This window comes from Giraffa tippelskirchi, chromosome 4 (genome assembly GCF_054371585.1).
Source record: "Giraffa tippelskirchi isolate mGirTip1 chromosome 4, T2T-mGirTip1v1.2.pri, whole genome shotgun sequence".
Taxonomy (NCBI): domain Eukaryota; kingdom Metazoa; phylum Chordata; class Mammalia; order Artiodactyla; family Giraffidae; genus Giraffa; species Giraffa tippelskirchi.
Window position 1 is genome coordinate 4,782,685 of NC_137278.1, and position 502,295 is coordinate 5,284,979.

General features: G+C 49.0%; 2 protein-coding genes, 6 long non-coding RNA genes and 2 other non-coding genes across 41 annotated transcripts; 4 read left to right on the forward strand and 6 right to left on the reverse strand.

Moving 5' to 3' along the window:
* Positions 1-15,175: 15,175 nt before the first annotated feature.
* On the forward strand, positions 15,176-235,255 carry MED27 (mediator complex subunit 27). Of its 3 annotated transcripts, XM_081594703.1 has the most exons (8): positions 15,176-15,396; positions 18,268-18,412; positions 85,674-85,804; positions 160,683-160,776; positions 205,752-205,859; positions 215,286-215,327; positions 232,652-232,729; positions 234,713-235,255. In XM_081594703.1, the coding sequence occupies exons 1-8, from the start codon at positions 15,194-15,196 to the stop codon at positions 234,845-234,847; spliced, it is 936 nt and encodes a 311-aa protein (XP_081450829.1). In that variant the 5' UTR covers positions 15,176-15,193; the 3' UTR covers positions 234,848-235,255. The 3 variants fall into 3 exon arrangements, with proteins under 3 accessions (XP_081450829.1, XP_081450830.1, XP_081450831.1); XM_081594704.1 differs by lacking the exon at positions 205,752-205,859; XM_081594705.1 differs by lacking the exons at positions 85,674-85,804; positions 160,683-160,776; positions 205,752-205,859; ... (1 more) ...; positions 232,652-232,729; positions 234,713-235,255 and adding an exon at positions 22,739-22,747.
* On the reverse strand, positions 54,708-56,897 carry LOC145546785 (uncharacterized). The gene is made up of 4 exons (XR_014083269.1): positions 56,757-56,897; positions 55,933-56,186; positions 55,383-55,717; positions 54,708-55,068 (listed from the first exon to the last, which is right to left on the reverse strand). It is a non-coding gene; the product is annotated as an uncharacterized LOC145546785 (long non-coding RNA).
* On the reverse strand, positions 130,549-143,294 carry LOC145546783 (uncharacterized). Its single transcript, XR_014083267.1, has 4 exons — positions 143,249-143,294; positions 131,194-131,308; positions 131,009-131,084; positions 130,549-130,697 (listed from the first exon to the last, which is right to left on the reverse strand). It is a non-coding gene; the product is annotated as an uncharacterized LOC145546783 (long non-coding RNA).
* Positions 215,744-218,297, reverse strand: LOC145546782 (uncharacterized). The gene is made up of 4 exons (XR_014083266.1): positions 218,238-218,297; positions 218,051-218,146; positions 217,099-217,221; positions 215,744-216,500 (listed from the first exon to the last, which is right to left on the reverse strand). It is a non-coding gene; the product is annotated as an uncharacterized LOC145546782 (long non-coding RNA).
* TRNAC-GCA (transfer RNA cysteine (anticodon GCA)) lies at positions 217,191-217,262 on the forward strand. The gene has a single exon. It is a non-coding gene; the product is annotated as a tRNA-Cys (tRNA).
* On the reverse strand, positions 219,086-228,173 carry LOC145546784 (uncharacterized). Its single transcript, XR_014083268.1, has 4 exons — positions 228,070-228,173; positions 220,641-220,817; positions 220,352-220,464; positions 219,086-219,551 (listed from the first exon to the last, which is right to left on the reverse strand). It is a non-coding gene; the product is annotated as an uncharacterized LOC145546784 (long non-coding RNA).
* Positions 235,256-239,656: 4,401 nt separating the features above from the next.
* Positions 239,657-485,352, forward strand: RAPGEF1 (Rap guanine nucleotide exchange factor 1). 30 transcript variants are annotated; one of them, XM_081594634.1, is made up of 28 exons: positions 342,657-342,924; positions 343,742-343,920; positions 414,412-414,551; positions 415,122-415,235; positions 419,575-419,753; positions 424,948-425,104; positions 442,412-442,500; positions 443,167-443,319; positions 443,766-443,889; positions 444,299-444,482; positions 445,594-446,094; positions 449,783-449,985; positions 452,030-452,188; positions 463,675-463,947; positions 465,126-465,206; positions 466,810-466,898; positions 470,519-470,627; positions 472,119-472,194; positions 474,928-475,012; positions 477,185-477,277; positions 478,116-478,301; positions 478,870-478,954; positions 479,091-479,185; positions 480,394-480,472; positions 480,552-480,653; positions 481,524-481,621; positions 482,650-482,778; positions 482,941-485,352. In XM_081594634.1, exons 3-28 carry the CDS (start codon positions 414,444-414,446, stop codon positions 483,089-483,091), a joined length of 3,702 nt encoding a protein of 1,233 aa, XP_081450760.1. In that variant the 5' UTR covers positions 342,657-342,924; positions 343,742-343,920; positions 414,412-414,443; the 3' UTR covers positions 483,092-485,352. The 30 variants fall into 30 exon arrangements, with proteins under 30 accessions (XP_081450786.1, XP_081450760.1, XP_081450757.1 ...); XM_081594631.1 differs by lacking the exon at positions 343,742-343,920; XM_081594632.1 differs by lacking the exon at positions 343,742-343,920 and having other exon boundaries at positions 452,033-452,188.
* LOC145546786 (uncharacterized) lies at positions 275,501-278,386 on the reverse strand. The gene is made up of 2 exons (XR_014083270.1): positions 277,874-278,386; positions 275,501-276,575 (listed from the first exon to the last, which is right to left on the reverse strand). It is a non-coding gene; the product is annotated as an uncharacterized LOC145546786 (long non-coding RNA).
* On the reverse strand, positions 279,361-279,433 carry TRNAE-UUC (transfer RNA glutamic acid (anticodon UUC)). Its single transcript has one exon. It is a non-coding gene; the product is annotated as a tRNA-Glu (tRNA).
* LOC145546787 (uncharacterized) lies at positions 457,078-459,128 on the forward strand. The gene is made up of 2 exons (XR_014083271.1): positions 457,078-457,172; positions 457,860-459,128. It is a non-coding gene; the product is annotated as an uncharacterized LOC145546787 (long non-coding RNA).
* Positions 485,353-502,295: the final 16,943 nt, after the last annotated feature.

Genomic DNA, 502,295 nt, shown 5'->3' on the forward strand with positions numbered 1-502,295 from the left:
GCAGGAGTCTTCCCTGTGGTTGACACAAAGGTGAGTTGGAGGTCACCATCACGACTGTCCACCGGCTCTCATCTGCTCTGCTCCAAATAAAGCACACCCAGCTCCTCTAAGGAAAGAATGAGATGACTTGGGTGGGTTCAGTGATAAAGATCACAATTTTTTAGGAACCTGTCTATAAAGGAGAGGACAAAGAGACAAAGGAGAAGATGTCTTGAACCTCTGTGAAATCAAATTTGGCCAATAATTTATTTCATTTGAATCCCAAACCTTCTATTTCTTCTACAGCCTCTATGTACGGTCTCTTCAGAGGTAAGAACTTGGCTGAAAACCAAATCCTTATTAGTACAGAGGTTCTCAATTTGTTCTTCATTCACTAAGTCATGTCTGACTCTTTGCAATCCCATGGACCACAGGAAGCCAGGCTCCCCTGGCCTCCACTATCTCCCAGAGTTTGCTCAGATTCGAGTCCGTTGAGTCAGTGATGCCATCCAACCATCTCATCCTCTGCCACCCTCTTCTCCTTTTGCCTTCAATCTTTCCCAGCATCAAGGTCTTTTCCAGTGAGTCGGCTCTTCACATCAGGTGGCCAGAGTATTGAGCTTCAGCTTTAGCATCAGTCCTTCCAATGACTGGTTTGATCTCCTTGCAGTCCAAGGGACTCTCAAGAGTCAAAAGACCCCCCACACCTTCTATTTCTATGGTTCTCACTCATCTTCCACAAGAAAACAAACTTGTCAGAATTAAGGTGAGGTGATGGAGATGACTGAAACAAAGACTTGATGGGATGTATCAGCCTGCCATTTATGTGTGGTCCAAGGTCTACTTCATTCCATAACAGATGTTTGCATGAAAGACCCCATGTGATCTTCAGTTCAGTTGCTTAGTTGTGTCCAACTCTTTCTGACCCCATGGACTGCAGCACGCCAGGCCTCCCTGTCCATCATCAACTCCTGGAGCTTCCTCAAACTCAAGTCCATTGGGTCGGTGATGCCATCCAAACATCTCATCCTCTGTCATCCCCTTCTCCTCCCGCCTTCAATCTTTCCCATCATCAGGGTCTCTTCAAATGAGTCAGCTCTTTGCATCAGGTGGCCAAAGTATTGGAGTTTCAGCTTCAACATCAGTCCTTCCAGTGAATATTCAGGACTGATTTCCTTTAGGATGGACTGGTTGGCTGTGATCTTACCACCTATGAATTCTTCTTTGCCTTCTCTTCTGCAGGAATGTATTTTTAAAAGCTATCTTCCCAGCTCAATCCCTCACCTCATACGGTTACCACTCAAAGGTCTCTTTATCAGACTAACCTATCAGAATGATGGCCTCCTCGTCACTCTGTCCATTCATCCTGCTTTGTATTCCTTAACAGTCTTCACTACATGAAATATTACATATGTAGCTATTTTTTTTTTGCCACCTACTTCCCTTTACTAGAATGTAGGCTCTGCAAGGTAGGGACTTTATTTCACCATGTATCCTGTTGAATCCCCTGGGCTTATAATATTTGATTAATCAATATTTATTGAATAAATGTTTGAGGATCAATATGTAGATATTAGTCCATGGATATCAAACCCAGAATATCCTTCAGCCAGACTTGAGAAGGATGGGATTAGCCTGAATGCTACATCCTTCAGGAGCCCTTTTTGCCTCCCAGATAAAGTGACTCTCCCTTCCATAAGTTCTTCTCAAACTCAGGGGTCACCATTCATATGGCCTTAATCTTACAGCAGTTTAGATTTTAGTTGACTTGCATTTATATCTCCCCTGTTGGGAGCAACTCCTGGAGAGCAATCTCTTCAGCCAGATGCCAGCAGTTGCCCAGAAAATACAAGGTATAAAAAGGAATGGCATCCTCTTCCTCCCTCTGTTCTCTTTCATGGAAAGGTTTTGCGGGTATTTTAGTGATGGTAGCTAGTCATGATGAAAACTCATCATATCTAGTACAATCTGGGATGCTGGTTAACAGTTTGGATGAGGTATAGTATGGTGAATATCTCAAAGAACTTTTACTCTGTGCTCAGTTATGTCTGTTATAATGTCAGGTATCATTCAAGAATTAATTTGAAAAACCCTTTTAAAACACAACAATGAAAAGACAGAGTTAAAAATAGACAAAGGATCTGAATAGACACTTCTCCAAAGAAGATATACAAATGGCCAATAAGCCTAAGAAAAGATGCTCAACATCATTAGTCACCAGAGAAATGCAAATCAAAACTACAATGAGATTTCAGATCATACCTACTAGGATGGCTATCATCAAAAGGCAGACAATAAAAAGTGTTCATGAAGATGTGGAGAAATTATAACCCTCACACATTGTTGGTGGGAATGTAAAATGTTGTAGCCACTATGGAAAATTGGCAGTTTCTCAAAAAATGAGAGAGTTAACATTTGACCCAGCAAGAAAAAGCAAAAGAGTTCCAGAAAAACATCTACTTCTGCTTTATTGACTACGCCAAAGCCTTCGACTGTGTGGATCACAACAAACTGGGGAAATTTATTCAAGAGATGGGAATACCAGACCAAGACCTTACCTGCCTCTTGAATCAGACATGGAACAACAGACTGTTTCCAAATTGGGAAAGGAGTATGTCAAGGCTGTGTATTGTCGCCCTGGTTATTTAACTTATATGCAGAGTACATCATGCAAAATGCTGGGCTGGATGAAGCACAAGCTGGAATCAAGATTGCCAGGAGAAATATCAATATCAATAATCTCAGATATGCAGATGACACCACCCTCATGGCAGAAAGTGAAGAACTAAATAGCCTCTTGATGAAAGTGAAAGAAGAAAGTGAAAAGGGTGGCTTAAAACTCAACATTCAGAAAACTAAGATCATGGCATCTGGTCCTATCACTTCATGGCAAATAGATGGGGAAACAATGGAAACAGTGACAGACTTTATTGTTTAGGGTTCCAAAATCACTGCAGATGGTGACTGCAGCCATGAAATGAAAAGACGCTTGCTCCTTGGAAGAAAAGCTATGACCAACCTAGACAGCATATTCAAAAGCAGAGACATTACTTTGCCAACAAAGGTCTGTCTAGTCAAGGCTATGGTTCTTCCAGTAGTCATGTATGGATGTGAGAGTTGGATTATAAAGAAAGCTGAGCACCAAAGAACTGATGCTTTTGAACTGTGGTATTGGAGAAGACTCTTCAGAGTCCCCTGGACATCAAGGAGATCAAACCAGTCAATCCTAAAGGAGATCAGTCCTGAATATTCATTGGAAGGACTGATGCTGAAGCTGAAACTCCAATACTTTGACCACCTGATGGGAAGAAATGACTCACTGGAAAAGACCCTGATGCTGGGAAGGATTGAAGGCAGGAGGAGAAGGGGACGTCAGAGGATGTGATGGTTGGATGGCATCACCAACTTGATGGAGATGAGTTTGAGTAAACTCCGGGAGTTGGTGATGGACAGGGAAGCCTGGCATGCTGCAGTCCATGGGGTCGCAAAGAGTCAGACACAACTGAGCAACTGAACTGAACTTGACCCAGCAATTCCACTCCTAGATCCATATCCAAGAGTACTAAAGACATATACCGACACAATAACTTGTACACATATGTTTGCAGGAACATTATTCATTATAACCAAAAAGTGGGAACAACCCAAATGTCCATCAGCTGTTGAATGGACAAACAAATGTGGCATGCTCTTTTCTTTCAGCCATAAAAGAATGAAGTACTGATGCATGCTACAATGGGCTTCCCAGGTGACACAGTGGTAAAGAATCTGCCTACCAATGCAGGAGACACAAGAGATGTGGGTTCAATCCCTGGGTCAGGAAAATTCCCCTGGAGGAGGAAATGGCAACCCACTCCAGTATTTTTGTCTGGGAAATCCCATGGACAGAGGAGTCTGGCAGGCTACTGCCCATGGCGTTGCAAAGAGTCAGACACTACTGAGCGACTAACCACATGCTGCAACATAAGCAAGTCTTGAAAACACTATGCTGAGTGAAAGAAGCCAGACACAAAAGACAGTGTATCATATGATTCCATATATATGAAATTTTCAGAGTAGGCAAATCCCATAGAGACAGAAAGTAATTAGTGGCTTCCAGGGACTAAGAGGAGTGAAAAATGTTCTGGAATTAGATAGCAGTGATGGTTGTACAACTTTGTGAATATGCTAAAACCACTTTTTAAAGGTGAATTTTAAAGCATGTGCATTATATTTCAGTGACGCTGTTATTTAAAAAAAGAAAGCTTTCCTCGCCTTTCAGTAATTGAATACTCAGCAAAAGTGATTATTATAGTTAGCTCTTTTAAAGCAGTTGAATAGAGTCAATTACCATTTAGACAGCCTTCAACTCACATAAGATAACATAAGACAACATAACATCAGATAACATAAGACATCACCTTTTGAGTGGAGAGAAAACAGAAGTCTCTTTATTGGGGAGATTACGCAGAAGGAATAAAGTGACTGTTGGCCATACCAGGCCATACCAGGCTGTCTTCTTCCATTCCAGCAGTGCCCATCACAGTGGGCAGTGTGATGGCTGCTTCTGGTGTCCAAGAAGCCACTTAGATCATTTATTTCTACCAGGCTGTCACCAGAACCAACAAATTCTTAAAAAAACAAAAAGACCTAGACTCTAAAAACCGCAAGGCATGTTCAAAACACACATAATATCCTTTAAAAAAAACACTTTATTTTCATTATGGAAAATATCAAATAGTATAGTGAAACACACAAATTCATCACCAGCTTCAGTAATTATCAGCTGACAGTCAATCTTCTCTCACCCTTCTCCCCCACTTACTTCTGTCCCTCCATATTGAGAAGCGAAGCTCATAAATTATATCATCTTCCCCAGAAATATCTCAGTATGACCCTTTCAAAAAACCCACAAAATACATTCATATTTCCTTTGCTGTCTTACAAACATTTAAAGGAACAATTTGCATAATGTCCTTTTTAATTGTTATCTCCATTCTCCATGGATACATGAGAACATGAATAGCAATTACTACTATTTACAGGAGCAGCTATTGTGTGCCAGACAGTTTACTGGGGCTTTCTACATATCAATGAACATGATTCTTGCATCAATCACAAGGGACACCGCCCAAGTTCCATCCCCCAGCTCAGAGAGGTGAATGAACCCAACTGAAGGTCAAGTTGGCTGACCCATCCTCTGTCTCCCACTCATGGCTCTCTCTCGCCTGCCTCTCTTTAAGGGCTCTGCTGTCCAATACTATAACCCCTGGGCTCTGTCAGTCTTGTCCGACTCTTTGCAACCCCACGAACTGCAGCCCACCAGGCTCCTCTATCCATGGAATTTTCCAGACAAGAATATTGGAGTGGGTTGCCATTTCCTCCTCTAGGGGATCTTCCTGGTCCAGGGATCGAACCCACGTCTCCTGCATTACGGGTGGATTCTTTACCACTGAGTCACAAGGGAAGCCTCTAGTATAGCCACTGCTGCTAAGTCGCTTCAGTCGTGTCCGACTCTGTGTGACCCCATAGACGGCAGCCCACCAGGCTCCCCTATCCCTGGGATTCTCCAGGCAAGAACACTGGAGTGGGTTGCCATTTCCTTCTCCAGTAGCTGCATGCAAAGAATTTCAAAGATGTAGTAGGCAAAAAAGAATGCAAATGACCTCATTAGTAATGTTGATGTTAAACTGATCATACTTTGGGTGTACTAGGTTAAATAAAACATATTGCTGTACAACATCATATTTTGGGTGTATTGGGTTAAATAAAACCTATTGCTATACAACAATTGTTGCTGTACAACAATTTTATGTGATAAAATACACATAACATAAGGTTGACCATCTCGACCTTTTTAAAATGCACAGCAGTGTTAAGTGCATCCCCATTGTTGGGCAGCCATCAGTGCCATCCAGTTCCAGAACCCATATGTACTCCCAGACCACTTATGAAGCCCTCCTCTCTTTAAACTACCTTTAGCGTTCTCCGTAATTGTTAGTGGCAGCCAAACCTTCTCTAATGGGATCACTCGTAAGTGGTGTAGTGGGGACCAGAACACCTGTCTCTCTGTCTTGCAAAGCTTGTGCTCCCTCCACCTCCGCCCTGCCACTGCCTCCCAAGAATGGACTGGTGATGCCAGCGCAGTGGAAACTGGTCTCCTGGTTCTCCTCTGCGCCTATTCCCTAAGATCTTACAGAAAAACCCAAACGAACTTTTTGGCCAACCCAACATTATCCCCCAAACAGGGGAAGGAATTTGCAGCCAAATGGTGAACAAACATCAATTGCAAGGAGTGTGTGCACTTTACACACAAAAAATGACAAGTTGGGATGTCCACTGCTGTAGTGTTTCAGGTAGAAAAACCTAGATGGTCAACAACGAGGGATTCAATTGTTGTTGCTTAGTCACTAAGGTGTGTCTGACTCTTTGCCACCCCATGGACTGCAGCATGCCAGGCTCCTCAAAAAATTATGTTAAACCATCAAATGGGATTCTTGGCAATAATTAAAACATTTTTGAAGACTATTTTATGATAGGGAAAGATATTTAGGCTCTATTATGAAAAATGGTGGCTCAGATGGTAAAGAATCTTCCTGCAAAGCAAGAGATGTGGGTTTGATCCCTGGGTCAAAAAGATGCTCTGGAGAAAGGAATGGCAACCCACTCCAGTAAGTCTGCCTAGAGACTTATTTTGTAAAATAATGTGTGCGAATAATCAGAATGTTGAGTAGTGAAATTTTGCATAGCTTCATGTTCTTTTTTTTTGCTTCATGTTCTTATACAGGCTTTTTCTACCGTTTTCAAGATTTCAAAGTAAGTCTACATTTGTAAATAGGAAAAATAAAGCAATACATTAAAAAAAATGAGGCTTCATCACCTAGGTGAATGGATTGTTTCTTGGTCAGCAATCTGATGTGCTTTCTTGGTGTGGTCTTACATGAGGCTTACCAGGAGCTGGAGGCGGGGACAGCGAGCTGGAGGAGGGTGTGGGAAGGAGGAGGCGGGCTAAAGGAGAGTTGCTAAGACAGAGATTCTTGCGCTTCCGCGGCTGCCCCACACCTTGGCCTCCCCTGGAAGCCCACAAGCTTGGCACCTGCCCTCTGCCCTCAGGTTCTGGGTGAGGGTTCCGGGGTTGGTGGCTTCTGATGCTGGCCATCCACGATCCCTCTTAATTAAAATGCACCATCCACATAACGCAGTAATGGAATTAGAAGGCAGTTCCTCCCTCAGATGGGCTGCGGTCAAGGATGCACAAACAACTCATGTTTTGTTCCACTGTGATTCAGCCTAATGTGTTGGTAAAAGGGTCCATTCCCGAGATGTTTTGTACTTAATTACGTATGAATATGGCAGAAAGCAGAGGCCCTAACAACATGCTCGGTAGCTGACTAAGTGAGCATCTGAACGGGCAATCAATAATTTACTAAATTTTTTAAAACACCACCTGGCTTCCTGTGATGGAAAGAATATGGCTTGCTTGTGGTCCTTTGTTGGTTGTTCTACAGGTGGAGGTCCTCCTGGCTTCCTAGTCTCTCTGCCTCTAGCTTGGACACTTCTGCACCTAGAGTATGAACTTTCAGAAACACACAGATCTAATCACGTCACACCTCCGCTTTATCCACTGAACTCTCTTACCTTTATGCCTCCCCCACCCCAACTACACCTGGTCACCTGGGCAGGCTTGGCCCTCACTGCATTTCATGTCCCATCTGTGATTGTCTTCCTGCTAGGCTGTGAGCGAACGCCACGAGACAGGAACATGTTCTGTTTGGATCCTTACTGAATCCTTTTATTTGGTGGATGTCGCTGGGTAAATGAATGCAATGGCAGCACAGGAATTCTGGCGCAGTGGTTGTGATCAGCATTAAAAGCAAATGATACTCTCCAATTTCCCCCATCTTTAAAAAAAAAAACTTTAAAAAATACATTTACTTTATTTATTTCTATTTTTGGCTGTGCTGGGTCTTCATTGCTGCACGTGGGCTTTCTTTATTTGTGGCAAGTGGGGACTACTCTCAAGTTGTGGTGCTCAGGGTTCTCACTGAGGTGGCTTTTCTTGTCATGGAGCATGGATTCTAGGGCATGTGGGCTTCAACAGCTGTGGTCTATGCGCTTAGTTGTTCCAAGACATGTGGCATTTTTCCAGACCAGGGATCGAACCTGTGTCCTCTGTACTGGCAAGAGCACTAGACAAACACTAGACAACCAGGGAAGTTCTTGTTTTCCTCCTCTTGAATTAATAACAAATTCCTTTAATCTTAGGGCTTCCTAAGTGTGGCTCAGTGGTGAAGAATCTGCCTGCCAACACAGGAAACTCAAGAGACACAGGTTTGATCCCTGAGTCGGGAAGTTCCCCTGCAAGAGGAAACGGCAACCCACTCCAGTATTCTTGTCTGGGAAATCCCACGGACCAAGGAGCCTGGCAGGCTACAGTCCATGGGGTCACAAAGAGTTGGACACGACCGATCACGGACACATTGTACATTGTATCATTCTCTAATCTTACATTCCTGATGGTTAGTTCTGGGGGCCACCCCACTTCTTTATCCTCTGAATGCAAGAACTGAGGTTCAGAAGGGTTAACCCATTTGCCTGAGAGACCCCAGTGGGGCTGAGCCACCAGCCTGGGTTGACTTCCTGACCTTCAGGAATCTTCTTTGTCCCTGGGATCATTTTGGTCACCATCATCACTATCGTCATCACCATTATTGTGTCAAGGTTGTGAGAGGCAGGAAATAAGAGGAAAACAGGAGTGGGGATAGGTTCAGAAGAGATCAAAAGGGGATTCTTTACCATGCATGCTTAAATTGATCATAACAAACTTGGCTCCAAGCAATTTAAAAACTGATTGATGCCATGAGTCTTAAGCAGGTGAATAGGGAAGAACACATATTCCACTTGTGATATTTTCGGTGATATTTATCTGGCGACACTGGGCCTGGTTTTACCACTGGCTCCCCAGCTGTTTAGCAAAATGTCAAGTGCATTCAATGTCTATATTTGTTGAACGACTAACTTGAATGCCTACCACGTCCCCAGAACCGTGGGCTGTCTTAATGATTATTAAGGATTCTCAGGGCCACCCCCAAGGTCTTAAGCATTGTGCCATGTTGATTACAACAGGTGGCTCAGTTCCGAGGTGGCTTATCCAGGGCAAATTTGGATTTAAAGCTATCTGGTGACTTTCTGTGCACCCCTCCAATGCAGTGTTCTGTGTCCAGTGAATCCTTTGAATCCTTAATAATTATTAATTAATGAGCGTGCTTTCTCAGTCTGAATGCTTAACACATGCTCTCTGAATATGATGGGTGTTGCAGCATATTTTAATTAAATCCTGACAACTTTAATTCTGATTGCTCATCCTAATACTCTTGCTGCTAGCACCAAGCTAATGACTTGTTCATTTTGGAAGATGTTAGTAGCAGGGTGCTGCCTTTTAGCCAAACATAACATCATAATAATTAAAATCTGATATTTCTAGAAATGAACTCCTTTAAAGTGATTTCTATTCCACAAACACACACACAGATGCAAGCATATATGTGTCAACATGCTCAAGAATTTACAACACCTTAGAGAGGCTCTGTCCATTCCTTTCCAAAATGAAAAGTCTTTTGTTGATGTCATGATAGACTCCTTACAAGGTTCAGGGGAAATGTGTATTTCCACTCATCAATTTCTGAGTTTCCCAGAAGAGGGGAGCAGGAGAGAAATTCTGAAAACTAATGATGGTGGGAGCAGAGTGTATTTGTACTTTATTGCGCCAATCAGAGTCTAGACCACTGAATCAGAGAAAGAGACAAAGGAAAATCTAATTGTGCGGGAAAGGTGCCGGGAGGAGAGCTGAGCAGGTGGGAGAGGTGGTATCTGAGTACACAAAGAGATGAGATAATTTGCAGAGAGGATCCAGGAAGCAAATATAATATACTAGGTTAACTCATTGCTCTCACAGAGTGAACATCTCTTGTGCTCAAGGCATCAGAGAGCTGACAGTTACAAGTTAGCTGCCGGCCATACATTCATGGTGCTTGCCTTAGTGCATGATTCTAACCAGTGGTTCATTCTTGGGCTTTAGTGGGGACTGTGAAGCCCCTGAAATTATATGCAAAACTTTGTGTTTATGGGGACTTCCCTGGGAGTCTAGTGGTTAAGACACCACATTCCCAATGCAGGGAACAGGGTTTCCATCCTGCTCTGGGAACTAAGATCCCACAGACGACATGGTGCAGCCAACCCCCCCCATCCCAAACAAAAAACTGCGTGTTTATAGATACACATGAGTGTGGGCAGAAATGGAGTGGCACAGTTCTCAACCTCTCCTCCCCTCTGGGATAAAATATACAGCAAGGACCTCATTCTCAAAGACTTCAATTCAGTTCAATAGCTCAGTCTTGTCTGACTCTTTGCGACTGTATGGACTGCAGCACGCCAGGCTTTCTTGTCCATCACCAACTTCCAGAGCTTGCTCAAACTCATGTCCATTGAGTCGGTGATGCCATCCAACCATCTCATCCTCTGCCGTCCCCTTCTCCTCCTGCCTTCAATCTTTCCCAGCATCTTGGTCTTTTCCAATGAGTCAGTTCTTCACATCAGGTGGCCAAAGTATTGGAGTTTCAGCTTCAGCATCAGTCCTTTCAATGAACACCCAGGACTGATCTCCTTTAGGATGGACTGGTTGGATCTCCTTGCAGTCCAAGGGACTCTCAAGAGTCTTCTCCAGCACCACAGGTCAAAAGCATCAATTCTTTGGTGCTCAGCTTTCTTCATAATCCAACTCTCACATCCATATATGAGTACTGGAAAAACCATAGCTTTGACTAGATGGATCTTTGTTGGCAAAGTAATGTCTCTGCTTTTGAATATGTTGTCTAGGTTGGTCATTGCTTTTCTTCCAAGGAGTAAGCGTCTTTTAATTTCATGGCTGCAGTCAACATCTGTAGTGATTTTGGAGCCCCACCCCCCAAATAAAGTCTGTCACTGTTTCCATTGTTTCCCCATCTATTGGCCATGAAGTGATGCCATGATCTTAGTTTTCTGAATGTTGAGTTTTAAGCCAACTTTTTCACTCTCTTCTTTCACTTTCATCAAGAGGCTCTTTAGTTCTTCTTCACTTTCTGCCATAAGGGTGGTGTCATCTGCATGTCTGAGGTTATTGATATTTCCCCCAGCAATCTTGATTCCAGCCTGTGCTTCATCCAGCCTGGCATTTCTCATGATGTACTCTGCGTATAAGTTAAATAAGCAGAGTAACAATACACAGCCTTGACGTACTCCTTTCCTGATTTGGAACCAGTCTGTTGTTCCATGTCTGGTTCTAACTGTTGCTTCTTGACCTGCATACAGATTTCTCAGGAGGCAGGTAAGGTGGTCTGGTATTCCCAACTCTTAAAGAATTTTCCACAGTTTGTTGTGATCCACACAGTCAAAGACTTTGACATAGTCAGTAAGGCAAAGTAGGTGTTTTTTTCTGAAACTCTCTTGCTTTTTCTATGATCCAATGGATGTTGGCAATTTGATCTCTGATTCCTCTGCCTTTTCTAAATCCAGCTTGAACATCTGGAAGTTCACGGTTCATGTACTGTTGAAGCCTGGCTTGGAGAATTTTGAGCATTACTTTGCTAGCATGTGAGATGAGTGCAATTGTGAGGTAGTTTGAACATTCTTTGGCATTGCCTTTCTTTGACATTGTGTCAAAACTTGATATGGAGTTTGCTTTCTCTACTCTTCCCCTGGAAAGGATGAATAAACTGAAGCCATAACCAAAACCAGCCAACAGACACAGATATTTTTCTTCACTTTTGTAAAATTAAATAGTATCTTCTGCAAAAATCTTAAAAAACAAAAACAACTCCCCAAAGGAGATTTTTTAAAAGACCATTTAAAATAGCGAACTATAATAGGACACAGTTCATTGACAAGTTCTTGGCAATAGGGTGATGTCATTAGAGACAATTTGAATAGAACCCTTGCTGATCCTTGTTTGAGTCTATGCAAAGACTCCTCAAGTCATCGATGGAAGTGCAGGTCACAGCCCCATCAGCAACTTTCTCAGCACATCCTCCTAACAGTTAAGATCTTCTGAGTGTTTATCGTACGCTGAGCAATATTTCAAAAGCTTTGCCTACAAGGTATTATAAACCCCACAGCTATTTTATAAAGATAGGTATTATTACTAGGGGCCTCCCAGGTGGCATGAGTGGTAAAGAACCCACCTACCAAAGCAGGAGATGCAAGAGACCAAAGCAGGAGATGCAAGGAGATCAAACCCAAGGTTTGATCCCTGGGTCAGGAAGATCCCCTGGAGGAGGGCATGGCAACCCATACCAGTATTCTTGCCTGGAGAATCCCATGGACAAAGGAGTCTGATGGGCTACAGTCCATGGGGTTGCAGAGTCAGACATGACTGAAGCAACTTGGCATGCATGCATACATTATTACTAGACCTAATGTACAGATGAGAAAACTGAGGCTCAGTGAGACTCGATGAATTGTTTACAGTTCCACACCTAGATGTTTCCTGCTATCTCTACCCCTTTCCCTTAGGAAACACTATAAACGGCCACGCTAGAAGAGTAAGGTAGAAAATGAAATTCTATAAACCCCAGACAATAAAACACCTTTCTTTCTTATGGGTCTATTAACATCTCTGAGTTTGTCAGACGTCCTGAGCAGATTCAGGGTTTGCATTTTTTGGCAGGCACATCACAGAAGTCATGTTGTGTTCTGTGCCTCACATCAGGGGGTGAATTGTCCTACGCTGGTGATTTGACCTTGATCTCTGTTGGCATGGTGTCAGCCAGGTTTCTTCACTGCGAAGTTACTGCTCCCTACCCACCCCCTCACTGACATTATTGAATTAAAAAACTTCATGATAAAATATATATAACCTAAAATTACCATTTCAACCATTTGAAGTGTCCAGTTCTGTAGCATTAAGTTCATTCTCACTGTTGTGCCACTGTCACCACCATGCACAGAACTGTTTCATCTTCCCAAACTGAAACTATGTCCTCTGAACAACGATTTCCCCTTCCCCCTTCCACAGCTCCTGGCAGCCACCATCCTACTCTCTGTTTCTATGAATTTGACTCTTCTAGGTACTTCATATAAGTGGAATTGTATAGTATTTATTGGAGAAGGAAATGGCAACCCACTCCAGTATTCTTGCCTGGAGAATCCCAGGGACAGTGGAGCCTGATGGGCTTCCATCTATGGGGTCGCACAGAGTCGGACACGACTGAAGCGACTTAGCAGCATACAGTATTTATCGTTTTGTGTCTGACTCATTTCACTTAATATAACGTCTTTAAGCTTCACCCATGTTATGCGTCTGTGCGAGCTCAGTGGCTTCAGTCGTGTCCCATTCTTTGTGACCCTATGGACTGCAGCCCACCAGGCTCCTCTGTCCATGGGAAGAATACTGGAGTGGGTTGCCATGACTTCCTCCAGGGGATCTTCCCGACCCAGGGACCAAACCGGAGTCTCCTGTGTCTCCTGCATTGCAGGCGGATTCTTTACCACTGAGCCAGTGGGGATGCCCTCACCCACATTGTAGTATGTGTCAGAACCTCCTTCCTTTTTAAGACTGAATAAATGTTCCCTTGTGTGTATATTCAGTTCAGTTCAGTTTAGTCGCTCAGTCATGTCCGACTCTTTGTGACCCCATGAATCGCAGCACGCCAGGCCTCCCTATCCATCACCAACTTCTGGAGTTTACCCAAACCCATGTCCCTCAAGTCAGTGATGCCATCCAACTATCTCATCCTCTGTTGTCCCCTTCTCCTCCTGCCCCCAATCCTTCCCAGCATCAGGGTCTTTTCCAATGAGTCAACTGTTTGCATGAGGTGGCCAAAGTATTGGAGTTTCAGCTTCAACATCAGTCCTTCCAATGAACACCCAGCACTGATTTCCTTTAGGATGGATTGGTTGGATCTCTTTGCAGTCCAAGGGACTCTGAAGAGTCTTCTCCAACACCACAGCTCAAAAGCATCAATTCTTCGGTGCTCAGCTTTCTTCACCGTCCAACTCTCACATCCATACATGATCACTGGAAAAACCATAGCCTTGACTAGACGGACCTTTGTTGGCAGAGTAATGTCTCTGCTTTTAAATATGCTATCTAGGTTGGTCATAACCTTCCTTCCAAGGAGTAAGCGTCTTTTAATTTTATGGCTGCAATCACCATCAGCAGTGATTTTGGAGCCCCCAAAAATAAAGTCTGACACTGTTTCCACTGTTTCCCCATCTATTTCCCATGAAGTGATGGGACCAGATGCCATGATCTTAGTTTTCTGAATGTTGAGTTTTAAGCCAACTTTTTCACTCTTCTCTTTCACTTTCATGTGTGTATATGCCACATGTTAATGAACTCATCCCAGGATGGACACTTGGGTTGCTTCCACCTTTTGGCTCTTTTGGATAATGCCGCTACAAACTTGGGTGTACAAATAACAAATACCTTTTCCAGACCCTACTTTTCCTTCTTTTGATTATACAGCCAGAACTGAAACTGCTGGATTATTATTTTTTCCTCCTTAATTAGCAAGTTTCTTTTTTTTTTCTTTTTTAATAAATTTATTTATTTTAGTTGGGGGCTAATTACTTTACAATATTGTAGTAGTTTTTGCCATACATTGACATGAATCAGCCATGGGTTTTGCTAGCAAGTTTCTTGAGGGATGCTACGTTGAGACTGTATAACTATGCTCCTATTCCTCACCCTTTCACCCCCTAGCATCCTTCAGTTCCTATCTGAATCAATAATTAATCTAACAGTTGCCAACTAGTAATTTTCTTTCCATCACTCATTCTGCATTTATTAGCTGGCATTCTACAGTAGAGAAGAAATTTCCATTCTCCCCCATTGATTTACGAATATGGAAGGATTTTATTCAGTCCTTTACACCACGGACCCTTTTTTGCTCAGAGCAATTCATTTCCATACGACTCCCAAAAGTGCAAGTTTGGGGAAGTGAGGGAACTTTCTGTATTTCTTTGTTACCATGAAGGAAGCCGAGAGCGCAGCTCGACTTCCCTAAATTCAGGTGATCGCTTTCCTGCCGACGCATTCCTTTCAAGTGGAAATTCTCTCTCCCAGAGTGGCCTCACAAACCTCCCGGACGGCCCTGTCCCGCGAGAACTACATTTCCCAGAGTCCTTCGAGAGCTTGCGTCATCAGCGGGCGCGCCTTTTCGCTCGCCGGTTTTGAAGAGCCGGCTGTGGCGGCGGCAACATGGCGGACGCGCTAAGTTTTGGTGTTAACCTGGAGGCCTTTGGCCAGGCCATTAGTGCCATTCAGGCGCTGCGCTCTAGCGTGAGCAGGGTGTTCGACTGCCTGAAGGATGGCATGCGGAACAAAGAGACGCTGGAGGGCCGGGAGAAGGCCTTCATTGCGCACTTCCAGGACAACTTGCATTCGGTCAACCGGGACCTCAAGTAGGTACCGGCTGAAGGGGCCGGGGGTCGGGACCTCCTACCCTGCCCCACCCCGCGGGAGCCTCCTTAGTCACGGGCTGCTCTTTCTTTTCGTTGCCCCCCCTCTCCTCTCTAAGCCTACCTGCCCCTCAGGGCCTCCTCATCTTCCACCCCCGCTTTCTCGTCTCCCTAGTCTTGGCGTCCTGCTCTTGGCTGACTCCCGCCGCCCAGGACCTCGTCTGTGGTCCTTCCATTCCTCACGAGAGGAAGGCACTCTTCCCATGAACTCCCACTCGTCTTCGCGGCTCGTCAGGGTTCCCACGTGTGGGCCCTCCGGGCTCCACCACGTCTGATCAAATAGTACCAAAAGGACCTGCTCAACGCTGCCCCAGAGTCAAGTGTATTCCACCTAATTGGTCATAGGTTTTCGTCCCTGAACCTGGAACTCATCAGTTCCAGCCCCTGCTGCTGCTGCTGCTGCTGCTGCTGAGTCGCTTCAGTCGTGTCCGACTCTGTGCGACCCCATAGACGGCAGCCCACCAGGCTCCGCCGTCCCTGGGATTCTCCAGGCAAGAATACTGGAGTGGGTTGCCGGTTCCTTCTCCAGTGCATGAAAGGGAAAAGTGAAAGTGAAGTCGCTCAGTCGTGTCCGACTCTTAGCGACCCCATGGACTGTAGCCTACCAGGCTCCTCCGTCCATGGGATTTTCCAGGCAAGAGTACTGGAGTGGGGTGCCATTGCCTTCTCCGTCCCTACCCTACCCCAAAACATGATGAAACAGGCTTTGTTCTTTCTCTTTTCTCCTACCCCACCCCCTAACCACCTGATCACTACTTTCACTCCCATTCTCACTGCTTCTGTTAAGTTCCTGCCTCTAAAGAGACCTCATCACAGGCTTAACCAGCTTAATCACTTCTGCTTGAACACCTTATCCCCACCCCCCAACCCCGGGCCTCCCAGCAAATACTAATTTGTGGGCCTTCAGGGTTAAGGATTGTATATTTCTTTCTCTTTCTTAACAAGTCAACTTCTTCTACTTTATCAGTGAAATGAAGTGAAAGGATGCTTGTAAAATGCCTGGTACATAATAGGCAGTTTTTAATAGGTCCTGGTCATGTGCCCTCCCATCCTATGAGAGTCAGACTTTCTCAGGGAGGTTAGAATTGCAGGATTTTTGTCTTTTACTTCTCAAAACTGACCCTAGCAGGCGAAGACATTGGGTGAGCTACTCATCCTGTAATTTCTGGAGTGTCTGGAATAATTTTTTTTTGTTCAGTCTCCTCAACTTGGTCTCGTTAGTAACCAGATGGAAGGAGGAGGTAGAATGGAAGAGGAGGTGGTGACCAAATGATGGGAGCTTCTTTTTATTTATTTTTTTCCCCTCTAAGTAGTTGCCATTCTTGTTCTGGGGGAGAGCCAGGAGGTCACACCCCCTCCTCACTCCCACACTTACTTTCTGTTCTCTGGCAAAGTTCCAGTTAATACTTGCCCTGCCTGAGTCTGGGCGCTGGTGGTTCTTCCCTTTCTTCTCTTTGATGAGCTTTCCTTGGTAATGTGCAGGGTGTTGAAACCCGTCAGCATTGTAGAAAGTTTAATAAGAGTGTTGATCTCACCTCATTGTCTTCATAAATCTGTAGACAGCAGTGCGAAGAGAAAAGTAGCTGAAGAGTCCAAGATAAACGTGGCATGAGAAGCTGTTCCTATGGTCTTTTGTTGACACTCTGGGACTGGCCCCTCAGAACGTGCTCCTGAATGTGCTTTTGCTGTTGGCTCTCTTTCCCAAGCTGCTGTAGGGTTTTTTTTTTCCTGCTACATTGAAGCGTGTTTGTTTGACACAGCCCCCTCTGTGGTGTCTTCCCGTTTGTTTATTTTATCTCTTTTTTGTTTTGTTAAGTTTTACCATCTGTGAAGCACCATGTGCAAATCTATCTCTCTGTGAATGGTAAATAATCATCATTTATTCAGGTACTTGCTGTACTGCCAAATAGAATGATCTGTATGTGGATCTGAAATCTCTTAGTGAGAAGCAGTGTTATACCACATTTCGAAATTCTAGAAGGCCCTCCCCTCCCCCAGCCCTGCAAAGAATGATTTGAATTGTTCAATCCTGCTTTTAGGAGTCCTATTGATTTCATTGCTCTTAACCCTTGTTCTCCTCTGGAATGGTGCCAGAGAGCTCAGTTGTAAAATGGGATAAGCCCCCAGCACCCCACTCCAGTACTCTTGCCTGGAAAATCCCATGGACGGAGGAGTCTGGTAGGCTGCAGTCCATGGGGTCGCGAAGAGTCAGACACGACTGAGCAACTTCACTTTCACTTTTCACTTTCATGCATTGGAGGAGGAAATGGCAACCCACTCCAGTGTTCTTGCCTGGAGAGTCCCAGGGACAGAGGAGCCTGGTGGGCTGCCGTCTATGGGGTCGCACAGAGTCGGACACGACTGACGCAACTTAGCAGCAGCAGCAGCAGCAGGGGTTCTCTCAAGTTGCTCTGGTCATCTTCTTCTTTTTAATATTTATTTATTCACTTGGGATCTTTGTTCCATCGTGTGGGATCTTTCATTGCAGCACTTGGACCTTCCATTTGGTGCTCAGGCTCTGAGGCGCTCAGGCTCAGTTGTGTGTGGGTTTAATTGCTCCTCGGCATGTGGGATCTTAGTTCCCTGGCCAGGGATTGAACCCGTGTCCCCTGCATTGCAAGACAGATTCTTGAGCACTGGACCACTAGGGAAGTTCCTGGCCCTTGTCTTCTTAACCTTTCAGAAAGTATTTCTTCTTAAGGGACTTATATTTGTGATGAGCAGTTTGAAGAACAGTGTTTGACCAATGTAGCTGGCTAAGAACTGGAGTTTCAGTGGACTCAGGGTTATTTGCTGCATCTGTTTACTTTTCAGTGAGCTGGAACGTCTGAGCAACTTGGTGGGCAAGCCTTCTGAGAACCATCCTCTTCATAACAGCGGGCTGTTGAGTCTGGATCCCGTGCAGGACAAAACCCCTCTGTACAGTCAGCTACTCCAGGCATATAAATGGTCAAACAAGGTAAGGGGGATGTGTCAGAAATTAAGCTAATACAGGAAAAAGCAAGCTTCCTTACATTTCCTAAAGGCAGAAAGTGAGGATAAGTTTTTCTTTCCTTTTTTTATCTTGATTTGGCATGGGGTTACAGAATTGGAAGTTTTAGACTGTCCTTGGGAGAGATTATATAGTCCTCTGAAGCCTCAGAAATTGATCATTATGCTCAGGTAATAACATTTTTAAAAAAGTTCAAACTCAGATGTGTTTATCCTGGAAACTGGGTTAGGGAGCAGTTTTTATGAACCCCATGAAATCACATGCAAAGTGTTATGCTGTGCGTGTCTGTTTCTCTGGGAAGCACTTCCTAGCTTTCATCAGCTTCTCAAAGGGGTTCCTGACTCCCAGAGGTTGAAGGGCTGGTGGCCTGTGAGTGCAGCTGCTCACTTTGTTTTTGTTCCTTGGCCTGCCTTCCCCGTTGTTGATAGAACATCTCTAGAGGACTGTTTGGCAAATCATTCTTACTGTCCTGTTTTTGATCTATTTTTTAAAATTGAAGTATAGTTGATTTATTTATTAGTTTCAGGTGCGTACATACCTATCGATGTATATATTCTTCAGATTTTCTCACTCATAGGTTATTACAAACTACTGAAAATAGTTCTCTGTTCTATAGAGTAAGTCTTTGCTGATTATCTATTCTATATATAGTAGTGCGTGCTCGGTTGCCCAGTCGTCTGTGACTCTTGGCAACCCCATGAGCTGTAGCCTGCCAGGCTCCTCTGTCCACAGAATTCTCCAGGCAAGAATACCAGAGTCAGTTGCCATTTCCTACTCCATACATATAGTAGTGTGTTAATCCCAACCTCCTAATACTGTCTTCTCTAACTACTCTGCACCCGTCTGGTCTAAACGCTCTCTGTTGTTCAGTTGCTCAGTCATGTCTGACTCTTGCGACCCCGCGGAATGGAACACTCTCCATAGCATTTGCTATTTGTGGTAGCCCCATGGCGGAGACCCTGGGACAGCTGTGAAAGGAAAACTAAGCTGCAGTGTAAAAATACCAGGAACAATTAGGCTCATGAGTCTGGAAATAAGCCTGGAAATAATAAAAAGTTAGTTTGTTTACTCACAGGTGTCTCTTGATTGGGTGTGGGTTGTTGTGTTGCGCTGTGTTTTGTTTTCCGCTGCTGATGGAAAGCTAGAATATGCGTTTGGACCGATTTTGGAAGCTTTTCTCACTAGGCTGCTGCCTCCCTGGAGAGAATTGTTGTTACGGTTACTGATTGTGGGCCTCCCTTCCCCCTCCAGTTACCCATCACCCTTCTCTTTTCACTCTTGGGTCTCAGGTGACAGATGAGCCGTGGCACTGTTTCTGGTGTGTAGAATTATTCCTTTGAATTTGTCTGTGCGAGTATTTAACATTCTTCGGTTTGCAGAGGGACCCAGGCAGCTGCGTCTGAGACTCAGGGAGCAACGATTTATCGTGGGTCACTAAAGGAGGAGCTTGAACCTGGGAGGCATGCATTTAGCCTGTAAGGGTTGTCCTCCAGACTCAGGCTGCTGTGGACAGAAACCCACTTCAGTCCTGAGCATCAGGTGCCCAGGTGGTGTGGGGATCTGTCACTCTCCTGCCCTCTCTATGCCTGCTTCCCAGTGTTGGTCTGGTGTCTCCCAGTGGTGGAAAAGCCAGTCCAGCAGTTGTAGGTTTGTGTGGTCCTTCTACTGGGCGATCTCCAGGTGTCCACGCCAGATGCTGAAACTGGTGCGGGCCCTGTTTGGTAGGGGCCCCTGCCTACCCACACAGCTTGTTGAGCTCAGCGGGTGGGATTCTCTGACTGCCCAGCACAGATCAGCTGAAATGCAGGGGTTGGGGCTGCTTGGATAGAGGCAGGGGGGGGTGCAGGACAGACACAAAATTATGGCTGTCTGGGGCAGTTGCCAGGGCCAGACACCAGGCTGTTCAGGCCCCACACAGACAGTGCTACCCTCTGAGGCTGTCCTGTGTGAACTTCCTTGTTTCCCTAGGGGCTCGTGTGGGCATCTTAGCATAAGTTCACTTGGTGACTGGGATCTGGTGTGTAGGTGACTTATTTCTGGTTGGACGCCTGGTCTTGCCTTTTGGACATGGAAGCTGTGTTGACGTATTGCGTGGGTAATGTTCTCGAAATAGGCTCAAGTGGTGGAGACTTTTCAGTGGTGGGAAGATTTAGGCTGGTCTCTAAGCCATGAGTGCCCGAGACTCCAGTGGAAGTGGCTGGTTTTAAATCAAAGTGATGACACTTACCGTTTGAGTGAAGGTAGTTTTGTTTGCCCAGTTTAAGAGAATATTAAGATAGAAGTCCCTGTTCCTCCCCTCTCAGATGCAAAGGAGGATGTGTTAGGGGAAAGAAGCAGTATGTATGTGAAAATTCTTGTCCTGGAGATGCTGCAGGTTAAAACTAGATGTAGAAATGTGTCAGAGTGTAAGTCCCGCCCAAGTAGTGTGAGTAGGGTTGGGGTTTCAGTTGCGTCCTGGCCTGGTGCACGTTGTGAAGTCACTGTTCTTTCACCAGCTCTCTGTGCCTAGCAGGGAGGGCATTTTGGACCCCTGCACCATTACTCGGCAAAATAAAGAAAATGAGTCAGAGATGTTTAGCTTATCCCCTTATTTTATAGCCGAGCAGGTCAAGGCCCCATGAACCACCCTGCCCACAGCCTCACAGCTAGACAAGAGTTTGCCTCTCCTGACTTAGCCCAGTGTTCTTTACTCTAACACTTGATGCTGTAATCCCGTTTGGCTTAAGGTTTTGACTGTACTAAACATTTTCCCCTCCCTTTAATCTTCTTGTCAGGGGCAATTCAAGTGTTATATTTTATTCATGAATCTGTATCACGTCTTACTCATTTTTAGTGGTTTACTGAAGGGTGGAGATAGCAGAGACGTGGCCCATGGTCCCGGGCAGACAATGCCAATCACCCCGTGCATTCTTTCCTGCTGAGGCCCCTCTGGACTCACGGCTCTGTCATGGGGCTCAGCGGCCCCTGCCAATTATCCAGAGTGGGCCGCAGAGAAGATATGTTTTTTATTTCTGTTATGGTAGATAAGGTGCTGTTTGGCTATTGCTTATTTATACTGTCCTTACTCTAGAAGGGATTTGAAAGCTTTTATAAGAAAGCTGTACTTCAACCTTGAAAGAAAAGAGGAAACCAAGGGTAAGGATGCCTTATGTACATTTCTTTAATAAACTCAAGAAGTAGCTTCAAGAAATAAGCTAGTATTCTAATGTCCAGCTGGGATTATGGAAGCAGGAAGCAATGATAGGTGTTTATCTTGCCTCTCCTACACGTGAAAAGAGCTTTTTAATTGCAAATGCATTCATCATTCATCATTTTACTCTCCAAGAGTTTAAACCAGTAGGTGCATTAATTTGTTAAGTGGATCTTGGGGTAACTTGCCAGTGTCAGCTTTCTGCACTGTTGGCTAAGAATCGAAGAAAGTTTGGGAAAGGCTTTGATACCACCCATTATGTGATGAACTTTCTGTTTTATGTGCTGTTGGCCAAAGAGAAGTCTTGTTCACACTTACTGACTACTTGTTTTCTTTAGGGGATTTTGTAATTTTTGTAAAGTCAGTTGGAATATTAATTACTTGGTAGTTGGCATAATTGTTAGGATAACACATTTAAAAATTAATCTAATCTAATGAAATGATGTCAAATTGCTGTGAGCAGCACTTTTCCCGTGCTGAATTGGGGAAGGAATGTAGCTTTCAACTCTGATGTACCTATAGATAATTGTTGTGTAGAGGGATGACAAGCTCTCTTGACGAGGGCAAAAAATAATTGGCGTCAGTGCTGTCCTTGTAAGATAGCGGACGTGGACTTCCCATCACCGATTGCGCCCAGATATGCTGAGCGTTAGACTGAACTGACTCCTCTAAGACCCCTTTCCAAAGGTTCCCAGCGTTTCCTCACCAGGCTTTGATTTCTGGCCTTGACTGTCTTCATTTCTTGAAGACTTCAGCCCTTCCCTGGTGATGTTTGAAGCAGTGAAGACCCCAGAAGTGTCTCCTAGGGTTAGGAAGTAGGCCCTGGGGAAGGGGCTGCCGGCGCCTTTTTTTGTTTTTTGCACGCTTAATGGAGGAGCCTGGTAGGCTGCAGTCCATGGGGTCTCTAAGAGTCGGACACGACTGAGTGACTTCACTTTCACTTTTCATTTTCATGCATTGGAGAAGGAAATGGCAACCCACTCCAGTGTTCTTGCCTGGAGAATCCCAGGGACGGCGGAGCTTGGTGGGCTGCTGTCTACGGGGTCGCACAGAGTCGGACATGACTGAGGTGACTTAGCAGTAATTTTTCACTTTTATTAGAGAAAGACTGACTTTCTCTTCCAGGAGTATTCAGTTGGAAAGTCTACAGACGTTTCTCCCATTCTACCCTCCCGAGCTGTTCTCACTAGAATCTGGTTTCTCAGCAGCTTGAAGTTGCTGTAACATTGATGTCCCGCAGATCCAGCCTCGACAGTGCTCTTGACGTTTGGGCATCAGGGAGCTCACGGTGCTGGGATTGGTTCAAACTGCAACACGGAACCTTTTTCCTTGAACTCCATCGTCTCTTAAGTCCCAGGGGAGAGAGACTGCGTCCATCTCGTTCCCTGGGGAAAGTCCCACCCCAGTGCCCAGCAGGGCTCCTGATACTCAGCGCACATTCAATTATAATTCACTGAATGAATGAAAGAATAAATAAAGGCTTTTTCTGTTGAATTTTTAATTTACAACCCCTTTTGTGGTTTGTGTGCTTGTATTTTTGATGAAGTGTGATCAGGGCATTTCCATTTGGGGCCATTACTGGGAAACCTAGTTGTGCTACTTGTAGATGAGAGAAAATTCTGAGGTCCTGTGGTGGAGGCTAGGGCCAGGCTTCAGAAGAGTAATTTGACAGGAAAGGTGAGGTCAGTTGGTGAATTGACAGTAAGCTTTTTGAGGGCCAAGCCTGGCGTTTCATCTATGTCGCCTCTCACCCGGGGTGCCTTCCTGAGAGAGCGAGCTTGACAGCCAGTGCTCAGAAGGGGCTGGGCTTGGTAGGAGCCTTCTAGAGTCGATGGAATCACACTCATTTCAGCGACAGCACCCCATGTCCAGTGTTCTGTGGCAGCTGCTGTTCTAGCTAAAGTGCGGAAACTATCTGGGAGGAGGCAAGTCAACTCCATCAGCCCCTTAGGGTTTATCCCACTTGGTGTATTATCAATAACTAACTGCCCCGCTCGGTGGACTATCAATAACTAACTGCCCCGCTCGGTGGACTGTCAATAACTAACTGCCCCGCTCGGTGGACTGTCAATAACTAACTGCCCCGCTCGGTGGACTGTCAATAACTAACTGCCCCGCTCGGTGGACTGTCAATAACTAACTGCCCCGCTCGGTGGACTGTCAATAACTAACTGCCCCGCTCGGTGGACTGTCAATAACTAACTGCCCCGCTCGGTGGACTGTCAATAACTAACTGCCCCGCTCGGTGGACTGTCAATAACTAACTGCCCCGCTCGGTGGACTGTCAATAACTAACTGCCCCGCTCGGTGGACTGTCAATAACTAACTGCCCCGCTCGGTGGACTGTCAATAACTAACTGCCCCGCTCGGTGGACTGTCAATAACTAACTGCCCCGCTCGGTGGACTGTCCATAACTAACTGCCCCGCTCGGTGGACTGTCCATAACTAACTGCCCCGCTCGGTGGACTGTCCATAACTAACTGCCCCGCTCGGTGGACTGTCCATAACTAACTGCCCCGCTCGGTGGACTGTCCATAACTAACTGCCCCGCTCGGTGGACTGTCCATAACTAACTGCCCCGCTCGGTGGACTGTCCATAACTAACTGCCCCGCTCGGTGGACTGTCCATAACTAACTGCCCCGCTCGGTGGACTGTCCATAACTAACTGCCCCGCTCGGTGGACTGTCCATAACTAACTGCCCCGCTCGGTGGACTGTCCATAACTAACTGCCCCGCTCGGTGGACTGTCCATAACTAACTGCCCCGCTCGGTGGACTGTCCATAACTAACTGCCCCGCTCGGTGGACTGTCCATAACTAACTGCCCCGCTCGGTGGACTGTCCATAACTAACTGCCCCGCTCGGTGGACTGTCCATAACTAACTGCCCCGCTCGGTGGACTGTCCATAACTAACTGCCCCGCTCGGTGGACTGTCCATAACTAACTGCCCCGCTCGGTGGACTGTCCATAACTAACTGCCCCGCTCGGTGGACTGTCCATAACTAACTGCCCCGCTCGGTGGACTGTCCATAACTAACTGCCCCGCTCGGTGGACTGTCCATAACTAACTGCCCCGCTCGGTGGACTGTCCATAACTAACTGCCCCGCTCGGTGGACTGTCCATAACTAACTGCCCCGCTCGGTGGACTGTCCATAACTAACTGCCCCGCTCGGTGGACTGTCCATAACTAACTGCCCCGCTCGGTGGACTGTCCATAACTAACTGCCCCGCTCGGTGGACTGTCCATAACTAACTGCCCCGCTCGGTGGACTGTCCATAACTAACTGCCCCGCTCGGTGGACTGTCCATAACTAACTGCCCCGCTCGGTGGACTGTCCATAACTAACTGCCCCGCTCGGTGGACTGTCCATAACTAACTGCCCCGCTCGGTGGACTGTCCATAACTAACTGTCCCGCTCGGTGGACTGTCCATAACTAACTGTCCCGCTCGGTGGACTGTCAATAACTAACTGTCCCGCTCGGTGGACTGTCAATAACTAACTGTCCCGCTCGGTGGATTATCAATAACTAACTGTCCTGCTTGGTGTATTATCACTAAATAAATATCACACTGAGTGTATTTATTATCAGTAACTAATTTACGTTCCTAGTGTTTTTCTCTCCACCAGGCCCACCCTCAACTCACCCAGGGAATATGGATTCATTCAGAACATAATGAGAAAAGAAAATCACTAAAATATCCCCCAAACCTTAGTCATGACTTTGGATTAGGCACTGTTCCAGATTGTTTTGATTGTTAGCAGCGGTCCCCGGTACCATTCTTAGAGGTTTTCTTTCACCTCATGGCTCCTTGTCACTCAACACAAATTTGCCTAGTTTGACTAGAGTAGAGTCTTACCTGGTTGGCCTTGAACCTGCACCCCTTGCTGCCCTCCCCACCCCAAGCCCTGTGGGGGCATCATGAGAAGAACAAAGAGTAACAACCAAACAGAACAAAACCAGCCAAACAAAACCAGCCTCTTGGGTTTCTAGATACTGCTGGATTCAGAAGTGAAGGCAGATACAGCCAGAAACGTCGAGACTTAACTCTTGAGTTCTGGAGTTGGGCTCCCCAAGATGTGATCCACCTCTGCACTCACCCTGTGCCTTGAACACGGGACAGGCTTGTTCAAAACACCCGTTTCCTCAGCTGTGAAGTGGGAGCAGTGCAGCTCCTTGTGTCATAGTGTTACAGGGAAGATGAAAGGGCACGGGGCGTGTCGTGCCTTAGGGTGACTCACGTGTAGTAAGTGTGTACAAGTGCTAGTTACCATTCCTGGGCACGTGGGGAGAGTGAGTGTGTGTGCGTATGTGTTCATGCAGCGGCGGTGTTGCTCAGGGCTTCAGAGCTTAGGCTCCAGAGCTGGCCCCATCCCGGCTCTGCTACCTGACAACCATGAGGTGTCCCTCTCTGTGCCTCAGGTTGGTATTCTCCAAAATAGGGATGATAAATGTACCCACCACAGAGAAGTATTTTGAGACTGAATGAGGTAATATAAACACAGTACTTCCCTGGCACAGAGTAAGTAGTCTCTGGGGGCTGGTATTATGATCTTAAAAGACAGTGATGAGGACTGACTCTCGGGGCGTGCTGGCCTGTCTTCCAGTGTTTTCCGCTCTATTACCTGGCCTCCCAAACGTGACTTCAATATAATTCTGAAATTCTACAAATTAGAAGTTCTTTAAGTAATCAGAACCTTTTCCCCTTGAGGAAGCCTGGACATAGATATCAACAACTCACATGTTAGTACGAATTTGTGGAAAGGGGCTATTTTTCCTAAAACCTGGGGATGGGGTGAGGGTTTGGGAGCGTGGTGAGGAAGGCAGTTGGCCTTTTGGTGACCTTGTGGTGAGGAGCCAGGGGTGTGGATGGGACGTGGGAGTTGAGGGGCGGTAAAGGCAGCTTGAAGGGCCTGGAAAGAAGCCATAAGGAGGAAGGAGGGGACAGCAGAAAAGCTGGTGAGAAGGGTTGTCTCCAGCCGAAGGCAGACCATCGCTGTGAACTGAGGCTGAGTCCTCTCACTTAGGCCATCAAGGAGGCCTTGCTCCCAGAGCTCTGAGTTCAGGTTGGTCTGTGGTCTCTTATCTGGTGGGGAGAATGCTCTGGGCTAGTCAAGGATTTCTAGCATGATTTCTTTAGGAGAACATTTGCACACGTGAGCCTGTGTAAAACTAAGCACTTGGATTATATCTAGTTTGTGAATTGGGTGGTTGTGACCAGCGGGGCCCTGGGGTTCGACTCTGTTGGGTTTGAGGCCCCAGCTTTATGACCTGGGGCGAGTTGGACACCCTCCCTCTGTCTCAGCCTCCTGATCAGTCAAAAGTGGATGATAACACGCCCTCCTTACTGGACTGCTGTGAGGACTGATGAGAGTAACACACCTGGTACCCAGAGCAGTGCCCAGTGTGTAGTGGCGTGTGTGGTGTTAGCACCTCTTCTTATTCCCTTTGATAGTGTGGGTAAGGCTTTGTCGAGGCAGTGGTTGTCATGGGAACGTTGGACAGAGGTCTCGAGAGTCTGGGGTTTGGTTCTGGCTGTGCGTTGTCCAGCCGTGGGCCCCGGTGCTCGTGGCTTTGCTCCTCTGGGTTCTAGCTGCCTCGTTGGTCAAGTGAAGAGTGGGCTGGATGATGGCTGAGGTCATCTCTCACCTGGGAAAGAACGGTGGAATCGTTCATACATTTCCATGGTTCTGGAAATGAAAGTGTACCCCGGGAGTGGAGGAGAGGAAGTCTCGTCCGGTAAGGTCTTAAGCGCAACCATTGTGTGTCCTGCTATGCTCCCTACAGAGCATCTCAGACCAGGGTAGAGCACAGCTCCAGAGGCCCTTAGTGGAGGACTCCCTCTCAGAGGTCCTCTAGACAGCGTAGCCTCCTCTAACACAGGAGTGTAGACGTTAGTGAAAATCCCGTGAGGCCCCTGTGATTCTCAGTGGGTTCCACCCCAAGGCTTTGGCCTAATCCCACATCTCTGTGTTCTGCTTATTAGCTGTGGTTTCTGGAAACTCACTTTATTGTGGCCTGCAATCAGACTTGTGATTCCCGCCTCCTCCTTCTCTGAAGGAGCAGGAAGTCTGTTAAGAAGCCGCCCTGGGCAGGGGCAGAGGCTGCTGGGTGTGTGCCACACGTGCCCTCCAGGAGTCACTGTGTCCAGGGTGGGCGTTGGGGGGACTCAGTTTGAGTCCCGCTTTGGCTGTCTTACAGTAGCCTTTTCTGGGCTGATCAGGTTTGTGTGTTTTGCCGAACGCCTTCTGTGGATTGTAACCAGAGCTTGAAAAGGGCACTTTCTCTTTTCCAGGGATGTTAGTAGACAGGAAATGGCCCCGTATCATTTTTCCTCCAGGTAAGTTGCACATTGACGGTGGGGAAGGAGGCGCAGGGTTATCGGTGCGGAAGGAACCTGCTGTCCCGCCTGCCCACTTTCTCAGCTTCTTTTCCGGGTGGTGGGTTGAGCTGGGGCAGGGCTTTGAGGTACCTTGTGCTTCTCTCCTGTGAGCCAGGCCTGCTCTGGCCAGCTCATCTTTTCTGCCGCTTCACTTGCCAGCCGTGCCTGGATGATGCCATGCTCCAGGCCAGCCCTAGACTCTCTCCTGAGATGCTGACTCCTGCGTCAGAGAGCCTGCCGGATGTCTGCACTCTAAATATATGTCTTACACTTGTGTCCAAAGGGGAAAAAACAGGGTACTGACTTCCTTGCCACTGTTAACATAAGACCTGACACAACTGGACTGTCTGTGTCTTGAAAGAACTCTCCATGGATACTTGGTGATGTGGATTAATGACTGTGTAGCAAAGGGTGCTGCACATTTGTTATTCTGTTTGTGAATGGGGGTCTCTCTATTTTCTTTTGGCCACGCTGTGTGGCTTGTGGGATCTTAGTTCCCCTACCAGGGATCCAACCCAAGTGCCTGCAGTGAAAGCTCTAACTAGACTGCAGGGAATGTCCTGTGAATGGGTCTGTGTAAATTTCAGTACCTGGAGCCCTGATGGCCGATTTTGCCCGTAGGTGAGGTCAGCCCCGTGCACTGACCTCCCCAGGGGCGAGCTGGGGGCTGCTGGGTCTGCACCAAACCCATGACTGCCTGCCTGACTGTCTGTCTAACCATTTACCTAGCTCACCACACTCCAGGTTTCCTGGAGAAGGCGTTGATTCGAAATCCTCCCTTATCCCTGGTGTTTGTGATGAGAGTTAGAATCCCCCAAGTTTCAAGGTGAAATGAGTTCTCGGCCTCTCTTTCTTAGCAGAAGATGGCGAGGCAACCGCTGAAGAGGTTTGTGTAGTTATCAGGTGGAGGTGTGTTTTCTTCCCTTTGAAAAGCACTGCGATGATCTCTCTGTGTCATAGTTCCTCTCCACACTTCGTCCTCTTCACCTGCATAGTGAGTCTGAAGACGCTTCTCTCTGTGGGCTTCAGCGCAGGGCCAGCGCAGAGTAAGCCCTCGGTGGGTATGGGTTTTCTTTTAGTGCTGCACGTGCCCGTCCGCCGTGCCCTTCGCCCCTCAACACTTAACTTGAGCCGGTGGAGACGTGGCTGGTTAACTAGAGTGCCCTCAGCTTGGTTTGGATAGCAAAAGTGCTTGCCCTGGATGCCTTTAAAGTGTTCCAAGAAGCCACAGAGGATTCTAGAGGCCGAGGCTCTCCGATCTTTTTTTTTCCCAGTCTAAAGCAGAGCAGTCCGTGCTCATTTTGATTGCTTGGATGAGCTCAGGCATTGATATTTTAATGCATTTTCACAGTAGTTCAGACAGCGTCACCACATTATCCTGCTGGCAGTTCATCGGAATCCTTGGCCAAAACGCTGTGCTTGGGGACCTGGGCTTAGAAAACCAGAAGCGTGGTGATTTCCTCGCAAGATGTCTTGTGGGGAGTTCTGCCTTTCCCGGGGAGACTTCCTCTGAATCGTGCTGTCCTTCTCGGTCATGTAGTGATGGGCACATCTTGCTTTCGAGGAGGGTTTTCAGAGCTTTTGGTTTGCAGAGGCTGGAGCTGCTTTATTCTGATGAGTCACGAGATGGGAACGGGCCCTCGTAAGCCTCCAGTTTGTTTTTGGTCCTGAAGGCACACTGACAATATCTGCTCCCCGGTGGGGTCTGGAGGGCACTTCCTAACGCCTGCGCCTGCACCTCCCCCCCCCCCCCATGAGCTAGCAGGCCCGCCTCATAGGGAGGTGGCCCCTGGGAGCCAATGACCAGGGGAGAGCTGGGGACACTGCCCCTGGGGGGGGTTGATGAAAACCAGCAAAACCAACCAGGCCGCATCCCTGCCTCCTGGGTTTTACTCCCTCTGCACACCAGTGGCCCTGGACCCTCTCGCACGGGTGGTCGAATCATGGTTTCTGGTGCTTGGCACGTGCTTAGTAACTGTTGGTTGCTAAGCGGATGAGTGAACACCCCCACCCCTTCTCTCAGAGCCCGGGACATTTGCAGAAGTCTCCTCACTGGCCCCGCTGTCTCACCACCTCCTGTCTCTCCCTGCATAGCATCAGAGTGACCTTTAAATGTGCAAGTTTGATCTCACAAGTCTCCTGCTTAAAATATGTCGATGATTCCTTCTTCTGCTCGGGATGAAGACGGGTGCTATGGCGGAGCTGATAACAGTCCAGCTCACCGTCTGACTCCCGTGGTGCCCCAGCTCAGTCCTCAACCTGTGAGCCCTCCTGCTCTTTAAGCGGGCCCCACCCCTCTTGCTGTTTGGCTGATATTCTCTTGCTTTATTGGGAGACTCTTTTCTAGCTCCTCAGGTCAGGGTGAGGTAAGCCCTCTGTACTATCCTGCAGCACCCCTTGGCCTCATAGTGGTGTGATCCGAGTTGGCCTGTAAGTACCGATGGCTGGAGCTGGGGCCAGGGACACTGCCTGCCTGTTCACTAGTGTCTTTCCAGTATCCGGCAAGACCTGGCAGAAGACAGACCAACAAAACACCTTCAACTAAGTAGCTCCCTTGTCTTTGAAGTCAGTATTATAATTCTAATGACGCGTGTTTTTGGAGGGAGGAGGTAGGGGGTTAGGTAGGGCTCCGGGCCCCACTTCTCTTGGTGGGTGGGAGGTGAGTCTCAGCCACTGCATTTCCTGAGCACATGGCTGCCGAGGTGTCTTTACTTGGCTTGTGCATTCCACTCACGGCCTGACTTATTGAAGGATAATGCATATTAAGTTTGTTTTTTTTTTCCAGCTAGTTTGGGGATACAAACAGAAGGCAAATTATCCTGATTATTTTGAGGCAGATCTGAAAAGGGCAAAGAAAGGAGACAGTGAAAAGTTGCAGAAGTGTCTTGTGTTCATTTCAGCCCTTTATCATTTCTAAAATGTGAATGCGTTCATTATCTTCTCCAATCAGAGAGGCTGTGTAGCTTGTTATTAAAGATGGGAGCTCCGGGGCCTGCCTGGGTTCAAGTCCTGCTGCTTCTCTTTATTGGCTGTGACCTTGGGCAGTTTACTCCTGTTATCTGTAAGATGAGGTTGATGGTAGTCTCCCCCTCAGGGTGGTTGTGAAGATCAAAAGCCTTGAATATGTGAGGGGTTCAGAAGAGGGCTGATATGAGTTAGTCACCATTAACAGTATCATCACTGTCATCATCATTATCAATTCTCCAGTAGCCTTAGTTTACTTATTTTTATTCTCTAGTCTGCCTTTGCCGTCTCCAGGTAGGATCCAGCCCGGATCCAGGTAGCTGCTTGCTTTCTGTAGGACATGGTGGTGTCTTTATAAGGAAGACATTGTTAGAAAATGGCTCTTCTCTTAGGTAAAAATCTTTGAATAGAAACTTTCAAATGTTTATTAACTGTTGGAAGGGCTGAAACTGAAGCTCCAGTAGTTTGGCCACCTGATGCGAAGAGACGACTCATTGAAAAATATCTTGATGCTGGGAAAGATTGAGAGCAGGAGGAGAAGAGGGTGACAGAGGATGAGATGGTTGGATGGCCTCACTGGCTCAGTGGACATGAATTTGAGCCAACTCTGGGAGATAGTGAAGGACAAGGGAGCCTGGCAAGCTGCAGTCCATGGGGCCTCAAAGAGAGGGACCTGACTTAGCGACTGTGAAGTATAAGTCACAAAGGTCATTGTCTGTAGTCTTACTTGAAATACATATATGGGCTGGCAAAGGAGAATGTCTTGTGTGAATTGTAATTCCCTGGTTTAACTCTATTACATCATATTTTCAGGGTTTTGTTGTTGTTACTGTGTTTAAATTTGAGTCGCTAAAGCATAACTCAGCTCCCAAACCTTCAGAACCAGAGAAGTGATCTCTGGTCTTGATCATCACACAGTGCTCACCTGTCCCTCCGGCTTCTGCCAGCTCGTGGCCAAGACGTCAGACCATGTTACTTGCCGTGCCTGTTGATCGTCCACTCCCTGCCCGCCTGACTGCTGCTTGCCTGTTTTTGTTTGATAAAATATATATCTCATTTGAAAAGACCCTGATGCTGGGAAAGATTGAGGGCAAGAGAAGGGGACGACAGAGGATGAAATGGTTGGATGGCATCACCGACTCAATGGACATGGGTTTGGGTGGACTCCGGGAGTTGGTGATGGACAGGGAGGCCTGGCGTGCTGCAGTTCATGGGGTCGCGAAGAGTCAGACACGACTGAGTGACTGAACTGAACTGATATCAGCAAAGAGTAGCTTCTCAAAAGACAGAGGTCCTTCATTTGGGTCCGGAATATATGTTAGTCCCTTTTTCAGGAGACTAATCCTCAGCTTTCATCAAGATCCTTTCAGGGGTCTGTGGCCCTGAAAGTTCAAAAGCCACTGCCACAGAGAAAGAAGTATTACTCTTTTCTTTTAAATTTGTATACAAAGCATTTTATTAATAAAATTTATACCCTTCTTAACAATACAACAAATTTTGTAGTGATTGAGCATGCTGTACTTTGTAAAAACTTATCATAGAAAATTCAAGCTAAAACAAATAGTTTAAAAGTCTGCCACATCACCCTTCCTTTGTAACCTACCACCAGCGTAGGTATAAAAAGCAGTCTTGTAACAGACATCCAAATGTCTGTGCTGTGTCAGTCGTGTCCGACTCTTCGCAACTCCATCGACTGCAGCCCGCCAGGCTCCTCTGTCCAGGGGCTCTTTCAGGCAAGAATACTGGAGCAGATTGCCATTTCCTTACCAGGGGATCTTCCCAACTCGGGGATCAAATCTACATCTCCTGCATTGCAGGCAGATTCTTTACTGCTGAGCCATCGGGGAAGCCCTTCAGAATGTCTAGGAGTATTATTATTATTTTAGATATTTATTTGTTTGGCTGCGCCAGGTCTTAGATGTGACACTCAGGATCTTCAGTCTTTGTTGAGGCATGCCAGATCTAGTTCCCTGACTAGGAGTTGAACCCAGGCCTGCTGCATTGGGAGCTTGGAGTCTTAGCCACTAGACCACCAGGCGAGTCCCTGGGACAGTTTGTTTGAAAATTGAATTTGGAAGCTGAGTGGTGGAGTGTGATTGGTGGAAAGTGTGGAGCGTTTCCTGCAGAAGCTCAGAAAGGGAGACTCTGCTGAAGGTTTCAGAGAAACGTGACCGAGTGGGACTGGGCAGCAGTCCCCGTTGCGGGGCAGTGACAGACACTGTCCTGTGTGCTCGCTTCCCCACCAGCTGCAAAAGAAGACATGTGTCATTTGACCTGTGTAGAATTTGCTTTGTGACGTATCCATAGCTGATGGGCTGATGGAGCTGACCGCGGAAAGATCAAGAGTGGAGCTGTACTGCTTTTCTGTCGGCTCCCCTCCTGTGCTCCTTTGGCCCGCTTCTTCAGGCTGTGTCTGTCTGCCGGTGGCCAGGGGTTTGCTTTTCTGCCAGACTCTGTGTCACTGTTACTTCAGCTCATAGCAGGGGCCTGCTTTCTGATTTTGCAGGAATCTCTACACCTGGAATGATGTTCCTGCAAGTCAGTTCTTTTACAAGGAAATGGAAACAGTTTTCATTCATTTGTTAATATTTTTTTCTTCCTTGAACCTCCCCTTCTCCTCTGACAGTGTAGCTACATATCTAGATTGATCCTAGGCTGTGTGGTTTGTTGACTGTGTGACCTTGGGCAGGTCCCTTGGTCCTTGAGTCTCAGTTTCCACATCTTCAAATGGGAATAACAGCAGTTCTTCCCTTCTTGGGTTATCAGCATTAAGTAAAGAACTTTGCCTAAGGCTCAATAAATGTTAGGTCTTAGGAGTATGCTAATGAAATAGAGTAGCATTGATCCTCATATGTCGATGATAACCTGACTTCTAAGTAAGGGGGTTGGGGAAGAGGAGAGCATCCTGGTCACACATCTTGTTGGGCAAGTGATCTGGCTCGAGCTGTGTTGAGGGCGAGGCATATTAATGGCTGCTTCCCCTAGGTCTTGGCTTTCCCGAGGATTTATTTCCAACCGTGATGTGTAAACGGCCGTGGGTGTTCAGGCTGTAATGGATCTGGTGTTTAAGGCTTCCACTGTCACGGCTCAGCAGAGCCCGCCCCCTGCCCACCGCTCCGATTGCCACCCTGGCTTCCCTTCCCCCGGAGCGTGACTGCCTCTCTCCTGCCCCCGTCACCTGCCAGCTCCGATCTAGGGGCTGTGAATCGCAGCCCTGGTGCTGCTGCCAGCTTGGCCTTAGGAGAAGCCAGGCGCTGGAGCTTGCCAGCACAATTTGTACTTTGATTAATTTATTTAATCTAACTATCTTGTATCAACCTGCGAGGATAATTACGCACAAATTACTGTTTAACTTGAAGCTTGCCTCCCTTGAACTGAGTCCCACGCTGGTCCAGAGCTCTTCCCTGTAGTCATTGTGGGGTGATTCTGCTCCCTCCCACCCTCCCCGAGGTACGAGCCCCTCCCCGAAGTGAGTACTTGAGTTAGAAGCGTTTGAGAAAGGAGAAACACTTGCTTGGCTTCTGATCTTAGAGGTCTTGTTTGACTTGTGGAGAGCTGTTCTCTTTGATCGGTGGACAGGAGATTCGTTTCCTTTCTCTCTGATGTAGTGAGGACACCTAGCCCACCGCTGCTGCTTCCTCCTTTCAGATCAGCCGGGGTTTCCGGATGCGGCTGGAGTGAGTTTGTTAGTTCTTTTCAGGGATGGGAAGGTGGTGTGACTGGTGACGGGTGGCGCCTTCACCAAGTGGCCTTTGTTTTATTGACTGTAAGCTGCTGTTGATTGTAAGACGCATCATGAGTGTTTTGGACCGCTGAGAAAGAGGGCTGCTAGAGAGTATTTTCAGATGCATGTGATTTCAGAAGGTTTTAGAATAAGTGTGATGTGATATATTGATGATGGAGCTGGTTACCAAATCCTTAGCTTTTGATACATTTTCACTGAAGTTGTAGAGGTGTGGATCTGGAGGACCAAGATATTTTTGTCAGCGTCCTTCACGTGACCTTCTGGTTGCTTTAAAAAAGAAAATGGAGTGCACTTTGCCTCTCTGTGCAGTAGGAAGAGGGGACCAGAATCCTTACAATGCACATTATATCATGCTTTTTATGTATGACTTTCAAATGATCTCATACGGTCAAAATACTTTCATGCAGCCTAATACTAAGATTTTGCTTTCAAATTGGTGGCTAAGTCTCATAAAATTCTTCATGTAAAGAAAACCCCAAACAGTCACTTTTCATATTTTTTCCCTTGAGCACAGAATATCCCACTGTATTTGTTGCCTCACTGGGAGCCAGAGTGGTGACAGCTTCATCGCTGTTGTCAGGGAGGGGCTGAGGAAGTGAAGGCTGGGGACGTTGGTTATTCAGTGTCTTGAAGAAACATAAACTCAGTTCTCTGCCTTCAAGGGGCTTACAGGTCCTAAACTCAGGAGTCTTTTCACTTCGATGAGTAATACTTGGGACCACTTGCTAGAAAATCCAGATACAGGCAGAATTTTCTAGTCAGTAGCTGATTTAGTCTCTGAGAAGTTGAAATTTTGGCCTCCCGTTGGCTTTCCTGTGTGCTTACATTTTTTCCTAGAGAAAATGAAGCTCACTGAGGTCCCACCGAAGTTATTCCTGATTGTTTCAGGCAGAAGGAAAAGGGTGTCGGAAGCCGGAGAATATTTAAGTGCCCAGCTCTGTTCCCTAAGGCACTTTCATAGCCCTCTGGCTCTGTCCCCATGTGTGGTTCCTCCAGAGGAAACTGCTCACGGCAGACCCCAGCCAGTCCCCTCTGTGATCACATCTGGACCTCCCAGAGACTTGCGCATCAGGCTAGTTGAACGTGGTGGTCCCTGCTGGCTTGCTGGTGAGGACGCTGAACCCTGGAGAGCGCAGGCGCCTCGCCTGAAACCTGAGATGGCCCAGGATCCTTCTCCCGCCTTGCTCCCCTTAGAGGCGAGTGAGACCTCCACAAGCTCCAGCACTTGAAATAATTGTGCTTAATGGGCTTGTCTGGGGATTACCACAGGTGATAACAGGCTAGTGTTTACTTTTGCCTTTTCTGGGCTTTTTTGGTTTCAAGGAAGAGACTCATTTGTGTTCATATATGCAAAAATGGGGGCATTCCTTGGGTGTCTAATGGGATCAGTGGGCAGGAAATGTAGCGAGGCCTTCTAAGGGGCTGACGCTGAGAGCAGAAGGATGTCAGGAACCAGGGCAGTGCCTCTGTGGTCTCGACCCTCCAGGACTCATGGCCCCCTGTCCTGCCTCTCCGTGTCTCCATCAGGCATTTCTGTCTGTAGACAGGTGCGCTGGGCCGAGCCAAACAGCTTCATGGCCTCGGAGTTTACATCACCTCAGCTCAGGTGAACACTTAGACTGGGCGAAGACCCTTTCAGTTCCGCTTTCCACCAAGGAATTGGAAAAATCAGCCATCTGTTCTGGTCCAGTGAGCATGCCGTGGAGTTGGTGGCAGCTCTTAGAGGAAGGAGTGGTGCCCAGTCCGTCCAGGGGCCTCCTCTGCACATCATGGGTCCTCGGGTAGCATGGCAATACCTTTCTCTCTTTTACTCTTTCAGTCAGGAGGTTGCTTTTCTGACATGGCTCATGCCTACTTGGAAGCTGGTGATGTTTCACCTGGCAGTTCTGTTTGTTCTCCATCTGATGATTTGCCAGGGCACCCAGCTGATGAGGTGGAGGTCTGCCCCTCCTCTTCCCGGCCAGGATGGCCCTGACTAGGAATCTGTTCAGACGCAGGAAGATTAATCTTTATTTCTCACTGGAGTGGTGTGCGTTGTAGGACTAATAATGAGCTGTAAAAACTGCCAGTATTTGTCCTACTTAATGAACTTACTTAATGAAGGCATGAAATAAACAATATGCCATAGTTATTGTGGTGGAAATGGGAGCAAATGTGATGTCAATTACATTTGCGGGTAAAATTGCAAAGTTAGGTATGTGAATGTGACACGATGGCTAAGCCCCTGGGTTCTGTCTGATGCTAGGTTCCAGCCCTGCCTCTCCCTAGTCCTTCCTGGGTGTCCCGGGGGCAAGTGACAGCCCTCGTTACTTCCTTGTCTTTGAAGTGGGCCTGACCACAGCAGCTTTCCTCCCTGGGTGGTTGTGGATTAATACACCTATAGCACTTAGCATGGCATCTGGCGTAAAATAAGGGCTCAATAAATAGCAGTTTATTTTCTGCGAAGAAGAGCAGCAGGACTTGTACAATTGGTTGTGACAGAGGTCGGACTAAAGTGAGATCTCTGCCCTCTCTGTGGATGTAGTGGTCCCAGCTGCCCTGGGGGCTCCAGTGAGCGGATGGGTAATGAGGAGACCTCCCTCCTTTGGTCTCGGTCCACACCGCTTCCCTTCCCAACATGCCGTCTTGGAAGCAGGTTAGCGGTGAGTGAGTTCGTGCTGTGAGTGAGCGGAAGGCATCTTAGGGGTAGGTTTCAGTTGAGGTTTGGAGTCTGAGTTGACCCACATCTAAATCCTTCTTGATTTAATTGTCTTTGCTGTCCTGTTTGATTGGGTAAATATTAATTTTGTCTGGTTGTACATGTGATTTTCAGTGGTCCCAAGTTTAATTAGTGTGTTTTGTTTACAAAGTTCTCATAGAAGGTGAGGCAGTTTGTGAAGGACTTTAAAAAGCTCAGTCCTGGTTTAGGCCATCAGACTCGCAATAAAACTTGGAGCATTAGTGTAAAAAGAATTTCCAGTTTTTATAGGTGTGGCTCATGACCTTCCTTCTGCAGTCTTTTGTTTCAGGAAGTATTTGAAACAGAGCTGTTTTGTTGCTAAGTCATGTCTGACTATTTGGAACCCCATGGACTGTAACCCGCCAGGCTCCTCTGTCCATGGAATTCTCCAGGCAAGAATAAGGGAGTGGGTTGCCATTTCCTTCTCCAGGAGATCTTCCTGACCCAGGGATCGAACCCTGGTCTCTTGCATTGCAGGTGAATTCTTTACCGACGGAGCTACCAGGGAAGCGTTGATGACAGAAGTAATCTTTCTGCCGAGAATGCTCGGGGCAGACCCAGTGTGATCATTTAGGAAAGGTTTCTTGAGGGCCTCCTGTGTGCTGGACTGGGTGGGTCCGGGAGGAGACAAGGCCCTGCCTTGCCAAGGCTTCCAGTGCAGTGAGAGGTGAGCTGGGACATGGAACCACGTGGTACAGAGCAGAGGGTTATAACCCCACCAGAAAGGCACAGAGCGCCTCCGAGGGTCTTTTGGAGGCGGTGACCCGGTCATTACACCGTAAAGAAGACTATAGAGGAGGGCGTGCTGACCTGCCCCTGAAATACGTCTGGGCTTTTGACAGGCAGACATGGAGGGTGCGGAAGAAGGTGGGAAGAACATTCCAGGTAGAAAGGACAACGCGAGCAAATGTTTAAAAAATAAAGTGTTCACTGGATTTATGAAAAAATGAGATTCCCAAACCACCTTCTTCTTCTTATATCGTTTTTACTTTTGATTACTTGATACCTGTTATTAGCTTTTTTCCTTAATATATATTGGCTTTAAAAAAGAAACTTCGTGACTCCTTTATTTCTTATATATGGGTTTTCTAACAGACATTGTATTGCAGAGCTGCTGATATGAAAAGCTTCACCTGGGAACAGCCCAGGACTCACCTGGCAGACCCCAGCTTGCACACTTTGGTGAACTCCGTATTTGGCTAATGAGGCTCGACGGTTTTGCCTGGAACATAACATACACAAAGGAGAACAGTAGGAGAAGCAGGGCAGTAGCCTCAGGATTGTAGCACAGGTGTTTCCGTCCGGCATTCTGGAGCCTGGCCGTCTGGCTTCATAGCTTCTTTCTGCCGTTTCCTTCTGCCGTGTGCCTTCCGCCGTGTGGCTCAGTGTCTGAGTCCTCCGCTGCGCATTGTGGGCACAGTGCTGGTGGTCTTCTTGTTCAGATATGCCTGTGAGTTCCTCCGCACGGGGTTTAACACGTAGGAAGCACTCACTGGGATGTCCGTGTGTCTGTGTGTGTGTTGTAAGAAGTACGCCTTTTCTTCTAACCCTCCTGCCTATCTCCCCCACTCCCTCCAACCCCCTTTCTGTATTCAGGTCTTCGGTGTGTATCATAAAGAGATTGGCACTTCCTGCCCTGTGAGCTTCTTTCTTCTTACTGTGTTGTCCTTTATAGCCAGGCTTCCTAACAGGTTTCTGAGCCACCTTTCTGTGGAATTGTTAAAGGACTGATGCATGAAGAGCAGGATGGAGCAGTCATTTCACTTGACCTGGAGCGAGGTGTGGGGAATCGCACTGCTCCTGAGTGAGACTGGGTTTTGTTATGGAGAGCTTTTTTTTTTTTCTCATTGTGTGGGCATTTAAATCTTACCTTTGAAATGTTACTTCTGCGCAGAGTTGTTAGGCTTTATCCTGAGAGCCACTGTATTATTCTACAAAAACATACCCAGTGCATGACTACTAGATAGCCACTGTGTGGAATTAATCTGTTATTATGAAACTGCAAAATAGGGACCGTTTGCAGGTTAAATGTCAGCCCTTCTCCAAGATGTTTTGCTTGTGAAGTAAAGGTTTGTAGGCAGATAGCTGGCCCCTTTGAAAGGAATATAAAAGAATATAATTGTCTCAAGCCCACTCCCTCCTGGAGTCAAGAGATCGGGTACTTGCTGCTGCCAGTTTCCTCCTCGGTCCCTGTGCTGTGGGGGGTCCGTCTGCCCGTGAGAGCTCTGCTACGTGCAGCCTGCCTGTATCACGGCCAGGCTGACGCTTGGGTCGGATGGAATAAATCAGAAAGCGAATGGTAGCCTCATTATTCTCTCCTGTTGCCCTTTTTCCTAGACCACAGTTTGTTTTGTTTTATGGTTCCCCTTTTGTACGGTTGATCATTTGCTGAATGCCCTGTCGTGGCTAAGATGCCAAGGGAAAGGGCCTGCTCTGGTCCTTTAGCCTCCTCCATTGCAGTTCTTCTGGCCTCATTGTGGTACGTGACACACTCATTTCTGAATCCAGAGCCGGCCAGTAGAACTTTCTGTGATGATGGAAATATTCTCTAGGTTACTCAATATGGTAGTCATTAGTGGCTTGTAACTATTGGCATATAATAGGTATTATTGACATGTAACTTGGAATGTGGCTAGTGTAACTGTGAGGGACTACATTTTTAATTTGTAAAAATTAAATTTAAATTACATAGCCACATGTGGCCACTGACCACTGTATTGGATGACATGGATCTGGAGGCTGGACAGAACCCTGGGCTGTGTAGACCAGTACTATAGCCCCCTTTCTGTTTACTTGTGTGTATTTCCACAGTGTTGAGTCTGGCTCAGGGGTGTTGGCAGGAGATGCCACAGGTCTTGGAGCAGCATTGTAGTGGTGGAATGAGAAGGAAAGCAGACCCTCAGCTAGCGGGGGCCAGTCTGTGACTAAGCCAAGGCCTCTCTTTTCCCCAGCATTGTCAGATTTTAGAAAAAAAAGTGCAGGTGGCATTTGGGCTAATCCTTCCAGAAATCCACATCCCAGCTAGCTATAATGCTGCGTCTTTCTTTCCCACTCAAGAAGGCTTATTGAAATGCAAATGAGTGGCAGACGTGTTGGGGATAACCTTGAATCTGCTCTGATATGAGTAAATAATTCACAAGCTCCTGTGCTTTAACTGTTACTGGGAAACACGTTATTTGGGACACACCTCACCATTGATTATAAAAATAAAGACTACTGTCTTGACACTTTGGTTGAAAAAGGATAGATTGATTAGAGCATTGGCAGCAGAGTGTGCGTGTTGGATGGCGCATGTGTGTGGGGCAGTGTGTGTGTGAGTGTACGCACGTATGTATATGTAGGTCAGACGGAAAAGCGTCTGCCTACAATGCGGGAGACCCAGGTTTGATCCCTGGGTCAGGAAGGTCTCTGGAGAAGGAAATGGCAACCCACTCCGGTACTCTTGCCTGGAAAATTCCACAGATGGAGGAGCCTAGTGGGCTACAGTCCATGGGTCACAAGAGTCGGACACGACCAAGCGACTTCACTTTAGGTGTGTGTTGAATTAGGGTTCCCTGGATAAGTTAGGATTGAGAAACGCTGACTGAGGCCATCACTAAGTCTTTCCAGTTATTCATCCAGTAGGTGCTGAGTGCCTACTATGTGCTGAGATGTTGTCGATACGGTGGTAACAAAACCCTCAAGGCCCTTGCCCGTATGGAGCTTACATTCTTGGCAGAGGTGTGTGTGTGTTGGTTGCTCAGTCATGTCTGACTCTCTGAGATCCCGCCAGGCTCCGTTGTCCGTGGCATTCTCCAGGCAAGAATACTGGACTGGATTGTTATTCCCTTCTCCAGATAACTAAAAAATATAACTGATACCAGAGAGTAAGAAGTGCTTTAAAGACACAGTAAAGCAGGATGAAAGGCTGAGGGGAGACAAGGTGCGGGAGGCCGTGTGAGGTGGGGGAGAGGTCCAGCCTCGGAGTCCGTGAAGGCATTCTGCTCCAGGTATTGCTGTTGGCACCTTTTAAAAAATTTTTTTTTATTTGTTAATTTTTGGCTGTGCTGGGTCTTGGTTGCTGCGTATGGGCTCTCTCTAGTTGTGCTGAGCAGGGGGCTACTCTTCATTGTGGTGCACTGGCTTCTCACGCGCTGCTTCTCTTGTGGAGGTGCCAGGCTCGGGGCGCAGGCTCAGTAGCTGTGGTGCACAGGCTTAGTTGCCCCGTGGCATGTGGGTTCGTCCTAGACCAGGCACTGAACTCGTGTCCCCTGCGTTGGCAGATGGATGCTTCCCACGGGACCACCAGGGAGGTCCTGCTGTCAGTATCGTCTGCTGTCAAAAAAGATGCTCTCTGTCTGTAACATATATTGACTTAATTAAAAGACGCTTACTCCTTGGAAGGAAACTTATGACCAACCTAGACAGCATATTAAAAAGCAGAGACATTACTTTGCCAACAAAGGTCCGTCTAGTCAAGGCTGTGGTTTTTCCAGTAGTCATGTATGGATGTGAGAGTCAGACTAGAAAGAAAGCTGAGCACCGAAGAATTGATGCTTTTGAACTGTGGTATTGGAGAAGACTCTTGAGAGTCCCTTGGACTGCAAGGAGATCCAACCAGTCCATCCTAAAGGAGATCAGTCCTGAATATTCATTGGAAGGACCGATGCTGAAGCTGAAACTCCAATCCTTTGGCCACCTGATGCGAAGAGCTGACTCATTTGAAAAGACCCTGATGCTGGGAAAGATTGAAGGCAGGAGGAGAAGGGGACGACAGAGGATAAGATGGTTGGGTGGCATCACTGACTCATTGGTGGTGATGGGCAGGGAGGTGTGGAGTGCTGCACTCCATGGGGTCGCAAAGAGTCGGACACAACTGAGGACTGAATTGAACTGAGTGTTCTTTTCTCTGTGAATATATAGCAGGCCCTGGACCCTGTCTCTTACAGTGACTTGTTGGACATCTTCAGCCAAAATCAGGTTGTGAGTTGCCACTCACAGCCTGCCTTCTCCCCTTGCGGCCGCAGCTATGTCCTCGGTGGTGGTCCTCTTGACAGCTTCCGCCCTCCTTAGCCTGGCGTTCAGACCGTAGCCCCCCAGGTGCTTCCCCCCTCTGACGCCCTGCGTGCGTCCTGCAGTCAGAGTATCCGGTCTTCTGTCAGCTCGTGTTTTCCAGATCTCCCTTCTGCTGAGGTTGGACCTCTTCTGAAGCATCTTTCTCTCCTCAGTCCTTCCCAGATCCTCTCTATCCCTAAAGACCCACCTGCCCTCACTTCCTCTGGGACACTTTCCCATGTCACCTGCTTGTGACCGGATCGCTTCTTTCCTGATTTGTAGTTAAGTGCTGTTTGTATGACATCACAAATAATGTCCTAGTGTTTGTTGAGTTGGTGATAAATATGATCAGGCCTGTTCCACAGTGTAAGAAACATTTTATCCCTCCAGTTCCTTGGGCTTGAACCCAAGGACTCTTTGTGGTGTTAGGTTTAAGAGAAAGGAATAACTTTATTTTAAAATCGTGTAAAGCCTCTATGTACACACATTCCAATTCTGTTTTTTTGGTTTAAAGAATTTTACCTTTACTTGTTCTCTTTGGATTGCCTCCATTTCTTTCTGGCAGTGTTCTCAGTTTTCTGCTTTTCCTGAGGATTCAGTGTGTGGTTAGGGTAACGTAGGGTTCTGGGAACCAGCCTTGTCGGCAGTTGGTGGAGCAGAAGTTCAGAATCAGCTGCTGAGTGCTTGAATTGCTGTGTTTCTTTCTCAGCCTTTCTGATCATAAGGTCCTGTCCAAGTCTCCATGTTCTGTGATTGTATATATTTTCCTGGTTGAGCCGACCTGGTTCTCTGTGGAACATTGGACCAGATCTTGCCAACTTGTCACGAGAAGTGCAGGAGCAGTGAACCATTGACATGAGTGGCCTTCCAGCCCCTTGCACAGGGGCTCTCCCCACGGGACTCTAGAATCACCCCTTGGCTGCTGTTCTGGCCCCGAAGAAGAGCACGTGCGCACAGAATCTCATCTCAGGAACATTGAACTTTTTCCTTGATTTTTCCCACAGTCTGCAGAGCCTGATTTAGGGCCGCATCAGGATTAAGTAAGATTACCAGCATCTTTTCTCCGTCTCTCCTGTGTATCTTGTATGAATGTGTCCTAATAACTATTGATATCAAGTTCATCCCTCAAGAAGCCAAGACCGACCTTTAGTATCCTGCTGAGGTTGCAGTTTTATGATGTGTTGTTTTCCTTGCAAGTAAAATCAATTGAGATAAATCTCGGTAACTTTTTCTGCACGATGAGATGGTGAGGCCCTGCTGCCATGGTGGGTTCCCCCCTCTACAGGGCATGCTTCTGGGTCCCATGCAAGGTTTTGTTTCACCAAAATTGATTGTTGATCTGCTCCTCTTAAAGGTCATGCTTAATCACATTTCAGGGAGACTGAAGGAGATACCGAATTGCCCAGGTACCAGAGCTGACTCTGTGCCCTCCTTCAGTGTTATTTGCTTTTAGCAGCACATCTCTAATTAACTAAGCAGTTATACCAGTGCTCAAAGGGCAGAAACCCGTTGTGCATTTTTTGCCCTGAAAATTAGTCACAGTGAGTTGTGCTGTGGTTTTGGAATGGTCTGTTTTTCTCCTGGACATTGTAATGCCAGTGGACGAGACCCCAGCATGCTGCCAATCCCTACTCCCCACCCCCATAACCAGGGTGTCGGTTGAAGGACAGACCTCGGTCACAGAGTGGCCTGGCTTATCCATGTGGTTGATGGGCCAGGCTGACGGGCCCGGAGGGGTTTTGCTGTTAGCCTTTCATGTTAAGCCTGATACGATGGAACAGATGGAGGGGAAGGGGCCTTCTTGACGGTTTGGGAAGGTGGGGACCTTTAAGTTAGGGGGAATCAAAAGAACAGTTTAGTTATTAGTGGCGTCTGTGTGACAGCTTGACATTCTGTAATTGTCCACGGAGACCAGGCTGCTTTGGAATGGTGTTCTTGCAAATGTGTCCTATTAAAAATTTTTCCTAATAAGGAGGACTGGTCTGATTTGAGTAGTTCTGAGTAATTTCACATTACTTATTAACCATCAGCAGTAGGAATGTTTTTCCTTGCCAAGTGTTTGACTGGAGGGCTAGAAACAAGAGTAATTGAGGTTCCTGCATTCAAGAAACATTTTTTTCATTCCTGAGAGAAAATTTTTGATTGGAAAATCTGTTACATGACTTAGTATCTTGAGAGATAATGTTGAGAGTGCAAGATAGGGAACATTTTGAGGGAGGCAGGAAGTAGTTACTGTTTTCAAAGTAATATGCACTTATTATCCCAGTCTGAAAAACAGAAGCAGAAAGAAGAAAAAGGCATCTGTAATCTCTCTACTTAGTTTAGCACCGTTAACACTAATATTCTTTCCTTCTCATCTTTTTTCCTAGGTTAATGCTTTTGTGTTTAGCTTTGTTGTGTTCATTCTTTATATATAATCAAAGCTACCCTCACCCCCACTTCCCATTATGTCCCAAGAATTTTTAATGATATTGTAACATTATGTCCATAGTTCTTTAGGCACTCTGTCTGCCAGGTCTAATTCTTTGAATCTATTCATCACCTCCATTGTATAATCATAAGGGATTTGATTTAAGTCATACCTGAATGGTCTAGTTTTCCCTACTTTCTTCACTTTAAGCCCAGATTTTGCAATAAGGAACTCATGATCTGAGCCACAGTCAGCTCCAGGTCTTGTTTTTGCTAACTGTATAGATTGTTTCCATCTTCTGCTACAAAGAATATAATCAATCTGATTTCAGTATTGACTGTCTGGTGATGTCCATGTGTAGAGTCATCTCTTGTGTTGTTGGAAGGTGTTTGCTATCACCAGTGTGTTTTCTTGGTACAACTCTGTTAGCCTTTGCCCTGCTTCATTTTGTACTCCAAGCCGAATTCGCCTCTTACTCCAGGTATCTCTTGATGTGCTTTGCATTCCAATCCTCTATGATGAAAAGAACATCTTTTTTTTGGTGTTAGTTCTAGGTCTTATAGGTTTTCATCGAACCATTCAACTTCAGCTTCTTTGGCATTAGTGGTTGCAGCATAGATTTGGATTACTATGATGTTGAATGGTTTGCCTTGGAAATGAACCGAGATCATTCTGTCATTTTTGAGGTTGCACTCAAGTACTGCATTTCAGACTCATGTTGATTATGAGGGCTACTCCTTTTCTTTTAAGGAATTCTTGCCCACAGTAGGAGATATAGTGATCTGAGGAGGCTGTACAGATAGCTGAGAAAAGAGATGCAAAAAGCGAAGGAGAAAGGGAAAGATACACCAACTGAAGGCAGAGTTCCAGAGAATAGCAAGGAGTGATAAGAAAGTCTTCTTAAGTGAACAGTGCAAAGAAATAGAGGAAAACTATAATAGAATGGGAAAGACTAGAGAACATTTCATGCAAAGATGGGCACAACAAAGGACAGAAACATTATGGACCTAACAGAAGCAGAAGATGAAGAAGAGGTGGCAAGAATACACAGGAGAACTATACAAAAAAGGTCTTAATCACCCAGATACGGAGAAGGCAATGGCAGCCCACTCCAGTAGTCTTGCCTGGAGAATCCCATGGACGGAGGAGCCTGGTAGGCTGCAGTCCGTGGGGTCGCTAAGAGTCAGATACGACTGAGCGACTTCACTTTCACTTTTCCCTTTCATGCACTGGAGAAGGAAATGGCAACCCACTCCAGTATTCTTGCCTGGAGAATCCCAGGGACGGGGGAGCCTGCTGGGCTGCCGTCTGTGGGGTCTGACAGAGTCGGACACGACTGAAGCGACTTAGCAGCAGCAGCAGCAGCACCCAGATAACCATGATGGTGTGGTCACTTACCTAGAGCTAGACCTCCTGGATTGTGAAGTCAGGTGGGCCTTAGGAATCATTACTACAAACAAAGCTGGTGGAGCTGATGGAACTCCAAACTATTTGAAATCGTAAAAGGTGATGCTGTAAAAGTGCTGTACTGAATATGTCAGCAAATTTTGAAAACTCAACAGTGGCCACAAGACTGGAAAAGTCAGTTTTCTTTTTTTTATTATTTATTTATATTTATCTATTTATTTATTTGGATGCCTTGGGTCTTGTTGGTGGCAGGCAGGATCTTTGTTCTTTGTAGTGGCGTGTGAAATCTTTAGTTGTGGCATACAAACTCTTAGTTACAGCATGTGGGATATAGTTCCCTGGCCAGGAATTGAATTCTGGCCCCCTGCATTGGGAGCATAGAGTCTTAGCCACAGGACCACCAGAGAAGTCCCTGGAAAAGTTCAGTTTTCATTCCAATCCCAAAGAAAGGCAATGCCAAAGGTTGCTCAAACTACTGTACAGTTGCACTGATTTCACACGCTAGCAATGTAATGCTCAAAATCCTTCAAGCTAGGTTTCAACAGTATGGGAACCGAGAACTTCCAGATGTACAAGGTGGATTTAGAAAAGGCAGAGGAACCAGAGATCAAATTGCCAACATCCACTGGATCATAGAAAAAGCAAGAGAGTTCCAGAAAAACATCTACTTCTGTTTCTGAAGCCTTTGGCTGTGTGGATCACAACAAACTGTGGAAAATTCTTCAAGAGATGAGAATACCAGGCCACCTGACCTGCCTTCTAAGAAACACCTGTATTCAGGTCAAGAAGCAACAGTTAGAATCAGACACGGAACAACAGACTGGTTCCAAATAAGGAAAGGAGTACATCAAGACTGTATATTGTCACCCTGCCTGTTTAACTTATATGCAGAGTACATTATGTGAAGTGCTGGGCTGGATGAATCACAAGCTAGAATCAAGATTGCTGGGAGGAATATCAACAACTTCAGATATGTACATGATAGCACTCTAATGGCAGAAAGCGAAGAGGAGCTAAAGAGCCTGTTGTTGCGGGTGAAAGAGGTGAGTGAAAAAGCTGGCTTAAAACTCAACATTCAAAAAACTAAGATCATGGCATCTGGTCTTATCACTTCATGGCAAATAGATGGGAAAAAAGTGGAAACAGTGACGGATTTTATTTTCTTGGGCTGCAAAATTATTGCAGACAGTGACTGCAGCCATGAAATTAAAAGATACTTGCTCCTTGTAAGAAAAGCTATGACCAACCTAGACAGCATATTAAAAAGCAGAGACTTTACTTTGCTGGCAAAGGTCCATTTAGTCAAAGCTATGGTTTTTCCAGTAGTCATTCATGTATGGATGTGAGAGTTGGACCTCAAAGAAGGCTGAGTGCTGAAGAGTTGATGCTTTCTAATAGCAGTGCTGGAGAAGACTCTTGAGAGTCCCTTGGACAGTGAGGAGATCAAACCAGTCAATCCTAAAGGAAATCAACCCTGACTATTCATTGGAAGGACTGATGGTGAAACTGAAGCTCCATTACTTTGGCCAACTGATGCAAAGAGCCAACTCATTGGAAAAGACTGATGCTGGGAAAGATTGAAGTCAGGCGAAGGGGATGACAGAGGATGAGATGATTGAATGGGATCACTGACTCAATGGACATGAATTTGAGCAAACTCCAGGAGAGAGTGAAGGACAGGGAAGCCAGTTGTGTTGCAGTCCATGGGGTTGCAGAGTCGGACACAACTTAGTCTCTGAACACTAACCATATTATCATGTAGCATTCTGCAAATTAAAATTTTAAGAACTGTGTAATACTCTACTGAGGGCATGTACCATATTTTCCTATAGTATTTCCCTGTTAGCTTGTACATTTAGTTTACCGTTGTTACAAATATTGATGGAATCTTTGAGCACAGAGTTTTGTCTTCGCTTAGGAGTACTTTCTGAGGATAGAGCCCTACAAGTAGAATTACTGGGGCAAAGGGTAGTGATTTTTTTTTCCCCCAAGGATTTGGACAGGCTTTATTATAAAACCATAGGTTACCAGTTGAACTACTGCAAAGGTGCCGAGTGGTCTAAGGTGTGTGTGTGTGTTTCTGTTCTTAGCTTCTAAAAATTCCATTTAGCTCTTCCTTGTAACTTTCTTTGCTGAGACTGTCTGTTTTTCTGTTCATTTCAAGAGTGCTTTTCTTACTTGTTGGAGCATTTTTATGATAGCCATTTAATGCCTTTGTCAGAAAATTCCAACATCAGTGTCATCTTGTGGTATGTTTTACATCACCTATTTGAATTGAAATTTTCCTTATCATTTACATGCCAAGTAATGTTGGCTTGTATCCTAGACATTTTCATTATTATGAGGAAAACTCTGTTTAAATTCTGTGGAGAATGTGGATATTTTTGTTTTTAGCAAACCGTTGACCCTGTTGTGTTTTAGGCTGCAGGTTCAGGTCAGCCTTCTGAGGTGTGGTGTCATTGTGTTGTTTTCAAAGCCTTTGCACGTCTCTTCTAATCTGTCTCATGTTCATGCCATTCATATTTGTGACTTGGTGATCATCTATCCCATAATCAAGTTGTTGAGAATGTTCTTGATGCTTTTTAGGGGCAAACCTGTGCTTGTGCTGAAGTTAAAAAACAACTTTAGGAGTTTGCTTCCCGAAGCACACCGTTTTCTGTGATCTCTTACACTCTGGTTCTCTGGACATCTCCTTTCTGGTCCTTGGCTAGAAAGCTGGGGCTTTATTTGCACTGCTCTGCTGAGTACTTCTCCCTGTTGCCTTTGGGATGAAACAGTGGGAGGGCAGAGGGAGAATTAAAGGGTTGGAGCATATTTCTCCACTCCTTCAGGTCCATAGTGCCTCACATTGGAAAGGAAGTTGCCTACGCCCTCAAAATTTCTGGCCCTTTTGGGTTGCCATTGCGAGAAACACGCTCATTAGCCCAAACTCGAAAAATGGACTTGGAGACACAAAGTGCGGTGGGAAGTGAGGCTTTAATGACGGGCTGCAAGGTCAGGCGTCTGGTGGGCAGTCACACCCAGAGTCGCCACATGGGAGCAAGTTATCCCTAGCACGCAAGTCCTTCCCCCAGTTCCTCACTGGCTGAGTACTGTGGGGTGAACAGTCTTCCCGGATGATTTGTTCCCTCCCTCTTTATGGCTGGCCCCTCCCTGACATCTTGTGTCCTCCTTTCCTGCGCACCTGTTCCTGTTCTTAAGTTTTGAATTCACCAATAGGATGAACCCATGCAAAACCCTAATCCAGTTCTTGTGTTTTAAATTCACCAATAGAATGAACCTGTGTGAAAATCCTAGGCATTTCGCCCTCCCATTGTCTGCCCAGACTTTCTAGTTTTGTAACCCTTAATGGTCATTGGCTATTACATCAGCAAGCTGTCCCTCAAAGCTAGCTCTTCTTGAAGATGGACTGCTCTTAAGTTTGTTACACCATTGCAGCTACTAGTGCTGTTGTCACTGTCACTGCTACAATTGCAGAGGAGCTGGGAGAGGAGAGAAGGAAAAAATCCCAACAGGGGACAGTTTTGCCCATTCTCTGAACTGGGTGACCCTTTCCTGACTCTGAGCATAGACTGGAGAACTTTTCTGGATGTCTCAGTCTCCACTGATACACGCTTCCAGTTTCGGGCGGCATCGAGTTCAGGCTGGGGATGTTGGAAAATAAACAGATAGTTCCCTCATCGCTGGTTCAGTGGTACTTTGCATTCTGGTCTTCCTCCGTAATTCATCTGCTGCTGTCCACTTCTCAGAATCCTCAGATCATGGCCCCTTACGTGCTGTCTGGGTTTTGTAGCTGCTGTCAGTGGAGAGGCAGAGTAGAAGATGCTCACTCTTACCTGGGTCTGATTTGTGGTTTGGACTTTTAGGAACACCCTTGGTAAATATTGCCAAATGGCTTTCCAAAATGACTATACCATGTTACAATCGTGACAGTATCTGTTAGCCTATTTCAGTGTGTGAAAAGATGAATACTGGAAAAAATTGTCAAAATAAGACAAAAGTATTCCCATCTTTACTTAGTTGATAGATGAACTACAACAGCTTATCATGTTCATTTATCTCCTTAATTAGTAGTGAGATTGAACGTTCACCTTTATATTTTTTTCTTAGGTGTATTTCTTGTCTTTTCCTCATTTGTCAGTTCAGATCATTGCCTGTTAATTTGCTAAGTTTAGACGTATACATTTGTTTATATCAGGATCAGGTTTGGCTGTAAATATCATAGTCCTTTCAAAATATTCCATGGTTGATACGGGAGCTCTGTATTGTCAGGGACCAAGGTTCCATTTATCTTATTGCTTTGCCATGTGTAGTTTTCATTTCCAAGTTGTCTGGTATGGCTGCTGAAGCTCCAGCCATCATCTCATTCTCATTCCTAGCAGGTTTCCCAGAACCTGGCAAAACATTTTGTTTGTTGGTCAGAACTTAGACACTTGGCTATACCTAGCTGTAAGTCTTGTTGAGAAATAGTGTTTTGGCTGGGCAGCAGTGGGTCCTGTTTAAAAGCTTGAGCTTCTGTTTCTAAGAAAGTAAAGGAGAATGGATATTGACCAGCAGTTAGAGGTGGCTGTGAAACAAACACAGAGGTCTAAAAAGGAAAAAGTGAATGGCTAGGGTGGGGTTCCTGCCCACCCTTTCCCCCTGCCACTCAGATATAACCTTTTTTGTTTGTTTGTTTATAACCATTATTAACAGCTTGATGAATAGTTCTTTAGGACCTTTGTGTGTGTGTGTATAATTAACAGAAAAAACAAAAAAATATAGATCTAATTAAACATCATATAATTCTCTTTCATTCAGTAGTATACAGATCATATGTATGAACACCATACATTTGCTATTCCACTGTATGGATATAGCCTCTATATTTTACTTTTTCTTGTTGATGGACAGATTGCCTAGTTATTTTATAGTTAAAAATTATGCGGCAGGGAATATTCTTAAACACATATCTTGGCATACTTTATGCAAATATTTTTCATTGTTTTTCTTTAACACTATTAATACTAAGCTTTTTTGTTTTTGCATGTATCTTCCCAAATTGTTGTTTGCCTTAGATTTTTGTTATATTTTCTTTATTTAACCGACAGAGGTATTTATTTAGTCAAATCTGTTGATCTTTTTCTTTTTTGTCTCGTGTCTCTTTTAAATGAAGAAAGTAGTTGTGAAATGGTCATATCTTTTTTCTCCCATGTTTTTCTATGACTTGGTTCCATACTTTTAACTCTAGTCAACCTAGAATTATTTTCAGTGTATGATGTGAGATAATACTTTCGATTAGAACCTTTCCCTGTGTTAAATGCATGTCTACTGAATTAAATAAATTTTATTTTGCCTTGTTAATGGCATGCTCCTTATTAACTGAAAACTGGCCAGAAATGAAACAAAGTAAATGAATGTCTTCATTTGACTCAGTTCTACAGGTAATTTTCCAGCCATGGACTTTGTGGGTAAAATGTGCACTGTTTTTGATCTTAAATTTAAGCAGATACAGGATTGTCCTTCAGATGTGAGGTCAGCAGATCCAACTGCAAAGCAGATAATTAGAAACAAAGTTAGCTTGCAAACTAAAAATGTGGTGCAGTGGGCAGAAGGCTGCCAATAGACCAGCTGCCCCGGGGGAGAGAAAGCCTGCACGGTCCTCCCCGCTCTCTCCTTGCCCCTGAGGACAGACCTCCTGGGCACCAGCCCCCTCTCCCTTCGGGGTTTCTGGTGAAAGACCCCTGAAGAAGTGGCAGCCGTGAGAAGTAGGGGTAATAATAAAAAGAGCATTTGTTGTGCATTTGTAAAATCAACCCTGAATATTCATTGGAAGGACTGATGCTGAAGCTGAAGCTCCAATACTGTGGCCACCTGATGCAAAAAGCTGACTCATTGGAAAAGATCCTGATGCTGAGAAAGATTGAGGGCAGGAGGAGAAGGGGGCAACAGAAAATGAGATGGTTGGATGGCATTGCTGACTCAATGGACATGAGTTTGAGCAAACTTCAGGAGATAGTAGAGGACAGGAAAGCCTGGTGTTCTGCAGTCCATGGGATCGCAGAGTCGGACATGACTGAGCCACTGGATGACAACAGCAGACTCTCAGACTCTGTGCTAGGCACTGTATGTTATTTCTCAACCAAGAGCAACTCTGACAGATGCATTGTTGTCTCTCTTTCTTTTCATTCTTTCATTTAAAACAGTATTTTTATTTGGCTGCCCTGGGTCTTAGTCGCGGCATCCTCGATCTCCATTGTGGCATGCGGGCGCTCTGAGTGGCAGTGGGTGGGATCTGGCTCTGTGACCAAGGATTGAACCTGGGCCCCCTGCACTGGAGGCACACCATTTCACCCACTGGCCCGCCAGGGAAGGCCTTTGTTGTCCTTTCACGGAGGAGAAGACGGAGCCCGAGAGCTAGTGGCCTGTGCCAGACCCGTGGCTGCCGAGCCGGGGCCTCGGGTCCTCCTTGCCTTCTCCTTCCTTGTCTCCTCTCCGCTCTTCATCCATCCTTTGTCCTGTTCTCCTTTTTTTCTTTTCAGTAGCCTCATGAATCACTTACAAAATTACATTTTAAATGATGAAAGTAACAGATTTATTGTGGAAGTTTGGAAACAATAGCAGATGGGAAGAAGGGAAGTCCTGACTGACACCCTGGCCCTCAGTTTGTGTGGATGCCATTTCTCACGATTTTTGTCAGTCCTGGCTATCAATGGGAGAAGATCCCCGTCAGCTCCCCAGGAGAGACTGGTGGTTGTGTGTCTTCATTCACACTTTGCTCATTCATGCTTTGGCCCCCTTTTCACTTGGATGATTTCTCAGTTTTCTTATTGATATCCATCCACTGTGCTGTCCAGTGTTGGTTCTCTCATGCCAAGAACCTTCTTCCCGAGTCATAAATTATGCTGACCGTTAGAAGATGGTCATATTTTGCTGACCGTTAGAATTCCCTTTTACATCTCTTAACTTAAATTTTAAGTGAAGTCATCTGTTTACTCTTGTCTGATAGTGTATGTTTCCATTTGCTCTCCACATTGGGGCAATCAGTGGGGCTTCCCTGATAGCTCAGTTGGTAAAGAATCCGCCTGCAATGCGGGAGACCCCGGTTCAATTCCTGGGTTGGGAAGATCCACTGGAGAAGGGATAAGCTACCCCCTCTAGTATTCTGGCCTGGAGAATTCCATGGACTGTATAGTCCCTGGGGTCGCAAAGAGTCAGACACGACTGAGTGACTTTACTTTCACTTTAGGGCAGTCAGAAGGGTTTTTTCTTCTTTTTAAAATTATGCCAGATTTTGTATGCAAAATATGAATCTCTTCATATGCAAAATGCATAAATAATAGAAAAGTGAACATTTGTGCACCTACTGCTAGTTGAAGAGACCAAGTCAGTTCCTGCCCAGGTGCTTGTGAGCCCCTCCCACTCGAGCTCCCCCAGCACACCCTGGTATGCAGTGTGCTGGAGTTTGAGTTCCCTCCTCAATTTTTTGTTTTTAAATAAGATGGTAGATGGGGAAAATGGAGTCTTAAAGATTAAACAAGTTGCCCAGAGTCTGGCAGTAAAGATAACTGTGATACTAGCACCTAAATTTTGAGCTGCTAGTAGATCGTTATTTTTTTCTTTCTCTTTTGAAACATTGTACTTTCTGCTCACTTTCTTGGGAGCATGATGTCCTCCTGATCATCCTAATTTTATCTGTATAGATTTATGAAGAGTACTGTTCAAGTTGTTTGGAGATAGTGCTTTTATGACAGAGAGTTTTACCTTTGCCTACTTCATATGTTAGAAAACTTACCCTGACCCTCACAAAATAACCTGATGGTCCCCCTAATTTGTTTCCATATCGGGTTGCTTGAGGTAATGTCCACATGATTAATGGGAACACAGTCACCTCTTTTATATAGTCCATGCCGTGACTCCAAGTAAATAAGCATATCTTAGAAGATACTTAGCAAGCCTTTCAAAAAATCAAACGCTGGGGATTTTCCACTGCATCTAGTTCAGGTTTTGTTCATTTTTACAACTCACATCAGCATTCGGGTCACAGGTGTGGACTGAAGGTGGCGCCTAGTGGAACGAGGCCTGTCTGGCCGTCCTGCTGGGCGCAGCATAGTCCACTCCTGGAGCTGAGGTTCCAGGCGCTGAGTTGCTTAGTGCTCATCTCGGCTTTTGCTTCTGTGACCACTCGGAGCAAAGGCAGATTGTGGCCACTGGACTCTGGATGCTGGAGGGGTGGGAATTGCAGGGCTCTTCGTGGGCTCTTCAGTGACTGCCGGGCAGCATGGTACTGTGGCTACAAGTGCAGTCTCTGGGGTCACACACCTGTCTTGGCTTTCCCACTCTTAGCTGTATGATTTGGGCAAGTGACTTTACCTCTCTGAGCCCAGCTTGCTCAGCTGTAAAACGAGGACATTAGTACACATACTCTCGGACATAAGAAGTTTAAACAAGGTACAGAGAGGGTATAAATGAGGTTGTTTGTGTAAAGCTCTCCTCTCTCGTGCCAGGCACACAGCGTGCACTGAGAGTCTAGCTGCCTGTCAGGATTGCCAGTGTCACCGTCATCGCCATCTTTAAGCCAGCCCCCATTTTGTAGAGGAAGGAATCGAGTCCCGGATCTCCCGGCTGAGACAAGAGTCGCGTCTCTGGCCTCCCTGCCTGCGGTCCCGGTCCACGGCCACCTGCCCGTCTGCCCGCACGCCGCGGCCTTCACGCTGTCACTTCCACGGCTCTCAGCGGTGCCGCGCCAGCCCCTGCTCCTGAGCCGGTAGCTCTTAACGACAGATGGTGCTGTTTTGAATTAAAACAATTTAACTCGAGATCCATCAACTGCCAACATCAAACACCCTTAAAAGAAGGAAAGAAACTCATTATCAAGAGTCTTTAAGCAAAGTAGGTATTTAATCTATTGTAATCATTTGCATTCTTGAGAAGAAGAAAGTCGCTGGCAGCTGCCACCACCGGCCGGACCCCACCAGCGCGCCTGCATGTAATTGCTTCGGACTGAATTCTCCTCACTTTTCCTCTTGCCACAGAGGACTCATTTGGACTTTGGTCCTAAGTTTTTAAGCCACACTGAATATTTTAAAATTTAAAAACGTAACCTTTTTCTTTTTTTGGTCCACAAACCCTGTGACTGCGCGTTTTCCGGTAGCAGGGGTTCAGCTCCCAACTGCAGCTTTGTCAACACGCACAGGAGTGCTGCAGGCTGGCCGACTCCTCGGGGGGTGGTGCCCAGGGCCCTGGGTGAGGCTGCACGCTGTGGGCCCCGCGCTCAGGTCTCAGGACAGCCAGCGCCAGCGCCACGCTGGGTTCTCAGAAGCTAAGTGTCCTCTCGGTGCTGTGCCGCTCTGTTTTCTGCGCCTTGTCCTTTCCAGAGCCTAGTGTCCACGCGGTCGCAGTCGCCTCCGGATCACCACCTGATGGTGAAAGCTAGTGGCTGTGAGATGGAGGAAAGGACGCCCGCTCTGAGTACCTCTGTGTGTCCAGTTTGACCCACTCCCTCCCGGCTCCTCGTGACTGTCTCCCGTGCTGCTCTCTGCTCGTCCCCTCCCCCGCTCCCCCGTCAGCACTTCCCCCCTTTCTGCCCTGCTGGCCCCCCGCCCACAGCCCAGGCTGAGGGGTGCTGACACTGGCGGCCCTCACATGACCTGCCTTTTCTTCTTTGTGGTTTTCTTTCTCCGCCCCTCTTCTGCTTCATTTTGCCCTTTCTCCTTCCTCCCTTTTATCCTCTTCGGTGCCCCTGGTTTGGTCTGCCGAGTGATGCTGGCCCGGCCTTGTGCTGCTCCACGGACGAGTCGTGAGCGGCACCCCTGGGGTCATGCGGGAACCCCTGTGGCCCTGGGTCCTGGCTCCTGACCACGGGTACAGCCTGGCTCCAGGCTGCAGACCCTTCCCTCAGCCAGTCTCTGCAGGAAGAAAGAAGACTACGGTAGGCATCCGTTGTCTCTGAAACTGGCAAAACACGGGGGAAATAAAAATGTCGCTGGGGCTTCCTAGAAAATCCTGACGTGTGCTGTCGTCTGCCAGCGTGGGAGCGTGGAGGGGAGTGTCTGTGCAGGGATGCGCCGGCGGGAAGAAGTGAAAACTTGCTGCGTCAGTGGAATACTTCGTCACTTTTCATACTTCTCGTTGGGCCTTCGTGTCCTTGATCCGGATTTATCCTAATGGGCTACAGGGCCTGGGTGTCGTCAAGCTCTGCTGTCTGCCCCCTTCAGGACACGGCTCGAGGTAAACATGCTGCCTGAGGACTTGTTTGCCGCCTCACACTTCTGCCCAGTGTATAGATGTGCAGTCTTATTTATAGCTTTCCCGTAACATCCGCAGGGCAGCCTCCCATCAGGTGACACCCTCTCGGATGTGGAGCCACCCCAGCTCCCTCGCCCCATCCCTCGCGGCCCCGCCCCTCCATGCCAACCGTTCTATGTGTGTGTTTTATAAACGGCTGTTCTTAAGTCACCTGCCATGCAGGCTCTTACCATTGTGTGGTTTCAGCTGTCCTCCCATAAGGAAATAAAGCGAAAAGGGGGTGGCATGTGCTTTTCATCTCTTAATAATTCAGTTCCCCACCTCAGGGAAGAGAGTGAGGCTCCGAAGGCTTGAAAGGCCTGGTTTTGTTCAGTGTCAACGGGCCCACGTGTCAGGAGTGATGCTGAGCGGGATGCGTAATCAGTGTCTGTCTGACAGCATTGTGAAAAGTGCCGTGTAATAGTTGGTGTGGGTGTGGCAGCGTGCGTGAGACCTGTCATACCAGAAACTGTGCTGGGGGGTAATGCTTGTTGCCTGTTTTCTCTTCCTCGAATTATTGTACCTTTTTATCGATACTTTCCCCCTTTCTAAGGTCTTATGAAACAAACAAAACCAAAACAGAGAGCCATGACATTTTAGAGCCAGGAGAGAGGCCGCAGAGGCGGTAGTTTTATAAGGGACGGACCTGCAGTCCCAGAGGTAAAGGGCATCTGCTGGGTAAACGCCTTGAGGTGGAACCCAGTGTCGTGTGTCACGGTGCCCCCCTGGCCCGCACAGGGGGTGGTTCTGCTCTGGCAGACACCTGCTCCATGGTTCCTCTTCCTCATCCTTGGACAGTGGTGTCCTTGTTTGTTCGCTTGAAGGAGGCCTCCCTGCCAGGTCCCAGCCTGGCCTCTGATATCAGACAGCTCAGGCGGGATTCAGCTCCGTGTCCACAACCCTGAGAGCCCACCTCGTTCTGCTCCCTCAGTGCGGTGGCCTGGGCCTGTCTGAGGCCTGCACTGTGGCAGCTGATGATGACAGCAGCCAGCGTGTATTGAGCACTGGCACGTCCCAGGCAGCGGGCTAGGTTTTCTGTGAAGTAACACATGTAACCCCCACAGCAGCCCTAACTCATAGGTGCAGTCATTATTATTGTTCTCATTTTAGGGAGACTGAGCCTATCTTCAAAGTCTGGCCCTGGAGCCATGCCCTCCACTGGCCTCTGAGTCCTCCCACCTCTCAGCCAAGCACCTGACACATTGCACTCATGTAGTAAATGACAGGTTTGATGATAAAGCGTTTGCACAGCAAATCTGTTAATAGTTCTGTTTGTGTTCTTAGTTTTTCTGAAGCCTGAGAAGTTCTCTTCCCATCCAAAATTCATGACCTCTATATTCTGTGAGGAGTTATTTTGATCTATGATATTCTTTGCAGTTTAGAAGTCCATGTTGAAAGTAAGAGGACCAGAACATTACCACCGAATCTGAAGCCCTTGTTAAACCCGGTTGACCTTCATGTTCTTGTTCTGGACCTGCCATGGGCTTGGCGACTCCCCGCTTCTCTAGCCTAGTCTCAACCAGCGGTCAGGGTGTCCCTTAGCAAGGAGAGTCCAGACACATCGTGCCTCTACCTCAAGCCCTGCAGTGGCTCCCGTCTGTCCCAGGGTAAAGGCCCGGGTGCTCTCGGTAGCCCTCCACCCGTGCGATCTGCCCCCCACCCCCTCCCAGCTTCTCCTGTCTCCTTTGCTGTCTCTGTTCCAGCCGTTAGCCTCCTTCCTGATTCCAGGACACCGAGGTGTGCCCATCTCCCCCTCAGAGTCCCTGTGCTGACGGTTCTCCCTCTCAGTAGCCCACGTTCCTGTGTCCTCATGTTCACCTTTCTCAGTGCGTACCACACTTGACCTTGCAGCACCCCCACGTCCAGCCACCCTGCCCTACATGTGTCAAAACCATAGCATGTTTCATCTTCTCATACACCAGATAGTTTGCTTAAAAAAAAGAACTTATTGTCTGCCTTTCTCTTCTTGGAAATGTTGTTTATTTCATTGATGTTTCCCAAGGGCTTAGAAAATGCCTGGCACATTTTAGGAAGTAGCCCATAAATATTTGTTGAAGAAATGAATGAATGAAAGAAATGACTGAAGATGTCACCTTGGTGAAGCCGCTTCTCTTCGGACCTTTTTTTTTCCTTAAATACATAGCACGTGTCCTAGGTGAAAGGTCACATTCGTCCGACTGAACTTCTGCGGATTCTTTGCACCGTAGTTGTTGGTCACTCATCTGTCCTCCCCTCACCCAGCTTGAGGCGCGATTCAGCTGGTGCTGGGGAGGCAGGTGACATGTCACTGCTAATTGCAGAGAGCCTCGTTCTCCTCTTCCTGCGAGGGGACACGCTGTGTGTCGGCCAAAGCTTGTGTGCAGGAAACCTGCCTTTCCTGCCCGGGCCCACTTCCTCGGGAGAGCCCGGCCTGTTTTGCCTGTTGGCGTTTCGTGCTGTCCCCAGAGCCTCATGACTGCACCGCTGTCCTTCCCCTCATTGCCCGGCAGCTCCCATTCGCTCTCGTCCCCCGACGGCGGCCGAGCCCGTTGTTGCTGGGGATGTGTTTGCATATTGCACAGCCATCTGTTCTCGCCACCATCCAGGCTTCAGATTTTGAGATACAAATTACTACCGCTCCACGGATTTCAGTGGCTTGGTGTTTGTTTGCATGCCAGCAACTAGTCTTTCAACTGCTAGAACCTCTGTTCTCAAAGCCTACCTTACTCGTGTGTGTGTGTGTGTGTGTGTGTGTGTGTGTGTATGCCTGGGGTGATTTGCACTGAATGAGCTGCTTTCCCAGGTACAGAACCGGGAACCGGGCCATGGGCTTGAAAACCTCACGCAGCTGTTAACTGCTCATGCTTTCATTCCAGAGGTGACTCTCAATCAGAAAGTCATTTCAGAAAGTGACCAGAATATGGCCACCCCATACATGGTGAACCTGTAAATTAAGAGGACACTCATTTCAAGTCTCCTTATTTGCATTGTGACTCAGGCTTCCCGTTGTCCATGGTGTATGGAGTACTCTCTGCACACCATGGTCAGGGTGTGCCTCTTATCCAGCAGCGTCTGTTACACCGCTGCCCTCTGTGGAGGGCCCCCGGCTCCCAGCCCTGTCATTAAACATTTCACACATGCTTTCTCTTTCCACTTTCACAAGCTCCCCTTACTTCTGCTTTTTCACATGCTGTTCCTTCTGCTGGGAATGTCCTTCTGACCTAAGCTTTCAGCACTGGACCTTTTTATTGAGGTATTTGTCACAAAAGCTTGTAAGTTTTTAGTTTTGGGAGTTATCTATTTAATATCTAGCTATATTACAGACTCAGTGCCAAAGAATTGATGCTTTCGAACTGTGGTGCTGAAGAAGACTCTTGAGAGTCCCTTGGACGGCAAAGAGATCAAACCAGTCAATCCTAAAGGAAATCAACCCTGAACATTCATTAGAAGGACTGATGCTGAAGCTGAAACTCCAATACTTTGGGCAGCTGATGCGAAGGATCAAGTCATTGGAAAAGATCTTGATGCTGGGAAAGACTGAAGGCTAAAGGAGGAGGGGGCAACAGAGGATGAGACGGTTAGATAGCATCACCAACTCAATGGACGTGACTTTGAGCAAACTCCAGGAAACAGTGGAGGACAGAAGAGCCTGCTGTGCTGTAGTCCATGGGGTTGGACGCAGCTTAAGTGACTGAACAGCAATAACACTGAAAGGCTATGCGCTCCATGCGGCTCAAAGCCGCACCCCTGGTGCCCAGCACTGCACTTGGGAACAGAGTCAGCACTGTTTCTATGGCAAGTGGTGTGTCTCAGTGTCCACAGACGGCCCTGTGAGATTGTGTGTGTTATATGCTTCTGAAACGGGGGCTAAAAAAGAGGTCAGATCATGTGCCCTGAGATCCTTCAGGTCATAAAGGGCAGAGCCAAGATTTGAATCCAAACTGTTAACATCATGTTCATTCTTAACAACCAGGGAATGTTGGCCCTCCTGACATACGAATTACCAACACATTTAAAACACAGTTAACACATAAACCAAATGACCTGTATTCTGAGTGCATCTAGATGCTTGGGAAAATGAGGCATTCTTATTTATTAATTGTTAACTAGATAAAATTTTTTTCAGGTGTTTCCAAAACATCTCTTTTTCCTACTGTAATCCAGTACACAAATATAATATTTTCCTTTTTTCTTTTGAGGAGTCTGCAGGTCCTTCACAGCCATCAATTGATGTCCACTCTTGCTGGGTTGGACTGAGAAGATGGGTGGGCGGGAGGGCAGGCTGCATGGCCACTGACCCAGAACCTGAGTTGTAACTTACTCTGTTGCCTCTCAGGCTGGGTCAGGGGATTGCGTGCCAACTAGCTGACTGCAGCTTTGGGCCGGTTACTGCCACGCAGAGGTCTTCCACCGCCACCCCTTCTTAGCTGGCTTCGGCTACCCGCCTGGACACTGCGTCTCTTTGAAGAGGCCCCCGCTTGTCTGGGTGTTGTAATGCTTTCTGCTAGTGATGCTTGACTGTGGTCGTGACACTTCCCTTAAACGTTTTGCTTTGAAAATATTTCCAGCTTTCAGAAAAGTTATAAGGCATAATAGTGCATTAAACTCTGTATACTCAACTGGATTCACCACATTTACTCTTTGTCATTATGCATATTATCGTTACTTTATTTTATGCTAAAGCACTGAAGAGTGCATAGCCTGTATCCTGACCCTTTACTCCTCCAAGAATGAAGGGATCTTCATTTATGACCACTATTCATGTCAGATATGTTCTTCTGAAAGACCAGTATTTCATCCTCACTGCTCTCAATTCATCTTTTCTTAAACATCTGCTCATATAGAGTCTCCTCTGTGGAGGTACCACACCCAGCTCTCCGCAAAGGTACTGTAGGTTATTTCCAATCTTCACCACAGCAGGTGCCCTGGTATGTTAGTGCTTGCCCGGAGGTCCAGTAAGTTTCCAGGGGACTATGTTTACCATTTCCATAGACCCTGTCCACTTGCCCTTCAGGGTAGTTGTACCCGTTTACACTCTCCACCAACAGAGACCAGGTGCCTGGTTTTCCACCTCACACTCAATTTTATCTAGTCTTCCACTCTTTGTTAATCCAGTGGGCAAACAGAGGCGCATGACCACATCCTTACCCGCGTGTGCCCAAGTGTGGTTGGAGTGAGGGATGAGCAGTGTCAGAAGGAGCACTCCGTGTGTGGAATGAGTTTTGTCAAGTGGAGCTGGAGACGGAGGAGGACCAGGCTTAGGACCAGCCAGGGTCAGAGTCACGGGTGGTGATGGTGAGGCCAGAGACCTGCTCAGCACCCATGGGTGCCCGTGGGCCGGAAGCTGTGCAGGGAGTGATGTGCAGCTGTCCTGAGAAAGGCTCCCCCTGGAGCTCTTCCTGCCAGGGTGCCAGGCAGACTGCGTGTGTGTCTCCTTTTCTGTCCCAGTTCTCATGGCCACCTCAAAGATGCCTTGGTGCCCTTCAGGTCCTGGCTCAGGTGGCACCTTCTCAGAGGGGCCTTCCTAGCCCACCCTGTTTAGTGTTGCAGCCTCCGAGCTGCCCCTATCTGCTTCCCCGTGTTGTTTTTCTCCACGCTCATGATCACATTTATCACCCTGTGTGTTTTACTTACACCTTTTGTTCATTGTCTTTCTCACACCCCCTCTGGAATGTTCTCTCCATGAGCATAGGAGTTGGCTTCCATCATTGCTTTATTCCCAGCGTTGTACTAAACCAGTGCCAAGTGTACTGGATTCGCAGTACATATTTATTATTATCATTCAGTACTGAATGAGTGAAATTCTGTTTATCAAGGCAGTATAGCTTAGTAGTTAAACTTGCAGGGTTGGGTTCATTTGGACCTGAAATCAGCTATGTGACTTTAGGCAAGTGACTTTACTTTCCTTAGCTTATTTCCTTAAAGGTAAAGTGGGGTTTGTGAGAACACCTCCGTTGTTGAGTCATGAGGATTTAAATGTCTGGCATACACTGGACACTTGTTATTGTTTCATAAGTTGTATAGACTGGCCGTCTTTTTTTTGGAAACTTTTTGTTTTGAATTAGCTCAATAATGTGATAGTTTCAGGTGAACAGCCAAGGGACTCAGCCATAGATACACATGTATCTGCTGCTGCTAAGTCACTTCAGTCGTGTCCGACTCTGTGCGACCCCATAGACGGCAGCCCACCAGGCTCCACCGTCCCTGGGATTCTCCAGGCAGGAACACTGGAGTCGGTTGCCATTTCCTTCTCCAATGCATGAAAGTGAAAAGTGAAAGTGAAGTAGCTCAGTCGTGTCCGACTCTTAGCGACCCCATGGACTGCAGCCTACCAGGCTCTTCCGTCCATGGGATTTTCCAGGCAAGAGTACTGGAGTGGGGTGCCATTGCGGGATTCTCCCCCAAACTTCCCACCCATTCAGGCTGCCTCCTAACGTTGAGAGGAGCTCCCTGTGCGATACAGTAGGTCCTTGCTGGTTGTCCATTTTACATACAGCATTGTGTACATGTCCATCCCAAACTCCCTGACTATCCCTACTCCGCCTCATTCCCCCCAGCAACATAAATTCACTCTCTAAGTCTGTGATAGACTAGGAGTCTTTCTACGGGAGATTCTCCTGGGTGTTCCTCTGTCCTCACCTAATGAGGTGAGCTTTTTATTTATTTGTTAAATCTATTTTCCTTAGTTTTGGCTCTGCGGTGCGGCTTTCTCTAGTTGCGGCGAGCCGGGGCTCCTCTCCGTGGTGGTGTGTAGGTTTCTTATCGCGGTGGCTTCTCTTGTTGCAGAGCATGGGCTCTAGGTGCACAGGCTTCAGTAGTTGTGGCTCACAGGCTCGTAGTTCCTGCTCGCGGGCCCTAGAGTGCAGGGGCTCAAGGAGTTGCGGCCCATGGTCTTAGTTGCTCTGTAGCATGTGGAATCTTCCTGGCCCAGGGATCGAACCCGAGACCCCTGCATTGGCAGATGGATTCTTATCCACTGCGCCACCATGGAAGTCCACACTGGGAGTCTTGATTTGTCTTTTCTGTTTCCGTGATGCTCACTTGAGATAAGTGTGCATGTATGTGCACGCACTTGTGCGCTGTGGGGAATTTATCATGCTGTGAACAAACTAGGCCACCTTCACAGGTAGCTTTAAGAGCTGAAGGCTCAGCACAGAGAGTCCCCATTTTTTTGCTCACGGCAATTGGATGTTTTATAATAAAGGCATTGTAAATCAACTATATTTCAACAAAAAACTTAAAGAATGAAATGAAAAACCAAACCAAACCCTGTATGTAACATCCTCTACTTTGAGCCTCTTCCTCGTTGACCTGTGCTCACGGCTGGACAGGAGAAGGGTGACGGTCAGAGACAGCGCCCAGTCAGGGACTCTGCTTGAGTCCACTGCAGGCAAAGGGAGGAACCATCCCTAAGTGAACTTGTACGTGGGATTGTTGAGGAAGCGAGAAGGGTGCCAGTCAGTGTCTTCACGGTAAGATAGCAGAAACCCAGGCTTTTGTTCTGAGATTCTCTTCTCCACCGCTTGCTCATCTTTAGCCACCTTTGGACCTGGGAGTCAGGTATACCTTGGTTTCTTCTACAGACGTCTCTAGAGAACGTTTCCCCAGTTGCATCCTCGGACAGAGCACTGGGATGATATTGAAGTGAAGGGCAGGCTTTGTTAGGAAACTGGTTCTTGGCGAAGTGAGAACCGGGCTATGTTTTACTGTCATAATCATAATAGGTGACTTTGGTGACCTTAAATCCTTGAGTCTGATACCCTTTGATGAATTTATCATCTCGATTTGCCTATGAACACTTTAAAGCTCACCTTCCCTGTCTTCCTTGAATCTAATAAAGGTAATCTTTTGTTTTCTGTTTCAGATCTGTTTATATTTATGAGAGCTAACGATATGTTGTGCCTTTGGGAAAGAAAGGAAAAATTCTTCCTGATTCTCTAGCTGGGGAGGGCAGAGCAGTCAGCTGCAAGCTTTGTTCCCGTGTATTTAATCAGATTGCAGTGGTACTCAGGATTCCACGTCTGTTCAGACGGGGCTGTGTGCTGGTGCTGTGTTGCTGCTGCTGAGATTGGCACTGTTATATTATTAATAGTACTGATCACACATGCCTTGCATTTAATATAGAACATAAGAGGCTCACCTAGCATGAATGAAAAATCCCAAATTGAAAGTGTAGATGCTATAAAATTTTTAAAGAAGGGAATGTGTTACGATTGAACTTCTGAAATAAAAATAGTGTATTTTTAATCACCAAGTTATGGATGTCCTTGGATTCTTCAGTGGGGCAGGGGGGCCGGTGGGGGAAGGGGAAGAAGGTGTCTTCCTCTTACTTTTGGGCCACACAGAATCCAGAGACTTCCATGGAACACCGAGGGTCTTGGTTACACCAACAGAAATGAAGAGAAAATAAAAAGGAGTTTAGGGAGGCAGCCGTTCCATTATTAATTCATCCGGTTATGCCAGCGATGGTGGAGATCTCAGAACAGTTGGAGATTTATATACATAAATGTGTGTGCTGAAATACCACACTCTGATGACATTCGATGGAGGGGTAACCTTTGATGATGAATTTTCTTGCCCTTTTTAGGGGAGTGGAAGGGGAGGCGGGTGGTACTTCACAAGACTCTAAATTTACCAAAGTTGTTTAAATTTGAATCTTCTTGGAAAAAATGTCAAATGATTGTAGATCCAAAAATGCCTTTGTTGGCATTTTAATGGTGCCTTTGGAGCCCAGTATGGTGCGCAAGTGAAAGGAAAAAGCAGTTTCTTGATAATAATGGTATTGAATCTGAAATCCTGGACTAAACAATATCCCAGGAATCTTCATGATTTATATGTTGTATGTGATCTTTTCTTAAACGTTGTTAACCTGTGCCCTTTACAGACAATGCCAGGTCAGAAAATGTCAGAGAACCTTCAGCTTGCTATCATAAGCATGTAAAGAAAATTATAGTCCTCAAAATCCAGGAACTCTGACAGGCATTCTTAGTAGAGTGATACGTTTAGAGGGCCAGACGCCGTGCGTAAGACTGCTTTTGGCTGGTGGGGAATGAAACATATTTGAGTGATAGTTTACTTCTGCTCGGGACCCATTGTGAAGGAGAAAATGTGTGTTTGCTACCTTTCAGGCTGCTGTAGACACCTGTTTAATTTGTTGGGAAGGTGAATTCTCAAAGCAGGACGCCTTTTGAAATGCTTATTCACACTCAGACAGTTTATCACAGACTAGAAAAGATGGCTCAGCGTGGGCTGTAGTCCCAGGCACTGCCCATAGGAGAGGGGCTTGACCACAAGGCTTCGGGAGCAGGGGTGCGATGCCAGGAGGGAGGCTGGTGGGAAAGAGGCCTGTCCTGGAGCAAGTGGAACCAGGAAAATGAAGCTTGTGATGGGGGTGTTCGCCGTTCCTGCCGACCTGCTCTGCCTGACAGGCTGTCTTAGCTTCTCGCGGTATTAAGATCTGCAGTGGATGACTTGTTCTGTGCAAAATGCTATTTGCATAGGTAAAAACGAAGAAGTGTCTTCTTGTTCATCTTATCATTTGGGTCATTAAAAAAAAAAAAGGGTTTTAAGTGCAAGTGAGAAGAGACAGTTCTTTGGCAGAGCCAGAAGCGGTGTAACTATTTTCAACCCCGTGTTCTGAAGCAACGTTGGTTACTTCGGCTCAGCTCTTTCAGAAAGAAGAAGCAGCAAAAAATCAAACGTGTGGGCTTGAGAGGCGGTTTTGCCAAATCACAGTCCAGAGTTGAACTCAGAGTGCCACATCCTTTCTTTTCAAAAAGTTTACTTTCTTGGTAAACACGGAATGAGAACCTATAAAAAGGAGCATAAAAGCCATGATGCTGTTTCATGAGGCAGAGACTGTCTCTCACTCCCTTGCGTGTCTCTAGAATTTTTCCATTGCTTTTCCATCTTTCACAGTGGCTGCCCTTATGTTCTTTCTCTTGATTGGAGGCCGGGCGGGTCCTTGGGGCTAGTGGGCTGGGGCAGAGCAGCCTCGGGAGTCCAGTCGGCTCCGGCTTGCTGCTGACAGCCCAGTTATCGCCTCGCCCGCCACAGCCACCTTCTGAAGGCAGCGTTCACCAGTGGAGAAAAGCTTTCTGCACCTCATTAGTTCTGCAACCTGAGTGAATTTGCAAATTAATTGATGTGTGGGAGGGACGGCATCTGCTATTATAAAAACCTTTAACTGTCGCCATAAAACTTGAAATAAAATTAAGTGTTACTATAGTAAACTAATAGTGCCCAAGTGATGAAGCACATTTTGTAGTGTGCAGGGGCTTAACGTTTTCAGGACCTGCTTAACTGAGCCTCTGAGTTTGTTTTTTGTTTTTTTTCTATTATAATTTTTATTTTCATCAAAGGAATACAAGAAGGTGAATAAGTAAGCCTACAAGATTTATAGCATAAGCATTTGTCCTTTGTCTGCCTGTTCCACAAGCCAGTCCCTGGAGGGAACGCCTTTAAACTCTTTTAGTTGTTTCTTTGGGTCCCTGCCTGCATTTTTCTAAACAACTTGTCTGGACTACTGTCTTAGATGTCATCTGTTGACTTCAGTATGGATGATGAACATTTAACCCTCATATCCCACCTCCCTATCAGTTTGCTTTAATTAATATTCAGATTTTACACTGCTTCATGGCTATGAAATGTTCACAGCCGAGCCGTATAGTATACTACGATTGCTCTTGCTTTCTGTGCAGGCAGTGGGAGGGAGGCTTTCTGGCTATTCAAAGGGCAGGTCTGGTCCCCTGTTTTCAGTTGCCCTGGGGCAACCTCTCCTGAATTCTGATGGGAATAGTGGTCTATGTTTACAAAAGACTTAACAGTCCACCTTGTTTTTATTCCCACCCCACATCTGGCCTTCTACCATACTGAGTGCCTCCGCTTCCTTCAGTTCAGTTCAGTCGCTCAGTCGTGTCCGACTCTTTGTAACCCCATGAACTGCAGCACGCCAGGCCTCTCTGTCCATCACCAACTCCCGGAGTCTACCCAAACCCATGTCCATCGAGTCGGTGATGCCATCCAACCATCTCATCCTCTGTCGTCCCCTTCTCCTCCCGCCCCCAATCCTACCCAACATTAGGGTCTTTTCCAATGAGTCAACCCTTCGCATGAGGTGGCCAAAGTATTGGAGTTTCAGCTTCAACATCAGACCTTCCAATGAACACCCAGGATTGATCTCTTTTAGGATGGATTGATAGGATCTCCTTGCAGTCCAAGGGACTCTCAAGAGTCTTCTCCAACACCACAGTTCAAAAGCATCAATTCTTCGGCGCTCAGCTTTCTCCGCTTCCTTAGTCTTTGCAAATTCCTCAGTCCAATTCCCTTTGCTCTTTCTTGACTTCTTCTTCCCTCCTAACCTCCCTAGCCCTGTTTCCCTCATTCTCCCCACTGCCCGGCAGCCAGAGTAAGTTTCAACACACTGCTCTCGGCTGAGGTAGTTCTGGTCGGTGCTTTGTATCTTCTAAAATTTAGTTGACATCTTTTCTGTTGTCGTCTCCTTTCCTATTCTCTTTATCCTTGTGTGCTTACACTCTGCTGCCGTTTCTGTGGTTTGGGATGAGAGTGTAGTGAACATGACCGTTCAAGCTGCCATGTGCATCAGGAAGACCTCTGGCTCCTATAGGATACATTTTGCTTTCTGTTACACATGGGCTTCCAGCATCTTAACTTAGTATTTTAAAAGCACATTTTGATGCAGTGGACTTCTGTTTTCCATGAGGGGTCTCTTTTTTCATTGCATGCTTCTGAGAAATGTGCGCAGACGCTTGCACATGGCTGACTTGAAATAGAGTAGTATGTCTCTGCGTCCCTCACCTGCTTTCTGAGAGGATCTCTCTGATGCTAGCATTTCATTATGTAGCAGCAAAGAGAGATGATAAAACACCAAGTTCTTGAGAAGAAAAGACTGACCTTTTCCCCCTCTTTTACCTACAAGCTGGTTTTAAAACCTCTTTCTCAGCGGAGCTCTCTCATTATTTTGGCTCTCAGCAGTTAGCTTTTCCAGAGTGTACAGTTGAGGGCAGGAGTACATGGGGAATGACTGTAGTGTTAAAAGCTGAACTTTTCAAAGAGACTGTGACTCCATTAAATTAGAGCCACTCTTCTTGTGCTGGGACTGGGGAGGGCCTGCAGTGCTCTAGTGAGGGGGTGAGGGATGCTGTCCCCAAGAGGAAGCGTGGCTCTGGAGCCAGTGCACAGGGCCCTTCTTCTTGGAATACTGGTGAAGCGCCTGGCCAGGCCCTCACCAGGCCTGTGCCATTTTGAATAGACGGACCGCATTATGGACTGAATGTCTGTATCCCTGCTAGATGTCTTACGTTGAAGCCCTGACGTTAACCTCAGAACAATTGTATTTAGGAGGCAGGGCCTTTAAGATGCTTAAGTTAGATGAGGTCATGAGAGTCGGGCCCCCATAATGAGAGACAGAGGGACCCGAGTGCTGTGAGTACACCAAGAACAGGTCACATGAACCCATGGTGAGGTGGTGGCCAAGTACAGGCTGCAGAGAAGGCCCTCACTGGGAACCAAGTTTGCTGGTGCCTGGATCTTGGACTTCTCAACCTCGTGTGTGTGTGTGCATGCGCGTGCAGTCGTGTCTGACTCTTTGTGACCCCAGGAACTGTAGCCCACCAGGCTCCTCTGTCTATGGAATTTTCCAGGCAAGAATACTGGAGTGGGTTGTCATTTCCTACTCCAAGGGATCTTCCCAACCCAGGAATTGAACCCATGTCTCCTGCAGTGGGAGGCAGATTCTTTACCACTGAGCCACCTGGGAAGCCTCTCAACCTCCAGAAGTATGAGAAATAAGTGTCTGTTGATTAAGCCTCCCAGTCTATGGCATTTTGTTATGGTAAGCAGAGCTGATGAAGGCAGACAGGTAAAGCCTTTTACATCTCTTCCTGTCCTTGCAAATGAGGATGTAAGCCACTAGTTTTAGCATGCTGCCTTTGAGGGATCCTTGCATTTTCTGTCTGGGAATTAGAGCCCACGTAAATCCACCTTTCTTGACCTCTGCGCCACCTGTAGCAGCGGCTCGCACATAGTAGCCTGTGTACTTTGATCTACAACTTTTGCACACCTCACCTCCCCTTTTTTTTTGGCAAGGGTAATGCAAAATGCAGCTCACAGGCCTGTCTCACACCTTATTTAAACATCATTTCCCTTGCCTTGTTCCCAGATTTCTGTGCTTAATCATAGAAAGGCAGCTTGTTCAAATATACATTCCTCTTGTTTGGAAAGTGCTGTTGGCTTGTCTTCCTTCTCACCCTCCGTGCATATTTTGTAACCCTGCCTCATGGAGGCTGTTCTTATTAAATATCAAAATTTGCTCATTGGAAAGTTACTTGTAAACTTAATTAACTCTCTGTCAGTGGTTGAGTTAACTTTCTCCCTTTAATTTCAGCCTCCTTGGTCATGGTTTTCCCTACTCTGACCTGTGCCTGTTAAAGACTTGGTAAATAGTTTTGAAATGCCAGTTGGTGATATATGGGCCTCTTTAGCATTTCTTTGATTTATGTGCAGTGCTGTGGAAAAAGGCAAAGAAAGCAAATTATATGGCAAAAAATGTTGCCAATCTTCACTTTTTTACTCGTAGTTTTAAAAAGTACACTTATCAATCACGTCTGATGGATTTTCTTTTTTATAAAGATGGAAAATTTAACTATTTGAAGACTCTTGCAGTACAGGTTTTTTGTCTGCCTAATTAAGTGTGGTTTAGAGCCTAGGGTAGAGGCTCAGAATTCTCGAAGCTCTTTCTTTCAGTCTCTGCTGTGTGCCCTGCTAGGACACTCTTGGACACTCTTCAACACTATTTGCTGGAAACAGATTTTTTTTAATAGGTGTCGGAATCTTCTTGACAGCGGAAGCATTTTGCATCCATGTTTCAAACCCTGAATCTGCGCAGTGGGCCAACAAGAGTTGTGTGTTTAGAGTAGCTAATTGTGACTGGTGTGAGGTTTCCTTGTGTAGCATATTCATTGTGAGTTCCAGGTAGAGACTGACTTCTTCAATCAGTGAGTCAACAAATATTTTTGAGATTGTCCTATGAGTGGATTCAAATTCCAGTGTGTCTGAGCTATCTGGGTGGCTTCTTACAGTGTTCATTCCTGGGCTCCCTGGTAGAAATCCGAATCCAGCAGGCTTTAGGTGGGGCCATGGAGCCTGCATTTGGGGGCGTTCTGTAGGTGATTTGAACTTCCCAGGTGGTGCAGGTGGCGAAGAACCCACCTGCCTCTGCAGGAGACGCAAGAGATGCGGATTTGATCCCTGGGTTTGGAAAGAGTTCCCTCTAATATTCTTGCCTGGAGAATTCCATGAACAGAGGAGCCAGGTAGGCTACAGTCCATGGGGTCACAAAGAGTCGGGCACGACTGGAGCACCCTTAGCCCGCACACACTGTAGGTGGTTCTGATGCAGACGGTCTCAGGCTGTTTTGAAAAATGACTTGAGGACTCTAACGCCCTTTGCTTGTACCACTCCCAGGCCTGATGTCCTCAGTGGCACCCCTCCCCCAATCGTCTACCAAGTAAAGTCCGCAGAGGGTGTAAAAAATCCATACTGCTTGGGAGTGTATAGATTTTTAATTTGTGTAAGCCGGGTGTGTGGATCTGGCTGTGCACGGTTCCTGCGATGCCTCTGTGCCTCTTCTGAATGTTTTCTTATTTCTTCATTCATTCGTCAAGTACTTACGGAGCTACAACTATGTGCCAGGCACTGTCTGGGTGTTGGAGCCACAATGGTGATGAAGAGAGCCGGAGTCTGGGTTTCAGTGGAGCTTTTATATCTAGTTAGTGTGTGTTGTTGGCAGGTGAGGGGTAGAGCAGGGGACATATACACCAAACACAGAAAAAAACAGTATGTATCAAATACCTCTTTGGATTTACTGCTGTGATTAAGGTGAGACCGTGTGGTGTGATGAGATGACCTCCAAGAAGGTGAAGTTCAGGTTGAGACTTGAGTGACAGGAAGGCAGAAGTGCTGCCCAGCCCGCTCGCCGCCGCGTGTCCCAGGTCCACAGCTCCTTCTCCAGAGCTTTCACGTCTGTGTTTTGGATTTTGAATATTCTGGGTTATTGAAAGGTAGTGTGGTTCATATACCACGAAGTTCTCCATCAGGGTCTGGGGCAGTACCCTGTAACCAAATGTTGTGTAGCAAGACGTTTGACTGTTCACACTAAGTGAGATAAATTGAGATGTAAACAGACTCACATCAGTTCATGTCAATTTTTGCTGCCACAGGAATTTTGGCATCTATATTGATGAGAAAGCTTTTGACTTTCAGAAGTTTTTATACATTTTTATATTGCAAAAAAAAAAAAAATTGTGGCGCTGTAGTGCCAGCTCCTTGTCCACCCTCCGTTTCTCTGGTGTGAGAAGGCACTGCTTGGGTGCAGAGGTGGTGTGTGCACATCGCACCCTCACATGGCAGCAGCAGGGGCCTAGGTGAGACGCATTCCCGTCTGCTGAGGACCTGTCTGTGGGTTCATTGGCTCTCCGCTTCCCCAGGAGCCTCACAGCAAACCCGTATTAACTGAGTGACTGGGAAAGGCTGAGCTAGGGCAGAGGGGAGGCCATGGAGCCCCAGCATCCTCCCACTCTGCAGGGCCTTCTGCATGAAGGTGATTCAGAGTCCAGATTCCCTCCATACTCTGGCGTTTGGTTCACGTCTCCTGGAGCTGTCCCCTGCTACTTATGTATTCATCTATTCATTTACTTTAAAAAACACTTTGATTCAAGGGTTTGTTTAAAAAAAGAAAAGCAAAAAGGAAATAAAAATAAAGTTAAAAATCCTTCCGGAGAACATGCCAAGTTCTGGAGAAGCCATCGAATGTCATGGTTGCAGAGCAGGGACTCTAGGGCCAAGCTGTCCAGATTCCAGGCCTTACCTGCTCCATGACCTTGAGCAGGCTGCTTACCATCTGTGGCTCCATTTTCCTCATCTGTAAAATAGTACCTGCCTCATAAAGTGGTTGTACAGATTAATTGAGTTAAGTGAATTAGAATAAAACCTAGTTACAGTGAGCCCTGTGTACACGTGTGTGTGCTCAGTCGTTCAGTCACGTCTGACTCTTTGTGGCCCCCGTGGACTGTAGTCCACCAGGCTCCTCTGTCCATGGAATTCTCCAGGCAAGGATACTGGCATGGGTTGCCATTTCCTCCTCCAGGGGATCTTCCCCACCCAGGGTTCAAAACCACATCTCTTGCGTCTTCTGCACTGGCAGCCAGGTTCTTTACCACTAGCACCACCTGGGAAGCCCCATTGTGTACTTTGGTTCATGTTATTATTATTGTGATGCTGAGCATTGTTCTGGACACTGGGGACCTAGCAGTGAAGACTAGGGAGCTCTGTGGAGCTCTTAGCTGCTCTCATGGAGCTTATATTCTAGGCAAGTCTTGACCCTCTAAAAGCAGAGAACATTTCTTTTTACATCCATCCATGTCTAGCACTATACTCAGCATCCATCAAGTCATCCCATCCTCAGCAAGGATTTATTGAACATCTGTGTAGGCCCCTCTGCTAAGCCTGTGAGGCTTGTCAAACGATGTGAGACAGTCTGGCAACGAGAGATACACAGAAAACCATACTCTAGCGTTTAGTCGGAGAAGGCAGTGGCACCCCACTCCAGTACTCTTGCCTGGAAAATCCCATGGACGGAGGAGCCTGGTGGGCTGCAGTCCATGGGGTCGCTAAGAGTCGGACACGACTTGAGCGACTTCACTTTCACTTTTCACTTTCATGCACCCGAGAAGGAAATGGCAACCCACTCCAGTGTTCTTGCCTGGAGAATCCCAGGGACGGGGGAGCCTGGTGGGCTGCCGTCTATGGGGTCGCAGAGAGTCGGACATGACTGAAACGACTTAGTGGCAGCAGCAGCAGCGTTTAGCCATCAGCCCTGTAAAAGGTGCTTCAGAAAGACTTCTCGACTGGCTTGAACAAGCTTCAGCTCTTCTCAGCTCCTACCTGCCAAGTACTTAAGGGAAAAGGCACTGTATTTATCTGAGTAATCCTGTAACATAAGCAGACACTAGGTGTGGCACCGGCTGCTTCTTATTTTCCTGTCTCTGGTCCCAGTGGAAGCTGCTTCCTAACATCTGGTTGGATGTAGCTGATGGTAGATGTGTGTTACTGTTTCTTCTCGGACATTCCTGGCTGCCTGCTGCTGATCCCCATTTTGGCTGTTGGACTTGTTCTTCATAGCATGATTTGGAGTTTCAGTAGGGCTGCAAAGCATCAGAGAAGTAAATAAATAACTGGTCTATCAGAGTAACCCGTTTTGTATCAGAGGCTCAGCTCTCTTGTGGTCCTCCCATCCCTGTACACTCCCCAGCCCACATCCACCCAGAAACAGGCCTGTTTTTCACTGGCTCATCTTGAGGCTTTTCATCAGAGGCAGGGTCTTGCAGTCACTGGTCCAGTCAGCCCTCACACTCATGTGGCTCAGCAGCCTCAGCCGAGTCACAACCATAGCAAACATTCCTTGAGTCTGTATTGTGTGCCAGCCACTTTGCTCAATGTTTTACCTGCTTCATTTTCGCTGACTCCAAGAACCTGACTGTGATTTTGCTTCTTGAAACTCCAGATTGCTTCTAGGGTAGTCATGTGGTATCGAGTAGCAGTATTATCTGTGATAGAACAGAAGAGAACTGAGACTCGGGAAAGTTGAGTAACTCACCCAAGCTCACAGTTGGTGAGGTGGAGAGTTGATGGTTTATATTCAGGTAGTTGACTACGTACCTACACTCTTAATGGATTAAGAAACCGTGCCTCAGTCCTGTTGTTCAGTAGAAATAAACTGACCTGTCATTCATTTTAAACCAAAAACGTACCTATTGTATGTGTGATTTTTGCCTTTCTTTTTCCTTCCAAAAGAAAATATCTTTGTGCCACATTTGTCGTAAGAAAATCCTACATTGACTCCTGCTTTTACCTTTTCTCATATTTCCTCAGTCAGAACTTAAACCAACAGAAAACCGTCAGTAGGCCAATAAAGAAGGAAACAAGAACAGTCCAGTCGGCCTCTGTATCCATGGGTTCTGCCTCCTCAGATTCAACTAACTGCAGAGAGAAAAGATTTGCAAAAGAAAATTCCAGAAAGCTCCAAAAAGTAAAACTTGAATTTGCTGTCACTGGCAACTATTCACATAGCATCTACCTTGTTCTTATAACTATTTACATAACATGTACATTGTATTAGGTGTTATTATACAAGTAACCTAGAGATGGTTTAAAGTATCCTGGAGGATGTGTGTAGGTTATATGCAAATGCTGCACCATTTACGTAAGGGACTTAAGCGTCTGCGGAGTTTGGTACCCACCTCGGGTCCTAGATCCAGTCACCCAGATACCTAGGGACAGCTGTACTCAGGGAGTCTCGAGAGAGACTTTGATCTTCCTGTGCTGAGTTCTTTGTCAGCTGTCTGAGAAATACTCTGTAACTTTCTTGTTTAGTGCGTCAAGGTTGAGCCAAGTTTCTGGGCATTTTGATTGTTTGTCGCTTTAAAACTGGAGAAGGAAATGGCAACCAACTCCAATACTCTTGCCTGGAAACTCCCATGGACGGAGGAGCCTGGTAGGCTGCAGTCCATGGGGTCGCTAAGGGTCGGACACGACTGAGTGACTTCACTTTCACTTTTCACTTCCATGCATTGGAGAAGGAAATGGGAACCCACTCCAGTGTTCTTGCCTGGAGAATCCCAGGGACGGGGGAGTCTGGTGGGCTACCGTCTATGGGGTCACACAGAGTCGGACACGACTGAAGTGACTTAGCAGCAGCAGCAGCAGCTTTAAAACCAGTCTCCACAGTATCCTGGAAGGAGCTTCTGCATGGATCTTCTCACTGCCTTTGTGTGAAGTGCTTCCCGCGTTTCCACAGGCCCCGTACAGCTGTCCTGGGTTCTGTGGAGAGTTTTACACAGAGTCGACCATGAGGCATCACAGTGTGATAGATTCCTTTCCTTGTTTGTACAAGAAGAGCCAAGCTGGGGCACCTCCTCAGTATACCTGCTGGTTCAGAGCAGCCTGGAGGGGGGTATTTTTTCCTTTTTCCATTACACTTGCCAGTTTATTATCTAACATGCTTAGAGTGATGGTGTTTGATTAAAAGAAATGAAGTGAAAGTCACTCAGTCGTGTCTGACTCTTTGCGACCCCATGGACTATACAGTCCATGGAATTCTCCAGGCCAGAATACTGGAGTGGGTAGCCTTTCCCTTCTCCAGGGGGTCTTCCCAATCCAGGGATTGAACCAAGGTCTCCTGTATTGCAGGTGGATTCTTTACCAGCTGAGCCATCAGGGAAGCCCAAGAATACTGGAGTGGGTAGCCTATCCCTCCTCCAGTGGATCTTCCCCACCCAGAAGTTGAACTGGGGTCTCCTGCATTGCAGGTGGATTCTTTACCAACTGAGCTATGAGGGAAGCCCTCATTAAAAGGCAATACTTTTAATTAGTTGTGAACATTCTCATTCCTGGCATTGTTGGAAGAGGTGAATTTGGGGGCGTAGTCACTTCTGATAGTCACAAGACCAACTCTGTCTGTTCCGAGGGCGCTGGGCCCTGTGCTTAAGTCTTGCATGCGTCATATCACTTCATTCCTACCACCAAACCTTCCATTTCTTCATCTGTAAGAGGAGGCTGCCATTCCTCTCTCCATGGGGTTGTTGTGCGATAGGGAAAAAGCACTGTTAAAGTCTGCTTCAGGGAGTATGCTCAGGCAACAAGAGAACAGCCTTGTCCCTGTGAGAGAAAAAAAATCCCCCCCCCCCCGCCACCTCATTATTGGACTGAGGAAGGAACAGGCTCAGAGGGGAGAGAAAACACTCAGAGAGGCCCGGGATCACTTGTGCTGGAGCTGAGGTTTGAGCTCAGGGCCATCTGACTACAGAGCTCGTCCCCCTACCCGATGGCCACACTGCCTCTGGAGTTTCAACCTTTCTGCCAGAGTACAAAGGAAAGCACTTACCTCCTTAGACATATTGCCCCTTAAGCCACCTGATCTTGTTCCTCCTATTCCTGAAGGGAAAAGGCAGTTGTTAAAAATGATCAATAAAAAAATGCATCTTCCTGAATGTTTTCTTCTATTTCTCTTCTATGACTCCTGCTCTCACAGGCCTTTGACCTGAGCAGCGCACTGTTCCTTTCCTTCCACTCCTGTTATTCTCAGCTTGTCTGACATCATGATTATAATCTTTTAAAGTCAGTGATCCTATGGCCATTTCCCGTTCTTCCTCCTTCTGAGTCACCTCTGTGCTTCCTTTCCTTCTTCGCTACCTTCTGGCTTCATTTCCTGGGTAAGCGAAGGGTGGGGTGAGGCTGATCAGAGCCCTGGTTTGGAGCCAGTTGCCTCCCAGCCAATAACTGTTTGATGGAAGGAAGCAGAAGCTGATGGGGGCTGCTTTTGATAGTCATTGAAGTGATGCTTAAAACAGAAATGAGCATTTCATGACATGAGATAAAGGAAAGAGTTAAACTGTCCAACTACATCTAAGCCAACTTTGAGAACATAGGAATCATTTTTTTCTACCTATAAAAGAAGTTTATAATAATCTAATCGGAATTTTAAATTGATCAGATTGATCATTTTAAAAAAATCACGTTTACTAGTTTCTTGACTGAAGTCTTTTCAGTGATAACTCGGCAAAGGATTAGTGCTCAGAAGTCAGTGGCTAGAATCAAGATATGGAAGTGTCCGGTGGTTTTCACTTTACTCATTTCTCAGTTGAAAAAAAACCCCCGTTTTCTTTTAGGGGAGGAAGAGGAAAAAAGAAATAGCCAGGAACATAGCTATTATATGGAAGTATTCAATTCTTCACACAGACCTCACCTATGAATGTTTGGGGAGAATAACAAACTCGTGTTTGTCAACAGGCATGTGCTACTTGCTGGGCCTCCAGCATTGCACACTAGGTTTTATTTAGTGCAAAGAGCCGACTCATTGGAAAAGACCCTGATGCTGGGAAGGATTGATGGTAGGAGAAGGGGGCGACAGAGGATAAGATGGATGGCATCACTGGTTCAACAGACATGAGTTTGAGCAAACTTTGGGAGGTGGTGAAGGACAGGGAATCCTGGCGTGCTGCAGTCCAGGGGTTGCAAAGAGTCAGACACGGCTGAGTGACTAAACAACAACAGTAAGGTTTTACCTAACACCCGGCATCAGACATCACAGAGAGCCCTTTCCCCTCTTTAACTGCCTGTAGTGGAGACTTTTGGTGACTGGTACAGTGTCTGTGTTTCATAAACATACTTAAATTTCACCAATGCAAGTTCGGACTGCAGTTTCGTAGAGAAATACAACAACATAGAATTTCAGTGTTTGAAGGGACCTTAGGCATAATTCCAGCCATCTGTTTTAGACTGCTGACCCAGGCCTTAGGTATGCAATACACAGCTAGTGTTTGCCATTTCTGGTGGAAACGCAAAGCGAATTCCAGGACGTCCGCTTCTCCTCTGCTGCTTCTCTTTTGGTCAGTAACAGAGAAAGGTCTAGGACACATTTTATGTTTGTGGGATATAGTGTGGTATGTGAATGGATAGTGATTCTCGGGTGGTTCAAGCTTAATTACAGATGGCTCTTCTGACATGCTGGGAAAGATTGAGGGCAGGAGGAGAAGGGGACGACAGAGGATGAGATGGTTGGATGGCATCACCGACTCAATGGACATGGGTTTGGGTGGACTCTGGGAGTTGGTGATGGACAGGGAGGCCTGGCGTGCTGTGGTTCATGGGGTCAGAGAGAGTCGGACACGACTGAACGCCTGAACTGAGTTCTGACGTGGACCGCTTCCTCTAGTGGGAATGCAGGCGAACAAGACTGCCACCATGTTGCCCTCTTCAGAGCGTGTGTTCTCACCGTCACCATCCGTGAATAAGCTGTTAGGATGCCCTCATCAGTGCACTGTCAGATTTGCCTTGATCCTGTTTGTGTTTCCTGCCTACATCTTCCTAAGTGGCCCTGTGACCTTCCCCTAAGATCTTTGTGGGCTTGTGCGTTGCACTCAGGGACCACTCGGGTACAGAGGCTGAGAGCCTGGTATGAAATGTGAGGCGATTCACAGGAGATGGGCAACACCCTTTTCTGCTAGTGTTTGTAGCTCATCTTTCTTTTTTGGCTTTCTTTTGTCTGCCTTCTCTCTCCCTCTACAAATAGTCCCTGTGATGGTTGTTTCCTTCATTTTTAGCCACATTCACAGTTTACCGTTTAGTGAATCTGTTTGGATATCTGAGTGATAACTCTTCCGACTGATTGGCATCTTCTAAGTATGATAATGTGCATACAGCTGTAGTGTAAACAAAAGCAGTTGTGGAGAAAGGCCTATTAATAAAGGTGTGAGTTCTGAAACATTCCAGAGGAACAATTCTAAACAGGCCTAAACATTACAGATATTTAAGAAAGAAAAAGGCTGCTGTCCGTCCTCTCGGTTTACTTCTTTGACAGTTTTAAAGTCTGGACATTTGAGGATTCACATGCAGGAAGAAAGAAACCCAGACGGCCTTCGGGACGTAAATGATGCCACAGTTGAGCAGAAGCGGGTCCCTTGGTTTGGTGTCCTGCTTTCATGGTAATTGAAAGGCCTGAATCCAGCTTCCCAGTAGAGAACAAATGGGCAAATAAATTGGATGCTTCCTTCTTATGGTTTATTGATGCTGTTTTGCCCAAGTAAAAAGATCATTTACCCATAAAAGCTCAAATCTGAGGGTGTTTTTCTTTCTTTTTTTCATACTGGCTATTTGAAAGAAGCATTAGGAGATAAAAGGAGAAAAGAAGCTAATATCATTGTCTAATATTTAGATAAAAACCCAAGCAAAACTATTAGATTTATGGTATTTTTCTGTAGCTGTTTTCCTTGGCATGGATAATACCAGGCAACCTTGCTTATTTCTTTCCTTAGAGTTATGTTCAAAAGAAGAAACAGGGCTTTATTGTAATACATGGTTCTTTCTCATTAGCTGGGAACAAAACACATTTCAATAATGAGGGGCAAAGGTCTTTGCAACTCAGAAGTGGTGATGAAGCAGTCCTAGTTTTGCACAAATATTGGTTTTAGTTGAAAGCTTAATGGTTTAGGAGAAATATGACTGTATGAAAATCTTGCAGTAGCCTCCCCCACCCCCCAGTGCCGCATACGCATACGGCAGCTTCATGGCGTGGGGCTCCATCCAGGTGTTTGTGGCGTGAATTGATCCAGGTGTCATGTGTCCCTGGATTGGGGCTGTGAGCTTGGCATGCACTTTCGTCTCTTGGAAGGATTTTCAGTGCCCTTAGGCCCACCAGCTCTGGCTGTTCTGGTCAGTGCTCTGCAGGGGAAGTGGTCCTCCATGGCTAATGCCCTTGCCTGTTACTGTCATGATGTATTACACAAATTCTCAAAGAGAATCCTAAGTAAAAACAGATTATGCATGTGGCTGCTCCTGGACAATAAGATGATTTATAAAAACCCATGAAGCACTCCACAAGCACAGTTGCCCCATTAGAACACTGTCAAGGCTGCTAGGAAGGTCAGATGTGTTACTGCTGAGTCTAGAAACTAGGTTTTTGACAAACTTGAGGTGTCTATGGTTTCTCAATTCTTTTGTCTTTGAAGTTTTGATGCTAAATGGTATTAAAACCATAAAATGAGAGCATTTAGAACTTCCCCAAACTCCCCACCTTAGACATGACTGGGGTCAGTAGGAGGAAAAAGGCATGTGACATGTCAGTGCCTGAAAGGTGAGAATGAGGGAGAGGACAGGAGCCAGCAAATGCTGGCGACGCTCCGTCCTCCTTCCGTCAGCTCCGGTTCCTGGCCTGAGAAGAAGGGCTGCGTTTCATGGCCTGAGCAGTGATAACAAATGCCAGGTCCCGTGGTTAAGAAGATGCAACATGCGTAAAACAACAGGACAAAGTATGTGAGTTGAACCCTGAATGGCCTGTTTCTCTTTTATGGTGTGTGAGACCCTGGGCTGGTGACCTCTTTATGATCAGAGTCTCCTCTCCCATAAAGTGGGGTGGAGTGGAGATGGGGGGTGGCTTCTCCAACCCTCCTCTCTGATGTTAGAATTCTGTGATTTGAAGCAATCGGAGGGCAGTCTCTATGAAGGCCTTTTCCTGAGCTCAAGCCTCCAGAGGGGTTCAACATACCTGCTTTTCTACCATTTAGAATAAGAGGGAGTCAGGACTCTTTTGTGGCTCTGTCCTGACATTGAACATCTGCAAAGCTGAGAGAGAGTCTGCTTTTGTTAGAAACCAGCCTCAAGAGGGCTGTCTGATGGAGTCATTCTGTTCTCTAGGTTGGCTCCAGCCACAGGCCAGGCCCGGGCAATTTCACCAGTCGGTCAGCACACTTACCAGTTGACAGATTGATTAGCATCTCCTGTACTTAACGCACTACCCTGCACGCTGTAGAGAATACGGAGTTATCAGTAGTTACAAGGCTGTGTCCTCCTCATAGTATGTCTCCCTCGTGGCCAGCTTCACTCCTGGCCCAAGAAAGTACACCAGGCCCCCCTACCTGGATGCCACGTCCCAGAGACAGAGAGGAGCGCTGTGCAGGGAGGAGGGGTGGGGCTCTCCAGCCCTTGATCTCTTCTTCCCCTCCTGTGGGCCCGCTGCGCTCAGGCAGCCAGAATTTATCATAGCTTGGCTCTATCGCATTCTTCATCCAGAGGGTTTAGTTACTGGAAGTACCAATGTGTCTTCCTAGCATTCTTAGGAACCTATATGTAATTCTGTGTTAAGTGATTTTTTAAAAATGGAGTTGAAATGCCTTAAGGTTAAGGAGAACTCTGTTGTTGCTGTTTTTAACTTGCTCCCCCCTCCCCCAAAAAAGCCTTTGGTGGAAAAGAAAATAATGATTTTCATAGTAGGAAGAATCAAACCTTGATTGAGCTGGCTTATAAATTTTGAGGTTTTTGAATGTCAGTTTTCTTGAAGTGGGATTCAGGCCATACGGTACGGGGAAGATCACGTACATTGCTCATGAATAGATGCTGTACCCCGGACCCCATGGGGGTTCTAGCGAACACATCAGCTTTTAAGTTCTAGGCCTGATCGAATGCCAGTGGCTTAATTGATATATTGAATGTGATCAGTGTGATGAATTTCCTTCTGTTTTCTTCTCAAACTTCTGTCTATTGCAGAATATGGCCTTTATTTATTTTGGAGCAGGTAGAGCATTCAGAACAGTATGGAACATGGAAAACAAGTTGGAGGACTAACTAGGGGGACCATTGTTCACTTGATTTTCTGAACCTGAGATTTAAATCAGAAACTTTGCATTTGAGTTCTATTTTTTAAATAATTTCCTTTCATATTGTTTCCTTTCAGTCTGTTTTGTCATTTGTAAGTTGAAGCATATTAAAGCTAACCGGATTTGAGCCTCAATAACTTGGACTTTAAAAATAAAGACCTTAGGCTATCCAGAGGAAAAGGGTTTGCCGATGTATGAAATTGTAGGGACATTACTTCACCAGTTTTTGGTGAAGCCAAATACCCATGTGATGTCTTTAGAAGCCTAGAGCTTGGAATTAAACTTCAGAGCTTGGTGGGTCCGTGAAGAAAATATAATGCAAATGAGTCATGTAAGAGCGCACAGCTTTTATTAGTAGTAGGTCCAGCAGCATATTCTAGAGGCTCTTAGTCTGTACACTGGCGTTCACCAGGACCTGATCACATTCCACACTTGTGCATGTCTAATATTACTAAAACAGCATTTATTCAGTAAATCAAGGTTTTCCTGATTCAAAGTGGTGTTCTCCTCAGATCATTATGAGGTGTTGAAAATATCGCAGGCATAGAGCTAATTAGTAGGTATAATTGATTAGAAAAGGCTTTAGGTTGAGAACTGACCGAAAAATATGACGTTCGTAATAGAAAGTGGAAGTTTGACATGAATAGATAGGTTTCTCTTGGAACCGAGAAATTTGCTCTCAAAATTCAGAGAACACGGAAATAGCTAGGACTGCCAAGCAGCAGTCAATAAAGACCCCTTCCCCCCAGTTGGCACACAACACTCCCATTCCCCCAGCTGTGAGATGTGGAAGTTCAGAGAATGGACTGTTTTATTTCTCTCCCACTTTCACTTTACTCTTGCTGGTTAGTGGAGAAATGATCTTGGATAGAAAAATCACATTATAACCTTGATAAGGTGCCTTTTGAAATAGAATTGTTTCCATGCCACAGACATTTGGAGCGAAGTATGTTTATTGAAATATATTTTTATAGAAAATATTACCAAACCTGTAACTGAACACTTATGGCAGTATTTTGAGGAGTGATATGTTCTTAATGTTAATTTGTGGATTAGCTCTGAACTCCCTGCTGCTGTTTTTAAAACCATTGGCTGAATGAACATTTTCCAAGAGTCTTTGCAGATCTACGCAGTGTTTCATGGAATGGAGTATTTAGTGCTTAAATAATGTATAAATCCAGTTGGACAGGAGCTGCCTGTCAGTTTTATTAACTTTGACCTTTTCTCCCATTATAAAGATGCTTCGGTAAATATTTAATGGGCCCCTTATAGATCTTGACAGTCGGAGCTGTGTTCCTGGAAACTGGGAACCGTATATATGATTAACAAATATCACTTAATCACTGTGAGTCAGCTTTCAAGGGCAGATTTTGTTCTGGGGGAAGAAAACTCCTTCCGTCTCCACCTGCTCTTGGGTGTGGCGTACACCGAGAGCATCCAAGATGGTAGAAGTCCCATCGGAACCCTGGGAAAGACAGACAGCAGCTAGCATGCATTTCTGCTGTTTGGGGGGTTTTGTTTGTTTGAGCAAGTGATCAAAATGATGCCAGGTGGGCAAAATCACCCTGCCACTCTGCATAGTTAGCAGGACTCTTCCACTCAAAAGAGTCAGCAGGGCTGGAATGGCTGAGCTTGCATGGACCCTAATAAGATACGAAGGAGAAGGAGAGCCAGAAGGAGAGACGGTTCCTGGAGCCAGGAGGGGTCCCTGCCAAGCTGTCTTTCCCCTTAATTCCATAAAGCCCCATGCATATTGCACTCATTGCAGATTCTGGTGGGGAGGATCGAAACCCAAGTAGCTGACATTTTGAAACATTGTCTTTCAAACTTGTACTATCCCTTGCTTCCATTGATTTCCCATTTAAGAAATCTGTAGGAGAAAAATAAATTTGAGCAAAATTCATTGGTCTGCGATGAGTTGTTGGAGCCAAATTATGCCCCCCTTTTTCCACCTCGAGAAGAGCTCCGTTTTTATTATGAATGTGATATGTCTCTGTCTGGTATTGTGCAGCCATAAGGCTCCCACAGCAAATCGACCAAGTAAATCAAGAGCCTGTTAAAAAGCAATGTGGATGCTCCAAACACAGACATTTCAGTCTTTCCTGGGTCACTGGATATCTTCATTTTTATAGCCACTTTCAAGGAGCAGATCATTTCAGTTGGTTGTGTTTTCTTTCACTCTCTGTTTGTATGCAGCCCAGTGGCTTTACGGGAGGCCATTTATTTTTCAGGACGTTATTACCCTTTGCATCCAGGGCCCAACCCCTTTTATATGGTGGTCACCAATTTCATTACCATGAGCTGTAATGTAGCTGACTCTGCAAAGGAAATCTGTGCCATGGAAGAGCATTTTGAAAAGAAATTCAGAGCTACAGAATGAATTACTATTTGTATATTCAGTTAATTCTAAATAAATGTTTGAAAGACCTTGCTTAGTTTGAAGAGGGAAAAAGAAACATGTTGGATGTTATAAATGGTCTCAATCCAAGTTTCTTAGCTTGGCATTTTCACATTCAAATGTTTTATTTACATCTATTCAAAATTGGGATACCTTTCAAGGATAATTTTGTTATAGAGATGGATGACAACTCTTCACATCTGAAATACAAAAGTACGGGATTTAAAAAGGAAAACGGGTGTCACTGTCACATGTCAAATTGGAGATAAACTTCATTTGGTAACAAGCGAGAGTGATGAGCTGTATTGTAAATCAGAAGATCCAGACAATTGGAGTTGAGGGCGGGGGAGATTGCCTGCGTGGGGCACAGGGGAGCTTTCTGCAGTGATGGAGGTTGTCTCTGTCATGATGGGGGTGGCAGTGTCACAGGTGTATGTTATGAAGACATCACCACACTGGACACCTAAAATGTATGCATTTTATTTTGTATGAATTATAACTCAATAAAGGTTTTTTTTTTTTTTTTTTAAGTCCTGTTTGGATTAGAACTAGGCAGTATTATTTCTCTTTTCCAGTAGAGAAAGTCTAGAGAAGTAAAATGATCTGTCCTGAGTAACCTCGATGCTCAGCAGTTTGTCCAGAACAAAGCAAACGATGCTGGCTCTGAGCCTGCTTCGCGTCTGCCGTTTCCTCACTTGTATGGTTCCAATTGCATGTGCATGGAGTGGAATTAACTTCTCCAGCCAGTTCTCTTCAGTGAGCCTGTATCCATTTGTGTACATTGTCATGAGATATGTTTGTGTGGTTATTTTTGTGATCGATACTTGTATCTTAACCACTGGGAACAGCAGCCCAGCTGTATGTTTGAATCTGTTTATGATCAGCCTGTTGTGTTCCTGTTGACCACAGTGGACTGTGAGTTATATGTTTTTTATTACAAGCAAGATATGACAGTAGCAAAAGTTCCTAGAACTAATTTGTCTTTAAGGAAACCCACTGGATCCTCCTTTTAAAAAATGACATAAGCTTTAAAACCATTTACATAAAGCGGATGTGAACAGAAGTGAAAAAAGTAAACAAGTACCACAGTTCTACTTAGAAATACACTGTTAACCTTTTAGAGAGCATGTTTTAACTTCTAGAGAACGTTGTTAAGTGCCTCTTTGCTCACAATACCTTTTTTTTTTAATTCGATAAAGTGATGTTGTAAAGTTCTTCATGTATTTTACCAAATTTCCCTCTTATTGTTGGGCATTTTGATTGGTTCCAGTTCTTTATCGTTTTGTAATGCCATGATGAGCAGCCTTATTCATGTTTGTTTTCCTGTTTGTCTGATTATCTCCTATAAATACATTTCTTGAAGCAAGGTGTTAGCAGGTATATTTGAAATTGTTAAAAATGTTCCGAGCTGGTAAGATGTATCAAGTATTGATAGTTTAATAGCCCTTGTCTTGCTTTTACCAGATGTTATTTTTCTTCCCCTTTTGTTTGGTTTTCCTCTGCAGTTGCAGTACCACGCAGGTCTGGCATCTGGCCTTTTGAATCAACAGTCGTTGAAACGTTCCGCTAACCAGATGGGAGTGTCTGCTAAACGTAGACCAAAGGCTCAACCCACGACGCTCGTCTTACCGCCTCAGTGAGTGACGGGTTTGGAAAAGTTCTTTCGTCCTGGGTGGACTCTACTTTGTGCTTGTTTTTGGCTAATGGAAACTCATTTTGGCAAGATTGTTTCTTTCTTTTAAAAAGGTTTCTGTTAAGATTGGAGACCAAACATGTAGGTCACCTATTTTGCATAGGTCTTCAAAGAAGCAGTTATGATGCAATTCCTAGTTTACCTGGTCTGTGTGTCTCTAGCAGTTTAAGATACCTCATGGCTTATTCTTTGTTTCCTTTCACACTCCCAGAGTTGGCAGAGTGTGAGTGCCATTCTCCATATTTCACAGATGAGACCAGCAAGGAGCACGTTTGATGAACTGCAGGCCGTCTAGAATATCTGGTGGTGCTGGGATTAGAATCAGTGCTGGGCTCACTTGTTCCTTTTTAAAAGAGTAATATACATGCTCTTCCTTTTCCTAGTAGGAGAGAGAGCAGACACTGTAAAGTGTATGTTTGGATGGATGGTTTTCTCACGTGTCTACCTCTGTAGCTCCACCTAGATCACGCCACTGGCCACCACTTCCTGAAGAACTCCATGAGGGTTCTTCTCACATTCCCACCCTGTACCCAGGCCACCACCTCCCTAAGTTGACCACTGTCCTGACTTCTTTGAGCAATTAATTTGACCTGTTCTTGAACTTCATATAGGTGCAGTCACACAGTCTGTAATCTTTTCTATGAGCTGTCTTCACTCAGCGTAACAACTGTTAGATTGCTTGTTCTTTTTTGTGGCTGCATATTATTCCTTTGTATATGCCATAGTTGTTCCACCCATTGGGTTGGCCTTTACTCGAAACCTCAGGAGTTGAGAGCCACGGCTCAGTGATGTAGAATCAGAAATTGAACACACCAGTCTTTGCTGGAGGTTTTTCCATTCCACACACAGACTCCCCTGAAAGGGGTGCTGCCTCCCAAAAGCTTGACCTGATTTTTAAACACATTGCCCAGCTCAGCCTGTTTTCCTATTGTACCCTCTTTCCTTTATATCCTCAGTTACAAACTACATTTTAAAGTTTCCAGTCTGAAGAGGGTTTGCAGGGGAGATTCAGTTGTTTGCCTTTACAAAGGATCTCATTTATATTATGTTTGGTTAGCAAATATTTATTATACCTCCTGTCTGCCATGCACTATCCTCAGCTTTGGGGATACAGTCACAAGCAAGACAGACATGGTCCCATCTTCCCAAAGCTTTTGATTTACTGGGGAGAAAAGGCAAAAAGGAAGTACCCCTAAACAAATAAATGAACTAGTACAGTAATTTCTGGTTATGATAAGTACTTCTGAAGGGAACACATAGGATGGTAAGGAGGGGAGGCTGCTTAAAACAGGTGGTCAAAGAAGGCCTCTGCAAGGAGATGGTGCTGGGGAACACTTGAGAACAGGGAGGAGAAAGACCAGTGAGGAGCTGGGAAGACTACAGGGGATGATTCTGGGGGATCTCTTCTCTTGCCAGTGGATGCTTGTAGCCCACCATTTGTATGACTTTCAGGTTTTCTTCACCAGTAGCATTTGCTTCCAGGGTGAGATGAACATAACCAGCCAGCCTCTGGCAAGTTCCTTTTTGTCTGCCACACACACAGGCGCCATCCTTTCCAGAGACAGCAGGGCCAGCTTCCTCAAGTGATGCAGGATAGAGGGAGTTTTCACCATTTGGCAAAAAGCTTCTTCTGTCTGATGCTTCTCACATGTTGACTTGGCGACTCTGCACATCTCAACTTTTGGCTCTCAGAAGTCTAATGGGCCCTATAACTTTTCATCTTCCCTGCATGGCTTGTCTACTGAGGCAGGATGCATGGTGAGAAGTGAAAGACTTTCTAATGGTCCCATAAGATTGGAGCCAGAAGTGTTTGTTGCTAACTCTCTTCCGACAAAAGTCAGTTCTTAGTCCATCTGTTCACCATTTGTTAATTTGCATTGGCTTGAAACCTGTTTACAGGTGACATGCTATTATGAGGACACTAAGAAACTATTTTAAGCAGCAAGGCAATCAACAGACTCTGTTCTCATGCCAAGCAAAAAAAACGGGTGTTCACAACTGTCATTATAAATTTATAATAAATCACTCAAAATACTTAGTTTCAAAGAGAAAAGTGGTTACTGTGCCCTAAGAACGCAGTGTTGCAATGATTTCCTATACTTAGTAGCCTCTTTTACTGTGAGAATTGACTGCAGCCTTTTCATATCCTTGAGCTTTGTGGATTCACATTATCCTGACATCCCTTTTTAGAGCAGCTGTCCAGTTGGCAGGATCTATAATGAAAGGACATTCTGATCGCTTTTACTGAGCACCTACTATGTGCCACTTACTGTGTTAGTTGTCAGGAGTAGAGACATCAATATATGGCTTAGCTACTGACCTAATTGGATCATACATTGTAAAAAAAAAAAAAACTTTAGTAATATATACATATTTAGATTCTGAAAAAAATCAAAGGTTATTAAAAAAAATAATAATAATGCCATCACCCTGATAAAGTTATCGTTAAACTTTTGATGGCTGTTCTATTTTTTTTCCTATGCATGTGTAATATATAATTTTTAAAAACAAAAACCAGTCTTTAAGAATTGTCTTGTGTTACTGTTCTGTATCACATCCCAACATTTATTGTAGTTGTTAGGTTTTATGGTAGTATAATTTGACCCACGGAGTATTTAAAATTGCCTGTTAATCAGCCATGTTGTGGTTTTATCTATAGGACATTTCCTCATTACAGAATTCTTACTATAAGCATGGTATGACCATAAACTTTGTCTTTAAGGAAATCTCTTGAACTCCCTTATAAGATAGCACCTAAATGCTCCAAGGCTGCTGCATTTTCATCCATTGCTACAAAACAAATTGCCCCCAGACTTAGTGGGTTTAATGACAATAAACATAATCACCCATATTTTCTGTGCGTCGGGAGTCTGGGAGTAACCTGGTTCAGAGCCTCTCATAACATTGCCATCAGGTAGCAGCCAGGACCACAGTCATCTGAAAGTTGGACCAGAGTCCAAAGGCCACTTTCAAGGTGGCTCACTCACATGGCAGGCAATTTGATGTTGGCTGTTGGTGGGAGACCTCAGTTCCTCCCCACACATGCCTCTCCAGAGGGTGCCTGAGTGTCCTCTGGGCATGCGGGTGACTCTCCTAGAGCAGGCAGACTCAGAAAAGGCGAGCCGGGCAGAGCCTGTCCTTTTATGGCTTCACCTCAAGATATGTAGCATCAGTTCCACCTGTTCTGTGGATTAGAAATGAGCCACCAAGTCTGACTGACGTTCATGGGGAGGGGGTGAGGCGCCCTCTTCTGAAGGAAGGAGTGTCCAAATTTGCAGACATATTTTAAAACCACCATGATTGCAGAGAGGAGAGCCACTGCACAAAGAGCAGAGCGGTGGGGCCTGTGAGCCCCATTCTCTTGTTTATCCAGCAAATAGTTACTTGGGGCCTACGGGTGCTTGGTTCTGTGCTCTAGGCTGGGGATTTGGAGATAAATAAGATAGGATTTTGGCTTTGGCAATGCTCTGAGTAGAAACAGAGGAACAAGCGAGTAGCAAGGGATGACCATACTGCAGCATCATAGTCAAGTGTGCCAGGTCCTAAGGACCTGATCGTTACGTACCCGAGAAGGCCGTGGCAGCGCTAAGAAAGGCCACGCAGGGACCAGACTTCACCGAATCTCTCTGCTGCTGGCCAGGAGGGATGGAGGCTTCCTAGTGGAGAGCTAAGAGCTTCTTGCGTAGGTTTACAGAACTCTGAGGAAGGGTTTATTTCTAAACAGTAGAGGAGGCGGTTAAGGGCCGGGGGCTGGCCTCCTCACTCTCCCTCCCCTAGAACTGTGTGTCTGTTAGTGCGGCGGCGCTTCGGTTTCTGCATTGGCTTGTGTCAGCAGTTGGGTGGCGTGGAAGCTGCTGCCCCAAAGCCTCTTCCTGAGCGTGCTGAGACCACAGTCGTGGCAAGAATGCAGGAGATTTGTACCATCATTGATGTGTTTGTTTTTAAAATGCAGTTGGCTTTAAAAGCAATAGTCTTTGAAGACTCGGATTCCACGCCTCCCTGCTCCGCCCCCCCCAAGTTCCCAGAGGATTAGTGATTTGTGGGATTAACGATTCTTATCTTTCTCCCCCCTCCAAAGATGCTTGTAAGGAGACAAGATACTGTTCATGATGAAAGATCTCTGATCCTGTATTAGTGTTCAGAGGGCCCTGGTGAAACGACCTCACTCCCTGATTCCCGAATGTTCTTCTTAAGTCTTTTGCAGAAGGACAGACACTATCATTTTCATAAAGGAGGCTGTGTCCCCCATTGCTGGGTAAACATTGTTCGCCTTTGACCTTGTAGGACTGGGCTCAGTCTGGGAGGTGGCTGCGCACTTGACTGATCTCTAAGTTGCATCCTGAGGTCCCTGTGTGTCGGCTGGCGCCGTGTCTCCTCGTGCCGTCGTGGATGGCAGCTTCAGCTCTCCGAGCCCTCGCTCCATGAACTCTGGGCAGTGTGGGGTGTTGGGTTTAGTCAGTGTGGCCAGGTCACACACAATCAGTGTGACTCCTGGGTTTTTCATCAGAGGTGAAAAACCCTTGTGTGTTCTTATTTTGAACATGTAGATCTCATTCGGGTTTTTCTTTTAATACTTGTTTTTATTTATTTGGCTGCACCGGTGTGTGGGATCTAGTTTCCTGACCAGGGATTGAACTGGGCCACTGCATTGTGAGTTCGGAATCTTAGCCATTGGACCACCAGGGAAGTTCCAGGTTTCACTTAGGTTTGAGGGGAAAAAAAAGTCATTTGTTTTACGGAAATGTTATTTTTTTTTAATATAAATTTATTTAATTGGAGGCTAATTACTTTACAGTATTGTAGTGGTTTTGCCATACATTGACATGAATCAGCCACGGGTGTACATGTGTTCCCCATCCTGAACCCTCTTCCCACCTCCCTCCCCATCCCACCCCTCAGGGTCATCCCAGTGCACCAGCCCCAAGCACCCTGTCTCATGCATCGAACCTGGACTGGCGATCCATTTCACATATGATAATATACATGTTTCAATGCCATTCTCCCAAATCATCCCACCCTCACCCTCTCCCACAGAGTCCAAAAGAATGTTCTATACATCTGTGTCTCTCTTGCTGACTTGAATATAGGGTTGTCGTTACCATCTTTCTAGATTCCATATATATGTGTTAGTATACTGTATTGGTGTTATTTTTAAAAGTATTACCTGTCTCCCTCCCCCCGCTGGAGGTTGTGAGGCCAGGCAGTTCTTTTTACCACGTTATGGTTTGCGAAGAGGTCCTGCCTGTGAGATTCAGGGCAGTTCGTAGGCTGCCTTCTCTGTTGCTGGGGATGCGCCGGCCCTGCTCGCAGCCCAGAGCAGCCCTGCTGCTCATTCACTGGGTCCAGTGCCCCCTCACCTGCTCCCGAGCATTTCTCCAGGGGCCTCCTGTTTCTCTCCCACCCCGTCCGTGTTCCCTTTCCCCTGCGTCATTCTTGGTAGAATGGAAATGGGCGAACCCCAGAACCATCTCTTGGGAGAACACCGACTCCTAATACCCTCCTCCTTTCAGCTCCCCACCCATCTCCTCTCTACAGCACAACTCCTTGAAAGAGTTGACTGTACTTGTCCCCAGTTTGTCAACCACCCCAGGCAACAAGCATTCTGATTCTGATCCCCGTTCTCTAGTTTTGCCTCTTCCAGCACGCCACGTAAACGGAGTCACGCAGAACACAACGCTTTCTCCCTGGTTTCTTTTGCTCGACGTGCTGTTTTGGAGATTCATGTGTGGTGTGTGTGTCAGTGCCCTGTTCGATTTTATTGCTGACTAGGATTCCTAGGTATTCTCTGGAGCCCACCAGTGGCACTTCCTCACCGTTTGGCGTCTGCTTCAATATTGTCTCATACCTCTGAGAGTGCGGGGCATCGTCACTTCCTGCTTCTGCTCTTGGATGACCTACCTGAGGTTTGAGTAACGACAACACACAAAAGCCATGTGCTGGGACACGTGTTGCTGGGGAGAAATGCCACCGATGCGGGTGGTCACAGGCATAACGACACTGCTCACCCACTGAGGGTTTCCAGTGTTGGAACAGCAGATTGTCTCTGTATGGCCACTGATTGGGTTCTGGAATTTGAACTGCGAGAGGCTTATATTCTGCCACTGCCTTGCACACTAGTTCCTGAGAAGATCATGGACTTGAAATCACACACGGTGCTTGTATAGGTGACTGGATTCTCTCCAAGACACGTGGTAAGTGCTGCCTCTGCTCTTGAAAGGGAGTGGCTCCTGTTGTCTCTTGCTTAATGTGAAACTGCCAGGAGACCCGGAGAGCAAACCAGAGACGTGGATCCGTGCTGGGTGACAGTGATAATGAGGGGGACCCGCTCTTCGTGGTCATTGACGTTGAAACTGAGAAAGGCAAATATTTGCCAGGATGAGCGTATGAAACCTGGGTCTCTTCCTGTAGCTTCCTGGCCATTACATCATTCTCTCTCCTGTTGCTGATTTTTCCAGATGTTTTCTATGAGTTTTTTCTCAGCTGCACAGAGATGAAACTCCAGGTTTCTGTATTTGCTTTGTTATTACAGAAGCCCTGATTTAGCCGTTATTTGATAGTGACTGTGACCCTGCTTCCTTGCTGGGACCTAACCCTTCTCTTGATTACTTGGGCTTTGTTTTGCCTCCCGAGGATCTTGATATTTTGTTGAGGGCAGCATTTGGTTGTATGTTGATAGGTTTATATTAAGTGCTTTAATTCAGATGGTGAGAGGAGCCCTGAACAGGAATGTTTGGCATCTCTTTTCATGGGAGTTTAGTTTGTCTCTGAGCCAAGGCAGCTCAGGTGGTAAAGAATCTGCCTGCAATGCAGGAGACAGGGGTTTGATCCCTGGGTCGGGAAGATCCCCTGGAGGAAGACATGGCAGCCCACTCCAGTATTCTTGCCTGGAGAATCCCATGGACAGAGGAGCCTGGCGGGCTACAGTGTATGGGGTTACAAGGAGTCGGACACGACAGCAACTAAGGATTTCACTTTTTACTTTCAAAGCATCAGTTAATATACCACAAATGAGAAGCAAACCGATTCATTGCTGTGAGTTTTAGAAATACACAGTATCACCTCCTGTAATCCCCTCTTCCAGGTTCCTTATTTGCCAGGCCGACACTCTCTGGGCCTCGGCTGGTGAGCAGAGCCAGTGTGGTGTTGGCCATTCCGAGTGTCCCCGAAAGGAAACAGAGAACTTTGCAGCTTTTAAGTTTCCTTGAGGTTGGCAAAAAGTCATCAAAACTTAAGTAGAGATTCACAAAATTCCCCTTTCTCCCACTGGCAAGTATTAAGTAACAATATTCATTAGATACCACTGAGAGGTTGTGTAATAAAGAAATAATCCTAGGCCTTGGTGGCTCTCACTCTCCAGAAGAGTTGAAATTGAGAATATAATTAAAGATTAAAACATTGTTTGCATTCTAGAACATGGAGAAATCTTCCTCTCCATTGTGGGACCATATTAATAAGGAAGAGATCAGTTTCCAATAACCAAGACCACAGAAGCTCATTTATTAACATCAGTCATGTTGAAGCCGTCTGACTCGTTACTTCTTTGTCATTTTCCTACAAGACTGGAGCTGTGTCCACAAATAGTGAGGGATACCAGTCTTATCTCAAAAAAATAATTATCAAAATCTATGCAGCATCCTGAGTTTGGATGGGAGTGTTCATAGGGAAGGGGGCGGCGGAGGATGAGATGGTTAGATCACTGACTCAGTGGACATGAATTTGAGCAAACTCTGGGCGATAGTGGAGGACAGAGGAGCCTGGCAGTCCATGGGGTCAGAAAGAGTCAGACACGACTTAGAGACTGAACAACAGTCGTGTCCGACTCTTTGCAACCCCATGGGCTGCAGCACGCCAGGCCTCCCTGTCCATTACCAGCTCCTGGAGTTTACCCAAACTCATGTCACCATGAGTTGATGATGCCATCCAACCATCTCATCCTCTGTCATTCCCTTCTCCTCCCGCCTTCAGTCTTTCCCGGCATCAGGGTCTTTTCAAATGAGTCAGTTCTTCGCTCATTGGCCAAAGTATTGGAGTTTCAGCTTCAACATCAGTCCTTCCAATGAGTATTCAGGACTGATTTCCAATGAATATTCAGGACTGGTTGGATCTCCTTGCAGTCCAAGGGACTCTCAAGAGTCTTCTCCAACACCACAGTTCAAAAGCATCAATTCTTCGGCACTCAGCTTTCTTTATAGTCCAACTCTCACATCCATACATGACTACTGGAAAAACCATAGCCTTGACTAGACAGACATTTGTTGGCAAAGTCTGTGTTTTTTAATATGCTATCTAGGTTGGTCATAACTTTTCTTCCAAGGAGTAAGCATCTTTTAATTTCATGGCTGCAGTCACCATCTGCAGTGATTTTGGAGCCCCCAGAAATAAAGTCTGCCACTGTTTCCACTGTTTCCCCATCTCTTTGCCATGAAGTGATGGGACCGGATGCCATGATCTTAGTTTTCTGAATGTTGAGCTTTAAGCCAACTTTTTCACTCTCCTCTTTCACTTTCATCAAGAGGCTCTTTAGTTCTTCTTCAAACTGTGGCTTCAAACTTATGGCTTTCTGCCATAAGGGTGGTATCATCTGCATGTCTGAGGTTATTGATATTTCTCCCAGCAGTCTTGATTCCAGCTTGTGCTTCATCCAGCCCAGCATTTCTCATGATGTACTCTGCATATAAGTTAAATAAGCAGGGTGACAATATACAGCCTTGACATACTCCTTTTCTAATTTGGAACCAGTCTGTTGTTCCATGTCCAGTTCTAACTATTGCTTCCTGACCTGCATACAGATTTCTCAAGAGGCAGGTCAGGTGATCTGGTATTACCATCTCTTTCAGAATTTTCCACAGTTTGTTTTGAGACTCAACAACAGCAACCTCTATATGGCTCTTCAATTCTGTAATTCACTGTATTCCTCTATTTGTCAAAAAATAATTTTCGCACTGTTTGGTTCAGCCAGTTTTCTATGCAAAGAATAAAAGGTTGATAGGAACTGGTGTACCTACCTGTGTTGAGGTTGTTTCATTGAGGCTGGGAAAGAGGTGAGAACACCATAAAATGTTGCCAGACCATCTCGACACAGTGACAGAAAGAAACCTTGGTGGTCAGATACCTTGTACTCTGAGCTCCTTGCAGCCCACTGCACCGTGAACCTTGGAGTGGACTCAGAGAAGAGCCCAGGGCCTTGCCTAATTGGATTGTAAAAGTTTAACTGCACAAGCACCATTTCATTTTCTCTATCTGCTTTTTTGTTGCTGTTCACATTTGTTTGTTTTCCATTTGCCTCAAAATTGAATCAAGGCATTCAAGGCCGAGGGTGCAGGATAGTCTTCTCATGCATCCGGGCGCCGCTGTCACCTGTTCTTGTTCTGTAGAGTTTTTGAGGGCCCAGAGAAGACACTGTCAGTAATAGGTCTTGAAATGTCCTTTTTTATATTTATTTCTAGTGTTACTGGCAGGTGGAGGAGGAAAGTGTCTTTCTCTGTCTGCAGCATTGACTAGGAAAGGGAAAATGTGGTTCAGTGACCAGGCAGAAAGAAACTGTCTGCTCCCGGCTCTGTACTGCTTGCATTTAGCCAAATGCTGCTGGCTTTTCCACTCTCTGCCTTGTGTTTTGTTGAGACTGGAAACTCCTTGGGGACCAGGACTCCCTGCATCCCCTTCCTGCACAGTCTTGGCTCGCTTCCTGATGCCTGAGTGAACCAGCCCTGAAGGCTAGTTCCCCTCTCTGCCTCCTTCCCTGCTCCCCACCCAGCTACTGAGGCAAGAATGTCTTTTTACAAGATGTACTGGTCGTCATCCTTTGTACTGCTCATGGCTCTCAGTAAATTGGAAGCGTTGAGCATTGAGTATTTAAGTGGCTGGGAACCAGGACTTCTCCAGTGGTTAAGAGTCTGTCTGCCAGTGCAGGGGACACGGGTTTGATCCCTGGTCCGGGAAGATTGCATGTCCCTCAGGGCAGCTAAGCCTGCGCGCCACCGTGACTGGAGCCTGTGCTCCAGAGCCCACACAGGGCAGCCAGAGAGCAGTCCTTGTCACCATGCCTGGAGAAAGCCTGAGCACAGCAACGAAGACCGAGCACAGCCGGAAGTTAAATAAATCAGTGGCTGAGAACCAGGTGCAGGGGTGCCTGCAGGTGAGCATTTGAAGATGACTCTGCTGAGTGAGGGGCCAGGATTGGATCTACAGGCTCCCGCAGCAAGCAGGGCCCAAAAGGCAGGCGGAGGCCTCACAGCGGCCACTGCTGGGAGCAGCAGGCCCTGGGGGCTCATGAGCAGGGGCTGGGGTGTGCAAAGTGGTGTTTTAGGACAATTAATCAAGTGGAAGAGTGCAGATAAATAAGGTAGTCCCTTGTAGCTGTTAAAAAGATAATTGGTTCATGTTACTTATCTTTTATCCCTCTGTTTGGGCAGGAGAAAAATCTCCAGGAGAAATAAACGAGGAATCCCTCATAAATATTAATGTAGAAATCTGTCTATGGAGAATAAATATAGGGACATTTTGCTTTAAATGCTCTATGTCGTTGTGCTTCATTAGCATATGTGTTGTAAAAGATCCTCCTCTCCCCTTGAGAAAACCCTATTTAGTTCCGGCTAATAGCTGCCTGCTGAAAGCCGCAAGTTGTCAAGATCTTCGTACTTCAGACGGCCAGGAGAGCTGCTGTGCCCTCGCGTCAGCCAGCCGGTTTCCTGGGCTCACCGTCCCCCGTCTTCAGGAGTGCTGGCCCCCAGCAGGAAGCCAGCAAGTCCTGGATCCAGTCTCGTTTTCTGGACCCTTTTTCGGGACCCTTGCTTCATGCCTGGTTTCCTCGTGTGTCTGTGTGCACATGTGAGTGCACAGACACATGTACTTGTGTTTTGTACTCTTCAGTTTGCAAACATCCATCAAGCCTTCTCTGTAGGCTAGGTGTCTGCTTGATCCAGCTGGAACTGTAAGGTAGTCAAGTACTCGCCTGTCTGTATAAACAGATAGAAAAGAGAATGAGTTGCCCCTTGAAGCTGGTTAGGTTGGAGGCACCCACAGCCTTGGGAGAAATGATATGATGGACTTGCTTACACTCCATGCCTCCCACTTCTCAAAAGTGTTGGTTGTGGGAGGACTTCCCTGGGGGTCCATCCAAAAAGATGTCCTCTTCATTATAGGGGACTGGAATGCAAAAGTAAGAAGTCAAGAGCTACCTGGAGTAACAGGCAAATTTGGCCTCAGGGTACAAAACGAAGCAGGTCAAAGGCTAACAGTTAGCCAAGAGAACGCACTGGTTATAGCAAACACCCTCTTCCAACAACACAAGAGAAGACTCTACACGTGGACATCCCCAGATGGTCAATACTGAAATCAGATTGATTATATTCTTTGCAGCCAAAGGTAGAGAAGCTCTATACGGTCAGCAAAAACAAGACTGGGAGCTGACTGTGGCTCAGATCATGAACTCCTTATTGCCAAATTCAGACTTAAATTGAAGAAAGTAGGGAAAACCACTAGACCATTCAGGTATGACCTAAATCAAATCCCTTACAATTATACAGTGGAAGTGACAAATAGATTCAAGGGATTAGATCTGATAGAGTGTCTGAAGAACTATGGATGGAGGTTCATGACATTGTACAGAAGGCAGGGGCCAAGACCATCCCCAAGAAAAAGAAATTCAAAAAGGCAATTTCAAAATTTCAGAAATTCAAAAATTCAAAAAGGTTGTCTGACGGGGCCTTACAAATAGCTGAGAAGAAAAAAGACACGAAAGGCAAAGAAGAAAAGGAAGGATATACCCAAGTGGATGCAGAGTTCCAAAGAATAGCAAGGAGAGATGAGAAAGCCTTTCTCAGTGATCAATGCAAAGAAAAAGAGGAAAACAATAGAATGGGAAAGACGAGAGATCTCTTCAAGAAAATTGGAGATACCAAGGGAACATTTCATGCAAAGATGGGCACAGAAAAGGACAGAAACAGTGTGGACCTAACAGAAACAGAAGATATTAAGAAGAGGTTGCAAGAATACACAGAAGAACTATACAAAAAAGATCTTCATGACCCAGATAACCAGGATAGTGTCATCACTCACCTAGAACCAGACATCCTGGAATGTGAAGTCAAGTGGGCCTTAGGGAGCATCCCTACGAATAAAGCTAGTGGAGGTGATGAAATTCCAGTTGAGCTATTTCAAATCCTAAAAGATGATGCTGTGAAAGTGCTGCACTCAATATGCCAGCAAATTTGGAAAACTCAGCAATGGCCACAGGACTGGAAAAGGTCAGTTTTCATTCCAATCCCAAAGAAAGGCAATGCCAAAGAGTGTTCAAACTACCGCACAATTGCACTCATCAGGCTAGCAAAGTAATGCTCAAAATTCTCCAAGCCAGGCTTCAACAGTACTTGAACCGTGAACTTCCAGATGTTCAAGCTGGATTTAGAAAAGGCAGAGGAAACAGCAGTCAAATTGCCAACATCCGCTGGATCATTGAAAAAGCAAGAGAATTCCAGAAAAACATCTACTTTTGCTTTATTGACTATGCCAAAGCCTTTGACTGTGTGGATCACAGCCAACTGTGGAAAATCCTTAAAGAGATGGTAATACCAGACCTGCATCCTGAGCAATCTGTATGCAGGTCAAGAAGCAACAGTTAGAACCAGACATGGAACAGCAGGCTGGTTCCAAATTGGGAAAGGAGCACGTCAAGGGTGTATATTGTCACCCCGCTTATTTAACTTATATGAAGAGTACATCATGCAAAATGCCAGGCTGGATGAAGCACAAGGTGGAATCAAGATTCCCATGAGAAATATCTATAACCTCAGAAATGCAGATGGCACCACCCTTATGGCAGAAAGGGAAGAGGAACTAAAGAACCTCTTGATGAAAGTAAACAGGAGAGTGAAAAGGCTGGCTTAAAATTCAACATTCCAAAAACTAAGATCCTGGCATCTGGTCCCATCACTTCTTGGCAAATAGATGGGGAAACAGTGGAAACATTGGCAGGCTTTTACTTTTTTGGGCTCCAAAATCACTGCAGACGGTGACTGCAGCCATGAAATTAAAAAATGCTTGGTCCTTGAAAGAAAAGTTATGACCAACCTAGGCAGCATATTCAAAAGCAGAGACATTACTTTACCAACAAAGGTCTGTCTAGTCAAAGCTATGGATTTTCCAGTAGTCATGTATGGATGTGAGAATTGGACTATAAAGAAAGCTGAGCACGAAATAATTGATGCTATTGAACTGTGGTGTTGGAGAACGCTCTTGAGAGTCCCTTGGACTGCAAGGAGATCTAACCACTCCATCCTAAAGGAAATCAGTCCTGAATATTCATTGGAAGGACTGATGCTGAAGCTGAAACTCCAGTACTTTGGCCACCTTATGCGAAGAACTGACTCATTTGAAAAGACCCTGATGTTGGGAAAGATTGAAGGTGGGAGGAGAAGGGAATGACAGAGGATGAGATGGTTGGATGGCATCACTGATTCAATGGACATGAGTTTGAGCAAGCTTCGGGGTTGGCGATGGACATGGAAGCCTGGCGTGCTGCAGTCCATGGGATCGCAAAGAGTTGGACTTGACTGAGCGACTGAACTGAACTGAAGTGAACTGAACGGAAGTGAGCTTCCAATGCAGGAGATTTGGGTATGATCCCAGGTTGGGGAGCTAAGATCCCATATGCCTCGTGGCCGAAAAACCAAAACGGAGAACAGAAACAATATTGTAACAATTTAATAAAGACTTAAAAAAAAAGGTCCACATTAAAAAAAAAAGTATTGCGGAATATTGTTAAAAATAGTTGCTAATCGTAGACACTGGGTCATGATACCTTAATACTGTCAATGAACTCATTATAATATACTGTTTTTGTCTACTCATGTGTATATTTTAAATTTTTTCAGTTTTTTTTTTTTTAATTTAAATGTGGAGCTTGGGAGCTTGGATTCTTGTTGAAGAAGTGGAGTTTCAGTGTGGGGATGGTAGGAGAAGTCTTGGGAGTGGGTCGCATCTGCCAGGGGTGGTGGAGGGAGTGCCGAAGCGAGGGCACACAAGGAAGGTGCTGGCGAAGGACACTGTCGCCCTGCCCCGTCCTGCCCGCCAGGGCACCTCAGCTCTTTGCTGTCAGGTTCTGGCCCTAGCCTCACTCAGCTGATCTGTCCTATATTTATCTCAGGCCGTTTGTGACACAGACTAAAATTTAAGACTCCATGTCTTCCATAGATACTGAATCAAAGAGAAATTGCATAAAGTGGAAAACTATAATAAAGAACCTGGCCATTAAGCACCAAGTCGAATGTGGCAGCCTGCGAGATCAGTTTAAAATTATATTTCATTGCATCCTCTAATTGCATTTCTCCTTTACAAGGTGATTTTATCCAGGAAGACAGCTGTCTAGTGTGGTTATTACATCACTCTGCCCGGTCCTAGGCAAAGGAAGAAAAGAAATAGTGGTTGTATAGTACACTCATCAAATAGAAGTTGGGTCTTTTTTTTTTAATCCCTTTTTGCATAACAAAGAGAGTTTCAGTGTTGTTAATATTTCACAGGATGCCTTTCCTAATCCACAGTGGTTGTAAGTGAAACTTTTTTTTAATCTTTCTGTTCTTTCTTGGAATGGAAAGTAACTTCAGTGGTCTCTTGAAGTGTGTCTCTTTTTCTTTCTTTCTCTGCCATTGAGGCTATTAGTAACCCATAGATTTTGACCCAGAAAGTCCCTGTTTGGAGTCATAATGATCTCTGTTCATCTCTGCTGAAAACTGCTCTGTTAGCTCTGACCGGTACAGTGACCTCGGTAACATGGAAACACGAAATGGCTTTGTCTCTTAGTTTGAGTCTTTTAGGGCAGAATGGATTTTGATCTGGGGTACCAGTCACTTTGATAGTCCTCATTCATGGCAGGTACCCAGGAGGTTTTTTTTAATAATAAAACACGAAAAACAACCTGAAAAACCTTTTTTTGGCCCAGGTTAGACTTATTTCTAGCTTCCTGAGACTTGAGGTATATCATCTCCCTAAGTGTGCTTAGTGTGAAGGAATTGGTCATGGTCTTTCTGTTTGGAAAGTTTTTCTACCCAGATTCAGCTCTGAGCTCAGGGCCTGCTGGTCCTTAGGATGAGCTGTCAAAGTCAGTCCTCACTCTGGACATTCTGACAGCGGGGTAGTAGTGAACTGGAATGGGCTCCCGAGAAAAGGGACCCACGGGCCAGGTGTGGGGGCCAGCTCTTCCTCGGAGTGAGGGAGCCTTTGGAGCAGTGATTCCCACCCCAGATGTATGTTAGAATTTTACAGGGAGGTCTCTGTGGGGAGAGGCCCAGACACTCACATTCTTAAACAGCTCCCAGGGGGATCCCTGTTTGCACCTGAGATTCAGGACTCCTGCTCCACGAGAGGTGATGGGACACTCCAGGGACAGAGCTATCTTGTGAGAATGTCTGCAAGAGAAGGGGAATAACTGTTGTGGGGAAGAATTGGGTAGAGCCTGTTTGCTCAAGGCCACCAACAAGAACCTGCTGGAATTTAAAACTCAGAAAAAGGTGCATCCTGACTTGATTGCTCATCAGCACCCAGATGTATCCGGTGTCTCAATACCTGATTTCTCTGATCAGCTTCATTGAGCTTTGTGACTCTTTGGTCCACAGAATAAGGTAGTCTGGTGATACTTTGCTTTTTTCCTTTAAATGTATTTTTATATTAGTGGTTTGGTCCTTCAAATTAAATTGCAATCTACAACTAAGGATGTTGCATTGTCATTTTGTACACTTTTAAAGGTATTGCTATAAATTAGAAGTATACAGTTTAGTTTATTGTTAGTCTGATATATATAACTTTTCATTATAGCTTTTTTTTGAACAACTTCATTGGGGTGTACAAAAATACTGTAAATTGCATGTGTATAAAGTATGTAATTTTTGACACCCATGAAACCATCACCTTATCATAATCAAGATGGTGAACATATTCATCACCCCTACATTTCTTCACACCCCTTTGTAATCTTGCTCACCCTTTACCTCCATCCCTTCACAGCCTCTGAGCTGCGTTTAGTTGCTGTGGGTTAATTTGCATTTTCCAGAAGTTTATATAAATGTAATCATAGTATATACTCTTTTTTTTATTGTGGCAGTTTTTACTCAGCATTGTTTTGAGATTCATCTATGTTGTTGCATGTGTCAATCGATCATTTGTTTTTATTGCTGAATTGTATTCCACTGAATGGATACAATCCCAAAGAAAGGCAATGCCAAAGAATGCTCAAACTACTGCACAATTACACTCATCTCACATGCTAGTAAAGTAATGCTCAAAATTCTCCAAGCCAGGCTTCAGCAATACGTGAACCGTGAACTTCCAGATGTTCAAGCTGGTTTTAGAAAAGGCAGAGGAACCAGAGATCAAATTGCCAATATCTGCTGGATCATCGAAAAAGTAAGAGAGTTCCAGAAAAACATCTATTTCTGCTTTATTGACTATGCCAAAGCCTTTGACTGTGTGGATCACAATAAACTGTGGAAAATTCTGAAAGAGATGGGAATACCAGACCATCTGACCTGTCTCTTGAGAAACCTGTATGTGCAGGTCAAGAAACAACAGTTAGAACTGGACATGGAACAATAGACTGGTTCCAAATAGGAAAAGGAGTACGTCAAGGGTGTATGTTGTCACCCTGCTTATTTCACTTATATGCAGAGTACATCATGAGAAACACTGGGCTGGAAGAAACACAAGCTGGAATCAAGATTGCTGGGAGAAATATCAATAACCTCAGATATGCGGATGACACCACCCTTATGGCAGAGAGTGAAGAAGAACTAAAGAGCCTCTTGATGAAGGTGAAAGAGGAGAGTGAAAAAGTTGGCTTAAAGCTCAACGTTCAGAAAACTAAGATCATGGCATCTGGTCCCATCACTTCATGGGAAATAGATGGGGAAACAGTGGAAACAGTGTCAGACTTTATTTTTTTGGGCTCCAAAATCACTGCTGATGGTGATTGCAACCATGAAATTAAAAGACGCTTACTCCTTGGAAGGAAAGTTATGGCCAACCTAGATAGCATATTTAAAAGCAGAGACATTACTTTGCCAACAAAAGTCCGTCTAGTCAAGGCTGTGGTTTTTCCAGTGGTCATGTATGGATGTGAGAGTTGGACGGTGAAGAAAGCTGAGCGCCGCAGAATTGATGCTTTTGAACTGTGGTGTTGGAGAAGACTCTTGAGAGTCCCTTGGACTGCAAGGAGATCCAATCAATCCATCCTAAAGGAGATCAATCCTGGGTGTTCATTGGAAGGACTGATGTTGAAGCTGAAACTCCAGTACTTTGGCCACCTCATGCGAGGAGTTGACTCATTGGAAAAGACCCTGATGCTGGGAAGGATTGGGGGCAGGAGGAGAAGGGGACGACAGAGGATGAGATGGCTGAATGGCATCACCAACTCGATGGACATGGGTTTGGGTGGACTCTGGGAGTTGGTGATGGACAGGGAGGCCTGGCGTGCTGCAATTCATGGTGTCGCAAAGAGTCGGACACGACTGAGTGACTGAACTGAACTTAACTGAATGGATATACCACAATTCATTTATTCCTGTTGCTGAACATTTTCATTGTTTCCAGTTTTTGACTGCTGCAAATAGAACCAGTATAAACATTCATGCCCACGTCTCTGTATGGACATATGCTTTCATTTCCTCTTGGGCAAACACTTAAAGAGTACAACATCTAGGTCATATGGTAGGTGTATGTTTAACTTTTTAAGAAATTGCCTAACAGTTTTCCAAAGTGACTGTAGCATTTTACATTCCTGCCAGCAGGGTTTGAGAGTTCCAGTTGCTCCCTGTCCTCACCAACGCTTGGCATAATCAGTCTTTTTAATGTTAAACATTCTAATAGGTGTGCAGTGATATCTCATTGTGGTTTTAACATGCAAATTTCCTTATGACTAACGATGTTGAGCATCTTTCTTGTGCTTATTCACCATCTATGTATCTTCTTTGGTAAAGTACAAAAATTTGAGAAATGAAAGTTTCCTTTGATGGCTTTGAAGATGCCTTAATAAAGAGCTTATCATAGATAAGTTATTGTATATTGCTTGATTGGTGCGTATCTGTCAGGTACCTACTGTGTGCTCATCATGCTACTAGTTGCTGTGGGGAATTGAGAGGAAATAGTAGTCAGGGACTTTGGAGATCAAACACTGCAGGTTTTACTTGAACGTTTCATGGTGTTTCTTCACCTTGTCCATCTTCTTTCCTGTGCTTGTGTCATGGCTGTGGGTCTGGAGTTGATTGGTGCTGAAGAATAGGTATTTAATTCAGTTTGTGCTGACTTTTCTGGTAGGGGTACTGGTCTCTGAACCACTGCGGTCTAGACTCTTGCTGTCCTTTATCTTTAATTGGTATTTATTTATAGTCTCCTCTGCTTTTTGTTAATTTTAAAAATAAAATCTGACGTCCATAATGCCAGATGCCGGATATCCAGTGATGAATAAACCTTTCTTTAAAGAACTTACAGTGTCCTGAGGAGACAAGTGCAGAGGCTGTTAGAACTCAAAAGGACATGAAATCAACTCCAGGGAACCAGGAACTCTCTTTGGATGATATGGACTCAGAAAAGCAGAAATTCGCTATAAACAGACTTAAATATAATGTTGGTGGCTTGTATTAGAACAGCCTAAGACAGGCCCACTGGGCTTCCCAGGTGGCTCAGTGGATTAAAGAGTCTGCGTGCATTGCAGGAGATGCAGGTTCGATCCCTGGGTTGCGAAGATCCCCTGGAGAAGGGAGTAGCTACCCACTCTAGTATTCTTGCCTGGAGAATGCCATGGACAGAGGAGCCTGTAGGGTCCATGGGGTTACAAACAGTCAAAGAGTCAGACACAACTGAAGTGACTGGATGCAGACACAGCAAGACAGGTCCACTGCCCGTTACCTACTAAGAGGAAGGGGTAGAGGCAAGATTCTAGAAGTAGAAACTGCTGGATCGGACCACCCCTTCCACCTCTCACTCTTCTACCCTGCTCCTCTCCTAGAGCCCAGTTCCCGAAGTAGTGAAGAGAGGCGGATCCCTTCAGCTCTCCAGGAGACTTGCGTAGGGCCTAGAGCAGCTGCCTATGTCTCTGTGTCCTAGGGATGCCATCACCTGGGGCCTCGTGATTTGGAGATTGGCAGACTGCTGTGATGGTGGCCTGAGACCCAAGGCTCCTTTCTCTGGCTCTCTTTCTGAGGTGGTTGTTCTCCCTTCCCCCTAGCATCTTTGTTCCTAGAAACCTTGTGGGGTTTTTTTTCCCCCCACTGTTTAATAACCCTGGCAATGGACTTTGCCAGACTTAAGATCAAGCTTGCTTCAGAAGACCCCAGTCTCCCAAGTTTTGGTGGACACTCAACAGGACAGAGCCACCTTTCATGGTCCACTGGTGTGCTCTGACCACAGATCAACTGCGTTATGTATTGTTGAGCTGCATGTCCTCACGGCCCCGCCATCTCCCCTACCCTGCTGTATTTGGGGCTCAGGCACAGACATTCACAGGTACATCTTTCAAAGAAATGTTAATTCTTGGCTCTAGGAACTTTGTTACCCCAGTTCCCCACCTCCACCCCCCGAGTTAGATTTGCTGGGACTTAATGTCTCCAGAGAAGAAACCTAGGGGTTTTTAGCCATAGATTTAATAACCTGTCCCCTCTCCCATCCCAGCTCCACTCTTGTTTCCTGGGGTCCATTCCTTCCACTCATGTGCTCCTACTGTTACGTCTCAGTGCCCCAAAGAGAAGATCCTCGGCAGCCTTTCACAGTCTTAAATAAAATTTCATTTCCTTTTTATCATATCGTTAAGCCAGGGTAAATCCCAAGCACAGTAGCTCCAGAAAGGCGTTCTTTTCCTATCTGACACATAACAAAATAGATTTAAATTTTTGTTGTTCTTGTTGACTTGAGCACCTTGGGAAAAGTAAAATAACGGAAATTAAGTAAATAAAAGGCACCGAATCCCTTTTCCTTCTCTTGGCCTGAACTCTCGCCTTCTATTGTCAGTTAAAATGGACCCCCCACTCCAAACGTGTCTTGCACAGAGCCCAACTTCACAGGTCGGGTGTGGGGCCAGGGTGGGTTCTTACAAGTTAACTTCCCCTCTCCTTTAAAATATTTTTTGTTGTTGTTGCACTTTTTTAATTTTTAACAAAGGGCACTTAAATATTTAACGGTCTCCTAAGACCAATTAATTCAATACAGTTCATCCAGCAGACATTTGGACAGCATGTGGCATTGTCCTCCCCATTAAGGAAGCTCTGATGTTGAGGGACGTGTCTAGAATGTCATGAAAACCCAGACCCAGAAGAGCCAGGAGGCAGCTGCTTCCCCCGGCTCATTTCACTGTGAAGAAAGCCAAGGGTGCAGGTAGGGAGGTATTTCTCCTGAACAAGTCACAGTGATTCTTAACAGCAGAGCCAGGACTGGACTGTCTTGATTGTTCTGCTCCTCTAATGCTCCTGCTGATGTTCTACTGCTGTTTCCTGACTTGGTGGGTGGCGGCAGTGGAGGAGGAAGAGAGAGAGAGACCTCAGAAACAAGATATGAAAAAATTGTGGGAATTTCCCTGGCGGTCTAGAGAGTTGGACCGTGAAGAAGGCTGATCGTCAAAGAATTGATGCTTCTGAATTGTGGCACTGGAGAAGACTCTTGAGAGTCTCCTGGACAGCATGGAGATCAAACCAGTCAATCCTAAAGGAAATGAAGGTGGAAAGTGAAGTCGCTCAGTTGTGTCTGACTCTTTGCGACCCCATGGACTATAGCCTACCAGGCTGCCCTGTCCACAGGATTCTCCAGGCAAGAATACTGGAGTGGGTTGCCATTTCCTTCTCCAGGGGATCTTCCCGACCCAGGGATTGAATCCGGGTCACCCGCGTTGTGGGCAGACGCTTTACCATCTGAGCCACCAGGGAAGTCCTAAAGGAAATCAACCCTGACTATTCATTGGAAGGACTGATGGTGAAGCTGAAGCTCCCATACTTTGGCCACCTGATGCAAAGAGCTGACTCATTGGAAAAGACCATGATGTTGGGAGAGATTGAAAGCAGAAGGAGAAGGGGACAGCAGAGGATGAGATGATTAGATGGCATTGCTGACTCAATGGACGTGAATTTAAGCAAAGTCCGGGAGATAGTGAAGGACAGGGAATCTGGTGTGCTGCAATCCATGGGGCCTCAAAGAGTCAGACAGGACTTAGTGACTGAATAACAACAGCCAGTGTTTAAGGCTTGAACTTTCACTGCCATGGACCCATGTTAGATACCTGCTTGGGGAACTAAGTTCCCACAACCCCATGGTGCAGCTGGAAAAAAAAAAACAAAGCACCTTTTTTAGGTGATGTTTTTGGATGGTGTCATAGAATTGCCACACCTGTTTGCTGTTCTGAGATTTCCCACATGGGTTACTTTGCTGATTGCTTATTGAGTCTTGTGTATGTGCCTCACGGAGGCCATACAGCCCATTGCTTCTAGTTCTTTGCAAGAAGAAGGGGACAGTTGCAGCATTTGTGTGCTGAGAATTCCAGCTTTCTGCATCAGTGCTCCTTGTGGCCTTGGAGCTCTCCCTGTTAGCGCCGCTTTTTGGCAGAGAAACAATACTTTATCAGCCAGTACGAACAGATATTTCTGTTCTACAAATGAGCTCAGATTTATAGACTCAGGGTTGAAAGAAGGGAGATGAGAGATCACTAACCACAGCCGAATCTCCAGCGAGGGAAGAAATAGCATCAGGCTGGTTCATAATGAAAGCCAGTGCACAAGGCACCCGTTCAATTCTGGCATTTTTTCCTTTGAGAGGTACTGTCACCCTCCCTGCCTTTACCTTGTCCTGTGTCTCCCAGCTGGGTGGTGGTGGGACTGGGGCTCAGGCCTGGGCTCTGGGACTCTAGAACCCACACATCTGAGCTGCATTCACCGCTGTCATCGATCAGGTGTTTTGGGAGCAGATGCTGAGATGGAGTTTGGGGTGCAGTGTATGTATTAGGGATCAACGCCTGTCTGAGGAAGGGGGACAGAGCAGGATTGGGCAGGGGAAGATGGTAAACTGTGATGAGCCCTAACGGAGCCTGGTCCAGCCCGGGAGACCTCTGGAGCGCACACTGCCTCTAAGAGTCGTCCTGCATCGGCCAGAAGCCTCGGCCTTTCTCATCCTCCCTCGCTCAGCCGCCAGACGCAGGTTGGCTCCAGGAAGGCCAGGACTGTCTCTGGGTGAGCTGGCAGCCGGAAACCGAGTGCTGGCTGCACTCCCCTCGCCAGGCAACACGTTCCTCCTTGAAGAGGGAGCTGTCGCTGCGTGTCCTTGTCAGCCACGCCACCATCACTGTTGAGTTCAGCATTGGTCTCTGCTGCTGGAGTTTGGACATTTGTTGGCATCAGTAGCTATTAATATAGTGACTTTTCTAAGTGCAGGTCCATGCTGTTGGGCCACTTCTTCCATGGGTCCATCATGCTAACAGCGGTTGACTGATAATAACTGGTCAGGTCACATTATCCCCTTGGGTATTCAGTGCTCTTCCATGGTTGGTGATACAAGGATCTCCCACATTGCATGCCCACTCCCATCTGTTCATGCATGTCCACACCTTAGACTTTTTAAGAAAAGATATTTATTTAGGCCGTGCCAGGTCTTAGTTGCAGTGGGCGGGATCTTTAATTGTGGCATATCAACTCTTAGTTGTGGCGTGTGCGATCTAGTTCCTTGACCAGGGGTGGAACCCAGTCCCCCTGCATTGGGATTGAGGAGTCTTAGCCACTGGACACCAGGAACGTCCCTGCACCTTAGACTTTCTTGTCCTGACCTTCCAGTCTTTCCTTCTATATCCTTGACCATCTGACTGGACCACTCGTGACTGCCCATAAGCCCGTGGATTGGCTAACCTGCCCCTGGTTTTCCATACGCGGTCGACACCTTGCTACAACTGCTCAGCACCTTACCGAGAGGCCTGTCTCTCACTGCTGGCTTCTGTGCCCCTCCTGAACGAGTCTGTACTGTAGCTGCCGGGCACTTCTGGCTTGTACCCACAAAAGGCAGGCTTGGGCTTTTTCCCCCTCCTCTAGCTGATCCCATGGGAGGCCCTGTACAGACCAGTACAAGCTGCGGAAGGGAGACTGAGGGTGCCTAGAGCCAGAGGCCTGCAGTTCTGCCCGTGCTCCATCCAGGGTATACTGCTGCCCTCTCCGTGCTGGCGATGGCTGGGCCTGAGCAACCCGAGGACTGGGTGTGTCTGACAGCACCCAGCGAGCCCCTCCAGACGTGGTGCTTCTTTCCTTGTGATAAAAGATACAAAATGTAGTCGCTTGAGTTTTATTTTATATAGGTGTCAAGAGCTGTGAAAGGTCTGAGACTTTTACTAGTCTCTCCCCCCCAACCCCTTTTCAAGCTAAAATGTTAGCTTATCACAGTTAGGTAGATGCTGACAGAAGTCCCAGCAAAAGGAGTAGCCAGACTGTCGGCAGGGTCTTGTTGGGCCCCTTGAACCCCATGAGGGGTGATGTGGGTGTCCCCAGATGGATGCCTGCATTCACAGTGGGTTACATCACAGGAAGGGACACTGAGTCTAGGGAACTCACTGCCTTAGGGCGGCCTGTCAGCAGCTCACTGTTTATCTGTAAGGAGATGTTACCTTATCCCTTGAGGCTGCTCATTGCAAACAGGACCCTAAGAGACACCCCAGACCGAGAGTGCTCTGGGCCTCACTTCTTGGCGTACCGGTAGAAGTGTGGGGTGTGGGAAACCTGCAGAGGGTTGCTCTACAATAAGACGGCCTGCCATGCACCTGGCCTCTGGACCCCCAAACGTTTTCATGGGTGGGGAAGACAGCATGTGTTTCACCAAGGCCTCCAACGATTTGGCTGCCTCGTGTTCATCTGACTTGCTCAGCAGCGTGTCATTATGTGATCAGAGCAAAGCCCAGACATCCAGGTCTCTTCCTACTGTATTATGACAGAGGGCAGAAGTTTGCCCTCAGGCAGAACTGTGAATGTACACTGTTTTGTGGAATATGGACTGTTTCTGATCTTTTTTTTTGATTGATTGAAATAAATTGCATTCACTAAATCAGTGACTTTGTATAATCAGACAGCATGTTACTCTGTCCTAGAAAAGATGCTACATCTGACACAGTGGCTGTGGTCAGGGCTGTCTTCCTGGTTGACCTCTCAATAGTCTACAGTCTTCCTCTAGGACCCATCTGGTTTCTGCAGGAGTCAGACTGGCGAATTAAACCAGCCCAGATAGGATGGGAACCACTGCCCCTGCATCCAGTTTCTGCCATTGCCCTAGGATGCGGTGTTATTTTGATTTCCTGTCTTGGCTGGAAGACAGAGGAGGGGCAGCGCAGGGTGGTATCAACCTTGTACTTGGCCTTGTCCACTCTGGTAGGTCTTACCCACAGACCAAGGACCTAATGTCGTGGTTGTGTCAATTGCCAGTATGTTCATCTCAACTGTGAGCTCCGAGCTGGTCTGCAGACCCCATGGACAGACCCACTATAAACGGGGCCTGGGCTCGGGCTCCATCTACTTCCTTGCCCTCAAAAGCTTCCGTTTTTAACAGGGAGAGAACGATGAACTGTAGGTCTTTGGGAACTGGTGTTAACGCAGAACAGTGGCTCTCTGTAGCTGACACTGACCAGAATGAGTGGACTGCTGGAGGCTGCCTACTGATGCACTCCCACAGCCCGGCAGCTAGGCCTTCCCGAAGGGCAGCTGAGAGGTGTGGCTCCTGTCAGCTGTAATCTTCCTTAGCCATGAGACTGTTGCTGTATGGCCAGGACCCAGAATCTTCTTTGCACGAGCATACCTTGGAGATTTGGAGGTTTGGTTCCAGACAACCCCAATATAGTGAATATCACAATAGAGTAAGCCACATGTGTTTTTTGGTTTCCCAGTGCATATATAACTTACATTTACACGTAGTGTAGTCTGCTAAGTGTGCAATAACATTATGTCTAAAAAAACAATGTACATGCCTCAATTTAAAAATACTTTATGGAAATTCCCTGATGGTCCAGTGGTTAGGACTTGGTGCTTTCAGTACTGGAGCCTGGGTTTGATCCCTGGCTGAGTATCTAAGATCCTGCAAACTGCATGGCGCAGCCAAAACAAAAAACACCTGACTTTATTGTTAAAAAATGCTAACCATCATCTGACAACACTGGGTTGCCCCAAACCTTCAATTTGTGAAAATGCAGTATCTGCAAAGCTCAGTGAAGCAAAGTGCAGTAAAACGAGTCATTCCTGTATAACTTTTCAACATGGTAAATAAGGGTTTGCAAGGGGAAAGCTTGACTGTTTGTTTTGTTTTTTAATGAATACCAACCGATGTTAAACAGCATGTTAAAAAGCAGAGACATCACTTTGCCAACAAAGGTCCGTCTCGTCAAGGCTATGGTTTTTCCAGTGGTCATGTAGGGATGTGAGAGTTGGACTATAAAGAAAGCTGAGCGCCGAAGAATTGATGCTTTTGAAGTGTGGTGTTGGAGAAGACTCTTCAGAGTCCCTTGGATTGCAAGAAGATACAACCATCCCATCCTAAAGGAAATCAGTCCTGAATATTCATTGGAAGAACTGATGCTGAAGCTGAAACTCCAGTACTTTGGCCACCTGATGTGAAGAGCTGACTCATTTGAAAAGACCCCGATGCTGGGAAAGATTGAGAGCAGGAGGAGAAGGGGACGACAGAGGATGAGATGGCTGGATGGCATCACCGACTCAATGGACTTGGGTTTGGGTGGACTCAGGGAGTTGGTGATGGACAGGGAGGCCTGGCGTGCTGCAATTCATGGGGTCGCAAAGAGTCGGACACAGCTGAGCGACTGAACTGAACTGAAACTTACATAAGGCATGGTGGTAGACTCGGAACACAGAGAACCCTTGTTCTTAGATGTTTATAGCCAAGGGGATTTAGAACATAGTGTGTATGAAACATAAACTAGGAAGTACAGGCTGAAAAAAGTAGCTTCTGGAGTCCATCTGCTTGGGTTTGAACAAGCCTGTGTCTCCCATTAACTACCTGTGTGCCTCTCTCCCCGTTCGTTTTCTCATTGCTTAAGGGGGATAATACTAATGGGACAACAGGGCAGTATCGCTCTGTAAATGCTTGTTGCCTATTTACTGTGGTAAGTGTTGTGACTTAGATGCTAGTAGCACATATGGAATGACTATTATGGGCCAAGAGTTCTAGTGAGGGGCAGTGAAGAAGGCTTCATGGAGGAGATAGGCTCTGAAGAGTTAGCCTCGTAGGAATACATGCCTTTCTTATAAGAGACAGCAGTAGAAGAGATGCAGTATTAATATACTGGAATTTTGTAGAGTTTTATCCCTGTTTGCAAGCAGCCATTTTCCACATCCACGTCCTATGAGGTAAAGATTCCTGAAGCAAAAGAGTCTATCATCACTATTACTGGTGTTGGAAACAGAAACAGGTCTTCCTTTCCGGTTTCTCTCATCAGTTTAAACTCTATAAAATTATGTCTCTTTGTTGCTTTCCGTTGAGTGCAGACACACACACACACACACACACACACACACACACACACACACACACACACACACACACACACACACACACACACACACACACACACACACACACACACACACACACACACACTCCGGTTTCTCTCATCAGTTTAAACTCTATAAAATTATGTCTCTTTGTTGCTTTCCGTTGAGTGCAGACACACACACACACACACACACACACACACACACACACACACACACACTCCGGTTTCTCTCATCAGTTTAAACTCTATAAAATTATGTCTCTTTGTTGCTTTCCGTTGAGTGCAGACACACACACACACACACACACACACACACACACACACACACACACACACACACACACACACACACACACACACACACACACAGTATATGCAGAGGGACACTGCTTTCTTTCCAGATAATACCATAGGAATTGGGCAATGAAGAATAATAAAATGTCATAAGAGAGGTCACCAGAGGAACTTACCAAAAGCTCTGCTAACAGCTTTATTTCGTAAATGTCCTGATTTAAATTAATCCAAGACACTGAAAAGTGTGAGTTCCATTCTGAACCTACAGAGAAAAATTAAATTCTGTTTTATGTAGTTTGTGTTCTGTGTTTTATTTTGAAAATGATTGACTTATATTTAAGTGTCTTAGCAAACACCCTCTTCCAACAACACAAGAGAAGACTCTACACATAGACATCACCAGATGGTCAATGCCAAAATCAGATTGATTATATTCTTTGCAGCCGAAGATGGAGAAGCTCTATACAGTCAGCAAAAACAAGACCAGAGGCTGTCTGTGGCTCGATCATGAACTCCTTATTGCCAAATTCAGACTGAAATTGAAGAAAGTAGGGAAAAACAACTAGACCATTCAGGTATGACCTAAATCAAATCCCTTATGATTATACAGTGGAAGTGACAAATAGATTCAAGGGATTAGATCTGATAGACAGAGTGCCTGAAGAACTATGGATGGAGGTTCATGACATTGTACAGGAGGCAGGGATCAAGACCATCCCCAAGAAAAAGAAATGCAAAAAGGCAAAATGGCTGTCTGAGGAGGCCTTACAAATAGTTGAGAAAAGAAGAGAAGCCAAAAGCAAAGGAGAAAAGGAAATGTATACCCATTTGAATGCAGAGTTCCAAAGAATAGCAAGGAGAGGTAAGAAAGCCTTCCTCAGTGATCAATGCAAAGAAACAGAGGAAAACAATAGAATGGGAAAGACTAGAGATCTCTTCAAGAAAATGAGCAACACCAAGACAACATTTCACGCAAAGATGGGCACAATAAAGGACAGAAATGGTATGGACCTAACAGAAGCAGAAGATATTAAGAAGAAGTGGCAAGAATACACAGAAGAACTATACAAAAAAGATCTTCTTGACCCAGATAACCAGGATGGTGTGATCAGTCACCTAGAGCCAGACATCCTGGAATGTGAAGTCAAGTGGGCCTTAGGGAGCATCCCTATGAACAAAGCTAGTGGAGGTGATGGAATTCCAGTTGACCTATTACAAATCCTAAAAGATGATGCTGTGAAAGTGCTGCACTCAATGTGCCAGCAGATTTGGAAAACTCAGCAGTGGCCACAGGACTGGAAAAGGTCAGTGTTCATCCCAATCCCAAAGAAAGGCAATGCCAAAGAATGTTCAAACTACCGCACAATTGCACTTATCTCACATCCTAGCAAAGTAATGCTCAAAATTCTCCAAGCCAGACTTCAACAGTGAACTGAGAACTTCCAGATGTTCAGCTGGGTTTAGAAAAGGCAAAGGAACCAGAGATCAAATTGCCACCATCTGTTGGATCATTGAAAAAGCAAGAGAATTCCAGAAAAGCGTCTATTTCTGCTTTATTGACTATGCCAGAGCCTTTGACTGTGTAGATCACAACAAACTATGGAAAATTCTTCAAGAGATGTGAATACCAGACCGCCTGACCTGCCTCCTGAGAAATCTGTATGCAGGTCAAGAAGCAACAGTTAGAACCATACATGGAACAGCAGGTTGGTTCCAAATTGGGAAATGAGTACGTCAAGGCTGTATATTGTCACCCTGGTTATTTAATTTCTGCACAGAGTACATCATGTGAAATGCCAGGCTGGATAAAGCACAAGCTGGAATCAAGATTGCTGGGAGAAATACCAGTAACCTCAGATATGCAGATGACTCCACCCTTATGGCAGAAAGTGAAGAGGAACTGAAGAGCCTCTTGATGACAGTGAAAGAGGAGAGTGAAAAAGCTGGCTTAAAGCTCAACATTCTAAAAACTAAGATCATGGCATCCAGTCCCATCTGCTGCTGCTAAGTTGCTTCAGTCGTGTCTGACTCTGTGCGACCCCATAGACGGCAGCCCACCAGGCTCCCCCATCCCTGGGATTCTCCAGGCAAGAACACTGGAGTGGGTTGCCATTTCCTTCTCCAGTGCACGAACGTGAAAAGTGAAAGTGAAGTCGCTCAGTCGTGCCCAACTGTTAGCGACCCCATGGACTGCAGCCCACCAGGCTCCTCCATCCATGGGATTTTCCAGGCAAGAGTACTGGAGTGGGTTGCCATTGCCTTCTCCATCCAGTCCCATCACTTCATGGCAAATAGATGGAGAAACAATGGAAACAGTGACAGACTTTATTTTCTTGGGCTCCAAAATCACTACAGATGGTGACTCCAGCCATGAAATGAAAAGATGCTTGCTCCTTGGAAGAAAAGCTATGACCATCCTAGACAGCATATTAAAAAGCAGAGACATTACTTTGCCAACACAGTTCCCCTCTAGTCAAAGCTGTGGTTTTTCCAGTAATCATGTATTGATGCTTTTAAACTGTGGTGTTGGAGAGGACCCTTGAGAGTCCCTTGGACTGCAAGGAGATCAAACCAGTGACTCCTAAAGGAAATCAGTCCTGAATATTCATTGGAAGGACTGATGCTGAAGCTGAAACTCCAGTACTTTGGCCACCTGATGCAAAGAACTGACTCATTGGAAAAGACTCTGATGCTGGGAAAGATTGAAGGCAGGAGGAGAAGGGGATGACAGAGGATGACATGGTTGGATGGCATCACCAACTGGATGGACATGAGTTTGAGCAAGTTCTGGGAGTTGGTGATGGACAGAGAAGCCTGGTGTGCTGCAGTCCATGGGGTTGCGAAGAGTTGGACACGACTGAGTGACTGAACTGAACTGAATATTTAAGTGTGTTCTGGTAAAACAGGAAGTTAGGTCACTAGCACCTGGCTTTGTGAGAGGACAAATCATATGCAGAACTCAGTGGAGATTTTCCTGTTACTCTTATTGAGTTTGATTCACATCTTTGTGGGCTGTGGGCAGGGATAAGTCAAAGGTATTTGTCTTGCCTCCAGTAGGGAGTTAGATCGTTTTGGATTTCTGCAGCAACTGATAAAATTAGGTTGTTCCTATCTGTTTTGCAAGGGATTCCTGGCTGCGTTAGAGAATGTGGAATTAATAGCTCTGCTTTACGACGGCAGTTCTGAGCGGTGGTATCTGGTGGTATCTAAGCTCTCTCTCCACAGGTGCAGAGTTAGGTCTCTGATGGCACCTGCATTTTTTGAAATGCAACTGTACTTCTGGATAGCGAGCATCTGTTGTTTTGTGTGTCTGCCATAAAGATATTTGGGTATGTGAAAAACTGTCCCAAGTTGTCTTGGAAGGGAAAACAGGCTCTCCTTTTAGTGCCTCTGGGTTATGATTTGAAAGACAGCGCTCATGTTGCTCTACTCGTCAGCACACCTCCACATTTCCCGTCGTTCCCTGCCCCTGTAACGCCAGTGGCCTTGACTAATGTACTGACCACAACTGTTTCTGGATTTTCCACCCTGTGTCTGATGAGTGCACAGTATCATGTGCCCTTGCCTAAGAGGAGCTTGCAGTCGGATTGAAGGGCGAAATTATGTTCAGAGGCAGAGCAGAGAATATCATGATAGTCTCCGTCCCTGATAATTTGTACAGACAGTCCTTCAGGAGATTACTGTGAGCCGTGGTCCTCTGGGAGGTGAGCTTTGGCCAGGTCCCCTCCTCTAATGGAAATCCTCCCTGTAGTCAGAACCCGAGACCGAGGAAGGACTGGCTTTCAGACTGTAGCACATGCGGTTCAGGGTGACCCAGGAGACCACACCCTCTCAGAGGTCATGCTTAAACCAATGACCAGCTGGGCTGTATGACCAAGGCATGGATCCAAAAGGACTAGACTGGAGGGTCTGAACCTTTTTTTTGTATCGGAGACACTCCCCACCTTTGGAAAATGTATGGGATGCTTGGTAAACATTGATGGAATTGGGTACTGTTCTAGGCATGAGGGATCTGGGATGCCTAATCAGACAAGATCCCTGGTCTCATGGAAATTGTAGTCTTGTGAGCAATATAAATGTGCATGCAATTTCAGGACCCCAGGTCAGGAGCCTCAGGGTAGATCAGAAAGAGGCCCATGGACAAAGCAGAAGACACTCATCAGAGCAGGACGGTTCCAGAGGCCTTGACTCCTCGGAGCATCCCTGCGTTGTTGGAGATGAGCCATAGGTGCCCGTTACAATGTATCCATGGGCTGCAGTGAACCATGGGAAGGAGAGCACCCACTCAGGTACTTACAGAGAACGTGTGAGGAGGAAACGTGAGGTGGGTTGGAGAAGGACCGCCTTAGGAAAATTGGCGATGGGGCTGATTCTCTGGGAGCTGGAGAGATGGTGAACTGCCTGGTTTGTGGTCAGACCGGGGCCTGATAGGGTGCTGGTGAAGGTGGGTTTTAACTAACGGGTGGTCCATAACAGTATTTTGATTAGGAAGCTCCTGGTTCAATTACTTTAAAGATGAATATGTTGCTTCCTAGTGGTGAGTGTTAAAATACAACTCTGCCATACATACTGCAGTAGATTATAGGTGAACTGATAATGAATTTGTGTTACTCTATTTTAGTTTTTTTTTTAAAGTATGGTTATATGGAGTGTGGATAAGTAAAACAGGATGGGTAATTGCTAGAGCTGGCTGAGTTTGGTTTTCTCTTTTGGATATGTTCAAACATTTCCATAATAAAAAGTTAAGTTAAAAGTAATATAGCTGGCTGTACAACCTTATGCATATACTTAATGCCACCAAACTGTATACTTGGAAATGGTTAAGATGGTAAATTTGTGTTATGTATGTTTAACCACATTACCTACAAAGGAGTAATATCAGCTTGTGGCTAGCAGCCATAGGACCCACTGCTGAGGCCTCTGAAGACACATTTTTATGGGATGAAAGGTCAAGGGAAAAAATTCTGGGCTCCTTGTTCTTGTCCTGAGAGGGAAGTTCCCAGGTAAAATATTAGAACCACACCAATTTCTTTGCTTCATGATTTTGTTAAGAGGAAGCTCAATCTTAGTGAAGTCTAAATAAACGGGATGTTTTCAAAGTGTTATAAATCCTTTTTTCTGATGTTCACCAGCTACTTATATAATCACCGTAGCCTTGGTTTCTTACCCACAAAATAGGGATGATAACATTTGTTATCATTTGTCAGAATAGGGAGGATAATGTTCACAGTTGTTGTGAAGTTTGTTGTGAAGTTTGAATGAGATAATGAACATGAGGATACCCAGCACCATTCCCATCTCCCCTCATTTCTGAATATCCTCGTTCAGAACTAGAATGCAAAGTTAATAGCTTCTTTAATGGACAAATCTCAGTTGATCCATTAATGACTATTCCTGTGTAAACAAGCATATCCAACTGTCATTTTTTTTTAAATTAAAAAATCTGAGTAATCACTATGCTAGAGAATTTTTTAAAAAGGAAAAAGAGCTCATTTTTTCCCTTTAATACCATGATTTTGTTTTACTTTATGACTGTTTGTGTTTATGGAAATAATTTTCCTGGCTCATTTTTTTTTAAATGTAAATCTAAAAGTTAGCTGATTCAGTCCATGTCTTAAGAGATACAAACTCTGACATTTTCCAATATTTTTTTGCTGCCCAGGACATCAGCATGTACTCTCATGGTGTAACTGGGACCTCTGTCATTTACATAGGCTGAGTGTGGAGCCAGAGCTAATTCCACCACTCCCCACCCCCCACACACCCCAGTCCTGAATCCTAGCCGACTGCTTTCTCTGTTGTCTCAGCAGAATCCAGATGGCTCAGTCAGTAAAGATTCCTCCTGCAATGCAGGAGACCCTGGTTCAATCCCTGGGCCGGGAAGATCCCCTGGAGGAGAAAATGACAACCCACTCCCAATATTCTTGGCTGGAAAATCCCACGGGCTGGAGCTGTCCTTGGGGTCACAGAGAGTTGGGCAGGACTTAGCAGCTAAACTACCACTACTTCTGATACCTCTTCCAGTAGGAAGAGGACCAATTTCATGCATAATTCTTCACGACTGCCCAGAACAATTTTAATTGCTTGCTATTGTGTCAAAACACTGTCCTCCTGACAGTTGGGATAATGTAAACAGAAAGCAAGAGGAGATAGAAAATTGAGTAAATTTGCAAGAAAATAAGAATGCCTTTGAAATACCTAAAAGACTGACTTAATATCATCAGGAAAACATCTTGATCTAGTGCACTGTCGGGTGTGATTTGTGGGGGAGGTAGTGATTTCTGGGAGACAGGACCTGTTGAGAGTGATGGAAGAGCACTCTGGGCCCTGCCTGTGCACGCCCCTGCCTGTGCACGCCCCGCCGCGCCGCCTGCCCCGCTCCTAAACTGAGTGCCTTCCTCTGCTGGGCGAGTTCGGGACACGTGTGTCCTGTGTGACCGATGGGGTGCTCGTTCACACTTCTCTCTGCTCAGTCTCATCTCTATGCCTGTGCTTGTTCCCTGTTTCAAAAACTGCCTGAATTTCTGGTCGCTCCACCAGGCCTCTACTCATGACACTTAATGGAAGAAACAAACAAGAAGTTAAAACTAGCAAAAGATGCACCAGTCAATCCAAGGAATGGTCTTAACCCCCTTGAAAACTGGTGTCCAGGGAAGGTATCACACTTCACAGGAACCATTCTCTCAGGCTCTTGTCTAAAGCATTCATTCAATGCTAGGAGAGCGTACCACAGAATTTGGATGGAAAGTTTGACCCAAGAATTCAGCCAAGTGTTGTTATATAGAAGGACAGTACTGTTGGGACTTCCCTGGTGGTCCAGTGGCTAGGACTCTGTGCTCCCAATGCAGGGGGCCTGGATTTAATCCCTGGTTGGGGAACTAAGATCTCACATGCCTCAATAACTCCAGCACAGTCGAGTAAGTAAATAAAATAAATTTTTTTTTTTTAAAAAAAGGAAGTGGTATTAGCAGTGTTCTTTAAAAAAAAAAAAAAAGAAAGGAGAGGGAGTGCGGAATAAAGCATGAACTCTGGGAAAAGCCCATGAGCCTTTCTTTAAATACCTACTCAGTGACAACATGCAGTGAGTTGGGATCAACCAAGTCCATTCATTCAGCAAATGTGTATCAACTGCCTCTTGTGTTCAAGTGCTGTTCTAGGCACAGGGAGTATAAATGTTTACTTTCTGGTGAATAATGGCAAAATCATTGCTTGTCTCGAATGTATAATCAAGACCATATCATTGTCAAGACTAATTATATATCAGAAGGTAAATGTTACAAAACATGGAAATGTAAAAACATTCACAGAGCAAATAGAATCAAATTTGGTAGGCATATTTTCTCATCTTATTTGGGAGCCAGAAATATGTCTAAACATCAAAAAATAGAGGTTTAACTATATGATGTAAAATTAGAAAACCCTTGAGGGCAAAAAAAAAAAAGATGCAGTATAAACCCCCAAGACAACGAAAAGGCAATCCGTATGACAAGAGGTTTTTTTAAAAAACCCAAAACATTAATAGGTAAAAACACAAAATAAGATGGCCAGTTTTAGACTGCACATCTGTATTATCAGTAAATACCCAATAGAATAAACACCTATTAAAAAATCTCAGATTGTCCCCCAAACCAAAATCCTGCCATATATAGCATTCAAGGAATATTGGACAAAGATAGATCCTGCATTTCTAAGTAAGAGAAAAGTAGGTTTGTGATAGAAATACCAGAGAATTTGAGTTAAAGGCACATGGCCTAAATGGCTGCAGAGGGAAATGTTGTCACGACAGAGTGTACGCTCCAGAGTGAGGCCATACCACGTAAACCTGGGGCCCAAGTGCTGACCATAGGAAGGCAGGAAGTGCCCAGAGAAGCAGAGCCTGGGCGTAAGTGGGGGGCTGTGACTGCCCTAGCCCACGACATACTGGAAGACAGGAAGTCAAATTTGCATGTGCAAGAGTCTGTTCTCTCCTTTTTGTTCAGTTTTTTAGCTAAAATGTCACCTCCTCAGAGAGGCCTTCCCTGACTGCAGTCTAAAGTAGCTTCTCCCCTCATTCTCTGTCATACTAGCTTTTAATTATCTCTGTAGGACTCATGACCATCAGCTGTTCTCTTATTGGTGTATTACTTTAGATTTTCTTTTTAAATTTTTAATTATTGAGCCGAAATCTCTATGCAAGAGGGACCCTGTTTGTCTTGTTCACTGCTGTAGCCTAGAACAGTACCTAGCAGAGAAGCCATTCTTGATTAAACAGATATCTACTGAATGCCAGCTCTTGGGTTGGCCAACAAATTCGTTTGAGTTTTTCAGTAAGATCTTGCAAAAATCCAAGCAAACTTTTTGGCCAACCCAGTATATGCGCATGTGTGTAGATGTGTGTGTACATATGGTTCTAGGTGCTCAGAATACTTCCATCAACAAAACAGAGCTCATCATGAGTCTACATTCTAACAGAGAGAGTGTGGAAGAAAATAACTGTAGTAAATAAGGAACATATACAGTGTTAGAAGAGCTGAGAGAGCTGGCCTGAAGGGAATGGTGAGGGGAGATGGTTACATTCGAGCATGTGGGACAGGAGGGTTAGACCTGTGGAGGGGAAAGTGTTTCAGGCAGAGGAATACGAAAGAATGGGGAGCATCACTCTAAGGCTGTGAAGACAAGTGGGGACCTGGAACAGAACAGCAAGCGAAGATGACGGGTCTTTTTCATGAAATTTAGAGATAAAACCTGGCCCCCGTCAGATAGGGTGGAATCAGTTGGAGCAACATAAGGAATTTAAACTGATATGTGACCTTGAGCCAAGCTGCTGCTTGTGGGCAGTTTTGCCTTGGTGTAACATAAACATTCGTTCTTGTTTTATAAATCGTTTTGAGGGCTATAATATATGCTGATTTCAATTATTAAAATGTCCATTTAGAACATTTATTAGCACAAATGAATTCAATTATTTCAAATATAGAAGCAAAATATTGTACAGAGTGAAAATATACGATATAATTAGACTATTAATGAAAACACTTACATACCCTCCGTGATTGAAAATGAAAGCTTAACAGTCTCAAAAGGATGGTGCTAAATATTTACATATCTGTCTGAGATGCACATTTTTAGATGCTAAAAATATTCATTGTTAATGACTGGAAGGGAAGGCTAGGTTTAATGTAGTAATAAACTTCCGTATATTTGTCTCACACCAAAGTCAAAGCCAATTTTGTAAAGTAATGCAGGCAGTCTTTGAAATAGAAACTACAGCTAAAATAAAAGGAGAATCTTTACAGGCAGTTAACAGTAACTATTTAGTGAGGGGAATGTTTGCAGGATGATTAGGAAATGAGAAAGTTTACTTGGCAGGTTGGCTGTAATATCTAAATTCTGTATACACATCTTAAACTTTTCCTTCTAAAGTGTGACATTCTTAAGGTGGTAAGAGGAGACTGAGTTATACTGAAGTACAGCCACATTTTGTTGGCTGAAGCAAGTAACAGAATCATCTCAGACTTAAGGAGAAGCGACTGGCCAAAACAAGGGTGTAAATAACAGTGTTCCACTGGGGGCCATCAACTTAGCCAACTACTGCAGGTGGAAGGACATAGGAAGTGCAAAACACCACTGCTCCTACCGCTCCCAGCATGTGCGTGTCTAAGTGGGGTGGGGGCTTGGTCTAAGCGTGGTAAGCTCTTTTCTGCAAATGCTTTCCTCCTGATTGGAATCCCTTTTCTCACCTTCCCTACCACTTCAAAATCAAGTGGGAAGAAAACAGATCCATGGTCGGATGTGGTTGGAAATCAGAGGCCTGTTCTTGTCTGAAAGCCTGCTACTTCGTTGCCCGGCTTCGTGCCCTGCCTCTGAGCTCCCCTTGCTGCCTCCGGCTGGTAGGGCGGTGACCCTGGGCCCACAGGCTGACCGTAGCCCTCTTCATGCTCTAGCCCTACTGTGTGGTTGGGTCAAGATGGTGAATTGCCTTCCTGCCATTCTGTCCGCAGACCAGCCTTAGCTGCCCAGGTGGTTGTAAATCCTGCAAGCCCCCTCTGGTCCTCCTCTTTGGAACTAGTCATTTGTTCTCCTTGGAGGAGTCGATGGAAGAAGAGCTGTACTGCGTGCATGAGTTAGGCATGTTTCTCACAAATGGCCACATTTTAAAATAAACAGACTGGGGAGAAAGGCATTTGGGATCATCTGTGCATTTTCTTATGTGTTTGACTTCTTCATGATTGGAGATGGTATTTTCGTTTCATTTCAGCACATGGGCCCAGACTCCATGGAGCTCACGCTCGTCTTATTGCAGTTTTGAGGGAAAACGTCTTTAGCTATCACCCTGTGCAGAAACCAGAAGCATGTGATTTATTGTAATTTATCTAAAACAAATAGTGGTTTTCCTTAGAACTTGCAACAATTGCTGTGAATGAGCAAATGTTTATACAAGGTGTGAAATTAAGTTTCATATAGTCACAAAATGTGAGTCCTTGCCAACAGCTCTGAAATCATATTTATATTTTGGGTAACAATTTCAGTGGTGTTCTTTGTTGCAATTAGGAGCCCTGCTGCTTTGAGAAATGATACCACGTCCAGATTTAGCTCTTGATGAAGAAAGCTAGGCTAGAGCTTCTCCAATCTGGAGATTGGAGTCCCACCTTTGGGGCTGCCTTTCTGTGAGCATGAAAATCAGATTCCAAGGAGGGGGAACCCCTAAAATAATTCTGGCTTGCATTCTGAATTTGCCTGCTTTCCTGGAAGGCGTGTTGTAAGCAAAGGGTCTGACCTTGCCCAGACCATATGTGCAGAGCTCCAGGAGGCCTGGGACCAGGGCTCTCTTGTTGGGGACCAGGGTCGCCAGGATCAGGGCGGGGGGAACAGAGGTGGTGGATGCCCCCAGTGGTTCTCTGCTCCAGACAGGAGGGTGTGAGTCAAGGGTCTGCTGGTTTCATTTATTGAGAGGTCTCTCTGCAGGCAGGCGGCCAGAGCTGAGGGCCAGGGTTGGGGTAGGAGCCCAGCTGGGCTCGAGATGATGGTTCAAAGAAGGCAGTCAGGAGGTGGAGACAGGAAGGTTGGCGGGAGGGACAGAAGGCTTTGTAGAGGGAACTCACTGGAATTTGTGTGCGTATGTTACACTGGGAAGAACCGGGTTCAGTTAAGGGGGTTAGCTGGAGCACTGAGCTGAGCGTAAGCTCGGGTGTAAGAGGCGGTAGAACCTTGGGCAAGTCCCAGCTGCTTGATTTCTTCAGCAATTAAATCTGGATGAAAGTAAGTGTGGATTAGAGCAAGGGTCACTTGTTAATAGTAATTAGAGCTCGTAAACAAATTCAGCAAAGTCGCAGGGTATAAAATCAATACAAATCAGTTGTATTTCTATACACTAGCAATTAACAACCAGAAAACAAAACAATTCCATTTATAATAGCACCCCCCCCAAAAAAAAATAATAAGCTATGCTGACTTCTGGTGAAAACCTGGAATTTAATCCTTTAAAATGTGCAGATTCTGTCAAACAATTTAGGTGACTGAAACTTTTCCTCCAGGGTTTTATTTCCTAATATGCTCCATTGAACTGTTTCTCCCAGTAACAAGGAATTAAATTGTATCTTTGCTGAATGCTGTCTCCTGCCAAAAGTGTCAGAATTCACTGAACTAAGAAGGTTCTACTTAACAGCAGTGAACTAGTTAAAGCTCAGCATCTCTTATGCCTTTTTGAAACAATGGTACTAGGCAGGCTCATGTTTCTATACTGCTTTTCCACCAAACAGTCAAAACCCATTTTCAAGAGAGAGTTTCCAAGAAGAGCAAAGTTCACAAAATGATTGAATATTGTGCACTGATTTTTAGGAATTAATTGGGAAGCAGAACCGTCTCCTGTCAGTCTCTTCCTGATAAGTGAAGAGTGATGTATTATTTTGTACCCCGTACCTTTTTGCCCTAAGGTCCCATTTGTTTTATGGAAAGACACAGTGCCGACCCATGAAATAGCTTACTGTGTAACGGGAGCTGGTGCCTGCCAGGGTCTTTCCAGCTCTCGCAAACACTAAAATCTCTTAATCCGCGCAGTCTTCTGCTGATTGCAGTAGTCTGTGTTTGGGGGTCAAAATCAGGTGTGCCTCTGAATGAGAGGAAATTTTTGCCCGATCCGGCATTTGATATTTAATGAATTAGGTGGCTGGTTCATTTCAAAAGCAGTTTTGTGCTATGGCTCTTGTTAGGCAGCAGCTCGATTTCTCTCCTCTCCCCTCTGCCCACTTGTTAAAGGCCGTTTTGTACATCTGCCTCCCCGCAAGAAACAGCGATTTTCTTGTTAGTGATGTGTTTGTACTTTTGGCAATTTGCAGATCAAAAGTCATTTAAAGAAATAGTTATAGTTTGAGCTGGGATTCTGAAATGGAGATCCATATAGCTTTATTATGTTTTCAATAAAAAGTTGAAATGTCAATTTGGGCAGACCCAGTAGCTTAAGGTTCTGAGAAAAAGGATCCTAGAGAATCCTGTGGGTGGGGTAGATTTTATGGTCTGTCTATCCATTCTTCCGTCCCTCTGTCTTCTAGGGCCAGGTGTTACTCTGCAAGGAGGTAGGTAGCAGGGTCTAGCGCAGAGAACCCTGTTTGAAGGTGAGGAGTATTCTGGGATAAGGGGTTGGACCACTGAGGGAGGTGTGTTTCCCTGGGGGTGTCACTTGATAAGCAGGCTTTGCTTACCAAAGCTCCACTTCTTTCTTCCTTGAGTAACTACTGTGTCCCAGGCACTGGGCGGGGGTAGCAGATAGCAAGAAGCCCAGGGTTCCCTCAGTGATCTTGTTTCAATACTAAAATCCAGGATTTTTTAAAGAACAGTTTTTACATTTTAGTAGCAAGTAAGTAACTGGAGAAGGCAATGGCACCCCACTCCAGTACTCTTGCCTGGAAAATCCCATGAACGGAGGAGCCTGGTAAGCTGCAGTCCATGGGGTCGCTAAGAGTCGGATACGACTGAGCAACTTCACTTTCACTTTTCCCTTTCATGCACTGGAGAAGGAAATGGCAACCCACTCCAGTATTCTTGCCTGGAGAATCCCAGGGACGGTGGAGCCTGGTGGGCTGCCGTCTATGGGGTCGCACAGAGTCGGACACGACTGAAGCGACTTAGCAGCAGCAAGTAAGTAACACAGCTTAATTGAATAAACCAAGCATCTCCTCATATTATTGTATGCCTCTAATGCAGGAAGGAAAATACACAAGCATTTGTTAAACTTCCTAATCTGTTTAAAACCAGAGATTCCCAAGATGCCCTGGATCTTATCTGTCTTAATTCATTGGTTGGTCTGATGTCATTCTTTAAAACGACGGGGCCGAGAGGAAGGTGCTGGGTCCCTTTGTTTGACCTCGATCGGGTGTCCACAGCCTCCGGGGGCCGAGAGGAAGGTGCTGGGTCCCTTTGTTTGACCTTGATCGGGTGTCCACAGTCTCCAGGCCTCCGCCACCAGAGAGCCAGAGGACACCCAGGGGAGTGCCTGGGGCCCAAGGCCTGGGTGGGGAGGGAAACTGAACAAGCAAGAGACGCTGCTGACAGCCGTCACCTCTGCGGGCATCACTTTCCGTTCAGGCTCATGCCCCAGATTGTCGCCGCGTCGCTGTTGCTCAGCGATCCAGTGCATGTAGAGCTTGGGGTTGTAATTCATTTCTGTGTGTAGGGCTCTTTGATGTGATTTTTAGGGTTTTGTGATATAAACAATCCGTGCACACCACAAAGCCATAAATTTTAGGGTTTTGTGGTGTGCATGGATTGTGGGGGAAAGGGTAGATATGATCTAGTTATATTAAAAGCAATAGAATTTTCTTTGCTGAAAGTTCTTTATATATAAAACTGAAAGCTGAATGCTGGGCCCCCTTGAGGTGGCTCATCCAGACCTGTGATTGTTCTAAAGAGCAGCCCGTTTGAGCTCCAGTGCAGGCTAGTACTGTGGGTTCGGAGGGTCACGTGGAACCACGCCTGAAACAGTCTTTTATTATTATTATTATTTTAATCAACTTAATTTTCTCATAGCAGTGTTAGGTTCACAGCAAAACTGAGCAAGAAGTATAGAGAGTTCCCACATACTTCCTGTCCCCCTCCAGACAGGTACGTTTGTCAGAATGGAAGAAACTAGACTGACACCTCATTATCACCCCAAATCCATAGTTTATAAAGAGTTCAATCTTGGTGTTGTATATCCTGTGGGTTTTGACAAATGTATAATGACATGTGTCCACTATTATAGTATCACACGGAATAGTTTCACTGCCCTGAAAATTATCTGTCCTCTACCAATTCTTCCTCAATAATTTTGTTAGTGTTATTTAAAAAAAAAAAAAACTTTTTAATGGAGAATTTCAAACATACACAAAAGTAGAGGTAATTGTAATTAACTCAAGTGTGACCCCAGCAGCCTCGTATTATTTTGAAGCAATCTAAGACATATCATTTTCTCCATAGTGTATATCTTCAAAGTATAGAGATACATAAAGTCTTAAAAAAACAACAAACCTGTTGTCTTATTTAAAATAAAACTAAGAATAGTTCTGTAACTCCCAGCGTCCAGTGTCCAAATTTCCAGTTGTTTCATAAGTGTCACAGATTTTGTTGTTGTCATTTAACAATTCATCTGAATTGGGAGCCACATAAAATCCACAACTTGTGATTGGTTGATGTGTCTTTTGTGTGTGTGTGTTTCAGTCTGTAGTTCTTTCTCCATTCTCTCTCTCCTTCCTTTCTTCCTTCTCACAGTTTTGTTGCTGGTGTTGAAGAGACCAGGTTGTTTATCCTACGGTTTCCCGTGGTCTGGATTTTGCTGATTGCATCCCTGTGGTTTCCTTGATCATGTTTCTCTATCCTCTGTAAAATATCTGTATAGATAATATATGTATCTGTATCCTCTATGCACTGTATAGATTGGCAGTTGGATCAAGAACCTTGGTCAGCCGTGTTTGATTTGCTTGTTAAGGCTGCTTCATCTATGGCATTGTCTTCTGTCAGGAGGCACAAAATGTGTGGTTGTCTCTCTTTTTTGATGACGTTAGCAGCTGTTTGTGCTCCGTGTCCAGATTCATTAGGGCACAGAGTGGTGATATGTTAATACTCTCATTCCCTGTTCATCTGTTGGCTGGAATGCTTCTATAAAGACAACCTCTGCCGTATCAACTGTTTAGTTAGCCAGTGTGTTCACGTGTGCTCAGTTGCTCAGTCGTGTCTGACTCTCTGTGGCCCCATGAACCGCAGCCTGCCAGGCTCCTCTGTCCATGTAATTTTCCAGGCAAGAATACTGGAGTGGGTTGCCATTTCCTTCTCCAGGTGATTTTTCTGACTCTGAGATAGATTGGTGCAGGTTATATAAGAGGCAGAGTAAATGCTTGATTTCCATGTATTCATTTGTTTTCAAAATAAAGTTGATTCTCTAGCATCCTTCAATAATGACCAATTCACCTATTTTTCTAATTATTTTTAAATTAAAATTTAACATTTTTGGTTAGGAACATTCATTTTTGAGATGGCTTAGGTCCTTCCTGGAACAGCCCGTGACTCTTGGGGAGCTGAAGGGTGGAGTGGGTCCCAGAATGCCCACAGGAGACCAGTACGAAGCTCCCAGGGAGGGGGAGAGACTTTCTTCAGGGGCCAGCAGCAGAGCACGTTGGTCTGGTGTATGGGTGGGTTGGATAAATCACGTGGCCCTAATTGAGGTTTTTAAGGATTTGAAACAGGCCTTAGCAATTATCTGAACCAAATTACTATTTTTTTGATCTTTCTCTTTTTTAAGAATTGTGTTAAAATACACATAAACTAAAATTTATCTTCCTAACCAGTTTTAAGTGTACCGTTGATTGGTATTAAGTACATGTACATTATCATACAGCACTGTCCATCCCCATAACTGACCAACTCACTTTTACAGTCAAGGAAAATAAGACCCAGAAAGACTATGTAAGGCTACAGCAGTCAGGGCAAATGGAGACCACATTTTCCAGCTTTCAGTACAGTCCTTCCAAGAAGCCAGGCTTTGACCTGACTGCCTTGGGTCCTAGAGCTGTCGCTTCCTTACTGGACAGACTTACTCATTTGCCACCTGACTACTGTGTGATCCTCGCAGAGCAGAGACCCCTGTCAGAGGGTGTGTCACGTGAGAGACTTTCCTGCGAAGCAGCTTCTGAATGAATAAGGTCTAAGAAACCATGATGGAATAACGAGCGGCCTGAGGGTTAACAACCTTCCTGACTCTGGCTTGGCAGGGCCATAAAGAATTCTGCTGAAGTTCATCCTTGCAACTGACATCAAAGTAGTACAGCTGCTGCTAGAGTCCCAATTAGTGCTTTTCCTGTTTAAATGGAGCTCCTGCAAGTTGAATCTTGAAATGACTGTGTTGTGATTGGGGTTTGGGAGAGCAAAAAGGGGAAGGTCTCTCTTATAATTACAGTGTTCTTAAAGCATAATGATCTGTTTTCCAGTCTTTCCTGATTAGGTAATAGCATTGTGGATACATTCATAACCAGCTTAGTTTATTGCTGTGCTCATTTGTTATTTGGTTGGATGTCTTTTGGTAGCTATTTATATAATCACTGTAAAGTTTGTATTTACAGTTTTTTTTTTTTTTAAAGCAAGGGATGAGGCAAATTGGTCAAAACTTCAGCTTATCAAGGAAGAAAACAGACTTTGAAGGTATTTCTTTGCTCACTTGCCTAGATTGCCTTGTTTTTCCCAGCAGGATTGGTTTTAATTCATTGGCAAGGCTTGTCAGTAATGGGAGGTTGAATTAGTGATAACATTTGTTCACAGTTGGTTTCAGACTAGTATTCAGGAACCTGGGATTAATCCTGTCACTTATCCCAGTATTAAAATAACCTAATATCCCCCCCTGCCCAATGTCTATCTTCATTTTTGTCTTTTTTTTTCCTCTCTCTCTCTCTCGGTCTTTGATTTTAAGCTCATAACTTATCAACTGATTAGGATAATGGGGAAATAACTGAATCTGGCATCATAGCGTTTTAGAGCAGGGGTGTGTTACATTCCTAGGCTGAGTGAGAGCCCAGAAGCTGGTCCTTTCTGGGCTCTTTGAATTTAGCTGGTGACCTTGGGCCCACAAGACTTGAATTTACCCCCAATTCTTCACTTCTGACTAAGAGAAGTTGAACAAATACAGTTCTAAGATCTCTTTTAACTCGTCTCTATAATATAACTCAGGTCCTAATAGAACCTTCTGTCTCCTGGGTGAGACAGTTATTGCCTCCACCCATTGCTCAGCCCTCATGCCCCTTCCTAGAGGAGCTGCCAACCTCACACCTCACTCTTCCATCACAGACCCTGCTGAGTGGGGTGGTTGTTGGCCCTGAGACAGAGATGGAGCTGCTGCCTAGATCCTTAGCAGCCTCTCAGTTCCTAGGCCTTCTCACTTGGAGCACTGGCAGCTTTCCTGTTATTTGGGTGTCCTGCCAATGAATGCCCTATTTTCCTTTAGTTTTAGTGACTTCCTGTCCATTGCACCCAGTTGATTCCCAAGACACCTATATCCTCGTCGTGCCGCCGTGTTTCTTGTCTGTGTGATTCCTTATCCTGTCCGTTGTTCTGTGTCAGTGTTTCTCCTTGCCTCTCTATACTGTGAACTCTTTGAGGGCAGGAATTGCATCATGTTCACCTTTGTGCCCCCCGTGCTCGTAATTGTTCAGGATATGGTAAACGTTGGTTTAAAAATGAATGACTCTAGACACAGCTACTTTTAAACTGAAACCAAGACCCTCATACTGGGAAAGATGGAGGGCAGAGGGAGAAGGGAGTGACAGAGGATGAGATGGTTGGATGGCATCATCAACTCAATGAACACTGGGAGATAGTGAAGGACAGGGAAGCCTGGCGTGCTGCACCTATGGGGTCACAAAGAGTCAAACAGACTTAGTGACTGAACAACAATAACAAAGAAATATTTGCTCGAACTTTTAGCATCAGCAACTGGATGAGAACTCAGGATTTTTTTTATCAAGCTTGTACTTTCTTGTAGTCATTTTGGTTTCCTTTGTTCTCTTTCATTCTTTCCTCGGTGTTCTAGGGAGACAGGAAGTGGGCAGGACACAGCTATTGAGGACATGACATAAACTGGTTAGAATCAACTAGATCCAGGATGGCAGACAAATCCACTTCCACTAGACCTTGAGCCTCATTAATATGCTCGTTATAATACATTATCTTAGGCTAAATGACACACCCACAGGCACCATGACAGTTCCAAGGCTGTCAAAGATAAAAGGTCAGAAAGTGGGCAATGACCCAATTCCTGAAAATCTCCACCCTTTCCCCCAAATAGTTGGAATAATCCTCCCACTCATTAGCCTATGAAATCACCCAGCCATTGAGAGCTAACCACCCCATATTTCCGGATCTCTCACCTTCTGAGATGGCTCACAGTCTGTGGAGTGATTTTCCCAGGGCTGCTCTCACTTTCTGACACGTACCACATTCTGTCTGTGAAATGTACATTTCCCCAAATAAGCCTGGTTTCACTTTACTGTGGTTCTTTCTTTCTTATGCGAAGCCAGGAACCCACAGTTGGCAGCCCATCCCAGAGACTTGCCTGAGACCTGGGACACGACCACCTTCATGAGTCCCACTCTTTGCTGCAGCAATAGCATGTAGCAAAACTTGTCTTTGCTTCTGCCCACTGTCTGTTGGGATCCAATCAATCCATCCTAAAAGAGATCAATCCTGGGTGTTCATTGGAAGGTCTGATGTTGAAGCTGAAACTCCAATACTTTGGCCACCTCATGCGAAGGGTTGACTCATTGGAAAAGACCCTAATGCTGGGTAGGATTGAGGGCGGGAGGAGAAGGGGACGACAGAGGATGAGATGGTTGGATGGCATCACCGACTCGATGGACATGGGTTTAGGTAGACTCCGGGAGTTGGTGATGGACAGAGAGGCCTGGCGTGCTGCAATTCATGGGGTCGCAAAGAGTCGGACACGACTGAGCGACTGAACTGAACTGAACTGTCTGTTGGAGGAATTAATAAGCAACGGGGTTGACCAGCAAGCTTAAAGGAAAAGTGACGTGGTCTTGATGGGCCACTGACCACATTCCTATGTACTCTTTGTAACACAGAGGGGTGACTGCTTACAATACTAAAAATTAGGTGAACCTCTCATAGTAGAGGTGTGAAACTAACCTGCCATTTATTCAGTGATAAAATGGGGAACATGTTCCTTTTAAAAAATAGTGGCTCCAAGATACTACAAAAACTTACTTGAGTATTCAGCAAACCTTCTCCAGCTCACATATTTAAAGGATAAAAAATAAATAACAGTAACCAAAACAAGTTTTACAAATGACTGCAAAGTAATTAAGTTTCTTTTTATGGCTTTTTACATTGGCTTAAAGGTCAGCATGAAAATAGATGAGAGTTGAACTTAGAACCAAGCGTCTCAGACAGAAAATCACTTAGGTCCCACTGATCACCCCCTCTCCTCCAAGTTTCTATACCTGAATCTCACAGCTCTCCCTAGCTGGCCTTTAAAGAAATCTAGGTGCCCTTCTGAACTGATGGAAAACGGGCGAGATAGCAGGAAACCAGCCTCGAGGAAGCGACTATTGGAGGGACAAATGGAGGATGATCCTGGGAACACAGCTGACACGGTGAGAAGCCCGCAGTGCAGCAGTAGTGCCCGGGAGATGAGCTGGGACACGAATTTACAGTAAAACACTGCTTGGGTCAACCCCCATTCTTCTGCACTACACCTTTGGGCATGTGGGCACAGCAGGCCCCAGTGGGTGTGCCAGGCATCCTGGATCACAGTCAGGACTCTCAGATTCTGTCATTGACAGGCCCTGCGTCTTTGGACAGCTCACTTCCTTTTGGGCCCGAGTTTTCTCACTTTTTAAATGAGATAAGTAAATTCGACAATTTCTAAGGCCCCTCCTTACTGTAAAAAAAAAAAACAAAACCTTGTCTACATGGTTAGAGATAATCACACATCCTGATTGAATGGGGTGGTTAACAAGCTAGCCTAGTGGTAGTACAGGTGGAAAAGAATGGAAATCAGTGTATGGACTCGGTACCACCCAGGAGCCGCAGGTCATTCCTGTTTGATCTGTACCGTCAGCCCTCTGCATCTGCAGATTCAACCAACTGGGGACTGGAAATATTCAGAGGGGAAAAAAAAATCCTAGAAGGTTCCCTAAAGCAAACCTAACGTTTACATTGTATTTCCAACTATTTACATAGCATTTTTATTGTATTAGGTATTAAGTAATCTAGAGATGGTTTCAGGTACACAGGAGGATGCGAGGCGGTTGTCGGCATATACCACACCATTTTGCATCAGAGATTTGAACACCTGCAGATTTTGGTTTCTGAGGAGATCCTAAAACCAGCCCTCTGTGGCTACGAAGGGACAGTTGTACATCAGTTACACCTGGTACCTTCTCCACAAGTATCAGAAACCCTAGTGAACTAACCTAAGCAGTAGGACAGTCTGTTTATCAAAGGACAGTTCATTATAAAAGGTCCTAAGATGGAGTAGCTCTGGGCAGTGTACTGTGGCGTGTGTGCGTATTTGCTCATGTATTTGCGTGTCCGACTCTTTGCGGCCTCATGTACTGTAACCTGCCAGGCTACTCTGTCCATGGGATTTTCTAGGCAAAAATAGTGGAATGGGTTGCCATTTCCTCTTCCAGGGGATCTTCCCAACCCAGGGATCAAACCCAAATCTCTTGCATCTCCTGCATTGACAGGCGCCCCTTGGGGAGCCCACTTGTGGTGTACTGTATTTAATCAAATCTAGGATGTCACCAATGGTAAAATGTACCCTCATTTTACATTCCACTGAAAGACAATCATCTCTGCCAATTAAACTATGACATACTACTGAATAAAAGACATCTGGTTTGAGAGATAATTAAATGTGGGGGATTAAATTAAATGTGTGTATCTTGGAATCCAGTGAAACATAGTAATTCAGTAGCAGGTGGATATTATCCTTCCAGACTGCCTTCTCAGCCTGTTGACCTTGTCCATGGCTGTCTCCCTTCACGGGTGCAAGACAGCTGCAGACAAGGTGAAGGCACGATGGAGGTGGGCCTCCCTATTCTGGCACCTCCTGTTAGGAAAAAGGAGACCTTTCCCAGAAGCCCCGCAGCTGATTTCACCACAAGTCTCACTGGCCAAAAGGTCACAGGTCATACAAATGCCCCCTGGCATCTAGGTCACTGCCCAGGGACCTGGAACCTTACGTGGTTAGAGTCAGACCACTTAGGATTTACCCTCCCACGGGGAATGATGTCTGACATGAGAAAGAGAGAGGGAGTGAACAGATCATTATGGAAGCCCTGGTAGTGACAGTGCCAAGTCTGAACCACTGGGTCACCAGGGAACTCCCATGAAGGTTGTTGCTGATTCGTTAAATTGTTTCTGCAATAGTAATTACTTTCTGTGCATTTTAATATAGAAAAATATATCATCAGTTTTGGAAGAAAATTCTTAAATCTTTTTCTTTCCCTGTTTTATTGAGATGTAACTGACATACACCATTTTGTAAATTTAAGGTGTATAGCATAGTGATTTGACTTACCCACAACCATGAAATGATTATCATAGTAACTTTAGTGAACATCCATCATCGCATATAGATACAAAATTAAGGAAAGAGAAAAAAATTTTTTTCCTTGTGATGAGAACTCTCAAGATTTACTCTTTTAACTAGTTTCATATATATAACATACAGCCGTGTTAATTATGTTTATTATGTTCTACACTACATCCATAATATTTATCTTATAACTGGAAGTTCGTACCTTTTGACCACCTTCATCCAATTCTCTCTCCCCCAACCCCTGCTCTGGTAACCATAAATCTGATCTCTTTTTCTGTAAGTTTATTTTTTAAGTATGGTTGATCTATAGCACAATTAGTTCCTGTTACACAGCGTAGTGATTTGATATTTCTATACATTTCAAAATGATCACCACTATAGTTGTAGTTGCAGAATGTCACCATGAAAAGGTACTCTCCCCACTGTACATTTCACACCTGTGAGTCCATTGTTGCACAGCTGGAAGTTTGTGTGTCTTCATCTCCCTCGCCTATCTCTCCTCCTCCCACCACTTTCCCCTCTGGCAACTGCCTGTTTCTTCTCTGTATCTGTAACTCTTGTTTTTGTTTTTTGTTTGTCCATTTGTTTTGGTTTGTTGTTTTTTTAGAGTCTTCAGATAAGTGAAATCATTTAGCATAATACCCTCTAGGTCCATCCATGTTGTCCCAAATGGCAAGATTTCTTTTTCTTTTTTTTTTTCATGGCTAATACTCCTCTCTGTGTGTGTGCGTGTGTGCATGTATGTGTGTGTGTACATACCATATCCTTTTAATCCACTCATCTATTGATGAGCAGTTGCTTCCCTATTTTGGCTGTTAGCTATGCTGGAGCGAACATAGGAATACAAAAATCTTTTCTAATTAGTGTTTTTCATTTTCTTTGGCTCAATACCCAGGAGTGGCATTGCTGGATCATATGGTATTTCTATTTTTAGAATTTTGAGGACCCTCTGCACTGTTCCACAGTGGCTGCACCAATTTACATCCTCAGCAACAGCGTAACAAGGTTCCTTTTTCTCCACATCTTCATGAATACTTGTTATATGTTGTCTTTTTTATAATAGCCATTCTGATAGATGGTATCTTGTTATGGTTTTGATTTGCATTTCCCTAATGACACTGATGTTGAACATCTTTTCATGTGCCTCTTGGCCATCTGTATGTCTTCTTTGGGAAAACTTCCCAATTTTTTTAAGCCGTGAGGTTTGTTTCTAAATTCTTGCTGGTTGATTCTATTATGACATGCTGTTCTTAAAATTCCTTTACAGGTGAATACTAGATTACTCGTGTTTGAACATTCTTACTTCATACATTTAGGCTTAATTTTATCATTTTAAAATGCTTCACAACAATGAAGTACATGTTCTTAAGGTCCCCACATTTTATTCGCACTAAGGCAGTGGCAGCTGTTTACCCTTTTCCTGATAAAGATCTGGAAAATTTTAAGACACTGTGGCCCCCTTGCTTCTTGATAGGCTGGTATCCAGCTCATCCTCTTGGCCTTAACCTTTGTGCCCACGGTCCCTTTTTACTTAGTGACTGGGAGATGACCCACTTCTTTCACGTTCGTCCTGAAAAACTTGCCCTGATAGCATTATATGTTTCCTGCTTCTCGTTGTACGTTGGTGCTTAGTTGGTTCTTGATTTTCTGAGTAGAGTGGATGGCACAGGCTCAGCAGGGTGCCCAGTGTCAGGCTGTTGCTTCTGTGGTACACCAGTTCTGCCCGGTGTGTCACCCGGGCTTCTCTTGACCTGTACCCTCTGGAGCTTTGCTCCTAGTGGAGCCTCTCTACATTCAGCTCAGGGACTTGAAGCGTTCGGGGAGGAGGGCCGTTAGAGTCGAAGACCGCGCTTACTCATTTACGGAACCCTCCAGGGTTCCTGCCTGGAGAATCCCAGGGACGACGGAGCCTGGTGGGCTGCCGTCTGTGGGGTCGCACAGAGTCGGACACGACTGAAGCGACTTAGCAGCTGTGTCTGCAGCACCCAGTGCTGGGCACTGAGGAGGACTCAGCACAGAGGCGACATGGGTATGTCACCTTAGACTTTGGTGCCCTCAGGAGGAGGATTTGGCTTTGAGGAGCTTATTGCTGGAGTTCACTGTTCTTTGCTGCCTTGCGGGTATTTCTGTTCTTTCTCCCTTGAGTGCACAGGCATCCTTCCTTGACTTTCTCTCCTCTATTCTCAGTGCAGAATTTCTGAGAATCAGTGTATGACAGAGGAATGAGTTAATGCCTGTTCGATAGTGTTTTGTATTGAGGACTTGCTCTAACAAGAAAAAGGACAGATCGTTGTAGTATTCATTCCTCCAAAAGTATCTAAATAAGTATTCAGTGGTTCAGACCTCTTATATGTGAAGCCTCTAGGTCTGTGAACAATCCAAGTAGAAGTCATCTGTACTAGAACCAAACTGCTTGGGCAGAAGACAGCAATTGCCAATGTAGGGATTTTTTTTAAAGTGAGAGTGTGGAGGGCCTTGCAGTCTACTCTCTTTTGTCACAGACCTGGGTAGTCTGTTTCTGGTCTCATTCTTCATGTGTAAGGAGTGGCCTGAGCCAGGGTATGTGTAAGTCAGACTGCTGATGTTGATTTAAATCTGACAGTGCTTTTGAAAATTTCTTTTTGAGAAAGAGGGCCCTTGGCATGGAGCATCGTTTAGAGATAGCCAGAGAGAACTGGGAAATCTTCTTCTCATTTCTGGGGAAAGATTACAATCAGAGAGATCATTATGATGACCACAGTCCAGGAATGAACATGTCTTTTCTCCACCTCCTCTCCTTCTTTCCCCACACTCCAGTCCAATAGCAGTATCTCTAAATCATATTTTACACCCCACCCTTCTCTCTGTCACCACCGATGAGGTCCGAGTCACACCTGGAGTCCTGCAAACCCCTCACTAGTCTCCCTGCTTCCATTCTTGCCCCTACACAGAGCAGTGTTTTTCCAACATAAATTCAACTTTGTCCCTAATTAGTAGACCTTGCAGTGGCTTCCCATCACTTTAAGAATAAATTCCAGATGCCTCCTCTGGGTCGACAAAGGCCAGGCCTACATAATGTGGCCCCTGCTTCGTTCCGTAGCTTCAGCTCCATCCTCTTCCCCCTTGACCTCCCCCATGACCTCTCTCCTCTTACCTGCTGTACCCCCACCCCACCCCACCCCAGCTACAGGCTTTTTCCTTGTTTCTGGAAATCTCCAAGTTCATTTCTGCCTTGAGCCTCAGCACTGTTCCTTCTCCCTGCCTGCTCTGCCCTCCCTGATCAAGGGACACGTGCCCCCTCCCCCCATTAAAGTTTCAAATATATGTAAAAGAAGAGAATAGTAGGATGAACTCCATGGGACAGTCCCCTAAATCCAGAATCACCAATATTCAGCCATGCTCTCCTTATCCTTTTTTTCATTGTTTAAAATTGTTTCTGCTGTAGGGCTTCCCTGGTGGCTCAGTGGTAAAGAATCCGCCTGCCAGTGCTGGAGACATGGGTTCAATCCCTGATCCTGGAGGATCCCACATGCCTCGGAGCAGCTAAGCCCATGTTCACAGCTGTTGAACTTGTGCTCTAGGTCCCGTGCTCCACAATGAGCACAAGGCTTCTCTCCGCAATAAGAGAAGCCACCGCAGTGAAAAGCCCACATACTGCAACTAGAGAGGTGCCCCCGTTTTCCACAACTGGAGAAACAGCAACAAAGACCCAGCACAACCAAGAATAAATAAATAAAATTATTTTTCTAAAAATTGTTTCCAGTATAACTCTTGAAAGCAAATCTCTGACATGTCATCTTCCTCCTGAATACTTGTTTCTACAAAAGAAGGACATTTATTTTATAATCACAATGTCGTTATCACACTTAACAAAAGTAACAGTAATTCCCTCACACCATGTAACACTCAACCCATATTCACATTTCCCCAGTTGTCTTGAAAATGTCCTTTTACGGTTGGGTTTTTTTTTTTTTTTTTTTTAATCAGCATCCAGACAAGCTCCACACGATGCATTGGATTCTTGGATCCCTCACTTGTCTCCTTCTTGCCTCCATCCCTCTTACTGTGCTTTCTGTGATGTCTCTTTGCTCTGATGTTTCTTTCAATTTGGTCTGATTTCTAAAGAATATTTCTCACATTTCCCTGAAATTTGTTAGCTCTCATTATATATGCTCTTGTTGTCCAGCTGTCTCGCTCCTGAGAACTTGTGATTCGTGTTGTTCTTTCAAACTCTTAGTTGTATTCCCGTAATTTCTTTTAGCTCATTTTGAAATAGTTGGTTAGTTTTCATCTGCTTGTGGTCACTTTTTCATGGCTTAGTCTGTTCACTCTACCTTTTTTTTTCTTGCTGTATTGAGTGGAGCAGGATTGCATTTCTAATGTGTCCCTGTTGGGGGGGGGATGGGGGGGCGGACCTCCTGTTCTGGGGGGGCGTGGCAGCCAGGGTGGCCTCCCCATCTCATAAAGGACCCAGGCACTGGTCTGCCTCTCCGAGCTCCGTGCTGTGCAGGCCTTCAAGGGGGTGGCTGCCCGGCCTTTTGATGCTATTTGCCACTTGGCACTTGCTCTGGATGGCCCACCCGCCTACCTTTGGGGGCTTTGATTCCTGCTTCATGTGATGACCACTCCCAGCGCGTGCCCTCAGCAGGGGGACTGCCTTCTGAGTGCAGTGTTTGCCGGATGGCTCTGTGGACCAGGCAGCACTGGCCAACCCTCCTGAGCCCCTGAGGAGCCCCTGTGAGTGTTTGCGATCTTTCTTTCTCAGACACTGAGAGGATGCACTCAGTTTGCCAGCATTTCCTAGCCCCAGGTTGCAGGGCTCCGGCTCAGGTAGGGCCCCTGTTTTTGGAGGAGATGTTTCCCGGTGGTTTGGGAATCTGTGGCCCTGGGGCCACTCAGTTGTCCCTCTTCCCTCCCACCACCCAGCCTCACAGCTGTTGACCCTGTGCAGTCCTGCCCACCTGTATTCTGTGGTTCATGGGGAATTTTTAAAATCAAGTTTTATTGAAGATTTCATCTACTTCTCACTGTTCTAGTTACTCTGTCTAGTTTCCAGGAGGAAATTTAAAGAGATTCTAATAATTTTGCTGGCTCCATCTAGTTAAATGCTGCCTCAGAGGCCTTCCTGACCACCCTCGACACAGCCACCCCTGTACGCTGCCATCTCATCCACTTTGAGCTCTGTGCGCGATGCCCATTGCCACCAGAACGGAAGCTTCTCTTCCTTCTTTGGTCATTAGTCAGGGCTCTCTTGCTCGCTCCTGAATCCCCACTGCACTAGAATAGTGGCAGCCCCGTGACAGTAGATGGTGAATCGTGAGCACTTAAGGCCCCACCCCTCCCTGCTCACCCTAGAACTGTGAAAATTTCCCCAAAAGCTCTAACCCTTTTTACTATGATTATATTACCCTGAAGAATAACTAAAAGAAAAACATTTCTCTAAAATGTTTTGAAGGCACATAAACTAAAAAATAATCCAAGATATTAAAATAGTAATGTGATATACACTGACTTAAGTATCATCAAACATTTTAAAATCTAGTTTTACCGTGTCCCAGCAAAGAAGACTTTTCTGTTATAATTTCTATTATAGAGTCTCTCATTGCGCCGTGTATGTGGTGTGTGTGGTGTGTGTGTGTGTGTGTAGACATAGCATACTGCGGTTGAACACAGAATAGTAACTGGTGTCTAAGACAGTGCAAACTCTAGATTCACAGAATGCCTGCACTGGGGAGCTGAGAGTGGGAAGGAAGATGGCCTTGGAGCCAGAAGCAAAGCAAGATCCCTGCCCCAGCTCTGCCGCTAGTAATTACATGACCCCCGGTCTGCCGCTTCCTGTCACTAGATACCATCCGTCACTAAGGTACAGGGGTTGGCTTCCTTTCAGCTCTGAGTACAAGGATTCTTGTAATCATAAACACTTGTTGGCTGAAGACCCATTCCAACCTCCCAGTATAAGTCATGAGACTCAAGTGTTTTCTGAGTTGGAGTCTCCACTGTAAGTGTAACCTGATAATGAAAGCAGAAGTGATACCTTAAAAAAATATATATGCACTTCAGTTTAATTTTTCAATTATCCATCTGCAAATAACCATTGAACATATTTTTTGTTGATTCACAGCCGTGGTGTCATAGGGGATACGTTTAAGAGAGATTTCTTGTTGAAGTACAGTTCCAAAAATAGTAGTACTAAGCATTTCTGAAATTTTTGGATTAACAGCCACAAATTGGAATGGCCCAGGGTTTGTATCCTGAGTAAGTGTATGGCATATTGTTTATTCAGACACAAAGATTCTTGCACGAAGTAGAGAATGGTGTGAGCAAGGGTTCAGTTCCTGATACGATGATGCCGATCACTGTGCATATGGAGCACGTGTTATGTACCAGCACTCATTACACGCAGTGTGACTTAGCCACACTGTGAGGAAAATATTCTGCTTGTTTTACAGATGGAAAAACTGGGATGCGAGAAGGTGAGCCAGGGCCACACAGCTAGTGGAGAGTGAGCTGTGTCAAGTTCTGGCGAGCATTCATTCAGATACTCCACGCTTACTCTCTGGTCTTAGGATTCTGCATTTAATAAGCCATGTAATCCTTACAAGATCCCCGTGAAGCTGGTACTACCATGTTTCCTTAACACAGGAGGAAACTGAGGCACAGAGAGGTTAGATGACTCGGCCAAGGTCACACAGCTGTTTGGTGTCAGAGTGAGGCTTTGAACTAGGGCAGTCAGTGTCCAGAGTCCAGGTTCTTGTCTACTGTACAGTATTGCCTGGCAGCAGGATGGTGACTGACACAGAGACCCCACACTCTTGCTCTCAGCCGCGTCACTAGGAGTGGTACTAGAAGAGCAGAAAGAATCGTCAGAGATTGTAGAACTTGTCCTTGCTTACGTTAGGGACAGCGTTGTGTTTTTGGCCCTATTGCACATGACTTGAAATTCAAGAAAAATAAAACTTCCCCTTTCCCTAAAATGTGAAATTTGTGATTAGCAAGATTGCACTCTTCATCTCAGTTGTCAGAATCATATGCCCCTCTAGATAGACATGGTTACCAAGAATCATCAGATTCCCGAATCTCTGATTATCATCATGCTTGGTTACTCTGCGCTGGAGGGTTAGTGTTTGAAAGATGCTAATTTAAAAAGAGAATTCCTCTGGATTTGTGGGGAGGAGGGATGGTGATATCTAAAGTTATAGTGACATTTTTTATGAGAAATTTTAGAATACAAGTGAGGGTGGTCTAGGCTTTTAAATGGAATCCTTTGTAGTTTTTGTTGTTGTTGTTGTTGTTGTTATTTGGACTGTTTATTAACTTTGGGTTTGTGTTTAAGAAAAAGTGAGACCCAGCTGTACCTTTCGACGTAAGGTAGCCTGAGATTTTGGTGGACATGTAGACCCCGCAGAGACAAATTCAGGCTCTGTGTCTTGCTGGACTCTGCTCCAGTGCCGCCCATGAGCCAGAGCACTGAGCCGGGAACCGTAAATGACAGAGAAGGGCCGAGACCAGCAGGTCCAGTGTGACTGCCTCGCCCTCTGGCTATTGAGCTGATTGCTTGGAAAGTCTTGAGTGGTTTTTCAACTTGAAAAGAACAAATTTGAAATAAATAAATTGATCCATTAACCTGTTACAGGAAGGTTCCCACTGTGCTTAGGACCCAGACAAGGGTCATCTCAGACAAGGTTGACTAAGCCACACTGTGATAGATTTTCAGGATAATATGTGGACCATAAAGTGACCATTAACCAACTTGCTTTGTTTATGGGAGGCAGGCTCTTAATGCCACTGGCCTTGTGCTGCAAGCACGTTCCACTGTGGTCTGTTTCATCGCTGTGAAGTCATTGATCAGATGAAAATGACCAGTTAGCAAGTAAGTGTTTCCTGGGCGGCAGGCTTTATGAATAATGTGTTCTTCAGTTAAAAACAGCACTTTAAGCAATTGTTTAAACCTAACCATTTGGGAATGAGGCAGAGAGCTTCATGAATAATTTATTTTCAAAAGAAAAGATTAAGGGATCTGAATTTTTTTCACCTTCCCAAACCCTTTTTACATTAAGTGAAGATATCTATAAATGATAGCTAGATCCAGATAAATAAGATTCATAATGCATATATGATATCTGTAAGTTTATATGCTTTCACTTTTAAAAAACCTTTACTGAGAAAAGTACAGTCATGTAAATACAGTGAGTTTAAAATAAAAACTGAGAATGGAATTGCTGAAAGGGTTGTGGGATTTTAGGATGTAGCATTGAACATGCATTAGCATAGTGCTGTGGGAAAGCTTGAAATATAGTTAATATGTCCTTGTGTCGAAAAGGACTCCATCAAAGCAGACCAGTTTGATCCCTTGTGCTTAAACATTATGCTTTCCACTTTCTAAACCAGATCATCATCTTAGGAGAATTGCACATCCTTGCTGCAAGGTTCCAGTAAGAGAGGTTGAGGCGGGGTTGGGTACTAGCATCACAAGACCGAAATCTACCCCCTCATCCCCACCCTGTTCCCTCCCACCTCGCCAACTCCCCTCTTCTTCCTCCTGTTCTTAATATTATTAAAAATCCCCATGGTGTTTTGTTTGTGAGCCTGACAAATGACTTGCTTCAACGGATGAAATTTTCACCGACCATCTTGGCCTTGAAGGAATTAACAGAGGCACAGCGGGGCCTGGATACTGCCTCACCACTGTCATACCGCTGTCACTACGACAGGCAGCTGTTGGTTTTTTACTGATTACCTGGTTTCAGGCACCTTTCCAAGTACTTTACACCTTATTTAATCCTAACAACCTCCTGAGCTAAGTGCAACCATTACCCTCATTTGCAGTTGAGGAAACTGAGACAGTATTTACTTACTTGCCCAAGTTCACCAGAGCCCATGTGTTTATTCTTTTCAGCATCTCTGCTGCCTTCTCCATCACCTCACGGTTATACCCAAGGGACTCAGTGCCAGGTGGGTCACCAGCATCGTAGAAGGGCACCTTCGCTTAGTCATCGTTTGGTTTCTGACCCCGTAACAAATTGGAACACAGTCAAGAACCAGGAACCATGAGAGCAGGCCTCACCGGTACGGCTCTTGTCAGTTTCCCAGACGTCCCAGACCCTCGCACAGAGCCCGTTTTCTTTGGGTTGTCAGGGTAACGCGTTTGGCAACACACAGCACACATTCTAACAACAGCCAGGAGCCAATGCTTATATAACAGGAGAAGAAACAGGAGGAAAAAGAAAGAGAAGAAAACTATAAATATAAAGCACAGGGACTTGAGTTGGTGCCCACAACGTTAACTAAATAGATTGTTTTCTTATTAGGAATAATATATCTTTGTTTTCAGAAGATAGTCATAAAAGTGGATACAGTTAAGTTCAGGTATCAAGAGAGACAGGTGGGAGGCTTTGAAATCTTTGAGGGAGAGTCCCAGATGAGGGACAGCCTAACATCTGGCAGTGGTAGACGAGCTGGGCCCGGCCGCCGGCACCGAGTCCTGCCTCACCCAGCTGTTGGCATCAGAAATACTTTTGCCATGATATAAGAGTCTTGATTGTTCCCATCTTTTTCTGCTTGCTGCTTCTGGAGACTTTAAAATGTCCTGTGTAAGATGGCAGCCCTCCCCTGTTGAGCCAGTCACACTTGAAAAATATACCCTGAAATTATCCAAACTTAATTTCTGGCCATTTTGTTTCAGAAATACCAACCCCAGGGGTTCTGTGTTCTCTCCACTAAAACTTAATCTATTTGGAAAAATTCCATTTACTCTCTGTAGAAATCGACTGGACACGGCTCCTGTGAATGATACGGTTGCTATTATCCCTGAACACTGTAAAAATGAACTTTGAAACAGTTGGGTTGGACCCAAACAGAAAGTGATGTATGGCTTGAAAATGGTCTTGTTGAACAGCATGCTTCAATATTTTACTGGTCAGTGCAGCACTGGTTTTCAAAACACATGTTCAGTTTTTTAAAGTTGTGTTTTTAGAGTGGAAACTTTCTCACAAACCAAAATAGATGAATCAAGCATGTTTGAATCAATGCTGAAATGTCATACACATCTGCGGAGTGAAAATCATTAACCTGTTTCTTGAAATCCACATCAAATAAAACCATTTTACTCCATTCTTTATCCGGCCTCACCTCCTCACTGAAGAAGAGAGTGTTGAGAGTCTACGAAAATGCATGTAACTGGATTAAAGGTTTTCAGAAGTACTAAAGCCAGGTATTAATTGAGCATGGGGCAGCACCCTACCTGGATTGAGTCAAGTACGTCCTAAAGTACATTTAACACAAACTCATTATTTCTCAGAGTCTGTGCTTGAAAATAGATCGAGACTATTTCTCCAAACCATGTGGCATAATTTCAAGTACGTTTAAACTATGACCAGAATGTATTGTTGGAAAAGTGAGAGTGCATGAGAATATTGTAAAAACCACAGTGTAAAAGTACAATGACAACTTTTTTATACATAACTCTAAGAGGCTCTTAAATCTGTCTTATGGAAGAGTTTGTGAAAGTCGCTCAGTCATATCCAACTCTTTGCAGCCTCATGGACTATTCAGTCCATGGAATTCTCTAGGCCAGATTACTGGAGTGGGTAGCCTTTCCCTTCTCCAGGGGATCTGTTGGTCCATAATGTTTAGTAGGGCTTCACTGGTTGGCGTAGTGGTAAAGAATCTGTCTGCAGTGCAGATGTGGATTTGATCCCCTGTAGAAGAAATTGGCAAGCCTCTCCAGTATTCACGCCTGGGAAATCCCGTAAACAGAGGAGCCTGGCGGGCTACAGTCCATGGGTCAAAAAAGAGTCAGCCATGGCTTAGCGACTAAACAAACAGAAACCATTTGCTAGTAACCACATATTTAGGACCTGAAGAGATTCAGAAGGTCTGCATTCTAATCCCAGCTTTGCCTACAACCACCTAGGAGGCTTTATCCAAACCCATCAGTTTCTGTGCCCCAGTTTTGTTTCCAAAGAGTAAAGAATTTGGATTAGCCATTCTCCTACTTGCTTTCTAGCTCTGGAATTATATGATTTGGGGGAGGGGGGTTATTATTCCAATTCTTAAATCTGCCAACTCTTGGAATGTATTTCCAAACAGGGAGATAAACTAAAGTGCCTTCCTTTTCATGGAGGAAAAAAAGTGCTGGAAGTGACACTCTCCACCTTGTCATCTGAGAGAGTGAGCAGAAAACCTTTTAGTCTTAGAGCGTTCAAGGCCCGGTGGACACGTATGGACTCTGCCAGCCTAGATGAGAAGCGATTGTGGAAAGCAGAGTTTCCCCCACACACACGGGATTCCTTGGCTAGTTAATGAAGGTGGGAGTTCTGATCTGTACCCTGATGCCTTCATTAGGCCTTGGAACACAGAGGCTGATGGTCAGTCATCATTTACAGTAGAAATCTGTAAAACAAACAAACAACAAAAAAAAACAGCCCTATTTCCCAGACTTGTTAGCAGGCCCTTAGAACCTTCCTGAAAATGATAAAAAGTTTTTGGGTCATGCTAATCAAGCCTAAACGCTTTACATTGCTTAACAACAAGTAATATGCCCCTGTTTGGAACTCAACAAAGAAAGCCAGCTTTGAATTAAGACCAGGAAATGTCAGAGAGAGTGGCAGGCAGGGAAGAAGCGCTGTTGTCTGGATGTGCTATGTATTACCCAGCGCCACCTCCCAGAAAGCCTGCCTTTCTTTCCTCCGAAACAATCGCCATTGTGTTGACTTCTTGCCCGCCGCAGCAGATGCAGAGCATTTTCAAAGGTGTGTGATGGGTTTAAAGGTCAAGAGTTTTGCCCAGTGGGTAAAACCCTCACTTATATCAGAGGGTTAAAAGTGTTGAAGAGCGGGAATTTAACCTCCTTGCTTTCTTCCTCCTTTAGATCAGAACAGACCTCTCTGGTGGCACATTTCTCCTGTTCTCCTGAACTGTGGCAGGAATAATTCGGGTATAATTAGACAGGTGTCAAGTTTAACCCCGAATGTCTCTACAGGCAGTCATTTCTGTGCCTCTCCTGGCAGCCTCTTTCCTCTACTAGCAATCCTTCTACTTGTAAAGTTTTGCCTAATATTTAACCTCAGTGTTCCCTGCTGAAACTCTTGTTATTCTCATCGACCAAGAATAATTGATCTGTCTTCACTCAGCAACTTCCATTTGCATGTTTCAGGAGTAACTGTGTCATCTCTCTGTTAGAGACAGACTCTCTCCCCTTGTGAAGTCTTTGTATCCCTTGCTTCCAAAAGGATTACTCGGTGTGTTCATCTTCTAAGCATACTCTCCAATTTGTCATCCATTTATTATTATTCACGTTGGTACTGCACCTGTTTTTAGCACGATAGACTGATTCTCTCTCCTTTTACACATAATCCTCCAGATTCTGAGCGTTTGATTTGGACCCATTGTGTTGTCGACTCATTTGCAGGGTGATTCGCCAAGTCCTCTGTGTCGAGGACTGCTATGAGATCCTAGCAGGAGAAACAGATGTTTCATCCCTATGAGCTGCATCCCCAACTCTTGAGCAGTCTCTTCTGCCCACTGAAATACGTGTGTGTGTGTGTGTGTGTGTGCACGCACGTGTGTGTAATACATGTGCACACCTGTGCACACACACCCGCCTTCACAGGTCAGAGCTGCCTTACAGCCTTCACAGGTAGTTGTATATGGGAATATTGGGAGCGTTACATGGAGTGACTGATACGACAACCAAATCTGAGTACATTGGCATCCGTTGGTTGTAGCAGGTCTTCTGTTTATGAGAGTGGGCATCTGAGGTTTGAGCATTTAAGGACCTGAATGTTTATATTCCTGCTTCTATTCCTAAAGCCATTAGCATTCAAGTAAGTGCTTGTTTTTATCTGTTTTATTCTGAGATCCTCATGTGAAAGCTGTATTTGTTATGTGCCCTTTAATTACGCATGCCCTCTGAGTATGCTACTTACCACATTAGGGCAGCCCACTTGGCCACAGTAAATATTCATGTGTGAACTCTAGTGGAGAGAGTCCTCCCTGAAAATTTCCTTGATTACAGAATTGCTATTTCCTGGGGTTCTTGTTAAGAGACTCATCTTGTGTCCTAAGACTTGGTTGCTGGAGTCCTTTCTAGTTGTGCGTTTCTTCAGACATTTCTAGTAACAGGCCCCACTAGACAGTGACAAAGGCAATGTGTTTTATGCCAGGACTGTATACTTGAAGTAGTCCAGCTGTTAAAACCCTGATAAATTTTTACCAAAGTACAGTAGATTTAAGTTATTCACAAAGGTTAAGGAATAAGGTGTTCTAATTCATTGGATTTTCTATAATAATTACCATATGTACCATTCTAAGATGGATAGTCTTTAGAAACTGTGAAATCGCTTCTTTGTGTGTATAGTGAGCTCTTAGGAAGTGGGTGCTGAATTGAGCACAAGACAGCACTAGATCTGGAAGGACCTGTGGAGCTCATCTCCTCCAGAGAAGAGGAGACCAGAGCTGGAAGGGCTAGGTGTTTTGCCCACTGTGGCCTGTGAGTGAGCAGGAACTAGGAGAGAGCCCAGATCTTTCCACATCCAACCCAGGATTCTCTCAGCCATGATTTGAAAGGCTACTGCGAGATTTCTCAGTGTAGGGTAATATGATAAATGTTGAGTTGGCTCTGGTTTGGTGAGGCCACCGTAATCCTGTAGGGGGCGCTCTTCTGAGAGTTTGTTCAGGATGCCTTAAGCATCACCTGCCATGAGTAGAATCCTAGATTTGGCTCCACTGGAGAACTATGTTCTGGTACAATTTTTCACTCCTTTTGAGGGTGGCAAAAGGAATGTTGGAACCGGTGGCCGTGCATGCTGGTGCTGGACTGAAAGCCATTTTATTTTCTGTGAAGGAGGCCTCTGTCTTATGCTCACATGGCAGATTCCCAGATGCACATTCTTGTGTAGTCAGCACCCAGGGTGATTGATCAGCACAGCCCTTGCTTCACCGTATTGCTGACCTAAACACCTCGCCCCTCTGAGGATGCTTATCCATATCCTGTTTTCAATAGCTCCAGATGTATGAGTGACACAATTTTTTTAAGATCCAAAGTGACGATTCATTTAGAATTAAAAAAAGAAACCACAATCTCCAAAGACAAGCAAAACCTTTCAAAACAAAGCTGTTTAATTACCTGGTTTATTTGAAGGGTATTTCTAAACTCAGTCATTTTTTATCTCTTATAGGATGTTTGCCATAATCTTTAGTCAGCTATTCTATTAGTTCCATATTTTTCTCTAAATAAACTCATTTTTAAAACTTAGCCTCATTCTAAGAAATAATGTCTATGAAATCACAGGTTTTATTTGCTACTTATTTGCTTTTCTGTATGTTGTTGCTGTTGTTGTTCAGTGGCTAAGGCATTTCCAACTCTCTGTGACTCCATGGACTGCAGCATGCCAGGCTCCTCTGTCCTCCACTATCTCCCAGAGTTTGCTCAAATTCACATCCATTGAGTCGGTATTGTTTTCTGACCATCTCATCCTCTGTCGCCCCCTTCTCCTTTTGCCTTCAATCTTTCCCAGTGTCAGGGTGTTTTCCAGTATACATACATTTAAGTTGAAAGTGTTCATCCTTATGGGACGGCTCTGGTGGTCCAGTGGTTAAGACTCTGCATGTCCAATGCAGGACATGTGTGTTTGATTCCTGGTCAGATAACTAAGATCCCACATGTGCTTGTATAGCCATCAATAAATAAATAAATAAATAAATTTTAAGGCAAATGTTTGTCCATACCACATACCAATCTGTGAGTTTCATGTCACATTTTGGATATTGTTGCTCTGGGGAGAATGTGAACTGGACAGTGAACTTGGAGGGAAAAACAAACTATCCCTTGGCAGTGATCTGTGAAGGAACTGTTTGTGTCTGCAGTGTGGAGGGGCATGGTGCATTAAGGAGCCGTAAGAAGAGGAGCAGACTGATTCTCAGGGAGGCAGATACTTTCATTCAGTTCAGTTCAGTCGCTCAGTTGCGTCCGACTCTTTGCGACCCCATGAATCGCAGCACGCCAGGCCTCTCTGTCCATCACCAACTCCCGGAGTCCACCCAAACTCATGTCCATCGAATCGGTGATGCCATCCAGCCATCTCATCCTCTGTCGTCCCCTTCTCCTCCTGCCCCCAATCCTACCCAGCGTTAGGGTCTTTTCCAATGAGTCAACTCTTCGCATGAGGTGGCCAAAGTATTGGAGTTTCAGCTTCAACATCAGACCTTCCAATGAACACCCAGGATTGATCTCCTTTAGGATGGATTGATTGGATCTCCTTGCAGTCCAAGGGACTCTCAAGAGTCTTCTCCAACACCACAGTTCAAAAGCATCAATTCTGCGGCGCTCAGCTTTCTTCACCGTCCAACTCTCACATCCATACATGACCAATGGAAAAACCATAGCCTTGACTAGATGGACTTTTGTTGGCAAAGTAATGTCTCTGCTTTTAAATATGCTATATATACTTTCATTATGATTCCATAATTCTGTCTGCTGCTGCTGCTGCTAAGTTGCTTTAGTCGTGTCTGACTCTGTGCGACCCCATAGACAACAGCCTACCAGGCTTCCCCATCCCTGGGATTCTCCAGGCAAGAACACTGGAGTGGGTTGCCATTTCCTTCTCCAATGCGTGAAAGTGAAAAGTGAAAGTGAAGTTGCTCAGTCGTGTTCGACTCTTCGTGACCCCATGGACTGCAGCCCACCAGGCTCCTCCATCCATGGGATTTTCCAGGCAAGAGTACTGGAGTGGGTTGCCATTGCTGATTCTGTTTAAATGCCATGAATTTCAAAACTAGCCACCTCCCATGGTTATAACACCCCAGGAAATACTTGTTGATGAATGATGTTGCATTAAGTAAGCAGAGTGGCTGTAAATTTGTACTTCATTACCAATTTAGAATAGTTGTATCAGTCTTCTCAATTAATTGAACTGTTTTTCAGCTTTCTTACTCTAGCAGGAGAATTGCAAGGTTGGTTTTAATGTCATAGGATCTGTTTGAGAAGAATCTTTTATTGTTCCAGGAGGAGACTCCAGCAGAGGGATGGTCTCCAGTGTGAGAGGTCTTTACTAAAGGGACTGTTTCTAAAGGTGCCGGCAGGTGTGGGAACCATGCGGTAGTAGCCCAGGCCAGCCCTGGCTTCCCTGCGGGAAGAGTTTGGAACCCAGTGTGAGAGAGTGAGTGAGCTGTGAGCTCCAGGGCTCATTTTTGCAGCTCTGACATAGGTGACCAATTTAACAACTTGTTAATTGGTCTTGTTGGAAAGCTCAGTGTGGATTTTTTGTTCGGGATTTTTTTTTTTTTCTCCCTCTCTGTAACATGGAAGGGCTTGCAGAGGAGGTAGATCCTGAGTGAAACTATAAATTCTTCCCTAAGCTGAATACCTTGTTTAAACATTTTAGGGAAAACTAGGACCCACCAGTATCTGAATGAATTTTTTAATGCAAGAAGAACAGAAGTTGAGGAAAAGGTCTACCTCCTAGTTATTAAAATAAAATGCAAAAAATGTATTTACTTCTCCACCCCTTCCTGTAGCCTGCCGACTTTGCACTTTAATTTTCCTCCCAACAGGAGAATGGAAGGAACTTTAACTTAGCTGTCCTATTTTTTTCTGAAGGAAGATGCCTTGTAACCAAATGAAGTGTAAGCCTTGAGAAGGCAGAGACCGCCAGAGCATCCCTGTGTCCCTGGGCCCAGTGAGGCACCAAAAGGGTATTTACTGAACGACTGGGAAGAGAGAAAATCATACACTGACTGCATTTTGTCAGTACGCTACTCCTCACTGTCTCAGTCGTCTTATAAAGTCTGGGGAATGAGAAAGGGGCAGTCTGCTGTTGCTGTGTGGTCCTCCCAGACCTGTAAAGTACCATGGGGGGCAGGGAAACCCTGGGGTGGGGATCAGAGAGGTCCAGTCTGAGGCCGGCTCAGCCGCTCTGTGCTGTCACCTCGGGCAGGTCACTTAACCTCCTTTTTTCTATTGTTTATAAAGCAGGAGTTTTGCACTTGCCCTTCTTGTTTTACAGACTTCGTGAGGGATCAAACAAGATAAAGAACACACAAGTGCTTTGAAAACTAGAAAGCAAGGCCTGCTTTCCTGCTTAGCCTGACTCCAGCAGAAAGCACAGGCTGGACCCATCCCTCCAGAGAAAGCCTGCTGGGAGCCAGCTAATACAATATATTTTTTAATTAGTTAGTTTTAGTCAGTGAATATGTTGTGTCCGAGTAACTTTGTGACCCCATGGATTATAGTCTCCCAGGCTCCTCTGTCCATGGGATTCCCAGGCAAGAATACTGGGGTGGGTTGCATTTCCTTCTCCAGGGGATCTTCCCAACCCAGGGATCAAACACAGGTCTCCTGCATTGTAGGAATTGCTTTACATTATTCTGTTGGTTTCTGCCTACGTCAACATGAATCAGCCATAGGTACATATATGTCCCCTCCCTCTTGAACCTCCGTCCCACCTTCCATTCCAGTTTTGTGTTTTTTTTTTTTAATCCTTAGATACTTAAGATCATTACCTGAACACAGTAATTATTGACAACTGTAGACACTCATTAAGTATTTGTTAATAGATACAATAGGGATAGTTTACAAACTAAACTCTTTACCTCTCCTTTTTTTTCAGTCCACGTGCTGCCGAAGTGAGCACTAAATACCTCTCTCTTTTGATGGTTTACTCACTCGGTCACGTCCAACTCTTTGTAACCCCATGGACTATACCCACCAGGCTCTTCTCTCTATGGGATTTCCCAGGCAAGAATACTGCAGTGGGTTGCCATTTCCTCCTCCAGACGATCTTCCCGACCCAGGGTTCAAACCCGTGACTCCTGCATTGCATGTGGATTCTTTACCACTCAGTCACCAGGGAAGCCCAAGGCATTCAGTAAATATTTGTTAATAGATATAATAGGGATAGTTACAAACTAGGATAGTATAGGAAGAATTCTGTCTCTATGATGGTGTTTGCTATGTGTTCCAGTTCGTACATAACCAGGGCTTACTGGGCTGCTTGTACCTAATAGAAGAAGGGAGGTTAGACTTTGTATGTCAGTAGGTGGTGAGTGTCATGAACCTCTGTCTATCAGAGCTTCTCCATCTTTGGCTGCAGTTTAACTTATATGCAGAGTACATCATGAGAAACGCTGGGCTGGAAGAAACACAAGCTGGAATCAAGATTGCCGGGAGAAATATCAATAACCTCAGATATGCAGATGACACCACCCTTATGGCAGAAAGTGAGGAAGAACTAAAGAGCCTCTTGATGAAAGTGAAAGAGGAGAGTGAAAAAGTTGGCTTAAAGCTCAACATTCAGAAAACTAAGATCGTGGCATCCGGTCCCATCACTTCATGGGAAATAGATGGGGAAACAGTGGAAACAGCATCAGACTTTATTTTTCTGGGGTCCAAAATCACTGCTGATGGTGATTGCAGCCACGAAATTAAAAGACGCTTACTCCTTGGAAGGAAGCTTATGGCCAACCTAGATAGCATATTTAAAAGCAGAGACATTACTTTGCCAACAAAGGTCCATCTAGTCAAGGCTATGGTTTTTCCAGTGGTCATGTATGGATGTGAGAGTTGGACGGTGAAGAAAGCTGAGCGCCGCAGAATTGATGCTTTTGAAGTGTGGTGTTGGAGAAGACTCTTGAGAGTCCCTTGGACTGCAAGGAGATCCAACCAGTCCATCCTAATGGAGATCAGTCCTGGGTATTCATTGGAAGGACTGATGTTGAAGCTGAAACTCCAATACTTTGGCCACCTGATGCGAAGAGCTGACTCATTTGAAAAGACCCTGATGCTGGGAAGGATTGGGGACAGGAGGAGAAGGGGACAACAGAAGATGAGATGGCTGGATGGCATCACTGACTGGATGGACATGGGTTTGGGTGGACTCTGGGAGTTGGTGATGGACAGAGAGGCCTAGGGTGCTGCAATTCATGGGGTCGCAAAGAGTCGGACACGACTGAGCGACTGAACTGAACTGAGGTGATGGGTGTGCATTTATTTCACCTTATGGAAATGGAGGTGGCTTTTGTTTGCTTGCCCAGGTGATTCTTCAGGTTACACACCGACGTAGTTCAAAGTTCATCGGCTGTTCAGGGAGAAGAGGAAGAAGCTGCTCTTCTACGTCCGTGGCCTGGCTACAGCTGTCCTCCGAGGAAGCATGCCTTCCTGATCTGTGTCTGCTTAGGTGTTGAGTTTCCATAAAGTGTCTTTTCTTTCCTGTGGTAAGGCACAGCTCCTCTGGACTGTTACTTATTATTTATCTTTGGCTGTGTGGGCTCTTTGTTGTGGCACGCGGGCTCCAGGGGACATGAGCTCAGCAGGTGGTGTATATGGGCTTAGTTGCCCCCAGGGATGTTAACTAACTGGATCTTAGTTCCCCAGCTAGGGATTCGAACCTGTGACCCCTGCATTGGAAGGCAGATTCTTTACCACGGAACCGCCAGGAAAGTCCCTGAGTGTCTCTTTTTGAAGGAGACTAACAGTAGGTAGGCAGCTAGTGGTAAGGGAAGGGGTGCAGTGAGAGATAGTGGAGGAATCTAAGCTCCTCTTTTTGTCTGTAACTCATCTGCTGCTTAGGACTTCCCTCGTAGCTCAGTCGGTAAAGAATCTGCCTGCAGTGCAGAAAACCCAGGTTTGATTCCTAGGTCGGGAAGATCCTCTGGAGAAGGAAATGGCAGCCCACTCCAGTATTCTCACCTGAGGATAGAGGAGTCCAGCAGGCTACAGTCCATGGGATCGCAAGAGTAGGACATGACTTGGCAACTAAACCACCATCTGCTGCTTAGTCGCTTCAGTCATGTCCGACTCTGTGCAACCCCACGGACTGTAGCCCACCAGCCTCCTCTGACCTTGGGATTCTCCTGTCAAGAATACTGGAGTGGGTTGCCATGTCCTCCTCCAGGGTATCTTCCCAACCCAGGGATTGAACCCACGTCTCCTGCAGTGGTAGGCAGATTCTGTACCGCTGAGCCACCAGGGAAGCCCCTAACTCATCTACTCTTCCTTCTTAATGTACAGCTAGAGAACAACCAAACTACTTTTATAGACATGTTGATTCCAATATTTTACAAACCTGAGAAATTTGACCAAATTGGGAGGAGAGAGCAAGTTCGAACTAAGTTCCCAATCCTGTTTCTTCAGCATATTGAGATTAATAGTTGGAGTTTCAGGCAATCTCATTCTCACAAAGTAATTAAACAAACCCCCTTCTGTTTCCACCCACTGGCAAAGTCCACTCGGTCTCATCATTCTTGGACAGGTATAGAGGAATATCTTAAATCAATTTCAGACGGTGTAAATTGCTCCCTTTTTGTTATCTCCTGAGCATTACCCTTTCCCCAAGAAGGTGGTTTATTAATATATGCATTCCTAACTTTCAGATTTTGTATGGGTGGTTAGAAAATGAACAGCATGTATTGTATGCACCGTGTGGGGTAAATGCTATTTAAATATCTGGTTCGAGCTGCTAAACATCTCACTAACATGGGATCACTGGCCGGAGTCCAGGTTTGTTGGTTGTTGTTTTTCTTTTGAGAAGGGGTCAGACTTTAGAGAGCTAAGCCATCTGTCCAGCAAGTTATTTTAAGGCTTTAATGACAAATGCTTTGCCATATTATTTCATTGTGTAGGGGAGAGAACTAACGTTTTACAAAACCTGTAATGTTTTGTATTAGAAATGTGGAAGAAATGTTTTCCACGTTCTGTCTTGCTATCATTGGGGGTATTGTGATCCCAATTTGGTAGCACGCATCTTTGTACTAATGTTTTTGCAGAATTAGTTCATTAAAGGCAGCATTTGAAAACTGGCATGTCGATAATGCAGTGTACATCTTCAGAAGGCTCCTGCTTCCAAGAGGCATCAAGCTTCTCCTAAAACAGATGCAGGGGTTTTGTAGCCACGTCTTAAGCAGTAGGACTTTGAAGCATCTCTCCTGCCTTCTCTGAGGTCGCTTCTACGGGGCTCTGTGGCTGCTGCTGGTGGTGAATTTTGCTGGCTAATGTAATGAACTCTTCAGCACCTCAGATCTTCATCTGCTAAAGAGAACTTCGTGTTGCAGTTGTTTCATAACTGCCTGACTGGCATCTGCATAGCTTACTTTAAATGTCCTGTCTCTTCCTTGGGCAAATATTTGAGGAGTGTCTGGTGGGTGCCAGGTACCGTGGCCATGTGCTGGGATTCCACCTTTCTAAAGAAGGCGGTAATGTGATTCCATGGAGAGTCCTGTTGGGGAGATAGACATTAAACAAATAATCACTCGGAAAAATGGCTTAATTACAGCTGGGACAGGAGACACAGAAAGGATTAAAAAGTGCCACAGAGGTGAGATGAAGGCCACTGAGTGTTGGGGTGCCCGGGAGGAGTGTCAGAGACAGTTTCCCAGAGGAAGTGTCCTTTAAGCTGCAGCCCAAAGCTGAGCTGGGTATGGAGGTGGGAGGAGTTACCAGATGAATCCTCCAGGCAGAGAATGCAGAGTGTGCCCTGTTGCAAGGCGCTGCGAACCTGCTGAGATCATGGAGGGAGGAGGTGGGGCCAGACCAGCACCTGGACTTGGCCCTCCGAGGACTAGAGGTTGAGTTCACCCCTGGCTTATGCCTTAAGGGGTGATGCAGAAGGCAGGGGGCTCTTTCTTTATAGAAGCAAGGGGCTTCCGTAAAGCCCAGGTATGATGTGGCTGTCAAGGCAGAAAGGTTTACTCACTATCAGGTGACCTCTAAGGTCACAGAAGTAGGTCTTTGCCTTTGTTGAAAAGATTAGCAGTGAGAGGCAGTAGTTTAAGAACAAACATTAACCTTGGAATCCAACATGGGAGCATGATTTTAAGATAATCAAAGCTAGGAGATCCGTTGTACCCCTATACAACACTTCAGTGTGTTCACTTATAGGCTGATACATATTTATTTCTAAGATGAAGATAGCTTTATTGAAAAATACTGTACAGTTTACCATTCAGAAAGGAACAAAGAAGAAAACCAGATACCTCCGTTCTAGACCAGGTCTAGAGGAGTTATTCTGAACCTGGGGTCCATGAATGGACTTTAAGGGACCTATAAACTACAGAGAGTTGTATGTAAAATTGTGTGCAGACAGGTGTTTTTGTTTTCAGCACCTTCTGAAAGGGATCTGTGACCCAAGAAAGAGTAAAAAGCACTGGTAAGCCGGAAGGCCTGATAGTCTTTTCTGTGTTTGCAGAAAGCCTTAGAGTTCAAAGGAAGCGTCTGTCTGTGGCTTCACAAGGCTCAAGACTGAAGGGGGGATTGGGTGAAGACATTGGTCAGTAGGTTGGAAGCAGCCTGGTAGTCCAGTAGTGAGTGGGGCTGCCTTGTGAGCTGTGCTCCAGGGTTGTTGACTTAAGCAGACCACCTCTTGGAGATGCTATTAAGTCCCTAGATTGACAAGGACATTGAGTAAGAGGACCTCTGAGGGCTCAGTGTTAATTCTGGGATTAAAGACACTTATAGGAGGAGGCCAAGCCCCTTGAAGAAAATCAGAAGAGAACAAGGTTTATAGGGCTTCAGAGATGAACATTAGGAACCTGAGAATGGCATGATTGTTTCTGATGAAGCAGAGATGTTGGAATAGTTGAGACTGAAACTTGGTGCTAAGGAAGCCTTTGGAAACCCTGAGAAGGAACTGTCAGATGCACTAAGGAAATTGAATCAGAAACCATTGAGAGTCTGACTGTAGCTGCGGGGGGGGCAGGACAGGGAAACGAAATTCTCTTAATTGCTTAAAGATTCATTTTCTACCTGAAAATATTGAATCTGTGAATCACACCTTGATCCGAACCTGTGATTTCTAGGAGTTTATGTTTCTAAAAGCCTGGTTCTTGGCCCAGCCAGCCAGCTAATGTGCTGTGTGCTTCATGGAGGGAGAACCACACAGCTCTCCGTTTTCGAAAGGCCTCTGTAATGTAAATAGGAACAGCAATCTTTCCAAGTTATTACCCTGTTAACAGGTTGACAGATATGTGCAAATTGTGACTCACTGCTCAATTTGGCACTAAATTGATGTCGTTCCGCACCACGTCTGCTCGAGTGTAAACTAGTCACCGCTGCTGGGTTAGCGCTTGTTTGCCTATATTCCAAAGGTAAAAATTAAAGTGATCCGATCCTGCCGCAGAGCGGAGTGGAACATATGGTGGTGTGTGGGAGGGCAGGGAGCGCGCTGTTCCTACCTGTCCTGGCCCTTCACGCCCAGCTCTGCACGTGCTGGCGTGGCTGGCAGGGCACACCGGCCGGGGGGGTGCTGCCAGAGAGGAAACCAGGACCCCCTGCCAGATCAGCCCCCAGCCCCAGCAGAAAGAAAATGTCATCTCCACAGCCTCCAGCTTTTTAACTTGCCGTTCCAAGCTTTCCTTATTTCTGTCAAGTCACTAGTGGTGGATTTGCGTTTTGAAGGCTGGGTCTACTTGAAAATGAAATGCTTTGCTTCTTTGCTTCTAGGATTTAGACATTGTTTTCCTCAGTGAAAGATGCAGCTGACTTTTTCTCTTTTTGGCAGATACATAATGTCACCTGTAAAAAGGAAATTTGCATCTCCATTATGTTAGGCGAGGGAAGGAAAAACAGTCTCTTTGAAATGCATTTGTGCTTAATAAAATCTTTGGATGGAGCTTGCTGAGCTTTATCTGAGATCACTGGTTGGAGAGGGAACAAAAACATACCACCCTAGACCTCTCTACTTCCCTGTGTCCACATTAGATATTTCTGCTAGGAACTCATTTTCTCCCTCCACGGCCTTCCTTTGCAAGTAAAGAGTTCACATATAAAGGATTCCAGAAATGGCCAGAAACATTTATCGTCTGCCCTTTCAGAACTCTGGCCCCTGCTGAAAGCAAGCAAAGTCAGGTAGTTGGCTTAGTATCCTGAAAGTCTACACCCTGAACTTGGTTCTGGAATCATCGCCTAGCCTACCTATCCCCCTAAGTTCCTAGCCTACTAGAGACACAAATGTTCTAGAAAGTACTCCCTTCAAGGTGAATGGTACACAGGAGAGCAGATTAGGATACCTTTGTGCTGAAGTTCTGCGTGTTGATTTGCATCCTACTGTCCAGAGCTATGATGGTTATTGATTGAGGATTCGTTCAGAAAGCATTGCCAATCCCCCTCCCCATTAGCATACACTTAGCAATGACCTCTGTCCACACAGGACAGCAGGCTTTTGCTTCCTGCTGAGTCTGAAAGAACTGAGTTTAAACCACACACATAGAGTTAGCAAAGAAGTATGTAAATGCAGAGATGTTTCCAGTGACCTGGTGTCAACTTTTGACATGAATCTTACCACGTGTCTTCCACCATCTCAAGAAGCAGGAGGCAGTAATGAAAAATGAGTTCATTTCCTCCTCTCTTCATCTTTTCATCTCCTTGTACCATTTATGCTTAGAGCCACGGTTGTGCATCATGAAGCTGTAAATCTAGGAAGCACCATTTAGATGGTGGCTTTGTCAGTCTTCCTGTTAGCCATCCAGAAAAGATTGTTTTCCAAACCATTTTCAGAGTCGACAGAAATAGGGCTTTGTAGGGCTCTGCGTTTAAGCAGTACCTCTTACACCTCTTGTTCTTTCTGAGCTAGTTTGCCTTTTAATGCCACGGCCTCCTCTTACGGTCCTTTCTCAAGGTGGAAGATGACTGTGTGGTACTTGAGTTTGTTAAAGTTACTTACATGCTTGAAGAACACGCTGAGTCTGCCTGCAGGCGGCCCTGTCTCCCTGCAGGCAGCCCTCTTCTTCTGCAGGGGCAAGTAGCCTTGAAGGCATCTCCACCTCTTCTCATACATCTTTGCTCTGGTCTTCCTGGCATCATTCCTCACCACTGAGCCTTCTAGAGTTCTCCTCCTTTGTCAGCTTGAAGTCTAAAACTACATGGAGCGTTCTCTAAGGAAAACCTGATAAGTTAATCAGCAAGATTACTTTCTAACTTCCCACAGCTTCTATGTTGATATTCACTTTTTAACCAACGGCATCGTGTTGTCTGCTCTCACACTAAAGTCTGTTCGTGTTGCGAGTGGAGAGCTAATCTCTCTCTTTTCCCAAGAGAACATAGCTTTTAAATGTCCCTGATCTAATAGACATATAATTTAATTTGTCATATCTGACGGGTATAAAGTCAGATGTAAAAGCCTTAACAGATAGTTCTGAGTCTCGGCTCTTGTGTTCTGCACCCCCTTTGTGTCATGTGACTATGGACAGTGAGCACGGATGCTTCTGTGATTCTCCTCTCAGAGGATCTGAACCAGACCCAGCTCTAGCTCTGCTGATGCTGTGGGTTGGCATTTCCTCAGTGGGCTTCCACTGGGGTGGTGGAGGCGGGAGGGAGTCTTCCTGCAAAGAGAGGGCATCTTTGCAGACTACCCATGATGCCCATGATAGTCCAGTGAGAGTGTTTATGATTTTTGAGGTTTTAGTATATGCCATGCTGAGTGCTTAGTGTCAGTAATCTCAGTGATTATTAAATCTTAAGAGATACAGGTTCCATTTTGGCCAGAAAAACAGAAGACTGCCTTTCAGAGGGATGTTTCCAGAAAAAAAATGAAAACTGAGATTGACTGATACGTTTGACCATAATGAGAGAAGTCTTAGAGTCAGGTAGAGAGTTTAAGGGAAAAAATTATAATAGGTACATAGAAAACTAATCAAGTAAAAATCCAGTAAAACAAAAATAACTGTAAATAAATGTACCCATGAGCCACTATGTGACTCAGTTATTAAAAACGTATGCAGATGGGATGTCCCTGACAGTCCAGTGGTTGAGACTTCACCTTCCAAAGCAGGGAGTGTGGGTTCAATCCTTGGCCATGGAGTTAAAATAGCCTGCATGCCTCACGCAAAAAAAAAACCCAAAACATAAAGCAGAAATAATACTGTAACAAATTCAATAAAGACTTTTTAAAAATTCCCTTAAAAAAATAAGCAAATATCTTAGAATTGGAACAATAAATACTGCTTTAAGCAAAAATTGTGATGTAATTTAAATTCATTAGACGCAAACCAGAAAAATGGGAATGACTTCAGGTATTTAAAACAGAAGGAATTTAATCCAGAGAATTGACTGTTGTGGTGATTGAGATGAGAAGGAAACAGGAAGCAAGAAGCAAGCAGAGGTGAGCAAAACAGGAAGCCACTTCCACCCCTAAACCAGGGGGCAGAGGGAGGGGCCCTTGTCAGCAGAGCCCAGTGGCCAGGAAGGTGGCGGAATTAAATTCTGATCTATAGAGGAAAGCCACCAGGTCATACCTTAAAATGAAAAACCAAGAACTGGCATTAAAAACACATCATGTGGAAATACGGAGGTAAATAGCTAAAGAAATCGCTAAAAAAAGGGATGATTCTGGAAAGCAAGAGGAGGAACTAGGGAGTCATATTTTTGCTAAAAAAAAAAGCCACATAAACCCCACTGGCCTTAGAAACGTCCTCGCTAACGAAGACTGAAACCGAGCAGAGAGGTCCCCAGCGCGGCGGGTCTGTGGCTCAGACTGGGGCTCAGCTCCTACTCGTGTGTTTCTTCCTCTCAGATACGTTGACGACGTGATCAGCCGCATCGACCGGATGTTCCCTGAAATGACCATCCACTTGTCCAGACCCAACGGAACATCCGCCATGCTTCTGGTAAGTTCTGTCTGACCTCTTTGTAGGGACATGTGCACGTTTCTGTGTTGTCGGAGCTCAGGGATGGAAATTCAGTTCCAGTTTGATGGTGAAGAGTATGTTTCTTCTCTTTACTGGCATTCTGTAGGTTAAAAATTCTGAATGCTGATTCCTTGCTTTTGAATGAAATCCCAGAGGCTATCTAAGAGTTACCCAGACAGGAAGTACAGTGTGAGACTCCATCACCTATCAGTTCATGAGTTTTGGTGAATCTGTTTTGTAGTATCCCAAACACGATAGAAATGCTTGCCTGTTGGATCCTGCTGATAAAAACAGCCTCTTAGAAACAGATTTTATAGGAAATCATTTATAAAATTCATTCCGTATTTGAAGCAAATGTCTGAGACCTTATCACTGACGGTTTCTGATTTTATTGTTTCTGATGTGACTTTGCTCTGAGCAAGTTGGCCCCGTGACCTCACCACTGATGTTTGTATTCGCATAAATTCACCAAGGACAGGTGTGTTTGAAACTTCAGTGATGAGGCAATTTTCTAGTGCTCTGTGTCCTAATACACACTTGAAGAGCACAGATGTTGAGGAGCCTCCACATTTGCAGAAAAGGAGGATTAACTGAGTAAGAGTGAGGTTTTTGATGGCCACCATGGAGGCAAGCTTCAGGATTGAGTGTTTTTTACGTGTCGCCAGCACTGCTGCTCTGGGGCCTAGTGTGAATTTCCTGGACTTTAGCATTTTACTTTCGTGAACTTTTATAAATATCCAGTCACCCAGGATGAGTGACTATTCACTCAGTCCATTTACCTGAAGAGGGCAGACTTATTGTGTGTGTAAATAATTTTGTTTATTTGTGGCTGTACTGGGTCTTGGTTGCTGGGCAGGCTTTTCTCTAGTTGTGGCGAGCGAGGGCTACTCTTGAGTTGCAGTGCATGGGCTTCTCATTGCAGTGACGTCTCTTGTTACAGAGCACAGGCTTTATAGCACGAGGGCTTCAGTAGTTGTGGTGCATGGGCTTAATTGCTCCAAGGCACGTGGGGTCTTCCCAGATCAGGAATTGAAGCCATGTCTCCTGCACTGGCAGGTGGATTTTTCACCACTGAGCCACCAGGGAAGCCCTTCTCTTAAGAGGGGGAGAAGACATGGGATTATTAAATGGGCGAGATTTCATGTGAGAAGAAATTAAGTGACATTCATCTGGGTGACATGCTACTTTTCTTTAAAATTCTTCCAGTTAAAAAATACGGCGAATGAAATAACACAGTGTTATTTCACTAGAAAAAGAAAACAATTTGTACCTGTCTACAAAACATGCAGTATTTTCTGCCCCCTGTTAAACATACAGATTGTCTATGTGTTAAGATCCTCTAGACCCAGCGGCAGAAACATAAATCCTGCTCCCAGGATGCTTGACAGGGACCAAAGAGTTAATGAAGATAAAAATGAAAGCGTCTGCAGCGAGATAGGTTTGCTCAGATTATTTCTGGGTCATTGGGCTTCCATTTCCTGATGAAGGTAGGAATTTGGCATTGATGGGAATGAGCAGAGAGAACAGGATTCTGGGTAAACAGGGTTAAGATATTAGAGTTACTTCCATGTGAGAGAGTGGGCTTTTATTTCACAGTGACCTGTCAGCCTCATCTGCTTTCTCACCAAGCTTCTGTTTTAATAGGCTGATGAGAGTTTAGGGGCTCGAGTCAAGGGCAGAATTCTATTTTATACACACCATTTTGACTGCCATGAGTGGCTAATTCAGATCGCTGTGCGTCTGGCCAGTTAGCTGTCATCTTCCTCAGTTGACAGGGGACTTCACACGAGGTGGAGCCTATTTTTAGGAAGAGCAGTGGGTGCTCTGATTTGGAATCAGATCGCCAGGTGGATAATCATACTTTTAACATCATGGCTTTATTTGGCTTTTACTTTTAAAAGATGGTATTTTATTAGATGGCAGGTTTCTATTCCACTGCTGCCACACACGTCTCTGAGGTCGAAGGGAATTTTCACCAGGGCGGAGAGCAGAACAGGGGGCTGCCACCTCCCCTCCTACCCTTGCTAGTCGCCTCTTCTCTGTGGCCAGTGGAGGAGATGTGGGGGCCGTGCTGTAGGCAGTGGGGAACCGCTGCATGAAGTTCAGGCAACAGTTAAAAGCTGTTTTCTGGAGCTTCTTCTGAAATGAATTGTGTGAATCTGGGAAGCAGGTACCCTGAAAGTTTTGGGAGGCGAGTGAGACTGATGGGAAGGCCAGCCAGGCTTCCGTGAGTGCAGGCAACAGAAACCTGCTCTGATGAACTTAAACAAGAAAAGCCTTACCTTTTGTCTTTGTTTTGCTCTTTACTGATGCTGGCTGGTCACAGACATGAAGATAGAGCTGCTCTGCCAGGAAGAACAGAAAGCAGGATGGCTCCAGGGGTGTCAGGAGCAGGACCACGTCCCTTTGGGACCCTGTGGCCCGAGTGATTGGGCATCAGCTGCCTTCCATCCTTTCATCCATACCTGTGCTGATACATCCTGGGAGAATACTCCCGCTGGCCTAACCTGGGGTTGTTCCTGCCCGCCCCCCTGGGTGGGGGGGTCCTGCCTTGGTAGGCCCCCAGAACCACATGGAGTGCTGGGGGTCATTCCCCTCGGGGAAGAGAGGCAGGGCCAAGAAAGCAGCAATCGCTGACACAGTAAGTGTCCCCTGCCCCTGAGAAGCCTGGAGTTTACCTAGCCTCCTCTCCTCTCACCCTCATCGTGCCCTCGAGGGAGGCGGCACCGATTGTTTTCATTTTACAAGTGAGGAACCCGAGGTGGTGGTTTCTTCTGGGTCGTGAGGCCAGGACACTGCTCCCAAGTCTCCAGGATGCTCCTTGCTCACGTCCCTGATTGTAATTCATGGTGGTGGTGAGTGAGATTTGGACGACCAGGGGACTTCCCTGGTGGTCCCAGTGGTTAAGACTCCGAGCTTGCACTGCAGGGGGCACGGGTTCATTCCCTGGTCAAGGAACTAAGATCCCACATGCTGCACAGCGTGGCCAAAAAAAAGAAAAAAAGATTTGGATAACCAGAATTACCAGGCAGGTAATTTTTCCTTATTATTTTTTAAGTCATGTCATGTGTATGTCAGTTATAAAGTCTAATGTTGAGCGCCTGAGCTCACTTCCAACCTAAGAAGCAGAGTATAACCAATGTGCTCTTCTCCTCAGCTCCCACCCGTCCCCACAACATCCCCACCACCCTGATAATCATCTCTTCTTCCTTTTTTTAAGTGTGAGTTACCACATGGACCTGTATCCCTGAGTAACGTATCATTGTGTCCTGCTGAATTTTGAACTTTATAAGAACAGTATCATATTGTGTGTGATTGTTTCTAAGGTGCAGCCTTGTTGTTGGTTGTATGTGACAATCTGATCATCTTCTTGGTTGTGTGATAGTTCAGTCTGTAACCATACACACTTTATTCTTTCTCCCGTCACTGTGTGTTTGGGTGGTTCCTGGTTTTGCTTTTTAAATAATGGTAGTGTGAGGACTTCCCTGGTAGTGCAGTGGATAGGAATCTGCCCGCTGATGCAAGGGACACAGGTTTGATCCCTTTTCCGGAAAGATCCCACATGTTGTGGAGCAACTAAGCCCGTGTACTGCAACTACTGATGCCCACACGCTCTAGGGCCTGTGAGCCACAACTAATAAGCCTCTGTGCCACAGCTATTAAGTCCTGCATGCCCTAGAGCCAGCATGTCACAGCTACTGAGCCTGAGTGCTACAACTACTGAAGCCCATGCGCCTTGCTCCACAACAAGAGAAGCCACTGCAATGAGAAGCCCACACAACACAGAGAAGAGTAGCCCCCATTCTCTGCAGCTAGAGAAAGCCCGCACACGGCAACGAAGACCCAGTGCAGCCAGAAATAAATTAAATAAATATAGCTGTGTGTACGTGTCAAAAAAAATAATAAATAGTGGTGGCATGAGCATTCTTGTACATCCACCGGGATATATTTTTAAGCTTTATTCCAAGCCACCGAGCCAGTGTGGGCCCCTGTCCAGCGGAGGAAGGGGCATGTTGGGAGCACTGGAGTAGATAGTTTCTTCCAAAAGTCACACAACTTGTAAAATATAGTGGCGTGCTGCCCACTCTGCTGTACACAGCAGTCCAGAAGTGACTGGTTAAGTAGCCTGACCTCCTGATCAGCGTATTCCCCTGATTTTGTCATCAGTATAGATCTCTTCTGGTTTTGGTGTGTGAGCGCAGAGGGGCTTTTGGATTATTTTTGTGTGCACACCTGGAGAAATGGCGTAAAGTCACTGAAGTCTAGAGCATTCCGTGAACAAGAGGCAGGCTTGATGACCCTGTATGGGTTCCTCCTTCACAGTGTAGAAGGGGAAAGGAAAAAATGAGGACTGTATATAGAAGTGGTGTGTTTTAAGGCAATTTGGGATCAATGTGGCTCCTCTAAAAGCTCAACCTGCCTTTCCTTGTCCTGGAGGCATCAGGTTTCAGAGCCTGTGAGACTTAGGAGCAGTCACCTGTGGGCCTGGGCTGTGTGCTTGACCTGGGAGCCCTGGCACGTTTCTGCTTCTGCTGATGGATCCATGGGGGGCAGGGGCACAGGAGACAGGGCAGGGGCACAGGAGACAGGGCAGGGGAGGGAAAGGGGACAGACAGGGGCAGAGTCAGTGTTCGCTGTGTGACTCCACGAGTGACGCAGCAAAGCGTCTTTCTCTTCTGAGTGTGTCAGTCTCTCCCCACGGCTGCAAGGGGGACCTGTTGCTTAGGGGAGATGGAACAGGCCTCGGTACTAGCCTGCTTCTGGAATTCTCCAGGCAATTATCATCTGAACTGCTCCTGGCGTCTTTGTGAGCCTGGGGTCACCGACTGCAGCCTGGACAGGCCTGGTCGTGGCTAATGTGAAGTCTAAGCTTTCAGCCTCTTACGTAAGCCTTAACTGCTGTGGCCGGCTCTGTTCAGGGGCTGTTTCATGTTGTGTAAGTTAATAACTCATGATACAATAAATCCTGCTTCCGTTCTTTGAAGAGATGAGCTCAGTCATCCAAAAATAAATCTAGTTCTGTTGATATTTAGTTTCAGTTAATCTACCGCCTAACATCCCATTATTAATTTCTTCAAACAGTCAAAATATTGTAAGAGCTTAACTGAGTCAGACTAGAACAAGCAGCTGGCTCCTTTCGGCATTTAAAATATTAATGCACAATGTTTTACTGATCCACTAGGTATGAAGATGTAAGAGAAGAAGAAAAAAATGAAACTTCAGCCATGATATTTGAAACATACCTTAATATCTTATAAATTAATCTTTCTCTATATGTTATATGGTTTTCAGCAGATAAAACTCATTTATCAGTCTCTTTAATGTACATTTTTACCAACCCTCAATTTCTTTAGCGTATTCGTGCCTTGTTTTTGAATGATGCATCTGTTTTAAACCATGAGACTCATCGTCTCATTTCGCTGTATCCCAAGCTCTCCGAGATGGGAAAGACCGTTGAACAGCTAAACTGCTTAACTGTTTTGGGCATTGATTCCTCTGCTGGGTTCAGTAGTTCTCAAACTTTAGAGGTTCAAGGGTCACCAGTGTAGTTTGTGGACAATGCGTATTCCTGGCAGGATGCCCAGAAATTCTGATTCAGTGGCTCGGGGGTAGAGCCCCCAAACCGCTTTTCCCACCCGTGTTGGGTCATCTTGGAGCTCGTCTCAAACAGCATGATGTTAAACCATAGTGCCCTTGGAGTTCCAATGAAGGTGGGCCTTTTGGGTAAGTCCCAGATCAAGCGTCAGGCTCTTTTGTGAGCTATGTTGCTGAAGCATTTGTGTGTTTATTCAGTAACCTGAGCACCAGGAGAGGAAGGCATAGTACTGTGTTCTCTTCAGCACTGACCACCGTCCCTGCTCTCATGGCACCTGCATTGCACTCATGGGTGGGAGACCAGCCGGGCATTGTATACTATGCTGGCTGCGGGGATCTGGGAGAGAACAGGACGGGGTGGTGAGAGACAGAGGGCGTGGTGTGGGGAGCAGAAACAAACAAAACTACAAAAACTGTGGCAAGTGAGGCGAGCCAGGAGCTGGGCCCAGGAGAGGCCGCAGAGCAGCAGAGACCTGAGCCCAGGCCAGTGGGCGTGTTCAGATCACACCCAGGAGGCTCGGCGTGCCCGGAGCGCAGGGAGCAAGGGAAGGCGGGGAGGAGGTGAGATGTCGTCACAGACTGGGTACGGCTGGGCAGTTGACTTTTTAAGTTTTAACTTCAGGTTAAATCAGTCATCCTTAATTGATGATCACACTGTCATCATTGATCCAGACATAGCTCATTCATATTTATTTATTTAATAATATAGTAACCATTTGTAAAATCTACCACCCAGCCTCAGAGCTAGAACATTATCTGCAACCTTCACCCCTGCCCACCCCACCCACCTCTGTCCTGTAGGAACTGTTATCCCTTCCTTTTTGGTCATTCTCTTTCCTTTTTTGAGGGAGGGTTTAACACAAATATATGTATTCTAAATATATATATATATAATGTATTCTTTTTTTTTTGGTCTGCCTGGGGTCTTAGTTGCATCCTGCAGGATCTTTTGTTGCAGTGCACGGACTCTAGTTGTGGCATGCAGGCTTCGTTGCTCTGCAGCATGTGGAATATTAGTTCCCTGACCAGGGATCAAACCTGAGTGTGGCAAATTTTTGATAATTTTTTAATTTGGGTGAATATTAGTCAATCTCTCTTCCTTTATGTTTGAAATGTTCATACTCAGAAGTGTTATGAATGGTTATTTAGATTTAGGTCTCTCCACATATCCTCCAAAGAGTACGGAAAAGCAGAAACAAATAAAACTACAAAACCACACTTTAAACATGACCAAGAGACCAAGAATGCCCACACTCCAAATTATGTGTAAATAAAAAACAAGCACATCCTAGTGAGCTACCACGTGCACACCTGTTAACTTTTGCTGAGGGAAAAATGTGTCTTATAGGAGAGTACATACGTATGATGGCGTTTCGTGACATTTTAGGATGGACCAAAACAAGGTGAACAAAAAGCAAAACTGTGTGTGTGTCACCCCCAGCCCCACACGGGAAGGGGTAGAGCAGACTGAGATCGGGAGGGGCATGAGGAAATGGTGGTGGTGGTGAAAGTGTTCTGAATTTTGATAGCATGTCATTTATATGGCTGTATGCAGTTGCCAGAGTTCAGAGAATGGTGCTTTCTAAAGATTTATGCACTTTACTGGAGGTAAATTTTACCTCAAAAGATACTGTTTTAACTAACTCTAAGCTGCCTAGTGGCATGATTGCTTTCGTGTTTAGGGATGAACTGTACTAATGTCTGCAACTTTCAAGCTCTTCCAAAAACTAAAATAAATGGACAGATAGATGACTATGTATGTTAGAACAAGATGATAACAGTTGTGGAATCTGGCTCATGAGGATACAGGTATTCATCCTAAAACTCAATTTTTGCAATATTTAAAGTTACTCATAATAAAATGTTAAAGGAAATAAATACTTCAACTAAAGAAGTCCCACCCCCAAGGAAGCAAACACCACAAAGCGGAAGGAAGCTATTTAAACAGACAGCACTCTAAACTGGTTTCAATATCCTCAAGCATTTGGAGAGGCAAAAAGACAAATCCTTATGTCAGGAATTCTGAAATTAGAAACAGAAGCAGCAGAAAGATGAAGAAATGAAATGGATTCACTGTCCTCAGGAAAAATGATAAAATTCTATCAGAAATTAAGGCTAAATTTCAAGATGCTCCAGGAAAAATAGATTCACATGAGATTTAATAAAGGGCATTGAAGAAAGGCTGAGAAACAACAGAGAGAGTAAAAATAAGGTCAAGAACGAAGTAGAAGGGTTCAGAGAGAAAGTGGTTCAAATGAAACTCAGACAAAGAAGAAACAACACGTACATAATTGGAGTCCGTGAAGAAGGAAAAGGAAATAATGGAACAGAACCAATATGTAAAGCTAATCTAAGAAAAATTCCTACAAATGAAAGCTCTAAATTTGCACATTGAAATGTCTCACTGTGTACTTAGGAAAACTGACCAACAACCATCAAGTCTGAGATGTATTCTAGTAATGCTAGCTGACTTTAAAGATGAAGAACAAATCCTCAAGGCTTCCAAGCCAAAAAAAAAACCATGCAAGGCAAAAGATTTAAACTGGCGTCAAATGTCTTGAAAACAATATCCAAAGAAAGACATTGACAGAGCAGCATTTTCAGAGAAATTGTGAATCAAAGATAAATACGTCTTTCAAGTATTGAAGAAAAACCGTTTTAAACACACAAGAATTCTGTACCCATTAGCCAGTCTCCAGGAGTCTACCGGAGAGTGAGATTCATGCCACGAGGAGATGAATGGGAAAACTTCAGCCTAAGGACCAAGAGTGAGTGTGTAATGTATTTAATTGTTGAGATAAGATGAAAACAAAGGTCATGATGAGGCCAAAGTATTAATATATAAATGTTATGTGTTCTAATACAGTAGAAGTAATCTAATCAAAATGAGGTAAGGGATAAAGATGAAAGTAAAATGAACTCTTTAATTGTTAAATATGTAATAGATAAGATTTAAAGGATCCCATTAAAAATTGACAAAATGCTAAAATGGTATCTAAGAAAAGGGGAATCTAAGGGCATTAAAATGTTATAGGTACAAAGATAAGCATGAGAACAAATATACAAATGTTCCTAAATACAAACAGAATATACAGTGGAGAAAAGATAGTCTCTTCCATAAGTGGTCCTGAGAAAACTGGACAGCTACGTGTAAAAGAATGAAATTAGAACACCATACATAAAAATAAGTGTAAATACAATCAACCAATCAGTGAGTGAGCAAGCAAACATCACTTAGAGAAAAAGCAGCGTTATAAATATGAGGCACATAGTAACTCTACTATTGTGTGATCAGATTGAGACCACATGTATCAGTCATATCAGTAAACGTGAACAAATATAATACAGTCATTAAACGATTTCATTTTAGTTGATATTAAAGTTCATATGTAGGAGAAGAATGCAAGAAAGAATGGAAAAGCACAAAAGCTACCAGGGAACTTAGCCTGTCGGACATTGAAGCGTACTCTAAAGCCTCTATAATTAAAACTGTATAGTGCTGACTCATGGGTACACAAACAAGCTGGTAGAATAGAATATAAGTAGATTCTACTTCTAGAATCAAATTGACCTTATGGACTGTAGCCCGCCAGGCTCCTCTGTCCATGGATTTCTCCAGGCAGGAATACTGGAGTGGGTAGCCATTCCCTTCTCCGGGGGATCATCCCGACTCAGGGATCGAACCCAGGTCTCTCTCCTACGTTGCAGGCAGATTCTTTACTGTCTGAGCCACCAGGGAAGCCCCAGGTAGATTCAATTACATAAAAATTTAGCATGTGATAAAGGTACTACCTAAAATCAATAGGACCTCTACCATAAAAAGGAAAAAAACCCAACATAACAAAGTCTGAAGACAGTCGAGTTGCTGGGACATGTATCATAGATACAGAGCTAGTATACCTAAGATCACTGTTTAACTGTTACGAAGGGTAAAAAGACCAAAAATGGAATAGAAAATGAGGAAAAGAGACAGTTTCACGAAAAGGTATAAAAATGGTACTTAAATATATGAAAAGATGTTCAACCATACCCATAATTAGAGAAATGTAAATTAAAACTGCACTGACGTACGGTTTCTCACCTACCAGATTTGCAGAAATTAAAAAGTATAACAACACATTCTGTTGGTGAACCTGTAAAGAAACAGCCCCCATTGTACATTGCTGGTGGGAATGCAAATTGGTACAACCACTTTGGAGGGGATTTGGCACTGTGTGTTAAAATGACGTATGCATTTACCTTCTGACCCAGCAGTGCTACTAGGAATTTACCCTGAAGACACACCTCCAACAGTGTGAAAATATACATGTGCACAAGATTATTAATTGCAGCTTGTTTGTAGTTGCAAAATACTGGAAATAACTGTAATACCTGTGCAGAGGAAAGTGATTGAATAAATACAGCTGCACAATGCAGCCACACCATTTCTTTTTTAACATCTTTAAAAAAAATAATGAGAAAGACCTTTATGACTCATTTGAAGTGATTTCTAGGGTACATTAAGAGAAAAAAATCAAAGTGTAAGAGGATCCTTAATATGCTTCCTCTTTGTAAGAAAGATTAAAAAAAATACCCATTATCTTATTTGTAGAGGAAACACACAGAAAAGATGGTAAACTGGAAACAAGTTGATTAGAGCGAGGTGGGTGGCAGTAGGGTAGGATGGATGTGCGCAAGGAGGGGGCGTTTCTCTGAGAACATCGTTTTATATTGGTTTTGACTTTCAGAACCATGCTAATGTTTCACATATGCAAAAAATAAATAATTGACCAGAGTGGATTTTTTTAAAAAGGAATACAGATAGAAATAATAAACTTAACTATATTTCAAATGAATAATGTAATCGCACTTTGGGGAAGGGATGGAGATTGAACCCTGGTAACCTTTGAACACAGCATCGTGACTCCAAACCCTTAGACTAAGGATTGTAAGACCTTGTGAAGAAATACTGAAACTCTTGGTAGTGTGCCAGTTTTTCAGAGAGGGTATGGGTTAACAGTTCTGAAACCGCTTTGTGTGTATTCTTGGATTGAGCAAATAAGGAAATCAATTGCAGATAATGGAAACCAAATTTCTCCCTTTTTCAGAGGGACAGTATAAAAAAAAGAAAAAGGAAAATGCTAGAATAAGTCCTTGGCATTGGATTGAAACCAGAAGTATCAGTGTGAACTAATCGTTTTGAATACATACATGCAGATAGATCTAGAAAGAGATACAAGTGTGTGCACACCTCCCCCTGTGCGTATGTGTCCCACTCTGTCTGCTGAGGTCCACGAGCGTGGAAACTCGAGGAACCGTGAGTGAGTCTCTTGTCCCCATGTTAGTTTCTAAGTGTCATTCTCAGGCTCCTGGAGAGACGGCTGCTTCCAGCACAGGGACAGGCAAAGGACAGGGTGAGCCAGCGTATCTTCTCGGGCCGAAGCTAGGCGCGCACTACTCACAGAACGACGGGGGCGCGTGCAGCACACAGAGCCAGCTTGGCTCCGGGGGCCATGCCTGGGACCGCTGCGCGCCAAGGCAGGTGTGACGGGCGTGGGTTACAGTCCTCAGGAGCCATCGTAGCCTGTGTGTCGTCCATGCTGATTTAAATCAGTAAAGCAGTAGAGAAAGAAATGGGAGGTGTTATTGTCACATAAAAATAGCCACAGGAAAGCCATCCCTTCAGGAGAACGTGAACTAATAAATGCAGAAGGACTTAGAAAATTTGGCAGCCACCATAGTAATAATTGCTTTACATAAGAATCAACAGTTACCAGTGAGTGCTAAAATTAATGGGTGAAAGGTTGATGACAGGCAGTATGAATGTGGGCACGCACGCACGTATGTGTGTGTGTGTGAGAGAGAGAGAGTAGACCCAGAGTCTTTTTAAAGGGAAACTCGAGTAGTGTCCTCTCTGCTCAGCCCCGTCGCTGGCTCCCTTTCACTCCAGTAGAGGCCCGGGTCCTTCTAAGTCTCTGGTTCCACCTGCAGTCTCCCTGCCTGCTGGGCACTCTGCTGCCTTGGGCCTGGCCTCATTCCTCACAGCCTTCGAGCTTTGCTCTGGAGTTGCTTCTCCGTGAGACCTCGCTCGACCAGGTTGTGCTACTCCTGCCCCCTTATCTGCTTGAATGGCCTTTAATTTTTAAAAAATAGTTCTTTTTACTTTCTAAGACAGTACATGATTTTCTTGTCCGGTAGAGCCTTGCAGCTGGCCAAATCTTAGTTGCCTGTCCAGGGGTTGAACCCAGGCAGGCCCTTGGCAGTGACAGTGGAGAGTCCTAACCACCAGACCACCAGGGAACTCTCTCTGCTGCTCATTGTCTCTTATCCATTTCCTTCGGAAAGACTGTGAGCTCCACAAGAGACAGATCTCGTCTTGGTTCACTGATGTGAATCAGTGCCTGGCAGATAGTAGGTGCTCAGTAATTGTGTGCTGAATGAACATTCGTTCACATTCGTGTGTGTGTATTAAAGGAAACTGAACTGAGAGATTTCTCAAAATACTGAGATGAGCTGTTAGGGGCTGACGTGAGCCTGGAGTAGATAGTGTCCCGGGAAGTGGGTGTGCACCTGTTCGTAACTTCGTTTGTGAACGGTCCAGAGGGGCTGTCTTTACCTCCTGGTAAAGTAGTGGTTGTCTCATGGGGGAGGGGGAGAGGAGTTAGTTCTTGAACTTTCTGCTTGAAACACTTAAATATTGTCTGATTTCTTTTATTGTAACCACACATTATTCTTAGGATTAAATTTTATAGAAGAAAAACTGTGCTTTTAAGTGTAAAATTCATTGGGAACAGAAATACTGGCCTGATCTTACCCATTTCCTCAGTAAGTATCTTTGCTTAGTCATTGGGCTCTCTGTGCTGGGCCCCAGGCTCAGGTCTTCACATGCCCCGGGACCCCAGGAGGTGGGGGCTTTATCCCCCTTTTCCAGATTAATAAGCTGGGACTTGAAGAGGACCAAGGTCACACAGCTGGAAAATAACCCCAGTCGTAGGTGACAGTTCAGCCCCCGGTCTGCTTGCCTCAAGAACTCAAACGTCCAGCCATTAAACAGTGAAAAAATTACTTGAAGTTGCCCAGGTGTCGTTTTGTTCTTTCCTGGCCCTGCGGCATGTTGCTCCTGCTTTCTCAGGGTGCTTTCTGCTCTGGGAGTATGCAGCACCCAAGGTGCTAGAGATGAACTCAGGACCCAACAAAGCCAGAAGGGAGACTCTTCTGGGGATGTAGGGAGGATTCATGGGCTCCATCATTTTGCAGGGCCCACTGGATCCCTCGTGGCTCAGCTGGTGAAGAATCGCCTGCAGTGCGGGAGACCTGGGTTCGATCCTTGGGTTGGGAAGATCTCCTGGAGAAGGAAAAGACGACCCACTCCAGTATTCTGGCCTGGAGAATTCCATGGACTATATATATAGTCCATGGGATCGCAAAGAGTTGGACACAACTGAGCGACTTTCACTCACTGGTTCCTGAGGTTTCTTAGGCGAAACATGTGCAGTGCTTCTGGCTGAACATGCACACCAAAGTCATGCTGGGCCTGATCTTTGGAAGCTTGTGATTCTAAGTATATTGTGTAGATGCGGGATTTTGAGTACTGTGTAGATGCGGGATTTTGAGTATATTGTGTAGATGTGGGATTTTGAGTACTGTGTAGATGCGGTGTGCCATGAGACACAGATGTTGTTTTTGTGGGGAGTTCCCTATCTGGTTCTGATTCAGTTTTTGAAACTAGCTCTTGTCATAACCTCAGGGATCATAAACTTGGTTCGTGAACTCCCAGAAGGTAGTGGATAGACTTCAAGAAATCTCTAAACCCCTGCAGGTTTTGTGTGTAGGTGTATTTATGTGCCTTTTTCTGAGGAAGAGGGTCTGTGACTCCCATTAGAAAAGGCGGTTAATTGCCGGAGAAGGTTAAGGGCATTGGTCTGAAGCCCTGGTGGAACTCGGGTCCTTTCTCAAGGCTCTACAGTTACCTGCTGACTCAGCCTCTGATCTCCATATTCTTGTTTTATATTCAGTATATTCTAGCATCCATGCTTCATTTCCACATGAATTTCTCGTGGCTTCCAGGTTAAAGCATCATGCTACAGATACTGCTCTTAAAGAGAATGGCCGTGTGAAGGAAGGCATCAAAGTGGAGCAGCTTAAAATGCTTGGCCATTAAATCTGCTTTTCAGTTTTCTGACAACTAAAGCATAAAGCAAATTTTTTTTAGTTGCATAGATTTTATATTCTGATAAAACCATTTTTTCCTTTTAGAATTAATTCCAAGGGTACCTTAGATCTTTTCCCTTTTCTTTCCTTTTCTCTTTGTTTTCTTTTCTCCTCCCTCCCCCCCTCCCTCCCTCCGCTCTAAATACCATTTGCTCAGTATACGTTGTCTCTTTAGTTTCTTTGGCTATCAGTTCGAGGCGGTGGCCCCCATAGGCAGTGGGGCACTTCCGTCTGTCATGTGAGTGTGTGCTTAGGGCTCACTGTCTCGTTAGTGTCCCTTAGATTCTCTCAAAATGTTTAGTCTGAACTAGTGATGGCCTGGTTAGACATCCCAGAATTCCCCCCCAAAATGCTAATGTGCCAGCAATTACTGGGATCTACCCTTTCTTACGATACTTTGGAAGCTCGTGATCCAGACCTCTAGTTTCCCCCAACACCTCTCAATTGCATTTATCCCCCCAAACGTGGGAAGTACACTCTGCCAACTCTACCAGGTGTGTTTCACTAGACTAGCATCTACAGTAGTGAATTTAAATGTTGGAGAAAGCTATTCCAACTCCAAAGGAGTTTTATTGGATTTTAGTTTTAAAATACTATGAATTCATTTATAAAATTCATGTCTGGTAGAAACATGTGACACTTATTTGCCTTTTTGGAGCTGAGTGAAACTACGTTTTCAAAAATCAGAAAAAAAAGATTGAGTAAATGCACAGTTACCTTAAGAAGTAGTAGTAAAAACCACAACTACTTTTTTTTTTAATCTAATTCAGATTTATTCAATGGTGAAAGTGTTGGATCTGTTTCCAGGGCACCTGAGTTCCAGGCTTCTTGTCTTATCACCTACTCCCAATGTGGCAGCTCTCTGTCACATGACTTGTCTTCATTCTTATAGCAAATACTTATTAATCAAACACTATGTGAAAGATGACCCCAATTGTGAGCCATACACACAGAAATGCCACATCCACACCCTTGCTAACATGCTGTCCGTCCCGCCTCGCACCTTCCAGGCGGCCCCTCTGCCCGCCTCCCCTGTTCTCATCTCCTGTAGCCTGAATCCTTGCCAGAGCCTCCCAGCTGATTCCCTGGTCTCTTTGTTTCTAGCCGCTCAGCCTCCACTCCATCTTCCATACTTAGTGCTTGTCCCAAAGGGTAGGTCTCCACAATCCTGTCTCCTCCTCCATTGCTTGCAGGATGAAGCCATCCTCCTTAGGGAAGCTGCAGTTCATTTCAGTCGCTCAGTCGTGTCCGACTCTTTGCGACCCCATGGACTGCAGCACACCAGGCTTCCCTGTCCATCACCAACTTCTGGAGCTTACCCAAACTCATGTCCATCCAACCATCTCATCCTCTGTCATCCCTTTCTCCTCCTACCTTCACTCTTTCCCAGCATCAAGGTCTTTTCGAATAAGTCAGTTCTTCGCATCAGGTGGCCAAAGCATTGGAGTTTCAGCTTCAGCATGAGTCCTTCCAATGAATATTCAGGACTGATTTCCTTTAGGATTGACTAGTTTGATCTCCTTGCAGTCCAAGGGACTCTCAAGAGTCTTCTCCAACTCTACAGTTCAAAAGCATCAATTCTTCAACACTCAGCTTTCTTTATAGTCCAACTCTCACATCCATACATGACTACTGGAAAAACCATAGCTTTGACTAGACAGACCTTTGTTGGCAAAGTAATGTCTCTGCTTTTGAATATGCTATCTAGGTTGGTCATAGCTTTTCTTCCAAGGAGCAAGCATCTTTTAATTTCATGGCTGCACTTACCATCTGCAGTGATTTTCGCTTCTCTTCTTTTCTCAGCTATTTGTAAGGCCTTGTCAGACAACCATTTTGCCTTTTTGCATTTCTTTTTCTTGGGGATGGTCTTGTTCTCTGCCTCCTGTACAGTGTCACGAACCTCCATCCATAGTTCTTCAGGCACTCTGTCTATCAGATCTAATCCCTTGAATCTATTTGTCACTTCCACTATATAATCATAAGGGATTTGATTTAGATCGTACCTGAATGGTCTAGTGGTTTTCTCTACTTTCTTCAATTTAAGTCTGAATTTTGGCAATAAGGAGTTCATGAGCTGAGCCACAGTCAGCTCCCACTCTTGTTTTTGCTGACTGTATAAAGATTCTCCATCTTTGACTGCAAAGAATATAATCAATCTGATTTCGGTGTTGACCATCTGGTGCTGTCTTATGTGTCGAGTCATCTCTTGTGTTGTTGGAAGAGGGTGTTTGCTATGACCAGTGCATTCTCTTGGCAAAACTCTGTTAACCTTTGCCCTGCTTCATTCTGTACTCCAAGGCCAAATTTGCCTGTTACTCCAGGTATCTCTTGACTTCCTCCTTTTGCATTCCAGTCCCCTATAATGGAAAGGACATCCTTTGTGGGTTTTAGTTCTAGAAGGTCTTGTAGGTCTTCATCGAACCGTTCAACTTCAGCTTCTTCAGCATTACTGGTTGGGGCATAGACTTGGATTACTGTGACATTGAATGATTTGCCTTGGAAATGAACAGAGATCATTCTGTTTTTGAGATTGCACACAAGTACTGCATTTTGGACTCTTTTGTTGACTACGAGGGCTATTCCATTTCTTCTAAGGGATTCTTGCCCTTAGATATATACTTTGCCCTACTGTACTTAGATTAGAGTAGATATAATGGTCATCTGAGTTAAATTCACCCATTCCAGTCCTTTTTAGTTCACTGATGCCTAAAATGTTGATATTCACTCTTGCCATCTCCTGTTTGACCACTTCCAATTTACCTTGATTCATGGACCTAACATTCCAGGTTCCTGTGCAATGTTGCTCTTTACAGCATCAGACTTTACTTCCATCACCAGTCACATCCACAACTGGGTGTTTTTTTTGCTTTGGTTCTGTCTCTTCACTCTTTCTGGAGTTATTTCTCTACTCTTCTCCAGTAGCATATTGGGCACCTACTGACCTGGGAAGTTCATCTTTCAGTGTCCTATCTTTTTACTTTTTCGTACTATTCATGGGGTTCTCAAGGCAAGATTGCTGTTGTAGTTTGCCATTCCCTTCTCCAGTGTAGGGAAGCTTATGGGGTCTTTATAACTCAACCTCAGTTTGTCTTTTTAACCTCTACCCCTCTTACTGTCTCCTGGCCACCTGGGTGTCCTCCAGTGCCCCTCAGTGGAGGCACCCCGGGCGTTTTGGATGGGACAGCCCCTCCCTGTACAGAGCTGATTGGTGTCCTTCAGAAGAACTAGCATCCCTGATTCCAGGCTGCTAAGACAGGCAGCTCTCCCCACTCACCATGGCAAGCAAAAATGCACCCTTGTTTCCAGGGGCTCCTTAGAGCCCACAGGACTCCCCAGCCCCCCGGGCCTGTTTCCAGGGGCTCCTTAGAGCCCACAGGATTCCCCAGCCCCACCCCCGGCCTGTTTCCAGGGGCTCCTTAGAGCCCACAGGACTCCCCAGCCCCCCGGGCCTGTTTCCAGGGGCTCCTTAGAGCCCACAGGATTCCCCAGCCCCCCGGGCCTGTTTCTAGGGGCTCCTTAGAGCCCACAGGATTCCCCAGCACCCCGGGCCTGTTTGCTCCTGCGCCTTGTGTCTGCTTCTCACTCTAACTGTGGCGTCCTTGTCCAACCCCTGACCCTTCTGGCAAAACTGCTATGCCTTTGAGACTGGGGTCTAATGTACGTTTCAAGAAGCCCACCCCTACTTCTTCAGGCCAAGGTAGTTCCTTCTTTCGTGCTCCTGAAGTCCTGTTTATGCCTGTATTAAAAGAGTTTACTGTGTGCATAGGTGTTCTGGGTTGATCTTAAAAGGATCTCTTTGGTTTAAGATGCATTTGACAGGGACTCCCCTGGTGGTCCAGGGGTTACAAATCCGCCTGCCAACGCAAGGGACACGGATTTGATTCCTGGTTGGGGAAGATCCCACGTGCTCTGACGTAACTAAGCCTGAGCACCACAACCCATGAGCCCACGTGTTCGCGAGCCCATGTTCCACAGCAAGAAAAGCCACCACAAGGAGAATCCCGCGCACAGCAGTGAGGACCCAGCACAGCTGAAAATAAATATTAAAAAAATTAGAATGCATTTGACAGGACCTGCAGCATCCTGTGCCACTGTGCCCAGAGCCTTTGTGAAGAGCCTAAGAGGATGTGCTGCATCCAGCCAGGCACCTGTGAGCGTCTGTTCTGATCCACCTGCTTGCGTAGCACTACACAGCCCTTGGTATAGACATGGGGGACTTTACAAAGAAAAAAGGGTCTCCTGGGGCTACATGATTTCCATAAGACAAAGAGACAATGTGAATTGTTGGTGGTGGTCTTGTTATTAGAAGAACCATAATATTGATCAGTAGATGCTTTGAATCCCTGGCAACTTATCTCGGAGTTTCTGTTTGACCAAATGGAGCCATTTCTCTCAGTACTCCCTGCAATCAATAATATGACACAAAATTATGTTACTCTTTCCGAATCATCATCTTTGTTTCGAAGAGTTATTAACACAGGAGCCCAAGCTGCTATTTTCCTTAGACACTGGGGTTGTCCTGCTTCAGATTTATACACAGCAATTGAATCTCATTAGCCCGGATTTACACTGCATAGACCAAGAGTGTAAATAATTGAAACTTTCCAGGGCTGCATTAAATCTTCAGCTGGTTTTAAAAGCAGTTTTATCTTGGTATCCTACTACTCCCTAATCCCAATCTACACAGTTGATTTTTCATTGTGTCTGTGCACTGAGGTAAAACAGTTGCTTGATTCTAATAAAAGTGACATATACAATCCATTTTGGTTGGCAATTGAATTAAAAGATGAGCAGGAGTTTATACTAATATGGTCTACAGTATTATTAATGATGTAAACTACCTTATAGTGAACTTTAATGAAAATTAATTGACCTAATTGTGCTGCGTGTAGTTGTAGGAGTAGTGATTGTCATCATTCTCATGCCCATCATAATTAACTCAGTTCCTGAGCAATCCTGGAGCCAGATTGACTAGGTTCAGTTCCTTTCTCTGCCAATTCTAGCTGTGTGACGTTGAGTCGTCACTTGACGTCTCTGTACCGTCCATTCCTCCTGGGTAAAACAGAGTCCTCTTCTGGGCTTGTTGTGAACATCACCTGGTTAATCCTTGGAGCCAGACCAAGCTGCTGGCCAGCTCAGAAACTCAGCCGGCCAGGGTCGGGGGTGGGGGTGGAATTCAGTGATTTCTGCTAGACATTTGTTGAAGGTCATGGAATTGTATGGGCCTTTTCCTGACTTAATTACCATGTTGATTGTTGCTCATAAACACTATGAACATAAGAAAAAAAATTGTTTCTATTCAAAAATCCTTTACAATAATGTGGGGCCTGTTTTTTAAACACAGACAAAAATTCTCACCTTCCTTTTTCTCCTCATTCTTGAATTATAATTTTAGTTAAAAGCATCTGGTGACTGTCTTTGCGTCTGCTTTTATGGTGACTACTCAGTGATCATGCTTCATTTGCTTCAATTAGAGATGTGACAATTGTCAAATGGAATTTTGGAGTCGGGGTTTTGATAGGTTTTGCCCTAAAAGTAGCACTCATAATGTTTGTTGTTGCTGTTCAGTCACTCAGCTGTGTCTGACTCTTTGCAACCCAATGGGCTACACACTCTAGGCTTCCCTGTCCTCACCATCACCCATAGCTTTCTCAAACTCATGTCCATTGAGTCAGTGATGCCATCCAACCATCTCATCCTCTGTCATCCCCTTCTCCTCCTCCCTTTATCTTTCCCATCATCAGGGTCTTTTCTAATGACTCGGCTCTTCACATCAGGTATCCAAAGTATTAGAGTTTCAGCTTCAGCATCAGTCCTTCCAATGAACATTCAGGGTTGATTTCAAACCAGGATTGACTGTTTTGATCTCCTTGCAGTCCAAGATTCTTAAGAGTCTTCTCTGTCACCACAGTTCAAAGCATCAGTTCTTTAGCTCTCAGCCTTCTTTATGGTCAGCTCGCACATCCAGACATGACTACTGGAAAAACCATAGCTTTGACTAGATGGACCTTTGTCAGCAAAGTAACAGGCCTGCTGTTTAATACTCTGCCTAGGTTGTCATAGCTTTTCTTCCAAGGAGCAAGTGTCTTTTAGTTTCATGGCTGCAGTCATTGTCTGCAGTGATTTTGGAGCCCAAGAAAATAAAGTCTGTCACTGTTTCCATTGTTTCCCCATCTATTTGCCATGAAGTGATGGGACCAGATGCCATGATCTCGGTTTTTGAATGTTGAGCTTTAAGCCAGCTTTTTCACTCTCCTCTTTTACTTTCATCAAGAGGCTCTTTAGTTTCTCTTCGCTTTCTGCCATAAGAGTGGTGCCATCTGCGTATCTGAGGTTATTGATATTTCTCCTGGCCATCTTGATGCCAGCATGTGCTTCATCCAGCCTGGCATTTCTCATAATGTGCTCTGCGTAGAAGTTAAATGAACAGGGTAACAGTACACAGCCTTGATGTTTTCCTTTCCCAATTTGGAACCAGTCTGTCATTCCACGTCTGGTTCTAACTGTTGTTTACTGACCTGCATACAGATTTCTCAGGAGGCAGGTAAGGTGGTCTGGTATTCCCATTTCTTAAAGAATTTTCCACAGTTTGTTGTGATCCACATGGTCAAAGGCTTTAGCATAGTCAATGAAGTAGAAGTGGACGTTTTACTGGAATTCTCTTGCTTTTTCTGTGATCCAGTGGAAGTTGGCAATTTGCTCTCTGGTTCCTCTGCCTTTTCTAAATCAAGCTTGTACATCAGGAAGTTCTCGGTTCATGTACTGTTGAAGCCTAGCTTGGAGGATTTTGAGCATGACCTTGCTAGCATGTGAAATGAGTGCAGTTGTGTGATAGTTTGAACATTCTTTGGCATTGCCCTTATTTGGGATTGGGATGAAAAACTGACCTTTTCCAGTCCTGTGGCCACTGCTGAGTTTCCAAATATGCTGGTCTTTTGAGTGCAGCACTTTAACAGCATTATCTTTTAGGATCTGAAATAGCTCAGCTGGAATTCCATCACCTCCACTAGCTTTGTTCATGGTGATCCTTCCTAAGGCCCACTTGACTTCCCGCTCCAGGTTGTCTGGCTGTAGGTTAGTGATCACTTATAATGTTAGCTGCTTTTTATTCAGGGCCTCTTCCCACTTCCCTGGTCATTCCTTCTCGGTCTTCTCTCTATTATAGATTCCTCTTCCTCCTCCCCAAACATTGGCGTGTCCCAGGCTCAGTTCTTGGGTCTGGTCTCTTCTCTGTTCATACTCTCGAGGTGATCTCATCCATCCCAGGATTTTAAATACGTTCTAGCTGCTGCTGACGCCCAGATTTACACCCTTGTCCAGGTCTCTACCCAGACTTCAGCTCAAATGCCTGTGGAGGTCGCCACCTCATTTCCACGCTTGTGCTCAGGCAGTGGTCCCGTATACTAAATGACTCCTCCATGCATCCTGTTGTCCAGACCAGAAGTCTTGGAGTGGCCTCTGCCTCTTCTGTCTCATATTTCCCAGCCAGTCCTTTGGTAGATTATGTGGGTTCTTCCTTAGAAATACATCCAGAACCCAGTCACGTCTCTTCAGCTCCAACCCATGCCCCAGTCCAAGCTGCCGTCTCTTCTCACCTGGCGGACCACAGCCCCCCTCCCAGCTGGCCTTCCTGGTCCCACCCTTGCCCCTCTGTAGCCCTTTGCAGGCTGTAATCACTTTGCAGCTGGAGTACTGCTTCTGAATGTCACTCTTCTTCCTAGAAGACTCCACCAGCTTCCATTGCACCTTTGGGATCGTCACCACCTTCTCTAAGGCCCCACCTCACCCCTCCCCTCCCCCGCGGTCTCTCAGACCCCTACCTCCTATCACTGCCCTGGCTCCCTCCACGCCGGCCCCTCTGCCCTCCTCACTGCTTCCAGAGCACATCAGGCCTGCCCCAGCTCCCTCCTTTGCTTTCTTAGAGCTTCTAGGTCTCCCAGACTCCAGTATTTGCAATAAACCAGCACCCCGCCCCACCCCTTGCCATTCTGTCCCTTACCGTTTTATTTTCCTTCATAGCATTTTCACCATGTGGCATGTTACTCATTAGCTTACTGTGCATCTCCACCCTTCAGAATGCAAACTCTGTGAAGGCAGAGACTTTGTTTGGTTCACTGCTATATCCGCAATGCCTGGAACAGCGCCTGGCCCGTGCTGAGGGCCCGGCAATATCAGTGAGTGAGTGTGCTCTCTGCAGTGTGATCTCACAGCAGCCCTGAGGTGGGTGAGGCACGGAGAGGCAGAGGAAGTTTCCCAAATTGCCCGAGGCACGTAGCAGATAAGTAACAGCTGGGGTTTAGTTAGCCTCTGCCAGTCTGACTCCAGAGTGCACGTTCTTTCTGTTCTACTGAATGTCCTCCCGTTTCTGAATGTTTCTGAACCACCGTCAGATCTCTGAGAATTTTATCGTGCCTTTGAAGCTTACCATCTTGATTTTCTTTGTCATTGTCATCAAATCATGTTTGAGTGTCCAGCTTCCACAGGACCTTGGCTGTCACGAAAGGTAAAGGAAGGTGCCTAGCCCCTGCCCTTCTGGTCTCTTCCTGTAGCAAATCCCCCACAAAACGGTGAGTTCTCCCAGGAAAATCTCTTTCTTGGTTCTTGTCATCTTTGTGACCAACCTAGACAGCATATTAAAAAGCAGAGACATTACTTTGCCAACAAAGGTCCGTCTAGTCAAGGCTATGGTTTTTCCAGTACTCATATATGGGTGTGAGAATTGGACTATAAAGAAAACTGAGCACCAAAGAGCTGATGCTTTTGAACTGTGATGCTGGAGAAGACTCCTGAGAGTCCCTTGGACTGCAAGGAGATCCAACCAGTCCATCCTAAAGGAGATGAGTCCTGAGCGTTCATTGGAAGGACTGATGCTGAAGCTGAAACTCCAATACTTTGCCCACCATACTTCACTGATGTGAAGAGCTGACTCATTTGAAAAGATCCTGATGCTGGGAAAAATTGAGGGCAGGAGAAGAAGTGGACGACAGAGGATGAGATGGTTGGATGGCATCACCGACTCAATGGAGATGAGTTTGAGTAAACTCCAGGAGCTGGTGGTGATGGACAGGGAGGCCTGGCGTGCTGCGATTCATGGAGTCGCGAAGAGTCGGACACGACTGAGCAACTGAACTGAACTTCCAGGGCTTAGCACTGTGCCTGGCACAAAGGGGGCACTCCTTTCCTAGCTGTGGGATGAATGAATGAATGAAGACAGGGCACGAGGAGGTGCTGTGAGAGCACGTGTTCTTTGTCTTTGGCCAACTGAGCACTGCCTGAGTTGGGTGCCTCCCAGGTGTTCAGAGACTCACTGGACTCTGGTGCTTGTCAGAAATGTCAGTTCCACTCCAGGACTACTAGGGTGACCAGGACTGGGGTGTCTGATTCAGATGGAGTTGTAGGGTCCACACTTTGAGAAACCCACTGCTGCCCAGTGAAAATACACACCACAGGAGAGACTCGCCAGCTAGACCATTAAGGAATGGGTGAGGTTTGGGAAGACAACAGGAGGGCCTTCCAAGCAGGGACAAATAAAAGTGAAAAGTGGGACTTGTCTTTATATGTTAGAAAAGTCTGCCCCTGCCACTGTGAATATAATAGTTCTAATAATTGCTACCACTTCCTATGCCTGCCATGTGCTGGGAACTCTATTTGGCTCTTAAATATATGCCTATTAATTTGGTTTTCACACCAACCCCTCAACACAAGATGTTATCACCATCTTATAGACAAGAACACTGAGACTCAGAAGGTTAAGTCACTCATTCAAGGTCACAAGTAGTGGTAGAGCTGGGATTTGAAGGGAGATTCAGGAAGCACCCAAGTCAAGGTCTTTTCCATCACCCTCCACGCTATCCATGAAAAGGTCTCATGAACGCAAAGAAGTACAGGAAACTCCTAGCACATGTAGGTAACTGGGGGAAATGTACTGAAATGAGTCAAGTTTTCTTGAAAGTGCCTTAAAAGAATAATGGTTTTGATAGCATTTAATTTTGGTCAGAAATACTTTCGGAATATACTCCTGACTTTCCCAGTTCTATTTTCTTCTTTCACACAAGCTTTATCAAATGATTGTTTTGTTGATAAATTTAGTGTGCAGTTGGGACTTACATGTAGATTATACCTACCCTCAAAGGGAGAGAGGATTTTATAGTTTCCATTCATTCTCATTAAAATCAGAACATTTGCATCTTAACTTTTACATCTTGTTCCAGGAATTTTAAGCAGTCTGATTGTATGGAAGTGGGTCGTATTAATTGCAAATGGACTAGACATCTGCTCACTAACACGGAATGATTTTTTTTTAGCTCGATTTTGTTTTTATATATGATCTACCAGAGCGATTAAGTGAGGGCTGTCGGGGCTGCTGTTACAAGACCAGGATTTTCAGAGACTTATAATGTAGCCATAAAAATGAACTGAAGAGTGAATCTTTGAACGTTCTTGAACTGGGAGCAGTTAAAACATCTTACGGTTGATAAATTTTTATCCACAGTCTGTTTTCCATTGCTGGGGCCTCTGTTGGTCTGGCATGCAGTGAGCCCAGGTCCCTTGGGTTCCAGGCTCTGGGGTGGGTGATGCTGTGCTGTTTCTACCTGTGGAGAGGAAAGTAGGCTGGGAGTGAGCTGAGGTGTAGCATCAGACTGGAAACACAGGATGCAGCCTGCTGCGGACTGGCTCAGTAGGCTGGGTCTTTCTTTCCTGGTGGTAACCTAACAGTGTTTCCCAAAGTGTGATTGAGCTTCCCAGATGGCACCAGTGGTAAAGAACCTGCCTGCCAATGAGGAGACGTAAGAAATGCGGGTTTGATCCCTAGGTTGGGAAAGATCCCCTGGAGAGGGGCATGGCAACCCAAGAATTCTCTAATATTCTTGCCTGGAGAATCCCATGGACAGAGAGGGGCCTGGTGGGCTACAGTCCATGGGGTTGCAAAGAGTCAGACACGACTGAAGCGACTTAGCACGCGCATATGCAACTGATTTATTTATGGTTGCACGGGGTCTTCATTGCTGTGCTTCTCTAGTTGCAGCTACTCCGTTGTGGTGCCGGGGCTTCTCATCACAGGGTCTTCTCTTAGGCGGAGCACAGGCTTTAGGCACACAGCCTTCGGGAGTTGCAGCACACAGGCTCGGTTGTTGTGGTGCTCAGGCTTAGTTGCTCTGGGGGATGCGGAATCTTCCCAGACCAGAGATCAAACCCAAGTCCCCTGCATTGGTAGGCAGACTCTCTTCCACAGTACCACCAGCAAAGTCCTGCAACACGACTTCTCAAGGAGGGTGATGTGGACAGTAAGTTTCGGAAGCACTCACTGGTTAAACCATCCTAGTTAAGCATGTTCCTTCATTGCAAGACCTTCCAGCACCTTTAATATGCCCTTGTACACTGTGCCTCTGTAAGAGAAGGACAGTGTCTATGCAGTTTCTGTGACATGTTTGGCCAAAGACCCCCTTCTCATTGATCTCAGATGGCCTCGGCCTGCAGCAGCTTGAAGCAGGACCTGAAGTCAGGCCGAGGAGGTGAGAGCGCTGAATCCTAGCCACTAGACCACCAGGGCCCAGTGGCCAGTGACGAGGCCCTGGGCCATCAGTTGTGTAGACATGAGTTTCCAAATAGAGACAGAAAGTAGTGAAACAAGTAAAGTGTTTATTAGGAGGAGAAAGGGTATATGTGGACAGACACATGGGCGAGCTCAGAGAGTCACGCCCTCGTGGTAGTTTGAGTCACTTATATGGGCGTTTCTTCCAGGTCTTCCTTTGGCCGGTCATCTTGCTCTGTATGTGGTTTCACTCAGGATCCTCCCCTGTGTGTGCGCATCTCTTGGGCAAGATGGATTCTAGTGAAGAGGCCTGTGGGTAGGTTGGCATCCCTCCCATTTTGGCCTTTCTGCACATGTGTAGTCGGGAAGGTCTCCTTGACCTTGAGAAGGAGAAGTATGTGGTCTCTTGTCTCAGCAGTTCCTTCTCCTTTTCATCTTGGAATATCCATCCACAGGGGACAAACTCCGGCTGCTGCTCAGCCTGCGGCCCATCTAGCTCTTGCCTTATCATGGAACACAGTTAAGGAAATTTTGCCATGGAGAATGTCCCATTTTTATCTTAAAACCAGGAATTGGGGGATCTGGTTGAGGCTGTGTGGTCAAATAGTTGAATACAAAGTCTCAGGTCCACAGGGAGGTTGCCTCAGCTATCTCTCCCCTCACAATCTTTTAGGACCTGTTTTTGTTTTTTGTTTTTGTTTTTGTTTTCAGAGTTGTGGATTCCAAGCCAGTGGCACCACTGGCCCAGTCAGGGAGCAGGAGGGAAGCCAGGGCCTGTGTGCATCCATGCACGTCTTTACTTGACAGAGAGGAAGATGGTACACGACTTGGCAGCAGTGGTTAAGGGAGGACAAGTTAAATACACAAGAGACAAGAGAGTTCAGGAGGCACTGACATGTTTCCTAAAGGAGTTTCCCGACCCTGGTCCCACACCTGCTACCTGGAGGGGCACAGTACATATTTGTTGAATGAACACATTGTTGGTGCTCCAAGGCCTTTGCAAAAAAGACAGCTAACGTTGCGGCAGCATCATACTCTGTTTCAGGGGGGTTTAGCTGCCAAATGTGTGTCATCTTTCACATCACCTGGAATCAGAGGTGAAGCCACCAGAACTTTTCTTTTCCTTACTTCACCGAGGTCCCTTTCATGCAGAGCTCTCTGCCAAGTACTGCCTGGCCGCAGAGCACGTGTCCCTGCACCTTATTATTCTAGGGGTGGGAATGGATGTGAGCCGACTGATCCACACCTTTACTCCTTCTCTGTTGGAACCAGTGAGAGAAAGCTAATAAATGTGAAGAACTGAGCAAAGCTAGTCAACTCAGAAGAGGGGCGAAGGCCACAGTGTGAACCTTTGACCTTGACCTCAGTAGCTTCAGGCCTCTGAAGCACCAGCTGGTGACGATGGTGTGGTGCCTGTCGTACTATGGAAGTCCTCCTCCTGATCTCAGTGCTGCTGCCTCCCCGTCTCATCCCGTCCTTCTGCAGAACGTGGCTTGTTACCCAAAGGAAGGATCACTCGCTCACCCTTAATATGGAGAAATCATTTAGAGCACTTAATTTGTGTTGACTCTTTATTGGTGCACTATTGCAATTAAGTTAGATTAATGAAAGGTAAATTCCAGTCTATACATGAGGAAAAAAAAAAATCTCTTGTAAAGATCCTAATTAGTATGTGTGTTTATTTAGCCTCTCATGGTTTAATTGCATCCCATCTTGCTATTTACAAACAGGCATCATTAAAGAATAATGAGTGTGTGAAGAGCATTAATGCTAGCAGCAGATGAGGTAACTGGCGGCTGTTGGGGAGAGGGAGGTGGATGGATGGAAGTCTGCCGATTTGTGTTACTTCCCAGTGAAGGAGAACGCAAGACGGGGAGGGCGGAACAGACTCTACGCAAGGCAGCAGCTTGTCCTTTGACGGCAAAGACTTGAGCTGCTTTTCGTCCGCTGCTACAGTGTCACCTGGAAAGGTGAACACACGCTTTCAGGATTGTCTCAGGACCTTAGCCAGCAGCGTTTAGGTTGGAGCTTTCTTTTCTGCCCCGCGTTGTAGGATATCTGCACCTGAACTGTGTGAGGATTCCCTAGGATGCTGAAAGACCATGCATCGCGGGCCTTTCCTCATGCAATTCAGCTCCTGTCTCTTCAGCAGCCTCTTTTTAAAAAATATCCAAACATAAAATAAATTAAGCAATAGGCTTATGAGATTTCCCTGGCATCCCTCATATCACTCCAATTTTACATAATTTGCAGTCGTTCCTCAAAGTTACAAAGCCATTTTATCTTTTTAGATGGATATGTGATCATTTCTATTCTATTCTAACCTGGGCTTAAGGGTAGGGAAGGTGAGATTCCACGTAGGGTAGCAGTGAAGTTGAAGGAAGAACAACCCAGAAGAAGCCAGGTGCTATAGTGTCTTCCTCATTTGCTGCTTGATTCTCTGATTCACAGTACAGAGTAAGCACTTCTCTAATGTCACTTAGAAGCAAATGTGGGGACAAAGGTGGTGAGTCTGAGGAGGTGTCCTGGAGCCCGGGTTGCCTTCCTTGTTGGAGTCAGACTCGGAAACACTGGCCTCAGTTTCCCCTTATGTTATGGTTCTCATTGCAAGCAGGTTTGTGAATATGTTCTGTATAAATGCAAATTGCCACTGTTCAGACTGTATTAAAGCTTTAGATTTCTCGAGGGATTCCTGGGTGAGCTAAGTCCAGGGTTTAATTTATTTAAAATCAGGTTATAGGAATTCAGTTTTTAGTACATTTTATGTTTTTAAAAAAGAGAGAGAGAAAAACTACAGTTTAATTTTAAGCTACCCTAAATAGAAGCCTATATATTTTATGTATATATAAAGTTTTCCAGTGTTCTTAGTACTGCCTGTATCTAAGGGCACAGCAAGCTGCATTATCAAACACAGAAGGACCCAAACAAGCTTGTGTGGCTGTCTCTTTTGTTGTTGTTAACTTGCAACTATTCCATTTTCAGCTCACAGAACTGTGGGGCATATTGTCCCATTCATATTAATTGGATTTTAAAGTGACCTTGTCCAGGTATTGATTTGAATTAAAATTTTCTACATCAAGGTCAAGTTGGCACACATCGTACAGTCAAAATATTAAAAAGCCAAGTCCTGCCTAACAGGGTATCGACAGAAGTGAAGATGTAACAGGACCATGTTTAACGCAGTGGGCATCGTGGTCCCTTCTACTGCAGGTGGCAGATCTGTGTGGGGGTCACTTTCACCTGGACTTGAGTCGCCCCATCAAAGGGATGGTTCCTGTTTAAGTCCACAGACGCACCTTTTCCCAGGAAGAATGTCCCTGAGCAACTCAGAGCTCAGATAATGCTGCTCAGGTGCGAGGGTTTAGGGTAAAGTTTCAGCTCATCTGAATTCACCCAGGCTGCCTTGAAAATGCGGACCTGATACGATCATTCATAAACTTGAACTATCTAGCCCCGACCTCCGCCGTGAATCCCAGTTTCCAAACTGCCTGTTTAATATCTCTCCACTGAGACATTTCAGAAATAATCTTAAACTTCATAAAAGTGAAGTAGTTTTCCCCTTTCCCTGTCTCTGCTTCCCCCTCTTATCTCATTAACTAGCAAAACCATCTACCTGGTGCTCAAGCCAGACACCTATAAGCTTCCTTAGTGTCCCCCTTTCTCTCACCCCCCAGCCCGTCTATCAGCAAATCTTGTCTTCAGTTCCTCTTCATTCTCTCTGGAATCGATCGGCGTCTCCTGCCGCCTTGGCCCCAGTCAGAGCTGTCACTGTCTGCTCTTGTGGCCCCCATTTCTTCTCTTGATCTTGCCACCAAGCAGCCAGGGACATGTTTTTTTTAAAGCACGCACATCAGCCCTGTCATTTCTCAGCACTGACTTTCCACCCTGAGTACAGCTACATTCCTCGTCGGAGCCGCTGCCACCAGCAGACCCCGGCCTGCCCTGGCCTGGCACCTGGTGCTCTGCTGCCCACCCCCACCGCCCCCAGGCCCTCCCCACCCAAGGCCTTTGCTCAGGCACCTCTCACGGCCGGCCCTCCACTGCAGGACTCCGCTCAGCCCAGCCCAGCCTTAGGCAGTAGGTGCCTACCCAGTGTGAACCTAACCCCTTACCCAGCTTTATCGTCTTCCTAGCCCCACACGGATCTCGTATTTTTGTTTCTTTATTGTCTGCCCGTCCCCACCCCACCCCCGCCCCCAAGAATGCACCCTCCTGAGGTGTTTCGTTCACTTCTTTGCCTCTAATCCTTAGACCAGTGCTTGGCACAGTAGTGGATGTCCAAGAAATATTTGAGTAAATTGAATGAACAAATGAATAATTGAATCATCTGATCTAAATGTCATTTTTGGGCACACATTGGTACTGCCTAAATCTCTCTTTGCTGCTGCTGCTAAGTCGCTTTAGCTGTGTCCAACTCTGTGCAACCCCATAGATGGCAGCCTACCAGGCTCCACCATCCCTGGGATTCTCCAGGTAAGAACACTGGAGTGGGTTGCCATTTCCTTCTCCAGTGCATGAAAGTGAAAAGTGAAAGTGAAGTCGCTCTTAGTGACCCCATGGACTGCAGGCTACCAGGCTCCACCATCCCTGGGATTCTCCAGGCAAGAGTACTGGAGTGGGGTGCCGTTGCCTTCTCCAGTCTCTCTTTGAGCTGTCCCGTTTTTGTTTATTTCCCTTAAAACTCCTTGCAAATTATACATTTTTATTTACGTGCAGATTTGTTGCCTGTCTCCTCCACTAGACTCTTAGCTGTTGAAGTGTTTCATCTGCTAACCTAATGCCTAGCCTGCACTTGTATCGAATTAACAAGTAATTGTCGGATGGAAGAGGGGGACTGGAAGGCAAGCCGTTGCCCATCTAAGGCAGCTCCAGGTTCCAGTGCGTCCGTCTGTCTGTCCGTCTCCCCTCCTTTCCCCCCGCCCTTCATCCCTTCCCCACGTCTTCCAGCACAGCCAGCTTCTCACAGGGGAGCTGTTGCCAGTTCCCAGTCTTCTCCATGTGCTCCAGTCCAGGTTCTGGAAGGAGGCGGTGTACGTGGCCTAGCCAGCATGGGAGAGCCTTCCGTCAGACTGGCATAGGGCCGCCTTTGGACCCGGTACCTCCCCCTGTCCTGGGCCAGCTGGTTCTGCCCAGGACAGAAAATAGCAGCTGCTTCCTGGGCAGCAAGCCCACCCAGCAAGACAGGAGTGCTGGGTACAGTGGCTCTCCTGCTGCCACGCTCAGCGTGGGGGACAAGTAAAGGGTGTGTGTGCACGGGGATCCCTCTTCACGTCTCTACGAGAAGCTTCACGTTTCAGCATGTTGGAGAAAACAGTAGTCGGCTTCTCCTTTTGTCAGCTAACCCGTTTCCCACTTCACTGCCGCAACATCTTTTTGGAATCTCGATGCCCTATTTTTATACAGCCATCATGTTCTCCTTTTTCCCAGAGGGGTTTCTGTTGTATACTTGAATGTATGTTTTATAAATGAAAACGAACTAATTCTGTTTTGACAATTTGGGGGATTTTTCACAACACTGCTTCTTTACATCGTTTGTGGATTTTGTTGTTGTTGAGAGAAACGGGAAGCCAGATGAGAGGGGAGGACTGTGAGGAAGGTGGCGTTTAATCCTATGAAATGGAAACTTTTTTCTTAACCCTTCCTTGTCATGAAAATGGCTAATGAGGCCTGGAGAATGAGGAGGTCCTCTCTGCTGAAACTCCCCTCCCTCCAAGGCAGTTTTGACTATTAAAGAGACTAATGGATTCAGGAAGAGCAGAAGTACCCGGAGTGTTAACGTTGATGGCTCCTTGGGAAATGATTCAAAGTCACTCATCCAGGGAATAAGCCACCTAATGAAAAATAAACCTCATCTTATCAGGCAGGGTGCTTCATAATTGTTAAAAAGAATGACTTGCAGTCATACTAACAATTGCTCCCACATAGTGAGTGATAGTAGCGACTCCCCTGGACACTTCATAGTACTGGCTGTCTAGTCCTTACAAAGGGTTCTATTTTAGAGACGAAGTGGGGGCTCCCGGAGGCTGGTTTTCCCCAACCCACGCTGGTTTTCCACGCTGCTCTGTATATGGCAGAGGCAAAATTTGAACTTGGGTCTCTCAGGCTCCAAAGCCGTGGCTCTCCCTCCCACCCCTATGCTGTCTATCCCCCATGACAAAGGCCAGGAGGCAGTAACCCAGCCTGACCATGGATAGCAGATGCCAAGTTTGAATCCCAGTGCTAAGCCCTTCACAAGGCTGGTGTCATTTCCTCCTCCCAAACGCCTCATCCTGAGTCTGCAGGCCAAAAAACTGGGAAGTAACAGTCCAGGTAACTTGCCTCAAGTCACACAGCCAAAGGACTTCCCTGGGGGTCCAGTGGCCAAGATTCTGTGCTGCCACTGCAGGGGGCACAGGTTTGGAGAACTGAGATCCTGTAAGCCTCATGGTATGGCCAAAAAAAAGTCACACAGCACCAGGAAGAGGCAGAGCTGAAATCTAAACTCATTCAGTTCCATTCAGTCACTCAGTCGTGTCCGACTCTTTGTGACCCCATGAACTGCAGTGTGCCAGGCCTCCCTGTCCATCACCATCTCCCGGAGTTTACTCAAACCCATGGCCATCAAGTCGATGATGCCATCCAGCCATCTCATCCTCTGTCGTCCCCTTCTCCTCCCACCTTCAATCTTTCCCAGCATCAGGGTCCTTTCCAACAAGTCAGCTCTTCACATCAGGTGGCCAAAGTACTGGAGTTTCAGCTTCAACATCAGTCCTTCCAATGAACACCCAGGGCTGATCTCCTTTAGGATGGACTGGTTGGATCTCCTTGCAGTCCAAGGGACTCTCAAGCATCTTCTCCAACTCTACAGTTCAAAAGCATCAATTCTTCGGTGCTCAGCTCTCTTTATCTAAACTCAGGTCTATTTTTTCCCCAGAGTCCATACATGTTAACTTTTGAGCTTGCTTGCTTTACTGGCAAGTTTCTAACTTGTTGGTAGACAGAACCTAAAGTGAGTTTATTTGCCTTATTTTTCCTGGGTCTTTGTCGGAAGGGAAGATGTAGTTCACCTCTTGAGGCTATAACAGCTTTGCAGCTCCAGTCCAGTCCATCCCTGGGAGTTACCTTCCAGTTTGATTTTCCCTTTCTTGAATCACACTACATTGGACTGCATTTTATCATCAGAGGCACACCTGAATGTTCCCCCCCCCATCTCCACCCCCACAATGAGCAAAAAATAAGTGACCTTCAGCGTAGGAAATACTGGTTTTATCTTAGAGGATCCCTCGGTCTGACCTCTTGGTTTCCGTGTCACGTAGCCCATTTTCTTATGACGGTCTCGTTACTGTCCAGCTCTCCGCAGTGCCAGCAGCATCGTCCAGCCGTGACGGCAAGTTTATTGTCTCTACCTCAGCCTGGCCAGAGCCTCAGCCTTTCAGGGTTGGTCTGTGTCCGTTTTCTCCTGGCTGTTTCTAGTTTTACAGTTTTCCTCGAAAGAAACAGGAGCCGCTTTCCCTCTAGTTCCTCGTCCCCCTTGCTGCTCCTGCTTGGGGAAGCCTGCTGTGAGGAGAACAGTCCTGCCAGCGTGGTTCTGTCAGGACTTCACATACCTAGCAGCCGTGCAGAACTCAGAGCACTAAGTTCAAAAAGAGACAAAACAGCAAAACACTAAAATTAGTCAAAGCATCTAATAGATGGGGTTGGGGCTTCCTGGTGGCTCAGTGGCAAGGGATCACCTGCCAATGCAGGAGATGCAGCTTCGATCCCTGGGCAGGGAAAGATCCCCCAGAGAAGGAAATGGCAACCCACTCTGGTATTCTTGCCTGGGAAATCCCAGTCGGACACGACTTAGCGACTCAATAGCAATAACAATAGCTGGAGTCAGGAGTGTGAGTATAAAGCCATTTGGGAAGGAGGCCAAGAGCCTTGTCAAACAAGATTTTGAGCCACTTACCAGAGTCCCCGAATATATGACTGGCAGTTAGAGGATTAGAGGGTCCAGGGCTCTGTGGTCGCCCTGTCTTGTGATTTAGAGATGCTGCTGTGGGGTCAGGGACCAGGCACAAGAAGTGGAAATAGCGAGTGGCAGGCCCTACGCAGAAAAGCTGTGACCTGGCACTCAAATATTTCTAAACCTCAGCTGCCTTCTGTTAAGAATGGGAGGAAGATGCCTGCCTGGGGTGCATCACAGGGTTCTTAGATGGAGGAGGGGCCGCAGCCCTGTGGGCACACCCTGGTTCTTGTCTTAGAGTCAGGGATGTGTCCACATGATTCAGTGAAGACCCCTCAGATGTCAGAGGAATGTTTTTTTCCAGGTCACATCCCAAGAATATCTCCTGGAGGAATGTTCTGTGGAACATCATCTGGGGAGTGCTCATCTGTATAACCAACCCCGCCTTTCAAAACGTGGGATGAATTGGACAGGCGCCCGGTAAGCATTTTCCAACAGCTCGGTGACACAGCACCTTCTCCCCAAACTCCTTGGGTACACAGTGAGCCCCACGTGGTAAAGCACTGTGCACCCCCCAGTTAGTGCAGGCACAGCTCAGTTTAATCACTTTCTTCAAGGTTAGTTGTCATTCAGTCACTAAGTCATCTCCGACCCTCTGCAACCGCATGGACTACAGTGCGCCAGGCTTCCCTGTCCTTCACTGTCTCCTGGAGTTGGCTCAGACTCATGTCCATTGAGTCGGTGATGCCATCCAACCATGTTGTCCTCTGTCGTCCCCTTTTCCTCCTGCCTTCAGTCTTTCCCAGCATCGGGGTCTTTTCCAGTGAGTCACTTCTTTGCATCAGGTGGCCAAAGTATTGGAGTTTCAGCTTCAGCATCAGTCCTTCCAATGAATATTCACGGTTGATTTCCTTTAGGATTGACTGGTTTGATCTCCTTACAGCCCAAGGGACTCTGAAGAATCTTTCTCTAGCACCGCAGTTAAAAAGCATCAAATTCTTTAGCACTCAGCCTTCTTTATGGTCCAACTCTCCCATCCATACGTGACTACTGGAAAAATCATAGCTTTGAGAGCTATATGGACCTTTGTCAGCAGAGTCATGTCTCTGCTCTTTAAAACACCTTCAAGGTGGGAACCATGTTTGATACCTCTTAACCTCGTGAGGCTTCAGTTTACCCCCTTGAAAATGAGACAGTTGAAAGTGACTTTTTTAAAACTCCAACTCTAAAGTCGCATAAACCTGCATCAGTGTCCTCACCCAGAGCTTCACATAATACACGCACTTATATATTCAGGGAATAAACGCTTATCGGGCTCGTTCCCTTTATCCCCATCCTTCTTTGTAATTAACACAAAGGGGAAGGTTCTTAGTTCCATACCGAAGAACTGTTCCTGAACCTCCTATAGGTGCCCATCTGCCCCTCCCTCTCTCCCTTCCCCTTTCTAACTATACTTGGAAAAACATCACTGCAAGTACATCAGACCCCTTATAGACACTTCCAGAGTAAGCTTTTACCTTGTTTGTAGCTGGAAAATAATGTTTGTGGACATGTGTGTTTATGTGGTTGGTTTTTTTTTCCAATGTATCCCTTCCCCAAAGCAGAGCTCAGCCATGCATCCTTTGTCTGGGTGACAGATACTGTGCTACCCGCTTCCCCTCCCAGTCACAGGCTCGATGCTGGACCTGAGGGTGCAAATAAGCCATTGATCAGCTCGTCTCCCCTTCATCCTAGACAGCTCTGCTCAGGCTCAGGGTGCCTGCTCCCTGCACAAGCCCGGGGGTTGAGATTGCAGGTGATCAGCTCCTCTCCCCTTCTCAGCTCACCTGGTCTCAGCTACCAGATTTGTTATATTTGCATTGGGTAGCAGTTGGCGGCAGAGCAGAATGAAATATTTTTGCTATCCTCAACTTGCCTCCCACTTTGCAGCTTGTCTTGCCATGGTGAACTAGAAATTTTCCCAATGTCATACCGCTTGGCAGATGAATGCCATAGAACAGACTGAGAAGACCACCCATTCAGCTCCAGCGCCCTTGCAAGGGGAGGTGCTGTGACAGGTCTCTAAGGGCACTTCCTGAAAGGGTGATGGCCTGCTGGGTGGTCTGCTCCAGCAGCTTCATTTCCAAGTGCACCCCGGTTCTCTCTGGAGAAGCACTGTGCTCCCCTCGACTTCACAACTTGCCATGTGAACGCACTGGGACCAGCGCAGGAGGGCTTGGTGAGAGAGCTGCTCAGTGCAGAGGGTTACCTTGGCAACGGCAAGCCCGCTTCATTACCAGATGGCATTAGCGTTATTTGTGGGATCCCGTGGCAGTTGCCAAGCACAGACCTGTAGCCCCGTCTCTGGACATTTTGCTCTGACCACAGCCAGCATTGATTAGTACGTAGAACGGTGTCCATCGGCCTGTATATGGTGCCCCACCGTATCAGTCTGCCAAAACTCCAAGGTCGTGGCAGCCGGCTGCATGCAAGTGTGTTAGAACTGGCACAGTCCAGACACGAGAATGTGAATCATGATAGAGTGACATGCAGGCTGGAAAGAACATTAGGCGCACAAAGCCCCTTCTCGAGGGCCAGGGCATGAAGGGCTCATGGGACCCTCTCAGCCACACCACCTCTGAGTTGAACGAAGGCTGATGGCTGGTGCATTGTATGACTCACCACGCCCCCGTGTCTCCCATGGATCGTCCCATCTCATTGCTCAGCAGGCCCCTCTGCACTTCGCAGCTGAGTGAACAGGCACAAGAGGTGGCTGGCCTTGCCCTTGGTCACGCTGCCTGTAAGTGGCAGGTGTGGCACAGAGTCCAGTGCACTTGACCTTCATATTCAGTGGCTTCCTTTGGAAGTCAGCGAGGTCAGCCCCTGTGGCAGCCTCGTCCCGTCCCCACAGCACCCACACCTCAGGCTTACCAACTCTTAGCAGCCATTCAACAGGAGCGTGCTTTTGTTCGAACCTCAGGGCCCACACAGCTGTCACCCCCTCTCTGCAGCATCCCTTTCGCCCAGGTGTGACAGCAGAAGGGCAGATTAGTGTAAGTGGTAGTTTCACTGGACCAGAGGCAGTGACCATTCTTGTTCCGGCTTTGATGTTAACTGGCTTCAGATCATTTCACCTCTGCAAAGTCCAGACGAGGGTGTGGGCTGAGCAGTGAGGACTGCCTCAGGAACATAGTCTGTGCCGGGCCCTCTGCCGCACCCCTGTCAGTGAGTTGCCTCCTCTACTCCTCAGGGTGGTTCTCAGAGGGCACTGTCGGCATCTTCATCAGATGGAGGGAACTGACATCAGAGAAGGCAAGGGATGGGGCCAGGCTCTCCCATAGCAGAGCCCAGACCTCATTCCAGATGTGCCTGATTCCAAAGCCTCAAAAGGTTGAGCTTCAAAATTGTGTGTGTAGTTTCATTGTAACCATGTTAAAAATTCAAAAGGCCATAAATCTGTGCATTTTCAGCCTAGTTGAGTACCAGAGTCGTTTCGGACTTATAAAAAATGAGAATTGATAAACTTCATAGTGCATGGCAGGTTTGAGAGAGAATAAAAGTGAACCAGAGCCAGACTTCACAGCATTGAAGGTCCAGAAGCATCCAGCTCAGGAGAGACATAGCCGGAAAGATGCTCTTGGTGTGCCTCCGACATGCGTGCGCTCTCCCTTACGGGTGGACCCGCGGTGCAGGAGCGGGGCATGGAGAGTCTGTCCCAGGACTCCGGAGCGACCAGGCAGGGGGGTTGGGGGAGTGTGACTGGCTGACGGTGGGTGTGGAGGTGGGAAATATGATTGGTAAGAAAGTGGTATGCTGGTAGAATCTCATGTTTAGAAAAGAAAACACTTAAACCTCAATATATAAATGAACATAGGATAAGAAAAAGAGGGGGATGGTAAAAGGAAAACTGTCTTATTCCAGATTCATAAAATGCAAAACAAAAATTTTAACCTGTCAAACAGTGATCTGCCCCTCTCGCCCTGGTTGTAGACTTGAAATACCATATCCCATGAAAAGAACCAGAGCTGCTTATGGAAGTGGCTGATTCATGACCTCAGGTGGGACTTGGCACAGGACAAGCCTGGAGTATTATATATCAGACAGCACCCATCACAGAGACCAGGGTTACGACCTGACAGGCCTGGAGTACTATATACCAGAAAGCAAGGAAGCCATCACGGGGGCCAGGGTTACGACTTCACAGAGATGCCCATAGGCCACAGACAGGACAATTCGAGCATCCAAACGAAGAATTGCATCAGATACGTATACGTCAGATCTGCTTCACATTTTGAGTTCATAGTAATGTTAAGGGGGAAAAGCTAACCCATCTGTTGATACATTGGAAGTAAACTAGAGAACTAATGCATTATTTGAAAACTGGCAGATAAATGGAAAGAACTGACCTTTTAACCTGTCTTTCCTATATAATAAATTCACCCATTGGGTAACCAATTAGTAGGTAAGTGGAGTTTTTCTTTATAGAAGTATTCCAGCTAATACCTGAAGGCTGGGTGATCCCCTTGGAGTGCGACCATCTGTAACCCCTGGTGAATTTAATGGGTCAGCAGCTGCCAGCGTCACACACTGAGATGCCTGACCTCCCATGCTTCCTGTTGGCAGACTGTGACACCCCCGTGAAGCAGCCCTGCCAAAAGAAAAAAATAATAATCAAGCCCACATCTCATAAATTACCAGTTTACAGGAAGTACAGAGTAAGGAAGACCATGTAAAGTACAGCGCCGGGACGCCATCAGCAGAATCCAGGCTGGAAAGCCATAGAGAAAATGAGGCAGTTTCTTCAACAGATAAAATGGGGGGAGGGGCGAGAGAGAGATTTTTAGTTTAGGAGAGACTTTTGAGACATCCTCCAGTCACATGTTATGGACCCTATTCAGATCCCAAGTCAAGCAAACTTTTTGAAAATGTGGCCTTGGTGAGACTGTTGGAAATTTAAACACTGACTGACCTGCAGATTCGATAACACTGGAGAATTCCTATTATTGTTTCAGATGTGGAGTGGTTGCATGGCTGTCTGTTTTGTTTGTTTTCAGAACCCTCATCTTTCAGAGATCCAGACTGAAATGTTTACAGATAAAGTGATATCTTGGCTGTTATTTGTTTCCAAATAATACAGGAAGGGGAAAGTAGGTGAGGATGTAGTTAAAACAGATCTGCCAAGAGTTGTTGCCATTGGGGTGGGTCCAAGGAGGTTCTTTATACTATTTCATTTACTTTTGTATGCTTTTTTTAAGGCTTCCATGATAAAAGGTTTAAAGAAAGTAATTAAGTCGGTACTTCTGGGAAGGGGGTGGATTTTATTTTGTTCTGTTGTGGTTTTCTTGTTCAGTCGCCAAGTCGTGTGCAACTCTTCGCGACCCTATGGACTGCAGCACGCCAGGCCCTTCTGTCCTCCACTGTCTCCTGGAGTTTGCTCAAATTCATGTCCATCAAGTCGGTGATGCTATCAAACCATCTCATCCTCTGCCGCTCCCTTCTCCTCTTGCCCTCAATCTTTCACAGCATCAGGGTCTTTTCCACTAAGTTGGCTGTTCGCATCAGGTGGCCAAAGTATTGGTGCTTTAGTATCAGTTTTCCAATGAAGATGCAAGGTTGATATTCTTTAGGACTGACTGGTTTGATCTCCTTGCTGTCCCTGGGACTTATGTTACAGTTTAATAACACCCATTGCTGATGGGAGTGGAGAGCAGACAATAATGTTCTTAACCCTTATGGTTAGCAGTTGGTAGATTGTATCAGAAGCTTTAAAACATTTTTGTACTGTTCACCCCGGTAAATTACAGCTCTACAAACCTATCCTCAGGAAATAATCCCAAACACAGCAAAAGCCAGGTGAACAAAAGTACACATTGCAGCCAAATATTAATATTAGGGAAAATTTGGAAGCAACTAATGTCCAACAGTAGGTTAAAGAAATTATAGTATATCCACTCAGGAGAATGCCAGGCCCAGGTGTCTTGATGTTTTTGAAGACTGCACAGCAATGTGGAACAATGCTTACCTCATAATTTTAAATAAAGTTTTGACTTGAAATTATATATTTAGTTTCAGTTATAAACATGTGAAAAATTCAAAACCCATGAATCTTTGATAGTACAAAGATTAAAAGGAAGTACCCCAAATGTTAATGGTGATTCTCTTTGGATGGAAAGACTATAAACAGTTTATTCCTTTTTTCTCTAATTTTAGATTGTTCCATAGTAAGCCTTTATTAACTCTTATTAATAGTTAACTTTAAAATATCAAAATTCTCTTTTTATCAGTTAAAGTCAACTAGATCTTGCTTCTTTTTAAGGAAGCAGTTGCTCAGTTTTCTATGCTTATTATCAAAGAGACTTAAAATATGTTGGAAATGGTAGCCCCGTTGGAGGAGGTGTGCTGGACCATCACTGTAGCTCAACAAGAGGCAATTAACTTCAGTGCTTATGACTTCAATTCTGTTCAGTTCAGTCGGTCAGTTGTATCTGATTCTGCAACCCCATGGACTGCGGCACACCAGGCTTTCCTGTCCATCACCAACTCCCAGAGCCTGCTTAAACTCATGTCCATCGAGTTAGTGATGCCATCCAACCATCTCATCCTCTGTCGTCCCCTTCTCCTCCTGCCTTCACTCTTTCCCAGCATCAGGGGTCTTTTCCAGTGAGTCAGTTCTTCACATAGGTGGCCAAAGTATTGGAGCTTCAGCTTCAGCATCAGTCCTTCCAATAAATATTCAGGACTGATTTCCTTTAGGAATTGTTGATATTAATATTAATTAGGAATATATTAATATTAGGCTGCAATGTGTCCTTGATTTCCTTTAGGAATTGACTTTGCACTCCAGGATGTCTGGCTCTAGGTGACTGGTCACACTACCGTGGTTATCTGGGTCATGAAGATCTCTTTTGTATAGTTCTTCTGTGTATTCTTGCCACCTGTTCTTAATATCTTCTGCTTCTGTTAGGTCCACAGTCCTTTAGGATTGACTGATTTGATCTCCCTGCAGTCCAAGGGACTCTCAAGAGTCTTTTCCAACAAAATTCAAAAGCATCAGTTCTTCAGTGCTCAGCCTTTTTCATGGTCCAAATCTCTCATCCATACATGACTACTAGAAAAACCATAGCTTTGACTATACAGACCTTTGGGAGCAGAGTAATGTCTCTGCTTTTGAATATGCTGTCTAGGTTGGTCATAACTTTTCTTTCAAGGAGCAAGCTTCTTTTAATTTTGTGGCTGCAGTCACTGTCCACAGTGATTTTGGAGCCCAAGAAAATTAAGTCTGTCACTGTTTCCATTGTTTCCCCATACATTTGCCATAAAGTGGTGGGACCGGATGCCATGATCTTAGTTTTTTGAATGCTGAGTTTTAAGCCAGGTTCTTCACTCTCCTTTTTCACTTTCATCAAAAGCCTCTTCAGTTTCTCTTCACTTTGTGCTGTAAGGGTAGTGTCATCTGCCTATCTGAGGTTATTGATGTTTCTCCTGGCAGTCTTAATTCCAACTTGTGCTTCATCCAGCCCAGCATTTCGCATGATGTACTCTGTATGTAAGTTAAATAAGCAGGGTGACAATATACAGCCTTGACATACTCCTTTCCCAATTTGGAACCACTCTGTTGTTCTATGTCTGGTTCTAACTGTTGCTTCTTGACCTGCATACAGATTTCTCAGGAGGCAGATAAGGTGGTCTGGTATTCCCATCTCTAAGAATTTTCCATAGTTTGTTGTGATCCACATAGTCAAAGGCTTTAGCATAGTCAGTAAAGCAGAAGTAGATGTTTTTCTGGAACTCTCTTGCTTTCTCAATGATCCAGCAGATGTTGGCAATGTGCTCTCTGGTTTGTCTACCTTTCTAAATCCAGCTTGAACATCTGGAAGTTCACAGTTCACATACTGTTGAAGCCTGGCTTGGAGAATTTTAAACATTCTTTGCTAGCGTGTGAGATGAGTGCAATTGTACGGTAGTTTGAACATTATTTGGCATCACCTTTCTTTGGGACTGGAATGAAAACTGACCTTTCCTAGTCCACTGGGAAGTTTTCCGAATTTGGAAAACTTGGCCACTGCTGAGTTTTCCAAATTTGCTGGCATATTGAGTGCAGCACTTTCACAGCATCTTCTTTTGGGATTTGAAGAAATAGCTCAGCTGGAATTCCATCACCTCCACTAGCTTTGTTCATAGTGATACTTCCTAAAGCGTACTTGACTTTGCATTCCAGGATGTCTGGCTCTAGGTGAGTGATCACACCATCGTGGTTATCTGGGTCATGAAGATCTTTTTTGTACAGTTCTTCTGTGTATTCTTGCCATCTCTTCTTAATATCTTCTTCTGTTAGGTACACACCATTTCTGTCCTTTATTGTGCCCATCTTTGCATGAAATGTTCCCTTGGTATCTCTAATTTTCTTGAAGAGATCTCTAGTCTTTCCCATTCTATTGTTTTCCTCTGTTTCTTTGCATTAATCACTTAGGAAGGCTTTATCTCTCCTTGCTATTCTTTGGAACTCTGCCTTCAGATGGATATATCTTTTCTTTCCTCATTTGCCTTCCGCTTCTCTTCTTTTCTCAGCTATTCGTAAGGCCTCCTCAGACAACCGTTTTGCCTTTTTGCATTTCTTTTTCTTGGGGATGGTTTTGATCACTGCCTCCTGTTTGTAACAGTGTTACGAACCTCAATCGATAGTTCTTCAGGCACTCTGTTTATCAGATCTAATCCCTTGAATCTATTTCTCACTTCCACTGTATAATTGTAAAGGATTTGATGTAGATCATACCTGAATGGTCTAGTGGTTTTCCCTACTTTTTTCGATTTAAGCCTGAATTTTGGAATAAGGAGTCATGATCTGAGGCACAGTAAGCTCCAGGTCTTGTTTCTGCTGACTGTATAGAGCTTCTCCATCTTTGGCTACAAAGAATATAATCAATCTGATTTCAGTATTGGCCATCTGGTGATGTCCATGTGTAGAGTCTTCTCTTGTGTTGTTGGAAGAGGGTGTTTGCTATGACCAGTGCGTTCTCTTGGCAAAACTCTGTTAGCCTTTGCCCTGCTTCATTCTGTACTCCAAGGCCAAATTTGCCTGTTACTCCAGGTGTTTCTTGACTTCGTACTTGCATTCCAGTCCCCTATGATGAAAAGGACACCTTTTTTGGGTGTTAGCTCTAGAAGGTTTTGTAAGTCTTCATAGAACTGTTCAACTTCAGCTTCTTCAGCATTACTGGTTGGGGCATAGACTCAGATTATTGTGATATTGAATGGTTTGCCTTGGAAATGAACAGAGATCTTTGTGTTGTTTTTGAGATTGCATCCAAGTACTGCATTTTGGACTCTTTTGTTGACTCTGAGGGGTACTCCATTTCTTCTAAGGGATTCTTGTGCACAGTAGCAGATATAATGGTCATCTGAATTAAATTCGTCCATTCCAGTTGGTTTTAGTTCACTGATGCCTAAAATGTTGATATTCACTCTTGCCATCTCCTGTTTGACTACTTCCAATTTACCTTGATTCATGGACCTAACATTCCAGGTTCCAATGCAGTATTGCTCTTTGTAGCATCGGACTTTACTTCCACCACCAGTCACATCCACAGCTGGGCATTGGTTTTGCTTTGACTCCATCCCATCATTCTTTCTGGAGTTATTTCTCCACTCTTCTCCAGTAGCATATTGGGCACCTACTGACCTGGGGAGTTCATCTTTCGGTGTTCTATCTTTTGGTGTTCTATCTTTTTGCCTGTTCGTCGGTTCTCAAGGCAAGAATACTGAAGTGGTTTGCCATTCCCTTCTCCAGTGGACCACGTTTTGTCAGAACTCTCCACCATGACCCCTCCGTCTTGGGTGGCCTTACACAGCATGGCTCATAGTTTCATTGAGTTAGGCAATGATCCATGTGATCAGTTTGATTAGTTTTCTGTGATTGTGGTTTTCATTCTGTCTGCCCTCTGATGGAGAGGGATAAGAGGCTTGTGGAAGCTTCCTGATGGGAGAGACTTCAGTGCTTATGACTACCAAACTGTAACTGGGTTCTTTTCCTTCCCGCGCTTCCTTCCAAGACAACATGTAAATTAAAGGGAGTTTCTGTTCCTGCCTTGGTGGTTTATTGGCATCCTTAAATAGTGATTTCCATTTTACAAGAAATGACCCACTAAATGTTACAAGGTGTAGCAGAATTTAAAAGTACTATGCAGATGTAAGATGCGTTTATTAGCATTCTCTTAAATATAAACAAAAGTGCCATGTCTTTTTCTTAACCCTTTTATATTCTGTCCATTGAGGGCATATAGAACTAGAGATCAAGTCAGCATTATTGAAGGAACCCGGTGTCAGTAATGTTCACTGACACCCAGGACTGAGCAAGGAGAGAGACTGTTGTTGTTGGGGACAGTAGGGTAAAAACTGCAGGAAATGGGGAATAAGGGAAGGCTGGCTGGAGGTGGCACCCCCAGAAATGGCCTGCATGCTGGAGTTGCAGCATGAGGAGTGCTGTTTTCGGGGAGACTCTGGTCTGAGCCCAGAGGGTTCCCTGTAGCCAGTTTTGTGAGGTCAGAGCTTCACGGAACAGCCCTGACAGTGGGCCTTGGTTTGGGTCCTGTGCCCAGTCTGTCTTTAGGGTCTCACCTAGGAGATGAAAAGAAGAGGCCTGACAAAGTATCGGAAGGGTTATGTGAGCCCCTAAAAGAATGGAAGGTGCTGTCTCTCTTGAGGGCTGAGTCTGTTCAACAAGCACATCAGGTTATTTTTCCCCTTTGTTGTTGTTTAGTCTCTCAGTCATGTCCAACTCTCTGCAACCCCATGGACTGTAGCCCGCCAGGCTCCTCTGTCCGTTGGATTCTCCTGGTGAGAATACTGGAGTGGGTTCCCATTACCTACTCTAGGGGATCTTTCCGACCCAGGGATCGAACCAGCGCCTCTGGCATTGGCAGGCAGATTCTTTACTACTGAGCCACTTGGGAAGCCACTTTCCCCTGGCATTTATGAAACTGCCCTTTTTGTAACTGGTGTTGGTAATGTTTGTTTGTCTTTGGCGGCATCACATGGCCTGCCGGATCCTAGTTCTGCAACCAGGGATTGAACCTGTACCTCTGCAATGGAAGCACAAAGTCTTAACCACTGGACCATCAGGGAACTCTCTTAAGTTGTAAGAGAGTAAAAATACTTACATGTATTTACAGGATCATGTTCCTTTTTGAAGATAAAACTCAACTACTTTTCATTTACCTTCAGAACTGCTCCACTTTTCTGCCATCTGTTAAAAATAGATAGTTCAACCAGGGGGTATCTGGTGTCTGCCTTTCATCTCTCTCTGTCATACTCTCTACATATTCCATGAGTGTACGAAGGATCATTACATCATATGAAAACAAATGTGCTCACTAACTCCTGCAAGGCTGCAGTCCTAGGATCACCTTTTAAGAAGGTAATCTTAAGACAGAAAAAAATAAAAGGTAAACTTGCTTTCTCCAGCAAACAAATGTTTAGAACTTATTCTGAGAGTTTATAAGTCAAAATTATAAGTAAATTCAGGGTAGTTAGATGAGTTGGGACCTGCACCATCTTAAATGCCTTAGGAGGCTGGCACAAGGGGTGACCACCATGCCTTCCTTCCTCCGTGTGTACACTGGTGCATCTCTCAGAAACAGACAGAGGTGGTTTTCTTCTCACTGTCTTGCCCAGCTTGTGTGGTTTGCATGTTCAAGGGTGAGCATTCATGTTTGCCCTCATGTGTTTTGCCAGGTGACCTTGGGAAAGGTGTTGAAAGTGATCGTTGTCATGCGGAGCCTGTTCATTGATCGAACGATAGTGAAGGGGTATAATGAAAACGTCTACACAGAAGATGGCAAGGTAAGCAGGCTGGAGTCTTTTGTTTTCTCCGTTATTTTCTGTATCCCAGAACAAATGTAGTCAAGTCCCAGATGAATGACATTAAACACTGGCAATCATAGCTGAAATGATCAACAAGCGTAGATTTATCAATGTGAAGCCAAACGCTTTCCAAAAAAGCATTTCTCTCTCTCCCCTTGCATTTTTCATCAGGCTTCTGCTTTTTTTCTTTAAGCCTGATACCCTTAGTTGAATTTCTAATTTATCACCTTGGACCCCAGTTGCCTCATTAAATGTGTCTTCTGAGGAAATGGATTTCTTTCTTTTCTTTCCTTTCCCCCCGCCCTCCGCCTAGTCATGCAGCACATCAATAGCCCAGGGTTCAGCATTTTGCTTTTCCGAGAACCATGAGGAAAATTCAAGTTAGTGTGACACACAGCCTGCCGACCGTCTTTTTCCTTGAAACTAAGGGGTAACCCCCAGAAGTTCCATAGCAGGGCATGTTGAGTACTTCTGTTGAAAAAAGATGAGTTATTTCCGTGGGTGATCTGTTTCATGGGATGTTCACCTGCGTGAACCCGTGATTTCTCTCGACCGCACACTCTCCATATGGAGATCGAGCACGAGAGGATGCTAATAGGAGCCGACAGGCTTCGTTTGTGTTTGCTTCCAGAGCGTAATGGGCATTCTGCCAGAGAAACCCACCTAGGTACATCCTGGTCACTGCTGGCACTGAGCCTCCGTCTTCTCCTCTCCCTGGAGCTTTCCCTTTTTTTCATGAATCCCATTAAAATGTAAAAGTTTGTTAGTACCAGCACTTAGCACCCAACGGCCACGTTATAATGAGGATCGGACACTCCAAAAACAGGTGACGAATGTAACTTAGCACATACCTGTGCGTTATGTAAGAGGTGTGACCCATACAGTAACGAGGTCTGTATTTTGATCAAGGAACCCAGCATTTTCGAATTTCCACATTCCACTCCAGTGTTGTCAACCGTGGGCAGCTTACTCTCACTCCCAGGGCTCTGCCAAGTTCTCATGAATCTCCCCATGGAGAGGAAAGCATTCCTCAAAGGAAGCTTTCCCCCTTCTTTTTGGAAAGACCAAAATGCCTCTTGAGCAAGGGCAGAGAATAAAATAGATAATCGGGGCAAGCATGACCTGTGGTGTGTGTGACTCGTCAACTCTGATGGCAAGTCTAAGAGTGAAATCCCAAACTCCTTCGCAACAGCAGAAGCAAGACTGGGTCGGGGGAGACCCTCGCCCAGAGCCCGAGTCAGTGGTCATTCTTGTGGCCTCTGTTTGTGGTTTACAGCTTCATAGTCACCCCTGGTGTGAGTCCCAACCCATGCTCTCCAAGGACTTACAAATACGTAAAAGTTGTGTGCTAAGAATGACTGTGCTAGAAGAGAAACTGAATTCAGGACAAAAGGGAAGTGTACTCTGAACTCAGAGTATAAGGAGTAGAGGTTTTACCTACTCTGCAGTATCCACATCCGTCTTAACATGATCTTTATTTAACTGCCCCATACTAAAAGTGTCCAAAATCATGCAAGGGCTTTGCCACCTAGTTGATACTCAGTAAATGATAACTGCTGCTGTATTATTTTTATTCTGCACTTAAATCTGGGAGTAAGAAAACAGTCTCACGTGTATGTGTTCTAGAATTTCTCTCTGATTCCTCCTCCTCAGCTGTTTGAAGTAGTTCCTTTCCTCCCCTCTACCTGCTTGACTCCCAGACTCCCTGGGGGCTCCCTCCCCTCTGCACTCCTGCCTCTCAGCCACCCTCATGTCCCTGTGGTTGCCTATGTCCCCTCGTAGAGATCCCTCCTGATGTGTGTCAGAGTCAGACCCCCTCCCCAGCTGGACCTCAGGTTCAGCCTGTCCATAATCAGCCTCAATGCTCCTGGGCCAGTCCTCACCCGGGGTGACTGTGCCGGCCAACTGCTCAGGCCTGCCTCCTCCATTCAGAGTCTGTTAGCAGGCTCTGGCGAGTCTCCCTCTTTATCCCTGCAGCCAGTCACTTCCCATCCATCTCCACTTCTCTTCAGTTCTCCTTGTTTCTCCACCAAGTTGCAGCCTTGGCCTCCTCACTTCCTGTGTCTAGTCCTGCTTCCCTCCCCCGTCTGTCCTTCACTTGGCCTCCAGAACCGTCTTCCTCAAATACACAGTCAAGGGGGTGATTTCTTGCTCTGTGCCATCTCCGCATTGCCCAGAGCAGAAAAGTGGAATATAAGTAGACATTGGGCACAAAGCAGTCCATGATCAAAAGAGTTTGGGAAAGTCGGGGCTAGAGAAATTTCAGTGGGACTCTTTACTGTAGAAATTCTTAGAGACTGGAGTTTGCCCGTGTGCCTTGTGAATCTCCCGAGACAGGTATATAGTATGCAGTCTTTTCCTGACCAGTATGACAACACTTTTTTTTCTTCCTTTATTCTTGGAGCGTGTTGTGACATTGGCGTTTGGCAAAACACCCTTCTGAAAACTCTGGTTTGTAGAATTAAATCCAGACCCCTTAGCAAGACATAGAAATGCCTAGTGATCTGGCGTCTGCCCCCTGTCCTGACCTCATCTGCCGTCATTCTCTGCACACGTTTTGTCTTACCTTCTAGCCTTTTGTGCTCCTTGTGGCTCTCAGAACGTTCCAGGTTCTTCCACACGCTTAACACCTGCTCTGTGTCTTTGACCTGGGATGTTTGCACCTCCTGCTCACCTGACATGCTCACTCTTCCCTTTACACTGACTGAATGCCATCTCTCTTCTCGTCCTGTCCCCCTTCCCCTGGAGGCCTCTTCTGTATGCACGGGCTCCAGAGATGGCAGGCCTGGGTTTCCCTCAACTGACAGCACAAATTGTCATCATCATTCTTACCTCCGTAGTGTTTTGAACAATCATTTTCTGGTACTAGAACTAGTACATCCTGGTCATTAGCTGACATGTCTACCTCGTAATTAATAAAAATACTGATGTACTCCATGTTTGTTCTGGTAGGCCTTGTGCAAAGCAGACTTAAGTGGTCATAGAATCCTAGGGACCACTGCTAGACTCATCTTTCTGATAAGGAACCTGAGACCCAGAGTGATAAAGTGGCTGCCCCCAGGCACACACGGAGCCAGTTCTCAAACCTCTATCTGCCAGCAGCTCCTCAAGGGCCCAGGCTCTGTCCTGAGTGCCCCTCCCTCCCATGGATACACAGCAGGGCCGGGAACACAGCCGAGTAATGATGTGTGGGAGGGGATAATGAAAAAGCCCCCTGGGGATGTGAAAATGCTTTAGCTGGGATGGAAGAGCGGAAAATCAGAAATTAGAGACGGGAAGAAAAAGAAGGAAATTAGAGACAGGTACTAGACAAAGCAGCGGGGACTGAAGTCATAGGTAAAGAATAAAGGAGGTACACACATGTGCACACGGGTCATAGTTTCCTGATGAGAGATGAGCACGGGTCTGTGTTCCCCAGAAGGAAGGTGAATGTGTGCCCGGGAGCCTGAATTCTCCTGAGTCATTTCACAGAGGGGACTCGGGAGGCCCCCTGCTCCCTGTTACAACGGCATGCATTGGCCCCAGTGATCTGCAGGGACCCTGAAAGTCGGAAGAGCGGGGCTGAGAGGATGGAGTCCACTTGTTATTTTAAAGGCACATCTGCCACATTTGGCAGAGAAGCGCTCACACGACTGCTCTGCCCAGAAGCTACCCCTAGCCAATTTGATCAGCGCCCCCTACCCTTTTTTTTCAGAGTACTTTACAAATGATAAAAATAAAGTCATGTAGACATTATTAATGTTCTGTTTTTAGAAGCGATCCTGGTATAGGTAAAGTTCAGTATTTAGTGCACTTGCATTTTTTTGCACTTGCGTTAGTGCCGTCTGTGAGTTGAACCGTCTGGCACATCCCAGATGAAACGCAGCGTTTGAAAGGGCCTCGGAGCTCGAGGTGTGGCCTGTGAGAGCCAGTCTCCCCTGCGGCTGTGCTCTGCCAGAGGCACAGCCCTTTGTCTGCAGAGCTGGCACCTGAGCCCTTGCCCGGAGTGGGCCGCTGCCCAGAACCGGTGGCTGTGGCTTGGAAAGTCTTGCCTCAGCTTCCAAGGGTCCGAACTCCTCCTGCCTGTGCAGTTGTGTCTTCCAAATCCAAAGCAACCAGCTTCTAAAAGGTGTACTTAGCTGCTCTGGCACAACAGTGGCCCCGAGCCACCCCCAGTCCCCAGCTCTGTCAGGTTCCCCCCCCATTACAGTCCCACCAAGCCTATCTGTCACTCTGCGCTAACAACCACCACCTCTACCCTAATCGTCCTCTTTACCTGGGATGCGTATTTTTGATGCCAAGCACTAGTAGACTAATTCCTCTAATAAAATATAAAAATGCTGCTAAGACTTGCCGCCCCGCTCTGCATTGTCATCAAGGAGGAGCCCAGAGCCCTGACTCAACATGCTAAGAGTCCGCTTGAGGTTGACTACCTGGCCGCTGTTCTGACTTCACACAGTCAGACCTAGCTGGAGAAAATGCAGGTGTCTCTGTTGAATTTATCTTACTAGGGGATTTAGGTTATGTTAATGCTATAGCTTCATTAATTACCCCATATCAATAATAAAAAAAAAAGCAGCTTTTAGCCTCCTAGCACAAGAGAGGAGAAGAAATGGTGGTATCAAAGGGAACCTTCAAAGACAGCCAGAGCTGTCTCCAGGGTAATTTCTGATCCCCGCATTCTTCCCACTTCAAAGTTGGATGTGTGTGTGTGTTTGGGTCGAGGAGGCTGGGGGAAGCTTGAATCTGATTTCTCTAATAAGTGTTGGCATCAGCCCCGTTTGATATTAGATGCAGGGAACATTTTGATTTGTTATAGCCTTTGAAATTGTTCAGACCGACCTTCAGAAAAATGGCCTCTTGTTACTTATGGGGGAAGGGTGAAAGCTGGGGAAGGGGAATCCGGTTTAATTCATATGCCGAGGATGCTCTGAAGTGGTGCTCTCAGCAGTTTTTTTTAGTAACAAATGTATATCCTGATTGAAAGTGAAAAGTTGAAGAAGAACAGACCTGTAAAACTCCTTCACTTTTCTATTCTCTGGGGGAGAGTGAGCAGACTTAAGCGGATGACCCAGTAGAAGTTTGTGGCTTGGACAACTTGGATGACCATGGAGGAATCCATCACCGTTGCAGGTTTATAGCACCCCGCCCCTCCTGACCCATCACCTGTTGACCTTGCAGGATGAAGCTACTAGGAAATGAAAGCTCTAGAAGTTGAAGTCTCTGTGAGGCTTACAAGTTTTATTTGGAAGTGTCAGTGTCAGATCATTCAGTTCATTGTAGTATTTTTTTTTAAATAAAGAACTGATAACTTTCTGATGAGCTACCATCATTTTCATTTGCCGCTAAAGGAATTTTGGTGCCGATGGTTGTCACATGACCTGGCCTGGAAGATTTGTCATCTTGAACTTTGCAAGAATGCCCCCTGCATTTTGAACTGTGACAGCTTGGGGGTCACCATGTGAGTCCCGTTACATCTGGATTATAGCTGCAGGGCCCTCTTACTCCTGGGTTAAGAGCTGGGGCCTCTTTTTTTTTAACTGTTAATTTTGTATTGGGATATAGCCAATTAACAATGTTGTGATAGTTTCAGGGGAACAGTAAAGGGACTCAGTCATATATACACATGTGTCCATTGTCCCCCAAGCTCCCCTCCCACCCAGGCTGCTATAGAACATGGAGCAGAGCTCCCTGTGCTGTACAGTAGGTCCTTGTTGGTTGTCCATTTTAAATATAGCAGTGTGTACATGTCCATCCCAAACTCCCTGACTGTGCCGTCCCAGCATCCTTCCCCCAGCAATCACAGACCCGATTTTGACTCTCTACCACGTATTAACGTGTGATGTCGGACAAGTCGCTTAACTTCTCTGAGCTTCAGTTTCCTCAGCTGTGGATTGGAAATAATTTTATCATCACCATGCGACTGCTGAGAGACTTTAGAAAGATAACACAGGTCCAGTGTAGACTAAGCACATAGTCATCAGCAAACGGTATCCGTCCTCCCTGGTGGTGCCAGAGATGCTGATGGTGGTGGCCACCATCATAGTCAGCATTTGTTGGCCTACTGATCTGGGGATGTTTAGATTTTTCTCTTCGGTGAATAAGATTGATGTCACTGCTGTCCCAGTTCTTCCTGTGCCTCGAGAGGACCTTTGATGTCTGATGTGAAGCCTGAGGGCAGGTGTGTCTGTGCTGAAGCAGTTGGTTGTTGTGGGGTGCGTTTCCATTTTACCTGAGAAGAGACCACATTCCCACCTGTAAAATACTCACTCTGGTCCCTGGAGTCCGACAGGCTGTTCCTAAGACTGCAGGTTCAGCCCCAGTTACCAGAAGTTGACTTCTCCATTTTAAGATCTTTCTAAGTCCTGCCCAGAATACTGAGGGGATGCTTTCATTTGTTTTTCTTGACACTATAGTTCAGAATCATTTCTCATTCATGGGACTGAAAGCTTGTAGCTTCCAGAATCCTCATTTTTGAGTATCGCATCCAACAAAGAATCGGTAGCCATGCCCTCCTCTGCGACAAATAAGCTGAAGCTAATAAATATTCACTTGGCTCCATCCTGGCTCCCTGAAATGAATTTCTGAAATCTTCCTGGCCCTGAGGAGAGGCAGGGCACTGACTCCAGAACACTTGCTTAAATGGCTTTCTTTGGCATAAATCTAGCAGAAAATCAAGGACAAACTGCCTTCTGTGCCTTCCCAGCAAAGGGGGAAGCCATTGTCATTGAATCCCTCTCTCAGCCCTGCGCACCTGGGAGATAGTTGTATTGCCTAATGTCCTTCTGTCCCAGATGGTCAGAACCAGTCCCTGGGGTCCTGAATAATATATTTAAACCACCTTCCAAAAGAGCGGTGTGCTCACTTGGAATGAGCGAAGTATGTTTTGAGAAGTCACAGTTTAGCTAGAGGGTCCACCTCTTAATTAAACCTGTACATACTTCTCTCTGGATAATTTTTCTATTTAAAACATTTTGCAGGTTCTGAAGGGTTGGGTTTTTTTTTTTTATATGTATATGATTTTCTCTTTTAAATGAAGACTAACTTTTCAGTCTATATGCGGATTCTTCCTTTTTTCTCTTTCCGTGGCCCTGTGGTTGTGTCTGTCTGTGTATGATGGGAACAGGCAGGAAGGATAAACAGCAGAGAACTTCAGCAGCAGCAGCTGTGGGCTGAAAATGGAAAGAGAGCTAGATTCGTTCCAAGTTCAGACATTGATGTGACTTTTCCCAAAATTTAGATTTAGCATCTTTGGCATCTCCCTGTCATCTTGACAGTGATCTGGTAAAACTAAAAGATACAAAAAGTCGTTCTCATTCCTTCCACAATGTCTGAATAGTCTTTAAATGTTACATTTGTGAAGCTCTGGGCTACACCGTGACACTAAGATCATACGAACCTGACTTATCCTCCCAAATATGACCGGCTGCCCAGCAATTTTCTTCAACAGAACTGCTGTTGTAGGGAATTAATAACTTCATATGTATATTTGGAGGTTTCCTTCAGAGTTATCTGGGGGTAACATGTGACTTTTCTCCCTACAAATTGCTAACCTATCCAATTAAAAATCTAATACCTGAAGATGTTTAAAATTCTTACTCCATCCATTAGCCTAAGTGGGGGGCAGTGACTAAAAACTGACACCATCTTTCTGGAGAGCAGTTCAGCCAGAGAAGAAGGAGAGGGGTCAGGTGGGGGCTTCTGTGGAAATCCCAGGAGATGGTTCGGCAGTGGGTGTGGCGGGAAGCAGACCGATTGAAATCAATGTTCAGCCACAGCTCTTCCTTCATTGTTCCTGGACTTGGATCTGCTAAATTTACCCTCTCCAGCAGGAGCCTGCTGAGGGCTGGAGAGGGTGGAGGGCACCTCCGGACCACCCAGGTTCTTCTACTTAGGAGCAGGAAGGGCCAGAAGAACTGCACGCATGCCTGTTCCCACCCAACCTTTCCCTTCCTAGGATGGTTTACAGAACAGAGACAGAATTCCAGCCTGTCCCACATCAGGTGGAGCACTTCCGGTCTTCCTAGAGCAGTCTTCCCAGCTGATGGCTCCTTATGCTCCCATGCGCTCCAGAGTCAACACACAACACACAGGCTGAAGTAGCTGTATCTCAGCTTCCCGCCATGACCACTGGCCAGCCTTAAAGGCAGATTTCAAGAGGCCCACTGACCAGGCATTTCAGTTTGCTCCGCTCTTGAACTTGTATATTAAAGCTGACTTCTGAGCACCCATGGGACCTCCTGACAGCCCCTCTTTTAATCTGCACTGTTTCCTCACTGTATTGGGGGTAGTTCTATTTTTGCCATACTCCCTTTTGTTCTAACCTCTTGAAACAGTGAGAAGGCATTGATTTAATTTCTCATACAGTCTGTCAAACCAGAGTGGCTTTGGTTAGACTGAGCCACAGAGCGTTCCGTCCAGGACCAAGTATGGCCCGAGGACTGGACTCTGAACTCTGCCCACATTCCATCTCAGACCGCTGTTTCCTCGACTAAGGGTTCCTGACACAGGGCTTCATCACAGTGAACCTATGGAGCCCTGTGAAAACAAATGGACAAATCAATATATTCTCGGCCCCACTCCAGACCTCCTAATTCAGACATTCCAGGGAAGGGACCAAGAAATCTGTATATTAAAAAACAAAAAATTCCCTCAGGGCCTCTGATGCCAGCCAGGTTTGAGCACCACCAAGCGAGCCCATCCATAACAAGCTTCTCCAGATTACCATGGGCAGTCGAATGGCTCCAAACGCAGTCTCACCATCTGGGAAGGAAGGTTTCTGATGGGACCAGCTCCCCGGGCTCGTCCTGGGGAGGGCATGTGGAAGGCCCATTGTGCGCCTGGCAGGGAGCAGGTGTTCAACAGTGGGGTCTGCTTTCCTCCACGCGTGCCTGTGACATGGCCCGTCCTGTGCCAGGACAGTGTAAACAAAAGAAAACTGCCAGTCAGTTTTAAGTGCGGTGAACATATTTAATTTTTGAAAGGATAAAGAGAAGCAAGACAACAGGTATGGGAATGATATTTTAAGACAGAGTAACTGGGCGGTGCCTCTCTGACAAGTGACATTTGAGCCAAAGGAAGTATGTGAGGAGCTGTACGAGGGTTTGTGGGGGAAGCAGTCCAGGCACCGCAGGTGCAGAGGTCCTGGGGCAGGACTGACCGTGGCAGTTGAGTGATGCAGGAGCACCAAGGTAGGAGTCAGTGTTAGAAAAGTGAGCACGGGCTCAGCTCGTGGCCGTGGGCGCGGCAGGTACCTCAGGCTGACTTCTTTATGTCTCTTCATTTCATCTCCTTAAATCACCACAGTTGCTAAAGAAATCCCAGCATGTGTTTTTCTTATAATCATAGATTTTTAGTTACAATATCATTTCTTAGGGTCCACAGTTCTAAAATTGATGCTGATATTTTATCTCCTTCCCCCCACAGCTTGATATATGGTCCAAATCCAACTATCAAGTGTTCCAGAAGGTGAGTTTTCCTTTTTGCTTCTTCCTCAAGGGGCTTTTAGGGAAATGCGATGACTTCGAGGTGGAAATACTGGTCTTAAATCAGAGACCTTTAAAAAGTGAAAAAGCCAGACACAGAAGTCTGCTCACTGTACGATTCCATGTATGTGACATTCTGGAAAAGACAAAACATCAGTGACAGAAATCAGAGCAGTGATTGCCAGGGCTTGGGAGTGAGGGCAGGAGATGGTCCCCGGATGGGTATCGAAGAACATGTTTGGGTGATGGAAATATTCTTTGTTGTAATTATGGGATCACACAACTGTATGTTTTAAAACTCACAGACTAAATGCCTACAAAGGGCAAATTTTTAAGTGTAAATTATACGTTTAAAGAAAAAATCAGAGAGTCTTGAGTTCCCCCAAGATCAACCCACAGTTTTGTTTGTTTAGTATTTATTTATTTTTGGCTCTGCTGGGTCTTCGTTGCCACGTGTGGACTTCGTCTAGTATCAGGGAGTGGGGGCTACTCTAGCTGTGGACCACAGACTTCTCATTGTGCTGGCTTCTCTTACTGTGGAGCCCTGGGCTCCAGGGCCTGTGGTCTTAGTGGTTGTGGTGCTTAGCTGCCCCCCACCAGCATGTGGGATCTTCCCGGACCAGGGATTGAACCCTTGTCTCCTGCCTTGGCAGGTGGATTCTTAACCACTGGACCACCAGGGAAGTCCCAACACACAGTTTTTAAATGCAGTTTCTCACAGCCCTGTAATCTACACATGTGCCTCAAGGATGGGCTGAAGGAAACAGGCTGTCCCCACCCTCACCCTGCCCCTACCCCACTCTATACTACAGTGACATCTTTTTCAGGTGTCAGGCTTCCTGAAAGAGAAGTACTATCTGGGAGATGTCAGAAAAAGAGGAAATGTGACCAGAGAAAATCCATTTCCCAGCTCCCAGTGGTGGAAGGGTCCCTTCTCTGGACCAGCTCAATATGTGGGGCTTCTGAGGGCTCCTCCCACAGCACTCAGGCCAGCTCCCCTGCAGGGCACCGGCCTCCTCCTTCTGTGCCCTCCATCCTGTCTGCTTCCATCCAGCAGTGCAAACGATAGAGGAGGCTGTCAGTTCGCTTGTTGCCTCCTCGTTCAGCAGCAGTTATTTATTTGCCCCTTTGCCGTGTGCAGGTTCTGGGCTCAGTGCTACAGGGGAAACAAGACAAACGAGGAGAGAGAGTCAGGAGGGGACTCTCGGCTGTTACCTGGGGGCTGTGGTCGAGGACAGGAAGGTCTCCTTCGCATCAGCGTGGTCGCAGGAGTCCTTTATGCAGCACCAGTTAAACTGGGACAGGAGGCAGGTGAAGAAGCCAGCCATATGGAAAGCCACGGGAAGAGGGTCCCAGGCTGTGAAACTACAGCCCTGAACCCTGTGTGGACAGGGAGCTCGCCACAGCCCCGCACCACTGGGGCCCATGCGATGTAGCAGACAGACTGAGGGCAGGTGGGGGAGAGTGTGGGATTTGGGGCCCCGCTGGCAGGTGCCCCTCAGTCCTGGTGCAGAACTTGAATTTTATTCTCAATTCAGTGAGAAACTACTGGAGGGATTGGTGGGGAGGAAGGACACGATTTTCAGAGCTGGGCCCAAGTTACCCCGCTTGAGTAATAACTGTGTTCGGGTTGTGCTGGTAGCTCAGCATAGGATAGTGGTGGTGGTTTTTTCAGTTGAGGGGAAATTCATATAACAAAACTAACGGTTTCTAATCATTTTAAAGTCAACAGTTCCATAGCTTTTAGTACTTACAGCATTGTACAACCATCACCTCTATCACGTTCTAGAACATTGTTCTCATCCAAAGGGAAACTTTGTTCCTGTTAAGGCGTGGGCCCTGGGCTTCCCTGGTGGCTCAGACGGTAAAGTGTCTGCCTGCAATGCAGAAGACCCAGGTTCAATCCCTGGGTCGGGAAGATCCCCTGGAGAAGGAAATGGCAACCCACTCCAGTACTCTGGCCTGGAAAATTCCATGGACTGAGGAGCCTGGTAGGTTACAGTCCATGGGGTCGCAAAGAGTCAGACACAACTGAGTGACTTCACTTTCTTTCTGGGCTTCGTATCAAAGGAGCATGATGGACCAGCCTCTGATGGTGTGTAACGTACCTCAGTTCACAGCACTCCCTGGACCCCTCTCCAGTGAAAGAGGGAAGCCAGGGACAGATGTCCAGGTCTGGGGAGGGTCTGAGGCTCAGCCCCACTTGCCTAGGGAGCATGTGCAAGCAGGAAAATGTCCTGGTCTTATCACGGCTGCGTGCACTGTGCTGCCCCTGATTGGATCCTGAACCAGGAAGAACTTATTAATGGAAAAACTGGTGAAATTTAAATGAAGTCTGAGCTTGACTCAGTAATAAGTAACCGACGTTGGTTTCTTCGTTGTGATGAACCTACCTGATAATGACAGATGCTAACAGCGGGGAAACTGGGTAAGGGGTCTATGGGAACTGTATGTACCATCTCTGCAACGTTTCTGTAAACCTGAAATTAGTCCCAAATTTAAAATTCATCTTAGAAAGAAAAATCATAGTGTTGACTCTCTAACACGTCTTTACCCAACTGAGGTACCCAGACACAGAAAGGGAAAAACAGCCTCCCTCCCTGGGTCCAGCCCGTAAAGGAAAGACATCCATAGTCACGTGGGGCTAGCGTAGGCGACACCGTGTTAATCCAGGCGCTCTTATCTAGGTGACCAGACCCGCTGTACCTGTTCAGCTGACATAGAGCCTCGGCCTTAACTGCTAACTCTGTCCATGCCAACAGCTCTTGTCATTTCTCCCCCAGCAGCTGGTTGAAAAGCATTCTGAGGAGAAAGAACACTGCTCGCTATCTGTATCTTGTTTCCGTTTCACAATGAGGAACATTAAAATGTTTTGGGTTTGTTTTGTTTTAACCTGGTTTATCTTAGTGTCCTCTGGTGTTGCAGTTAATTACTTTCTGGCTCCAGGGAAGTCAGGCAATGACTTCAGCCCCTCCACCGCTCCCCCCACCCCCACCCCTCAGCATCACAAAACCACAATCTGGGATTGTAACAATGGTCCAGTTTCCAGTCACATACCCTTCATGAGGGAGGGCCTTGCCCAGGCTTGCCTTGGCAAGTAAATTTTTTAATGTTCTGTGTGGTATTAAGTATTTTTGAATGCAAGCAGAAAGTTTATTAGGAAGTTGTAAAATGTGTGAAACACAGATTTGGTGAAGCACGGATTTAGACAGTGCTATATTTGTGTTCTACTGCCCCTAAAAATAACCTGCCAAGCACTCTTTATATGTCTTTAAAACTACAAACACGGTGCGGCAGGGTTTAAAACTTGATATTAGCTAGTTGGGGAGACTCCAGAGCACCCACCACTTCCCTGCTTGTAGTTTATGTAACCTGTTCAAAGCAGTAGAAGTGGAAGAATTTGTAGAGGTGGGAATTTTATCTCAACCAGCGAATGGCATGCTGTCTGTGTTTGTGCAGAGCCCTTCCTCGGGCTCCTGTGTCATCCCTCCCCTCACCTGTATTTTAACTATATGGACTTGACCTCTGAGACTGACCTGCGCTAGATTAAAGAATGACAATTTGGAGGCAGGAGAGTGTGCTTTCTGATGAGAATGAAAGGCAGGTGATGTTAAGGTCCTTTTTCTCTTTTCAGGGGCAGGTAATAGTTACGGGATTACAGAATCCACTCCCTTCCCTGCTGAAACATTGTCTGTTTGCTATCAAATGAAGAAATATATTGGAAAATGACGTAGCACAGAATTGAGTTGAATCCTTTATTAATAAAGCTTTCCAACTCATCATAGTCGCGTGGCAGGGCGTCGGGGTCTTGTTTTCTTGGGAGATGCTGGTAAAGAGGATGAGGAATGTGGAATGTGGAATCACGACGGGGCAGGGGAGTGACCGCACTGGGCTTACTTCATTGTGTTCGTCTCAGGCCTTGTTGGAGGTCGGAGGGCAGCCCTCTCTATTCCACAGCCAGTCCACCCACTGAAAGCAACGCTGGGGCCGCATGTTCCCTGCAGATTCTGAAGCCCAGGTCCAATTGACAGGATGATGTTTAACATTTCAAACACAACGTGCCAAAGGAAGAGATGAGGTGGCAGCATTTCCCAACTCTGCTTTTTAGTATCAGCTTTTTCTTAGAATTCTGTTTTCTTCCTATCCACCCACGTAACGTCTAGGTGTCCTGATTGATGCTGCTTGTAGCATTTCCTAGAAGACACTGCTGGGGGTCGCAGTGGTGAGTGTTCCCTGCTGCCCGCCATCCACCCTCTGACGCCCACCCAGCAGCCCGACCAGGGGAGACTCACTGAGCAGCCCTGATCCAAGAGGATCAACCTGGAACAGATAGATGTCAAAGTGACTGAGAAAGTGCGAGGTCAGGGAAGATCCTTGGTCACTAGCAAGAAGGCATTTCTCGGGCAGGAATGTGTCCTAGCCATGTAGGTAGATGGCGGAGCTGCACCCCGGCGCTAAGGTGGGGACACTGGCTGCCAGCATGACTGTCCTGGCATCGCTTGGGGAGCTCGCTCTCTGCATGGCCCTGAGGTCGAGCCCCAGCGCTCCCTTTCTTCGATGCTCATTATGTGGTTGCAGTTGCTGCGGATCGTGTGTGTTTTCTTGCCCACAAGTAGCAGCAGTGGCCACTGCAGAAAGAGGCCTGACGGGAAGGCGGGAAGCCCTCCCAGGTCTTTCCCCGCAAAGTGACAAAGCTGGGGATGGAAGGGGTGTTGACTTGCAGAGCCACACCAAGCTCACACTCGCCTTTTTATTTCTGGAAACTCACACCTGTCACATTCTTCTCGGGCTAATCATGGCTCCCCAGGTTAAAGACAAGCACGCAAGGTACCACGGCAAATCCGACCCCCGGAAGCTAGTGTGACCTGCCTTTTGTCTGCTACAGGGCCTGTCGGCGAGCTCTTTCCCTCGTCCTCATTAGCCCCCTTCCCCGGCGGTGGGGCGCAGTGGAGGGCCGGGGCCAGCTGGCCGTGGGTCTGTGGCTGCCAACAGGCCCCCGTCACTTACCGTGGTGCCCCGGAGGCTCTGCGCTCGGTCCTGGGGCGAAGGAGCTTTTTATAGCCGGCAAGTCTCCAGCAGAGCAAATTCAGAGAATGGAACTTGGAAATAGGGAGGACCGTCTGAAAGGGCAGAATCACAAAGAGCCGGGAAAGGTTTCAAGCGTGTTTGGATTTTTCTGACATTTAAACTCTGCAGGGGCACTCACTGTTTTGATCTTTAACCTCCTCTCTTCAAAACAGTGGGCATTTTCATCCAGTAACTTGGGAAGAGCGGGAGCAACTCTGCAGCTATTTACCGAGTTAAATCCTGGCAGGGAGGCCAGAGAGAGGAGGGGAGGGCTCGCAGCACCAAGTAGGCCGGCGCGGACGGAGAGGTGGCGTCAGAGGGTCCGGCATCTGCGTCCCAGCTCTTTCACTCAGGCGGAGCACAAAAGTCGCAGCCCCAGGTGTCCGGGTCTGCCCCGGTCTATATTCTAGGGGCAGCAGAGGGAAGAGGAACCCTTTCAGTCCCGTGCTGAGCTTGGCCATGGACAGGTGGGCTGGCCGCCGCTGCTCCTCCATTCCTGGGTTCACTCATTCATTCATTTGTTCACTCCTTCATTCAGGCTTCGATCCCAACACTGGCCTCTGTGGGGGAGGCTTTATCAAGTGGCTACCCAGAGCTTGTCAACAGATGAGATTATGTCCCGGAAAAGTCAGTTCTCTGAAATTTCTGAGACATTGAGCCCATCGCATAAATCGAGGGCCTATCCAGATTGTTATTCTTTGCTAAATCATGTCCAGCTGTTTCGCCACCCCATGGACTATAACCCGCCAGGCTCTGCCATCCATGGGATTTCCCAGGCAAGAATACTGCAGTGGGTTGCCATTTCCTCCTCCAGCCTACCCAAATAGTCTGTGACAAACCTAACTTGTCACCAGTTCCAAGCCCAGGAATGGGGGCTGTCTGAACATGGGGTGTTTCTAGAGGACGGGACTCGCCTCTTGCTTAGGGCTGTGCTCGTCTGTACCTGCTGTAGCATCGAACGTCCCCAGAGGAACTCAGTAAATACTCATTCAGTTCTTTTCAGTCTCATGCCTTAGAATATCTAAATATCTTCCCACCAGCTCATTTCCATTTCCTTCCAGAAGCCTCTCTTCAGACAGCACAGAGAAGGCCCTGGAAGGGCTGTGGTTGTGATGAGAGTCCTAAGACCCCCTGCCAGATCTCTGTCCTTGCTCTTGTCAGGTATCCCGCTCAGGTGAGGCCATCAGCAGAGGCCCTGCACCTAGAGGGGACACCCCCAATCCAAAAAGGTGTCTCACATTATAGGAAGGGCCTCTGTTTTGTCCCCTTTTCTCTTAAACGCTGTCTAACCTATTCCAAAAGGAGAGCACGTACAGTGGACCAGATACTGTGGCATTGACGTCCTGTTTCCATGCCTTCTGTCTCTGCCTCCTAAGTGTGTCTTCGTAGTCCCAGTCGGAAAAGCCAAAGGAGTACCTTTACCAGTAAAGGGCTGAGGGGCAGCTTCATGATTCCTGCTGGTGGTCTCCGTGAGCGATGGTAGGGGGACGCTGCAGGAGCCAAGCCTTGGACTGTCAACAAGCTTCAGAACAGGAGAGGTGATGGACAATTCCAGGGTCATCCCAGAGGGCAGCCCTTTCGTGAGCGGAAAGCTGGACTGCATTGACTATGCTGGGTCAGCAGAAAGAAGGGAGTAGGGCATGTCCTTAAGTGTCAGCCCAGGGCCCTGGGAGCCGAGAATGAGCGGGGGGAGGGGGGTGCATTCCGCTCGCCCTGAGCCTTGATCACCACATTGTCTCTTAAATATTCACAAACTTCTAAAGCAGGATAGAGTTGATTGCTTGTTTTCCCACCTTACTACCTCTGCAAGGCTCCCTGCGCTGCCACGGAGAGTGGTCATGACTAAGAGCCTCCACGGACCCAGGCTTGCAGTTACCGTGAAGCAGGAAAGCCCACCCGCTGGCTGGAAGTGGTTTGCGGTCTCTACCATTAGAGGAGTCGCAGAGGACTTGCTCTCGTCTCGTAGCTTCCTTTTTCCTGAGGACTTGCCCGAGATGCGTGTACCCTGGGTCAGAGCCTAGCAGCTGCTTCTGGGAAGCCCGGCCTCCTGCCCTTCCCCAGGCCCCTTCCCACATCCCCCAGCCCTTCCCGGTAGCGTGCCTGTCCCCCCCGCTGCACCACCATGAGGCTCAGCCTCACCGGTCACGTTCCCCACCGTGACCAGTCCAGAGAGAGGCGGTCTGGCCAGGCCGCTGCGTGTTCAGACCTGGGCTGGCCACTCCTCCCCGTGTGGCCTCACTTGCCTCAGCCCCCTCATCTGTGAAACAGAGGGCATAAGGGTACCTGCCTCATGGAATCGGCACCCCAAATTACAGACCCCCCCCCCATCCCAGCAGTCCCCTTTGGGCAGCCCTGACATGCTGATGTAGAATCATGGTCCCGGGACCTGAAACAGTCCCCTGGTGTCCTGGGAGGGCTGGTGGCCCTCTGGCCATCCACTGAGATGGGCATGTTCCCCCACCCAGCAGGGCGGCCTCGAGGCTCCCAGCACCACGGCGGCAGAGCCGCCTCTCGGGCTCTGCAGTGTCTGCTTTTTCTCCTGCGGTTGCCTCAGTTTCGAGGGGCAAGTAGGTGGTATTGTCTGTATTTCTTGGGAGCCCAGATGTCTTTGGATATGTTTCTCTAATCGCCAGGCTGTTCCCGCAGAAAATAACATCACACCACGTGGGTACAGAGCAATTCAGGTGTCCTCGGGCTTGGGCTCTGCTGGCAGCCAGCAGCAGAATCTGGCATTTTACCATCTGGAAAGCACTGAACTTTTTTCATTCAGCTAAATGAAGAGTCTTAATTCCTTAATCCTGGGAAATGTGAACGACCTTTTGTGAGCGCCTCCTCTTGGCCCCGCACAAGGCCTTTGTGGTGGTGGTTTAGTAGCTGTCTTGTCTGACTCTGTACAGCCACGTGGTCTGTACAGGCTCCTCTGTCCATGGAATTTCCCAGGGGAGAATGCTGGAGTGGGATGCCATTGCCTTCTCCAGGGGATCTTCCCAACCCAGGGATCAAACCCACATCTCCCTGCATTGCAGGCAGATTCTTGACCCCTGAGCCACCAGGGAAGCTGCACAAAGCTGGTCAGGACTCTGGAGAGTTCCCTCAAGGCCGCCATAGGGTCTCTCTGTTCACCCAGGTGTTCCTCCCCAAGCTACCCATGACCTCAGCTTTTTCCACCCCTGAACACCCCCCTTTTACTCTGCTCCCCTAACCGCACTGGCCAAAAATAAATCCATAGCGTCTTTCCTACTCCATCTCTCCTTCTCTTGGGGTCCTACCAGTTGAGTGGAGCCAGTGCAGAGCATCGCCTGGGGCGAGGAAGGGGCTTCTGGTCACAGTCGGGCAAGCACAGAACCGGAATGTCCACAGGGTGCTGCTGGGGATGCAGGAGAGCCCAGGGTGGGAGGGGAATCCCCGGCCCAAGTCTCCAGGGGAGAGAAGAAGTTAGCCAGCGCCAGGGCATTCCAGGCTTGAGTTGGGGAAGCTGGTCTGGGAGGAGGGGTTGCTAAGGCAGCAGTGTCACTGGGGTGTGATGTGGGGCTTAGGGGAGACAGGACCAGGACTCCGGTCATCGAGGACCACATACACATGCTCCTGTTTTGGGAAGGCTCCTGCAGGCAGCTGCGGAGTGGCCTGGGGCAGGCACACCCACCTCAAGAGATCTACAGCCAGTCTGTGCTCGAGAGTCCCGGGCATTGAGGCGCTTTGCTTTGGGGCATCGTTGGCATCTTGGCTGGGACTTCCAAGAGGGTCAAATTGGAAACCCCTCACACCAGACAAAAACTTCTTTATGGAGGCCCCGGTCTACGTGCCCCAGGCCATGTTCTGTACTTTACAAACAAGACCTCATCCTTCTCAGACAGAGCTTGATCTCAAAGCCACGAGGAGGGGTTTTGCCCAGGATGGGGCAGTGTTTGTCTTTGCTCCCCAGTTCCCACCCAGACAGCCCTGTCCCTGTCAGCCCCGAGCAGCATTGCCGGTGGACAGTTAGTTATAAGCCCTCATGCAAATGGCTCCTTCATCAGCACAGAAGGAAGAATTGATCTTGTCTCAGTAAATCCCAAGTCTCCTTGGACCGCGATGCTTCCTCTTCAGGCCTCTGGGCATGTGAACCCGTGGCACGCAAATCCAGGGTACGGATTAGAGACTCGAGCCGAGTGATGAAAACGAAACCCCATGCTTCCAGCCTCCCGGACTTCATCCCAGCGTTGGAAGCCAGTCTCAGCACTGCTCGGCATCGCCCCCAGCCCCCAGCACTTTCGGGACTGGCTTCATAGCTCTGTTTTGAAATAGCGATGGTTCTTCTTTTTATGGAATGAGTACTTCTGGGACTGTTTTCAATATTCTTCATAAAACCAGTGCTCATCCTTGGGGCAGTATTGCTGTCTCTTTAAACATTTAACACACTAGGTTCACGTCTTTCACTCCCAGACACAAAGAATTTTCTCATTCCACCAGATTCCCAGTGTCCCTCTCATTAAGGGCGGGTCTGTCTCTACCTGGAGTAGAGACCTAGACTCTTAGCCTGCAAGTGTATCCCGCAGATGAAAGTTTCTTTTTATTGCTTTGAGTCGCAGAAGCAGCATGTGTACGACCAAGTAACAAATGTTTGGCTTTGCTGCCTGTTAGTCTGTGCTCCAGTCTCTTTGAAACCCATGGAGATGGGAAGAGGTTCCCAAGAACAGCACTGTGCTGATGGTCTCCCTGGTTCTGAGCTCTTGGTAACCGGCCCAGAATTTGAGGACCACATGAGGGTGACATCTCATCAGGACAGCAGGTGGAGGCAGGCAGGAACCCGGTGCCCCTGCCGCCTGCTGGGACCAGCTTGTCTTTTCTAAAAGAACAAAGGGCTTTCATGTCTCTCTGGTTGGCCTGAGGGTGGAGCACGACACAAGTGTGCCCTCAGGGCGTTCAGTCAGGCCCTGCAGCAGCGCTGCTGAAAGCGAGACCTCGAGGTGCCCAGTGATCCCAGCCTCTTTTACTGAAGGCCAGTGAGGGGACTGATGTGGCCAAGGTCACCCAGATAATTAGTGAGGAACCCAGGACGGAGCCCCGGCCTCCCGACGGCTCCAGGTCACCTTCCCCCCACCCTCTCGCTGCCATTTGTTCACCGTCATGCCGGCATCGAGACACTCCCCTTCACAGCGGGCGCAAGCCGGCATTGCTGGAGGAGAGCCAGATCTGGGTCTCTACCAGACTCTGTTTTAAATAAGCAGCTTCTAAACACTCGGGCACTTAACTTCTCCTATTTGTTAATCTTGTGGGACAGACTTTTAAGAGGCAGAGGCCCCAGCTCCCCTGGCTCCCCATGGGCGTCGCAGGCTGCATGCGGGCAGATACTGTGCTCTCGGCGCTCATCAGGCCACTCCCTGAGGAAGGGCTCTGCGGCGCTGGGAGCCGCTGTCCAGTGGTGGGAATGGGTGGTGACCCACAGTGGCCTGTTCACCTGTGGTTCCTGACACTGCTGACGTCAGAGTCCACCAGGGGAGCCCTTTAACAACACAGAGCCTGGCGCCCAGCCTAGACTGCCTCCCAGAAGCTGGGGAGTGGTGCCCGGCAGCCCACCTCCAGAGTCTGAACACCTTATCTCTGCTGTAGCACCAGCTGTCCCCTCTGGCCTGGGAACCTGCACAGACTCAGGGTGATCCTGCAGCCTCAGTGGACTCAGGAATCCCTGAGGACAGTTCCCAGGTCGCCGCAAAACACAGCACATTCTTTTTAAAGGAGGAAACTGCTGGGGAACAGCACCTGTTAGGAGGGGCCTGGTGCCCTCCCCGCATCTCACTGACCCTTTGTGTGTATCACACTCTGTCCTTTGTTCTCCCCTATGGACATCTCCCCTTTGGGCTTCCCTTGTGGCTCAGCTGGTAAAGAATCCGCCTGCGATGCGGGAGACCTGGGTTTGATCCCTAGGTTGGGAAGATCCCCTGGAGAAGGGAAAGGCTGCCCACTCCAGTATCCAGGCCTAGAGAATTCCATGGTTCATATACTTCATGGGGTTGGAAAGAGTCAGACACGAAAGTCAGAGCGACTTTCACTTTCCCTTTCACGGACAAAGAACAGAGCCTGTCTGGCTGCTATCAAACCCAGGCCCTGAGGGGCAGGCCTTCAGCAGAAAGTAGTCTAGCAGGACTTGAGCCCGTTCTCCGCCCCCCAGCCCCACAGCTGGAAGAGGGCACAAGTGGGGAGAAGAGTGGGCTGCGAGTGCCAAAACCATCCGTTTAACAGCACCCCGCCCCAGACTGTACTTTGAGTTTTCCTTGATACACACGGGTGCACACTTGACTTGACACTTCCAGCTTTATCTGCCCTGTTTCCCCCTTCCTTCTGTAGGGCCGGGAGACTCATGCATCTTGAGCTCTGGAGGGTCCTGCATGGACTTTGTTCCTGGTGGATACTGGCTCTGGGTGGGTGGTTGAGCGGGACGGGCAGAAGCTTCTGGTGGGGGAGGCGGAGGGCAGCCGCGCTGGTGGGGAGAGCGGAGGTGGCATGAACAGGCTTGGGACTGAGTCCCGCCTCCGTCTGAGAGTCCTGGGCTCCATTCCCAGTGGGGAGGAGATGGCCTCCTCTGCCTCCTGTCTGTATCCCCCTACCCTGCAGGCTCTATCCCCCCTGAACTCTGGCACCCTGCCCTGCTGCTCAGGAGCCCAGCTTGGGCACATCACCTCCCTGTGGCTTCTCTCCCTCACTTGGAGTGAAAATCATCCCCTGCTCATAGCATCGTCCCAGGGTTGTGGGGAAGGGGAGGGTGACTCCCACTGGGTGGGTGTTGGCTGTCGGTCAGGCCCTCTTCACGCACTGTCCCTGTATTGACACATTTAATCCTTGTCCACAGCCACCTGGCTCTTAAGTGACAGGCACGATCCAAGTGGGTGCCGTCTGGCCCCGCAGCCCCGGCTCCTCACTGGGCGCGTGGTGTACACCAGCCCTCACTCAGAGCCGGTGCTCAGTAGCTGTCATCGCGGAGCCCTGCCCTGTCTGCAGGCGGTTCCGCGTCAGGTTCAGCTGAAACAGCTTGGGACCTCCCTGGGACCCTGTCGATGTCAGCTCTTTGTGCACAGTATGGCTGGGGAGCTTCAGGAGGCTTGTTGTGACTGGCGTCTCCTCCAGCATGTTGACTGGCAGCTGTTCCAAGGTCTCTTGAAAGACTCCTCTCTCGCCTTCTGAGCTGAGTTCCCTGTCGGTTTGGGTGCAGGAAGACCTCTTCTGCCTCTCTGAGCCTCGGGAAGGGGGGCTGGTTTATAAGCTTGATCGGTGGAGGAGAAAACTGGGAGTCAGTTTCACAGAGCAGAGTGGGTGTCTCGGCAACAAAAGAGGTGTCACCCTCCTCTAAGTGAATAATCACCTGCAGTCCAGCCCGAGCCGGGGCTGGGGGTGGGGTGCACACCCCAAACTGAGCCGGAGCATCTGCGGTTTCTCTTGGCCTTGAGGATAGATGGGACATCTCTTGGCGGAGTCCCCAGTGTCTGCACACGCCTCCTTGAGGCCCTCTGTCTTTCTGTGGCGTCGTCTTCCCGCCTGTACGGTCACCCTTGCCCCCCCATCCTCTTTCCCACTTCCCCTATCTCCTTGGCTTATTGTTACTTTCATGTCTTCTCCTCCCTCCCTCTCCTTGGGTTCACCATCTGCTTTGATCTCTTCTGCACTGTCTTCAAACCTGCACTCACTAGTGGGATGAATGGCCTCTCTCCCTCAGGAGCATTAGTGCCCTTCTGCGGCCTCCACTGCTGGACCGAGTGGCTTTCATCTTCCAGCGGAATCTCATTAGCTCGACATCACAATGGGACCGAGCCTGGTCGGGCTGGCCCAGAGTCAGTTTAAATTAGTTAATAGCCATCTTTGTTGTTGTTGCCCCGGGCTTGTTTTTTTCCCCCCACATCTTGGATGCTGAGCAAAAAAAAAAACAATTTTGTTGTTAAAAAGTGTAAAACAAAACAAGTACTGAAGGTGGAATGTTTTGACAAAAAGGGAGATCGTTGCAGGTGAATCTCTCCAGTATCTGATGACCATGTCGTACCCGCCACATTGGAGTTCAACCCCGGGAGCGTGAAAACCAGGGGAGGAAATTTGGGAGGTGGCAGGGACGGAAAACGTAGCAAACCAGTTAGCTTTTTTTCCCTCTACTAAAATATTTCTGTAATTGGAGATGGGAAGTTGAAGAAATTCAGCGATCGTGTCAGCGCTAGAAAAAGCTGCCACCATTTGGCAATGAAGAGAATATACTGGGCCTTTTGAAAAAGAGGCTGAATTTGGCCAGGTTGCTGACCCAGTAATGGGAGAACTGAACTGGTGCCCTGCCTGGGAGCCAGGTGCTGAAACAGCTTTGGTGTGTGACCCCAGCCGTTTCTGGAAAAGGACGTTTTCTAGCTAGTGCGGTTTGTTCTGCTCTGGAGAAGCCTGTTGCCCGGCCTGTTGCCCGGCAGCCACATCTCCAGACCTGACCGGCACCTGGCAGTGGGACTCCGGCTCTCTGTACCCTCGCTGGGCTGGGAGCTGGGGGGCAGATGGCGCCGGGGCTCGGGACGGGAGCCTCTGTCCACAGACCTCAGAGCTGGCCAGGGCGTCTCAGGAGGGACGTGGTGTAGGCTCGGGTCTCGTGGGTCTGGGCCCACACACCCCTCACCAGCTGTGTGGCCTGTAAGTTTCCATTTCTTTGTCTATAAAATGGACCTGGGGGACTTGCCCTGGTGGTGCAGTGGCTTTGACTCTGCGTTTCCAATGCAGGGGCCCAGGTTTCATCTCTGGTCAGGGACCTAGATCCCACATGCTGCAACTAAGACCCAACACAGCAGAGGTAAAGAATCTGCCTGCAAAGCAGGAGACCCAGGTTCTGTCCCTGGGTCAGGAAGATCCCCTGGGGAAGGGAATGGCAACCCACTCCAGTATTCTTGCCTGGAGAATCCCATGGGCAGGGGAGTGTGGCGGGCTACAGTCCAGGGGGTTGCAAAGAGATGGACACGACTGAGGGACTAAAACACACACACAAAATGAACCTAGGAGACAACCTGCCTCAGTGCATGCGAGGAGTGAGTGAGCGGGGCACATGCCTTATAAGCTCTCATTAATATGGCTATCATTGATTCATAAAATCAGCCCACGGTCCTGAAAGAGCACCTTTCAAAAAGAAGGAGAACCCTGCCAGTCCACTACCATTACCCCTGCTCCCTCTTTCCACTGCAGCATCATGAAATTTGGGTAGTGTGCTTCGTTTTTGATTCATGAAAAAGACAAATCATCCTTCGGGTTTGTGGTCCTTTGTTTTCGTCATGCCCCAAAATGAAATGCCTTTCTCCTCTAGTGCCCAGAATACTCTGCCACCTGAGCGGCCTGGCCCCTCAGCTGTAGCAGGGACAGGCCTGGGGGGCTGCTGGAAATGCCCAGTCTTGGCCCCACCCCACACCTGCCTATGATAATCGGCCAGTAGTCATATATGGATGTGAGAGTTGGACCATAAAGAAAGCTGAGCACTGAAGAATTGATGCTTTTGAACTGTGGTGTTGAAGAAGACTTTTGAGAGCCCCTTGGACTGCAAGGAGATCCAACCAGTCCATCTTAAAGGAAATCAGTCCTGAATATTCATTGGAAGGACTGATGCTGAAGCTGAAACTCCAGTACTTTGGCCACCTGATGCGAAGAGCTGACTCACTGGAAAAGACCCTGTTGCTGGGGAAGATTGAAGACAGGAGGAGAAGGGGACGACAGAGGATGAGATGGTTGGATGGCATCACCGACTCGATGGACGTAAGTTTGAGTAAGCTCCAGGAGTTGGAGATGGACAGGGAGGCCTGGCATGCTGTCATCCATGGAGTCGCAAAGAGTCGGACATGACTGAGGGACTGAACCGAACTGAACAGCAGAATCCCCAGGGGTCTGTGTGCCAATTCGCATTTGCCTCCTCCTGTATTTTGGGATCCCGAAGAACAGCTGGAGAGGCCGGCTTGATTTCAGGGCTCCTACCCCAGAGATTCGATTCTAAGTCTACACTGGGGCCCAAGAGCTCACGTTCGCAACGCGTTCCTGGGTGATGCGTAAGCAGGCGTCCAGCAGCAGCCTGCCTTTCTGCTCCGAGTGCCTGTGTACGCTCTTGTCAGCAAACCAGGGAACCGGCCCGGGCGTCTGAGAAGGGAGGCGATGTAGAGGCTTCCTGAGAGGCGTGTGAAGTAAATGGTAGGGGCAGGAGGAAGAATTCTCCAGAAACTTTGTTTCTTTTGTGATGGCAAATGTGATTGTAAGACTGTCTTATGAGCCTATAAATAGCACTTGTGTTGGGCTTTTTTTTTGGCAGGTACCTGGATGGGTAAGAACCAAGCTCTAAGCTCAGGCATCCTCGGGGCCCAGTTGGCTTCGCTGCGCTTTGTAGCCGTTCATTTCACCCCGCCAATCACTACCCACCATTTTGCCAAGTTATCATTCTACTGTATGGTTTTTTTTTTTTTAAAACCTTGCTCATTTTAGAAAGCTGTCTGTCAAAAATGCTTAAAATAAAAACAGTCTTTGCACTTGAAGGAATAAGTACCATTTATCTTGAAAGTCACTTGGGTAAGAATTTCTCGGCACAATTGGATATATGAACCATGGCTGTGTTTGCAAGAAAGCTGGCACAGGTGTTTCTGGTTCGTGGCTTTTGAATGGCCATTTTGTAGTTTATTTCTTTATTCAACAAATATGTGCTGAGCACCTACTAGATGCCAGGTGATAGTCTAGGCCCCGGGGACACAGCATGAACTGGTTGGGCGTGATCCTCGCCTGCACAGAGCTGGTCATCCCGTGGAGTTCAAAGCCACCAGACAGGCCCTGAAAGTCCGGCGGGAAAGAGGGCCAGTCCCAGGGCCAAGGAGAGCGGAAGAGAGGGGGCAGGTGGGCCCAAGGCATGGCTGGAGGATGAGCACTTCACACGCCTGGCCATTTCATCTGGGGGAAACCACGGCTTCGAGAGGTTCTGTGAGCTGAGGAGCCTGCCTCCTCGCTCTTCAGGGTGTGGCCTCTCTGGCCTTGAGTGTAGACACACAGATGGACTAATTTCTGGATCATTCGCAACGCCTCTTGCAGAACCCGGACCAGCCCTGCTGGTTTCCACCTGATCAGTTTGCTTAACTGCTGTTGAGGCCTGTCAGCACATCATGGTGTCCTGGTGGGAACGGTGCCGACTGAAGAAATACACACAACCTGATCCGGCAGGAAATACTCCATTTCTCAGTGGGAAGACGGACAAGTCGACACAGGCAGACCATGCTTACTCTTGTTCACAAAGTTAATCACTTTGTTTGGCGTTTTTGTTTCCTTTTGTCTTTTGACCACATCATTTGTAATGGCAAGATTCCCTAATGAAGACAGTCAAATAAACCATGAGTTTGAACACAGCTATCAAATTAGGAACAATCTGTTCATCTGCTGATGGATGACAGGCATTAGCGTTCCAGGGTGTCATCACATTTCAGAACTACAGGGGATCTTCAGCCAGCGCTTTGCTTTTCAGGAGGGACACTGAGACCCAGAGAGATTCGAAGGATCAAGGTCAGCAGACAGAGCTGGGGTGGAAACCCAGCACATGTTCTATCTGGTCGATGCCCCGCATGAACTTAGAGCCGTGATGCCCTTGGCCCTGCTGGGGGAGTTGTGAGGCAGTGGGTGTGGCCCACGGGACCACAGCTTTCAGGGAGCTGGCCAGACAGAGGACCACAGTGGGAGCAACACAGCTGTTCAGGACGGTAGTATCTCTGAGGCCCCAGGGAAAAATCCTCAGAAATGAACAGAATCCTGGTCGCAGAACACATATAGCTACAAGTTATGAGACAGAAGGGGAATTGAAGGAAGCAGCGAGACAGACCGGCTACACTGGCAGGAAACTCATTCCCGGGTAAAGACTGAAGTCAAACATGGACAGTTGGAAACAAGCCTCTGAGTCCAGGCAGTGTTTCATGCAGTGGAGGGGCTGGTAAAGCCCCTGGCACCTGCCACCGCTTTACCTCTCCACCAGCCTCTGGCCACACCTCTTTCGGTGCTGCAGCCTACCTGGAGTTGCTGGAAGGTTCCACACTTCACTTGGCCCCGGGCATGAATATTTATGTCCTTTCTGCTCTCAACACTCCTCTCCCCTTCCCTGCCCCCAACCAACCTTGCTAACTAGCTTTCCACCTCCAGGCTTTATAGATAGCTTTTCCTCCAGAGCCGTCAGATAAAAGGAGCACCTTCTTGTTTTCTCTGCTGGTTCCGAGTGGCTCTGACCCAGTCCTTATCCTTGGTTCCCAGGTGACCGACCATGCCACCACTGCCCTGCTGCACTACCAGCTTCCCCAGATGCCTGACGTCGTGGTCCGCTCCTTCATGGTAAGTGGCTCTAGAGGTCAAGTCTCATGAAGCCTTAGCCCCTCAAGTGAAAACAGGCAGCTCAGAAGGTAGCTGGTTGTCTTTAGCTCACAGGGGCCTCGCCAGGGAGACGGCCCAGTGTGGAAGTGATACTTCCTTTCAGCTGGGCAAGGATCTAAGATAAACCACATCCCACTCCGTTAACTGGTTTTCCTATCATTGCCAAACACGTGGTTTCAGAAGTGACCTTCTGACACAGCTTCCTGCATTGATTTAGTCAGTAGGTGTTTATTGAGCTCCTGATCTGTGCCGGGCCCCCGAACTTGGTGCTGAAGCAGCTACAGTGGCATCGTTCTTGCAAAACACCCACTCCTTAGACTCTCAAGTCGGAGCTTAGGATGGGAGGGACCAGAAACAGCCATTCCCCATGTGTGGGGGTCGGCTTCCGCCAGCTCTCGTTAACATTGAGGATTTCTCAAGCCGATTGTTTAACCATTGGTGACTTGACATGGAACCAGAACGCTTACGTCGTGGAGATCAGTCCTCCACATCAGGACTCCCCTCTGCCCCCCATCCCCGCCCCGCCAGAGGCAGTTCATCAGGTTATCATATGCCCGCCAGTTGGCCTCAGCCAGGCCCACAGCTGGCCCACACCCTGGCAGAGACGGCCAGCTGTTTTAGCACCACGGCGTCACACCCTCACATCGTTGGCTCCTCTCTCACTGCTGCTGACGCTCCCTCTTCACTCCTGCCTGGGGGCTGCCAATTAGAGTACGGACCTATTAGCAAGTCCCCACCAGTGCTGACAGCCACGCGGAGTTGCGCTCCTGCAATCTACCTCGTCAAGTTTGCCACCACAATTAAGTTTCTAGGAGCCTGTAGTTCATGTCTTAGAAAACACAACCCAGCTCATTGATTGGCTCCCACGCTGGGGAGGCTGAACGCGCAGACCCGGGCTCCATGGAGCCATCACACAGCAGTTCTCTCGTGCGTAGAGAACACTTTCAATCAGCAGTCTCGTTTCTTGGGTGGATGGAAAGACTTGCTTTTTAACCTAGCGTGTTATAATGCCTGGTTTCCCTTTAGAAAGGATAAACAGTTTAACTGAATGACCATTGACCTCCTCACATTTGTTGCCAGAACCTCAGACCCGAAGCCTTTGGGGGGAGCAGGATGGGTGGGCCACGGTCAGCCAGCAGGAGGGAAGCTGTGATGAAGAGGCAGGATTTGTGTCAGTCAAACTTGGCCGATGTCTCCCAAGAGCGATTTCCTCTGACCAACATAAGTGATCACAGTGGTGCGTGCCCCCCTTGCTAGCCCGTCGCTGCAACTTTGGGCTGGCGCGGCCGTGCATCTCCTTGAGTCGGGGAATTGAGTTATGAGTCTCATCCTTATGTATGATGCGCGAAGGAACTCTGCCCCCTGAACCCATGAGTGTGCACTTGCTGCTTATTGCGTTACTCGGTGGCACCAGGTTGTCCCCGCCCTCCCCCCAGGTGTGTTGGGCCACGTTGTGACAGTTGAGTGGTGACCTGTGAAATCAGATTAGAAAGAAGACATTCGACCTTAGCAGGGAATTCTCTGCTCGCCCTCTATCCGCATGTGTCCGAGGCCACCTCTGGGTGGTGAACATGGAGAGGCTCGATGCCGGTGGTCAGAAGACCTGGGACTTGGATGGAATGTGGTTACGCGTGTCCCCTGAGCCACGAGGCTGCACCGAGGTTCACATCCGCCCCTCCGGGAGCCCTGCCTGCCTCCTAGAGTAGGGACTTCTATTTTAAAACTCCCTTAGTTGGGAGGGGCCCGGGGTGCTGGAACTGAGACTCAGCAGCACTGTGACCTTGTGGATGCTCCACGGAGCTTTCTGTAAAATCTCAGGGCACCTCCCGGGGTCACGGCCAGCCCAGGTCCTCCGTCCTGGAGATCATTAGGCTGGGCAGGAAGGATGACATTGGAAGCACCCGGATCTGTGTCTTTCACTTCTCTCCTCACTTCTCTTTTTAGACCTGGCTAAGAAGTTACATAAAGCTGTTCCAGGCCCCGTGCCAGCGCTGCGGGAAGTTTCTGCAGGACGGCCTGCCCCCAACCTGGAGGGATTTCCGTACCCTCGAGGCCTTCCATGACACCTGCCGGCAGTAATCCCGCCACAGCCCCGCGCCGGCCCCGAGACCCCCACCCAGAACCTTCCCAGGCAAGCCCTCAGTCACAGTGATGGCTCAGGTGTGTCTTCATGGCTGGAATAGCGGTTCTGCCACCCGCTCGCTTCTGTCATCCGCTTAGGCCAGGCTTGGTGAATCGCAGAGTCCCCTCTGTTGACGGGACTGTCGCACCATTGAGATGGCGTGTGAAGGCACAGAGAGCACCTCAGGACTCAGCACGGGGAAGTTAGGCAGCTTGTTTTCCCGTGTGTTCACCATGCTGGTCCATCAGCCCTCCTGGATCTATGTTCTAAGTCATTTTATAGTTGGAGTGAGCCCTTGTCATGCCGAGTTTTTTGTTCTGTTCCGTAACTTATTTTTATAAGCAATAAACCTTTTCTACCCAGGATAAGGCTTCATGTCCTGTTTCTTAAAGCACCTTTTGCGTTCAGTTCTGTGAACACGTGAGCAGATCTGGGCCTTTTGAAGGAAAAAAAAAGTAAAACTTAGTAATGTCTGTGTTTGAAATAATTCTTTTTGAGGACACATCTCCCTGCTTCTTGCTTTTGGGAGAGAGGGCAGTGTTGGCTAATATTCCATTTCAAAGATGTTTCAGCGGCTTTAAAAATGGATTGTTCTTTTTGAGGAGAGAAGTGCACAGATGTTTTGTTTTACTAAACCAGTAGCACACATATATACCAAAGGGAAAGGAATCTGCCCGCGTTGCCAGCAGACCGTGCGTGAGGGGGCAGGACAGGCGTGCCTGGCTTGTTGGTCCCGTTTTGTCCTGATTCTTAACCACGAACAGATTCCAGCCCCATTTACTGAGTTTATTCAGGGCCTCGACCCCGTTTAAAGCTATGACTTGCTTATATGAAGAAGCGTTGACCTACTGAAGGTCTTGAGAAGGATGAGCGAGTCCCCAGAGCTTTTCCAGCAGGCCCAGCCTAGAGACAAGTCAAGTTCTCTTTGCAGTGAACAGGGCCAGAGAGACGCTGCTTACTGAGGGGTCCAGAAGAATGTGTGGCTCCCACCTGGGTTCTGGTACCACCCAGACCCTCCTCACCTACCCCTGCCAAGCTGAAAAAAGCCAGAGAATAAAGGAGATTTAGTGATGGGGGAAGCAATAGGACAGTGCCACCCCGAGAGTGGTCCGGTAGTGATAGCGTCGTGGAAGCTTGTTAGAACAAATCCTCAGAACTTCCCTGGTAGACCAATGGCCCAGAGTCTGCGCTCCCAGTGCAGAGGACCCAGGTTCAATCCCTGATCAGAGAACTGGATTCCACAGGCCGCGACTAAGAGTTCACAGGCCACAACTAAGGGTTCACATGCCACAACTAAAGATCCCGCATGCCACAACTGAGACCCAGTGCAGCCAAATAAATATTTTAAAAAAATACACAAATCCTCAGGCCCCTTCCTAGACCAGCTGAATCAGAGACTGGGGATGGGGTCCAGCACCCTGGTTGTTAGCAAGTCCAGATGTGGGCCCCAGTCTGAGAACCACCAGTCTCTAGGAGATGGCAGTGCTCTCAGGGCCCAGTTTGGGTCAGGAGGGTGAGCAGTGGCAGGATGTAGTACAGGAACGTTTGCACACAGCGGGTGATTTTAGATTAAATACCAGGATTTATCACATTTAAGATGCCATCACTCGTCAGATGCACCATTATTTCATGATCCCCTAAGAAAGAAAAACATGCTGCCAATTAAACCATGGCACAGGCTTTAATGATAATCCTGTGTGACACATGAATCGGTCACACCAGCCTTTCATGGCTCTGAAATTGCTTTCATCTCTTCCAAGGGGGTTGGCGGTTTCTCCTGCCTCAAGTCTCACTGTCTAACATGTGACAGGCATCCTTTCCCAGGGCTCCTAGTAACACAGCTCCAGTGACTTGCTGGTATCCTCCTTTCTTTGGTCTTGTAAGACACTTGTTTGTTGCAAGAAAATCCAGAATTGGGGCCACTGGGTGTATAATAACATTTTGTTGCACAGCTGCACGTCTTTTAAAGACATTTAAATGGCAAATAAAAGACCCCATGCAGGATGTACAGGTATGCAGAGCCCGTGTGAAGTGACGACAAGATGACCAGCTGTGATAGGTTGGAGCACACGCTGATGACTAGTGCATCTTGATGGCCAGCTGGCTGATAGCCCATGTCAGGGACCTTCTCACATATGAACCACCCCTCTGACAATCAGTGGGATTCTGGTAACAGTATACCACATTGTGGGGCTTCCCTGGTGGCTCAGTGGTAAAGAACTCATCTGCCAATGCAGGAGATGGGAGTCTGATTCCTGGGTCAGAAAGATCCCCTGGAGAAAGAAATGGCAACCAACTCCAGTATTCTTGCCTGGGAAATCCCACGGACAGAGGAGCCTGGTGAGGCTAAAGTCCATTGGGTTGCAAAGAGTCGGACACAACTTAATGACTAAACAACAGCAGCAACACCACATTGTGAGAGAGCTATTTGGATTTTTAAGTGTTGGCAACAAATCTGAGAGCCTCCTAGTTGGTCCCAAAGATCCCTCCAGCTCCCACCAAGCTCCGTTTCCAATGGAGAGAGCAGACCTTGAGTTCAGGGCCCTGGGCAGGCGGTCGTTTCTCCTCAGATTTGAGTGACATTGTTCTTGGTCTCACTATACACCTTCAGTGACACCCACTCTCTCTGGCCACTGATGCCTGTTCCCCATTTACAGGAGGGATAAAAAGCTTCCATTTTAAAATAATGATGTACTCACGGGAAAAAGCAAGACCATTAAAGAAAAATGTTAAATAATAGCTCACAACACCGGAAACTAACACAAGATTGTAAAACAATTATATACTTCAATAAAAATTGAGTAACAGCACAGCTGGGGCGTAGCCACAGCAGAAGGTGTGAAGGGGGTGGCCGGGTCAGGACCTTGGTGGTGGCCTCCTGCTCCCAGTTGTAGGACTTGGACAAGTCACTCATCCTCTCCCATAACACGCACGTCCAATGGCCCAGGGCCAGCAAGGCAGGAGAGCTGGAGGGGGCTGGGGGCTCGTAGATGAAACGTAATCTGCCATGAGTAGATAATCACTGAAGCTGGGCATCAGATAAGTGGGTGATGTGTGTGATTCTATTTTTCTATTTTTTTTAATTTTCCCTATTTAAAAGAGGGGAAAAAATAGAAGGATCAGGCTAGGCAACCTTTAGGGTGTTCTCCTCTCTGACCTTCTTCAGTGCCAAGAAGGGGAAGCTAAAAGGGAGAGGGACGAGCCTGGAGAGGGGAGGGGCTTGTTCACCAGATTGCTGAACGCTGGTGCTTCAGAGACGCCCGTGAGAGAGCCTGGCTTTGTGTATCCACCTTCCCAATACAGAGAACACACTGACCTGGAGTGGCCAAACAGACTGGGGGTGGGCTGGGGGGAAGCTGGGACCTGGTGCTGCTAGAAGCACTGCCCCTGGGACCAGAACCGCCCAGTGGAGCCCCTCACAGAAGGGGGCATGGCCATCAGCGCTGTGCCAGCCACCCCCCACCCCCACCCCCATCACTTAGACGCGTGGCGAGCTCTAGGCCAGAACCACGAAGTGTTTTAGGTGACTTGATGACCATCCTGGACAGCCCAGCATCTTCTCTGTACCAGGCGCTTCCCATATGTTGTTGATTTCCTCCTGAGTGGGTTTGTGCTGTTTTCCCCATCAGGTGCACGAGGCCTGAAGGGGCCTGCATGTCCCACCGCCCTTGTCGCTTCCTCCCAAGGAGCAGAGGGGCTGACCAGTCCCTGCTCTGTGGGGCATGTTGTGTCAAGAACTGCCCAAGAAGCGCCCTCGGCCCAGACTTGGAAATCTGTCTTGCAGTTGCATCTGCCAGGTTGAGCAGCGATGTGTCTCCGTGCTTTCTGCCGGCCGGGTTCCTATTGATCAGCAGGAACCAGCAGGATGAGATAAGGAGGGCCAGGAAAGGTGGGCCAGATTTTCGCCCCCCTGAACTAAATCGGGAATTGGCCTTTTGGTATCGAGTGATGTTTTTACACTTCACGCCACTGACGGAAAGCTGCGGGCTTAAAATGATCTTTCAGTGTTAACGTGCAAACTCTCCATGGCGTTTTGAGTGTCAGAGTGTGGGCCTGCTGCTAAATTGAGAGCCTTTTAAGGTCACCCGAGCTGGGAGGAGAAGGGACGGCAGCTTCAGCCACCAGGAATCCCAGTAAGATCCGGAACGCCTGCCCACTGGACGGGAGGCGTCGTTGGGCCGTCGGGTCTGTAGACAGAGGGCAGGATATGACCACTCACCTGGCTTGTCTGTGCCCCCCAGCGTCTTCATCTCTGCTGGCGCGCCGAAGATGAACAGGGGGCTTTCAGTGTCCTGCCTTGGACAGGAAAGGGTGGGCCAGTCCTGCTTCAACCTGCTCACTCGGGGTGCAGCCAGCCAGGCTGTTCTGTCACAGAGAAAGCTCATTCAAGGCCGCACAGTGTACGCCTTGGAGATGAGCCTGTGGCGTCCGTAGACAGGCCTGTCCTCCGGCTTGTCTGCCCCAGGGAATAATTAGGCTTCACTTTCTGGAACAGGCAGGTTTCTTTCCCCATCTCTGCCGTCGTGACCCCCCTCTCATCCCCCCGCCCCCGCTCCTCAAATTAATGGAAGGAACCCCCCAGCATCACTCCCGAGTTGCACTTCAAACCGCTGGCTGTCTGCTCCCTATTATTAGTACTCGAAGAGCTAAACCTTCACGTTCACAGGCACATCCCTGGTAGAGGCTCGTCTTGGCAGCTCTCAGACAGTTAGTTACTCGAGAGCAGCTTCAGCCTGTCTCTGTGCTAATTGAGTTTGAAATTTCAGCTGCAGGTGGACTGTCCTCGGGGACAGTGGTCGCGGTGGCCTGGTGCTCACTCACAGGCGGGTCCTGCCGGCAGCGGGCTTCTTCAGCATCGCAGGTCCCCCAGCTGGATAGGGACAAAGGAGTGAAACAGCCCTCTGGGCAAGAAGGTACGGAGAAGGTAGGGGACAAGGGGGTGACGAGGGGAGGCTGGAGGGCGGTAAGAGGCCCTGAGCTCGAGTGCCAGCCTGGGCCGCCAGCAAGCTTCATCAGCTCCCACACCGTGGGACGCGTGGGTACTTAATGCCTTACTCATCCTCGACTGATTCTTGGCTGTCGTCTCAATCGTGGGCTCGCTTTCTTAATACCAGAAGGAATACATGTGTTCCTTTTATAGAAAATTAAGTAATGTGGGCAAGCAAAAGGAATAATACCCGTAATTCCCACCAACAGGAGACAATGACCAGAGAACACTTTGGTGTACACCTTTCCAGACCTTCATGTGGACGCACTGGGGTGTGTACATATTTGTAAAAGGTCATACTGTATAGTGTTTGAAACCTGCTTTTTTGCATTTAGCAAACGCTAAGTTGCTCCAACAGAGGTCTCAAAACACCTCTAAGGAACATAGACATGTATTTCCCGTCCACTTCAGCGCCCCAGAGGGAGGGAGCATTTCAATCCCAGGGCTGCTCTGAGCCGTGTGGTCACTCAGGGACCCTGTTCCCCCCACCCTCTCGCCCGCCCACATGACCTTGGACGTGGCCCATGTGGCGGAAGCAGAGTCACGGGTGCAGAGTCCGAGTTGATGAAAAGGGAGAAACATACAGGTGTTGTAAGGCCAGACCCAGCACGGGCACATGGCAGTTCCACTTGACCTTCATGAGCGAGAACTTTGGCACGTGGCAGACCTGGCTGCAGGGGCTGCTGGGAGGCGCAATCCCCCACTGGGCCACGGTGGGTCCGGCAGGAACCCTTGCTCTGGACGAGAAGGGGGCCGCCTCCACCATGCAGTGCGCCCTCCTGCATCAAGACTGTGAGCTGTGATGCTGCCCATAGGGTTCGGTGAACCTCGTTTCAGCCATCCTTTGGTTTTGTGTGACAGTGGCCTTCCACACTTTTTGATAACCGTAACTTAGGCAAGGAACCGCTCCTGCATCTTCAGAGTTTTATTTTGAAATAATTATAGATTCACCAGGAAGTTACCAGGACACATGTATGGGGGTGTCAGGTATGCTTTACCGGCTTCCCCCAGTGTCAGCATCTTGTGCATACCTGTCCAACCACATCTGTACAACCTGTACTACCACACCTGTAGTTGCTTGCACGACTCCTGCACAAGGTACAAACCAGGAAGCTGACTTTGGTACCATCCAGAGCGTTTATCACCAACTCAATGGAAATGAGTTTGAGCAAACTCTGGGAAATGATGAAGGACAGGGGAGCCTGGCATGCTGCAGTCCATGAGGTCGCAAAGAGTCGGACACGACTGAACAACAACAACAGAGAGTTTACGTGCATTTCACTGGCTACATGTGCACTCATGGATGCGTCTGTGTGATTGTGTGTCTGCATGTAGCTTCGTGCCGTTTTATCACACGTGTAGCTTCGTGGAACTACCACCACCAAGACACGTCAGCGTTCCCTCCCTGCAAGACCCCCTCGTACTGCCTCTTCCTGAGGCACGTCCCTCCTTCCCCATCCCTGCCCCCTGGCCCCCCTGAGCTGTTTCCTATCTCCAGAATCATTTTATTTCGCGAGTGTTATAAACAGTGGGATTCCACTGCATATATATGCCTTCGAGGTTGGCTTTTTTCATCCAGCAGAATTTCCTTGAGGCTCATCCAGGGTGCTCTGTGTATCAGTGATCCATTCCCTTCGGTTGCTGAGTAATATTCCAATAGTTTCCACACCTTGTTTAACCACTTACCCAGTGGGGGACATTTGGTGGTTTCAGTTTGTGGCCATTATCAACAGAGCCGCTGTGAACACTCATGTACCATTTTCTGCATGAAAAGAAGTTTTCATTTCTGTGAAATATATACGCCCATGAGTACAGTTGCTGGGTCATATAGTAAGTCCATTTTTAGTTTTAAAAGGAAATGCCAAACTATATCATTTCACATTGATATGAGTAATCCAATTTCTGCACAGCTTTGCCAGCATTTGGTATTGTCACTGTTTCTTATTTTGATCATTCTAGTAGGTGTGGAGTGATACCTCGTGGTGGTTTTTATTTGCATTCCTCCAATGGTTGATGATGTTGAACATCTTTTCGTGTGCTGCTTTGCCATCTGGCTATTGTCTTAGGTGAAATGTCTGTGCGTGTCTTTTGCCCGATTTCTAATTGGATTGTTTTTAAACTCTGAGTTTTAAGAGTTCTTTATATATTCTACATACAAATCCTTGGCAGGCGTGTCATTTGTACATATTTTCTCCCAACTGTCGCTTGTCTTTTCATCCTCTTAATGGGGCTTTTTGAAAAGCAGATATATTCAGTTTTGATGAGGTCCAATTTATCAGATTTTTTTGTTTATGGGTTGTGCTTTTGGTGTTGAGTCGAACCTGCTGGGTTTCGGATTGAGTGTTGTTTTGCTGTAATGAGCATCCGTGCTCCTCACTCCCTTCCTGCCCCCACCCCCCACCCCGCCCCGTCTCTCTCTCTCTCTCCCTCCCTCCCTCCCCCAGCAGGGACCTTAGCTGACCTCTCATTCTATCGGACGACCACTCAGGACATCCAAGGCTGGGAGCCCTGGCCTAGCTCACCCAGCAGGTCAGTGGCAGCGAGACCAGAACCAGACTCCCTCAGTCACCGTGTTTCCCGCTTACCCAAGATTTTTCTCAGGGAAACACTTGGACTGCAGTGTCAAAATGAAATAGATCCCGCTACAGCAGGAAGTATTAAAGGAAATCGTTGGCAGTGACAGACTTGTTTCTCCGGCTCAGCCTGGGGCCCGGGGAGCGGTGCTCTGATGACGCGCCTCATCTAGGAGTGATCTGATGCCAGGGGTCCTTGCCCTCCCGGGCTCAGGAAGGCAGTCGGGCAGCGTCCTGCTGTCAGATGGGCAGCTGGGGCCTGAGTCCCTAGCATTTAACCAAGCCAATGTAAGGTCTCTAGGGGACTACAGGAGGGCTTCCCGGGGGTGACGCGTCCCCTCGCACCTTTCAGCCTCCAGGATTGCCCAGCCACCCAGATCCCCCCACCCACACACGTCCACCGACGGGCGCTGCCGTGGAAGGGGGCGGAGGGGGCACAGAGTTGTGTGGGAGGTGGGAGTTCGGGTCTCAGCAGATGGACCGCCCTTTTCCAGGTTGTGCTCTGTGCCCGTCCCTCCCAGGCAGGACCCCACATGCCCAAGGATGCCAGGGGTTAGGGTCAGGGTCCCTCACCCCCAGGTTCTTGGGAGCCCACACTCAGGACAGGGGTTGTCATCACCCCAGCCTCATGCTTGCTGTCACCGTCTTCTGGGAAGTCATCATCCTCAAATATAGCAAGTGGAGGGCGTCTGGCTCGGGGTGGGAAACACCTCCACGTGGAATCTCTTCCTTTCAGGAAGCATTCAACCTTCCACCTCCTGGCCTCTGGGTGATTCTCTGCCCAAAGATCCCTCTCCAGGAAGCCCCATGGCTCGTTCTTTTTTTTTCCCCACAGTTATTAATCCTATGCTCACCCAGCCCACTTCCTGTTCCTAAACACCCAGGAAAAATCTGTTTCCCCGGTCCCTTGTATCTAAGTGGGGCCATGAAACGTGAGCAGAAGAGGCAGCTAAAAGCAGACCGCGTTTCCCATGCTCTCTCTTCCTTTTCTGAGATGCCACTGGAGGCAACGCACAGCCATGGTGGAGTTAGAGGTTCTGAGTCCCTGGGCCACCACTTGGAGGCGAGACTGCCTGGGTGAGCCGCCCAGTGGATTCTATGGGATGGAAGTAAACTGTTAAACCTGTTATTCGGTTAAATCACTGAGACTTGGGGTGTGTTTTTTTTTAAATAGCTGCTTGGATTATTTACCCCACCCTTCATGAAAACACCCTGGAAACAGTGCCATGAACTGTAAGTTCTTGATAGATGTTGAGGTTACTGTTTCTCCTGTTTCTATATTAGCTTGAGTCGAAGTCATCTTTCACTTCGATTAGAAGAGAGCCACAGGGGTTTCCCTGGTGGTCCTCCCAGTGCAGGGGGCCTGGGTTCGATACCTGCTTGGGGACCTAGATTCCACGTGCTGCTCTAGGAGTTCACGTGCCGCAACCAGAAGACCCAGCATGCTGCCACTAAGCCCTGGCACAGCCGAAATAGATAAACAAACATTTATTTTTAAAGAGAAAGGATCATGTGCAGAGTCAACTCAGGCTGTCCTCTTGTTCCTCCAGGAAGAGCAGCTTTATCAGATGCCTTCTTGACCACTTGCAAGGAGTGTGGGCATTCTGTCCCTTCTGCCCCCGTCTTCTGATCGTCTTCAGAGCCCCTCCTCTTGCATCGGACAGTCGTTATTTATCTTGTCGTTCGTCCCCCCCAAGAGACAGTCAGCTCCACAAGGCTGGGAATCGAGTCTGTCTGGGGCACTGCCCTGTCCCCTTGCTCACAGAAGGTGCTCAATAAGTATTTGCCGAACGTGGAGACGAGTAAGGAAGCCAGGCGCAGGCGTCTGCTCTGCTGCTCAGTGGGGGACCTTGGGCCAGACACGTGACCCCTCTGAGTGTGGGTACTTCACCCGTGAATGGGGCCAGTGGCCCTGGCTGGCCGCCCAGTGCTGAAGTCCTATGAGGGAATCACACCCGATGTTTATTGTGCACCTACTGTGTGCAGGTGCTAGGTGCCCAGAATGTAGTCCACGTGGCAAACGAGAAAGGGGCCAGGCGGTCAAGACAGCCTTGTCAGTGACATACACCGCAGACAGGGCAAGGATGCTCTGGGGCTGTGGTCACCAAGGTGGGGCTTATTCCATCTTCCACTGGGGCCTCGGTGACACCAACTCGCCTCTCTTTGCTCATCTCAAGAAAATAATCAGAGAAAGGAATCCGGAGGTTTAGCCGCCTCACCTCTGAGACGCAGCCTCAGCTATGCACCGAGACCCTCTCTTAAGTGCAAGAGATTTCAGACGCTACCTGGAAAGCGGAAGTGCCCAGAAGAGACTGCCAGGGGCGCAGACCTGCCCCGGTTCCCATCCCATCTGCACTGCTGTGAATGAGCGCATCTCCCTGCCTTGAGGAGAATCAGGCCCCTTTCTTGCTGTGGCCTTTTGATATTTGACTTTGCACTCGATGCCCCTAAAGCTAATAGGCCCTGGCCTTTCATTTCCAAAGGGTAGTTGGTCAAATTAATGATCGCCAAAAGGCCAGAGGTAATTTGCTCTCCTCTCGGTTTCTTTCCATTCGTTTGCAAACCAGCAAAGTTCAGGAAAGCTTCTGAGCATGAAAGAGTAGGGGATCTAATTAGGAAGCAGGCAGGTAGTATGAAAACTTTCTCGACAACTTAGGGGCCGTAGTCACAGGATGGTTATGAGATTGTCCCAGTGAGGACACCGAATACTGCATGGACCGGTCCCAGCCGTGGGCCTGACTCCCAGAGGCCAGGACAGCTTGCAAACGGGAGAATGTGTATCCCTGTTCAGCCTGTCTTCAGCCTCGATGAGGGACTCCAGGCCAGACCATCAGCTGGGGGCAGGACGTGGCCATCCGGGGAAGGGCTGAGGTTGACAAGCGACAGGAGCCGTCCTGCAGCTGCCTGCATTCTCAGAATAGAAATACCCACCATGGGAGGCACGTGGGGCGCGGTGTGTCTGGTTTGCTGTTATGCACAGTGGAGGCGTTTTATGGCTGGGTCTTGTACCTGGGCCTGAGCATTTCCAGCTGAGTCACGCACTGCAGAAAAGCTGTGGGTTCTCAGGAGCCCAGCCTGATGACTGGCCGAGTGCCCCAGGCCACCAGGGACACAGCGGGAGTATCAGCCTGCCATGAGCCACGTCTGTGAATGGGGAACACATGACCCCAGGAATCCAGACACCATGGTTGTATCACTCTTCTTGGGATTAAAAACAGGACTTCACATGCCTCTGGGGAACCAACCCCCAAAGCCACTCATTCGTCCGTCCGTGTATTGCAATTAGATGGTCTCTCATCAGTCCACGCCCTCCCCCGCCCCCACTCCAAAGGAAGGGGGTCCCGGCCAGTCTTAGTACCAGACTCACCCACACACACCCCCTCCTGTGATTGGTTCAGAGATGGGCAGACGATCTCACCCCTCACCCAAAGACATGCACTTATGTCCCGCTGGAGTGCTAAGAGACAAGTACTACTAGTTTCCATTGAATGTGAACAGAGTGGGTGGAGCAGCTGCTAGAACCAGGACCTGGAATCTCCCCCAGGAGCCAAGCTCACTCCTGTACAGTTTGGGCAGGGCAGGTAAGGGGAGGACCCCTTTCCTGCAGTCTGTGTGCTGAGCACTTAACACAGCACCAGCAGTCAAAGGAAACTGTTCAGAGGGCTCAGATCCATTGTACAGATCAGATAATGAAGGCTGAATTCGAAGCTGAAAGGCTGTAAGTTGGTGACTGGCCCCATGAGGCCCTGCTCTAGGCATCTCTGAGGTATCACACAGGATCTTATAGCCCCTTCCTGGTTTGATCTTGGGCCAGAGGACATTTTTTAAGAGGATTTTCTTAAAATCTTTATTTATTTGGCTGCGTTGGGTCTTAGTTGTGGCACACAGGCTTCAGAGCACACAGACTCAGTAGTTGCAGCTGGCTCTGTTGCCCTGAGGCATGTGGGATCTTAGTTCCCCGACCAGGGATCAAACCTGTGTCCCCTGCATTGGAAGGCGGATTCTTAACCACTGGACCACCAGGGAAGTCCCAGAGGCCATTTTCTAATTTGAGATTTTTTTACCATCTGGAGAGACTAGGAATGAGAAGCAGCTTTATCTTCAAACCTAGCAAGTCTGTGTGTGTGTGTGTGTGTGTGTGTTGCTCAGTCGTGTCCAACTCTTTGCGACCCCAAGGACTGTAGCCCACGGCTCCTTTGTCCATGGGATTCTCCAGGCAAGAATATTGGAGTGCTCCTTTATATTTCCTTTAAATTTACTGAAAACCTAAGAAGTTTCCTTTAGCACTCAGGAAGCAAGGCGGCTTCTCCCAGAGGGAGTCTCCTTAAGAGAATGGTTGGATCCATCGGGCAGCGTTCCCGGCTTCCGTGCGATCGTGGACATGACCTTGTCGACTTCCCACTGCCACCTGACCCGGGCCCCTCTCTCCCCTTCCCCTCTGCGCCCGCGCCAGTGGCCTCCCCGAGCCCCCCTCTAGATAGGAGGTGTGTCAGGATGGTGTGCATGTGTTTAAACACCAGGGCGGGGGCCTCCCTTCTGTTTCCCGTTCATGCTGTGGGATGAGGGCCCGCATTCCGTGCAGAACGAGTTAGACTAGATGGCCCGGGGCTCCGGGCCAGCCCTCGGCCACCTCCGGGCCCAGCGCCGAGAGACGTGAACGTCTGTGTCAGGCATAGTTACTTGTGTCTGTGGCCCCTCACAGCCTAATCCATCCCTGACACACGCAAACAACGCATACCACACACACACACACCACACACACAACACAAACAACACACACAACACACACACATACCACATACAACACACACACAACACACACACAACACACACACATACCACATACAACACACACATACACCACACACAACGCACACAACACCACACACATACCACACAACACACACGCACACACAACACACAAGCACACCACACACAACACACACCCCACACACACACAACACATATATACCACGCACAACATACCACACACACCACACACACATACCATACACAACACACACACAACACATATATACCACATACAACACACACACACACATACACCTGCAGTGGGCTTCTTGGCCCTGACTGCATCAGAAGCATCCTGTTTGTTCATGGAAATATCTGATCAGTATCTGACTGTTACCCTAGTAGATTTTAAGCACATATTAGGTCTGTATTAGGAACCTAGGAGTTTTTTTCATAGCTTGCTTTATGGTTGGAGAAGGCAATGGCACCCCACTCCAGTACTCTTGCCTGGAAAATCCCATGGACGGAGGAGCCTGGTAGGCTACAGCCCATGGGGTCGCTAAGAGTCGGACACGACTGAGCAACTTCACTTTCACTTTTCCCTTTCATGCACTGGAGAAGGAAATGGCAACCCACTCCAGTATTCTTGCCTGGAGAATCCCAGGGACGGCGGAGCATGGTGGGCTGCCATCTATGGGGTCGCACAGAGTCGGACACGACTGAAGCGACTTAGCAGCAGCAGCAGCAGCTTTATGGTTAACAGACTATTCAGAAGATTAACTGCAAATGTCTCTCAAGACATGGAGCCCAAGATCCAAACTGAGGATCTCGCCATGTCTTAAGCACAGGGTCTAAAATATTGGGGTGCTGCGGCCCAGCTGGGGAGCGGAGTGTGTGGACGAGGTCGAGGGAGGTTTTGTCTTCTGTCTGGATGAAGTTTACCGTTTTTGCACTGTATAGCAGGAATAGCATTGTGAGTTAAATGTCACCGTTTACATGACTAATTCCGTGTACTTTTACATTCTGTCACATTACATTTTCCCCCTTCCAGGGGGGCTTATGCTCCGCCTCTGTCAATGTCCCCTTCCCCTCCATTGCTCTCAAGGTCAATGTCTCGTTTTGAGAGACATTGTTTTGATTCAGGCTGAACATATTCTGGCTTCAAGACATGACTGGGATCTGCTGTTTGCCTTTCTCAAGAGTCACACTTCCATTCTTCCCTTCCAAATAGAGCTCCCAGCTTCAGCCTGGGATAAAGACTTCATATCCCAACTCCTTTACAGGTATATGGCCATTGAGACGTGACTCAGGTTATGTCCAACTGCTGGAAGGGGTTCTTAAGGAGGTGGTGAGAGGAAGGAGGTCTTTGCTTCCCTCTCCTCCTTCCTCCTGGTGGAAGTGTGAATGTGATGGGTGGCCTCAGGCAGCCAACCTGGACCGTGAGGTAGAAGCCATGCACTAAGGGTGGCACAGCAGCAGGACAAAAGGAGCCTGGCTCTCTGGCAATTTGGACAGCCATCCCTGCTCTTCTTTTATGTGGGAGGAAACCAAGATGTCTTATTTAAGACACCATTGTTCTGGGTGTACTTTCACCTATAGCTGAATTTGATCCTGATCAACACAAGGACATCTGATGAAGTTGGCTTTTTAGAACAACCTCAGTATGAGCCTGTTTTCCTCTTTCTCTCTCTCACCTTACCAGGGAACTGAGAGTCCCAGTTAACTGCCATTTTTCATTCCCGAGTGTGGCGCTTGCCGCAGCACACCGCCAGCCCCACCAGTGCTGAGGGCTCCCCTTCTGCTGCGGTACGTCGGCTTCCTTCCCTAAGATCATCAATACCCCGAGTCCACCAGCCTTCTGCCAGGGCTTAACACTGCTAAAGGTTATTGAATCCATCTTGGGTCAAGAAAAGCCATTTAATGAGCATGTTTTGGCCTCATGAAGAGAAGGTAGCTGCACACACGTGTTCAGAGTTGCAGCCAGCCCCCTGGCGCCCCATCTCCTCCTCGCCGGTTTGATTTCTTGGTCCGCACTGGACAAATAGAACAGGCTGGCTCTTTCGTTCCCTCCGCCCAGCCCTCCCCCTCCCTCTGGCTCCTCATGCATTTTTCATCTCGACTCACTACTCCTGCAACTCCCTCTGCCCTGTGAACAGTATCGATCGGCTGATTAAGCCATCAAGTCACAGCAAACAACTTTAATTCTCTAACTCCAGGCCCTCGCTTCTCTTCCTGGCCGGGTACTGTGTTCCTTGCTCACCTGTAACAACCGGCAGAGGACTTTTCCGCTGCCCATCACTAACCTCAACGTGGCCCTTCTGTTGTTTTGTGGGTGTTTTGGATAATCAAGAAGATGAACTTAAAAGAAAACAGATCCTCAATTTAGATGCCACTCCACCTGTCATCTAAATACAGTACCTTGAGGCTTTTTGAAAACCAGCCCCAGTTCCTCACCAGAGGGGCACCTCCACGGGGCTGTTATTTATTTATTTTTGGCTGCATTGGGTGTTCACTGCTGCACACAGGGTTTCTGTCATCGCAGCAAGTGGGGGCTACTCTCTAGTTGCAGCGTGCGAGCTTCTCACTGTGGGGGCTTCTCTTGTTGCAGGGCACAGGCTCTAGACACAGGCTCGTGTGGTTGTGCCATGTTGTCCCATGGCATGTGGCATCTTCCTGGACCAGGGATCGAACCCATGTCCCCTGCATTAGCAGGCAGACCCTGTACCACTGGACCACCAGGGAAGCCCCGCCATGCCTTTTATGATTTAGTGTCCCGTCCCATCTCTTCCATTCTTTTTCTCCTTGTCAGAAGTGAGGGACTAAGTCAAGGGAAGGAGGAATAAGGCTCCTCCATTGGAGAGCACGCCACAGACTTTGTGGACATGTTCCGATTATCACACTCTGCCCTCTGGACAATAACGGACATGCAAAACATCACCTTCCTCCCAAAAGCCTCAACCCATCACAGCATCGGCTCCGAGTCCTGATCTCGTCCTCCAGGTAGGAGGAATCTCCATGCAATAGAGAGGTGCAGCTCTGGGAGTTCATTTCCTCTCCACCCGTGAGCTGAGAGCCAGGTGATCTGTGTCAGGTGTGGGAGAACCGCAGAGAGTACCTGCCACATCCTTAGCTCCCAGCACAGCCCTGGGCCCCCGGGTTGCCTTCACTCCCCAGGCAGTGAGTGAGCGAATGAATGAATGAACACACAGTCTGGGACCCCGGTACAGAGAGGCGTGGCTGTTCCTGCTGGTCATCCAAGCCCCGGCCCCAACTCACCTCCAGCTCTGTCACTCAGCATGTGCGGCAGTGCCCATGTCCATCTCCAGAACGGCTCAGAGCTTCTTTCCGACTGCCTCTCCCCGAATAGCGGGTGGGCCCCCAGGAACCCCGGGTCCTTTGGTTCACTGTGCGTCTCTTGTACATAGAACAGGGGCCAGAAAAGAGCAGCGCTCAGTAAGTGTTTGCAGAGTGAAGGAATGGAGATGTCAGTACTCGGCCTGGGAAGGGTGCTGAATCCAGATGCTGGAGAAACTAAAACAGGGACTACGCAGCATCGACACCGTTTTCCAGGGGTTGATGGTGGAATAGACCCTGTTCTTAGGAGACACAGGCTGATATACTGAGGGGAGAAGTGTTAGAATGTCTTCAGCTTAGCTTCAAGTAGTTCAGAAAAATATACATATATGAACCCCCACCCCACCTACCTCATGCGGAACCTTGAAGTATTGTCCTGTGTCCCGCCTGGAGTGAAAGGCAGGCTCGAGTCCCCATGTGTCCCAGTACCTCATCAGGACACTTACTGACTCACTCAGGGGGCCTGAGCTCATCTCTTGCTGCAGCCTGACTGTCCAACCAGTGAAATCCCCCACGTGTCCCTTCACTGCTCTGGTGGGGACAAGGGCCCGGTATGGAGGGATTCGGACAGGGACAAAGAGTTTGTTCCTCAGTGTGGACTGGAGTGATGTGGTCCATGTGGGCCCTTGCGGGTGCTCCCCAGCTCCCTGGAGGGGCCCCAGGGGGCCAGCATCTCTGCCTAGAGCTAAAAAACCCTCCCCCGGAGCCGCCCCAGCCCTCCAGCTCCCCAAGGAACCACGAGAGGTTCTCTGACCATCACCGAGCACAGTCTTTCACGACCAATTTCAAAGGGTTAATGGGAGAGCTGAGTGGAATTTACTTAAAAAACATCAGCTCCACTTAAAATAGCTCTTCCAGGCATTTAGCGGCAACATCTTTGATTCCCCATCGGCGTCCTTTCACTCTGTTATTAAATACCAAGATATTCTGGTCCAAGTTCTGACTCCCCCAAGCCCTGATTCATGCGGCTGTGCATGCCGGGGAGTGTGAGACATCGTCACCTGCCACCCGTGAACTTTGATGGGCGGTGACACGGACGAGGGTGCCAGCAAGTGGCTGGCACGTGGGCTCAGAACAACTCAGTCAGCAGACATGGCCAATGCCCCAAGTTACACCGTCAGAAGCCACGCATGTGACCAGGGACAGCACCCCCTGTTTGAACTGCTTCTTGGAGTTTCTTTTTCTTACCTCAATATACACGCATTTCTAAATTCTGGTTCCTGGGCCAGAAATGTCCAAAGTGGCCAGAGTCTCGGCCACTTTGAGAGCCGGTGCTCCAGGCCCCCTGCCAGACGGGACTTCTCACGTGCTCTTTGGACATTTCACCTGTCTTGACCTCTGGCTTTTCATCCCCACCCAATTTTGTACTTGTCTTACAACAAGTTTGGTTGGGGTGGGCATCGTGATGATGATGGTGGTGATGGTGACGAAGACGATGGTGATGATGATGCTGACGTGACGTAACAGGACTAATGGGACTCTCGAGGAAGCCTCGCCATGTGCCTGGCATGACGCAAAGCCCTGCTGCAGCTTCAGTTCTGGAAGGAGGATCTGAGATGGAATGCAGAATGTCTGTTATGATCAGCACGTGCAGAGGGGAGAGGCGGAAGCAGGATTGGGCAGAGAGAGTGACTGAACGGTGACGCCGCCCCCCCACCCCCGCGCCCCATGAGGCCACAGCCAGCCCAGTGGGGAGCTCAGAGAAGCAGTCTTTCCAAGGGTCCCACGTTGGTGCCACACACCCACCTGGATGTCTGCATCTGGATGCCAGCTGTCCCTGAGGACACGTCCTGGGGTGGAGAGGCGGGTCTCTGCAGCCCAGCTCCCCTGAAGGAGCCGGGGCTCTCCCTGTGACCACACTGCAGCAGCTGGGCGGCAGGTCCTTCTGGAAGATGATGTGGGCAGCGCCTCTCCCTGTCCGCTGTAAGCCCTTCATCTGCGTGATCCAGCTTTGTCCTCAGAGCAGAACTCTGAGGTGCTTTTGCAGACGAGGCAGCAGGCTCAGAGAGGTTAAGGCACTCAACCCAAGGTCACACAGCTCGCCTGCTGATGCACATTTTCCTGGTTGCAGGGCCCAAGTTCATACCCACCATCGTGAGGCCTGTCAGGCTGAAGAGTAGGATTTTAAAGATGAAACTGAAGTATCCGACCTGCCGTCATCCTGAGGAGCAGACGCGGTGCTCTGTCTGAACGGCCAACTATCTGAACGCCCAACTATCTGATCGCCCAACTCCCTCCTGGGAGAGAGTCATCAGGTTCTGGGTTCACCTTCTGGCAGAGTGGCCCGTCAGTGACCCGCCTTCCTTCCCACGTCCCGGCTTCCCTCTACAGTGGAGCTGGGATCCTGGCTCCTCCCTGCTGGACGATGTCTAGGACAGATGTCACGTGGGGCTTTGCCCCATCTGTTGGTTCCAGACCTGGGGAAGGAGAAAGGGGCGGTCGTTCAGGCCCTCCTTGGTGCCAAGATGTTGGATCTCCTGTGACCACTGGGAAACATGAGGCCAAATCCATGAGGAACAGTCCCAAGACGAGACCCTTGGAGGCAGCCAGCCGCCCTTCGGGGCAGGCAGCACACAGATAAGCTCTTTCCTGCCCCTGCAGATAACCCACTGCTATTTCAGGATGTGCATCCTTACAGTGAAGGGACAAGGCTGTGCCTGGGGAGAAGGGTGTTGCATAAAACCTGAACCAACTTGACCCTCTGGCCTGGGCCGTGGTCAGCTCAGCGGTTGCCTGGGAGGCTGAGTTTACCCACCCTGCCAGGCGAGCCCAGGATGTGGGTCCTAGAGGGACCCCGGCCCTTCCTGTCACCCCTTCCCTTGTCTCCCCCTCCTCCTGCCATCCTAATAGCCAGACCAGACATGGGCCTGGCTCAGCCAGACGGTGGCTTCGGATTCTGGGAAATAGAGCGAAGATTCAGGGAGAGCTAAGTGCATATCTGATGGTCGCAGCGCCAGCCCGGGTGCTGGCAACAGCAGCCTGCCCAGCTGTTCCTGGGGCGGCCAGCTGTGGTTCCAGCTGCCCCAGCTGAACCAGGCTCCCAGGCAACTGCTGAGCTGACCACAGCCCACTGCCATTCTCTGCTTCTCCTGTCGATTCTGGGAGTTTCCGCAGTCCCACCAGCCCCATCTTCTCCTGTATAAGATGCCAAAGTTCATTTAGGCTGTTGCCACCGAGCAAAAACTGTACAGTATCTGCCAGCACCCCTGGAAGACACTGCGTGCACCTGCCTGGAATTCTCGCAATCAGTGGCCCGAGGTAGTAATTTCCCTGTCGAGAGAGGCGGACAAGTGCCGGCTGGAGGGCTCCTTGATAGGAGTGATGCCTAGATTTTGTGCGGATTCAACAAACAGGTTAGGTAAAAGTCAGCTGCTTCAGAAATTAACACAGCATTGTAAAGCAACTGTACTCCAATAAAAGTTAATTTAAAAAGTCAGCTTCTGTGTCGTTTCGTTGTTACTGTTGGTCATGGCTGTGACAGGAATTTGTTATCAGTTTAAAGCAAAGCACTCGCGTTCTAGCCTAGCCCCTTGTTTGGTTTCCAGACTGAAAATGGAACGTCCTTCAGAGGGAAAGAAAAGGGTGGGTTTGTCCTTGGCCGAATCAGCCTCATTTTACACAGTGAGGTAGGACGACGCTCCCAGCGAGTTTGAGGCTGGCTCCATCCCTCCCGGAGGACCCCGGCTTCTGAGATGTGTGGATGTGTTGTTTTCTTAAGGAAGAAAAAGTGGGAGAAGTAGGAAGTGAAGTCCAGATCTGTTTTAGCCCCCAGGTCATTCAGTTGTCATAAAAGCCGGAGTTTTTCATGAGTGTATTTTTTTTGTATTGTGAATGTGTTTCTCCTTTCAAGGCCAGCGTTCATAACCGAACCACCTCCTCCTATTCCTCGGCTGGTTCCTATGGGGAGGGGGTGGCAAGGGGCAGGGCAGCGACGTGACCTCTGTGAGGTAGCAGGTTGAGGCTGTGCAGGAAGTGAGACACAGAGACTCTGGGGCCTGACAACTTCCAGGGAGGCGTCATCAGCAGAAGCGCCATCCATGGGAGACGAGAGGTGGGTGGTGCGCATCCCAGAGCAGTACCTGACCTTCCTCCCGAAGCTTGGCTCCAGCCTGGGTTGGGGCAGGATGCCAGGCTCGACTGTCTGCCAGCTCCCCCTTCCCTCGCTAGGGGACCCTTCTCCTGCCCACAATCCCACTGCCTGCCCGCAGATAAGGGACTTGCCCCAGGCCACAAACTATCAAGTAGAGGAGGTGGGGTCTCACCCGGAGCAGTGTGCGCCAAAGCATTGCCATTTCTGGGGCTCAGGCCCTTTTCTCAGGACGCATGCAGTCCAGGGGGTTCCTGAGGGCCTCAGGAAAGAACAGACAAAGGCTACAGGGAATTCAGAAGAGGGTCCTGGGAATCACGGAGGGCTTCCCAGAGGCAGTGGCATTTGCCATGAATGTGGATGGACAGGTGGGTTCTTTTTAATATTTATTTATTTGGCTGTGCTGGGTCTTGGCTGTGGCACACGGCATCTGTGATCTTCATTGCAGCATGCGGGTTTTCTAGTTACAACATGCAGCATCTTTAGCTGTGGCGTGTGGGATCTAGTTCCCCGACCAGGAATTGAACCCAGGCCCCTGCATTGGCAGCCTAGAGTTTTAGCCACTTGACCACCAGGGAAGTCCTGACAGGTAGATTTTGAGCAAAAGGAGCTGGAGTTCTGAGCATCTGGGGAAACCTGCAGGCTGGCCCAGAAAGCTGGAAAGAGAGCTGCCATCGCTGAGAGAACCTGCCTCCCAGAGACTGAGTCCCACAGCTGGGATTCAAAAAGCCCTGCCTTCCCCCTGCTCTGCTGCCTTTCCCAAAGGGCAGGATATACGAGAAGGACAGAGGGTAGGGTAGGGTAGCAGGGAAGCTCATGTCCAGTGCCCCGTAGAATAGAGAGGCCATGTGAATCGGGGGTCCATGGACCCTGGGGTCTCTCCCAGCTCTCGCGCCCCATTACAGATGAATGGTCCTCACTGGCAAACTTGCATGAGATGATGGAAGGTCTGCAGCCTCTGAGGGGCCAGAACCCGGCAGGCTCCACACCCTTAGGATGAGAGAAGGGCCCCGGACACCTTGGAGCATCTCCCACTAAAGGGAAGACACAGCTGTTGAAACAGAAAGGTCCGCTCTTCTACTGCAGAAAGCTGAAGGTCGGGAATTGCGAGTCCCTTAGTCACAAGTGCTTTCACAGCATCTTTGGAAGCTCTGGGAGGGGATGCACCCCCAGCCCCAGGGGTGGGGTTTCTTCCAACCTGCCTGAGGCTTCCCCCTCTTTCTGGATGGAGGAGCCTCAGTCGTGATGGACGACAGGCCCTCTCAGGCCCCACTTTCTTCTCGTAAAGTTTCCATGTTTAAGGCCCACCTCTCCTGGCAGAGCCTGGGGTTCTCTCCAGCTTATTCTGACACATGTGTCCATGGCCTGGGAAGTTTGTATCCATCCTGCTCTGTGCAGGGAGAGGGCGGGGGACACCGTTTAATCTGTGCCCAGGTCACAGGCCTGCGATGGGGAGGGTCAGTCTGGCAGGACTGAGATCTTCAGGTGACCAAGGCTGCTCACGCCTGCAGGGGCACAGACAAGCCCAGGGGGAGAGGAGGGCGCCCGGCCCAGGGTCTTGGGAAGAAGGGTGGTCCAGAGTCTCAGGGGACTGGACGGAAGACCCACAGCTCACCTCCCCCAGTGCGACGAGAACTCTCAATGTCAAAACGTAGACAGAGGGGACTTCCCTCAAGGTCCAGTGGCTAAGACGTCACACTCAATGCAGGAGGCCTAGGTTCCATCCCTAGGCAGGGAACTAGATCCCACACGCCACAACTAAGACCCAGCACAGCAACCGTTAATAAATAGCTTTTTTTTAATGTGGACAAAGGACAAAATACCCAAGGAGGGCCGAGGCTGCTACACAAGAGCTGAAGAATGAAGACCAGGCGTTCATCACAGGCAGTTTGTTTGAAGTCACCTGCTTATCTTCCTGTCCAGCTCGATTTCAGCCTCCTGGATGCATTGAATTGTTGGTCCCGATTCCTCCCCTCCCTACATACCCTCACTCCTCGCTGTGGCCTCCCAGTAGGTGGCATGGACGTCCTCTTGACCTTGAGCGTGGCCGTGGGACTGGCTTGGGCCCCTGGAGCTAAGCGGACTCACCAGGAGCACAGGCTTAAATTGTGCTTGTGCAGCGGGGCTGGCCTCTGGAGCTGACACAATCGATGCAAGTTACAAAGAGCTGCCCCTGGGGTCTTCCCTGGTGGGCCAGTGGTTAATACTTCACCTTCCAGCGCAGGGGGCTGCAGGTTCGATCCCTAGTCAGGAAACTTAGATCCCACGTGCCTGAAAACCAGAAAACCAAAACTAAAAAACAAACAAACAAACAAAAAAACCAGAAGCAACATTATAACAAGTTCAATAAAGACTTTAAAAATAGTCCACATTGAAAAAAATCTTTAAAAAGGAGCTACCCTGGAGTGAACATGGGTAGAGCAGACCTGGATGTCCTTAGCGGTTGAGTGGTCAGCCAGGGCAGAGTCAGCCACCTGAGCCAGCCCCGACCAGCCTACCTGAGCTGCTTCCTCTCTGCACCACTTGCCACCCATCCATCAACCTGGGCAAGACATCCCTGCCTCACCTGTGTGTGTGTGTGTGTGTGTGTGTGAAAGTCACTCAGTCATGTCCTACTCTTTGCAACGCCATGGTCTATACAGTCCATGGAATTCTCCAGGCCAGAATACTGGAGTGGGTAGCCATTCCCTTCTCCAAGGGATCTTCCCAACACAGGGATGGAACCCAGGTCTCCCACATTGCAGATGGATTCTCTACCAGCTGAGCCGCAAGGGAAGCCTCACTTGTAATGCAGACCTAATTATTGCATCTCCCAAGTTAGTTCAGGGAACCCCAGCACCTGCACAAACCCCAAAATATCAATGATGTAACATAAAAGAAATTTATTCCTCATTCCTGGTTCTAGTTATCTACTGCTTTATTAAAAAAAAAAAAAAAAACTACTCTGAAAACAATGGTTCACAACAGCAACCATTTTATTAAACCTCATGATTTGGGGGGCCAGGGGTTTGGGCAGAGCTCGGCTGGGCGGTCTTGTTTCCACGAGGCATTGACTGAGATCATTTGTGGCATTCAGTTGGTCTCTGAGCTTGTCTGGAGGGTTCAAGATGGCTTCACCCGCCAGCCTGGTATCTTGGTGTAGATGGCTGAAAGGTTGGCCTCTGCTGGTCCCCTCCCTCTCCCTGTGGTCTCTGGGTCTCCTTATGGTCTTGGGACCTCTCTGTGTGGGCTCCCCAACAGGGTAGACCCTCTTCACATGGCAGCTCAGCCCCGAGAGCATGTGCTCCAAGAAACAGGAAGTGGAGTGGGGCGAGCAATAGATACAGTGTCATTTCCACCGTGTTCTATTGGTTAAAACAGTTAGCAAGCCCACTCATTTCAAGGGAGAAAATATAGACTCCTCCTTTCAGTGGGAAAAGTTCACAGAATTTGTGACCATCTTTAATCTGCTACACTCATAAGTGCTTCCCTTGTGGCTCAACTGGTAAAGACTCTGCCTGAAATGCGGGAGACCCGGGTTCCATCCCTGGGTTGGGAAGATCCCCTGGAGAAGGGAAAGGCTACCCACTCCAGGATTCTGGCCTGGAGAATTCCATGGACTGTGTGTATAGTCCATGGGGTTGCAAGGAGTCGGACACGACTGAGTGACTTTCACGTCACTATTTCACTCATAAGTGCAGCCAACAGCCAGGAAGAGCTCTGCTCCACACAGTGACTCAGGGACCCAGGGTCAAAGGAACTCTGTCATTTTCTACATGTAGCATTTTCCAAGGTTACCCTGGTCTCAGCATCCAGCAGGCAGATGCTGGGAAGGAGAAAACATGGAGTCCACAAAGGAGGATTTTATGAGCCAGCCCTGGAAGTGGCCTCTCTCACGTCTGCACTGAACTCAGTGGCCTGAACTCAGCACATGGTCCCACCAAACTGCAAGGGATGCAAGGAACTGTCATCTAGCCATGTGCCTGGGAGGAAAGGGGACAGGCTCGGCCAGCCCCGTGCTCTCCTTAACGGCTATATGATGAGCAGACGGTTCAGTCCATGGGGAGGGTGCACGGTCAGTAGTCCTGCATGGCCCTCCTCCGCACCTCTGCGTCCAGCACAGCGTGTGCAGGATTTGTGTCTCTGGTCTGCATCACTCCATGGTGTGCTTCTTCTTGTTGTTCAGTCACTAAGTCATGTCCAGCACTTCGTGACCTCTCATGAACTGCAGCACGTCAGGCTCCTCTGTCCTTCACTGTCTCCCGGAGTTTGCTGAAACTCACGTCCATTGAATCAGTGATGCCACCCAACCATCTCCATGGTGGTATCTGCCAACCCCCAGCATCTTCAAAGGGGAACGTCTCCCTACATGTGGGCAGCGCTAAGTGCCCGTGCCGTGCATCTCATGGCTCCCCCTCCAGCCACAGCTGAGGGGCCCAAGAGTGGCCAGGCCCTTGCTGGTCACTGGCCCACAAGGGGACCTGGTGTACGATGCTTTGCCTGGATAGGCTGGACCAACCCGAGAAGCGAGCTGAGAAGATGCAGAGAGAGGGTGTCATGAGGTGAAGCAAGGGCCAGGGAAGGGACACAAACAATCTGGAGCAAGGAGCATTCAGAAGCTGTGAGAAAGCAGAACCCAAGAACCACAGGGCCAGGCTCTAGAGAAGAGGATGTAGGAGCCGGAGGGTAGCAGGAGCTCTGCTGAGACGCAGGATGAGAAGCAGACGCCAGGAGACACTTGAGACCACTCACAGCAGCTCAATGTGAAGACTAGCTCATGTCTCTGAGACCCAACACCCCTCCCGGTCATGAGCCCCACAAGATCCCTCGGTCCCTACGAACGAGAGCAATGAACAGAGTACAGTTTGGCTGGAGAGAGTCATCATTCTTGGTCAGGGGTCGGCAGACTTCCTGTAAAGAGCCTGATCATGAATATTTACAACCCTGCACGTCCCTGCCGAAGTTGCCATCATCATGCAAAAGCAACCATGGACAATATGGCAACACGTGACATGGTTATGTGCCAATAAAACTTCATAGACACTGAAATGATGCTTCCTCTACATTTTTACATGTCCAGAAATATTTTTTTTCTTTTAGTTGCTTTTTTACTACTGTATTTTAAAATGTAAAACAATTCTCAGCTCATAGGCTGTACAAGAGACTTTGGGCTGGATTAAGCCCATGGGCCATAGTTTGCTGACCCTGTTCTTGGTTCATAAGGGCCGAGTGTGCCATTTTGTTTGGTCCCCAACACCGGGAACGCCTTCCTGGGTCAAAGGAAGGAACCTGGCGGATGTGTCCCAGACAGCCCATCAGCAGCATCTCTCTGTCCTTGACCGGAGACCAGCGGTGAGGGCCTTGCAGAATCAGTGTTGGTGATGGGTGATGACCGTCCAGCAGATGTGACGGGACACCCACAGCATCCCCTGCCCAGCGGCAGTGCAGTGTCTTCACTGACCCCGTAGGCTTCGTATCTTCCTTCCCAGCCTCGCGGGCTCTGAGCTGGGTCCTCAGCCTCCTCTGGAGAATCTGTGAGCCCCGCAGCCTTCTAATGAATTCATGTTCTGCTTAAATCAGCTAGAAACGCTTTCTGTTGCTTACAAATAAGAACCCTGTCAGTTGTTGGAATTTCTCTCTGTGATTTTATCTAGTGAATTCCCAGGGCAATAAAATGTGCTATAAAGTTCTTTTTTTAATAAGTTTTTAAAAAGTTATTACATAAATAATACATGTTAATTATTTTATATAAAGGCCAAGAAATAGAAAATATCACAAAAAAAGAAATAAAAATTCCTCATAATCACAGCAAGAAGCAAGAAGCATAATTACTATGGGGATGCAAACCTTCCAGATAGATACAGACTTTTTTTCCTTAACAAGTATCAGGTTGTACTATTATATGCCATCTTGTAACTGGCTCTTTTACTCACCAGCACTTCTTTAAACATTAATAAGCGTACACTTCTGTCTTTTCAAATAAACTCCTAGCTTCCCATCACAATGCCTGCCCCCCAGTTCACTCTGCCAGCCCCCCGTTAGTGGACATGTAGGTTGTTTTCAGTTTTTCCTTACTAGAGACAATGCTTGGATACAATAATGTGAGCTGAATTGGGCCCCTCCTCCCCAAATTCATATGTTGAAGTCCTCCTGTCAGTATCTCAGAATGTGGTTGTTTAGAGATGGGGCCTTTAAAGAGGTCATTGAGGTAAAATGAAGTCGTGTGGATGGGCTCTAATCCAGTGTGACTGTTGTCCTTATAAAGGGGAGGTTGGGACACAACACAGACCGATGGAGACTCACGTGAGGACACAGCGGGACAGTGGCTGTCTGCAAGCCAAGGTGAGAAGCCTCGAAAAGTGCCAACCCTGCCCACACCGTGATCTTGGACTTCTGGCCTCCAGAACGCTGCGAAAATAAATCTGTGTTATTAAAGCCACCCGGTCTGTGGCCCTTTGTTATGGCAGTCCCAGCACACAATTACAGTATTGAGAGGGTAACAGGCAGGAAGGCCAGGGGTCTCCAAACGGAGGAAATAGGCTGCAAGTGTCAGACATTTTTTTATCTCTCTCTTAAGCCGCAGGAGGAAACAAACTATAGTGTTATATTTTTTTCCCCTTCTCTATACAAATTTAAAAAGAGGTTTCTCTTAAAATACTGTGTTGCCATAATGACACCTGGTTCCACCTGAACTTAACTTTTCTCAGATCTTGAGCTAACCAGTGCATTTTTCTTATGGGAAATGTTTGTCTTAAGCTATGTTAATGTACTGTGCATTTACCCCAAACTCTGTCTTCAGGTCGGTTCTGCCTAAAGGCTCAGAACTGATTTGACACACCAGTATGTTATACTCAGACATTGTTCCCCTAATCTATGTAAACGAAACTATTTGTATGGTAATCTGCCTTTCTACAAGATTCAAGTCAATCGTTTTATGGCCCCGTTGACTCTGTGCCAAGATTATCCCAACATACATCCTGTGGGTGAGGGGCCTGGTGCCATTATCTGAGTTTTAAGACATTGATTTCTTTCATTAACAGACTGCTAGTAACTATATAACATCCAGCTAAAAACTAGCAGGCGGGTACTCTTTCTGCCCACTTCTGACGTCTATGTCAGAAGCTTTCTCTATCTCCTTCATACTTTAATAAAACTTTATTACACAAAAGCTCTGAGCGATCAAGCCTCGTCTCTGGCCCCGGATTGAATTCTTCTCCTCTGGAGGCCAAGAATCCCGGTGTCTTTTGTGGTTCAGCAGCAACCTTTCAGTATCCTTTTAGCTAACCCTTTGAGTATGTTTTAATTTTTCCCTAGGCTGGAATCGTGAAACAGGATTCCGAAGTCAAAGAGTGTGTACTTTTTAAAGTCTTTTGTTTTGAAATCATGATAGACTCATAGGAAGTGGCAGAAATACTGAGTTGGCCAAAAAGTTCATTCTAGTTTTCCCGTAAGATGTTACAGAGCAAATTTTTTGACTAATCCAACAGTAGAGCGAGCCCTGTTTACCCTTCGCCTGAGGGTCCCACAGTGGTGACATCTTACGTAATTATACTACAGTATCCAAACTGGGCAATGGGCATCAGTACAACTCTGCTAAGTGGACTGCCGGCTTTATTCAGTATAGATAGTGGTAGGTCTTGTATATCTGTATGTAGATTGAACCCTGAGCACCTTATTTTTTATTCTACTGTAGATGTTATTTTCTATTGCATTTCTTGTTTGTTTGTGGAATAAGAAAAGAATATTCTGACCTTGTTTCCAGAATCTTGCTACATTTGCTTATCAATCCTGTAGTTTGTTGTCTATTCTGTTGGAATTTCAGTGTATATGGTGATATCATCTATAGCTACAAAAGGTTTGCAGGGTTTTTTCCTTTCAATCCTTATACTTTTTTCCTCGCTTTGCTGCATTGTTTAGGATTACCAGTAGAAAGTAGAATAAAAGTGATAGCAGTGGGAAACCTTTGTTTCACTTCCGGTCTCAGAATTAGGGTTAGGGGAAGTAGAAGTTTCTGTAATCTACCATTAAGTAATGATGTTGGCTGTAGATTTTTAATATGTATCATTTATGGTCCCCTTCTATTTCCAGTTTGCTGAGAGTTTTCTTTTCATGGATGGTATTGAATTCCATCAATGAAGATGAGCATATATTTTCTCCTTTATTATGATTGATTTTTGAGTGTTAAGCCAACTTTGCATTCCTATTAATAAATACCACTTGGTTGTGATATTGCTTTGTTTGATTTGATAATATTTCACTAAGTATTTTTCCATCTGTTTTCATGAAAATAGTTGATCTATAATATCCCTTCATTGTCATGTCCTTGTCAGGATTAAGGTTATGCTAGCCTCATAAAATGACTTGGCAGTATCTCTTCTTTCTGTTCTCTCTGCGAGAGTCTGTAAAATTGGGGTTATTTCTCCCTTAAATGTTTAGTCGAACTCACCAGTGAAGCCATGTGGAAATTTCTTTGTCAGGTAGTTTTAATTTGAGATTTCATTTCTTTAATAGGTTAAGTGTTTTTCTTGCGATAATTTTGATCAGTTATATTTTTAAAATAATTTGTCTATTTCATCCAGCTTTCAAATTTATCTACATGAAGTTGCTCCTGATATCTTCTCCAAAACAGTTTAAACATTAGCTCTTCATATGATCACAGTAGGCTTCTGTGTGATTATCAATATTACTCAGCGATACCTCTGTCATAGCACTCGGCAAGTTATATCTGCATGTTTTCTGTGCATATGTCTGTCTTTGTCCCTCCCCTCCCCTCACTGAGCTGTTAGCTGCCCCCTCTTTCTAGAGCAGGGGCCAGATAGAATTCACTGACTCGACAGGAAGACAAGACACACCATGGACAACCGCTGAACTGGGGCCAAAGTGAATGATTGCACTTCAGCATTTCAGAGGCAGCCCCCCACTGGCTGCTGAACCCATCGACTGCTATTGAATGCATCTCAGACCTCTTTGAAATGAAGCTTTCACATGTTGTTTGCATTGAAATATCTAAGGGCTCCCCAGGTCCACCGAGCCAGAGGAAGTCATTGATAGATTAGTTTGAATGAAGATTAGTCAATAATTTATGCTGATGTTTTTCCTCCTGCAGTAGGGAGACCTGTTTTGATATGATTTGACAGGGTCAGGCACACCTTGGTTTAATTAAACCTGATACAGAAAATTAAAAGAAAAAAAAAAGGCCCAGCAACCCACCGGCCATTGGTTACCCAAGACAGACTCAATCTACAATCGATGAAGCAGGATAGAGGAGCAGATGGGGATGTGGACAGAAGTCTGGATTCAGCAGATGCTCCTACGTGGCTGCCCTGATGGAGCAACGGCAAATGTGAATACACTTATTGGCATCTTCTCATAATGTGGCCTTTAGGAGGCAAGCCGTTTGCACACAATGATGGATGGTCTTGCAAGCAGGAGTGAACGCCATGTTTAGAAACCAACATTGCCTAGTCCTCCCTTGGAGGAGCCAGAATGCTGAAACCGGCATCCTTGAAGCAGTCATCAGAAGGAACAGGTGGAAACTGATGATTCTTGTCTTCCCAACAAAAGGGAGACAGTCCTGAAACCCAGTGGAGAAGCGTCATCAGGGAGAGCTTCTTGGTGGGATTTTCTGAGTTTTCTATCCTCCAAACTCAGGAGGATCCCCTCACTTTTTGTTATGTTCTGTTACAGAGATCCCGGTGGAATCTCTCAGTTTTCAAACATACCCTCCCTGTCCTCTGGGCGTGGAGTATGAATCTTTGAGGAGGTGGGCCTGAAATAAACTCAAGCAACTGTCCAGTTCGGAACAGGCTGGGGGTGAACATGGCTAAAAGCAGCATCACCAGCAATGCCCCACAGGGTGGACGGAGCACAGAGAGGCCAAAGCACAGCTGGGCGGTGCAACTCCAGAGAAAGGTGGTCCCTTATGCCAACCTTGACCCAGCCGGCCATTCCCTGGCCTGGTTCTCTGGGAGAGTCACTTCCTCTGCCTGAGTTTCCCAGTCCTCATCTGCTACCCAGGGACCACAGCATTCTGTCCCAGGCAGAGCAGCTGGAACCCAGGCACGCTGGGCTGCTGCGGGGGGTTGGGCCAGCAGCGGCTCCCAGAGGTTTACTTACAGGGTCCTGGGACTCCATCCCGGGCGAGGCTGTGGGCCCAGCTGTGCCCCAAGAGGAGATGGTCATAGTAGCCATGAGGCTCAGGTGGCTCCGTCCCTGTTGGGCTCAAGCCTCTGTGTCTTCCACTGAACTGGGGTGAATGGTGGCCCCCAAGAGATGTGTCTGCCCAGAACCTCAGCTCAACCTTGTTCAAAGAAGAGTTTTTGCAGATGGAATTAAGAGAAGACTCTTGAGTTCATCTTGAATTGGGGTGGGCCCTAAGTCCAGCGAGGAGAGACGCAGATACAGAAACACACAGGAGACCAGGCCACATGAAGATGAATGCAGAGGCCTGAGTGATGCATCCACCAGCCAAGGAAGGCGGAGCGTGCTGGAGCCTCTGGACACTGGGTGATGGAGATTCTGCCCTGAGGCCTCCGGAAGGGACCAGCTCTGCTGACAGTGGACGCTGGCCTCCTGAACAGAGAAGGGGCACGTTTCTGTCATCTTGAGCCACACGGTGTGTGGTTATTTGCTACAAATACTTCACCCTCCAGGTCCATCTCCAGCTTCTGCCAAGGGTAGGAGTGCCCGGTGGCCACCTACCCGCCTCCACTTTCTCGCTTTGGCTCCTCCCTGCCCTCCTCCACTCATCCAACTGTTGGGGCCTGGACAGAACACCCCAGAATCTCCTGTTCAGAAGCCAGACCCCCAGTCCTGGGGTGGATGGAAGGGGGGTGGCGCCTGGGCTGAGAGGGGCCGTCTTGTCAACTCCGTGGGAAGCCTGTGATGTGGCTGAAACCGTCCCCACCCAAGGTGACCTTCTCATGACAAACCTGGCGCTGGCATCAATTATTCACAAGGAGCATCTTGGAACGTGCTCAAAACACATGTTACCCCTCCCTTACCTTTAAAGACATTTGTCAGATTCACGCCTGGCAGAGAAACAGAGAGCCAGGGCACCGGGAGGGGTGGGGAGCAGAGCGCCCAGGGCTCCCCCGGCACCGGCGAAGGGCTGTTTTCGCACAGCCCACCACGGGCCTTGAAAGCCACCACGTCTCCGTTCCTCGCGCAGAGAGAGCTGTCAGATGGCCGCCGGGGCCTTTGATCCCTCCCTGACAGGGTGCTGATGGATTGATCTGGGGCCCGTGCATAATTCATGAGCCCCCAAGCAGCCGTGAATTTGGAGCAGGCCTTCCCACGGCAGTGGGGGCGACACGGGGCTGGAGCGAAGGGTGTGGGCAGTAGGCGCATGGGTGGGGCGACGGGGCCTGGGCCCTGCCTGTCCCTCTGCTGGAAGCTACCCCCCCGGATGTTTCCCCAGGAGGCAGAGAGGAGCTGAAGCGAGGTTCCAGGGCTGGGAGAGCGCGGTCCTCGGAAAAGTGGTCCAGGGTCCGCCTGAGTCAGAGACGGGCCACAGGGCACAGCCCACTCCCTGCGGTGAGCCTGAGCACGCCCTTCCGGAGGGCCTATGGAGTGGGGGGACTGCAGCCCCTCAGAGACCCTGCAGACCCACTGGGGGTGACCTTCGGCAGGTCACTCAGCTGCCCGAGCCCTGCCCTCCCCTGTAGAATCACAGCTACATTGCAGGGCGATCGGGCGAGCGCCTTGGGCCATTGTGGCTGGAGGTGATGGACTCGGCCCACACATCCCGTCTTGCCTACTCAGCTCCCCTGGAGCAGGGGACAGCCCCACTTCTGGGCTCTCACACTTAGGTCAGGATCCAAACCAAACACGAACAGAACCACAGCCGGTGGAGAAGATCTGTGTAAACACAGTGTTACAGAAGCAAGAGAGGTGGGTTCCCTAACCCGGTGAACTGTCAGAACCACTTGGGATCGTAACAGTCCAGCCCCCAGACCCCCCAGGGTTCCAAGTTGGAGGTCTCAATGGCCAGGAATCCACGCAATCCTCTCAGTCGAGACCCAGGTGGCCACTGCCCAGCCAGAAGCCGGTTCCTCAGAAGAGGCCCGGGCCTCTTCCACAGGGCGTTTTCCAGTTGGAGTATGGCTTGGTGTTTTGCTAAACAAGGGGGCTGTCCTTGTTTTTCCAGTCTTCCTGTTGGTGGAGGACATTGATTTTTTTTTTCCCTCATAGTATTTATTATTAATAGATTTTTCAAATGACAAAAGTAATACGGACACAAATGTTCCTTTCCTTTCTCTCCATGCTTTTCTGTATTTGAAATTTTTCACATTCAAAAAGCAATATATATCCCAGCCAAAAAAGGCAGGAAATAGATAAGGGGAAAGAGAACCGTCTCCCACAGTCCCTCCACGCAGAGGTGACAGCCGTGAAGGAGTGGGTCAGTCTGTGCCCTCCCAGGACTGTGGCGATGTGAACACGGAGAGATCCTGTTTTTTGTATTTGTGGTAAAATATGGGTTGTTGTTTAGTCACTTCAGTCGTGTCCGATTCTTTGTGACCCCATGGACTGTAGCCCACCAGGCTCCTCTGTCCATGGGATTCTCCAGGTAAGAGTACTGGAGTGGGTTGCCATGCCCTCCTCCAGAGAATCTTCCCAACCCAGGGATCGAACCCACATCTCTTATGACTCCTGCATTGGCAGGTGGGTTCCTTACCACTAGCGCCACCTGGGAAGCCTGTAGTAAAATATGTATAACACTAAATTTACCATTCTAACCATTATTAATAAGTGTACCGTTCAGTGGCATTGAGCAGCGTCAGCACCATTCATTTCCAGAACTTTTCCATCTCCCCAAACTGAAAGTCTGTCCCCATTCAACACTAACTCTCCATGTCCCTCCTCCAGCCCCTGACAACTACCATTCTACTTTCCGTCTCTGTGGCTTTGATTTCTCTAGGGACATCATACACCTGGAATTATACAGTATTTGTCCTTTTGTGTCTGACTTGTTTCACTTAGCATAATACCGTCCAGGTTCATTCAAGTTGTAGCGTGAGTCAGAATTTCCTTATTTTTAATGCTGAGAGAGACATCCTATTTATGAAATGAAATTATATTGTGTGGTACCAACTGCTCCATACCCACTTCTTTTTCCTACAACATTAGATCAAAAACACTCTCCCGTCAGAAAGTGAAATGTGACTGGCTTCCTTCTACTTCTTCTCCCACCAGTTACACCCTCCTGGAAGCAGCCTTGGCCCCGGAGCAGGAAGCTCTGGTCCTCTGTGTCGGGAGGACCCAAGGCCACTCCCAAGATACCAATCCCTCAGGCTGATTCACTGAAAGCCTGGCAGGACTCAGCACAGAGTTGCATCTCAGTTATGACTTACAACAGTTAAAGGACACAGAGCAAAACCAGCAAAGGGGGGGCGAAGGGGACAGAGTCCAGAGGAAGCAGGGGTGCACCCCCAAGAGTCCTCAGCAGTGGAGTCCTGCGGGACGCTCCTGAGGTGTCGTTCACCAGGGAAGCTCCTTAGAGACTCAGCGCCCAGGGAATTTGTTGGAGGCTGGTCACGTGGTCACCTTCTGCCCAGCACGTACCGGAAAGCCAGACTCCCGGAAGGAAGGCAGGTGTTCAGCATAAAGCACATAGTTTGCACCAACAGGTTGGGCTCAGTGAGCCACTTATACATGAAGGAGTGGTGGGCACTCCCCCAAAATCCAGGCTCCCAGACACCAGTCCAAGGCCCCCGTTGCAGGCAGGCCTTTCAAAGAGCAGCTGTCTCAGGCCTGCTAGGCCACCACTACCTGTTTTCTGCACACACATCAACGTCTAGGATTGTTAAAGTCCAAGTTTCAAAACAGAAATGAAGACCGTCAGGTTTCCCTGGTGGCTCAGTAGTAAGGAACCCACCTGCCAATGCAGGAGACATGAGTGCCATCCCTGGTCCAGGAAGATCCCACATGCCTAGGAGCAGCTAAGCCCATGCACCACAACTATTGATCCTGTGCTCTGGAGCCCGAGAGCCACAACTACTGATGCCTATGCACAGGATCTACTGTGCTCCCCAGCAAGAGAGGCCACTGCAATGAGAAGCCCACTGCAATTTGAGAGTAGCCCCCACTCACCACAACTAGGGAAAAGCCAGTGCAGGCATGAAGACTCTGCTGAGCCAAAAGTAAGAAAGCAAATGAAGAATATCTGGTCATGATGGGCCCCTCTCCCACAAGCCCACTAGCTGGGGCGGAGCAGCTGTATCTTTAGGGCAGATGGGCAAGGTCTGGGATTGGTCATTATTCTGCTCTTGTGAACTAGCTGTCAGTTTGAAAGTCGGAAGTCTAATGAAGACACACAAGACCTCTACAATGAAAACTATTAATACAAAGAGTCAATATGCGGGTCAAGAAGCAACCGTTAGAACTGGACATGGAACAACTGACTGGTTCCAAACTGGGAAAGGAGAAGAACAAGGCTGTATATTGTCACGCTGCTTATTTAAATTCTTTGCAGAGTACATCATGCGAAATGCCTGGGGTGGATGAATCACAAGCTGGAATCAAGACTTCCAGGAGAAATATCAGCAACCTCAGATACGCAGATGATACCATGCTAATGGAAGAAAATGAAGAGAAAGTAAACAGCCTCTTGATAAGGGTGAAAGAGGAGAGTGAAAAAAGCTGGTTTGAAAGTCGATATTTAAAAAAACTAAGATCATGGCATCTGATCCCATCACTTCATGGCAAATAGATGGGGAAACAATGGAAACAGTGGCAGAATTTTTTTCTTAGGTTCCAAAATTGCTGTGGACGGTGACTGTAGCCATGAAGTTAAAAGATTCTTGTTCCTTGGAGGGAAAGCTATGACAAACCTAGACAGAGTATTAAAAAGCAGAGACATTACTTTGCCAACAAAGGACCGTCTAGTCAAAGCTATGGTTTTTCCAGTAGTCATGTATGGATGTGAGAGTTGGACCATAAAGAAACCTGAGCACTGAAGAATTGATGCTTTTGAACTGTGGTGTTGGAGAAGACTCTTGAGAGTCCCTTGGGCTGCAGGGAGATCCAACCAGTCCATCCTAAAGGAAATCAGTCCGGAATACTCATTGGAAGTACTGATGCTGAAGCTGAAGCTCTAATACTTTGGCCACCTGATGTGAAGAACTGACTCATTGGAAAAGACCCTGATGCTGGAAAAGACTGAAAGCAGGAGGAGAAGGGAACGACGGAGGATTAGATGGTTGGATGGCATCACCAACTTGATGAACATGAGTTTGAGCAAGCTCCAAGAGCTGGTGATGGACAGAGAAGCCTGGTGTGCTCCAGTCCTTGGGGTTGCAGAGAGTCAGATACGTCTGAACGACTGAACTGAACTGAACGAATACATCTTTGTGACCTCAGAGTAGGCAAAGTTGTCTTGAACAGGGCACAAAAAACACTAAGCATAAACAGGAAAAGTTAACAGATTGGACTGTTGTAAGAGTATTCATTAGAAAAACCTACTAAGAGAAGGAAAAGGCAATCCATAAAAGTTATTTGCAGCAAAAGGACTTGATTTAAACATTGCTAGAAACCAGTAAGAAAAAGACAAACATTCCAGGAGAAGAATGGGTCAATAACCATATAACATGAGGCTCACGGGCCACTAGGGAAACGCGAAGGCCAGCCATGGTGCGATCCCAACGTGTACCCCCCAGAAGAGCTAAAATGAGAAGGTAGAGAACACCAAGAGCTGGCGAGGACGTGGAGCAGCCACAGCTCTCACGCACTGCTGGCGGGAGGCAGGTTGGAACAACGCTTTGGAAAACCGTGCAGCCAATCTAGCAAAATGGAACATGTGCATACCCAATGACCCAACAGTTTCACTCCAACCATAAATGTCTTTTAAGTGTGTTCAGGAAAAGACACGCATCAGAACATTCATAGGAGCACTAAGTTTCTAATTAGAAGCCCAACAACTGTAGCATGGATAAAACATTGTTTTCCCACCCAAAGGCATACTATACAGCAAGGAGAAAGAATCATATACCACAGCAGGCAACAGGGGTGACTCTCTCAGACGTGATTGTGGTATTGTGTGATACAAGCCACACACAAAGAGGACACGCCGCACGATTCCCCTTACAAGAAGTGCACACGTAGGGGCTTCCCTGGCGGTCCAGTGGTTGAGAGTTCACCTTCCAGTGCAGGGGACGCCAGTTCAATCCCTGGTCAGGGAACTAAGATCCCACTTGCTGCGGGGCAAGTAAGCCTGTACGCCACAATGAAAGATTCTGCGTGCTTCAACAAGATCCAGTATAGCCAAAGAAGTAAAAAATTTTTGACGTGCACATAGATGGGAGGGGCCTTCTGAGGTGCTGGCTACGTGGATGTCCAGTGTGTATAAACTCATGCATTCGTGGGCACTCATTCACATATTCATGTACACTCTGGGCGCTTTTCTATGTGTGTTACACTTAAAAGCAAACAAACAAAAACTAGGGGGAGAAAGAAGGGGCGTGCTCTGACTTAGACATACCCTGCAGAGGCCTTCCTCCTTATTTGACACCTCTGACCCCAGTGACCTCTGAGGCGCCTTCTTCACCTTGTCCCATGAGGCCCCCAGTAGAACATATTTGTTTCCAACAGCAATCCAGACTCCTGGCAACAAGCCAGTAGACCAGAGTGTCACCACATCTTTGCTCCAGTACAGAGGTTCTGGCGATTCAGAAAGTCTGGAACCTCCAGGGTGAGACCCAGCCCTGGCTCAGTGTCCAATTCCAAGACCAGAAGTCCAAGAGGGACCACGGGAAGGAACTGGGAAGGCCCCACCCCCACGGCCTCCCCTCCTGACCCGGGGCCGGCACTGTAGCCTCAGACACCAAAGCTGGGGGCAGCCCAGTCCCAGCACAGAGGCTGCAGAAGCCAGTGGCACCAATCCCAGCTCTGTCTCTTACTGTGTGACCTCCAGCAAGTTATGTACCCTCTCTGGACCCCCATTGCCCCATCCGTGGATGGGGTTGTTGCAGAAATTAACCAGAATCACTTAGCACAGAGCCTGGCGGGAAGTCCCCGTGACTGTGCTGGCCATCGTCACTGCCTTTCTTAGTCTCTTGTTTGTTTCCATTTCCAGATCCCGCCGCTATGGATGAGGACTGAGCTCCCTTTCCTGAGACTTGTAAGGTAGGACAAAGGCAGAAAACCGATTTCTGAGACGAACACTTTTTACACAGCGAAGCCGGTCCAGTGCCGTGTTTGCACACTCATTCATTTCTTTCTGCAACACACGCATGATATACACACGCTGTCACTAGGACCTGGGCGGCCTCCCAGCACCCACAGTGGATCGGGGAGGAGCAGGTCCGCAAGCTTCACAGAGAAAGATTTATGATTGCAGCTCTGAGATGCAGGAGCAGCCCGAGGTTGTGGTTGAGGAGCCAGAGGCGGCTGGAGCTTGCATTTCATTTGGCTCTGATGAAAACGGTGCAGTAGATTCTGAGTGGCCCTCCTCGTCTTCACGTCCCGGGGGAGTTCTTCTGTGATAATATAGACCAGCTCCTAATGATGTTCTCCGGCAAGGTTTATTAAAACCCCCAGCCTGCCCCCTGCTGTGGCTCAGGCTAAAACCCAAAGTGCAGAAAGCCTCAGGCACCAGGGCACCACTGCTAATGCCCAGTGGATGCGCCAGCTTGGGTCCTCAGAGGCTGTCACGGTTCCCTGAGTCCTCCGTGAAGCCCCCAGCCTGTAGCTCTAGGACTGATGGGCCTTTGAGGCCCCCAGGGACATCAGATAGACTTCTTGGCTACTAGGAGGGGAGGGCGTCCATCGGCTCAGGGCCAGTGGGATGTGTAAACCAGCAGGCAGCATCTTACAAGCAGGCTACTGCTCTCCTGCCCGCACCCTTGGCAGACATTGCTAATCAATCCCAGAGCCCTTTCCCACTGAGCCCAACCTTTTCTGAATTCTTCTTAGCTCAAGGCTCCAGGCAGCCAGATGGACTCATGGGAACTGGCCAGTGATATATCTGCCATCCCCAGTTGGAAGGAAGAACCCCAGGCTCTAGATCTGCCGATTACCCGTGATACCTCCAGGTGGTCACTGAATTCACTGGCCACTGTTTTCCAGTCTCTAAAATGGGGGTGAATGCAGGGGATGGGCTGGTCATTCATTTGACTTCAAATCCCTCCCCCCAGCAACCCCCAATTGACTGAGCACCAGCACCTGCCATGATGGTGAGACCCTGGACGCTTCCAGGCCTCTGTTTTTACGGTGGGGACAGTGTCGGACCAGTCTCAGAGGTGCACACCTAGAGGGCACTGAGCTTGGCCCCTGCAAGTGAGAAGCTCTCAAAAACTGGTGGGCACCTGTGCTGTTTTCTTACTCAGTGTACTAAAGAGCGATCCTGTGTCATTCATGTCACCCAGTCAGCCTAAGAGTCAACACCTCTTCCTCCCCTCCCCCTCCTTCCCTGCCCCCAGCGTGTCGGATACACGTGGAGGAAAGGTGGTCCATCTCGGGATGCTGGCTTAAGCTGCTTGGACCCCGTCAGGCCCTCAGAACTGGACGGTTCACTGGGAAGGGTCCCCTATTCCGTGGGTGTGAAGTGACCCCTCCATATGTCTCGTGGCAACAGCTTGGAGTGTGGCAGGGCCCAGAGGGGTAAAGGTACTCGGTGGGGTTGAGGGCAATCCAGGAAGGCTTCCTGGAGGAGGAGGGGTGGGCCCTGCCTGGGACATGGTCATAGGGGTGTGACAGTGGTCACTTGGTCACCTAATGCTTCGACCAGGATGGTGGCAACCCCCACAGGGAAATGGTGTTGGGAGTGGGGGGAGGGTGTGGACACCCTGGCCATTTCATGGGGAAAGTACTGTGACCTGGCCATAACAGCGTGTGGTGACATCCATGGGGACACAGCCAGGCCACCTCCCTCCCACCTGCTTAATGGCCAAGGCGGCCCCCATACCCCGTCTCTCTTTCCCCCTCCCCTCTCCATCCCTCTGTGTCTCGCCTCATCCTGCCTTTCTGCTTGTCCCTGGAGGCGGAGGTGGGGACAGAGATGCCCCTCAGTCAGCTCCACCTTCTGGGAGAGGCAGGCAGCTCCCTACCCCCTGGGTATCGGGGAGCCTGGGCTGCCTCCCAGTGCCCTCCGCCTCGGAGCATTTGGAAGCTGCTGCTGGGTCAGAGCCAAGAGCTCTGCACAGACTGGCAGGTTGTCCAGGGTCGCCGCTCCTGCAGGCAGTCCTGGAAAATTCCAGCTGTCCCACGGCCTCGAGATGCTGACTGTCCAGAGGGCCCCGCCCCCACGCTTCACCCCATCTGGCCCTCTCCCCAGCTCTCTCAGCAGCCAGGCCCTCGGGAACACCGGCAGCCCTGGGAGAAGGCAGCCTGGCTTATGGAGAAGCAGAGGTTCCAGGACACGGTGACCTTGGCCAAGTCCCGTGGCCGTACCGGGGCCTCCCGTGAAGCCAGTCCAGCCGTGAGCATGGTCAGCTAGTCCAAGGGCAGGAAGTGAGGAGTTTTTTTCTCAAAGCAGCCAGGTTGGTAGGAGTCTGGGAATGTCTGCCCCTCCCCGGGCCTCAAGCTGAATTTGCACAGCCTTGCTGCCTTTGGGGAGATGAGGGTTTGGGGCTGATGAATTTTTCGAACACTGCCAACTCCTGGTATAGCGCAGCAGCGGCGGCTTGGACGGGCTGGGCGTGTGACATGGTCCTTAGTGCAGCCCCAGCACCAGTTACCACCCACATTTCACAAAGGAGGAAGCTCAGAGAGGTCGAGAGGCTTGTCCAAGGTCACACAGCCAGGAAGTAGAGAAGCTGGCATTTAACACTTTATCTTTGGGGGACACCAGCCCCCTCCTCGCTCTCCCTTCTCCCACCACCTCCTTCTTCACATTCAGCCTGAAAATCTCTTGCCCCAAGCCCAGTCCTGAAATGTCAAAATTACTAGCCAGTTCCCAGGGCTTCCCTTGTGGCTCAGCTGGTAAAGAATCCGCCTGCAATGCAGAAGACCTGGGTTCAATCCCTGGGTGGGGAAGATCCCCTGGAGAAGGGAAAGGCTCCCCACTCCAGTATTCTGGCCTGAAGAATTCCATGGACCATGTAGTCCATGGAGTTGCAAAGAGTCGGACACGACTGAGAATAAATGCTACTACTATAGTCCCGTGGCTGTTAGCAAAGTGTCTCTTGTCAACACTGCCTCCTGCTCGGGAGAAGCTGTTTTGTGCCTAGACTCTGCTATCAGAGGGGCTTGGGGTCCTCGCCTAAGACAGGGAGAAGGCCCTTGCTTCTAGGTCGGAGGTGATGGGGACAAAAACCCCAGGGGAAGGAGGACGGTGCAGGGAGGCTGTGGGCGGAGTTGGGAACTGGGACTTCTCAGGGCCTAAATGGTGCCCGGCTGGCCGTTGTGAGCATCCTCTCATGGCGCACAGCAGGGGTTTCTACCCCCAGCTCACAGATGAGGAGACGGAGCCTCCGGAGGTAAAGTCAGCCCCTCGAGACCATGCAACTGGTGTACGTGGCAGCTGGGCATCTCCTGGGGTCTGAGTGGCTCCAGCACAGTCCCTGGGCAGGCCTGGGCAGCCCGCTTCCTGCAGGGCGCCCCCACCCTGCCCTGTGGTTCCTCGGAAGGCTCCGCTGGCCCTGGACCTAGAGGGTCATTGCTCTGAACTAGAGCCATTGCCACCAGCTGAGCCGGGAGCCCGGAGCCTTTCAGGTCTCCACAGGGCCCGCCAGCTCGGGGCCGCTGCCGCTTTGCACGGCTCTGGGGCACCATCAGAGGTCCCCGGCTCCCACCCTGGGGCAAGAGTGAGCTGCGGCCAGGCCTGAGGGGGGTGGGGGGACTGGCGGAATCGCTGTGTTGCAGGAAGGGGGTCCCCTTCCAGGGCCCGAGAGCGGCTCTTGTCTAACACCGGGAAATGAATTGTCCGAGGAGACACACGTGCTGACAGAGCCAGAGACTTTATTGGGAAGGGGTGCCGGGGCGAGGGTGAGGGGCGAGGGTGAGGGGACTCAGGAGGACTGCTCTCCACGTGGTTCACGTCTCGGGTTTTATAGTAAAGGGGTGAGCTTGCGGGCTGTCTCTGGCCAGTCATTCTGACTCGGGGTCCTTCCTGCTGGTGCACACGTCGCTCAGCCAAGATGGAGGCCAGCGAGGAGGATTCTGGGAGGTTGGCAGGACGTATGGACTGGTGTCTCCTCTCTCCTTTTGACCTTTCCCGAATTCTTCCGGTTGGGGGTCGCTTATTAGTTCCACGTTCCTTACCTGGACCTCCTGTCGAAGATAACTCGTGCAGGAGGCCACTGTCTTGCCTGGCCAGGGCTGGTGGTTTTGATCAGTGTTTCCCTGGTGGCTGGACCACCACTGCCTACCAAGCCCACCCCGTGCCAGGCTCTGTGCCCAGGGTTCCTTGTCCGTATCTTCTGAGTGACTCCTTCCACTGCCCTGCACAGGGAACAGGTGACAATACCTCCCAGAAAGGTTGCAGGACTTACTCGAGGCCACCACTAAGCCAATCAGTGGCAGGACAGAAATCTGAACCCAGAGCTGAACCTAGAAACACACTCTAACCATTGACCGCCCTCGAAAACACACTCTAACCATTGACCGCCCTCGTCAGGAGTTCCAGCCCCTCCAAGGAGCACCAGATCCCCCTCTGGTGGTATCACTCTTTCCTCTGAGAAGGGGTTTGTGAGCATCTCGGTGAGCCAAGCTGAACAAGCAGTGACTGGGTGAGATGATGTCTCCGTCCGGGGAATCCTACAGCCAGGCGGGCACATGGCACTGATTCAGACACTCCCAGAAGTGACTGTGACATCCAACCAGGAGTCAGGCTCCGAGGGAAGCTGGTGAGGTTTGATGAGCACCCAGGATGACTGGCCTTGGGCCAGCCGGGAGTCAGGGGAGACCGGATAGGTAGGCTCAGATGAGGTCTGATCACATCAGCATCAAAAGACAGAGGTCGGCAGCTGGGGGAGGGGAGGAGAGAGCCCAGGCTCTGACCGAACGCGGTGAGGATCCTAAAAACAGCGGCGTTCATTGAAGATCTGATGAATTCATGAGACTGTCCTGCAGGCCTCTCCCCTGGCCCTGCCCTGCCTCCAGCCACACTGACCTGTGGCCCCCTGAACCCTCCATGTCTGGGACCCCTCACCACAGGGCTTTTGCACATATGGTTCCTGCTGCTCCACTCTTCTGACTCCCCGCCGCCCCAAACAAACCCCACACAAGAGATTTTGCTTACTCTTTGCTGGAGCCTGGCCTCTGGGTGGCACCTGCCCTCAGGGGCCTCCACCTTCACACACACTCCCCTCCAGCAGTGTATCTGGCTTCGGGGAATCCCAGGGCACTGCCGTCAGCCAGCTGCAGGGTGGAGGCAGGGCCCCACCAAGAGACTGCAAACCCACCTGTGACCAGTCCTGGTGGTGCCCTGGCTCCTTCATTCCCTGGATATTTGTTCGTCGTCCCACAATTATTAATGACGCGTGTTGGACACTGTCCCCCAGGGGCCCAAAGTCCTGGGGGAGAGACATCCAGGAAAAGAAAGGCTCACCGGATGAGGGACCAAGTGGTAAACCTGAGACAGGCCCAGATGGCTGTGGTCCTTCCTCCTGACCTTGAACAACTTGGTGGAAAGTGCCTCCCTTCTATCTGGCTGACATATGTCTGCTGACCGCTCTCCACCTCCTGGTGCTAATTCACACACCACCCAGGCTGCTTGGCTGCAGGATTCTAGAGTCATTCCGGAGGCAGGACCCAGAAGGGCAGTCAAGAGGCCTCCCTTCCAGCAGGGAAAACAGAACACTCGCAAAACGAGTTGTCGAGCAGATTCCTCCTGAGCTGATTTGGTTTTTGAATTGGCCGAGGGCCTAGAATCCGACTGGCAGCGATGGGGCGGACAGATGGGGTCCTATATGAAGCTACTGACTCATTCAACTTAGAAAGAGAAGAAAACCTTATTAGTCAAGGTTTCAAAGCCTGCAGCTTCACAGGAAGCCTTCTCCGGCCCAGCCAGCTGGGGCCGCCCCCCTGGCTGGCACCGCCCGGCTCTGCCAGACCCCCGCTGGAGGCTCCCAGCTCTCAGCACCGCAGCCTGGGGGCCAACGGCCAACAGCTGGACGCCATCTCGCCCCCACGAGCTGCTGCTTCCTGAATCCCAGGGGTTTCTGTTTGCTCATCGGCGGGCTGGACCAGGCTGGAGGCACTCTACAGCCCTCCTCACTGTCCCCTCGCTCTGCGCTCAAAGTGACCTGTTCTAGGTTGAAATATGCCACCCCCTCCGCCCCGATTCATATAGTGAAGTCCTAACCCTACATACCTGGGAATATGACCTTGTTTGGAGACAAGGTCTTTGTAGAGATCAGAGTTAGAGTGAGGTTGTTCGGGCGGGCTGTGCTCCAACTCGACGTCCGTACAAAAGGGACATGTGCACAGAGGGCAGTTGACTGTCCACAAGCCGAGAAGTGAGGCCTGGAACAGGTCCTTTCTTGGGCCCTTGGGGGGAACCAGGCCTGCCGACACCCAGATCTCAAGCTTCTGACCTCCAGCGCTGAGAGACAATGGATGTCTGTGGTTTTGTTGTTTCATCTCTAAGTCAACTCTGACTCTTTGCAACCCCATGGACTGCAGCACGCCAGGCTTCCCTGTCCTTCACTATCTCCTGGAGCTTGCTCAAATTCGTGTCCGTTGAGTCGGTGATGCCATCCAACCATCTCACTCTCTGCCGTCCCCTTCTCCTCCTGCCCTCAATCTTTCCCAGCATCAGGGTCTTTTCCAGTGAGTCGGCTCTTCGCATCAGGTCTGTTGTTTAGGCTGCCCAGCCTGCAGTGCTGTGTCACAGCAGACCTGGCAAAGGAAGGCATGACCTTACCCAAGAGGCCACCAGTCTCACGGGCTCCATCCCCCAGGGATGCCAGCGTGTGGCCGGGACATGGACTTCTGCCCAGCCCAGGCCTGCTCGCCAGGCCTGCTGTCCTGTTAGGCCCCCACTGCCGTCCACTGGCCCAGGACGCCCCTCCCCGTGGCCAGGTGGAAATCTCCCTTCTGAAGAGCTGGAAGAGTGTCTGGGCTTGACTTCATTCTCATCATTGGCTCCTTTCTTTCCCTTTTCTTTATTTTTTTTTTAATAAATGTGTGCTGTTTTATTTATTTTCAGCTGTGCTGGGTCTTCGTTGCTGTGTGGGCTTTTTCTCTAGTTGCAGCAAGCAGGGGCTACTCTCCAGCTGTGATGCGGGCTTCTCATTGCGGAGGCTTCTCTTGTTGCAGAGCATGGGCTTCGGGGCTCACAGGCTTCAGTACTTGCGGTGCGTGGGCTCAGTAGTTACGGCTCCCAGGCTCTAAAGCACAGGCTCAGTAGTTGTGGCGCACAGGCTTAGTTGCTCTGTGGCATGTGGGATCTTCCCAGACCAGGGATCGAACCCATGTCTCCCGCATTCGCAGGCCCACTTCACTAGTGAGCTACCACGAAAGCCCTCATTTTATTTTTTGCTCCCCTCATAACTACCCCCCCAACATGGTTTGTGGGGTCTTAGTTCCCCAGCCGGAGAAGGCAATGGCACCCCACTCCAGTACTCTTGCCTGGAAAATCTCATGGACGGCGGAGCCTGGTGGGCTACAGTCCATGGGGTCGCTGAGAGTCGGACACGACTGAGCGACTTCACTTTCACTTTTCACTTTCCTGCATTGGAGAAGGAAATGGCAACCCACTCCAGTGTTCTGGCCTGGAGAATCCCAGGGACGGAGGAGCCTGGTGGGCTTCCGTCTATGGGGTCGCACGAGTCGGCCACAACTGAAGCGACTTAGCATTTCCCTGACCAGGGATTGAACCTGGGCCCTCCGCAGTGAAAATGTGGAGTCCTAACCCCTGGACCACCAGGAATTCCCCCTCTGTCACCTCTGAGAGCCCTGGAAGAGGTGTCCCAACCCACAGGGCTGAGCCAGACCCCCAGGGACAGAGCTCTGGAGCTCCTGAGTCCAAGGTGCCTCACTCCGCCCACCAGCTGCACACCTGCAGGGTCCTGGGTACTGGGCAGCATCATCCAACACCAGGATGGATGAGACAAGTTGCCCATAGTTACAGGACTCATGTCATCCTTTATATTTGCTTCTAAAGTGTGTGCTTGCAGGAGGTCAATAAGCAAAGCATGTCATATGGCGTTGTATGCTCGTTCGCCAGGTGAAACCACAGGCAGCCCCCTTCTACGGCTCATCATTTGTGAGCACTCACTCCACGCCACACGTCTGTGACCTCCCTTAAGCGCCTCAGAGATCCTTTGAGGGTAGTAACATCAGCCCATGTCCCGCATGGGGAAGGCCACGCCTGGAGAGCTTGTGAGGCTGCAGGTGGCAGCGTCGCTAAGTGACGCCTCTTGGGTTCAAACTTGAGCCCAGAGTTTGTGCTGAGGCCACACCATGTGCTCCCTCTCCAGGCCCTGCCCAGGGTGCTGTTCTGAGGACCAGTGGGGAGTGACCCACCGAGGCTGGGCAATTCCATCAGGCGGGGTTGGGGCGCTGGGGTCACCCCCCACCCCCATCCTCCCAGAGCACATGGCGTTTACAATTTTTGCCTCGTGAAAAAGTTTCAAATTCCACTACCACTGAGCAGGTAGAACAGTGGCTTCGTTTTACACTGTATGGAGCTAGTTTTCTGTACCCTTTTTTTTTAATATATACATTTTTATTGGAGTATAGCTACTTTTTTCCGTGGTAGCTCAGCTGGTAAAGAATCCGCCTGCAATGCGGGAGACCTGGGTTCAATCCCTGGGTTGGGAAAATCCCCTGGAGCAGGGAACAGCTACCCACTCCAGTATTCTGGCCTGGAGAATTCCATGGACCCTTCCATGGGGTTGCAAAGAGTCAGACACACCTGAGCGACTTTCACTTTATAGCTGCTTTACAATGCTGCTGTACAGCGAAGTGAATCAGTTACGTGTACACAGAGGACTCTTGTTTTGGATTTCCGTCCCATTTAGGTCGCCACAGAGCACTGGGTCGAGCTCCCTGTGCTGTGCAGGAGGTTCTCATCAGTCACCTATTTTATACAGGGTGTCAGTAGTGTATATAGTCAGTCTTCATCCCCCATCCCCATTTCCCCCTTCGGTGTCCATATGTTTGTTCTCCGCGTCTGTGTCTCTGTTTCTGTTTTGCAAATAAGATTGACAGCTTCAAACCCTTCTCTTCTGGTGGTTGGCGGGGGGGGGGGGGGGGGGGGTAATATGCACCACCCCCCCACCTCGTTGTTTGTGCTGGACCACAGATGTGGGTAAACCAGGGACCCCGCCCTCAGCACCCTACGTGGAGACACCCACCCAACAAAGATCCCAAGTGCTATGTGGGTGCATATCTAGGTCTGTGGGTGCCCCAGGGACCTTCCGACCAGAGACACCAGGCTTCTCCCCACCCCCACCCCCACCCCAGCAGCTGGCTTCTCTCTGCGGGACAACAGGTGCGAAAGGACTTTTTCAAGAGGAAGGAGAGCTCCACTTAAGGGACCTTCAGTCCCGGTGGGCAGAGGGGCTGGGAAGGCGGGGGAGATGGCGGGGAGTTTAGGGAGGAGGGGCTCTGCTCTTCGCTGATTCAGACGAAACTTTCTTAGGAAGCGCTGCAGTCCGTTTCCCCATGAAGAAGCCAGGAAAGGGGCTTCCCTGGTGGTCTGGTGGTTAAGATTCCCCGCTTCCAACGCAAGGGGGCTCGAGTTCAGTCTCTGATGGAGATACTAAGATCCCACATGCTGTGCAGCACGGCCAAAAATAAATTAAAATTTTTTAAAAGATTCATATTAAGAAGCGAGGGAAACTGAGGTCCACTGGTCACAGTGGAAGGTCCTGGGCTGGGCTAGGTGAGGGGCCTCCCCCTCCACTCCCCCCAGGCTCTGGGAAGCCTCAGCTCTCCCCCCCTCGCCCTGCCCCTCCTCTCACCAGGTTCCCATCAGGCTCGCTGATCCATTCAGGTCAGAGCCACCAGCCGGAGGCCAAGCAGAGAGGTCACTGCTAACTATATGCTAATGACAGCAAGGACCAATCAATCTCCCCCTTAATCAGGCAATCAATGTGCACCGCAGGTGTGTCCGATCCCGCCTGCAGCTGGGGCTGGGGCGGCCGGGGGAGAGGAGGCTTGGTTGCGGGGCTCAACCCCAGCCCCACCCTCCTCTCCACCCCAGAGACAGCCAGCTGCAAACTGAAATCACTGCTCAGGAGAGAACTGAGGAGGAAAGGGGGGGAAAAGACAGCATCTTTTTAATCAAGGCTCAGAGCTGCAGCCACTAATGAATTCAAGGTTCTCAGGAACCCCAGGGCAAGTCTGGGTGGAGAGAAGCCAAGAGACTTCCTCCTCCTCCCTGTGCTCCTTCAGCGGGTGGGGGCGGTGAGTGTTTAAACCTTTGACTGGAGGATCGGGAGCTTCCGGGATCCTCCGGCCTTTCAGAGTTGGAAGGTCACCCAAGGTCAGCACCAGTCCCCTCCTATCCAGGGCTCCCCCGGTAGGGTCTCTCCCAGCCTTGCTTTAGGAGCATAGAGAGGTGCCAAGAGACTGTTTCCCAGCTCTTTCTCAGCACCTGCTGGATTGCGTACCTACTATGCCCTGGCTTTAAATACTACAGCTTCCTGAATTCTCACAAATTCTCACAACATCATGAAGCCTTGTTGCTAAGGTTATCCCATTTTGCAGACGAGAAAACCAAGGTTCGGTCAGGATCATGGAATCTGCTGACATTTCAGCCAAGGTGGGAGGGTGGGGACACAGCCCCCTTGGCCTCCAAATTCTCTTCCCGGGAGCCCCCTAGTTGCTCCAGCTCCAAGGTCCTCGTTAGGGCCACGTCTCTCCGCCATGCTCCCCCATTCTCTGCAGCTCGTCAGCCCGCATCGCCTGCTGCAGCTTTTACAGGTTAGCCTGGGACTGAGATCACACTGTCCGTGGAGCGCCTTCCTTCCCAAAGTGCAAAGGCACCAGGCTACGGCGGTTGAGACTTAGGCTTTGTTCCTTATGGGCTGTGTGATTATAAGCAAGTTGTTGGCTGTCTCTGGGCTCAGCAGGCAACGTGTGGTATGACCCAGCAACCAGCCCCTGGCCCCCTGTAAGGCCTTCCCTGTGCCTCCCCTCCCCTTCTTGACAGAGTCAGCTGAGACTCAGAGAGGTTAACTGGCTTGCCCAGGGTCGCCCAGCAAACCCAGGGCAGCACAGGCGCTGAGCAGGTGTCTGTGCCCAGAAAACCTGAGACTCTACTCCCACCTCTTCCCTTCGCTGCCCCCAGAGCTGTCAGAGGGAGGAGCAAGACCAAGAGCTGGGCAGAGAGGGCACGGGGTCAGTGATGCTGGTTAAGGGATTCATGGCCTGGGAGACATATTCCCAGAGCAGCTCACTTTGGAGCTTCGGCTATGAAGAGCTCTACGCAGGGAAACACTGTAAAAGCGGAGGTTCAAGGCCACACCCGTGCAAGGGAACAGGTGGGCCCCGTTTGGTTCTCCGTCAGACCTGCCTGGTGTGATCTACAGCCATCTGCCTTCCAGACTGTCATGTCCTTCCCTCTCTGCACGCATGTGCACGCACACGCACGCACATACACACACCAGAGCCTTGGGGGACCCTGCCCCCACCTGAGACACCCCACCCAGCGCAGCTTAATCAGGGGGCAGGGGCTGGAGGGTGGCGAGGAGGCACTAGGATTTCACTGTCTGAGATGACAGCCACTGGCCACACCTGAATTAAGAGGAATTTAACAGGATCACCGTGAGCCAAGTTTACGTTTATCTCAGTTCGCTGAAGTTCACTGCCCATCTCCTCAGCCTCGCCGGCTACACTTCAGGTGGTCAGGAGCCAGGCTGTAATTAAGACTGAGCCTGTTAGCCGCCGCCCGCCCCAGCCGGCCCGTGCAGACACAGAACACCGGAAGTTTCTACAGGGCAGACTGTCTCCTAGAGACGTGGGCTTCCCCCTTCATGGGTGTGCACGCTTCTCTCCCGTTGGAGTCCTCTGTTTGCTCCCAGTACGTGGCCTGACATGGCCCCCGGCAGCATTTCATCACGCCCTCTCTGCTGACCCCAGTTCCTCTTAGGTCAGAATCGCAGGAAAGAAAGGGGTGGCTCAGCCTCGTCTGATGAACACAGGCTCCCTGGGGCAGGCAGCGGTGCCCAGGGTGCCTGGGAAGCCGGGGCTGGGGCCAGGGTTTCTTCAGAAGGGGTATGGCTCCAGGAGTAAGAGTGCTGAGAATAAGTGACCGAGAAGTGACCCTGTAATGTGATGCCCCTCCAGGAAGGGGTGCCCCACTGCTGAAGACCCCAGGTTAGCAGCAACTCTAGCATAGACAGTCTCTTGATCACATTGTACAGATAAGAAAACTGAAGCTCAGGGAGGAGAGTTAAGTAATGTATCCAGCATCACACAGCCTGTAATTGACAAACCCTCAAGGTCACGTTCCCTGAGATGATTGTCCTGCCTCTCCAAGACCAACGGACTGGCACCAGGGTGGGCTGCCCGGGGGCTTCCCTCTCCCTATTTGCAAGGCTTTTTAGTATCATTGTTTTATCTCCATGAGGAGAGAAAGGTGCCCACCACTCTATAAAAGTAACCTCACCCAGATCAAGGTCACCACATCTGATTGGCTGTGGTCCTGCAGGAGCACCAGCCTGGAGACAAGCCAGCTTCCTTGGGTGTGCAGGGCACAGAGTGAGCGCACAGACTGGCAGCCGTGTTTCTGCTGCTGCCAGAATCGTAGCTCCTGGGCCGCTGTGTATTCAGGGCTGACTGGCCACTGTAGCAAGCAGCTCCCAATCTCAGTGGCTCATCACAATGAAGGTTTCTTTTTTGTTTGTGTCACAGTCCCGTGAGGCTTACTGCAGAAGGGGAGACTGGCAGACTGTGCTCCATGCAGTCACCCAGGGACCCAGGCTCCTTCCAACTAGTGGCTCCACCATCCCCCAGAGCAGGAGCCAGCAAGCTTTTTCTCTAAAGGGACAGATAGTAAATATATTTTAGGCTTTGCAGGCTGTACAGTGGTAACTACTCAATTTTGCCATTGTGGTGTGAAAGTAGACACTGACAACACAGAAAGGAAGGGGTGTGACCATTTTCCAATAAAGCTTTATTTAAAAAAACAAGTGGAGGGCCATAGCTTTCCCACCCTTGCCCTAGAGCCTTGAAGTCCTTCACTGGATGCCTCTGTCTCTGATGAGGAGGCCTGGAAAGGGAAATCTATGAGAGACCATACAAGAGGCTTTGGGGGCCAGGCCTGGAAGTGGCATACATTGCTTCCACCCGCAGAAATAAATGCCAGTTGTTGCATGCCACTGTGATATGGGGGTGGTTTGTTATGCAGCATTATTGTGGTAATGGATACATGATACACTCTTTTACTTATTTATTTATTGGCTGTGCTGGGTCTTTATTTCTGTGCACAGGCTTTCTCTAGTTGAGAAATAGCCAAGCCTATTCTTCATTGCGATGCCCAGGCTTCTCATTGCGGTGGATTCTCTTGTTGCAGACCAGAGGCTTGAGGCTCATGGGCTCAGTTGTTGTGGTGAGTGGGCTTAGTTGCCCCGTGGCACGTGGAATCTTTCCAGACCTGGGATTGAACTTGTGTCCCCTGCATTGGCAGGCAGACTCTTATCCACTGCACCACCAGGGAAGCACATGATACACTCTTGTTCTCTCCATTTTGAAGATGGAAAAAGGGAGGTTGTTTGCTCAAGGTCTGACGGCTGACTGATGGCAAAGCCACTCCATGAGAGCCAAAGCTGCTGTCTAAAAATTTGACATCTGCTTGATCCCATGAACTATAATGGTGTCTGGCATACAGTAGGTGCTAATATTTGTTGAGTTCTCCTTTTGAGTGGTAGCAACTAGAAGCCCTTCTCTCACTCAGGAAGCACGTGGGGGCATTGACTCTCCTACAGCGGGGAGAGGAGGAAGCCACTTAGCCAGCGATCAGAACTACCCCCCCGGTTGACGGAGCCTGAAATGAAGGCCAACATGAGGGACACGTTCCCACTCACGCATGCACTTTGTTCTCCAGCAGACCTGGGGGAAACAGGGACAAAATCAAAGGATGAGGGGAGAAAGGCTCTTTTTAAAGCTCTGGGCTTTTAGACATGATGACAGCCCCTTTGGGAGAGAGGCAGGAAGGAGGGTGTGGGGGCAGGGGAGGCTTTGAGCAGGACGGAACTGACCAGAGGGGCTTGATGGGGGTGGGGGCATGGAGGGAGGGAAGTGTGACCGGGCCCCTGCATAAGCATCCCATGGGCCCCTGTTCACCCCAACCTTGCAACTCCAGGAGCTCCCCAGAGAGCCCCAGCTCTGCTCAGCACCAGCACTGAGAGCAGAAGAAGCAGCGTTTTCTCATTGGCTGGAGTTCTACACACACACACACACACACACACACACACACACACACACACACACACACACACACACACACACACACACACACACACACACACACAGGAGAATTGATTTTCACTTATCTTATTTCCCCCTTCGTGCACCCATGCTCCAATAACCTTATGATTTCATCGTGTTCCTGCTCCCGTTTCTTGTCAGCACTGATACGTCTCTAATTGAAAAGAAATGCAGAAGTGCACAGGTGTATGCGTGCACCCCTCACCACACAAGCACACACACACACAGGCAGAACCCCATCCTGGTGGCCCGGCTTGGCTTCCCTGGATGGTTTGATGTTATCCAAGAGCCTGACAAAGCAAAGCAGCCATCAGACAAGGAATATCTATGGTTCGCCGTCTCCTGAAAACTCCAGAACCCCGGTCCCAAATGTCCCTCTATCTCTCCGGGGGTCTAGGCAATTTTCAGAATATGCCAAGGTCTTTCTAAAACCAGAGAAGCTGGTGCCACCTACTGGTTGGGCCTCCAGGAGAAAGATGAGGCCTGGCCACTGACTCCTCTTCTGGTTCTCTGAAAGCTTCTGTCATGGGCTGGCAGGGTCAGCATGCGTGGTATTTATGACCATGTAACTCAGTGCTCATTCTAATGCCTAATGCGTGGCATGCAGTGGGTGCTCAATAAATGTTTGTAGCAATTAGTGCAACTCTTAGCAGCTGGGCAAGATTGCAGTGCTCTGCTCCGTCCAGGTAGAAAAACCTTACTACATCTGTTTCTTCCAACAATGGTCCTCTGGGGGGTTAGCGTTTTGCAACAAGTGAAGAGCGGAACAGAGCTGGTTTCCGTGTGTGTTTCAGTTGCAGGTTATTGCAATGAGTCTGATGGACTGGCAGTTAAGAGCTGGACTCTGAGGTCAGACAGACCTTCTCTTGAACCCTGGCTCTGGTGCATGTATGGCTTCAGGCAAGTTACTCAATCCCTCTGAGCCTTCCGTTATAATGGTGATAGTAATTGGACCTGCTTCAAGGAGTTATTGTGAGTTTTCGGTGAGATGAAGCAAGAGAAGTACCAGCGCAGCTGTAGCACAGTGTTAGCCCTCATTCCCTGTGGTTGATGGGCCGCTGCTGCTGATGGCAGTGACGATGTTGTTCACACACAGTCCAGGCTCCGTGATTCTGGACAAGAATCTGATTCTCTGAGAGCCCTCGGCTGGGTGGTGAGAGAGAGAAAGCTCATGGGGAACAGCTCGAGAAGCAGTGCTTGCTAAACCTGGCTCTCTAAGTTCGGCAGGGGGTCAGAAGAGCAAGAGGGCAAAGTGGGCTGAAGTGGGCAAGAGAGGCTTCCTGGAGGAGGAGACACTGAGGACGGGCCTGGAAGGATGCAAAGGATGGGTAGATTAGACAAGGGGAAGGTGAGCAACAGGCCTGGGCAAAAAGGAACAGAGTGAATGCAGTGGCCCTCGAAGAGCTGGTGGCCAAGAGGAAGGGGTGTGAGCGCAGATCCTAGGTCTGGAGACATGGGATGGGTTTGCTTTTCAACATAAAGGTGGGCGCAAAACACAGTCGGTGGGGGAGGGGTGCCCAGGTTTCACACAGTGGGGAGTTACTGCTTAGGGACTACAGTGATGTGAAAACAAAAGTCGCCCTTCCAGCAGTCCAGCGTTGGTGGTATCTGACCAGCAGCCTTTGTCTGGAGTCACCTCTCACTCTCTGCCCTCCTTTTCCCACCCTGCCATTTGTCTCCCCTGGCTCGGAATTCCTAAAAGATGGTGGAGAGGCTTCAACTGAGCTCAGAGGCGAGGCATCTAGGCCCGCCGGCTGAGACAGTGGTTCAGCACCATGGAGAGCTCCCAGGGCATCCCTGCCCGAACATTGGGCTCAAAATGCCAGTGATTTCCCTGCCCCACCCCAGATTGCTGGTTACAGCTCTCCTACTGTGCCCACTCTCAGACCTCCATCTTTTCGTGTGTGTGTGTGTGTGTGTGTGTGTGTGAGATACTCACAAAACCTAGTTCTCAGTCTCCCAAGAGGTCAACCAGAACATCTGCCTCATTCATTCCACAAGCATTTGCCCAGCATCCTGTCCGTGTCAGGTAGCGTCCTGACAGTGAGGCCTCGGCTTACTGGCCAGTGGGAGTGGGGCCCAGAAGACCCACCTCTCTGGTATCAGCTACTGTGCATTTTCCCCAAAGTCTCCGGACCCCCCTGGATGCATTCGCCAGAGAAGCAACACTGAAGAAGTGAATGTTGGAAAAGCGAGCTGGAGAACCCAGAACCCTCCCCCTGCCCCCACAGGTTGCTGGTTAGTGCTCAGACAGCTGCAGTCCAGTGCACTGTTGAGTTTTGCAGCGGCCACCTGGGCAGGCAGTGAGCAGGCACCCTGCACGCTTTCCCCGTGAAGCAGTGCTGTGATCACTCACGCATTCACTCACAGAGATGAGGCCACGCTCCCCAAACCACACAGCAGGACAGGACCTGTTTCTGACTCCTTTCTCCTCTTCCCCCCCTCCCTCTCTATAGGAGCATCTCAGAAGGTCCATTAGGTTGAATCACCATTTTCCTGGGTGGACAAATGGTTGAACATCAGAAATACCACGTGACTCATCTTAATCTCTTGTTCTTTGAGGACACCCCACCCCACCAGGTATTTGCTTCCTGCTACAGATTCCAGGTCACTGGATCTGGCCAGTGGCAACCTTCCCCACTATGGGCAGGCTGGGGACAGCTTCCCTCCAGAGGGACTGTCTGCTCAGAGGTGGCCCCTTGGAACCAGCCAAACTGTGTGACCCTTGCAGAAGCTAATGGACACAAGTCTCAGAGGAAGCAGCTCTGTGAAACAATCTTTGATGTGGGAGGCTGCCTGGCGCAAGCGTGTGGCTTCATCAGAACGTTTCTGGAGGGGATTTAATCATCAGATTCACTGGAGTCACCAGTGGTGGGGAGGTGCAAGCCAGGTGGCAGGGCTGGGGGTTGTCCATCTCAGCAATCAACACTGGCAAGGATTCTGTAAATATGCGTGGTCCCAGTACAGTCTGGAGGCTGGTCGAGGACACCAGAAAGCAAGAAAGGCCAGGCAAGTGGGGAATAACCTCTGCATGTGGAGAACAGAAGGATTACCAGCATGCCTTCATTCATTCATTCAACTTCTGTCCAGCCCGTCGGTATTGATGGAGGTGCTTGGCGGCTGGAGCCTGGCTGGTTGCTGAGATGGTTACAGTGGTGCCTGGACAGACAAGGCCTGGACTTCAAGAGTGATTTGAAAAGCCTTGAGGAATCCAGCTCAGAGATTTTGAACCTGTTTGCAATTCCCTGAGTTCCCCCACATGTCCTCTGACCGTGACATATGTTACGAGTCCCTGCTGTGTGCCAGGCACAGTGCCATGCTCTCAGTACATCCTGACGCTGCTTTGTCTTTTTAGTTTTAATATTGATTTGTTTGGCTGCGCCAGGTCTTAGTTGCAGCATGTGGGATCTTCGTTCTTCACTGTGGCATGTGAGATCCAGTTTCCTGACCAGGGATTGAACGCGTGCCCCCTGCATTGGGAGCGCAGAGTCTTAACCACTGGACCACCAGGGAAGTCCTGATGATGCGTTTTGGAAACAGACAGTACAGATGGGGGAACAAGGCTCCAAGAGGGCAAGGAGTTCTCCCACGTTCCCCCAGTTAGCAAGTAGTGATCTGGGTTTCAAGCCCAGGCCAGTCTGAGTCCAGAGCCTACTCTCTTAGCCACACTGACATGCTGCCTCATGCAGGGAGCAAGACGTGTGGTGCTGTGTCCAGACTCTCCGTGTCCCTTGGCCTCTGCACCCCCGCATCCTCATTTCAGCTCGCAGCCCCTGTGCAGGTTCCTCTTGGCCCTCTTTAATCCTCTGTGTCCCCCCACTTACTGTTAGCCTGGATGACAGGGAAGCAAAATGAAAGGATTTAAAGGAAAACTGAAGTTCTTTGAAGACACTCAGTGCAGACCTCTGATGAGTAAGCATGTGGGACTGACTCTGGCCCCTGGTACCCTCTCCTTGGCACCCCCCCATCAGAGTATCTCAGGGTCCCCCCCATGTCCTCTCATCCTGTCCTGAGCACTTGCCAACAGCCAGCTGGTCTGTAGGAGCCCTTCCTCTCTTACTGTCTGAAGGACACTCTTCTTCACTCTGGGATTAAAAGATACAGCATCAGGCAGGGGTGGCCCTGGGTGTACCCTTTCTCACCTCCTTTCCAGGAGCCTGGCAGCCTCATCATTCCTTCTGCAAACAGTCACAGTGTGCCTTCCCTGGCTGGGCACTGCAAAAGCACTCAGGTCCTTGTTCTCATAGACCTGAAAGTCCAACTGGAAAGACAAGCATCCAATAGATAATTATACCAATGATGGATTATTTCCAATTGTGTGGATTTTGTGCAGCCAGATTGTGGGTTCAGTGGGGTCACTCCAAAATTCATGTCTACCTGGAACTTCAGAGTGTGTTTCCTTATTTGGAATAAGGATCTTTGCAGATGTAATTAGGGTAAAGATCTTGAATTGAGATCACCCTCGTTTGGGGGGGGTCCTAAATCCAATGACCGTGTCTCTGTAAGAGACTAAAAAGAAGACTCGGTCACACAGAGGAAAGGGTGATGTGAAGATGGAGGCAGAGATTGTGGAGATGCAGTCAAAACCCAAGGACCACCAGTGATTACCAGAAGCCCCTGGAAGCTGACAGAGACGTGTGGAACAGATGAAGTCAGAGCCCCCAGAGGGAACCCGCCCTGTCCACACCTTGACTTTGAACTTCTGGCCCCAGAACTGTAAGAGAACACATTTCTGTTGTTAAGCTGCCCAGTTTGTTACAGCAACGCCAGAAGACCAAGATAACGTCCAAGGCCCTGCCCTCATCTAAGGAGGTGGGGACAGTCCCTGGAGGAGGGGATGTCTGAGCAGAGACCTGAGGTTGTGAGGGAGCGGACAGCGGGGAGCACCCCAGGTAGGAGGAGGAACAGGTGCAAAGACCCGGAGCCAGGAAGGAGGAGCTGAAGGCAGGACCCGGGCGGGGGAGGGGTGCATCGGGGAGGGGGCAGGAAACGCCCAGCGTGTCCAGAGAGGGGGCAGGGTGTTGCTCCCAGCTCGGGGGTTGACAGATCTCAGCTCCCCTGGGATCCCAGCCTTGCTGGCCTCTGCCCTTTGCATGCATGAGGTGCTGGATAAATATTAATTCATGGGTTTCGTCGAGTGTCCGCGTGTGTCTGCAGTGTGCGTGCTGTGCTGCCTCCCAGGACAGTGTGTAGGAAGCGCCCTCCCAGGCCCTGGATCCACCCCGGGTCCTCCGTCTGTGTTAGACCCCTCACTGTGTTCTGTCCCCACTCCAAATTCCTGCCCCCCACATGCATCGTTTTAACAGGGGACTTGCCCTCTTCGGTCACCCTCAGACTGAATGAAAATAGCATCGCCCCAGAGCGGAGTCAGATAAGCCCAAGGAATTCCGCGTCTCCGGTGACTTCATTAGCGCCAGTGCCTGAAGTCACCACCGAGCCACGGTGCCTTTCTGTCCCGGCCCCTCCTTCCTGCAGAGGGGGCCTCATTAGCTAGGAAATATGAAGCGCTTAGTAGTTCCATTAACTCGGTGCTTCCACACGTTCCATCTCTGCCTCTCTTCCCGCTCTGCCCTGTAAGCGGTGGATCTCTGCCTCTCCGCTCATTAGCCGGGGGTGCCCCTGCTTGGCGAGCCCCCCTTGGCCTCCCTGGCTCTCTTCCCCTTCCTCTCCTGACCCCCATCCACTGCAGACCTGAGCCCTGGGACATCCTGAACCAGCACTGTCTCCTGTAGTGAATCTGAAATGCCCACTGGCTGGGGGTGGGGTACGGGGAGCGTTCAGAGTTTGGGGAGAGGATCCTGGCTCCCCTCCTTTACCTCAAGGAGCTCGAGACAGACACACGGGTCACCATGTACCTGCTACAGGGCCCACGCAGCACGTGGAGCTGAGCACAATGGAAGGAGGGCTCTGGGTCAGAGAGGCTGGCATTATCACTTCACCTCTGCCATTTCCAGGCTGCACGACCTTGGGCAAGTTGCTTCACCTCTCAGCACCTCAGTTTTGTCATCTGTAAAATGGGGGAGTAGCAACAACCCCCTGTGTTGTTGTAAGACTGAGATGAGGTAGGTGGCTTGTTCGGGACCTCTACTCAGTGCCCAGTACACAGTAACCCTCTTGCTAAGGTTTACCATCATCACAGAGGTGGGCGTGGATACGGGGGTAGAAGTGTGGACCGGGACGAGAAGGAGGATAGCGTGCTCACTGGCACTTGAGCTGAGCCTGAGGGGACCTGGACGTTCCCTGAGGTGAGAAGCGTTTGTGTTCTGGGTTCACGAATCAGCCAAGAGGATGGTCGGTGAGTCTGAGTGTGGCCTCCTGAGCAACTCCCCTCCGTGGTGCAGAGACCAGGGCTACCGAGGTGCACAAGCCCAAGGGGCACCATTCCCACAGAACCTGAGGTGATGGGCACCCCCAGGGTTGTTCAACACGGCAGCTCTGAGCGGGTTGTGCTGGCTGGGTACTGGGGATCCAGTGATAGGCAGACCAGCCCCCACACTCATGAGAGCCAAGGCCGTGCAGGAAGGAGACTGGAGACCTGTGGCTGCCGCCCCATCCGTGACTCAGAGCTTCCCCCACTGTCTCCCAGATCTCGGGTCCCCAGCAGCCTCACAGAGGTGGTCCCAGTGGGTCAGGGAAGTAACCACGGCCCGGCGGCTCAGCAGCACCAGCTCTCAGGGCGCCCCTTGTGGAAACAACTGGTACTGCATCCTTTTCACCTACGTGTCCCCCTGAGCCCAGCATCCAGGCTGCTGCCCCCCAGGGCTCAGCAGGTGACTGATGAGGAAATGATTGCTGTGTCTTTATGCTTCTGGTTTAGCTACAGTCTAGATATATGTTTATATACATAACCTCCATTTCCACTTCCTGTTTATATTGATCCCTATTAAGTCTGTATAGATCCGTAAACTGTTTCCAGTGCATCTGTGTCACTAGCTCTCTCCGTGAACCAAACTAAGTTCCTGGGAAGGTAGAGGCACCAGTCAGCCCACAGGTCCTCAGGGTCTCCACGGGCAGGCAAACCAGCAGGCTCTGCCACCCCCACCCAAGCTTGCCCTTTTCCAGAGACCCTCTGCCATCTCCCCATCCTCGTGTCTCTTGTCCCCTGTCACTGTGAGTGGCTGCACTCTACTCTATAATATTGCGCAGAGCTCAGAGATTCCGAAAGCTGGCTTAAAACTCAACAGTCAAAAAAACTAAGATCATGGCATCCGGTTGCATCACTTCATGGCAAATAGAAGGGGAAAACTGGAAACAGCGACAGATTTTATTTTCTTGGGCTCCAAAATCACTGTGGGAAGGGACTGCAGCCATGAAATTAAAAGACGCTTGCTTCTTGGAAGGAAAGCTATAACAAACCTAGACAGTGTATTAAAAAGCAGAGATATCACTTTGCTGACAAAAGTCCATCTAGTCAAAGCTATAGTTTTTCCAGTAGTTGTGTGTGGATGTGAGAGTTGGACCACAAAGAAGGCTGGGCACCGAAGAATTGATGCTTTTGAACTGTGGTGTTGGAGTAGACTTTTGAGGGTCCCTTTGACAGCAGGAAAACCAAACCAGTCAATCCTAAAGGAAATCAAGCCCAAATATTCATTCGAAGGACCAATGCTGAAGCCGAAGCTCCAGTACTTTGGCCACCTGATGTGAAGAGCCGACTCACTGGAAAAGACCCTGATGCTGGGAAGGGTTGAGGGCAAGAGGAGAAGAGGACAACAGAGGACAAGGCAGTTGGATGGCATCACTGACTTGATGGACATGAGTTTGAGCCAACTCTGGGGGAGAGTGAAGGACAGGGAAGCCTGGCATGCTGCAGTCCATTGGGTCGCAAAGAGTCAGACATGGACTGAGCGGCTGAACAGCAGCTGACAGGGAGTCCAGAGTCAGGCTCTGAGCTCAACAGATCTGGGTTCTGATTTCTGGCTCTGCAGCGTGACCTTGAGGATGTCGCTTATTCTCCAGGCATCAGTTTATTGATTTGTGAAATAAGACATTCTCAGCACCAGCCTCATAGCGATGTCGGGGGACCAGGTGAGGTATTGCTTGTAAAGCACTGGGCTGGGAGCATGAGGGCAACTGGCCAGCCAGGCAGCCTCCGGGTGCCCCCCAGGGGTTGTGAGAGTTGAGGGAGTCTCCAGGCACAGAGTAATTCCGCGCCCACCCCTACTCCACACCCCGGGAGCCTCTGGTGGCATTCTCAGCACAGAGAGTGTTTTCCGCTCAAGCCAAGTAGCCCTAAGCTAATTTGAAAATAAGACTCTCTTGGTGACTACAGGTAATGATACTGTGTTATATCCTGAAAGGTTGCTAAGAGAATAAACCTTCAATATTCTCACCACAAAAAGAAGTGGTAATTATGAGACGTGATGGATGTGTTAGCTAATGCCATGGTGATAAACAGTCTGTAATATGTAAGTGTATCGAATCAACACATTGTTCATCTTAAACTTACACAATGTTATATGTCAGTTACATCTCAATAAAGCTGAGGAAAAACATTTAAGTACCAAAAAATTAGAAGGACAAAGGTTTTGACTAAGTCTATCATTTAAATTGAAAGAAAATTAACAAAATGATGTACATATTAAAAAAAAAAATAGCGGGAGTTCCCTGGTGGTCTGGTGGTTAAGACTGTGCTTCCACTCTAGGGGAGGTAGGTTTGATTCCTAGTCGAGGAACTAAGATCCCTCAAGCCACAAGGAGTGAACAAAAAAAAAAAGAAGCAGATTAGAGACTATAAACTCCCCCAGCTCCATATGACTACAACAGAAAAAGCAGAAATGAAACTCTGAAAAATAATGGTGAAGTGCCGATACGAATCTCAGGGCAGAAAGGGGAACCCTTCCTGAATGAGGCAAAGCTCATCTGTCTTTCCTAGGGGAGCCATTGTTACATCCTCAGCCCCCAGCCCCTAGCCAGGCCCCCGGCACACCTGGTCAGTTACCTGGGGAAGGACAGAGAGGTGGGCAGAGGAATCAGCTCAGAATGCGGGCACCTAGGTTGCTGCCCAGGCTCTGCCCCTTCCTCAAAGCTGTGTGACCTTGAGTAAGTCACTGAATGTCTCTGAAGGGTCTGTCTGTTTCGGTCCCAGGTCCCTCTGCAGGGCTGGACGTAAGTGGGATGCTTGATACAGACTCGGTAGAGAATGAAGGACATTCTGAGCTTGGAGGAACCGAAGCATGGACAAGTTGCCCAGGGTGACTTCAGGGGAGTACGGAGGTGCAGTGTCAGATGTCACTCTAGATGCCGAAGGCGAAGCCCCTCTTCTGGGTACCCTCACAGCCCTCTATCTTCCTGCCTGATGATTGTGCAAGCTATACATGTCTGGGAGCAATTAGGAAATAGAGGAAAATACAAAGAAAAGAAAAATTGCCCAAATCCCACCACACCGAGCCAGGTGGGGTGAGACCACAGTGCACCTTCTTGCCCTTCCACACACAGTCCAAGTGTGCCCTGGTGGACACGATGTTCCATACACGGGGTCAAGCTCCATCCTGGCTGCAGGCCCAGCGTTGTTCACACAAAGATAACTGTGCACAAAGATAACATCTCTTTATAAAAGCACCTCTGGCATCATTTTCACTGGCTGCATCATATTCTGTTGTGTGGACAGAGCCTCATTTAATCAGTAAATCCCCAGTTGGGGTAGAGATCCTTCAGTGGTATTCTTTTGTTTTCAGATATAAGCACTGGAAGCAGGCACCCCTGGCAGGTGGATGTCCTTCTCTCAAACACCCACCCAAGGCAGCCTCGTTCTGTTAGCAGGGGTCCCAGGGACCCCAAACCTGTCTCCCAAGATCTTCCGTAAGCCAGTGTCAATTCTGCATTGGAGTGACTCAGACTGTCCACCCCTTGGCCTTGCCTTCCTCCTCCCCACCCCAAAGCCGACCAGCGTTTTCCCAGCTCACCACACACCTACCCTTTTCTCTCACTCAGCTCCAGGAGGGTGGCTTCCCCACTGCCCTTGGGAAGCCTCCCAGGTGGGTGTGAGGTTTTCAGGTTGAGAGATCCAGAGCCCTGACTTTGGAGCCAGGCAGAGCTGAGTTCAAACCCAGCTCCACCACTTCCCGGCTCTGTGACCTGCCTGAGCCTCACTTATCTCATCTGTAAAATGGGCTTAACAGCAGTGCTATCCTCACGGGGCTGTGGCAAGGATTTCACAGCACTGCCCTCGTAAACCACTTGATTCAGGACCAGCTCCTGTAAGGACTTAACCAGTGGAAGATAAGGATACCCTGGATGGCGGGAGTTCCTGTCTGTGAGGATCCTGGGGGCGGGCTCAGAGGGGCTGTGGGGTGTCCTCAAAACACCCCGCCTTGCCCCCCACAACCCCCTAGCTGTCAAAGGGCAGCGATCATCTCATCTCTCATAGTGGGGAGGACCCCAGCATGGCTCGGGGGTGGGGGAGGACTGCAGACACAGAGAATGATCAATACATTATTTAACGGTGAGGATGCAAATGAGGAGAAATTAATGAAGGTGCTGCCTCCCCTCCCACCACCCCCAGCCCCCACTCCTCCTTGACTGTGCGATTGCTGACAAATTCTCTAGGAAATATCAAAACAGCCTCTGGCTGGAACCTGCCACAGCGATGCACCATTATCTATTATTGATGTAAACCTTGACAAGTTCTCTTTTTAAGGAAGGCGAGCTGTGGAGAGAGCTGCTGATCCATGTTTAAAGGGAGAGTGTCTCCTTCCCCCTCCGCAGGGCCGCGGCAGCTCCTGCATCCCTCCCAGCCGGGCAGGGAGGAGGAAAGGGGTGGGCATCTGGAGAGAGCAACAGGTAGGAAGAGGATCTCTCCTCTCACCAGCTTGCCTTCATCTGTGCCTCGGTTTCCTTTCTGTGCATTTTTCAGGGTCAGCAATTCATGTCATGGCCTGGGGACAGTGGTCGGGGGGCAGTGCTGAGGAGGGGGAACTGCAGGGGACAGGAGATGAAGTCAGAGAGCTCCAACTCCTGCCTTGGGCATCAGAGGACAGGCATCCCCGAGGCAGAGGACTGTCGGGATCGAACCAGCATCTCCCTCTAAGGACCAAAGACCCTAAGGTCCATTCTGTGAAATGGAGTCAGTCCAAAGCTGGTGATCTTCAATTTAATATTAGAAATATCTTCATTATCCAGAAATCACTGGAAGAACAATTCAAATCATCTAGAATATTGAAGAGAATGCAGAAAGGAAGCTGAAAAGTCCCACGGAGGGGCCATCTCAAGGTTGCCAAACCCAAGAATTCAAGTTCATGCCCTTGACCCACCAGAGTTTCTCAGGCCCTAGCACTCATTTCAGACTCATTTCTGAAAGTAGGGGGTTTTTCTTCTCATCTCTTCTGGCAGGTCTAAAGTGGTGATACTTGGAAAGGGGAAAGGGGAAAGGGGGCCATTGTGGGGATCACACGCTGTGAATAGCACAACCTGATCAGAGGCAGCCAGACCAGAAGGAGGGGAAAGGGTACTTGACAGGTCAGGGAGAGAGGGGAAAACACAGCCTTCCAGGGCCGTTTACGGGGCGAGTGCCCTTGCAAGGGCTCTGGCTTCACAAAGGTGTTAAATATTAAGCAAGTCTGACTGGCTTGAATTTAAAGCAGTCCTAAGAAGGGCTCCAGAGACGCGGCATCTCAGAAACGAGAGCTCACAGACTCATAGCTGTTTCAAAACAGAGGATCACAGTGGGCAAAGGCGGAGAACTTGAGAGCGTATCATCCAAGACTCACGGACTCGAACGCCTTTGTGGGAGCAGCCAGGTCACACTGAAGAAGGAATTCATAGGGCCCGGACTCCATCTTAGGCCTGTTCGTGCTAATCATGTTCGGCCACCTCTCTAATGGACTCTGAACTCTGTGCTTAGTGCCTGTGGAAACAACAATAGAAGGTTTTTTCTGTAACCTCTGGCTTATTGATTATTGACTGTTTGGAGTGTAACCTCGGGCTTATTGACTATTGATTGTTTGAACACATAACACATGAATGATAGGGTTATTGTGATTGTATTTACCTTTCCTTTGTTTATGTAAGTCACAAGGAAAGTGGGTGGTGGGTTCAGACACGTACACATGGGGTATAAAAGATTTTCACAAATGCTGGTCGGGGTCCTTGGCTAAGAGGAGACTCTGCCTTGGGCCCGCCGTGTAATAAACTGCACTTAACTATCTGCATCGTCCTTCTGAGTGAGCTTGTTTCCCGGAACGCGTGGCTATAACAACAAGAGTGAAAGGAACAGGCAGGGTGTGGTCATGGGCAGCGATGGGGACTGTCACAAGCCCCTTGACCACGGACCGGGTCAAGGCAGCTCTCCCTGAGCTCCGGTCACCCCGGCAGTGGAGGAACCGGGCCCCTTTTTTCAAAAGAAGGGCAAAATCGAATTTTAAGATGCAATTCACAATTTTTAAACCTGGACAGCTTATTTTAATTTTCTAAAACAGTGAGCGGGCTTCATAAAGCTTGTCTGCAGGCTGAGCCCAGCCTGACAGCCGGATCTGCAGGTGTTCCATCTTCACAGACAGGGTCAAGTGAGGCCTGGAGAGGGTTGATGACATGTCTGTGACCAGCTGCGTGCCTTGGTGACGTTCCAACAGTAAGGCCCCTTTTCAAATCAAGCTAGAGGAGCTTGGGCCTGGGCATCTCACGCTAACACCAGCATCAGGCTTGTGCTGCAGTCCGTGTATTGTCTACTTATGTTCAGTTCAGTTCAGTCGTGTCTGACTCTTTGTGACCCCATGGACTTCAGCACACCAGTCTTCCCTGTCCATCACCATCTCAAACTCATGTCTGTCGAGTTGGTGATGCCATCCAACCATCTCATCTTCTGTCGTCCCCTTCTCCTCCTACCTTCAATCTTTCCCAGCATCAGGGTCTTTTCAAATGAGTCAGTTCTTCACATCAGGTGGCCAAAGTGGAGTTTGGAGTTTGAGTTTCAGCTTCAACATCAGTCCTTCCAATGAACACCCAGGACTGATCTCCTTTAGGATGAACTGGTTGGATCACCTTGCAGTCCAAGGGACTCTCAAGAGTCTTCTCCAACACCACACTTCAAAAGCATCAATTCTTCGGTGCTCAGCTTTCTTTACAGTCCATCTCTCCCATCCATACATGACCACTGGAAAAACCATAGCCTTGACTAGACAGACCTTTGTTGGCAAAGTAATGTCTCTGCTTTTTAATATGCTGTCTAGGTTGGTCATAACTTTCCTTCCAAGGAGTAAGTGTCTTTTAATTTCATGGTTGCAATCACCATCAGCAGTGATCTTGGACCCCAGAAAAACAAAGTCAGCCACTGTTTCCACTGTTTCCCCATCTATCTGCCATGAAGTGATGGGACCAGATGCCATGATCTTAGTTTTCTGAATATTGAGCTTTAAGCCGATGTTTTCACTCTCCTCTTTCACTTTCATCAAGAGGCTCTTTAGTTCTTCTTCACTTTCTGCCATAAGTGTGGTGTCATCTGCATATCGGAGGTTATTGATATTTCTCCCGGCAATCTTGATTCCAGCTTGTGCTTCATCCAGCCCAGCATTTCTCATGATGTACTCTGCATATAAGTTAAATAAGCAGGGTGACAATATACAGCCTTGATGAACTCCTTTCCCGATTTGGAACCAGATTTGGAATGGTTCCAAGTTCCCAATTTGGTATCTGTCGTTCCATGTCCACTTCTAACTGTTGCTTCTTGACCTGCATACAGATTTCTCAGGAGGCAGGTAAGGTGGTCTGGTATTCCCATCTCTTGAAGAATTTTCCGCAGTTTGTTGTGATTCACACAGTCAAAGGCTTTGGCTTAGTCAATAAAGCAGAAGTAGATGCTTTTCTGGAACTCTCTTGCTTTTTTGACAATCCATTGCATGTTGGCAATTTGATCTCTGGTTCCTCTGCCTTTTCTAAATCCAGCTTGAACATCTAGAAGTTCATAGTTCATGTACTGTTGAAGCCTGGCTTGGAGAATTTTGAGCATTACTTTGCTGGCATGTGAGATGAGTGCAATTGTGCAATAGTTTGAACATTCTTTGGCATTGCCTTTCTTTGGGATTGGAATGGACCTTTTCCAGTCCTGTAGCCACTGCTGAGTTTTCCAAATTTGCTGACATATTGAGTGTAGCACTTTCACAGCATCTTCTTTTAGGATTTGAAATAGCTCAGCTGGAATTCCATCACCTCCACTAGCTTTGTTCGTAGTGATGCTTCCTAAGGCCCACTTAACTTCGAATTCCAGGATGTCTGGCTCTAGGTGAGTGATCACACCATCGTGGTTATCTGGGTCATGAAGATCTAAACCTCCACAAAAGCTGTGAGGAGTGGGGAATATTCCTCTCTTTTTGCCCATGAGGAAAGACAGGCCCAGAGGGGTCAAGCGGCTTCCCGAGGTCACACAGCTACAGATAATCACTTCACTATCAAATGGAAATCAAGGTGAGGTGGGGGGACTTCTCTGGAGGTCCAGTGGTTGGTTAAGACTCCACCTTGCAATACAGTGACTGGGTTCAATCCCTGGTTTGGGAACTAAGATCCCACATGCTGCAGGGCAGCTAAGCCTACAACTAGTGAGCCTGCGTGCCACAACTAGAGAGTCCACCTGCCACGACTAGAGAGTCCTCCTGCCACAACTAGAGAGTCCATCTGCCACGACTAGAGAGTCCGCCTGCCACAACTAGAGAGTCCATCTGCCACGACTAGAGAGTCCGCCTGCCACGACTACTGCTGCAGCGAAAGATCCTGAATGATGCAACTAGGACCTGACACAGCGAAGTAAATTAATTTTTTTTAGAAAGGACAGTGCTAGTATACATTTCATCATCAAGAAGTGATTTCTTTAAAACAGGTTGGGGAGGAACAAATACAAAATGGCAGAGTTGTTCTATTAGTTGCCTGGAGCTACTCTAACCAATTACCACGACAGCGGTGGCTTGGAACAAACACCTGTTTGTCATCCTCCAGTTCTGGGGTCAGAAGTCCCCATATGAAGGTGTCAGCAGGGCTGGCTCCTCCTGGAGACTCAAGGAGGAAGTCTGTCCCTTGCCCCTTTCAGCTTCTAGAGGCTTCCTTGGCTCCCAGCCCCTTCCGCCACGTTCAGAGTCAGCCTCTGTCTCTGACCTCTGCTTCTATCATTGCAGTTTCTTTCTCTGACCCTCCCGCCTCCCTCTTATAAGGACGATGTATTGGTGATTAGATCTGGCCCACCCACACGGTCCAGGATAATCTGAAACTTTTAACCCCATCTGCAACGTCCCCTTGCCGTCCCCTTGCCATGTCAGGTTACGTACTCACAGGTTCAGAGACTAGGATGTGGCCATCTCGGGGGAGCACTGTTTTGTCCCCCACAGCTGTCTCCCTTGCACAGTGGAGGGTGGGGGAGTAGACCTGCGGTGGAGGGTTCCTTTAGAAAGCTCAGGCTTCAGGTCGAGGGCAGGCAGGTCCCCCTGAGACGCCGCCGGGAACCCATGCAGGGGGCCAATCCCCAGTGACCCACCTAGGAGCAGCTCAGGGAAAACTAGGGGAGAGGGGCTGGCACCTCCAGTCCTCTGACCACACTCGCCGGGTCAGAGCATGACCCAGCGTCGGGGTGAAACCCTGATCACCTTTTACCCCCATCAGCTTTGATGAGTCACTCCCTGGGGAGAAGGGCTGGCACCTGAGTCCTGCATTCTCTGTTCCAGTGCCCTCCCTGGGCTCGACTCATCCGAGTCCAGCTTCCCTGTCCTGGAGAGCTCCGGAACCCCCAGGGTGGGCATGGGTCACCAAGTCATTTCACCCAGGGAGGCAGCTAGAGTGAAATAGGTGGGGCCCAGGCCCACAGAGAGCTGTCGGTTTGGCCAGAGAGATGGGGATTAAGCCTGCAGTTGTTTAGTTGCAGATATAAAAAAGTGCTTTGGGAACATGGAATACTTGAGAAATGAGAGGCCTCGTGCGTTTTCTGGAGAACTGGAGGCCCCTCCTTGAAGGAATGATTCTAGGAGTTGGATAAGGAGGAGGAGAAGGCAAAGAGGTGAAATCTGTCCGTAATGCACCCCCCTCACAGTGCCCACCCAGCCCAGTGCGGTTGTCAGCATCATGGTCTGGCTTATAACTTCTGATTCACTCTTTTTATATATATGTAATTTTATTTACTTGTTTACTTTTGGCTGTGCTGCGTCTTCTTTGCTGCATGGGTGGGCTTTTCTCTAGTTGCAGAGAGCGGAGGCCACTCTCTAGTTGCGGTGCAGAGGCTTCTCCTTGCAGGGGCTCCTCTTGTTGCAGAGCATGGGCTCTAGGGTGCTCAGGCTTCAGTAGTTGCAGCACGTGGACTCAGTAGTTGTGGCCCATGGGCTTAGTTGCTCTGCGGTATGTGGGATCTTCCCGGATCAGCAATTGAACCTCTGTCTCCTGCATTGGCAGGCAGATTCTTTACCACTGAGCCACCAGGGAAGCCCTGATTCATTCGTTTTGTTTTAAAAAAAACAAACAAAACTTATTTAGCTGTGCCGGGTCTTAGATGCAGTCAGTACTCAGGATCTTCCTTGCAGTATCCAAGACCTTAGTTGTAACATGTGGGATCTAGTTTCCCAACCAGGGATCGAACCGGGGCCCCCTGCATGGAGTGTAGAGTCTTAGCCACTGGACCGCCCGGGCAGTCCCTTGATTCACTCTTGTTCTGGGCTGTGAGGTGCTAACTCCTGTCTCTTGTGGGTCTCTGTGGTTTGGGGTTCTACATCCCTACCCTGACCGTTGGCCTCCCTTCTCCCAGAGGTGGCTCTTGGGATGGCTCTTGAACCATCAACTTCTCTGCTGCTGGTGTTGGGGGGCTGGGAGGGGGACCTCTGTGTAAGTCTCCCCAGCTGGGGTAGAGCAGGCCCAGACACCCTGGGCCCCAGGAACTCACGAAGGCCCCAGATCACTCGCAGCCCGAGGCCTGGGTCCCAAGTCTGCCTGGTGGTGGACCACGGCGCTGGGCAGTCCCACCCGTCTCTGAGCCCCAGGGTCCCCCCTGGAAAATGGTCAGAGCGGATCAGGCGGTGCCTAGGCCCCCTGCTGGCCTGCCTTGTAGTGCCCTTTATCGTAAAGGGGGCCTCCGCGTCTCGGGCTGTCTCCCTGGACTGGACTGCAGGCTCTCCGGGCACAGGAGGGAAGCCACACGGAAACACTGGCGTGAACAGCCTGCGAGCTTCTGCGGGGAGCACAGCCTCCCGACGTCCTCAGATGACGCTGTGGCGCTGGCACCGACCCCATGGCTGCAGCCCAAGGCTGTGGGTACCCTGCAGGGACGTGCCAGCCTGCCACTCCACGGGAAGCTGCAGACACTGTGTCCTTGTCCGGGGCAGGGAGGGAGCCGGGGCCAACCTAGGACTCCGGAGCTGGCACCTTCCCTGAATTTCTAAGCGGCTCCCCACCTGGGCGCATGTTCCCATCCCTCCCACCCAGAGGAGAGCTGGCCGCATGGGGCAGCCTTCAAAGCTCACTCCTAGGAACCTGACGGCCCTGGGTTCAAGTCCTGCTCTCTCTCTGGCATAGCCTCTTACAGCCTCTGTCTTCTCATCTGCAAAAAGGGGCCACCACCTCGCAGTATTATAATGGGGCTTCATCAGATACCGTACAGTAGAGTGTTTCACTTCAGTTCAGTCACTCAGTCGTGTCCGACCCTTTGCAACCCCATGGACGGCAGCATGCCAGGCCTCCCTGTCCATCACCAACTCCCGGAGCTTGCTCAAACTCATGTCCATCAGGTCGGTGATGCCATCCAACCATCTCATCCTCTGTCATCCCCTTCTCCTGCCCTCAATCTTTCCAAGCATCAGGGTCTTTTCCAATGAGTCAGCTCTTCGCATTCTCAAGAGTCTTCTCCAACACCACAGTTCACAGGCATCGATTCTTTGGCGCTCAGCTTTCTTTATAGTCCAACTCTCCCATCCATACATGACTACTGGAAAAACCATAGTCTTGACTAGATGGACCTGTTGGCAAAGTAATGTCTCTTATTTTTAATATGCTGTCTGGGATGGGCATCCAGTCCCATCACTTCATGGCAAATAGATGGAGAAACAATGGAAACAGTGGCTGACTTTATTTTTTGGGCTCCAAAACCACTGTAGATGGTGACTGCAGCCATGAAATTAAAAGATGTTTACTCCTTGGAAGGAAAGTTATGACCAACCTAGACAGCATATTGAAAAGCAGAGACATTACTTTGCCAACAAAGGTCTGTCTAGTCAAGGCTATGGTTTTTCCAGTGGTCATGTATGGATGTGAGAGTTGGACTATAAAGAAAGCTGAGCGCCGAAGAATTGATGCTTTTGAACTGTGGTATTGGAGAAGACTCTTGAGAATCCCTTGGACTGTAAGGAGATCCAACCAGTCCATCCTAAAGGAGATCAGTCCTGAATATTCATTGGAAGGACTGATGCTGAAGCTGAAACTCCAATACTTTGGCCACCTGATGTGAAGAACTGACTCATTTGAAAAGACCCTGATGCTGGGAAAGATTGAGGGCAGGAGGAGAAGGGGACAACAGAGGATGAGATGGTTGGATGGCATCACCAACTCAATGGACATGGGTTTGGGTGGAATCTGGGAGTTGGTGATGGACAGGGAGGCCTGACTTACTGCGGTTCATGGGGTTGCAAAGAGTCGGACACGACTGAGTGACTGAACTGAACTGAGGATGGTCATAGGTTTTCTTCCAAGGAGCAAGCGTCTTTTAATTTCATGGCTGCAGTCACCATCTGCAGTGACTTTGGAGACCAAGAAAATTAAGTCTCTCACTTTTTCCATTGTTTCCCCATCTGTTTGCCATGAAGTGATGGGGCCAGATGCCATGATCTTAGTTTTCTGAATGTTGAGTTTTAAGCCAACTTTTTCACTCTCCTCTTTCTCTTTCACCAGTAGGCTCTTTAGTTCCACTTCACTTCCAGCCATTAGGGTGGTATCATCTGCATATCTGAGGTTATTGATATTTCTCCTGGCAATCTTGATTCCAGCTTGTGCTTCATCCAGCCCAGAATTTTGCATGATGGACCCTGCATAGAAGTTAAATAAGCAGGGTGACAATATACCACCTTGACGTACGCCTTTCCCAATTGTGAACCAGTTCGTTGTTCCATGTCCAGTTCTATCTGTTGCATCCTGACCTGCATACAGATTTCTCGGGAGGCAGGTCAGATGGCCTGATATTCCCATCTCTTTCAGAATTTTCCACAGTTTATTGTGATCCACACAGTCAAAGGCTTTGGCATAGTCAATAAAGCAGAAGCACCTATTTTTCTGGAACTCTCTCGCTTTTTCGATGATCCGACAAGCATGTAGGAAGTGCTCAGTGGGCTTCCCCAGTGGCTCATCGGTAAAGAATCCGCCTGCAATGCAGGAGACGCAGGTTCGATTCCTTCGTCAGAAAGATCCCCTGGAGGAGGGTATGGCAACCCACTCCAGTATTCTTGCCTGGAGACGCCCATGGACAGAGGAGCCTGGCGGGCTATAGTCCATGGGGTCACAAAGAGTTGGACACGACAGAAGCGACTGACCACACACACGCACAAGTAAGCAAATGTTCAGTAAGCAAATGTTGCCTATGAAAACTATTAACCTGAACTGTCTACTGGTTTCAAGGCTAGGCCACTACTGACTCACTTGGAAAATCCCTCCCCCTTGCGGCGCGGGGGAGGGGCAGCAGTCCTAAGTGTCTCTCAGTCCCTTTTTTCTTTTCATATTTATTTATTTAGGGGGCACTGGGTCTTAGTTTGGACCCTTGGGATCTTCAGCATCATTGTGGTAAGCAAGATCTAGCTGTGGCAGGCAGGATCTAGTTCCCCGACCAGGAGGGAAACCCGGGCTCCTCCCTTGGGGGTGGCGTCTTAGCCCCTGGACTCCCAGGGACGTCCCTCTCAGTCCCTTTCAAGCTCACATTCTGTGACCTGTACCAGCTGCCACGCTCCTGTCCTTCCTCTCTAGAACTCGATTGTGGTCTTCCAGCAGGCCAGGATTCCCTGCCCCTGACTGCCCGGCGAACAGTAAGTGCCCAGTAAGGACTGGTGGGCAGAAGCGGGCAGAGCCACCTGGGAAATGGGCAGCGGGTTAGCTGGGGTGGGAGAGGCTGGTGGGGCCACCCACAGTGAGGGGAGGGGGCAGCTGGGAGGCTGCCCCCCAGCCCCAGAATAGAGGTCATCCTTTCCCCGGTCAGAGGTCATCCCGCTCTAAATGTCAGAGCCCAACTTTCAGATGAGCCAGAAAAGCTCCCTGGATTTAAGAGCTTATGAGAAGTTTAATTAGAGAACCTCATTGTTACTTTTGAAAAATCCCTCTGCCTGCATTGATCCTCTTTTGAAAGGTATTGGCTCCAACAGAGTGTCAGGGGAGGTGAGGGCGAGGAGAGGGAAGGGTGGCTGCGTGACTGGCATGGGCAAGAGGCCTGGCTCCCTCTGCCCAGGTCCGGCCGTCCGGGAGGGGTCTGCCTCCCGAATAGATGGCTCCGGGTTCAGAGAGGGCTGGAAACATCCCCACCACCACCCAGGGCCCGGCTGGCCCGCTTGTCTTCTCCTGGCAGCCATTCTGTCTGTCCTCTGTCCCCAGGAGGAGCTGGGGGGTGGCTGCAGTGACAGCTGTCTGGGTCCCGGGGTGGTGAGCTTTCTCCAGTGGGGAGTCTCCTGAGACCTCACAGATGGCCCCAGCTTCCCTCAGCTGAGCCAGAGTGCTGGCTCAGCAAGGCCCTGAGTGACTGCAGCCCCCGCTTGACTCCTCCGCAGCCCCCTTCCCCACAGCCACTGTGGCTGTGCTGGGGCCCCCAAACCCTGGGGTGGGTTATTAGACCTCTCTGTGTCTTGGGATGGAGTCATCTGTAAAAGGGGGGCTTTCACGGGGCCACAGCAAGAGGCAGTGAGGCCCGGAGTACTGGGAGGACTTCATATGGGAAGAGCAGGAACCCTCAGCCACGTTGGGTGTTGGGATAGCTGAAAGCATCTTCTGTAAGATCAGGAACAAGACAAGGATGCCCACGTTAGCCACTTTTATTCAACATAGTATTGGAAGCCCTAGCCACAGCAATCAGACAAAAAATGAATAAAATTAATCCACATTGGAAAAGAAGAAGTAAAACTCACTGTTTGCAGATATGATACTATACATAGAAAATCCAAAGGTGCCACCAAAACATTACTACAGCCTGTCTATGAATTTGGTAAAGTTGAAGGATACAAAATTAATATATACGGCTGTTGCATTTCTATACACTAACAGCAAAAAGAGAAATTAAGGCTTCCCTGGTGGCTCAGTGGCAAAGAATCCACCTGCCAGTGGAGGAGACACAGGTTCCATCCCTGATCTGGCAAGATCCCACATGCCGCGGAGCAACTAAGCCGCGTGCACAACGACTGAACCTGTGCCCTAGAGCCCGGGAGCCCCAGCAAGAGAAACCTCTGCAATGAGAAGCCCGCACACCACAGCTGGAGAGCAGCCCCCACTTGCTTTCAGCTAGAGAAAAGCCCGTGCAGCCATGAAGACCCAGCACGGCCAAAAACAAATAAATTTTCTAAAAGAGAGCAATTAAGAAAGCAATCCCATTTACCATCACATCAAAAGGGATGAAATTTCCTCAGAATAAACCTACCTAAGGAGATCAAAGACCTGTATTCAGAAAACTATAAGACACTGATGAAAGAAATTGAAGATGGCAAAACTAGATGAGACGACATACCATGCTCACGGATTGGAATCATTAGTATGGTTTACATGGCCATACCATCCAAGACAATCTACAGACTCAATGCAATCCTTATCAAAATTGAACCCAATGGCGTTTTTCATAGAACTGCTGCTGCTAAGTCACTTCAGTCGTGTCCGACTCTGTGCGACCTCATAGACAGCAGCCCACCAGACTCCCCCATCTCTGGGATTCTCCAGGCAAGAACACTGGAGTGGGTTGCCATTTCCTTCTCCAATGCATGAAAGTGAAAAGTGAAAGTGAAGTCGCTCAGTCGTGTCTGACCCTTAGCGACCCCATGGACTGCAGCCTACCAGGCTCCTCCATCCATGGGATTTTCCAGGCAAGAGCACTGGAGTGGGGTGCCATTGCCTTCTCCAATAGAACTAGAACATATAATTCTAAAATTTGTATGAAAGCACAGCCAAAACAATTTGAGAAAGAATAGCAGAGCTGTGGTATCCTTCTCTCTAACTTCAGACTATACCACAAAGCTGCAGTAAATAAAACCATAAAATACTGGCAAAAAAACAGACACATAAATCAATGAAACAGAATAGAGAACCCAGAAGTAAATCCACACACTTACAGTCAGTTAACCTACAACAAAGGAGGCAGGAATATTCAATGGGGAGAAGACAGTCTCTTCAGTAAATAGTGATGGGAAAACCAGACAGCTAATGTAAAAGAGTGAAATTGAAACAATTTTTTACACCACGTGCAAAAATAAACTCAAAATGGATTAAAGACCTGAATGCAAGGTCTTTAAACTTACAACTATGGAAGTATAAAACTCCTTGAAGAAATTGTAGGCAAAACACTCTTTAACGTAAATCATAGCAATATTTTTTTGGATCTGTCTTCTAAAAGGAAACAAAAGCAAAAATAAATAAATGAGATCTAATTAAACTTAAAAGCTTTTGTACAGCAAAGGTAATCACTGATAAAACAAAATAAAACAAAAACCCAGCTTACTGAATCGGAGAATATATTTGCAAATGATATGACTGACAAGGGATTAATAGCTATGTAAACAGTTCATACAACTCAATATCAATTAAACGTTGGGCACAAAAATTGAATAGATTTTTTCCAAAGACATACCAGAGATGACCAACAGGCACATGAAAAGGTGGTGTAACACCATGAATCATCAGAGAAATGAAAATCAAAACCACATTGAACTATCACCTCACACTTGTCAGAATGGCTATCATCAGAAAGACCACAAATAACAAATGTTGGTGAGCATGTGGAAGAAAGGGAACCTCCTCACACCAGACTGTTGGTGGGGGTGTAAATTGATGCAGCCAATGGAAAACAGTATGGAGTTTCCTAAAAAAAAACTGAAAATATAACTATCATATGATCCAACAATTCCACATTCCTGGCTAAATATCCAAAGAAAATAACACTAACTCATAAATATACATGCAACCCGATGTCTGCAGCATTATCTACAATTGGAAAGACAGGAAAGCAACCTAAGTGTCCATCAACAGATGAATGGATAAAGAAAATGGAATGCTACTCAGCCATAAAAAAGGATCAAATGTTGCCATTTGCAACAACATGAATGGGCCTGATGGGTATTATGATTAGTGAAATAAATCAGACACAGAAAGACAAATACTGTATATCATCATTTATATGTGGAATCCAAAAAATAAATGAATATAAGCAAAACAGAAAAAAATGGGACACGTGATGTACTTTAGGGCCCACCAGAGAGTCCAGGATGGTCTCCTTATTTCATGGTCCTTAATCACATCTACAAAGACCCTCCCCTCCCACCAAAATAACATTTGTTCTTTTGCCATATAAGGCAATACTCAGAGATCCCGGAGATTGGGAAGTGACTATATCTTTGGGGGCCATTTTTTTTCAACTGACCTCATGTCCACACACCTGGACTGCCAGTGCTTATTATCAGAGTGCCTGGCACATTGTTGGTGCTCACCTGTTGCTGGGATGAGTGAAGTCAGAGGTAGACAAGGTAGAAGCAGGCTTTTTCTCCTTGGCCAGACTGGATGGGCCAAGAATTAGAGCTCAAAGCTATAAAGGGCATTTGATCCAACCTTTCCATTCTCCTCCCCTTTTGCAGACAAGAGAAGCAGAGACTGGCCAAGGCTGGAGAGCTCTCTTGTGCCCTAAATCCTGGGGAGCAGGTTTCCTATGCCAGGATCCCCAGCGGTGGCACCAGCCTCAGAGTTTCACCCGCCAAAAGTGACACCAGCCTTGTCCGCCAGCCCCCAGGGCCACTGCTGGGTCCTGGCACCAGAGGAGGTTTGAGCAGGGCCTTCCACCACCGCTCATGCTGGCCCCGTGGCTGCCCTGCCTTCCAAACCCTGCTTCTGTGCTCTGACTTTGAGATATTGACTGCACTCCCTGCTGGCTCCCCCGTTTGTCAGTTGGGCTTTTGTTCAGACACAGCCTCCTGGAGGCAGCCCGGGGTCACCTTCCCATCCTGCCAGCCCCCACCAGAGGGGCTCCTGGCCACGGAGAAAGGCAGGGAAAAAAGGGAAGACCCTGGGGAGACCCTAATCGATGGGGGTTTTTCTTCCAGAGCAGCAGCAGCCTGGCGGTGCCCAGCGTCCAGGTTGCCTGCGTACAGCTCTGGCCCTATTCGCTGGAGGAGGGCTGGACCCCGCAGAGGGACTGAGCCGTCATCGAGAGTCTGGGCGGGGCTCCTGGGGCCACAGAAGTTCAACACAGGCCAAGCTGGAGTGGGTAACAGGCCGGGGCCAGGGGTCTGAAGGCTGGGCGTGCAGCCTCTGGATAAAATCTGCTCTAGAGTCAGGCAGGCCTAGGCTAGATCCTTGGGCGAGCTACTCCACCCCTGGGTCTCAGATAACACATCTGTTGTTGTTCAGTCGCTCAGTCATGTCCGACTCTTGGCGACCCCACAGACTGCAGCACGCCAGGCTCTCCTGTCCTTCACCATCTCCCGGAGTTTACTCAAACTCATGCCCCTTGAGTCGGTGATACCATCCAACCGTCTCATTCTCAGTTGCCCCCTTCTCCTCCTGCCTTCAGTCTTTCCCAGCAGCAGGGTCTTTTGTTTACCGTATCTGTAAAATGGGGATAATCGCGGTGCTTCCTCACAGGCTGCAGGAGGAAGGAACGAAATGAATATACCAGACTGACCGTAAGGGCCGTTACCGGTCATGCCCATGACAGTAACGCCTCTGGCTCTTCTGTTGCTCCTCCAGTCCACGCTCTAGCCAGATGGCTCTGCTCTTTGCTTCTGGAAGCTTCCGTGGCTCTGCTCTTTGCTTCTGGAAGCTTCCGTGCTCTCTCACTCCTGCAGGCTTGTGCTTGTGGGACACTCTGCTCCTGCTCTTCCTACCCAGCTTCCAGGGGAGGCACTTCCTAGGAAACAGGGCCATTCCCCACGAGGCTCATGAGCCGCCTCGCGCTTGGGAAAGCTGAGACCCAGCTTCCCGTCCCCTCTCCCACGTCCTCCTCTGAGGCTGTCAGACTCCCCTCTGATGAAAGCTCACACCGAAGAGGACTCTGAGGGAATTGAATGTGATGTCGGAGCATCTAGCGCAGAGTCTCGTGTGGAGCAGGTGATCAATTTTTTAAAAGCAACAAATGTGAATTTTTTAAAAGATGCCATAAATCAAAAGCATGTTTTACATCTTCTCCCTCTGACATTTTTTTCTCCGATCCCCAATCCCCAGTTCATAATTCCTTCCCCCTGACATCGTCTTCAGAATGTTTTCAATTTATAATGTATTGGCTTCCCCCCACCACCACCCCTCACCGAGACAGGCGTCTTCGAGTTTTGATCTAAAGAATACAATCAACGAAATTAATATTTAAATCTAGAAAAATCTAAACTTAGTGATGCTGCGTGACTGATCTCAGGGGTGTGAACTAACGGGAAGATTTGGGAACCTTCCAGGCGCTGCGTGTCTTCTGTGATTCTCCTGGGTCGAGGAGGACAGGCAACCTGCCTCCCCACCGGCCCCCTCCCCCCAACCCAACCTCACGACCAGAAAGCTCAGCCAGGAAAAGGGATATTAGTGCTTCCGTTGGATTGACAGTTGTGAGCCAGGACAGCTGTGGCAAAGAAAGAGCTCAGGTCCCCCTCCTGACAGCTGTCATCACTAAGGAGTCACAGCCTCCTCCCCAGGGAGTCCCCACCAGCCTCAGAATCCCCTCCCAGGCCGGCTTCCTGTCTCAATCCACCTTCCAGAGCAGCAGAAGGGATGCTTCATGTAGTCAGCATTTATGTTCACTTTGTTCAAAGCGTATCCCCATAACGTGACCTGGAACAGGGCGAAGGCATGGTTATGCATGGTCAGCTCTTCTCAACACATGGACTGTGGCCCACCAGGCTCCTCTGTCCATGGAATTATCCAGGCAAGAATACTGGAGGAGGAAATTTTCCTCCTCCTCCGGGGATCTTTCCAAACCAGGGATCGAACCTGCGTCTCCTGCATTGGCAGGCAGATTCTTTATCACTAAGCCACCTGGGAAGCCCTCGACACAGTCAGTGCTCAGTAAATGCATGTGGAATAAATGACCAAATCAAGGTTAGTAAGATGAAGCCCTTTGCCAAGCCTGCTGCAAACAGTGGTGACTTCTGCTTTAAAATCATCATTACCTGGGACCTCCCTGGTGGTCCAGTGGTTAAGATTCTGCTTTCCAATGCAGGGGACCCCAGTTCGATCCCTGGTCAGGGAATTAAGATCCCACATGCTGTAGGGCAACTAGAGAGGAAGCTCAAGTGCCACAACGAAGACCCAGGGGAGCCAAAGAAAATAAATTTTAAAAATAAAAGTTGCCTTAAGAAAATCATCGTTACCTCCAATAGACTCTGTATTTCCTCACTTTGAGTTCTCCTACACGTACATTTGAATTTGTTTATGAAACCTGATGTTTGCCAAAAATCCTTAGTCACCAAGATGCCCTTTGGTAGATGAATGGATGAGCAAACCGTGGCACATCGACACAGTGGGATATTACGCCGACCTGTGCCGCCAGGAAAATGAGATGCATGTCACTGAGCGAAAGAAAGCAATGTGAAAAGGCTGCATAGTATGTGACTCCAACTACATGACATTCTGGAAAAGGCAAAACTATGCAGACAGTAAAAAGATCAGTGTTTGCCAGAGGTTGTGCAGTGGAAGGGATGAACAGGAAGACAAAGGATTTTTAGGGCAGTGAAAATACTCTGTATGACATTGTAATACATGCATGTTGTTATACAGGTGTCCAAACCACAGAATGTACAACACCAAGAGTGAACCCTCATGTGAACTGTGTATGGACTCTGGGTGACAATGACATGTCAGTGTAGGTTCATCGACCATAGCAGTGCACAGCCTGGTAGGGGTGTTGATGGTAGGGTGTTGATGGCAGAGAAGTTAATGGTGGGGAGGAGTTACACAGGAAATCTCTGTACTTTCTGCTCAGTTTTACTGTGAGCCTAAAATAACTAAAAAAAAAAGTCTATTTTTAAAAAAAATTCAGTTCTTATTCTTGTTTTCTAGCCAAAATTGGAATGATGGTAAGAACACTTGCTCCATCTGACTAATTACCGAAGTCTCCTGGCATTTTGGGAAATCTGCACTCCTGCCAGGATGCCCTGCAGCTTACCCCTTCCCCCTCCCTTTTTTTTTAATTTATCTTTTTCAAATGTTTTGGCCACACCACACAGCATGCAGGATCTTAGTTCCCTGACTAGGGATCAAACCCATGACCTTGTAGTGGAAGCTCGGAGTCTTAACCACGGACCGCCAGGAAGTCCTTGACTGGTGTCCTTATAAGAAGAGGAGGTTAGGACACAGACACGCACAGAGGGAAGACCACATGAAGACACAGGGAGAAAATGGTCATCTGCAAGCCAAGGAGAGAGGCCTCAGAAGGAACCAGCTGACACCCTGATCTCAGATTTCTTCCCCAAAGACAGAAATAGACTGCCATTGTTTTAGCCACCCGGTCCATGGTGCTTTACTATAGCAGCCCAGCAAGCTCCTATGATATCCCCCTCACCCCCCAAAAGTTCTCTTGTGCCCCTGTGTGTTCCCTCCCAGGCCCCTACAACCCACCCCTGACAACCACTGACCTACTTTCTGCCACTGCTGATTAGTTTGCATTTTCTAGATTTTGTATATAATGAAATCCTCTAACACATACTCCTTTTTTAAAATCTAGCTTCTTTCACTCAGCAGCATCATGTGGTTTTGTGTATTGGTAGTTTCGTGTCTTTATTGGCTGAGCACTGGTCCGGTGAGTTGTTATGCCATAGCTTTTATTTTTTTATACTTATTTATCTATTTTATTTAGGCTCTGGGAGTTGGTGATGGACAGGGAAGCCTGGCGTGCTGCAGTCCATGGGGTCGCAAAGAGTCGGACGTGACTGAGCAACTGAACTGAACTGATTTATTTATTTGGCTGCTCTCGTCTTACTTGCAGTTGTGGGATCTAGTTCCCTGAGCAGGGATCGAACCTGGTCCCCCTGCACTGGGAGTGCAGAGTCTTAGCCACTGGACCTCCAGGGAAGTTCTGATATGCCACCACTTTTAAATTTGTGATAGCCAAAAACGGGGAGGAATCCAAATGTCCATTAACAGATGAGTGGACGTGTATTTGCTTTCACCTCTATCTCCGCTTGGACTGGACCCTCCATAACAGCAGGGACTTTGTTTGTGGCTGTACCCTGAACATTCACTGGAAGGACTGATGTTGAAGCTCCAACACTTTGGCCACCTGATGCGAAGAGCTGACTCATTGGAAAAGACCCTGATGCTGGGAAAGACTGAGGGCAGGAGGAGAAGGGGACGACAGAGGATGAGATGGTTGGATGGCATCACTGACTCGATGGACATGAGTTTGAGCAAACTCTGGGAGACAGTGACGGACAGGGAGGCCTGGTGTGCTACAGTTCATGGGGTCGCAAAGAGTTGGACACGACTAAGCAACTGAACAACAACATACCCACAGCACCCAGGAACCCATGCCAGCTCATAGTAGGCCCTCAATAAGTAGCAATTGCATTAATTACTTAAAGGCTTGTTGCCATGGAGAGGACATGCTCTGACCCCTCTCCTGCAGCTGGGCTGATCTCTCTCCCTGGATCCCCATCAGCTCACCAGCTTGAGCCATCTCTGGCTGTCTTGCTCTGGCTCTTGCCCATGTTCACATGCCCTAGATGGCAGGTTCATCTCATCTCCTGCCTGCCCACCATCACCCCCCCCACCCCCCAGGAGCCTAGTCCTGGGGTATACCCAGGGTATATCCCCTGGGACGCTTTCCCATCAGCTCCTGCCCACAAGGTTGCCCCTGTGGTCCAGCTGCTCAGTGAGCATCAGCTGATGTTCTCATTTATTCAACAAGCATTCAGGGGGCACCTGAATGGGCTGGAGGCCGGAGCAGGTAGACACCAAGCTCATAGTCCAGTCTGGAAGCCAAGATTCATGAATAACATATAATCACCCTCTTAGATCTGCTGTCCTGTGCCAGCAAGGGTGACAGTCCTGGGGGGAGAGATGGTGATGGAGGAGCTTAATCTCCTTTAGGGGGCTGCTGTTGTGTGACAGTCAAGCCAACAAGGGCTGAGGGGAGACAGGGCATGGGGTTCACGCATGAAGAGAAGGACATGTGCAGGGTTGGGGATGGGGAAGAGGTTGGCCCAGTGCCGTTGCTAAAGAAGGGTCCATATGGCCAGAGGATGAGAGGGTTGGATGGCGTCACCGACTCAGTGGACATGAGTTTGAGCAAACTCTGGAGATAGTGAAGGACAGGGAAGCCTGGAGTGCTGCAGTCCATGGGGTCGCCAAGAGTTGGACACGACTGAGTGACTGGACAATGACAACAACAATGGCGAATGAGCACAGGCAAGGGAGCCCCCAGGGAGGACAGGAGCTCAGGCAAGACCGTGAGGGTCAGGGCAAAGATGCAGATGCTGTTCTCAACTGCCCCCTCCCTTAGCATCCATGCTGCATTTCCCAGCAGCGCCCAAAGCCAAGGCCGTGTCAGTTTCAAGCACAGTTCCGTTCTGCGTGTGGACTCTGTTTTCTTCTGCCTCCTCCACCCCCAGTGCTCCTAACACTATGAGGTCCTTGTGAGGCAGGTGATGGGCACTTCTGGATTGATCACTGGCTGACGCAATTGATCATCTCATTCTTATGCTGGTTGGGGGTGGGGGGCGGCCTCTGCGGTGAAGGACACTGTGTCCTTCAGAGGACAGTGACATCTGAAGGAGTCCCTGCTGAAAGGGTGAGGTGCTCGTGAGATGCTTGTTCAGAGCTGGGCTGCGGATGAGGCTGGAATACAGTTTATTTACAGGGCAAGTGGCCTTTCTTGCCACATGACTTTATTCCCTGGTGGGATAGGGAATCTGCTCAATTGTGGAATTTATTCAAGTAGAATGGATTCACCTCTGCATTCAAAAGAGAAGGTAGGAAGCATCGATCAGAAAATGTTGATGAAACAAATGCACATGTATGTGTGAGCTTCTTTTTCCTCTTTCCGGTCTCACTTGTCAGTAGCAAATTCTCTCCCACTGGACCTCGGTGCCCCATCCCTGGAATGCCATGTGGGCTTCTGGTTGCTGTTCTGTGAGAAATGCTGCAAGTTTGGGCTAGGAAAGGGCCAGATCGATAATGTTAAATGGTGATCTTGTGATGAACCCCAGAGAGTAAGGTTAGGCTGCCAACTCGGAATGAGAAAACAGGAGGCATAGGGCTGGAGCCAGTGAGGTCGTGAAAATACAGCCAGAAACAGGGTACAATAGAGGCTTCATAGAAAAGCTGGGACACCAGGACTAGATATGGGGGTGGGGAGTGCCTGCAACGCAAGAAGGCAAATTTTAAGATTAAAAAAAAAAAGGCAAAAAAAGAAGTCTGCATTCAGTAGGGCAAAGGTAAATTGAACTTATTCAGCTAAAAATAGAAATAGGTTCAAGAAAGGTTTTCATAAAATATTTAGAACTCTGAGGGACCTCCAGAATAACCTAGTCTAGTGGTTTTGAACATTTGGAGGGGGGTTAATTTTAGCATCAGAACTCTTTTTTCCAGAATAAAATACACAAAGATTGTAAGAGTCGCTCTGGCAGGAAGTAGAGAGGAGGGTTTGACACCACGGGACACCCCACCCCACTGTCCCTCGAGCCCCAGGACTTTTGGGGCGCCTCCCAGGGGTGCAGATTTTCCTCCGCCTCCTCACACTATGGGGAGAGGAGCAAGGTTGGGGGGCACAGTGAGCCCTGGGGAGCCACCTGTGGGTTTACATGCTCAGATAGCAGCAGCACAGATGTCACCGGGGCAGGTGACAGCGCATGTGCACACAGTGCCCCGGGCCTCACAGACAGCCGCCAAGTGTTGTCCTGCGACTCTCATCAGGGGCTCTGTGGACACACTGCGTCGTGGAGTGGGGGGACCCCAACCTTGCTCCTGCGACTCCGCCGGGTCACTGGCCCCTCAGTCTTGCATGCAGCAGGAGTAATTCCAGCACCAATCCGGGTGGGTTGTGGCAGAAAGGAAAGAGCTGAGTGTGCCGTCCAGCCAGGAGCAGGGCACTGGCAGGTGCTGCGTAGGGGTGGGGAGGGCGTAGACCTGACTCCTCTCCTCCCTCTCCTCCCAGGTCCTCAGAGGGCAGAGGTGAGGATTCTAGGAGAGAATGCTTTAAAGCACCAGCCCCGAGCGCCACACAGACTCCAGCAGAGAGTACGCCCACGACAATTGTTGTTACGATTGTCACTAATAATTATTACCTGAACCAAGCCTCACAACAGACCCATGGAGTAAGCGAGGTACGATTGTTGCCATTTTACAGGTGTGGAAACTGAGGCACAGAGGGGTTGAACGACTCTCCCCCAAACCAAAGCTGGGGACGAACAGGAGCCAAGCAAGCCCTGGATCCCTGCCCACCCCCCACTGCCCATCTGCGACCGAGGGCCCCAGCGCTCCACCCCAGGGTGTGAAGGAGGGAGACAGAAGGGTCCCTGAGGAGAGGGGGGTCAGCCCCGCCCGCCCAGCCCCTCTCCCCGTTCAGAGTGCAGCCGGGCATGTGGTGCTTCTGCGGGGCTGTGTCGCCCTCTAGTGGCTCCATGCAGGACTCTGACCACAGCCCCGATGTCCAGAGGGACGCTCGCCCTTGCCCTTCACATCCTAGAGCTGCAGAGACGTTCACGTTGCCCGGTGCTGTGGGGGCGGGACCACACAGTGGACCCCCCCCCCATCCAGGACATAAGTGGGAGCAGCCTGCAAGACCTCACCAGGTGCTGGAGAGAGGGCGTGGCTAGAAATCAGGCTGGATCACGGGCACCAGGAAATCCTTGTTCGGGTGCCTGGCTCAGGGGTGTGTGGGGTGTGTGTGTTTGTGTGTACCCTGTGGAGGTGGCAAAAATAGGCAAGAAGGAAAACAGAAGTGCAAGCCATATGGTGTCTCTGTCCCTTAAATGGAGTTTAAATGGAGTTTAGAGTAGCAATGGAACTCTTGACAACGTGTGCTTTATGAGTACCTGCATCATCACGGCACATTCCAAAAGCTGAGAGACAGGCAGCAGTGTTAACCGATGCACCGCCTGGGGGCAGTGTTCGGCAGTGCAAAGCTCGGAATACATACACACACCCAGCACGTCCGTTCCTGTGTCAACTCCTGGACTCAGGAAACACACCTTCTGTCCACAGACAAGCACAATGTCCACAACTGCTTTAGCTGTAATAGCTCAACCCTGGAAACAACCCAGATGTCCGTCAACAGTAAAATGGATGAGTTAAGTTGTGGCAGTCTTAAACAGTTCCTGTGATGGAATATTAGGCAGCAATGAAAAGGGGGCTACAGGTACAGCATAAGTGAATCTCGTAGGCATGATGTTGAGCAATGGAAAGACCCAAACTTCCCATTTATATGAAATTCAAAACCAGGCTAAGTGAATCTATGATGGGGTCAGAATAGGGGTTGCCTCCAAGAAGTGGGGGAGCCTCTGAGTGGGGGGCTGTGTGCTCTAGATTTTGTTCTGGATGATGGCTACACTGGTGTGCACACATGTAAAAAGTCAGCAAACTGTACACTTAAGATTATCCTGCTTCATTAATGAAAGCCAAGAGACACGGAGGGAGCGGAGGAGTGGTGGGCAGTGCAGGGCAATAGTGGGTGGGACTCTGAGGCCAGGGGGGCCTGGGGACAGCTGTGGGGCCCCGCAGAGACCACCCGTGTGAAGCACAGACAGGATCCCAGGGAGGCTGGCCTTTATTCACTGTTTTGAAAGCCCCAGAGGATCCTCCTAGATGGCTTCCTTTCCCAAAATGTACTTAATTGATTTCCTAGTTCAAAGCTGCAGAATAGGATGGTGGCTTTTTGACCCTTTCTTTTTGCTTCTCTGTAATTTTCTTCATTTTCCCCCCTATAATCGAAGTGTTATAGTTTTTGCAATATGGGGGAGGGGAGGCAATAAAAACTATTTTAATTAAAGAAAAAAAGCTGTGAGTGCAGATTCTGGTTTGCAGATTTTGCACGAAAGCACATTTGGTAGCGAGGTCAGACACTAACAGCACCAAAGTCACATGGGTTGGGAGAAGGACGCGGCGTTTTTTGGCGTTTTTGAGCCTGCCGGCTACAAGGCAGCAGGATACTTAGGGATTCAAAGGCGAAGGCGCGGCGCGCCTCCGTGAATCACCACGCGGTGTCGCTTCTCGGGCGCTTACTCAGCAACTTACTTTCCCTCCCTCAGCGTTACAAGTTGGAAGGCTCCCAGTGGCTTTGGTGACAGTTGGCTTTTTTTTTTTTTAACTTTTTTTTTTTCTTTGTCAGCCCCTGATTGCACCATGCGGGATATTCTGGGTCTTTTACCTTTTTTTTCTGTGTCAGGTCCTGACTGCGTCGTGCGGGATATTCTGTTGCACACACGGGCTCTCTAGTTGTGGTTCACAGGCTGGGGGTGCGTGGACGTCAGCAGTTGCCACGCTCGGGCTCAGTTCCTCTCGGCATGTGGAATCTTAGTTCCCCCACCAGGGATCGAACCCACATCCCTTGCATCGCAAGTTCAGTTCAGTTCAGTTGCTCAGTCGTGTCCGACTCTTTGTGACCCCATGAATCACAGCAGCATGCCAGGCCTCCCTGTCCATCACCAACTCCCGGAGTTTACCCAAACTCATGTCCATCGAGTCGGTGATGCGATCCAGCCATCTCATCCTCTGTCGTCCCCTTCTCCTCCTGTCCTCAATCCTTCCCAGCATCAGGGTCTTTTCAAATGAGTCAACTCTTCGCATGAGGTGGCCAAAGTATTGGAGTTTCAGCTTCAACATGAGTCCTTCCAATGAACACCCAGGACTTACCGCCTTTAGGACAGACTGATTGGATCTCCTTGCAGTCCAAGGGACTCTCAAGAGTCTTCTCCAACACCACACTTCAAAAGCATCAATTCTTCGGCGCTCAGCTTTCTTCACCGTCCAACTCTCACCTCCATACATGACCACTGGAAAAACCATAGCCTTGACTAGACGGACCTTTGTTGGCAAAGTAATGTCTCTGCTTTTAAATATGCTATCTAGGTTGGTCATAACCTTCCTTCCAAGGAGTAAGCATCTTTTAATTTCATGGCTGTAATCACCATCATCATTGATTTTGGAGACCAAAAAAATAAAGTCTGACACTGTTTCCACTGTTTCCCCACCTACTTCCCATGAAGTGATGGGACCAGGTGCCATGATCTTAGTTTTCTGAACGTTGAGCTTTAAGCCAACTTTTTCACTCTCCTCTTTCACTTTCATCAAGAGGCTCTTTAGTTCTTCTTCACTTTCTGCCATAAGGGTGGTGTCATCTGCATATCTGAGGTTATTGATATCTTTCCTGGCAATCTTGATTCCAGCTTGTGTTTCTTCCAGCCCAGCGTTTCTCATGATGTACTCTGCATATAAGTTAAATAAGCAGGGTGACAATATACAGCCTTGACGTACTCCTTTTCCTATTTGGAACCAGTCTGTTGTTCCATGTGCAGTTCTAACTGTTGCTTCCTGACCTGCATACAGGTTTCTCAAGAGGCAGGTCAGGTGATCTGGTATTCCCATCTCCTTCAGAATTTTCCACAGTTTATTGTGATCCACACAGTCAAAGGCTTTGGCATAGTCAATAAAGCAGAAATAGATGTTTTTCTGGAACTCTCTTGCTTTTTCGATGATCCAGCGGATGTTGGCAATTTGATCTCTGGTTCCTCTGCTTTTTCTAAAACCAGCTTGGAAGTTCACGGTTCACGTATTGCTGAAGCCTGGCTTGGAGAATTTTGAGCATTACTTTACTAGCGTGTGAAATGAGTGCAATTGTGCGGTAGTTTGAGCATTCTTTGGCATTGCCTTTCTTTGGGATTGGAATGAAAACTGACCTTTTCCAGTCCTGTGGCCACTGCTGAGTTTTCCAAATTTGCTGGCATATCGAGTGCAGCACTTTCACAGCATCATCTTTGAGAATTTGAAATAGCTCAACTGGAGTTCTATCACCTCCACTAGCTTTGTTCGTAGTGATGCTTTCTAAGGCCCACTTGACTTCACATTCCAGGATGTCTGGCTCTAGGTGAGTGATGACACCATTGTGATTATCTGGGTCGTGAAGATCTTTTTTGTACAGTTCTTCTGTGTATTCTTGCCACCTCTTCTTAGTATCTTCTGCTTCTGTTAGGTCCATACCATTTCTATCCTTTATCGAGCCTATCTTTGCATGAGATGTTCCCTTGGTATCTCTAATTTTCTTGAAGAGATCTCTAGTCTTTCCCATTCTGTTTTTTTCCTCTATTTCTTTGCATTGATCACTGAGGAAGCCTTTCTTATCTCTCCTTGCTATTCTTTGGAACTCTGCATTCAGATGGGAATATCTTTCCTTTTCTCCTTTGCTTTTCACTTCTCTTCTCTTCCCAGCTATCTGTAAGGCCTCCTCAGACAGCCACTTTGCTTTTTTGCATTTCTTTTCCATGGGGATTGTCTTGATCCCTGTCTCCTGTACAATGTCACGAACCTCCGTCCATAGTTCATCAGGCACTCTGTCTATCAGGTCTAGTCCCTTAAATCTATTTGTCACTTCCACTGTATAATCATAAGGGATTTGATTTAGGTCATACCTGAATGGTCTAGTGGTTTTCCCTACTTTCTTCAATTTAAGTCTGAATTTGGCAATAAGGAGTTCATGACCTGAGCCACAGTCTGCTCTCGGTCTTGTTTTTGCTGACTGTATAGAGCTTCTCCATCTTTGGCTACAAAGAATATAATCAATCTGATTTCGGTGTTGACCATCTAGGCAGATTCTTTAACCACTAGACCAGCTGGGAAGTCCCGACAGCTGGTTGGGAGTCAGGATCACTGTCTTCCGACCCTGCCCTCTCCCTTGATCAGTTGATGTTCTATGAATCATCTCTCTAACTTGGAACTTCCTTTCTCCATCCTCCTGTGAAGGCATCAAGCTACAGGAGGTATCACTCCCTGCCTTACAAGCGTGGTCACTATTATTGCACCCATTTTACTCTCAAGGACACATTTATTGATAAGTAACGTGGCCAAGCCCTTCCAACCCATAAGTGGCAGCTCAGGGAGTTGCCAGTGAACTCTCTGGCCCAGGACCAACTTTGTCAAGCCAAGCCGATGTTCCCTCTGGCACTGACCTTTGGGTTGTCTTATTCAAACCTTCTGGGCATGGACAACTGTGACAACTAACTTTTCCCCCTCTAGCAAATGGAAGGCTACACGGTTTGCTTTTCAGAGAAGCGAAAGTGAGGGTAGAAAGGATTTCAAGAAGACGTCTCCAGTGAAGACTAAAGGAAATGTCATATCAAAGCTAGGAATGGTTGATCTTTTTAAAATCTAGAGCACTGTCTTTTCATTAAAAAAAAAAAACAACAGCCCCAGTGATGAGTTGATGCATTTGCCTCGTAGGAATTTATAAATAAGGAAGATGTGCCTTTGTTTTTCATTCTGACATTCTGGATTGTATGTAATGTAGAAATAAAGTTTATCTGGAATTTTTATTGGCTATGCCCTTTCTTAAAGTGTGGATTAATGAAGAGAGAGAGGGATTGTACAGTCAGAGGATGAACCCATCAAGGGAAAGTGTAAATCGATACTATCTTTCTAGAGGACAATATGGCAACATGTATCAACATTTCACATATGGGTATTTCCTGACCCAGAAATGTCACTTCTAGCAAAGATATATACACAAGGATGCTCATAATAATGTGGCTTGTAATGGTAAATTTAGAAACAATGTAAGCGCTAACAACATGGAATTGGCCCAATAAAGCAGGGGTCTCCAACCTCTGGGCCACGGACTGGTATCTTCTGTCAGATCAGTGGCAGCATTAGGTTAGAAATAAGTGAAGTGAAAGTGATAGTCGCTCAGTCGTGTCTGACTCTGTTGACCCATGGACTATAGCCTGCCAGGCTCCTCTGTCCATGGAATTCTCCAGGCAAGAATACCAGAGTGGGTTGCCATTTCCTTCTCCAGGAGATCTCGCTGACCCAGGGATTGAACCCAGGTCTCCTGCATTGCAGGCAGATTCTTCACCATCTGAGCCACCAGGGAAGCCCTTTAGAAATAAAAGACACAATAAACATAAAGCGCTTGAATCATCATGAAACCATTCCCCTGGCAGTCCATGGAAAAATTGTCTTCCATGAAATTGGTTCCTGGTGCCAAAAAGTTGAGGACCATTGCAATAAAATATGGCACATCCAGTCAGTGAAATACAGAGGTGCAGAAACTGATCAGTGGGTGCTCCTGGGGAAGGGAGGAACCTACTTTTCATTGTCTAAATACATTGGTTTTTTAAAAAATATTTTGTTTAGAAATAACTAGATTCACTTGTAATTGTAAGAAATAATACAGAGAGATCCCAAGTATCCTTTACCAAATGGTTAACATCTTGTACAGTATGTCAACTCCAGTGCAGTACGTCAACCGCGATGCTGACACCCACACAGACAAGATGCACAACATTCCCATCACAACAACGGTCCTACCTGTTTTCCTTTTACAGTTACACTCTTTAACTGCTGGCAACCACTCATCTGTTCTTCACCCTTACAAGAATTGTATTCCGCAAACTTCATATACATGGAATCATACAATATATAGCTTTGGGGGACTGGCTGTTTAAAATTCAGTGTAGTTCTCTGGAGATCCATCCAGCTGTTGTATGTATCGAGTTCATTCCTTTTTATTGCTGAGTCCTGTTCCGTGGTGCACAGGTCTTTGTGTCAACACTAGTTTTCATTTTTCTGGGGTATATGCCCAGGGATGTAACTGCCCGATGATATGACGGTTGCATGTTTAGTTTTGTAAGAAACTGCCCGACTGTTTTCTGGAGGGCTGTGCCATGTCCCGTTCCCACCAGCAACGTGTTAAGTGAGCCAGTTTCTCTGCATGCTCACCAGAACTGGGGGTTCTCAGCTTTTTCATTTTTGCCATTCTGATAGGCATGTCGTGATACTGAATTGTAGTTTTAATTTGCATTCCCCTAATGGCTGATGATGTTGAGCATCTTTTTCATTTGCTTTCTTGTCATTAGTATATCCTCTTTTCGTGTCTTTTGCCCATTTTTCTAACTGGATTGTTCAGTTTTTTTTTAAGTTGATTTTAGAGTGTTACATATTCTACATACTAGTCCTTTATCAGGTATGTGGTTTGCAAATGTGTTCTCTCAGTTTATGGCTTGTATTTTCATTCCCTTAGAGTGGCCTTTAGATCCAAATGGTTTTCCCTTTATTTCCTCTAAAAGTTCTATAGTTCCACATTTTTTGTTTAAGTCCGTGATCCATTTTGAGCTAATATTGTACAAGGTATGAGATTTAAGTTGATGTTCATATTTTTGCATACAAATGGTTGCTTGCTCCAGGACCATCTGTTTAAAAGGCTTTATTTCTTCCACTGAATTCTTTTTTGCACCTTTGTCAAAACTCGGGTGGGCATACTTGTGGGATCTATGTCTGGGTTCTCAATTCAAGTGCATTTATTATCTATCAAATTTCATTTTAAAATTGTACTGATGATATATTCTTATTAATCAGGAAAAGAAAAAAATCTTACAAAAGGGCAATTTAGTATATTCTGATTTTTTGTAATGCTTTTTTTAAAAGAGTGCTTTTATGCCTGTACATGGAGTCAGCTCATAGGAAAGACCCTGAAATAATGTTTTCCAATCTGGGTTCCTGGGGTTATTCTGAAGGATTTTAAGAAAGCCAAATTCAGTGTCTTTATCTTGCTTATGAACTGAGATGCTTTGTGAGTATGATGTAACTCTACCTGGGGAGTTTTGTTTTTTTTTTTAATTTATCATTTTTTAAGTCTTTATTGAATTTGCTGCAATATTGTTTCCATGTTATGTTTTGGTGTTTCAGCCAAGAGGCATGTGGGATCTCGGCTCCCTGCAGAGTCAAACCACACCCCCTGATTGGAAGGTGAAATCTTAACCACTGGATCACCAGGGGACTTTTGACTATGGAATCCCTTTTATTCCCTAAGGAGCATTTCTCAGGGCTATTGTTCAAAGGAACACACTTTGGGAAACAGGTCTGAACGGTTCCCTGCCAAAATATTAACAGTGATGGTCACAGAATTGTGGAGTTAAGGATGATTTTTTCCTTTTCCCATTCTCCTAAGTTCTGTTAGCAGAAAACTATTACAACAAACACGTGTTCATTCTATGAACCAGGAAAGTAATAAAGATGTTTGGGGGTGCTGGGGGAGCAACCAGGTGCCACAGGACTAGAACAGGGAGGCGGAGATGAGCTGGTTGGTAGCAGCAGGAAAGCCTGGCTGGCAAGGATCCCTGGGAGGATGGGAGAAGCGGGAAGCACACACCACACCCCCAGTTCACCTACGGGAGGGAAAGAGGGCAAGATGGGGGCCAGGCTCTGCGCAGTGGCAGCAGTGCCGCGTGGTGAGGGGAACACGGTCGTCATCCGTGGACAGTCCCAACATGCCCGTGGGAAGACCTTGCAGGGGGCCGCTGGGAAGAGCTGGTCCTGACGCCACTCCCGGGAGTCATGAGCATGAAGGTAGGTGTGATGCTTGGGACTGTTACATCTCCGAGACTTCCTAACAGAGTATTTTGATTCAGTTAGCTTAAAATTAGACTCCTTCTAATTATATCCACAGGCCACTCTTGTTTCAATCTCTCATTTATTTATATTTATGTTCTGCCTTGTTCTGGGGGGAAAACCTAATTAAGACTGGCCTAGAGGGTTCATAAAATAAGAGAAGATAAAGTAGAGTGAAAAGCAGATGGAAGCAGAGAGGAGAACAAGGAGGTTCATTCTTGGCCCAGTCCTCATCGCCCAGGTGAACAAGATGGCTCAATTGAATTCCTTACGGTGCAGGCAAGGGGAGGGCCAACTTGAGCTGGGGTACCGGGTCCCACCATGGGCCCAGGCCCTGTCTGAGTTACGCTTGTAATACATATCGGTTGAGTGAATACCCATTTGACATCGAAAAGCCAAAACTGCCTCAGGTTTCCATTGGTGACTCTCAAGTTGTGGGATCACTGTTGGCCCAGAGCTGAGATTTCCCAGGATTGAGATCTGTGTGGCTCAGAGGTCAGGGTTTCCCAGGAGAAGACCTTGAAGAGAAACCAGGCAGCTCTCAGAAGCTGACTTTCCCTCACAGCCATTATGAAAAGAAAAAAAAAACAAACAGAAAATAACAAGTGTTGGTGAAGATGGGAAAGAATTGGAACTCCTGCGCACTGATGGCGAGAAGGTCAAATGGTCCAACCACTACAGAAAACAGCAGAGTGGTTCCTCAAAAAATTAAAAATAGAATTACAATGTGATCCAGCAATTCTCCTTCTGGGTTATACCCAAAAGAGTTGAAAGCAGAGAGACTGAGACATATTTGTATACTCATGTTCATAGAAGCATCATGCACAATAGCCGAAAGGTGGAAGCAACCCAAGTGTCCGTCAGTAAATGAATGGATAAACAAATAACAAAGGAACAAAAATATATAATCGTAATAATAAATATATAATTGTTATATAATTAAATATACTAAACATTAATATAGCAAATACATTAAACATCATGTTAAATATAATGTTATTAAGTGTAATATATTATAATACATAATTATAAATATACATAATAATAAATATAATTACTATTAAGAAGAAGAAGCGAAGTCGCTCAGTCGTGTCTGACTCTTTGCGACCCCGTGGACTATAGCCTATCAGGCTCCTCCGTCCATAGGACTTTCCAGGCAAGAATACTGGAGTGGGTTGCCCTTTCCTCCTCCAGGGGATCTTCCCTACCCAGGGATCGAACCCAGGTCTCCTGCATTGTGGGCAGATGCTTTACCCTCTAAGCCACCAGGGAAGCCCAAATTAATATTAAGTATCACATATATTTATTATATAATTATATGTTAATGCCAGGCTCCTCTGTCCATGGAATTCTCCAGTCAAAAATACTGGAGTAGGTAGCCATTCACTTCTCCAGAGCATCTTCCTGACCCAGGGGTCAAACCTGGGTCTCCTGCATTGCCGGCATACTCTTTATCATCTGAGCCACCAGAGAAGCCCATTATATATAAGTAATAAATTATATATAATATTGTAATTATATAAAACATTGCATTTATTAATTATATTTATCATACAGCTATATATTAATTATATGACATTTTTATTGCATATTATTTTCTGTTGATTATATTTATTATTATATATTTAATTATATAATAAATAACTATATTATTATTATTCAACCTTAAAAAGGAAATTCGTTAGACATTACACATGCCACAACATGGATGAACCAGCCTTGAGGACATCATGCTAAGTGAAAGAAGCCAGACACAAACGGACAAATACTGTACAATTCTACTTAGATATGTAGAGGAGTCAGGTTCATGGAGACAGGAAGTAGAATGGTGTTTACCAGGGGCTGGGGGTAGGGGTGACGTGTAGAATGTTTTAATGGGGACAGAGTTTTAGTTTGGCGAGATGAAAGAGTTCTGGAAACGGGCGGTGGGGATGGTCGCACAAGGTCAATGTACTTCATGGCCCTGAACTGTGCACTTGAAAATGGTTAAGGTGGTCAATGTCATGTTTTGTGTATTTTACCACAAAAACAGTTAAAAGAAGGTGAGTTCCAAAAGGAAGCTGTGAGCTGGGAACTGAGGGTCTACCAGATGTCACGTTGGTGGGGGTGGGGGTGTGGGGGTATGGGAATGCCAGAACAGGCTGGGGGTTTCCAAGAAAATAATTCTCTGTTTTTACAACACAGAGCTAGGACTGTTTTTTTTTTTTTAATGTATGTGTGTATGTGGCTGCGCTGGGTCTTCCCTGTTGCCGGGGCTCTTCTCTAGCTGTGGTGAGCAGGTGCTACTCTCACTGCGGGGCGAGGGCTTCGCATTGAGCTGCCGTCTCTCTCGTTGCAGAGCTCGGCCCCTAAGGTGCTCTGGCTTCAGTAGTTGCAGCTCGCAGGCTCTAGCGCTCAGGTTCAGTAGCTGTGGCCCACAGCATGTGGAATCTTCCTGAACCAGCGATCGAACCTGCGTCCCCTGCATTGGCAGGCGGATTCTCCTCCCCTGCACCATCAGGGAAGCCCCCAAGAAGACAATTTTGTGTTAGCACGCTCCCTGCTCTCTTGGTTGGCTAGACAGCCTCAAGATCTCCCTGACCAAAATAGCTCCTGCCCCAGAGAGGCTACCTAAGGTCTTGGTGTCTGTTGATTTAGTCAGCAAATATTCATGAGGCACCTACTCTGTGCTAGGCCTTGTGCACAGTGTAAACATGCAGGCACAAACCCTATCCTTGGGTATCTTGCACTCTTTTAGGGGGAGATGCCCCCAAAGCAAACAAGAAAGTATGAAAATGAGATATGACCAGAAAGGACACATGCTTATGATTCCATTAGATCACATTGTAGAAAATGGAGAAGAATCTAGAGTGATGGGAAGCAGGTCGGTGATTGCCTGGGGCTGGTGGTGGATGAAAGGGGTCATTGCCAAGGGCATGAGGAAAGCTCTGGGAATGATGGCAATGTTCTGTATCTTGATTATTGATGGTGATTTCACGGGTCTGTACATCTGTCAAAACTCATACACTTTAAATGTATGCTGTTTACTGTGCACACATCCTATCTTGCCTGGTAAAATATTGTTTTAGTTGAGTGATAAGCTCCAAAGTAGTGGGTTTCTCAAAGGTCACATTTCAAGTGTGACTGGAAGGAAGGGATGGAGCCATTTCGACAAGGATGGAGGGAGAGAAGGAGGGGGGCACAGTCCTCGGTGAAGGGGACAGAAGTTGCTGAGGTCCAGAGACAGCAGGAGAGCCCAGCACAGCCGGAAAGCTCAAGTGGTTGAGGGTGGCCAGGGGTCCTGGTTGGGCCTGGTGGGCCTGGTGAAGGAGCGTTGAGGTTGAAGAGGAGAGCCGACAGTGGTACTTTGTGCTGAGGGCAATGGGCTGAGGCTTTTTAACTGGGAGGTTGACACCATCAGCTTGAGCGGAAGATCTTTCTGGCCTCAGGGTAGAGAACAGTCGTGAGAAGGATGGGTATGAAGGGGGCGCGTTAGGGAGCTGTTGGAATAACACTGGTGTGAGATGGAGACCCAGATGAGGAGCAAGGAGAGTGGCGAGGTGGGATGGGAGGGGAAAGGGGAGCCTCCGGGCATGTGTAATTGTGGGGTGGGGGGCTGAAAGAAGGCAGAGGCGAGATGGATGCCCAGGCTTCTGAATTTGGCAACCCATGGAGCAAGATGGCACTTCCTGAATAGGAAACCCCTGGAGGAGAAGCAGGTTCAGGGGCTAAAAGGCTGGGTCCAGGTTTGGACATCTTGAGTCTGAGCTGCCTACGAGACAGCCTCAGGCAGATGTTCAGCAGGCCATGGGGGGCTCAGGAGGAAATCTGAGCTGGAGGTGGTGTCCACATGAGGTTGGAAGCAGGGGCTGTGGCAGATGAACCTCCCCAAGATGATCGGGACATCATCTTCTGTCCCACATGGTCCTTTCTAGTGACCTTGCCAACCCCATCAGGAGGTGCAGCCCCTTCCTCCACCCGCTGGAATCTGGGCAGATCCTGGGACGGCTTTGACCAATGGGACATAGGGATGCAAGACTTGACCAATAGAACACAGGGATGGAAGATGACCAGTAGAATGCAGGGGTGAAAAACTTGACCAGTAGAATGGCAGGAATGGAAGGCTTGACCAATAGACCTGCAGGGGTGGAAGGCTTGACCAATAGAACACAGGGATGGAAGGCTTGACCAATAGAACACAGGGATGGAAGGCTTGACCAATAGAACACAGGGATGGAAGGCTTGACCAATAGAACTGCAGGGGTGGAAGGCTTGACCAATAGAACTGCAGGGGTGGAAGCCATGCCCAGTCAGGTCCCGGAGTGGCCTTTAACTGTCCTAGGAGCTTCTGCTTCCAGCCCCTCTGGGGTCAGCCCCTGTGTTCCAAGTGCATCTTCCCCAAGCCTCCTGTTTTGCGAGAAACCCAGGCCTTGTGGAGACAGAGAGAGAGGCCCAGCAGGTTCCTGGAGAAGCCCCTTGGTAAGTGAATCCTCCAAACTTGGCCCCTGGTGGATGCCATCAAGATCAGATGCTGGCCACCCAGGTGAACTCTTACTGGTACCCAAGAGCTGCACTGGTTTAGACCACGAAATGCAGAGACAGTTTGTTATCCAGCAAGATAAATAATTAACCAAGACAGCAGCAAATGGGTCCACTGAGCAGATTCTGTGACAGGGAGATGGGTAGAGGAACCGAGGATCCAGACCCAGCTCTCAGAATGATCCCAGAGCCGGGAGGAGAGCGTGTTGAGGGAATAGTGGTCTACAGTACTGCTGATTCTCCTGTCTTCTTCCACACTCTTCCTTCTAGAAAGAGCTCAGATTGCATAAACTCCTAGCCCCTCTCTGCCCCTGCCTGCACTCCCCCTCACCCCACCCCTGGGGAGGAGTTGCTCAGTCTGGTTGGTGAGTTTTTGGTTTGTTCATTCATTTATTTATTTAGGCTGCCCTGGGTCTTCTTGCTGCCTACAGGCTTTCTCTAGTTTTGGCCAATCCGGGCTCCCCTCTAGTTGTGGTGCTCCGGCTTCTAACTGTGGTGTCATCTCTTGTTGCAAACCAAAAACCTGAGACTCAAGGGTGCTCAGGTTCAGTAGCTGTGAGGCTCTGGCTCAGTTGCCCCAAGGCGTATGGGACCCTCCTGGACCAGCGATGGAACCAGTGTCCCCTATATTGCAAGGATGACTCGACCATTGTTCCACCCGGGAAGCCCCCTGGTTGGTGAGTTTAGAAGGAGAAAACGGACACGTGAAACTCAGCCCTTCCTCTGTCCTCCTCTGGAGCAGGAAGCACAGTCTGCCCTGTGTTCCCCAGGCCGAGTCTTCCAAGGTGGCCCTGGAGTTCCCTGTTCATCTCCCCTCTGTCTTATGAACTCTGTCTGCCTTGCTCTCCGCAGACTCTCAGCATTATCACCTCAACTCAGGGGGCCCCTGAGGTTCTGCCTGGGTCCCTCTTCCTGCTCTATGGCCTGGAAACTCTCTGGGCATTAAGCTGGGACAGTCGTAAGGCTACCTTGTTTGTTTCTACCCTTAAGGAATCACTGTCCTTCCTTCCTTTCTTCATCACTAAACCTTGGTCAGTTTATGAGATAGATACTCATGACCCCAATTTGTTATTCCCATTTTACAGATGCACCAATATGAGGCAGGCACAAGCATTACCCTCATGTCACAGATGAGTAAACTGGGGCTTAGAGAGGTTAAGTCCCTTGCACAAGGTTGCTTAGCAAGGGGCAGGACCAGAACTGGGACCTGGTTCTTTCTTTCTTCAAGGATCTTAAACGTTGCATTCTAAATGCATTCCATAACCAAGTATAACTATTCCATGTCTTTTTCCACTGCCCAGGTTCTTGTGTATCTGTGTCCTTATCTAAAACAATAGGGAATAAGAACCTGCCCTGCAGAAATAATAGCATGAATGTGCAAGAGATGGGCTTCCCAGGTGGCGCTAGTGTTAAATAACCCACCTGCCAGTGCAGGAGGTGTAAGAGATCCGAGTTCAACCCCTGGGTTGGGAAGATCCTCTGGAGGAGGGCATGGCAACCCACTCCAGTGTTCTTGCCTGGAGAATCCCATGGAAAGGGGAGCTGGTGGGCTACAGTCCATAGGGTCACAAAGAGTCGGACATGACTTAGCGACTAAACAGTAACAGATTTGGGGTAGAGTCCACCCTAACGGCCTCGTTTTAATGTCATCACCTTTCAAGGCCCCGTTTCCAAATACAGTCACATTTGGAAGTACCAGGGGCTAAGGCTTCAACATATGAATTTGGGGGGAGACACAGCTTAGTCCATAATGAGGTGCCAGGGGCGGCAGAAGAAGGGGGAGCTGTGGAAAGAGGGTGACGGCTGGCTCTCGGGGAGGGGCGGACCCTCACCTGGTGCAGACTGTGTCCTCCGGTCCCCAGTGTCCAGCTGTGAGCTCGGGGGCATCTGCCCACCCCTCCCTTCCCCACATGCCACAACCAGAGCCCATTCCGCTGTGGGTGGCCCGGGGCCTGGGCAGGGTGTGACCCCCAGGCAGGCCTGCGCCCTCCAGCCCCAGGGGCCCGCCCCTCTCTCATCACCAGGCCTGGCCGCTGCAGGCCCCTGAGCCATCCCCGTGGGGCTCTCAGCCCCTCCCCGTTCAGGGCAACATGGCAGGATCGCCGATTGGAGCGCGAGGAAGCTCAGACCCCCATGAGCCGAGCTGGGCCTCTCTCCCTGCCGCGTTGTGTGTGAGGTCGCCAGAGCTCCAGGTCACCCCTGGGGTGGTCCAGGGCAGAAGAGGGCTCGTCCTCAAACCCCTCCCACCTTCAAGGAAGTGGGGCCGGTCCTGCCCTGCCCTGGGCCTCAGTGTCCCCATCTGCTCAGTGACACATTGGACTCAGTGTAACCCCTTTCACTCCAAGACTACAGTCCGTAGGGCCACAAAGAGTCGGACACGACTGAAGTGACAGCACAGATGCATGCGAGATACACTGAGCTTGATACTTACTGCAGCTTTGTTTATAATTTTAAAAAATTGGAAACATAAGTGTCCATCAAGAAGAGGATGCTTAAATGCACTCTTATACATTCAGACAGTGGAGTGCTACACAGCTTTTACAAAGTATCAGGAAGATTTATATGTATTAGCGTGAAAGATGCTCAGTCTTTCTATATATGTATGCGTGCACACTCAGTCGCTCAGTGCTGTCCAACTCTTTGTGATCTCATGGACTTAATGGGGGACTTAATGTACATCTTTATTTTCATTAGTGATTTACTTGATGGTATATGTGTGTTCTTTAACCTCCTAGCCGAGAAAAGCTGTTTCTAGCTTTTTTTTTTATTATGCATATGTGCTCAGTCATGCCCGACTCTCTGGGACCCTTTTGGACTGTAGCCCACCAGGCTCCTCTGTCCATGGGATTTCCCAGGCAGGAATACTGGAGTGGATTGCCATTCCCTCTGCCAGGGGATCTTCCTGACCCAGGGATAGAACCCCCATCTCCTGCATGTCCTGCATTGGCAAGCAGTTTCTTTACCACTGAGCCACCTGGGAAGCCCATATATGTGTGTTATACAGACATATATGTATAAATGATAGTACATTGCTTTAAAATATCTATCTATCTATCAATATCTTCAGTCCTATGCAGGTCCATGGGAAGGAGCAATGCTCTGCTCTAGGCAACCATTCAGGGACATCCTTCCTCCATCTTCCACCTTCACCACAGCAGAAAGAAAAGAGAGAGAGAGAGCAGAGAATCAGGTGTGGGGGTTTTTATGGGCTGGGCATGGAAGTGGCAATCATTACTTTAACCACATGCCATTGTCTGACCTTGAGCATATATGGCCACTCCTCGCAGCAAGAGGAGGCTGGCCATGTGGCAGCAGTGGTCTTGGTGAGCATCTAGCCAGCCTTGGTCATGCCAAATGATATGTACCTTTTAAACCAATTCATTAAAAAAGAGAAAACATCCTTAAGTGTTTGCATGGTTATATTCAATTCAGTTCAGTTCAGTTGCTCAGTCGTGTCTGACTCTTTGCAACCCCATGGACCGCAGCACACCAGGCCTCCCTGTCCATCACCAACTGCCGGAGTTTACTCAAACTCATGTCCGTTGAGTCAGTAATGCCATCCAACCATCTCATCCTCTGTCATCCCCTTCTCCTCCTGTCTTCAATCTTTCCTAGCATCAGGGTCTTTTCCAATGAGTCAGTTCTTCACATCAGGTGGGCAAAGTATTGGAGTTTCAGCTTCAGCATCAGTCCTTTCAATGAATATTCAGGATTGATTTCCTTTAGGATGGACTAGTTGGATCTCCTTGTAGTCCAAGGGACCCTCAAGAGTCTTCTCCAACACCACAGTTCAAAAGCATCAATTCTTTGGCGCTCAGCTTTCTTTACAGTCCAACTCTCACATCCATACATGACTACTGGAGAAACCATAGCTTTGACTAGACGGACCTTTGTTGGCAAAGTAATGTCTCTGCGTTTTAATATGCTGTCTAGGTCAATCATAACTTTTCTTCCAAGGAGTAAGCATCTTTTAATTTCATGGCTGCAATCACCATCTGCAGTGATTTTGGAGCCCCCAAAAATAAAGTCTGACACTGCTTCCATTGTTTCCCCACCTATTTGCCATGAAGTGATGGGACCAGGTGATGGAATTGATATATTGGGTTGGCCAAAAAGTTCATTCAGGTTTTTTCCACAAGATGGGATGGTACGGAAAAACCCAAATGAACTTTTTGGCCAACCCACTATTTTTAATATGGAGAAATCTGGAAAGATATACATGAAGTTGTTCTCTCTCATGAGTGAAAGGGAGACTGTCACTTCTATATGCCTGTTATTTTGCACAATGATGGCACATATTTTCTTAAAGATTTGTAAAATGACAGTATGTGGTTTTCTAAAAATGGCTTTGAGCCAACAGAGTTTAGAATTCTAAATGTTCACTAGGGGGCAGGAGAGATGTGCGTTTCTGTGCTTCTGCTATTTGGTAATCACCATTTATACATCTCTTACATAACTTCCTCCTTCGGCAGGCCGTCTGTCAGGTTCGCTGAGCTGTTTGAGGAAAAGACAGCACCCAGGCCTCTCACGCTGGCGGGCTTCAGCTGCGGGCTCAACCATCCCATTTTAATCAGTTGTCAAGGCTGTAGTCACCTTATGTGTCAGGACTGAAAATGTGTCTGTTTCATATTCAGCTTTTGTTTTGTTTTTGGCTGTGAAAGTGGACTCGCTCAGTCATGTCCGACTCTTTGCAACCCCATGGAATGTAGCCCACCAGGATCCTCTGTCCATAGGATTTTCCAGGCAAGAATACTGGAGTGGGTTGCCATTTTCTTCTCCAGGGGATCTTCCCAACCCAGGGATCGAACCCGGGTCTCCTGCATTGCAGACAGGCGCTTTACCATCTGAGCCACCAGAGAAGCCCTTTTTTGGCTGTGCCGTGTCTTAATTGCAGCATGCAGGATCTAGTTCCCTGACCAGGGATAAAACCCAGGCCCCCTGCGTCAGGAGCATGAAGTCTTAACCACTGGAGCACCAGGGAAGTCCCATGTTTCATATCAGCTTTTGAGTACCCAGAACAAGAAGTCTGGTAACTTGCCTGAAAGTGAAAGTCACTCAGTCATGTCCGACTCTTTGCAACCCCGTGGAATTCTTCAGGCCAGAATACTGAGCCGGTAGCCATTCCCTTCTCCAAGGAATCTTCCTAACCCAGCGATCCAACCCAGGGATTGAACCCAGGTCTCCTGCATTGCAAGTGGGTTCTTTACCAGCTGAGCCACAAGGGAAGCCCAAGAATACTGGAATGGATAGCCGTTCCCTTCGCCACAGGATCTTCCTGACCCAGGAATCAAACCGGGATCGCCTGCATTGCAGGCAGATTCTTTACCAACTGAGCTATCAGGGAAGCCCCAACTTGGCTGAGAAGAAGCCAAAGTACCATGAAGCCAGTGTCCTGCCTGCTCTGCTAGGGTCAGTCTGGGAGATGCCACTTTTTTTTTTTAATGGGTGCGCTGGGTCTTCATTGCTTTTGCATGAGCTTTCTCTAGTTGAGGCAAACGGGGGCTACTCTTTATTGCAGTGCACGGATTTCTCATTGTGGATGCTTCTCTTGTTGTGGAGCACAGGCTCTGGGGCCCAGGCTCAGAAATTGGGACACACGGGCTTAGTTGCTACTCAGCATGTAGAATCTTCACGGACCCAGGTTCGAACACGTGTCCCCTGCATTGGCAAGCGGATTCTTATCCCCTGGACCACCAGGGAAGTCTCTGGGAGGTGCCACATTCAGATAGGACAGAGTTGACCCAGACATCTGTCCCCACTTTTGAAGGATGCCTGCAGACATTTCCCCTGGTTTCCTGAGCCCTGCAACCCGATGAGGAATGAAGCCACCTGGGGGGAAGGGGGGTGTGGGGGACTCACGGTCACAGGGATGAGTGATGAGCAAAATCTCAGTGAAAACAGCTCCCAAGGGCCCTTCCAATGTCACAGAAGCGTTTGTCTCCTCTATTTGGACTTCCCTGATGCTCTGAGTTGAGATGAATACCCTCACACCCAGACAGCATGGTGGGCACCCCCCCCCACCCTCTGCTGGAACGTTCATCACAGCCAGTCTCATAGAGGAGTTTTGGAGGGACTGAGAGTTCCACCCCAAACTCCCTTGGAGCTCCCGGAGCCTGGACCCAGGTCTTGTTCATCTTTGTTTTTCTCATGAGGCCAGTACACCAAGGACATGCCGCCTCTGGGAACAGAATGGAACTGAGCTGAATTGCACTGAACACAGTTGGAGCGTCGTGGGATGTACTGCGAGCCACTTTGGGAGAAGTCTGGGTCAGGGGAGTTCAAGTGTTACCGAGTCCACGCTCATACTGCTCTCCACGCAACAGGCCAGTAAACCGAGACACAAGTTGTTGGGGCGAGGAATAACAATTTTATTTGGAAAGTCAGCAAATCGAGAAGATGATGGACGTGTGCCCCACAGAAGCATCTTGCCTGAGTTAGAATTCAGGCTTCTTTTGTACTAGAAAGGGAGGGAGTAAACATTTCCTGGTTCCTGCCAGTCAGCCTCCCAAGGGGATGTGTTCATTTCTTCCTTTCTGCAGTCATTTACCAACTGGGTCTGGTCAGGAGGTTTCTTGTGAACTAAAAAAAAAAAAAAGGTATTTTAGCTCAGTGCTTATTACCTGGGAGGCAGAGTTCCCAGACACGGGCCATTATGTGTAATTTAAGCTTATAGGCAACACTCCTTTAGTGATTAACTTGTAATGAATACAAAGGCTCTTCCCTATTATAGCAGCAGAAGTTAAGACATGAGCCTGGAGCAGGCTGACCACAGACTAGAAATGTGTCTTTGTGTAACCCACTCAGCCAAGGGGGTTAACTTTCACTGCAGATGATGCACGTGCCTACCTTCACCCAACCCGGGAGGTTAGACCCTAACTGATGTTTAGAAGGTGTAACCCCGCCCACCTTGCCAATTGGACCAGAGACCGGAGTCGACTGGAGCTGGGCCAATCAGATCATCTCTCTTGGAACTCAGGTTTGGGAATGAGCATGGTTCAGGGGTCCTGCCTGACAGCCGAGGTGGGGGAGAAGGGGACCTGGTGGTGGATGGATAAAGGGCCACGTGTGCAGGTCAGGTGCCAGGGAGGCATTGCACTTCCTGCCCTTCAGTCCTATCCGTGAGACACCCCCCTCATGCTTTCTAATACATTCTTTTTGCCAAGCCATTATGAAACTGATATCTATTGGACCGCAAACCTGTCAATCCTAAAGGAGGCCAGCCCTGAATATTCATTGGAAGGACTGTTGCTGAAGCTGAAGCTCCATGTACTTTGGCCACCTGATGCGAAGAGCCGACTCATTGAAAAAGACCCTGAAGCTGGCTGCTGCTGCTAAGTCGCTTCAGTCGTGTCCATCTCCTAGCGACCCCAAGGACTGCAACCCACCAGGCTCCTCCGTCCATGGGGTTCTCCAGGCAACAGTACTGGAGTGGGCTGCCATTGCCTTCTCCAAAGCTGGGGAAGAAGGCAAAAGGAGAAGGGGGTGGAAGAGGATGAGATAGATGGTTAGATAGCATCACCGACCCAATGGACATGAATCTGAGCAAACTCTGGAAGATAGTGGAACACAGAGAAAGCTGGCGTGCTGCAGTCCATAGGGTCACAAAGAGTCAAACAGGGCTCAGCGACTGAACAACAGCAACACAACACATGATCAAACAAACACTCCCTGATCTAGACCCCATCCTCCTAGGGTTACCTGAGGGCTGAAGGAAGCAGTGACTGAACTCACACAAGCCCCAGGCAGCCCTCATACTATTGCTACTATTAAATAGTATGGAATCCACCTCCCCTCTGATCTGCAATCAGATATAGTGATGAGGTCATCCCTGAACTGACGATGCAGTTGGGAGTTCAGGCAGGCACCTGTGAAGTGACTTGTCAACAAGCCAAGACGACATAAGCTCTGGAGCCACCAGACTCTCTTTAGTTGCTTTCTACCCTAGTCTCATGAATTCCTGCTGTTCCTATAGGTGACTGGTATCTGCACGTGCCAAGAAGGGGATGTTACCCTTTTGGAAAAGGCTCTCTCAGGAAGCTCCCGGCCACCTCGCTATCCCTTCCACGGTGGAGTCTGTGTAGTGGTCATCTGGTCCACCCCTCCCTGGATTGTTGGGAGAGGGCCCAGCCCCACCCATGCGGGTACTGACTGAGCCCCTTCCCTGGGCTGCTGCCGCGTGTACAAGCCAGATGTGGGCTCAGCACCAATAATAACTTTCATTTTCTGTATCTCATGATTTTTTTTACATTGAAATTTTATTTTTGTATTTTCTAATTGAAGTATCAGTTCAGTTCAGTCACTCAGTCATGTCCGACTCTTTGCGACTCCATGAACCACAGCATGCCAGGCCTCCCTGTCCATCACCAACTCCCAGAGTTGACCCAAACCCATGTTCATTGAGTTGGTGATGCCATCCAACCATCTCATCCTCTGTCATCCCCTTCTCCTCCTGCCCTCAATCTTTCCCAGCATCAGGGTCTTTTCAAATGAGTCAATTCTTCGCATCAGGTGGCCAAAGTATTAGAGTTTCAGCTTCAACATCAGTCCTTCCAATAAACACCCAGGACTGATCTCCTTTAGGATGGACTGGTTGGATCTCCTTGCAGTCCAAGGGACTCTCAAGAGTCTTCTCCAACACCACAGTTCAAAAACATCAATTCTTTTGCACTCATCTTTCTTTACAGTCCAGCTCTCACATCCATACTATAATGTTGTGTTAGTTTCAGGCATAGAGCAAAATGATTCAGTTATACATGCACACACATACATATATATATTATATATATATTCCTCTTCAGATTCCTTTCCCTAATAGGTTATTATAGGTTACTGAATACAGATCCCTGTGGTATACGGTAGGTCTTCATTGATTATTTTATATATAGCCATGTATATATGCTAATCCCAAACTCCTGATTTATCCCTCCCCACTCCCGGTCCCTTTTGGTAAACATAAGTTTGTTTTCCATGTCTATCTCATGATATCTCAACATCTTCAAAGTCTTGCTGACTTGGGAGAGGCTAGCCAATTCTTAGAGATGCGGAAGGGAGAACACCTTTCATACGAAAACCACCCCATCTGAATCTTCAGCCCCAACCACTTTATAAGAAGACACACCTGATTCCATATGGTTCTCTAATTTCTCTTACCTGTTATATAACTCTCACACACCATGCCAATATTTCCTCTGCCCTTAGGCAACTGCACTACCCAGGCAGCACAGTGGTGAAGAATCTACCTGCCAATGCAAGAGATGCAAGAGACTCGGGTTCGATCCCTGGGTTGAGAAGATTCTGTAGAGTAGGAAATGGCAATGGAATACTGGTGGCTCCAGTATTCTTGCCTGGACTGTTTCATGGACAGAGGAGCCTGACAGGCTGCAGTCCACGAGGTTGTAAAGAGTCGGACATGACTGAGCACACACCAAGGCAACCAGAGCGCAGCACCTTTGCCCGGAGCCCGTTGGAATTGCTCACACTAGTCAATCCTAAACTCTTTACCCTCCCCTTCCTAGCTTTTTCTGAGAACAACAACAACACCATCCTGAGCATTCCTCTCACCCTCACTTCTGCCTCCTGACCACCCTGATGCTCCCCACGTGGCCCTGCATGGTATGGTGTGCCTCCTTCTCTCGAGAAATCTAAGGACTAGATCCTTCTCTCAATGGCATTGGCCTCTCCTTGTCACCCAGTCACCTCCGTAAATTAAAATCCCAAGGGTACAGATGAGACAGTCCCTGCCTGTAGGAGCTCACAGTGTCCTGAAGGGGACAGGCATTAAACAGATAGCGACAAATTGAATATGTGGAGGTGTGTGCTATCAAGGAGACATGTAGGAAGCTGCAAGGGTCTTAACCCTCTGAGATGGATGTCCATGGATTTTGCTTCATTAGCATCTGTTCCCAAGACACTGCTTTTTAAAATAATTAATTAATTTGTCTGCACTGGGTCTTGCAGCACATGGGATTTTCCATCTTTCGTGTGGCATGTGGGGTCTTTTTTAGTTGCAGCATGTGGGATCTAGTTCCCTGACCAGGGATCAAACCCAGGCCCCCTGCATTGGGAGCATGGAATTTAGCCACTGGACCATGAGGAAGTCTCCCCACTGCCAACCCAGGTGCTCTTTGAGCATCATCCTTCCCTGCTCCCAGTTGCTGGTTCTGTGGCATCCACTCCAAAGCTTTCTTGTAATCGGTGCAATTCTCAGGCCTGGCCAGTTTATGCATCCTTCTCCCCCCACCCCCCGACCTGCAAGTCACTGGCTTGGGGGGCACGCGTGTGACTTAAACTAGGCTAAGGAGAGTTGGCTGGTAGCCAGCACAGCCGCCGGGTAGAGAGAGAACTTGGAAATGGAGCCAACCCAGAGGAGCGATGGTGCAGGTTCAGAGCCTAGAGGTGGCTGTTGGTTCTGGCTGTATGCTTGGTTTGCTAGCTACGATGTCCGACAAATTCCCTTTTTGCCCTAACCAAGCTGAGCTGGGTTTCTGACAGTGAAATCAAGCACCGTGACCAGTACAGGGAACTGCCCCCACTGGAGGTGTCTGGGAGGATTTCCTGTAGAAGTGGCAGTTAAATCAAGAAGTGAAAGATAACTAGGGGTCAGCCAGGTGGAGAAGAGGAAGAGGGAGTGTTCTAGGCAGAAAGAGCAGCAGGAGAGAGGGCCTTAGGGTAGGAAGAACAAAGCTGTAGGAATGTGTTTGCTTCATCACCTTGCATGTGTTCTATTATAAACACCTTTTAAAAATTTTTTGGGCTTCCTTGGTGGCTGAGCTGTAAATTTATTTTATTTATTTGGCTGCAACGGGTCATAGTTGTGGCACGCAGAATCCTGGATCTTTGTTGCAGCGTGTGGGATGTAGCTCCCTGACCAGTTGCAGCATGTGGAATCTTTTAGGTTGAGGCATGCAAACTCTAAGTTGCAACATGTGAGTTCAAGTTTCCTGACCAGGAATGGAACCCGAGATAGCTGCATTGGGAACATGGAGTCTTAGCCACTGGACCAGCAGGGAAGTCCCTATAAATACCTTTGATGAATAATCTTTATTAAATAAGCTCCATGACCCTTATTTACAGTCATGGCCATTTATAAAGCCCTTTATTGTTTGAAAATCTTTTGTTGTTTGATGTGTTGATTTATTAAATGTTAATATTTGGTTCCACTCTCATGAACCTGACCAGGCTTACTATTCAGACTAATTTTCTGCTTTGCACACAGACTTTTGGACCTAAAAGACTGACTCAGAAAGCTAGAAGGACTGGGGACAGCTTTGGGAGCATGGGGGAGGGGGTCTGGGGCCAAGGGTCAGTTTTGCCTGGTGTTGCAGCTGCCAAGAGAGCCGTCCCACCCTGGCTCAGAGCAGCCATTCATCAGCTGGAAAAGAGAGATGAATGTGTTAATCTTTGGCTTTGTCTTTGACCCCTAGAGAACTGGCACTGACGACTCTGGAAATTTGGCTGCTACGTAAGACCGGCTCTCAGTTACAGAATCAGCAAGCCCGCCAGAGGGTGCAGGGAGTGGTGAACAGGACTCTTTGCAAAGTTGATTATTAATACCATTTCTTCTCTGTGCTCCTCTTCCAGACCCCGTCCCCATCTCCAGATTACTCAGTGTACCTGAGGGAAACAGGGGAACGTTGAATTCGTCCTGTGTTACTTCTCTGTTCTCCATCTTGGGCCAAGGACAGTGAGCAAGGGGCTGGAGATTTCCCTACATGTGAACACCCTTTGTGTTACTAAAATCTGTTATTTTATACTTGCATCATCTGATTTAACTTTGCCTCTCCAAGTTACAAACTCTTTGGAGGGAATAATTAATGGTGCACATTTTTGTAGGCCTAATAAGATCTTTGATTCTTAAATCAATGACTTTTACTGAACTCACCACCGTGCTTAGAAAAGGCCCAGCAGAGGTCCCGGCTGAAAGGGACCCTGGTCCACATTTGGGGGTCAAGTGAATAGAGCAGGCAGGGGGTCACTGTGTCCCTATGGGCTATGGGCCAGCAGGGGGCTCTGGATCCGGGTGGGGTCAGTCACAGGCCCTGGCATGGGGACGAGAGTTTGGGTAAGAGCCCTGTGTTCCAAGTGACGGGGGGGGGGGGGGGGGGGGGCAAGTCAGCAGGGCAAGTCAGCAGGGCAAGTCAGCAGTGCAAGCTGAGTCCTGGTTGGGGTCAGACTCAGGCCTTGAGCTGGAGAGTCTGGTTCTACAGCAGAGGATGCTGAGTCCCGGGTGGTCCATGCAAGCCCTCGCCCTGGAGTCGAGGGTCTGTGCGTGCGGGCAGCGAACGCGGAGGCCCAGGTGTGGGTTGGTGGCCAGGGGGCGGTCCTTCGCCCTGGCGTGGAGACTCCGGGTCGGCAGGGGGCGCTGCGTCCCGGGCGGGAAGTTCCGGCCGGCTCCGGGTCGGCAGGGGGCGCTGCTTCCTCGGCTGCGCGGAGGCCGCGCCCGGCAGGGGGCGCTCTGGCCGCGGCCGGGGCCGGCGGGCGGGCGGCGGCGCGGCGCTGCGGCCGGCTCGCGGGCCGGGGGAAGCAGCGGCTGCGGCGGGAGCGGAGGAGGCGGAGCGGCGGCGGGCACCCCCGGGCGGGCTGGGGCGCCGCTGGCCGAGCGCACAGGCCGCGGCCCGCGGAGCCCGCCATGCCGGCGCGGGCCTGAGGCTCGGCGAGCCAGGGCCGAGGCGAGCGGCGGCCGCGCCGGCCTGTGGCGCCCGCAGCGGCCCGGCCCGGGCCCGATGAGCGGCGGCCTCGGCCTCCGGCGCAGCCCGGAAATGTCCGGCAAGATTGAGAAAGCAGGTGAGGCGCGCGGCCGCCCCGTGTGGGGTGGGCGGCCGGGCTCCGGGGGCGAAAGCGCCGCCGGGCCTGAGGGGCGCTTCTCGGGCGGCGGGGACGGGCCGCGCGGCGCTCCCGGGGCCACAGGCCGGCGGGGCGGGGGCCCGGGGCTCGGAGGCCGGGCCGGGCCGGGCCGGTGCGCGCCGCTCGGCCCGCGGCGTGAACTTTGAGACAAGGGGCCGGGGACCCGGGCAGGGACCGCGTGTCCCAGTGGCCCGGCGACGGGCGGTCGTCCTTCAGGCGGTGAACGGAGCCGAGCCACAATGTATGTGTCATTTCTGAGGAGCCTCGAGTTTAAATTGAACCAGACGTCTCTACTTCGGAGGCTTCAAAGGCAGCGGGGCAGGATGTGTCTCTGGGCGTTTTCAGGGTGCGGGCGAGCTTTCCTCCGGTTTCAGGCTGAGCCCTTGGAAGCGGGGGCGTACGGGGAGCTGATTGGGTCTGGGGTTCAGTAAGAAATCTCGTTGCCAGCCTCATCTCTTTGTGTCTTGCTAGACATCTCAGAGCCTCGCCTTCTGGTTACCTGGGTTTTCCCCGGGCTGGGAAATAGTCTCCAAAGACGCAGCTCGGGGGCGGTGCACCTGGGGCGCAGGGCTTAATTAAGCCGGCGACACCTTGCAGGACACATCCCTGGGTCCAGGGCTCCCGGAGCCGGGACACCACTGGTTGTCATAACCGGATACCCTGTCATCCTCTTGGCAGCTGAGCTCTGGAAGGTGGGCTCTTCGAGGGCTGGAGATGGGGCAGGTTACACTGATTTTCCACGTTGCTGATTTCCCAGGTTGAACCAGGACACTTTTCTGAGAAGCTCCTCGGAAGTGGACCCAGAAGGCCGTGTAACTTGCAGGCTGTGGCTTGAGCACAGGAAGGACATTTTCACCGCCTTGAGGGTTTTCTATGTATCCGGCTCTGTGCTGAGCACCTTAAACATCGGGCTTATTAAATCCTTACCGATTGTCTGTAAGAGCAAATGTGGTCCCGGTTTGACAGGCTCAATGGTTTCTTGCAAGCCGCCAGCAGGGAGGGCCCCAACTCCCTGAGGCCCCGGGGGCTTTCCTTCCGGGCAGGGCCCTTGGCCTCAGGTGCTGTTTCTTGGTTGTCCTTCTCATTGTTCTCCAGCCCCAGGGCCGAGTCCGCTGACCACGAGTTCCCTGCCAGCACGCATGCTGTTTCAGAAGCACCTCTGGTTAATCTGTGCAGTGTTTCTCAGGATGCGCCCTGTCTCTTGAACAGAGTTGGGGAAAACTTGGCTGCTTTATTTTCAAAAATAGCATCAACAGGGTTTTCTCTCATTATAAGGATAATTGAAAAATTTGAAAGTCGTGGAAAAGTCAAAAGAACACAATGAAAAGCACTTCCCCCCAGACCCCCCACCATGGGCTGCTTTCCACGGCTCAGCCCTCTCAGCCCTCTCAGACGAGCCTCTCAGACGAGCCGTCACGTGCATCGCACTGCTCCTGGAAGAAAAGAGGCCGAAGCCAGGTCTTCTCTGCACAGATTGCCCCTGGGCCTTCCCTTCTGCCAGGAGCTGTAATAGATGCAGAAGCAAGCGGTGCCTGCCTTCAGAGAAGCTCGTCTGAGGGTGGGCGAGCCGGCCCCAGCATCACCCCGGGCCAGCAGGTGGCAGGCCTGTGGGCACAGATGAGGGGAAGGCTCTGAAAAGAGGGTGAGGGCCCCACGTGGAGATGGGGGCAAGGCTGACCGGGGGTGTGGAAAGCTCTGGAGGAAGGTGCCTGTGGTGGGAGGTGGCTGAGCAGGAAATGCTGAGGTTGGCCCCTCACGTGGAGCTGGCAGGAGGTCTGTCCTTCTAATCTCAGGTTCTTTCCTGTGATTCACGCACAGCTGTCAAGGCAGACTGGAGCACTCCGGAATGAAGGGTACACCTTCCGGGTGGTTTCTGCTGGTCATTGTAGGTGGCCGTCAACTTTGCATTTCAACAAGATTTCCATTGGTGTTTTTTTTCCTAAATGGACCTACTGTGAGGTCACCGGCAGGGTGTTTCCTTTAAAGGAAAGGTCCTCAGGTGAAGTGGCACCTCTTAGCAGGTGAACAGGCTCTGGTAAATTATAGAGCCTGACACCCAGCCAGCGATCATTGTTGTCAGGTTTTGCTATTTTCCGTTGACCTGAGCTGGAGAGTTGCTTCCACATGTCAGAAAATAGGAGCAGTGCTCTCACTTCTCGGGACTTAAGGCAGCCGGGGTTTTCTGAGTGCAAGAGAAGCTTGATGCAGCCCAGGACCCCTGCCGCCCTTCCCACCCGATCCCTCCCGGGAGCCGCAGCCCCTTCAGCCGCCAGGGAGATCTTTCTGAGTCTGTCTTGCAGCCTTTCAACCTGTTTACTTACTCAGCAGTGCCTGCCTGGCATCGGGGTCATAGGTACCCCCCTCCTCTGAGGGTAGACCCTTCCGTAGGGACCAGATCAGGCTGTCTGTAGTCATCTGCTCTGGGCCCAGTGGGGTCAGCACAGTCTGGGTTCCAGAGAAGGGCGCAGGGTCAGCTTGCTGGCTGGTTGGGCCTGTCCACTTAGGCTCGGTGGAGAAGGATTGAACCTGGAAGGCCAGGAAGGATGCTGGAGTGGGGGGGGGAGGCTCCTCGGTGTCTTCCAGATGTAATGGGAAGGCAGGGAGCAAGCGGAGCCAGACGGCTTAGGGAGCTCTCGGGGTGAGCTTCTGGGCAGGGCAGGCTAGGAGAAGAGGCTTTCCAGGGGAACTGAGAGGGGCCTGTTCTGAGGACTCACGCCATGGGAGGTGTGCGCAGTGCTGAGGCCACTTTGGGGACCAGTGTACCTGATTCTGGTCGTGTCCGCAGTTCTGGGGGTCTCAGCGTGCTCATGCTTCCTCCCAGCAGACACACCGCGTGGAGGGAACTGAAGCCTTAACCTTTCTAGAGGCCAGACACCCCTCTTGCCTGATGAGCGGAGGTGACAGACTGGTGGCCGTGGGCTGGATGCAGGCCATAGATGTGTTGTGTGTGAGTCACATGTGTTCTTGGAGAAAAACGAATTGATGGTCTGTATTTAAAAATCAGGAGATCATTCACCAATCTCGGGTTTCTGGTTCTTTTGAAAAGCGAGCAGCCTTGGTAACCCTGAGCCCTGCTGCTGCGAGCCACTCTGGCAGGGCCACCCACCCTCGCTGCCACCACAGCGCCCATGCCCGCTCCCCACTCAGGCTGGCAGCATTCCAGCGTGCGTCCCTTGCCTTGCGGAAACCACCGCTCGTGTTTGTTTGCTTTGTATCTGGACTTTGAAGCCTTCACTCCATTCCTTCACGGATTCGTTCCTCCATCCCTTCGCTTGGCACTGATCGAGGGGTCGGCGCCTGCGGTCCAGCGCTGTGCCGGGCTCTGGGGAATGGGGGTGATCTCAGGGGGCATGTTGTGGTCACACAGGCCTTATCTCTGGCAAAGTCGGGGGTTCTGGGGGGTTACCAGGGATCGCATCAGATTTTTGGTGAAACTGTGGGGGGTGGACAGTTAAGTGGGCCCAGCCGAGGGGGCGGGAAGAAGGGGGCTTCAGTTTCACCGACTGTACTCCTCAGAATCTCGGGGGCACGTTCCTCAGTTCCAGGTCGGGTAGTTTATCCAGAACCTCCTAGGGGCCTGGCATTCTAGTGTTCGGGATGCAAGAAGGATTCCTGTCTCCAGGGCCGTACGATCCATCTGGAGTAGATGTAAATTATGCAGGGATTTCTCAGTTTTTTTCTTTTTTTTAAGGGGGGTGGTTCTTTCCCTGCTGTGTACGCCTAGCAGACCACAGGGGTCTGTCCAGGACCTTCATCCATCACCAAAGCCCCTGGCTGCTCTCTGGGCTCCTTGTGGCCTCAGGCTGCTCCGTGGGTCCCTGACTGAAGCAACAGTGGACTTGGCCAGCACCCCGCCTCAGGGCAGAATAAATACAGTGTCTCAGACTCAGGTGCTGAGTTTTTCAGGTGTGTGAAGAGGCTTTCCTTAAAAAGAAAACTTTACCTTGTTTGCGGTCATGGTAACTTTTTGTCACTGTGTATTTTCTCAGAACAGATAAAACAGTACAAGCCCAGTCTCTCACAGGAGGCTGCACACTTTTGGATGAGAGAGAGTCCTCCTAGATCAGTTTTAAAACTCCTCTCAAATCTTAATACTTCTTTACCCCCTCAAGTATCGATTTTTGTGCTCAAAATGTATCCAGTCAATAAATAGCAACACTTTCAGGGCACCTGCGGTCATTCACTGCCTCCCTCCCGCGGCCCTCCTCTTGGGAAATGCTGTGTGCCCCTTCCAGCAGCCCGGACCCTGCATGGGCCTGGCCTTCCGGGGAAGGCATAACATCAGAACGGTCTTGAACACGCGTACAGTTTCTGTAGTTTCTGTCCAGAGTGCGTCGACACCTCATTTCAGCGATCCCCACGAGTCCTGGGGGCCAGAGCAGGGCCAGTGAGCCCCGCTTCTCCCCTGAGGGCAGCTCAGGCCCGGGAAGGCTGGTGATTTGCTCAGGGTCGCAGCGCGCCTGCGCCTCGGCTCCACCAGCCGCTTTAGGGAGCATTGCTTAGGGCTTCCTAATTGCTGGAGACACAGTAGCTTAATCTAATTGTTCGTGTTTCTAAGTTTCCTTTCTGGGTTTGTTTTTTTTTTTTAATCCTGTTACATTAGGGTGGGCCCAATGCAGTCTTTGGGCTTCCCTGGTGGCTGGGTCAGTAAAGAATCCACCTGCCATGCATCCACCTGCAATGTGGGAGACCTGGGTTCGATCCTTGGTCTGGGAAGATCCCCTGGAGGAGGGCATGGCGACCCACCCCAGTATTCTTGCCTGGAGAGTCCCCATGGACAGAGGAGCCTGGCGGGCCGCGGTCCGTGGGGAAGCAAGGAGTCGGATACAACTAAGTACACAGCACACAGTGCAGTCTTTAGGCTGCCTAGATACTAATGATGTTAATATCATCACCTGTATAGTAAGGACGTAAGAAATAGCACAGACCCAGGCTAACCTTGTTTTACAAAATCAACTGCAGCAACCCCCTGTTGCCTGGTCTGTTGAGCAGCTGTTGGCAGAGGTGGTTTGAATGGGATTCCTTGCAGCCAGCAGACCTGATAGGAGGCCTGTAAAGATGAGTCATGTATGAGCTTGCAGAAAAATCATGTCCCAGGCCGGCCCAGATTGGAGCACGCCTAGACCTCAGGGCTGGGTCTTACCTCAGGCCAGCTGAATGCGTTCCCGTTGCCATAACAAGATGACGCACTGGACAGATCAGCGGCCTGGCAAGGCCCCCGCGGCCCCCGGCGCCCTGCTGCCCGACAGGTGTTCCTCTGACTTGGCTCCCACCTTGCCTGGAGGCTGCTTTAGGATTTAAAACCAAACAAACAAAAAAACCAGTTTGTGAATTACGGAGAGATCTGTCATCTGAGTTTGTGGTCATCTGTCTTAGACCATTTGACCGTTTGTACCGTTGTGACCTTGGGAGAGTCTTTCTTTCTTTTTGGGTCTTGTTTTCTCCATCTGTGCCATGAAGGGGGAGAAGGGGGAATCTAAAATTAGTGCGTCCTTGTTTTGTTTTAAAGCCGAAGGCCTGTTTTCTTTTTTTTTTAAGTTTATTTGTGGAGGTTTTTTTTTTAACTATCTATTTGATATTGGAGTCCAGTCGATTAACAGTGTTGTGATGGCTTCAGGTGGACAGCACAGGGACTCAGCCATACATGCTCCATACGTGTGTCTTTTCTGCCCCCCACTCCCCTCCCGTCCAGGCTGCCACGTAACGTTGAGCAGGGTTCTCCGAGCAGCAGGCCCTCCGGCACCTAGGAAGGCTGCTCGCTGACTGTTGACACAGAGCCCTTTGGGCACCGCGAGGCTCCCCCGTGGGTCCTCCGCCAGCTCGGGGTGAAAACCCGCTTCCTGGACGCGCTCAGCCGCCACTACCAGAGCGGACTGCCTTTAGCCTCTTCGTGCCTCCTCTTCCTCTAGCAGAGACTGTGCATTCCCTAGGAGGAACCTTCTGGATAGAATGATACTGTTTAGCTCATTCAGAAACCAAAGCTCCAGTTTCCTTTCCTCGAGTTAACAATCCGCAGATACAGTCCTAAGCAGACTGTTAGCCTCTTGAGGCAGAGTGTCTGCCGGGTCCACCATGGTGTTGGCACCACTGTGTCTAGAAGACAGTAGGTGCTCAAAGACTCTTTACTGTGAATTTAGTTTAATGTTGTCAAAGGATGAACTCAGGTTTCTGATTCCAAGTCTCAAAATCCTCTTTAAATCAGCTCTTTCTGGGCTTTGAATCACCAGCTAGGATGTTCCTCGGTGTGTTAGTTGGATCAGTACTCTGATACAGGTGTGCAGTTTGTTGGGGTTCTGGGTTAACCACATGCAGGGATCAGTGTTTCAGTGTATCCTTCCAGAAATGGATGAGGAGACTGAGCTCGGGTGCCCAGAGTCCCTGTCGGGAGAGCGCGAGGGCGTGGTGGAGGCTGAGACTCCAGGGCCGCCGGTGACCGTGGCCGTGCGTGGTTCTGGGGCGCCAGGAGCCAGGTGCTCTTAAACAGTGCTCCTTCATGTCGGGCAGTTATGGTTTTGCCTTTCATTTGCAACCCGCAGCCAGCACGTGCCTGCTCTGCCCAGCCCGCCTCCGTGACGAGCGCCATGATGAGAGGTGCTGTCTGCACTTGTTATTTCTTTCCTTTGGCCTCTGAGCGGGATTTTGGACTCAGCTGTGTGCTCTGCTGATTCTGTATGGACTGGTTGTGCAGTACGTGCCGTCTTTGAGCGGCTGAGAACTGGGCTGCTGGTCTTCTGCTGGCTCCTCTTTCTTCTGGGTCAGGGGTTTAAGAAGAGTCTCTCCTGCCACTTCTTTTGTGAGCGAAGATACAGTGGCCTCGGATGGTCTCAATTCCTCTTTCTTCCCACTTGTTTCTTCCAGGCTGCGGTTTGGAAGGTAGATGACGGTTCTCTCAATCTGTCCTGTGCTACAGTCTGGACCCCGCCTTCCTAAAATACAGTTCCTGTGTCATAGCAGCTCAGACCCCCGGTTCCCGTCGGTCCCTTAAAGATGCCCTTTCTCCTTGCTTTTCATTGGCTGGCTGGCTTCAGACGGTCATTTTACTGCAGATTAACTTTGGTGATCAGGACCCTCTGCCCTCCTTTTCAAGCATAGAAGAAATGGAGCTGTGAGGCCCAGGATGGTACGTGGTGCTTCCTGGGCTGGGGACAGCGGGCAGGGTGCAGGCTTTGGGGTGGACCTGACAGGGTGGCTCCCGCTGTTACCACTAGGAGCCAGCCCCTGGTCCCTGAGCAGAGTGCGGTGCTTGCAGCCTTTGAGAGAAGGAAAGCGTGGACGTGGAACGAGAGAACAGGAGAATGAGATGGCGCCGAGTAGCCACTTAATTGGCCCTAAACAAGCAAACAGAAAAACAAACAAAACCTCTGGCTTGGAGACAGAGGTTGTATTTATTTTCTTGTTGTGGGTGGTCATGTGTGCCCTCTCTCTTCGAGTGACTATGAATAAATAGATGGGTGATTGTGTGGTCTTGGAATTGGCTGCTCTCAGCCCCTCCTTTCGGTGATAAATGCAAGTAGTGGTAGTAGCTAGCATTCGCTGAGCTCCTCCCACGTGCCGGGACCAGGCTCTGTTCTGTGTACTGAGCACACGTGGTCTCCGCTAGTCCTCACAACAGGAGCAAGGCACCGTTGAGGACGAAACTCCACACGGAGCGTCTCTTTGTGCGTGGGATCCTGAGGTCCCAGAATAGCTCAGATTTGCCTGTGGTTGTACTGAGTTGGGGCCAAGATAGGACTAAAGTTCAGTTGACTACGTCTTATTTTTCCCATATTTCCATTGGCTGTGACGGCATTGTTCTCTTGGCTGTTGTGACTTGGATCGAAATGAGTGTCCACATTTCCAGGGACTTCTCCACCAGTGGGGAGGCTGTTGCACTTAAAGGGCAACCTAACAGTTTTGGGGTGCTTGAGATGACTGCTCCCCTGGCTCTCCTGCTCCAGCTCTGGGGGAGTGAGGGGCGGTGGGCAGGAAGCCCTCCTTCTTGCTGAGCAACCTTGGGCAGATGGCTTAATCTCTCTGAGCCTCTTGTGCCTGTTGTCACGTGATGGGGAGGACAGACCCATCTCCACGCCTTTTCTTAATGCTGATTCTTTGTGAGTCTAGTCTGCAGTGTAAGGGGGGTGTGAATTAGGGTTGTTGGTTTTTAGTGACACTGGTGTTGCAGGGCACGGTAACCATTCATCATCATGATAAAACATACTCCTTTATAGCTTTCAGAGCCCTTTGATAGGCATTAGTGGGTTTTTTTTTTCTGTTGTTTTAGGTTTTGTCTGTTTGTTTTATTATTAAATGGTGTCAGAGTAACACAGCCTTTCTCCCAGATGAGAAGGGTGACCGCTCACAGTTGTTGACTACTTTCTGTGTGCTTTGGAGTTTTCCCTTCTGATCCTTGTATGATTGAATTGGGTCTGTTGTTACAAAGAGAGAAGGGGTGAGTGTTGTGCTATGTGACAGTTGAGGAGAGGGAGGCAGGCCGTGAGCTGAGTGACCGGTGGGGCTCCCGGGGAGCTTGGGTTCATCATCCTTCCCCTCCCTGCAGGCATGTGCTCCCCTGGCCCCGAGAGCCTGAAGCAGGGCAGCAGGGCGGCTGGCTCGAGGGCACTGTCCTTGTCTTTGGTTGGAACCTGCTCTGGGATTCCCCCTGGGGCTTTCCAGCTCCTCTGCAGGACTGTCAAGGTGGCGTCACATCTGCCTACAGATTGATGAAGCAGCTTCTGGTCCCGGGGGTACAGAGGTGGCTTGGTTTGCCGAAAATACCGCAGGGGAATCTACTTTGAATGTAAACAGTGGGAAGTGGGCCTTAGCGTAGCTCTATCCACCCACCTACAGACTCAGCCACCCTACTCACTCACCCACCCGTCCACCCACCCCTCCATCTGTTCAGCACGTCTCCAGCCATACAGCACCGTCTGACTGTTCGCCCAGGATCCAGCTGCCTGCCACGGCACTGGGTGTACCGAGAAGTTTGGAGGCATCTGCTCCCCCGGGAAGCTGATGATCGGCCTCCGCCTGCGCTCCATGCCGGAGACTTGATCTAGGCTTTCATACTTCTCTCAACATTCATGCATGTTAGAGGCAGTATGAGCCTGGGGCTAGAGCTCAGGAGACCTGCTTCGTGGCCCCTGGGTCTGCACCGTGGCCTGGATCAGTGCCTTCTGAGCCCTCGGTTTCTCCCGCTGGGAGATGAGAGGACTGACTCCTGGGGCGGCGGGGGGCGGGGGGGCGGGCGGCGGCACGGCCTTTGGCTGAGTCCTCTCTGCAGTTCCACATCCCAGCTCTCCATGGAACAGTGGGATTGTGAGCAGGTGGCTTTGCCTGTCTAAGCCTCAGTGCCTGATCTGTGAAAAGGAAAGAAAATTCTAACAGGGCCTACCTTATGGTATTGAGAGAAAATTAAATGAGATGATGCCCATGAAGCATGTAGCAGAGTCTTGACACAATAAACATTAGCTTTTGTCCCTACCCCATGTCCCCTTCTGCTCTAAAACGACCATTTCCTTTAGCATGGTCATGCGGTAAGTGAAGTTCAGACCTCAGCACTCACAGGAGGAGGGAAGGTCTCTGGCTCTTCAGGTATTTCCTTGCAGGGTGTGTCTATGTCTGTCTGTCTCTGTCAAAGTTGAATTCTAGGAAATAGGTTTTTACAACTAAGTAATAGACCTCCAAAGAGGTAATATATGGGAACAGGCATTTCATTTCAGCCACACAAGTGCCCTGTCACTTGCAGTGGAGGGAGGAAAGTCCTGCTTCTGTCTGCAAGTCTGTCTAAAAGGGATGGGCCTGTGCTTGTGGGCAGCGGCTCATCTCAGAGCCAGAGCAGGGCTGGCCACCCGCAGGTACGTTTTTGCTCCATCCCAGAGACACCACCTCGATTTCTCCTTGTCAGGAGACTCTCGGAGTTAACTCGGCCGTCTTTGTTCAACACTGAACATGAAATGATCACAAGGCGTTGCCTTCGTTTTGTGATAGCTGAAACCCCACAAGCCCTTCAAGGGCCTTGTGTGCAGTTAACTTACAAATTGCTTTGAATGTAGCAATGTGGGTTGGTTTCATACCCCTTATTTCTCCCCCTTGATTAATTTTCACAGGTTAAAATAGATTAGGAAGTTCGGATGTATTGTTCTGAGGCTTGCTTCCTGAACCCTGGTCTCCTGGTCCTTTCTGATAAGTGAGGGTGACTGTGTATCAGTTCAGCTAGCGCAGGGCACAGGGCTGTTTGCAGAGAGACCAAAGCCCACCCAACCCTTTTCACTTTCTCCAACCGTTTGGTCCAGGAGCTAAAGAACCTTTCATTTATTACCATAACCACACTAATTTGTGCTTCTGCCTCAGCTTGTCAGAGGGTACCTTACAAATACTAATTCTCTGAGCTCATCAGAAACCCAAAGGCACAGATCAGAAGCATGCTTTCCTGTATGAGCTATCCTTGCTTTTTTTTTTTCTTGCCTGTTTTGGGGGAGCTGTCTATTAATTACCCTAAATGTGCAGGCTTGTAGAATACAGTTTTTATATCTGACCAAGCTGGAACTTGGACTAGGACCCTGGGCTCCATTTCAGGCCCGTGTAGCCCGGTCCCAGCCTGGTCGTGCAGTGTACCTCCTGCTGGGGAAGTCCTGTAGACTCAGATCATTATGGGAGCATGAGTCACTGTCACCAGGGCTGCTTGGAGCTGTGGCATTTGGGGACCACGGAGAGAGAGCCAGCCTGAGCGTCAGGAGCCTTCCCTCCCAGCCTGGTGCTGTCACACATCTGCCATGTCCTCTGGGCCGGGCCTCAGACCTTCCCTGGACCCCGATAGGGAGCAGTGGTTCTTGAGCTTTTTAAGGTCATTAAGTGCCACTAAGGATCTCATAGGCGCCCTGTGGACCCAGTCCCCAGAGAGAAAGATGACATGTGGACGTGGTTCTGCCAACCCTGAATTCCTGCTACTAAATGATAAATAATAATTTGCAAACACCCCAGATCTTGGAAAGATCAAATGGAATCTTGGGTGTCTGAATAATCAGGACTTAGTTTCTCCTAGTTTAGTCAGACCTGGGCTCGAGTGACAGTATTTATACATTCCTGAAGTTTTGTAAGGATTCCATGAGGTGATGCTTGTAAACTGGTTAGCACGGTGCCTCTGTGGATAAAAGGAGACTGCTTTCCCCTTCTGCATGCGAATTTCTTAAAATTTTACCTATAGTAAAACTGACCCTTTTTTGAGTTTGTGGTTCTTTAGGTTTTAACTCATCTGTAAATTTGTGTAACCTCAGTGAGTCAGCAGTAAAGAATCCACCTGCAGTGCAGGAGACACAGGAACCGCAGATCTGATCCCTGGGTCTGGAAGATCCCCTAGGGGAGGAAATGGCAACCCACTCCAGTATTCTTACCTGGGAAATCCCGTGGACAGAGGAGCCTGGTGGGCTACAGTCCATGGGGTCGTAAAGAGAAGGACACAACTGAGTGACTGAATACAGACACATATCACAATCAGGATTGAGAACAGTTCCATCACCCCGGGAGGGGAAAAAACAAAGACTTTTTGCTGTCCTTTTGTTGTCAAACCCTTCCTCCACTTCTGACTGCCGGTAGCCATTGGTCTCTTTTCTATCCTTACAGTTTTGTCTTTTCCGGAATGTCATACAGCATGTAATTTTGGAAATTGGCTTCTTTTACTTAGCACACTGCCTTTGAGGTACATGAAGTTACTGCTTTTATTTCGTTTATTCCTTTTTATAGCTGAGTAGTATTCCATTGTGTGGACATCATCATTGTTTATCTGCACAGAATTTGACTTTGGTTAACTAGGTCTGTTTCCTGGAATTTGACAAACAGAAAATATCAAACAACCTAATTAAAAAACTTGAGTAGACATCTCCAAAGACGATATGCAGATGGCTAATAAACACATGAAAAAATACTCAGCATCGCTAACCATTAGTGACATGTATACCACAACCACCGTGAGACACCACCTCACGCCCATCAGGGTGTCTGCTTTAAAACATGAGAAAATAACAAGTGTTGGCCAGGATGTGTAGAAATCGGAACCCTTATGCACTCTTGGTGAGAACGTAAAATGGTGCATGCAATATGGAAAACAGTGGCAGTTTCTCAAAAAATTAAAAATAGAGTAACCGTATGATTCAAGAATTCTGCTTCTGAGTAATAGACCCAAAAGAAATGAAGGAAGGGACTCAAAAAGGTATTTGTATACCCGGTTTCATGGCAGCATTATTCACATGATAGCCAAAAGGTGCCCGTCATCAGGGGATGGGCAAGCAAAGAGTGAAACTGGTGCACACAGTGAGACACCATCCAGCCTTAAAAAGGAATGACATCCTGACACGTGCTGACATCCTGTCAGCATGCATGAACCTTGAGGACCTTGTGCTAAGTGAAATGTTAGACGCAGGAGGACAGCTATTGTACCGTTCCGCTGTGTGACATACCTAGAGGAGTCAAACCGGCGAGACAGAAAGTAAGCGGAATAGCAGTTGCCAGGGGCTAGAAGGGAGAATGAGGAATTATTGTTTAACATTTGATTAGTGTTTTAAGTCCAGTTTTACAGGACAGAGAGTCCTGTAAGTGGATGGTAGTGATAGCCCAGCAGTGTGAATGTACTTCTGACCACTGACCTGTACACTTAAAGACAGTGAAGGCAGTAAGTTTTATGACAATACGTTTGAAAAAGTGCTGTGGATACCAGTTATTTTTCAATATTTATTTACTATAATTATTCAATCTTAAATATAGTAAGTTGTATTAAAACATTTTTAAAATGGTGGAATATGCCAGGTATATTACTAGGGAGCAGCGCTCATGTTAAAAATGACCTCTGGTTTAATGAATTACATCTGGGCTGGGAGGACCTCTAGGTGAACTACTGGCACCCGTGGGACATGATTCTCTGGGTTCCCTGAGAGCAGCTGCTCTTGTAACTGGGCGAGCGTGTGTGACGATGAGACATGGGCTTCTGTGGAGCTGGAAGCTTCTGAGCCAGAGTGGATCCCCCACCACTCCCCTTACACGACACTCCTCAGCTGCGCTGGGCTCCTTAAGGGCCCTCCTCGAGGGGATTACCCACTGCTGCCCTCGGGCAGCCTTTGGTTCCCGTCCTTCATCCTTTGTTGGTCTGAGGAGGGCAGTGCTGTGAGTGGGAGAGAGGTCCCGGAGGCGTACAGGTCGTGGTGAGCCTAGCGCTCGGTGGGTGCGGTAGCCTGGCACACGCTGAGGGCTCTTAGCGAGGTCCTCACAAGCCTATCGGGGGCTTCTGGCCGAGCTTCTGCCTGGACACCGTCCTCGGCACTCACTCCGAGCTGACGCACAGATGAGATTTGCACTAGCTCCACTCGATAGGATCCCATGCTCTTGGCCAGACTCACAAGAAGGTATCACTGACCTGGGGGAGGGGCCGAGAGAGGATGGCCTACCGGAGCAAGATCCAGTCTTTCTCTTAAGAGTTTTCAGGCCAGGGAAGCGCTGGTAGTGTTAGATGAAACAGTGCCTCCCTTTGCGAGTTATGGCCTCAAGATTGTCAGGACAAGTCTCTGTTCCACAAGTATCGTGAACGCGTCTGTGAATCTGGGATGATAGGCAGTCTGCATCTTTTGATCCTATGGCACCAACGCAGGTAAGACGTACTAGTGATACAGTAACACTTCTCAGGAAATAAAATTGCATTAGCAGGGTTGTTTATAAAACAACACACTCTGATTTTAAATGTAAAACTATGAAGAAGTATTCCTTTTAGAGTCAGGGAAATGCAGCAGGAAGCCTTGATTCAGTCTCTGAGCTGCTTTCTTGCGCACCTACTGTCTTTAGTCCTGTCGCAAGATGCTGGGGCACAGTCGTAAACGAGCCAGGCACCTGCTCTCCCGGTCCGCACCGAGCCTGTCCAGGGCTCCCCTCCAGGCGGGCTCTAGCCTTTGATCGAAGAGTCAGACTCTAGAGTTCTGCTTATAAATGTTGCTCTTGCCCCGCAGTTAGACGTCTGCACACCTCAGGAAAAGGAACCTGAAGATCACTGGGCTCAGGCACACTCGACAGATGGGGTGGTGGTCACACATCCTGGCTCCACCTGCTGTCCTGGCAGGATTATGAATAGCACCCTCCCTGTCACTCTCAGAAGTGTCCCGATCTGGAAGACGCGGGGGGAGGAGTCATTCACAGCTCCTGAGTGCCCCTGGAGAGGGTCTTGGTTTTGCACTGAGACAGCCTGTCCAGGGCGGGGTCAGGGCCGCAGGTCCCCGGAGGGTCAGCTGAGTTCAGCTTTGGTCTCGTTCTCCCTGTGGGCATCTGCCACTTACGTTCGGATCACGCAGCTCAGGGAAGCGTCAAAACCTGGGGCAATCTGGTTTCAAAACAACAACAATGAGCGTCTACATACAACAACCAGAATGTATGTTCGTATGAGAAAAGTTAGATTAACCAGATCTTAAATTCATATTCTTTGGAATGGATGGGAAGGATCTTAGTGTTTGTGTCAAGTCTTATGGAGAGAATTGGAAAAATAATTATATGGGGACAATAATCTCGGGTTAAGTTAGAGATTTTCTTTGCCCTGTTGCTATAGAAAGGAGGATGGAGGTTGAATTTTTGTAAGAATTTTTATTCAAGTGCTACAGTTGACGTTTAAAGAAAATAACCAGAAAGGTAGGAAGTTTGTGTTTACGACAAATTGGCAGTTTACAGCCTGTTATATTAGCAGGTGTTGATGACAGGACAGGGTCGGGGGTCCCTGTTCTGAGGACCTGCTGGGTGCCCCAGAACGAGGCCCCTCTTCTCCGGTATGTCTCAGATTTCAGCACCTGGAGGTTGCTGTGCTCGCTCCAGCCCCCGCTTTCTGCTTCAGCAGTTCTGGAGCTGAGCTGAGAGCGTTTCTAACAAGTACCCAGGTGATCCTAGACAAGTGTATTACAAAGCAGAGACATTACTTTGCCAACAAAGGTCCATCTAGTCAAAACTATGGTTTTTCCAGTAGTCATGTACAGATGTGAGAGTTGGACCGTAAAGAAGGCTCAGCGCCGAAGAATTGATGCTTTCGAACCGTGGTGTTGGAGAAGACTCTTGAAAGTCTCTTGGACAGCAAGGAGATGAAACCAGTCCATCCTAAAGGAAATCAACCCTGAATATTCATTGGAAGGGCTGAAGCTGAAACTCTAGTCCTTTGTCCACCTGATGCGAAGAGCTGACTCATTGGAAAAGACCCTGATGCTGGGAAAGATTGAGCGCAGGAGGAGAAGGGGACGACAGAGGATGAGATAGATGGTTGGATGGCATCACCAACTCGATGAACATGAGTTTGGGTCAACTCTGGGAGCTGGTGATGGACAGGGAGGCCTGGCATGCTCCAGTCCATGGGTTGCAAAGAGTCGGACATGACTGAGCGACAGAACAACAACCCAGGTGCTGCTGGTGGGGTAGGTGTTGGGATGGAGGCACTTGGGATCACTGCTTAAAGTTAAGTACGGAGAGGAATGAAAAGGCTCCTCGGGATCTGACCTGAAAAGTGACTCCTGGAGGGTGAGGAGAGATGTAGAAAACAGTTTATAAGCATCAATGCCAGGGGCTGTACTGTGTGTATTTAATCCCATTAGCAGCACCGCGGGGAGCTGAGAGTGACTTCATTTTACACATGAGAAAACTGAGGTTTATGTGACTTACCTGGTTGGCATGTGGAGGAACTAGGGTAAACCATTGCCCGGTACTGAAACGAATCCTTGTTAAATGGGTGAGCAGCACAGACAGCTCAGAGTGAAGATTAGCCCAGGAGAACAACAGGAGCAGGACAATGCTCACAGCGCTTCCTCTTCCAGCGTGTTTATGTCAGCAGCTCGAGAGGTGAAAAGCAGTGCTCTAATTAGCTCTGACAAGAAGGTGCCCGGAAGGTTGGCAGCTATGAGGGAAACTCTGATGAATCTCACACTCAGCGTATATTGTGCCCTGGGATATTAGCTAATTGATTAGTTTGATTTATTTGTCACCATGATTAGCAAGACAGTTTAAGCATCTGGGACTTGAGAACCAGACTCTAAAACTGAAATTTTGTTTAAAGTCACACAATAGTCAACTTTAGTACTTTAAAAACATCACTGTAAATTTTTTTTTTTTTAAACAAGCTTCTGACTCATCTTAATGTGTAAGTGTTGTGGTAGCAGATAGACACAGCCGTCTCAGCCTCCTTTTCTGGATCCCCCGCTCCTCCAGACTCTCAGTTTTGGAACATCCTAGGGCTGAGCCCTCCAATCTCTTCCTCAGCAATCTGGTCCCATGTCTTTTTTTTCTTTTTAAAATTTTTATTGGAGTATAACCTACAGTGTTGTTAGTTTATTGCTGACAGCAGAATGAATCAGTCATGAAAGTGAAAGTCGCTCAGTCGTGCCCAACTCTTTTCGACCCCATGGACTATGCAGTCCATGGAATTCTCCAGGCCAGAATACTGGAGTGGGTAGCCTTTCCCTTCTCCAGGGGATCTTCCCAACCCAGGGATCGAACCCAAGTCTCCCTGCATTGCAGGCCGATTCTTTACCAGCTGAGCCACCAGGGAAGCCCAAATCAGTCATATGTATACATATACCCCCTCCTTTTTTAGATTTCATTCTCTTCTAGGTCACCACAGATCATGAAGTCGAGCTCCCTGTGCTGTATATACAGCAGTTTCTCATTGGTCACCTATTCACACATTGTAGTGTGTATATGTTGGTTTATATATATTCATCCTGTCTCTTCTCCGCTTCTTGGTAACCATGAGTTTGTTCTCTACGTGTGTGCTACTCTCATGTCTTTAAATGCCATCTAGATACTGGTTATCCCCAAATGTGTGTGTCCGGCCCCCGACCGTCCCCTGAACTGCAGACATCCCACTTACATCTCCACTTAGCTGTCTTGTCAGCGTCAGACTTGGTTTATCTAAGCTAAACCAGGGCTCCTGCTTCACCACCTTACTTCCTGCCTCACTGGCTCCTCCTAGGGTGTCCATGACAGTGAATAATGCCAATTTTTAAAAGAGGTTTTTTGTTTGTGTAAATGTTTCTTTGGCTTCGCTAGGTCTTAGTTGCCACACATTGGATCTTGTCTTCATTGCAGCATGCAGGAGCTTTCGTTCTGGCACGCGGGATCCAGTTCCCTGACCAGGGGTTGAACCCACGCCCCCTGCATTGGGAGCGTGGAGTCTTAGCCCCTGGACCCCCAGGGGAGTCACTAAATAATGACATTTTTGGCCTAACTGATCAGGCCTGTAAAATCCTGGAGTGCTCTCGGACTCTTCTCTCGTCGCCCACACCTGACCACCCGAGGGTCTCCTGGGCTTACCCCGGGTGTGCCCGGCCTCCCATCTCTCTCACCCGTCTCTGCTGACTTGTGCTCCAGCCAGCACTGCCCCTCCCTGTGCTGCCCTGGTGCCCTCCTGACTGGCTTCTGGGTCCCCACTGCCCCTCACAGCTGTCCAGTCTTTGTTCAGCAGCCAGAGCGTGAAATAGACTGAACCAGGCCCGATCCAGGGGGTCCGTGGCTCCCTCCTACACCATGACTGAAAGCCAGAGTCCTCCCTGGCCCGCCCGCACCACTGCCCCTGGCCATCCTGCCCCGCGGCTCGGCCGCCTGATCTTCTCCCCTGGGTGTTTTTGGAGGATCCCATGCACGCTCCTGCCTCAGGCCCTGCCCTTGCTCTTCCCTCTGCCTGGAGCGTGCCTGCCCCAGGCATGGGGGTGACGCCTCCCGCCCCTGTGCGGGAGCCGAGAGCGGGGCCGGGAGCCTGGCTTCAGGTGCTGCCTCCGCCGAGTGCTGTCCTGTGACCTGGGGGGTTGCTGAGCCCTCTTGCTCATGGAGCACATGGGCCTGGGGTGGGGGGTGGTGAGCTTAGCACAGGGAGCGCGCAGGTCCTGCGTCAGGGCTGTCCTGGTAGCTGTGACGGGTGCCCCCTCTCGCCCCGCAGGCCTCTGCTCCCAGGTCACCCAGGGCCCAAAGGACCCCTCGTCACGCTGTCCCCCCGCGGTCCCCTAGCCCGTCTCCGTCTGTCCCCCCGCGGCCCCCTAGCCCGTCTCCGTCTGTCCCCCCGCGGCCCCCTAGCCCGTCTCCGTCACTGTCCCCCGCGGCCCCCTAGCCCGTCTCCGTCACTGTCCCCCCGCGGCCCCCAGCCCGTCTCCGTCTGTCCCCCCGCGGCCCCCTAGCCCGTCTCCGTCACTGTCCACTCGCGGCCCCCAGCCCGTCTCCGTCTGTCCCCCCGCGGCCCCCTAGCCCGTCTCCGTCACTGTCCACCCGCGGCCCCCAGCCCGTCTCCGTCACTGTCCCCCCACGGCCCCCTGGCCCGTCTCCATCACTGTCCCCCCGCAGCCCCCTGGCCTGTCTCCGTCACTGTTCCCCCGCGGCCCCCTAGCCTGTCTCCATCACTGTCCACCCGCGGCCCCCAGCCCATCCCCGTCTGTCCCCCCGCGGCCCCCTGGCCCGTCTCCATCACTGTCCCCCCGCGGCCCCCTAGCCCGTCTCTGTCTGTCCCCCCGCGGCCCCCCGGCCCGTCTCCATCACTGTCCCCCCGCGGCCCCCCGGCCCGTCTCCGTCACTGTCCCCCCGCGGCCCCCCGGCCCGTCTCCGTCACTGTCCCCCCGCGGCCCCCCGGCCCGTCTCCGTCACTGTCCCCCCGCGGCCCCCCGGCCCGTCTCCGTCACTGTCCCCCCGCGGCCCCCCGGCCCGTCTCCGTCACTGTCCCCCCGCGGCCCCCCGGCCCGTCTCCGTCACTGTCCCCCCGCGGCCCCCCGGCCCGTCTCCGTCTGTCCCCCCGCGGCCCCCCGGCCCGTCTCCGTCACTGTCCCCCCGCGGCCCCCCGGCCCGTCTCCGTCACTGTCCCCCCGCGGCCCCCCGGCCCGTCTCCGTCACTGTCCCCCCGCGGCCCCCCGGCCCGTCTCCGTCTGTCCCCCCGCGGCCCCCCGGCCCGTCTCCGTCACCGTCCCCCCGCGGCCCCCCGGCCCGTCTCTGTCTGTCCCCCGCGGCCCCCCGGCCGGTCTCCGTCTGTCCCCCCGCGGCCCCCCGGCCCGTCTCCGTCTGTCCCCCCGCGGCCCCCCGGCCCGTCTCCGTCTGTCCCCCCGCGGCCCCCTGGCCCGTCTCCGTCACTGTCCCCCCGCGGCCCCCTGGCCCGTCTCCGTCACTGTCCCCCCGTGGCCCCCTGGCCCGTCTCCGTCACTGTCCCCCCGTGGCCCCTGGCCCGTCTCCGTCACTGTCCCCCCGCGGCCCCCTGGCCCGTCTCCGTCACTGTCCCCCCGTGGCCCCCTGGCCCGTCTCCGTCACTGTCCCCCATGGCCCCTGGCCCGTCTCCATCACTGTCCCCCCGCGGCCCCCCGGCCCCCGGCCCGTCTCCGTCTGTCCCCCCGCGGCCCCCCGGCCCGTCTCCGTCACTGTCCCCCCGCGGCCCCCTGGCCCGTCCCCGTCTGTCCCCCCGCGGCCCCCCGGCCCCCTGGCCCGTCTCCGTCTGTCCCCCCGCGGCCCCCTGGCCCGTCTCCGTCTGTCCCCCCGCGGCCCCCCGGCCCGTCCTCGTCTGTCCCCCGCGGCCCCCGGCCCGTCTCCATGCTGCTGCTGTCCAGCGCAGCGCTCCTTTGCTGCTCCGTCGTGTGCTCCTCTCTCTCCTGAGGAGGGAAGCGCCTTGTCGGCTGTGTTGTCACCGGGGCTCCGAGGCACGCGGGTGAAGCTCACGAGTTCTCGTTGAATGAGAGGACAAAAGTGCCTGTTGGGCATGGGTTTAGCCTCACAGTGGGGAAGGTTGTGCCTCTTGAACGCCAGGAGGGCATTCCCTGGAGGGCACGGCCGCGCTCCCACCAGCCCCGCCCCTGTTGAGGCTGCCTGGTCACGATGGGTGACGTCTCTGAGTGGGCTGCTGTGAAGGGCAGGAGCCCACGGATCCTGGGGGCTTCGAGGGTGGGAGGAAGGTGACGGGAGCCTTTCCCCAGTGAGGGCGTTGCCTCTTCTGACCCTGTCACATTCCAGCTGGAGCAGAGATTGTGGGTCCCCTTGATGGATAGCTGTTGACAGTCTGCCAGATGTTGACCATTCGGCCTCCTCTGCTTTACTGGAGAGGAAGGAGGTGGGACTCGGTGCAGGCGGGCTCACAGGAGCAGGTTCTCACCGGGCAGACCTGCGGCTAAAGCAAAGGCTCCTGAGAGGGGATGTGGGGGAGGAAGCTGAGAGAGGAAGTGGGGGGGCTGGACTCCCAAAGGCCTCAAGTGCCTGTCACTCCAGGAGGTGACTTCCTCTCTTGGATCTTCCAGGAAGCATCAAAGCTCAGGAGGTGTTCTCCACACATACTTAGACTTTCCCTTGAGTAGTCCATGTAATTGTGAAATAAGTTGCAAGGAGAAAATTACTGTTTTTGTTCACTTAAAAAAATAGTTCATTTCTCTCAGTTCCAGGTGGATTTGATAAAGTTGAGGGTGTGGGCTTCCTCCCTTCCATGTCCTGCAGGCTCATTCCTGGCCCGCTGTGACTTCAGAAAGAACAGCGAACAAGCAGCTTCTTTAAAGGGCTAGATGCTGACTGAGCAGTGAGACTCTGCCCCTGTTGCCCTTGCTTCATGAGCCAGCACCATCTGCCAGGGTCTGCAAAAACCCAGGAGCTTTATTGTGGGGGTGCCTTGGAATTGGAGGTTCTGCCCCTGGTATTTTGCAGGGTAGGTCAGACCCCAAGAAGGATGGACTGGAGGACTTCACAGTTCATTCTGTCGAGTGTTACTTCTGGGCCTGCCTGGACAGAAACAGAGCCATCTTGTGTAGGAGGCAGTATCCGTATTCAGTGGGATTAGCACTTTGTTGTTGTTGACATGCCCCTGCCGGAGTAAGGCAGCTGGCTAGCTGTGGAAAAACACCAGCCTGAGATCCAGTAATGAGGGTTCTCCGGTTGTCTGTGAACCCTTGGGGAGATGTCTTTCCCTCAAAATGAGGACCTGAGTTTCCTTGTTTTGGAATGAGAGGATTGGACTAGCTCTGTGGATTTCAACCTTTTGGAAGTCTTTGAGACTTTAATGAATGCCAGGGACTTCTCTTCCCAGGAAAATGAATGCACGTGCTTTGGTCAACACTTCGGACACCCCCTGAAGCCTGTGAGATGAAACCCTGGGCCTCGAAGGCTCTGCCCCACCTGCCCCCATCCGCCTCCCCCATTCTCATACCTCCAGCTGCACAGGGCCTTTGCACATGCTGTTCCGGCCCAGGATGTGCTTCCCCGTGTGCTTGGGCAGCTCCTCCTCCAAGTCTCACCCTTCCCTGACCGCTCAGATTAGATTAGGTGGCCCTGCTAGACTTGCTTCCCCTGCCCTGGGCTTCTCAGCGCTGATGACCGTGGTAATTAAGTGATTCTTTGCTTGCCTTGTCTGACCTTCCCCATTTGTGGGGTGAGTCTCAGGCCACTCAGGCCATAACAGTCTGAGACTGACCTGTGAGTGTGCATATGTGTGTCATAGAGAGCCCCGGTCTGCGTTTCCTGTGACGCATTGCTTGCGACGCGCCTTCGCCGTCAGTGACTTCCGTGGCGCTGGGCAGAAACATCACTTCAAAGCAGGGACAAGGGCGCCCAGCAGACTGGCTCTCAGACTTTCTGCCTCGGTGCTCTGCCGGTCTGACCTGCAGGCTGGTCATCCCCTTTGTTTGTGCTCTGGACTGAGCTGCAGCTCCCACTTTGGAACATTCCCACAGTGCTCGGTGCTTCCTTGTATTGTATTTTCCTCTGGAGGGGAAGTGACCAACATCAGCCTTTCCTCCCAGCAGACAAATTCCATGCACAAAGCTCCACGTCAGCTTCTGGGCGCCCGCTGGAGAGCCCGGTTTCCGTCTCCTGCCCGCTGGGTGGGGGTGGAAGTTGTGCATGACAGCCATCACAGACCTTTCTCTTTTGAGCAGTGGGCGGTGCCCTGCAGGACTCCCTGACGCAGGTTTCTTCTGAATCCAGTTGCGCCTTGCATTGGGGATGTTGTAATTGTTGTTGTTTAGTCCCTAAGTTGTGTCCAACTCTTTTTGCCACCCCATGGACTGTAGCCAGGCTTCTCTGTCCATGCGATTTCCCAGACAAGAATACTGGAACTGGTTACCATTCCCTTCTGTAGGGGATCTTCTCATCCCAGGGATTGAAGCCATGCCTCCTGCTTGGCAGATGGGTTCTTTACCACTGAGTCACCAGGGAATCCCTGCATTGAGGATACAACTCTGTAAAACACTTTAGACTTCAGTAGACGCAATGTTACCTCCCCAGCTTATGTTGCTTGCATTATTCTGATGATACAGATATTTGTAAGTGAAATTTTATTTGTGCTAAGGAAGTAGGTTGTTTACCAGAATGTTGCAGCAAATCTTACTGATACAGAAGGAAAATATCCTTCATGACGGCAAATAATTTTTCTTTTATGTATCGTCTCTAAAGTTGGATATTCATAGATAATAAAATAATATTAAAGAAACCCAGTAACTATTTAAGTGTGCCAGGCACCTTTAAAATATCATGTTGAAGCTTTAGACTGCCCTATGAAGTAGGCAACCTGTTAGTACATATTTTCCATATGAAAAAAATCAGGTCCAGGGAGGTCAAATTCCTTTCTCAAAGTCACCCAGCTGGGAGGTGCCCACCTAGAGATCCAGATTGGGCCAGCTCTCCTCCAAAGCCAGCATTTCCCGCTCCTTCCCCGCTCTGGTCAGGAGGGAGAGGTGGCAGGTTGCCCGGCCAAGAGTTAAGATTCTGGGGTCTGGATCTGGCTGTGTCACTGAGGGTGGCGCCTTGACCCCAGGCGCTGCCCCACCTCCCCCCCAAGCTCTCAGGAGGAGACGGTTTTGTCAGTCTGTGTCCTTAGGCCCTGCCGTTCTGTGAGTCGGGATTCGGGGCTTGTGATAGTAATGCTTCAGGGAGTCACCTGGGAGCACACGCTCAGGGGGCTCTCACTGACAGCAGCCTTCCCTTCAGGGCGTCTGTGCAGGACACGGAGGCCGAGACGCTGGCCGTGCACTCGCCATTCGGTGGCATCTCACTTCTGACCGCTCTCACCTGAGAGCCCCGTGTCCCCCTGAGGTGTGGGCTAGATGGTCGCTTGCCCTTCTGGGGACAAGTCCCGGAGACACTTTCTAAGAAAAGGCTGTCGGATTCATCTTTCCATGTCCCCAGCCCCCTTCCAGTTCAGCTGCTCTCAGGGACATCTCCAGTTGGTTTGGAAGGTTCAGCAGTAACATAGCTCTCTGGAGCTAGGGATCTTTTCCTCATGGAAGCGCCATTTGAGCGTGGCAGCCCCTAGCTCAGCATTGATGGAGTCGGCCTCAAGCCCGGGTTCCAGCGGTGACCTGTTGTCCTGTGTGCGCACAGGCGCGTGGGGAACTGACCCAGACGCAGTCGGTTCCTAACGTCAAGGGCCTTACAGACCAATGGGGACAAACAAGATGCAAAGGACAGTCCCCGCTGAGGACTGGCCTGAGTGGAGGGGTGGCGAAGGTGGGCGGGACGGTGCTCTGCTGAGCCCGCGCCCTGGCTCTTGCTGGAAGGAGAGTTTGTTTGTGGACTAGGAGCTCTGGTGAGCCCATTGTAGGGTGTATTTGTTGGAGTGGGGCGAGAAGTCTTCATTTGTCTAGTCCTCCTGTCTGCCCATTGGTTCATCTGTCGTTAGGCATCTACCATGTCCGGGTGTTCTGCTGGTGCTGGGCGGCATTGTGTGCAGAGCACTTGGTAAGTTAAAACTTTCTTTAGGTGAAAAGAGACATTAAGATGCAGGTTCAAAAGTAGACCTTCTCTGACCTATTGTGCTTCTGTAGATAAATTGAACTAAATGTCTGGTGGAAGAAATGAGGTCAGACATACCTGGCACTGAACACTTGCCTAAGGAAAATCATTACGGTTTGGGGAAGGAGACGGAGGGCCCTTCAGAACGTGTCAGAGGGGTGGGGCGCTCACTGATGGCGCCGGGCGTGCTGGGGGTTTCGGCGGCCCCTCCGGGCGGCTGGGGCTCTTTCCCCGTTCGTGGTTGCGGTTTGACTGGAAGGCGCGCTCCGTGCGCAGTGTGAGGGCGGCGGGTGGCAGTGCCGTCCCTGAAGCGCCCCCTCTCCTTCTCGCCCAGTCCCTGGGAGAGTGAAACGGACACGTGCCGTTGGCTTTGAGAAGTCTGGACTCTCGGGCCGCGATCGTGTGAAAATGACTTCTGTGTCGGTAGATGGAATCGGAACCTCGGGCTCCCGCAGAGATCTGGATTGGCTCCTTTGGCCCCGCGTACGCCGGCAGGACTCGCTCTCGCCCCCGTGGAGGGGCCGTGGCCGGCGCAGCGCCCTGGCCGTGGCCGGTGCAGCGAACTGAGCGGTGGAAGCCCTGGCGTGCTGAGTGCCTCTGAGACGCCGGCTTTTTGGCTCCGCGGGCCTTTTTCTGTCTTTAAATTTTACTCTGGCTCCCCCATAGTACCCTCGAGTCACTTTGATTGCGTGCCTTTGACCAAATTGGCTGAAGCCAGGTATCTGCCTGCTGAGCTTCTGTGGTTTCACAGTCAAACTGTGTGACCTGATGGTGGTAACGATTTCCCGAGGGGACTCCTAAGTGTCTGTCTTATTTGGTCCTCATCACAGCCGAGGAGGTAGGACTACGGCGTTCTCCCCAGCTAACAGATGAGGAAACCGACACAGCTGTGCTCGGTGGGCAGGGCAGAATCTGGACCCAGGCATGGGGCCTCAGTCAGTCTCCCCACTGCCTGCGCTCCAGAGATTCCTGAAGACCTTTTCTACCCTTAGGCTCTGGGATCTCAGTCAGTGAAGTCTTTCCGTGTACCTTGACGTTTTCTTTTCTTTTTTTTCCCCACAAAAAAGTGTATGATTTCATGCTCTTTGTTCCAGGAAATCTGTTGTTCAGAATTTAGGTGGTGCAACGTTTTCTCCAGAAAGGTTAATTCCAACGTCGAGTGTAGGACTGGAGCTTGAGGTTGCAAACTCCTGTTCGTCTTCCGAGCTCCTCTCCTTTGGAAACTGAAGTGCAGCTTGCATTTTGATGTTTGTTTACTTTTCCCCTTGGAAACACAGTCTTAATGAAGTCAGTTTGTTTTCGCCGATGGAACTTGTCACATGATGCCCACTGGTCTAAGGGCTAGAACCGTAAAAAGAGGGTGTGACCCCAGGGTCTCTGTGACAGTGTTTCTTGTGGCACACCCCCAAACAGGTCTATTTTTAGCTTTCAGCTTCTTGATCATGTGATTTCCCACTCCTCCCCCAAGGAAAAGCAGCGTTGATGAAGTTTGGAAGTGAAGTTCAGTCTCCGAGGCTGCTACTGTGCCGATGAGTATTGGAGTGTCAGGAAGGCCGAGGAGGAGCTCCTAGAATAGACGGGTCCCGAGACCCACCGCCGGGGCGGTAACAAGCCTTGTATTCTGGTTTCCTCCCTGGAAGTGAAGAGAGTTTGAGAGGCAGGAGGCAAAAACCTTTCAGAGCAGAGTTCAAATTTTTCTTGCACGGGCTCACCGCTGGGTGATGGAGATGTCTGAGAGATGAATCCCCGTCCAGTTGGTGACTTGGTCCGTGTTTGCTCTTCAGCAAAGACACTTGGGCTTAGAAGGGCTCTGTGATCCTCTGGCTTTATTTAGAATGGGCAATGCTGTTGAAAAACAGAAGCCCCTGAAACGAAGCCACCTGTGTCCCTGGAAACAAGGTAAGAAGACCCTGCACCTGGTCCCTGGGAAGAAGGCATATGGCAGCCTTCTGCTGGGATACTTTGGTGTAAAACCAGACCTGGACCTGCTTGGGGCAGGGGTGGGGGGGGTACCTTTCAGATAAGACCATGCTTCTAGTTCGGCATAGTTTAAAGAAAATGAACAGACAGTTCCCCTAAGGAATGAAATGATTTGCAGTTCTCTGATGGCCTGACTTGGCTGAGAACTTAGTTCAGTTTGAATTTTTTTTATTTAGTGCAGCACATGTCTCTGGGTTGAAATTTTTCGGCTTTAAAAAATATCCCAAAGAAAAATTTTGATATCCAGGAGTTTGCATTTTCAGTGACAGTTTGGTTTAGAGAATGTTAATGATGGCTTTTAAATACATAGCACCTTTCTTCCAAAGAGTTCAGAGTACCTCCTATTAAAAAAACAGCCTTGTGTTTGTCTATCCTCGATATCCTGTTACCACCTCCTCCATGTCACTCGGGCTTGTGTTAGTGTCCACTCTGAGAAGGGAGAAGCCAGAGGGACCACACAGCAGTGTGGTGTGCTTGGGACTGGAGGACCCTTGAACCGGGTCCCAGGACACTTGCTGCCTTTTTCACTGTGACTAACCTAGCAGACCAGCAGTTCGCAGACCCAGCAGGCACCAAAATACCAAAGATAGTGCCCACAGGGCTTCCTCAGGTGTGGACTCTTTTATCTCTACTTGCCAACAAAGAAGGGAGGTAGCACCTGACCTGCAGCAAGACAGTTTGATCGCAAGTGTGTGCACAGGTGTATGTTTATGACCAAACAAAATAAACTGGGAGAAAACACATGGAGATGTCAGTAGTAGTTGTCTTTTGTGGTCAGGTTATGAACAAGTTTTTTTTCCTTCTTGAAAAAAGTCAGTGGGATGCTAACTTACCATTCCGCTTCTTAGTTCCCATCAGTCAACGAGTTAGTTTGGAAAAGGTACTCCTTTCTGGTCCTTTATCAAATCCTGCTTTGAATAAAAAAACCATAAAACACATTTGAGGGACAGACCAGGAAATTTGAATATGAACTGGGTGGTAGATAGTATTTGGAAACTGTTGCTGAAACCATTGTGTGATGGTGGTATTGAGTCATGTAGGAGAATGTCCGTTTTGGTGTCGTCATGCTAAAGTATTTAGGAGGAAAGGGTTATACTGTCTATAATTTTACTCTAAAACGGTTCAGGTGAGTGAGTGAACACATGCATATAGGTAAGAAAAACAGGATCATTTTAACAACTGTTACAATCCAGGTAATGAATATATGAGATTTGTTATATTTTCTTTAACGTACTTTACTCACTTGGGGGAGAAAAACATTAAAAGAAAAAAAAGCAGTTGCTTCATATGTCATAATACCTTGTCCTTCAAAAGAATGACTCGTAGCAGACATGGGTATTTACATGTGGGCTGGGATGCAATACTGTCTCTCACTGCCGTGTGGGCTGGTATCTCCAGCTACCAAGAAGACAATCTGCGTGATTCAATATCTCAAATCACCAGTGTTGTAACAGGAATTTAACGTTTTACTTACTTTCAAGTTGTCTCTGGTTTTTCTTAGGAAAATGTAGAATGAAAGCTTCTTGATACTTCCACTGGAAGCAGCTGGGCTTACAGACAAAAATGAAAGCTGTTGTGTTGTTGTGTTTAGTTGTGTTCAGAAATGTAAATGAGAGGGGCTGATGGCAGGGATTTCAGAATCCACAGTGAATTGGGGGTAAAAAGAGAAATTAGTTGCCGCTGATTTCTGGGTCTTCACAGATCCTGTGGACCAGGGGCACGTCTCTGCCAGTGTAGGGATTTGATTTGCATATGGGAGACCCCGTACCTGCAGTTTATTCTCCGATCCAACATCTATGGATGCTCTGCCAAGAACCCACAATAACGGGGGTGTGGAGTTTATCTGTTCTTCACAGTTTGTCTTTGTCAGTAAAGGCCATTGATGTTTTGAAACAGGAATTTCAGAACAGTTTTCAGGAATGATTTCTTGAATCCCTATCACCACCCTGAGCCTGATCTGAAGTTGAGGCTCAGCACGAACATGAAATCACCGGGAATGACTTGATGGCTCTAGGCTGGTGGGCAGGCGGCGTGCAATTAGTGCCTTGCTTTAGGGGCAACTGAAACTGGGTCTTGTCCTCGTGTGTGGGTGCTGCAGGCAGCTGCAATAGCCCCGGCTCCCTCTGACTGCTCTCCAGCCTGTCTGTTGACCTGCCATGCCGACTTTAACCTGAGCCGGACAGTCGTGATTGGGAAGGTCAAATCCAGAATAAATTCTGAAGGGACATTTAAAGGAAATCATTATCTGCCTTTTAGATCATTGATGTTTCTGCTTCCATGGTGCCAGAATACCAGTTTGAGAAACGTGAACCCCACTGTCTCTGCTTGCTGTCACCCTAAAAGGGCATTTTACCTGCGGTACTGTCTCTCTAATTTTAAACAGTGTGAGACGTGGACCCTTCGAGAGAACCAACATTATATTCTCTGACTCTTACAATCCTAGTTTTTCTTACAGCTCTCAAAACCCAAGACTTAAGAAAGAGACAGTACAGCCTTTTTTTGGTTTTTACACTAACGAATGCTTGCCGTAGTTGATAAATTGGAATCATTTGTATTACCATGCTGAGTTCTAGCAGGTCCCTGCCCAAAAATATAGGATGGGAGATGGGATAAGGCAGTAGCTTCTATGATCCTACGTGGTCCAGCCAGCCAGAGTTCTGCCCCGTCTTGCTATCTGACCTCAAACAGGTGAATTCTGGTTACTGCATGACCTGATCAAAAACCTGAGGGCTGTCTGTCGGGGTCGGGGTTCTGCCCTCCACACCCACCCAGTGTATGGCACTCGGTGACCGAGCTGAGTGCTGCCTGGCTCCTGGTTCTACCACAGGTGTACCTGGGGTATGAAAGGTGCTGCGTGGTTCCTGGTGTGTGGTAGATGCTACCGGTGCTGGCCTTCCGGCTTTGCAGTTCTCTGCCCAAAGTAGAGACATCGGGGGATGAAAACAGGTTCAACCTCCTGTATGCCACAGCAGCTCTGAATTCACAGAGACTAAATTCATCAACGATTGTTCACACCGCAAAAAATCGCTTCACTAAAGGTACTTAAATCATTTAGTCAGCGTTTGGTTGTTGATGCTTGACCCAGACACCCGGGGAAACCTTCAGCCTAGAGCTGCTCTGAACTTCTCTGAAATATACCTACTATCCCCTGCTCTCAGAAGACTTCCTTGTTTCTTCTGGTCCTTTTTTTTTCCCGCAGGAATAACTTGAAGGGTGGCTTGCAGGAGTTATTCTGGCTTTGGGGAATACAACATGAGCAGACGTTTCCTTGGGAATTAAACATTGTGCCTGTAGTTGCACACTGAATGATCTCCCTCAGAAATCCCCCCGCTCAAGGCCACACTGGTGTGGCAAATGGAAATATTAATGATTTGCATGTTTGTACACAGCTAGGTGTGAGCGAGTGAAATGAACACCCTCAGTGGAAGCGCTGACTATAAAAAGTGTCTTTCCCAGGCTGGGGTGACTGTGGGCTTTGCAACCCCGAGAAGGAGGTGCCTGGCCGGGGTGGGGGTGGGGAGTCACGGATTTGCATAAATTGAGCACGCTCTCTGGTTCCTCTGCCACAGGGGCAGATTTATAATTGTCTGGATCCCAGTCAGCAGCGGTGTTTAGACTTGCCTCTGCAAGCCTGTCCCAAGCTGGCTAGTGAGGAAGCCCTCGTGCCAGATCATTACCATTGATGGCTTTTCTGGCCGCAGCTGGAGCAGGCCTCCCCCCCCCCACCCCCATCCGTTGTCTGCCTGCTCTGCCGTGCTCCATCCAGAACGAGCTCCAGAACGTGCTCCAGAACGTGCAGGGCTGGGTGCTGTGCTCCCGGCACCCCGCTCAGGGTCTTCCCTCTGAGAGAGGCCAGCCACACGACTTTACATATCCCAGCCTGTTTCCTAATTTCTGTGTGACATTAATAATAATGCATACCTCGAAGGACTGTTGTGCACAATTAAAGGAGAGAATTCATGTAAAGGAGTCATAGCCCTTAGCATACTCAGGCACTTAATGAATCATAGTCATTCTTGTTATCACACGTTGCGTAATAGAACGAACCCTGGTTGTACACAGGCCAGCTAGCAGTGGGAGCTTGGCTAACTACCCACTTCCTTCCCTCAGTTGAAGGGATCACATGCCAGATGATCTCAGAGGTGCCTGGTGAGCTGTGAATCAGTGAGCAAACGCACCGATCACTGCTGTTTGCATCTGCGAGCTCCCCTGGTGTTCAGTACCTGCAGAAGGCATGGGTGCTGCTGGGCACCGTGGTCCCCAGGGCACTTTTTATGGTGCTGAATTTCTTTGAAAGTAGTTACTGCAGGACTGGGCATAGTTGAGCTGTTCTTAGTTAACTGGAATATGGAACTAACCAGGAGAATCCATTTTCCCATCCTGAATAATGTTGAAATGTCTTTTTCCTGATTGCAAAGTGGTGAGGAGCCTGTACACTGGAGCCCAAGTGCCAGGGTTGATGCCTTGCTCTCCCACTTCCAGCTGGCTGATGGTCAGCAAGTTCCTTAACTTCTGGGCCTCAGTTTTCTCATCTGTAGATAGTACCTACCTCATGGGGTGACGTGAGGATCGAGGGGTTTATGCATGTAAAATACTTAGAACAGTACCAGACACGTAGTATACATCCAGTAAGAGTTTATTATTGTTATTTTTAGATTAAGTCCAGGGAAATTACATTTTATCTTAGGTGAAAAGATGTTATGTTATTAAAGAAGAAATTGGAAAAAAATTGATGAAATGCCAAGAGGAAAATGCATCTTGCGTGTCTGGATCTAAAGGGCCTGAAAGCTGGTAGATGAGCCGAAGGACGAGCTGCTTACTGGTCGTCTTTTCCAGAGCTGCTGCGCTCACATGCGCATTTTTCATACGTGGTCTTTGGAGCTACCGTAAAGACAGTGGCATTCTATCATGTTGCTCTTCCATAACTTACTAGATCGTGCTCCCGCTGCTGGATACTGATATTGTTTTCTCTTTTTGCTGTAAGAGATAAGGTAACAATAAGCAGCTGTATTCATACGTTTGTGATTTGCTAGATGATCTCTTTAGCATGAGTTCTTAAGGTAAAGTTCCCAGTCCAGGAACCTGCCGTGGGCTGTTGCCGCGTTGTTTTTCCAAAAGGCATGTACATGTTAACATTTTCATGAGCGATGCATAAATTTATCAGATAGCCACAAGCACATGCGCATTGAGTATTGTCATTTTGAAATTGTTTTCCTTGTAAAACTTAAACTGGTTTTACTAATGCCACCATGATGCAGGCATGGGGCTCAGAGAAGGGGATGGGAAGTTCAAAAGCCATTATCAGTGCTAAGAATCTATTTTTGTTTCAAATTTCTGTTTTCCCATGGACTTTTGCATTGGATTTGGCTCAGTCTCATTCAAGTGTTGAATTTCACAGAGAAAAGGCATGATAAGATTTCAGGGATTCTCATTTACCATCTCAACTTTTTGTCTTTTGCCTCCCAGGGAGCAGTGATTATTAAACACTTTTGATTTCCTCACATGAAAGGGACAGAGTAACCCCCGAAGTGATACGCTGGCATCGTTAGTGTAACACCTGCTGTTTGGCAGGGTAAGGAAGGACCAACTCTTCCTCTTTCCGTTCCTGTTGGGGGACAATTCATTACCATTTCCCCAAATGCTCCTACATGATTGGGCACCAACCCAATTGTTATTAAAATAGATATGCTCTTAGACTGTTTGCTTCAAACCTTGCTGCAAGGGTGGTTTGGGTCAACAAATGCAGAACATCAGGATATTACCGTGATGGACAAAGATGATGTCCACGCCCGTTCATTGTGGGGTTCCAAGTCGTGATTGGGTGTGACTATGCACAGGCTTCCATGCAGGAGAAGTTTTCAAAGCAAAGGTTATTTAGCATGCTTTTGAAATGAGTCTTGGGCTAGAAAAGAGTGGTAAAACTCTAAAATGATTCCCTGATTTTGCCGGTGAAGAAATCGAGGCTTATAAAGAAGTGAAGTGGGACTGCCCTGGCCATCTAGTGGTTAAGGTTTGGCACTCCCTGGGCAGGGGCACAGGTTCAGGCTCTGGTTGGGGACCTGAGGTCCGCATGCTGCAAGGTGCAGCCAAAAAAAAGAGGGAAAAAAGTGAAGTAACTTGTTTAAGGTCTTGCAGCTACTTTGTGGCTTAGTGTTAGGATAGTAATATAGCACTGATATAATGTATGTAATAAAGATATATAACGATATAGCATATATATATAATGATTATATATTTTCTATTTATAAAATATATTTTACATGTTACAGAATATATGTTCAATACATTGTGTATATAATACATTATATATTGTGTCTACCATATACAAAGTATATACCATGATACAATAATAGATGTAATAATACAGTAATAACATATTGGATATAATATTACAGTAATGCTGGTAGCTTCCTGCATGCCAAATTTAGTACTAAGAAATCTGGATACATTATAGACTTCCATTAATCTTTTTTTGTTGTTGTTAAGTGAAAGATCAAATGTAGGAAATGGAAGCCATAAGTGTGATGGAATTTTTCTCATGAGAAACATGGGGTGTTGTTTTGGGTGTGGATAAGAAAAGGGAAGGAAACTCCGCTTTGTCATCAGATATTTCCAAATTTAGAACAATATCTACCCCTAGCCCTTGGTTTTAGGATATACTTTACCCTGGGAACATACGTAAGATACATTTCCGTGTTTGGCTGTTTCTTTTCCAGACACATGGAGGGTGTTACCAGTATTTAAGATAATAGCAGTGGCCACTGGCCACTTGATATCTAATTACCTTTTGGCAGTTATGTTAGGGCACTTAGTTTTAGAAGTCACATCTTGCTGAAATACCTAGGTCCCTGTGTCTGGGGACTTTGTGGTCTGCAGCTGAGGAATTTGCCCCAGGATGGCTCGTCTTTGTCAGGAGTGGGTAAATTTAAAGAGCCAGGTAGTGAATATTGTAGGCTTCACAGGGCAAGAGACAAAATCAAGACAGTTTTATGTAGATACTTATATGACCAGTTAAGGTGAAACCATTTTATGGCAGATGGGAAAACCATTCTTCCCTGGCAGGCTGTATACAAGGAACATGCAGCCAAGAGGCTGGCAGGATTCGGGCTGCCGGCAGGAGTGTGCTAACCCCTGGTCTGCGGGGTCTTTTTTGTTTGGTGCTCTCTGCTGTCATTATTGCTGGGGAACTCAGAAGCAGGTCACTTGTCAGTCACCGGAACTGTTCACATTTCAAGCCAGAAAAGGGACTTAAATATCATCCTCCAAATGAGGATGGACTTAAATACCATCCTCGTTTTTAAAATTGAGATTACTTAAGCTGAACCTTCTGTTTTCTAGCTTATCACACCATTCAGGTCTTTATCTATAAAAATACAATGGAAAAGAGATTGTGGAAGGTTTGAAGAGCCTGGTACTTTGAATATGGAGGCCTTAAATGGTTTTGCTTTACCATTAAATGGGGCACTATAGTAAAAACATTCCACAGTTTCTGTACTCATTCATTGATTGACAGACTTTCATCCATTCAACATTCATTCATTTAATGGCTCCTGTGTCGGGCACTGTTCTAGGCACAAGAGATATCTAATGAAAGATTAAGACATCATTGGCTCCTGAAGTGTATAGTTTAATATTAACAGTAAAATATACAATCTGTTAGGTGACAGGCATCACAGAAAGAAGGCAGGGAGGGGATGTAGGACTAGGAGAGGGGCTGGTAGTGTTGCAGAGGCTGGAGAGGGGAGAGGCCTCAGCTGTGAGGAGTTGGGTGGGAGGGCCGCTCTGTCTGGGCACGTGCGCTCTGGAGAACAGGGAGCTGGAGCAGAGGGCCTGAGCCGACAGGCCGGTATGAGGCCCGCCTGGCTGGAGCGGACTTGGGAGAGACCCGCGAGGCTGAGGTCAGGGAGAAGCGGAGCCTTGTGGGTGATGGGGTTAGAAGGGAGAGCCAGTGGGACTCGCTCAGGGTGACATGTGGGGTGTGAGAGAAGAGGAGGTGTTTTGGTCTGAGCATTTTGTCTTATAAACAGAAGAGAGCTGAGGAGCGGATGGGGGCCCGGGGGTTGGGGGAGGGGGTCGGGAGTTGTATTTGGCACAGGTTGAGTTTGGGGTGCCTATTAGAGACCTAAAAGGACGCGGTCACTAGGCAGGTTGAGTGTCGCAGTCTGGATTTCAGAGAAGAAATCTGGGCTTTTTGGAGTCTTTGAGTTTTGAGACTGGATGAGAGAGATTACCAAGGAAGTGAGTTAGAGAAGAGGCCAAGGACTGAGCCCTGGGACACCCCAGAATCAGGAGTTTGGGGGTGATGAGCAGGGCCCTGCGGTGAGGCAGGAGGAGGCTCGGAGACCTTGTTGTCCTGGAAACCGGGCGCAGACAGTCCCAGGGGCCGAGAACAAGGGCTGACAGATGCTGCTGATCTGAGCCAAGTCACATAAGGACTGAGATTGAGCACAGGACATAGGGCCATGGCCTTCACTGGAGACCTGGACCAGTTTCAGGGCGGTGCTGGAGGTGAAAGGGGATGTGAGAGAGAGGGGCCGGAGAGGAAGTAGACACAGTGGGCGTGAGCGGCTCCCTGAGGGCTTTTGCTGCAAGACAGAGCAAAGACAGGTTGGTGGTTGTTGAGGGTAGCGGGGTCAAGGGAGAGCTTTTTTTTTTTTCCATTATTTTATTTTTGGTTGCGCTGGGTCTTCGTTGCTGTGAAAGGGCTTTCTCTAGTTATAGAGAGCAGGAGCTACTCTATAGCTGTGATGCACGGGCCTCTCGTTGTGGTGGCTCCTCTTGTTGAGGAGCACAGGCTCAATAGCTGTGGTGCCCAGGCTTAGTGGCTCTGTGTCATATGGAATCTTCCTGGACCAGGGATTGACCCTGTGTCAATTGTCAGGCAGGCTCTTATCCACTGTACCACCAGGGAAGTCCCAAGGGAGAGCTTTTTTAAAGGGAGAGATAAAGGTGTGATTGAATGCAGATGTGAATAATCCAGTTCAGTTCAGTCGCTCAGTCGTGTCCGACTCTCTGCGACCCCATGGACCGCAGCACACCAAGCTTCCCTGTCCATCACCAACTCCCGGAGCTTGCTCAAACTCATGTTCATAGAGTCAGTAATGCCATCCAACCATCTCATCCTTTGTCGTCCCCTTCTCTTTCCGCCTTCAGTCTTTCCCAGCATCAGGGTCTTTTCCAATGAGTCAGGTCTTCGTATCAAGTCACCAAAGTATTGGAGTTTCAGCTTCAGCATCTGTCCTTCCAATGAATATTCAGGACTGAGTTCCTTTAGGATTGACTGGTTTTATCTCCTTGCAGTCCAAGGGACTCTCAAGAATCTTCTCCAGCACCACAATTGAAAAGCATCAGTTCTTCAGCGCTCAGCTTTCTTTATAGTCCAACTCTCACATCCATACGTGACTACTGGAAAAACCATAGCTTTGACTAGACGGACCTTTGTTGGCAAAGTGATGTCCCTGCTTTTTTAATATGCTGTCTAGGTTGGGCATAGCTTTTCTTCTAAGGAGCAAGCATCTTTTAATTTCATGGCTGCAGTCACCATCTGCAGTGACTCTGGAGACCAAGAAAATAAAGTCTCTCAATGTTTCCATTGTTTCCCCATCTATTTGCCATGAAGTGATGGGACCAGATGCTACAATCTTAGTTTTTTGAATGTTGAGTTTTAAGCCAGCTTTTTCACTCTTCTCTTTACTTTCATCAAGAGGCTCTTTAGTTCCTCTTCACTTTCTGCCATAAGGGTGGTATCTTCTACGAATCTGAGGTTATTGGTATTTCTCCCGGCAATCTTGATTCCAGCTTGTGCTTCATCCAGCCCGGCATTTCGCATGATGTACTCTGCATATAAGGTAAATAAGCAGGGTGACAATATACAGCCTTGATGAACTTCTTTCCTGGTTTGGAACCAGTCTGTTGTTTCATGTCTGGTTCTAACTGTTGCTTCTTGACCTGCATACAGGTTTCTCAGGAGGCAGGTAAGGTGGTCTGCTAGTCCCATCTCTTGAAGAATTTTCTACAGTTTGTTGTGATCTACACAGTCAAAGGCTTTGGCGTTATCAATAAAGCAGAAGTAGATGTTTTTCTGTTGTTTTCCTATATATTCTCTTGCTTTTTCGATGATCCAACACATGTTGGTAATTTGATCTCTGGTACCTCTGCCTTTTCTAAATCCAGCCTGAACGTCTAGAAGTTCATGGTTCACGTACTGTTGAAACCTGGCTTGGAGAATTTTGAGCATTACTTTGCTAGCGTGTGAGATGAGTGCAATTGTGCAGTAGTTGGAACATTCTTTGGCATTGCCCTTCTTTGGAATTGAAATGAAAACTGACCTTTTCCAGTCCTGTGGCCACTGCTGAGTTTTCCAAACTTGCTGGCATATTGAGTGCAGCACTTTGACAGCATTATCTTTTAGGATTTGAAATAGCTCAACTGGATTTCCATCACCTCCAGTAGCTTTGTTCGTAGTGATGCTTCCTAAGGTCCACTTGACTTTGCATTCTAGGACGTCTGGCTCTAGGTGAGTGATCACGCCACTGTGGTTATCTGGGTCATGAAGATCTTTTTTGTATAGTTCTTCTGTGTATTGTTGCCACCTCTTCTTAATATCTTCTGCTTCTGTTAGGCCTATACCATTTCTATCCTTTATTGTGCCCATCTTTCCATGAAATGTTCCGTTAGTATCTCTAATTTTCTTGAAGAGATCTCTAGTCTTTCCCATTCTGCTGTTTTCCTCTATTTCTTTGCACTGATCACTGAGGAAGGCTTTCTTATCTATCCTTGCTGTTCTTTGGAACTCTACATTCAAATGGGTATATCTTTCCTTTTCTCCTTTGCCTTTAGCTTCTCTTCTTTCCTCAGCTATTTGTAAGACCTCCTCAGACAGCCATTTTGCCTTTTTACATTTCTTTTTCTTGGGAATGGTCTTGATCCCTTCCTCCTGTACAATGTCACGAACCTCCATTCATAGTTCTTCAGGTGCTCTATCAGATCTAATCCCTTGAATCTGTTTGTCACTTCTACTATATAATCGTAAGGTATTTGATTTAGGTCATATCTGAATGGTCTAGTGGTTTTCCCTACTTTCTTCAATTTAAGTCTGAATTTGGCTATAAGGAATTCATGATCTGAGCCACAGTCTGCTCTCGGTCTTGTTTTTGCTGACTGTATAGAGCTTCTCCATCTTTGGCTGCAAAGAATATAATTGATCTGATTTCGGTGTTGGCCATCTGGGGATGTCCATGTGTAGAGTCTTCTCTTGTGTTGTTGGAAGAGGGTGTTTGCTATGACCAGTGTGTTCTCTTGGCAAAACTCGATTAGCCTTTGTCCTGCTTCATTTTGTACGCCAAGGCCAAGTTTGCCTGTTACTCCAGGTATCTCTTGACTTCCTACTTTTCCATTCCAGTCCCCTATGATGAAAAGGACATTTTTTGGGGGTGTTAGTTCTAGAAGGTCTTGTAGGTCTTCATAGAACCATTCAGTTTCAGCTTCTTCAGCATTACTGGTTGGGGCATAGACTTGATTACCATGATATTGAATGGTTTGCCTTGGAAACGAACAGAGCTCATTCTGTCATTTTTGAGACTACACTCAAGTCCAGATTGCATTTTGGACTCTTTCGTTGACTATGATGGCTCCTCCATTTCTTCTAAGGGATTCTTGCCCACAGTAGTAGGTATGATGGTCATCTGAATTAAATTAACCCATTCCAGTCCATTTTAGTTCAACTGATTTCTAAGTCGATGTTCACTCTTGCCATCTCCTGTTTGGCCACTTCTAATTTACCTTGATTCATGGACCTAACATTCTAGGTTCCTACGCAGTATTGCTCTTTACAGCATCAGACTTTACTTGTTTCACCAGTCACATCCACAGCTGGGTGTTGTTTTCTATTTGGCTCCATCTCTCTTCATTCTTTCTGGAGTTATTTCTCCACCTTTCTCCAGTAGCATATCGGGCACCTACTGACGTGGGAAGTTCATCTTTCAGTGTCCTATCTTTTTGCCTTTCATACTGTTCATGGGGTTCTCAAGGCAAAAATACTGAAGTGGTTTGCCATTCCCTTCTCCAGTGGACCACGTTTTGTCAGAACTCTCCACCATGACCCGTCTGTCTTGGGTGGCCCTGCATGGCATGGCTCATAGTTTCACTGAATTAGACAAGGCTGTGGTCCATGTGATCAGTTTGATTACTTTTCTGTGATTGTGGTTTTCATTCTGTCTGCCCTCTGATGGAGAAGGATAAGAGGCTTTTGGAAGCTTCCTGATGGGTGAGACTGACTGTGGGGGAGACTGGGTCTTGTTCTGGTGGGCGGGGCCATGCTCAGTAAATCTTTAATCCAATTTTCTGTTGATGGGCGGGCTGTGTTCCCTCCCTATTGTTTGACCTGAGACCAAGCTATGGTGGAGGTAATGAAGATAATGGTGACCTCCTTCAAAAGGTCCTGAGCACACACTGCCATATTCAGTGCCCCCAACCCTGCAGCAGACCACCGCTGACCCACGCCTCTGCCAGAGACTCCTGGACACTCACAAGCAAGTCTGGGTCAGTCTCTTATGGGATCACTGCTCCTTTCTCCTGGGTCCTGGTGTGCACAAGGTTCTGTTTGTGCCCTCCAAGAGTCTATTTCCCCAGTCCTGTGTAAGTTCTGTAATCAAACCCCACTGGCCTCCAAAGTCAAATTCTCTAGGGGTTCTCAGTCCCTTTGCCAGGTTGGGAAATCCCCAGGTTGGGAAATCTGTTGTGGGTCCTAGAAACTTAACAGCGTGAGAATTTCTTTGGTATAATTGTTCTGCAGTTTTTGGGTCATCTGCTCAGTGGCTCCATGGTGGGGTTAATGGTGACCTCCTCCAAGAGGACTTAAGCCACAGGCTATGTGACCCAGGTAGCTGCACCCAGAGCCTGTGCCCCGGTGGCAGGCCACTGCTGACCCGGACCTCCACAGGAGACTCAAACACAGGTCTGGCTCAGTCTTTGTGGGGTCTCTGGGTCCTTGTGGGCACAAGGTTTTGTTTGAGCCCTCCAAGCATCTCTGGTGGGTATGGGGTTTGATTCTAAACATGATTTTGCCCCTCGTGCCATCTTGCTGGGGCTTCTCCTTTGCCCTCGGATGTGGGATATCTTTTTTTGTTGGGAACCAACATTGTCCTGTCAATGGTTGTTCAGCAGAAGCAAGTTGTAATTTTGGAGTTCTTGCAGGAGAAGATGAGTGCATGTCCTTCTACTCCACCATCTTTGAGAATAATCCAGTAGAAAAGGAAGAACTGAGGACTGGGGGAATTCCTGGCACAGGGAAAAGCTACAGCAGCTGTGTGTTTTGAGTATCACTCTAGCACTCAGTCAGTGCTAGCAAATGACTCCAGTGTTTAGTGACCCAGCCTTAATTTAGTTCACGCTTCTGAAAGTGGCAGTTTAGGCTGGGGTCCTTCTTGTGTCTGTGGTCAACTGCCGGGAGGCTCATCTCTGTCCCAGCCGGGGCCCGAGGTCACTCACCTGGCAGCTGTAGGCTTCCTGGAGAGCAAGGTGCACACGGCCTCCCGAGGCCCAGGGTCAGAACTGGCACGGTGTTGTCTCCGCTTCAACTTGCTGGTGACAGCATGTCCCAGGACAGCCCAGATTCAAGGTAGAAGAGACCCCCCTCTGGATGGAAGGCCCCTGAGGTCAAGGGGGATTACTGTGGCCATCTTGACAAACAGGTCTGGGAGCCAAGTATATTGCATTTGAGCCTCCCAAGAGTTTTGTGTGATGGATATAGTATTTTATCTTCATTTCACAGATGGGGAAACAGGGTCCGTGAGGGTCTGGTGACTTGCTCAGGATCACACAGCTGGTCGGGGGCAGAGCTGGGGCCCGAACTTTGCTTTCTCTGATCTTCTCCCTGCCCCGCCGTCCTGAGAGTTTATGCGCGCAAGCAGACCAGAGTGCTGCTTCCTCTCTTTGCTGGGCAAGGGAATAATATTTTTGAAGATGATGATTATCTCATAATTAAGATGGACTGAGGGAGGCAATTATATTGTTGTGGTTTGCATGTTTACTGTGGGGATTGGCCAGCTGTGTTTATTGGAATCCCATTGAGGTCACAGCGGTGCATATAATTAGGACCTTGATTGACACAAAACGTATGTCTCCACTGTCAGTGCCCTTTGACAGACGGCGTGCATGTTGTCGCTCAGCTGGCTGTCCTGTTCCTTGTAGCAGTTGTCCACATAGTTCCCACTGTCCTCAAGACCCGCTTCACACCCCCTTTGCCTCCAGGCCTTCTGACTTCCTGTGTGTGCCCTTATCCCCGCCTCTCCCCTCTGTCCCTGACAGACACGCTGCTTCTGGTCCAAGGTCAACTCCCTCTGTTCAAGTCTGCCTCCCTCCAGAACTTGTTGCGGTCAGCATTTGCCTCCTCACCCAGCTGGACTTCACATCTTCCAGAAGGTAGAAAAATTAGCCTTAGCATCAGGGAGCTTTGGCTCTGCCGCTGGCTGGGTAGTCTCCAACAAGTCATTTGCCCTGAGGTTCCTGAACCTGAGACCTGCGTGGACAAGCTAAGCCGTCTCAGAGACCTCTCGGGCAGAGTGAGGTCTCCTTGCGTTCACGGGGGAAGCCCCTGGCCTAGGGCTCAGCTCCCGGCGCAGTGGCTGCCAGGGCGTCCTGGGTCCTGTATCTGACAGCCCTGCGTCTGTTGCAGGAGCAGCGGCATGGGCCTGCCATCACTCCAGTGCCCGGACTCCGTGGGCCCCGGAGCTCCAGCAGCTGCCCTCCGCTTAGCTCACTGGGGAGGCAGCGGGAGTCGGTCTAGGTGCTGATTCCACAGTCTCAGAAGATACTTGGTTGGAAAGCAAAGCCCATGGGGAAGATACTTTTTTAAAGCTCTCTTTGGATAAAGGGAGCACCTCAATGAGAATTAGGTTAAACCGAGCATTGCAGGTCTCAGTGGCCTTGCTTACAGGGAGCCCAGGAGCTTCTCTCTCCCGTGAAGTCCCCGGGCTGGGGTCCCGCCAGCGGAGCGAGAGGGAGAGCCTCCCCGGAGGGGCGCCTGGGGCAGCAGGGAGGGCCCACGTGTCAGCCCGGAGGTTCCCGATGCAGAGCTGCTCTTTACTCTCACGTGCTTTGCTGTAAGAGGAAATCATCCTGCTACTTATCATGAAACCTTGGGGAAATTACATAATTTCTGTCAGCCTCAATTTGCTCATCTGTACAAATGAAGACAGCCAATAACCCCTGCCTCATAGAGCACAAGGAGGCATGAACAAAGGATGGAGTTAGCTACGATAATGACTGTGTAAAATTCCCCTTTGTCTTATGTTATAAATCACTGAATGAAGATTTTTCATTTTTTATGGTCACTCTGTACTTCCAAGATGTGTCCGTGTAATATTTCTTACTCATTCGTTCACCGAGTTGGTATTTCTCTACTTCCTACTTAGGGGCATGGCATGCTATTTTCCCTCTGCTCGGGTTATGATGACCGGTTCATTTCCCAGTGGTTGGCATCACCATATTCAGAGCTGCAGTTTGCTGCGTATGTACTTCAGTGAAGTTGCTTACCTGGGGGCTAGTTTCTGAAGTCAGGTCATAAGGGAAACATTGCCTGTAGTCAAAATTACCCTTGAAAACCCCTTCAATCATCTATAATAAGCAGTCTACATTAGGGGAGTCATCAAACATTTTCTATAAAGAGCCATATAATAAATAATTTGGGCTTTGCAGACCGTGTGTGGTCTCTGTCACATATTCTTCTTCATTTTCTTTTCTTTTTTTTTTTTTTTTACAGTTCTTTACAGCGTTTAAAAAAACCCCACAAAACTCTGGGAGACAGTGAAGGATAGGGAAGCCTGGCGTGCCACAGTCCACGGGGTCACAAAGAGTTGGACACGACTTAGTGACTGAACAACAACAATAATGTAAAAAACCATCTCAGGTCTGGGCCCTTTTAAAACAGGCCTTGGTCTGCATGAGTAACCTGTGGTTGGCAGCCTCCGAGGCAGCCCCAGGGACCCTGTCTCTTGGCGCTCACAAGCCCAGGTGCAGCCCATGCCATCTGGGGTCGGGGTTGATCACATGACCAGGAGACTATGGCACAAGCAATAGATGGTTGTCGCTTCTGAAGGTCAGAGGGTTCTGCCCCCGCCTCTCTCTCTCGGAGAGACGAGCTGCCCTGTCGTGAGGAGAGGCTCCCGGGTGAGGAGCTGAGGTCCCCTCCTGCTCACAGCACGGGGGTGAGCTTGGAGATGGCCCTGGTCAAGCCTCCGGTGATGCAGCCCTGATCGCACCTGAGACCGTGAACCAGAGCCACCTGGCTGGCTCAGCTCATTCTGTCTTTTGATGATTATAAAATCCTCAGCAGTGAAAGGGGGAACAATGAGAGGTTTAAAAGAAAAAAAAAAAAGCCTGCTTGCCTGCAGAGTTTAATCCATTCCTTTTAATATTTAGCGTTTTTACCAATTATCCATGTCAACAAAATGTGTTTATGGCTAGGATGCCTAAGTTACCTGAGAGTGTGAGGAAGCTCTTCTGGGTGGACCAGACACTGAGGAGACCACTTAATCCACAGCTCGGGCCGAGGTCAGTACTGGGAGCCAAACGCCTGCTCGGATCTGGCGCCTTCTAGGCGTTCTCTAACGTCCGTGATGGCACTCTGCTCTAGTACAGCACTGCTCCTGTGGTCTTTGGGGAGCCTGTGCTCCCCCACCAGATAGGTCCAGATGGCTTTGCTCTTTTTCAGCTTTGCGCAGAGGACCTTCTGCCCTTAATGGCTCTTCCGCAAGCAGCTGGCCATTGACCTACGTCTTGTGACCTGCCTTGGAAGGATGAGCTGGGCCAGTTGGTTCTGGCTCAGGAATTTGAACCAGGACTCAGCGACAGTCTAATCACTGGTGGGCGTTTGAGCTAAAGAGTCCTAAAGAATTGGAGGTAGGCAGCCGTGATGTGCTCCCATTTTATGAGTAGTGGCTCAGAGGAGGCATGCACATACTAGTGAATTACATACAGTGTGTGTGAGAAGTGCTGTGGGAAGCAGAGGAAGGGGGACTAGGAGTTCAGCTCCGAAGGGTCAGGTTGCAGAGTTAAAGCGGGCAGACAGGGTGGCCTTGTTGGGAGGGTGAGGTTTGCGTCAGGACTTGGAGAAAGGGAGTTGGCCCAGCGCGTACCTGGGGGACAGACATTCCAGGAGGCGGAATGTTAGGTAGCTGTGTTCACGGAGGTGTGAGAGTCTGGGATGACTGGACAGAGAGGGAAGATCCTCGCAGGCTTTGAGGACCGTTGTGAGGACTTTGATTTTCATCATGAGGGCAACAGCAGGTGTTGCAGAGTTCTGAGCTGAGCAGTGAAACCATCTGACTTCAGTTTTCGTAGGCTTTCCCCATGGCTCAGCAGGTAAAGAATCCACCCGCAACGCAGGAGACACAGGAGATGTGGGTTCAGTCGCTGGGTTGGGAAGATCCCCTGGAGGAGGAAATAGCAACCCATTCTAGAGTTCTTGCCTGAAAAATCCCATGGACAGAGGAACCTGGTGGGCTCCAGCCCGTGGGGTCGCAGAAGAGCTGGACGCGACTGAGCGCACACACACAGGATCACTCCATTGTGCATGCAGGGGAATGGAGAAGCCCTGCTAGAAGCTGGAGCAGCGTCCAGAGAGCTGCCGTGCGATGACGGAGGGTGCGTGGCTCTGAGGGATTTCAAAGATTAGGACTAGCAGGGTTTCCTGGCTGCTTGGATAAGAGCTGTAGGAGAAAAGGGGAGTAAAGGGGGACTTCACGGTTTCTGGCCTGAACCCCTAACTTTGAGAATGGAGCTGCTGTGGGGGATGGTCAGGAGTTCAAGCAGAAGTGCCTTTTAGATCTCCAAATGGAGATACTGAGTGGAGAGTTAAGTGTGCAAGGAGAGAGAGCTGGATTCGAGGTGTGAACTGGGAGTTTTGACATAAAGATGGCATCTAAAGCTGCTAGGCGAGCTCCCTAAGGAAGTGAGCCTCGATGGGACATGGAGCTCGGGCAGAGGCAGAGGTGGAGGACACTGGTCCTCAGGGCCGCCTTCTTGGTTCTCACCCTTCCTGACAGTGGGGTGAGCTTGCCTTGGATTCCCAGGAGTCTCCTTAGTCTTATTTACCTTGCGTGCTAAGGTAAATTGCTTTAGTCGTGTCCAACCCTGTGCGACCCTATGGACTGCAGCTTGCCAGGCTCCTGTCCATGGGGATTCTCCAGGCAAGAATACTGGAATGGGTTGCTGTGCCCTCCTCCAGGGGATCTTCCCGACCCAGGGATGGAACCCTTGTCTCTTACATCTCACCTGCGTTGGCAGGCAGGTTCTTTACCACTGGCACCACCTGGGAAGCCTTTATTTCCCTTAAACCTTTCTTTTCACTTGAACGTGTTTCATGTGGTTTCTGTCCCTTGCTACCAAAAGAGTCATGGCTGAAGGTGGTATCAGCCCCCTTTACAGGAAGGAAACAGCCCCAGAAGTTAAACTTACTCCTGGTTTTACCCAGTGACCTAACTGGGATTGGTGTCTACATCCCTCTGGCTCCAATGTGTACAAAGTGTGTGTAATCCCATTGTTGTTCCTGGGCTACTGCTGATGGCTACTGCGCTGTGGGCATTGATTGGTGTGATTTGAATGATTTAAATTGTCTCTCGCAAATTAGGAAATGGGGTGAACCCCCCACGCCAACCCCAGGCTGAGACTGAAATTGGCTTGAGTTTTAAATCTCAGGAGTCCCAATGCAGTGAAAGGAATTAAAGCATTGAGTGGATAGTTCATTGATTAATTCCTTTTTTCACTTTCTATCAACAGATGTTTGAGCACCTGCTGTGTGAGATGCTGTGAGGCACAAATGTTTCCAAACCTGAATTCTAATTGCAGACTGACAAATGCTATGTAAGTTAGCAGAGCTGAGGTCTGGAGGGTTAAGTCAGGGTTAGCCAGCTGAAACGAGCAGGGCCTGTGGGTGGGGGGTGGGGACACGACCCTGTGGATGAGGAAGCACCATGAGAAGGCCCCAAGGCCACGGTCTGGGGGTGGCGAGGGGGCCACTCACAGGACCTGTTTGGCCAGAGCCTTGAGCTGAAGAGCACTGACAAGCTGCACAGACAGTCGTTGTCAGTCGTTGTGTCAGGTGGCACGTGGGTGCGTGTGTCTGTGAAAGAGACAGGGAGAGGTCAGATTTGTGTTTGAAGATGACCCTGACTGTGGCGGGAGAATGGACTGGAGAGGGCAGGAGTGGACTCGGAGGCCGAGTCAGTTGTCCCCGCAGGCGGTGGCTGCTGGATGAGGGTGGTGGCGGTGGCACAGAGCCCCTGGATACTCGGAAAGTGAAATACACAGGCCTCGGCGCAGGCGGGGGTCTGGGGATCACAGGGTGTCAGCAGTTGAAGGAGGCCAGCCAGGTTTCTGGCTCATGTTCACAAGTGGTCACCATTCACTGAAATGAGCACAGGAGGAAACCCACTGTTTGCTTGCATTACATATAAACAGTGAACTGTGGCTCAGGGCTTTCTCTATTTTTATTACCGTAGGAGTCAAAACCACTGATTGCAAGTGTTTACAAACTCAGAATAATTGACTCAGTTCTCCCCAAAGTTCTTGACTTACGGGATTTGGGAGCTTTTAAAGGGACTGACTTGGAGGGACAATGTTCCAAGTCCATCTTGAAAGGCCTGCCTTTTGCCTGGCATGGTGTTGCCAGCACCATCTCCTCAAGGTAGCTCTGCCCCAGGATGTAACTGCACACGTCCTGACCTTCAGAGGGGAGAAAGAGACCTTGCTGTGGGTCATTTTTACTTCTTTTCATGGGCAGCGGGGCTCCTAGTGAGAGTATTTTCCATTCGGAAGTCCCAGGAAGCCTCCCTCCATGAGGGCCTCCCATGATTTATTGGGAGAACTGCTGTGTCGAGTGTGCTCATGTGGGTGCTAACGCTTGTACAAGCCACTGAAAGGGTATTGTGGGCCAGTGGTTGGGACCCGTGATGATGGAGTATCAGGGCTGACACTTTTCTATTTATATCAAAACTAACAACTTCTTGGGACTTCCCTGGTGGTCCACTGGCTAAGACTTTGCACTCCCAGTGCAAGGGGCCCCAGTTCAATACCTGGTCAGGGAACTAGAATCGAACCGGGGTCCCCTGCATTGCAGGTGGATTCTTTACCAGCTGAGCTACTAGGGAAACCCCTAGATCCCACATGCCACAACTAAGACCCGGCACCGCCAAATAAATATTGGAAAAAAAAAACCACCTACTTTTAAGGCTTGGGGTGGAGAGGTCCTGGGATGGATGCCACGGAAGGAGAGGAGACAGGGTCTCCTACTTGACGTTAAGTATTTACCAACTACGTTTAAGCTGGTTGTCCTTGGCACCAACCTGGGGGCTGGGCAAGCTCTGAGTTCTCAATAGGAAGGTGGTTGTACAAATGGCTAAAATGTGTCTTTTTTCTTTTTTAACTTCTTGTTTTATACTGGAGTATAGCTGATTAAAGTCCCTCTGCGTGTTGTCTTTCCTCCGGGTTAAGAAAAAGCCAGAACTTCCCTGGCAGTCCAGTGGTTAAGACACCATGCTTCCACTGCAGGAGGTACAGGCTCCATCTCTGGTCGGGGAATTCAGCTACTGCATGCCACACAACACAGCCAAAAAATTGTAAAACGAAAGAAAAGAAAAGAAAAGAAAAATCTGAGGATCACTTCACTCGTGACGTTTCAAAACATGAATTCTAAAGGGAACATAGTTGAGAACAGTCTTTTGGCGGGTGGAGGGGGAAGGGAGGTGAATAGAATTCCCTCTGCAAGACATTCAGTTGGCCACTCAAAAGTAATTGGTTATTAATTGATCGTTCTCCAATTTTCCAGTATTTTTAAGAAGCCAGAGGCTAGCAGTTTGTTTTAACATAATTGATACTATTGGTAATTTTATTATCTTGGTACGATTTTGAACCTCAGCATTCGACATGTTTTTATCTTATATCTTCCTTTTCGCCCCCATTCATACCCCACTCATAGTTCGACTAAATAATTCTAGTACAACTGTGTCATTACGTTCAAGTGCCATGAATGAGAAGTATCTGGGGCTGAGGAGGCATATCGTGGGCTCTGACCTTTTACTTCATTCAGCTAGTTACTGAGGACTTCGCGTGTGTCCAGCACTGAGGCGAGTCCTGGGAGCAGAGGCCCCTCTTGCTGCCGAGGGGAGGGGAGGTCAACTTACCCTGCAGTGCAGAGGGGCTCTAACTCAGTCACCTGATCTGGAGGTCTAGGGAGGTCAGGAAACAACAGTTACTTTCCCAGCAGGAGCCAAGCTGTTGTGTGTAGATAGTCTGGGTGGTGGCTTGACTCTGATTTCAGGGCTGAGGTGATGGCTCTGTGTCCTGGTGCTCAGTTCTGTAATGGGCTGGCATCTTATACAGACAGAGGAGTTGCATTTGAATAAAAGTACAGAAAACAGCAATCGTGTATAGCCAAGTTCCCCTTGAGAATCCCTGAAGGAGGCCAGCAAAGTGAACTGAACTTTCAGCATGGATACAGAATGCTGTCTCTTTAGACCAGAGGTGTGCAAACCAGCACGCTGGGGTCCAGTCCTTGTGGCTCCCTGTTTGTGTGAACAGTTTTGTGGACACAGCCACACCCGTTCTTCTACACGTCATCTGTGCTGCTTTCCCGTGAAGATGGCAGAGTCTAGTAGTGTAACAGACTGTATGCCCCACAAAATGGGAAATACTTAACTCTCTTGCCCTTTAAAGAAAAAGTTTGCTGACCCTTGCTTTAGAGCAAATGGAGAGGTTCGTTTTGCGTTCGGGCACTATGTGGTAAAAAGAACGTTGTTATCCTTAAATACCAGAATCCCGTTGGTGAGCTGGAGTGTTCACGCCACTGAAGGCGTGAAGGAGCTTCAGAGACGGTCGCTTGACCCCTCCTGTCTTACTTGCGCCTGGGGTCTTTCGCTCAAGACAGAAATGGAGAGTGATTTGCCTAAAATATTTACCCTCTCCTTTCCCTTCCTCAGGCTCACCTAACTGAATTCCCCTGAGGCGAATGGAGGCCCTCGTTTGCGCTTCGTGCTTCAGGTGTGCTGGGCCAATTAGAGAACAGGTCGACTTGATATGCAGACGATGCATTTCTACTCCCTGAAAAGCTGGAATGATGTCATCTTTTTCAAAGCTGTTTATTTGTTTATTTTTGGCTGTGCTGGGTCTCCGTTGCTGTGCGGGCTCCTCCCCAGCTCCAGAGAGCAGGGGCTCCCCTCTCACTGTGGTGTGCGGGCTTCTCATTGGTGCAGAGCGCAGGCTCGAGGGCTCATGGGCCTCAGCAGTCGCGGCACACAGGCTCAGCAGCTGCGTCTCCCGGGATGGAACCTGTGTCTCCTGCCTTGGCAGGCGGATTCTTTACCACTGAGCCCCCGGGGAAGCCCTAAAATGATGTCAGCTTGATTTCAGTGGAGAACAGTGGTAAGCACAAGTCATCATTTTGACCTGGTTAAGCATCTTGAACCCAGAACACTACCCAGACTTTCCACACCGTGTTCATATTGTAGCTGGTGATCCATTAAGAAATCATTATTAAGAAACTAGTGCCCAGGTGTTAAACCAGTATTGTTAACATAAATGTTTTGAATTATAAATTTCATTTGATTTTATGATTGTATAGGGGCTATAAGCATGTGGCAGACAGACCCTCAGGTGGCCCTCATGATTGTGTCCTGGTGTTCACATGTTTTGTCTAATCCTTAGGTGTGAACGGCCCTGTGACTCACTTCTAACGGAGAGAATGTAGCAGAGGTGGTGGGGTGTCCCTCCCTGACGCCGTTCTGTTATAGGAGACTGTCTTTCTAACAGACAAACTAGAGACATCTTCCCTTGCGAGCTTTGGAGAAGTCAGGGAGCTGAGGGTGGCCTCCAGCCTGCACTCAGCTGGAAGCTGTGGCCCTTAGTCCATGGCTGCAGGGAAACGACTTCTGCCAGCTGCCTGAGGGAGACCGGACACAGACCCTTCCCTGGTCAAGCCGCCAGGTGAAGATAGCAGCCCTGCCCACACCTCGCTGCGGCCTTGAAAGAGGACCCCTCTGAGCTGTGCCTGGACCCTGACCAACATAAACTGCACACTAATGTATGTGCGTGCTTTTGGTTACACAGCAATAGAAGACTATTATACTACAAAACATAAGGAGCTTACACCACTTTTTATGGGTTCATACTTAGCATTATAAAAATCCAGACAAATCCTGAGAATCTGAAGTGGGTTTTTTCCTTCTTAGAAGTTGTCCTTAAGTTATTGGGTCACTTGACAGAATTGGGAATGGTGACTTTGATAACAGTGTTGTATCTGTGTAAAATTGTAGGAAGCTGGTTCCTGCACTGCGGTGATGTGGAATATATCCCTGTTCTCAGGAACTATTCACTGAAGTATTTAGGGGGGCCCACTGATGCGTGACACTCAGATGGCTCAGAAAAATTTGCATATGTGTCAAGTAAATAGATGTGTTGGTGTAGCACTTCCCCCTGCTTGCTTTCTTTTTTTTAAGGTTTACTGATGGCCGTGCTGAGTCTTCAGCGCCGTGCAGGCTTGCTTTAGTTACGGTGAGCACAGCTGCTCTTCCCTGGGGTGCGGTGGCTTCTCTCGTTGCAGAGCTCGGGCTCGAGGGCCCAGTTGTCAGTCGCAGCTCCCGGGCTCTGGAGCGCAGGCTCAGGAGTGGTGGCGCACGGGGTCAGCTGCCACGTGGCACGTGGGATCCTCCTGGCTCAGGGATCAAACTGGTGTCCCCTGCGTTGGCAGGCGGATTCTTAACCACTGAGTCACCAGGGGAGCCCCTCTCCCCTGTTTTTTAAATATGAAGTCAGAGAAGCTCTAGAAGGCCTTCCCTCTTAGGGTATAGCATTTTGCTACTTGTTTTTGCTTTTGCATTTCCTGTGTGTAATACCTCCTGAGGCAAAATAGACTGCTAAAAATGTGACTTGATGTTTGTTATTGTTTTACCCAAGCCAAAGAGGCTAGAAGTTGTAGGACCTCTGGGGATGTGGTTACTTGTGTAAGAAAGTTTAATTCTCTCATACATAAATACATATTCTTTCCTTTATAACAGTAACCCTTTGCAGGGGGTGCTATTGCTTGTCTCCGTTTTGCTAGCAAGGATGTTAAATTAACGTCCAGGTTTTCAGAGCTACTTAGTGGTGGAGCCAGACTTGACCGCAGCCTTGTCCCTGCCTGGTTACCACCAGACTTCAGCCCGAGGGCTTTTCCTGCTGCTGTGCTCCTCAGGGGGTCCAGAAAGCGGGGCACGATCACGTGACCCCAGCAGCAGTTCACCTCCTGTGGGCACGTCTGAGCTCAGCCCAGTGAGCTTCGTCTCCAGTCCCCTTCTTGCCTCACCTGGCAAATCCAAAAGTGGTCCTGCAGTCATTTCTGTGGTCTAACAAGGTATTTCTGGCAGGACCCCGATAAGAGATGTCCTGCTCAGGATGTTGCTGAAGGGGTGGTGGAAGGGGTAGACACTTTGCACTGGCTGACCTCATGCATGTCCTCCCTGGAGGCTGCCTCAGCTTCCAGGGCATCACGATCCATCCATCCTTCATACAGCTGCCTGTGTGCCCCCTTCTTGCCCAGTGGTGAGGTTTGGGCCCGACTTCTCCCTTGAGCCTCAATGGGATTTCCACTCCCCACACTTGGGGCCGCGTTCATGTCCACTCCTTTCTATCAGTGCCGCTCCCCCGCCTGAAGGGCCCCTGACGTCTGGGTCCGTCTTATGCCTGCTGCCCTCTTTGTCCGGCTCCTGCCCTTCTAGACCCGTCCACTTCACCTACCGAAAACGGGGGAGAATAGTAAAGCCAAACCTCCAGCCCCCCTGTGTCATCTTGGCTGCCTGCCTGAATGTGGGGCGCTTGAAGAGAGCTTCTCGGAGGAGGAAGTGGGTGGCCGGTTCTCCTCCCCCAGCCTCCATGGGGGCCGGCCTGCAGGTACACCCTCTGATTGGGTTTCTTTTCACCCAAAGTCCCAGCTCGCCCCGGGAGTGCTGAGAGTCCTGGGGCAGACCTTAGTCATCAGGACTGGGACCGCGCTGAGTGTAGGCCTCGGACTGCCATCTCATTTCTGCCAAAAATAGGTGAGGAAAGACCCCATTTCCATTAAGTTTTTTAAGGTTATTTCTTTATTAAGCTGGAGTTCCTGGAAACAACACACCAAGCGGTGTTAGTAGCTTACCTTCCTCAGAAATGTCTTCACCGATAGAAAGTTATTGGGTTATTGATTTTTTAATAGATAGCAGATATTAAGTGGTTGTATGAAGAACATTGTAGATCTTATAAATCCAAGATTGAAGACTGAATTCACGGTGTTCCTTTACATCCCCTTTAAAATTCTTTCTAGAATGTCGTACCGGGAAAAGAACCCCTCTTCTGTTGAGTTGGCTGATTTTCTCTGGTTGGTCCAAAGTTAACCCAGCTTTTTTGCCTTTTTACCTTTGCTACTAGGAGATTTAAGAACCAAATGATCTTGGCTCAGTCACAGAAAATACTGTGTTCCAAGCTTTTGAGTATGTTCTCTTTTAAACTGTCTTATTAGTTACGTGTTTAGTGTTGCCTAAATAAATACCTGCCTGGGAAGAGTTGCTTTGTTCCTACTTCTGAGTAGAAGCAGCTGTGGGTGTTAATTATTAGGTACAGGTTTTAACTAATGGAGAGGAGAGCTTGCTGACCCGTGGCACGCCCTGCATGAGCTCTCTGATTGCTGCCTCAGCTCTGGGGTCCAATCCCGTGATGTGATTCTGGTTGAGGAGCCTGCGTTCTTACCTGGAGCACGTCTGTGGGCTCGGTGCAGCCAGGGTTGAAGACGAGCTCTGCAGCATCTGGGCTGTTTGTCTGCCTTCTGACCAGGTTTCATTCCATCTCCCCAGGCCCTTGGACCAAGCGGGGAAGGAAAAAAAGCTCTTGGCACATGCTTTTAGCAGGACGCTTAGGCGTAAGGGGGGCTTCCCTTGTGGCTCAGCTGGTAAAGAATCCGCCTGCAATGCAGGAGACCTGGGTTTGATCCCTGGGTTGGGAAGATCCCCTGGAGAAGGGAACAGCTACCCACTCCAGTATCCTGGCCTTGAGAATTCCGTGGACTGGATAGTCCATGGGGTCACAAAGAGTCAGACACGACTGGGCGACTTTCGCTAGACGTAAGGGAGGAAGCTTATTTTAGCTGTTTTTAATGTTATGGTAGTTGGGTTGTGTCTTTCCCCTTAGGGTAGAGCATTTTAGCTTTTGTTTTTGCTTTTTCATTTCCTGCGTATATATCCTGAAACAAAATGGACTGCTAAAAATGTCACTTGGTGTTTATTTGTGCCTAAAATAAAATAAAGACTTGTAAACACTGTGAGTCACTAAAATAGTTTTAGGAGGGAAGAAATGTTATCTCTGTTACTCTTTTCTATATTTCCTTCAAGAAATTTTCTAGTGGATTTCCCGTGCTTATTTTGTAATTGGACATTACATAATCCAGTTCGTTCATCAGTAGCCATACAATAACATTTTATTTGCTGGCACCTTGCATCTCTGCTTGTATGCACAACACTTTATTTTTTAAAGTGTAGTAAGTTTTGGAGGAAGATTGTGGTTAAAGAGGAAAGTTGCTGGAAAATAGGGTTGTGCTGCTGATCCAGCCAAGTGCCAGGAAGAAGCCATGTGCATATCCATCATGCAGGTCCATTGAGCCTGCTCACCTGCCTGCCTGCCCCGGAGTGCACTTGGCCTTGTTCCCCAGGCGGCCCCTAGCACACAGTAGATGCTTCGGGAGTGTTTTTTGGATCCATGAAGTCAGTAGCATGGCAGGTGGAAAAAGGGTAAAGAAGAGCGGTCTTATAAAACAATGAAGAAAGAAGGGGGATCAGCTGGGCCTGTGGTTCTCAGACTTGGTGTGCGTCAGGCTCCCGTGGAAGGCGGGTTAGGATCAGGGTCAGCGTTAGGGTCAGGGTCAGCTAAAGCACGTTGTGGGCCCACCCCCAGTGAGCGCAGCCTGGGGCCCAGGAGATCCTGGGCAGGGCTGGTGCGCCTGGTGGGTCAGGGCCGTGCTTTTGAGAACCGTCATCTAGGCCGATTGCCCTTGTTTTACAGATGAGATAAGAGATTTGAAGAAGCTGCACCTTACCTCACTGGCAAAACTAATTAGCAGCAGAACTGACATTAAAAGCCAAACCTTTCCTCCCACTCTCTGACTTCCAGGAAAGAGAAATGGACTCCGATGTCTCTAAATCGGCAGACTGCTCTGCTGACCACATTCCCCAGTTCCTTTCTTAGGAAGAAAGACAACTGTGGGCACAACCAGAGGCCAAGAGATGTTGTTCCAGACATTTGTTAGTTACTCTTGCAAAAGTGCCTGTGGCAAGTGCCCGTTTGTGATGGTATCCGCTGCCCATCAAAGGGGTGGTTTGTTTGGGAGCTGAGGAGAGGCCCTGCATCATTGCCGGGTATGTCCCTGATGTCCCTTGAGCATCTGAGAGATGTTGGCACAGCGCTGGTGCCTGGGCAGCTGTGGCTGGGACCCTGCCTCCCAGGAAAGTTGGCTGCCCATACAGGTGATTTCCATGCTGTATGGTTGGTACTGAAGTTGGAATAGTGGAGCACTTTTTTTGTAATTTATTAAATTACAAAAATTTGAATTATTTTAAGAATAATTTTGTAAATTTTAAATTATAATTTACAAAAAATGTAAATTATTGGAGTAGTTGATTTACAGTGTTGTGTTGATTTCTGCTGAAGTGATTCAATTATACATATATCTTTTTCTATACATTCTTGTTCATATTCTTTGCTATTGTGGTTTACCACAGGATGTTGAATATGGTTCTCTGTGCTGTACAGTGGGACCTTGTTTATCCATCCTGTACATGATAGTTTGCATCTGTTAATTTCAAACTCTCAATCCATCCCTCCCCCGCCCCCTCCTCCTTGGCAACCAGAAGTCTCTTTCTCTTCTCTATGTCTGGGAGTCTGTTTCTGTTTCATAGGTAAGTTCATTGGTGTCACATTTTAGATTCCACAAATATGTAGAGAAATATGATATTTGTCTTTCTCTTTCTGGACTCTGCGATAATCTCTAGAACCATCTTTGTTGCTGCACATGGCATCATTTTATTCTTTTTATGGCCGAGTAATATTCCATTGTATATATGTACCACATCTTCCTTATCCCTTCATCTGTCGATGGACATTTAGGTTGTTCCCACGTCTTGGCTGTTGTAACTAAGTTATGTACAGTATTTAATAGGACATTAAATATTGCTGCTGTGAACATAGGACTGCATGCATCTTTTCAAATAGTTTTGTTCAGATGTCTGTACAGGAGCGGGATTCCTGGATCATACAGCAGCTCTGTTTTTCAGTTTTTTTGAGGACCCTCCAGACTGTTTTCCACAGTGGGTGTGCCGACTTAACATTCCCGCCAACAGTGTGGGAAGGCTCCCTTTTCTGGAGGAGCACTCTGGATGGACCTCGGAGCTCCAGGGCTCTCTGACTCTCAGCCCTCCTCTGGCTGGGATGGGTGAGGATGTCTGACGGGCAGCCAGGCTTGGAGCAGAAGCTATTCCGTTTGGGCAGGAAGAGGTGTTCCCCGTGCACACCTTTTCATTTTCCATCACCCTGCCACCTCCTCCCCAGTAGCTTCCCACTCAGAGAGACCCAGTCACTGATGACGCTTAAGGAGGACGTTCAGTGTCATGGTTGAGTCAGCTGGCCGCAAAGTGAGCCGAGTCTGGGTTCAGGCCACTTCCCCAGTCGCTGAGTGACTTTGGGCCTAGTTATTTTCTCTGAGCCTTAGTTTCTCCATCTGTAAAGTGGTTTTTACATTAATTTCTGGCATAGTGAGTACTCAGTAAACTATGGGCTATTTTAAGCGAATGTGGTATGAAGCAGGCTGGATTAACAGCTGCCTTCAGTTCCTGTTTACTCCCGCTTCCTGTGGTCTCCGCTGGCCTAAGGACAGGTCGGCTGTGCTGCAGACTTGAATTTTGCCTGGTGGCAATTTGTGTTAAGACAGGGTTGGGGGAATTCACTTTGTCTAGAAAGCAAGACTGCCAGTCCCTTGGTAATGAATCTCTTCATGGAAAGGAAGGTGGCCTCAGGGCGGCTGGTGTCTCACCCTGCTGGGGACCATGTTTAGCTTCTGTAGCAAGTGAAGAAAGCAGGCGCAGGGCCCTCCGCTGCGTCACAGGCTGGGAAACGCATTTCCCCACAGCTTCGGGGGCTTCAGGCTCCCTGATCCGGCAGGACCCACCTCTCTGTATTGACCTTCTGTCGGGTCTCCTGATTCACCTTGACCCTGCCGACCCTGGCCTTCTAAACATGCCCTGCCCTCTGCCAGGAGCACTTCTCCCCAGAAAGAAAAGGAAAACCTGGCCAACCGCAGTGAATCTTTCAGGCTTCGGTGTAAACCGGATTCCTTGCGGGACTGACGTGGTTGTGGCTGTTGCTCGATCACTAAGTTGTATCCGACGCTTTGCCACCCCATGGACCGCAGCACGCCACGCTCCTCTGTCCTCCACTACCTCCCAGAGTTTGTGTCCATTGAGCGTGGTTGCCCACCGCGAAAGAGGGCTTTGATATGCACCTTTCCATGGCGCCCTCTGCCTCCCTGTCCTCCACCCTCGTCCCCTGCACCTCCCACAGAAACTGCTTGCACCTGAACCCTGTTTCAGTCCACTTCTGGGAGACCCAGGCCGAGGTGCCGTCATTCACCGCCCTCCCCTTGAGTGGCTTGGGGCTTGGGCCCGGTTTTTGTAGCACTTGTCACCCTTGTAGCGGTGTCTTGGACTCCCCATTCCCCTTCGGCGCTGGTGCCCTGTCTGTCTGACACTGCTGCACCCCAGGCCTCGAGGAGTCAGGGGTTTGAAAAGCTCTCTGTGCCACGTTCCCCTCGCGCGGTCGTCGTCTCCACGGGGCTCCTGTCCCTCTGAGGAGGAGCAAGGGGATGGGCCGGGGGTCTGCCAGCAGCCAGCTCAGGCTGGACTTCACTTCGAGGGAGCCCTCTTTGGCTTGGGGCCTTACGGCGGAAGCAGGAGGGGCCGTGTCAGGGGACGCTGACACTCACCAGACGGCTGCCATCAGTCTGCACCTCTCCAAGCTCCAGCCACACCCGAACCAGCAGAGCCGCGTCAGTGGGCCACGCGTGGCTCTGGCCCTAGAAGGGGGACGTGACACAGGAGAGAAGTGTTTTCCTGACCCACGTGTGGGGCTCCAGAGTCTTCGTCCCTGGGCAGAGGCCCGGAGGGTGGCCTCTTGGGCTGTGGGGGGCTGGCCCAGGGCCCGCTGTACTGCACAGAGGTGTGAGCTGCGCTCTACCGGGCGGACTTCTCTAAGCAGGAGGTCAGTTTTAAAGCTGAGCAGAGCGCCGTGAGATTGGGTAGAAGAGGCTGCCTGGTTCAGCATTCCAGAACTGGCCTCTCCACGGTTGGTTTTGGCTCACCGCCTCAGAAATGCAAGTTGGAGATAACGTGGGAGCCCGTACTGCTCAGCCTTCAGCTGGGCTTCAGGACACACAGTTCCACGCTAGTATTTTTGTTTTGATGGGAAATTTAAAAACACTACTCTCAGCCTCTACCACAAAGAATACAAAAATACTGTTATTGCAAAGAAACTAAATCTATTTTGATGCCTTCTCTGTGGTAGTGTTTCAGTTTGTAAAGAAAGTTGGAACCAAAAACATTTGAAAAGGTGGCCTTAAAATTGTGCCAAACTTTCTGCAGCGTGTAGACCCATTTACAGATTCAGTCCACTGATTTTTGCACAGTTTGCAAACATATCCACGAGCTCTTTGGAAGCTATGTATTTTTACTACAGTGCCCTTAGTTCTGAGGACACTGTGGCTGGCAAACCCCAGTTGCAGAACAAAAGCTGTCTTTTAGGAGATTTAAGTCATGATGGGTAAGTGATGGGCCCACACGTCCTGCAAGAAATGAAGTGACGTATGTTTCTCTGCAGTCACTTGGTGGCTCTCGGAAGCTTTGGTTGAAAACCACCAGACTTTCTTCCATCCCCTTCACTCTGTGGCGCGGGTTTGTGTGGATACAGACGGGGTGACGGGAGCACCCTGGGCGCTGTCACATCGGGAGGACCTGTGTTTGGGGAGGCTGGTCCTGGGCACGTTCCTTTCCTTGCTCTCTGGGAAATAGGAGGTTTCCCGTCTTAAATGTAAAATGTGGCTTTCGTCTTAGAATGCGCCTGTACTTTAAAAAGACCAAAGATTCTTCACTTTCCATGAAAGAAACAATGCATTCGTGGGCTAGGGGCAGTGGGGAGTGAGGACCTGACCTCCGGCCTCAAGAGCCAAGCAGCGTGGGGGCCTGTCACCCCCAGCCCTAACTGTCACTCAGACGCCTTGGCCTCTCTCCTTTTAGCTTGCTTCTGACTGCAAATGTGGACGTGTATAGGTGTCTCGTTTACACCTTTTTAGATCAGTACCCTGTCGTCGGCCCACCTCTCTACCCTCTTGAGAATCCCTGCCTTAGAACAGTTACTTGAGGGCAAAGTGACATCAGCCAAAGTAGATGCCCCCTGTAAGGAAGCACGGCATTATTAACAGAAGGAAGAGCAGTGATTGATCACTTTGGTCCACCAGTTCTGGGTGGAACACGTTGTCCCAAGAACTCTGCACGTGGTTGGTCCTGTTTTATTCGCTGTCTTACTCGTGCTCTGACTCGCCATGGAGCCGAGAGCTGGCTCAGCCCGAGTTTCTTGCTTGGGGTGGCTGACCTGGATTTGTCAGCCGAGACTGGTGGTCCGCCCCCTCCCCCAGGCCTCGCGGCTGTGCTAACGTAGGTCTGTTAATACAGCGTTCCTAAATCTTTCTCCCCACGTGGAGGGGCTTGTCCTGAGGCATGTTCTGAGATGAGCCCCTCCCCTTCTGTCAGAGTCAAGGGTCCACCAGTCTGTGTCACTTCCTGTGTGCACTTGGCCCTGCTGGGCTTGCCATCCACCCTTCCCACTCTTTGGCCTGTGATTTGGGGTTTCTTAACAGTTTTACTGCTTTCCCCCAGACCTTCATCCTCAAACACCGTGCTTCTCAGACTTGAGCGTGCTGCAGTTACCTGGGGGACTGGCTGAGCTCTAGTCCCTGGGTCCCTTCCCCGGAGACCCTGTCTCGCGAGGTCAGGGCTGGGTGCAGAGCCCACCTTCTGAGCAGCTCCAGGTCAGGACTTGCTACCGTCTGCCCCACTGTCCTCCTCCCAATTCCTTGCTCTCAGGGGAGACTGAGAATCACCTCAGGGGATTGAAAAGTGAAAAAGAATTGAACACGTTCAGATTTTTTTTAAAATATATTTTGTGTACTTGATCACAAAATAAAACGTTTCTTACCGTGCTATGTGGTCAGAAAAGCGCTGCTGACTTCCTCCTCCTCAGAAGTGACTCACCTCTTGGCGCTGCCCCTGTGCCTGATTCTTAGTTCCAGACCCAGGTCGGGGAGCTCAGCCAGGGTCCTGGCCATTTCTGTAGCTTTGTGGTCTCGATGGCCCATACAGGACCCTGAGCCATAGCTCCTCTTTGTTCTAGTTAGAGAGGTTTCCCACCCTGTGCTCCCCAGGGAGTGGGATCTTCAGCATCTCAAGTTGGTCGTAACCGAACTAAGTCTCAAGAAGCGTTTAGCCTTACTCTCTGCAGTGCCCTCTGATGGTTTGTATCACGTTTTATGCTTTCATCCAGGAAATTGGTTTGGGGACCACCCAATGGGTTGTGACCTGAGTGATCGTCAGCAGGAGAGGTTGGCCATGTGTCTGCCCCCCGCCCCTAGGTGGCTAGGGCTTACTCAGTTCATCTGTCACCCAAATCAGCCCTCAGCCCTTTGCACTTTTTGCAGCTGAAGTCTGCAGTGTCTTCTAGGCTTACAGCTCTAGGCTTCCTTCCTGAGAGTCTCGTGGGGTTTAGTCTCCTAGGAAGGACACCCCTTGCTTCTTCAGCAGTTGTCTCGCTCTGCTGTGTGTTGGGGCCCTGGGTGTAGGGCTTTACTTCCTTGTTCGCTTGTAAACTACTCGAGGGCAGGGCCTCCATTCCTATTCAACCGCGGACCCGCTGTGGGACCAAATGCCCAGCATCTGGCTGGTGGGAGGAGCGCGCTGTGTGCAGGGCCAGGGCCTGGACTCAGTGTTCAGCCTGGTTTCAGCGGCAAACTGAGTTCTGCTTGCAAACAGCTGACTTGGAGACCGCAGGTCTCTGCCTTCTCCTCCCCATATGGCCTGTGCGTGCTCTTCCTCCCAGGTTGCCAAGATAGAGGCCTGCAGACAATCGGCAGGAAGCCGCCTCCTGTGCAAAGATTTGGTCCTTTAAAAAGAGCTTCAATTCTAGGAGACTTCAAGGATACGGCTGCTGAGGGAGAACAGGGGAAAATGAGATTCCTTCTCAGAAAATGCACACTGTCTCCTGCCCTGAGGATTCTAGAATGAGACAAATGGATTTTTCCTAAAGGCACTCACTAGGGTGGGGTAGGTTTGGTAGAGTTCTGAGCTGAGAGAGAATTCGGAGAGAGAGGAATGTCGTTGGCTGAGTCCAAGATCCAGGAAAAGCGCCGGCGCCACTGAAGAGCTGCCTTTAAAAGTACATATTGTGAGGCCATCTGCTGTTTATCACAGACCGTAAAGGTATGACTTCCGTGAGAACTGGGAAGCCTTCGTGACTTCAGAAAATCCCCTTCCAACACTTTCTAACCAAATGTCGGCAACTCCAGCAATCGCTGAAATACGAGTTCTTCAGTAGCTTGTGGTTAAAAACAGTGTCTCACTTCCACCTGTAATCTCACCTCCCAAGTGGAAAGAGTCAGTGTATGACTTGGGCTCAGACACCGTGCCTGAGACCTCCTCACTGAGGGCATTTTAGCCCAAGAGCTGGCACGGCCAGGAGCCCTTTGATGCGATGCTCCGAGTGAGCTGCCTTGGTCCTGGTCTCTTCCAGAGGGTGTGAATCACTTTTACAAGCAAAACTGGCTGGCCTGAAAGTCTTTTCTTCTGCTCTTGTGGTGACTTGCTTCCCTGGTGATCAAAGCTGTGAACGCATCTAATAAACAGCATATTTGCTAGGCTATGGCGTAAAAAAGAGGAAGAGGAGCCCACGCTGAGATGTGCCATCTGAGTCGGAAGCCGCGCGGGGGCCGGGGGTGGGGAGGGTGTGGTGGAGAGGCCCCTGCACCCGTGGGCCCTGGCTTGGTTCCCAGTGGGGCGCAGGCTCCCCCCTTCCCCTGAACCCATGCTCTGCTTCATCCGGGCCATCCTGAGGGTTCTCACTTCTCTCTCTCTCTCTCTCTCTCTGAGTTTGGAGACTGTGAAGCTGCGCTAGGATCACATCTAGTCTGTCACTTGTTCCTCAGCCTCCGTCTCCCACCCTGGAGGGTCCTTGTGACCATTAGCTGAGATCCAGGGAACGCCTCAGTCATGTGGACACTCCGGGTGCAGGAAATGGTCCCAGCGGCTGCTGTTGTCACCCTCCTGTGGTGTTTACAGTCCCTTGTACATGGGCACCCGTATATTTGACCGGACACGGATTGGGTTGGATTTCAGGCTCTGAGCTAATGAAATTCTGGCTTTGACTAGACCAGCCTGACTTCAGATTATCAAGGCCGCCTGGAGCCTCCATTGGGCGATTAGACCATCTGCAGCTGAAGTGGCTCACAAGCAGAGTGGGGGGGGGTCCCAAGCCTTGGACCTGTCTTCCATTCTAGCCTTCTTCGCATTTTTACCTACTGTGCTGAAGTTGTCCCCTGAGGAAGAGAAACGACTGGAAGCAGTTAATTCTTTTCCAGCCACTGCTGAGGAGGGACCCAGGACTGCCTTTGTTGGGGAGGCCTGGGTCCTAGGCTGGTGGGAGAGCAGTTCCCAGGCCTCGGGGGCCTCTGTCAGGACTCAGATCCTTTCTGGCGCCCACGCTTCCCAGAAGCCGAGAGCCCATCCCTCACTTGGCAGCTGGTGGGGAGTGGGGCCTCTGAGGCAGGGCAGCCAGGACCACCTTGGTCCCCACGCCCGAGAGGCTGGGGTCGATCCAAGCTTGATTCGGAACATGTGGAGCGGAGTAGGGTCTGGCTTTTTTCCCCACGTGTGTTTGAACGGACATGATCGACCTTGTTGTGGGAACAGAGCCCTGGACACAGCCTGGGGGACGGGAGCAGGGGGCGGGTCTGTCACGAGGTGCTCATCCCAGCAGCCAGCGAATCCCTGGGCCCCTTTTGTTCCAGAGAAAAGGCGCTGCCCCCAGGCGGGGTGAGGGTGACGACCTTCTCCTCCCCCCCTGCCCCCTGGAAGCCGGAAGTGTGCCTTCCGAGACGTGGGCGTTCTCAGGTCCCTCGGAGTCCTTCATAGGTTTCTGAGGCCTCTTCCAAATCAGCCACCTGTTTGCTGCCTCTGACGTCTTCTGTCGGTTCCCATCTGAAATGTCCGAAGCCTGTAGGTGCACCCTTTTCTCCTGCCCTGAGGAGCCCGCTGGGCTGTTCTGCAGGGACCCCAGGTGCCAAGGCGCCCCTGCTGGCACCGGGAGCTGCCCTCCTCCTGAGCGGGCTCCGAGCAGCCGGAAGGGCCCTGCCTGTACTGGGCGCGTCTCCACCCCAGGGCCCCTCGCTGCCCGCACCGAGGACTCTCCTGGCTCCCCCCACGAGGCTGGGGGCTCTCTGGAGGAGAGGAGGGGGTCCTGCTCCTCGGCGTGTAAATGTGTGTGGAACGAGCCGGTGAGCGGATGAAGGAGGACACCTGTGGGCCCGCCCTGCGCCCTCTGATGCACCCTGTCTCTCTGAGGTGATGGGACGGAAGGCGGCGTTCCGGGGGACCCTGTCCCTTCGCTTTCTTCCGTCTTTGCCAGCAAGCGACTCCGGCAGCGTCCCAAACTGCGGGCGCTTGTGACTCCCAGCTCCTTCTCCTGTTGTCTGCAAAGTAAAAAAAAAAGGAACATGTGCTCACTGACAAGTGAAAATGTGTTTCCTCTGGAAGCCCAGAGGGTGGCCTGACAAATCGTGCGTTCCTGGGGGTCCCTGAGCCAGGCCTGGAGCAGCTGGGGTTGGGGGGGAGCTGCTGTCTGCCGCGGCCTGTGGGCGCGCCTGTCCCCCCACTGCTGACCCCGACTCGGGGCTGCCGCACAGTAGGCTCTGCAGCCCTGGAGGAACGTTTAATTCTGAACTGGCACCAGTCCTAACATGCAAGTTCCTCTGAGGGACAGAGGCTGCTCCAAACAACTCCACCTAAAGGACAAAGGTGAGGGTGGACCCACTTCCGGGTGCAGCCAGAATCCTAATGGTGTGATAGGCTTTGGCCGGCCTGCTCTCGGCCTGGCGTGGTGGCATGTTTACTTTCCCTCTCTCTCCCTTCTGTCTTCTCTAGAAGTAACACACTCTGGAGAAATGACTCATTTACACCTCTGGAAGTCTCTGAAGTCTGTGGCTTTAAGAATCTCGGAGTCAATTCCAAATAAATAGTCAGTCATAGAAAAGAAATCCTTCCTTGGTACTTGGTGACCCTGGGGACAGGCTGACCTTGAGTGCTTCTCAGTACGAGTTGGGGCTGCAGTTGCCTCGTCTGTGATGTGTGTGTGCGTGTTCTGGGGTAGGGGCAGGGGATCAGGCCCCTGGGACTGGGTCTCCGCATCTGCCAAATGGTGCTGAAAACCTGTCCCTTCCAGAGTTAATGTGACAATCACCCAGCTTCCACTAGGATGTTTAAATGCATGAGCTGCTGATGTTGGGCTCCAGGGAGGGAAGCAGCTCTGAATCCCAGAGGGTCCCTTTTCATCTCATGGTATATTGTCCGTTATTTGACCATTTTTTTTTATAATTGGAGTAGGTGTGAGGAGAACTGTTCAGCGCCCTCTCTGACAGATCGCCGGCAGGAGGCCCCCCACCCAGAATGTCCTCTCCAGGCTTTGTTCACCTGCACAAGTTTACCTGGTGGAGGCTGTGGCTTCTGTTTAAACCCTGAGGGACACTTAGTTACTGAATTCGCCTCTTTCCCCCCGCACCAGGTTGCTGGAAGTTGAGCCTCAGATGAATAAAACTATCTTAACAGCTCAGACGATGTCACCAAGAATCCAGCTCCTCTTCTCATCTCTGCTCTACTTTTTTTTTTTAATACAACTTTTTAAAATTAAAGTAAAACACACATGTAGAAAAATACTCAAATCATAAGAGCACCAGCTCAGTGAGTTATCGCCTTCATTTAAATACTCTGTTGTGTTAAAACAGACTTCCCTGGGGGGCCAGTGGTTAAAACTTCGCACTCCCACCACAGGGGGAATGGGTTTGGGGCAATTGCACGTGCCACGCAGTGCAGGCGTTAATGAACTTTGAAAAGTCTGCAGTGTTTAAAAAATAGTAACTGCCCATTCAGAGTGGTGGCACTTACCTCAGAACATTTGGGTAACAGCAGATGACATTTATCTGATGTTTACTAGGTGTCAGCACTGTGCTAAGTGACCTTACATGGAGTACTTCTCATATCCTCATAACAGCCCCGGGAGGTGAGACAAGGGTCGTTCTTCTCACTGTACAGATGAGAACAGTGAGGCCACAGTGGGCAGCTTGCTCACAGTTGCACACGTGGAGGGGGTCTCACTTTTGTCAGAGCTGCAGGTGGTGTGGGAGTGAGTTCACAGGGCTGTCCTTGACCGGGTGCTGGTCCGTGTCGCTCCTTTTGCCCACATTTCAAAGCAGAGGACATGATATCACTGCTGTGTATGTATGTCCTTGCTCCCTGCCGCCAGAGATAACCAGCCTGTGTTGTTGGGAAGCTGCGATTGTCAGAAAGTTCTTCTGTGGAAAGTCTCCCTCCTCTGCCCTGCTCCTCTCACCTTGCACAGCGAGTTTCCACAGGCTCTCTGGCCCTGTGCCAGGTGGGGGCTCCAATGAGATCCTGCGGTCCCTCCGTGTGGGCAGAGGGCCTCAGAGTCTGGAACACCCAGCCTGGGGGTGAGAGGTGCCCCCGCGGTCAGTCCTTCGGCAGGTGCACCTCAGGGCACATTCCGGAAGCCCTTGAACCCAGCCTGCCCAAGGTGCCTCCTGTCAGGAGGCCAGTGGACCAGCTCTGCTCGCAGGGACAGGGAGGGCCAGCCACTCCCAGGGCCTCGAGCTGCGGAGGGTGCTGGAAAAGTGGTCCAGCAAGAGACCACATTCTGAAGACTCAGTATGAAAGAAAGAGAAGAATAGAATGTCTTGCCTGATAGTTTTTATTTAGTTGCATATTGAAATTATAACGTCGTGGATAATTTAATTTGAAACCACATGTGGCGCTTGTGATTCTCTTGGAGAGTCTGTTGTCCTCTGGAGACCTCAAGGGGGAGAGCAAAACGTCTGGTTTTTCTCTCGTCTTTTCCCTGTAAGTAGCTTGAACAGCATTCTCTCAGCCCATGTGACCCAAGCCGAACCAGCACAGCAGAGAAAGTTCTTGGTCATCTCTGACTCAGCTGACACGAGTCAGTTGTGTCTGACTCGTGTGTTGGCGTTCCTCGGACAATCACGTTAAAAGTCGGTATAAACCGTCCCATCGACATCACTAATCAGACACTCCTGTCTGGCGTTGGTTGAATGCAGTAGTTGTTAGCCGTTGCAGAGTTCAGCCCTTGATTCTCCTGTCTTTGCTTCACTAACAATCGTTTATTCACTTCCACTGTGTGCCAGTCTTGGGGCTAAGTGCCAGCTTCCAAATGAGTAAGACTTAACCTTCGGCCTCAGGGAAGCGAGCGCCGGTGCCCGTCCTGCCTCGTCCCCGCAGCCGTGGAAGGAGGGGGAGCCCCATGCTCTTCACCCTCACCAGCACGGAGTGTTTGCGCCTTTTCTTTTGTATCCATCCTGGTGTGTATGTCGTCGCATTGCTATATGGTTTTAATTTATTGTTTCCTGATAACCAGTTGGACTGAGCACCTTATCATCTGTTTGTTGGCCATTTGGATTTCATCTCTTGTGAAGTGTCTGTTCATTACCAAATCTGTTTTTAATCCTGACAGTTACATAAGTAAAGCAAACCTGGTAGCTCTGTCAGATCTGCAGTGAAGCCTGCAGGGGTAGGGCCCCCAGGCCCGATCTCCAGCCTGCACCCCTAGTCTCGCTCCTCGGCATAGCCCCCGCTGGCCTCCACCCAGCTCAGGGCAGCTGGGCAGTATCTTGGCAGGTGACCAGTGCTTATGCCCTTTGGCCTAGCAGTGCCTTTTCTAGGAGCCTGTCCCAGGCAGGTGCTCAGAGGGCTGAGCGGGAGGGTGTTTATTCCTGTGCTGTTGTTGGAAGAGCGGGAGTTGGGAACCTTCCGTCAGGAGACCGTTTGACCATGTTGTGGTTTGCCTTCCGGCAGGACATTACTCACGCATTAACTGTGCTCACGTGGAAAAATGCCCACAGCATATCACCCAGCTAAAAAAGCCAGTCACAAAAATACTTCAGCTCTGTATGACAGAAACATAGAGTTGTGAGGGATTTTCACCTTCTGTGTTATGTATTTTTGCAGTGCTCAGATTTTTATAATGAGGTTGTTTTAGTTTTGTTGCTGAAAAGAGGAAAAAGGAGATGCTTGCTCTTTCCATTAGTACCCCCAGCAACATCATAGCTATCCGTTGATTTCCTAAACCAGGGGGTAATATGAACAGATTCTCATGTCATAAGAGCCTATGATATTGCGGCACTCCAGAAATTATTTTACCTGTGTTTGAACGTGAATAATCCTGTGTTACATAAGAAAGAGGATCTTTTACTATGAAATTGTTGGAAAAAATAAAACATCAGGTTACTTTGCGCTCTGCCAGGCTGGGATGATTTTTAGCCTCTGCCGTACTGCATGTTGGCAGAGCATTGGCGCTGTTATCACAAGACAGTGGCAGCTGCTGTGTACGGAGCGTCTGCTGTGTATCAGGTCCTCTGCTAAATGCTTGACATGCAGGATCACGTTTAACCCTCACAGCAACCCGGGCAGGTGGGTCCTGCAGTTATGCTGGCTCTACAGGCGAGGAGCCCTCAGCGCAGAGAGGCCGAGCGTGAGTGAAAGCACCAACTGCCTGACTCCAGAGCCCCCGTCCTGCCGGCCATGCCCATGACCGGCTCACTTTCACGTGCGTCTTTGTCTTTACGTCACGGTCTGTAAGATTCTAGATAAGCAAGCAGGCCTCTTAAAACTGTGACATCCTCGCGTTTAAAATGGCTCTTCCTAGTGTCCTCGTGTCACTTCTCCCCTCTGGGTGGCCTTTCACCCCTCTGGGTGCTGTGGGGGTGGGTGCCGGGAGCAGACACGCGCCGCCTGAGCTCGTGTGTGGGATGAGCGGGGGTGCTCCCCGTGCCCAGCTCTGCGCCCTGCGCCATCGTGCGAGGGTGAGCCGCTGCCATGTCTCTCAGGGTTGGCTGTATGATCTTGGAGCTGCCGCGAAGTGTCATCCACGCTGACCCTGACTTTGTGGTCCTGGGCGGGCCTCGCGTGGTGCAGGTTAGACCTTGTGTGGTCCTCTGGGGTTGCTATGTAGACTCCCCCATCCAAGGCAGACTTAAGCCCTGACAGGGACGCTGCTAAGTTGGGATCCCAGCTGCTGCTACAGATGACGTCTGAAAGGCCACTGGGCAAGTGCATTTGTCAGCAACAAGCAGAGACGGCCGTTCAGCATGGCCGAGGGGGACATTGAAAGTTCAAGGATGATACAGTGATGCCTGGCAGACTGCTTGGAAGAAGCTGGTTTGGCTGTGGTGTGCTTTTGGTTTGGGTTGAGACGTGATTCCGTGAACAAGCTGCGTGCCTCTCCGGCCTCTTCTGCCTCCCTCTGGATGGAGAAGGGCATCCATCTCACAGCCTGCCTGCAGCTCGTGGAGCCCCTCAGGGCAGCACTGCTCTTGGTCACATCACGCCATCTCTACGGAAACTGACTGTGAGGTCATGTCTGCGTTCTTCCTCCGGAAGAAATGACTCACAGGTTGGTCATTGGAAGTTCCTGACCCTCCTTGGTGTAAATGCCATACCAAGCAGTGGTTGCGCTTCCCCAGTGGCTCAGCAGTCAAGAATCCACCTGCAATGCAGGAGATGCAGGTTTGATCCCTGGGTCAGGAAGATCCCCTGGAGGAGGGAATGGCAAGCCCCTCCAGTGTTCTTGCCAGGAAAATCCCATGGAGAGAAGCCTGGCGGGCTACAGTCCATGGGGTCACAAGAGTCGGACACAACTGAGCACACGCATACACGAGCAGTGGTTGAGGGTTTGTTTTCTTAAGTTCTGTCCGTGACCTTTGAGGTTGTTCCAGCAAGTTTGATAGAACGCAGTAAGACACACCAGCTGTGGCGCCTCCACGTGCAGGAGGGCTTTTGTTTCTGTGCCTGGGTGTGGCCCTGTCACGTGCTGTGCAGGTCTGGCAAGCCCAGGTCCTGGCGGGTGTGGCGCCGCGGCAGGCTCGGCCGTGCTCGCGGGGCCGCAGAGAGGCCTGGAGCCCAGACCCTCCGGCGGTCACTTGGCCCAGCCCTCGGATGAGATGTGGTGTGGACTCTAGTCTAGCGGCTCTTGTCACAGGGGCTCTTGCCTGCGTTCTAGGAGGCGTGTGCGAGAAAGGTCAGAGCAGTGCTGTTTATGGAAGCAGACATGCGAAACATGACCAGTGTTCACTGACAGGAGAGTGGATAAACAAAACTGGCATCACAGAAGACGTGGGATTGCACAGGGCTGAAAACGAAAGCACCTGTGTACACGTCACCTGGTTAAATGTCAGACCTACCATTGAGTGAAAAAAGCAAGAACAGAGGAGTATTTACAGTACAATACCATTTAAGTTAACTTCACAAACCTACTCATTAAACTCTACTTACGGATCTAAACTAGCACGAAAAGTAAGGAATGATGAGCACAAATTCAGAATCACGGCTACCCGTCGTTGGGCAGGAAGATACCATCATGACGGGGCATGTGGAGGCGGTGGGGAGGTTGCCGGGGTTCTGCTTCTTGAGCCGAGCTGTCCAGTGGGGCAGCCGCCAGCCTCTCGTGGCTGCGTCACTACATTCCAATAAAAACTCAGTTTCTTGGTCACACAAGGCACATTCCAAGTGCTTGGTAACCTCAGGTGGCTGTCATGTTAGACGGTGTGGACATGGAACATGTCCGTCATTGCTGGAAGTTCCGTTTGGTGGGTGAGGTTGGTGGATGCATAGATTTCATTCATTCTCTGTCAGTTGTATAGGCTCATGTATGAAATCTTTCAAAATTTTGTTTCAACTTTAGTGCTAGAAAATCTCTAAGCACACACATTTACAAACTCTGAAGTGTGACTCCCCACATGAAAAGTCGAAGAGTGGTCGGCAGCGTTACCTGGAGCTCTGCAGCCACGTGACCATCTCTTTGGCACTGCCCCCAACCCGAGATGAGTGACACACACGAGGGACGTGAGGAGGGGTCCAGAGTATGTGTGCATGTGCGTGTGCATGCACACGTCTGTGTTTGGTGTGTTGGCAGGATCACCCTAACATAGCCGCCACCTCTGCGTCCCCCCACTCTGCCGTCACTGGTCCCCATGGTGCTTTTTCTGCTCCCAGGTGCGTAGTTTGAGTGGCCTTCCAAATCTCCTGAAACCTGTGCTGAAGGCTTTGTTGCTAAGTTGTTGTTTCAAGGAAGAGGCGACAAGCAGCCTCCAAGTCGAAGCCTGTCCTAGTTTGTGCTGCCCTTGATTTCCAAACTTGAGGAGGTTGGTTGTCATGACAAAGAACCTGCTCTCTCCGCTTGATTTATCGCGTCTTGTGCTAGAGCTGGCTGTCTGGGGCTGTTAAGTACTTGGAGGAGAGAGATTCCTTGGTAGATGTCCACTTTCTTTATGTGCTGATGTGGGTTCCCAGCTGCTCTAGGACAGCCCAGAGCCTGTTTCCGTGTACTTCCTGGGCTCCAAGTGCTCCGCAGTGAAGGTGTCCTTACCAGGCCCCTCGGTCATAACCGGGGGCTGGGGGGCCGCCACACCCTGTTTGTCTACCCTGTTTCTGCCCTGGTCCTGATGGCAGAGAGTGAAACTGGCCATCCCTCAGCCCTATGCCTACCCGTGTGTAATAGCTACAAGGGCAGCAGACTGGAGGAGGCGGAAGCTGGCTTGCCCAGTCTGTGTCTCTGTAGATCTTTGACCACCAAAGAAACCATGCATCCTGCCTATACTTCCCCATCTGTGTCTGCTTCTCTTGCCCTGCTTTCGGTCTTACTCACCAGGGTAGAAGTCACACCCTAGCATCTGACTTAGGAACCTGTCTGGAGAGGGATGTGCTGTGACCTTGGGGATGCTGAGGCCAGCATTCTAAGGAGCAGGTGGGGGCAGCAAGAAGAGCAGCGTGAAAGAGGGGCAGAGACCAGTGGGCTCCGGCCAGGTTGAGACTTCCGCTCAGTACTAAAGGGAGAAGAGAGGGTCGTTTGTGAGGCCCGCCGTTCCCCGGGATCCTGAGTCAGGCGTTCAATCTGCAGAGTGTCCCGGTCAGACCTGCAGCCAGTCCAGATCACACAGTTAGGTTAGCTCCCTGCACTGAGCAGATGCCATGTGCCCCACACGTTATTACAGCCAGCGTCTCATTTAGCCTATGTCACATCATCCATCCCACGAAGAACGATGTTATCAGGCAAAACTTGAGACTTAAGAGGTGCTGCTGAAGTCTGTTGACTCTAAAGTCTGACTACAACTGCCCACCGTTTTAACTACCGTGTGCATTACCAAAGTTGTTGTAAAGGAGGAAGTGTAAACTGTATGTGGGCCCCCCTGCTTGGGTGGGGAAGAGGAGGGGCGCCAGAGCGATCGCACCATCTGCTGGCCTGCTGTGAATCCCAGGGCTGGCGCCGCCCGCGAGGACTGGGACCGAGAGCCCCGGAGCTCCGCGTTGAGCGGCTCCTGCTGAGGAGAGGGCGCGCCAGCCCTCTGTGGATTTGTGTCGGCGTTGGGCTCTAAGAAAAGCTCCCTGCAGCTCTGGCTGGACAGACAGCTGCGAGGCTGGGTTTGGTTTGACTGCCCTTGTGAACGAAGGTCAGGCCTGGCTTCTCTCTTTGGTCCAGAGTGCAGGGGGCTCCTAGATAATTGCAAAGGGCGGATGGTGTATCTGATCCTGCTTGCAGCCTGAAGGTCTTTGACAAGAGGATTGAGCTTTGGCCCTGATAAGCCACGTGCAACACTAGTAGACACTGTGACACACCTGTAATGAGGTGCTATGTCATTTATTTGGAAGAGTTTTTTTGTTTTGTTTTGTTTTTTTAGTACTAAATTGCTGAGAAAATTGAAAGGGAGTGTATTTTTTTAATTTTTAAAATACACAAACGTCTTTTTCCATTGCACAGAATCATGTTCTCCCTAATTGTCAACCATTTTCAAGTATTTTCTGTGAATTTCTGACATTACCCAAAGAAGCAGTGCAGTGCTTTTCCTGGGGTATTTTTTCTTTGGTTGATTTGTTCATTTGTTGAATTCATGTTTCCCGAGCATCTTCTCTGGGCCACGCACCATGTTAGCCCCGGAGACGCAGGCTTGAGCAGGGCAGGTACAGTCTTCAGCGAGTGTGTTCTTGTAAGGAGACAAACATAAATAATTTAATAAGATGGTTTCAAACCCTGGAAAGTGCTGTGGTAAATGAAGGAAGGCTGCTCACTGGTTTGTTTTTTTCTTTCAACAGCTTCATTGAGATAGAATTCACATACGTGACTACACGACTCCTTTAAAGTGTAGAATTCAGTTTTTTTTATAGTGATTCACTGGGTTGTGTAACGATCACCAGATTCTAATTTTAGAACACTTCTCCCCACCGAAAGAAACCTCTTAGTCACCAGCAGCCGCTCTCCATCCCTCTCCGCTCTCTTTAGTCTTAGGCAGCCTCTCATCTATTAATACTTTCTGTCTCTAGAGATTTGCCAGTTCTGGACATTGCAGATAAGTGGAATTATACAACATGTGGTCTTTTGTGACTAGCTTCTTTCACTTAGCATCATGTTTTTGAGATTCATCCATGGTGTAGCATAGCAGTATGTCACTTAGATGTAGTTTTAGGACTGTGTATTGTATTCATTTTGATGATTGTGAATGGAAGCTTCTTACATTCATTTTGAATGTTCGCTGCTATCATGTAGAAACAGAATTGATTCTTGTCTGTGACCTTGTTTATGATATATATCATCTTGTATCCTGTGAGCCTACTGAACTTGTTTGTTAGTACTAGTTTCTTAGTGGATTGCTTCGGATTTTTCATACACAAAATTATGTCATCTACAAACAGATAGTTTTATATCTCTCCCTTTCCAATCTGGAGGCTTGTGTTGAAGTACAGAATTGAGTAACAGGGATCAAAACGGACACCCTTGTCTTGTTCCTGACTTTGTTGAGAAACCAAGTTGTCTTTCACGGCGTCCCCGAGGGTTTTGAACACCTTAGTTCTACTTCAGTCTCCACTGCCAGCTCTGAGACCTGACGCGTGTCACTTGTTGCAGTTCCCTTACCAAACAATGAGAAGGTCCACTCAGAAGGGCCTTCATTCCCAGTCCTCATGTCCAGCCCTTCTGTGGTCCCACCATGGTGTCCTTTCATCTTAGCCAGTTCCCTTGGACGTTGGTTACATCATCAGATGAACTCTAGAGGTACGCATGGAAGTATTTGCGTATTCGTTTTCCACACCCATTTTGACTGCTTTCACCCTAACTTAGAACGAGATTGCAAAAATTGAAAGGTGCAAGCAAAAGAGTTTGAATGGATCCACGTTTCCTTTTCTTTGTAACCTCAAACGGTGAAAGGGAAAGATTTGCCCGAGGGCAACGCTCATTTCCACAGAAGGTGAATGAACCACGGCTTCTTCCTGCTCTGCCTCTAACAGTCAATACCTCCTCTGTTTTCAGACTCTCAGCGTTCTCATCTCTCCTCCTTCACCATGAAGCTGAAGGACAAATTCCACTCGCCCAAAATCAAGAGAACACCATCAAAGAAGGGAAAACCAGCCGAGGTGTCTGTGAAGATTCCAGAGAAGCCCATGAACAAAGTAAGCTGACTCCAGGTGTTTCTCCTGGCCTTCACCTGCTTTGGGGCAATATGTTTGTGATGTTTCTAAGTTCATGCCCTGGGGACTGAGCTTTCAGTACAGAGCACCTTTCCTGTAGCGCTCCACAGTTCCAGGCGGGGCCTTCCGTGTCCTTGTGAAATAGGAACCTTTAGGATGGTGAGTGTTTCTCCCGTTAATCAGAGTCCAGCTCGGTTGGCTAGAACAGTTCTTTTCCAGATGTCATCCTCTGGGCATTTAAGACAGCTCAGTGCATCACGTTCACACCCCAGGACGTGGCCTCCGTGCCCCTAGAGAGGCCCATGTCGCCCCCCGACACACACACATTGATTTGTGATGTCCAGAACATCCTTCATTTGGTTCCAGGGCCTACGCTCTGAAACTTGCTAAACCCTTGAAACCCAGCCGAAGATGCCTTCGAACACCAGGAACCTCAGCAGGGCCAGTCAAGCCAGATGTGTTGCAACAGCTGTTGATTTTCATCAACCCCTTCCCTTCAGCTTAAAACGGCCATTTCAAGCTCTGTAGGAATCCAGGTTTCCTCTCTTCCAGGAGGCAACAGACAGATTTCTACCAGAGGGCTACCCTATCCCCTTGGATCTGGAGCAGCAGGCAGTAGAGTTTATGTCCACCAGTGCTGTGGCTTCCAGGTCTCAAAGGCAGAAGGTCAGTGTGAAACTAAGAACAATTGGGTTTGCCTTGCCTTCTACTGCAGAATCCTGGCCCATGGTTTTGGGGATGGAAAAAAAAAAATTCTGTTGCAATATCGTTGTGTTCAGTTGGGTGGCAACTGTGGGCTTAATTGTTCAGGAAACAGTCCAAGGAGCCATGGATAAAAGTCAGAGTTTATCCAGGCCTCTGTGGTCTTTGGAGCAAGCCCAGTGCTCCACGGTGATAGCGCGGGGATTCGGGGATTGGTTGGGGTGTGCTGCTTGGGTCCATCGGGCTCGGGGGGAATGGGTGAGTCTCATCTCTTAAGACCAGCTGTTCTTTCCTTGAGCTGCTAAGATGCTCTGGACAGTTGAGAAGAGGAAGGGCGTGTAAGGTCTCTTTAAATGTCTCATGAGACTCCTAAGCATGATGAGATAGCACCACACCAGTGTCTCGTAGCCAGGGACTCCTTTTGTGCTGCTAACATTTACCAAGCCTTTTCTTAGCCCCATGCTCAGTGCTTTTCAGTTGTTCCCTTACTTAATTCTCATTATAACCCTGGGAGATGGAAACTTAAATCTTGCAGACAAGGAAACTAGGGCAGTGGAGCTATTAAACACTTGGGCAAAGCCATACAAAGAGCAGTGACCCAGAGATTGAAACACAGGCCACCAGACATCAAGTCGAAACTCTCACAATGCTACATTTACTCTTTATGAAAGTCAGTTTATTTTTTTAATACCTAACAAACCTAATGCTAGCCCCCACACATAACTGAACATAAAAACAAAATTAAACTCAGAGAAGTAACATAAAGACAAGCCTGTCAGATAAGTAGATTCTTAATCCTTTAGTAACTGTCCACAGTGTAGTTTGTAGAACTGTTGTCACAGCTCAGCTGCCAATTTAACGCTGCTAGCAAACACTGCCCTGTTACATAAACACATAGTTGTTGAATTTTGCAGTGTGCTTCCTCTTGTTTTTGTGTTGACCAGCAGAATATCTTAAAATACTAGTTGAAAGTAGGGAAAATAAAGGTTTCAGTCCAGAGTCTTTTGTTGAATCATTTTTCCTGCCCCATCTGTTAACAAAAAGAGGCTAGAGAGCAAGAATGAAATGTTCGTTGTTTACCAGACTGCTCTGAATTCCAGATTGAAGAGAGGCATAAAGTGCAAGATTGGGTCTGTACCACAATTATGTTTCTTTATGGCAGTCTGTTTAGCAGCTCCTTGGCGCTGGGTTTTCTGTGGAACACCAAGAGCGCCAGTTGTCATCTGGCACTGTCCAGGCGGCCCAGAGTAAAAGGACTCACTAAGCACTGTGTTTTGCTAGTGACTTCTGATAGGAAACTGTTCCAGCCACTCACTTCTTGGCATTCCCCCCCTTTCTTCCTTATTCCAAGAGAAATGATAGAGGAAACTTGACGTTCAAGTACCCTTTCCTTAGTGGGGGTTCCTGCAGACTCCAGGGCACAGCTGGCAACGTCTGGAGACATTTTTGGTTGTCACAACCAGGAGACTGAAGCAAATGCGACTGGCGTCTCGTGGGTAGAGGCCAGGGATGCTGGTAGGCGTTGTATAATGCATAGGACAGCACCTCCCCACCCCCCCACAACAAAGAATTGTCTGTCCTAAAGTGCCCATGCCGTGGCTGAGAAACTGTTCTCTAGGAGGGAGCTATATAGATCCTCGCCCAAGGAAGAGCATCACCCTGGTTCCTGGCCATCACCCTTTAAGAAGGGTGGAGTTACCATGCCCTGTCACCTGCATGATCCAGAGTGAGTCCAAACCCACGTGGAGGCCCACAGTCAGGACTGGAAGTGTTGGGGGTCTGCCAGGGTGTGAGCTTTGCTGACTGTGTCGGACATATCTTACCATAGCCTGTCATTTGCTGTCATCCTTAACTATTACTTGCTAACTCTCTTACAACTTGGTGTTTCTATTATAGTCTCATTGTTCCCAGGGTGTTACCTGAGAAGCTGCAGCTCAGGTAGACAGAAATAGATTTGGATTCGCCCACAACTTAACCGCGGGTCTCCCTTTGCTGGGCCCTGTCCTGGGTGATATCACACACTGTCTTCCTTCTCACCTTCACTGTGCACACAAGCTTTCACTGTTCATGATATACAGAAAGTGTGGGCTCTGGGCCAAGGTTGCTTAATCAGAATCTGCTATTCCCTTAATTTGATGACGCGTCCACAAACATTCTCCCCCATCACCCCCTGCAAATCTCCTTAGCCCACCCAGAACAGGCATTATTCTTCCCATTTTGCACACGAGGAGCCTGAAGCCCAGTGGTGCCTTTGGATTGCGGCCTCCCCCCAGCACCACTGGCCTCAGGTGGTTTCCAGGTCTGTCTGCACCATGGTGGCCCCTGACCCCTGATGCACGAGGAAGTGTGCAGGTAGATGCAGGTTCCTGGTTCCTGGGGGTGCTTCTTCTGGGTGTCTCATTGTAAACTCTTGACTGCTGGCTGTGTTTTGTGAGAAGCCATAGTTTTAACAGCTGGAGGGCGGGGGTGATGCACAGCATTCAGAGGCCACTGAGTCAGGGAGTGGAATCTGCTTGAGCGTTAATGGATGAAACCCACCTCTGCGAGGTTGTCCACCTCTGTTAGCAGCCCAGGGCAGCCCGGTTTTGTCTCTCTCTGTTGTGAAACGCCTGCTGCTTTGGAGGCCTCCCGTCTTCAGGTCAGCCCCCTTCTCCCTCGCAAACCTGGGGACACATTTCCTTAACCGTTTCCGGCCTCCTCCCCCATCTCATCACGCTGCTGCCTGAGGAGTCCTGAGGTGCTGAGGCGGCAGTGTTGTGGCCGTCGTCCTCTTGCCCAACCAGCCAGTGTGCTTTTAGTCACGTTTGATGTCTGCACGGCACCATGACTCCTTCAGACTGAGGTTCCTCTGAGCCCCGTGTAGGCCTAGGTAGGCAAAGGAGAGCGCGCTTGCCTTGAGCTAGAGAAGCAAGTGCCTGGCTCTTGGAAACGGACAGTAAATAAAGGTGTCAGTTGGTAAAAAGAGAAAAATAAAGTGAGGGCAGAGAGGCCCATGCTGGGAATGAGAGAATGATGTTCTAGTGCTCTGCAGAACACCTTTGGGGAAGTACACCCATTTAGAGGAACTGAATCAAGTCTCTGGAAGTCGTCCCACTGAAGGAACTAATGACTTCTTAATTCCATTTATATGGTCTTCCTTTGATATTCCCATGAAATCCACTGTTTAAAAATTTAATTTAAAATGACATTCCTCATTATTTTAAAATATCTAGTTTTCAGAATCATAATCACTTTATTATGTATCACTTTTTTGTGTATTTGTATAGTTTAAATCTCCTTTTTTAAGAAATTATCTTCTTGTTCTTGGTGAGTTTTGTTTATATAGTCTCTGGAGCTCAAAGAGCCCATAGATGGGAATTTTCCTCACCCATACTACTCTTAATTTGCCCTGGGCAAGTAATTGATTCTACTCGAATGGATTATCCATTTTTGGATTTATCTATCTTAACGATTATTCTTGATTTCCCTTTCCCTGCCAGCCAGCTGGGACCTGGGTTGTTGATCTTAAGGTCAGTGTAAGGAGTGTGTTTACCCACTGACCGTGGGTTCAAGGTACCCCACAGTCAAAGAGGAAAGACCTGGGTGTGGGAATGTGAATGCTGGGAGGTCCAGGGCTCTGTGTTTTTATTTTCTTCCTTGGTGAGCTTTCCTCAGGAGCAGAGATACCCTGGATGCTGTTAGCAGTTGCAGCAGGAGCAATGACTGAATTTCTGCTGTCTGTCCAGCTTCCTCATCCTTTCACCCCAGGGCTTCCAGGTCCTTTGGGAGAGCCATCTCATCTCATTGAGAGGGCACTGCGTCTGCGGGTCAAATATGGGAGTCTAGCGAGGAGTCCTGGAGAATGGGCTTTGAGCACTAATGCCTCTGACCATTCTCACACAGCCCCTAGGACCTTGAAAGGCCTGGGATTTCTCAATTTGATTTCCTGGATAGATGTGCACAGTACCCTAGCATCCTTCCTGCAGCCATCAGCAAATCAGTCCTCACTACACTTGCAGAGATTAGTGGTGATAGTTCAGTGTGGTGGAGGAGGAGACCCCCGGCGAGCCTGTCTCTGTCCAGGAAGGGACTTAGGAATACCTAAACTACTTTTCTCCATCCAGCCCCTCCTTCCGCCTCCACGTCTGGCCTCTGTATCCTGATTGCAGTCCTTAGGGAGACAATTTGACTTAGTTTCTGCAGCGAGAAGCCCTTGCCAGTGGCATCAATCTCAAAGTGGTCTACAGGAAATTTTATTTATTTCTTTTAAAATCATTCCCTTTAATCTCTCTCCTCCCTCCTTATGCTTAACATTTCCTTTCAGAACCTGAGCTGGCTGGAGGAGAAAGAGAAGGAAGTTGTCAGTGCCTTGCGCTACTTTAAGACCATTGTGGACAAAATGGCTATTGATAAGAAGGTCCTGGAGATGCTCCCGGGGTCCGCCAGCAAGGTGCTGGAGGCCATCTTACCCCTGGTGCAGAGTGACCCTCGAATTCAGCACAGGTGAGTTGCTCTGGGCTGTGTTAAAGCCGTGAAGGCATAGCGGCACCTTGGTTTGGGGGCCGTTCACACCCAGCGTTCCTGTGAACAGTGAGGAGTACCAGGAGGAAAAGGAGCCCTCCCAGCCCCTGCCCCCAGCCTTGCCCCGTGGTCTCCACTTGGTTTTCTCCCAAGGTTGAGGTCACTGTTGCTCATGAGGCCTCGACACTGAGGAAGCTCACCACCGCTGCTGGGGGTAGCCTCTGGGTAAGCCCGTGGTTCTTTTTTCATACTAGCTGGCTCATTGGCAATCATCCCATTGATTTGGACATATTTTCCCAAGTTCCCTGTGTTAACCATAGTTTACTGTGACACCAAATCCTGCTAAGTGTCTAGCTGCTTAGAGACCTTGACCGCTGACATTATTAAGCCAGAAGAGGTAGAGGGGAATCCCAGTAGGGCATGGATTAGTGAAACGTTGAGTTGTATCAAGCCAGGTCCTCCCAGACGGCAGCTGGATTCATTGGAAGCCAGGTACAGGGATGGAGTCAGCTTTTGTTGGGTAATGGTTTTGTTTTTTTTTTTGCTGGAGTTCATTTCCCTCTGAAAGGTCAGTCAACGGCTTGCCTCTGTGTTTGTTGTTAACCACAGAAAGAAAAGCAGTATTGAATGTAACCTTCAATGAGAGCCTCGCAGGAGCTTTCCCATGAGAGGCTGTCAGATGCCTGCTGGCTTTATTTTCCTTCCCTGGTACCTGTTCAGGATAAACATCTCTCTGTTTCAGTTCCTCAGGATGGTTTAGTGTCCTTGTAGCCCCACGGGGCTGAGCCTTTATGAACTGCTTTCAGAACTTGGCAATGAAGTGCATAGTTTCCTTCTTTTGGGAGATAAAGCAAGCAGTATCTTCATTTCCAAGAAGCTGCCTGCCCTGGGGCTTCTGCTGACCCCTGTCGATAGATGGTGGTCTTCTGGCTGGAAGCTCACTGGAGCCAGTTGGTGGGGAAGGAGACGGCGTTGATAGGGCTTTTGCCTGGTTCAGTCTTCACTTTCCGCAGCAGGCTGCCTTCATGTACCCAAGCCTCTGGGGCAGCCAGCCGCTTCGATGCCTCGTTCAGAGGCCTATGGAGGCCTCTGTGAGACAAGTGCTATGCTTTCCCAGGAGGTCCTCAGTGCCCAGCTTGTGGACAGGCCCAGTGCGGCTCTCCTTGGAGGGAATGTGCCTAACAGTAAGCTGGTTTCAGGTGCATAGACGGCTTTTTATGAAATGCTCTGACAGACCTCTCATGGGCTGGGCCCACCACGGGAGAGTTCAGATCTGGTTGAAAACACCAACTCCCCCACTGTATGACCAGGTGCCAATTTTATGGAGGGTGAGTTACAGGAGAGTCACACTTACTAAACTTCTGGGGGAGGAGACACTGGCCGGACCTGAAGTCAAGGCAGGCGCTAGATGGGCTCTGCAGGCGGGAGAAGACGACCAGAGGAACCAGGGCAGCGGGCAGGTGTGTCCCGGGAGGGAAGAGACTCGCAGTTGTGTGAGAGGAGTGTGACCACATGGGCGCTGACCGCTGCAGCCCCGCGCCCACCACCTTGTGTGCCCCTCCCTGGGAGAGTCAGCACGGCCACCTTCGGCGAGCCCTGTGAGAGCGCTGACCCGGCGCTGCTGCTCGGCCTCGCGTCCCCAAGTGTGGGCCAACAGCTCTGCTGGGGAAATTGCTTTCTAGACACGCAAGCTCTGGGAGACTTGATCAAGTGATCTGACAGTGGTCTGGGGTGTTTTTTTGTCTGTGGGGCGGTTTTATAATTACTTAACATCTATAACGATTTCCTTTAGGGGAAAAGAGAAATGCCTGGATGTGGCCACAAGGAACAATGGCTTTTTCCCTCTCTTTTTTTCCTGGTAGTCCTTTGGTTAATACCGTTTAAAGGATTTTTCCTCCTGAAATTTTTCAGAAGCCAGTTGATGATATTTTTGTTGCTCTCCCTGACATGATCGAAAATACTCCCTCAAACATTTCTGTTAGTTTCCTTTCACCATCTCACTCCTCCTGGCACATTTGTTGGTTATGTGTGTGTTAGTTGCTCAGTCGTGTCCCAGTTCTTTGCGACCCTGTGGACTGTAGCCCGCCAGGCACCTCTGTCCATGGGATTCTCCAGGCAAGAATACTGGAGTGGGTTGCCATGCCCTCCTCTTGGGGATCTTCCCAACCCAGGGATCGAACCTGCATTTCCTGCATTGGCAGGTGGCTTCTTGACCACTGAGCCACCCGGGAAGCCCGCTTGTTGGCTGGGAGGATGTTATCCTGCCTCCTCTGTGGGTGGGGTTCCAGCAGGCAAGCTGTTGGCTACCCTCCTCCCCTGGTTCCCAGGGCAGTGGTGACGGGCCTGTGAACAAGCCGCTGGCTGCTGCTTGTGAGCAATGAACGGAGGTGTGAGAACAGGATCCCTGCTTGCCCTCCATGTAGACGGCTTTGCTTCATTTTGGAAGCAGATGAACAGCTGGTCCTCTGGACGTTTTTATGGTACAGGACCTTCCCTCCTGTTTTAACGTCCTTCCTGTGACATTAAGACACAGGACTGTTCTTCCTCCAAGCTGACTGTGTGAAGGGTGGACACACTTACCAGTATTTTTAGGTGCTCTCAGGAAAATGTCAACATCCAGTGCAGGCAGGAATTGAGCATCACATAAAGGTGGCCTCTCCCACCTCTTTCATCTAATTATCGCCAGGTGCTTTGGTGGCATCCGCTCAGGCCGGGGCTGGGAGGCCAGTCTTCGTTTAAAAAGGCCTCATCTGGCCTTGCCTGGGAGGAGAGGCAGAACTTCTAGGAGCACCTTCCCTTTCAGGACCACCTCACCTATGATCCAGGCCCCAGGAAAGTCTAAAAGTTTTGTTTTATTCTCCTAGTCATCCTTCCTAAGAGAATAGGTGTGACATTGAATACTCGGCATTTATATTATCCTCTAAAGCAGCCAAACCCTGGCTTTCTTCTTTTTTTTTTTTTTTTTTTTGGGTGAAGTAGAAAAGGATAGCTTTATTATTTTGCCAGGCAAAGGCGGATACAGTAGGCCTTGAAAAAAACATGTCCACACCCAGGAAGCTTTTTTTTTTTTTTAAAGCTTATAAACAACATAAGTTTATTTCTCATAGTTCTGAAGGCTAGAAGTTCAAGATCAGGGTGCCAGCATAGTTGGGTGAGAGCCCTCTTACCCAGGAAAATTTGATAAGGAGTTATAGAAGAGCCTGGCAGGGTACAGTCAAGGGGGCTGCAAAGAGTCAGATACAACTGAGCATGCATGCATTTATACAGCAATATTTCCCAAGGGTGGGGGTTGTTGACAAGATTAGGGTGTGTACAGGATCTCATGGTGCAAACCCTGGCTTTCTTGTGGCTCCTTTTTTACGTTTTTCTTTTTTGTAATGGGACTTGAGGAGTTTGCTTTCAGTCTTTCTGACTCTTCTTTTCTCCCTGTTGGAACACGCACGGGGTAGAGTTAACGGCAGAGTGGAGACCAGTCTCCTGGAAATGCTCTTCCTCCTTATCTGATTCTGAAGAGCTTCTTGTTAGATCATTGTTTGGTTCAGGTGTGTTTTTTTTAATGGCTTTATTTTTGGAACCTGTTTTAATCATCTTACAATATTCTGTATTTTTCTTACAATTATATCTGTGGAGAAAAAGCATATCTTTGGCTGCTAAATATCAGCTTCTTTTTTTTTTTTTTAATGGAGAAGGTAGCAGCCCATAAGTTTTCTACACTTTTGCTCTTCTTCTATTGTAATACATAATATTCAAAATAGAAAAATAATTCTTTCCATAAACTCTCAGGATAATTATCTTTAGTTATTTTAAAAATATGTGTAAGATATAAAACATCTTCCTTTTGGCCTCTACCTTACAATTGTTAGGGCCTCCAAAAGTACTTGGGGCTTGTATTGTGTTGTTGCGAAGTTGATACCTCTCCCACCACCACAGATCACCTCGCCTCTGACTTATCCTTCTTAAATACTCTTCATTAGTGCATTCCTCTGACTTCTCAACCATGGTTTATTGCAGGGGATGACAAAGCCAACCCAATGTTAGGAGGAATTCTAGTAAATGACAGGTCTCTTTGAACTCATATTTAAAGGTTACTCCTTGGGACTTCCCTCATTGGAAGTGGTGGTCCAGTGGTTAAGACTTCACTCTTCTACTGCAGGGGGCATGGGTTCGATCCCTGGTCTTGGAACTAAGATACAAAAAAAAAAAAATTTTTATTCAAAATAAAAGCTGTCTCTAAAAGACCCTGCCTGCTAAAATCCCACAAACCTGTTGGCTCCTCGTGACACATATGAGTTTTTACTTTCTTAGCACCAAAAACATTTTGTATTGGGGTATACCTGATTATTTGTAATAGTTTCAGTGAACAAGGAAGGGACTCAGCCATACATATACATGTATGCATTCTTCCCCAAACCCCCCTCCCATCCAGGCTGAAGCTTAGGTTCTTGATGTGTCATTACAGAAAGAACTCAGTGAGAGACAAAGTGATAGGTGAAAAGTAAAGTTGCTCAGTCGTGTCCAACTCTCTGCGATCCCATGGACTGTAGGCTGCCAGGCTCCTCCATCCATGGAATTTTCCAGGCAAGAGTACTGGAGTGGGTTGCCACTTCCTCTCCAGGAGGTCTTCCCGACCCAGGGATCAACCCAGGTCTCCCACATTGCAAGCAGACACATTACTGTCTGAGCCACCAGGGAAGCCCAGTGATAGGTAAGTGGATTTATTTAGAGAGAAACACACTCCATAGAGTGTGCGCCATCTTGGAAGGTGAGGGCAGCCCGCGAGTTTTTATCTAATTCAGAATAAGACGTGTACAACACTCTGACCTACTCGGAGGAGAGGAAGGTGGGCCGTTCCTTGAGAGATGTTATCAGAATCTTGTGGAGGATGTGAAGTTTGAAAAAACACATAAACTCTCGTGGTGGAATTTTTATACATTATAGGTAAGAAATGAAAAAAACCCTTAGACCAGAGTATAAAGCTCCACAAAATCTTCATTGGATGTAAGGAAATAGGTTCAGGGAGGAAAAGTGTATTTATTAAAAGGAGGTGCAGATTTTATAGAAAGGACTGAGAAACCCTAGTCATTGAGAAACTAGGTCTGTGCTAAACAGAAGACTTAAAGTGATGGCCATGCTTTGGAGTTTTAATATTCTCTTGAAAATCTCCTCCTGCCTCCAGCTCAGCCCTCTCCTCCTGCTACAGCCGAGTGTACCAAAGTCTCGCCAACCTCATCCGTTGGTCTGACCAAGTGATGCTGGAAGGTGTGAACTCAGAAGATAAAGAGATGGTGACAACTGTGAAGGGGGTCATCAAGGCCGTGCTGGACGGAGTGAAGGTATGTGCGGGTTCCCGGTGGTCCTCAGCAGGGACTTGGAGCTGCCTCACTGCCGGCTGTTTGTCTCACAAGAACTCGTTCCTAAACTCCTGAACGTCGGAGTGAACGTCTTCGGTGTCGGTGATGTTGGGTGCCACAGCTGTTTCTGACTCTCTGGTACACATGCTCTTACAGCCGCATCACCTTTGGAGGACTGGGCCCATAGTTAGAAAAGCTGCCAGAGGCAGCCAGCCTGTCCTGGGGCTTGTGTTAAATCTGCACTGAGTCTTTACACTGGCTGTGCACACCTGCCAGCTCAACAAAGTCCAGTGGAAACTGTTTTTTGCGTTGACTCTTAGCGAAACTCCAGCATGTCAACTGCTACCTTTTCATAGTCTAAGAACTTCTTAGTAGAAAAGCAGGATTGAGATGAATAAGAAGTAAAACTGAAATCTATGATGTAGTTTGTGAATTTATTACCCAGGGAAGTCAGAAATGGCATAATAGAAAATGATGAATCATTGTTAAGGTGGGAAGCAAAGTCCTTCTAAGGAAGGTTCTATGGTTCTACGGTACAAAACCCTAATTGAGAAAATAAGTCCCAGTGGATAAGGAGCAAGGCAGAATGTAGGGCAGAAAACAGGTGGGAGCCTGCAGGTCAGGATGAGGGCTGTGAGCAGGTGTGAACCCTGCTGTTAGACAAGGCTGTGTGATATCATGGAAGGAGGGCTAGGCTGAAGCCCAGTTAGATTTCACTCCCATTTTCACCTCTGCTTACCAGTCTGTGAACTGGAGCAATTTCCTCAAGTGCTCTGAACCTTGTTAACTCATCTATAAAATACACACAGTTATGGCACCCTATGTCATGGGGCTGTAGGAAGGATTAAATTATTTAATGCATGTAAAGCTTTTAGAACTATGTCTGGCATACGAACCACTCAGATCTTAGCTGCTGTTTATTATTAATTATGTGGTCCTAAAGGTACGCTTTGCAAATAGACCTCTTGGCTTGAAAAACTGTCTTCTTCTCCTTTCTAGACCCTCCTGTCCAAAATGGCAGCCAGGGTACTTACTCTAGGTCCAAAGACTTCTTTCCCCATTCAACCGTGCTACTAGACTCCTAAATGCTACCTCCTTGGACAGGTATTCCCCAGAACCTCTGGAGAGTAGAGTAAGGACCTCCTGATGGGTAGCAATTACAAACGGAAGGCTGAGAAAGCATTGCTTAACATTCCACACTGCTCCGGAATGAACCGTGTGGACTAGGGTGATCTGGGTGGCTCCCTGCTCTGTGTGATCAGGGCTGCTCGGTCTTCAGGGGCTTCCTGGAGCTCACTCAGAGGTGGGTGGGACTGGACGCCATCACAGCATCCTCTGAGAGTTCCCAGTCTCTTCATCCCCAGAGCAGTTAGGCCCTATCCCATCAGCTTTGGCCATGAGACCTACAGAGGCAGCCTCAGGTCGCTTTCCAGACTTGGCACCTGGTCACACATTCTCCCACGTGAGCCTCCTGGTCACTCTCTGAGGTCAGCAGGACGAGTGAGACGTGACCGGGGCTGTGATTCACCATCGGGCTGTGTGCACCTCTGCCGCGCCTTGCCTCTTCCTGTCCGGGCTTCTGGAAATGCTGTTATTGACAAGTGTTGTTTCTCAGGTGACGTTGTTGAAGTTTCCTCCTAGTGCACTGATTACAGTGAGACGTTCAAAACCGGTCAGAACATCCCAAATAGAAGAGTTTCTAGGCATGAAGCTTCGTGACACTCCCAAGTGGGTTTTCTTTATGGGATCATTAACGCATGTCATTAACACTGTCAGTTGAAAAGTTGTCTAAAAGAAAAATTGATCAGGTTTTTTCAGATTGACCCGGATGAGAGAGGGAGAGGGAACAAGAAAGAGAGAGACACCTGTTGATTATGAGTCTGTCAGTGTCTGAACTTTTCCACAATTGTTCCTAAAATATTTTAAGCAGAACAGAGATTCTCTTGGTGAGGAGCTCAGGAAATTCAGATTTGTTTCTTTTATTCAAGAACCCTTTAGCGAGAATCTCCTGTGTGCTGGGCAGTGTGGTAGAATTAGGAAGATAATGATAAAACTGCCATAGTCCCTGACCTGGTGGAGCTTCCAATCTAAAGGTGGAAAAGGCAACAGCCAAAGACCCGTAATTATATAATTATAACAGGAGTGGTGCTGTAGAAGAAAACGTGGTCTTACTTGGGTCTTGGGGGGACCTTCATTTTTCAGAGTGATCAGAGATGCTTCCCCAGGGATGCTCCCACGGTCAGGCTGCAGCCTATAGGATGAGCAGGAGCTGGCCTGAGTCACTAGGGGATGTCTGTGGTTGGAGTCAGTCAAGACCGCAGGGACAATCCAGACCCTGTGGTGCTGGCGTTTGTTGTTAAGATCTAAGTTGTCGTAACAGCTGACAATTGACTCCCCACTTAACTCAAAGGCCCTCACTTCCCATTTGCTGTAGGAACCACCTCCAGCCCAGGACTTGGCTGTTGGAGGACTGAGTTTCTCGAGGTCAAACAGATACTCAAGTTTGTCCTTTCAAAACCAAGACCCCAACTCTTCCTGGTTTCGCTTTTCCAGCGTTCCTTCTCCTCTCAGGTGTACAGCTTCTTACCCGTCTCTCTGGACTCGGCTTTACCTCTTTTCAAATCCTGGATCTCCCTGCTGAGCTCTCCAGCTTCTTCTCCAACAGCACACACACACACATTTAGTTTTTTGACTGAGGGGAAAAAAAAGCCTTCTTCTTGCACTGACCTGGGGGAAAAACTTTGGAATACCCACAGTTCTGTCATTTAACAGTCACCAACCAAAATTATGCTTGTGTACCAGACTCACCTTGAATAAGGTGAATATTTTGAAAGAAATATTTTCCTGACTGTATCAGCTAGGGGTAGATTTGACCACAAGAAAATCCAAAATAATCCTGGCTTCAAGAGGTAGAACTGTATTTCTCCTTCATGTGTAAGAAGCCTAGCAATAGGCGGTCCGAGGCCAATGTGGCATTTTCACAGACTGGCCAGGATGTGGTCTCCTATCCTGCTTTCCCATCATAACACACGGATTCCACTTCGAGGTGCAGAATGGCTGCTCAGTCTCCATCAGTAACACACGGATTCCACTTCGAGGTGCAGAATGGCTGCTCAGTCTCCATCAGTTACAACTACTAGCAAGGAGGAAAAGAGAGTAGGAAGTTGTGCCTTCTCCATTTGCTGGTACTTACTCCAAGCCCTCACAAACTGTCACATTTTATTGGCCAGAACTTAGCCATGTGCCTGAGTGAAATTCTGCTAACACGGAAGAGCAGATATCATGGGGCACCTAGCTGTTTCTGCCACAATGACATTTAAGATCAGCCATCACTTTTATTCCCTGTTCAGCCTATTTTAAAATTTTTTATTATGACAAATTTTAGACATCTGCAAAAAGAGACAGTATAATGAAGCCTCATCACAGAGCTTCCACGATTGGCCAGTCTTGTTCCCTCCAGACCTCTTCCTGCTCCTCTGGATTATTTGGAAACGAATTTGAGACATCCTAACATCCGTTCATCTGTAAATACCTTAGCACATAGCTTCAGAGCAAGGCACACTTTCTGCGAAGGGCCAGATAGTAGATGTTTTAGGTTTCTGGGGCTACGCTTGGTCTCTGCTGCACATTGGCCTGTTGCATAGTCTTTGTTTTTTGTTTTAATTTCATTTTTTTAAACAAAGCATTTTTACCTTGAGGGCCTTACAGAAGTGTCAGGGGAGTGTGTAACTTCCCCGGTTCTGTCTCATCACAACAAAAATTTGAAGCGACGGACGTTAAAGCCCTTGGCACGTCACATCCCTCGGACACTGTTACAGCTCTGTGTTGCAGCTCAGTTTTATTTAGAAAATAAAGGAAAATACATCCTCAAGGCACGAGGGCATGCAGACCCAAAAGACGCGAAGAGAGAGAGAGAAAGAAAAAGAGAGAAAGCTCACGTGCGTGGGAGAAAGGCCCTCCCCACCCCCCACCCACCCACTCCCACCCTACCCCCGGCCCTTTGGCTCCTCTTTTTATATGTTTTTTTCATCCCCTGGGCCTGCCCTATGTAAATTGGGCTAGCCAGGAGTGCTCTTCTACCTGAGGTCCTCACTCCAGACCTCAGCCCTTCCTTTGTTCTATTTTCGCGGGCTTTTCCCTTCCTTGTCTTTTAGCCACCACCATTCTGGATTCCTTTTTCCTATTCTAACTACCTAACAGAAGCAAGCCCTGGGCTGGATTTGGCCTGCAGGGAGTAACTTGCTGTTTCTAAATAGTTTGTTTTTCAACTTCAGATCCAAATAAATTCCACACACTGTTATTCATTAATAGGTGTCTAAAGTTCTCCCTTCTCTGTAGTTTTATCCTTGCAACTTATTTGTGTGTGTGTGTGTGTGTGTGTGTTTAAGGAAGGGTTGTTTCTCCTAAAAGTCTCCCATACTCTGGTTTTGCTGATTACATCTTCACAGTATTATTTAACATGTTCCTATGTCTCTTGAGGGCTTCCCTGGTGGCTCAGATGGTAAAGAATCTGCCTGCAGTGCAGGAGACTTGGGTTTGATTCCTGGATCGGGCAGATCCCCTGGAGAAGGGAATGGCTACCCACTCCAGTATTCTTGCCTGGAGAATTCCACGGGCAGGGGAGCCTGACGAGCTACAGTCCATAAGGTCACAGAGTCAGACACGACTGAGCAACTAACACTTTCACTTTTCTCTCTGACCCTTGAGTTTCCTGGAAAACTAGGCTGAATCAGATTCAAGTTTGTGTATTTAGAAGAATATTTCCTGGGTGCTGCCCTACACTTCCTTCTAGAAGCATCTTTCCCTTTTTGATGCTAATAACCATTGATGGTTATTGCTTAGATGGTTCGTTCCTTGGGATTGCTAAATGGCAGCATTCTGATTCTTCCTGCCTTCCCTTCCTCATTCCTTAGTGGGAATACATTGAGACAGACCTCCCCTTGTCAGTCTTGGTTACCCTGTGTTATAATTCCCAGGGAAGAGGCAGGATCAACGCTCAGTTCCTTTCTTTACTTACAGGTTATCAGAAAGTTATGACCAACCTAGATAGCATATTAAAAAGCAGAGACATTACTTTGCTAACAAAGGTCCGTCTAGTCAAGGCTATGGTTTTTCCAGTGGTTATGTATGGATGTGAGAGTTGGACTATAAAGAAAGCTGAGCGCCGAAGAACTGATGCTTTTGAACTGTGGTGTTGGAGAAGACTCTTGAGAGTCCCTTGGACTGCAAGGAGATCCAACCAGTCCATCCTAGAGGAGATCAGTCCTGGGTGTTCATTGGAAGGACTGATGTTGAAGCTGAAACTGCAATACTTTGGCCACCTGATGCGAAGAGTTGACTCACTGTAAAAGACCCTCTGTCATCCTCTTCTCCTCTTGCCTTCAATCTTTCCCAGCATCAGAGTCTTTTCAGATGAGTCAGTTCTTCGCATCTGATGCTGGGAAGGATTGGGGGCAGGAGGAGAAGAGGACGACAGAGGATGAGATGGCTGGATCGCATCACCGACTCGATGGACATGAGTTTGGGTAAACTCCGGGAGTTGGTGATGGACAGGGAGGCCTGGTGTGCTGTGATTCATGGGGTTGCAAAGAGTCGGACACAACTGAGTGACTGAACTGAACTGTACTGAATTATCAGAGTGAGTGTTTCTTAGCATCCTCTTAACATGACCTGTGGATTGAGATTTTTACTGGAGCATTCTGAACGCAGGTTTATAAACACACTCTATGTCTAGTCCGTTGCACATAGGATCTGTAATGATGTTCCCGTCCCGTGTTTGAGCAGTGATGGCTTCTTCAGATTGTTTCCTGAGTTCATTTTGACGTGACCCCAGAAGTCTTTGATAGTTTTCTCACTTTGGGGTATGAAAAGGTGTTCTGGGTTCATCTTGTAGTTACTTGTGTGTGAATGTGGTAATAACTTTACTGAGACATAATGCCTCCACCGTACACTTCACCCATCTAGAACGGACAACATAGTGATCTTTAGTATCTTCTCTGCATTGTGCAGCCATCTCCACGGTTTTAGATTTTAGACCATTTTCATAGCTTCAGAAAGGAACCCCATGCCCTTTGTACTGTCCCCAGACCCTGCCCTTGTTCTCTCCATCCCCCAAGCCTTTGGTAACTGCTAGTCTACTTTCTGTCTATACATTTGCCTCTTCTGGACACTCTACACGTATAAATGGACTCATGTACTATACTGTTTGGCCTTTTGTGATTGGTCTTGTCACTTAGCATCATACTTTTGAAGTTCATCCGTGCTGTGGCGTGTATCAGTACTTTATCTCTCTTTATTGCCAAACTATACTCCATTGCATGGCTATACCACATATTATTTATTCATGGACATATGGAAATCTCGGATGTTTTACCTTTTGGCAGTTTTGGGTAAGGCTGCTGCTGCAAACACTCAGGTATAAGTTTTTGTGTGGGTGGTTGTTGTTGCTCAGTCATGTCTGACTCTGTCTGGATATATGTTTTCATCTCCCTTGGGTATACGCCTAAGACTGCAGGTGCTGGGCCATATAGTAACTCTGTGTTTGATCTCATAACAGACTGCCATACTGATCTCTGAAGCAGATCTACCATTGTACGTCACCACCAGCGGTACATGAGGGTTCCAGTTTCTCCGCGTCCTCACCAACACGTGTCACCATTGGCTTCTTTGATACAACTGCCTAGTGGGTTTGCAGCAGTACCTCACTGTGATTTTGATTTCATTTCCCTGCTGGCTGACGATGTTGAACATCTTTTCCTGTGCTTACTGGTCTTTAGAGAAATGTTTATTCAGATCTTTTGCTTATTTTTAAATTGTGTTATTTATCTTTTTTTATTATAATTTTTGTTGAGTTGTAATCAGCTAGTACATTTCTTCCCAACGACCTGGCATCGGCCAGATTCCTTTAGGGAGATCTGGTCCCCTTTCTCAGGGAATGGTGTTCAGAGACCTCACTCCACGGTTCCTCGTTGCTCCTGATTGACCACATGCTTAGTTTCTTTAAGAGAAAACATGTCCTGAGTTTATTCGGGTAGTTCCAGTTCACTTGCAGGACCACTGAAGTTTTAACTTAGCCTCATCAAGCTTATATCTTAATTTCCTTCCTCCCACCCTGAAAATCCCAGTTTTCAAAAATATTAACGTAATGACTCATTTGTCTTTCTCAGAATGCAAACACAGCAGTCTCAGAATAACAGCAACCTCCTCCATCAGCATGAGTATTAAAAGTTATTAAAGATGTGTCAGAGTTATTTTTGACCTTCAGGTTATCCATAATTTTGCAATCATTTGAAATAGTTCTCTTGGTGTGGCCACGTGGCTACACGGTCCGTCTCATGTACCTTCTGTTTGCGCACTTCCTGTGTGCAGTGCTCTTCAGACTCATCGCTCTACGGAAGCGGAGAAGGAGAGGGGAGGGGGCAGAGGAAGACGACAGGGGATGTGTAGAAGGAAACCGCTGCGTAGGAACGGTGTGGATGTACTTTCATAAGTCAGAAAAGGCATCTTGCTGCTATTTCAGGTTCATACATTCCGGGTGTGGGGGTGTTTTGTTGGTATGTTTTTTAAATTACGGGGTATCTTAAAGTAAGATAAGCCCTCCCCAGTCCACTTTCTGAGCTCACCAAGTATTTTTTCTAGTAGAGCTGCTGACATGAAGCACTGTACTGACCATTTACTGCTTTTTCCTTCTCACGGGTGTTGGGTGTAGAAGGACGTCCTATCCAGCTAGAAGTTGTAGCAGCAGCAGCTCCTTTGGGGCCCTGATGTGTTCTGCTTAGTTACAGAGTCAGGAGAAGGGCTTTCAGTGATAGGATAAGCTTGTTCAGGGCCTTTTTTGGGGTGACTCCTGAAAGCTTTATTGAAGACACAAGTGCTCAGGTTTTCAGTTACGCCCCTTTCCCATGCTGGCCCGGCCCCACCTCTGGGCCGATGGAATCTGAACTCTCCTCCGGCTGCCTTGTGTTGAAGCTGCTGTGTACTCCAGAAGCGGCCTTCAGGAGTCCCCCACCAGCCCGCTGCTCGCGGGCACCTTGCCTGCTCAGCACCCTGCCTTGTCCTGAGAACGGACGGGAAGGAAGACACTTCCTCTCTTCTGTTGCTGCCTCGCCCCCACTTAGGATGGGGGCGAGGAAAGTCCCTTTTTGTCACCATGAAAGTCGCACAGGGGCTGGACAGCCCTGTGATTACATTATACCTCTGTAGTTACAGGAAGCTCCCCAGTGGCCTGCGTCCAGCGGACAGCTTGCTGGTAGAGTGGCTGTGTTGTGGCCGTAAGCTTAGGGCCCGGCGGGGACAGAGGGGTGACAGGTCGGGACACGGCCTGAGCAGAGCAGCAGGCCCCCGGCTGCAGAGGAGGGTGCTCTCCAGGTGGAGCGTATTTTCTCCCCGGGTGACCCCAGAGGGCTTGGGCCTCCCCACGCACAGCCCGCGTGCCCTCTGCCAGGCAGGGACCAAGAAGGCAAGAACAGATAGGAGTGTGTCTTACCTGAGCCCCGAACTGTGCTTTGACTGGACGAGGGTTATTTCAGATGGAAGCATCTCTGTGATCACTCGGTATGAATAAAATGAACATGGAAATGCAGCATTATGTATTTAGAAAGGGACTTTTCCAAATACCTTTCTGGCTTTTGAAAACTGCTTTTCCGTGAACCAGCAGTTGTCTGACATATAGCCGCCGGCTCTGGACCCAGTCTCAGTCTCTCCTAACCTGTGCGCGGGAGGACGGGAAAGTCTGACGTCCTGCCAGAAATCCAGCCTCGGTAGGGGGCGTAGGGCTCTCAGTGGGATCGCCGAGGATGCACCCGTTCTAAGGGCGCTCTTACTGCCTGTGAGAGTGAAGGCCTGCTGGCCAGCGTGTCTGGGCTGGAGGGCCACGGTCACCATGCCCCTCACCTGTGGCTCTGGGCCTGGGCCCGGTGGGGTGGGGTGCGGGGGCCCTGGGCTCTGCCTAGGTCTGGAATGCTGCTGCACACTTGCGCACGTATGCTGTCTTCAGTGGTTCTGTTGCCGTCGTTCATTAGTTGGCTTCGCACAGCTGCTGCTCCAGAAAGATGGCGTTCTAATTATAATAGCTCAAGAATTAGTGGAATGTTCTCCTGCCTCGGCAGATGCGAGTGTACACACTTCTCTGTCTTCCCTTGCCCTGCTCATAAAGAGCATGAGCGTGAGTGTGGGGCTTCCGAGGGCTCCCCCGATGCCATGCCCCCAGGGTAAACTGCCTCGCCCAGCCCTCTGCAGGCGACAAGGTGCGGGGGCTGCCTCCCTCTTCCAATTGTGTCGCTCTTGGCTCTGCACCTTGTCTGTAATCACCAGCCAGGCAGCTGTTCCTTCAGCGTGTGGGGGATCGTGTTTAACTTGTAGATGGTGGTAAACAGGCACTGCTGACCTTCTCCTCCCTTCTCCCAGTCCTTGATTGTGGGTGATCCCACCCTTCTCATCTGCAGGAACAGGCATTGACTGTGACAAAGTGGGGTGACACTGACACCGATTATATGACACATGCCTGTTTTCTCTTTTAATTAGTATTTCAGAATCGCTACATGTTCACTGTAGCAACTTAAGAAAAAACAGAAGCAAAAGCAAAAACATAGCAGGTGTCTCATAGCCATATTTTTTTCTATACATGTGTTCTTGGTTGTGTTTTGTTTCCAAAACATACTGTGTATACATCAGTGTACCATCTGGTGGGTTCTTTTCCACTTAACATTGTATTGTCTTTCCACACTGTCATATATTCTTGTTTTGAGTTTTCTTAATAGTAGTGTAATGGTCCAAGAGACTGTCTTTTCCCAATCCACAATCTGTCCTGCTTGCCACCCCCACCCCCCAACAAAGAGGATAGGGGACTTCCCTGGTAGTCCAGTAGTTGGGACTTGGCCTTCCAATGCAGGGAGTCCTGGTTTGATTCCCTGGTCAGGGGGCTAAGATCCCATACGCCTTGGGGCCAAAAAACCAAACGATAAAACAGAAGCAACATTGTAATAAAGACTTTAAAAATTGTCCACATGGGGGGAAAAAGTAGCCGGTTAGCCATTTCTAGTCTTAATCAGATGACAGAAGTCTCTTCTTATCTTAATTGTATCTTTTCCCATGTAAACAGTTCAATTTGTTCTATTTTTATTAAACCACAGACTAAAAAATTTTATTATAAAATATGGGACTTACCTGGTGGTACAGTGGATAAGAATCTGCCTACCAGTGGAGGGGACATGGGTTTGATCCACATGCCTCGGCAACGAAGCCCATGAGCCACAACTACTGAAGCCTGTCTTCTAGAGCCTGCGTGCTGCAACTACTAAAAGCTGGTGCACCTGGAGCCTGTGCTCTGCAACAAGAGAAGCCACCGCAGTGAGAAGCCCATGCACTGCAACTAGAGAATAGCCCACGTTCAGCAACAACCAAAAATTAATTAACTGATTAAAAATAAATAAAATATGGCATGCCATATATGTTTTGAATAGCCCACGTTCAGCAACAACCAAAAATTAATTAACTGATTAAAAATAAATAAAATATGGCATGCCATATATGTTTTATGTTTCTGGCAGAGTGACTAAGGTCATTCAGACCATGTACTGTCATTTGTAAAGAGCATAGTATTTGGGATATTTATCATGATCTGGGTGTGGCTAGGATCCAAAAAAGCTTTATTTAAGGGAAAAATAAGGGGCTTCTTTTCTACCAAAATGTGATTTTAATAATTTGCTGAATTTTAATAATTTTAACTTTTAAAATAATTTTAAATTTAATAATTTTCAACTGTTTTCTCTTTCCTCTTTATGCTCATGTATAGCATTGTATTGACTTCTTCAATTCTAAATCTGTCACATTTTTCCTCCCTTGTATTTTTTTTGAGCCAGCAGTTCTCTGGACTGTTTTTATAATCACTTAGTTGATAGACTATTCAACTGTGTTTGACTTAGAATGTTTAAAAGCAGTGCCTTTCATACCATGACTTTGAAAAATACTGACTACTTAAGGGTTTCTTTTAGGTGAGGAAGAGTATGGTTGCAGAATTTATGAACAATGATAGAATGAGTGCAGGAGGATTCTTGTTTCCCTCAAGATGAAATAAGCACACTCTACTCTCACTAAATGCATCTAGAAACCCTGGACAGAATGCATGCAGCAGCTGAGGACTCTGGAAAGTAAATGTTAGGTGAATTGGAGAAGGAAGCCAAAACTCAAAACATCACTGAAATATCCATGAGTTTTTTTCTTTTTTCTCTCTTGGTATCTCCTGGGGTGGTCTCAAAAGCTGCCAGAAACCCAGAACTGCACATAAACTGAGCTCCTAGAGAGGTCTTTTTCTGGATTGTGGACAAGGAATGGAAGGGGGTCCCTTTGGGTTAGAGAGAGTAGGGAAAATCCCTTTATTTTTGTATTGCTTTGTGCTTTTTTTTCCTGTTCTTTCCTACTGTAGCTCAGGCAATCCTGTAGCAGACTGCTGCAGAGCAGGGAAACTAAAGCCTGGGCTTTCTAGCCAGAGGACCAAGAAGCAGGCCATCTTCACCAGCACCCCCCACTCCGCCCCCCACTATTGAGCTAGGAGTTGTTATGGAGATTATGGAGATAGTAATGTAACACATAGAAGTTGGATAAGAACAAGAAGACTGAACTTAACCATTTCAACTGTCTGCTAACAGTTTTTGAAAAATCAGCATGCTCCATAGAGTTTGAAGATAAATAATCATATAATGTGATGTCCAGGATGCAATCACAAATTACATACAATAAGGAAATTGTCTCAAAGGGAGACAGTCTAGTAGACTTCAGCCTCAAGGTGGTGCAGGTCAAGATTTAAAAGTAGTTATCATAACCATGCTATAAGAAGTAATAACACAAATCTTAGCAGAGAAACAGAAGATGGAACTAAAAAATAAACTATTGGAATAAAAAGTTTACTGGATGGCTTGTAGAGTAGAAATGACAAAAGAGTGACTGAACTTGAAGATAGATTCCAGTAGGAATGGCCCAGTTTGAACAACGTTGAGAAAAAATTTCAGATGGACACTGAAAATGAATAAATCGTGGTCAGAAGTTTTAGCATTTTGTGTCAGATTCACAGAAAGAAGAGTGTGTTATGGAAAAAATATTTGAAAAAATAATCTGTGTTTAAGTTCATTATAATGGATGGGTTCTATAAACAGCTAAGATATCAGCAGTGAAATGAGGAAGCTTCACTTATGTAGATTAAAATAAGATAACATTTCAAGTGGAATATATATCTGGTACATTAACAGAATAATTCTGTTAAATGAATATTTTTAATAACTCATCCTGAACTATTAAGGTGACATTTTAAAAAACAGTAAAGGATCATGTAGCAATTTAGTTTTTTTTTCCTTAAACTTTATTTTATATTGAGGTATAGTTGATTAATAATGTTGTGATAGTTGCAGGTAGACAGCAGAGGAAGTCAGCCATACATATACATGTATCCATTCAGTTTCTCTCCCATCCAGGCTGCCACATAACACTGAGCAGAGTTCCCTGTGCTATACAGCATGACCTTGTTGGTTATACATTTTAAATATAGCATTGTGTACATACTGATCCCAAACACCCTAACGATCCCTTTTTCCTATTCTTTCCCCCTAGTAACCATAAATTCTTCCTCTAAATCTGCTAATCTGTTTCTGTTTTGTAAATAAGTTCATTTCTACCATTTCTTTTTAGATTGCACATAAAAGGCATGCCATTAGATATTTCTTCCCTGGCTGACTTACTTCACTCAGTATGACAATTCTAGGTCCATGCATGTTGCTACAAATGGCATTATTAAGTTCTTTTTCATGGCTGAGTAATAATTTCATTGCATACCTGTACCACATCTTTTTCCATTCCTCTGTCAATGAACATTTAGGTTGTTTCTGTGTAAACAGTGCTGCAGTGAACACTGGGGTGCATATATTCTTTGGAGCCATGTTTTTCTCCAGATATATATATGCCCAGGAGTGAGACTGCTGGTTCATCAGTTCAGTTCAGTTGCTCAGTCGTGTCCGACTCTTTCGGACCCCATGGACTGCAGCACATCAGGCCTCCCTGACCATCACCAAATCCCGGAGTTACTCAAACTCATCATGTCCATTGAGTCTGTGATGCCATCCAACCATCGCATCCTCTGTCATCCCCTTCTCCTCCCGCCTTCAATCTTTCCCAGCATCAGGGTCTTTTCAAATGAGTCAGTTCTCCGCCAGGTGGCCAAAGCGTTGGAGCTTCCGCTTCAGCATCAGTCCTTCCAATGAATATTCAGAATTGATTTCCTTTAGGATGGACTGGTTGGATCTCCTTGCAGTCCAGGGGACTCTCACGAGTCTTCTCCAACACCACAGTTCAAAAGCATCAATTCTTCGGCACTCAGCTTTCTTTATAGTTCAACTCTCACATCCATACATGACTATTGGAAAAACCATAGCCTTGACTAGACAGATCTTTGTTGGCAAAGTGGTCTCTGCTTTTTAATATGCTGTCTAGGTTGGTCATAACTTTTCTTTCAAGGAGCAAGCGTCTTTTAATTTCATGGCTGCAGTGATTTTGGAGTCCAAAAAAAAATGGTCTTTCACTGTTACCATTGTTTCGCCATTGATTTGCCATGAAGTGATGGGACCAGATGCCATGATCTTAAGTTTTTTGAATGTTGAGTTTTAAGCCAGCTTTTTCACTCTCCTCTTTCACCAAGAGGCTCTTTAGTTCTTTGCTTTCTGCCATAAGTGTGGTGTCATCTGCATATTGAGGTTATTGATATTTCTCCCGGCAATACTGATTTCAGCTTGTGCTTCATCCAGCCTGGCATTTCCCATGATGTACTCTGCATATAGGTTAAATAAGCAGGATGACAAAATGCAGCCTTGACGTACTCCTTTCCCAATTTGTAACCAGTCCGTTGTTCCATGTCCAGTTCCAACTGTTGCTTCTTGACCTGCATACAGATTCTCAGGAGGCAGGTCAGGTGGTCTGGTATTCCCATCTCTTTAAGAATTTTCCAGTTTGTTGTGATCCACACAGTCAAAGGCTTTGGCATAGTCAATAAAGCAGAAGTAGATGTTTTTCTGGAACCCTCTTGCTTTTTTGATGATCCAGTGGATGTTGGCAATTTGATCTCTGTTCCTCTGCATTTCCTAAGTCCAGCTTGAACATCTGGAAGTTCATGGTACATATGGTAGTTCTATTTTTAGTTTTTTAAAGAACCTCCATACGGTTCTACACAGTGGCTGTATTGATTTATATTCCCACCAACAGTGCAAGAAGAGTTAGTTCATTTTTCTTCACATCCCCTCCAGCAGATGATGGCCATTCTGATGGGTGTGAGGTGATGCCTCATTGTAGTTTTAATTTGCATTTCTTCTTAACTAGTGATGTTGAACATGTGTTTGCTGGCCATCTGTATGTCTTCTTTGGAGAAATGTCTTACTTGGGTCTCATTTGTCTTTTTCTTAATAAATTGCAAATACGTAGTATAATTTCCTGGATTTTGGTTTGCTTCTTAACATGCTGTAGCAAAATGCATCCATCTTACTTGGTGTATGTGTCAATATAGGTTATTTTGAAACAAAATTAAATGTTGGTATTCGTGAGAGAGGGAAGATCTCCTGGAGGAGGGCACAGCAATCCACTCCAGTATTCTTCCCTGGAGAATTCAGTAGACAGAGGATCCTGGAGGGCTACAGTCCATGGGGTTGCAAAGAGGCAGGCGAATTAGCAGGCATGGAGCAGTAAAGAAGACTTTCAGGGCATTTTGGTGTTGTTTAGGACACTTGTGATGTACAGCCAGCAAAACATTATCTCTAAGATATGCTTCTTCATCCACAGGGGTAAGCCCCCCACAGTAACATTTGTACCAATCATAATGTCCCAAGGGTCTGTTGAGTTTTCCATACATGTGTCTGGGAGAGTTAACATGTAAAACCTAGAGCTATGGTGGTAGTGGAGAGGAAAAGCAGAAGCCTTTAGAGTGATGTAGATTATACAGACAATGCCAGTTTTAGGAGTCCAAAATGGCTTTCTAGTTCCTGGATCCAATCTCATTCTGCTTTGGGAGTCTATGAGACAACTTTGCATCCTTATTTTTTGCCTAAATTAGTACTAGTATCGGAGAAAGCAGTGGCACCCCACTCCAGTACTCTTGCCTGGAAAATCCCATGGACGGAGAAGCCTGGTAGGCTCCATGCAGTCCATGGGGTCGCTAAGAGTCGGACACGACTGAGCGACTTCACTTTCACTTTTCACTTTCATGCACTGGAGAAGGAAATGGCAGCCCACTCCAGTATTCTCGCCTGGAGAATCCCAGGGACAGAGGAGCCTGGTGGGCTGCCGTCTAGGGGGTCGCACAGAGTCGAACACGACTGAAGTGACTTAGCAGCAGTAGCAGTGTAATGGTCCATTGTTTGAGTCTATCATAATTGATGTAATCAGTAGCTAGTAGTGAATATTTAATTCTGGAATATTGAACAGTCTGATTTTATCTGTGACATAGAACGCTGCAGTGACCATTCTTTGTGGCTTAATTTTGTTACATATCCATGTCATTTTCCTTGGGCTAAATTGTTATAAAATGTATGCAGATATTTAAGGCTTTTGATATGAACTGACAAGTAGTCATCTTTTAGAAAGACTCTCCAAAGCATTGCTTCCCTCCATTGTGTCTAGAAGTTTCTGCTTTTATTACTATCAGAACTGGAGAACATCTAATGATTATTGACCTTGGTTTTTACATTTGTGAATTTCTTTGTGGTTTTTTTTTTTTTTTTTGGTGTCTTCACCTTTTTTCTAGTTTTTGTGTTTTTTCAAAGAATGCTTGCTCCATGAAGGGTATTAACTCGTTGCCTTACCATACTTGTTGAGGTTGCTGGGTGGGGCGTTTTGAGTTGGAGAGGCTTTGCAGTCTGATCTAGGGGCAAACTGCCATGTTGCCCCACTTTCTTCCATTTCTGCCTCCTCTGTAATTTTAGAAATAGCTGTTCATCATGAAAACCTGAACTTCTCATGCAACACAAGTAGGTCCTTCCCAGGAGTGCATCAACAGGAGAACGGATGAAGGAATTGTGGGTTTATCCATACACTGGAATACAACTCAGCAACAACAAGGATCACACTACTCATGTACACAGAGACATGGCCATTTACACTGAGCAAAAGAAGACAGACGAATAGAGACAGAGAGTGGATTACTGGCTGTGATGGACCACCGAAAAGGGCAGAGTTTCTTTTGGGAGTAATAACACGTCCCGAAGCTGGCTGTGTGTCCCTGCGGACACACTAAAAACCACTGAGCTATGCACTTTAAATGGCTGGACTTTGTGGCATAAAGCTGTTCAGAAAAAGAAGATAGACACGAAAGAGTACATATTGTGTGGTTCCACTTATATAAAGTTCTAGGCAGAAGGGATCCAAGAAACAGAAATGAGAAAGTAGTCAGTTGGGGTCAGGCAGATGGACTAGAGAGAGGGGTGGAAACATTTTGTTTGGGTTTTTTTGTTTGTTTGTTTGTTTGTTTGTTTTTTAATTTATTTGGCTGTGCTGAGTCTGAGTTGCAGCATGTAGGATCTAGTTCCCTGACCAGGGATTGGACCTCTGCTCCCTGCATTGGGAGCACAGAGTCTTAGCCACTAGACCACCAGGGAAGTCTCCCATTCTGTATTTTTGGGTGGTTCTTATATGGTATAGGCAGCCATCAAAACTCATCAAATTCAGGGGAAATGCATTCTTACTGAAAGAAAACCAAATAGACCCTAATTGCCTTTTTTTTTTTTCTCCTATTAAAAAAACTATTTTCTGAAGTCATTTCTCTGCTGGGTGATAAGCCCTGAACTTTCTATCTGGTGACAAAGATCCCCACCCATCATCTCTGGGTACCCACAGATGCTGCACCCATAGACAGCTCACTCTGGGAAACCACCTTCCCCCAGACCACAGGCTTGATTGTTAGTAGGCCGCGTCCTGGTTTCAGAGAATTCAGAGCAGGTCTTCCTCCACAAACCAACTGGGAGTCGCTGCCAGGAGTTTGTGTGATGGATTTAGTCATCCTGAGACAGTGCAGCTGGCCATTTCCCCCTTCCAGGAGGAAGTGTCTTTATGCACGCGCAACTTCTCAGCGCTCTGTGGAGGTGTTTTGGGCGGGTCGGGCACATTTTGGGAAGTCATGCAGATTACCTGAGTCGAACAGTACTCGCCCGTAGGGTGAGTGGGGGCTCCGGGCGGTGGAGGGCAGACAGCTGGCCCACCTTGTCAGGACGTTCAGCGTGAGGGGCTCTCCTCGTGGCTCACCTCGTTTCTCTTGTGTGGGGGTAGGAGCTGGTCAGACTCACCATTGAGAAGCAGGGGCACCCGTCTCCAACAAGCCCCGTGAAACCCAGCTCCCCAGCCTGCAAACCTGACGGGTGAGTGCTGACTAAGCCTTCCAGGGGTTGTGGCCTCGGTGAGTGGACACTTGAGAAAGAAGGGAGCCCCCGCCAGGCACACTGTGTGCCCTGTGAGGCCCGTGGTCCCTTTTCAGTGACCGCTGGATAAGAGCCCAGACCACCATGAAGTGTGTGTAGCTCGCACCTATCTTGAATGATTGCCTGGTCTCAACATGGTCTTCTCTCAGGACACTGTGTGATGTGCAGAGTGACCCCACCTACACTCTGCTTGACCTGCTTTCTCCCGTAATGAGAAACAACTTTGAAGGGTTGGGTTTTAGGGGCTTGGCTAGAGAGCATTACTGAGGGTGATATGGACAGTTTAAGGCCTTGCAATAATTTCTACTCGCAGCCCCTAGTGAAAAAAATAACACCTTCATTTGGGGCATTTTTAAGCATCATGCAGTCCAGATCCCTCTCACAGATGAGGAGACGAAGGTGCAGACTCAGGGGCCGTGCCCAAGCTTCCGTGGGTGATCAAACTGGACTTGGAACCCCATCTCTGCCATGGAGCCCAGGGCATAGTGTCAGCTCTGTGTCCTGGACCCCTTGGACACTTCCCTGCCCCGGCCACATCCTGACACTCTCAGGGTCTGTGCTTGCTCTGGGGCCTTCTGTAACCCCAAGTTCTCCTCAACCCTCCAGCCAGTCTGAGCTCCCCCTGACAGATCGAGAGATGGAGATTCTAAACAAGACAACCGGCCTGTCACAGTCGACCGAGGGGCTCCCAGACTCTATGGATGAAGAGGTTGCACCCCCCAAGCCCCCCTTACCTGGCATTAGGGTGGTTGATAACAGGTACTTTTCTGTTTTCCTAGCTCTCTTATCTATTTCTGTTGTAATTTCACGAACGGATGGTGCCAGCCAAAAAGAAGATGGTGCCATTAGGGGAAGAACTTGCCCTTCAGGCACCTTGGCGACTCGGGGGGCTGTCTCCAGAGGACGAGTGCCTGGTGCCTCCCCCTGACCCTTCACCCTCCCCCACCCCCTTGCCCCGAGAACTCCTAGCTGCTGCCTTTTAGCCCTAGCCAAGCAGAACCTGGTACCATTTGTCATGAAAGGAAAAAGCAAGGACTTTCAGATGCTAGGTTTTTGGCAGAAGGAGAGTGGGGTGGGAGTCGAAAGTGTGGAAAGTAGGAACAGTGTCTAATAATGTAAGAACCTCACATCCCACACCCTAGCATCTGTATAAAGGGGTTTTGTTCGGGTTGTCTGGTTTGATGGGGTTCCTTGCTCTGTTTCAGTCCTCCACCAGCACTGCCCCCGAAGAAGAGACAGTCGGCTCCATCCCCCACCCGCGTGGCCGTCGTGGCCCCCATGAGTCGAGCCACCAGCGGCTCCAGTTTGCCTGTTGGAATTAATAGGCAGGTAATTAGCCCCATCCAGAAAGGCAGAGGTCGGCTTCAGGTCTGGTGCATTGGTTCCTAAAACTGAAAGAAGCCCAGTGGTCTTCAGTCCCTGTCTTTGGTCACAGGGAGGAGCTCTCTCCCTGGGCAGCCCCCGTTCCTGAGTGGTCCTTCCCTCCACAGACCGCAGTGGTGTTCCCTCCCAGTGTGGGGTGATGGGGCCCAGCCCAGGGCCTCCTCGATCAGAGCCCTCCGAACGCCTGGAGAGGCCCCTTTTCTCGGAGGCGCCGTGTGCGTGGTGTTTACTGCCTGCAGCCAATTTCTGCACGTCGCAGTATTTCCTTCGCCAAGCACATGCACCAGCACCCTTCCCTGGGCTCAGCCGCCACCCCCCAGCAGTGACTTGGGCCTGTTCTCACTTTGCACACGAGGACTTTGACGTGGATTGTTACGCACAGAGACGGCTATCGGGAGGCAGCCACTCGTACAGCGGTGAGTCTCCCCGCCTGTCGCCCTGCAGCAGCATCGGCAAGCTCAGCAAGTCGGACGAGCAGCTGTCCTCTCTGGACAGGGACAGCGGGCAGTGCTCCCGGAACACAAGCTGTGAAACACTAGGTGAGCCATGGGCACATGCGTCACCGCTGTCAGCTTCACACCTCCCGGCAGCCCCTGTGAGGCCAGACGGCGAGGCCAGCCGCTGGCTCTGTTGACCTTAAGTCACTCAGGATCTGAGCCGTGGTGTCCTCTTCTGCAGAATGAGAACACCAGAGTCTGTCTCCGAAAGGGCTGAAAGTCTATTGCAGTAACACTGTGAGACCGCAGAGACGCGGCAGCAGTCACTGTTACTCCAGTTGGTCTGCCAGTGTGTCACTCGACTCCCTTTGCCCAAGGGGAGCCCGTGTACTCAGAACTCTAAACGGAGGGGAGGGCCCCGGGCAGCTTCTGACAGGACGAAGGCGAGTGAGCAGCCTGTGCGGACCTCGGGGGGTGGGACCGGAGGACGGTATGCGGGCAGCTTGGCAGAAGGCGTACAGGGCACTGAACAGTTCATGTCCCGTGAGCTAGGCATTTCACTTCTGAGAGTTTTTATCTTAGGAACAGTCAGAGGTTTATAGGAAGATTTCCATGTAGAGACATTAATCTCAGCATCGTGAAGAGTCCTGGTAAACTAGGAAAACTAGGATCATCCTGACCACTCAGTGTAGGAGATCAGCAGACTCATGACATGCCCCCTTGGTGGAATAGTACGCAGCTGTACTAAAGACCAGTCCTGAGTTAACGACCAGTGGACCAAGCCAAGACTGCTTATATGGTGTCTTCTCAGAGTTTAAAAAACAGAATCCAGGGGGGAAAATCTTTGCAGGTAATACATCTAGTGGTCAGCAGAGATTATAGTTAGATTATGGGACTGTGGGTGATTTTTGTTTTCGCCACAGGGGTTTTGGCCACGTTTTCTACAGTGGTCATGTATGTTGCTTTCTTTTAGGTAAAACTTTTAAAAATCTTAGAAAGTGTAAAGAATAGGCTACCTACCCATCATATTCCCATCTGGTTTTACTTTTATAAACAGTAGAAAAGTGTAGCCTCTAAAGTACAGCAGGAGTCTTCGTGGATGAGATGGGAGACGTGTCCCATGAGCAGGACAGGTCGGGGAAGAAGAGGGGGGTCTTTCCTCTCTGTGGGGGCTGGGGGCTCACGGTGTGCTTCCCCTGTTGTGTGGATGCAGATCATTACGATCCTGACTACGAGTTCCTTCAGCAAGACCTCTCCAACGCAGACCAGATACCTCAGCAAGTGGCCTGTAACCTCAGCCCACTGCCAGAGTCCTTGGGGGAGTCTGGGTCTCCATTTCTTGCCCATCCTCTCCAACTGCCTCTGGGCAGCTGTCCCCAGCCAGATGGGTCCTTGGTCCCCGGGCAGCAGATGGACGTGCCGCCGGCCCTGCCCGAGAAGAAGCGCAGGAGTGCGGCCTCGCAGACCTTGGACAGCTCTGGCTGCCGGGCGTCCTACGAGCGACACCCTTCGCAGTACGACAACATCTCCGAGGACGACCTGCAGAACCCAGCCTCCATCCAGTCCGTCCCCTTCACGCCCTTTGCTGCTGTTCCTCCCTTTCAGCAAGGAGGTTCCTCAGCCTCCATCGACTTCGTGGGTGACTTCACTGTCTCTGAATCAACGGGTGACCCAGAAAAACCGCCACCTCTCCCCGAGAAGAAAAACAAGCACAGTAAGCGTTTGTTCCGCGACGGTGGGGTCATGCCTTTTGTGTCCTAAGGTGGTGTCGCGTTTATTGAAACAGTAGATCAGAGTCAAACCAGTGGCCTCATCATTTCACGAAAGGCAGACCCACACACACAGGGACAGTTCCGGGAACCTTGTGTTGTCAGTACCGGGGGTCGTTCTTAAAGCCTGATGAGCTGACCTCTCCTCGTGGTCTCAGCAGAACCTCAGGCCTGGTCTCTACCGAGTGTTTGGCCTCTCATATGGCAGTCAGCCGACCTGGCCTGAACATGTGGTGACCGAGAGAAACAGGGACCGCAGCCTCGGGACAGCGTCACAGCAGTGTCGGGGCAAAGCAGAGCAGACACCACCCAGGGGCCTTTCTGAGGCTCCTGACGGTGCGCAGGAGCCGTTTAGAGAGAACCCCCTGGTCCCACTCTGTCTTCTGTTCACAGACCCTGAAGTATCACTTGATGACTTGAGTCTGGGGTTGCTGGTTGGGCTAGAGGCTCTGATACATGATGTGATCAGGGCCTGGGGGTAGAGCCGAACTTTGGGGTTTTTGTATTCTGAGTATTTCCCAAGTGTGAATTGGCCATCCAGTTCCCAAGCAGAGTTGTGCAGAATTTGCTTTTCTGCTCACTCCCCGACTGCTCCCTGTGGCCCAACTCGCTGCCCACCCTCGCCCCACGTCACCTGCGGGGTTCTGCCTTGTTTTCTGTGGGCAGACAGGCTGCCACTGTCTTGTGTGCGGCCGCGTCAGCCCACCACCCAGGATGCCCTGGCCTCGGTGGAAGCATCCGGCAGGGGACTGCTGTGACCTGGACGTGGAGCCTGTGCTCCAAGCCCAGACGAGCGTGTGTGCTCGGCCCGTGGTCAGGAGGGGTGCCTGCCTAGTGACCACCCTGGATGTTCCCAGCTCGGGTAGTGGCCTCGGTGTGAAGGGAGAGCTAGCTCTGTCGCGCTGAGGATGTCATTCCCATCTGTCATGGAAGTTCCCTCACGGGAAGCCGGGAAAGTGGAAGGAGCTGCAGACAGTGGCGCCAGGGGCATTTCCTTCTGTGCCTCTCCAGCTGTCCTGAAAGTCTGACTCATTTAGGTCTCCAGTTAAGCCAACTTTCTGGTTATTTGAAAACACAAAAGACAGCCCTGCAAACTTATCTTTGCCATGGTCTTAATGTTTGAAGCCAGGGTGCTTGTGCGCCAAGCTGTGACCAAGGGGGACGCACCCGCTCCAGACCAATACGGCCGTGTCCCCCTGGCGCCCCTGCCCCCAGGGCCCGGGGCTCCTCTGCTTCGGATCCGGCATCCTTTCCTCTCTGGTCCCATCAGCGCTTCGCTTCCTCCCGGGGCACGCACGGTCACACTGAGTAGGTCAGTACTTACCCCTGATGGGGCATCACACGGCACGAAAGCACCTTACCCACCCAGCACACGTGTGTACAGAGGCTGCCGACACCCAGGAGCCCCCGCCACCATCTGGAGGAGGGGAGGGCGGGGCGTGTTCGGTCCTCGAGTAGATCGGGGTTGCCAAGAGGGCGTCTGCTCCAGTCCAGCCCTCCCAGCTTCCTAAGGCCCCCAGGTTCAGTCAGCTCCAGCAGTCACTTCATCAGAACCCTCTAGGGTCTTCAGGAAGGGCTGGCTCTGAAGATGGGGCTGGTCCCTCACCACTGGAAGTCAGAAGTAAAGTCTATTCTTATGCCCCCACGTGAGGTGAGGGGGTGCAGTCCACACGGATGCCCCCGCATGGGGTGAGGGTATGCGGTCCACACGGACGCCCCCGCGTGGGGTGAGGGGGTGCGGTCCACACGGACGCCCCCGCGTGGGGTGAGGGGGTGCGGTCCACACGGACGCCCCCGCGTGGGGTGAGGGGGTGCGGTCCACACGGACGCCCCCGGGTGGGATGAGAGTGTGGTCCACATGGATGCCCCCGCGTGGGATGAGAGTGTGGTCTACACGGACGCCCCCGCGTGAGGAGAGGGCGTGCGGTCCACACGGACGCCCCCGCGTGGGGTGACGGGGTGCGGTCCACACGGACGCCCCCGCGTGGGGTGACAGGGTGCGCTCCACACGGACGCCCCCGCGTGGGGTGAGGGGGTACGGTCCACACGGACGCCCCCACGTGGGGTGAGGGGGTGCGGTCCACACGGACGCCCCCGCGTGGGGTGACGGGGTGCGGTCCACACGGACGCCCCCACGTGAGGTGAGGGCTTCAGCGGTGGCACCACATGGGGCCAGCGGGAAGGATCGGGCGGCTCCACGGTGAGGCTGCAGCTTCGAGTCCGAGGGCAGGGGGCCAGGTCTCAGGCTGCCTGAGGGGCTTCTAGAAAGAAGAGGGTCTGTATGCCCTGCCTGAGCACTTCTGCTCTCAGGGTCCATCCCTCTGGAAGAGGAGCGTCCCGACAGCCTCTGTCAGAAGGGGAGAGTGGCATCTGGTGACCAGAGTGTCTTGCCTACCTGCAGGGGCTCTGCAAGACCCCCAGGGGCTGCAGCCTGGTTCAGCATGTCAGGGCCAGATGCTGGGGCTGTGGGTTCTGTTCGTTCTCTAAACCTGTGTGCGAGGCTCCAGTGATACAACAGCAGATGGGATGCACAGGGTCCCTGCCCTCGGGCAGCAGCCTCCACCCTCAAGCGAGAAGCAGTAAATCATTTTGCCCCCGATTTGACAGTTCTTCCTGAGCCAGACCACTCTCGCTATCCCCACCCCTGTGAGGTCTTTCACCTGAACAGCCTCAGCCCCCCTAAACTCTCTTCTCTTGGCTTCTCCAGACAGGCAGCTCCTGGGGCGGGGGGCCCTTCTGTGGTTCAAGCCCCATCCTTGCCCGGTTCTCACAGCCCCATGCACCCTGCAGGTCCCCACTCTCCGCTGGGCACTGCCCTGTGGACCCTGGTCCCCGCCAGGGGCCTCTGCCCCTCCTGGAAGACTCTTCCACCCGTCCTCACCGTATTCTGGAGAAGCCCCACTTGCCTCCCTGTTTCACCGTCCTCTGTGGGACAACCCCCCCCACCTCAGCCTGTTTTCTGTCTCCTGGGGAGGGGGTCAGGCCCCACCGGTGAAAGAGCCATTGCTGGCCCCTGAGGAGTGCCAGCACCTAGGTCAGCGCCTGACACGAAGCAGACGCTCAGTGAAAATCAGATGAATGTGAAAAACCCAGCTAGCTCGGGAGGAGCCACGAGAAGGGTTCAGAAGGGAAGGAGCGTGGGGCCAAGGAGGGGCCCCCGGGGTGGGGACGCGTGAGGGGCCTCGGTGAACACCAGTTCATCGGGGCCTGAGTTGCATGCGAGGGGGCGTCGGGCTTGCAGGGCTGCAGGAAGAGCGGCCGGAACAGACGTGTGGAAAGCCCCAGGGGTGGTCCAAGAGCTAAGAGCCGGAGGCATGGGCAGGGGGCCCAGGAGCCTGGACCGTGGCCACGGCCCTGCCCTCGAGAGGCTGGAAAACCCCGAGGGCTTCTCAGCAAGGAGTGGGTACGCCCCTGCACTTCTCTAAACATAGGCTGTTTCCTAGCGTGGTTCCAGGTTCACGGGGAAAGGAAGGGAGTTCCCGCAGATCCTGCCCCCCGCCCCCACCCCCACGCCCCCCTCTCCTCCAGAGGCCGCGTGACACGCTGGTGGCGCCCAGTGTCCCGGCGCCTCGACAGGGCTGTCCACATGTCCACATGTGTCCACACACACCCCTGGCCCCTCTGTGTCCACAGTGCTGGCCTACATGCAGCTACTCGAGGACTACTCAGAGCCACAGCCCTCCATGTTCTACCAGACGCCGCAGAAGGAGCACGTGTACCAGCAGAAGAACAAGCTGCTCATGGAGGTGTATGGCTTCAACGACTCCTTCAGTGCCAATGACGCCCCGCACGAGCTCGCCCCGCCCCCCGCCCTGCCCCCCAAGCAGCGGCAGCTGGTAAGTGGGGGGGCCCCCCCACGAGTGGCCCGGGACACTGGGCCTGCTCTCCTGCTCACATCTCCCCCTGCAGGAGTGACTCCTCCTCCAGAGCGGGCCCCCTGCAGCTGGGACTGGCTTGTACTCAGAATGTTTGCTTTCTCTGTGGACAGTCTTTTTTTTTCTCTGTCTTCTGTGGCTCCAATATAGACCTCCCCGAAAGGAGAGAGTCAATCAGAGCACAGGGCAGGGTCTGTGCGGGGCCATCTGTGGACTCGATTTACATAATGGGCCTCACTGCCCAACCACTTGTACTCCCCGCAGCCGGGGCCGGCCCAGTGAGGACCAGCTCTGTTGAAGCGGGGTGGCTGACACAGAGCCGCTTTGTGTTTAGGGCCAGCACACCCTTCCTCCTTTAAAATCCCTCCTGCTTCAGGACGCCGTGTAGGCAGCACAGAGGGGCCATCTGGCCGTGGGCAGGCTGGAGAGACACTGGAACCAGTGCGGGGCACTCGGGTGCACCTCTCAACCCTCTTCTCTCCGCTAACCGCGGGGGCTGTAGTCAGGCTCTAGAATCCAAGCGCCCTGTCCAGCCGAGCTCTCTAGGAAGAGTCCACACAGGAGGGCAGGCCATCCGAGCCCCACGTGCTATCTTGCTCTTGTGCCGGCCCGTCTGCTCATGTCTTAACCAGAGAGGGCCGCCTTCATCCCCTGCGAGGGGACGCTGCCCCGACTGTTCTGGGAGGCAGATGACCAGACGATGAAGGTCCTGAAAGCTGCGTGGGCCTCAGCAGTCCTGCAACTGGGCCCTGAGCCCATGCCCGGTCCCAGAGTCCCCGAGCCTTCCCACACACAGTGGGCTCTGGGACTGGGGCAGCCTGTCTCGTGGAAGGAGGGCCAGGCTCAGGCCGGGGGTCTGGGTTCCAGTCCTGCACTGACCAGCTGTGTCTCCCCAGCTGTGCTCGGGTCTCAGCCCTTTGCCTGCCCTACTCCCCCCACCGACAGCTGAATATGCCCGAATGTGAGTCTCTCTTGTTCACCACAGAAACATAGATGCCTGCCCCAGGGACCCCTGACCTAAAATGTTTGGTTAAATAGCTGGGCCAGTTTTGTTGAAATCTGAAGTTTGCTCAGCCCCTCCTGCCGGGTGCACAGGTGCCCGTCGCCCAGCCCTGGGTGTCCTGTCTGTCCCGTGGTGCCCACAGGAGCCGAGCCTGGGGGGAGAGCCCTGAGGGACGCACTTGAGTCCCAGCCCCCATGAGAGCTGTCACATCGCCTCACCTAGCGGTGGGGTGGCGATCCAAGGGGCTCTCTGGGGAGAGGCTGCCAGGGAGCCCTGGAGGGTGGGCAGACATCCTGTGAACGTCCCCTGTGTGAGCCGATCCTCCCCATGGCCCTTGTCACCCCCACTTTAAGCAAAGTGAGGCTGAGAGAGCTGGAGAGACGGGCTCAAAGTCCATAGCAGAAGTGGAAGCCCAGACACGTGAGACACCGCTGTGTGACCGCTGGGTGCCCCTTCCCCAGTGCTGGTGTGAGAAGTGTGACCCTATTTTCCAGACGGAAGTGAGCATGACGGGTACACCTGTCGGCCCACGTGCACTGAGGGAGGCCTGGTTCTAGGTGCTTGATGTGCACACAGCCCTCTGCCGAAAACCTGAGGTGCAGAGAGCATCGTGTGACACCCGAGGCCAAGCCGGTCCCATACGGCCAGGCCAAGATGAGGGCCCAGGCCGCCTGGCCCCCACTCTGCACCCTGAAGCACGGTCACTCCCACAGAGGAGTGCCTGGGGCCCTAAGGAAGCGGAGGAGCTGGGGTGCACACTCAAGTCCGCGTGGCTTCTTCCATCTTACCGCCGCTTCCAGTGGACATAGGAGTGAGGAGGGCACCTGCCCCCCAGCTCGCTTCAACGGGCATCCTTGGCCCCTAGCTGGGCCGAGAAGCCATCCCTCTCCAGAAGGTCCCAGCAGATCGGGTAGCAGCCTGCCTCGCTCTTATGTGTACATGCCTGACTGTTCTCTGCTTTTCTCCCTCCTGCCCTCTCTCCTCCCTCGTTCCTCTGTCCAGCAGGCCTCCTATGCTGCTTCTTCCTTCTCCTCTGTCTCCTACTGTGTCCAGCAAACTAAAGTGGCCTTCACCCCCGAGGACGGCAGTGCCGGTCCGGGCATCGGTGTGTCCGTCTCTAACTCCTTTCTCAGCCGGCACGGCAGCTTACCTGTGCCCTCGGTGAGTCGCTCCCTGCACTCGCTGCCGGGAACCTGGGGAGCGAGACCGTTCCCTCGTGGCCGATGCCTCCCGACACGCGTGCTGCTGCCTGTCGCCGGCTGCATCCCTCCACAGACCCCAGACAGGAAAGGTGGCCCGAAGGTCGGTGTGAGTGGCTGGGGCGGGTTGGGGTGGGACTGTTAGCGGCCACGCTCAGAGCATCATCACCCAGGCGTAAACTGGCAGAGATGCTTTGGCCTTTTTATTCTGTTCTCCCACTGGACCTTGGGTCAGCCCTGTAGTGTTCTGTGTTTAAAAGAGAATATTCCTCACGTAGGAAGCAGAGCCCCAAGAGCAGGCTGTACCCAGCGTGATGGAGCTGGAGTTAAGGGAGCTGTGTCCGTTAGCTTTCGCTACCTCTTGCTATGTAACAAACCACCCCAAAACCTGTGGCTTAAAAGAACAGTAATCGTCTGTCCTTGCCTGAAAGTGAAAGTTGCTCAGTTGCGTCCGACTCTTTGTGACCCCATGGACTATACAGTCCATGGAATTATCCAGGCCAGAATACTGGAGTGGGTAGCCTTTCCCTTCTCCAGGGGTTCTTCCCAACCCAGGGATCGAACTCAGGTCTCCTGCATTGCAGGCGGATTCTTCACCAGCTGAGCCACCAGGGAAGCCTTGCCTAGGACACAGCTTAGCAGCACAGCTGTGCTGATCGGGGCAGGCCTGGCTGCCAAGGGCTGGACTCGCCCACATCCCTGGCGCTCCAGGGATGGCGCTGGTCTGGCAGTGACCCTCCTGACCCGTCCGCTCCATCCAGCCAGCCTGGGCGTGCTCACAGGGCAGTCTGCTGGGCTCCAGGAAGACAGATGGAAACTTGCAGGCTTCGTAAGGCCTCGACATAGGGCTGGCGTGCGTCCTCTGGGTTAGGCCCCAGGCAAGGCGGCCTGGGGAGGAGAGTGGACTCTATCTCCACTGGGTGCCTCCCTCCCACGGTCCCCCTGTGGAGGTGGGGCGGCAGGAGGAGGGCTGGCGCAGTGTCTGCAGACACGCAGGTGCTGACGCCTCGGAGGCTGCACAGGTCTGCTGTCTTGCTCTGGGATCTGCAGCTGCTCAAGAACCTGACCGCCCCCACCTCCCACTGACTCTGTCCAGTGACCCCCTGGGTGTCAGGGCTCGGGAAAGGGCTCTCCAAGGGAGCTCAGTGGGCTCGTCCCGGGGTGGCTCACACCCTCCTCGGCCTGGAGTGCAGTCCTCTGGGGCGGCACTTTTCCTCGCCTCCCCTTCTGTGAGGGGAGGGTTAAGTAAAATCACAGGAAACTGCCAGGCGGGTAGTAAGCTTGGAACTTCTGTCATTATTGCTCTTGTCTTAGAGTTCTGGGTTCTAGTCTTGGCTTGTTCTCATCCTGTGCATGAGTGCCTGGGCAGATGTCTTCACCTGCTTGGACTTCCTTTGCCCTTTTGAATGACCAGGTTGACCTGGTGATGTCAGAGCCCTCTCCAAGCTTGGGTTCCCAGTGTGGTCTTGTCCGGTCTCCATATTTGTGAGCCACCCAGCGCTCAGGTGAAGCTGGTCCTCCCCATTGAGGGTACCTCGGGATGCTGTCTTCCCTTCAGTGCCCGGACCTCGCCGGGTGAGACAGGACCACTCCCCACCCTTCCCCGCTCTGGTGCACAGACGCCCTCTGTTTCCTCAGCAGCCACCTCTGGCAGCTCCTTTCACAATTCTTGCAAACCTTGGCCTTGAGACAATCCTAGCTCTTGATGGGTTTTTTTTTTTCCTTCTCCCCTCTATGAACAGAAAGTAAGTGTGAGTTTTTCTAAGAATGTCTACAACATCCCTTTTGAGTAGTTTGGGGAGAAGATTGAATGAACTGGACTGTATGCTATAGAATTAAAGAGAATTCGAGGACATTTTAATTAAGCTCAGGTATGAGTATGTCAAAGTTTTCCCCGCAGCACACAGAGGAGTCTCACAGCATCCTGCATCTCAGCACCAGCTCCACAAAGGAGCCTGAGGGGAGTGAGCTAAGAAGGGTGCTTTATTTCACTTGAAGTGAAGCCCCTCCAGGCCTCCAGAGATGTTAGTAATGGCCTATATGTATGGAACACTTGACATTAGAAATGCAGAAACCCCAGAGAAATGATTTAGCCATAGTACCAGTATGTTCTTCATGTGTATTCTCTGCTTACATTTTGAGATGAGCCCCAGACAGAGGGCTTTGGCGTGCTCTTGGACCAGCGCTTCATTGCCAAATGTCTTCGTTCCTTCACCCCTGGGCTTGTGTCATCAGTCTAGCATGGAATTCCCAAGAGCTACCTCATAGGAAAATAGCAGGTGCCAAATCTGAAGTTCTTTGCCCAGTGACCTGTTACTCCTGCCTGGTAACAAGGAGATTGAAAACCTTACCATGGGAATTACTTGTAGAGCAGTGACCCTGCACTGATCAATTTAAAATGAAGGAGGTGCTGAAGAAGCATTCCTGTTCACTTTTCCTGGGATCCCACGGAAGATTTAATTTGGTAAGAACGGAGCCGCTCCCAGTGTGGGTCAGGCAGCTAGAAGAATCCAGCACAAGCAGGACGGCCCATCATCCTTGAGAAGCCCGTGCAAGGGAGTAGGCAGAGTGAGTCAAGCGGAAAGGAGACTCCAGCTCAGGCAGAGTGTGGGCAGCAGGGTGAGAGTCACAGACGTCTGGGGAAGGCTGTGGGCAGTGGAGGCAGGACAGTTTCAGGAGGGGGTGCTTGAGTTTGGTCTGAAGGCCAGGTAAGATTTCAGGGAGATTAAGGTCAATGAGGGACCTGCCTGAAGATGGGGAGTAGAAGGTTGTCTCAAGTATAAACTCTCAGGACTGAGGTCCAGGGAGAGCGACTGGAGGGGTGACAACAGCCAGCCCTTCATACATCCTGCCCCTTAGTCGAAACCTGCTGTTTCCTCCTGGGTGCTGCCTTCTGGGCTCGGGCCCAGCCTTGACCGCTCTTTCCCCACTTGTCCCCAGGCGTGTTCCTGCTCCCGTTCCTGGGAGGTGCCCACCCTCGTCTTCACAGTCTTTGGCTAGGTCTGCTTAGCCCCTGGTCCACAGACCCCCTTTCCTTCCTGGCATGCACTATGATTCTAGGAGACTTGAACAGCTGCCCAGACATGTGGCGTCTGGGACATTAAGACCAGTTTGGTAGAAGAAGGTGTTCAGGGAAATGATGAGCTACTGTGAGGCCAGAACGATGTGGAGAGCCAGGTGCAGCCTCCCCCAGGCATGGGTGGCCGGCCCCCTCGTGCCTGTGCCGATTCCACCAGGCCTTGCAGTATGCCTGCCCCTTGGGCCCACTGAGATACACCCCTCAGCTATAGCGCTGGCATCCTCTTCCTGCCCCTGGATTCTCCTCCATCACTCGTACCCCCAGCCGTCTACCCTGTCCTCACTGCGGCCTTGCCCATGCTGGCTGCCCGACTCCCACCTCCCCCCAAACTCCTGTCCCTCCAGCACCAGTCCTTCCCCCACCACCCTGGATTCCCACTGCTGTTCCCACTGTGGCCCTTCTGGGACTTGCATTTTCTCTATTCTGAACTCTAGTGGTGTGTAATCTTGGAAGCTCTGAGTTGGGTCCATATTCACGTTACCCTTGACCAAGATATTATTGGGAATCTATTAATAACCATTAGGGTTTCTGGCCCTCCAGATATTACAGTATTGATGTTACAAAAGCCACTTCCCTCCATGCCTATTCTTTCTTGGCTCACTGATATTTACTGTCACCAAGAGATATAGCTGGATGCTAGGACTCTGTTGAAATATTTTCTTTACCATCTTGGCTTCCAAAATGATTCTGGAGAAGCAAAACTTCTAGAAGACCCAGAAGAAGAACTTCATAAATACCCATAATAACTGTCTTCTGTTTTTAAAACTTTCGGGTAAGAAAGTCATGTGTGTCCTGTTGAGGACTTCAGTTTAAAGGGGGACGAAGTGTGGAGCCGCTGGCCATGATCCTCTGAGAGCCGGGCTGGGCTTCCACGCTGCAGCACACGGGCCCTTCTAGGACCCTGCCCCTGGAGAGGCTCGCTCTGTCCACCCCACTCCTTGGCCTCCTGTCACCAGCCGTCACTGAGACAAAGGCATCTGACAGGTCGAAAGGCCAAACGGGGAAGGAGAGGGAGACAGGAAGGAAGATTGTGGACCACAGCAGGTGTGTCCTCCCGCTGGTGAAGGAGGCTCCCGCCCCCGCCGCCCCCTGCCCCCTGTGTCTTTCTGACATCGTCTTTTCCTCACTGGCTTCCTGCCTGGTCAGAGCAAACTTACTCTTGAGAGAAGAGGGAGGGTCCGTGGGCAGCACCGGGGGCCCAGGGCAGGCAGGTTCGTCTCTGAGCTGACCTCTGTTGGGCGTTTTGTTCCGTCAGCCTGCCCAGCCTCCCAGAGTTTCCTAGAGAGCGGCCCCCAGCACCGTCAGTAGCGGGAAAAGCAGGGCTATTGTGCCAGCCACGCGGGAGTCTTTGCAGGCCCCTCTGAGTCTGGCCTGAGATTTTTGCAGGCTCTTCCGGTCTGCCGGGCCCTTGAAATGCAATGTGGCTCCTCTGGAACGTTCCCCCTGTGCTTGTCTGCCGTTCCTCAACAACTGGGTGCCCGTGTGGCCAGTGCTTCCCTGAAGTGTGACCTCCGAGTTCACTGCCGCTCCGAGCCCAGACACGGCCTTGTAAGAAGGAGGCATGGGCGGGCCAGCGCTCTTGTGGGTTCCTAACCCCCTCAGGTAGAGGTAGAAGCCTGACTCTGTGTCAGGCCCCCACCCTGAGCCCAGGGTGAGCCCGCCTCTCCTGCGGTGGACACCCAAGGGCCAAGGAGCAGGGCTTGGGGATCTTGTCCTGGGGGCTTGCCAAAGCAGCTGCTCCACCCCCGCTGTTTCTGTTCCTCCTTCTGAAGACTCCCTCACTCTGGTTGGTGCTCATGTCACTGTGGACAGTCAGCGCTTGCAGACTGGCTTCAGACAGGAACTTCGCTGCCTCCCCTCGCTGCAGGTATACAGCTGGCTCAGTCTGTGACAGTCCTACTGGTCAGGGACCACAAGGCCCCCGGGTCCTTGGGAAGGTCCTGTGTGACATGACCCCTAAGGGTGCTGGCCACACATTGACGGTTGCCTTTACTCTTGTGATTTCAGGCTGCTTGTCAACTTGTCAAGGGCCCTTCCTTCCTGCTCTGTGATGGAATGTTTACCCACATTCTGGAGACAGAGACACCAGACTAGAGAAACTGAACCATTAGCTAAAGAGCTTAAAGTCAGAGCTGAGGCTAGAATCTGATCCCCATCATGAAAAGGACAGTGTCAGGTTGACGTTTATGGATTGTTCAATGGCCAGTAAGTGTTGAGAGCCGAGGAGGCTCAGGAGAAAGAAAAGCCTGTGCGCAGGCTGGACGTCAGGAGACGTGCTTTCTTTGTCCTGACTGTTCTGACGCAGAACAGAGTGTAGCCACAGGCTCTCCGTGGAGCACCAGGAGCAGGTGTGAGTTAGAGCCCCTGTCGTGCTGCGTAGAGTCGCACTGAGTAAAACACAGTGGAGTTGCATTTCTAGAACTAAATTCAGATCACTGTGGAATCTGTACTAAATCTTCCTATGAAGAGTTGATGTTGTTGAGGTTAATATTTTTGTTTTAATGCAGGGAAGCACTTCTTAAAATAATTTTATTTATTTATTTATTTTTGACAGAGCTGGGTCTCCGTGGCTGTGCAGGCTTCTCTCTAGTTGCAGTGAGCGGGGGTACTCTCTAGTTGTGCTCACGCTTCTCATGGCAGTGGCTTCTCTTGTTACACTAGCTCCAGGACGCACGGACTTCAGCAGTGGTGGCGCGCGGGCTCCGTAGTTGCAGTTCCTGGGCTTTAAAGCACAGGCTCAGTTGCTCTGCAGCATGTGGGATCTTCCTGGAGCAGGGATAGAACCCGTGTCTCCTGCATTGGCAGGCAGATTCTTTACCACTGAGCCGCCAGGGAAGCCCTAAGGTGAATATTTAAGGAATATACAGAGCATCCCAAGATGTATTGGAGGTTCTCACAAAAATGTAATTAACCTTGAAACCATTGGCCAAAAATGTAGTGTTTTTCAAGGAAGATCTTGTGATTCAAATGCAAAAGTATGAAACATGAGAGGGAACATAGTAAATTTCTGCTTTCACTTGTCCTAAAATTCTCCTGAGCAAAACATTTTTGTTCGTCTACATCCTTTGTTGTAGAATTACAAATTAGAATTTTAAATGGATTAGAAAAGATAGACTCCACCAAGAAGTTTATTCAAAAAGAGAGAAGGCATTTTTTGGACACACATGACGTCGACGCTGCCTTCCTTGGGTGAGCTGAGCGCTGTCTCCTTGTTCGCACGCCGGGACCCACAGCAGTGTCTCTCCTCGCCTTGAGTGCAGGAGCGCACAGTGTCGGCCTCCGACCCTGCCACTTGGCTTCAGAAACTCCGCTTTTGACGTTATCTAACATGTAGTAGTTATAAGTTAACACAGGCACCTCAAAGTAGGAAGTTCCCTCTGGGCCTAAGACGGCTTTTGTAAACACGTAGTTAACTGGGACCAGGAAGGAGAGAGGAGACAAGCAGTCTTGTGGCCAGTTTGCCCCATGGAGTGAGAAGAACCGTTATCAAGGGTCCTTCCAGGTGACCTCGGAATGGTCATATGTCATCTGAGAACCAAATCAGATGTGGTTGTTTCCAGGAGATCCCTCCCCAGGAAATTGAAGCTATGTGTTTTGCAGCAGCTAAAAGCTTTACTTCCTTCCAAGAGAAATAACTGAGGCCCATATTGTGTGGACACTCACAGGCCCTATTTGAAGGATGCGTCCGCTGAGCCCAGGACTGGCCCTGGGCCGTGGTTCCCACTGGCTCACTATAGGAGAAGAAAGCTCAAACCACCCTCGAATTGCAGCTCCTTTGAATATGTTTTCTCCCAAATGATGGATAAAACTTTAAGCCCCCAAACAAGCTGTCCAAGAGCTTCTCTGTTTTCGCTAAGTAGCGTTCAAAAACCGTGAAGTCACGAGCCTTGCTGGAGCCAAGGGTGTACAGTAATGACTGATCTCTGGCGACTTCTTCACTTCCCAAACACTTGGTGGCGACAGTCAGTCCATTCATTGAGAGCGCATTTCCCGTGATCGGTAGGGCTGGATGTTCTCCAGAGCTCGGGGCCCGAGTTACCCTGGAGTAGCCGTAACAGTCAAGGTCTCCTGGCCTGCAGCTCCAGCCCTCGGCTGCTGGCACGCTGACCGCCTCCTCTGGGCCCCAGCCTTCTGATAATCACAGGGATGAGATGGAATGTCTGTCATGTTGAAGAGTCAGGTTTTCTTATGAAGATTTACTTTCCTGCTTTCTTGCCAACACAGCACAGGGCCCGTCCCTAGTCATCTTTCATGCCAGGATATAATGGAAAGGAAGTGGCATTGAAAACTGGTGCCTGGCCAGCTTCGGGAAGCTCTGCTACCTAGCACCTGACTGGCCACACATTCAGGCAGTCTCCCTCCTCCTCTGCACCCAGAAGACTCGGTGGTTCTTTGAGGCGTGTAGTTCCAAGAGTGGGTCGGTGGCTCCTGTGTCTCTGCACCAAGTTACGATCCTCCTCATGAAGATACAGAGACGAGCTGGAAGGGGCAGCCGTGGACCTAGTAAGCCACGGCCGGGCTCAGCTCGGCAGAGATGCTGCTGGGACGGCCCCCTCACACTCAGGGAGCACTCTGGGCACATGACAGGCCCTAACCTTGCAATCCTGCAGCTCTGCGGGGCCCCGTCTGCTCGCTCCGCTCAGAGACCTCCCGAGTGATGACCAGCCTGCAAGAGGCAGTGAGCCAAGGCCTGACATACACGTCAGACACGTAGAGAAAAGATCTCTGCATCTTCGTAAGGAGCATCGTAACTTGGTGCAGAGTAAATGAGGTGGTTCACATAAAACCTTCAGCACCTCATCTGCCCAGCGGGACGCCTTCAGTGAGAATAGCTGTCATCCCCACCATCATGAGATGGCTCTTGCTCACGCTTTGACTGTGAGATCAGGGCTGACGTGGGGGGCCAGGCGCCCCTCTGCCAACTGCTTCTCCTCCCCAGAAGTCACTTGAGCACACACAGATCTCCTGCAGAAACATGCCACCTCCTGACAGGCAGCCCGTCCCGTTATAGACTCCTGGGCCCAGACAGTCTTACTCCGGCTATAAATAAAAATTCCTGCCGCGGAGTGCAGCAGTGAAGCCCAGCACCAGCCAGATCCTAAAATAGACTCCAGGCTGTGGTGAAGGCGTGTTTTCTGCTCCATGGCCAGCCCTGAGTTCTCCCTGCCCTTGTGAAATAAATGTGATCTTAAAAGGCCTGGAAACACTGCTCGGGGGAGGTGGTGGACACTGGATTTGTTGACTGCGGTACAGGAATGAGTCTGTAGGGCCAGGGAGGGACCGGCCTGATGGTGATTTGAGAGCAGCCCTGCGTCTCCCCGCGCCCCCCCCACCACCACCACCACTGCCCCCTGAAGGTGATGTTCAGGCCTGGCTGCTGTCCCAGCAGGACTGCATAGCTTGAATACCGGAGCTGAGCCAAGGCAGCCTGGTTGTTGCTGAGGGAAGGAGGGCAGGGCAGGCAGCTGCTCTGCCCCAGAGACATCCACCCTCCTTCCCTTCACCCTGGCGGCCGCCCCTCTCCTCTGCTGTCCTCACCCTCGGTGGCCTCCCCTGCCGACCTGCACCTGTGCAGCCAGGGAAGCTTGTCCACGACCCCCATACCCGCAGTCGAGACACTGCTGAGGTCAGGCGACGTTCTGGGCACCTTGGTTAATAACAGCGTTAGGATCCGTTCCTAAGCATTCCCTCATTCAGTAAGTATGTGCTGAGTTAATTAAACGCCTCGGCTCTGTTTTTCGAGGCGCTCCTGAGGGTATTTTGGAAGGCAGGAGAGGAGAGCTGACGCTGATTGCTTGTCACCCAGCCTAACTTACAGGGTGTCTCAGTAAACACAGAGCCCCTGGGAGGGAAGAACTGCTGTTTCCATCCCTGGTTTAAAGAGGAAGAGACCGAGGCCCCAGAACTCACACCCCCTGCCTGAGGTCACACAAGTAGAGAGCTCAGGACCCGAGTGCAGGTCTGTATGACCTGAGCACGTGCCCTCTCAGCAGCTGTCTCAGCTCCCAGAAAAGGCACCCGCTGTGTGCGTGTGTGTGCACGCGCATGTGTAAGTTAGGGCTTGGTTACTGCAGGGCCCGCTCTGTGCGTTGTCATGCTTGAGGGACAGGGGGGTCAGTGAGCATACGTCAGAACCCCAGAGCCAGCATTTGGCCTGGTTCGTTCTGGCTGCTGTAACAGATTACCGCAGCCTGGGTGGCTTATAACAGCAAGTGTGTTTCTTGCAGTTCTGGAGGCCAGAAGATCCGGGCCCAGCATGGTTGGGCAAGCCCCTCTGCCTGGTCACGGACTTTTCTTGATCCTCACGTGGCAGAGGGTAGAGCCTCTTTTCTGTAGCACAGACCCCAGCATCTGGGGGGGGTGAGGATTTCAACATACAGATTTGGGGGGCACCGACATTCCAACCATAGCAGCACTGAAGGTGAATTGTGAGCGAGGAGGAGTCGTGGGCAAGGGAGAGGCCCCTGTGCGAGGGAGTGAGCGTCCGACAGGCCTGGGGGCCGGACTCCCGCGTGAGTCTGCAGCCACTGCCCCAATGCGGCAGGTGCGAGAGTCCCTCAGACGGTCTCCCAGGACCGGGCCGAGCCCCTCCCTCGGCTGATGCATTTCACTCGCAGTCTCCTCCGGGCACCTTCTCCGCCAGCAAGAGAGCCTCCCTGTGGCTGTGGAGGCAGCATCCTCCAGAGGTGAAACAGCCCCCCAAGCCAGACGCACCACCCCCAGCAGGCCCTGGCTTGGACAGCTGCTCTGAGAGGTCAGACTGAAGGCGGCGGCCACTGGCCCTGAGGAGGGTGCCCCATGGACGCTCAGGCTCCACGGCCCGAGGGGAGGACAGCTAATCCAGGGCTCTGCCGCCGCAGGCTTCTCCCCAAAGAAGGCACATGGACAGATGGGATCAACAGGAACCCAGGCCTCATTGTCGGCACTGTGCTCCTCCACTCGTTCCCCTGTGTGTCTGGGTTGGCCTTGAGCTTCTGAATTAGATGGAAGTAAGATGTGTGGGGACAGTCAGTTTCTAGGCAGGTATCCTGGGTCGGATATAAACCAACAGCCATGGGGCTCTTGGCTTCACCAAGGAGTGGGGGAGCTCTGAACTCTGATCCACTGCCCAGGGGATGGAGGGCGGGCAGAGGGGGGTGTGCCTGTCCTTGAGTGACAGCAGCTCTCCCCGTAGGTTGAAGTGTAGCTTTAGAGAAACGCTAAAGGATGAGTGGCTTTAGCCTCTCTTTAAGACTTCATTTCCTCTTGCTCCATAGATTTCAAAAATCCTGTGCCGGGTATTCCCTGGTGGTCCCGTGGTTAGGACTCCTTGCTTTCGCTGCCAGGGGCCCAGGTTTAACCCCTGATCAGGGAACTAAGATCTCATACGCCTCACCAAAAAAAAAAACCCTATGCCAAATGCAGAGAGGACAGCTGGGCAAGTGGTGTGCATATTTGTTCTGGGGGCGGGCTTTTGTCAAGTTCCAGCCCCCCGTGGTGGGAAGTGAGCCTGGCAGGGGCTCCAACTCAGCCCCTGCCGCACATTCCTCCCCGTTACTCCAGGACGGTGGGCAGGCCTGGCCACCCCAGGGGCCTGTTGGCTGGTGGTCTCCGACCCACCTTTCACAGCACAGCCCAGACCCAAGTCTGCACTCACAGGCTCTGCTCTCTGCCCAGCCTGACCTCATGCTTTTCTCTCACTATGGGACCCTCGGAGAGCAGAGCCTTGCAGTCCTCAGGGGGTATCAGAGGCGTTGTACTTCTTCTGTTAAAAAAAGAAAAAGAAAAAAGATGGGCAGAAAGGGAAATGCGCTTAGAAATTTTTAGTGTTTTGGGAGCACAATTCTTTCAACCATTTTTAAGGCCTGTCGCTTCCCTTCCAAAAGGATTTGAAGTGACTACAGTATTGAAAAGGCCTGCAGTATTTGACTTCCAAGGACTAAAATCAGATTCATCAAAAAAAACTCAAAATGAGTAAATGTGACCAGGTGTCTGCACACACTTGGTTCAGTCACAAGGTTCCTGGAAGGACAATCGGCAAAGACAGGGCCGCCTAGGCTCAATTTTCTGACAAACAGAGGATGGGACCCCGCTCCCCACAGTGTGGGGGTGGGGGCTTGCTCTCCTTGGGGTCCACCGCGTGCCACCCCTGAGACACTGAGGACGGCTCTGGGTGGTCTTCAAGCCCTTCTCAAGGGGCTGCCGAGCCAGGGTGGGGGGACCTCCAGCCAGTGGGCCACAGGGGTGGTTTGGCCTGAGCGGTGTCCTCATTAGAATGACTGTGATTGGCCCGTCACGGCTCAGCCGAGTTACTCTAACGACTTTTTCTCTTGTCTGTTTTCTTCTTCCCTTCCTCGTGTCCGTGTCTGTGCTCCACTCTGACTCTGTAGTACAAATCCGTGTTTAGGTCCTACTCGCAGGATTTCGTGCCTCACAGCCAAGCTTCCGTCCAGCCTTTCCTTCCGTCTACCTCCTCTTCCTCTCCACACTTCCCACCTGTCCACCAGTCTCAGAGCTCTGACTTAGCCGTGCCGCCCGTGGCCAGTCTGCCTCCCAGCACCCTGGACGGGCCTCTCTCGTCTTCTCAGGAGAGCAGCTTTCACGGGAACACTGTCTGCCTTCCTTCCGAAACCTCTTTCACTGACTCGCCCCAGACGCCTTCGGTGAGAACTCAACACACACACCTCCACGCGGGGCTGCACTTCCAAGAAAGCCTCCGCCCGCCCTCGCTGTTGAAGCTGTTGCTGGCGTGGGCCCCGTCGTGGTGTGGCTGGGCTGAGGGGTGCGCAGGTCCCCCAGTGAGATGGTAGCCCATCAGCTTCCAGAACAGAAATCAAACCTTCTGTGTGGATTCCCAGCAAACTAGGATCTGATTTTCCACGGATGGCTTAGTGGCCACTTAGAGACGATCTGTTGTCATAATCGTGAGATGTAAATCCTGCTGACTTTCCTTGCGGTTGGGGGATTCTAGAGAAGGGCACAGAGGTCTCTGACAGCCCAGAGGCAGTTGCGTGTTGAGTTGCCGTGGTACTGAGGATGGAGGCCTGCTTGCTGTGTGGTCAGGTGGGCCGCAGTGCCTCCTCCGGGCTCAGGGCAAGGCTGCTGTGCACGGGGACAGATGGACGGGGCAGGACAATTGCAGGCATGTGCAGCTGACCCTCCAGCGTGGGGGTGTTTTCTTTCCTTCCGTGACTGCCCCCGTCCCCCCGCCCTCCGTGACTGCCCCCGTCCCCCGCCCTCCGTGACTGCCCCCGTCCCCCCGCCCTCCGTGACTGCCCCCGTCCCCCCGCCCTCCGTGACTGCCCCCGTCCCCCCGCCCTCCGTGACTGCCCCCGTCCCCCCGCCCTCCGTGACTGCCCCCCGTCCCCCCGCCCTCCGTGACTGCCCCCCGTCCCCCCGCCCTCCGTGACTGCCCCCCCCCGTCCTCCGTGACTGCTCTCCCATCCTCCATGATTGCCCCCCCGTCCTCCCGCCCTCCGTGACTGCCCCCGTCCCCCGTCTTCCGTGATTGCCCCTCATCCTCTTTCCCTGTGTGACTGCCCCCTGTCCCACGCTGCGGCCCCTGCTGTCCCTGCTACAGCAGAGCATGGAGGAGTACGTCTCCTCCAGGGCACTTTGAGGGCCATAGTGCCCTTGACGTCTTTGGAGAAGCTCCAGCAGGAAACCTAGGTCCCCTCTGACAGAGGCAGGCAGTGGCAAAAACAGCTTTGTCCCCTGACCCTGGGAAGGGTCCCCAGGGAATGGAGGGCACTGTCTTCCGCTCCTTGAGAAAGAGTGTCCCGGTCAGGGCCAGCCTGGCGGGGCCATCACAGGTGGGCATCTCTCGTCCTGTCTCCCCCAGAGCGAGCGCGCCTGTGAGGGGGACTACGTCAGTCTGTGTTGCTCTGGCCAGAGCGGCGAGGAGCTGGCCCGCCCTCGAGGAGTAAGTAACCTCGGGCTGCCTCGTGCATGCAGCCAGGCCTGCAGGCTCAGCCCTGCTCCCGCCGGCCTGAGCCTCCTGATCACGAACTGCCTGGCCCAGGGCCGACCGCAGGGAGAGGACGGGGCTACCGGCTCAGTCTTCTTTGCTTTCGCTTCCGCGTGTGGGGCCCCTGCAGCCTGGCTGGCGGGCCTGCTGAGAATCAGAGCAGCCAGCTCGGCCTGGCCGGTGTCTGGCTACTCTCAGTGATTTCTTTCCGCCCCATCTTCCGTTGTTGAGGCTTGTCTCCCGTCCGTCCTCTGAGGTAGGGATTCCTCTCTCCCGCACTGAGCCTTCCAAACCAACACCCCTGCCCCAGCATGCTCCACGTCCATGCCCCTGCTCCCAGGGCAGCTGGGGAGTCCCCCAGGCCTCACGCTGTCGTGGTCGCCCTGGTCTGCTGCCCTAGTGCCGGGCAGTTGAGGGGCCGCGGTTCTGCTAAACAGTCAGCCATCCAGGTTTTGCTGCAGCAAAACATGAGCAAATGCAGAACTTTCCAGAATAAATTTCCCCACCTTGAGCCAGGCCCAGTCCCTAAAGGGGGTTCTCTGAGGGTACTCCGTCCTCCTCCAGGTCAGCTCAAAGGGCCCAGCTATTGAAAGCATGGTCACATTATGATGACCCCTGTAGCACCTCAGATATCCACACGAGCAGGCCCCATTTCAGGCGTTAGCAAGTTGTAGAATGTGGTGGAGTTCCCGTGCCAATGGGATCCTGCCTGGTCCCCAGGAGCTGTTTTTCCCTGGGTGTCCCCTGCATCTTCTAGGTCAGCCTCTGTACACGGAACCCATCCCAGGCTGACTTTCCAGGGCTCCCCTCCGCCTGTGACCCTCCATGAGGACATTTCTGCATCTTTGTGTTCCCCCCCTCCCCCGGGCACCCCCCCTTCTCTGTCGTGGCCCAGGCGGCAGACCAGGAGTGCCAGGGCGGTGTGGTCACTGAGAGGGGTGGGCCAGGTTCCTGGGAAGAAGCCATGGTGCTGGAGGAGGGGAGGGGCTGCCTTGTGCGCCCGAGCAGCGAGGCCCTTGGGAAGCGTAACAGGGTCAGGCAAGCACTGCGGTGCCAAGGGCGTCTGTGACTGGGAGGTCAGCAGAGAGGCGCTGCACACCCAGGGGCACAGCAGGCAGGCCCGCAACCTTCAGCGCTGGGGTCGGGGGCAGGCCCCGTCCAATCCCACAGCCTGTTTCTCTGTGTGCCCGGGCACGGGGATGCCCGCCAGCAGGTAGGGTGTTGGTCAGGGCCACGGAGGAAGGGCATGCACTGGCTGAGCTTGGCTGCATGGTAGGTAGCCCCTGGGGCGGCCCTTTCTGCCGGGAGGCGATGGGGTGGCTTCATCTAGGCCGGCAGCTGACGGAAGCTGTGAGTAGTGGTGCCTTCACTCTCCCTGAAGGCAGGATGCCAGTCGGAAGAGGCCATGCTTCCTGTGTGCTGGTCGCAGTGGACGTGTTTGCATCTCAGGCCGCTCCCTGGGAACTCGCACCCCGAAGCCACATGCAGGCAGGTGCTCTGCGGAGAGCGGCCCAGCAGGGGCGCCTGCCACACACCCAGCTCTGCCTTCTCTTTCTAGGAGTCACCCGCAGCAAAGGACGGACACTCCAGAGACGCCACATCGGCCGGCTGTGCGCCCGGGAAGGAGGGCAGGGACGGCGGGGACAGGTAGGAAAAGCCCCTCGTGGAGCGGGCGCCCTGAGAACAGCGAGTCTGCCGTCCGGTGACCCCCGCCCCCACCCACAAGGCCTGCGGGGCTTTGTGTTCACACTTGGGCTGCGCAGATGCTGTGCTGTTTACAAATAGAAAGTTTGTAGCAGCCCTGCATCAAGCCAGTCTGTGGGCACCGTTTTTCCAACAGCATCTGCTCGCTTCTTGTTTCTGCATCACAGTTTGGTAATTCTCCCAGGATTTCAACCTTTTTCACTATTACTGTATTTGTTACGACAGTCTGTGATCTTTGAGGTTACTATGGTAGTTGCTTTGGGGCATCACAGACTATGCCCGTATAAGACGGCAGACTGAATCGATAAACACGGTGTGCGTTCGGACTGCCCCACACAGTCCAAATAGCTGTCCCCCCGTCTCCCTCCCTCTCAGGCCTCCCTGTTCCCAGACACAGCATCGAAGTTAGGCTAGTTAATAACCCCACATTGGTCCCTAAGTGTTCAAGTGAAAGGAAGACTCACTCATGTCTCACTTTAAATCAAAAGCTAGAAATGACGGGGCTCAGTGAGGAAGGCATTTTGAAAGCCAAAACAGACCTTTTGCACCAACCAACCAGTTAGGCATGTTGTGAAGGCAAAGAAAGTCCTTGAAAGAAATTAAAAGTGCTGCTCCAGAGATCACACGAATGGTAAGAAAGAGAAACAGCCTTCCTGCTGGTACAGAGAAAGTTTGGGTGGTCTGGATAGATCAAACCAGCCCAACACTCCCTTAAGCCAAAGCCTCATCCAGAGCAAAACCCTAATCTCTTCAATTCTATGAAGGCTGAGCGAGGTGAGGAGGCTGCAGAAGAAAACTCTGAACCTAGCAGGGTTGGCTCATGAGGGTTAGGGGAGAAGCCGTCTCAAAACAGACAAGTGCAGGTGAAACAGCAAATGCTGATGCAGGAACTGCAGCAAGTCATCGAGAATACCCAGCTCAGATCATTCATGGGGGAGGCTACAATAGACAGCAGATGTTCAGTGTGGAGCAAAGAGGCTCCACTGGAAGAAGATGCCATCCAGGCCTTTCATAGCCAGAGAGGAGAAGTCAATGCCTGGCTTCAAAACTTTAAAGGACAGGCTGACTCTCTTGTTAGGGGCTAACACAGCTGGTGGCTTGAAGCTGAAGCCAGTGCTCATTCACCATCTGAAAATCCTAGGGCCCTTATGAGTGATGCTAACTCTACTCCGCCTGCACTCTGTACGTGGAACAAAGCCTGGGTGACAGAACATCTGTTCACAGCACGGTTTGCTGAATATTTTAGGCCCACTGTTGAGACCTGCGGCTCAGAAGAAAAGATGCCTTTCAAAGTAATGCTGCCCATGGAAAATGAACCCAGTTACCCGCGAGCTCTGATGGAGATGTTGATGTGCAATGAAATCAGCGTTGTGTCCATGCATGCTGGCATAACATAATCCTGCCCCTCAAAGGCCTTCATGCCAGCCCACAGACAGCCACTGCTTCTTGAGTATCTGCACACGTACTGTTCACCCTACAAACTACCCATAGCAGTGTTTTCTTCTTCCAATCCTAAGCCAACCTCTCCTCCACCTCTTACGAGTTCAAGTGTAATGAAGGACTGTAAAAGATTACCACCCCCAAACTTTTTATTGTGAGTTTCTAGAGGTAGTATGTATGTTGTATGTCATGTGTACTCGAAACTGTTATGAACATGACCTTCAGTCCCTAAATATTTCAGCATGCCTCAAAAGTGCCAACCTGATTACAGTATGATTATCACACCCAAGAAGAGTAATAATAAATTCCTTCTGATATGCAAATAACAGAAAGTGAAGAGGAAGTAAAGATCCTCCTGATGAGGGTGAAAGAGAAGAGTGAAAAAGCTGGCTTGAAACTCAACATTAAAAAAACTAAGATCATGGCATCCGGTCCCATCACTTCATGGCAAACAGAAGGGGGAAAAGCAGAAGCAGTGGCAGATTTTATCTTCCCAGGCTCCAAAATCACTGCAGACAATGACCACAGCCATGAAATTAAAAAGACACTTGCTCCTTGGAAGAAAAGCTGTGAGAAACCTAGACAGCTTATATCTCATAAGACTAATTTTTTTGGAACTAGGTCAATCAGGATTCATGTTTGCATTTAGCCATATGTCTCTGTAATCTTTGGTAACGTTCTCAGGGTCAGCCTGAGTCAAACCTGACCAGGTGTAGAAATACATAGTAACGTTCTCCAACCTGCACGTAGAAAGGGTAATTGCAGGACCCACCAATCAGCTCTGCCACCTGCGACTTCATGCTGACGTCCCCTTCTCTGAGAGATGTTCCACAGATTCAAGTTTTTCCTCCCTCTTTTGGCTAAGGTTTGGCTGCTTCTGGGGTCCTGGGTGCAGAGCTAAGCAATACCCATTGTTTTCGTCAAGCCTAAGCATAAATAAAGATATGGTGAAAATAGCAAGAGACAGGGAAAAAAAATAGAAAGCTTTCCCCAGGGGCCCATTGATGAGGGCTGCCCACCCGGCTGGCTCTAGCCGCTCCTCAGAGGCGTGCCCGTGGGGTTCGTCTGTGTGACACGGCGGCTCAGGTCTCCCTGAGTGTTAAGGGGTGTTGGGTGTTCTACTCTGTTACCCAGCGGGAGAGGTGTCTTGCCAAACAACAGCAGCTCGGCAGCTCCACTGCCAAGTAGAGGGTGGGGTGTGATGCCATTTTTCAGAGTTCAGACAGCCCTTGTACAAGAAGCAGAGGGATGGACACGTTGACGGGCTGGAAGCCGTCCCTGCGATGTTGTCCTCCTTCCGTGAAGGCCAGAGGACAGGACTGTGCGTGGTTTTGTTTGGCCCCTCCAGGTGGTCAGATTTTATGTCTGAGTATTAAAAATGAGGCCTCTGACCACAAGGCCAGTCAGTGGCTCATGGGTTCCTTCATGAGAATGACGGGAATCCCAGAGAAAACGCTGGGGGAGAGCAAGGTGCCTACAGACCCCGCAGCCGTCTACCTGCTGCGTTCCCCACCCCCACTCCCCATGTGTTTCCCCTGAGTGTTCTCCCCTCCTCCCCAAACTCCTGCTCAGCGCTTCAGTCTCAGCTTGCCCGTCCTACCCTCAGGCCTTCCTGGCCCTTGTCCCCACCAGCACCCCAAGGACAAGGGCCTGGTTCCCGCTCCTCTTCAGTCCCCCAGAGAGGTGGCCCTGGGCAAAGACCTGGAATGGCATTGAGATGCGTGCTTGCCTGTCCCGTACCCCACTGGCCCTGTGCCGTCCTCCCCTGGAGCACTGACTGTGCGGTAGGCCTTGCTGTAGACAACTGAGACCGTTACTTCTTCAGAGCTCTTGGTGGAACCTTCTTGATCTGCGTGCTTAATCCCTTCCACTTAATCGATGGAGCACCCAGAGAGCAGGGACTGTCCTGAAGCCACACAGCTTATCAGCAGCAGAATTAGAAACCCAGTCTGCGTCCCGGCTCCGTCCACCCCCAGCCTCCTGTGGAGGGGTGGGAGCGGGTCTGGTCTTCACGTGGAGCCACAGTCCAGGGAGGACTTGTTCGGGAGCATCAGTACCACCCAGGCCCCGGGCGCATGGACCCCCAGGCCTGTTGACACAACACAAACCACATCTCTTTCCAGGGCCCTGAAGTCGCCAGATGATCCAGAGGCTCAGTCAGAGGAGGAGGTGGATGAGCTGTCCCTCATCGACCACAATGAGATCATGGCAAGGCTGACCCTCAAGCAAGAGGTGGGTTCCTCACAGGCCGTACGTGCAGCGTCTAGCCCAGAAAGAGGGTGAAGGGGCGTTGAGAAGGGAACCTGGAAGTGACCCACACAGAAAGGCCACAGCCAAGTGCTGACCCCCCGGTGGCCGTGGGCTGTGGGCTCTGCACCCCTCTTGTCCTGGCCCCGTGCCTGGGCCACTGCAGGTGCTCCAGGACCCTGGGCACACGGGCGACTGTCTGGAGGAAGTGTGCTGTCTCCTTCTCCGACACTTGGAGAGTGTCCTCCATAAGCCCCAGATGACAGGACTCTGGAGGCTGTTGTGAGAACGAAACCCACATGGGTGCTTGGCTTGGAGCCCTGTGTGCTGGACCCTCAGTGCAGGGTGTTTTTATGTTGTTAGTGACAGAGCCATCCACGTGTCTCTGCGTGGGAGGCACAAACTGATGAAGGGATTTCAGGCCTGGCCACACGGCTGCCTCCAGCCCGTGTCTTATCAGAAGAGCCTCACTGGTGAACATGGAGCCCGAACCTGTCACCGCCCGAGGAGCTGAGCTGAGAGGGCCTTCCGCTCCCTGCTGCCCAGCAACCCTGGGGCTCGGGGGAGTGGCTCCCAGTGACGGCCTTGACCCCTCCCCGAGGAGGTAGCTGTGTTCTACACACACAGACATGGCCTGGTCATGGCCTGGAGGAACCAATAGGTGGGGGCTGGCTCCTCTGCAGAGAGAATGATGTGACTCTTGCCAGAAGTTTCTTCGGAAAAAGCAGGTCCTGGGCGTTGCTGCCCTGCCTTAGCTGGAAATCCAGGACACTCCCAGGATCCTGGGTTCCAGGGTTAAAGCCTGCCCTAGAGAGGCAGGCGCGTCTCTGAGTGGGCGCTGGAGACATGCAGAGGCTCACGCGGGCGGTCTCCTTCAAGATTACAGGGAGCAGCCTGGGCTTCCTGGTCCTGGGACAGCTCTTTCTTGGCTCCAGGCCAGGTTTATGGGTGAACGCCTGCGTTTGCTCCTAGGAAAACAAGACTTCCCTTAATAGACAGGCTGCGGTCAGTATAAGCCACACTGGCTCTCACTGAGCATGTTTGTGACATATCTCACTCCCCTAAGGGCTCCCAGGAAGAACATGTGTTGTGAGCAGTGTCCCTCCCCCAGAGAGCAGGTGTGGATTCGGCAGCTTGCTGCAGCTCTCCCAGAAGCAGCCTGTCGTCTGCACCCTCGTCCCTGACCCTCCGATCCTGCCTGCCTCCCCGTGGGCTCCCCCGTCCCCTCCTCCCCTCTCTGACCCGTGGGCCAGTGAACCGTCGGCAGCCAGGTCCCCGACCCAGCAGTGTCCTCAGCGCCTGGTGCCGTCTGTAGAGCGTGCGGGTCAGATGAGCACCCCCGGCCTCTGCAGCTGGGCCAAGCTGCTCCAGGACCCTGGGGGTGCCGTGAGGACCTGGGGGGTCTGTCAGCTGGTCCCTAAACCGACTCTCACGGCTGTATTCTGCCCCACGCCCTCCTCTACTGTGGTCCTGCAGGGCGACGACGGGCCAGACGTCCGTGGAGGGTCGGGTGACATCCTCCTCGTCCACGCCACGGAGACGGACAGGAAAGGTATGGCTGCCCTGCGCGGAGCTCGCTGGTGTTGGGGGGTGGGGGTCCCGCTGAAGCCAGGACACGGCTCTGCCCGCGCCCCAGCGGTGAACGGGTCCAAGCTGCGGTCCTAGTGCTGCTGGGTCACCGTGGGGAGCGCCACCTGGGGGACAGGTGACCCGCATTCAAAGCCAGCCCCTGTACTCCCCAGCTCCGAGTGGGTGCTCTGTGCAGGTGGTGGGGCCCCAGCCTCATCGAGGGGCAAGTTTCCAAGGCAGAGCTCAGCACCTGCGGGCATTGCACAGACAGTGCCCGAGTAACAACACGCCCGACGCAGCAGTGAAGTCGTGTTGACGTACAGGGAGCGTTTGATGCTTCTCCTGATGTTTCCTGATGGGCATACTGGGCTTCATCTCTTTTTCCTCTGGGAGCTTTGTGGGCAGACACCTTGTCCAGTCCCACAGCAGTGGTACCGGCCCTGAGCGAGGCTCCCCGCCCTCAGCACGGAGACACCCCATTCCCGCCCCGGTCCTGCAGGAGGGCTGGACAAGCAGGGCCTGTCTGTCTGCTGGTGAAGGCGCAGTCTTTCCAGGTTGTGTCCTGGGAGGGCGCGGGCTGTGAGGCCCGTGACCTTGGTCAGGCAGGAGGGGCCACACACACACGCCCACAGCTGGGCCCGTCTCCCCCACATCCATTTCCTTTTTACGTTTTTTAAATTGTCAGAAAGATGATGGAACAGCAGTGTTAAAGTAAGGAGTAGGGGAATTGAAACACCTCAGTCTTGAAACCCTAACCCACCAATTTCATGTCTGTACTCGACCCGGTCCTCGCGTTTTGACAGCAGGTTTTCCCAAGTATGTCACCCAGATGGAAAATTTTAAATTAGGAAATTAGTACCAGACTAATTGTTTGCATTGCTGAAAATTTGAAAAATAGAGAAAAAGAAGAAACGGCTCCCACAGACTCTCAGCAGCCGCGCTGTTGCCCTCCGGGTTTCTTCTGACCCGAGCGCCGTACAGTCCTGAAGACCCTGGGTTTGAACCCCAGCCAGGTGGCCGCCGGCCCCTGCCCAGCCTCAGCTGACTCGGCTTTGTGAGGCGGTCAGGCGCCCTGTGGGTGTGGAGGTTGCGTGAGCTGGCACGTAGGAAGTGCTCGGGGGTCTCCGTATCCCGGGACAGCCTCTGCTCTGCCCCCGCAGTACCGCCTCCACGCCTCCTGCACCACCCCGAGCTCCGGCCTCAACCTGGCCTCTGACGGCAGTGAGAGGCTGAACGGGGGCCAGCTCCAGGCCTCCGCTTGGAGCAGGGAGCTGCCGACCTGCCGGGTGCCGCAGGCTGCGGCCCAGGCCAGAGGGAGCCCAGTGGGCAAGGCAGACGGAGACCTTCCAGCCGGTGCCAACTGTGCCTGGGGGAGGCGGCCCTGCTGTCCCCGGGGGCTTCCGCTCACTTTTCTCCGTGGAGGGATTTGGGGGCTCCGGTCATTTTTTCCTGGGATGGACGCTGAGTTAAAGGCCCTGGGCCATAGCAAACTCCTTGAGCAGTGGCTGCCTGCGGACCAGAGACCACACCACTGGCTGGAGGTCCTGGTCTCAGGGTGCAGCCCCAGACCCCTTCTTCCAGAAGCAGGCATTGGCTGGTGCTGGACCCATCTCTGCTTCCTCATTCCTCTTTGAACAGAAGCCCAATCTTGACAAGAGTGGGGTGGTATCGTGGAGGGGGTTGCTTGGAGTCCAGGAGGGAGCCAGAGCCCAGTGCCGCTGACCCCACTATGGCCCCAGCCGTGAGCCCCCCGCAGGTCACTGCTCCACTGGCCGGGCTCCCCCGGCATGCCCCCGACACAGGTGCAGGGGCGGCTTCTCCCCTCGTTGTCCTGGGGACAATCAGGGAGGGCAGGGGACAAGAGCCAGGGCTCAACCAGGTGGGGCTGCTCAGCCGGAGAAGTGGGGTCCTCGAGGCCTCCCCCCAGCGAGTTGGGGGGGATGAGAGAAGGCAGTGGATGGTGGTCTGTGTCTAGCAAGTGCGCACTCAGCCTCATGGGGAGGACCACAGGTCAGCCTCATAGGAAGGACCACAGGTCAGCCTCACGGGGAGGGCCATAGCCTCATGGGGAGGACCACAGACTTGGGATCCAAATCCGGAATCAAACCTTAGCTCCAGACAGGATAACCTGAAGTTCATTCACCAGCTTGACCAGGTTCTTTGTCTCCAGGAGGGACCTGCATTTAAAACTCCCCACTTTTTTCCTCAAGTGCCAGAGACTGCCTGGTTAGGAGGGCATGTCACAGCTGTAAATAAATGGACTGTTGTGCGTCTGGAAGGCTGGGAATCCCCGGCAAGAAGCAGCCCCTCCGAAGGGAAGGAGCAGTGCTGGGTGGGAGGTGCCAGCCCGAGCCCTACCTGGCCGCCGGGCCAGGCTCCTCCTAGCGGGCCCGCCCTCCCCTGGCACCAGAGCCTGCACCCGGAGTGTCCAGCAGCGTGCCAGGCAGAGCCCCAGGCCTCCCCCTCAGCCTCACAAGGCGGTCGTTCCTGGGCCCTGCGCCCCTCAGTGTTACCTGTCTTAGCTTCAGAGCCCTGCGGACGACTCTGAATTGTATTCTCTCTGCTCGTGATGGTTAAGACTTGAATCAAGTCTTTGAGCAAACGAGGCCCTCGGTGTCCGGTCAGAGGCGGGGGCACGTCCTGCAGCAGCTGTGCTGCACGTCGGTGCCCGCACCCGTGGCGGGCTGGCTGATTTGGTCCTTGTTCCTCCCTCCAGACCTGGTGCTGTACTGCGAGGCCTTCCTGACCACCTACAGGACCTTCATCACCCCTGAGGAGCTCATCAAGAAGCTGCAGTACAGATATCCTTGCCCGCCCCACCCCTCCTTCACAGAGCCCTCGGCGGTGGGGAGGCAGTGATGAGGAGCAGTGCTCAGCCCAGCTCTGCATGTCCTGGCTTGTGGCCTCAGGCCAGACTCCTTTGAGCCTCATTCCTGTCTTGAGAGGGCCGAGTGACGTCACGTGATGTGCTTGAGGGTGCTGAGGGTGCTGCCTGGTGGCCATTGTGATCACTGGGTGATTCTGAGAAAGAATGACCTGGTACACCCTGAGGGGTTTCCCAGGTGGTGCTAGCAGTAAAGAACCCACCTGCCAGTGCAGGAGACACAGGTTCAATCCCTGGGTCCGGAAGATCCCCTGGAGAAGGGAATGGCAACCCACTCCAGTGTTCTTGCCTGGAGAGTATCATGGACAGAGGAGCCTGGAGGGCTGCAGTCCATGGGGTCGCACAGAGTCGGACATGACCAAGCACAAGGCACCCTGAGAGGGAGCATCTGGGCCCCTGGGCGGCCCAGGTCCCTGGCACATGTGGCCTCTAGGAGCTGAGCCCCAGGCGCCGGCGTGACAGGTACAAAGTGCATGGGACATGAAGGCATCAGTGACTCCAGTGAGGAACCCCGGGGGCAGGCCCAGCAGTGGACAGAAGCTCGGCGTCCACGCCGCAGTCAGCACCCGCCCCATGGGCTCACCCTTTCAGAGACAACGCCTCCCGGCAGTGGCCAAGGAAGACCCAAGGGCAGCAGGGACCCACTCGGTTGCCTCTTTCTCGGATGCAGCCTTGCCCCTCCTGCTGAGGCTGACCTGGAGCTCCTGTCCCAGAAGTGGGTCCCCTCCCGGCCTTGTCCTGCATCACAGCCCGTGGCTGCCACCTGCTGGACAGCCGGGCCCTGGGCGGACAGTCCTGAGTCCTTCCAGCTCTCCTCTCCCTCCCCAGGGCCCAGGTGTCCCCCGCTCAGCTTCTGTCTCTGGCCCTCCCCTCTCCCCTGACCCTGCCTCAGGGCCCTGGTCCCTGAGAACCGGATGGCCCACGCACAGACATGAAGCCCTCCAGCCTCACACCTGCAGTGGCCATGGGCCTGGCTCAGTGAATGACAGTGACTCACACTTGCTGAGAAGTCGGTTATGGTGCAGAGCGCTGCACGGGTGACCTCACTTGGCTGTGATACCCTTTTATGAACTTACTGTAAGGCAGTGCCCTGACGCTGTTCCATACCGTGTGTAATTAGGGAGTGAGGTTCAGAGAGAGTCGTGGGACCCGTATGGCAGTGTGGAGGGAACGCGCCCATGCCCAGGCCTCCCAGACCCAGCTTCTCAGCATCTACCCTATGTGGCCGCTTCAGGCATCTCAACGGACAAGTCGTAGCGTCAAGACCCTGGGCACGGCTGGCTGGCGAGCCCTTGGTGCGGCAGGCCCCGGCGCGGCCCCTGGTCTGTGACTCCCTCCTGAGTGCATTTCTAGAGAGCGGGTGGGAGGGAGCCAAGAAGGGTCCGGAGACAGCGAACACAGGAGGGCAGTGAGAAGCCGTGCCGCCCCAGGGCGGTGGGTCTCTGGAGCTGGGGAAGACCTGGGGACGGACGACGAGAGTGGAGGGAGACCTGCCCTGCCGGGCTGTGTGCCGCCCCCAGGGAGCCGCTTTCCTCTGCCTGAGCCCAGCGAGGCAGCCGTGTGTCCGTGCGTCACAGGGACCTCGGGTCCACCCCGGCAGACAGGCGGGCCTGGGCCTCGGGTCCAACCCCGGCAGACAGGCGGGCCTGGGCCTCGGGTCCACCCCGGCAGAGAGGCGGGCCTGGGCCTCGGGTCCACCCCGGCAGACAGGCGGGCCTGGGCCTCGGGTCCACCCCGGCAGAGAGGCGGGCCTGGGCCTCGGGTCCACCCCGGCAGAGAGGCGGGCCTGGGCCTCGGGTCCACCCCGGCAGACAGGCGGGCCTGGGCCTCGGGTCCACCCCGGCAGACAGGCGGGCCTGGGCATGCAGGGGACGGCTCTGCAGGCAGGAGAGGCTGGTGGTCAAGTGTGGTCCTCAGGCTCAAACAGGTGCGGGCTGACCCCACCTCGCAGCCCTGCCGCCCCGCACAGGCCTCCGCCCTCCCCATGTTCCCAGGGTTCGCTCAGGAAGAGGTCCAGAGGAGGGCGGCCCTCTCCCCAAGTCCCCACCCCTGCTCGCGAGGACAGCTGTTTCTTTAACTCGGGCTCCACGTACGAGAAGTTCTCTCCTTTTGCCGACACATTCAAGAAACGTGTGAGCAAGAACACGTTCTTCGTGCTGGTGCGGGTGGTGGACGAGCTCTGGTGAGTCCTTCTGCCCGAGGGAGGGCAGGCCACGGGTGTCGGGGTCCTCGTTGGGGTGCAGGCTTCCCCAGAGACCTGAGCCTCCCTTCACATTTCCACCTGCGTCTCCTGGGTCACCTGCCCACCGCCCCGCCTGGGGTCCTGGATGGCTCACCCCTGCCAGCTTCAACAGGAGCTCCGGGAGGATGACCTGTCCCCTCAGAACCAGTTGGCCCTGACCCTCACGGGGGCCGTGCCCTCGGCCACCAGCATCGGGGAGGACCTTCTTCCGCCCTCCTCAGCTGCCCCTGCTCCCCTGAGTGGCACTTGGCCATTTCCCTTCATTTAACAAACAGAGCACGAGGTCCCTTTTCTGGGTCCAGAGAGCCCCCCCGGCCCTGCCCTCAGGGAGGTTACCTTCTGCTGGGGAGTGGCCTCAGTGACCACAGGGTGGGGCTGGGACACTGTGTGTGGAGGAAGTGCAGGGGGATCTTGGGGTGTCCAGTCTGCACAGCCCAGATGGCCTCCTGACCCATCACCCCCCTGGGGCCCGGAGCTCCTCCGGGGCAGGATTTGTCTCCAAGCCCAGGCCCAGCATGGCCCCTCATGCTCATCCGGTGCCTGCGAGCACCCCGAGAGGACGGCAGTTACCTGTCACCACGGGAGCTCTGCCGGCAGGATGCAGGGTGCAGGCAGCCACCCTGAGACCCTCTGCCGCTCCCTTCCCTCAAGTGGTTTCCCAGCTCTGCTGCGGGGTATCCCGTGGCCCTCAGGGTCTTGGGGGCTTCAGGACCGGTGCCAGCAGCTCTCCTCTTGTGCTTGCCTCCTGCGCTGCCCCGCATGGCCACTGGGCCTCTAGCCTGGTGGAGCTGACGGAAGAGATCCTGAAGCTGCTGATGGAGCTGGTTTTTCGCCTGGTGCGCAGTGGGGAGCTCAGCTTGGCACGTGTGCTCCGCAAGAACATTCTGGACAAGGTCGACCAGAAGAAGCTGCTCCGGTGTGCCAACTCTGACCAGCCCCTGGCGGCCCGGGGCGTGGCAGCCAGGTGAGCCCCCGCCGTGCGCCCGGCTGCTCCGGGCGCCCCCTGCAGAGAGGTGCTGGCGGCCACCACTCCCGTTTCACTCAGCACAGCCCCTCCCGGGCCCCATGGCCCCACGTCCGGTTCTGACCGGGCCTGTGACGGGGTGCCTCAGGGCCGGCCACAGGGGTGCCCCAGGCTGGGCCTGTCTTCCAGGGTGGTGATGTGTGGGCCACCCCATTTTAACAGGATGGGGGTGGCAGGGCATGTGTGGGCTCCCAGGACAGGGGACAGGGATGCCTTTCAGGCTGTGGTCAGCACTGGGTTCTTTCTGGTGCTAACATAGCCACTGTTACCAGTAATTCTCAAAAGCCCCTGTGCTATCCTGACCATTCTGAGAATCTGCGTACAGGTTCCAGTCTGCCACCCACCCCTCTCCCGCGGCCGTGGGGGTCTGTTGGTGTATTGCCTCCTCGTTGGCATCTCGGTCTCTGTGTGGCTGTGAAGCAGGTCGTGTTCCCTCAGCTCTGAGGCCTGCAGGGGGGCCCCCACCGTACCGTCCACTGACCGCTCATCTAGCACCTCTGTCTTCCAGGCCCGGGACCTTGCACGACTTCCACAGCCATGAAATAGCAGAGCAGCTGACTCTGTTAGATGCCGAGCTCTTTTATAAAATAGAGGTACGACCGTGCGTGGGGCTAGGGGAGGCCATCCCTGGCCCGGGTGAGTGCCGCTGCTCGTCCCCAAGTGAGAGGAGTCGCCGCTCCCAGCAGAGCCGGAGGGCCCGGGTTCTAGCTGGTCCACCTCCTTTTTCAGATTCCTGAGGTTTTGCTTTGGGCCAAAGAGCAGAACGAGGAGAAGAGCCCAAACCTGACGCAGTTCACGGAGCACTTCAACAACATGTCCTACTGGTGAGACGGGCCTCTCTTGCCTTCGCAGAGCACTCGTGGCCGGGGAAAGGGGTGCCCTCTCATCCCTCCCTGCTCCTGGAGCCCTGTGGGCCTTCATTGTGACCCAGAGGCAGGACAGGACAAGGGCAGGGACAGGACAGAGTGTGTTGTGCACGTTGAGAAGGGCCCTCTGGGGACTGGTTGAGGACTCGGCCAGGACTGGTCAGTAATGTCTGCCATCCATGGCGGCAGGGAAGGGTCTTAGCTTTGCCCCAGGGCTGATCCACACACTGACTCTGCCTGAAGAACAGCAAAGGAGTGGCTCTGTTAATACTTTATTCAGCCTTAAACTCTTAAGAGCAGGGTGAAGCCCCACAGAGTGTTTACGATGGAGCACAGCAGAAACGCTGGCTCCACAGTGGGACTCGAGGTGCCCACAGCCTCTCGGCTCCGAGAAGACGGTCAGGGCGTGGCGGTCAGGCAGGCTCGTCCTGACCCACACACAGACTATCGCCAGCACCAGGGAATGTCTGGGACTTTTCAAGCGCTCTGAAGACAGCGTGCTGGGGGAAAGCGGGGCCTCTCCCCCTTGGCCTGCTCCCCTCTGCTCCCCTAGAAGCCTCTCGCTCCTCAGCACGCACTCGGCATAGCCACCCCGCAGAGGCCCAGGCAGTTTCCGGTCCACACAGCCCTGAGTGCTGCTGCCAGCTGCCCCTTGCTGGGCGCTGGGGGCTCCAGACACACCCCTGGGTCCTGCCTAGGAGGGTGGATGGGGCCCTTCAGGGCCACGGACCTCAAGGCGGAGGCACCTCAGTGCCGGTGCCCCGACAGGTCAGACGGGGGGCACATCCTCTGGGCAGCACGGGATTGAGGCCACCGTGAGGTCCTCATGCAAGCCTGGCCTTGGGCTGTGGCTGAGGTTCTGAGAGGTAGCCTTCCTCGTGGCCTTCAAGGTGGCCTCTTAACCCACACGCCCCCTCATCTCCCGAGTTGATCCTGAGGCCAGTCATGGGGTGTTTCCAGCCACCCTGGTGCTCAGGGTCAGCGCTCACCAGGAACACCCCCATCTATGTGGTTGATCCCCATCCTGGAGTCTAGCACTGACCCTTGGTGGGCAGGGGCTCCTGGCCAGCAGGGGCAGGCGCCCACCTCCCATGGCCGCCAGGACCAGCCAGGGGCCTGAAGGGAGACCAGTCACTCAGCCGTCTCTCTCCCCTCGGTCTGTGCAGGGTCCGGTCGATAATCATGTTACAGGAAAAGGCCCAAGACAGGGAACGGCTGCTCTTGAAGTTCATCAAGATCATGAAGGTAACTTCGGGCATCCTCCCCAGAGGCAGCCCCCCGCCTGTCCCTGCCCGCCCTCACAGCCGCCTCCCCCTCCCCGCAGCACTTACGGAAGCTGAACAACTTCAACTCCTACCTGGCCATCCTGTCGGCGCTGGACTCGGCCCCCATCCGCAGGCTGGAGTGGCAGAAGCAGACCTCGGAGGTGGGCGGGCGCCCCTTAGTCTGCAGTCACTGGGCCCTGTGGGCGTGGGAGGCAGTGCCCGGGTCGCCTGCCCTACAGAGCCGTGCCTAGGCCCAGCTTCCCCAGGGGCTGCTGCGGGCAGGCCGCGCCCTGTGACCAGACCAGACTTGCTGTGAGGTGGAGTTATTCAGGGAGAAGGACCGGGTGCTGAGCGAGCATGTGACCGAGTGGTCCGGCTCAGCCTGGGATCAGGGAGGCCCCGAGGAGGTGCTGGTCACCCTGAGACCTGAGTAGGAGCGTCCTGGGAAGGGAGGGGAATTCCCATCAGGGGACAGAGCACAGGACAGAGGCCAGTGTGGCCACATCACAGAAGTCCTGGGGCACCTTCATCCTGGTGTGGGAGCTGTTCCTGGGGAGTGAGGCAAGGCCCATGGGGCTGGGTGTTGGCCGGGCTCCCTGGGAGTCGTCTCCCGGCAATGTAGAGGGACAGTTACAAGACAGTGGTGTCTGGAGAAGTGGGACATTCCCCCCAGCTGCTCCAGGAACACATAAGAGGGCCTGAAAAGGCAGGGAAGGCTTCCTGGAGGAGGTGACACATCAAGGTGAGAGGCACGTTAACAGGTGAAGGGACACAGCATGCAGGGGCAGCAAGGTCACTGCCCTCCCCGGTGGGCTCTGCCTTGCGTGTAGAGAGGCGGGAAGGCAGGCTCGGGTGGGAGCAGCACAGCCTGGCCTGCAGCGTTAAGCACAGCCAAGCAGCGGCCCGAGAGGTCCCACGGCCCTGTGTCCATAGCAGGCCTGGCCTGCCTGAGCCCGGGGCAGGTGGGGCCTGGCTCTGGGTTGGTGCTCAGTGTTGTCACCGCGCTCACGGACGGCACGTCCTCCCACCAGGGCCTGGCCGAGTACTGCACGCTGATCGACAGCTCGTCCTCGTTTCGCGCCTACCGGGCCGCCCTCTCGGAGGTGGAGCCGCCCTGCATCCCATATCTGTGAGTACAGCCTCCCCCGGGTTCCCCTCACTCACTGCCCCACAGAGAAACCCGCAAGGAAAGGTTTCCAACCTGGACGCTTGTGCTTGTATTTAACTTAAAACGTGCTCGTTGTTAGACGGCGGAGACGAGCGAGGGTCCAGCGACAAGGGCTCGGTCTCCCCACTTCCCCATCCCGCTGCTCCTCCCTCCTGCCCATCCCTGAGCGTGTGAGGGTGCACGTGTGGACAGGTGCACGTGTGAACAGGCGCACGTGTGAACAGGCGCACGTGTGGACAGGCGTGTGGCACCTCTCTGCCCCCGCTGGTGGCACTGTGCTCGGTTCAGCTGCCCTGGGCCTGGCCGCACCTCACAGCAGCCCGAGGTCCCTCCAGTCTCCCCAGGGACCCTGGGAGGACCTGCCTGAGGCAGCTCTGGACGGGTCCCCCTGTGGGCCGGGACGCAGGTAGGCGTTTTCACCAAAAAGAATCCACAGCACGTATGCTTGGGAAACAGCAGGAAAAATGAGAGCTAAGTGGGTTTCCTGTGCATGTCAGATCCCTTAGTATGGTAGCGGACAGCGGGGACTTCCAGACCTACAGGAGACTCTGCAGTGACCCGGGGCTGAGTGTCCAGGGGCACGTCCCTCAGAAACACGGCTCTTAGAGCGCACAGCACCTCCTTGCCTCCGTCCTACCCCGATGCCCCTTCCCACCCCAGCTCCTTGTGGAAGACCCGCCCTGCCCCTCGTCAGGTGGCCTCATGCCCTCTGTGTGAAGGCACGTGACCGCACCTGATAACCCGGGGCATTGACCGCCACCACCACCGAGTTCGGGGTTCTGTCCTCCCGACCCTGTTACTTGTACCTGCTGGGCTCCCCACCTAGCAGGCAGGCCTGAGCCCGCCTTTCTGGAGCCCCAGAGCCTGGGAGTCAGGAGTTCCCGCCAGAAGCAGCACAAGCACCCCAGACATGCTCGTGGGGCGCCAGCCCGTAAACCGCTGCCTTCTGAGCCGCCCCCAGGGTGCTCACCAGCTTGTCCGTCTCCCAGGGGGCTCATCCTGCAGGACCTCACCTTCGTCCACCTGGGAAACCCAGACTACATCGACGGGAAGGTGAACTTCTCCAAACGCTGGCAGCAGTTCAACATCCTGGACAGCATGCGGTGCTTCCAGCAGGCGTGAGTGTGGCCGTCCCGGGGGGTCCCGTCCCGGGGGCTGGCGGGGTCTCCCTGGGGCCCGAGCAGAGGGGAGCCCCTAGCTCTGAGGGCCCCGTGAGTCCGCTGGGGAGGTGGAGGGCTCCCGGGGCGGTGTGGCCCTCACGGCCGCCCCTCCTCCCCCAGGCACTACGACATCCGGAGAAATGACGACATCATTAACTTCTTCAACGACTTCAGTGACCACCTGGCCGAGGAGGCCCTATGGGAACTCTCTCTGAAAATCAAACCCAGGAACATAACGAGGAGGAAGACAGACCGAGAAGAGAAGACCTAGGGGCAGGTGCCGCGGGCGAGGAGAACGCTCGAGAGGCGCAGGGCCGCTCCGAGGCTGAGGGGACCTTGGACCTGTGCGGTGGCAGCGGCCCGTGTCCTGGCCTGGGAGCCCCGGCCCGGGCAGGCCCCTGCCTTGCTGGGCAGGCGTCCGGAGCCCGCGGCCGGCTCCGTCCTCCACAGAGCAGACCCCCGGCCACGGCAGAGCCACGGGCGGCTCTCACGGCTGAGCTGTGACCCGGCGGTGTGGGTTTCGCTGGGGTTCTGCTTTCGCGCCGTCTTCCGCTCTGCCTGTGTCCCCTCCCTGAGCCCAGGAGCCGCAGAGCACGTGGTCAGCAGACAGAGGGACGGGGCACCGTCTCAGTCTGCTGTCGTGACACAGGGGCAGGGGCCCGCGGGCCAGGGCTGCCCGCCCGGTGACCGTGAATGACGGGATCGGCAGGCGGGCAGGGAGACCGGGCAGACTCCTTTCACTCCCCACGCGCTGCTTTTCCAACAGAGGATGGGAGCGCTGCTCACCTGGCCCAGAAGGTACGACAGGGGCCCCTCCGCAACCCTGGAGCTGGGGCTCCGCTCATGGTACCGGCCCGCCCTCACTGGGCCTGAGCAGCAGCCGTGTCGGTCCTGTTTCGCCCCTTTGTCTCCCCCACCCTCACCCCCCAACACCCGGGCACCACAGGAGCTGGGCAGGCAGGCCGTGACCACCCAAGGATCACTCCAGCTAAGCAGGGCCGGCGCTCTTGGTGAGTCCCTTCAGAGGAGAGGGGAGGGCGGGCCGGCGGTCCCCGCCTCTGTCACTTGCCGTGTGCCTTAATCTCCATCTCCTGTGGGCTCCCCTCCTGCCTTGTCTCCAGCCTGCTGGGGCCAGAGGGGCTGCTCTTCAGCCCTTTCTGCCGCGTGGCCAGCTCTCCCATGGGAGGACAGGGTCCCGCTGTGGAGACCCGCCCACCAAGCCCGTGCGGCCCTCCGCGAGTCATGGCGTCTTCAGGGGCAGCTGCTGTTTCACCCTGCGCTTCCCCCTGAGCCACTCTCGCTGCTGAGGCTGACAATCCGAGGCAAGGTCAGTGGGGGCTCTGCACACAGAGGCGGCCGGCTGGAGCCTCCCGTGCCCACTGGACTCTGTGCCAGCCAGGCCTCGGCGTGCGGGCAGGCCGCCCACCACCCGATTGGTTTCACATCACTGAGTGCCCACTGCTCCTGGGTTTGGGACTCAGGCAGGCAAACAGCAGGCTCTATCCAGGCTTAGCCCAGTTTCAACAGAACGAAAGAAAGAGTGGACGCAATCTCTGCTAACTGTTTAAAGAAACAGCCCTGTCACTGAGTCCTTCGTGGGTTTCTGGACAGTTTTTATCGAGCAGCTGTCGGTCCTGTACACGGAGGGGAGGAGTCTGAAATGTCAGCTACGACCCCTCGGCAGCGATCCTTGGGCGGAACGCGTCACTTTATTATTTAAGGAGTGTGTGTGTGTAGAGTCGCTGTTTATGAACAGTACTGTGTGGGTTGGGTTTTAGTTTGTTCCCGCTTTTTCAAGTCCTCTCATTTCAGCCTTCCCCCCACCTCCGTCCCGGCCGGGCCGGCGCTGCTGCTGCCTGTGCGGAGCCGGGCCTCCGTGGCTTGGGGCCAAGGACCATGTGGACTGCGGTTCTCAGGGCCGAGATGCAGGCTCAGCCCCCCAGCTCCCCGCTTGGAGGGGGGGGCGCTTCGCCGCCCCTCACTTCAGAGCAGACCGGGCACCCACACCTGCCCTCCTCACCAGGGTGGCAGGCAGGCCGACCAGGGGTCGGCGTGGCCAGGTGACCCCCCTGCGTGAGGACAGCAGGTGCAGTGTGTGTGTTAACTTATTGGGCTCAGGGTTCCCCACCTCCACCTCCTGGAGACCCATCCCTGGCTCTGGGCGCTGCCAGCCTGGCTGTGTGGTTTGTCTGGCTTAGGGGCCAAGCCAGCTGTACGAGTCAGCCTGTGTGACAAAGACACCCTTGGGAGGATTTGGTTCCCTGCAGGGTCCCTTCACACCTGCGGGTGTGAGTGGGTCAGGCCGAAGGCAGGCACGCGCCAGGTCCGAATTAAACCCTGATTCTGAGCAGCGCCCCCCCCCGCCCCCCAGTGTTATTACATTGTAATATATCCCCGACTAGACTAACTGGCTGATCGTGGCATCTTCCTGCAGACATTTCAAACCTGTAACTTTTATATGAAAGGAAAATAAACACGGATGAAAGCCGCGGCCGCCTGTGTGTGCACCGCATGCCGCGTGTGTCAAAGTGACCATCTGAGCTGTCTCCTTTCTTTGATCACCCTGAGGGCAGGAGGGGTGAAGGGCCTTCTGTCCCCATCGCTGTGGTCCCTTCTCAGTGTCCGCAGTTTCCCCACCTGGAAGTGGCAGTAAGGACAGCTCCAGCTGACAAGGTCTGTGAGTGCTCAGCAGGTGACACCTGGAACGGTATGTTACTCCTTAGCCTGTATCGCGTACCAAGCACCCTGCAGTCAGCTTTACCTCAGATCCTCTCAATTTGGAAATCATACAAGTAAAATACTACAACCAAAAGAAGCACTACAAAGAAGACAGAGGTACTTGACATTAAAGAAATTAAATTGAGTTGGAAGTCTACTCACAAACAGCAGGTACCAGGCTTAACAGGTAATTTATCCTGAACAGGCAGCTTCGATCTTAAGCAAACGCCCCGAGGGCAGAAGAAGGGAAACAGCCTCCTATGAGTAGAATGCAAGCTGGACACCAAACCCAGAAGAGGGCTGAGTTACAGGCGGAATCACAAAGGAACCTCAGCAACCGGAACCAGCAGTGTGTTAACATCAGCACTCCCCACTGGGCTAATCTCAGATGCAAGGATGGAGTGATCGGAAACTGGTCAATGTCCTCGACCCCTTATCTGGGCATTCCCACCTGGGACACCTTTCTTCCCTGGGGAACTAAGACCAGGTGTGCCATCTCCACGTGTACTTTCTCTGCCATGGCATACTTTTCCAGGTGTGGCAATGGCAGGACCCTGATTGGAGGCAGCCCAGTCAGGGACTGCTTGCACTGTTCCATACTGGGCTTTACATGAATGGAAAAATAAACTTGTGCTAATAATTAAGCTGCTGAGATTTTAGGGTTTACAAATTTTCACAACACGGCCTAGCCTCTCCTGAATAAATACATTAACAGATTGAAGGAACGTCACATAATCACTTCAGTACTCAGAAAGACCTGTTTAAAAAAAAAATAGAAATCAGAAATTTCCTTAGTCTGATAAAGGTTCCTTTCTAAAATCATTAATGTTTCTAAGCAAACATTATACTTAATGATAAATATTCAAACAAGTTCCTTTAAAACAGAACAAGGTGAGGACCCCACCGCCACCTTGTGTTTCCTTGTTATACTGCAGATCTAGCTAATTTCAGAGATTACCAAGAAAATCAAGGCAGTTAACGGTACAGTCAAAAACTACACGTCCCTACATTCAGTGAACTGCATGGACTAAGGAGCCTGGTGGGCTACAGTCCGTAAGGCCGCAGAGTCAGACACCACTGCAGCAACTGAGCACACTCACGTGCTAGAAAACATCCTAAAAATGCACAATTTATACTAACAATTCTTAAAATACTAGGAATGAACCCAATAAAAGATGTGCAAGGCCTTATAGGGAAAAGAGATTTGTAAGTATTTACTCACCCAAATAGCACCTAAATGTACAAAGCGAATATTAACAGACCTAAAGAGAGACTAAACAGCAATACAATAGTAGGGGACTTTAACAACCCACACTTAGATCAATGGATAGATCATCCAGACAAAATCAATGAGGAAAAACATTGGCCTTAAACATATTCAATCAGATGGACTTAGAGATCCATACACAGCATTCCACCCAAAAATAGGATACACTGTTCTAAGGGCACGTGGAACATTCTCCAGAATAAGTAACACATTAGGCCACCGTCTTCTTAAATGTACGAAGATGGAAATCTTATCAAGCATTTTTGCCAGTCGCAAGGGTATGAAACTAAAGATTACACGAAAATGGGAAAATCCAAAAATAAATGGAAACTAAATAGTATACTGCTGAACAACTATGAGGTCAAAGTAAAAGATAACATTGAGGAGAATGAAAATACAACATACCGAAATTTACAGGATGCAGCAAGAGCAGTTTTTAAAAGGAAAATTCATAATAATAAACACCTAAATCAAGACACAAAAAGCTCAAACACTAAATTTCAAGGAACCAGAACGAATGAAACCCAAAGTTAGTAGAAGGAAGGCAATAAAGACCCGAGTGGAGACATCAAACCAATGTGGCGCTAGCGGCAAAGAGCTGACTCCGCTGAAAAGACCCTGATGCTGGGAAAGACCGAGGGCGGGAGGAGAAGGGGACAACAGAGGGTGAGATGGCTGGATGGCATCCTCGACTCGATGGACGTGGGTTTGGATGGACTCCGGGAGTTGGTGATGGACAGGGAGGCCTGGCGTGCTGCAGTCCATGGGGTTGCAAAGAGTCGGACAAAACTGTGCGACTGAACTGAACTGAGTGGTAAAGAACCTGCCTGCCGATGCAGGAGATTTGTAAGAGATGCCAGTTTGATCCCTGGGTCAAGAAGATCCCCTGGAGGAGGGCATGGCAACCCATTCCAGTGTTCTTGCCAGGAAAATCCCATGGACAGACAGAGCCTGGAGGGATATGGTCCATAGGGTCACAAAGAGTTGGACACAACTGAAGCCAACTTAGCACACACACAAAAAGACAATGGAAAAAATCAATAAAACTAAGAACTGGCTCTTTGAAAAGATAAAATGGATAAACCTTGAGCTAAACTCACCAAGAAAAAAACGGAGGACACAAAATCAAATGAAAGAGGAGCTATTACAACTGATACCACAGAAATACAAAGGCTCAAAAGAGACTACTGTGAACAATTATATGCCAACAAATTGACAAATTTGACAACCTAGAAGACAAATTCTTAGACACATACAACCTATCAACACTGAATCGAAGAAAATCTGAACTGATTACTAGTTAAGAAACTGAATTGATAATCAGAAACTTTTCAATGAAAGTCTGAGACCAGGTGGCCTCATTGATGAATTCTACCAAACATTCAAAGAAGAAATAATAATATTAGTTCTCAAACTTTTCTAAAAACTAGAGGAAGAAACACTTCCAAATTGTCTTTTTTTTTTTTTTCCCCACAAAGCCAGCATTACCTTGACATGAAAACCAGATGAGAATGCCACAAAAAAATTAAAGGCCAATATCTCTAAAGAACATAAATGCAAAATCCTCAACAAAAAATATTAGAAACAAAATTCAACAATGCAGTAAGAGGATCATGCATCATTATCAAGTTGGATTTATTCCAGAGACACAAGGATGGTTCAACATCTGTAAATCAATGTGATTCACCAGATCAACGAAATGAAGGATAAAACCCAAAAGACCATCTCAGCAGATACTGAAAAAGTATCTGACAAAATTCATCATCACTTATGATAATATCTCTCAACAAAATGGGTATAGAGGGAACATACCTCAACATAATAAAAGTCACATATGACAAGCCCATAGCTAACATCATAGTGGTGAAAAGATCAAAGATCAGGACAAGAAACACACACTCCCACACAAAAGCAAATTCTCTGGAGGGCCAGTGGTTAGGACTGCATGCTTTCACTGCCACGGCGGGGTTTCAATCCCTGGTTAGAGAACTAAGATCCTCCAAGTCACTCAGCACAGCCAGAGAAAAGGTCAGGACACGGATGCCCACTCTCACCACTTTCATTCAACGCAAGTATTAGAAGTCCTAGCCAGAGCAATTAGGTAAGAAAAAACGGCATTCAAACTGAAAAGGAAGATATAAAACTATTTGCAGATGAATGATATTATATATAGACAACCTCCAACTCCACCAAAAAACTGTTAGAACTAATAAATGAATTCAGTACTAATAAATAAATTCAGCAAAGTTACAGAATGCAAAATCAGTGTACCAAAATCAATGTATTGTTTCTATAGACTAATAGTGAATTATCAGAAAGAAGAAAACAATCTCATGTATAATATATGATTCATGATTGCATCAAAAAAAAAAACCCAGACAATATCTAGGGATAAATTTAACCAAGGAGGTGAAAGACCTGTACACTGAAACCTAAGATATTAGTGAAAGAAATCAAAGAAGACAAATGGAAAGAAAATCTGTGCCCATGGATTAGAAGAATTAATATTAAAATATCCATACTACCCAAACCAATGTACAGATTCAATGCAATTCCTATCAAAATTCCAAAGGCATTTTTCATAGAAATAGGAGAAACAATTCTAAGATCTGTGTGGAATCATAAAAGACCTTGAACAGCCAAAGCAACCTTGAGAGAGAACAAAGCTGGAGGCATCATGCTCTCCAACTTAAAACTATATTACAAAGCTATAGTGATCAAAACAGTATGGAACTGACATAAAAACAGACACTTAGATCACCAGAAGAGAGAGCCCAGAAGTAGACCAGCACATATATTGTCAATTTATGACAAAGGAGCCAAAATACACAATGAGGAAAGGACAGTCTCTTCAATAAGTGGTGTTGGGAAACACGTTACACCATACCCAAAAACTAACTCAAAATGGGTTAAAGAATGTTAAGACCTGAAACTGCAGAATTCCCAAAAGAAAACATTGGCAGTAAGCCTCTTGACATCACATGACAATGATTTTGTAAACCTGAAACCAAAAGCAAAAATGTAATACAAGCTGGGGGACTACATCAAATTACTGTTTCTACACTGGAAACCATCAACAAAACAAATCGGTAACCTATTGAATGGGGGGAAATATCTACAAGTCACATATCTAATAGGGGTTGGTACCCAAAATATATGAAATACAACTCAACAGCAAAAAATACTTTTAAAAAACAGGCAGAAGACCTGAACATTTTTCTAATGAAGACATACATATGGCCAACAGATACCTGAAAAGATACACCACTCACCAGCAGGGAAAACCACGATGAGATACCACTCACACCTGTTAGAATGGCTATCATCAAAATGAAAAGAAAAACGAAGCATTGGTGAGGAGGTGGAGAAAAGGAAATCCATCACTGGGGAAGACCCTGATGCTGGGAAAGATTGAAGGCAGGAGGAGAAGGGGGCAACAGAGGACAAGATGGTTGGATGGCATCACCGACTCAAGGGACATGAATCTGAGCAAACTCCAGCAGACAGTGGAGGACAGGGAAGCCTAGAGTGCTGCAGTCCACGGGACCGCAGAGCCAGACACGACTTAGCAACTGAACAACCATAACAAATGCACTGTTGGTGGGAATGTAAATTGGTGCAACTACTATGGAAGACGTACAGTGTGGAGACTCCTGAAAAAATTAAAGACAGAACTACTGTATGACCCAGCAATTCTACTTCTAGGTATTTATCCAAAGCAAACAAAAACACAAACTCCAAAAGCTGTATGTGGGTACAGGAGTTATGAGAATGGATAAATCTTTATCTGTAAAAAAAAAAAAATCCGTAAGCACCCTCAACGTTCACTGCAGCATTATTTACAACAGTCAAGACAGGGAAGCAACCTAAGTGTCTACCAATGGATGAATGAATAAAGAAGATGTGGTGTCGATACACACGGTGGAATATTATTCAGCCATTAAAAAAATGAGATTTTCAAATTCTCTGGTGGTCCAGTGGTTGAGAATCTGTCTGCCAATGCAGGGGACACAGGTTTGATCCCTGGTCTAGGAAGACTCCAGATGCCGCAGACAGCTGAGCCTGTGAGCCACAACTACGGAAGCCCGCACACCCGTGCTCTGCAACAAGGAAAGCCACCGCACTGAGAAGCCCACACGGCAACAAAGAGCAGCCCCCGCCTGCTCCAGCTAGAGAGAGCCTGTGTGCAGCAGGGAGCACCCACCGCAGCCACAAAGAAAGAAAGGTCTAAAAATTCAGCCATCTGCCACAACACAACGGAGAAGGCAATGGCACCCCACTCCAGTCCTTGCCTGGAAAATCCCACAGATGGAGGAGCCTGGTGGGCTGCAGTCCATGGGGTCGCTAGGAGTCGGACACGACTGAGCTACTTCACTTTCACTTTTCACTTCCATGCACTGGAGAAGGAAATGGTGACCCACTCCAGTGTTCTTGCCTGGAGAATCCCAGGGATGGAGGAGCCTGGTGGGCAGCCGTCTCTGGCGTCGCACAGAGTCGGACACGACTGACGCGACTTAGCAGCAGCAGCAACAACACAGATGATCTTGAGGGCATTATGCTAGGTGAAATAAGCCAAAAAAAGACAGTCATCATAGGACCTCACTTATAGGTGGAATTTGGAAAAACAACAACAAAACCAACCTAGTTCACAGGTAGAGCAGACTGGTGGTTGCTGGAGGCAGGAGAGGTGAGTGAAATGGATGAAGAGGGTCAAAAGGTAATAGATTCGCAGTTACATAGTAAGTCATGGGGGTGTCATGTATGGCCTGGTGACTGTGGTTAGTAATACCATATTGCATATTTGAAAGTTGCCAACAGGGTAGATCTTAAAAGTTGTCATCACAAGAAAAACAAATGTTTACCTGTGTGGTGATACATGTTAACTGGACTTACTGTGATCAATTTACAATATATACAAACATCAATCATCACATTCTACACCTGGAACTAATGCTATATGTCAACTAGGCTTCAATAAAATTATATATTTTATAAAATGAAAGAATAAGATTTAAAAATAATGAAGACCTTAATAGTTGGGGCTTCCCTGGTGGCTCAGCAGTAAAGAATCCACCTGCCAATGCAGGAGACACGGGTTTGATCCCTGGTCCCGGAATATCCCACATGCCGCAGAGCCGCTAAGCCCAGCACCACCACTCCCGAGCCTGCGCTCCACAATCAGAGAAGCCACTGCAATGAGAAGCCCGTGGACCACAACCAGAGAGTAGCCCCACTTGCTGAGACTAGAGAAACAAGCCCACACAGCAGTGAAACCCAGTACAGCCCAAAGGAAGTAGATAAATTATTTTTTAAAATAATAAAGACCTTAATAGTTGTCAGGCTTTTATATGGTTCTTGACAAGCTTATTCTAAAAATATTTAAGAAAGAATTTCCACTTCTGGGAATGGCATGCTAGGTAATTCAGACCAGCTCCCCTGCTAGGAAAGCTGAACCAAGTATTTTTAAATCCAGGCCTGAATCCATCTGAGAGCTAGCAAGAGAAGGAAGAATTCTGGGCAGAAATCCATGAAGCTGACATTTGGGGTCACATTCCTGCCAGTTCCGGAAGAGGTGTCTGAGAGGCTCAGCAGCACTTCTGACAAGAGGAAGATTTAAAGCAACAGAGGAGAGTCCAGGACTGCCCGCATTTTGAGACCCCTCAAGGGAACCTTCCAGGCGTAAGCGTGACCATGACGATGAGTACCAGCCCTCGTGGGGCCAAGCCGGCTTCAGACCATCTTGGTCCCTGGAGGTGGAACGCTAGCACCTGGGTATCTGCCGGGGCAAAAGCAGAGCCTCACTGGAGGAGGTGGACGTCATCTTCAGCCTCTGGTTATCTCACGTGTCACATACAACAATGAATGAGCAAGCTCCAGGAGCTGGTGATGGACAGGGAGGCCTGGCGTGCTGCAGTCCTTGGGGTCGCAAAGTTGGACGCGACTGAGCGACTGAACTGAACTGATATAACAACAATAACCAGGAACACAGAGGGCAAGAGACACGGACAGATCCAGGCCAGAAACAACGGAGAGAGTCAGACCCGCAGGGGCAGGGATTCCACAGTTAGCTGGTGTAGATGCGGAAGCACAATGCTTCCTCTGATCTCAGTGTAAGACACGATTGAGAGTTAAGGCAAATAGTCGGAAAACAGAAAGAGAGGACAAATGGAAATTCTAGAACCAAAAATCTGCATCAGCTGATGCAAGGAACTCAGTGAACATGTTGAACAGCATTAGTGAAACCGGAGGTAGTTTAGGGGCTACGGGCCAGATGAAGCGTGAAGAGACACAAGGACAAAAGCCAAGGCAGGAAGAGACGTGGGGGTGAGAGGTCGTCCATGTAACTGCAGTACCAGCGGCAAAAGGAAAAGCCGCAGACCGGAAGCGACGTTCACAGCAGTGTGGTTCACAACAGCCCCAAAGTGGAAGTAACGCAAACGTCCGTCGACTGGTAAAAGGACCAGCGAATGCGTTTCCGTACAACGAGACTCCATTCAGCGATTCAAAAAAAAAAAAAAAGAATGAACTGACCCGCAACACACATGAACCTCAAACACATTTCCTGCTTCTGTTTAAATAAAATGTGCACAAACAGCAAACCTAGAGACAGGGCAGCCCAGCAGCGCCCAGAAGTAGAGACGGCCTGCGGCGTATGACGGGGGCTTCCGGGGCGACGGGACCGTTTAAAAGCTGGTCAGTGGTAGTATTCCACAGCTCTGCAAACGTCCTAAATGTATCATTATGCTCAAAAGGACATGCAGAGCATACCTCAATAAAGCTGTTTTTTTAAATAGTTTTCCAAAATCAATTGTGCCGGTGGTCAATTTCTTGTTCCTCACGCTTGCGGCTCGGCCGTGAGCACTTCCCGTGTGCAGAGAAGCACAGGGTTTTGTCACTGCAGGGAGACTGCGGGCGGTGGTGGCCCCTGGAGTGGAGACCACTTCTTTCTTCTGTGACCTCAGGGCGACTAGAGGCACGTGTCTGGAGACGTCCAGCACCTTCTTCCCCAGCCACGCTCCCCCCTAAACCTGGCCGTCTCTCAGCAAGCCTGCGGTCCCGGCCTGGTCACCTCACTGTGGTCCTACCCTCTGTGCCCAACCTCAGCCCACACAGCGCTGAACCAGCTCTGGCTGGCGTGAGCTGGTGTTTCCGCCCCGCGGTGGGCTGTGACCACAGCTTCTCCAGCGATGAGCTCTGAATCCTGGCCCTGGGTTCGTGGCCCTCCTAAGCGCCTACCCACAGGCCTACCCGCTTTCCTGGGGTATTCATCTTCACCCTAAGGGAACTTTAGCATTCCCTTTACAGTTAATAATTCTTTCCATTAAAATCTTTCTCTGTTCAAATTGCTCCATGGTTTGTGCCTTCTGATTGGTCTTGACTGGAAAACATCAAGGCCTAAATTCAAGAAGCCTTATGAATGCCAAGCAGGATAATTAAAAAGAAATACAGTGGTCCCTTAGTACCTACAGGGGCCTGGATTCAAGACCCACTGTGGATACCAAAGTCCAGTCCCAGAGTCAGCCCTCTGCCCCCAGGGAGTCAGCACCCCAAATCTGAAACAGTACGTGACCCGAGGCTGGCTGGACCCACAGACAGGGAGGGCGAGAGTACACATCTAAACTCAGCATGGTCCTAAGCTTCTGAAAGACAAAAACGAAAAGAATATCTTTAGGTAGAGAGGGAGGGAAAAAACCACATTACCATCAAAGGCACAGTGAATGAGACTCCCCAACAGAAGTGCCGGGGATAAGTCGATGGTGTATCTTCAGTACTGAAAAGAAAATCACCAGCCACACTTCTGTATTCACTCTAAATCTCTTTTAAGGATGAAGGCAAAAAATCAAGATATTGTCAGAAGAAGAAAACCAGTTCATCACTAGCAGACGTACATCAAGACAAGTTTTCAGGCCGAACAGAAATCATCCCAAATGGAAAATCAGACATGCAGGAGAGAAGGATAGAGCCACAAAAAAAGTCAGCATGTAGTAAACCTAAATGAGCGTGAACTGTATCAAACAATAAGCATGTCTCGTGGGGTTTCAAATATGGGAAACTAGAATCCGTATTGACGGTGTGTGACGCAGGAAGAAGACAGGAGCAGGGGATTCTCCAGTTGACTCTTGAATTGTCTAGAAAGGAAAAAAAGTACCAGGCTTCCGGAAGAACCCAAGTGTGCCTCCTCTAGGGAACCTCTAGAGAGGGAAAGAATGCATCACTGCCAAGCCAGCAGAGAGGGTGAAATGGAGTTAGCAAACAAAACACTGATTTAAAAGAAGGCAAGGGGGCACCCCTGGTGGCTCAGTGGTGAAGAATCTGCCTGACAACGCAGGAGACATGGGTTTACTCCCTGCTCCAGGAAGATCCCGCGTGCCACAGAGCAATAAAGCCCGTGTTCCACAACTCCTGAGCCTGTGCAGGGGAGCCCAGGAGCCACAGCGACTGAAGCCCACTTACCCTGGAGCCCGTGCTCCACAACAAGACAAGGACACACACGCAACTAGAGAGGAGCCCCGGCTCACTGATGGGAGGAGAGCCTGTGCAGCAATGAAGACCCGGCACAGCCAAAATGATGTTTAAAATACAGTTTAAAACAGTTACAAATAATGTTTAAAAATAACTCCAGGAAGAATGAAGACATGGAGTCAAAGCAAAAACAACAGTCAGCTGTGGATGGGACTGGTGATGGAAGTGAAGTCCAGTACTGTAAAGAGCAATATTGCATAGGAACTTGGAATGTTAGGCCCATGAATCAAGGTAAATAGGAAGTGGTCAAACAGGAGATGGCAAGAGTGAACATCAACATCTTAGGACTCAGCGAACTAATATGGACTGGAATGGGTGAATTTAACTCAGATGACCATTATATCTACTACTGTGGGCAAGAATCCCTTAGAAGAAATGGAGTAGCCATCATAGTCAACAGAAGAGTCCGAAATGCAGTACTTGGAAGCAGTCTCAAAAATGACAGAATGATCTCTGTTCGTTTCCAAGGCAAACCATTCAATATCACGGTAATCCAAGTCTATGCCCCAACCAGTAACGCTGAAGAAGCTGAAGTTGAATGGTTCTATGAAGACCTACAAGACTTTCTAGAACTAACGCCCAAAAAGATGTCCTTTTCATTACAAGGACTGGAATGCAAAAGTAGGAAATCAAGAGATACCTGGAGTAACGGGCAAATTTGGCCTTGGAGTACAGAATGAAGCAGGGCAAAGGCTAATCGAGTTTTTCCAAGAGAATGCACTGGTCATAGCAAACACCCTCTTCCAACAACACAAGAGAAGACTCTACACATGGACATCACCAGATGGTCAACACCGTAATCAGATTGATTATATTCTTTGCAGCCAAAGATGGAGAAGCTCTACACAGTCAGCAAAAACAAGACCAGGAGTGGACTGGGGCTCAGATCATGAACTCCTTATTGCCAAATTCAGACTTAAATTGAAGAAAGTAGGGAAAACCACTAGACCATTCAGGTATACCTAAATCAAATCCCTTATGACTATACAGTGGAAGTGACAAATAGATTCAAGGGATTAGATCTGATAGACAGAGTGCCTGAAGAACTATGGACGGAGGTTCATGACGTTGTACGGGAGGCGATGATCAAGACCATCCCCAAGAAAAAGAAAGGCAAAAAGGCAAAATGGCTGTCTAAGGAGGCGTTACAAATAGGTATGAAAAGAGGAGCGAAAGGCAAAGAAGAAAAGGAAAGATATACCCATCTGAATCAGAGTTCCAAAGAATAGCAAGGAGAGATAAAGCCTTCCTTAGTGATCAGTGCAAAGAAATAGAGGAAAGTAATAGAATGGGAAAGACTAGTGATTCTTCAAAAAAATTACAGATACCAAGGGAACTTTTCAGATGGCAACTAAAGATGGGCACAAGAAAGGACAGAAATGGTATGGGCCTGACAGACGCAGAAGAGATTAAGAAGAGGTGGCAAGGATACACAGAACTATACAAAAAAGATCTTCATGACCCAGATAATCAGGATGGTGTCATTACTCACCTGAGCCAGACATCCTGGAACACAAAGTCCAGTGGGCCTTGGGAAGCATCACTACGAACAAAGCTAGTGGGGGTGATGGAATTCCAGTTGAGCTATTCCAGATCCTAAAAGATGATGCTGTGAAAGTGCTGCACTCAATGTGCCAGCAGATTTGGAAAACTCAGCAGTGGCCACAGGACTGGAAAAGGTCAGTTTTCATTCCAATCCCAAAGAAAGGCAATGCCAAAGAATGTTCAAACTACCACACAATTGCACTCATCTCACACGCTAGCAAAGTAATGCTCAAAATTCTCCAAGCCAGGCTTCAGCAGTACGTGAAATGTGAACTTCCAGATGTTCAAGCTGGAATTAGGAAAGGCAGAGGAACCAGAGGTCAAATTGCCAACATCCACTGGATCATCAAAAAAGCAAGAGAGTTCCAGAAAAACATCTATTTCTGCTTTATTGACTATGCCAAAGCCTTTGTGTGGATCACAACAAACTGTGGAAAATTCTTCAAGAGATGGAAATACCAGACCACCTGACTGCCTCCTGAGAAACCTGTATGCAGGTCAGGAAGCAACAGTTAGAACTGGACATGGAACAACAGATTGGTTCCAAATCGGGAAAGGAGTACGTCAAGGCTGTATATTGTCACCCTGCTTATTTAACTTATATGCAGAGTACATCATGAGAAACGCTGGGCTGGAAGAAGCACAAGCTGGAATCAAGATTGCCGGGAGAAATATCAGTAACCTCAGATATGCAGATGACACCACCCTTATGGCAGAAAGTGAAGAAGAACTAAAGAGCCTCTTGATGAAAGTGAAAGAGGAGAGTGAGAAAGTTGGCTTAAAGCTCAACATTCAGAAAACTAAGATCTGGCATCTGGTCCCATTACTTCATGGCAAATAGATGGGGAAACAGTGGAAACAGTGACAGACTATTTTGGGTCTCCAAAATCACTGCAGATGGTAACTGTAGCCATGAAATTAAAAGACACTGCTTTTGAACTGTGGTGTTGCAGAACCCTTGAGAGTCCGTTGGACTGCAAGATTCAACCAGTCCATCCTAAAGGAAATCAGTCCTGAATATTCATTGGAAGGACTGATACTGAAGCTGAAACTTCAATATTTTGGCCACCTGATGCTGGGAAAAAATGAAGGCGGGAGGAGAAGGGGACGACAGAGGATGAGATGGTTGGATGGCATCACCAACTCAATGGACATGAGTTTGAGTAAACTCCAGGTGTTGGTAATGGACAAGGAGGCCTGGCGTGTTGCAGTCCATGGGGTCGCAAAAACTCGGACACAACTGAGTGACCGAACTGAACTGAAAAGTAAATAAATAAAAGGCAAGGAAGGAAAGGGATGGAGGCATAGCACTGGTGGGACCAGTAGAAAGCAAACAGTGAGATGGTGGATTCCAACCCATATATATTTTTTTAACTACATTAAATAAGTAGACTACCTTCTCTAGTTGGAAGGCAGATCGTCAGACAAAAATCTGTGTGCTGTTAACAAGATGTATCTACCTAAAATATAAAGGTTCAAACAGATAGCAGAGTATGTCTTTTTCCATACTTTACTTTCAAATACAGCCGCCCAAAAGTTAGCATAGCTGCTGCTGCTAAGTCGGTTCAGTCGTGTCCGACTCTGTGCGACCCCATAGACGACAGCCCACCACGCTCCCCTGTCCCTGGGATTCTCCAGGCAAGAACACTGGAGTGGGTTGCCATTTCCTTCTCCAATGCATGAAAGGGAAAAGTGAAAGTGAAGTCACTCAGTCGTGTCCGACTCCTAGCGACTCCATGGACTGCAGCCTACCAGGCTCCTCCCTCCATGGGATTTTCCAGGCAAGAGTACTGGAGTGGGTTGCCATTGCCTTCTCCGTAGCATAGCTATATTAATATTAAAAAAAAAAAAAAAACTTAAGGCAAAAGACACTACAGGAGTTAAAAGTGATCCCTAAGAGCTGTAAGGTAGACACAACAGAAAGATTTAACGATTTCTAAATATATATGTCTTTTCATACCACATCTAACTACGTAGCCTCAAAATATCTAAGGCAAGAGCCAACGTGGAGAAATGAACAAATCTATGATGCTAGAGGGGAGCTTTACATGCCCCTCTCAGGAATACTAAGAAATGACTGATCTTACACAACACTTCCAAAAGGAAAATCAGAGTCCCTCCCCAACTCGTGTAACAACCCTGCTACCAAAGCCACAAATAAGAATGAAATTACAGATCAACTTCACTTATGAACACAGGTACCAAAAATCCTAAACAAAATATCCAGAAACAGTCCATCATGTATAAAAAAGGATAATACGTCATGATCAAGATGGTTTGTTCCAGGAGTGAAAAGTTACCTTAACATTTGAAAATCAACATGAAGTTGCCATATTAACAGAAGAAGTGAGTTAACTTTCTCAGTAGATACGTAAAAGTAATAAAACTCAATATCTGTGCATGGATTTTTTTTTTTTTTTGCACCAAACCAAGTGGCTTGCAGGATCTTAGTTCCTGACCAGGGATCCTGCCTGCAATGGAGGCTCGCGTCCCAACCACAGGACCACAGGGAATTCCCCCGTGATGATTAGAAAGCGTAATTAAACACAAACACACACACACAAACTCTTAGCAAAATAGGAATAGAAGAGTACCTAATAGGATATGTGGAAGCCTTCCTTTTGAAACAAGGAAAAAGAAGGTTGCTGGCATTGTACTTGGGGTCCCAACCAGTGTAGGCGAGTAAGGACTAGAAAGGAAAAAAAAAACTCATTATATATATAGATTATAATCCTATATATAGAAGAGACCGTGCAATCCATGGGGTCGCTGAGAGTCGGACACGACTGAGCAACTTCACTTTCACTTTTCACTTTTGCGCATTGGAGGAGGAAATGGCAACCCACTCCAGTGTGCTTGCCTGGAGAATCCCAGGGACGGGGGAGCCTGGTGGGCTTCCATCTATGGGGTTGCACAGGGTCGGACACGACTGAAGCGACTTAGCAGCAGCAGCAGTGCAAATTGAAAATCCAACAGAATCTCCACATAAGTTACCAGAATAAGTAAATTTAGAAAGAGGTGCTGGGTTCAAAGTCAATAATCAAGAGTCAATTGCATTTCTGTACACTAGCAAGTAACAAAAGAAATAAAAGTGATCATATTTATAATAGCATCAAAAAAATCAAATACCCTATGGATACTAACAAAAGATGTGCAGATTTTCTGCATACACACACACACAAAAAAAAAATCAAGGGAACTGTTTAAACAACCTATTAAACATAAGGAGATTCACCATGTTTGTTGGAAAAACAGTGCTGTGAAGATGTCTGTTGTCCCCAAATGAACCTATAGACTTAAAGCGATCAGAGTCAACATCCCAGTGCTTTTAGGAGGGGAATTGTTAATTTTAAAATTTACTGTGAATACAAATGATTTTAAATGATCCAGACCCTCAAAGATGGCGCCAGGACCTGACCCACTCAATGGCAAGACTTACTATCAAGTCTCAGACATGAAGTATGATTGTGGTAACCAGAATAGCCAAACGGACCTCTAGGATCTAGTCCAGCTGGGTGGAAATCTGAAAACAATATGAAAAGAGACCAATAAAGCTTCTAGATCGCAAAGACAACAAAAGTGAAAGTGAAAGTGAAGTCACTCAGTCGTGTCCGACTCTCTGCGACCCCGTGGACTGTAGCCTACCAGGCTCCTCTCTCCATGGGATCATGCAGGCAAGAATACTGGAATGGGTTGCCATTTCCTTCTCCAGGGGTTCTTCCCAACCCAGGGATCGAACCTGGGTCTCCCACATTGCAGGCAGACACTTTAACCTCTAAGCCACCAGGGAAGCCAAAGACAACAAAAGAGAATATCTGATCATGACCCAGGAGCAGGGAAATTCTTCTAAAGCCAAAAGAACATAATCCATAAAGGAAAAGATAAATCTGCATAATTACAGTTGAGAACTTCTTTTCATCTGACAACACCATTAGGGGAGTAAAAAGGGAAGCTACAAAAGTAGAAGGTATTTTCGATCCCTGAATCTAACACTGGACTCATACCTAGAAAGCACCAAAGAACTCCTCTGAACTGAGGAAGACAATCCAGCACAGAAACGGGCACAAGACTTGAACAAGCACAAGCGATCCAGGACTTCCTTGGTGACAGAGTGGGGAAGAATCTGCCTGCCAACTCAGGAGACACGGGTTCCATCCCTGATCCAGGAAGATCCCACATGCCGCAGAGCACCTAGCCCCATGCACCGCAACAACTGAGCCCATGAGCTGCAGCTACCAAAGCCTGTGCCCCGCAACCAGAGAAGCCACTGCAGTGAGATGCCCCTGCAGCACAGCGAGGGGAGCCCCCGCTCGATACCACTAGAGAAAGCCCACTCAAGAGCAGCGAAGACCCGGAGCAGCCAAAAATAAATAAAATTGAAAAAGAGATCCACATAGCTGATGAGCATATGATAAAAAGCCCAATATCATCCATTAGTCAGCAAAATGCAAGTTAAAGCCACAGTGAAATATCACCATAGTTTTAACAACCAGAGGCCCTAAAATGTAAAAGATTGACAAAAACCAGGGACTGATGAGTTTGTGGAGCACCTGGGACCCCCAACAGGTGCTGGTGGGAATGCAGATGATGGAACCCCCTGGGGAGGGCTGCATCCACACTCAGCCTTCTCAGGAAGGCCTTTCTCTACCACTCTCTGAGGTCGAACACCTCAACGGCTCACCGCGACTCTAAGACACGTGTATTTTAACATCCCCGAAGTCAGGACGCGCCCCAACGTCATCAGAGCTTTCATTCGAGTTGCCCCAGCCAGCTCTCCTTCGGGGCCCTTCAGTAACCACTCTGACAAACTTCTGTCAAAACAGATGGCTTCTTCAACCCCGGAGGATCCCAAGACTGGAATGACTGTGTCAAAAGGCACACATATTTTTTCCAGTTGTTTTTTAATTACACAACACTTGAATACACCACATTTTAAACCTCAGCCGTGTTGTGCACAAGCACTCCTAGTGCCAGCCCCTCCCCAAAGGCAGGCACTCTCAGCAGTTTGGAACACACCCTTCCAGACTCTGGGCTTTGCACATACATGCACATTAATACCTGGTACACATATTACTAATAGATAGCAAAGTCTATTTTCTACAGAGAGGGTAGCAATGCACACCTCCCTAGCAACAAATGAGAGGGTCAAGGTTTCACCAACTCCAGAATCAATCTTCGTAATGTCTTCCAATCTGATAAGTAAAAATCATCCGATGGTTTAAGTAAATTCTCCCCTACCACACAGAACTCAAAGCTGCCAGTCTTTTCCTCGAGAGTATTCCAGATTCCGGGAGGCCGCCCCTTCCACACTGCCTAACACCCTGAAGTTATAAAAATACTCCCCTAAGCTTCCATATAAGATTAGTACACCTTTATTTCATACTACTTAGGTCTGTAACCCGTCTGGAATTTGTTTATACAA

Coding starts and splice junctions, on each gene's coding strand:
- MED27 (XM_081594703.1), top strand. CDS start 15,194: ATGGCGGACGCGCTAAGTTTTGGTGTTAACCTGGAGGCCTTTGGCCAG. Junction 85,805..160,682: donor ACGCTCGTCTTACCGCCTCA/GTGAGTGACGGG, acceptor TCTTCCTCTCAG/ATACGTTGACGACGTGATCA. Junction 160,777..205,751: donor GAACATCCGCCATGCTTCTG/GTAAGTTCTGTC, acceptor GTGTTTTGCCAG/GTGACCTTGGGAAAGGTGTT.
- RAPGEF1 (XM_081594630.1), top strand. CDS start 368,532: ATGGGCAATGCTGTTGAAAAACAGAAGCCCCTGAAACGAAGCCACCTG. Junction 425,105..442,411: donor CCGTGCTGGACGGAGTGAAG/GTATGTGCGGGT, acceptor GTGTGGGGGTAG/GAGCTGGTCAGACTCACCAT. Junction 477,278..478,115: donor CGGGTGGTGGACGAGCTCTG/GTGAGTCCTTCT, acceptor CTGGGCCTCTAG/CCTGGTGGAGCTGACGGAAG.